The sequence below is a fragment of the Ciconia boyciana genome, chromosome 2 (assembly GCF_034638445.1).
Source record: "Ciconia boyciana chromosome 2, ASM3463844v1, whole genome shotgun sequence".
In the NCBI taxonomy this organism is placed as follows: Eukaryota; Metazoa; Chordata; class Aves; order Ciconiiformes; family Ciconiidae; genus Ciconia; species Ciconia boyciana.
The window spans coordinates 113,710,648-114,227,058 of record NC_132935.1 but is presented as its reverse complement, the minus strand read 5'-3'; the positions used below and the strand labels follow the sequence as shown (position 1 = coordinate 114,227,058).

The 516,411-nt window shown below is 41.7% G+C and overlaps 4 protein-coding genes across 9 annotated transcripts; 2 read left to right on the top strand and 2 right to left on the bottom strand.

Moving 5' to 3' along the window:
• Positions 1-26,970: 26,970 nt before the first annotated feature.
• Positions 26,971-31,348, top strand: LSM5 (LSM5 homolog, U6 small nuclear RNA and mRNA degradation associated). 2 transcript variants are annotated; one of them, XM_072853614.1, is made up of 5 exons: positions 26,971-27,084; positions 28,153-28,248; positions 28,478-28,505; positions 29,144-29,216; positions 31,039-31,348. In XM_072853614.1, exons 1-5 carry the CDS (start codon positions 27,039-27,041, stop codon positions 31,069-31,071), a joined length of 276 nt encoding a protein of 91 aa, XP_072709715.1. In that variant the 5' UTR covers positions 26,971-27,038; the 3' UTR covers positions 31,072-31,348. The 2 variants fall into 2 exon arrangements, with proteins under 2 accessions (XP_072709715.1, XP_072709716.1); XM_072853615.1 differs by lacking the exon at positions 26,971-27,084 and adding an exon at positions 27,256-27,373.
• Positions 31,349-157,621: 126,273 nt separating this feature from the next.
• On the top strand, positions 157,622-434,201 carry LOC140648117 (dual specificity calcium/calmodulin-dependent 3',5'-cyclic nucleotide phosphodiesterase 1C-like). 4 transcript variants are annotated; one of them, XM_072853608.1, is made up of 18 exons: positions 219,740-219,835; positions 220,356-220,458; positions 241,059-241,085; positions 344,219-344,332; positions 345,180-345,362; positions 347,467-347,533; positions 352,818-352,934; positions 354,886-355,026; positions 365,872-365,972; positions 367,745-367,873; positions 379,301-379,402; positions 380,715-380,835; positions 383,890-383,971; positions 391,083-391,203; positions 392,423-392,598; positions 397,457-397,756; positions 401,227-401,301; positions 414,064-417,960. In XM_072853608.1, the coding sequence occupies exons 2-18, from the start codon at positions 220,358-220,360 to the stop codon at positions 414,075-414,077; spliced, it is 1,971 nt and encodes a 656-aa protein (XP_072709709.1). In that variant the 5' UTR covers positions 219,740-219,835; positions 220,356-220,357; the 3' UTR covers positions 414,078-417,960. The 4 variants fall into 4 exon arrangements, with proteins under 4 accessions (XP_072709712.1, XP_072709709.1, XP_072709710.1 ...); XM_072853611.1 differs by lacking the exons at positions 219,740-219,835; positions 220,356-220,458; positions 241,059-241,085; positions 414,064-417,960 and adding exons at positions 157,622-157,758; positions 422,830-422,895; positions 434,032-434,201; XM_072853609.1 differs by lacking the exons at positions 219,740-219,835; positions 220,356-220,458; positions 241,059-241,085 and adding an exon at positions 241,885-242,002.
• A 6,719-nt stretch (positions 434,202-440,920) lies between these two features.
• Positions 440,921-460,059, bottom strand: PPP1R17 (protein phosphatase 1 regulatory subunit 17). Of its 2 annotated transcripts, XM_072853612.1 has the most exons (6): positions 459,798-460,059; positions 452,988-453,100; positions 450,987-451,139; positions 449,346-449,507; positions 442,290-442,364; positions 440,921-441,045 (listed from the first exon to the last, which is right to left on the bottom strand). In XM_072853612.1, the coding sequence occupies exons 2-6, from the start codon at positions 453,067-453,069 to the stop codon at positions 441,038-441,040; spliced, it is 480 nt and encodes a 159-aa protein (XP_072709713.1). In that variant the 5' UTR covers positions 453,070-453,100; positions 459,798-460,059; the 3' UTR covers positions 440,921-441,037. The 2 variants fall into 2 exon arrangements, with proteins under 2 accessions (XP_072709713.1, XP_072709714.1); XM_072853613.1 differs by having other exon boundaries at positions 440,941-442,364.
• Positions 460,060-475,346: 15,287 nt separating this feature from the next.
• ITPRID1 (ITPR interacting domain containing 1) lies at positions 475,347-514,186 on the bottom strand. The gene is made up of 11 exons (XM_072851605.1): positions 514,155-514,186; positions 513,252-513,338; positions 512,455-512,657; positions 506,007-506,599; positions 503,791-503,845; positions 488,079-488,164; positions 486,195-487,703; positions 482,491-482,618; positions 481,525-481,636; positions 480,491-480,844; positions 475,347-475,484 (listed from the first exon to the last, which is right to left on the bottom strand). Exons 1-11 carry the CDS (start codon positions 514,184-514,186, stop codon positions 475,347-475,349), a joined length of 3,297 nt encoding a protein of 1,098 aa, XP_072707706.1.
• Between the last annotated feature and the right edge of the window lie 2,225 nt (positions 514,187-516,411).

Below are 516,411 nucleotides of genomic sequence, written 5' to 3'. Positions count from 1 at the left end.
GAGGTCGGGTTGGTCAAGCAGGACCTGCCTTTCCTAAACCCATGCTGGCTGGGCTTGATCCCTTGGTTATCCTCTCCGTGCCGTGTGATGGCACTTATATTGCAATGATTCATTCTCAGGCCATTGTTTACCATCTTCCAGTTGGTATTGTGGCCACTCAGTGGTTTCCAGCAGTCTGCAGCAGGCTCCAGTAGACTCCTCGTGGAGCTTTGGCGCTGCCGTCTCCGATGGTCTCCAGTTGTGTCCAGCGGTGTGTGGCGGTCTCCGGCGGTCTCCAGCAATCTCCACTGGGCTCCAACAGACTCCTCCTGGAGCTCTGGCGCTGCCGGCCAGAAGATGGCAGCCCCTGTCCTCGCCTCTTCCCCAGGGCTGAGAGCAGAGGAGATTCCCCCTCCATTAGGGGCGGGTTTGGGGGGTGGATAGCAGGGCTCATGTGCCTCTTGACTGCCAGGTGATCTTCCCGATGAGCCTGCCGGACATTGGTGCGGATGGTCCGCTTCCGGCTAGCGTCAGCTGTGGGGTTGGCGCCGTTTGTTGGGAGCTGGGTGTTTGGAGGGTCCCTGACAGCCTGTGGCGCTTTGCGCACCATGGTGCTGGAGGCACCCCGGCCATGGTGGTGTAGTGGCTCATCAGCCCTGTCGGAGGTAGATCCATCTCTAAGGGCTCTTCCTCATCTGCAGGTGGATCCACCTGCATGGGCTTATCGTCATTCTGTGGCGGGTCGACCTCCATGCCTCGAGTTGCCTGCCATAGGTGCTGCTCCTCCGGTCAGCCCAATGGTGTTTTTTGGGCTGTGGAGGCATCCTCAGTGGTTGCAAGAACCTCTTCTCGCTCGTCCCACTCAGTGTGGGCACTCGCCTCGCTTCACCGGGTCCTCCTCTACCAAGCACGCTTGGTGTCAGAATCTGTAGGTGCTCAGTGAGCTGTGGGCCAGGCGCAGCGGTGCCTGCTGGTCTAACGGAAGGCTGGTGACGTCACCGACAGAAGTTGCTGTGGCTCGGAGGGTGGCCCCTGAGGCCCTGAAGGCCCCATGCCGTGGGGCCATTTTGCTTGCCAGAGAGATTTTTGCTTTTGCCCCTGGGGCACCGGGACTGCCCTCCAGCTCCCCTTGTGTGCCCTGGGCTCCAGCCCCCTCCTCGTGCTGGGCCTGGTGTCCCCTCAAGGGGACAGTGGCCACAGTGTCCCAGGTGGGTCGGGGAGTCTCCATGACCCTCCACCCGCTCAGCTCCCTGCAAGTGGCATTGTCCCCGCACCAAGAGTAGCAGAGGGTAGGAGAGGGCCTGGTGTCCTGGGGGCTGCTGCACAGGGGTGACGGGAGGAGTCCATTGTAGGGCCACTGAGGTCCTTGGGGCCTGGAGGTGGGGTTTTCAGTCTGAGGACGGGAAGGCCCATGGGGAATTGCTGTCCGCAGCTAGTTCTTGCCTCAGGTACTGAATGGGGGGTTGAAGGTGAAGCCAGCCCTGCCCTGGCATTGCACAAAGAAGAGCTGCAGATCAGTCATGACTCTAGACAAGCGTGCAGGACGGCTTTGATCTTGGCTAGGGGCTCTTGAGGGGAGTGTTTAGGGTGAAGAGTGTGTAGGCACTTCTCCCCCATCAGTTGATTCCCATGTACCTCAAGGAGTGTAAAAGCTGTTGAGTGCACACCGTCAGTGAAGGAGTCAAGGGAGGTGTTTTTCTTTCCTCCAGAGTGACTCAGTGGCCAAAGAGTCTGCAAACAGAAATCCTGCTGACTATTGTTCAAAAAAGGAGAACTAAGCTGGCTGTGAAGGTGTTTCTGGTGACGGCTTGCTGTGCTGTCATGGTGACAGCAGATGCCAGGGTGCCCCTTTTTCCTGTGTCATTCCAGTCCTCTGCTTTCATGTCTTCTATAGCTAGAGAAGGCAGTAAGGACTTTCAGACTGTCCACTGGTGTCATGGGGGAAGGTGTCATCTGTCTGCTCTTTACTAGTTTCCTTTCTGCCTTTGGGTCGTGCTTTTTTGTCCAGGCCCCTGTGCAGACTACATCTTTAGAGGATCGTTTGTCTTTTCATTGGGTTAGATTTTGACTAGCTTTTAGGTGGCGGAAAGGGATGGTGCATGTGGAGAGGAGGTGCTGACGAGCACTGTCATTTTCACATAATGAAAACCATTCTGGATTATTGGAGGTGTTACTTGGCTGTCTTCTTGCTTTAACAATCCTTTTTCTTTTTCTTTTCCTTTTTTCCTTTTCCTTTTCCTTTTCCTTTTCCTATTCCTTTTTTCTCTTTTTCTTTTTTCTTTTTCCCTTCCCTTCCCTTCCCTTCCCTTCCCTTCCCTTCCCTTCCCTTCCCTTCCCTTCCCTTCCCTTCCCTTCCCTTCCCTTCCCTTCCCTTCCCTTCCCTTCCCTTCCCTTCCCTTCCCTTCCCTTCCCTTCCCTTCCCTTCCCTTCCCTTCCCTTCCCTTCCCTTCCTTCCCTTCCTTCCCTTCCCTTCCCTTCCCTTCCCTTCCTTCCCTTCCCTTCCCTTCCCTCCCTCCCTCCCTCCCTCCCCTCCCTCCTCCCTCCCTCCCTCCCTCCCCTCCCTCCCTTCCCCTTCCCCTTCCCTTCCCCTTCCTTCCCTTCCCTTCCCCTTCCCCTTCCCCTTCCCCTTTTCCCTCTCCTTTTCCTTCTCCTTTTCCTTTCCCTTTTCCGCTCTTAGTATGGCCACATCTTGCCTTTACATCTCATCCCAAGTGCCTTGCAGTCTCACCATACAGAAGACATCAAAAACCTCTCCCTCTGATTCCTCCTCCTCCCTTCCCACACCCGTCACACAGCTCCATCTTTCACGCCGTCTGGATCTCCAGGCACTGTCCAAATGCTGATTTAGCCTTTAGTAATTACATACTAAGAGCAGCTTTTTTCTCCACTTCTACCTGGAATTAGACAGGTGTTGCCATACTCTTTGAGGAAGGAAAGACTTTGGAAAAGAGGTACAAAAGAAAGTTGCAAGAAAAGCGTGTAAACTCAGCTCATAAATATGCATGAATTGCGCTTGCATGGGGATTCATGGGTACAGATACTCCAAAGGGAAGGGGAACAGATGATAGCATGGCCAAAGCCAATAGGTTCTGTAATTTGTCAAGACATCTATGTAAGGAGTCTTCAGATTGCATTTAAAGGAATCAAGAGTTGTAGCACGGGGTCCTTCTCGTGCTCCCAGCCCAGAGGCACCTTTATTGCTGGCAATAAAAAGAGGGTTTAGCTAGTGCATATTTCTGCTGCCTTTTTTTTCCTGGTACTCACACACAATCTAGGAGAAAAACGCAAGGAAATCCATTTCAGTAAAACCAGCATGGCTAAATAAGCCTGCCATTTCCCTTCCCTTTCCCTTGCCCCTTCCTCTTCTCCTGCCTTTCCCTTCCTTTTCCCCTCCCTTCCCTTCCCCTTCCCCCACCCTTCCCTTCCACTTCCCTCCCAATGAGTCAGATGGCGATGAGACTGTTCTTTGCCTGAAATGCCAGGGCTTTTTCAGCTCTGAAACCATTTTCAAGGACACATAGCACAAAGGTTACGCTTGGTAACAGGATTTTATTGTCTTTTTCTCAATCTCTTTCAGAGCAGATGCTCACAAGCATGCACAGACTGCGCACGTGGAGCCAGGAGCAGCCTGATGCAATCCTCGCTTGAGCTTGAAAAAACATCACTTGGAGCCAGGCAAAGGAAAGCGAGAGCCACAGCAAGTCACAAATCCCCTACATCATGTGGAAAGCCGGATGCATGATGAGTATGGTTAATAAAATATTAACCTTTGCCAGAAACAGGAAAGCAGGTAACTGACTGATGCACAAAGCAGGCGCTCTCGAGAACAAACTGCAAAGTTTGAAGAATGTGATTTTTCTTTCTTTTTTGGGGGAATTAATTATTTCATGTGAATTGTTATTTTGGCATCCAAAAAAAGCCCCCAAACATTCCCACACCTAGTTTTAATGATTTTTTTCTCATGTGTTTCTAAATTCCTTTTTTGTTTCAGCCCGTGAGAAGAAAGGACTATCACCAGTGTCATGTATCACTTTGGATGAAAAAGTCTACGTCAGCAGGAATACAGGCCGAGCAGTCCCTGTCTCCTGAAGAGTGAGAATTTGAAGCATGAGGATCGGGACCGATCCCAAGCAAAAGAAAAGGAGGAGGAGGAGGAGGTGCGTGGTATTTTCCAAAGTATTAGACTTCTCGATGCCAATCCTACTTTTTGCCCTCTGAAAATTGCTGCACTGCGCTTCTTGGCCAGCGATGGGCAAGAGAGCCGAGAGAGCCAGGGCACGAGTGGTGCCTTGGAGGTGCAAGAGCAACAGGCAAGAAGGCAGCCGAAAGGGCCCAGAGGAGCCCTGACAAGGGGCTGTGCTCAGTGCTACAGAGGACAAGAAGCAAGCCCCAGGGGCCACCCTTGGGGCCCACCCTGGCAGTCTCAAAAGCTTTCTCCCCCAGCATGCAGGGCATGAGGGCCACTTTCGTGGAGCATGAGCAGCCGGCACCTAACCAAAATGGCCCAGAGGAGGCCAGGCAAGGGGCCATGCTCAGTGCTGCAGAGGAAGGCAAAAACCCCCCGGAGACACTTGCTAGCCCACCTTGGGGGAAAAAAAGCCTTCCTCCCCCCAGCTGCAGGGCACAAGAGGCCATCTTCGTGGTGCATGAGCAGCAGGCAGTAAGCTAGCCAAAAGGGACCAGAGGAGCCCTGACATGTAAGTGGTCATGCTCAGTGCTGCAGAGGAAGGCAAAAAACCCCCGGGGACCAGTGCCAATCTTCCCCGGGGGAAAATTCCTTCCTGACCCCAGAGCTGGCGATTGGCTATTCCCTGAGCACGTGAGCAAGACCTGCCTCCTTGTCCCCAGAGGCTGCTCACGCCTCCCAGGAGATGCCCAAGCCCTGTTCTCCCTCAACCTGTCTGGAGCCATCTCAGGGCCTTCTGAGAGTGGCCACATGCCCCTGGCCTGAATGACCGTGGGGGCAAGAATCCTTCCTGTGCCTGGCAGGACACCAGTGGGTGCTCCAAAGTACTGGGACTCCTTGCAACATCTCTGCAATGCCATTTCTTACTGCTGCTGCCCCTGGCTCTGCAGGGGATGAGGACGGCGAGCTCTGCAGTGCTCCTCAAGTGCTCCTGCAGAAGGCATGCCCTTGGTCTTGCCACTGGGCTTGGTGGTTCTTCTCATCCCGTGAGGAGCTGGTGTGTGGTGTTCCCCGAGGGCTGAAGCAGGATTTCTATCCATCAGAAGGGCTTTGAATGTGGCCCTGCCAGGAGCTGGCCTTGCAGCAGAGAACCTCCAGTAGCCTCCTCCAGCCTCCAGTCTTCCTCCCTCCAGTCATTCCACTGGCTCCTCAAGGAATTCCTCTGGGATGTCTTTGGGCGCGGGACATGGGAGGATGCTCCCTTTTATCCTGCCCTGGGGCATTGTGACTGCTGCATTGCCGGGTGGTGGCACTGTGACATGGGGGTGACAGGGCCCCCTATGCGCAGCCCTGCCCACCACCCCTCTGCCCACCATCCTTCAGAGGAAGGCCTTTGGGGTGCTGGCCCTGAGGCAGTCCCCATGCCCAGGAGGCCCAGGGGGCTGTCCCTGCCCTTGGTGGCCGTGCACTGGGCACAGCTGAAACCACCTGGGAATGGCAGTGGGTTAAAATTACTGATGAGGTTATTCAGATGCAAAGGAACTTCTTTTTTGTTCTTTTCCATTATTAAAGGAAATGATGGAAAACAAGCCTCTAGCACATGCTTGGTAATTCATCGGTCTGCAAAACTGGTGCAATGAGTGAAGAAAGCTGTCAGACTCTGTCTATTTAGTGAAAGAATCTCAGCACTTTGATGCCAGCTCCGTGTGAAGAGATAGGCCCTCGCACGTGTCCAGATGGGGATTGGTGGATCAGCAGGCAGAGCCAGGCTGGAGGTGGATTCCCTTGCCAGGAGTGCTCCCTGTCCAGAGGGCTGTTAGGAAAAAGACAGTCTGGCAGGAGCAAGGACTTGAAACCATATCGACTGTAACAGCTAAAACTTGTGCTTTGAGTCATGCTTGAAAACAAACCGTAGCCAGCGCATTTTAAGACCATGCTTTCCTCTTTGCAAAGGGCCCTGCAAGGCAAAGGGATGCTGAAATAGTCCATCCTGAAATAATTAGCTCTAGCTGTACTAATTGCATTCCCATATAGTGCTGTATCTAGCAACAATCCAGACTGGAAGTGTCAAATTCCTCCATAATTGCACTGACTGCCCCATCAAAAGAGACAGGTCAAGTCTTTTAGCCAAAGTAGATGGACATTTTAGTGGAAGTGCGGGTGTTACTTGTCTGTCTTCTTTCTTTAACAAACACTTTTTCCCTTTTCTTTTCTCTTTTCCCTTTCCTTTTTCCTTTTCCCTTTTCTCCTCTCTTGTTTTCCCTTTCTTTTCCCTCTCCTTTTCCCTTTCCTTTTCCCTTTCTTTCTATGGCCACATCGTGGCTTTACATCTCATCCCAAGTGCCTTGCAGTCACACCATACAGAAGACATCGAAAACCTCTCCCTCTGATTCCTCCTCCTCCCTTCCCACACCCGTCACACAGCTCCGTCTTTCACGCCATCTGGATCGCCAGGCACTGTCCAAATGCTGATTTAGCCTTTAGTAATTACATACTAAGAGCAGCTTTTTTCTCCACTTCTACCTGGAATTAGACAGGTGTTGCCATACTCTTTGAGGAAGGAAGGACTTTGGAAAAGAGGTACAAAGAAAGTTGCAAGAAAAGCGTGTAAACTCAGCTCATAAATATGCATTAAGCGTGCTTGCACGGGGTTTCTTGGGTACAGATAATGAAAAGGGAAGGATAACCGACGATAGCATGGCCAAAGCCAATAGGTTCTGTAAATTGTCAAGACAAATATGTAAGGAGTCTTCAGATTGCATTTAAAGGAATCAAGAGTTGTAGCACGGGGTCCTTCTCGTGCTCCCAGCCCAGAGGCACCTTTATTGCTGGCAACAAAAAGAGGGTTTAGCTAGTGTGTACTTCTGCTGCCTTTTCTTTCCCGGTACCCGTGCACAAACCAGAAGAAAAATGCAAGGAAATCCATTTTGGTAACACCAGAATGGCTAAAGAAGCCTGCCATTTCCCTTCCCCTTCCCTTTCTCCTTCCCTTTCTCCTGTTTTTCCGTTCCTTCTGTGTCAGGCTTCTCTAGTACCCATTTATGCGCAAGTGCTTTCACAACGGAATTGAAGAATTTCTCTCCCATTCAGATAATTTCCCCACATTTCCCTCTGTTCACACTCAAACCTCCTGGGCCATTTAGAGCACAGTTTCTCATCCGAAAGGATGCAGGGCATTGTTAGTTAGTTTAGGAGGGTAATATCTTGAAAGTACTTCTCCACAGGTGCATGTTAGCAGCAAACCCTCTTTTGGAAGGTCTAAAAAGTAGGACTTGCTTGTGGGCTAGAGCTATTACAGCTGAGACAGTGTGAAGACAATGATGACATGATGTGAAACAAATGAGGAATTTAATCTGAAATCAGACATGTTATGCCTGTGAGCTTTTTTTTGGCTCAGTTGTTACTTATCTCACCGTTTCTGGCTCTGGATTTTATTGTTTACACGCATCAATGTTTTTTGTATTCCACTTCATCTTTCCTGAATTTTCAAATAATTGCCTCATTTTCTCCCTATGCTTTTTTTTTGTTTTTTTTTGAAGTTGAAGTGCTAGAGAAAGTCATAAAAGGCTAACAAGAAAAGAAATACTTAATTATGGTTAGCGGTTTTTTTGTGAGATCACAGTGAACCCAATTGCAGAATTTGTTTCAGGCAAGCAAAACTCTCCTCCATAGGTTCTGAAAATTCACAAGTGGCCCGTGCCGACCGAGGAGTGAGGCTGGGCCACAAAGTATAGAATTAGAAAGGTACGTATTTCTTCATGCGCATGAGATGTCCCAGCCAAATCGGGGCACCCCAAATGTGTTTGACACAGGGTTCTTATAGCCTTGGAGTGTTCAGACGCAACACGATTTGAGTAGTCACCACCACCCATACTACAGATTACCAATCGCGGTAAAACTTTGCAAAGCAACTGTATATTTCTGCAGCATTCTTGCTGCCTGCCTATTGATCCAGATGTCCCTGGAGTCAGTCTTGCGCTAGTCCCTTACTGTTGACGCTGGATGATGCTGGGAGGGTTTCAGAGGTGTGCTAGAGGGGCTCAGATGCTGGTGTTGGATGTTTTGGCTGCCCAGGGGTGTCTTTTATCCTTCATGGATGTCTCTGAGCTTCTAGGAAGCCAAGTTCTTGTATCCAGGGCCGTGCTGTGCTGTCATTTGTTTGACTTCAGCATGAACAATACCAAAGTCTCCAGTAAAGTTCCACTACCTCGTTACATTGCAGGGTATAATGTGACCTAATAGGTATTAAGAAAGTTAAGACACTTTCCCACTCTAAAGCCTGATTGATACAACAGTTAGGGAAGGGAATTTCCATAAGAGGTCTTAATTCCCTTGTGTCCTGTAGAAGCTGAGAAGCACGTAGAAACTCCTACCACACCAAAACCATGTGTTTTACATTAATGGACAAGAGCATAAGCAACTACCTATGAGGAAAGGCTGTGTTTGCTGTTCCTTTCTTCTTAGGCCACTCCTCTGATTGGTAGCAAACAGGTATCAAAAAAGCAATTTGTTTTGGACTCCTAATTAAATGTTTGTAATTTCATTTCAGGTGAATGAAAATTGTGATCGAGTGAATACTGCCCACGAGCTCTGCCTATTTCGGGACATTTGCTATTTCATTACGCACTGAGGAGGGTTCCCGTAACAAGTCAGCTGGTACATACAAAGCAAAGAAACCCATCACGATGCCTGCTTCATGCTAATTGTCATTCCGTTCTTTAACGGACCTGTTGCGAGTGTGTCAAATACTAGGTGTATCTAGTTTCCAGGCAAGCTTCTCCTCCCGTTCTCTGAGCTCTCTGCCGTAACTACCTCTCCTCCTTGGCACAGAGATACAGCAACGAGCACTTTTTGAGCATTTCATCAGTATCACAGTGCAAGTCAGTAACTAAGAGGCCCAAAGAAGCAGGCTGGCAATCTGCTTGTGTAAGCAAACAAAAGCCTAGAGCTTCTCCAAAAGCTTACTCTGTACTTGCTAGAGAAAACTCCTTCCAATGTGTTCAGGGTTTTTTGTTGGAAAATGCAACGTGCTGCTTTCACACAGCACAAAGCCTTCCTAATTGTGCTAATGTTTACAGGTTATCATCAATACAGCCAGGAAGAAAGCCCTTTGGCTTAAGTGCAGCCTAGTTCCTTTTCCAGTTATTTTTTGTTTCTGTTGTTCCTTTAACAAGATCTTGTTTAATGACTAGAGATTACCTATTGCATAATACCTGCCTACTGTGCTTCCCCAAAACAAAGTCACAAGGACTTTAAAGACAACAAAGCATACACTTCACTTACATGGTTAAGAGTGTCAAGCACATCTAGCAGAATCACAGCAACTACTGGGTTGGCAAAGCTCAAGAAGAGAAAAAAGTAATTCTCCAGTAAAGCAGAGTCTTAGAAGAAAGACGGCAAACAAACAGGGACTGAGACAGGCTAGAAGCGTTCCGCTTGACAAAAGAAAAGAAAGATGCCTCCAGAAAGGCTGCCTGTGGAACCTACTGAAGAGAGTGACCAGTATTTCCATCTTGGAAACAAGTGCTACAATCGAAGGCACAGGAGACCTGGAAATGTAGGCAGTTCTTAAAAGAGTTGATAAAAAAAGCAGACTAAACTTGCTTGTTCCTTAGACATCTAATTCTGCAAACAAAGTCAAGCCTAACTTGCCAGCAATTCTGCTTGAAGACATACACTCCCTAGGCACAAGTAAAAAAGGCCACGTGCACGTATTGCTCAGTACAGTTATGTACAGTTTGGGGAGGGCTGGCATTCAAGAATTCACAGAAGCACAGAGGTTGGGAGAGACCCATGGAGGTGTCCATTCCAATCTCCTTCTCAGAGCAGCCCCAGTTGGATCAGGCTGCCTGGGGCCTTGTTCAGTCTATTTTGGATCCCCTGAAGAGGATGGAGTGTCCGCAGCCTCTCTGGACACCTGTTCCCTGTCTGAGCACCCTTGTGGTGACAGTCTTTTCCTTTTACCTAGCTGGGATTTGTCCGTCTTCCTGTGTGGGCCTTCTGTCTCTTGTCCTTCCACCACAGAGCACCTCTGAGGAGTCAGGCTTCGTTTCCTTAGCCCCTCGCAGCAGGCTGCTGTAGTCACCAGTCAGACCCAGCCCTGAGCCTTCTCTTCTCCCAGCTGCACAGCGGCAGCTCCGTCCGCCTGCCCTTGTGTGCCCTGTGCCCCAGCCCCTCACCATCTCGAAGGTGCTGGGCTGGGTCCGCACTGCGTATATCAGTGTCATTCCTGCCCTGGGGAGACCAGAACGGGAGACAGGAGTCCGCACGCAGCCTCAAAAGTGTGCAATGAGAGAGGAGAGCATTTTTTGTTTTTTAAATTGGTGTTTTCTTGGTTTTTTGTTGGGTCTTACTTGTTTTTTAATTGGGTTTTATTGTTTTTATTGTTTTTTTTAATTGTTTGTTGGCCAGTCTCGCCAAAACTTCTTCGTGTCAGAACGGAAGTCTTCTGCTTCTCCAAAGGAAGAGCTGTCTCTCCATCTTCTTTGATGAAGTGTTGGTATTCTCTGTGCACTGCCAGGGCATGTCTGGCTTCATCTTCACCCACCATTTGGTAGCTGTGGTGAGAAGTAGCTGAGGACAGCCATCCCCCACTGGCTTTCTCATCCTCAGACTGATAAAACACCACCTCCAGGCCCCAAGAACCTCATTTGCCCTCCAGTGGTCTCTAACAGGCTCCATCATGCTCCAATGGACTCTAACAGGCTCCCACGGGTTCCAAGGGACTCCTCCTGGTGCCATGGCGCAGCTGGCCAGAAGATGCGAGTCCCTCTCCTCGCCTCTTCCTCAGGGCTCAGAGTAGAGGAGATGGAACACCTTTAAAAGGGGTGGGGGTGAGGGGTGGGAAAGGAGGGTTCATATAAGTCTTGATAAGTAAAGAGTGGCTGGATGGTGTTGGTGTTGAGCCTCCAGGATGGCTTCCTCTTCCAGCTAATGTTGTCTGTGGGGGTGGTGCCACTTGATGGTATCTGCCTTGTTGGCAGGCACCTGAGAGCCCCCAGCAATCCTGCACCGCTTTGGGCACCATGGGATTGGAGGCACCCTGGGCATGGTGGTGTAGTGCCTGGTCAGCCCTGTTGGAGATGGATCCACCTCCATTGGCTCTTTTTCCTCTGCAGGTGGATCCACTTCCATAGGCTCTATGCCATTTGGTGGTGGGGCGACCTCAATGGGCTCAGCAGGATCACTCAGGTGAGCACCAGCAACCGCTTCCCTGCTCAAGGTGGTCTTCCTGCCCTCAGCCCGCTTCCTTTTTTGGGGCTGGGGACACATGGTCAATGGTTCAAAGAACCATCTCTGTCTTGTCCAACTCGCCTTGCTTTGCTGGGTCCTCCTCCTTCCAAGCACGGTTGGTGTCACAATCCCTTGCTGCTCAGCGAGTTGTGGGCCAGCTACAGGGGTCCCTGCTTTTATAAGGCCCTGGAACGGAAGGTGGTGAGGTGGCTGGTGACATCAGGAGTTCCACTGCTGTGGCTCGGACAAGGGCCCATGAGTGGTGGCCCATGATAGTGGCCCAAACACAGCTGGATTGGCTGTGGGGGGGCTATGTAGTCTCAAAGGTGCCAAATAAGAGAGGAGAGCTTTTTTTTTGTTTTAAATTGTTTTTTATTGTTTTTTTAATTGGGTTTTATTTTAGTAATTGCTTTTCTAATTCTTTATTGTCTAATCTTGCAAAAACTTCTTCCTGTCAGAATGGAAGTCTTCTGCTTCTCCAAGGGAAGAGCTGTCTCTCCATCTTCTTTGATGATCTGTTTCGATTCTCTGCACACTGCCAGGGCAGGTCTGGCTTCATTCTCACTCACCCATTTGGTATCTGAGGTGAGAAGCAGCTGAGGACAGTCATCCCCCACTGGCTGTCTCATCCTCACACTGAAAAAATGCCACCTCCAGACCCCAAGAACCTTGGTGGCCCTCCAGGGGATTCCAACAGACTTGAACAATCTCCAGCATACTCCAGCGAACTCCAACGGATGCCTTCTGGTGCCATGGTGCCCACCTGAAGAGATGGCAGCCCTTTTCCTCTCCTTGCCTCTTCTTCAGGGCTCAGAGCAGAGCAGATGACCTCACTTCATGAAGGGTGGGGGTGGGGAGTCGTAAAGCAGCGCTTATATGTGGCTTGACAATGAAAGAACAGCCGGGTGATCTTCCTGATGAGCCTGCCGGATGTTGGTGTGGATGGTCCGCTTATGGCTAGCATCGGCTGCAGGGATGGTGCCACTTGTTGGGACCTGGCTGTTTGGAGGGTCCCTGAGAGCCCCTGATGATCCTGCAGCGCTTTGGGCACCATGGTCTTGGAGGCACCCCTGGGCATGGTGGTGTAGTGCCTGGTCAGCGTTTCTGGAGGTGGATCCACCTCCATTGGCTCTTCCTCCTCTGCAGGTGGATCCACCTCCATGGGCATCGTGTGGCGGGTCAACCTCCATGGCCTCCACATCACTGCTGGGGTGAGCACCAGCGACCACTCGCCTGCCGTAGGTGCTGCTCCTCCCCTCAGCCCACTTCTGTTTTTTGGGACATGGATGCATCCTCAGTGGTTCAAAGAACCTCTTCTCACTCGTCCCACTAAATGTGGGCACTCGCCTTGCTTCTCTGGGTCCTCATGTACCAAGAGTTCTTGGTGTCAGAATCTCTAGCTGCTCAGCTAGTTGTGGGCCAGCTGCAGGGGTGTCTGCTTTTATAGGGCCCTGGAATAGAAAGCGGTGAGGTGGCTCATGACATCAGGAGTTCCACTGCTGTGGCTCAGATGGTGGCTCATGAGTGGTGGCCTCAGTGGCCCTCCAACCGTCTCCAGTGGGCTCCAACAGGCTCCAAGGGACTCCTCCTGGTGCCATGGTGCAGCCGGCCAGAAGATGGCAGCCCCTCTGCTTGCCTCTTCCCCAGGGCTCAGAGTAGAGCAGATGATCTACTTCATAAGGGGTGGAAGGTGGGAAAGCAGGGCTCATCTGCAGCTTGACAATTAAAGAACAACCAGGTGATCTTCCTGATGAGCCTTCTGGATGTTGGTGTAGGTGATCCACTTCCGTCTAATGTTGGCTGCAGGGGTGGCGCTGCTTGATGGTAGCTGGTTTATTGGTGAGCACCTGAGACCCCCCAGTGGTCATGCAGCACTTTGGGCACTGTGATGTTTGAGGCACCCCGGGCACAGTGGTGTACTGCCCATTCAGCGTTGCTGGAGGTGGATCCACCTCCATTGGCTCTTCCTCCTCTGCAGGTGGATCCACCTCCATGGGCTCATTGCCATTCTGTGGCGGGTCAACCTCCACGGCCTCCACATCACTGCTGGGGTGAATGCCAGTGACCGCTCACCTGCTGTAGATGTTGCTCCTCCCCTCAGCCCCCTTCCATTTTTTGGGATGTGGACACATCCTCAGTGGTTCAAAGAACCTCTTCTCGCTCGTCCCACTGAATGTGGGCGCTCGCCTTGCTTTGTCAGGTCTTCCTGTACCAAGAGCTCTTAGTGTCAGAATCTCTAGATGCTCAGCAAGTTGCGGGCCAGCTGTAAGCATCCCTGCTTTTATAGGTTCCAGGAACAGAAGGTGGTGAGGTGGCTCGTGACATCAGGAGGTCCACTGCTGTGGCACAGATGGTGGTCCATGAGTGGTGGCCCACAATGGTGGCCCAAACACAGCTGGTTGGCTGTGGGGGGCCTATGGCCTGAAAGATGCCCTTATTTTGATGGAGGAGGAGGGGCGGGAGTGCTTTCCAGGGGGCCATGTTGCTTGCCAGAGAGAAAGGCTGCCCCTGGGGCACCGGGACTGCCCTCCAGCTCCCGTTGTGTGCCCTGGGCTCCAGCCCCCTCCTCGTGCCAGGCCTGGGGCTGGGTGGCCTGGCCTCAAGTGGACAGTGGCCACAGTGTCCCAGGAGGGTTGGGGAGTCTCCATGACCCTCCACCTGCTCGGCTCCCTGCAAGTGGCATTGTTCCCACATGCAACAGTAGCAGAGGGGCAGAGGGGAGGAGAGGGCCTGGTGTCCTGCAGGCTGCTGCGCAGGGGTGACGGGAGGAGTCCATTGGAGGGCACCGAGGTCCTTGGGGCCTGGAGGTGGGGTTTTCAGTCAGGACAGGAAAGCCCATGGGGTTGCTGGCCATGGCTAGTTCTCATCTCTGCTAGGACAGGCTAGAAGTGTTCCCCTTAAGATGCTTCTAGAAGGGCTGCCTGTGGAACATACTGAAGAGAGTGACTTCAGTATTTCCCTCTTGGAAACAAGTGCTACAATCGAGAACACAGCAGACCTGGAAACATAGGCAGTTCTCAAAAGAGTTGATAAAGAGAGCAGACTGAACTTGCTTGTTCCTTAGACACCTCCTAATTCTGCAAACAAAGTCAAGCCTAACTTGCCAACAATTCTGCTTGAAGACATACGCGCCCTAGGCACAAGTAAAAAAGGCCACGTGCATGGATTGCTCAGGCCGTGTTACGTGCTGACTTCTGCAGATCGCAACAAGCACTGCCTTCTGGAGCTCAAGTACCTGAAGCTCTCAAATGACAGGAGGAGCACATACACAGTTCAGGAAGGGAAGAAAACTTAAAGGGCATTCTTCCCTCTCAAAGATCATATTCAGGCTCTTCTCTAAAACTTAGGTATCAGCTGTTTCATTCCTGATCTTAAGTTTCCTTTGCATGCCAGGAAGAAAATCTATGGTCAGGCAAGACAGGTGGATTGGTCTTCAAACACAGTCCACACAAAAACATACCCACACAGACAACTCAGGCAGCTCAGGGAACTCAGACACTCCTTTGGAGAAAGCAAACATCACATTTACATTAAAAAGTTAAAGTAGTACTTTGAAGATCCTTAGGACAAACTTTGGGATTCCACGGGAATATGCCTTTCGGTATTTACGATAATCCACTCCCATGTCTGTGACACCAAGTTTGAAATGCCATTCTCCACTGGCATACAGAGAAGTGGGTCAAGATCAGCTGCCTTTATTTTACAGAGCAAGGATCCCAAGCAAACAAAAGTGACCAGCAATGTGAGCAGTCCATGACACACACAGCAGTTTCCCCACTACCTACCCTTTTTTTTTTTCATCTCCACAACACAGTTGTAAATGCATATGTTTAAGTCAAGAGCGGCTTGGCAGATAGTCAAGCCCTTGAGAGGATACACGAGACAACGGTCACCCACCCACTGCACAAGGTCAGAGGCAATCTGCAGAACTGCTCAGCACCTGGAATGCAGAAAAGCTGGGCCCTGCCCCAAGTGAAGTGAGATTACGTATGGCCTGACTGGTGGTGACACAGGGCCTGAGTTTACTCAGATGTAATAGCCTCAAAGCCTTGTAGCATCAAGAGCAGCTGGGGATTCTTGTGCCAGGCCAAGCAGTCCGGTAGTAGAGGGACCACGTACTTCCTCAGCAGCCAGCCAGGGGGCTCAGAGGGACTTGTGCATAACTCTCTTGCCTGCAAGTTTTTCCCTTTCTGTGGCAGGCTTCTCTAGTATCAATTTATGCGCAAATGCTTTCACAACTGCGTTGAAGAATTTCTCTCCCATTCAGATAATTTCTCCACGTTTCCCTCTGTTCACACTCAAACCTCCTGGGCCATTTAGAGCACATTTTTTCATCTGAGAAGGATGCAGGGCATTCTCAGTTAGGTTAGGAGGGTAATATCTTGAAAGTACTTCTCCGCAGGTGCACGTTAGCAGCAAACCCTCTTTTGGAAGGTCTAAAAAGTAGGACTTCCTTATGGGCTAGAGATATTACTGCTGACACAGTATGAAGACAATGACAACATACTGTGAAACCCCTTTTTTCTGTATGGTTTTTCTATAAATCATGTTGAGTCACCCACAGGTTACAAAGACATACAAAGGTTTTAAATTAAACTATTCAGACAGAAATCAACCGGCTTGCCTTTTTCTTTAACTGTGTTAAAGTTCTTCTGTGTTCTCATAACTGGAAACTGTCAATCTACAAAGAGGAAAAATACTTGATGAATAACGAGGAGCTGAAAAGTGAAAACAACCTGAGAAGACAAATGGGGAATTTAATCTAAAATCAGACATGTTATGCCTGTAGAGCTTTTTTGACTCAATTGTTTCTAATCTCACAGTTTCTGGCTCTGGATTTCATTGTTTATTGCATCAATGTTTTTAGTGTTCCATTGCATTTTTTTGTATTTTTTTAGTAATTTCCTCATTTTTCCCCTACACATTTTTAAATTTAAAGTGCTAGAGAAACTAAACAAGCCAGTCCACTCAAGAACTCTAACTGCTATTCAGTTAGAGGCTTGTAAGTCATAAAAGGCAATAAGAAAAGAAAAAATTATGGTTAGCACTTCTTTTGTAGTATCACAGTGGATACTGGAACCCAGTTCCAGAATTTGTTTCAGGCAAGAAAAACTCTCCTCCATAGGGCTCAATTCACTTCTGTCCTTTAGAACCTGAGAAGCGTGTAGAAACTCCTGCCAAATCAAAATTGTGTGTTTTACATAAATGGACAGAAGTATGAGCAACTACATATGATGAAGGGCTGTGTTTGCTGTTCCTCTTTCCTTAGGCCACTCGTCTTATCAGTACCAAACAGGTATCAAAAAACCAACTATTCTGGACTCCTAATTAAGTGTTTTAGTAGTTTCATTTCAGATGAATAAAAATCATGTTAAATTCCTGTTACAACTGGCAGGCTAGCTGTAGCATTTCTCAATCTTAAGCTCCCCAAATTCACTCTGACTTACTGCCATTTGAAAGCCGCTTTGGAACTTTGCTTTTCTGCAATTAGTAGTTTCTTGTATGCAATCTGCAGCGCATCCGCAGACGGTTCATATCCACTTGTTCTTGTGCCAGTACTGTCTTTCAGATGAAACAGTTGTTTTTTTCTCCTTATTTTTCCCTTTCTGACAGTCTCTGGGTCAGACTGCTTGTAAGGCAGCGGTTCAGTGAATACTGCAAGCACCATGAGCAACCATGGCAAGCAAAAAGAGAAGTTCCAGATGGCCACTTTCAAGAGACTCTTTTCCACCCCTTTGCTGGTCTTCCTCTTGTGCCCGTGTAGCTGTCTTCTGCAGATGTCCGCTCAGCAAACAGAACCTGTGAACCAGCTGGCTCAAAACCAACCCACCAAAGCAAGGCTTATTTTTTGGAAGCCTCATTTTGTTAGCCTGCCTAGCCAAGCTCTTTGAAGTCCTTCTCCTCCTCCTCCTCCTCCAAACCAGACTGCCCAAGGACTATCTCATCCAGTCCTGGAAGTGACGGAGAGAATCTGAATCCATTTTCCTGAAACGTGGATCAGAATTTTTATACATCGATAAATATACTATTATTAGGCCATAGGACTGGGTTTGTTGCCCCCTTCCCCACAGATCACAGCACTTTGGTGACTTGCCCAGATTATAGCTACTCTATTTCTTGTCCCGAGAAAGTAAATCTATCATTTACTCTGACAAAAGACACAGGTCAGTCAGGCATGCTTCATCTTTAGTGAATGCATGTAGGACTCTGCTTAGTTTCATGTTGTTAATGAATTCTTTCCCTCCCAAATTCTCTAGAGCCTTGCATTCTGCTGATGTCAAACCCATTCGGCTATAGCTGCGCAGCTCCCTGCCTCCAGTTCTTTTAGGACACCTTTTCAGTAGGTCAGTAAGCAATCTGCTGAGTCAGAGGTAGAAGATGTCGAAAGTTCTTGCTCTGAGAGAAGGCTTCAGTTTCATGGGTCAGTTCTTTCTGAAGTGTGAAACAAGTGCCCTGACTCCTTTGATCCAGCCTACTGAACTCAGTCCTTGCTTCCTCGTCCTGTCTTTACATTCATGCTCGACATAATCATTTTTGTTGAAAAAGGAGACAAAGGATTTGGTTGAAGATAATCTGCGTACAACTCAAAACCGGAAATCTCTGTGCCTGCCTCCTGACCTCCCTCCTCCCATTCTTTTTGTCTTTATGAGGCTGAAGACTGCTCTAGTGAGATTTCCCTTGGGACGCCTGGCTGTTTGTGGTTCTAACGATTGTCATTCTATTCCTGTAGTTCTTCCCGCTGTGACACAGCTACTGTGTCCCCTTCCCGAATGACCTTCCTCTCCAACCCCTTGAGTTACTTAAAGAAGACTTTGGTTCAGAGATCTTCCCTGCCCCCAAAGCTGAACCAGGTGAGGGCAAAAATGTGCTCTGCCTCCTACAGACACCCAACTAATGCTCATCTCCTAATGGTCTTTGACAAGAAAGTGACTGATAAATATCACAAACCTTGCAACCTCTGTGATTGAATTCCTGAGTAGGAACTGATCCTGCGAATGTTAACATGTGAATATCCCCTAGACACCCTGAGGAGAAAGGATGCACTACAAAACCACACAGATCTTTCAGAAAAAGGGATGGAAGAACACCTCCAATGAGTTCTTGCACTTCTGCTTCAGCCTCTGTTGGTATGAGGAATTGTTTTCCATGTTACCACACTTGTTCCATTTCCTGAAGCATTAACAAAGATTAATTTAACTCTCTGGTACCTTGTATGGAATGCGTTCACATCAGACCAATTCTTGCTTAACAACAGCCATCACATACATTATTCTTCTGGCCATTTTTGTAAAGACTAAGGATGCTCCCCGGAAGAAGACTGGTCTGCCCTCTCCCACTTTCAGAAGAGCTTCTTCCAGGAGTGTGAAAGGACAGTGCTGTTTCAGGACTACCTTAGCTAGAGCATTCAGTTCTCCAGCAACTGAAACCCATTGAACCATTTCAAAAAAGCACCTCTCAGGAATGCAACAAAAAAGGGATAGTGAGTAGCTCTCCCCCTTGAAACACTGAAATACAATCTCTGAGGCTTAGCTAATGAGAGAACAGAAAGGGGAAGGAAACAGAGGGAGAAGAAGAAAAACAAACACAATTTTGTGTTAAAGAGATTCAATTTAACATTCAGTAACGTAAGTTAGAAGCTCCAGATGCAAAATTAACTTTTGGTCATTGTGGGATAATAACGGAAGATTGGCAAGGAGGATTATAAACACGCTCAAGTGACTTGCAGCTGGGGTGTAGAGTAATACATATATCATACTAATTGTTGTTTAGTCTTGTGTGCTTGACAAGTAGAACATCTGTTTAGATAACATAGGCCTCTGATAGACTTAGAGGCACCCTACTGAACATGCTTGAGATTCCTGCCCTGCTGTGGGAAAGATCAAAGCACAGTGGTAAATTACGCCTCCGCGAATCCCTGATAAACAGGCGAAAACAGCAGGTTCACTGATCCTCCAGCATGTACTGAGCTCCACGGTGCCTGCATCCCTGCTTGCGTGCCTCTGCCCAGATGCTGCTTTGGGGATCCGTTGGTTGGTGAGGTAACGAAAATAAATTTACTTTTTGCATTTCATCTGTGGTTTTGTGGTTGTTCCTGCATCCTGCCTGTGCTGATTCACACATTTGGCGGTTGGCAGGATCCAGGAACAGCCATGCCATGGCTGGCAAAAAGGCCGGGGACTGGGGAGGTCACACGGTGACTACCTATATTCTGGGATGGCCCAGTACTGAGCGCTGGACCCCCGTGGCCACTTTCCTGGCTACATGGGCTCTGCTGGAAGCATGGCCTGAAATAGATGATGGGGCGGTGGTTGCCCCCCAGACAATTGAAACGGCTATGCGCGGATTGCATGGAAAGCGGCATCGGAGTCTTCTTGCAAGTTAGCAGGGAGATTGGGATGGTTATTATTTACTGGTCTTAGAGCTCTTGACCATGAAGTTGTTGCATTACAGAGTAAAATAAGAGAGTTGGAAAGGGAAGTTCAGACTTTACAAGATGCAAAGGTGATCATGCAAGAAGTTATTACTACTCAAGCAGAGCGGTGCAATGGGCTGTAAGGTACTATAGAGCGGTTGGTAGTGCATATTGCTAATAAATGGAGGGATAGATATGGAAAAAGTAAGGTTTTGATTTCCTGAGTTTGTGCTCTCACCACAAAACCTTCGTGGGATCCTGAGGAGTGGGATGGAAATATCTGGAGTAAATCCTCGGACTCTGAGGTTGAGTTTGAGTCGGATTTAGAAGGCAGGGAGGTGGTAGAAGCACGACACCTTATACAAATGAAGAGGCAGCAGGAACAAGCAGATGAGGGAGTGCAGGTCACGCGTACTTACACCCCGAAAGAGTTAAGGGAATTTTTAGAGATCTATCAGCAAAAGAGTGGGGAAGACATACTGGCATGGATTTTGTGAGCTTGGGACAGTGGAACTGCATCTATCCATTTATTAATGGGTGAAAAATATTTATTAAGCCCTATAGCCAGTGACAATCAGATACAACAAGGATACGCTCAGTTGCAAAATATCAGAGATCCTGATGGGCAAGATAGTATTGCACCTACACTATATCAGGGGTTATGTGCAGCAGTTTTAACAGCTTATGCTGAACCTGTCGAATTAGTGTCATCCCTCGGAAACTGAAGTACAGTGGAAGAGGGTATTAATTTAGTGCAGCAGATGGGGATGGCTCATGCGTTGATTACAGGATCCAGTCTGGACAGGGTAGCAGTAATAAGAAGTATCACAATGCAGCTTTTGAGAGAAGCACCTACCTCACTAAAACCCTTGATTACACCAGCAGTCACAAATGCTTCTGGTAGGCTAGGGCGCCTACATTACCTTGAGGGAAATTGGGGCTGTAACTTCGGGACCATCTGTGCAGGTGGTGGATAAAGGAAAGCTGGCAAAACCGAAAGGAGTTACATCACGGGTGACGAGGAAACAAATGTGGAATGATCTTGTACAAGCTGGTGTCCCACGATCAGAAATAAAGGGGATTACAACATCAGAAATGTTTTGCTGATGGCAAAAGTTAATGCTTATGCAAAAAAAGCCGACCGCCCCTGGCCCTGCCATCAACTCTGTGCCCACCCTCAGCTCCACCTGCCACCTCAAGGCAAGGCACTACCTGGCAAATGCCAAAACAGCAGAAATGAAGGTTTGGCAGGTCCCTCAAAATTGCTGCCACTGTAGCCTCTTACTGTGAGGGGGACTGTGCTGGTTTTGACTGGGATAGAGTTAATTTTTTCCATAGTAGCTAGTATGGGGCTATGTTTTGGATTTGTGCTGGAAACAGTGTTGATAACACAGGGATGTTTTCGTTACAGCTGAGCAGTGCTTGCACAGAGTCAAGGCCTTTTCTGCTTCTCACACCACCCCACCAGCGAGTAGGCTGGGGGTGCACAAGAAGTTGGGGGGGGACACAGCTGGGACAGCTGACCCCAACTGACCAAAGGGATATCCCATACCATATGACATCATGCTCAGCATATAAAGCTGGGGGAAGAAGAAGGAAGGGGGGGATGTTCGGAGTGATGGCGTTTGTCTTCCCAAGGAACCTTTACGTGTGATGGAGCCCTGCTGTCCTGCAGATGGCTGAACACCTGCCTGCTGATGGGAAGGAGTGAACGAATTCCTTGTTTTGCTTTGCTTGTGTGTACGGCTTTTGCTTTACCTATTAAACTGTCTTTTTGTCAACCCATGAGTTTTCTCACTTCTCCCTTTCCAGTTCTCTCCCCCATCCCACTGCGGGGGAGTGAGCAAGTGGCTGTGTGGTGCTTAGTTGCTGTCTGGGGTTAAACCACGACAGGGACCAATGCCCCTCTGTTCCTTTAACGATAAAGTGTCGGTCTGGGGGGGATTTTACATGTGTTAGCTCTGGTGGATACTGGAGCCGAGGTTACTGTATTACATAGGAATATTAATAACAAAGAAGCCACATCACAGACTGTGGATTGGGGGGAAATTCAACCCGTGCCCTCTGAGCTAAGGTAGCCTTAACAATAGGAAATGCCACTCCATTTACCTTGATAGTGTTAATTGCTCCAATTACAGAATATATCTTGGATATTGACGTGTTGGCAGGACAAACAGTTGAAACTTTAAATGGTCACTTCTGCTTCAGGACTTGGCAAGCAGGATTCGCTATTCGATCTATAACCATCTTGTGTGGATTCCTGAAGTGGGATCCCGTTGTGCTGCCCATGCCTGCCAAGGTGGTAACTAAAACAATATCGTAACCCAGGGGGGGAGGAGGAAATTACTCAAACCATTCAGGCACTTCAACAAGTGGAAATCGTTAAGGAAACCATGACTGCTTTTAATAATCCTATCTTGCCTGTTCGAAAACCAGACAGCACTTGGAGAATGGCTGTAGATTATAGAGAATTGAATAAAGTCACCCCCCCCACACTTGCAGTTATGGTACCAGACATGGTTACTCTTATAGAAAAATTTAGCAAAAACTTACAACCCTGGAAGGTGGTGATAGATCTTGCTCATGCTTTCTTTTCAATAGCCATTGCTTCAGACAGCCAAAGCCAGTTTGCCTTTACCTGGCAACAAAAGCAATATACTTTCCAAGTATTGCCCCAGGGATAGAAACACAGTCCCTCCATTTGCCACCAAATGATAGCAGCTGATGTAGCACTAGGGTCTGGTACCGTTACTGTTCTCCATTATACTGATGATCTATTGATTATGGCAGAGTCACAACAAGAAATTGAAGTAGCTGCCAAATTGCTGAAAGCACATTTAAAGGACCGAGGCTGGGCAATTAATCCAAAGAAAATACAGGGCCCAAGTACTACTGTACAATTTTTGGGAATAGTTTGGCATGGACAGATTAGAGAAATACCAAATAAGGTACAGCAAACAGTCCAGTGATTTCCTGTACCAACCACAGTAAAACAGCTACAGACCTTCTTGGGACTTTTAGGGTATTGGAAAACTTATCCCACATCTGGTGGTATTAATGCACCCTCTGCAGAAATTAACTAGGAAGGTTGTTTGGCAGCGGACCAAGAAACAACAAGAAGCCTTTGATGCCTGCAAAAATGCTTTGATTGAGCATGCGCAATTATACAGTCCTCAGCGAGGATATCCTTTTGAATTAGAAGTAACAATTCTAGATTATATAGTTTCATGGGGATTGTGGCAGATGACTGAGCTGAAAAATCAGAAAGAACCCATAGGATTTTGGTCCAAGGCATTACAAGGCTCCGCTGTACATTATACCCCAATGGAAAAACATTTTAGCTGTAGTTTGGGCACTACAAGAAACTGGAAGAATCACAGGCTAAGATAGCATGACTGTACACACACCCATACCTATTCATGGGTGGGTTACTGATGATTCCCATTAGGGCCCATGCAGAGGTAGCTCACTCAGCCACACATTGGAAATGGAAACATTATTTACAACAACAATTTCTACCAGGAAAACCACATGTAACGACTCCACACAACACTCTTCTAGGAACTGTATTATTTAATCATACACCCACACTAGGGGAAACTCTTCCCCTTGGAGCTATCCCTACATCTCCTGTGGAGGAAGCTCCCCCTTATGATGAGTTAATAGAAGAGCACAAAAAAGATGCCTGGTTTACCAATGGAAGCAGATGCTTCGGTTCCAGAAATTATATTATGGCAAACAGGCGTACAGGCATCTAGTCAGTGGGCTGAATTGACTGCAGCAGCTCTTGCCATCCTGGAAGGGAAGGCACATTGCTTATACACTGACAGTTGGGTTGTACACAAAAGCCTCACAATGTGGTTACCCCACTGGGCCCAAGAGGATTAGAATGTACAAAAATACCCTATATGGGGGGCAGATATATGGCAACAAATTTGGCAATATGTACAAAGGTATCCTTTAAAAGTAAGGCATGTCTCAGCTCATCAAAAAGATTATTTGCTTCAGTCACAAAATAATAGGGAAGCAGATGATACGACCTCCGCCGAAGTACATGCTCAAGCTATAAATGCGCATGTAGCTTGTGGACGTCGATCGGCTCATGCTGCATGTGCATGGGACATTGCTCACAATCAAACCCCTCCGCCATTACGTATTTATAAAGCGTGTGCACATAATTGTACTATTTGTACACAGCTACATTTAAGGGCATTATAGAGGCCATGGGGAAAGATAACACAGGGTCACTGGGCCTTCAATACCTGGCAGGTTGATTACATGGGCCCCCTGCCCCTGTCGAGGGGGTGGCGATATGTATTCACTGCTGTGGATACAGTGTCAGGACTGTTTTTTGCTAAACCCACCAAATGTGCTAATCAACATAGCACAACTGAAGCATTAGAACAACTCATTCATCAGTATGGACCTCCTCACCAAATACAGAGTGACCAAGGAACGCACTTTAGTGGACATAATGTCCAATATTGGGCTCAAGGGCTAGGGATAGGTTGGATGTTCCACATTGCCTACCATCCCCAAGCTAATGGCTTGATTGAAAGAATGAATGGGACGTTGATGGAACAACTAAGAGAACTAACCGGTACTAAAACTTTACAACATTGGAGTTCACATCTTACTAAAGCAGTTTTTTTGTTAAACAGCCAGAATATTCATAATCAAACACCCTATGATCATATTACAACACCTCCAGTAAAAAACATGGTGAGGATTGAAATTCTTCCATATATTAATTCTTCCAAATATTAACTACAGGGGAAATGGAAGTGTTTACACTGACGGATTGCATGGTGGGATCATGACCCATTAGTCTAGACGTGAAGATTCATATAATAACCCGGGAATGCTGTATGGGTCCGTACCCCAACTTCTCCTCTTATTGTACATCCTTTGTTGACAGCAGATTCTTGAGTTCTTGCATTTCAGGTACCTTTGACGAATACCTGTGCCTTATCTAGAGGAGATAGCATTGGAACGGTGTTATTGGCGTTGCGAACCCAACATTGAATTGAAGTTCAATCTGAAAAAGCGCAAGCCATGGCTCTTCAATCTGTATGGGCAATTACCCCACATCAGGTTATGAAACCCAGAGTGGTATTAGCTGAAGGAGCTGGAGCAACGGCATATGTATTACTGAAGGAGATGACACTCCTGTTTTCCTCCCTTATCGCAGGTTGGCTCGTTGTGCATTGTAGTCTTGTACTACAAGCACATGCCCTAGATATGTTTTAATGAGATCAACTTGTAAATACTTGGATTTGGTTGGCCTCTATGGTAACTAACTCATCTGCCTTTTGTATTGAGGAAGGATTAACAGCTGCAGATCTTTTGACAACATGTTTTACTGGTGTGCCAACTCCAGTAGCTGTATTACAGAATTATACTATGCTAAGTGCTTTTGATATTCATGTTCCTCACTGTTATTGTTTCCAAGTACGTAACGGCTGTATGCCAAGGAACATTACAAAATCCATTGGTGGTGGACTACCTTCTTCAACACCATAAAGACTGCTCTGATTTTGTAGGCATGTGTTGCTTCAACATAACTGATGAATCAGCCAGCATAGAGGACAACATTCAACATCTCTAGGATTTAATGCATCAAATGAAACAATCTACTGGTGGTGCCTGGCTGGATGAGTGGTTTAATTCCCTGACAGGATGGGCGAGACATCTGATTCAAAGCATCATTGTAGAGATATGTTTATTCCTTTTTCTTGCATACCTCTAAGTTACCCTGCCGTACACCCTGCAAGCCCAAATAAATGCCTCCAGCTTTGCCAGCCCCAGGGGAAGTGGTCCCTTGCACGAGGGGGTGGAATGTGGGAAAATAACAGAAGATTAGCAAGGAGGATTATAAACATGCTCAAGTGACTTGCAGCTGGGGTGTAGAAAAATACATATATCATACTAATTGTTGTTTAGCCTTGTGTGCTTGACAAGTAGAACATCTGTGTTTAGATAACATAGGCCTCTGATAGACTTAGAGGCACCCTATCGGACACGCTTGAAATTCTGGTCCTGCTATGGAGAAGATCAAAGCACAGTTGTAAACTACACCTGCGCGAATCCCTGATAAACGGGCAAAACCAGCAGGTTTGCTGATCCTCCTGCATGGACTGAGCTCCACAGTGCCTGTGCCCCTGCTGGTGTGCCTCTGCTCGAGTACTGCTTCGGGGATCCCTTGGTTGGCGAGGTAACGAAAATAAATTTCCTCTTTGCATTTCATCTGTGGTTTTGTGGTTGTTCCTGCGTCCTGCCTGTGCCGACCCACACTGTCATTATAACTATCCCAACTGGCACTTCATACACCCTCTGCTCAAGGGAGACACACCAGCCCTGCAGCAAGTCAAGTCCAGCATTACATCTCTCTGCTGTGGTTGCAGCAAAGCACTCGTGCATGGAGCCCAGCGGGGCAACGGCATCTGCTGATTTCAAAGGTTGTATCTCACTTCAAGAACAGAAAGTCCAGGTGTTCAGAGCTACCTGGCAACTAACCACATTTAAGAACCAAGCTAGCAGCCCCGTGATGCCAGCAGCTGTCCATCCTTTGAAAGGTACATGCATTTCTGGAGGCAGCACTGCCCTCCTAGGCAGAGGAGAGAGTTTATTCAGGCTTGATTCTTCTAGAGTCTTGAAGTCTGTCCGTCACAAAACATGCAATGACTGTGCCATCATGACAATAACTTGAAATTCCAGTTTTATTTAATGCTGTAGCATTAAGCAAGCAAAGCATGGTTGAACAGCCGGTGGTTTTTTGGCTCCAAGCCAATTGTGTATATGCAAAAGGGCTTCTAAAAAATCCTTCTTGCAACAGCCCTCTTGTGAATGAATGAGCAAATCCGGGGAAAAAAAAAAAATCAGGTCATACAATAGCTATGACATACATCACATAAAATCCTTCCTCCTCACACTCTACACGAAGAGGAGACTTATTTGAAGAGTGGATTGGCACCCTGGGGCCGCCGGGCTGTCGGTACCGGTTGTACTGGTGACAGCCCCAGGCAGCACCGCCCGGCGGGGCCGGCAGGAGGGGAAAAAGGGGTTTTACTTTAAATCTCTACCTCGGCGCATCCAACAGAAGCAGCTCACGGGAGACACGAGTGTCCTGGTTCCAGCTCGTCCCCATTTATAGCCCAACGGGGGGCGGGGGTGGAGGTGGGGGCCCGGGGCGGGGCCGGAGGAGCGACGGCTCTGCCATCCGCTCGTCGGGGCTGCCGGGCCGGCGTCTGTGGGCGGTAGCAGCGATTGGTCAGGTCTGGATCCAACATGGCGGCTAACGCGACCACCAACCCGTCTCAGCTCCTGCCGCTCGGTAACCGGCGCCGCCGCGACGCTTCCGCGATGTCCCGGTGTCCGGGAGGGTAGGGGGGAAGTCCCGTCTTGTGATCCGTGGGCGGGCGGACGAGCGAGCGAGCGAGCGAATCCCCGTCTTGTGACCGACCGGCGGGCGGGCGGGGAGGGAGAGGCCGCTTGCGGGCATCTCTGGGTGGCGCGAGCGCCGCCGCCGCTTGGCGGGAAGCTTGAACGGGGTCGGCGAGGTCGGAAGGCGCGCGGCGGGCGGGCGCCTCACGTCAGGCGAGGGTTTCCTCGCCCACCGCGAGGTGTGCGTGTGTGTGGAGGCGGCGTGAGGCGAGGGAGGGCGGTGGCGGCTGGATGGCGCGGAGGGGCCGGCGTGGAGGGGCCTGGCCGCGCCGCGGCTTCTGCTCGGCCGGCGGGGGGGGAGCGGGAGGCGACGCGCCTCGGCTTGGCAGCCGGGGGAAAGTGCGCGGGTCTGGCCGCAGCGTCCGGCGTTAGTGGCCGACGAGGGAAAAATCCTCAAGTGCCGGGGCTGAGGGGCTGGGGCTGCGGGCGGGGCGGGGCGGCGCGGCCTTCCCGGCTCGTCAGTCACGCGTCTGCCTGAGGCCGCGGGGCCTCCTGCTGCCCGGGCTGGTGACCGGCGCGGTCCGTGCCCGCGGCAGCGGAGAGGCGCTAGGGCGTCGCGGCCTCCGGCGCGGGCAGCGAGCGGGGAGGTGGCTGTGGGCCGCAGTTTGGGTGCGGAGCAAAGGCCAGCTGGGGACGAGTGTCGGTGCTCGGCCATCATGCGGTGATGACCTGCACACCGGTGACGCTAAGGTGTTCTGACTGGAGGGGACGTGTTCCTGCAGCGTGTCAGCCTATTGCCTCAGAAACTTGTTTATGTACTAGCAGCAGTAAAGTGCGCAAATAAAGTTTTTTTAAATACATTTTTTGTGTCTTTTTTTTTTTGTTATGTTTGTGGTATTTACCAGTGCCCGTGGCAATTATTTTTTTGCCATCACAATGTCAGGGTTTTTGTTCTAAGAAATGTATGTTCTATAAAAATAATCTCATGTACCTTTCAATTTTTTGTTTTTATTTACAGAACTCGTGGACAAATGCATAGGTTCACGCATTCATATTGTGATGAAGAGTGATAAAGAAATTGTTGGAACACTTCTAGGATTTGATGACTTTGTCAGTATCCTTTGATGGAAACGTTTAAAGCCACTTTATGCTTTGGCTCAATTCATTTATTTCTCTTGAGAGGTTTGAGTTCACTGGGTAGAATCTTTTTGTATGGATTAATTGTATTATTCTGATATTTGTATTTTACAGATAAAATAACAGTTCAGTATAAAATGAAAATACCTTTAAATATTTTGATTTTAAAATTCTGGGCCTTATTTTCCTTGAAACTGCATTTTCAGATATGGTGTTAGAAGATGTTACAGAATTGTAAGTATTATTTCTGCCTCTTGTTGCTATTTAATTTTTGGTTTCCTGAGGGAAGACATTGTGTAAGATCTGTAAGCAAAGTGTTTTTATATTTTTTTGAATACTTGCCAGCTGAATAGTTTATAGCTTGGACTTAAACTATAGAGGGTGATCTATTCAGGACAGCCATGTCATAGAGTAGCAGCTGCATGATTTATGCTCGTAATCAGATTCCTAATTTGTAGCCTTAATTTTCCGTGGGTTGTGTGTTGAACTTTCCAGTGGTTTGTTTGCTTAAGGTCTAGGCAAAGATTTAAAAAGTTAGCAGACTTAAGGATAAGTATTTATTAATTTGTTATGCCATGTTACTATTTGAAACCTGTTTTGAGTATTGGTGGTATTCAAGCAATTGCCAAGATTTAGAAGGTAAATCTGTATCTTTATGTACTGAGCAGAAAAGTACAATGGATCTTTTTAGTTGCCAGGTAGCTTTCTTTACCCAGGTGGTCAGTTTGTCAAGATTGCACTGCAGTGTGGCTAATTTATTTGTTAATTCCAACAAATGTCATCTTAATACAGAGATTTATGTCAGTTCTGTAATCAAAACTGTAATCATTGTCCCTGATTATATGTTCTTACTTTTTCTAATGCTACTTCAGTGAGATTACACCTGAGGGCAGAAGAATCACAAAGCTAGACCAGATTTTGCTAAACGGAAATAACATAACCATGGTAAGTCATCGTTGTTAAAAGGCTGCATACATATATTTTCTGTACCTGTAAATCATTCGGTAATTGAGTTCAGCTACGTCAAGCTGAGCTTTCCAGACAGTTCCATTACATAAGCTACTTTCAAGTAGCTTCTGGGGCATGTGTGTGTATGAAAAATGCTGGAAAAGTGATCTTATTGCCTTACTTGGTACATGTTACAGTTTAAAAAAAAAACAAAAACAAAAACACCAAACCCCATGAAAAGAGCATGGCCCTAATTTTATTTTGGTGAATGCTTTTCTGGTCCTAAGGTGCGCAAGGGAATCATGGGCTTTGTTGCCCACTCTGTAGGCTGGTTCATACAGTGGCTTTTAACTCATAAGTGTTTTCCTGCATAAGTATGTAGGATGGCATACATCGACATTTCATCCGTTATCACATGTATAGTTGTGTTTGCAGCAGTTTGGATGCTTACAAGCTCGTCAAGTCATTTGGCGATTATGATACCATGTGATGCCCCGAGAGCTGTACGTTTATGTGCTCTGAAAAAAAAATCTGGAGGTGTGTTGGATTATACCAAATCAGAAGCACTATGATTTTTAGTTTATCGTGTGCTGATGTATGTAGATCAGTACTGAAACAGTAATTAAATATTGTGATTATGCATCCCTAAGCTGAATTCTGCAACTTCCTAAATACCACAGAAGCAGACCCACAGTAGTTTTTTGCTTGTCTGCATAGATGGCTACAAAATCTGGAATTCCTACATAAGGGCATTCCTAATTTTGTGGAAAGAGAAGAGGAAGACTGACTTGAGTCTAACTCGGCTCTGTGTGAATGGGGAATGATCTCCGTTTTGCTGTTTTACCTACCTTGCACCTCCTCACTGTGTGTCTGAGCAAGTGCCATCTTGACTTAATTTCGAAGCTTTTTTCTGCTTTGGTTATTGTTCTGTATCCTTAAAGGACAGTGCGTGTTGTGACTTCTTGTATGGGGTAAAATTACTACCATGCACTTAAGCTGGTGGTATACTGCTCTTGAAGCAGAAGCTGGTGATTCTTAGAGTGCAAATTTTCAGCAAGACGTAGATATGTTTCTGTATTAGATCTTGTGTGTTTTGGGGACACATCTTCCCATGTCAGGAAGACTATGCTTTAGATTTTTTTATTACTTCAGTCCCAAAAGCAGCAAAGCTCTTTGTCTTTAGAAGTGGTCAGCTAATTATTAAGAATATATCAGTAAAAGGAATGGTTATCCTCACTTTTTTTTCCCTTATTCATGTTTTTCCTTTTGCATTTCTTTTTCTATTGTTCATTTCTTTACTTTCTTCACAGGAAAATGCTATGCTGACTTACTCCTTGCTGCTTGTACAGGGGTTCAGGCTCTTTATTAGTTTTTGGGCTCTCTTAGCAATAGAAGTTGGAAAGGGGAGACCAACTTCCCAGTATAGTGACAGTCTGAGGAAGAATCGGCAATTGGAAAAATGCTTCATGAAGGGAAGCATGTTCTTTGTCCTTTTAAAAATGAGCTGTAGCATTTCTAGAGAGAATCATCTCCTTGAAGTGAATTACAAAGATAAAAAAACAAAATATGTGTTACCTAGGAACTCCTTTGTGTTTTGTTAAACATTCTTCATATTTTGGAGATTCTTTTTGGCAGGTGCTTCTCTGGCAGTAACTGACTTTCTCAGTTGGGAGAGGAAGATAATGAATCTAAAAATCATTTTTGTGGTCTGCCATGAAGTCTCCATCTGCTAAAATGTTGTAAAGTAAGAACTGTCATGTATGGGTTTGTAGAACTCAAATCTATGCCACTAACACAAAATTGTCTTACTCTTTTATAGCTGGTTCCTGGAGGAGAAGGACCGGAAGTATAAATTGATACAGTTGTCATCTATGAAGACATGTTATATGTATATAAAATCTAAATAGAGCCTTTGGGCTATGGGTGTGGGTGGGTTTTGGTGTGAGTTGTTTGTTTGGTTTGGTTTTTTTTGTTTACACACTCTTGCAGTTGACATTTGATAAAAGACAAGAATTTCCTCTTCAGGAAAGGTGCGTTGCTAATGGTAATGCTGACTTTGTAAGTTGAAATCATTACTTTCTTGTAAAGATGCACTAATCTGTTCTGAATAAAAGGCTTTCTTTTTGTTAGTTATTGTGTTCTGTTCTGTAAGTGCACAAATTATAGTTTTATAACCAGTTGATGGAATGGAAAAATAATAGTTATGTTTCAGTTGCTGTCAGTCTTCAGTTTTTCTACATCTGTTGCATTTGTCTATGGCCCAAGTCTATATAAAACACAAGTCGTGAGCTGATGTTGCTGCTATTCTTTGGAGTACAGGCAGATGCTAAGCTGAATCATTTGTTTAAACATGCCTTCAGGCTGTATCACCAGAAACCATGTGTTAGTGCTATAGAATTAGAAAGCTCTTCAAAGTGGATGCACCTGTTAGATGTTCAGTAGCCTTTGGTTGTGCTGGCCTTGAGGTTCAGCTCTCTTGGACTTCTTTTGCTTGGTAGATATACTTTCTTACAGTAAAGGCACTGTAATGGTATTTGGCAAGGGAGGACAGACAGACCAGACCTAGTTCATGTTTAGAGGGGGGGAAAAAAAAAAAAGGCTGGTGTTAAAACTTCTCATTCACATCAGTGGTGACTCCTCCACTTTCACCACTGAGTGGTGCTGTGTATACTTAATTAAAGTGAGAGCTGCCCATGCCTGTGTGCGTAGTGTGGAGTAGTCATTTTAGAGTAAACGTTCTTTTGGCTGCATCTGTTCTCCTGTGATATAAAAACTTGACAGATATTGGGGGCAACTACTACTTTAGGAGAATTTCTATAAAGTAAGGAATTGCTGTTTTTATTTTTTCATGATGGACAAAAGAAAATAACTGATTCTAAATCATGTCCACTGCAGCTTTTGCCTCTATAATACACTACTCAACTGATTTCTGTGTGTAAATGTCTTTGGAGAAGAATCACAGATGCCTGCTGTTATTATAGACAAGCAGGGTAGAGTATGGGCTCACAGGGACAGGACATGCTTTGCCTTCCCATCGTCAGAAGAAGAAAGAAGAATTGAAGAAGGGGCTCAGGAGCAAGAGACTGCAAAAAAGTTGCTGTACTAGATCCTTTTGCCTTGTTTTATCTGACAGAAAAGCTGCCTTCTGCTAGCTGCGTCTTAGCTCGAAATACAGTGAGAACTTCTTGCTTTAGCCTATTAAAAGGGAAAGAGGCTCCCTCCCCCCTCCCAGGGAGCGTGCTGCTTTTGACTCGCTTGTTCTGAATCTGTGATCTGCAACTATAATGTTTAGATTGCATGGTGACAATCTATACCATTGACTCCCTGAATGGTTTTTAATTTCTGTCCCCATTTCCTTCTCCAGCTTTTTTCAATACATCAATTAAAAAAAACCCACCTTTTTTTTTAACTTACATTTGATTGGAACATCATGTCGGTTTTGGCCTTGAACACTTTATTTCCTAGAAATAAGTTGAGTCTTTTAATCAACCCTTCAAAGATTTTGAGCCAGTGTAGTATTATTGTGTTGGGGTTATTTTGAATAAGATTCTATACATATTCCAGTGTGTGCACTTAATTTCCACTTCACTCAGTATTTTGAAAACAGTCTTAAAATGAAGAGAGGTTTCATGATTGGGAGAGGAAAAGAGCAGATCTTGACTCAAAAGCAAGTTTTCAAAGGGAAAGGTAAGCTTTTGTTTCTTTTTGGATTTTTATTCCGACAGCACAAACATCTTGTTCTCTCAGGATTTTGTTCTCTCTGGAAAAAAACCTTGGTATTGCCTCACTTCCTCCTTCTCTGGTTGTGGTTTTTTTCACTCCCTCAGAGGAAGTGCTAAGACTGTTACCTTTTAGGAAGACATTTTAATTCATGACTCAGAGGTCTGCAGACATCACTCTAAAGACAGTTTCTGTGCATCCAAGTGCTGTTAATCCTTTTTAATATGAAAGGAAAGATTTTTAACTTTCAGCTGAGAAACAAAAGTATTCCAGACAGGTCTGGTTTGCTTTCCATTCAATATTCCTGTAGCCTGTTGCTTTGGAAGTGCAGGTTTTTTCTACCTTAACCTGTCCTCTGCACCTTTGGTCATCTCCTGAAGTTTGTCTGTAGTTTCCTACATTAGTAGGTAAATGTATACATTTTATAGTGCTTTGATAGTCTTTAAATAGTCTTCAATAGTCTTTAAATTATCCAAGTAATTTAAATCTTTGAACAAATGTATTTGCTTATTAATTTTTGTGAGTAGCTATGAAAATCTTATTTATCAGTTGCCCCTTTTTAAATTAAAATAAAAATTAATGTTAAGTAAGAAATATATTGAATGTAAATGTTAGGGCCCTACTACTGCTCAATGTCGAGAGATTGTGGGAAATACAGAGAATTTGTATTAAAAATTATGGACATTTTTTGAGATATTTTTCCAGGTCTGAGGCACACTGAAAGATTTCTTTCATATGGTGGTGTGTTTGGTTTCATTGACTTAAACTAGCTGAGAATCTGATGGTCAGATTTCATACTGTACCTGATGTAGTGTTGTGATGACTTGTCATCTGAAATCAAAATTGTATTTGGTCATCTTAACAGGAGGCTGGATCTTTGATCTGGAAATTATAGTGATAGTGATGTTACAGAATCCATGCTTACAACTTCACTGGTTTCTTGCAGCCCGTCAAGTTCCTTAAGGACAATAAAGATCCATTCTTTTTCATTATGGTGCTGTCATCAGTGATGGAAGTATTATGTCGTCAGTTGTAAGACGTGATTGGAACTGCTGTTGGATTCTGCTTTTATGCCTGAAAAACCTGTTGATTTTAAATGGGTTTGCACGGCTTATGCTAATGATATGGCTGGAATGAAACAGGATCTGGTGTAGTCTGATGCAAGGACTGTATATGGCCATAGTTTGTAGCTGGGTGGGAGGGATTCATTAAAGTCACTTCTTATTTGCACAATTTAATATCTTAAATATGAGTGAACGGTTTCATTTTTACAAGAGGAAATTTATAGATCAGTTTTATCCTGTGTTAGAATTAAGATACATATTTACTGAAGACAATGAGCCTAGCCCAAACACTGAAACACCTCAGTTTTGGGTACACTATTAGAACTTTTGTAAAATTTTCAAATTGTAACCGTCTGTCAGTTTATGCTTGTTGAGTCTGAGACATTACATGATTCCCTATGAAAAGGTAAATATTGCTAATAATTGATATTTGGTTTGTAGATTATGCCTTTTGTATGCTCTAAAGTCACATATAAATAACTTTTATTGTTTCCTTTTTATTTATAAAAGTTCTCTTCATCAGACCATATAAGCACATACCTAAATTCAGTGTTAAACTTCCTGAATTGCTATAAACTATCGTGTTGCTGTAAAACTATTTTGGCTGATAAACCTAAGCGGTCAGCTTTGTATTCCTACATGTATGTGTGATTAATATGCAATAGCTCAGAACAAGTTACCAGGCAACAGCATGCTCCTGCTACATAGGAGGCACAAAGCATCTGGCCAGTTCCTTTTAATCAGTGGAAAAGTACAGATTCTCCTGTGACCTTGGTCACTCTAACATATAGATAAGAGTATTTTTATACTCCTCTCCCAGTGGGAGAAACACTATGTGTGTTTCTGCAGTGTGAGAATCACTTTACCAAGATTCTTTTATTTCTGAAACACTTGGGGAAAAAAATGAAACCAAAACACAATTTTAAAACTAATTTAACCCAAGGCAGACTTCAGGATTCTCATTCTCACAAGTTATTTTACAATTGTATAACCTTGTAGACTGTACTGAGAATGAGTACCTTGTATGTGACATATTTAAAAGTTTCATTTTTGGTGTCCTGCACACTTCTGTAATGCCTTTGTTTTCTAATGGCAACTGGCAATAGATGATGCATATTGGTTTCAAGGCACCGTTGAACAGAAAAAGTAGTTTGCCAATGTTCTAACTGCTGTTGCAGACATTGTTTCAGTGGATTGCAAGTAACACATTCCAAGTACCTTTTCCTACCATTGCTGCATATTTTTTTTGATCTGGAAGAATGTTTCTGTACTTCCCTTCCCCATAGATGCATGCTGATCTAGGTTGCATGCTATTGCAGAGTCCTCAGTCTACCAGGTACAGATTACTCCTTTCAGTTCTTGTGCATTTATGAATGCGTATCTACCTGTATACCTACTAAACTGTAACATTTATTCTGACTAATACGCAGCTGCTACAGAAGTCAGCTGTTTTGCTAGTTATGCTGTTTGCCCCCAGTCAGTTGTTTCACTATCTATAAGTACCTGATGACAGAGAAGGGGAATGTCAGAAAATGGATGAGTTAGCCTTTATATTAGAAATGGTTTTCGTAAGATTTAAGAGAACACAGTTTTGGAATACGGATTTACATACTGCTTACAGTGATCTGTTGGGCTAATGCTTTGCAAGAAACTGACTGTTTAACTTCAAATGCTGATTATGTCAATTGGCTTACCTATGGGTAATCTCCTTCAACTGTGTGTAACAAATAAATAAATTTGCGTATGTAGACGTGCGTATGCATACATAATTGTAGGGGCGCAGCTGGGGATGATGCTTGTGTTTGGTGACCACAGAAATACAGAGAGGCGGCAATGTGGAAAGAAGAACCTTTAAAGATAGTCTAGTGTTGCTCTCATTCTAAAGGTGAATGATCAACTTTCTGTATCATTCTTAACAAATGTTTGTCTAATTTATTCTTAAAAATTTCCTATAATTATTACTACTGTTGCAAAGCTTGCTACCTACCCTAAGTTTTTCAGGTTGTAATTTAAGCCCCATTATTCTGTGTCCTATGTGCAGTGGATATACACAAAAGTGTTTCTTTATAGCTACCTTTTAGATGTTTAAACATTATTATTTCTCTTCAGTATTGCCCTTTCCAGGTTAAACAGCTGTTTTCCAATTTATATTTCGAAGTCAGACTTTTGTATAGATCATTGAGCACCGTCTTGGACTTCCTGTAGACTCACCAGTTATACTACACCCGTCTTGAAATACAGTACATCATCTGGAGGGTTCAACAGCTAATCCGTGCAAATATAATGCTGCAAAAATAATGCATGGATATACTAATTCAAGAGTCATGTGTGACAAGGGATCACTGGGCCTTTTAATTAGTGAGAAATGGCACGTAAAAACTAGGTGACAGAAACAGGACATGAGGCTGGCATACTGGTCTTCAAGCTTGCAGTGCAGCTCCGTGGGCTTTGGATGACTAAAGAAAAGCATGAGGCACAGGAGAGAACTGCTGCTGGATCTTAATGAAAGATGGTAAATGATTTGGAGAGAGGTTTTCAAAGTCAGAAATTAAAGTCAGGTGCCCGGTTCCAAATTGCCTGTGAAATCACTGTGTACTTGCCTCCTTTGTGTAACTTTGTGTTGTATATTGTCTAGCAGCTTTTATTTCAAAGTTTACAAAGTTAACGCTTGTGTGGTAGGTGCTGTAGTGATCTCATAATAATAGGCCTAATCCAAGTCATGGAAAATGTCAGCATTTGAAACAGAGCCATGATAAATTATTAATGACTTGTACAACTGTCGCTTACTGTGCCTTCCACGTTACAGCTGTCTTAATCACTGATGCTGTTTCCTCAGATTTTGAGCTGTAATATCTGATTTTTGTTTCAGGATATGTTCTGAAGTTGCTGATGGCACTGCCTTAGCCCTTTGGCTAAAAAGAGTAGCAAATAATTTGTGGATTATCAGTATGAGCAGCAGTCAAACAGCATTCTTTTCAAATCAATAGGGAAGAAAGTTGCACCGGTTTCTCTGGGTTCCCTAATACCAAAGGTCTTTCTCACATTTATTGATCCTTTTGTATTTTTCTCCTTCTTCAGGGTCAGTTGATGATTGCAGCAAACTGTTACATCTTTGCAAACTGCTTGTAACTATGGAAGAGAGATTTGTGACTTCCTCGTGTGATAAGTAGACATTGAAGAAATTGTATTCATCTTGAAGTCAGAGGTAGGAATTAGATAGGTATGTGTTACTGGAAAATAAAATAGAACTGGGCTCTTCAGACGGAAATGTCTTGATGAAATCATGTAGTATTATTAATCAAGATATAGAGACTGTTTTATCAGCTAACAATCAGATTCTATGCTAAAATAGTGTTCAGGTAATTCTAGTCAGTCTCTCAAAGCAATGGATCTACTTTGCAAATGAGAAAGTGTGGACCTAAATATTGAAACAATAAGGGATGTTTTTCTTCCCCATTTCAAAATTGGCACAGCAGACTTTGTAGTTTTGAAATCGGTAGCAGCTTCTTCACCTACTTGTTAGCATACAGAGCAGAATCTGTACTTTCGCCTTCTACGTGGCTCTTGAAAGAAACTTGGTTGCACTCGTTCACTTGGGGAAAAAAATGGGATGTTGATCCAGTGCAACTGTAGCAAATACTTACTTTGCTTAAACAATTTAGAATTTTCCTGTGTTGATACTCATTAGAAAAAATCAAAACTTGAAAAAATTACTTTAAGGATTAAGCTATAAGATGGCTTTCAGAAAAAAATTTAAAATCATAAATGGAACATATTTTTAGAGAAAGTAATTTTTGTAGCACTTTGAAGTGAGATAAAACAGCTGTCTGTAAGCACAATGTTTAAGCAAAAGATATTTGGTATCTTTGTGATTCTTTTTGTGGCCTTCTAAATGAAAAGTCTGACTCTGTGAGCCCTAGTTACCTGTTTTAGAAAACTGATCTGCTTTGCAAGCTGAGATTCTTCTGAAACAGAGCACAGTATGAGAGACATGGTCTTGTGGTTTTGGTTACTATCGTGTGTAATTTAAACATGCTGTATAACAGCCAAATCTTTTTGTGATTTAAAAACTTCATTTAACTGCATAAAGGATGCACGTGCCCCATGAATAATTTCCTGTGTTCGTGCACATTGCCAGTGTTTTACTACTGAGGGAAATCCTAGCAACTGTAAACAACTAGGTAGTTCATCAGAGCCTCAAACATAAATGTATCTCAAATATTTTTTCTATCACAGCTAGTCTAATGCATTAACTTTTTATGTTATGAGCTCTTCTATAATAATCTATTTCTCATTTTATGGGATAGACAATGAAATAATTTCTTTAAATACCTAAAAGGAAACATTGGTGAGAAAAGAGGAGAGACAGAATGGGTTTTGAAGTGTCGATACAATATTATAGATTGTGTTCCAGTTCACAGAGGAAAAGACTGCTTTGGTTATGATACCAAAATATTTCTCTTCCACGTCTGTAAGCTACACTAATTATTTCACACTTAGAAGCTTAAAAGATCCTGAGAAGTTAATTTCAACCTCTTAATAAAGGCTACTTGGCTAACATGGTATTATTCCATCTATGCCATTTCGATTAAGTCATATCATTCTCAATGACAACTACTGAGCTGAAAGTTTTATTTTCACATGTCCTGGATATCAGAAATGATAGGACTAAGTAAATTGTCAGAGGTTTGAATTTACAAGTCTAATGAAGCTTTTAAGTGCCTGATTAATGTTTAAGAGCAGAAGAAACCCTACTGAATTCAAGTGGGACCATGTTTTTGTGAAACAGCACATCTGGTTTTAGTACACTCAACACTGGTTTAGAAATGCTGTGTAACTACATGGTGCAAACCAATGAAATAATGTGAAATTGCTCTTCTAATTTGTTTTGTGAATAAGTTTCGAATGAGCAATTTGTCCTAGCAGCTTCTGTGATGGATCATGTACTGTTTCCTCCCCCACAAAACATAAAAACTGTCATAAATATCAGATTGAAGTTCTGACTCAATCAAAAGAGATTTGCTTACACCTCATCAAGATGAAATTTCAACTTCTAAGGTGATCCAGTAGTACCCAGATCTAATAATAATGAAAATCAAACTACAGCTTCTATACTTTGTTGGGCTGAAGCCAGAGTGTCCAGTACCTTACAGGTGCAAGCTTACCTGTAACCAACTGTTTTTACCATATTGTAAGTAATTTTTTTGTTCTATGTTCAGTTTCAGAGTTATTGTGAATGCTAAGCTTGTGTGTATGCCGTAATGCAGTATGTTTAGTAAGTTGAAATGAATGTTTCATAACAACACAAGAACCAAATGACATCTGGCATGGCATTATAATTTACCCCAGAACCATGGCAGGAGAATTTTGCCAGGAAGTACCTGTAGCAGAAATCCATGATGCTGCCAAATCACTTGTTTTCTTCACAAGTGAAGATGTGAATTTTCAGTAAGACGTAGCTAAATGAAACACATAAGCAAGGAAGAATCTGTTATTGAACACAAAGGAACTAATATTATGCTGAAGTCAAGTTTTCACAGAAAAATTCACCATGCTTATTCTTGAAGTTTCAGATTGCATAAAAACGGAAGGTATTTTCACATTAAGTCAACAGGCATTTTCTAAGGTGTGTACTGAAAGAGCATGTACTTTTTGCTCCAAGGTTAAATTAGCAGTTTATCCAAACAGTAGGGGCAGCTTTAAAAGTTAAATCCTTCACTATTTCCTGATGAAGTCATCAATACTGTTAAGCCTTATAAATAGTTGAAATTTACTACCAAATTTAAAGCTAATAGCTTCCTCTTGCAAAAATTTAACTGTACCTTGGGGAAAAGTTGCTTCCCTTTGAGATTAAAAGGGAATTACTCCTACGGAGGATAGCTGTATAGAATATAAACTTCTCTGCCTTGTGTGCTAGCTGTAGGACCTATGCTAACCTAAAGAAAAGCAAACAAATTCAGTGAGTTTTCTCTACAGACCAAAATGATGTGAAAGAGTAATTTTACAAGAATGACATTTCTCAGCTACCCATAACAATGTTTTCTGTCTCATGTTAAACATTTAGCTGAAAGTAAGCTATCGTTCTCTGAAACTCTGGTTGTCTTCTGCACTTACAGTGGGATCAAGGGTAAAAACTGTCTGGTTCTGGAACCTTGGTCAGAGCTGTGAATGTGAAGCTCTTAGGGAAGAGCTGTTTTAACGTAATCTATGTTTCTGCTTAACAAAGAAGAGACGACACTCTACTTGCTACTGATTTTTGTGATGTTTCTTTTCTCCATCTTTCTCTTTACTCTTCGGACATGCTGGAGTCTCCCAGAGAGTGGGATGGTATCATGAGCACTCAGGCACAGCATATCCATGTTAGTTCAAATAATTGGCACGTGTTTCTTAGGCTGCTGCCTATAAAAAGCATTTCACTATGGCAATAGTCCCGGGTGACAAAGTGGATGGGTCTGGTTTAATTAAACCTCTCTTGCATTGCTGCTTTCCCCATCCCATCCCCCATCAAGCGTATATGAAAAGTCAAGTAACAAGGCAATCTTGAAATGGAAATGTTAGTGGGTTTTAAGGCAAGGGGAACTGCTATTTAGTCTGCACTCCAGTAGGCCATAAAAGAGGTTTGTGCCAAGCAATTGCTAAATCAAACTTAGTATGATTGTTGTTTATTATGGTAATGATTAGGGATGAACCAAAGTACATCATGGCTGTGCAAGTGTGAAGAAGTAGCTGAATTTCTGTGGTCTGTTCATACTGGATACACATTATTTGATGTATATGTATAGCTAATATTCACATACTTAAGTAGCGAATTGTTCTAGCTTGTGTGTACAGAATTTCAAATGACTCTATTCTGGATACTGTAAATATTTGGAGAAGTTAGTACTGAAATTCTGAACTTGCAGAAGAGAGCCATCACCCTGAAATATTGCTTTTCTTCAAAAGGAGAGACATCCACTAATACTACCAGTGCTGTTTAAACAGAATGTTACATTATGGCATTTTCTTTTAATATCATAGTGTAAGATTAGGATGATATTTCAGTTTTTCACAGATATTTCACAGTTCACAAAGAATGGGAAGCTCAGGAAGACAAAAGTAAAAAAGCTTTATTTTATAATACGAGCATCTATAAGAAATCAGGAGGAAAACATCTAATGACAAAACTATCTTTGCAATGTTTCTGTGCTCCTCTTTGGTTATATATCCCTCTTCTGTCAGTTCTCCAAAATCTTCCAAGCATTTTAATTGTCTACTGTGTGTGTATCGGTTTGTGTGTTCTCTGTCTAAAATTACATGCGCAGGCACAGAGTTTTGTCTTATTTGAGGCTCATGTAGCTAAATGTATAAAGGAATATCTCAGGTCTAAGAGCTGCAATATAGACAGTTTACTTTATCAGCAAAGATTTATTATTTAACCTATGCAGCGGTGTTCTTAAGGATTATGAGTCTCTGATCTCCCAAGTATAATGTGCATCTAGGTAATAGCTTACAGCTATTTGTGTTAGAAGAAATGACGGTTCATGCTTAACATTTGAGTTCACCGTTGCTTCTGAATTGAATACAACTGTGGAAAATACAGTAATGGCACATGTATGGATGAGATGTTGCAGGACAACAAACAGCCAGAATACATAAATCCTAGTTTACAACCTGCTGTTTTAGAAACTAGGAGTCAGACTGAAGTATCAGAAGATGCCTTTTAAAAAATCCTGTTAGTTATCTAATCCCATTTGTTTGCATAAGTGGCTAAAGACTTTTTTTTTTAAATACCCCAGAACTGCCTCAGCTTATTTTACATGTCTAAATGTTACTCATGCTGAGAAAGTAGTAAGTGAGTCCTGCTGCCATCTCATGGCATCACAGTGAAGGAATCTGGGCATAAGGGAAATGAGGAATGGTTGTCTAGAGACGGGAACAGGGGCTGGAGAGTGGCCTGCATGCTCCTGGAAAAGACTCCTTAAACTAAAAAATTCTTGAACTCAACTGGGTTTTACCACTTTGAATAAATTCCAACTTTGGAGATGTAATTAACTTTTCACTCTGAAACTTGTTTTACAGTAGATGAGGCCCACAGCTAGCTAAAAATCAAGTATTTTTTTAAAAACACTTCAACAGCAATAAATATTCTAAATAAATATATTTAAACCTCTTGGTCTGTGAGAGTATAAATGTTTGTTGTCTTCCAAATCAATCTTCCAAACCTGACAAAGGAATCCTCTAAAATGCTGGCCAAAGGCTAGAAATCATTATTTCAATAGTTTTCAGTGTAAATGAAATTAAAAGTTAATCCATGTAAACAGATTCAATTTGCTGAAAAACTTGGAATAGTTCATTGTGTAACTTGTGAGTGTTAAAAGGCTGCTAGCTGTAAGGTGGGAGTGCTACAAAGATGTACAGTCCCGGGAAGTGGTGTGGTCAAAAGGATTTGTTTCTGTTGAATAGCGTAGTTACAGGTTTGCTGTTGAGCCTCAAGGTTGGTAATGGAGGGGGGCAAAAAGATTAGCCTAAGGGTGGAAGATGTGGTTTGTGCTCTTTAGGATGGAGAAAAGCAGCAGATGGAGCAAGAATGCAAAGGCCCTGTCCACCCTGTGTTGTGGACCTGGCTTTGCTGCTTGAAACCCTGTTCAGTCAAATGCAGCCACTATACTATATATAATGTATATGTTTTAGTACTTCTCCAGATAGCTGCAATTAAAAATGGTTGGGCTGCTGGTGGAGCAGAATGAGTGCACTTTCTTTTTCTTCCCTGACGCTTGTTCTTTGGTTGCTGAGCAATGCTACTCTGCCTGTCTTTGCATCAGGGGCAGACTTTGGTGTCATGTATCTGCCGGTCCTGCTCTGTCTGCCTCCACCATGGATGAAATGTCATAGCTCCTGAGAGAAAGCTTGTCACCTGGCCCAGGGAAAGGGCATCTGTTTGCAGTTTGCATCTCTCCTCCTCTGCTGGCAAATGTTTGTGCTCACAGACAGGGCACAACCCTGGCAGCTGACTAGAGGGAGGCAGGTATTGCACACAGGCATCATAATTCCATCTAACTGTATGATCCTATGCGTGTGGTTTTTTCTCATAGCATCACTAGCAAGCTCTAAATACAGGATTTCCATACAGTCCCTTTAGACAGCTACAGACACCTACTACACAGGCTCTGCATGCACAGCCTGAAGACTAACATACAATTTGTTCCTGAGTTGGGCCATCTTGGATTTTAAGGGGGTACCTGGCAAATAACTCAGGTTTGGTGAATCACCAGCTAAAAGCTGCCTTGCAGTAACGATGCCAATGTAGTGGCAGGAGCAGCTCTTACAGAGTTAAGGACGGAGAGTCAATTATTTTTATGAAATGCAAAGTGGATGAAATTAGGGTCTGCCACTGTTAACTAACGTTAACTGTTCCATGAATTCACAAAGCCTCATTTCCTGCCAGTTTGGGACTTGAATTTAGAGGCTGATGCCTGGTAAGAAATAAGTTAATGCTGCAGTATTTCCCACAGTGGAGAGAAGTTTTTGTCACTTATTGCTACAAATCTTTTCATGAAACTTGCATTAGATTTGCATCTTTGAGCACTCTACCCTTTTAGATTTAGGCAAATCTGATAAAAAGTTAATCAATCATGAGGAAGTCGGTGATCCTATAAGCCTTATTTTCCTTTAGGCTGAAATACAGTAACAGAAGATCATTTCAGGCAGAGCTGGAAACAGAACTCAGGTCTTGAATTGTGGCAGACCCCAATTTCATCAAGTAACCCCAAGTAAGGCAGCTTTTAGCTGGTGATTCACCAAACCTGAGTTATTTGCCATGTACCCCCTTGAAATCCAAGAAGGCCCAACTCAGGAACAAATTGTATGTTAGTCTTCAGGCTGTGCGTGTAGGGCCTGTGTAGTAGGTGTCTGTATTTAGAGCTTGCTGGTGATGCTATGAGAAAAAGCCACACGCATAGGATCATACAGTTAGATGGAATTATGATACCTGTGTGCACTTTGGCTTCATCATGGCCTGGCAAGTTTAATTCTTGCATTTCTTAAGATTTTGTGCCTGTATTTCATAATTCTGCAATGCTGTATGTCATTAATACTTTTACTCATTCAACTTAAATATTCATTTTAAAAAAGATTAATACTTTAAATAAAATGAACTTTCTCTTACCATACACCAAAACCGAGGAAAAGGGGGAGATGGAGTTGTTCTAGAAGATAGGCTAATACTTTTTATTTCCAATCCCATCTTCTTGTGCTTATGGAAAGTTCTTCCTGATTAAGCAACATCCCCAGAGAGCAAGACGTGTTCTCTACCTGACATGTGATTTTGTGCTGAAGCTCTCTTCCCTGCAAGGAGAATAAAGAAGAAAATACAGGTGGACACAGGGAGACAAAAGAGAATTAAACAATTGCAGAGGATTAAAATGAACAGGCTGCGTGTGCCGTTGCTTTCTTGCTTTCCGATGCATTAGTGGCACTGTTTTCGTCCAGAAAAGGAAGACCGCCCTAGCAAAGGAAATTCCCATTCACAGTTTATTACGTCAGCGCTGAGTTGCTTTGGGATCTCACTGTATGAGCATAACAAGAGGAGAGCAAAGCAGCTGGCACCAGTCAGCTCCGAGAAACAGAACGGCTTGGGAAAGGGGGGGATTCTTTCCAGGCATGAAAGAGAAGTGGGATAACAGGCTGCAGTTATGTGACTTCTGCTCTTGGTAGACATGTAGCTGGTTGTTACTTTTGTATTGCTAATTGCGTTATATGAAGAAACAGACCGTATGCTCAGGAAAGTGTATCTATATTCTACCATCATTTTAAACATCTAAGGAAGTGTGTTATCACAGTCCCATATTACAAGGGTACCGAAGTGCCTTTCCCACTTGCAGTGCCCTGGTGAAGTTTTATGATACCTGTTTTACAGATATGAAAGTAAAGTCAGCTTTGGAAATCTCCAGCCGCTGAGAGCTACATTCAGATTTTACAAGACCTGTGCTAGTGATGCTGTTATAGTTGGTGACTCTATCTATGGTAAACTCTACAGTTATAAGCTATCAATACAGTATGGCCAGTGATGCTGTAACGGTTAATATTGCAGAATAGTTGAGGTTGGAAGGCGCCTCTGGAGATCATCTAGTCTAACCCTGCTGCTTAAGGCAGGGTCAGCTAGAGCAGGGCGTGCAGTGCTGAGTCCACTGTATACCACCATGCTTGCCTTTCCCTCTGTCTGTGACAAGGTAACTCTTTTACTGGTCCCAGGAGATAATACTGAATGAGAAATAAGGACATTAAGAAGCAGTAAAAAGTGGTAAATTTACGCCCGCTCCCTTATGAACAGGATGAAGAGCAGCGTGAATGTGTCTTTTCAAACCACCCGAGGCGCAGCCGGTGCCCGGGTGCCTGAAGTCCCAGATGCTAATCCCCTTCCCACACCGCAGCCGACATCTGTGAGGGGGACGGGGCGCTGCTCGGCGGCAGCAGCGGTGTCTCCCCAGGGTGGGTGCTCTCCCGGGGAGGCGGCAGCAGTGCGCGCCGCTCTGGAGGTGCTCGGAGTTAGTTCTTTCACTCCTGCCTCTCCACGCTTTTTGCGGGGCGGGGGAAAGCAACGTCCCGGCGAGGCGGGGCCCCCGCGGCGGGCTCGGCCGCGCCAGGAGCGGGGCTTTTCTTCCGGGAGGGGAGGTGGGGCCGGGGGAGCGGCGCTCCGGCCGTGCCGGGGGCCGCTGCCTGCGCAGAGGCGGGGCGCAGCCGGCGGCGCGGGGCGGCCATGGGCTCCGTCACCTCGGCCCTGGGCCGGCCGCGGCGCGCCCTGGTGCGGGTGGGCGCCGAGCCGCCCCCCGCCGCTCCCCGCCGGGCCCCGCCACTGTCCGCGGTGCTGAAGCTCCCCGGGGAGGAGGAGGAGGCGGCGGAGGCGGCGGGCGGTCCGGCGGAGCCCCCGGCGCCCCGCCGCAGCCCCGGCGCCCGTGAGTGTCTGCGCGGCGGGGGCGCGGGGGGACGCGGAACCGGCGGGGCTCCCCGCAGCCGCCGCCGCCGGCACCCTGCTGCTGCCGCCGCTTCCTCGGCGCGCGGTTTGCCCGAGCGGAAGGGCAGGGGGTTCCCCAGGGTGTGCAGGGGAAAAGCCCACCCTCGGGCATCTCCCTCCTTTGCAGCGAGGAGTGGCGGGGCCTTGCGTAAAAGCAGAGCGCCGTTTGCTCTGTCGGTGTGGTGTGGGGAGGGGGCCGGAGTAACTGCGGGGAAGCAGATGACTGGAAATTGCATTCAGCCTTCCAGTTTCCTTACGCAGTCGTCCGGGTATAGCTTTAGGATGAGGAACGAGCTTGGTAAGTGCGAGGAGTTTCTTCCTGGGATGCTGACTGTTTGAAGTTGCTCCCTCTGTGTCAAAACTTACTCAGCTAAGATTTCTGATCTTACTGTGCGCGCCTGTGCAAAACTTTTCCCATTGCTGTCCTTCAGTTTCAAAACAGCGTGCCACGCTTTTTGGATTATTTAAAATGATCAGTGTGTTTTATTCAGTCAGGAGTAATAAAAGCATAAGTCTGGATACTGCATTGGTTAAAAAATGTTTAATAGGCTGCAAAGGAAGGCAGGGATGTAATCTCATATGAAAACAAAGTTAGATACTCAGGGAAGTAAATAATCTGCTCTTTGTGCTGCTTAACATCAGCTTTCTCTTGTTCATATACCTCCAGTTACATTAGGTGGTAGGCGAGTGTAATTGTTTAATGAGGCTTGCTTCATAGCTCTCTTTTGTTGTGTCTACTCTTTAGACCACGCACATAGTCATTTGAAATCAATTATCTAACAAAGCTTAAGGGTACTAATCTAACGAAACGCAAAGTGTGGCTCCTCACTTTTAAAAGCAGGATCTCTCATGAGAAGGCTTGACTATGGTGACCTTTTCATTCATACCATCCCTCCTTTCTTCCTATTTTAGTGTCTCCTGTTTATGACATTATATGAGTTGGAGCAACTGTTTTTATGTCCCATCAATTTTTTATAAGTTACTCACTCATCGGTCTTTTCACTTCAGGTCCTGTAGCTATGCCTTCAGTACAGTGCACTTGATATATGATCAGCCTTATAATGCCAACATCACAAATTCCTCAAAAATTCAGAATAATATGGTCAGATCCTGAGGTGTTGTCATCCCTTGAAACAGATGTAATGACAGTGGTTGATACCAATAATTTGCCATTAGGATTTATCTAGTTATGCTTTCTAACTCTTCACTCCACAGGAGAAAAGAGTATGTACAGTGGAATATGCAATCTACTGGGTCTAAGTTTCTTCTTTACACCTGGTCAAGATGCTATTTATCTGGAATTTGAGTTGAAGGAATTAATTTGGCGTTCAAATAGATTTTAGAGCACTCAGCACTTATTTTTTCCTCTGAGTGGTTCATTGGTTGTAGACTTCAAATACTTTTAAAATCTTGCTAAAGTGCATGTTGTAGTCATTTCATGACTACAAGAAATGTTATAGTCATTTCAGGTAAGGGTTATTACTGTGCTAAGGCTCGAGGCAATGGTCTGCTGCTGATACTTCCAAATGAATATTTAAGTTCACAGAGTGCTTGGTGTTGCTTAGCTGCACATTCTAGATTTAAGTATTTCTCAGGTTTGTTATTCTAGGCCATGATATCACCCTTTCTTCTGTTGATATCACCCTTTCTTCTGTTGCAGCCATTTGAAGTATTTTTTAAGATATTCTTCTTGCTGATGCCAGGAACATATACAAATTTTAGCTAAGCAGTGTCAAATGTAATAGGAAATAGATTTCCTCATTTATGTTGCAACCCATAGAATTAAACTTAGGAATGATGCCTTACACTGGCTGAGAAATTAAACAATTAGACATGATAATGTGTTTTTAGATTGATTCAGTTTCACTGAAGGAGACTATAGTCAGGAATTATTTGACTTGACTGGGTTTTGCTTGCATCCAACTTAAAGGCTCAGTTTTAGCCTGGGCTTGAATTATTGGGGGGCAGAGGTGCAGTGTTCTTATGGGAGTTCCTGGACACACCATTCCTCAAGGGACTTACCTGGTAGTTTCCTGAGCTCTGAGGAGCATGGGAACAGGGATGGTGGGAAATTAAATCTACTGTTTTGCTTGGTTCCCACCACATATGTCAAAGAAAGGGCCTGACACAATTCATCCTGAATTGCTGCAAGTACCAGCATGTGGCCTTTCCACTTACGAACATTTTCATCCACTTAAGAGCAAAATATATTTCAGTTACAGTTTGCAGAGTGGCTTCTAATGGTTTTATTGATCTTAAGGCCTAGTCTTTAAGTCACAGTAACATAATGCTATCATATGTGCATCATATGATTGCATTATGATGCTGTGATTGCAGGGAGACTATCTGTTTAGAGTGTGGTATATGAATAAGACAAAAGGCATATAGTAATGAAACCTTAATTTACCTCTAATGATTTTTTGATCATAAGGCCTCAGACAGTAGAGGAAAAAGGTTTATTCTGATAGAGTGCACCAGTCTGTCTAAATCATATGAGTTACCAGCCACTTCTGATCACACAAGATAAATGGAGGAAAACAGTCAAGCCCTCATTTATTAATTAGTGCTAAAAACTTATGAATTAACTCCTTCATTCTTCTTCTTTTCAAGCACAGGATTTTTTTACTGAAAAACTGATTCCTGTATCATTATCAATGACTGCTTGGCCTCCAGCTTTGCCCCGCTGATTTCACTGCTGTTTCTGCTAACTTGAACTTCAGTCACGGGTTTCTCTGATACCTTCAGAGCACTTTCCGGGCCCTCAATCAAGGACCTGAAAAGTCCACCTGAGGCAAGAGTGCTCTTTTCCATGGCTAGCATGCAAACAAACATCCCATGTTATCTCCTAGCAACCTAACCATCCTTTATAGAGCCCTCAGATGTTAAATCGCTCTTTCATGTCCAATCACAAATGTTACACCTCCCACCTCCTCCATAAAATGATGAGAACCCAACACATTATCCGCAGTGAGTATGAAGGGTGAGAGGACTTAAGAGAGCTGCTTTGTTTCTCTGCCCAGGTGCCAAACAGTCCCAGTCCTTACAGTCAGAGAGCATAGTCGTTGGTGAGGTTCTGGTTAGTTGCATTTTGTTTCATGCAGCGTGGGAGTGCATCAGTGACAGACCTTTCTGCTAGATTAGTGAAAAAGGCTATGTAGAAATATTAGTGTTCTTGGGAGCATGTTATCTGTGGTTAGGCTGTGGTTGAAATGTGATATATTTGTTCTGGATGTGTTTTTGAATTTTTTTTTTTAATCTGTAAAACATCTCATCTAATCTGTGGGACACATTATTAAGCTAGAGTTTACATACATACATTAGAAAAACGGGCATCACTTCAAAGTCCTAAAGGCAGTTACAGGAAGGTAGGACATATAGTTTTAATGTCATGTTTTCATCCATTGGACTCTGTGACACTATTTGTTAGCCACATTGTTATCTCCACCAGCTCAAGGAGTGATTTACATCCAATACCATTGAGAAAACAGGAGGGGAAAGGAGAAATGAGTTGGGGGTGGCAGGGCATTTTAACTTTTGGGGGATTCGAGCTGCAAGCGTAAGCATAAAAACAGTTTCCTAATATCAGCAAAAATACTTAGAGGTTTTAATTTGACTTTTAGGGAAACAGCATTCTTTGAGTCAAGAACTTTGAAGCCCTTCCTCTGTTAACAGACAACATTTTGCCAGACACCTGCCATTCTTTACATGCTACGTTCTTTCCATGGATTTTTATTGATTGTTTTCTATTTTCTTCTACTTCTCTACTGTCTCCATTCATGATAATTTTCTAAGACATCCAGAACTGTATCTCATAATAAATGCAAATCTACAGAAAGTGTCTGACTTCTGGCAATATGTGCATATAAAAATAGTTTAAAAATACATCTATATTAATTACTTACTTATGGTGCCTCAGGGCTCTAGTGCTGGCTGTTTATGGAAAAAGGAATAATTTAGGAGGCTAAATTTGTGTTAAACAAGTGAGATATATGTCTCTAAATTGGGCTCTTGGGGAATGTTTCAGGGTAAGAGCATGCGGCGCTGATAAAACTTGCTAATTACTGGCTAGCAATGTGGTTACTGCTATGAAATATGAAAGATCAGAATCCAGTCCATCTTAACTAACTGAAAATGAGCAAAAGCAGTAAAATACTGATTCAATCTGAAGGTTTTTGCTAGATATGCAGCTGAAGTATTGCTGTGAAAAAAATAAATGGCTGACATTATTTCAAGGTGGTGATATCTGGCTCTCAGAGTAGTGGGGCATGTTGCCAAAATGCTAATAAGGGATTTTCAGAAGACATACCATTTAGTCAATGGTTGGTGTGCCCACAGCCTTCTGGTCCAAAGCACAGACCTCCGATATTTCAGCTAATGGAATAATTAACACAGCAGTACAAGACTTTATTACCCTTTTGAGCATATAAGGTGCATACTGCCAGTAGATTGTTAGATTAATTCTTTATGTATAACAACATATTTGACAAGTTTATAGAAGAGATAACAGTGGTTAGCAGGAAGCTCGCATTTTATCTTGATGGTAAAAAAGGCTGTGGTTAGAATCATAGTTTGAGAAAGCACATAGTCTAAATGGCAGAATTTAAATAGATTAGTTTTGTGTTTAAATATGAAAGTCTTCCAGTTCTTCCCAGTGCCTCATTTTAAAATCCCCTGATACTTATAATCCATGTGAATATAGTTATTTTCCTAGTAGTAAAAACTGGGAATGAAAAAGAAATATTGAACACCCTCCAGTGGAGGAGATTGAAGTCATAGTCCAGGGGTTTTCAGGTCAGTGCTGCTTCTCTTTGGACAAAAAATACTTGGATAGGGAACTTCTCTCCCTTTCTGAAGACCTCTGGGTTGGTCCTCATGCTTTGAGGACCTTTGAGACAGCCCTTACAATTTAGCAATTGCAATGCACAAACCACTCTAGGGCACAACTCAACACCCTAGGCAGCCCAAGTACTGCATCCAACGGCAATTAGACAAACCTGGGTGCCGTTGTTTCTTGTATCCCAGGCATGGGGATCTCAGAATCACATAGTGGTTGAGGTTGGAAGGGACCTCTGGAGGTCATCCTGTCCAACCGCCCTTGCTTCAGCAGGGCCACCTAGACACAGGATTGCCTAGGACCATGTCCAGATGGCTTTTGACTGTCTCCAAGGAGGGAGACTCCACAACCTCTCTGGGCAACCTGTGCCAGCACTTGGTCACCCTCATGGTGAAAAAGTGTTTCCTGATGTTCAGAGGGAGCCTCCTGAGTTTCAGTGTGTGCACATTGCCCCTTGTCCTTCATGGCACCACTGGAAAGAGCCTGGCTCTATCTTCTTTGCACCCTCCCTTCAGGTATGTATGTACACACTGGCTTCACTGATGGTGAAGTGAGAAGAAATTGGGGTTCTTTTCACAAGTTTGCAGCATTTGGAAATGAGCTTGAGCTATCTGCGCAAGCAAGGGCCTTGCCATTAGTAGGAGGGACATTTCATGTTATACATTTGATTTTAGTTCAGTGCCCGTTATGTAAAGTAGGGTTGCCTTCTTCATAGTTAAATGGGAATATTTGTTCCGTCTTTTAAAACACTTTTTCTGCTCTGTGGGGAACCTTCAGTGCCAGGGCCCGAGAGCAGTAACAGCCTTAATTACCCTGCTCAGCCTCTCCTGGGGTCTCCACCCACCCTGCCTACAGCCCAGGAGCTCCATTTAAGCTCTGCCTGGGGCTACCACTTTCTCCCTAAGCAGTGCTGTAGGAGTGCTGGTCTTCATTGCTCCAGACCCCAGCATGTTGGCTGTTTTTCTGCCTATCTTGTCACTGTGGACTTGCCTGGCCACCATGGGACTGTGTCTGACCTTGGCTACTCTCACTTGACATGATCCTGACAACTTCCTGGCTTGGTATCAGACTTGTGTTGTCACTGTGGGCCTGCCTGGTGGTCTGGACTTGTACCCACCTTTGGGGCTGCCCCACTGCCTTACTGGAGCGGTGAGATAGGTCCTGCTGACCTGGAGATCTCCATCCCTTGAGGAGCAGCCAGCTCCCATTGTGCCTGGACTAGTAAGCAATCTTTCAGCCTGCTTCTAGATCTGAGGTAAAGTGGTTTAGATCAGCCTTTGTGTGTCAATATGATGGCAGGAAGTTTTTATTTTTGTGGGTTTTTCTTTTGTTTTTTTTTGTTTGTTTGGTTGGTTTATTTTGAGGGGAGGTTGTTTGTTGTTCTTTGTTGAAAGCATGTTTTGGAAAATCAAGATCTCTAGTTTAGCATAAAGATCTGAAAATAGCTATATTATGAAACCTATTGAAAGTATTGGCATCACCTTGCTTGGATTGGTTGGAGACTGGGGATAAATTCTGTTTAAGGGAAGTCTGTCTTTTGAGTCTTGAGAGGCTTAAGCTGGCTCTGTATGCAGTAACAACTGCAGAACCAAGTGTGCTTGGCTAAGTATCTTAGGCTGGACTGATTACACTGGGTACTGTGCTACCCAAATGCAACTGCACCCGTTTGGATGCAGGCTGGCAGAGCCAGCACAGTGCATGGTCTCACACCATGTAGGCTGCCTGGCTTAGGCCACGTGGCATAGATGTGTCCTCAGTGGGGATGACCAGATGTTCCCAGAGGAGAGTGTTCCCAGGGTCCAACAGCAGTTCAGGATGCTATTTCTGTGTTTCGTGGCATCTTTTTCCTTGTCTCCAATTCTCGAGATAGATACAGTTCTTGAAAACTGCTTGCTGTGAGGGCAGGCTGGGGTGGAGGGGAAGGTGCTCTCCATCATAGCCATACACCAGGCCATGCGACCTGGCACAGCAGGCTTATCAGCCTGTCACGCAGTCCTGTGCTGCAACTGTGACCTCACTTTCATCCCAAGTAGTGTTTCAAGGAACAAAATGGATTTTCCTGTAGTCTATATAAAAGCACGTATCCTGATTTTAAGCAATAACTAGATCTTGGAAGACTTTCCAAGGAAAGTAAAAGTCATTATGCCTATCTGATGGATGACGAGATCGAAGTATAGCACCTAGCTGAAAGGGAATGATGTACTGTGCCGTAGGAGCTACCATCTGCAGCTGGACAGTAGCAGATATGCATGTCCTGGGCCTCAGGACTGAAGCTACTTGGCCAAGGCTTGTGGCAGATGGGCACAGAAATGAATTCTCCTTTGTCTTATTCAAGTGCTGCATATAGCCCTTTATGGAATCTGGGATATTATGGCAGATCTGCATATAGATGGCTTGGTGCCCCTGGCCTGCAGTGGAAATGATCTTCAGGTTAAGGACTGAGCAGAAATAGACAGTGAGGGATGTTTATTGATTGCTCATGAGCAATAATTCCAATGCCTTATTTGTATAATAAGATACACCATTTTTCTTGATGGTGAACTCAAGCTTGGAGAAGCTACCCAGACGCTCCCAGTGACTATTGTCAGCATGTGATGGTGTGGAACTAAGGCTGAGCTGTGAGGGTGGCAGGTGCTTTAATTACGTATTTTATGATTTACTTACTTTTTTCCTGAGATCTATATTCAGCTATTCTATGCATTCTGAATAGACACAAACACCACAAGACTCACCCAGCTCTCCATTGGCAAAGTTTGGAGGCATCGAAGTCTAATTAAATGTTTGAATTTATTTCTATAATTTAAAAACCCAGAGGAAAGGAATAACAAAATCCCTGCCAAAGTAATTGTGACAATTGTATTTTTTTTCTTGTTGGTGAGCCAAAACAACAAACACAAGGGGATTTTACTCTAGTAAATGCGCAAATAGCACTTCGCTTGTTATCTGTGCAGCAGAGCTACATTCTTGGCTTCTTGGTATTCAAATGCTTCCTCCTCTCAAGGCCCAAGGATCACAAAAAGACCTGTCTGCCTGGATGCATAGCTTATAGCTATCCAAGTTTCAGCAGCTCCAAACCAATGTACGTTGAGTTCCTGTGATAGGAAATTTAGCTTTATTCTGACTGAGGTTTTGGAGAGCAGACAGGTCCATAGACTGGGTGTGTCTAGTGTAAATATAAAAGCAATGCTTGCACCTCTGTGTTTTTGTAAGCAAAATTTTCGGTCTCCTTACTGAGTAAATAAGGCCTATCCTATTTTTTTAACTTCTGTGATCTGTTTTCAAATTAGTTTCTGGCAGGCGAGAAAAGCACATTGGATGTTGGGAAGCTATTCTGAGGAAAAAGTAGCTGGGTACCTCTGCTGATATTACCCATTTTGGGAGGACTTTGCCACTGTTGCAGGTAGCGTACTGAGCTGAAGGGATCTTTGGGCTGACTTACTACAGTGGTTCTTATGTTATGCCTCTTGTAAGTGGCTCAGGGAAATCTTTCTTTTGGTCTGCTGGGAAGGGGGAAGCAGGTGATGAGACTGGCTGCCATCAGCACCATGTACCAGCGCAGTTGCCTGTAACTGTGTGGGCTTTCACTGTTGGGAATAAGTGTTAGGGGGCGGCAGGTTGAGGATGAGTATTTTCTTTCTGTGTTGGATTTATGTGTTTCCTTAAAGTGTTCAAGTGGAATTTGTAAAACTGCATGAGGGAAATCATGGGCATACTTATGTGTCTGCATTTTCTCATCCATTTCTGTTTCTTCTCTAAATTATGGAGGTCCTTTTGGTCTGCTTGCCCTTACCATTGCAGAAAGGAACGTGCTTTTTTGTAGTTGCTGTCAACACTTGTGACTCACATTTGCTTATCAAGGGTGTTATTACATGAAAGCCTGACACTGGGATTTTTGTAACACGAGGCATGACTGAAGATTATTGTTCTGAGCTATAATTAAGTGCTCATCTTATTGCAGTGGGTCTTGAAGGGAACTTGATAGTTATTATTAAGTGTAATTGTGCATATATATAGCTGCAACAAACAACTGCAGCTGTTATATCATTGCTAATGCAACATAAAGCTGAATCCTCCCTCAGTTTGCTTCCCCCCTAGGCTTTTCCTAATTTCTGGATACAATAGCATGCTTCAGCATATGTTGTTCTCCCGTGCCCTGCATATAATCATCCAGATCTTGGTTTCTGATGTCCCTTTTGGGCTGTTCCAACTACCAAGAGGAGAAGCAAAGCTACTGGAGATGCCCATTTTGCATAGGACAAGGGATCTGTCCCATTTGGAAGCTTTTTTTGCCATGTGACCTCTACAGCCACAGTAGCATCAGTGTGTAGTGTCTAATTCAGCATTCAGGGTTTTCTCAGTGCTGTACTTTCTCATGCAAAGTCCCCGGGTACTCTCAGGCTATACCTGTACTGCTAAATGAGTGAGCTTGAATGCTGCTCACCCATTCTTCTGAGTTGTTCCCTCACGTGCCGCTGGCTTGCGTGAGTGTCTGGATGGTGGCACACAAGGAACTGTTCTCACCAGGTGGTAATGCGAGACTGGCCCTGGTTTGGATTGCTTCACTTGGGGCCACGGGGTCCTACGGGAGATCAGACAGGCCAGCCTGGGCCACTTGGCGCCAGGACCAGAAACCCATCTGTGGCCCTGTTCTATTTAGCCCTGTAGATATAGCCTTGAAGGCTGCCCACCATTGTGCTGTTTGACATGCCATGGCTCTATGAAAGAGGAATTCCTTAATAGTAGTATTCTGTAATATTACCCTGGAATGGAGATTAGAATCTGGCTCCTGTTGCCTCTATGGGAGGGTGAAATTTACTTGCTTGCAGCCATAAGACTCCTTTGATTCTGTGTCCATACTTCAGGACCAGAGCATTGCATCAGTATTGAGCTGGCCAATGGAGAAGCTGAATTTTATTCTTAATGAGAGTAATTAAACAAAATTACCAGCTGAAGACAGTTTTTTCTCAGACTGACAGATTTTCTTTCATGTGCAAATTGTGGACGATACAAAACTACCATCTGCAGAGCCTAGCAGTCTCTTGTTCCTCGTACATGTACTGTGGGCTTATACGCTGTCGTGTTTAACCCCAGTCAGCAACTAAGCACCACACAGCTGCTCGCTCACCCTCGCCCCCCGCCCCCAGTGGGATGGGGGAGAGAATTGGAAAAAAAAGTAAAACCTGTGGGTTGAGATAGACAGTTTAATAGGGAGCAGAGGAAGATAAAATAATAATAAAATAACATACGAAGCAATGCACAATGCAATTGCTCACCACCCGCTGACCGATGCCTAGCATGTCCCCGAGCAGCAATCGCTGCCGCCTGGCCAACTCCCCCCAGTTTATATACTGAGCATGATGTCATATGGTATGGAATAGCCCTTTGGCCAGTTTGGGTCAGCTGTCCTGGCTGTGCTTTTGTGCACCTGGCAGAGCATGGGAAGCTGAAAAGTCCTTGACTGGTGTAAACACCACTTAGCAACAACTAACACATCAGTGTGCTACCAACATTATTCTCATCCTAAATGCAAAACACAGCACCATACCAGCTACTAGGAAGAAAATTAACTCTATCCCAGCCAAAACCAGGACATACACTCACTATTCTTAAATGCTTCCTTATCTGTGTTCAGGATAAAACTGTGGCTATAAGTTAGCAACCTGCTTTGGTGAAGGGAAATGAAATTCAAGACAGACTTCTGAAAATGTAAGCATTGCTAGTGCAAGATGAGAAGTAAATCTGATGTACGGCACTGCTTTGGTTTTCTATATTAGTGCTAGCAAGAGTTCTTCGATCTTGATTTGGAGGTATGTAGCCTGTTATCACAACAGACTAAAATCTTCTGTTTTAATCTAATTTTATTGACTGTATTGGAAGTATGGTTTTAACGTTGTTGGCAAAAACTTCAGAACAAAATGCCTTGAGGGAACTGAAAAATGAAGTTATAGTTGCACTGAAAATTTTTGATGCTTATAACCAGCTTTCCATGAAGAAAATAATTTTTCCAGCTTCTCAGTATTCCTAAAAGAAATACAGATAGAGATCAACCAACATCCACAGGCTTAACTTCAGTCTCTCTAGAGAAAGTTTGCGTGTATCAGGAGGTAACTCATAAATGTCCATTTCCATGCAAAACCAATTTCCCTGATAATCCCTGCCCCTTCCTCTTCTGAGACCGTTTTGTATGACATCTGCCAGCTGTGTTGGATTCTGTGGTAGTTTTATGATGTCTCTGTCCAGTTATTTGTAGACTTTAACATTCAAACAAAACCAAAGTGTGTCAACCATGATTTAGCAAATTTTTTTTTTTTTTCAGAAGGGACAAAAGGGCACTGGAGCTTCACTGAAGTCAGTAAACGTGCTTTTATTTTGGTAGGGCTGAACACAACCTTGAAGGTGGTGGTTTTGTGCAGACCGGGGGTTCCTGAAGAAAAAGGAATTGATCTTACGGCTTCTTTTTTTCTCTCCTATCCTGGCCTTCTTGGTTTTGACAGATCCAAGCATATACAGCCTTCAAGTATTTGCCTTTCTATTTTAGTGTCTCAGTGGCTGCCGCCTTCTCTTCCATCTGGCAGGTACCTGTTGTGTTGCTCTGAGGAGTCTGTTGGATTCAGCAGCCGTGGTAGAAGGTGTTACTGCCTGTAGCTCTTGACTCCCTTCTGCTGGAGGTTATCATCACAGCAACAGCAGCAAACAAATGCTGGCTCCTCAGCTCCTGCAGCTTGAAGCTAGCTAGCATAATCCAGTACATTAGCGCTGTGAACTTGGGGTAGCTGAAGAAATGTTGCACTGTTGCTCTTGTCACCCATTTTGCTCCTGATGTTAATCTCCAGCAAAACGGAAGAGCTGGAGGCGATAAATGTTGCTCCTCTGCCAGAGCCCACATGACAGCCCTGAGCTGCAGAACTTGTGTTGGGGTGAGATTCAGGCTGCATTGAAACCAGCAGGAATTTACCTAATAAATTCAGTGGGGTCACTGTTTTGAGCCTGATGTCTCCAGAGTGTTAGATGGGTATCTCTTGCCAAGGTCATGGACTGAGGACGAAGTGTCTATTTTTATGGTCTGAAGTGAAAGTTGGTCCTCAGTTAAAGCAAGATAATCTGCTCTCAAAACATTGAGTCTATCCAGCAAGCTCGGTAGCATTTGTGTACCGAACAAGTGAATTTTGTAGCGTACTAACCTTGTACGCATCACTTGACTTGTGTAGGGTTTTTTGAAAATGTTTTCTTTCATGTTTGTGAGCACACATATGGATTTTTTTGGGGGGTGTGGTAGTGGGGGTACAGTGAAGGTAAATTTGCAGTGTTCTGACTGAAGACTTGCCATTAAGCCTACAGATACATTAATTGCGTGTGATTCTCTTGGCTGTAAAGAGCCAAGGGAAAACGATTCAGAAATTAGCATTTTTATCAATTATTTACAAAGTGGTCCGTTAACAAGGAAAACATCACATCTAATTCTAGACGAATGAGGTCCAAAGGAAGTAGAAAACAGTCAACAGCAGTTGGCAAGTCTTTTGTTCTGAAAGGCTGAGTGCACATTAAAAACAGTTTCTTTCTGTTTTAAACAAAAATAAAGAGGGAAGGAGAAGTAATAGCTTATATTTTGTTGTAGATTATAACTGTATTATGTTATTAATAATAACTGTATTATGACAACTGTATTATGACATTGCTTTGGAAAGATGTTATAACAGAAGGGCACCATCAGCACTTCATCTAAACCATTTCAGTATGTGGAAGTATGCCACAGTTTTCACTGTATATAGTGTAGGAGCACTCTGGGCACCTGTATATTTAAATGTGGATCCCAGGGTGGAATCTTGATTTTATTTACTTGAGTTTGTGGCTCCTGCACTTTTGGAACTCTGATCAATGTAAGTGACAGAGTCAGGCTCTGCAGTGAGCTGAGTCAGCTGTTGTGATACGGCAGTCTGGGCTCAGCTTTCCCGTTTCTAGTTAGAGCGGAGTGTGAAATGTCCTGTTGGATGTTAAGCTTGGCACTTTAAAAGAAAAAAGCCCCAAGTGATTCCTCCAAATGCTCACATATGCTTTTTTGCATGCAGCTTATTGCTGACTGAAAAATTGCCCTGTTCATCAAAAATGGTTTAGGGTATTGGAGGCATACGTACATAGCAGGAACTCAGCAAGGAGCCATGCCTGTGCGGGGGACCAGAGGAAATCTGACAACACTAGGGCTGTCTTAAAGCTTGGTGGGGCTCTGGGTACTGGTTGTGGGCCTGAACAGATGACTCTAGATTGTGTACTCAAGGAGCACGAGCATTTTGGTGTCCTCTGCACCTATACAGGCTCTCCAACATGAGTATTGTATCTCCAGAATGGCACTACCAGTAATGTTTTCTGCATCTAATGTTTTGCCTTATTCTACCACTAACTGCATCTTACTGGTTTTCATAGCTCTAGTGTTGAGGATCTAGATCCAGCCAAGCTGCTGTCAACCCCACCATGACTACAGGAGGCCTTTGGGGGCCTTCCCAAAATCCAGGCAGGGATCTTTCTCACAGGGTATTGTGAGAATTGGGTTTCTGCCTGAATCCCAAACCTAAACATACAGCTCTGTGCGTGTTGGGGGTGGGTGGGTGTTACAAGTATAGAGGCAAAAATTATTGAGTCACACTTTTTAACCTTTTCTGACTCTGTTAGCTCTCATGTTTTTTGTGGGTTAACCGTGGTAGGCAGCTAGGTACCACACAGCTGCTTGCTCACTTCCCCTGACCCCCAGTGGGATGGGGGAAGAGGAAAGGAAGAGTAAAAGCAAGAAAAACTGGTGGGGCAAGATAAAAATTGTTTAATAAGTGAAGGAGAAGTGGAAGAAGAGAGAAAGCAAACAAAAGAAGTGATGCAAAAGCCATCAGTCACTACCTCCCATGCGGAGATGGATGCCCAGCCAGTTCCTGAACAAAAGATGGCTAACCCTCCCCAAAATCCCCTCCTCTCCCTTTTTATTGCTGAGCGTGATGTTACATGGTAGGGAATATCTCTTTTGTCAGTTTGGGTCATCTGCCTGGTTGTGTCCCCTCCCAACCTCTTGTGCACCCACAATCTATTCACTGGGGGGACAGAGTGAGAAACAGAGAAGGCCCTGACGCTGTGCAAATACTGCTCAGCCACAGCTAAAACATTAGTGTGGTATCAGTGTTGTTTTGGTCATTAATCTAAAACATGGCACCATACAAATTGCTATGAAGAAAACTAACTCCATCCCAGTCAGACCCAGTACAATGTTATAAAACCAATGGGATCAATTGCTGTTTTCTAATGAAGAATAAGAAATTCTTCACTATCAGATGTAGCTCTGCAACTGGATCATTAATAATCTCTGCTGTCATTTGAAGCTAGAATAATATTTACAAATGATTGCCCAAATTTGAATGAGCTTTTGGTACACCATGATTTCTAGCTAATGGGGACATGGCTAGCACATTAGCTGGAGTACTGCTGTTATTTAGCCATTAAATTATATTATTAATGCCGTTTTATCTTGTTACCACAGAAACAACAGCAGCAGTGAGTTACAATCTTTAAGGGCTTGAACAACACAGCTGTTTGTGGGTTTTTGAAAGTATTAGTAATCAATCACTCAGGCAGGACTACCAGCAGGATTATGTGGTACTCCTGCGATGCCCACCAAAATGCCCACCTTGCTAGGTAGGTTCTGGTTTGGGCCAGGGTCTAAAGAGTTTCGTCTGACACACCTGCCCTCTAAGTGTCATGAGTGCTGTATTACAAACAAACAGAAACCCCCATCTTGTGATCTGGAGAAGGATGAATGTTGACTGAAGCAACACTAACCTCGTTTGTGTATGCAAATAAGATTTACATGGATAAAATCTTCTCACAGTCAAACTGTGGGGGCAGTATCTAAAAGGTTGGAGTAAATTTTCAGCTGTCCAAATATATCTTCTAACAGCAAAATCGGAGATGTTTAGACTTGACATTTGGAAACAATCAGTAGCAATGTGGAAGAAATGTGCATGTGAATTTTTTTTTTTTTTACTTCAGTTTCTTTTGTTTCAGTGAGCCATGTTCAAAAATAAAACATACCAAATGTTTAGTGTCAGTGACTCAAAGAAAAACAATCACTCTCTTGAAAAGAACACCCAAGCAGCAAATGATGCTTAATTGCATTGCTCTTGTCGTTGCCCCCAGGACTGTTAGCAGCTGGGATATGCACAGAGGTTGCCAGGAAAGGACAGGTTAGCGCTGCTGGATGAGTACAGCACACAGTACACTGCCAGCCTCTGTTTTTTTTTCGAAATACCTCATTTTCTTTGCATGGTGAAAACCTCTCAGTAGGGCGGGATTTCTTAATGCCACTTCCCTAGAACCCTGTAGATAAATAACAGCGTCTGCTAGTAGAAACGCATAATTTCAGCAGAACAAGACTTCCCTTAACCTTTGAAGTTCCTGAAGAAGCATCTCTCCCCCTTTCCTTGTCCTTGCATCCGAGCTGTAGTCTTTTCTTTCTTTTATCTCCATCTAGTGGCCACTCTGCTCAGCTCAGGACCCGAGTCAAACTGTAAGTAACTTTAACACATCAGTAACTAAGTGTGCATACAAAGACCTATCAGATCACAGGGAGTGGGATGTGGCAGAGAGAAATTCCTGGTTTCTGGACCAAGGTGGCTTTGGAAGTCCTCTAGGAAACGCCGAGGCAAGCCTGTGCTTATTCTGCAGTGTGGTAATGGGCCTCAGATGGAGAGCAGCATGGTGTTAGCCAGCTGTGTTACAAGGCCCCCTGTTTCTCACTGCTGTGGCAGCTTACTGGAGTGTTTCAGGAATGCAGTTTTAAGATTTTTGACCCCAAATACTACTATAAACACTCGAGTCCCTTTTAAACCTGGAAACTGTTTCCTATCAGGAGACTTGAGAAACAGAATCTCCTTTTCCTTTTTAAATAGAAACCAAAAGCTCTAGACTGCTTAGTTATAAATAAATCTGGAAAACATAGTATGAGTGACTCTGGGGTCTGCTTCAGTTTAAGACCGCTGCAAGCAGAAACACTGGGAGATGTGAATGCCTGCAAATTCCTCCATAGCATCCTGACAGGGGCTTGCAGTAGAGAGCTTGCCTCACCAGAGGGTTCTGCATATGGATGTGTCTTTATCTACCTTGATGTAGTGCACTTGCCCAAGCAGATGCACTCGGCCTGCTGGGTAAGTGAGCACTCCTCCTGCCACCTCCTGTGGCTTTTCTTTTCCCAGAAAGTGGTGGTGATTTCTTGCTCCACCTGGAAGGAGAGGAAGTCTTTTGTTACAGTCACATCAGAGGATGATCCTCAGGTGTGGTGAGCACCAAAGGCTCCTGGTCAGCTGGGTCAAGTCTTAACTTGAGCCGAGTCATGAATAGCTCAGATATTTTTACTGGGGATATTGCAAACAGGTATGCATCGTTATAGATATATACTCCAGAAAGCATTTTTAGATTGACACTGTGCTGAGCAGCAGAGCAGAAAAAAGCAGGATGCCTAAGAATAAATGTTTATATAGGGGACCCCCTATTTTCTTCTAGATTTTTGTATATCATTGACTGTGTAAAGGGCTGGAGAGCCATTAGCAGGGTCTTCCAAGATTACTTTTCCTTCCTATAGTGTCTGACAGAAGGTGAGGGTGTAGCAAGGCATTATATGTTCTGTTTTTTTTCTCCTGCTGTATTGAATCTTTAAGGCCATTGCTAAACCTATTAATTGCCAAATCATTGCTAAAAAGTATCCTTTATTTGAGGCTCACTCTTTCCCTCCAATCTTGCATGCTTTTCTGTTGCTGCTACTGCTTTGTATAAATGATGCTAAGATGAATCTTGTTCAAAATGTTACCTGAACTACCTTTCTTGGCAGACTTCAATCCAGTAACAGTTTCATGCGGCCCTTAAAATCTTAAACACCAAATTCTGTATTGTATATCACTAATCCAAAACATCAGGAAGAGCATTAGGCAGGCTGAAAAATAAACCCCTGGGCACTTATGTCAAGCAGCTGGGTCTACAGAAGCTTGATGCGTATGTTAACTGTGAAATAATGCATAAAAAGCTGGCAGTGAATGAGCCTGTCGTTCATTGTGTCTTATCCTGGCACATGGAGATAAGTAAAAATTGTAGAAGACCCTTGCTGTATGAGACTGACATATTACTTTTCTTTTAGAGGGACTGAGTGTGGGAGGAGAGGCCACATCTCAGTCATGACTTGGAAAAACAACGTTTTAGGGAACACAAAACGCCAGAGGTTTTTCTTCAGCCAACCACTTTCCTCCTCTTGTTGCTTGACAACAGGACTTCTGAGTCAATGATGTTGCTTCCCTACCAAATAGCAGATGATTCCAGAGTTCATAGGTAAATTCATGCCTTGCTCTTGCAGACCTGGTCAAGGTTGCACGTTGAGCAGGATTTTGCACATTTGACTTGTCCCTTGTGCTGCCCTGAGGTTGGGGGCATCTGTTGAACCACTAGACTCTTTCTGGAGCCCTGGAGGGAGTTGGTGGATGCAGGCACTCGGCAGGGCTGTCAACCTGCCAAGTGGGTACATCTGTTGTGATACTAGTTTGGCAGAGGTGGGAGAAGAGAGGTCTGAGGCCATTTACCCAACCTCACTCTCCAGTGTTTAACATAATGTTTCAAGTCACCAGTTGTAGCTGTCTGATTGCAGGGCAGACTTCAGTGCAGTTTTATGCATCAAAAAATACAAGGGCAATTTTGGCCAGTGTGTGTCTGTTACGCTATACATAGGAATAACTAAGCCTTAAATTGAATGAAAGTGCCTCTGCTCTTTTTCTTAAGAAATTTTTTTTTCCCCTCCCCATTGAGCTTTGCTATGCTCTCTCTCTGCTCTACCATTGATAATGATGCTGAGTGATAAAATGCCTCTTGCCTTTGAAGTCAGGTCTAATAATACTCATTTTCAAACCAGTTTGAACTCTTTTGTGGAAGAAGATAGGAAAATGATAGGGCAATCATTAGTTTCTTTTTTTCCCCTAATGTGGTATAATGTGTCTTATTATGGCCTTTGATAACTGTAACCACAGCAACAAATAGTGATGGATATATGGCATTAGGGTCTCATCTCAGTAATCATATTCTGCATCCAGATGCCTTACAGGTCACAAAGTAAATTAACATTCAACGGCAATACATTCAACAGCAATACATCAAGATGCTGCACAAATTCCCTCCTCCCTTTCAGAGAGATGATCCAGGTTGTGAGAGACCTTTGAGCAGTAGCTGACTTTCCAAAGTCCAACAGTATCCCAACTTGACAGTTACTGAGCAGGCTGCTGTGTAAAGGTTCATGAAGTTGTCTGTCCGGATTAGTTGGAGGGGCTGTACAGGAATCAGCAGGTGGAATTAAATGCAACATACACCAGCGGAAGAGGAAGAACTGGAAAGTAGCTTGAGGGGATGGGGTGTATCGGAGCTTTGGTAGTAGGGCACTCCCTGTTGTGGGGTGGGGTTTTTCTTAAATCAAAAGCCTTTTAAAGTCAAAAAGGTTTACATTAGTTACATTTCTTTGCTGCTGTTTTGCATTCCAAACTCCAGCATAGGAGCTAAACAGCATGGAGTGGCATGTTGTGCTTTTGGAGAATAATCACAGTCCAGGCACGGCTGTGAGTGTAACACTAGTATGTCCTGCAATCAGAGGGAGGTATGCTGGTGCAAGAGGTCTTAGGTGAGTCTAAAAGCAATTGTGATTGCAGAGGAAGTTAACATGTCTGGCTCCCCTCCCCAAAATCTTGTAGGAAAGACTGAAAACAGCAGCAGAAGTGTTGTACTGAATGCAGTGGAGCACAGCTGTACCTTATATAAAAAACATATGTACTTGATCCTTATTTGAAGGGTTGTTAAATTACTTTTGGCCTCTCTGAAATGAGGAAGGTAAATGTGTCCAGTTAAATTTCACACTTGCTGTGTACGTATACAAGTTTACAAAAGTAAATTTTTGCCCAGCCCCAGGATGTCCTGAGGTCAGTATGAGAACAAGTGGGATAAATTGCTTCCGAGGAGTGTCTGTCACTTCCCAAAGAAGTTGAAAAGACATGTCAACTTTTACATGTCTAAAGTCAGAAGAGATCTCAGTCCTACAGGGAGATTTTTGTAAAGCATTTAAGAGGATGAAACAGAACAGTCATTAAACTGATCAGTTGAGTTACCTACTAAAATTGCATGTGGGCATGTTGTTAAATCCCTTGGGCATTTCAGAAAATAATACCCTTCTCAAAAGGTACAAAGCAAAATACACTTTTAGATACTGATTCCACGTAAGGATGTGATACTTCTAAGGAGAAACAGAATTTTCTTTTACTCTATTCAACAAATTTGCCTATGGCCTATCTACTACTCCCTTGTAACGAAAATAAATTTTTCTGAACAGTTCACAAATATGTCAGTTTTATAGTTATGGAAACGTAAAAAATAAACTGTGCTTACAGATATATTAGAAGAAACCAAAAGCATTACACTCTAGTATTAAAAGGTACGTCTTGGACACAGCATCTGTGTACAACAACACAGATACAACTGAAAAGAAATACCTGTGAGGTTGGTTATTTACTTGAGAATTGATGTCTTGATGTCTTGCTGTTTGTTGATACTAGCCTGATACTCTTAGGAGGGTGCAGGGAAAAAAATGTAATACTTTTGAAAGTCATTTGTGTGTGTTTCTGAAGTACTGATTGATCATGGCTCAAAATATTTGACTTTAAAGTACTATGAAGTTATGCAGATGGAAATATCCTAGTTCGTCTGGTTTTATGAGGATGGTATCGATGCTTATATCTAGACCACTCAGCAATGGCTTTATGCTTTGCAGCATGTACTTTTCTATCTCTTCTACTAAAAATATATAGCAAGTGTCTAGGGATATTCCTTCTCTTCCTGAAAATAATTGCATTAGAATTCGTATTTCTACCATGCTCTATTATGTGTAGAAATAATTAAATCTGGTAAATGTTAATTTTTCTACTGAAAGCTCTCAGGAAGAAGATATTCCAAATATGCTTTGTCTTGTTTGGAAAAGACCTCTATTATTTTTAAATATGAGATTGTTATTTTTACTGATGTAGCTCAGTTTGTTATGTTATAAACAGAAAAATTGATACAGATTTCATGTCTGACTGCAGTGACACTACAGCTGTTGCTCCCGTTCTTGTTTGTGGCTTATGGTGGAGGATGCTGCAAAGGCAGGTTGATCTCACTGGTTTGATGCGTCTGTGCTCTTGGCCAGTCTGTGCTGCCCAGTGCAGGTATGATCTCTGCTTGAACTGGAAGAAAATGTTGCAACCGGACTGTGGTGGTGGTGAAGGAAATAAAGTAGCAATTCCAAAGTGCCTATGCTGCTTCAAATGTTGAAAAAAAGAAAAAAGTTAAAGAAAAGAAAATGCAAAAGTAGTAAAGTGAATCTACCAGCAGCATGCGTGGGGTTTTGGGGGGGCTAATTTAGACCCTTGGCTGTTCCATGGTAGTGCTTTCACCACTACATACTTCTAAAGATCAAGAAGGTTCAATTAACAAAATATTCATTATATCTTTTTCCATTAGCATTGACAGAACTAGTTCTGCAGATGTGCACGAGCCAGCTTTCCCTGCTAAATGAAACGACTGGGCGTGGACATCCCATCCCCTGCTAGGAAGGGGTCTGTGCCTCCTGCCTATGGGGGAAACCTGCAGAGGCAACATGGGAGCCGACCCCGGGTCGCCAGTGTCTTGTCTCCCTTGAGTGGCCCCGTGCCGGGTCCGTGCCCCCACTTGCATTACAGGGATGCGAGAGTAGTGGCCTTCAGGCAGGAGATGGCCCACGCTGCTCCGTGTCCTTTCCCCAATGCCAGCAAAGAGAAGAGCGTAAGAGCAGGGTGCCTGGCCCTTGTGGTGCCCTCCTAGCTTTGGAAAATTGGTCGCTCGGGGTCTATAAAATCAGACTGGTTTTCCTCTGTCTGCTTGTTACTAGCTGGATTTTTTTTTTTTTTTGGCAGCATGCACACAAAATGCCTGTTGGTAGAAAACTGGATTTGGCGATGTTGTAAGTGGGGTCAAACTGTTTGATTTGGCATCATTCTTGAATTCAACATTTAATTGAACCGGCAGTCACACATGAGTCTGAGCAGGCATATCTGAATTTGTCTAGCAGATGTAGGCAACTATTCATGCTGTACTGCATGCGTGTCCTGCATCTACATGGGACAATCATTCAAAATTGTTACATAATAGGCTAACTTGTAAAAATAATCCTGAGTTACAAAAAACAAAAGAAGAGACTTTACCTTTGCAAGGATTAACAATTTTAAAGCAGTGGCTGAATTTTCTGCAGTGAATTGTCTTCGAAGCAAAATAAGCTAAAATGGAAAAAGCCACTACCCTTCTGGAGTAAGCTTACCCATTACTGAGAATTGTTTTACATAATTATAGGAGCATAATTATATCTGTTATTTCCTGGAGTAAACAAGTTCTCAGTATGATTTAAAAAAAAAAATCAAAAAGGGAAAGTTAACATTTATATCACTACAGTCTAATAATGAATAATAGCTGGGGTATTCTTTTGCTCTCCTGTTAAATGAGTTAATGCTTAGATTCAGTGTTCATTAAAGCAAGTTCCTAGTTGCTTGTTAGACCCTCTGCTTTTCTGGAATGTTTTAATTTCTGAGAGGGTCACTCCATGTGGAAACAACCAGCTTAATCACAGGTGGACCTGAGAACGGCAGTCTGTTTCAGAATTATTGTGTACAAACAGTTCATAAGAAATAAATATCATAGAAATTTAGACTGAAAATGTGCATTGTTTTCCATTCTAATGAAATTTTGTGACATTTGAGGTTTTTTGTGATATTTTTCCTCTTCTCTGTTAGATCCTGCAGCACATCTCAGTAGCTTAAATATTTCTGTGGCATCACTCTAGAATGATTTCATTGTGTATTTCTTTCCATTTCAGAAAAGTCTACACAGAAATAACAGTTATGATCCTTGTTTTGAAGTATTTAATTGAATACTGGGATAATATCACATGCAGCTTTGTAAATACACAGCTTTATATATACACTCAGCTTAATGTATGCAACACTTAAAAATTTTGATATTGTTGGTGTGTTACTTATCAGCCCAATAACTCTGGGTGTAGCAGAACAAATACTCTGCTATTCTCTACTGCTGTTTTACTTCCAAGGCAACAGCTCATCCTGCAAATATCACCTATCCAGAACTACCAGCTGGAGACTTTTGCATTTTGAATATACTTGATATTATTATCTGTTATTCCAGGAAATGACAATTCTTAGAGTGAAGGATTAATTTTCAACCATGAACATCCTCTGGTGAACTGAGTTATCAGGCTTATTGTTTGACATGAACAGAACATTTTGTCTGAGACTTGACATAAGTCTCCGTTCACCTCGCTGAGCACTTCAGAAATGTCAAATGGAGCAACCTGGCCCTTTTGAAACTGCAGCCTCTCCCCCTCTGCAGCTCAGACAGGCACAGCAGCAGTAATCGCATTGCAGTGTGCTTGGGTGCTCCAGACACAACCGCTCATACTGCATCGAGTTTTGGTCTCAGCCTATTCTCAGACCACAAAACCATTGAGAATCCGAACACTTCAGTGCAGCTGCAGACAGGACAGGAGTGCTTCTGCAGTCCTTCGCACCAATATTCCCAATTCTAAGGACCTGGCCTTTTAAGAGAGACTCTTTTTTCGCTACAGGGTGTTTTCATGCTATAATCAATGATGGCTGTGTATCCATCATAGTGTGGATGATACTACAGTTGCAAATGTGGGAAATCAAGTCCTGACACATGCTGTTGTCAATGGAGCAGTTCTCTAGGCTCCCTGCTAAATGTCACTAACCTGCACTGGAGCCATGTCACCACATTTGCACTGTCACTGCTACTTTTGTCAAGTCAACATGATCACAGAGGTGTATTTTTCTTGGCTTCAGGTACCCTGTAGCTTTATCCTTCATTGCACTAACTAATTCTGTACCCATGAGTATTTCAACCTTTAGATGTTTTTCAGACAAACTTCTTTGGTTAGAAAATGCATACATACCTTCCCTTGGATTATTTAATAAGAAACTGTGATGTGCACAAAACCTACAAAATGGCATTTCTTGGTACCATCATCCAAATAACTTTAGATTGCTCTTCATTTATTGAAACCTCTGCCTTTGTGGTTCACAAAACCAGTACAGGTAGGCAAATTTTTTGGGATGCTTCCCTGCATGGCTCAGTAGGCTGTTACTACACAGCATCCTAGGAGCTAGCATAGTTTCTCATTTGCTTGCTTTCTTATGTGTGGTCTTGGTTCAATATGCATACAGGGAAGTTGGTGCATATCTGGAGAAAAGCCTGTTATCTGGAGACGTGATTTTTTTTTAGAAATAACAAATTTGACTGTCCAGCAAATATCCAGTATCTTACACTCATCTTCATAACAGCAAAAAGCTCAGTGTTTGTCTCCTGTAAGAGAGGACAATCTTTAAATCTTGAGCAAAAAACCACATAGATAAATTGTGGTCTATTCTTTGAGAAATATTTTGAAAATTATACTAGGTAGTAATTTTGAATGAAATCTCCTTGCTGCAATAAGAAATTATTTATAGAATAATTGATGCAAGCAGTTATATAGCAGAAAATGCCAGGTGTGTTCATGAACTGTATTTGTGGAAACCTGAAAGTTGTCTTGAGCAGTCAAATTAGAAAAAGTGTAATTGACTTTAAACTACAGTGGCTGGGGCCATGCTTGATTGATAGCAGATCTAATACTTAAATGGGACACTGATGTGACATGCTTAGTTTAAAAGTATGTATCGGGGAGGTGGGAAGAGAGCATCCTTATTCTCCTTGGAAGAAGCAGGGGAGAAAGCAAGAAACAGGTGGATGCTCTTCCTGGGACTGTGGGAGGCTGATTATGAGCTGGGAGTTTCTCACAGGCAGCCTGCGAGGCAGGATGACAAAGAGGAAGCTTAGAGATGAGTGATCCTGGTACACTTCCTTCTTATCCAGTCCAAAAGAGTCCTCTCTAACCCCATGCAATGCAAACTGGTAGCTTTTGCAGAACATTGAAAATTGTCCTTAAACCTACTAAAGTCAGTGGGATCATGGATTGCAGGGAACACTACAGTGTAATGCTTAAATTAATTAAAAGATAATCAATAATGACTTGGAAATATTCTGCAGATAATGTGCTGGTCATGTCTCATCAGGCAACTGTAAGCGCACGCAAAGGTTAACATATATACCAGAGCACGTGCACGTATGTATGTGCCTGTAGTTTTAGATTGCCAATTGTTGTCAAGTATTGCTTTATGTTTTAACAGTGCTATGGAGCTTGGTGTGTTGGAAGAAATAGACTTCTGCCATGGGCTTTAGAGACCAAATCCTCTCCAAATGACCTGTAACTAACCACTGTGCAATGTTTTTTGAACTATAGAGTATTTTAACCTACCTGACTGCTATAAAAAGTCTATTTTGCCATGTTGAATAGCTATGGTATGGAACTTCTTGCTACAGTACACCACAATGGTTACATCTGTATGGATGATGAGATCTTCTGTAGTTATGAAAGTAAGTATCCATGATGAACATAACCCCAGGGCCTGGACAAACAAACACACAAAAGTTCTGTGGGATATCAAGATGCAGATGGGGAATCAAGAGTTATCAGGGACAAAAATCATCTGGTCCGCTGTTAATATGGGTGCTTGTAAACTTCTCTGCTGGGATGAATGCAAGATAATTCCATAAGTAAAGTGTGCAGAGCATATATGGCTATCAAGTACTGTCTGAAATGTGATATCTCGGTACCCTTCAGTAACTTCTTCAAATGTTTGTGCCGTTGACTGAGACCATCACAAGCACCGTAATGGAAGAACCAAGGAAGAAATCTTCCGTAGCCTTGCCCTTTATGCTTTGGTATTATTTTTTTGTTGGTTTGCTTGATAACCTTCCTTTGATACATCCATAACTGCTTAAAACAGGAGACTGTTAGTAGACTTTGAGGAACTATTAAGCAATCAGTATGAGCTAATCATTTTACAGTGTGCAGCCAGTAACTGTTCCGAGTGAAAGAAGTTCTCATGACTTCCCAGAAATTGCTGTTGTGCTTCAAGTGTGAATTTGCAGGTCCTTACTGTGGCACCTTGTGTGTGCTGCATACATTGAAAGCCACTGCTGGCTCTGTCTGCTTTGTCTTGTTACATGAATGTAATGGTATGGTGTCTGCTGCAGCAGGATGCCTTCCTCCTTCCCACTCTGTAGACTCATATGCTGCCTCTTACAGGGACTGGTAGTAGAAGCGTCAATGGAAGAGAGAAACCTTGCACTGAAGTAACCTATTCTCAGGAATTGTTTCATTGCATTCAGTGGGGCCGTAGTGGTAGAAAAATCTGGGGTTTATGTTTGAGAGTACCGGTGGTAGGTTCTCACACTTGGTTTGGCTTTGGTTGGGATGACAAACTTGTTCTGTGTTGTACAGATTTCTATCAATCTTTGGTAGGTGATGTGTGCCAGAATTAGCAGGAGGTGGTTCTCATTGCCTTAAATTGTGCTCTTTATCACAGGAAGCATTATGACACCGATCAAAAGCCTCTGAATACAAAAATGATTAGGAACACACACACCTCTGTGTATGGTGCGTAGTCTAGTTTGTGCATTGTGAGCATATCTTTGTCATTGATGAAATGACATATCCATGAACTTTGTTTCTTTAAGCTGATGTCTCTTGTTCCCACGTAAAATGAAGTGCTCTCATAAAACTTACATTTCTGTTCTTAATACTTTATTTTTCTCCTCTTACTTGCATTGCAAGGTGCAGGAACAAACTAAGCAAAGTTTTGTATGAAATATACACTTCTGAATTTCAAAAGGGAGCCCACATCTCCTAATCTGTTTTAATCACAAGAAATAGCGTTTTTAACAGTTTCTATAAATATGTGATAGGTGGTAATGCAGCAGAAAAAAAGGAATAATATTACAGTACTGATCAGTCTATAAATGTGTTTTGACTACAGTAGCCAAGTTTTTTTGGCTAAATTTTGCCATGCTATAGTTGTTTGTTTCTAGAGGTGCTGGGGAGAAAAAAGGGAATGTGAAAGGGAAAACAGGAGAGAAGATGAGTGTAGAATGTGAAAATTTACATACAGGTTAAAAAAGTGTTTTTCCAAGTGCTTTGCATCAAAACCTGTTTAGAAACTTGCTTTATTTTTAAACATCCCCCAGTAATTCTACAAATATAAAGATTTCTCAAGAGAAAAGGTACAATGAGTAAGTGTTTTCTTCCACTGCTGTGTAAAAGAATAACCCGTGACTAACTTTTCCACAGGAATACAAGTAAAATCCGAGTAAATCTGGACTTCAAAAATTTTGTAGCAACATGGTAGAGCTGTGAGATGACAGGCCCACCCTACGCTTTTAACACCTCGCCCGCCCACAGCCTGCAGGCAGGCAGAGCCAGAGATGGCCAAAAACTCAAGATGGTCCATATAGTGAGACAAGTGGGGCACAGATGGAATGAGGTTTTCTTTCCCACGTGTGTTACCTATTTTGAAAAATGTAAACAGTTCCCTCCTCTTTAATACTTTCTTTTAACACTGTCTGCTTGCTAGTCACTTGGCCGTGTCAAGGCAGCTACAACTGTGCTTTTTGGAGCAGTTGGAAGGCTACGTTTTCTGAATGGAAGATGCTGTCACTTTTGTAAAACCTTGTTGAGTGAAACATTATGACGTGTCTCAAATGTAAAAGTTATTGAAATTACACTATCAGTTTGATCACAGGATTTTCTCAAGCCTGGGCTGAGAACCCCTCAGGCTGGGCCACAGTCTGCTGTTTTCCCTTCTTGCTCTTCACGCAGCAACACTAACCACATATTTGGCTATGTTATCAAGTGCATAGCCAGCAGGCTTGAAGGAAGTGTTTACACACCTCTCTCCAGCACTTGTGAGGCTGTATTTGTAGCAATGTGTCCAGCTTTGGGCTGCTCAGTACCAGGAAACTATTGACAAACTGGAGTGAGTCCAGCCACTGCAACGATCGGGGCAGGGGAGCATGGGACATAAGAAGAGGCTCTGAGAGCTGGGTTTGCTCAGTCTGAAGAACAGAAAGCTCAAGTGGGATCTGACAGCTGATTTCAACTACATAACAAGAGGTTACACAGAAGACAGAGCCAGGCTCCCCTTAGAGCCACACAGAGATAGGGTGAGGGGCAATGGACAGAAGCTGCAACATGGGAAATCCCAATTAGGTTGTAAGAAACTCATGCACTGTGAGGGAGGTCAAACACTAGAACGAGGGCCTACAGAAGTTGTGGTATCTCCATCCCTGCAGGTATTCAAAATCCATCTAGGCAAGTTCATGACCAACTTTATCTAAATATGAAGTTGGATCTAACATCAAAGTTGGTCCAACTTTGAGCAAGGTGAAAAGGTTTATTGAAACTGCTTAACCAAATGACCTCCAGAAGTCCCTTCCAACCTCAATTAATTCATTATTCTCTTCCACAAGCATGCCATTGCCCGGCGTCATTATTGAAAACTAACAAGCCCACAGTATTCCACCTTGACTCACTTCTGGAATCTAGGAGAACAAGCCCAAGTTTGACATTTCTGCTGTTGGTTTCAGACAATGCTGTGGCAAATCCGGTTGTGTCCTAAATAGCTGTGACTGTAACAGGGCTGTTGTAACACCACCTTGTCTGGAAGCAGTGACAGCAGCACCTTTGTTGCTTCAGTCTCTTATATGCTGCTCTGTGCAAGTCCCAATGCTATGGTGTTGTAGTATTCTGGAGCAATAGTGAACCTACACTGATATGAAGCCATGGGTTTTTTTTCTGTGCAGAAGCCACTGTAAGGAAACTCCTGGTCATAGCACTCAGAGTAGCTGTGTTGTCTTGAAGAATGCATATTTTTTTTCAGGTCAGCCAGTTGAATCGTGGTGGTCTCTGGTCATGGTTGTACTTGACAACTAGGGAAACAGTGAACATTGAGGGTGAGCCCTTTAGCCTTTTTTTTTTTTTTTTCTTTTCTTAATTTCCAAAGTCCTTAATTCCTGGGCTGAAATGAAATGTTAGTACTTGCATACCAAAAAGTTTTTTGCTTGGGTTTTGTGGAGGAGGAAAGGAAGAGGTTCTGAATAGGGATTAAAAAAGCGCTCAGAATAGCCTTTGCTTGCAGTAGAAGGAATTGGATGCTTCAGTCATATCAAGCTACAGTAATCACCTTAGCAAGCACCACTGTAGAGTATGAGGTGAAGTTACTTCTGTGTAGAATACTTTTGTTTTGTTCACTCTGCATATATAAATAAAGCATATAGAATTGTTCTTAAAACTTTGGTTTGGGGGGTTACAGGGAAAGATCTGATACTTAATAACCAAATAGATCAGTCTCCCTGGGGACCATTTGCATTAATGAACCATCTGCTACCCTTTCCTCTGTGAAGCATCATGGACAGCATCATGCTCTTTCTGTTGAGCAGCGATAATGGGATATTCACGTGTCTTTGTAACAGGAGCATGTTTGACACATTTTTGGTTGTTACTCCTCCCTCCCCAGTGACTGCCTCTTGTCTCAGGCAAGCTGGTCCTGTCGGTCATTATAAATGTGACAAGAGATGGAAATAACCAAGAGGTCTCAGGTCTCCTTGGCAATATGGCAATTAATGCGGGCTGTACAATGACGTGATTCATTCACAGAGGCGGCGAGTGTGGAGTTGTGAATGCTTTGCTTACGTGGCATTGCAGCATCCAGTCATGTACGGCAGGTTGCTGCTACTTGCATTGCCTAAAGCATCCCATTTTCTTTAAGGAAAAAAAAAAAAAATCTTCATTCTTCACTGATACTTACTGACTACTTACAAGGTCTGAGGCATCTGATCATCACCTCGTATCAACAGAGAAGTATTTACACTAGCTATGCTTAAAGAGGATTTTTCTAATGAATTTGCTTATCTGCAGTTGCACTATGCTGTCTTCAAACACTGTTTCCCCTTCCAAGCAGGTGAAACAGAAGTGAAGGATTATCTTACACGCATTTAAACAGCAGGGAAATTAATTCTGATTTCCGTGCAGTTACTTTGGATTTACACTGCACTACCAAGGAGGGAATCAGTCCTAGTCTCACAGTAGTACAGGCACACAGGGAGGTTATTGGTTGTGTCAGGGAAAAACTTCCTTGTTTAAACACACTGCACTGAAGCTTAAAGTCTGTAGCCCTCCCATGCTTTGGTTTTGCTGGCAGTAAGAGATGCTTAGTTATCAAGGGAGGCCTTGGCAGGGGAAAAAGGGCCAAACCTTTCATGTCTTCTCTACACGTTGGCTTGTGTGAGTAGAGGCTATACCTTCTGGTAGTACCAAGTTCAGCTTTTTTGTTTTAGGAAAAGATTAGTTGGGAAGAATATAGCTTCACACAAGCTTTTTGTCTGAAATGCACAGAATGACAGACCTAGATTTTTATTAAACAGAAAATAATTTTCTCTTAAAAATGTATTCTGCTTAAATACACAACTCTCTATTCTACTGACACTACTTCTTGAGGCTCGCCCGCATCCAATTTCGGCACTCAGAATGTCTTTTCCAGAACACTGCTGTCCTATGGTGTCTTGGGTCTTGTGGGTGCACTGGTCTTTAGCCTTTTAAAGTAAAAGCCAAGTCAATTATTAAATTCTTTCCTTCCCCTAGTGCATGAATCCTCACAGCATGGATTTGGTTTAGAAGCAGCTCACAGGCCAGGTAATAACTGGTAGAGATCTCTGATCAGCTCATCACTCGTGTCTCAGATGCACGTGATTTCAAGGGGAAGCTATCATATGAATGATTTAAACTACCATTTTGCTTTTTTTCTGCCCCCACCCCCCTTCATTCACTGTAGCTAGCCCCTCTTTTTGAAAATACCAATGATCAAATTCATAAACCAAGATAATTAAATCATGAATTCTTTCCCCCAAAGCCAGCTGTTCTACTGTTTTTCTTCCTATTGGTGCTCATAAACAGGCAAGACTTCCTGCTGTATTAAATATCCATATTGTTGGCAAAAAGCAAAAATGTTGCTGTTTGCTACTACCTGAATATATTATTCATTACTGAAGAAAGTCTGGTAAGTGTTTGCTGGACAGCTGGTGCTCTGAATAGTACTACTTGCTAGCAGCTATCCTTTTTCTCTCTCTTGATATTGTGCAAAATGAAGAAGTAATTAAAAGGTTAAAGAAGATTCCTCAGCACTGAGAAGTGATAAACTAACATTGCAGGAAACTAAGAACAGAACAGGATAGAAATTGTAAAGTTTCTCCATGCAGTCTTGACAACATCTAATCTCCTCCTCCTCCACCCCCTTCCCTTGTTATGGATTTTTTTGAAATATTTGTGTACATAAAGCCTGTTGGTAGGCTCCTGATGCTCTGGGGAGATTTGTGCCTACTTAATACAAGCAGGGCGAGCCTATGGGTTGGCTGGTTCTTGGGGATGAAGCAGGTGCAGGAGGCAGCACCTGCGCAGGCACATCAGCAACCCTGAGTCGGGGCTGTCCCCGACTCCGTGGGCATGAGCTGGCTCCCGTCCGAGCTGGGCAGCTGTGACAGCACAGCTGGCAGCTGCCGAGAGGAGGGATGTTTGCGCTGGCGCCTCCCCGGGGGAGAGGAAAATGTGTCGGGGAAAGTCAGAAGAGGCAAGTTAAGGCCTTTTTCTGAGAAGAGAGAATAGCTAAACTTGTGCAATGTGGATGAGAGAGGTTGGGCATTTAAAAGGTGTTTAGACACCTCACAAAAATTATTCAAGCTTTCTTGGTTAACCCCAGCTGGTCTTGGGGAGGAGTGAAGGGTCAGCAGAGTTGAGTGTTCAGGCCATATCCTCTGTAGCACTGAGCAGGGTCTGGTGATTCCTCATCTGGCTTCGGGCACCAACTTGAACATCCCCATCCCCCCATCTGTAAATTAATTAGTAATTCCAGTTTGATTTGTCTAAATTTCTTTCTTATAGTTGGCAGTGGTATTTTGGTGTGTTGCAATTAAACAGCTGAAGAGAGAATGGTAAAACTTGAAAGTGACCTTTTGCTAATGGTCCTCAAGAGTGTTGGAAAGGAGTTGTTTGCTTAGACTGTGAGTACTCCCTTGTGAGCAGCTTCAATCTATTGAGTTTAATTGGTCTATCGATGTTATTCTCCTGGCTTTATTTAGTTTGGAGGGGAGAAGTTAGACGGACTACTTCATATCTTTACATGTTCTTGTTTTTTCCCATATGTCAGGGTTTTCTGTGCTCTGCAGAGAACATTGGAGTTAAAGTATAAGAAATGCAAGGACAGAGTAAGAGAACTCTGTTTAAAACCTGATTTGGCAGAGATTAAGAGGGAAAGGAAATATGGTTATCGCTTTGTCTGTAAATACCTTTTTAAAACTTACTTATCTTACCTGCTGGGATCTTGGATCATATCCCAAATACTCACAGCATTCCTCCCAGCCAGGAAAGTGTTGTTATCCCTGTTGTACAGGTAAGGGCTATATGTCAGAGTAGACTCTCCAGTCTGTACTACCCAGGCTTGAATTTTTGCTCTGTTGAGAGTTGCAGAGCCCTTTCACTTGTGTCTATTCATTTGAAATGCTCTCAAAAATAAGAGTAACACTTTCAGAAAGTCAATTACATGGTTCAAGGCAGAGAAGAATTAGACCCAGAAAGCTTGTCTGGACAATTCAATGGTGATTTAAAGGAGTGGGGAAGAGGAGAGGCTGGAGGCTGGGCAGTGGATATTCTTCATCTGGCCATGAGCACGCAGTGTGGTATAGGGATTTGCCATGCTGGTGTGACAAATGCAGCGAAACCCTAATGCCTTCTTCCGCTGGCTGTGCTTTTAGCCTGTGTCCAGCTCAACTGGGGAGGAAACCCAGGGCTCTTGACACCCCATCTTCATATCCTCATACGCCACCCTAGGTGGGAATCCAGGCCTGTTGCCTGGGAAGGGTGGATAGGCAGCGTTCATATTGGAAAACTCAGCAGCTGGCACCCCTAAGTTTCATTCCCAGCACTGCCCCAAACTCCCCAGCTGGTTACTCACTACCTTTCGTACCTGCGGAGGGCCCTGTGCAGAGTGAGGCACTTCTGCTGGGAAGGGAACATCAGCCCTGGGTTCAAGGAAAGGGGTAGTGTGAACACTGGAGAACCTAACCCACTCGCTCTTCTCCAGAGAGGTATAAGAGCTTCTAGTAATAGTCCTCTCCTACTGTGATTTGATTTTTTTTTTCCTTCCCTCGTTGCCAAGGTTACACTTTAATTCTGTTTAGCAAAAAAAGCCCCATATGTAAACTTGACCTTGGGGACTTCTATGTTGATAACAATGGCTCATTTGTGTGCATTGTGTTCAGCTTCCACTGTAAGGGACGGGGTCAAACAATCTGAAGACAAGGGGATGGGAGAGAGGTACTGCTTCACATTAAAATCTGCAGTCAGTTTGAGTCAGATCTTTTCATTTATAAACTTTGTCAGTAAACTCCGCAGTCCTTAATGCACCGTGAAGCTGAAGACCACAGATTCACTCCGCAGAACACAGCCAGTGTCTGTTCCTGCTAATGCCTTATGCTTTTTTGTGGGTCATGAGGCAATTGGATACACGCTTAGGTTAGATTACTCACGTTGTATGCTGTTGGACCCTGAAATAACTTTGATTTTATGCATTAAATAAACAATCATGCATTAAAGTTCCTAATCAGATAAAAATCTGCAGTAAATTAAGAAGCAAACACTTTATGCACCTTTTTTTCTGTTACAAAAAGTTAGCAACAAAATGTACCACATTTATGCTACTCACTTTTGTAATGACCATTCTTGCTCGGGGTTTGTCTTGCAAGGTGTTGAGTGCTCTGGCTGTAATCCAGCAAGATTTAAGCATGTAATTTAACTTTAAGGATGTAAGTTGTCCCACTTTATTGAAACCATTTGAGCGATTAAAGGTACGCAGGTGGATAAGTGCTTTGCTGGATGGAAGCCAGAATGCACAGAATCTTCCAAGATCAAATCCTTAATTATTAAATTGATTTAGAGCAGTTCTTGTATCCAAGGCAACAATGACAATGAGATGGTCGAGTACTAAACTCTCTATACATCTAAGAGAAATGTAGTTAGTTAATTTATGCTCAAATATGGGTGGACGTGATTTACTGTAGTCTGTTCTTCTCAAACAGGCAAAATCTAGCTCAATATTTGCATGTTGTTGAATAGAAATGGAGTAAATTAGTCACACTATGGGTTCTATATGTAAATGTTTATAGGGTGTTTTTGTTTGCTTACTAACTTAACTCAAAACCAGTCTTCATATTACCTCTTCTTCCCTCAATCATTAGGTAATTTGTCCAGATGGTTAGCAGGTCTTTTTCATCAGATAGATGTTGCTGACCCTCATATATTTTTTGATAGTATTTGAAATACATATTTCTTTTGTCTCTCCTTCCTGGATTTCATTTAAATAGGGAAGACTATTTTCTAGCTCTTATTTCATTTACCTATATGTAATATGCTAAACTATCAAGTAATCCAAAACTCTTAAAATATTGGAAGAAAAGTAAAAGACCCTCCCCCTCCTTGTTCTATTTATGTTTAAAGAAGCTCTTGATTCTGGAATCTGTCTCATGATTTTTTTTAATACCTAAAACTAGGATATTGCTAACATCATAGTTCAGACAAACCAATTCAGACTGAATCAGTTCTTCAGTTATTTTCATCCAAATACTCAGTTGCTTTACAACAGCTGAAACATAGTTCCTATCAATGGCCTAGGTAGAGAAGAATCCATCCCAGGGTCTTTCACAGGGGAGGAAAGATGGGGAATAAATTGAGATTCTCCACTGTGCTGTTTGTTTTTACATGTTCTTTCCATCTAACCATCAGTAAGATGAAGAATAATCTTGTTTAAGGTGAATACATTGCAAGAGTTTACTGTATCTTCTGAGGTTTTTGTAGTGTCAATTAATTGTTGATTTATGTCAGTGGTAGGTCATTTGTAATCATGCCCTATGCTCTGTGTTTATTTCCAGTTTACCTTGATACTGTTTTGTATCTTGTGTGACTACCTATGCTGCAGAAATAACAGACTTTTTTAAAACTAGTAGTGAAGACAGCAATCTGTTTCCAGTAAGACTGCCTTTTTGTGTCATTTTGGGCTTTCAGGAAACAGGAAAAATGTGAACTTCAGAGTACCCAAATTGTGGTGCCACAGGGGAGTTCACAGTTTGAAAAACCTGGGCATCAGTTAAAGCAGTGCAGAGAATATCAGACTGTAGGCTTCTGGAAAACTCCGGGTGGTAAAGGTGTGATGAATTCTTCATCATGTGAAGATAAGCACAAAGGTAAAGCTACTTTTTCATGTTTGTGGTCCTATATCACCCTAATTTCAAATTTATTTTTGGTTTAGTAGAAGATATTCCCACAAAACTTCTACAAACTGTCTTCACTTTTGTAGCATTTATTTTGTAAGTAAGCCCTGGAGTCCTCATTCTCCACTGCGTTGCATATGGAGCAATGATTTCTATCACTGCAGAGAAAAGGCATTTAACACACGCTGGTATCAGCTTTGCCACAGAGATAAACGGTGACGCTGTTCAGTGTCATGGACAAGGAGGCTGGTTTCCTGTGTCTTGTGCTCTGCATTGGTTCTGCCTGTTTATTGCAAACTTTTGCAAGAATTGCCTCCCACTTTGAACTACTGCAAACTTGATTGCACCCAGGTTTCACCAGTGAGAGGGGACCATTAGCAAATTTAAGGAGCAGATGCATATAAAATAGTTTTGCTTGGGGGCTAATGCAAATACAGCTGAATTACGTGAAGCCAGTGTGTTGTTCTTTAGCTAATGTCTTGATTTGGTCTGTGTTTAAAACGTTTTGTTAGATTAGCTGTCAGCTGGAAATATGCTAAAAACCAAAACAACCTCCCACATCATTAATGAAGAGAGCTATGTTGGTAAAAGTTCTTAAATGGACACAGTTATATTGGAAAAGGGAAGGAGGAAAGATCCCTTTGGAAAAGGGAAGGAGGAAAGATCCCTTTGGTATTACCTGGTCCATCTGGGGAGCTGGCAAAAGAATTACAGGTGTAGATTACACCTGTATAAACTCCCTCTCCCAGTTTGCCAGTAGGCTCGACTGGTAAAGCTTAGATGTTTGTCAGTGTAGGCTCTTCCACTGAGTTATTTATTATCTGATGGAAAACAGCATGTGATCTTTGCCCAGGGTTTTGCAAGCTAGCAGTTTTAGGACCGTTCTGTCCATAGTTGTGTGTCTCACACCACAGATCTGTCTGAGGCACTCTTGATATCGCAGGGCAGCAGGATTTTTCTCTTGAAGCACTGCACAGTGGCCATGCTGCTGATTCTCTGGGAAAGCTTTGCTGATTCCTGCTGCCACCACTTAGCATGAACTTCAGTCAACAGCTAGAAACCAGAACCCAAAATAACAAGGCTGGCTTAGAAATGGGATTCAAAACCCAGTGGTTCCTTTTGTCTGACTTTTATTTTTTAGCTTATTTTTCAAGTCTTTATCCAGGCTGGCTCTTGCTGACAGAGGTTGAGGCTCAAGGTAAGATACTCAGACTGTGGAGCTGTTTCCATTGTGCATCACTGGGAAGCTCCAAAAATGGAGACTAGTAACAGGAAAGGGAATTGGCCAAAACCCATCTTCTGCTAAGGAAAGGAGTGGATATAGTGTAAGCTGAAGTTACTTCCCTGGTGGAAGTATTAGATAAGCAGCCTTTTTTTTTCTGTTTTTTTTAGGTTTTATACTGTTTTTCATTACTGATTAATAATTAAGCCTGCTGCCTGATTAATAATTAAGGAATAAATTGTACCTCCTATGCTCAGGATCCTTGTATTTGTGGTGCTATTTTCTCCATACACTATTATTCAGTGCTTAAAAGTCCTTAAGAATTAATAAAAATTAAAAGTTTAAAAGAAGAAATATAATCCTTATTTTAAAGCTTCAAAGCTTATTGGAAGAAGGGGGAGTAACACAAAACAATGTCCTCTGAATTTGAATTGCTTTTCATGCAACTCGGGCTAAGCTGATGTAAAATGATAAGCATAGAAGCTTTAGCTAAGAAAAATGTTAGAGGAAATAGATGCTTTGTATGTATATATCCTACTAGTTTGACCGATAATACCAAAATGGGTAAAAATGACCTGAGATATCAAGCTGGTGATCTAAAAAACAAGCCAAAGATAAGAAATGTCAGGCTTGCTTTTCTTCCTCCTCTAACAGGCAAATGGATTGAGGTAAATCTCTGTTGCTGAAAAGTCGCCTATCCTGATGCCAGTAAAAATGATGTAAAAACCTAACAGTGGTCCTAGAGACGATGAGCCTAGAGACCTATGTGCAAAAGGTGCAGGAGTAACATTGCCTTCTTGCACTGCCTTGTTCGACAGTACCACAGTCACTTTGCCTTGTGCTTTGCCTTCCCATTGAGTCTCTGCCACCGCTGCACCAGCCTGCCCGCTGCTGTTGCATGTTTGTTAGGAAAAGCTGCTTGTCTCTTCCAGACACTAAAGATCAGCTGCAAAGAGGTGCTGGTCTTGGACTGCTATAAAACTGCAAGTTGTATTGAAACATGAAGGAGTGATTTATTAGGGAGGAAAAACTGGCAGAATTTAGGTAAAAATGGGCAGAACTGGTGGCTGCTGTGTGATACCAGCACTTGAATGGTAGATCATGGCACTTTCTGCTGAGGGCATGTGGTGTGGCGAAAGCATAACTAGACGTTAGCATTTCTCTGCCAGTAGGTACTTACTTTGACCAGGGAGCAGAACACTGCTGAAAATTCAACATTTGGATGCTAGGGATCTCTGACATGTTGCCGAGAGACTAAGTAGCCTTTATCTTTGTTACCACCCTAAAGCAAAACTCTAGTTACTGGATGCCAAAAGGTGTTTTCCAGACACTGGTTTCTGTTTGTTCGGCCCACCAGCCCCATGGAGTGAAGCACACTGGGCAGCAGTATGACTTCTGTTAGCTTGTTCAGCTGGTTTTGTGTGGTTCTGGTTAAAAAAAACCCAAGTCTATGAAATGGTCTGAAATAAAAGCCAAGGCATTTTCCTGCCTTTCTCCTTTCCTTCCTATCAAATGCAGCCAAACTGGTGCAGCTTAGAGGCTGGTAACCTTCACTGAGGGAACAAGGCAGGAGAGAGATGGGGCACAGTGGCTGAGAAAAACCTCCTCATAGAGCCCTGCTTTCGGTACCCCAGTGATTTCTTTCCCAAGCAGAAAGAAGGATGAAGACAAGGTCGTGCAGGATGAAGGAGTGAAAGAGGCTCAGAAGAGGGCAGCACCCAACAGGGCTCCTGGCACAGTGGAAAACAGACAGAACGAAGGAGCGTGGGAAGAAAGGAGGCACTGAGATCCTTCCCGGTGGGAAGGGAATGAGGAATGGCAAGCCACTGGTGTGCTGGAGCAAGCAGGGCTGGATCTCTGAGTGGGGGAGGCACACAGGGAGACTTTGCACTCACGTACTCTTCAGCAAAGCTCCCGACTGGTTAATACTATGGAAAGTTAAAAGCGTTAAGCTTGCAAATAAACAGTTGTTTGAATTGGACGCTAAGAAATAAGTCATGCAAAGTTACTAGTTTCAGTGAAGTTTCTGAATTTGGCCTTTGGTACTGAAAATGAAGACTGTGATGGGGGAGCTCCTCTTAAAGATATTTTTAAATAATTTTTTCTACTCCTGGCATGTATACCTATGTGAGGATAACTCTAGAGAACATTTATCTTGTTTTTGAAATGCGTTGGGCTGCAGGGATACAATGCAAACAAACACATTCCAGGGGAAGATGTTTCTAGATCTCCTTAGTAGGCTTTCTTTCCTCCTACTCTGCAAATTATTCCCTCTCCAGACACTACTGACATCAATATCAGTGTAAGGAAGCCTTTAAGTTCTGAAATAGGCAGTAATAGATCTTTGTATAAAGAGGAGCTAAACTTGCATGCCATTTGTGGGAGGGAGAGTTTCATAAAAATTACTTTTATTATTCTGGTATTGTGTTAGAAAATCATGTTGCTAAATGTATGAGAGACATTATTATAATGGAAAGTGTCTTAACGTAGCTTAAATATCTGACAAGAGCATTTCAGAACTAAATCATTCATGCTCCCACTTGCTGCCAACTGTAACCTGCTGCCTTTCTCATGATAACATGATGTCCCTGACTTGCAAATTAAACATTAGGCAGTAATGGTGTAGGAAATCAGGAAAAAATCCATGGAAACAGAGTTGTGAGTTTGCATCATAGTCATGCAAAGTGATGCCCATTCTGATGAATTGAAAAGCTCTCAATGAATTTTGCCGCAAAATTCTTTTGCAGTGAAGATTTTCCCCCAGAATGAAACTGCAGGGGAACCCTGAAATCCTGAAAGTCGGGTTCCCTGATTTAATTCTTTGACATCTTTTATCTAAAACTGCAACCAAGTCTTCCCAGAAAACTACTGGAGTGGGCAAGCGTTAGTGGGTACAGCTCTGCAGGCCCTAAAACCAGTGACAGCCTCAGAAGAAACCCTGAGCTGCCTCACTCCAGATAAATATAATAGATAAACATTGTGTTGCCCATAATATACACGAATGTGCTTGCTGTTTTCTGCACTGAGGACTAAATAATATTTCTATAATAGTAACTCTGTTGTGGGATTAAGATGACTGTGGAGGACAGACAGAGGGATACTAGAAAACTCTGCTAGATGAGCAAACATTATATAAAGTATACAAAATCACTGACAGCTTATTATGCTTTGCTGCCTTACATCAGTGGTTAGTATTGCTGCTTGCTGATTCACCAAATCAAATAAGTCAGTACCTGTCCTCTGTCCTCTTTGGTGGGAGGTGGGATCTTGACAGATGGCTCTCTTGAGAGCTACCTTCTCATAATGTTGCTGCTATACTACCTACGGGATAATTGCCTTTGTTCAAGCATACATTGCCTAACACAGGACAGGCTTTACCAATACGCATATATTCAGCAGGACAGTGAACTCCTCCTAGTTTTAAGTCATCTTGTCCTTATTTCTTGACAAAGTTGTCTCATGAACACCAGTTCTGTTTCAACAAGCTTATATTTAGAAACTCTATATACCAGCAAAAGATCAGCTACAGTTTCCCCTATCAGCAAAGTTTAGAAGTTTTTTGCACACAGACAAACAATGAGAAAGTCTATGCATTGGCCTGTGCTTAGCTGGTGGCCATGGTAGGTCTACGCAGGCTGATGGTAAAGTGATACAGTTACATTGGCAGTGCTTATAGTTGGGATATCAATTCAATGCAGAGAAGCCTGGACAAGGAATCAGGGCTTAAGTCCAGCTTTGGCAATGTAAAGAGTTTGGACTGAAGTGTATCCAAGGCTGAACCCCTGTCCTAGAAGTGGTCAAAACAATGAAAGCATTGAGGGTCTTGCATTATTCCCTGCAGCAAGTGAAATGGTCACATTCCTCCACCCCGCTCCCCCAACAACAACGATTCTTTTCTCTTTTGAGAATAGTGCTTTTTAAAATTGAAAATCAAGTTGTCTGTGCTCCGTTTCAAATCTGTTGCATGGTGTTAACTGGAGTCATTGCAGCAGAAACTTCACTTGGGGTCAGCAAGGAACCTAATGAAGCTGTTTATCAGGTTTTGTAGGATAATGTGAATGAGCTGACTGTGTGTGTGCTCTGCATTCCCTTTGATCAGAAAATAAATATGGCAGATCACAGCTGCCTTCAATCGATTAAGACCCAAATTTTTTATGAACATTACATATCATGGAAAATGACATACTACGGTGGCACAACAGACAGAGGTGTGAACAGCAGTAAGGATGTTGGTGCCAATAGGGCAAGCAGATTCTGTACAAGGCCACGTCCACATCCTTTTGTTACGACAGGGTGGCATCTTCCTTTAATGAACCTTATGTAATACATTGTTAGCAATCTGAGATTTAAAACGCTTCGGGTGCCAGCATGTTCCCTTTTTAGTACTTCCATAACAACTAAGGAAGCCTGGCATGTGGTGGGGCCTGTTTTCTGCTTTGTACATATGTGCAGCTGCCATTGATGCTAATGGGAATGACGAGTCTGAACTGAAGGCAGAAGAGTCCCTACTGTTTTAATCAGTTCAATAGTCTTATATAAAAGCTCTATGGTCCTCATCCCAGGGGTGTTTGCCAACCTCTGGACCACATTCTTCCCTGGGGTATCTTGACTAAATTTGGCTTTTTGTGCCTTCTATCACAGAGGTCTTTGTGCAGTTGAGAGAATTACTGGGTTGTTTGTACCTGACACCATTTGCAGCATGAAGATGCATGGAAGGTTAAGCTAGGAAGTCACTGCTTTATTCTTGTATCATCTACAGCAAAGAATAAAGAGCAAGAGAAAGTGGTTATGTTCTGAGTGATTGATTTATTTATTTTCTCTCAGGGAAAACATGAACCTGAGCAACTCTGAGATACTTCACTCCTTACCAGTATATATTCTTATCTGTCAATTAAAGATAATGTTCAGTCACAGTTATAGTGTGCACCAAATCACAAGAAAAGTAACATCCTTCTTCAAAGTAGTGAAGTGAATGCTTTCTGTGAGATTGGAAGTATCTTTCATTTTATGATCTCTTCAGTTTCAGAAGTCTTAGCAATTCAGTTGTTTGGGCTGTTGCTAGGAAGTTTTTTCCTCATCTGTGATTAATAGATGTAGCTGTGAAAGTCAGTTGCATAAAACTAGGCACTGCACTTCAATATGCATTGTGTTGCAGAATTGAATTTGTGGATGTGATATCTCAGTTTTGTCAAGGTAATGGAACTAAAGGCCTGTAAATGTGTACAGCTTTGCTCAGTCATGGTCTACAGTTTCTCATTTATTTGTTGTAAGAAACAGTTTAACCAGAATCTTTGCATGAGTTTCATACACTTCAAATATGTAGCTGTGAAGAAGGGGCTTTTAAAATCTATAGCTCTCTTTGCAATCCTTGCACTCACTGTGTGAATAAACTCTGACATAAATGAAATAGGAAATAAAAGATGCACTTGTTTAAATCTTTTCATTAATTTCTGTATTAGAATACCACAGCTAGCAAAACAGAAGAATGATAAAACATTCAGCCCTGAAGGCAGGTTTTTATGTTTAATTACACTTAAAAAAAGAAGTGAAAAGTCATGTCAAAAGAATGTGAAGCAAGCAAAATCAAGCAAGTAAAACTTGCATGAAAGCTTGATTTGTACATCACAACTTTGTGCATGTGTGCTGGGTTGACCTTGGCTGGCTGCCAGATGCCCACCTAGCTACTCTCCCACTCCCGCTCCTCAGCAGGATGGGGAGAAAATAGGATAAAAAAACCCTCATGGCTTGAGATAAAGGCAATTTAATGAAAAAAAGCAAAGGCTGTGTGCAGAAGCAAAGCAGAAAACAAAAATAAATTAAAATTTTATTTTCTACTTCCCAACCAGCAGGTGATGTCCAGCCACATTGTGGGAAGCAGGACCTCAGTTATGCATAGCGGTTGCTTTGAAAGACCAACCCCTTAATAACAAATGCACCATCCTGCCCGCTTCTTCCTTTCTCTTAGCTTTTATTGCTGAGCATGACATCGTATGGCACGGAGTATCCCTTTGGTCAGTTTAGGTCAGCTGTCCTGGCTATGCCCCCTTCCAACCTCTTGCCCACCCCCAGCCTACTGGCCTTTGGAGGGGTGTTGGAGAGACAGCCTTGAAACTGTGCTGTTCAGCGATAGCCAAAGTGTTGGTGGGTTTATCAACACTGTTCTAGCTACAAATACGAAGCACAGCGCTATGTGGGCTGCTATGGGGAAAGTTAACTCCAGCCCAGTCAGACCCAGTACGGCATGAGAGGACAGTGCAAAACTACGGCTTAGTTGAAATGATCTCTGTTGTGACTGTATTGATGAAATATCACAGTGGAGAGAAAGCAGATGTGGTTTTGATATCACTGCAGCTAGTTAAGGTCAGCTCTTGTTGTCCCCCTCAGCCCGGATTTGTGTCTATTAGCTCCAGGTAAGTAAAACTCCAGAGCTTCATGTCTATATTAAAATATTTTTTTAATATAGTGTTAGCTGAGGTGATCTGGGAGCTGTTGGCTGCATGAAAAGAAGTGTGATCAGCAGGTCAAGGGAGGTGACACCCTCTACTCCACTCTCATGGGACCCCACCTGGAGTACTGCATCCAGCTCTGGGGTCCTCAGCACAAGGAAAACTTGAACCTGTTAGAGCAGGTCCAGAGGAGGGCCACAAAAATGATCAGAGGGATGGAACACCTCTCCTATGGAGAGGGGCTGAGAGAGTTGAGGTGGTTCAGCCTGGAGAAGAGAAGGCTCTGGGGAGATGTTATTGTGGTCCTTTCAATACTTAAAGGGGGCTTTTTAAGAAAGACTGAGAGACAGGACAGGGGGCCTTTTTACCAAGGCCTGTAGTGACAGGACAAGGGGCAATGGTTTTAAACTGAAAGAGGGTAGATTTAGATTGAACATAAGGAAGAAATTTTTACAATGAGGGTGGTGAGACGCTGGAACAGGTTGCCCAGAGAAGTTGTGGATGCCCCATCCCTGGAAGTGTTCAAGGCCAGGTTGGATGGAGCTTTGAGCAACCTGATCTAGTGAAAGATGTCCCTGCCCGTGGCAGGGGGGGTTGGACTAGATGATCTTTAAAGGTTCCTTCCAACCCAAACCATTCTGTGATTGTGTGATTTTCAGAAATGGCTGTTCTAGCAGCTTCTGAAATTAGTATAGTCTTTACCCTTTTTGAGAGAAAAAGGGGATGAGGAGTAGGTTTTAATTTGGCACTTGTGAAAAATAGTGGCCTCTACTATTGCTTACTACTATTGCTTCAGTGTCATTCCCTACAGCCCTGCTCACCTCCTGTGTGCCAGAGCAGCTCTGGACTCCACGGGCTGCCAAGACAGCCCAGCCACCTGCCCTGTTGTGAGTAGCTACAAATCTTTTTCATATTATTGTTCCACAGCAAAATCCAGCACAAACATGCTGTAGATGTATGCAGCTTCTGCAAAATCTTAAAATAAAACTAGCATTTAGGATGGGAAAGACTAGTTGACACAGTTGTATTTGCCCATAGTATTTTTGCAATAGTCAGTTTTTTAAGAGGAGGAATATCTTTCAGTCTTTTTCTTTCTCCACCCCCCCCCCCCCCCCCCTTTTTCTCTTCTCCTTCAAAAACTACTTTGACATATTTCAGTGTGATAAAAGCTGGACACAGATCCATCTTTGGAAGAGTGGTGGGAGGTAGCGTGGGCTGGGGTTGGGTCAATTTATTGTTTAGGCTGTTAAGTGGAACTGGAGGAAATTGTGAAATCGAGGTTACAAGGAGAGGTGAGCAATACATTATTTCCTTTCCTTTTCAGATTACCATTTCAGCTGCAGGGTATAAAAACATGTTGAACAAAAAAAGAGAGTAACTTAGTTTTTAATGATTTCAGATAATCCTTTCTCTGTATGCGAAGGTAAAATAAAATGCCGTTGACTCTTCTGTGTTTAAAAAAAAATATCTTTTAACCTTTTGTTCAACATTCTCTTATTTGTTTGTTGTAGTTTCCCAAGGCTATTATGTATTAACAATATCTACATTGTGCAAGTGCTTGTGAATCCTGTTGTTATGCCACACATTTGTGGGACTGGAAGGCCAGCTCAGGTTGCAGTGAGATGTGTTTTCTGTGTGTTCAAGTGATTCTAGGGATAGGGCTTGAAGAATGGTGGAGGAATGGAGCCGTGAAGTGTTTGAACTGTGAGGATGCGAATTAAGTGACAATGAATGTTTATATCAGAACCCCTTTAGGGTTGCATGGGTTAAAGTAATATCGGGTATTTACTTTCAGACAACTTATATAACAGATTTTGTCAAGCTCAGTGTTCATTATTTTATAATGAAAGCAGCTTATGGAGGAGGAAAGAGATGCCGCTATGGACCCTTTGGCTTACAAACCTTGGCATGTAAGCTTAAAGCTTAGAACTATTGATACAAACAAGTTTAAGTGCATATTTATTGTCTGGAGACTTTGGAAAAAATACTGGAAGTTTTCTGGGGAGCAGAGAAGCTGAGACACTTATTTAAAATAAAAAAACAAACCTCCAACTTGTAGATATTTGGGGTAGATATTCAATGACAGGCAGAACACATAAGCGTTCGAGTCCTGGAAAAGTTAATGGGAACTGGATGCTTCACTCTTTTTTACCTCCAAAATTACTTCTTGGGGCCCTATTATCTATCAAAATGAGTTGCATTTGGATGAGTAGGTCCCAAAAATCCCTGAAGCAGTTCTGAAAATCTTATTTCTCTCCCTCGCTCCCCCCAAGATATTTTTTCTTGGGGAGGGGGCAAGACCATTACATCCTGCAGCTGAAGTATAAAAACAATTTCTTTGCCAGCTTTAAAATACGGTATGCTTCTGGTGGAAGAAACAGTCAGCAAAGCAGACAGCAAGTGAATTTGAAGCTTTGAAGCTGTAGTGTTGAGTATTTCATGATCACACTGTCTAGATTATTATTTGGCTGGCTAGCTTCAGAACTCAGCACTCCTTCAGCAGAAGGTAGTTTTGGGATTGAAGGAGAAATTAATGAATGCATTATAGGAAAGTCTAATGTTGCCATAAGCTTCTACTCAAGCTGAACTGTGATTTCAATGTAGCACACTACAGCTTCCACTGGTGTTTGTGGGAGCAGGATCAAGGACAGGCGATTCATAACCCCTTGAGATAGACTCCCATGGTCACATCTGATAGACCGATGGAAGAAGTGACTATCCTTCTGACATCTAATCAATGGTTCCTGCTGTTGGTTTGCCTCCCTATTCTATACACTGGTAGACCTACTGGTAAAATAGATGAGGGACATGACCCTGACTCACTACTCTTCTCCCCCAAATTTTCTAGCAGCTGTTTTTAATATGGATCACTTCCCTGTTGTGACAAAGCATAACTGTAGGAGGTGGGAAACTCTGGCACAGAGGTGGGAAAGACCTGTGGGAGTGGGAATACTTTGTGGCCAGAAACCTCAGCTCTTCAGGTAATTTTTAATGGGCATCTTTAACCATGTGTAGACACTGGAAAGCAGGAGTATACACAGTTTATGACCATGACACTTATCTTGTCTACTGGCTAAGCTGCAGAGTGGACAGCTGGGACTAACATGCTGCTAGGCTAAGCATTAATGTGCTCACCAGCCCAATGCAGGTATGTGATGAGTCTGCTGGCCAGGCAGTTGTCAGTGAGGCAGGGAGGTGCTGCCCACCATTGTCTCTTGGAGTGGGCTGATCCTTGATCTTACCAGGTGTCCATCTTCTAGCCCTCTGCTTTTCTCTGAGAGTTTTATACGTCTTGGTGATGTTCTTTTTGAGTCCTTGAGTGACTATTTCTGACTCCACAATTTCTTTATTTGATTGGTTTTTTTTCATTTACTTATCTTGCTGACTTTAGTTTGTGCTCCATTTACAAGAAATTTTTCTGAGTAACGTCAAGCCAAGGTCACAGCTGAGCCTTAGGTCACATTCAGATGAACCTCAAAGGAGTGGGCTGTAAGTTAGTTTCCTTCTTTGATGGTTTGATCTCTTTTGATCATTGATGCCATTGCTTTGTTGATATTAGGGTCTGGTATTGAGCTGAGCCTCCACTTACACCTCTACCTAGTGGGCTGCAGCAGGATTTGGAGTCTTAACGGCAGTGCTCAAATCAAAATCCAGTACCACAGTGTAGGCAAACACCAGCCTAATTAATACCCCAAGTGGCTGCCATTCATCTGGTATTTCAGTGTCAATCCACCACTGTTGAGGTTAAGTGGTCATTGCCACATAAGGAAAAAATCCAGGTGCAGCAGGAAAAAAGCACTGAGTCATGAGGATGATGGAGAATTTTTCATCCCACACTTCTTGTGTGTTGTTAACCATTTTATGTCTGATTAACCCTCTGTATTCGCTGTGAACTTTTGGAGTGTCCAGCTGTGTGAAACCACTGTTTAATTCCTAAAATTATTTCTTAACTATACTTTCCTTATAGACCCTTTATATCAGGTTTTCGCACCAGGAGAAAACACTACTGAACCTTTGACAAGCTTTCATCTTTGCAGAAACATTTTTGATAGGAAGTGTCCTTTATTCCTTTAGTAAAAATCTACTATGACCTTAAAATGTTTGCCCCTCTTCTTGTTTGTAGGTAATGGACTAGTGAAGTATACTTGGACTCTTGTCCTGGATATATCTTTTCTATTGGCAAAGACCTCTGTTTTTAATTTGTGTGTGTGCGATGATTAACGTGTGTGATAAACACTTATCTACCAATGTTTGAGTGTCTTCTCCTATCCCTAGCCACCATTCTGCAAGAAGTGTGGCAAGATCTATGCCATTTACATCATAATTGCAATATCAGGATGAAATTCAAGCATCTCCTAAAATTACAATTCCAGTGTAGCTGGATGTCAGGGCTGTGCCTGTGTGCTTCCCCAATGTAATTAATGATTGATTCCCTGGGCAGGTCAGGAACTCCCCAGCTGGTCTCTGCATAGATAAAATGGACTGATTTGTGACAGTGAACTGACTTGTGACAAGGTGATTGACTGAACTTCTAACTTCAACCTCCAGAGCTCTTGCAAGACATTTGAAGGTTTTCTTCCTGAACACTGCTGTCTGCCCAAGGGTGATATACTGGGGTTTGGGGAGCTGAGTAGCTCTACTTTATCACAGCAGGGAGCTGCACTGACTGGCCTGGATCAGGCGTTGCCTCATGTTCATCTGCCAGTTCCCACTGCCTAATCAATTCAGCCACCTCTTGCATGAGGATACTGGTGGGCACCCCATCCCAAGCAATCATGTTTTTTTCCTTTGATCATCAACATTTTCCAAACCATATTCTGCGCATATCCTTTCCACCACTAGTGAAGCCCATGTCTCAGAGCAGCCCATGTATCCTGTCCACTACAGTACCTTTTCCCAGTCTGACCTTTCAAAGCCTGACCTCTGGCTCCTGCCTTAGCCTGGAGAGGGTGGCTTTTCTCTGCTGCTCTGTTCCTTCCATATGAGTGGCCCATCTGTGCATGTGCATCTTCATGAAGTGGCTCAAAAGGTCCCTCTTTCCCTTTCCTTTAGTTTCACACTTTTGTGCTGCCATGAAAATATGTCTGGCCTGTGTAACCTTAGTCTTAAGTCTGGCGCAGGGCAGACATCTGCATGTCTAATGGTCCAAGAATAACTTTGAGTGTTGCATCTGAGATGCCAAACAGCAGCCTCGTGTAGCAGAAGCACACTGTTGAGCCTGTTATTGCTGATTCTGTTCCTTAAACGCCTTATTCTTAAATTTTGACTCCTCATTTGCTTTTTCCAGTGTTGCATTTTGCCCCGTATTCTTCTCTTGCTAACTTTAACAGGCCAGTCATACCCGTACTTCTCCAGAAAGCCCCTGTGGCAGTTGCCTAAACATCTGCTTTAGATGGTTTTGGTTTAGTACTCAGCTGCATCATAAATGCCTTTCCTCCTTCTCTCAGTGTATCTTCCCCTCAGAAGACTTACTGGAGGGGAGGGGAAACCTTTTACCATGGACAGACACTTTGAAAGCAGGACTATACACAGTTTATGAATATGGGGCAACTTGGGTAATGCACAGAGCAAACAGCTGGGGGTAACATGCTACTAGGCTAAGCATGAACGTGCTCAGCACCCCAGTGAAGGCACGTGGTCAGTCTCTGCTGGCCAGACAGTCCTCAGTGAGGCAAGGAAGTGCTGCCTACTGTTGTTTGATTTTGCCAGGTATCCATCTTCTTGACCCCCTTCTCTGAGTTTTATACCTTTTCTTGCTGGTATTTTTTTTTGAGTCCTGGAGCGATTCCACAATTTTTTTGTTTTTACTCTCCTTATCTTGCTGGCTTTAGTTTGTGCTCTCTCCTTTACAGTCCAGCAAAACTTTTTTTGTGTGTGTTTTTTTTTTTTTCCAGTAAATCTGAGCCAAGGTCATGCCACTGCATTTCACACAGCTGGGCCTTAGGTCAGACAGCTGAGCCTGAGAACTGGAATGAGGGTTGCAAGGCTTCGCTGCTGCACTCAGTACTTCATTAAGCAACCTCCACTGCAAGTTACCATGGGTCTGATAACATACACCTACTTCTTAGACCACAGTAAATTGATCACTTATGATCATGGGAGTTTATCTTTAAATCACAGGAGCAGAGAATGGGAAATTGGAGGACTCTTAATTGGCATAAAGTTGGATTAAAAAGTTGAACTGCAAAAGCTGTACTGAAGGAGTAGTGCCTGGGCGTGGGAAGCAGGACAATGTAGTCATCAACCTGCCTGTTGCTTTTTCTATAAGAAGATGTTCATGTATATTTATGTCCATCAGATATCATCATATACATTTTCTGACTGGCAGTCATTTCCTTCTACCTTAAGCTTGTAGTGTATGTAACACATGTGTGTATATATTTTGCCTGTTGAATCAAATGCTTTTAGGCAGAATCATCTAGGTGTTTACAGAAGTAAAAAGTACCCTCCTCCTCCCCACACGACTATGGCCCCTTTTGCTCCTGTCAAATGGTAAGCAAATTTATAAATCTTATTTAAATCTTTTTATAGTACTGGACTATTTTTTTTAGTTAATTAACACTTGCCTGCTTGAAGATCTTTCTGCTGGAAATGGCTATACTATTAAAACTGGTTCTGTCTGCCAGTGAAATGTTAAGAGGTGTTGGAGAGCCACTCAGATGGCCTGTATAATGTTCATAGTCTGTATGTGTGGGTATTGTAGGTCTGATTTAGTAAGGCTGTTAGCCAAGGACAAATTTGTAAGAAAAAAAATTAATCATTCACATTCTTGCAAAGATAGGAGTTGTATTCTTGAAGGCTCCTTACAGATGAACTGCGCTATCTTATTATCAAATACTCTTGATTTCTCACCTCTCTCCCTTCTCACATTTTGTGCGGAGTCAGTGACTGAGCATCCCTAAATGGAACTGACAGAATCAATTTGCCATTCACCTCTCTCTTTCAGTGACCCAAAGACTGTTTTTCTTTTTAAACCTTATTTGTGATTGCAGTAGCAATAATTCAATGATGTTCCCCATTTCAGAGCTGTCTGAGAGCTGAACAAGTTGACTTGGTAACCAGGGAGTGCTTCAGGAGATGGGAGTGGAAAGCACTGGCTGGCAGGGTGTTAGTAATGAGAAATGTTCATACTGCTACTAATCTGTGGCAAACAAGTGCTTCCTGCTCCTTGTTGTTCATGATGGAGAACACCACTGAAATTCGGAAGTCCATGAGTGTTCCCCAGTTCTGCAACTTGGGTGAAACAAGGGCAAATATATTGTGACACTTGTCAGATAAATAACTTGGTCAGCTCACTTTACCATGTACTCCTTTGCCCCGAGGAGCTGCTGGGTGGCAAGAGAGGGAAACTGTGGCTTTTCAGCTGCACAGGCCTGGTTCAAAGACATGGGAAGAAAATGCACTAACTTTGGAACACGAGCCCTGAGGGTTAATCACTACTGCTTAAACTATAAGGAAAATGACTTTACCATTAGCCATATAGGCTTTGTGACATGCAGGTGAGCAGATACAGTTGCTAGTTTTCATGAAGCGTATTCACTAGCCTGTATGTGTTATTTTAAGGGTTATCTGTGTGCTGTTGCACAAAAAAAAAAAAGATGCTGATGTCATGACAAACTACAGACCTGTTCAATTTCCTGCATCATGTTTCCTGCAGGGAGGGACTATCCCTCCTGTGCCTGCAGCCCAGCACCTCAGCCTTTCTTTACTCTTGTGGTCTCATGCATCAGGAGGAAGCAGGATCTGTGACCCCTTGGCCAGTTGCAGCTGGTGCCTGGAGTCATGAAGGAGGAGAGAGGGGCTGTCCCAGGGCCACCTTGCTTAGCAGGGCCCAGAGCTTAAAATGATGCTGCTGGGAGTCACTTGTCACCAGAAGCCACATCCCACAGGCTCTCTCTCATCATGTCATCTGATGTACCAGGGAGTCCATATAGCCCAACAGGAGGATGTTGGAAAGAAACTTGAGAGATCTGAATTTACTGCTTGTGGCAAAGTATTCAGGTGTACTGGGCTAGAAAGCAGTTTTCTTGAGAGCCTCGACTGGGGAAAACACTGCTAATTGTATTCTGTCATATTTATGACTAGTTGAAGGAAATAGACTGTTCTTTGTGGGAGATTTTACTTTCTACTTTGAACAGGGTTGTACAGCAAGGCATACAGAATAATTACTGACTATGAAAAGCATCAAAGAGAGATCAGGATGTCTCTTAAATAAAGATGCTTTTCATGAATCACTGCAGAGATTTGTCAAGCTACATTTAAGGTGCAGATACAGAAATACAAGACTCGATTCCACTAACTTTCAGGATTTTACTATTTCTTAAACATTTTTTTCAAGTAAATTGGTCAGAACAATTTTTTGCCTAATATTCAAAATGCATATTTTATGAGTTTGTGGTCTCTAAGCTCAGATTTTAGTCACATTTTTGATCAAAAAGTCTGTCCTGAAGTCAAGACTGGAACATGTTACTAATCTAATAGAAGGTTGAAATATTTACTTAACACATACTAGTGCTTCATATTATAACAATTCTTAATTAGATTCAGTGTTTCTTCTTCCAAAACCATATTTTTGTGACTAAGAAAGTATTTTAGCAAGTCCCAAAACAGAAGGCTTTTGTGAATACATGAGAAAAATGGAATAAAACCAAGTTTTCTATCTTAACGCTGGTTAATCCATTAGCAGGAATCTCTTATCTTTACATGCACTTTTGTGTGTGCTTGGCTCCCAAAGAGGTTCAAAAGTTATGCTGCTGGGATCTGTGGGGTTTGTGTGTTTATTGACTGTTATGAAATGGTTTATTTATTGGTTCGTTACTGTTTCCCTAAATAGCGGACCTAGAATTTTTACATATGAAAAATAAGGCAAGAAGTTCATTCTTTGGCAATTGCAAAAGCTCACCTGAGCTTTACAAAAAGTGGTTTGGATTTTTATCTCTCTGCCTGCACAATTTTTTAGTCTCTTGCAAGAAGAGGAGCAAAGATCACAGAAAAAGCTGAGGTGGATTGAACCTCTTTGCAGTCTTATGTCCTGTGGTAGCCCTAAGCCTAATTGGCTCAGGCCCTGGACTTTCTCTTGACACATCTGATGGCATGACCAATGTGATAATTACTGTGAAAAGAAAGTGCAGCTGCAGCATTAGTTAGAGTCATTTGGACTGGGAGGAAAGTGGATGTACTGCATCTATATGACGGACAATTAAAAAGGAATCTAGCATTCCTTCTTTTTCTTCCTACCTTCAAAGATCTCAAGCACTCTCTTTTCACATTTATTATCTTTATAGTGTACATGCTTGCACGAGATTCTGTGCCAGGGAGCAGCGAGGGCTGGCTGCTCCCTAAGGGCAGGCAAAGCCGGAGCCTTGGGTGATCCCGGCACAGGCTGTGTGCTCACCCATGGGGTGCTGTCCTGCTGAGGTCTGAAGCAGGTGGGCAGAGCCAGGGGCTGGTAATGACTGAGGAGATGAGCCTGGTTCAGGGTCTGGCTGGGGACAGCAGATGATGCAGCTGGAGAGGAGGCTGCAGCAGAGGTCCTAGGTCCATCTGGGAAACAGGGCTGGGGATGAGCTGGAATCTCCACGCAAGGTGTCCATTCAGGAGATGAGCTACCTGGAGTGTAGGGCTGAGGCTTATCCAAGAGGCAGGAACAGAGCCGGGCCACCTACAACAAAGCTCAGGCTGGGGCCCTGGGCAGAGGGTATAGGGGAAGGTCCCAGGTCAGGCTGGTCGGGGCTGTTAAGACCTTTTAGTGTCCCCAGGGTCCTGGTGCTCTGTAACTTCATGAGGCCTCCATACCCTCATGAGCTTTGGGAGGAGGCAGCCCTTTGAGCTTGCTAAAGCTGAATTATTCGCAGTTTCCAATGACTTTGCCCCCTGAGGAAGACAGGCCTTGGTAGGCTTTATGATGATAGATGGAAAATGCATTTATTGTCTGATTACTAAATTTTGGCCTCATTAGAGGTATTCAAGTTGATTAATTATTTCTGACAAGTGATGTTAACTATTCTGTCTCTTAGTTGAGAGCTCCTAGAGGTGGCTCAGTACTGACACTCCAGCCTAAGGTGTAATGAGATACACAACAAGGTACCATGGACCTCGGACCTCGGGGTCTTCTGAGCTGAAGTGCCAGCAGGAGCCTGGCTTCAGACACAAGGCTGTGCCTTGGGCGTTTCTGGGACTTTCTTTGAGAGGACTGCGCAGGTCTGAGTGGATTGTCCTTCGGGAGTTTTTATATAGGGAAGACACTCCAAAGCTACAATGTGAACGCAAAACTGATTTAGGTAAGGATGCGGTTGGATCAGCTGATCTGATCTTCCAGCCTTCTACGGCTGAAAGGAGATGGTCCTGCCTTCCTTTTGCATTATCTCCTATTCACCCTGCATCCTTCTTGCTTCCTCTCAGTGCAAGGCAACTTTAGTTTTACATCGGGGTGAATACTGCAGACACTTCTAAGATTCATGCTTAAAAAAAAAAAAAAGGCAGGAAGGAAATCCTTATTAAGAGTAGGTAGATCCGTGAGTTCAAGTCTGAATATTGGCAACATCATAGCCAAATTTTTCAGTACCTTCCCTGAGCTCTGGTGCTCATCTGGCTCATCTCTAAACAGATCTTTGCTGTGAAAGCAAAATGAATTTGCTGCACCAAGGGAGAGGATGGGACAGTGCAGCAGGGAGGAGAACGGGGAAGGGTGGAGAACCTCCCCCTTTGGTGCCAGTGGCTGACCTGCCTGCTTCTGAAAGCCCATCCTAAGGAAATCCCATGTTTCTGCTCACTCACCACTCCATTGAATCGACCTCTTCCACCTTCACTTTCACAAAGATGGAGGTCAGTCAATCATTGTCAGTCTTTTTCTGCAGATTCTTTTAACTTCCTGAAATTATTATTGTGAAAAGTTGATTCTTCATACAAAAGAATATTTTTATGACTCTATTCATAGACGGAAGGGAATATTATCCCTATATGGAAGTGAATGCAGCAACATACAATTCTTAAAAAATGGCATAAGAAAATATACATGAAAGTAAAATAAATCCTTGTATTCATGTCCAAATGTTAATGATTCACAGTTGAATATTTAAAGTCTTCCTTCCTTTGCTAGACTTGGTGACCTGTTGTACATTGTCCTCTTGAAATGACTGCAGATGTGTACTGAAAAAAATAAATATGAAATAAATATGCCCTTTCAAACTGAGAGGTTATAAACAACTCTTTTCTTGGCCCAAATTGCCTGCTTTGCCAAAGGTGTGCAAAGGCTGCATGAATCTAAAGGAAACTCATTTCTTCTTGCATTACTTTTCATAGTCCGCTGGCTCTTTGTGAGCACTTGGTGTCGGTACTCGAAAGAGATTGCTCAAGAGTCTGTCTTCTAACCAGCAATAATATGTGTCAAGTACTTACATCTGCATAACAACATGAAAATCTCTCTCTCTAGCTAATCGCCAAGGCTAATTGCCTCTTGTATCACCTCTCTGAAATGTGTACTTAGCTACTATGAATTCTGCTTTTCTTAAGACACAAGTTCGTTTGTGGATACTTGCTGTAAACATAGGTACAATTATACTAAAATAACAGTTTCCTAACGATAATGGAAAAATATCTCTGCTGCTTTGTGTTATGTGTTAAACCCATACCCAGAGCTGCGGGTCAGGAAGAATTTTTCCCTTGGGTGAGATTAGTGAGGACCATTGCTGTGCTTGTTTACTTGCTTGCCTGTTCATTTTTTTGCCATCCCTTGAAATGTGGAGCGGGGTCTGCTTGCTTGAATCTTCTGGGAATTTTCACCTTTCAAAACTCCTACTGGTGCAGGGACTTAAAGTATTGCTGCTGCCTTGGGTGTCCTGCCCTTGATCTCTGTCACTGTTCTTTTCTGGCACATTGCACGTCGAAGGCCTGTAGCTTAATTCAGGGTGTGAGATTGTCTAGTGACATGGGGTGTGCAGAGTTAGAGAGGCAGAAGTCTCATGAACTAGATGTCTTTATTTTTGCTGCCTATGATTGTGAGGCTGTGGATCTGATGGATCATCAGTTCTCATATTACTGTGCAACTATGTGGTCTGGGTACTCTTAGCACTGCAATTGATCCTGTGGGCAGAAAAATGGTAAAGCATCATTTTATTAAAGAATGAACTGTGATGGGGTTGCATGAAGGAGCTAGACTGCCTTATTATGTTTGTGCGCAGGATGAAACCAAATAGATTTTTTTTTTTAAATCCACCTATTTCCTCGCTCCCCTGCCCCAAACCCAAGTAATACCACCACGTGTTTGTGTGTGGGGGGGTACAATGAAGAAACAGTGCTCCTGACACACTGCTCCCTCTGCAGCCCAAGACGTTTATTTCTTTGCCCATCCACTAGTCTGATTCCCCTTGTCTCTCCTTCTGAAGTCATTCAGGTTATTGGGAATAAGCATGTGTGCAGGTTATCTGATGGCTTGGTTGCATGTGAGTAAATGCTTCTCTTCTGTGAAGAGTGTTGTAGCGACAATCTCATGGGTAGCAGTTCTGTTCAGCCACACCTTGGTATCTGCGTGGTACTGTCAACAATGGGGAACCTAACTCAGAGAATAATTTGCATGGCTGAAGGTATTTGGTGGTTTAGGTGGTTTTCAGGCACCTGTTCTACTCTTGGCCCTTCTGAGTGGGCTGGGAACAAGACGCCCATAAGAAGTAGGTTTATGGGCGCAGCTGTCCACTTGACTTGACATTGTCAGAGTTTGGATGGGCAAGCTACTGGGGGAGAGCCCTTGCTATGCAGGCATGGACTACTCCAAACTCCTACCTGGTCACTGGGGCAGCAATCCTGAAGGAGCCAGCAAGGCGGTGCTTACTATTTCCAACCTGCAAGTGAATAAATTACTCTGATCTCTCCTGGTACTTAACGATTCAGGGCAGGATTCAGCTCCTCTACGGCCATAGACCCAACTTTTAGGCAAACACATAAGCTAGTCAGCTAGGCTCTTTCTGTATTCACACTAAAACTCGGTGTAGAATGACCCCATCTCTGGAGGTACCTATGCCTCTTCCTTGATTATAGAGGATTAGCTGATTAGCTTAGGCTGGAGGCCTGCTTTTCAAATGGCTGGAATTTAAATTAAATTAATTGTTTTCTAGGCATCCCACTTTCTGCAAAGGTAGTTTGCTAACAGCTCAAGGTCTCGGGATGAAAGCTGCCAGTTGCAGTACAGAGATTTAGCCCAGAGTAGGTTAGTAGGAAGTAAAGGGCAGATGGCAGCCTAATGGAATTATATTATGTGCTGGGTCTCTTAAAATAGTATATGACATATCTGAACTAGTTTTGCTGCTTCAGACTTCTTAGGAAGATGTGGCTTTATATATAAAAAAAAATTCTAGGTGGCAATTCTCAGTACACTCACTTTTCATATAATTTTTAAAAATCAGATTAAAGTAGTAAGATAAATGGAAATCTCATAAGCATTATAGACTTAGACAACAATGGAATTCTAACCATGAAAAATATACTTGTTGAATCTCTGATTTTTGATTAACAGTAAAATATTAGCTTACACTGTATATAATTCAAAGGAAGCTTCTTCTCTTCACTAGCTTGAGTAAGCTGGGGAGTAAAGTCTTCATTATGGGAACCCAGTTTTTAATGATTCAGCAGTTTGATCAGAGCAATAGAATTGGTTAGTTTTGAAATATAAGTAAATCTGCTACGTACATAGTGATGATAGATCTGGTACCTGTCGCTCATTCCCTGTGGCACAGCCTCCATCCTGCTGTTAACTGTACAGGGAACCCAGAGTGACTGTGCACTTAAATTCGGCACTTACTGTTATATGCCTGAAGCAGATAGTGTGGAAACCCCTTTTCCTCCTCCCTTCCCTTTCAGAGTAGTATTTGCTGATTTAATTCTTCCGGGGACAAGGCAGCTTTGCGCTGCCCTTCTCTCAAGAGATAGGGTAGAACAATCACCGATGTATTGCACGTGGTATAAAAGGTGTTTGCGTGTGTGCTCGCGTGGTGTGTGTGGGTGTGTGTTGTGTGTATGTTTCAAACCACCCCTCTGAGGCTTAATTTCCATTTGTTCAAGTGTATCTGTATCAACAAGGAAAACAGCCAGTTCTGCAAATAGGATATAGGCTACGTTCATTTAGCATCAAGGACACTTTGATCTGGCAAAAAAAGCTTGGGTCTCGGAACTGTGTGGCTGTAGCAGGCAGTCTGTTTTTGGATACCTGCTAAGAGAAGTTGAGTTGCCTGTTTTACTTACTCGTGTTGGTACAATTGAAGAAGGAGCAGCTGGCTTGAGGAAGGAGTGGTTTGGAGCACACGCAGGGCGTTAGGTTGTCATTTTTACCTGGGTGCTTTTTAATTTTTTTAGGTAATTTGAAGAACGCAGCTCTCGTGATAACTTGAACATTTTAATTCAAATTGTGGTCTGGAAAGGATAAAGAGTAAAATCCAGCCAGAAGTAAAATATGCAATATAGGTAAAAGCAAGTATATACACAAGGTATATAAAAATAAGGAAAAGCAATGCTCTCGACTCTTTTGGGAGGGTACGTAGTTAATCTACTGTTACCATGTGGAACAATGGTACGTTAAAAGCCAAATATTGATATGAGGAGGCTGGCATTCAGGACACTGCATGACAAGAAGCTGTTCAAGCAACGCAGCTCAGTTCCCCTCCAGGCTGGAAGGGAAGGAACAGATCTTGATCTTAAGAGCTAGGGCAGCTTTGCTGAATCTGGCAAAGTTGCACTGGTTTGCACCCTCAAAAGATCTATTTCCTTGCTCTGTCTGTTGTAGCATGCCCTCAAGATTTTTACATCATAGATAAAGCATGTCTGTGAATTCCTTTAGCACAAAAAAATATCTTTAAAACTAACTTTGCAGAAGAGGGAGGAGAGAAGAAGAGAGAAATCCAAGGGGGGGGAACCCACTAGTGGTATAATGAGTGACTTGGAAAGCAAAATAATGGCTTTCATGATTTGACTAGCCACAGTCCAAATCATCAGGGAGAATGGTGCCTGCCAGGGAATCAAATGGGATGCAATGATTTGGATGCATGCACTAACTGGTTGCTGCTGTTCCACTATGTGGTGACTTTTCAAGAGGGGTAGCGGGAAGGAAAGAAGGCAAATCCACCAACAAAGTAAATTATAGTGCAAGTACCACAAAGATCAGAGATAGCTCTCTGACGAGATGGAAAGGAAAATCTTTCAGTATCGCTTTAATTGTGGGATAATCCCAGGAATGCTGTTGGAAACAGAAGTCTGTCATCATCACATGTATATGACAACATCGTGTAGTGTTAATTCTTTTGCAACCTGTTTTTAACACTGTTACCCCAAGCTTTATTTTGTTGTGTAATGGTATAATTTTTATTGGTTCCAATTTTGGTTGAATTGCTTTCAAGAATGGCTGCTGTAATACGGAGAATCACATTACACTAGAGAATCATACTTCAGTAGTGTGCAAAATGAGACCAATAAATCAAATTAAAACATAAAGACAAATGAAATCTGATCAGCAGCACTGTTTAGACAAGAGTGGAATTAGAGTATTGAAAATGTTTTGCTGTTGAAATTCTATTATGTGTTTTTAAAAACCCCAAACAAACAAAAGAAGGAGAAAAATCTCATTTAAAAAGTGGAACTACACCCAGAGGCAGGGATGCTTTTGGCTTTCATGGTGCTAGGGTCTACAAGTTAGTGTGTGAAGGAAATACATGGGGGTAGGTGTACTTAAAGGGATCTTTCAAAGCCTTCACACTCTCCTTTCCTGCTACAGCCTCTTTCCCATCATTTAACTTTGCAGATGTCTAGACCAGATGCTCCTTCACCACTTAGTTTTGCCTGATTATGAGTTGCACTGGAAAGCTATATGATACGGTAGTTTGTTAATATTACATTTTCCCTGGACACATCACAAAAGATGGACCTCGGGGTTGTTAGCAGATTGTGTCTCGTTGGAAGAGGATCACGATTTACCACGTTACTGTCCGCAGGCAATCTGGAGAAAGTTTAAGCTATTACCAAGGATCCTGCTGCTCAACTTTAGTCTCCTCACTAAGCGACCCCTTCCAGAGTTTAGATGCCTAAGGGTCTCTTGGTCCTCCAAGGAGAGAAGGAGCTTCTCCAGAGAGCGATTTGGATTTTAGGAGCTCTGACTCACCTTTGGGATTGCCTGCTCACTGCAGGGGAAGCCTCAGGGTTCCTCATTTAGGCACCTCAGCTAGGTGCCTAAAATTAGATGGTATAGATTCTTCCTGTGTTTCTAAAGAAAACAATGCATTTCCTCTGAGTTGCAGAGCTGCTTGAAATAGTTAAGATGAAGTCGAAGCTCAAAATAATATAACAGTTTTTTTTTTTTTCCTTTCCTGTGCCCGGAATTTATTGGATGCATTTGGATTTTCACCCATGGTGTGAAGTCACTTTAAATAACAGAAGATAAGTGTATATTGGGAAATATAAAATAGTGTAAACCAAGACAATACTCCAGCACACTGGAGACTGTTCCTTTTGTCAGTGTTTGGTAAGGGAGAAAATGCTAAAGCTTGAAGCAAGCAGAAAGCATCAGAACAATTGAGCATTAAAAAGTCATGTTGCCTTCTCGCTGTCATGCCTAAAAAGAACTTAAATGTAGTGGATATTCCTGACGGTGACAATGTCTGATAAAACGTTGTAACATGCAGATGGAGTACTTCTAGGAAACAGTCTAACAAAGAAGCTTTCAGGGAAGAATGCCATCTCTCCATAAACAATCTGCAGTACAAAGCTGCATTGTTGCTTGTGAGAAATATACCAAGCACTTCAGGGGATTTCAGCTTAATTTCTTCTCTGAAGCTGGAGGACATTTTTCTTAAGAGATTTATCAATTCTTGGTGCATCTTGCCCAGTCCTGAAAAGTGCTGAGCTCTTCTTTGGGATGTTAAATGTTTACAGGTGACACGGACACCAGTGATGAGAGAGCCCTCTAAAACTGCTCTGAAAATTATCTGCTTGCAAAATTGATTCAATTGTAGTTTGTGGAAATAAGGTGTTCCAAACAATGTTTTCAAAAGCAAGACCTGCCTGGTGCTTCTGTGGTCCACTCTCACCAGAACCCACAGTCTCAGGGGTTCCTTACTACTAGAAATCCTGCATGCTGGGGACCCCTCTGCCACCCATGTAACCACTCCTCACCTTTGGATTCATAGCCAGAAGGCTTCAGAATCAATATTTTTATCAAAGTGAGTATAGGCTAAAGAGCAACCATGTAGTGAGGAGAAAGGTTCAAAAGAAACAAAAGCAAGAAGTCTTCATGTCTTCATGCAATGTTTAGTTAAGCTGTGGACTTCCCTGCCAAAGGATGCTGAGAGTGCTGAAGGTTTTAAGCTGATTGAACAGAAAACTTTTGACTGTTTATGAACATACAGAAAACACAGCTGGCTCAGGAGGCACCTGAGCTGGTGGTGGTTGGATATCTAGTATCACCACAGCCTGCCTTGTTCTTAATCATTTTTAGCATCTTTACAATTTTTTAGCACCTATTTTTGGGCAATGATGGAGATATGATACAGAGCTGGATATAGGACACTGGGTTCAATGGACCTTTGGTCTGACCCAGTAAGCCGGCATTGTTTTCTTAATATTCAAAGTCAAGTTGTGAGTTGATTTAGGATACCTGAGACATTTCTGAAAAGATAAAAATTCAGAGATCCTAATTCTGCTAACTTCAGTGACAGGTACTACAAAAGCATATGGATGCCTGAGGTCTAAGTTCATCACTGCTCCTGTGAAACTTGATTGTGTTAGGAACTGAGTCAACAGAGTACAAGTATGGAAAACCAGGAGGATAGAGCTCCAGCCCTGCTGAAGTGAGTGGGAGTTTTGTACTTGACTTCCATGGGGCTAGGATTTTACTTAATGCTTTTATTTTCCTGTTCTCACACTACAAAAGCCAGAGGATATAGGACTGAAATAACAAGTCATACCTTTGAGCTGATACCTACAAGTATTTCTCCATGCAATTGACTTTTCAAAGTTTATGCTTGGGAAAGTATTTGGGTGTAAACTGCAATTAAAAATCTTTCAATCTTGTTGAGACAAATTTACATAAATAATATGCCTTTCTATACTGCAGGGCAGAAACAGATTGCCTAGGGATAGGAAGGTGGTATTGCATATCTGTTTGTTATAGGCTTTTTCACAGCTTCCTCTAGCATGTATGTTGGAGGATGGCAGATTGGACGGATATTTGGTTTAATTTGATATGGTCTTTGGTTAAAATAGACTTCCTGAAAACATGCAAACTCTTCTACACATTGAAAAGAAAAGGGAAAATATTAAAGTAACTGCTGTTTTAGGTGTTGACAAATTAAATGTTACCATGGATACCTTGGTCTGTTTACAGCAATAATAATAAATATTGTCAATTCACACTGTGCTTTTCATCTCAAAGGATCCCCAGGTGGTTTACAAATGACATACATGGATTGCTCTACACGGCACTGAACTGCAGCCACAAGAATTGCCTAACAATCTTATTGGTGCTGCCTGGCAGTGGAAGGTAGAAAATGTACTGTACCCTGAGTGAATCTGTAGGGATTGTTTGGGAAAGCAGCATGTAAATGGCATACCTGAAATCTAGCCAAGAGCTGAACAGCAAAATGCAAAGAATCAGATAGGATCAGGTATCAAGTTACTGATATGATTTGGTAATTCTTTGAGCAGCTGGATTAAATTTTTACTAGAGTTGGGAAGAAACTGTTTCCTTATTGAAAAACTTGCAGGTCAAAACCTTTCCCTTTTCACCCTGAGGTGAGTACCTCTGTGGTTTTGAAGGGAGAGAGCATCCCACTGCAAACAGCCAGTTTAGGGCCCTTTCCAGGGATGTGGGAGATCCGGCTTCTAGCCTTATTTGATCACTTCGCCCTGCTGAGTCACTGCCTTTACTTTTCCTGGGGGAGTTGTTCACTTTGACCTAAAAAAGCTTATCCAATTATTACAATTATTTGAATTCGTATTAGATGGGGCTTGAACAAGCTGACGTTGCAAGGTAACTCAGGTGTGCACAGCTGCTGAACGGCTGGGTCATTTCCTCTCTGGCAATCTGTACAAAGTGGCTGAAGCCCCAGTGGAGGAGATCAGAAATGAGCAACATGGCAGTAGCTTGGTGATCTGGATATTCTCCTGAGCAGAAAAATGCTAATACAACTCTCCTGCTTCCTACATGAGTACATGGTCCAAAACAGGGAGCAAGTGAGACTGTCTGTCTGTCTTTTTTTGGAAGAAAGTTTCTCCTAGAACTAAGAAACTTGACTGAAACTTCATGATCATCACTGGTATCTTCCCACAATTTTTCTTCATGAATCAATGCTTTATGCCTTAAGGAAAAAGATGGTGTCATCAAATAAATTTAAAACCCCAAACGCTGACAGTTCCAATATTTACCTTTCCTTTAGATAACATTTAACTTTGTGCTTTCTAGATATAGCGTGAGTAATTCTCTATGCTTTTGCTTTCTTAGGCAGAGCATTAGTGCTCGTGTGACCTATATAACCAGTGACAGAGAAAATGATTCCTTAGAAACACTTTATACTCAGACTATTTTTCTACATTGTTTAGGAGAGGGAACGACATGATGGAGTCTGGTAAGCTGCTTGAGAATTCTTCATTGCAGTGGCTGCCTTTATAGCAGCAACTCTTCTAAATTTCTGAGCTGTGCCTACCCTTCCGAGGTCAAAAATAATTGCAGGTGCAAGTGATGGATATGTTATATCTAAGTAGTTATTATTATTTCACACTTCAGTTTTGAAAGGCCAAGAAACCTGGAAGACCAGGTCCTCCTTCCTGAACAAAATGAACAAAAACAAAAACAAAAAAAACCCCAAACCCCTCACTACTAACAACTTTTTTCTTAATGATATTAACTTGCCTTGTATTATTGAGCATCCGAATAATTTAAAAAAATTTTAACAAAAAAGGTCTGTTTGGCTGAGGCTCTTCCCTGGGCTAGAACTAGGTGGAATTTAAATTAACTACTAGAGTTCAGTAGTGACTCTCTTCCATCCTTTGAAGAGAGGGGATTTAAAAAGTGCAACATTTCTATCTGACTTAAGCTTTTGTTGAGAAACCAAGGTAGGGTTAAGGTTTGTACCTTAAACACAAACCAGGTTTGCTGATATTTTGTAAACCTTTTGGTGTGCATTGGGCAAGCTTTTAGCAAACTGTGCCTCAGCTATTATTTCGATGGCAGTCTTCCTGAAACTCAGTGTTTCCATGTCGTTTCCACCCAGAACAATGCAAACCCTGATGAATTTACCTGGAATTTACTTTTATGCTTGGGAACCTGAAAAGTTGGAGCACTTTAGTAGCATGTTTCTATATTAACACACATTACAGGAAAAAGAAAAGGATTGCACAGATTTATGTGAACTGGGATCATTAAGATATTGACAGTGTTTTCTTGGATACCTATTTATAAAACCTTGGCTCGCTGCTAGTCTTCTGTGAAAACTTTGCCAGCCTTGACTCTAAATTTTGTCTGTTCATAGGATAGGGATAATTTGCCTGCCTTTTTCAGAGAATTGCTGCAAGCACTCTGAATCACATTTTTAAACATCAGTGGGTAAAAAACTGCAGAGAGGAGTTTACAAACCATGTGATGAACCACCAGGAGAAGGAGGAGCTCAGAAGACTCTTTTGTGTGTGTGCGCGCGTACATTTTGCTCAGTTTATCATTGTTACTGCTAAATTACTTTTCTTGTTTTCCCACAGTCACTTAATTTCTTACTTACTGATAATCTCTTGCGTTCTGCTGCCAGTTGTGTTTCTAGAGATTTGCCGTTAGTATAAATAGTAGATGATTGACGGTGTACTGTAATCTTGGGTTGATTCATTATATCTTGAATGATTAAAACACGCTGCTTGTATTTGAAGGGCTGAAACCTGAGCACAATTTGCTGCAAGTCAGAAATCTCCATGAGCAAGGGGAGCCACAGAAGCAGGGGCTGCAGCATAGCAGGGAATACAAGGAGCGTCAGTGGGTAGATCACAGCAAAATCTAACCCTTCATCTTTTTTTAATTGTGTGCTGACTCCTACACAGAGATTTGACAGATACAGCTGGCTTATTGACTCGGTAGTCTTGCACTAATTGACTACCGGTTTAGATACCGGAGCCTCTAACCAGTTGTTACACTCTGAGTAGGCACGTCGGTAACATGCCAGCGAGAGTGTTTGGGGGAGGAGAAAGCTGCTGGGTGCATGCCTCTCGGATTCGGCTCCCTGCGCCGGGAGATGTGTGAGGTTGGGTGTGCGTGCTGTCACAGGCAGATATTCAAGGGCAGCTAAGAGCAAGCTCGAGCGCTCTGCTTCCACGGGGGAGAGAAAGGCTGCTGCTGAAAGTACAAGCTGGCAGGATCATGACAGAGCCAAGCAGCAGAAAGGAAGGATTTAAAAAATGCCGGAGTGCTACTTTCAGCATCGATGGCTATAGCTTTACAATTGGTGAGCCTGATTTCGTTCATCTTCTTTCCTTCACTGTCTCTCTCCTCCTTCGTTCCTCTCTTTCTTTGCAGCTCCAGTAAGTACAGGTAAAAGACAGCTGTTGACAACTGCCTTTTGTCAATATATGCCTCCAAAATGTGTAGATGCCCTGCAGCTTTTGTCTGGGTTGGTTTTCCATTCTACCTTCTATATTTTCTTCTGCCCAAGAAACTTGCCTTTGATACGCAGCCTCTCTAAATCCTTTCGCTGGGTTTTGGCACGAGTTCACCAAGACGTTTGCAGAACTTTTGTTTTGGAACCTTATCTCAGGAAAGCCTGGGCTTCAGGATTGCAGGTTTCCAAGTTGCTAGCTGCGTTTCCTTCCGATGAGCCCAGAACATAACCCTTGGGAGCCTTTTCTTTGTTTCCAATATTTCTTTGTTCACTTAGCCAGTGTTTCCAAATTCTGTAACCTTTTGCCATTTCTCAGTTTGCGTAAAGAGGTATGTAAGAGTTCTTGTGGCCTCTCAAACACAAAAAGATAAATTGCTGGGGCAGCGAAAGATGTGAGGAGAGATTAGGAATTTTAGGACTGGTTGTTGCAGCTGTTTGAAGAGTGCAGTTTATTGTTTGTGTTCACTGTCTTAGGGAAAAGTGAGACTTCTCAAAGCGACAGGTGTCTCTCTGTTTTTCCAAGAGACTTGCTGTGCAAAAGTTAAAATCTGAGGATTCCCTGAGCAGGCTGGTCTGCTAAAACTGCATATCTCACTAGGCTACATTATATAAATCCTTATAGATCTTAGAAATAAAGAAAGCTTACATCCCATTTCAATTTTTAGATGAAATCCAAGTTAAAATGTATGGATAACTCACTTGTAATAATCAATTGATACAAGTTCCATTCCCCTTAAATACCTTTAAGATGACAGAGATTCTACTTCCTTGCAGTTGTGAAATCAGGAAACTTTTTCCTGATTTGTACTAGTGTAATTGGGTCACAATTTAATCTAATAATGATGGATACAAGCTTTTTATTGGTGTGGGAGGAAGTACCTGTTTGTTCTTCTGCTTTATGGAAAACTTGTTTTGCAATCATTAATATCATGCAAACATTAAACTTGCTGAAAAAAAACTGGAGATGGAAATGCATGTTTCATTGAAATATCTTCATGTTGTCATCTGTTAATGTGCATATAGCATTTTAAAGGTGAAACTTCCAGGCAAATGCTACTTCTCAAATTTCTTTCTTTCATGGGAAGGTGGTAGTCCCTCCACAGGTTAAGTTGCAGCATGCTCACTTTTGAACTCCCTATCTTAATCTCTCTCCCTCTCAGCACCATTACTAATAGTCTTATTTCGTCAGTTTGTGTCAGTCTGGAGGATAAATATTTCCTTTTTGAGCCTAGGCACATTATCTGAAGATGCTGAACATTTATGACTGCCTAATTATTTTTTTTGTTCATGAACAAACCAACAGGATTGCTGTATTTGTTGCTCTGCTGTCTTTATTGCTCCTCATGCTCACAAAACAACTAGACCAAATTTTGGATCAAATGACTCAGGTTTAGAATTGCAGCTTCTTCTGCTTCTTAGGACAGTTGTTGCATAGGAGTTCCTGTGCTATTTTCTTCTATTTGGTGCACACAACCAGCGTATTGATTCTGTGATCTGTGCATTATATAACATTTATTTTTATATCTGGGCAAGTGTGCATTGGATTGACTCACATAACCGTGAAAACTTTGTAAACATGCTATCTAGTATTACCAGCACTGTGTGGTAGACAGACCTGAATGATTCATGTATTTGTTAATCTTTATACTGAAGAAAAGGAATGTATCCAAAAGATCCCACAGCAACATTAGTGTGTCGGGGATGGGCTTAAACTTCTTTTTTCCATCAGATGAGACTTCTGTGTAGGTATCTAGTTTTGGGTACTGCAAATTTCTGAGAAGTTCTTGGGAAATGCTGAGCTGCTGCATCTGCTATTGAAGTGTCAGCTGGGAGAGAAGGCTGATACTCTTGAGGAACAGAGTAATATCAGATTGAGAGAAATGAGTTTCCATTTGGGTGCAAAAGAAAATGTTTTGCATTAATTCACCTTATACTAACTGCTAAGAACACAGTTTTTTGAAAAATGATCACTTACAATGAGACTTAATGAAAATTTTAATGAAAGACCTGGGCCTAACATCAAACATGAAAGTATGTGGGCACAGGAGAAGGCTGGTGCAAGAAGAGCTCCTTGCCGATGGCCTGCAGTTAGATAGCCTCCTGTCTCTAGAGATGCTCAGCATCTGTTCACACAGCAGTGCAACCTAGAGCAGCTTCTTGACTGCTCTTATTTTCCCCTTGGTTGCTTACAGTGCTGGTGGTGGGACAGGAGAGCTGTGGGAGCTCTGCACTTCCCAAGGACTTCACAGATCCCTGCGGAAGAAAGGGATGCGCCATACCAGAAAGGCAAAATTATGCCGATACTCGATAGCTTTCTTCTATACAAATAAACAAGGTAGTTGCAAATCCCTTTCCTCCAGATACCACCCTTTTGACAGAGACCTTGAGGAGGACTGAGGTGTGCTTGCTCTATGCCCACTGAGGATTTCCATGCTGTTTTGGATATTCTGCTTTTACGGACTTTTTGCACTGGTAGCATGATGTAAAGGGACTATAGTGGAGCCACAGTGTGAGCCATTTAGTGGGACCATTCAAGACAGGAATCATGCAATTTAGTAGCTCTAGAAAGTTCAATGTATCTCAGGTGAAGTCTTCAAGGTCTTTATTTGTTGTGGTCTATGTCAGCAAATTTCAGAGTCCATGAAGTTTTGTATATACAAGTTATTGTATTTGAGCTCTTGTTTAACTTTGGCTAAATTTTCCTCCACTAAAAGTAAAACATAACAGAATGGCAGCTGAGTTTAAAGGAAAAGAAATTAAGAGTTAAGGCCTATTTTTTTTTTTTGTCCTGTGCCTTGTCTCATCACTCCTGTGCAAATGAAAGGCTATTAAATCAGAATGCCAGTGTGTTACTTACTGACTTTGCTGCTGCAATTGACTGACTAAAGGTGCAAGACAGAGAAACACCCATTGTCTTTAAACCTGGGAAAATGGTAAGCACAAACATTAAAAAGAGCATATTTTCTTCTGCATTTATCACCTTCCTATGACCAAGAGCTAACTTCATTAAAGCTCCCACTCTCCGCTTTTCATATCCAGAAGCACCTGGCAACACTGTTTTGTCCCATCCAACGTATCTAATAAATTTATTTTTATAGATTAGAATGAAATGAAGTGATGGGGAGTTCTGCTGTAACTCAGATGTTACAGGAAAGGAGGGATGTGGCACTGAAACACTTAGTCTAGGTCACAGCAGCTGTTTCTAAATTTTGCAGGAAAGTTTATTCAGGAGGACACTGTCTCCATTTTGCATGCAAAAGCTCTCCCTCTAATTATTATGGAAGATCTGAGTTTTGCTTGGTGGTGCTTTTGGGCCCTATTTTGAAATAATTCTTTAAAAATGTGGTTTTCTTAATGTTGCTGGAGTTTCTCATGTTGCAGTTCACTACTTGAAACCCATTTCAAAATCCCTTTCAACGTCACAGGTAGAACAGCCGAAGTAGTTCTTGCTGGTCCCTCTGACAGATCACTTCAGAAACGCCTTCCGTGTTTTGGTCAAAGAAAATATTGCTTGAGGACATGCATGCGCTGTGTTGGTCTGAGTTGGGGTGGGGAAGATTGGAAGCAAACTAAATATTGAACTCAGCTTTATTAGAATAAGGAAAAATACCTTCAGCTCTCTGTCACATGCTTAACTTTTAAAGAAAATGCTGCTGTGGATTTTCTGTTATTCTTTCTTGAAAGGTTGTCCATTAGAAGTGGAATAGACAGGAATGGGTTTTTAAAATTATTCTAGAAAGAAACCAGAGAAATAAGAGCAGTTTCATTTTTTGTACTGTATTTTGTCCAGAGAACTGTGTACATTGTAGCAATTAACTGTTTTGTTCTTGTGTATTGATTTTCAGCCTTATTTGGAGTTTGTCATTCATCTGAGGGCAACCGCACCTTTGCAACCCACAAAAGAGGCAGGTTTCAGCAGAAGACACCTGTAGGCCCATATGCAGTGTATTTTCATGGAGATTTACTTTAATTCTGCTCTGAGTTGCTTATAATAAAAAATGTCATTCTGACTGAAAGCACACTGTAATTATAAGGTGCTGACAAATCTCTCGCTAATTCTGCCTGTGTGTCACTCGTAGCCTTCCTTCAAAGGAGGTCTGGGAGAAATGTCTTGTCTGTGGGGTCAGTCCGCTTTCGGGGAGGGGGGGAGGTATCTCTTCCTGCACAAGAACAGTGTCCCTGGCAAAAAGGTGAAGGGGGAATGCATAGCCACCCCTCCTGCTGTGGATTATAGCCTCTCCTTGTCTTTGTACCTAAACTCTATCATTTTCTTTGTAATGACATAATACAAAAGATTTAAAAAACAACAATGAAACCCCCAAAACTTTGCTGCTTTTTTTCTCCCCCTCTCTCTCCTGATAGACGTTACTGAGAGGATATTTTCTCAATAAATGCTGATAGGAAGCACTGATGATTTCTGTGTAAACAGTGGAACACTGTCATCTGAAATCTAGAAACTGGGAAATCTAAGTTTGTTAATATAATACCAATAGTAAGCTTGCAATAGGACGTGAGATTTTTAATGTAATTTAAGGAAGTCTGATGTAGTTATAATAGACTATAAAGAATTAAAATTTCTCCCAACATAGTCCTACCCCCAACAAATTAACCTAAAGAAAGCTGTCAGCAAATAGATTATGAAATAAAGCTCTAAAGTTATGAGAGTTTTTCTGCTCCCTCCATTACAAAGTTGTGTTCTAGCTTCAGACCAGTCTGGTCTCTGTCTGCTCTGCCTGAAAATAAACCTGAAAGTAGTCTGCATAGCTGGCATGCATATGGGTGAGATACCCAGCTGGCCCTTTGTGTGGGGTGGATGGTCTCTGCCACAGCGATGGGCAATAGGAATTCCTGCTGTTGGTACTTAACCTGTAGCTGCTTCTATAAAGGGGTGGAAATGGTGATTTCTGTGGCATCTACAGGGTCTCGATATTGCACTGACATCTTTGATGTTGCAGGGGTGGACTGCTGTAAGCTAAGTAAACAATCTTTGAAAAACTGCAGGGATAGTTCTTGTGTGGCAAAAAGCCTGGCAATGTTTTCACAGAGCTCTACCCATTTGCCTCTGGATGGTCTACGTTATTGCTGCTACCTGCTGTTCACAGCTGTGCTCTGCTGCCTGTATCTTGGCATCCAGAAACACAGTGAGTGTTTGGGGCTGTCCCCTTCTCTGTCAGAGTTGTTTTGACTGAGAGGTTACCACCAGGTTCATCAGCAGCTCACAAAGGATCAGATTCAGATTGCAGGCCCCTGTGGCAGGGTCACATCAAAAGTGCTATTTTCCTTCCTCCTCTTGATTTTATCTCTCAGGGAAGCTGCGAACGGTAAAACCTTTGCAGCATGTTTTGATGTGAGTGAATGGGCATCCCCATTCTCTGCAGCTGAGTTCTATACAGGGGAAAATAACCTCCAAAGCCCTGGCTGAGGAGAGATGTTAATGGATAAAACCATTGTCATCACTGTCAGGAAGTGTTCCTTTAATTACTTCACATGACTTTTATTTCTTTTTTTTTTTTTTTAAGGTTGGCAAATTACATATGTCCAGGTCTTGGTGCTTGGTCACCTCTGAATCTAGCTTCAGGACTAATGTCACCAAATGGTCTAAACCCCTCAATGTGCTGGGAATAAGATTCACGAATGGGAAGTAGTTATGAAAACTGGGCTTGTGGGGCAACAGGGCCCCCAACACAAGGTGCAAACAAGGCAGAAGGTGGAGACACTTGGCTGGAGATGGGGACTCCTGTTCCCTTTGTGCCAGATCCCAGACGCACCGTGCGATTTGTCCCCCTGCTCATCTGTGAGGGAAGGAAGCACAGTCAGTCCTTTTCTAGAGACAACAAATGATTGTTGCTCCTTACCAGAAGGGACCCCATCTTACCATGGTGAGAAATAACGTTACCCCTGCTTTTGTTTTCTCTCTGGTCTTGGGCCAACTACTTCTGGTCCCAATGCCTTCTGAATTGATGCAGCGAGATTAATTACAAATTTCAGATTTTCTAGAATGCCCAAAGTTCAGAAGAAATAAATGGGCAAGAACTCTTCTGTGCCTTTTGAGCTCAGTTTTAGGCAGTCAGCCAGCCCTGTTCCTGAGCAGGGAGGCTCTGACTGGGAGCAGCCTTCCCTCATTCACAGCCCCAGCTGGCTCCTTCTCTCATGTCAAAAGCCAGAGGTCTGGATCCTCCTTCTCATATTGCTGCTGTGAGGACCAGAGTCTAGGAGCTTTCAAACCTAATTGCCTTTGGAGATTTGCATTTCTGCTGCAGATCTTCTATTTTAAACCCTTGTGCTGTACTAATTGGTCTATTTTCCTGATGTAGTGTAAATGCAAGCTCATTTTTCCAAGTTCTGTAGCTCTGCATGAGTAAGAAAGCAAAAGGCTCCTGAATGTATCCTGCGCTTATTTGTGTACTGGTGCAAATCAAGTCAAGAGGCAGGATCCTGGACAGCAGTAAATCTGCATCAGTCCACTACAGTTAGGAGAACTGCAGTAATTTAAGTGAGCAGAGGATCTGTCCTGGACAGTCTTTTCCAGTTAAAGCTAACGTTGCTGTAGGTAAGAGAAGGAGCTGCCCTACGTACAAGGAAGGCAAATTACGCAGCTTTTCCACGGCTCACTTCCAAGACTTCATCAAGATTATGCTGATATGATTTTGCTCCTCACTTCTCCCTGCCTGGTGGCAGAGCTTGTATCTAATGACCCTGCTGAAACTTGATCCCAGATTTCTAACAGCTACAGGTTCAAAATTTTCAGGCCTGGGAACTTAACCCTCATGACTACATCAATAGTCTCGCACTATGGCTGTGTGCAAAGTTGGAAGTGTGGTGCGGGGAAAGTTGTAGTAATTACTGAACAGATGCACTTAATGAGGTCTTGACTGGCTTCCCAGCTGGCGAGTCAAGCCGTGTGCTGGGACAATGTGACAGCAGTTGCTCAGGTCGTTGTGTGACATCACATCCTCCCCCTTGTTGTCATAGCAGCTGCAATCAGCCCCCTGAAAATTTCCCTCAGGAAGACTGCAAACATCATCTCTCTCCATTAAATGGCAGTGCATGGTGCTTACTCTCTTGCTGCTGCTGCTGCACGACGCTACGTCTTATTCCTGTTGATTTAGTGCCCTTTCCAACCCTCCCCCCCCAGTGATGCAGAGAGATGAGACCTGTCAAATAGTGTGTTATTGGGAAAAGGGAGAGGTAGACAAGTTGCTCAGCCAGTACCACTTAATTCAGTTTCAACTCCAAGCGCCTCTTCTACATTCAGTAGATTTACAGCCAGTTTATACTCATCGGAGGTGAGGATAAGGAACACTGTTTGGATTCAGGTTGCATATCCTTTCTCTTTTAGTATTGACAATGAATGCTTATTAGGAGTGAAAGATTTCCAAAATAAAATTTTACTAGTTTCTTCCCTGTGTACATGGGTAGCTGAAGTCCTTGCAGTTCCCCCATGTGGCATGCCGATTGCTCTTTTTCACATTCTTTTTTTTCCTTTCCATTTCTGGGTCTTCTACTCTTGAACTATGGTGTGCTGGTTTTGGCTGTGATAGAGTTAATTTTCTTTACAGTAGCTAGTATGGGGCTATGTTTTGGATTTGTGCTGAAAACAGTGTTGATAACACACTGATGTTTTAGTTGTTGCTAAGTAATGTTTGCACTAGTCAAGGACTTTTCAGCTTCCCATGCTCTGCCAGGTGCATGGGAAGCTAGGAGGGGGCACAGCCAAGATAGTGGATCCAAACTGGCCAAAGGGCTATTCCATACCATATGACATTATGCTCAGTATATAAAGCTGGGGAAGAAGAAGGAAGGGGGGACATTCGAAGTGATGGCATTTGTGTTCCCAAGGAACCTTTACGTGTGATGGAGCCCTGCTGTCCTGGAGATGGCTGAACACCTGCCTGCCCATGGGAAGCAGTGAATGAATTCCTTGTTTTGCTTTGCTTGCCTGCGCGGCTTTTGCTTTACCTATTAAACTGTCTTTATCTCAACCCACGAGTTTTCTCACTTTTACTCTTCTGATTCTCTTCCCCATCCCGTCAGGGAGGAGTGAGCAAGGGGCTGTGTGGTGCTTAGTTGCTGGCTGGTTAAACCATGACATATGGTAATGGATCTAGTCCCCAAAATTTGTATTAGTGTTTTCCTTTTTATGATTTATCCTTTTCCCTCTTTTATTTTGTGCTTCGTGAATGCCACTGTGATTTAGTTTGAATCACGTCAAGTGAAAACTAAGTTTTCTTGCTCTAGTCCCACCACACAGCTAAGTACATACAGAAAATTTCCAGGGATTTTTTTTTATTGCTAGTTCAAGTAGAGCAAGTTATTAAACCACTTTGGAAATAAACTTGAAGTAAAAATCATGAGCATGTTAACTTTCTCTGAAACTACTTACAGCAAAATGTTACTCTGCTTAGAATACTGAGTTTGAGTTTTGTTTTTTTTATGATCCCTATAGCTAAAGACAAATGATTTACATATACCAGGCAGATACCCTTAAGAAAACCTAAAAGGAGATTTTCATTCAGGCCATGATTCTGCTGTTGGATGTGCACATGAACCCTTACTGAAGTTGCAGGATTTTTCAAACAGGTCATCCTCAGTTAGTTGCAGGCTGAGGAGCTCTGTTGCGTAGTGATAAAAGTGCACTCCATGGTTAAATGAGAGCAATTGGTATTTTCATCAAACACCAAGTGGGGATGATTTCAATTGTAACACTCTAGGAAGTGAGCAAAGAATGAAAATGCATGGAGAAAAAGGACACTCTGAAATTTATAGGTGCTACTGTCAGCTACGCTCCAAATGCAAAGTGTTGTTTTCCTCTGGCATTTTTCAGGGTAGATTGTTTTATATGCTGCTGTGTGCAATGTGAATAGCAGAATACTAACCCCATTTAGTTTATATTGATTTCCTCCCCCACTCCCAAAGTTGTGATTATTACCAGACATGTATACTGTTAATAATCACTATTTCCCTTGAAATGTACTCTGAAAACGGGATCTTTAGGATGTTCAGACTTCTTTATTTGCCCTTATTTGGTGGCACTGTACCACATTTTATTAGTCTACAGGAGGGAGATGGTCTATTCTCCCAACTGCCAGCCCTTGATCCCACCTTGAACATTATCGTAATTCAGAATTACAGATTTTGCAGGCCAAATTATGTTCTGACTCATGCAACCCTGGTAACTCAAAACAATTTGGCCTGCAGTGTGTATTATTTTTCTTAAAACTGCCATATGAGCAAATCTAAGAAACCTCTGGCAAAGCTGTGTTTTTTTCCTTGCCAAAATCTGGAATATTAAAATAGAACTTGATAATCAAAGTTGATTTCAATCTGAGTCATAGGGAGGGTGATCTATATTTTATAGTCCATGTACTGTATATATATTGTATAGTAAAAAAAAGTGTTGAATGTGTATATAACCGTTATGGAGCACAAGGGACTGTGGTAGATTCTACTGCTGCTCCTAGGAATGTAAATATTTTTTCAGCATTAATTTACAGAATCTCATTTTATGGCTCCTCAAATAACAAAAGCAGTGGGATTTTCCAGAGCCCCAGCTGTTGGCTAACTCTGCTGTTACAAAAATCAATGGATATCTTTAGAAAGTCCAGAACAGGACACCCTGTGCTACTTTTGAAAGTTCCTTTGCAGATAAAGAGTTAATTTCTATCTGGTAACCTCAACACTTAAATAAAATTCCAGCAGGAAATACCTAAGACCTAATGACTGCTGCTAACCTTAGCAGCTAAAATCAACTAAACATTGATTGTCTGCTTTTCAGAAATTATGCAGCATATATAGATCAACTGATAATGAGCATCTTGCTTCACATCAATGGAATTAATTCTGAGTTTTCACAAGCATAATTCAGGGTAGATTCGAGCTGAAAGTGTTTAATGACATTTGGGTGCATGTTTTTTCTGCAAAAATGATTGATTTTTCCATGCTGTGAATTTTTGGTTGTGAAAGAGGTGGATAGTAAGGTAGTTGTTTTACCTCTTCTTCCTATTAAACGTAGATAGAAATGATTACATGGAAACCTACTGCCTTACAGTGCAAAGCCACAGCATGCTGATGTGTGTTGGTGCTGGAGCCTGGCATACTTGAATGATGATTATCCCAGAACCTGGCTGAACGGGAGGTGTAGCAGCTCCTCCGCGACCACAGTTTGCAGCCCACTTTGCTGCAGAGGACAGACACTGATTGCTGGTAACTTTAATTCATCTAGCTATAAAGTTGAGTCCTTTCCTCTTGGCTGGCCCTGCTGCAGGAGCAACCTCTGGGAGAGACACAAGACAAAGACAAACAGCTGGAGGAACCCTGACCAAACCATCGCTGTTTAAAATGCCACCTGGGAGTCACCACAGCAGCCTGGGGAAATCAGGGGATCCTGGCTGTTATTAAGTGTTGTACATGAGTTTCACTTGGACAGGCTGAAGCTGCGACTTGAATATGGATCCATGTCAGCTGGTGTTAGATCCTGTAACTAAGCAAATGCCTCAACTATCAGTCCAGACTGCTAATGCTCCCCAGCATTCCACCATTTCCGAAGTATCGACAGGTTATTATTATTATTACAGTTGCTAGGTGGCTTCATGGTATTATTCTTGTCTCCATGGCTAATGCTTAAGGCTTAATTGTCCTTGAGGTAAGGGAAGTGTAAGTACTGAGAATGGCAATTACAGCGCTGCTGATAACTTGGATCCACTTGCTCCTGGAAGATGCTCCTGTCAGCTTGACAACATGATCAGATTAAATTTTCCTTCATGGGAGAATGTTTATTCTTTAGTGATGTTTGCTGCCTTATGTTCCAGTCTAATGCTTCCTATTAATTAGAATTCATTGTGCCATTTAAGTGAAGTGGCATTTTTGAAGTGAAATTCTGCACGACGACTTGTCATTTACTCTCTGATTGTGTTTGCCTACTTGCCCTCTGAAGCAGCAACAATAATTTGAGCCTTCTCTTTTATTAGCTGTCATTTACAGTAACACTTTACGTGCATAATTATTTTTCTCTAGCTCTGCACTGATACTTAAATGAAACCTCTGGGATGTGTTCCCAGCTGGTTGTGTGTTTACGTGTTGTATTCAGTCACTTGCATTTGATCTCTCTTATGCTGTTTGTGGCAAGCAAGTTTTGTGTCCTTTTGGGAAGTTTTTAGCTTTGATTATTTCAGTGTTTATTAAGCACTAACCTGTTGAGATGCTTTGGATAAGCCTTCTTAGAGGATGCCTGTACCTTTAGGTCCCTAAGCCAAGAGGCAAAGGAAATTTGGCCTTTGAGCACTTTGGGAAATTTTGCCTGTAGTGCATAAGTGCTGTTACAAACAACTTTTTGTATTGGGAAGAATAAGATGTTTCCATGTTGGTGAAATGGGTGTTACGCTGGAAGGAAGGGGGGAAGATTTTAGACTTGGAGTTGCACATCTTTCCCCACTCCCCATAGTCCCCTCCACCCTTTGGCAGTAAGATGCCTGAGCCCTGCCGCTTGCTGGCACTGCTGCTAACCAAGAGGAGGGGATGGAGTTTTTTTGGCATTGAGAGTCTTTCAAAAGAACCTGGAGGAAGAAAGAAGGGAAGACAGGACATGCTTTGGGTGCCAAAATCTCTCTTGATGGCTTTGCTAAGACTAATTTATGTTTCTAAAGAAAATGATACCGTACCTTATGGACCTTGAACTCCTAAATCCAAATGATGCAAGTTGAAAAATGCATTGGGAATTTGTGAAAAGAAAGGAGCAAATATCCTAATACTTTTGTAACTGTGAAATAGGCTTCTAGCCAAGCTTACTACTCCGGAATGAAGCACAGGGAAAACTTTGGACACACAAAAATGTGTCTTATGCTACACAATTATTTTTTAATTTCATTGAAAATATTCCTTTTCAATTTTAAGATTAGCTTGATATATTTAGTGGATTTATCACATCCAGTAAACTGCCTATGCAGATGGCACATGCTGTGTTTGTCATCATCACTACAAAATATTTGTTCTTGTTTGCAATAAGCTGATTGTTGAAGTCACTGAGCAGCATTTGAATGGCTAAGACATTTGTGACTGCTATATGAACTCATACTTGGTACCTTTGGGCACTCAAAAAGGAACAAAGAACAGAACCTTTTGAAATTGTGTGCCATTACCACCAAATAATATCTGATAGCTAAAAAGAAATAATTTTTGTAATATTTTGAATTTTCTTTTGTCCTGCATTGCATTTCAGTCTATAGAAGGTCTGTACTTGTATACAGAATTTCATATTTGTTAAACCACTGTAAACTGCAGGAGGGATTAGCATTGGAAAATGAAGGCATCTCTTAGTATGGCTGCTGAAGAACAAAACAGCAGCAGTTCCAAAACTTGCTAAAGAAAAATAGCAGTGAGGAGCAGGAATAGTTAAAGAAGAAAGGATTAAGGATTTAGCCTATATTTCTTATTCAGTCCAAATGCCTAACAATATCGGTGATAAGAGAAAGGAATTCAAAATTATGCCCAAGTTATTTAATGTTTGAAAATGAGGCTGGTATTTTGCATAACAATAATGCTTTTTAAATGAAAGGAGCATTTGCTTTACAGTTCATTGTGGCTGGAGGGCCATATGCCACAATACTTACAGGTGAAGTGTCTAATCTGGTAATTTTGCTCCTCTTTGGAATTCAGTGATCTAAAGTGGGCAACACTTGTTGGTATTACTCCCTCTTCTCCAATCTTTTGCGGTAATTCATGGCATCATAAGACGTTTTTTCATCACTGAAATTCTGGGACACGGATGAACAAAGCAGTAAGTGTAAAATAAATTAGACATAGTTGCAGAAGGTGGCAGATATTCACAGAAGCATAAGGATAAAGCGGTCAGGATGAGGCACGGGCTTTATATGCCACTTAAGTTACAAAACATGCAGTTGGACTTCCCCAGTGACAGACTTTAAAAAACCAAAAACAACAAAAACCCCCAAAACAACAAAAACCAAACCAAAACACATAACAACCTGAAAGAGAAAAGTTAGATATGGTACTGTTAAATATTTTTAAAAAGACAGCATGTGGGAAGATTCTGTAAAGCAGAATCAGCAGCATGGCAGCATGGCAGAACCAAAGAAAATCAGTGAAGGCAGTAACTAAATGAGAAGTGTTTTGAGCTCAGTCATGCATTTCTATGTGATTAGTCCCATTACAATAAGTGAGAGTACTTACTACTGCAAGAGTTGCCAAATTAGACTTGTTTGTAATGATAACTTTTAAAATATAGAAGATACTTTGCTTCAGGAGCTCAGTCATATAGCTCTTAAGTGCTACGCCTGATGCGTTTATGAAGTGGTGTTTTCATGGGTTTTGAGAGCACTCTGTTCCCAGTACCTTTCAGTAGCATGGGCAGATACTTCCTTCGAGGTATCCACATACTTGTCATGCCTCCTGCCTCTTCCTGGGATACATCTGAGAAAATAAGAGAGCGGTCGTCTCAGAACTACTCAGTAAAATATAGACAAACTCCTTCCTCTGCAGATTGCTAGTGCTGTTAGACATTTTAAAGGAGCATGGGTTTAACCCCCTTTGCATTGTATCCACAGTGTCACATGTATTGAGGCAGAAGGCCTTATACCATTGTCATATAGCTCCTTGAAGGGACTTACAGCTTCTGCTGTGCACTTGTAGGGCCAGCAGATAGCTCCTGCTGCACAGAGAGACCACAGCTGGTTTGTCCTGATGAGCAGAAGACCACCTCCTGACTTCTGAGCACAAAACCCTAAACTATATCCCACTTTCAGCCAGAAAACTGAGTGTTTGCTGTGTCGCACAGACTCGGTGTTCACTGTGGCCTGCTTGCCCTTGGAGCTGCTGAAGTAGCACTGTCTCTAGAAAAAGCCAAGGGATTTTTTTCTATACGGAATCAGGGATGTGCCTTAAAAACCAAGGTGTCTGTCAGGAGATGTGGGGGAGACATAGAATGTTTTATTGCCTAGTTCAGTCTGCATGGTACCTGCAATGAAGTCACTTACAGTATTAGTGATGAAAAAAGGAATAACTTTTCACAGGCGTTTCATTTAGTGGCTTTCAGAAGAACAAAACAAGCAGAAGTATTTTTCCTTGGCTAATGTTTCAATTTAAAGAGCCATATGTAACTTTTAAACTAAGACTGACATTATGTATTAGCCAGTGTTTGTTTTGCTCAGGGCCTTCACCAAGGGTATATATTCAAGTGCAGTGCGATAAATGGTCTGACTCAGGCCTTGGATCTTTCCTCCTTTTATCACAGGTTGACAGCAACTGGATGTGAAGCTTGGTGAATCTTTTAAAGATATTAATTTTAAATTTATGTAGTATTAAGACAAGCTGTCCTCTTTAAAGTGGGAAGACAGCTTTGAGGTAAGAGTATATGTTACACTGGTCACTACTTTTATGGGTATTGGTAGTTTATGTGAAGTAATAATGATAATGCTGGCAAATACTCCCGGTGGCATTTTTCACATCAGAAGTGCTTAATGGTTTGGCTGTACTTGCTTCGAAGTGGAGATTTTAAAAAAGGAGTTTAAAAAAGTTTTTATCTTAAAATTCACAGCATCTTTGTGTGAGTAAATCCTTTTGCATCGCGACTGGAGACCAGTTGCTGCAAAGGTGACCCTGAGAAGAGCCGTCTGCAGGTACTCACCGGCAGATTGCCAGTGACAGGGAACTGGGAAGCAGCACTTGGTTTCCATATGCACCAGAAGCTTTAGTTATTGCCCTGAATTTCAATTGCTTGAAACAATTATATCAGATGGGATCATGTCACCAGTCCACCTCTGCTGCGAGCTGGTAGAAAGCAGACAAGCTGAAAAGGAAAGAGACACATGAGGGTGCTCCTAACATCTGCACCGGCAGCTTATGAAGTGGTGTAGCGTTACTGTATGGTTGACTTGCTGTGTCGCCTATTAATGAGAAGTTTATTTACCAGGATTATCTTTCTTAGCTTTTTGCACATGCCGTTCTCTATTTGTGAGAAACCCTTCCTGTCTGTGCCAGCTGGCAGGTAGGCCAGAGCAGCGTTAGGTTTTGCTAATTAAAGATCAGGCTTGATTTCATGAGTTGGAAGAGACAAATCTGCCCTGCTCTTGGCCTGCTCTCTGAAGCACAGGCACATAAGCACAGGGTCTTTTCGTATCCTGGGTTTAAGGTTATGTGTGCAGGGTGCTTTATCACTGCAGGGCAGTATTTCTTACCCAGCCACTCAGAATGGAGTCCTGAAATAGGTCTAAAAGTCCTTTATATCTGATCCCATGCTGCTTGTAAAGTAAATAAATAAAGGGTGCGTGCACTGGTGCCAAAGTGTACATGGGGGAATCCTGTGGCACCTCAGCAATGCCTGCAAAGTGACCACAAATGAAGGAAACTAGAAAGTCAGTGCACTTCCATTAGTGAACCACTTTTGCAATATTTCTAGAGCCATTCCGCTCAGGGTTGTAACTGAAATAAAACTTTAAATATTTATCTTCATCCTGTAACTCACAGCAACGTGCTTTGTTAGCCTTACTTTAAGCAAGGATTGGACCTCATGACCTTTGAAGGTTGTTCCCAACCAAAGTTGTTCAGTGATTCTATACGTAAATGAAAAGTTCCTCTAGATTAAGATAAGGCAAAAAGGAAAATTATACTTTTAAAAATTGTTTTATCTTTCAGTTTCTACTTCCTTTCTTATTTTTTCCATTTTGTGAAAGGATTTTATTCTCCCATTGAAAAGAATGGCAAAAAGTTCTGCTAATTTCAGTTGGATTGAGGCTTGGATTTCCACAGACAGAAATGCATTTAGAGTGAAAAGCAGGGCATCACCTTCTTTTGTTTGAAGCTTCTCTTACAGAGCCTTTTGAAAGTATCGTGGCCAATGGGCAAAGTTTGTGCAGTGTACCTCTCTTCCCTACAAGTAGCAGGACTGCTGTGACAGAGGAAAAGTGACAACAGCTGCATGGCACCAGGACAGCCTGAGCGGTCCGCTGTTCACATTCAGCCTCCTGGTCCTGAGACAGTGCACAGAAGAGGGAGAAGGGAGGCCTCTCTGATGGTTAGAACTGAGTTGCTGAACAGTTAAGGGGAGGCATTATGGTGAAGTCTTTTCAAAAAAGAGGATGTAATGCTCCTTCTCTCGCATACAGGATGGGCAACCAAGGATGAGTCTTTCACGGCCTGCTGTCCATGCAAACCTGCCAGTGTTGGTAGATGAAAAAGCAGTAAAGTGCAGGGCATTTCCATTCAGAACTACCACTGATGTACTTGAGCTGTGAATCCACTCTGCTGTGTGGCACGTGCAATGGTCATCTGCCCAGGATTCCTGTGATTAAAAGAGCTAGCAGGTCTGTCTGCCTCTGCTTGTCTTTCTGTCAGCATGCAGCTGAAGTGCTGATGTTTTGGGGAAAGAAAGGAATTTCCAAGGCCTCATTTTAAATATGCATGTGTATATTTGCGTGAATTTGTGGAAGCAGGGGGATGCAAAGGAACTACACAGCAATTGTACACAAATGTAGCAGAGGTATAAATGACCAAAGGTATAAGGCAGTGAGGACCTGGGATTTGAGGAAGCTCCAAATAGAAGAGAGGGTTACTTGAAAAGGCATCATTTACACTTAGTTGCCTTCCTTGCTACACTCTTTTGGCCCCTTAGCTTTTTGGATTTCATTGGGAAACATCAGAATTGACATGTATGGAAAGAGAAAGGGGGCAAATTACGTGTTAGTAAGTAGATGTAAGTCTCCTCCAAGGGAAAGGTGGAACAAGGTGTGGGCTTCCTGGCATATGCTTCCTCAAGTTCTGTCTAGGTGTGCTCTGGGTCACCTCTGGGCTTGGATGATGCCTGAGGTCCCTGCCTAGCAGGGGAGGGAAGGAGAGCAGGAGTTAGAGGAACTTCCTCAGGAGTCCCACTCACAGCCAGTGGGCTAAACCTGGATCCCCTTGGGATTGCAGACTGAAATAGAAGGGCGAAGGAAATGGTGCATAATTGGTCCCTATTGAAAACAATGGGATTGTTTCCTTGTAAAACCAAATATTTTGTGAATGAAGCTTTCAGAGACTGCATGTTTTGGAGTTCCTTTAAAGTGAACTCTCCTAGGAGCTGGTAACCAAGCCAGAGCCCACAGCATGTTTCTATTCTCTGCTGAGTATGACCTGTCCATGCATAGGAAGATATCTGATGGAAACCTCAGTGGACAGAGTGAAGACCCAAGGGGTGCATACAGCTTAAAAATTAAAATGGGATGCTGGAAAGGAAAAGATGCAAAACACAGAAAATAGTGAGTTCATCTCTTGAGAAACAAAAATCAGAAATGCCTATTTCCTCTCCCAGTCATCTCTTGCTTTGTTTGATACAAACTCAACTGAAATCAGAGGCAATAGGTCCTCTTTTCTATTTGACTTTTGGAATAGACCCAGTGAGAGAAAATGTGGGCAGAGCCTACTGCTGGAAGTGTTGGCCTGACCTACAGTTAACTATCTATCTCAGCCATGCCTCCCAGTACCCAAAAGTCTTTTATATGTGGTCCAAGCTAATGATTGTCACTTTTTTTAACAGGAAAAATAGCACTGATTAATAGGAATAGTAGCTCAGCATTTATCCACTGTGTTCATTGTAGCACAGAATGATTTTAGTGACTCCATCTTTAATTATATCTGGCTAAAGGAATAAAAAATTTTCAGCTATGTCAGCCATTTTCCTTATTGCATAGCATCTTTGTTAGTAAACAGACTAGCCTGAAATGTTTGACTTTATGGACTGCCACAGAAAGCAGTCCAGTCTGTGGAGTATTGCAATCTTTGCATAGGGTGAGGATGAAAGATGATGTATGTCCCAAAATTATGTCCTAACCACCTAATATATCTAGAAGAAACAATGTAGAGGAAGATCACAAAAGCCTTCTATGCTCCAGGCTCCAGGGAGGCCTGTCTGCTCAGTGCAGCTTGCAGATGTGTCAAAAGGTGAAAGCATACAGAATCACAGAGTGGTTAAGGTTGGAAGGGACCTCTGGAGGTCATCCTGTCCAATCCCCCTGCTCAAGCATGGCCACCTAGACCCAGGATTGCCTAGGACCATGTCCAGATGGCTTTTGATTATCTCCAAGGATGGAGGCTCCACAACCTCTCTGAGCAACCTGTGCCAGTGCTTGGTCACACTCAGTAAAAAAGTGTCTCCTGATGTTCAGAGGGAACCTCCTGTGTTTCAGTGTGTGCACATTGCCTCTGGTCCTGGGCACCACTGAAAAGAGCCTGGTTCCGTCCTCTTTGCACCCTCCCTTCAGGTATTTCTACACATTGATGAGATCCCCCTAAGGTTTCTCTTCTACAGGCTGCACAGTCCCAGCTCTCTCAGCCTTTCCTTATATATGAGGTGCTCCAGTCCCTTAATCATCCTTGTTGGCTTTTGCTGGACTCTCTTCAGTATGTCCATGTCTCTCTTGTACTGGGAAGCCCAGAAGTAGATCCAACACTCCAGGTGTAGCCTGACCAGCGCTGCATAGAGGGGAAGAATCACCTCCCTTGACCTGCTGGCAACACTCCTAATGAAGCCCAGGATATCGTTAGCTGCCTTCACTGCTAAGGCAAGTTGCTGGTTCATGTTCAGGCACAGCTGGACTTCTCTCACCCATCAGCGTGGCCAGGCCTTGCCCTTGGGCATGACTCTGCTGTGACATCTCCCTTCCTTTATGAACCTCTGTGCCAAGGAACAGCCAGGACCAGGAAGCACAAGAGAGAAATCGTGGCACTGCTCAGTGTACTAGCCCACCTCACTCCAAGTATCCCAGCTGGAGAATGTATTTTTAGGCTGTGCTCCAGTGCTGTAGCTCCTCTCCAGCCACAAAACCTACCATGGCCTTGGGTTATGCATTGGAAACGGGGTGCTGGACAGAAGGTGTGCATGTCTGGGCTATAATTGCTGTTGAGGAAATCAATCTAATACTGCATGACCTCTTATGTTCTGTCTTGCAGCACATATTGGGCAGTAGCAGTACAGGGGTTTATTACAGGGCAGTTGAAAACAATCTGGGACAATGAGGAGTAAAAGGCAAATGCAAAATATTGTGGTTCATTTTTTTTTCCTTTGAATGTTCCTGTCACTCCCACAGTAGTCTAAGATACCTTTTCTATGAATACAAAGGCTCTAGCTCTCTTAATTTGTCAGGAACAACTTGTTTACAGCCTGACTGCACTAAGATCATAAAGAGGTGTGCTGTTTAGTACCAGTAACAGAAAAGTACTTCTCTGTCTTCATAATGGATGACATTTGCAAAAGCTCCTAATGATGTGGGAGCTGAGGCTCTGCTTTCAGGTGTGACACAAGCACTTAAGGACTTACGTCTCGGTGATCTTTAAAAGTAGGACTTGTGTTCCCAAAGCATTACCTGTTTTTGTATCTCAGTACTGATGTAGCGTAATGGCTGCATCAATCTTGTATTTCCAGGTAAGAGAAGTGCCTGTTTGGCTAAGTGAGGATGCCATTGTATCACCGTCAATTTAAATAACTGTTGATAAAGTGCTCTGGAGCTACTCCATTTCCCCCATGCTAGAGAATCATTTCATTTGCTGTATTGCACAGTTTTATGACCAGGCTGTCGTATCAGAGCTGGCAGGTACATGTGGCTGAGATGGTTTGTTGCTCTGTAATGGTTATGGATTCAGTTATTTTTAAAGCCAGTTCCTTTGGTGAACAGGAAAACACAAACCTCACCCGTATCGGAGGCTGAACTTCTGGTCTGGCATTCATTTAGCTATGCACAGCTCAATTATTTTCTTTTTGATTTTTTTTTTTTTTTATGATCGCTTTGTTTCATCCCTGTGTGGAACAGCAGCATACATTCTTTCCTTTTTTTTTGGTGTTCAGCAAGGGAATAAAGGTGCCTGTGAGAAATTCACAGGAGGCCTCATTTACTAGTATTAGAAAATTCAAATCCAAAGGGTCACACCCACAAGAGCTAATTGTCAAACTGTGCTCTACCAATGGAAAAAAAAATGTTTCCATGGTAACTTTCTAATGAGTCTGCTTGAAAACCTTTCCATGAAGAACTTTTTTCCAGCGGATTAGACATTTGTGAGGTCAAGTGGCTCCTATGCTGTAGGTATAACCTCACATGACATTACTGGGGGTTTTTACACAGCCCAATTATTTTCAAGGAGAGAGCCTCAAACACAATCTGTACAAGCAGCACATGAAACCAGGTCAGGGCAGTATTTCACCTAATTTAAGGCATCCTCATCTGAGGTAATCATGTTGGCTTCCTTTATAATCAATGTAGAGAAATAGATTCTTGTAGGGTGTTGTTATCTGACCTATTTTAGACATCAATCTCAGCCTGAGCTGAATCATGCCCTAGAAGTGACATTTTCTTTCTATTGACTATAAAGGGAGCCTGGATGACTGTATCGCACTTGTCAATATCTAGATCTGAAGAGATGCCTCCCTCACTCCCCAGATGCTTTTGCAATCTAGAGGTCTAGAAAATATGCTTTTGGAAAAAAAGGTAGAATGAGTAATTATATAGTCTGGAAAAGATAAAATGAGGGACACGCATGTAACAGTTTTCAAATACATAAGTCATTTGAAAAGAAGGGAAAAGTGATCGAACTGGACAAAAGGAGTGGGTTAAACACTTCTAATAATAATGATAGTAAGACACTGATGTTCCACTGAGAAGTACTGATTATCTACTTTTTTGTGGAAGCATTCCACAATTTGTTTCACTTCCCAGCACTCTACAAGTTTCAGCCTTCTCCTTTAACAGAAAGGTACTTACTGATATACTTTTTTCCTGTTGTCAAGACAACACATGGTTGTATATCCTCCTTTTGTTTCTCAAGGATGTATTAAAAAAAAACCCCAAGCAAACAGTTTTTTCTTTTTCTTTTTTTTTCTTCCTTGTAAGGGGATTTTTTTGAGCAAGGTTTTTTATGGTTTTGGGTAGGGGGAGGTTGCCAAAGAGTTTTGGCTGCCTAGAGTACAGGAAGTGTCATACAGTATTTGAATGGAAATAAAATCTGAAGAAGATAGTTAAAATATCAGAAAAGCAATAAAAATTGCATACTTAATATCTACAAACTAAGTGCTTCATGGGATGTCAGGGGGAGGTTTCACATGGTTCAAAACAATCAGCAATGGTGCTTTAAAAAAAAAAAAAAGTTAAAAACTTTATCTCTCATTCCTTTAGTTTACCTGTTGTAGTAACAGGAATATTTGGCAGTGAGATAATTTGAAATGTGACAGTTCAATGTTCTTACTATGTGTATTGCTTTTTTTCCTCTCTCTAGCGCTAGAACTTAGTCACTCAGACCAAAGTTTCCTGAGCAGTTCAAGGTGTTTCAAGCTACTAGTATCATTGAAAGAAGTAGTTCTGCCATCTCCCTCCAACTAGCTACGTGTTTCTGCATCCTCATCATCTTCAGTCACTGCAGATGGTGCTGCATGTGGGCAAAGCACCAGAGCTAGGAATTGACCCTGGATAAAATCAGTGTCTTTTCTCCCAGTGCCGGGAAGAGCTTGGTGCAGGTTCGGAAATAAATGGAAGATGAAAGGATAGGACTGCTGCTTTTGGTCACAATGCTAACTTAAAAGTGTTGGTGAAAGCAGGAATCCAGTTGTATGATGCGTGCTTGTTTTGACTGCTTTGTGAAACTTCCTTAGTCAGTAGTTGATATCTCTTAGTAACTTTGCTAAAGGTGAAGTTTAAATATCATTCTTCCAATTACAAAATATAATTTAGGGAGCAAATGGTGCTATAACAAGAAAGTGCATTTTAGTCTTGCTTTGTTTTCATTAAGGCATCATCTGGAAACCAAGGACATTTGTAATTCTTTTAACGATTTTAGAGTGTGGTGGGGAGTCTGGACCTGCTTCCTGTGAAATTGTTAAAAATAATCCAACTAATTTGTGTGGGCTTGATGTCTCTTTTCTTCCATGCACTCATAAATGAAACAGTTAGTATTTAGATTCATTGCAGCGACCACCTGTTATTTGCAGAGCAAGCTCTTTGCTAGTGGACTCACTGAAAGGAAATTGAGCAGTTGGGATGACAAACATGGATGCTATTACTCTGCTGTGTACGGAGCTACCTTCAACCTGTAGTTTTTAGCCTTGCAAATACAGCTGATTTTCTTCTAGGAAAAAAAGAAAAAAAGATTTTCCTGTTTACAAAAGTGTAAGTTATAAACCCTATCAGAACTTCTGTTTTTGACAGATAAGTTCAGACATTGTGTCTCTAAAGCTTTATTTTCCAGTATGCTTTCCCAAATGGAAGCAGATTTGTTCAAAACTGTGAAAATGCCATTTCAGGTTTGGTGATTGTCTGCTATTATTTTTCTGTTTGACCCAGAGTTCAGTTGCACAACTTGGTCATGATGATGACATGCATAACAAATTTCTGCCCATTTCTACAATACTTAAGTTTGCTCAGAGGTTAATGTCTCTGACTTCTGGACTACTAGCTCAAAACATATTGTGAGTTGCTGTAAGTTCTAGTCAATATGACATAGTTTTTTTTCTTAAAGTGTTTAAGCCCTTAAACTCCTTTTTCTATGTGTTCAGTGTTCAGAGTGTTCAGAGCCCGAGTCTGAGAGCAGAAGAGGGCGAGTGCAAAATCCAGTAGCATATGTTCTGAAAGATTTTGAAATTTAAACTATGTAATTTGAGACTTCCTGGCCTTTATCCTTTCTGGGTACTTTTCTTGCCTCACAAGTTCTATATTCTCTAAAACTTGATAGCTACTATGCATCAGCATTTAGAACATCAGATGGAGCAAATCTTTACAGTCTGGATCCTTCTTGCAGAGGAAACAAAGTAGGAAAGGAGGGAAAGCACTGACATTGCTACCACATTTTAAAACCTCAGAAAGGTGGATGCATGGGAAGTTTGAAACTGCTTCCTTAAACAGGGGCCCAGAAACTTCTTGTTCTTCACGAGTGAATGAGGAGATGCTAGTGAAATTTGAGGAAAAAATGGATTTGTGCAGTAGATTTACTTCTGGGACTGTAGCGCAGCTTGGTGCACTGGAAACCGAAATGCTTTATGTGCCAAAGGCTATTAAATGTGGTACGTGCTGGAATGCTGACTATGGATGCTGCAGATTAGCAGCAGGCTGAGAGTTTTGGAGAGGACTAACGAAGTTGTACAGGCACCTTCTGTGGGTGGCCAGTGGACTCACCTCAATGAATGTCTATAAAGTTGCATGCACACTTACTCAAGCTGGCTCTGAAGTGGATGGACCCCAGCTGGCTTCAGGCTGGAAGGTATCTTCTAGTTATGTTATCACCCTGTTGTACCCAAACTAACAAAGCCTTCTGAAAGCTTGCTAGTTTTATAAATGTATTTCTTACAGTAGGATTTTTTAAACTTTGATTAAATGGTGCTGTTTTGAAAGGGACAAAAGCACTCTGAAGACTAATACTGTGGGATTTTTAGCTATTTTGATTCTAAACTAAACCTGTTCAATGTGTACATTAGTGTTCATATACATGCACAGGCCAATCTAAATCCAGGTTGCAGCATGCTTCGCTGAGGTTCATGATTTCTAATGACTTGCTTGTACAAATGTCACCATCTGGAACTAGCTCATGTGACTTTTTATATTGAAGGAACAGACTGATTATATTTAGAAATCTGAGACTTTAGATTTTCTTGAGATATTACATTATGCTGTCACATCAAATTTCAATAAGGGGGGATTTGTGTGGTTTCAATTTAAAACAAAGAGCTACAAAATACACAATAATTACCCGGTAAGGCTGTATCACTTGATTCTTTCTCAAGAAATCAAAAGAAAGAAAAAATTATTTATTTGCTTCTGTTGTGCAGATTGTAAGTTTTTCAGCTCTTCTTATTCAGCTCTACTGAAACTTCTGCATCTTAAGGTGCATTTCAAAATGTACTTATTAAAGCTAAGTACATTAGAAACTTCTCACTTGAGACTGAAAGGACACTGCAAGTTCATGTATTCAGATAATAATCAGTTATATCTGCAGTTCTAGTCTGGGAGACTGAATCCTGTGGCTGATTATATCTGCAGCCGGAACTGGTGATAGTTCAAGAAACCTTGATATGGACAGTTTGGAATTGCTCTTTGAAAGTTTATAAGGGTGTCAAATTTTAAGACTTTAGATTTCCTTCTGAATTATTATGCCTAGATCCTGGCCTGAATCCAGGGATACTGCTTATGCCACAAATAGGTTTCTTCAGAAAAGTCTCAAGAGGTTAAAAGTCAAGCCTTCTTTTATGGACCTGAAAAATGGTTGTTATTCTTATCCTCCTCTTAACTGTTTTCTTGGGAAGAATGTGACCTTAGAAAACAGAGAGGGTTAGGTGGGTGGGAAAGGCCTGCCACTTCCTGGGCTGTGCTGTGGGTACAGTGAGGCTGTTACCGCAGGCATAGTGGTTTTTATATTTTTTTTCAGCCCAGGCTGGAAGAGACCTTGAAAGGTCATCTGGTCCAACCTTTTGTGGGAAAGGGAGCCTAGGTGAGATTATCTAGCACCTTGTCCAGTTGCATCTTGAAAACCCCCAGTGATGGGCACTCTACCATGTCCCTGGGGAGGTTGTTCCAGTGATTGACTGTTCTTACTGTAAAAAATTTCTTATATCGAGAGGAAACCTCTCCTGGTGCAAACTTGTACCTGTTGTCCCTTGTCTGCCCCATGTGGCTCCTTGTGAAGTGAGAGCCTCCATCCTCTTTGTAGCTGCCCTTTCAGTACTGGAATACTGTGATGAGGTCCTCCCTGAGCCTTCTGTTCTCCAGGGAGAAAAGACCTAATTCCTTCAGTCTTTCCTCATACAGCAGGTTCTCCAGCCCTTTGATCATCTTCATGGCCCTCCTTGGGACCCTCTCCAGTCTGTCTGCATTTTTGAATTGCGGGGACCAAAGCTGGACATGGTAGTTCAGGTGCAGCCTGATAAGCATTGAGTGGGATGATTGTGTCCCTATCTCTGCTAGTAATGTCCCTGCAGATGCAGCCCAGGATCACATTTGCCTTTGTTGCTGCAGCGGTGCACTGCTGATTCGTGTTCAGCTTGTCTACCAGGACCCCCAGGTCCCTTTCAGCAAGGCTGCTCCCCAGCCCCACAGATCCTAGCCTGTACTGGGCTCTTTGGTTATGATGTCCCAGGTGCAGGCCTTTGCACTTGTCTTTGTTAAACTTCATACAGTTCTTGATAGCCAACTTTTCCAGCCTGTCCAGGTCTGTCTGTTAAGATGGCTCTTCCTTCTAACGTGTCCACCTCACTATCCAGTTTAGTGTCATCAGCAAACTTGGTGCGGGTGCTTTCAATCCCATCGTACAGATCATTTATGAAGATGTTGAACAGCGTGGGGCCTGGTAGTGATGCCTGGGGGACCTCACTTGTGACAGGCTGCCAGCCTGAGTAAAAGCCATTGATCACCACCCTATGAGTATGGCCTGTGAGCCAATTTCCTACCCATCTTGCAGACCACCCATCCAGTCTGTATCTTGCCAGTTTAGCCAGGAGAAGGCTGTGGGAAAACAGCATTGAACACTTTGCTGAAGTCCAGGTAAACAACATCTGCTGCTCTCACCATTGTAGCACCAAATGTTATGTTGTTGTAGAAGGTGATCATGTCAGTCTGGCATGATTTACCTTTGGCAAACCTGTGCTGGCTTTTCCCAGTCACCTGCTTCATTTGGTTTGTAATAGTTTCTAGGAGGACTTGTTCCATTACTTTCCCAGGGAGTGAATTAAGACTAACAGGCCTGCAGTTTCCTGGGTCCTCTTTTGGGCCCTTCTTGTAGATGGGTATGACCTTTTCCCTCTTCCAGGCATCAGGGATATCCCCCCATCTCCACGATTTTTCAGATATTATAGATGGTGGCCATGCAACAATGTCGACCACTTCTCTTATGACCCTGGGGTGGATTCCCTCCGAGCCCATAGATTTTGGCTACTGGTGAGCCAACATGTGTTGTTGTAGCTACTTGATTCTGTGATCTGGGGTCTACCTATGTTGGTAAAGACAGAGGCAAGAGAAGGTATTGAATCCTCTGCCTTGTCAGCATTATTAGTAACTAGTTTCCCTGCCCTGTTTAGCAATGGGTCTATGTCTTCACTGTGCTTCTGCTTACTGCTCAAGTACCTCAACACCTCTTTGGCCTACACCCCTATCTCTGACTGGCAAGACAGAGAAGATCACTTGTGTCCCTTTCACTTGTGCCCCCAAGGCTCTGAAGTCCTGCTTGATCTTGCCCAGGTTTTGCTTTTCCATGTCATGGTGCCCACACGAAAGAGGAGCAGGGGATAATGGTCTGTGCTTTTAACCAGTGTGGCAGCCTCCCTGTGACATCCCAGAGCAGTCCTCAGAGGTCAGCACCATGGGGCCCTAGTATTTCTTCTTGCGAAGTCTCAAGTAATACTCTATGGCTTGTTCCTCCTCCCAAATACAGCGTAGCCTGCTGACTGCTGCCTTCCTCCTGCAGCTCCTCCACCCGCTGTCTGAGTGACTCCACCAGAGCACACCTTGGGCAGGTGGAGACTCAGGAGGGGAGGTGCGGTCTTTGCAGCCTTCCACCTGGGCAGCAGCTTCCCTGGTAGGAAGCTCTGTCAGGGTGGTCACCCCCAGCTAGCCTGGCCAGGTAGCTGCAGAGAGTAGCCCTCACCTGCTCTCTGCCACCACCTTTCTGCCAACCTCAAAGCGCTAACAAGCCCTCCTAATTCTCTGGAGACCTCGGGCTGCTGGGCAGGCTTGCACGGCCACCAGCTAATTTGGGGTGGCCGTCGGGGCTGCAGCCCAAGGCGGCGGGTGAGCAGAGCAGGCAGCAGCCCCGCCGCTAGCAGGGTGCGCTGCCCTTCCCGCGCCAACGGCCGCTCCCGGCGGCCGGCGCTCCTCAGGGGCAGGTTGTTCGCAGCTTCCCTCCCATGCGAAGGACCGCCGGGAGCGCCGGCAACCCCTCGGCTCTTTCCCGCCCCGCTCCTGAGACCTGCCGCCCGCCGGCCGGTCCCTCCACACGCACGAGGGTGCCGGGGGGCCGGAAACCCCCTCAGACAGCCGGCGGGGACCTCGCAAGCCTCGCCGTCCTCCCGCAGGCGGCGGCTGCCATCTGCAGAGGTAGGGGAAACCGCCGCCTCTTGGCTGCTCGGCTGAAGGGTGAATGCGGCCTCCTTGCACCCCCCTGCCTGGGCAGGAGCCGCAGGCAGCGCTGTCCTCCGGGGGGCACCTGGTACCGGAGTGTCAGGGCGGGGTGCCTGGAAATAGGGGGGAATAGGGCAGTTGTCCTCAGGCTTTTTTTCAGAGGGAACAGTTCTCCTAGGTCTGCTTCTCTGTCAGACAATATTTATTTCCCCTGTTTTTTTTCTTCTCCTTCGCTTGTTTTTCCTCTGTTGTAAGTGAAACATTTTGGATTGCTCCACGCATTGCCAGGCAACAGCAGGGGTGAAGAAGAAGGGTAAAAGGCATCTCAGAAACCATGGAGGGAGGGGGCTGAGCCCTGTGCGGGGGCAGCTGTTGGTCAGAGAGCACCAGGTTGCTGCTGGGGAGGTTTCACCAAGCAAGGAAATGTGGATTTTTGCCAGTTGATCTGTGTCCTTTTAATTTTTTCCTGGTACAAATGCCCCGTGAATCATAGTGAAAGTGCCAAGTGTTGTCTCCCAGTACGATAAGCAACCATTTCTTTCCTCATAGTTATTACCACAGCGGATGGCCAGATGCATGAGTGTAACAAAATCCAGGAATTGCATTTTAAAAACTATGTCCCAAAATGCCAGAACCCACATTGTTTTTATTTAGTTCTTGCTGGAGTCGTATGCTGTGACAAACAATGTGAAAAACCCCTTTGATTTGGAGAAAGGGCGTTACGAAACAGTATTCAAAGGGCTACACAAATTATTTCACACAGGGCTTGCAAATGTTTCTGTGATGTCTCTGGTGGCCTTTCCTGGCATCTGCTCTGCTGTTACCAACCATGAACTCCAGGAAATCCACAAACATTTTGAAATCTATCTTGGGAATGTAGGAGTCAGGGCATGAAATGCCCAGATGTGAATATTCTTGAACTTCAGAGGAGTTAAGGTCTGGATGCCCACAATGTGATGCCATCGCTTTCCTTAATGAGCTGACAACCCAGATCTGAACACCCCTGGTACCTGTCAAGCTGCCGGTGTACGTTTCAGTGGGGGATTGTCATGAGTTTGTGGTACTGCAGGAGGTACTTTTGAACATGGATACACCTAGAATATATTTTTGATTGTATATTCAAACAAACAAACAAACAAACAAAACCTTATGGGGTGGCAGTGGAGTGATGAAACTGAGCAGATTCTCTCTCTTCTTGTTGAGTTCCCCCCACATATGATGGAATACAGAAAAATGGGCTTGAGCCCTGACCGGAGCTCTCAGCAGTGATACCACTCTTCCCTCTGAATAGAACTGGCTCATTGATGCCCAGAAAATTGCAAATTAGTGGGACTGCAATTAAGAAGCAGCAGTGCTAAAGGTGGGTGTGACTTGTGCAGTGGAAAAGATGCTCCTTTCCTAGGTGATGGAAAGCAAATTCTGCTTTCCCTCACTCCCACATGGCCCCTTTGTTTTCAGCAGACTTCCTACCAGCGCCTCTGCAAGCCTCTTCTTAGGTGCAGCCGAAAGCAGAATTTTCTCTTTATTATTCCCACACCTCAGAGGCAATTCTGCTTTCACTGAACTGAATGGAAATTCGTGAGTAAAGCTGATGTTTAGATTTGTCTGCAGTGCCATGGTAGAGTTCATGTGGCCCTGCAGGTCTTCAGTAAATGTCAGCTTTGTGTTGTGGTTTTCACTGAAGTGACATCTACTGAATTGGAGAAGACCCGTGGGAGAAAATAAAATGACGACAGAAGTTTTGAACGACGGGCTTGGGAACAATAGATGTGCATGTTTATAGAGTACATCTCTTTCAGTCTCCTAAGAGGATTTTTTCCTCTCATAACTTGAGTAGGATGGAAATCTTTTCAGTCTGGTGGATTTGATATTTTTAACTTCACTTTTTATTTTGTTGTGAAAAAAAAATGAACACAGTCTTCTCATTTATGTCCCACAGTGTTACCTGCTGGTCCAAAATGTCTGAGGCTTTCACATCTGTTCCACACTTCCGCTAACACTGTGCCAGTCTTGATCTGGTCGGGTGGGAGCCGCTACCGTGAATAACGTTATCGACTTCCCCATCTCCTCACTCTGGTTTTCCTCTGTTTCTCAGGCGTGCTTTCTAGAGACTGCATATAAGGGAGAGAGATTACTAGAGTCCTTTCTTATTCCTAAAGGCATCTGAAAATTCCGTTAGGAGTCCCTTGCTATAAAATTATCTCCTGAAGTCATCGCAGAAATATTTAAGATTCTGTAGAAATTCTTTTGAGGCTCAGGAAGGTACAATCCTTTTCTTACACTCAGTTTAACAAAAGTCTCTGTAGCCTTGGTCTCATCTTCTTTAATGTTACATTTGAGGATTACTGGTTCTCCCAAGCAGGGTGCCCTGCTGTTGAATTAGTCAGGCACAGCACAGAGCTCTTGGTCTGGCCATGGTGAATACATTCTTGGATAGACTCGGACTGGCATGGTGAGTTTGTGTTATTTCAAGGTTTTGCTACAATGTCTGTGGCATTTTTGACCCACTACTGCAAGCCTTTTAAAGCCATATACCTTTTTTCCCAATGAACCAGTCTGAGACTCTGTAGAGCACAGGATTATTGCACTATAATACAAGGTATTAATATAGCGGCAAAGCAGTTTTCCTTGCTGGTTTCCTCCTATCACAATAACATTTTTTCATAATGTGTGTACTGGAATGAAAATGCTAATAAATGCAAGATGAATATTTGCTAACTGCAGGTATTTTTACAGTGCTGATCGCTCTAATATCAAGGCAGATGTAACGATAGTCATCTGTGTACATCTTTGAGTCTGTGCTATGTTTAGTTTGTTAATGGACTGGAGAGTGATTTTTTATGATGATTCATGCATTATTAGAAAGGGAAAAAGTGGATGTGGAAATGACAGGAGAGACTGGGAGCTTAAGTTTATAAATAATCATAGTATCTGACAGTTGATCCAGTCTCAGTGGAAACTCTTTGGGAACAGTGCTAAGCACTGGATCTCGGTGAATAGTCAGAGTAAGGTGGGAGAAGGAACTATGGCTTTATTCAGATATTCTCTCCAGTTGACCTAAGTAAGAGTGGCCAAGAACCCTCTTGTAAACAAGCACTTTTGAATCTTCCTCCAGACTTTGAGGGGTTTTGCCTTTTTATTTATACTAATGTACAGTCTTTAAAATATTTTCCCCCGGAAAAGTATATTGATCGATGTGTTTCTTACTTATTGAAGCATGTTAATATTAACTATTACATAAAGCTCTATTGTATTAGAACCACTAGACGAATAGTATTACAGAACTGTATGTAAGTGGTGGTATAATTTGATTCAGACATCACAGCAGGTTATTTTTATCAAAAGAATTGGTGCTGACTTGGAGTTGGTAACACGCAAACTCATTTATGAAGCATGAGAGCATAGGTAAAACAGGTGTCTTAAAACAGGTGATGGTAGGATGGGATTCAATGTGAGCCTTACATGGCAAGTGAGATTTCATAAATCAGACAACCAAGTAGATAGCTTCCTTGTGAACTGGTATTCATGTGGGATTAATTTAGGGACTAATGCCCTTGCACAGTTGTGGCCTGATTGTACATTTTTCTTAAAGACATTTTTAAATAGGAAGCTGAGTTTTCAACTTAATTTGTACAAGTCCCTGTTTTTTCTGAGAAATACTAAGTTTTCATTGTAAAACTAAAAGGTGCCCAAGCTGAAAGAGCCTTAGTTTTCAAACAAAAATCAGTACTTTCCATGGGAAACATCCATAGACTCTTTAAAAATATTTTTGTAGAGCCCTTCACACATCCTCCTCAAAACCCCTCCTTTTTTTCTAAACAGCTCTATTGGCAGTGTAATTTATTCGACTGCCAAAACACCCTTTTGAAATCCAATTGCTAAACTGCTTGTGCAGCTTTGGACAAGGCATTTTTAATTTGCTTTTTGTCAAATTCCAGCAAAGTGGGAAAAACTGCTTCTTTTTCTCTGTTCACGTTCTTAATTAGAATAGCATAGCTCAGCTGGAAGGGACCTGCAGCGATCATCTAGTCTAACTGCCTGACCACTTCAGGGCTGACCAAAAGTTCAAGCATGGTCTTAAGGGCATTGTCCAAATGCCTCTTCAACACTGACAGGCTTGGGGCATCAACCACCTCTGCAGGAAGCCTGTGCCAGGCTTTGACCACCCTCTTGGTAAAGAAATGTTTCCTCATGTCAAGTCTGAACCTCTCCTGACGGATGCAGCTCTGAGCCATTCCCACGGGTCCTGGCACTGGGTACCAGGGAGAAGAGATCAGCACCTCCCTCTCCGTGTCACCTCCTCAAGAAGCTGTAGAGAGCAGGGAGGTCGCCCCTCGGCCTCCTTCTCTCCAAACTAGACGAGCCCCATGTCCTCAGCCACTCCTCAGAGGACATGCCTTCCAGCGCTTCACCAGCTTTGGTGCCCTCCTCGGGACACATTCAAGTATCTTAACATCCTTTTTAAATGATGGAGCCCAATTTATGGGATTGCATCCCCCACAGTACGGGAATGCAATTAGTATGGCTATAATTGTTTCAGGATGTGCTATGTCAGCATGCATTTGCCTTGTGTGGCCCTTTGCAGAGAGGAAAGCATGGTCCTAAAATGCACTGCTTGCCAGTTAATTTTCAAGTGCAGCTCAAAGCATAGGTTTTAGCTTATCAGTCCCATGTTGTCTGAAATCTTAAGATTTCAGACTTAAAGACTTAAAGTCTACTTAAAGCACCTCTTCTACTTAAAGACTGTCTTTTTCCTCAAAGCCCTCTGAACAGGGGGCACTCATGGCAAGGGAATTCACCTCTAGCCTCGCTCTGCCTGCTAGTCTCCCAGATCCACATTTGGACACATGCAAGGTCCTGTCTCGTCACACTGAGCTTGCATCAAAATGTTGAGATTCTTTAACTGAACAGACATAGGCTGGCAGCTTTCTGCACTCAGTGCACCAGTTTTGCAAAGTAATACCATGTGTGTGCTAGAAGATTGTTTTTCATAGTTTCTTTTATTAATTAAATAAAAAAGAATTTCCTTTGTGTCTGAATAATGTCATCAGTAATTTCATCACACCAACATTCAGAGGTGGCTTCAGGTGAGCATGTAAAAAGCAAAATCTTCAGTCTTTCTTTGCAGCTGTCTTACAGGTGTGTAGGGATGCTTAAAGAGAGGCAGTTGCCTTTTAGTGTGGGATGGCCACATGGCCAGCTACCTCATTACCCATATCAGTGCTACTAGCAGCAGCCTTCCTCTTCTCTAAATACCCGCAGAATTCATTTAAAAAATCATCAGCAACCTTTATTCACACTCCTGGAGAGTAAAGCATATCCCCACAGACAGCAGTGCCACAAACTGCATTGCACTGACCCACCACTATTTCACTTCTTGGAGCTTTTTCAGCGTCTGGGCTGATTTGGCACTTTCTCCCATGAAACTTCCAAAATGGAAGCTCGGTTAATGCCAGCTGTGGATATTTTCTTCCCTAGGAGCAGACATCCATTTTGAAAGTGGCTGGACTGATACCCCCAGATTCATGTTCAGAGCCCACCCACACAGCCCACCTGTTGCTGAGACGGCCAGTGGAGGGCTGGATCTGCTGCTCATGACTGCGTGGAGCTGGACGCCAGCAGGCTACCGATGGGTAGAAGCCCCCTTAACGCATCTCTGGCTTCACCATGTCATCAAATGTATGAAAGAGTGAAGTTCATGGTCAGGTCTTTTGAAATTAGATTGCAGAAAACCATCGTTCAAGAAATGTAGGTTTCCTTGTCCACATCATATTCTGGATTCCATAGCATCCGTAAGGCAGAAAGAGCTCTATCTCATGGTATTGTTCTACAGCCCCCATCCTCCCTACGAGCTCAAGCTCTGACAGAAGAGATATCCCTGACATCAATAAACCCTGCATGAAGAACTGCAGGGTAGAAATAGGTAACACAACATCAGGTGGAGCGCCATGAGTTTCTGCTCCAGTTTGGAAACATCGGAGTAGACAAAAGTTCCTGGAGACATGAGCAGATCACAGGGTGACTGAGAGCCAGGAATGTGATACAGGCAAATACATTCTTGTGTGTCAGGCAAGGAAGGCAAGCATTGTGCAAAGCCCTGGTGAAAACTCACCTGTACCACTATGGACATTTCTCATTCCTCAGGTTCAGGAAAGATTAATCCCATCTGGGATGAAGGCAGACAAAGACTAAACAGTTGATTAGGGGCATGGAGGGCCTACAGAAGAAGACGATGACCGGAAAGAGCAAGACACAGGCTGAGAGGGCTGCCATCACTTTCAAGAAAGGAATCAAGGTTGAAGGCCAAAGAAGGAAAAGAGCTATTGAAGTGCGAGGAAAAATATGGTAATGAACACAAAACTCAGGATGTCTTTCTGAGGAGAAGACCTCACCATAAACAGTGTAGTAGCAAAAGTAGTACCTTGCTGCATTGGTAAGGAATGGTGAGGAAATCATGCATGCTCTCTACATCTCTGCAAAGTTCACGCAGAGGGAACCAAACCCCTTTCTTTTGCCTCTGGCATTGCCATGACCAAATGACTGTCTATGGTATAAATGCCCTTATTTACATAGTTTGAAGGTACATACCAATTTTGGCAGCAACATACAAAATGACAAGAATAGTACCTTCCTTACTTTCAGTACTCCAAATAGTAAATCCTAAAGGAAAAGGAGACTTGCCATGGTTTTAGGTAAGATCTGAACATCCTCCCACAAAGTGAGGTAGGCAAATAACTCTCAGAAGGGCTGAAGTCACAAATGAGCTCTGAAAGTTTTACCCTGTGGCTGAAGTGCATTTTGTATCCCGTATAAACATGGCCAATGGGTCTGTTTAATAGAGGAGCTGCGCAGCTTGGTTTCAGTGGGACAAGGGGATGTAATGGCGATAGCAGCACTGGGCTATTTTTGTGGTTTGGAAGAGTCGTCCTTTGCCTGGCTGTGCTTTGGGCACAGATCCAAATGTTCTAGGTCTGAAAATGACCAACCTTTCCTCCACACTCGTGTCACCTCCAGTCACTTGTTTTTCAAAGCCTGTCTTATTTCCATGGTGGTCTGTTGGCACCGTCCATCCCAGCCTATGGCTCTGGTTACACAGCCTCCAGGCTGTGGCTGCTGAAGCCATCCCCTGCTATACCCAGGAAGAGGGTTTGTGTCCAGCCAGATCAAGTCCCTGGTCCTCTTTGCTGCACGGCCTCATGGAGGTTAGCTCTGGCGCAGAGAGGGGACAGCTAATAGAGGTGGTCTCTGGGCTGCAGGGTTGGTTTCTGCCATGGCCTGAGAGAAGAGTAACAGCACGAGGTTTGTCCTTGGGAGCCAAGTGGCAGAGGAGGTGTCAGGAATGCCCAGCAGCTGTGCCCAGTGCATGGGACAAAAGTTCAAGCATGGTCTTAAAGGCATTGTCCAAATGCCTCTTAAACACTGGTAGGCTTGGGGCATCGACCACCTCCCCAGGAAGGCTGTTCCAGGGTTTGACCACTCTCTCGGTAAAGAAATGTTTCCTCATGTCAAGTCCGAACCTCCCCTGACGGATGCAGCTTTGAACCATTAATTAAATACCTCTACTGTGAGTCACTTGAAATGTGTCCTTTTGTTTAGGCATCATCCCATTATCTAGTGCTATGAAACAGATAGTGACTTGGTGGTGTCCCAGGGGTGTACAGGCAGCTGTCTGTATTCTGTTACTTGATGTTCAGTGTTTGAAGTCAACGCCTGAAGTTTTGAGCTTGATTCTGTAAAATGTATGCTTCTTCCTCAGGACTTCACCCAGTGTCCCTGAGGAAAACAGATCATTTCTGCTTACTTGCAAAGGACTTGAAACCAGGGCTGTTACACTTTTAGGGTCCACCTGCACATGGGGGCTAGTTTTGGAGTGATATGACTTGATGTGTAACCACATCATGGTTGGTGACTGTATATAAGGGCTATATCTGAGTGACAAGCCAGTATTTAAAAACCACAAGAGCTGCTGAATTGAGCCAGACTAAGGCATGTGCTGTCCAGTGGTCTGTCTTAGATGGTAGCCAGAAGTGCAGGGTGATCAGCTTATTTTTTAGAGCCTTGTGATGGGGGACGTGCCTCTTGGACTAGATGATCAATAGGGCCAGATGTTTCTCATTCTTCTGCTGGGAAGAAAGAAGAGATTTCCAGGCTCAAAAAGAGTGGAGAGTGGAGAGAGAAGAAAACTGGTGTCTCAAGGAAAGTATTGAAGTAAGAAGCTTCTGCAGATTTTTGCTCGTATTTGCTCCATATTGCAGTCTGCCCTAGTCAGACTGAGGTATCTGGTCATCCTATGACAGCAATTGCTTATGGAGTAATATAGGAAATGGCACAAACACTTGCTTTTGTTCTGCATCCTTTTTTCTAGATGGGGATGGCCTCTCAGCTATGCAGGAATGTACCTGGGTCTTTGTACAGGGAAAGTATAACTAAGAAAGTATAAGGGGTGCAGTGTGAGAGAGAGGCAAGTGTGCTTGGGCTCATCTGGTGATGGCTGTACTTCCACTCAAGTGCTGCAAGTTGAGGGGAGCACAATGGGCAATGAAGGAGTGGGTGAAGAAGCTCAAAGACAGAGGACTGCTGGTGGGCAAGGCTATGCCAGTCAGGAGAATGTCTTGCTACTGCATCTGATACCACTTTCATGTGTCATGTGTTTATATGATGTATTTTCTAATGAAAGTGAACTGGGAATCATGGTAGCCCACATAGGCAGAATCCTGTTGTAAAAATCCCATGGTTTATTATTTCCATCTATCTGTCTTAGATTCACTGCACAGAAATATATGACCTAGACCAAGCTTTCCATATGTATAGTTGTATCAGGAGAAAGATGTGAGTGGGTTTGCTGCAACGGGCAATCTGTTAGAGCTACCAGAAGTAAGAAATCTCAGCTAAACGTAGAATATCAGCCCAGACGTTTCCAGGTTAAAAAAAAAAAAGTCATATTCCAGAAGCCAAAAGTTAAGGTAGTGGAGTGGAGTACATCATCTTGGAGTGGAGAAGTTTTCTATATCTATATAGTTCCTCTTCCATCATCTCCTGATTCACAACTTTTCTGGTAGCCATTTTCAGGCTCTTAGCAAGCAATTACGGGCCATCACACGCTGTTGGTGACTGGGTGTGCCAGAGGCATATGTATGTGTGTATGGTCAGGGAGGCAAAGGGGCTGTGCTCTTTGTACTCTGAAGACTGGCATGGCAGAGGCTGGGAATGAGAGCAGCCTGGAGCTTGTGTGACCAGAGCCATTTGTTCTGTGAACTTGGAGAGCTGGGGGATATTCAGTCTACAGAACATATGTTAATAGTTTGAATAGACCACATAAGATTGCATCTCAGTTTTGAGGTTAGGAATATGTTTAACATGGGCCTTGGTGCAAGGAAGGTGATTTTGGTCGAGGCAGTTGCTGGTGATTGCTCCTATTTTCCTTCATCTCCAAAACCCAGCATCAGGGCCCCTCCAGTCTTTAGGTGCCAATAGGGCCAGAGTTTGCAAGTTCAGTGTTTCTATCTCTCCCTCTAAATAAAATTTTGCTGATGCTCAGTAGAGTATTGAATAGTTTTGCTTCTTTTCGCACAGATATTTTGCACCTATTTCTCTTACAGTTCCCCTGGGTACACGTTGCCCTTCTGAAAGTGTTTCTGTGGTTGTCGATGAGACGCAGAAGCTCTGAAATCTGTGCATGGTGTCAGAGTCCCTTCAGAGGGAGGCAGGAACTATCTTCAGTTGTCTGTGAGAACAAAGTGTTTTCCACTGCAGAAGCAGCTTTCCCATCACAGATGCAAATAACCTACAGTGTAAGGATCCTTTCATAAGGAAAATGAATCATCAGTTGTGTACGGTGTTCCTCTCCCAGTTAATTAAGAAGGACAATGTTTGGTGTACAGTGTCGTTGCCAGGCAAACAGCAGCAACAAAAATCCATTAAGAATTATTTTGGGAAATGCTGGGTGGCGTATGCCTCTTGGTTATTACTTGTAAGTGAAGATTGCTGTTTCCTGCCTTCCAGAAGTATTTTGAAACATAGCTCTTGTTTCAAATGTGTTTTGTGATCTTCAGGTTATATCAAAGAGACGCATATTGTGCCTTTTCCATCTGTGTAATTGATTTATCGCTTAATTGTAGTAACTAATTGGAATCTTAAGTCCAGAGAGACAGTGAAGACATCCAATATTTTTTATCAGCAAAACGTTGCTGCATATTCTTGTAACTTTGTGACCCTACTGATTTGTTTTATAGGGTGTGTTTATATTGCCTGTACTGTTGATGTTTACAGCATGAGCATTTCAAATCATATTAAGTTGCTGGCGTTTTCTGCATGGTACTGGGATTCAACACTCTAGAAAACTCTTTGGGTGACTGACTCTGGAGCGGCCTGAATAATCTCTGGCTCAGTAACGTGCGCAGTGGCTGCACGGTTCCTGTGCTTGCACATTATGTAGTGCTGGATAAAAACTCTCGGAAGCAGAATTTGCCTTGTTATGAGGCATTATTCGTATGGTCTGAGGCTTTTCTGATCTCCTTATTGGACTCAAAATTCCCCAAGAACAGGTTTTCTTATGAGGAACCTTAGCTTCTGAATGGGTCAGAAAGCCACCAGGGAAGCCTTCCTTTGGTACTGTTGTGCTTCAGATCCCTGTGTGGGATTGATCTCTTGTAGGATTTTTGTTAATGACTGTGACACAGAAAAAAGGAAAGTGCTGATAATTGCTGCTGATGACACAAAGCGTTGCCAGTACACGGAAGGATGTGAATACCTCACAGTAAGATCCACGTGACCTAGAGGATGGGGCTAACAACAGGGGCTGAAATTAAGTAGTACAGAGTGAAAGATCATGCAGATGAGGACTTAATGACAAAATCTTCTGCTATGATCTGAGAGTCTGTTAATTGTGTGAGGGGGGTGTCACAGCACACAACTAATGTGTGACCAGGCAATCCATGAAGATAAGGCCTCTGGATGTTTGCATATGGTACCTGTGAGAAAATGAATTGACACTGAAGAGGTTCAATAAAGATGGGGAAGGGATATGAAGATACCTATTCTGTAAGGCAAAACTAGATGATCATGGTGCGTTTAGTCCACAAAATGATGGTGGAAGGGGGAAATTTGTTCTTTTTGTGCCCAAGTCAGAGGAGGATTAAGCACCAGAAAAAAGAAATACTTCAGCTTAAAGAGATTGCTGGTGCAAGAACAAATTGATATAAATTGTCACAAATTAAATGATAGGTCATAACCGACACTGCAGTCAGGTTCTGGCAAAGTCTCATAAGATGGGTAAGCGTAAAAAATAAGCTACTTTTAAGATCGAGCTTGATAGGTATATAAAACATCTAATGGCATTATAGTCTTTGAGAGCAAAAACTGCTGGAGTTTCCATTGATGATCTTACTTTGATTTGCCTGTAAGAAGTAGATACATACAGTTGTTGCAGCAGTCACAGTACTGTCTTTTATTCTCTTGAGTTTTAAAGGAAAGGATTACCAGGAAATGATATGTTAGGGCAATCCAAAGATTTTTTTTTACAGGAATGCTGTTCTGTAAAAACAGGAATTCATACAGGAATATGTGGCATTGAAGGGGAAAAGAAAGAAAAGAAAAAGAAAAATCCTAGAGAAGAGTTTATTCAGATTGTATGTTCAGTGTAAATTTATCTACATATCTGTGTTCTCACCTTATCTAATGTACTTTTCCTCTTCTTAACACTGACAAATTTACTAGCAGTGTGAAATATATAGTTAAGCTCATCTGCCCTTTGGCTGAGTAAAAAGAAAGAAGTCTCCTTGAAAGAATGTGTTTACTGGTGGATAAAAAATACCTGACTTTCTTTTTTCAGCCTCTCAGCTCTTAATGGCAAAATATAGCTGATGCGCTGTTGTCTGTCAGTCTTGATGAGTCAATACTATGAAGTGGTATGTTTTTTTCTTTGCATTGTACTAGAAGTTTGACAAAGGATCTTTGAAAGCTAAATTGGCTGAGGGGGCGTACTGATGAAATCGATACCTTCTGTAGAAAAAGGTGGCAAGCTGTAGGAAATAGTTTAACAGGGCAGACATTAAAAAATGAAGCCTGCCCATGAAGTGGGCATGCAGTGAACTCACATACGAGTGATCCCTGTTAATCAAGGAACTGATCATGCCTATGAAGATATTTTTATAATTGCAGTGAGAGGCTCTTGAGATTTCCAGGCAGTTATGACACAACATAATACTTTTGAAATGAAAGAAATTTGGCTAGGCCTGGTATTTTGTTGTCTACTTGGACAAGAGAGCACAGATACCACGTGAATGTTTTGCTCTAACGGGGTGATTACAGGATGACGTCTGCTGCCTGTCACAGCTGTCTTTCTGAAGGAACAGAAGTTACTTACAAGCTACCTGCATGTTGCTATACCCTTCACCGAGATTTATTTGCTTCCAGGTTAGAATGGAAAATAACTTCAAATGTTCATGGTTTAGTATTAAAAAAAAAAAAAAAAGGTGGGATGGAAACCAAAGAAGGCCCCACCCACTTAGGAGAATGAAGTAAATATCTTCAGTTTTCATGCTGATAGTGTCATCTAATCAGAGATTAAAATCAGCCTAGACTTCAGCGTACAAGGGTAGAGTGTGGCTGGAGAATAAGCATATCTGAAGAGAGAGCAGTACAGGAAATCTTTGGGAATACCAGAAATCATCTTTGGTGTGGGTTGTGACTTGCTCTCTCAGAGATTCAGCTTCTTTCTCCAGCTTCATTAATTCATGCCTGCTTTCTCCCAAAAGCTTATTACTATTAATAAACTTGAATAAACACAGGGTGGAGAAGATTTCAGGCCATCTGGAGAAAAAGTCTTTTCTCATTTACATGTATCACATACATAGGTCTGTTAGTTCTTTGTGTCTCCAAAGACTCCTGTAAGACAACTGTAGGATATACATGCAGAATTTCTACAGTAAAAACTGCATCAAATAAAATCTTCTAAGATTTTCACACAGAGCAAATGCAGAAATGCTCTTTGCCTCTGAATCCTTCTACTTTTGATTGCAGGGCTAAACAAACCTGAGATCTCACCTACGCACACACCTCATTGGTCCCAGACAATTCCCAGGCAGCAGTTAGCTCACTTGTACCAGGAATCTTGCTAGTAATGCAGGTTCAGCATCCCCAGTGCTTTCTGTCCTGCTCATTGCTACCTGTACCTTTGCTCTGTGTGGATGTATGCCAGATGGAAAGGCATTACTCTATATATGACACCATCTGATGTTTGGAAAGCAATGACAACTGAAAAGAAACCTCTGCAGCCTGGAATTGGAAAATGCTTATTTTTGAGGGGGTTGACAACACCTGTTGTGTTGGATGCTGTGAGTTTGGGAACTCAGCTGCCCAAACACAAATGCTGGGTGGAGTGCTCCGAAATTCTTGTTGCAACATCCAGCTGGAGGGTGGCACAAAGCTGAGACCTTGTGTGCGCCTGAAGCCCCTGGTGACCAGGGAGTGCCACCTGCCACCAGAGGAGGAGAAATACCCTAAAGCGGATAATAGTGCAGTTAAAAGACCCTCAGCAGGCTCTTTCCTCATAGACCTAATAGTTCACTTGATGTTTCAACTTAGACAGCAGTCCATGTTATGAATTTGCCCGGGCTCTGCTGCGATACAGAGAGATATCTAGGACCCCAGAAGGGATGAGTCTGGCAGGCAGTCTCTCAGCGTACCCTGTGCAAGCTGTCATAACTGAGTTAAAGACAAAGCCTGGCTGCTTGACCTTTACATATTGGCTATAGCAGTGTTTTCTGGCATCGTTTTTGATCTCACCGGGTCCAACTCTTTTGGTTCCTGCCCCATGGAGGATGCTGCTGCCTCTCCTTCACCGTGCCATCACCTCAAGCAGAACCAGATTTGACTCTGAAACTATGAACTGCTCTGGATCTGCCTAACTTTATGCAGTCAGTCTGTTGTCTCTACACGCAATGTCCCGGGAGGGCTTATTTGGTTGGGTTTTGTGCTGCAGGTACCTGTGGTGGACTCAAGCCAAGGAAGGGTGTCTTGTAGGACCTGGGAGACCTCAGGGGCCCCACTCCGGCTAGCCTGGCGAGTTCCCCAAGCTGAGAGAGGCACCAGTGTTTTAAGGGCACCATCTACTGGCTAATGGAAGCAAAATGAGGCAGTGATTTGTTAAAAAGTTCCTCTGTTCACTGCGATGAGTGCTGGAGTTGCCTTAATCAACAGGTAAAGATCGGAGAGCAAGTTGGGAAAGTTGCAGTGGCACTGGATATGGGTCTTAAATGAAGGCAAACTTAAACTTACAACCTTAAGACTTGTCAGAAGAATTAAATTTCATCAAAAGTCTTCTCTGGCTTCAAAAAGTCCATTATAGTTTAGTTGATGTTATCTTGCTAGGAACCTGTGAGTCTCAGTTCTGGTCATGTTTTGCATCCTTTTGTGGGATTTCTTAGCTTGGTTGGTCTTGTCTCTAGAAAACAGCAGTTTTAAAGAAAGCAAAGAATTGGCAAGGTTTCTGCGTGCACTTATAATATGCTCTTCTCCTTATGTGCCCATCAATGCAGTTCTTCATGATTATTCTAGCTACAAAAAATAAAGTCATGGGTGGTAATTCCTCTTCTTGATAACTCTCCTCTTTTTCAGCTGTAGTTTAATATTGTGAGAACCCCAAAAAGTCATTTATGCTCTTGACTAACTGCATACTGGCTGGGTCACAGAAATTGAGAGCTATGCCACTATGAATCTGAGGCAGAAAAAAGCAGGATTTGTATGAGGTTGTTGTTATCCCAGGTGATATCTATATGCAGTTTGAAATGTAAGAGGATTCCCTTGCACAGATCCTTAAATTTCATTTAATTTGCTATTAAATGATTCTCTGGGCTTCCAAAATTGCTAGTGCATTTCCTTATACAGGTAGAATAATCTTTTTTCTTACTGTACTCATTAATGCAAATGGGAAAAATGACATTTTATTTAGAACTTGGAAAAAAGTCCAATCTAAAATAGAATTTGTAAGGATGACTGCGATCATATATTGCTATGTACTATTAATGGCTAGTGCTTGAAAGTTGGGCAATTATATGATTCAATTATTGTGGGACAACACAATGTTTGCAGGTGCCTGTGGTGTGCCCTCCTGACTCTGAAAGCCAAACTGAACCACACAGACAGACAAACATGCAAAGCAATCTATTTGGTGGCATTAAAAAAAGTATTATATATCTATGTGTTTATATCCAACTGCTGTTACTGTGAACAGTCTTCTCTCCCTCATATGCATGAGAATTGCTATTATCATTAATCTTAATGTAACATTTAAATTTGAAAGTTTTTTATTTCTCTCTATTGTCTCCTTTCAGTTGCAAACGAGACAGGTGACAAAAATGCACGACCGCTTTCACGATTTGCCCGTAAGTAGCCTTTTTTATTTTAACTGGGTGATTTCTATATCTACTGTAGAAATAAACACATTTAATAAGTCTTTTAATCTCATATTTTGTCTGCCCTGTTACAACAGTTCATTTATAGTACTAAACTGAGGAACCATAGTACTTAGTTGGAAAAGTCACTTACAGAAATTCAGTCTTGTTGAACAGAGTTGATGCAAAATTAAAAGAATGGAAGGCTTTGTGGCCTTACTATTGTTTCAAGCATAAAAGGTTATAACAATGTAAGTGTCACAAAGCCAGCTGAAGTTGACTACAGTGGCTACAAAGAGATTTGGGTCAAGCCTTAGAAACAGTGTATGAAAAATGTAATTAAACCTTACTGATAACTCCTCCATCACCTTTTGCTTCACACAGCAAGGTTAGGAGCTAAAGGTATGGCTTGGGATTTGAAATAAGTGACCCAAGTTTGAATAAAACAAAGGAATGCATCTGGTAATGTAGCACCAACTGACCATCACTTTGACCACATGAATTATTAAAAAGACACATGACAAAATATATAGAAATGAGGAGGAAGATAGGAAATCCTGTTTGTAATGCATGCAGTTTCATGATGATTTGTGATCACTTAGTAGGGAAAAATCCCCTTCTCATAATTAAAAAGGGGCATTTGCCATCATCATGGGTGGTGCAGATCAAAACATCAAAATAATTTACATCCATGGTGCAGTATTTCACACAGTCACAGGATGGCACTCTGAGCATGCCATACCTCACATAGGTAGTATAATGTAGGTGCATAATGTAGAAGGAACTGCTGTGGCTATGAAATGCTGTTGCATGTCGTGACTTACAAGGTCATGGAGCAGATTGAACAGGACTGAGAGAAAATTGTACTCGCATTCCTTATTCCTGATTTAGGGTTTATTTTCCTTCATGTTGTAGACAGTAAAACTTAAAAAGGGGCTCTATAAATCAGTCCTGGCTGGTTCAACCCTGAAAATGCATATGGCAAAGGAAATCATGGAGGGGAGAAATGTTAGGGTAAATGCAAACATTGTCAAGCTCTTTATCGCTCCGCTTTTTGTCCATTATAGTTCCTGAGTGCTAGGTACAGAGTTGGAATATTCAGCCCAAGTACTGTTTATTCCTGGATATTTGGGTTATGAAGACTTCATGCTGCAATATTGCCTGACAAGTAGGTCAAGCATAATTTAATGACATTTGGAACTGAGCTGGCATTTCAGTTCTGATTCTGACATTCATAAGAACTTGATTTTTGGTGAATGTGTATAGGGTGCAGGTCTGAGACCCAGGAACAACCAGGTTCTGTTCCTGCTTTAATCTTGGCTCTCAACCAGGCAGCCAAGCCTTATATGCAGAGTTAGGGGTGACTGGCATTATATGGAAGAGAACAGCCTGGCAGATGGCTATCAGCTGAATGAAAGCACAGGATACCCCCTTATAAGGCCTCATTGTGTGACCCAGTGCTGCATGGGATTAAGTGTGGAGGTGACATCAAGGCCGTAGGCTATTCGACAGTAACAGAAATGCAATGCAGAGGAACAGTTAAATAAGCCTGGTTGGGAAATAGTCACAGAGGCATAATATAGGGACGAAGGGAGATAATTCAAAGTGAAAACCAGACCATCACTGTTAGGAGTTAAATTTAGTGATCTGGGAGTCCGGTTGAGGATTTAATGATCCAGCTAGCTCCTCATAGGGTATCATTAATGATGGCTATGTGGCCATGAGCAGTATAAGGTGACAACTCTGTGGGAATGGGAAGGAAAATTAGAATGGGAACTGTGTTATGGAAAGGAGGGAAATGTCTGAGGCATGTGCTGTGCTAATGTGAGTTGAATAGATGATGCCCAAATTTATGCTGAGAGTACTATAACCTACTCTACCATATATACCATGTTTCATCGAACAAACAGTGGAGTGCAGATCAAACATTCAAAACCATCCTGACTGAATGGCAGAAAAAGCTGCAGCATTTGAGGACAAGGATTCAAGCAATAACTGAAGTCATAGAGGATTATCGTCATTATCCTTGTGTCTGAGTCACAAATCAGAGACTGGGTATCTTCCTGGATCGTGCCTTTCACATTCACTCAAATGATTAATTCAAAGGCAATTACTAACTTCACAACAGAGAACAGGTTTTCTATTGCTCTCTAACAGCTGCCTGTTTGAGGTCAACAGTAAAACCTTCAGAGATTTCAGTGGGATCACAGTTGAGCTGTTCACAGTTGAACATTTAACAAACCATACCCATTTTGGCTGACCTTATTTACCTGATCTAACTTTCTGTGCATGCAACCAAACACGAGACAACCTATAGAAACCCATATGAGCCTTGTCCATCCTGACTGTTGTCCGCAGCTCTCTGGAGCATATAGCTGTTTCCCCTTTAGTTCAGGAACAAAGAAGAGGGAAAGGCTGCTGGTGTTGTTAAGTGAGGCAATGGGAATGATAGTTGTGTGGTTATCGGTGATCCAGGTAGCTAGACATGCAGTTTAACAATATTTTCAGGCTGTATTAAAGTATTTGAACACCCACCTTCAGATTCTTTAAGCAGACTTCTGCTTTTTAAATTATAACACCTAAATCTAGTTTGCTTTTGCCTCTAGCTCAGCTATAATAATCTTTGACAGGGTACAATAAAATGAGGGAGAAGCATTTTTTGCAAATGTTTACACTTATTCACAAGGATTTGAAATTAAAATTAAGTGTTATTCATTCCAATACTAGGGCTACCCAATCACCTGTACTCTTACATGTCAAATTCCAGTCAATTTAGGAGACTTTGAATTTAAGAAGTTACTACTCCCTTTAGCAGCAGTTAATGTGCCTGGTATCTCACTATATAATCTTGCTACGAGTACCACTGTGCCATCATCAGTCTTTGAACAGCTGTGGCTGTGGGAATTTAAGTTCATCAGGCTTCCAGCATTTCGAGCAGCTAGAAGGTCCTGGCTGGTGTCTGTTCAGGCAGGCCCTTAAATAAAAAAATCATTTGCCAAATGCCCTTCACCTGAGCATAGCTGTGGGCAGGCTGAACACTGATTAGGACAGGTGGGCATTTCATTGCTCTAGGGAAGTTGGTTGATTCACATCAGTTGGCTGATTTATCGCTGTTGATCTTCAGAAGAGCCAAGCAGATCTGTGTCTACAGTCTAGATCTAATCATAAGGGAAAGCTGCATGGGATGGATATCCATGCTGGAGGAAAAGGTGTAGGTGTATGTACAGAGAACATAGGGAAAAAACCTATATATACTGAAACAAATACTTGGGTTTTTTTGCACTGCTTTTGTTTAAAGAAAGAGAAAGAAAGAAAAAAAAGGTTTGATTTGAGTCATACGGTTTCCAGTGGCAGTTAGTTAACCTGTCACTGTTGGCTTTCAGTGGTAGTGCAAACAAGAAGCTACTTGTAAGTGCCAAAAAAGGCTAATATGTCTTTTTCTTGGACCATGGAGTTGTCCTGCACCTGACAAGCTGGAGGGCTTGTGGAACAAAAGAAAGGGTAGAGCTGAGGAAGTAGGGAGAAGATAGTGGTTTAGGAAGCGCAGCAGATTCCTTGGAGTAATTGCAGGGGAAAACCTCAAAATTATAAAAGTGGCTTCAGAGAGCCTCTTTTCCACAAAATATGATTTTAGTAGTGCACAACAGCTTTTTCTGCAAGTGTTGATGTCCTGCTCTCATGTCTTAGTGTGCAGCATGTATGGCTGGATGGCAACTTATTTTTCTTTGTTGACCGTATCTGAACAGAGACTTAAACTTCTGATTCCAACTGTGCTGAGTATGCCATACTTTTGCAAAAGAAATGGTCCTCTCAACATACTATAGGGAGTCACGATATTTTTGGCTCTATCGCAGGTGGCCTGTATGGTCAGATAATTTAAAACTCATACATCCTTTATATTTCCCCTTACAGAATGGGAAAACAAATGCTTACCTATTCAAGTAAAGTTAAGAAATTTTGGGGAATTTACACGGTGGTCTAAAGAACAGAAACAGTGGTATTGCCATAACATTGCAAGTCCTTGAATGATAAAGATGTATGGATGTTGCATTTTTTTCTGCAGCTGTTGTGTAGACATTACTTTGGACTGCCTGGTGTGAGGAGTAATTTTTCTAGCAATTGTAGCACAGAATGCAGCACAGGATGACAAGGCTACCTGTAAATCCGGGTAAATATGGTCCTTGCACATTAAATAGCTGCTGACAATTAAGAGCAGAGAAGCCTATGAGTATGGAGCTTTCCTGATTAGCTGGGAAATACTCTGAAAATTATTTTGGAATGGGGGAGATAGGTGAGGATTCTTGCTGATCTGTCTTTGCACCGTTTAGGCTGTGTGAAAACAAGACACTGAAGACAACCAGCAAAATAAGGCTGTCATCACCTGTCTGTAGCAGCAGATATTGCTGCTTCTAACAGGGTAGCTTCTCATGATATATTCCCAGGAGACATGAGATAACAGCTCTTCTGTTTGGTTTCCGCTTATGCACTTAGTGTGTACTGCAACAAAAAGTCAACCTTAATCCATATGTGCTAGGTCCACTATTTGTTTCTTAATTGTCTCTGCTGGACAATTAGTCTGAATGCCAGGAAAATATTTGAAAATTTTACCTGTACAGTCTCTTATAAAAATCAGTTGCTGACTTTAGAAATATCCCATTTGTCAGAATTTGTTTTTTTCATTTTGCATATTGATAAAAAGCCCATGGAGAATGACTACCAGTAGAGTTGGTATGTCTTATTACTTTGGAATCCGGTAAGATTAATGCTTGCTGCACCTCTCTTGTGGGAATTCTCTTAACTGAAATAATTAGTATTTCAGTACCTAACTGCTCTTCTTGGGATCTGCTAACTCACTCATGTATATTCTATAATAATTTAAAGTTAGAATGTGACACAGGTGTTCAGTATGGGAGTATCACTGGGATTTTCAGAAGTGCCTGATTTATTCAGAAGCCCTTTGGAAATTTTTGAAAATATGAAACAGATACTTAAACTTTATGAAATGTAAGTCATGTATTCTCTTCTCCAAAGGCGGGGAGGAGATCTAACTGAAGGATGCTAATTGTACTTTGTCAGTGGAACTAGACTTACAGATGAGGATGGGTTCTCTGAATGACAAGCAAGAGGCACCTGGTGATATTTCTAAATAAATGTAAAAAGATCATCCATATAAATATTTTGGCATTTGAATGTCTATTGAGAAGCATCTCTTCTCAGTAGATGGTTTCAATTGAAAAGAAATATGTTTTCTGATACTAGTCCTCCAGTGATATCTTTAATCTATAATTTAACCGCTATTAACTTTAGTCCAAGAAAGTAAACGATTAATACTGTATTGATTTGGTACTTTGTTTTTTGGTTAGTTCTTTGGCTTAAAATACAGCCCCATCAATACATACAAAGCTATAATCTAAGTATAATGTGGAGAGGATGTTTTTTATCAAGATGTGGAAAATCCATGTTCTTTAATAAAGTCTTTTTATGGGAAGCATTACAGTCTTGGCTTTGGAATGACCTGAACATTAGTGCTTATTTGCACTTCGAGCTTTATTTCAGGCTTTCAGGCTTAATCCCAAACTGTGATGAAGCAAAGGTAAAAAGATGACAGACCATCTTTGTTTTCCAGACTGCTGAAAGACTGGACGATAGGCCTATGAATTTATTTTCCTTCTCACTCTCTGTTTTTGCAGGGTCTAAATCACAAAACTGCTTGTGGAACACCATTATCGGTGGGCTGACTGGCAACCTCAAGGAAAGGCCAAAGCCAACCATTATCAGTGACCCTAGATCTCCTGAAGAAATCTTAGCGGATGAACTACCACCAGTGGACAGTCCTGAGGCATTGGTGAAAACATCTTTCAGGTCTGACAGATACGTGTTTACTTTATTTAACCTTGAAAGGATATCTTTTTAAGTCTGCAGTGTGGGTTTGGTGTGAGAATCGATACTGAAGGATTGAGCAATGCTGCGTATCTTTGTACTGAACAAGAGTGAAAAAAGAGGTCCATAAATAATACTGACTGGACTCGTCTTTCACTTCTCAGGGTTCATTAGCCTTCTTAAAAGATTATGGACTAGACAGATATAAATTCTGTAACTAGTCAAAATGGTCAACAAAGAGAGCTCATTATATGAAGATGTCTTTGAAGGTTGGTATTGTTTCATTTGAAAGTGGTTTAGTGATCAGGACTTGCACTTTAGGTCAGATGATGTGCTTTATTGATGCAAGGGAGAGCTAAACCTTTTTCTCTTGGTGTAACATCTTGAGAACTGTCTAGCATTAATTTATTTTGTCAAGGAGAAGGATTCTGACCAGGGGCTTGTAACCAAGCGATTGCTGCTGTTGTAAAGTGTGTGATCTATCTATTGCTGGGTTTTCCTCTCTTTTATTTAATCATGTGGACATACAGTTGTCAGATGTTTCTTGGAGGCATGTTTTCTGGAAATAATTTTCTCAAAATGAGGTAAAATAGAGAAGCCATGTGCATGCAGTGGATCTTTGACCAAAATGTGAAAATTGGTGTGCCCAGCAAAAGCAAAGTGAGTGGCAGAACTGATTTTTCCACGTGTTTTTTGAGCTTGTTGTTGTTGTTGAAAAACTATGCTCTACTTTTCTTTTATATTAAACGGACGTGTGTGCAAGCATAAAATGGTTTTTGCTTTGGATAAATTTCTCTGACTACGGTGATTTTGATTATACCTCAGTCTTTCAAACTTACTTCAGTCTTCATGTAATCATTATTTTGAAGGTACTTATTTAAGTCATTATATTAGGTGGTAATTTCAGATATCTTGTTTATACTGCTTGACATTTAAAAACATATTACCATAAAGTGAATTTATGTCAGTCTATATAAATAAATCCTGTAATTCCATAGTGCATTTTCATTCTTTAATATTTCCATTGAAATGATTCAGTACAAGGATTTCAGAACCTGGATCCTCCTTTTATGATGGCCTGTGATATTTAATGGCTTTTAAACACTTTGTGTCTCTGATATTTAAAGTCTATAATTTCAAGAGATCAAACTCTTTTTCAGCTTTCACTTCTCATAACAAATTCTGTGTAGCAGCAATCCTTACATTGCCATCGTCAAGATAATTTCAACCATTTTATATGACAAAATAATGTCACAGTGTTTCAAATGGCATGATTTGATTATGTGAGGAGGGGTGACTCTTGGAAGAAGTGAGCTTGTATATAGCATATTAAGGACTGATGAGTTGGAAAATGTAATTTAGCAAAATAGTTTCGCTAATGCAGTTTAAATGGCTTTATAAACATTACAGAACCTTTGTATTTCATCAGTATAGAAATTACTGTACAATATGGCATTTTTGGGGATAGATAGATAGATAGATGGAAATCCAAACCAATTTTTGTTACAAAATAAAATGTAACTGTCTAGTTTTATAAAGAAAGGAAGACCCGTGTGTGTTTAAGAGCTATGCAGAGGAGTGGAAGATAAGAGAGTACATTGCAATTACTGTCTAAAGACACGAAAAAATAAAAACACTGCGGTGTTTTTATTCATTTTGGGATCTTGTTGATATTATGGTGCAAACTGGGGCTTAGGAGCCATTAGCATCTTTTGTACAATGGGTTGCATGTTTGATTCATCAAGGTCTTCTGTGGGTAGTGATCTTAAAGTGCTTCCTTGACAGAGTTTGACTGGTGTGTCTGAGTGCCAGTGATTGCCTGCCAAGCATGGGCTTTCCTTGTTTCTTGTTTACTAGATACTAGTGGAAGATCTTGCTACCTTGTTGCCTTTTGGGGAATGACGTGGGCTTTACAAGTTGTCCAGTCCAGCATGTCTTAATTAGGAATCTGGTGGCTGAATCTCAGGGTGTGTGTGGGGCAGTGTCGGGCTTGTATGAACTGATTTTACAGAGACAAGAACCAGGCCTTGTTTTTGAACGTGACTGTTACAAACTAAAATGCAGTGACTCTCTTACTACTTCTGATTCACTGCTGTTAGAGCAGTGTATGGCAATACTATCACTTTCATGCATAGTTAAAAAGAAAATGCTCCCCAGTGTCAAATGAGTCACACTTCCTTGTGATTGCATATCTTTTTATGTGAATACGTATAAGTAGCGTGAAATCCCAGTTGCCACCTCTTGTATTAGATCTTGTTTTCTACTGTGCAGTACTTATTGTTCTGTAGCTTGGAAAATTAGGAAGAGATCTATATTTGATTTTGTTCAACACCTAGATATGAGCTTGAAACACATTTAAACATAAAAGGAGGAATATGATTATTTCAGTCATTTCAGTCATACTTTTCCTGCAGTAATAATCCATCTTTAAGATGTAAAGCAGAAACCAAAATAAGTATAACACCTCAAATAAGTATAGTGCATGATCTCTCCATAATTAAAAAGTGTTCTAATTGTCTTGATTTTCTTATACAATTTTTTTACTCTTTTCTGAAGATACCAAGAACAAGCACAAGATTGGTCTAAACAAGGTTAATACCTTTCTAAAGAGAGAATTGAAAGAGTTTGTAGTATCTTCTTGTTTGCAGTATTGCACTGAGTAAGCAGTTATAAGTAATTTTGTGTCTTGACTAGTTATACTACTGCAGTGCTTAAAATATAGATTTTAAAATGCATTCTCACTGGCATTTAGTCTATTTGTCTAGTAAAGGCAGGGAGGTCCCAATTTGAATTACATTTGAAAATCCAGTGGAATATGGAGAATGGCAGATTATCCCTTTTGACAAGGAAAAAAAAATACAATTAGATACATAGAAGTGATTAGCTTCTTGGCCCACACTTTATGCAACAAATCTGATACATCTACTATCTTTCTTTGCCACAAATATGTAAGTTCACTATTACAGGAACTGCGATCACTTTCTTTTTTAGTAGCTGTGCACGTATCCGCATCCGTGCACGTATCCGCATCCATGCACATACAATCGTAGGCAGTGGCTGTGGATTGATGCCCAGGAATATTAGATGGTGGGCGTATGGCCTTGTCAGGGCTGCATGATCTGGATGTTGGCTGGAGATGTCAGTGGCTGCCGACACTGAAGTCTGTAACTCAGAAACTCTCTTCCTAGATCTGCTTTTTGATCTGCTAGGTCCCTGTAATGAGCAGTGGTGGTATCGGTAAGAATTAACAGTGGTAATTAATGAGCTCTTAAGGAGACTGTGTAATAACTTTATAGCCTGCTTTAGTTTCTGTGTGCTGCTCCCTGGCGGCACTATCCAAGCAGGCATTTTGATAATGCCAGGCTGGCACCCACCAGGGAGCAGAGAAACAAGAGACAGGTTTGGGTGCTGTTCTCCAAATATGACCTAGAAGTTTGTGGAAGCACTTTATGTTGGAGGATACAAGAGAAACTGCTGCATTTGTCCCCAGACTGCTGCCTGGAGTGAACCAAGTCACCAGGGTGGCACTGCTCTGGCTGAAAATTTTGTGTGTCCAAGACGTCATGATTTCTCCCAGACTCATTTGGTTTTGATGTACGGGAGACATGGAATATTATTTTGAGTTCAGAGACCTGGAACACTCTACTGGGGTATATGACTGTGGTGGTGCTTATGGGATGTAATGGCTGTGCTGGATCTTGTGGCAAAAGAGATCCCATGGTACAAGGTGACTGGGACATCCATGGAAGAATGGAGATGTGCAACCTCCCATCCTGGTCCTGGTGTGACAGATAAAGTTGGTCTGCAATTGCAGAGTAGTCCAGCTGGCTCTGTTTAGCACGTGGGGGCTTGGGGGGGGGAGTGTTTCCAAAGTCGTAAATCGGGGTAGCAGGCAGCTGAACAGTCAGCAGATGAGGCAAAGACCCTCTGTCCTGTACTAGACAAGCCTTACTGGATACCTATGTAGCTATGCTGAACTAGGAAGTGACATATATTTTCTGTTACCAAGGCCATATGTCCTGGGAACCAGAAAGGCAGATTCGGTTCCTTCAAGGTCAGAGTGTTTTTAAGTTCCAGGCTTGCATGGGTTCTTGATTTCTGTCACCTTTCAAAAATATTTCCAGCTTTTAGCTTGAGGCTGGTAACACCCCTGCTTACCTTAATAGCTGCTTTTCCTATGTCAGCTGCAAAGTTTCTTTATCTTTCCAAGGACAGTTTGCTTTGCTTTCCTTATCTGCTTCTGTTCTGCTTTGGGAGTCTTAAATCACCCTGGCAGCTAATCTTCTTGTATTTCTGGTTCGGTTGTGGGTGATGTAAACTCTTGCTCATGCCAGCTGCTGGCCACTTGGTCTACAGGACGGAGGTGATACTGCAGCGCTCCAAATGCGAAAACTTCAGTCACAGCACCATGTGCTGGGAGTCAGCCCATGAGCCTCAATCGTGTGGGTCAAGGTGGCATCAGTGGGAATAAGGGGTATGAGCCTTCCTTCCCCCTACCTTGCCTGAGTCATAGCAAGAGCCCATCTTCAGTCACATGGTGGAGAGGGACCTGCAGGACGCCTCCTTTACCACCTCTGTGGTAAATGGACTACCACCTCATGTTTTGACACTCTCTGGGCAGCACCAAAGGTTGGCTGTAGCTACCTAAGCTAGTACCTGAGGTCTGAAAATCAGAGAGGGAGGTGATGCTGTGCGGGAGAGTCGTGACCATGGCCACAGAAGAACAGGAGTTGAGGGCTAGTCATGGGATAGAATAAAGCCTGCCCGCCCTGTCTCCCTCCGTCCTGGGTCTTAGTATTTCTTGATTGGCTTTTTTTATTTGGATTTTCTTCTTGTTTTTTAAAAAACACCCAAAAATGAGACATGAGTCTCACTTGCCCTAACTTGTTTAAAAAAAAAAAACAAAAAAGACTGTGGAAGGCTGGAAACATGAAAGAAACTTTCTCATTGGTTTTTATACCCACCTACAGCAGATTCAGGTCTCACTAAACATTAAAATGCAAGCAGCCTCTCTGAAAACCACCGTTCTCAACATCTTTCTCAATCCAGACTTATTATAAGGCACTTTACTTGCATTAAACTTGAATTAATCTATGTTCTATTCAAAGCTGTTGCTTATTCCTGTTATTTATTGATACTCATTACAGTGAATAAGAAGTGAAAAGTATTCTGTTCATTAAGGAAATGGCTCCCACATCATTCGTCTCTCTTCTCTCTTCTTTTAATTGTGCCTCCCTTCTAGGTGCGTGTTACGCTTTGTGAGAGCTATGCACTTATTTCTTGGTAGATTGAGATTTATGAGTCAGAGGGGGCATGATCAGAGGAGAAAGATTTATACCAGTTACTGTTCAAAGACTGTTCTCTCTCTTCGCATATATCCACATGGGTCCAAGAGGAAGGTGTTTTTTCAGGCAGTTGAAAGAGACCTTTTTTTTTTTTTTTTTTAATATCACAGTCTTCTTGCTCTTCATAGGATAGATGTATTATTGATGACAAGCAAAGCCAGCGATTCTGTCCCTGTAAATATCAGACACATCAAAGGACCCAAGCTGAGAAATTCAGATGGACTGTGGGTGTCCTAACAGAGCTGTGCCTCTGAAAGGCAGGGAACAAATCCACTTCCAAAATGGGAATGAGAGTTTGAGCTGAATCTGCATGGGTAAACAAAGGCCTGGTAGTAAAGAAGTCCTGCTTTGAGGACTGACCAATGCCTGTCCTTGACTACACTTCTCTGCCTGATGTACATCACTTGAATCTTGTACCATAATAAACTCTGACCATTTGTTTTGTAGCTGTACAAGGCTTATGGTTCTGCCTTTGTAAGCATACAGATCACCCACTGTCCTTGACATGAACTACCCTAGCCTCCACCACACACAGAGGGCTGACATATTTTTAAATCCAGACATGGTATACCTGTACAACCACATGAGTCTCAAATGTCTGTGCGGCACTCGTGGGTATACAAGACTGTTCCAGGGGCCGTGACTGATTGCTTGGCTTACTGAACTTGCCAGCTCAGTCTTCCTTGCAGGTTTACAGAAGAAACTGTAGGGAGTTGTATAGGAAAATACATGAATTTAAGGATAGTCTTTATCCTTATAAGGAAGTGTTTAATAATGCACTATTTAGTTATCTCCACCATGAGAGATTAATAGCCTCTACATACTAATACCAGACTGGGATGCCTTGCAATTTCCATTGACATAATTTTTAGCCTGCTCTCTTAAGGAAAACTGGCTATCCTTTTCCTAAGGAAATTGCTGTATGTCTCTGTCAGCTTTCCCATTAACTTCTTAAACATAGCTGAACTTGATCAGTAGCTTAACAGAATGGTAGACATCTCAAAGGTACTTAGTTCGTACCTATTTTGTGAAAACTGACGGTAGGATAAAAAAAGAGTCCTACTGAAGGAATGGATAGGAGAGAGGAAAGCTGACTTCCAAGAGTTGCTATCTGGCTGACCAGTGCTAACATACTCTCTAGCTAATCAGCGTATGTGTAGCTGTGAACCAGGCGCCACGTGTGACCACTCAAGCAGGCAGGGCAATATTTGGAGGAGAAGCCCAAGGAGAGCAGAGTGTCAGGAGACATGGCAGGTCACAGAATGTGTTGCTATGGGGAAGGTTGGAAAGATGTAAAGCACAAATGCGTAAGAAACCAGTCATAGCTTGTGCTGCAGCTTTGAGTACTATAATTGACGCAAATGAAAGGTATTATTGTCACTGCTGTTATGCTATAAATCATGCCTAATCACCCTGGTGGAGTGGACCACATATCTTATTCTGGTAGATTAAGTGAATTATATGCCATTACACCCTCCCCTCCTGCTATGTGGTTACACCCAGCGTGGTCTTTCTGTGCACATGCAGAGGTCCAGGATTTCCTAATGTGAACTGACTCTCATGGAGTGTCACCTAATGGGGAGGAGCACCTGGGCTTTCAGGTGAAATAGCACTGGAAAGGGGCTGGTGGCCACTTGGCCTATGCCTCCAGCCTGTGGTCTGCACTTGAAGGGCACTTGGGAGGAGGGGATGTGGGCTCTGGAACAGATTTATTGTCCTAGCAGTCTGTGCATGTCCTGTGGGCTGAAAGTTGCTCATCCTGTTACTAAATTGAGGCTGTCATGGTATGTATTTCATTCCCAATGAGAAAATGGGATAGTGGCTTTCTTACTCTTGGCAGCCAGAGAGAGTGCGATGAGCTGAAATAAGTGTCTTTTGACTAATCAGTTGCTGAAGCTTTATCTTGGGTTCTTTAATTTGTGCAAGCAAGAAACATTTAAAAGGTGCTCAAAGGAAATTCCTGTACAGTTTCATCTGCTTTTAAACGGCTGGCTGATGGCAGTGAAGTTAAGTGGTATGTTATACTGTGATGTTTTCCTAAAGGATGTGGTAAAACATCCTCCAGATGCAATCCAATCAGGGGCGAATTTGGCTTGTTTTTGAGACCACAAAACCTACAAGTAAGAGTTCAGGAATATTTTGAAGTGAATAACAACAATAGCAATCATGAAATTACCCAGAATAATCTTAAGGCTGATGGATAAGAGCTTAATCTTCACTAATGTCCTGCATTTCTTCTTAATGTGAAGAGCTTTGAAGGAGGAGGGAAAAGGGATACTTAGCCGCAGTTAATTGAGTATGACAATCAGATCTGGAGAGAAAACTGTATTCTGTCTTGGGAAAATACTAGCCATTTATGCATTGAAATACAAATTTGAGATTTTTTTTTAATTTTTATTTTTTTATGAAACCCAAGAGAGAATCTACGCTAAACTTTTACCTGGGGCACACTGGAAATCCCCATACCTGTTGCAGATGTCACCCATCCAATGGATCGAATTGTTGATTCCCACGGGAATGCTATTAATATGAGGCTACAGGTTGCTCGGATTCACCTGTTTGCACCCCCTGCTCTGTGTATCTCTCTTTTAACTCTGGTTTCTGATGAAGATTTTGTCCGGTTTGCCTCCCCATGCAAAATGATTTTTGGTAAGTGCTGTATTTTGCTGGAAATTCTTTTGCCAGAAATTCGCAGCCCAGCCTACCAGTAACTTTGCAGACATATAGCAACATTTAGGTAAGTAAAGCTGCTGCAAACTGTCAACACCCCTTACCCACGTAACTTGCTAATGGCTGTTCTTTATCTGGTTTTTGCATGTTAAGCTGCCTGCTGGCAATTTCTAGAAACTATTTTATGTAATAGAAAGGTCTCATTTGGAAATTATCACACTATCCATCTGAATACTCAGCACTTGCTGATGTCAGAGCCACAGTGTCTGTAGTTTGCAGATTGGGACATTTATTTTTAGTTCCAATAATTTTTGGATCTGAATCTACTGAAGTGTTCACAGCAAGACTGCTAAAACTATCATGTGTTACTTGGTTTCCATCTGAACTTTATAAATTGATCTAAACTTTATAAATTAACTCAGGTTGTTTTGAAACCAGGCCTATAGTCTAAATTTGCTGTCACTGCTGCTCTTACTCTGGCAAAAAGCAATCTTATACCTCCTTTTGGTGGAAAGGTGTTCATTTTGAGGTGTGGAAATTGTCCCAGGAATATGGGCTTTGGGTCCCCATTTGTGCCCAGTGATTCCTTCTGTACCTTTGATTTGTCTCCTCTTTCATGTGAGCGCTTACAGTTCCTTGTCAGAGCAAATTTTCTCTCAGCTCAGCTGAAAAAGGACCAGACCTGAAGTTCTGTTTCTTTTAAATAACAGCTACTGAAGAGTGTTTATTGTAAAAAGGAAAACTATCAGAAGCTTATTTTCCTTCCTCCTAAATGATGTGTGTGAGCATCATTTGATCAGTGTGAGTATCTGTAGTTGCAGTTTCTAAGATGAAGATAACATTTCTATTCCCAGTACTTAGAACCTCGAGATTGATTTTTCTCATATAATTGTCACCAATAGTATCTGCTCCTGAATCAAAAAGATGCTTGTTATCTTACTGGCTTCTTGTAGCAGTTATAATTAAGTCTGCCCTAATTCCAAACAGTGTTATTCATAATAAAGTAATATTCAGATTCATTCTGAAGATGAGATGTTAAGAAAATTAGATTCCTCTTATGGCACTGTACCTCCTTTTCAGGGCTTCTTCACTTCCTAAATTGTTTTAAAGTTGCTCATAATATAATTATCCACAATGTCAGCAGTACTTGAGTAAAAGAATTACAGAGTGTAGTAGTGTAAATACAGTGGGCCAAACTTGATGTTAATTGGCATAAAACTCAGTTGACTTCCTTGGACTTATACTGATTTACTGCAGCTGAGTTATGTGGCTTGATATTTCAAAACAGTGCTTGTACACTGAAATTTGCATATTTGTTGATTAATGTTATAAATCTGATAAACTTGGCAGAATGTTTTTGCTGAATCATGAGCAATGCTGTCGAATAATATGTTAATCAAAGCGGCCTGGGCTAGATACAGCAAATTCCCATCTGAAGAATGCCCACTGCCTTTCACAAAAACACCATGAAGCTTGCAGACTTTGAATCAGTACAACCTTTAACTGTTTACCTTTTTTCTCCACTGCTTTAATGGTAATTCTAATGTAGCCAAGGCGTTTTCTGGGCACCTGAGGATGGTGTTGGCAAGCCATGACCTGAAATGTAGGTTTTCTTTGTGTTGCTTGGGCTTTATATATTTGCTCATTGCATTGGTTCTCAGGAAAAAAAAATGCACTTGGTGCTTTTTTGCTTTATAATTCATTATATAATATAAATAATTGTGTTATCCTGACATGTCAGCTCTTGTGCTAGCAAAACTGCCCTAATTTCTTACAAAAATTATTCATTGGTATCAGTAGAATACAAGCTCCTTAGTTTTATGCTGCAGCAGAATATCAGCCATATTACTCTCTTTTTTTAAACTAATTTCATTTTTTTTCTGAATTGAAGTGAGGTTAAATTCAGATTTGTCATATTCTATATGTCATTCTTTTTGCAGCAGTTGTACAAATAATTAATGAAAAGTTTATAATAGCACAAATTGATTAAATATATTTTACAAAGATCGATTTTTTTTTCAGCATGGCTGTGTTATGGCTTATACAATTATGATTTATGCTGTTTAACATTAATGACCTGGATGATGGGGCACAGTGCACCCTCAGCAAGTTTGTAGATGAAAACAACTGCAAAAAACGGGGAGTGGTTGGTAGAGCAGGTGGGTGTGCTGCTATCCAGAGGGACCTCCACAGACTGGAGAATTGGTCTGCCAGGAACCTCATGCAGTTCAACAAGGGGAAGTACAAAGTCCTGCACCGTAGCAGGGAACAACCCCATGCACTAGTACGCGCTGGGGACTGACTGACTGGAAAGCACCTTTGGTGAGAAGAACCTTGGGGTCCTGGTGGACAACAACTTAGACCATAAGCCAGCAATGTGACCTTGCAGCAAAGAAGGCCAACAGCATCCTGGATGGCATTAGGAAGAGCGTCACCAGCAGGTCAAGCTTCCTCTCTGCTCAGCACTAGTGAGACCACATGTGGAGTGCTGTGTCTAGTTCTGGATTCCCCAGTACAAGAGAGACAGGGGCATACTGGGAAGAGTCCAGCAAAGGACCTTGAAGATGATTAAGAGACTGGAGCATCTGACATAGAATGGGAGGCCAGGAGGGCTGGGACTGTTCAGCCTGGAGGAGAGAAGGCTTGGTGGGAGCTTATCAATATAAATACCTAATGGGAGGGAACACACAAGATGGGACCAGACTCTTCTCAGTAGTGCCCAGTGACAGGACAAGGGGCAGAGGGCAAAAACTGAAATACAGGAAATACTATTCAAACATAAGAAAAAGCTCTTTTCTTTTTTTCTTTTTTTTTTTTTTTTACTGTGGGAGGGGTTGGACACTGGCACAGGTTGTCCAGAGAGGTTGTGGAGTCTCCGCCCTTGGAGATATTCAAAACATGACTGGACACAGTCCTGGGCAACCTGCTGTAGCTGACACTGCTTTGAGCAAGGGGGTTGGACTAGATGATCTCCAGAAGCACCCTCCAGCCTCAGCGTTTCTGTGATTCTGTGGTGGGAACGGTGAAGCTGAATTATCACCCTGTGAGTAAAATTCTAGTGTCTGATCTGCATTGCGGATCTGTTATCTGCATTGCAGATTTTTGTTGCATCGTCTATCGTCTGCACACATCTGCTGTGTGGAACTCCCTCTGACGTCAGGATGAAGTAGAGGTCTGCAGTGCAGATTCACGACCGGGATTTTTCTCTGGAGAGTTTCCCCATCTGTGTTTGAGACAAACCAGAATAACATGTTTTAACTTTTTTCCTATGTAAACTGAGTATTTTGTGAATTGAGTCTTCCATAGAGAAGTTTATTAAAATGCAAGCTTCATCTCCCAGTCATCAAAAGAAAGTGGCACTGAGTTCACAGCTCATATAGATGATAGGAAAGAAGAAATTCATGTAATGAGATCCTAATAGAGATCCTCAAATGTAATTTAAATTTGTCTGAACAAGTTTCCTCTAAGAAGGGAGGGGAAGTGCAAATGACAGAGGCAACTTCCGTAAAGAACTGGAGAAAACTTTTTCATCAGTTCATCATGAGTTGGGTAGTGGTCTTAGTGAGATTATTTGTAGCCTTAGAAATCATTAGTCCATTTCCAGGGTCAGCCTAACGCTTTTATCTGTCTTGAATTGACGCCTGGTAATAGAGGTTACTGCTTGCTTCTGCACAAGCATTTCTGGGGTCCTGCTAAGCTTTCTCTAGGTCTTGAAAAATATTGCTTAAATATTTATCTTCACAGAGATACTAGACTAAGGTGTCATCTTAGTCTTTTAACCAGTGCCCTCTACTAATGTTGATTTCAATAGAGAACTTGGCCTAAAATATTACATGGGAAATTTTCTAATTTATTTCCTCTTGCACAGAGATAAGATGAAGTGATAGAAAAGCAAATAAGTGTATTCTCTCATTAACCTTTCAATTGCTGAATTTGTGTGTCTATTGATGTGCAAAATGTCATTATACTTTTTTTGTCTTGTCAAAGGTAAAGTCTTCTTAATGACACTCATCACTCCCCAGACACTTTCAGTAGCTGGCTTCTAAAATTCTCTCATTTTTTGATTTGTTTTGTTGGCCCAGGCATGGCCTCAGATGTGAGACCATATTCTCTGCCAGCTTTATCCATGCAGTTTTATTAGAGTACCTGACTTTAGCAGACTGTACCAGTATATGCCTAAGGCAACTAAGATGTCGCAAGCTGAATGACATTAGCTAATTGAATGCAATTCAGATGTAGAGAAAGGTAGTCGATCAACCATTCCCCTGTTCTCTCCTGAGTGTCTTTATACTTGTGTGGGAATTTCAGGGAATCTGGTGATAGAAACAAAGCACCAAAAGCTAACTTCACTCAAAATTTCAGGTAGGTAGCATGAACAATGACCATGTCTTTTTTTGGAACAAGAGATATTTTCTGGGGTGAGAGTGGAAGAAACAGGCTTGCTATGTGACCACATTGAGATAAACACTGGCTTTGTTGAACTCTGAGACAAAATGCTGACTTTTAAGGGCCAAGTGTGTTCAATTTTCAGAGTATGCCCCCATGGCTGTTGCTCTGGCTAGACAACTGCATCCATGTTCACACTGTTTGACATCCCCAGCACAGAAAGGCTAAGTGGTGTGAGGGATACTTGCTATTCCACAGCACCTGACTATGGTCTGCCTGGTCTTGGCGAGCATTTGTGCCATACCTGACTTCTCCGTAACCATGTGGACCCCAGGGCCACCTCACTGTTAACCTCTGTAAGTGGCTCTACCCAGTGTCATCCTTGGCTCTTCTCTAATGACCATGAAGGGATTATTTTTCACTGTGATGTTACTAGCAAGACAGGGAAGGCAGGAGGGGTTCAGCTGTTTTGTGAGGGACTTGCAGGTAAGAGGGCTGAGGTGACCTGAGGTGACCTCCTCATGGTCACAGATAGCCAGCTGGTTCACCTGCAGGGGTCTAGCTCCTGTGCCAGTTTTATGTTGTATGTGGGGTTTTTTTGTTGTGTGGTGTTTTTTTTTTTTTTCCCCCCAATTCTTACTGAACCAAGGCCTATCACCTCACGCTGTTTCTGGTGGAGTGACACCAGCATCCCTTGGTAGGACTGGATTTGCAGGACTGGGCTGTGGGCTAAACGAGCTGGCAGAAAGTTTGGAATAGCACCAGGTCTGGGACAGGCTGTCCAGTCCAGAAGGAGAGGGTGGTCATCATCGTCTGTCTGCACCAAACTTGCATTACCCTGTGGCCTTCCTAGCTTGGCACTAGCCTGTTCCTGTAGCCACCGTTAATGTCAGAGTTGTTGGAGCGTGCAGGTGTGTGAAACAACAGCCATCTGGCTTGTCTTCAGCTTAGCAATGAAACTAACAGTCACTTTCTGACAGAAGGCCATACTTGGCTGGGCTGGGAATGTCCATGGGTACCCTGTTGTGTAGCATCTACTGGAGGATGGTGTCCATTTGTGTGGCACTTATTTTCCTAGGATGACTGCCATAAGCATTTCATTTATGCTATTGTCACTGATCAAATCCGCGATTTCTGCATGTTTTAGGGCTTTTGTCTAGCCCAAACTTTTAAGCAGACAAGTCCCACATGTCAGTTTAGTCTTGTGAAGTCCAGTGATCTGATCATAAACATCCTTTTTTGGTGTCCATGTTCGGATGACATCATGACTGGTTACTGCGTGGCATTGTTGCATCTAGTTTTCTGGGTCACGCTGGCTATAGCATCATGCTGACCTGGCTGTGTAAATACAGTGTTTTGGGCTATGCCTCTTCTCCAGGTGTACATGGACTAGCGACGCTTCAGGTGGCTTGAATCCAGAAGATGTATCCAAACTGCATATGAGTGCAGACTGGAAAGTGCATCAAAAGCCTGATATTTTCAAAGTGTTACTGCTTGTTGAACAAAGGCTGGTGCCTTGCTGCAGCCTAGGCAGTGGGAACATATGGCCAACTTAGCCTGAAAAGTGGCTTTGACAAGGTAGTCTCAATAAAACCAGTAGAGAGGTTAGATAGGATCGCTGAGTTCATTTTATATACATTTCCTGAAATTTCTTCTTCTCAGCTTTACTCTTCTTGGTCATATATTCTTAAAATAAAACTCTTCTTTAAGAAAAAAAAGATAAATTCTGGCTCTATAGTTTCCAGGCAGCATGGACTATAAAATGAAATAACCCAACTGTATATTTAGAAGCATGCAAGTAAATGTCTCGTAGCTAAACTTAATGTAAAGGTACAGCTAATTGAAAATAGTATGTTAACACTGAGAATAATGCTGTACTTGTTTCCTATTTCACAAGGTAGAAAATATACTTCAGTTAAATGAAATTGCAATGCAAGTCATTATTTTGTTGTATTTCTGAGGACGAAATTAAATATTGGAAATTTCTTAGATGATTTTGGAACTTTTTTCATAGTGGGTGTTCTTTCAACTTTAAAACATTTTCATCAGAATTTTTTGATACCTTTGAAGATAATAATAATGTAGGAGATTAGCAACATTAGATAAACAATTGCCAATTAAATCAATCTCACTGTTAAAACACAATATTAAAATGCATACTGCAAAGCAGCATGAAAAGAATGCATAGAAAAATGGTAATGAATGATTTTCAGAATAATTTGCTTTGTGGTTTTTACATCCCTGTTTAGTGGTTTGTCATAATCCTTACCAAACAGTAATGTAAGGAACCAGCTTTGCAAAGGACCTTCCTTACAACAGTCTCCTCGGGATACCTGGTTTGTGACAGCAAAAATGGGAATGCTGTGGAAAGGAAAATGAGGAATAAGAGCTGATGGGTAGTATTCTTTGTGTGTGCATGTGTAGGCAGGGAGAGCCCTGGGCCGTTTCATGAATGTCAGCCCAGGGTCCTGCTCAGAGATGCTGGTGGTCCTCCAGGATAACTCACTACTGGATTGTCTTCCCTCTTCAAGTGCTCTCTTTGTGAGAAGCCTGAAAAAGGTGGCACATCTTGGAAAAGTAGAGGGTGTGGCACCAAGTATCTGCTTTTTTCACTCTGATAGGAGAAGAGGAATTGTGGGCAGCAATTGTGTGGCAGCAAATTGTGTGGCAGCAACTCAGCCAGGTGGGAAGCCTGAAAATATACTGAGGGACAAAACTTAGCTGCTAGAAGAAGCATTAGAAACTGGCAGTGAAATTTGTCTTGAACAGGTCCGGTGAGGAACCAGATATGTTGTGCTCAGCTCTGAGGAGATGCAAAAACCACAACTGAATATTAAGCTAAAAGGGGAAAAAAAAGAGAAAAAAAAAAAAAGCACAGTTTGGAGGAAAGCACATATTTTTCACTCTCATGTAGAATACAGGAACTTGGTTTCAAATATTTTGTTGTTGTCATTACCATTTTGATATGAGTGTGTTCATGCTGCTACAGGAGAATCACAATTAAAACTAATGATGGTGTCAAGGTAGTGTCCATGGTAGGAGGCAGTGCATTCCCATATCTCTGTGTTGGCTTGCAGAGCTTCGCTCCTCACTCAGGGAGGTGGACTGCCACGCTGCTCTGAGGAGGGAGGGGGGTGATTTTGATGCTGAAGGTCATGCCCAGCTCCTCTTTCATGTGCCACATGTCTGTGACTAGCTGATGAGTGTAGCTTCACATTATGTATATGCACCGGGAGATAAGAGGACTGTTTTGCCACGGCTCTACAAAAGCTGTGGACAGGAGGACCCAATGACAGAGGAGTGATAGCTCTGATAAGCCAGACCTCTATGCAGTGTCTAATTTTAGTGTTTATCTGACCAGTGGGTAATTGAAAGTGTTGTCAAATGACAGATAAAACCCTAAAAACATGCACTGTGACCATCCTTTTATCATTAGTTGCAAGTAACCATGGGGATAGGGATTTAAGAGGTCTGTTTTTGTTTTCCTGTTGTTCAGTTCAAGAATGAAATCAGGAATAACTTTAAGTGAGAGTCAAATGGACTCCAAGCCTATAGATGAAAATAAATCCAGGGACAGAGACTCTGATCTTGTCTATCCACAAAAATAGCAGTGATTTAGAGATCAGTTTATTAATTAGTACTTGCATCTATTTAATTGAATTCAGTAACTGATGCATGCAGTGTTCCCTTTCTAGCACACCTGCATGGAGGAAGATGTTATCACGCCAGTTCAGGCACTCATGCAGCAGCAGGAAATAATGAATACAATGTCTGTCACTTTCTTCCTTCACTTCCTATAGACGAACATCTGAAGTAAGGCAGGGAGGCATATTTCCACAGTCATTCTTTGTATTTCCCTTTCTGCAGCCTGTTTCCATTGTATTTTAATTTTGTGCAGAAGCGATAGCTTGCCCATGACACCTGACTGATGGTTGTTCTCTCATTTGGCCCTTGTCACCGCAGGAGCAGCCTTACTATGATGGCTTTACTCACCACGTTAGGCTTATCAACTAGCATTTGTTGATCATTTATGTGCTTGCAGATTTGCAGTTGTCATTCTTTCAGTTTGCCCCAGTTATCTTTTTTTAAAGCTTCTGGCACAGGACACAGCCCTCGCTATACTTTAAGTAATCCTCTCTGAACCCTTCCCAAAATTTGTCATGGATATTATTCAAGAAAGTAAAGAAAGGGTCAATGAACAACACTGAGACAGAAAGAATCAAGTCCTGTCAGCTTATATTTAATGGATGGCATTTTTTTTTGATTCAGAATTAAATACCCGAACCTTTTCTCATTTCAGTTCTTGGAAGTAGTTTTGCTGTAGCCGAAACAGTCTGAACTTATTGTTCTCAGGCAAGAGAGGAGCCCTGTTGGTGGGAGAATTGTGTGGGTGGTGTAACACATCCAGCCTCCAGCTCACCTTTCCACTACTCAGATGCCAGAATCTGTGATCAGTTGTGAAAAACAAATACAGGCAACTTGCTGTATACATTTTTGTGGCACTTGCAAGATACCTACTGCTATGTATTACTCTGTTATATTTTGCCACCAGTATGAGATTGCTGCTGAGCTGATTAATCCTTGTGGAGAGTGAAGTCAGATATGTAAAAAGTTAATTATTTGGCATGTCTTACTACATGCACTTTTTATGATGTTGTGAGTCAAATTCAGAGTGTTTGTCCTCACCTTCAGTGATCTGGACCTGGATGTAGTTCAAGCTGCAAATGAAGACTGTGGTCAACAGCCGTCTGAACAGTGGAGCTTTTTCTACAAGTGTACAAGTCTGTACAGAAAATAGAAATAATTTTAACTTTCAAGATTTTTCTGCATCTTAATGGAAGTTTATAATTCTGAACAAAAATCTGTGCAAACATAACTCAGTTGAAATCTAAGAGTGACTCCTAGGCAAACAGTAATGAGGGGAAGTTTGACAGAAACTGGTCCATTTTCATGCAAACATTTGGACCAGTTAGCACAATTTTTTTTTATTTTTTTTTTTCAAACTTCAGGAAATCTTCTTGGCCTCATTAAGGTATCTTTCAAGGTTTTAAGTTCCTGCAGCAGAAAGTTTCCATAGTCATCCTGAGACTTTTCAAGCATGGGATGCTTGGCTGAGCCATATTAATTGAGGAGTGAGGAGTTTTTGGAGTCTGCTATTAATAGACATGTACTAATAAGGTGATCCAGGAGAATTTAATATTATAGGAGGGTTTTTTTGGGGGGAAGAGCTGCAGGAGCGGAAAATATTCCTCAGATGAATCATTCTGATTTAGATAAATGGTTCTCATTCTACCTACCAAAATGCATAGTATGCGGATTAAATATTCAGAACGGGTAACTGCAAAGTAATGGACAAAACATGACATCCACCTGCTGCGTCATTTCTACCTGTTAAGGAACAGTAAATGATGCAGCTGCTTTGCCACCCTGGATGTATTTAGCTACAGAAATGGGGAGATGGCAATAGAGAGCTGTGATGAGACTGCGGTAGGTTCCCATTTTTAACAAAGGCTGCCAAATGTCAGTGTATAATTTGTGATAATTTCAATAAAGGCTGCTTTTAGATTGAATACAGAGGTGAAACAGGTATGTCACAAGTGGCAGATTTATGCCTAAAATCCTCTGCCTTTAACAATATAAGTGAAATTTGAGAACAAGTAATTCTTAAATCATATTTACTCTGTCCCCTGTAAGTTAGGAATAAGTAGATGTGTATCAGACTGATAAAAGAGAAGTCAGATCCTGTTATCTGATTTTACTGAATGGTAAAATGAACCTAATCTATAGCATCTACCTTGGTTCTCCTAGAGACAATATAGCTCCCCCTTTTCTCATCTGCATCAAGATGTTGCCTTTTTTTTTCCTTGATGGCAATTTTGTTGCCTAATTGACCGCTTAAGAAAATTCCTCCTCTAAGCAAATTACCTGCAGTTTGCCAAGAGCAGGACTGAAGTTCGTGTGGGAAACCATCTTAATTGTTGTTCATTGCTGATTTTGTTTTATGTCAGAGATCTTTGCTGTGCTGGAGGTCTGTTTCAGGACAGAGTGACAATTAGAGCAGTCAAAAATTCCCTCCTTCTGTTGAGGTTCTCTGCATGTTGATGCAGCTCCCCAAACCTTTTCCAGAGGCAGACAGCCACACAATTTGCTGGAAAAGCAATAAGGTAACCTTCAAGGTGCTTTCTGCGTTGCTTGTCTTCTCATATCTCTGAAAAGGGATTTGATCGTGGGGAAAAGAAAGTGGACTAGAAGCAGAGAGTATGTTCAATTTTTGTATAGCTTATATCAATACCACAGTTCTATAACAGGACAGGATGGTGTGTCAAAGCCAGGACAGATAAAATGTTAGTGCACAAACTTGTCTTTACTTCCTATACAAATAAGTCAGTAGTTTATAATGCACTAATATAGCTAATGTTGATGAATGATAAAACCTTGTAGCATGGAGGCAGCGGTGTTTTGGGATTACCATATTCCCCAGTGGATATCTGCAAGTGCTGCAAAAGGAAAAAACAACATGGAGAAAATGTAGGATGTGACTGATGCACAGTTATCCCAATGTGCTGCAGAGCAAGGGCAGACTGTGACTTCTGTGTTCAGAGGGACTGTTTGTTAAGGAGAAAATGTACGATTTTTTTGTGTATCCTTCATGTGTCATGGATTACATGGCTTTGCACGCTCACAGCAGTGTAATTCCTCTGGGAATGTCCACCTGAGGAGAACTGATGTGGATGTGCAGAGCTCTGAGGTGTCCTGGGAGTTGTGGAGTGGTAGGGCTGCAAGGCAGCAGGAGCATTTCTTTCCTCCAGTGCGATGCAGAGGCTGCATGCAGTCATTTCAGAAACATAATACCAAATTATAGATCTTCATGGGTAGCGAGGTGTCTGTCCCAAGCAGTATGAAAAATCTGCCCCTTGCCCTTTTAGGCAGTAGTGGGGCAGAGGAACAGATATCCATAACCGTACCTGCTCCATGGCTTTTCCTTGTGAGCAATGAAAGGATGTGCCTTGGCATTTTTTAAATCAGCATTTTCTGCTTCTGTGTTTTTCCATCCAAGCTGAATTTTCAGTCATACTAAAGCATCTCTTTAACTTCCCTGGCAATGTAAAAGAGTTTACATGGGAACTGCATTGTACCCACCTCAGGAACATTGTGCTTGGTGAAAGAGTGACAGACCTGTGATGTAAATGAGCAGCAGATTGGCGGATTTACAGGTGAGGGTTGTTTTGGAGTTGCACATACAATCGGACTGCTATAAAACTTAGAGATGTTTTAAAACTGAAAAAAAGTTTTTAAAATCTGAAATCAGTTGTTTGATTTGAGTGGGCCCATGTTTAGAGATGGAAATACTGAGTACAGTGTAAAACAGTTGGAATTACAGAAATGAAGGATCTCACCCAACTGGCTTACCAGTGATAGAGATGTAAGGATAAAAATAAAACAAGTTGCAAATTAACCTATTAGCACTTCGTTGTACGTGTGAAGTAGACAAATCACTGATCTAGCCGTGCTGATTCACATTTCTCTATTATTCATGTACAAAACCTCACACTCTCCAGAGTGTGTGAAAGATGGTCAGCCTTTCAAACCATATCACAGTATAATCTCTGTATTAATCACAGAGCAATAACTTGAAATAACATTCTGGGTAGGTGAAAGCAGCATTGCAATCTAATATTTCTGTTGTCATCTTCCCCTCTGGAAATAAACTAAAAATATAAGGTGTGTTGCAGTGAAGCTTACACCCAGTTGAGCGAGTAGGTGTATACTTGTTTTCTCACATTGAGATATGTTTCTTCAGCTATGAAATAAATAACTGATCATTTGAAATGAACACATGCATATGTATTTTATAATCTGAGATATGTAGTTACAGGACAGTAAGTTCCATAGTGGTGGATAGCAGTATAACGATAATGTACAGCAGGTTTTTCCAATAGCTCAGCTAACTTTACGACGAGAAAACTTACTTCCAACAAGTAGAATCTGAGATTCAGAAGGAAAAAAGCCATCAGTACAGTGTGAAGTATTTTCAATGATAAATTGTGTGCATGTGTTTTTTCCTTTGGAGGAGGGCTACAAACCGTACAAAAACATGCAAGCATACTTGAAGAGCTGTTGGCATTTACTACTTTCTGCTAATTTCTTCTGGAAAAACAAACAAACAAACAAAACCCCAGTCAAGCCAAAATACACCCTAAGGGGCAACATGCTTGTATTGGTCAAGTATGTACAAGTGGAGAAGGACTGTTAAGTACTCAGCTCAAAAGAAGAGTCCTCTTAGCTGCAGATTTTTGGAAACAGTTAATAAAAGAAGCAGTTCTTGCTCTTGAAAAGAGTACTGTCCAGTTTCAGAAGGAAAATCCTCTTCCATTTTCTCCCTTCTCACACAGTAAATTCACGTAAATGTATCACGTAAATCTTAGTCCCGTGTTTGTCTACACTGTGGATAGAGGATGCAGAGGGTGTATCTTGGATGCACCAAATGAGACTGTTTTACCCACCTCATTCGTCTTTGCACAGGCATTGTCTCACAAATGCCAGATTCTGTGTGTGTGCAGGTACCTATGGGAATCATATGCGTACCTAGGGATTGACCAGTTGATGTTGACAATGAGACGGTATTCAAATAAAGTTCTAATGAAAATAGCTCTAATAAGATAAGTTGCTTCAAATGAACATGCGTATATGAACAGGTGAGTGAATACTGATAAGCAATACAGGTAATTAAGTGTATAACAAAGGTCTCTGTATGTATAGAATTTCTTGGATATGATGCAAGTTAGGCACCTATACATCAGGTAATTTTAGCAGAACTTGAGCTAAAGCAGACTACTTTTTTTTTTAAACACTAAGATTTATTTCTGTTAATACATCTGCCAAGATTTTGATTAATTTTAGAAGTTATGATCTCTAAATTGCATAGTTTTTCAGGCTAAAGAGAACAAGCTTAATCTATGAATATTTACCTTCAGCAACCTGGTAATACTTTCTACATCAGATTTTATGGTATCCAATTTAATTATGGAACAGCTGTGATGTAGGCTGCATAACATCTTGACTTAAAATCAGTTTTACATAAACAGGACAACTTTAGGAATACTGATGCCGATACATAGAGCATATCAATGATGTTTTGCTAACTGAAAGGGACATGCAAGAGCATGCTGTGAAATATCATTCACAAAGATATTTCTAAGTGTACTAGGGCGAAGTAGTACTGTACTCTGTGAGCAACCAAAAGTAGTATCTGTGGGTCTAGTCAGAGGCAGAGGGCATATATGTAAAAGTGATGAAATCTTACCCCAGGTAGTTATAAATAATAGGGATGTTTGGTTAGTTGGTGTAAACGGCGAATATTGGCAAACATAACTGCAATACTGTTTCTTGGGAAATGGAGAATGAAAACAGCTCTGCTGCTATTTCATTGCAAATTTCTTTGACCTGTGAATCAGCCTCTTGAGCCACAAGACAGCTCTGGAGTAAATTATTGGAATTAAGCTTTTTCAGTTTTTCCCTGGTCCTGTTTAGAGCAGAAGGGATGAGAGAGAGAGATATATATGTATGTATATATGTTACAGTTTTTATAAAATGCATTTAAATGTTGAGTCTGCTAAAAAAATTTGGTCTTGTGGGGAGCAAAGCTTGGGTCAGTTAATGGGTTCTTGGGTCAGACAATGTCTGCCTGGCACTTGATAACATCACTGGAAAACAAAATGCATGATTTATTTATCCACTTTAGAGAAAGGGACATATAAGAACATAGGAAGGCCCATAATTACATGGATTGTGGAGTATTTTACTTGGGCTTTTGTCCAAAAAAACCACCAGCCTTTTCAATAAGTTGATAAGATGTAAGGGCTCAAAAATCATCCACAGAGTAAGTCAACCAGTCTGAGTGGAATTACACCAAAGATGCATTCTGTGGTAACTCTAGTAATATAAGAGGTAGTTGTATCCATTTAGCAGTGCTATTTTTATTTCTTTAAAAAGATGCTGTTGCCTCTTAATGAGAGGAATCCAAGTCTCATAACAGCCCAACATTTTGAAACTCATGTGGGAAAGATCTGCTAGTGCAAATAATTAATCTACAAGCAATACCTGGTGAGAGTGTGTTGGTATGGCTAGTGGAAAGCGCTCTCTCTGCATGCAGTGGACAGTCTCAGCAGTACCCCGCTTCTTTGGAGGCAGAGAATTATGCTGTTGATCTTGGCATCTGTTTTGTCTGGGATGTTTTTAGAGGAAACACATTTCAAAGTGTACGGCTGTGCTTGGACACGCTGGAGGTAGCTTATGGCTCTTCCATCCTTTGTAAGTAAAGGGAGGCAGCAATGCAGGGCACAGTGCTGTGCGTGGGATAGGTGTGTAAGCAGGGTGTGAGCTGGCAGCGGGGCTCCTGCCTACAAACTCAACCCCAAAGTGTAGCCCTCATCACGGGTGTCCAGATGCAAGTGTGGGGGTGCAGCACAGAGGGAAAGCCCACACCCCTGTTGCCCCGAGCTCCTGATGCACTGCTACTTCAGCAGCCTCTGCTGCTTGCTCAGAGCCCCTCTGCAAACCCCATGTCTCCCCCATGTCCTCTCCCAGACTGCTTCCCACAGGGGAAATCTTCGTGGCCTGCTCTTCCCAGAAGGCAGAAGGGGAGCAATAATATAGACTATAGTCACTAATATAGACTTGCCCCGTGAGTCATCATCGCACGCGTCTTCGCGCCTCCCCCTGTTTGGCAGCCCCTCACCGCTGAGCCCCTTGTCCTGCTGCAGAGCCCCTCTTCTGCCCCCTCCCAGGCTCCCACGCCTTCCAGCTCAAAAATCCTGTCTTCTCTTCTAGCCCCAGCTCCTGGCACAGATTTCCAACGCTCATCTACCGGCTGTACTTACAAAAATTTCATTCAGAAAAGAGTCCAGCAGCTTAAAAAAAGAGGACCAGGTTGAGAAAGATGGACCCATTGTAGACTTTTGCAGGCCCTTTATTTATCCTGTGATTAAGGTTGGGGTGATAGAGGTGTCAAACTCTGCAGATGACCATTGCTGCTGTGGAAGAAGGTGCTTCAGAGGCAGGAGACAGCTGGGGCCTGCATAGGCAGCGTTTGGACTGGACCAAGGGAAAAGGTACTGGAGAAAGGAGGATCTGTTTCTGCATATGGTGACCTCTCCGGGGTTGTGTTTGCTATCACAGGGGCATTTACTGTTTTGTTTCAGAATGGGGTCTTCATGCTTTTAGTGGGTTAGGAAACCAGTAGTACTTTGGCTTACATTTCACCTCTTGTTTTTTTCTTTCATACCATCTGCACAAAGAAAGCGCAGGCTGGATTTAAACTGGGGCTGTTGTTTTCTCCTGGAGATTGGTCAAACTCTCCTTGAATAGAGAGCAAAAGGAATTTGTTGCACCTTTTGCAATAGCAGTGATGCGTCAAGATTAGAAAAAGTGTAACCATGCACCAGGCTCCAGGGTCTGACAGTACGGGAGAAAAAAGTTTGCCTGAAAATCAAAAGTTTCCTCTCTACACTACAGGAATACACAACAGTCAAAAGGAAAATGGGAAATGCAAAGCCAAGAACTGGCCTGGCAGTAAACTGATTTTGGACTTGATTTCTTCACCCTTACACTGAGCACCGTATTTCAGAGGGCCTATTCGTGAAACCAGCAGTACTGCTTGCAGAGGAGGACGCTGTTCTGTTCAGTAGAGGGGGCAGAACCATCCCTTCTGAGGCTCCTTGAGCTATTGCTTCATTTGTAAAGAAGCACAGCAACCTTCATTCCCATCTGCTATTTTCTTAGTGGGATTTATTCATTAAAAGTGAACCAAAGGATGCGCTGTGAAAACCAGATTAACACGGATATGCAAATGAAGGCCCCTGGTATTTGATAATTTACTGAGTGTGATTGCCTGGTCACCAGCTGTTAGAGTGAATCCTGGCTCAGAACAGGCAAAGGGGAAAGTCATCACTAGATTAAATAAGAAAAAAGCAAATAAAAACATCAATAACTCCCTAACAAAATATTTAGCTTCCTGTCACCCTCAGGAATCCATTTCTTGTAGTACTGCAATTCATCATTTTCTCTGGCTGAAGAAATGGTATCATTATATTTAAAAAAAAAATGCTGAAAGGATATAGCCATTAAATAAAATTTACATATAATGTCTTCATATATAATATTTTTTACCCAGGAATATCAAAGGTACCTTCTTAGAACAGCATGGTTGTAGATTACTTCATTTATTCCTAAATACAGCTAAGTAAGCTTTCAACTTAAAGATTTGCCTAAGTTAACAGCATTTCTCTTAAATACAGCCTTTTAATGTTAGCATAAATGAACAGAAGGAGATAAAGAACACTGTGCCCAACTGAAATTATAGGGTTGTTTTTCAGATAGGCAGACTGAATTTTCTAAAATTAGAAATATTCCTGCACACCTGAGTTAGCATCTTTTTACTTCTGCGTCACTTGCTACACTAACAGTAGCGTGATAACGATAGGTGTTTTCTGCCTTTGGGACATGAATGGTGGAAGAATGGCTGAAGGAATCCTAAGGCTTCTGGATCCATTCCTGAGATCACTGTACAAAAAGCATTTACCTAAATTTATCCTTTTAAACCCAAAGAGTCTGAGTTTTGAATAATACCTTGTGGTACAGTCTGATAAATATAATAGTGATTAAAATGCAAGAAAGGAAAACTTTACACCCTTAGGCACTTTTTAATGACGTTTTGTTACTTTTTAACAAGTGAATTCATGTCTTAATTCTGGTATAGCTGGTCAAAGCTACACCAGCAGTCACATGTACCCCCTTTTCTGTGTCTGTGAGTTCACGATGGTATAATACAACACAGATCTGTTCTATCTCAGTGGCATCTTCCCTAGCCAACATGTCCAAATAACACAACAAACATGTGGTCTGAGGCATCACATGTTTGCTTGAGATTCCTTCAGTACTTATGCAAGCCAGGAGGACATTTGAAAGACAAGCTGATGTGTCTAGCTCTGAATTTTTGGCTTGGTATTATTTACAATCGAATATTAGAAAATGCTTAAGCATAAAGAAATGTTTGTATAATTTCAAAATACAAGGACTGCCCAGAGGGCAGAACAGAAATTTCAGTTCATCAGTATGACTTCCTTGATTACTTCCTTTAATGAAGTTCAAAGCAGCTAAAAGACTGGGACAAACAAATGATCTGCTGATCTTCTTCCCATGCATTTTAAAGGTCTGAGGACACTATGAGATGCAAACTACTTGCTCGCTCTTGTCCCAAGCCTCAGTCTTGTCCCAAGCCTCAGCTGCTTTCCACTGAAGGAACCTGCAGCAAGACATTAGATGAACTCCCATGGGGGATGCATGCAGCCAGCAGAAACATCTGCAGGGTGGGGGGGGCTAAAAACCTCCTGGAGTTCTGCCTCATCCTCAGTGGTAGGGGATATGTAAGCAAGTCCAACCTTCTCCCACCTCTTTTTTTTGTGTCACACACTCATTCTAGGCATCTGCATAGGGTCTTCAGTTAGGTACATACCTCAGAGACTGGTTATTCCTTCCCTTCTCACAAGGTACCTTGTCTCTTAACTTTTCCATCCTTTGTAATGAAATTGTAGCTTGCCTTATTGCTTCCTGCCCCAGTGACAGTGCTTTGGCAGTGGAGGGACTGTTGTGAAAAGGGCACCCAGATACCACGATAGTGAGCCTCATGTAAACACCTCAGGAGATTAAAGTGGAATGCCATGCGTGACCGTGGTGTTCAGTCCACCTGACCAGAGAGCCTCAGGCAGGCCAGTTCATCTGCATGAGGCTGGCAGGCTGTGCTGGGACGCTGTGTCCCTTTCCAGTGGATAAGCCCTACAGTGTCTGTAAGCCAAGGGTCCATATTTCTAGAACATGAACAAACTTCATCTACTTGAGTTATGTCTGTTTGACATAAATAGTTACCAACGGGAAAATGTAGTGGGACTATCTTAGAGTAGAGATGCCACAGTCAGCATGCAGTAGAGCTGATGTTAGTCCCTCACCTGGTAATAGACATGTATAAGCTTATGAAAAGTCCAACTTCAAAATACCATGCTTTAGAAAAGAGTATGCATTAAGTGTAAGGAATAGGAAGATAGCAGGAGAGGCTTATACTGGAGAAAGGTTGAACATCGTAAGTTTCTGCAGGGAAAGAGGATGAAAACCACAGACTTCACGTTTCCTTTGGACCTGAAGCAATGGCACATGTTACAGCTTAGCGTGGTCTGGTCCTATTACACCCGTTTGCTTGCCTCCTTATTGGAAGCAGCTATCCAGGGGTGCTGTAGGACTGATGCTGTTCAAAGGAAACAGGCTTGTTTTCACAATTTTAATGCATTTACCAACCACTATGGTTACTGGGGGCAAGGGACTGGTGCAGCACTAACACCCAGGCCCCCATGGCAAATCATCTGCTACCCCATCTGTCTTCCCAAGACTTAGTGACACATTACAGTCCTGGGGCCTTGTGGTTGCATTTCAAGCTTCAACGCTTATTAACTTGGCAATTAATGGAAAATGGTCTGGTAACTGGCAGCACCCACCCAGTATATTCTGGGCTGGGATTTGGGGTTTGTTTTCAAAGGAGTCTACCTGAGGGTTAGGAAACTGTGTCTGCACTTAGATACATAGATTATCTTTGTTATCAGTTGAAATCAGTTACGCAATCTATCTGAAATTTGTAGTTACCATTGACAATATAATCTCTCACTTCGAAAAGTGACACAAGTCTTGCAAGGAGGGATATGTGGCGATGGGAACTGGGGGGGAAGGGAGAGATAAAAAAATTGCTCAGGCTCAAGATACTGATAGGTAGGACATTGAGGTGAGCGATTCAATTTCAAGCTCCTGTTCTGCCTGCTTTTCACACTGCATGTAAGCACCAGGCTACTCTGATTTAAGTTTCTCTTGCAGAAAAAATATTAGGTCATCTTCTGAGTCATCTCTAAATTTCATTTCCACTGTTACCTCCAGGAATGTAAACGGGAGAGACCAACAATCTGCAAATTCTTGTGTGCTGTGGTGGCTTTGTCCTGTGTCCTTTTTTGTTGCTGCTTGAAGGCAGTATGCAAGGGGTTATTTTATTTTTCCAAATGTTTAATTTCTGCTATATAATATCTATTACATTATACATAGTGTAATATCTTCCTGGCATTACAGAATACAATTATTTTTCCCCTTTCTGTCTCCTTATCGTGTAACAGATTAGAAGATATTTAGGACTGCCGAATCATATCTCATATGACTATAAAGTGACACAGAACTGAAAGCATCTCAAAATTTATGAGAAAATGATTGCTTCAAGAAGTGTATCAAATCCAAGATGATTACTGGTACAATGCATTTGCGGGAAAGCTACTTTTTTGATAAAGAGAGAAATTGAATCTTACCAAGGTGTCAGTTATAAACTCATTGGTAAAGTGGCGAGTGCAGTCTGTGCTTTGCTTTATACTACTGGGAAGTACAATTTGGCTTACTTGGCAGATAAGGAAACTGAGGAAAAATTATAAAATCCATTGAAATGAATGCAGTGTTATTTTACTACCACTTGTGAAATTGTCCATCTGTGCTTGTTTCCTTAAAGATGCCCATATGATTAAAAAAGGCCATATGGGGACTTTATGTCAGAGCTGGGATTAAAGTTCAGGATGAATACTGAACAGGTTTTTTGGGGTGAACAACCTGCCCTTAGATGCAGACTTTGTCAGTCTTAAGCTATTTGCAAATCTGGTTTTGAATCTCATCAAACTGGGCAAATATGTATGAGGAAAAGCAAAAAGGAAGCAAGCATTTCATAAATGTCAATATCATCTGATTCTCCCCCATTTCCTTACCCAGCTCCATCCCCTCACCTCCCTAATTTCCTTCTCTGTGTCCAGATTTGCCAAACCAACCAGGCAGATGTAACAGTCTGCAGTAAGGTAAAGGAGAATGAGTCTTTGTGCTGGTGGTCGGGCCACATCTCTGGGGTGGAACCACCTGGCTTTTGGGTCCTGCTCAAAGGATTATTCAAGTATTTCTCACAAAGCAGAATAAGCGCAATGGGAGAGGCCAAGGGAAAAGATATTTGCAATATCAGCTGCAGTAGTAGTCACTGAAGGCATGAGTGCTCTCTCGAGGTGCTAGGCTTTCTTCAAATCCCGCCGTGGAGTGAGGGAGGACAAATAGAAAACTAGTCTTCCACATCACACAAAATAAGCAGCCGCCCCCCCAGCAGCAAGGTTGAAAGGCAAGGAGAGAGCATAGGTAATAGCACCCTTTCCTTCCTTGTTTTGCAATCTGCACATTTCAATTACATAATTTCAATTACAAATTCCTCTGCTTTGTTTTCCAACCGAGTAAAACTTTTGTAACCTTGGACAAGAGATCTTGATCTTCTGTGGGGAAAAAAAAATTCCACTGAAATGGCAAGACCATCTGCTTCATCTGCTAATAATGCTTTCTTCTTGAAAGTCACCTTCTTTCTCTAAGTCTTTGCATTAACTTCTTCCTGACAGTAGATGCAGAGTGTTTCATATACTCTTGAAAAATACAGGTGTCGTGCACTTTTTTCCTTAATATTATTGCAGTTAGAGGATATATGCTTCTCAATTTTTTCCAAATTTTAACACTCCAACATAGCAAAAGGATGAAATATGAGTACTCCTGATTTGAACTGAAACTTGGAAAGAAACAAACAAAATCCCCTCCATGATCATAGGGGTCCTTTTGCCAGCCCTGGTTTAGATGAGGCAGAGGTAACTTGCAGCAATATCTGATTACTGCAGGAAATACAGGTCATCTTATTTAATGATCTGGAGCTGGAGATGTATTGCAGCTTCCATCTGTCACTTGTGATCAGTGTACAGCACTGAACTGGACTGGAAATTAAGTTAAAGGATGATGGGATCATGGCGAGCTAGGCTGGGGGGTAGGACATCTGGGGTAGGGGAGGTATTGGGAGCTGCTACCACCCACCATGGTCGCTGTGAATGCGGCAGGATGGCTTTGGCACTGCTTCCTCGGCAGGCTGGGTTGGAGTTATGTTGAAGTGTGGCACTAAAACAGCCTTTTACTCCAACTCCGGGAAACAAAATATGGATATAAATGGGTGTGGTCCCTCACGTGCCACACCCCTCACAGACTCCCTGGCCTCAGGACCCCAGCAGGCTGTTTACAAGAGTTCACTTTTATTTCTTAAAATGAGACTGGTTAACGCAAGTTTGATATACCATTCATGTTGTTCTTCCTCATTCTGGTTTCTAAAGCAGCCTATTTATACTGTGAATTTACACTCCCACCTAGTTTTCTATTTGCAAGATTAGACTCCACAAGCCACCTCCCTGGGAAATGGGAGTTAATTATGATACAGGAATTCCAGTAGGAGCTGTGCTGTTTCCTGAAGCTCTTACTACCCACTAAGGTCTGGATACTTAAAGATATTTAGGTTCCTGTTTGCCCCTTGAAACATCTAGATCTTCTACCTCAGTACACTGGCATGCTTAAGACCAATTTTCAGCAGCTGTGCATTAATTGAGGGAGCTGAAGAGTGGCAGGAGAGTGCTAGAGGTCATTTCATTCCAGGAACATTGCTGTACTGGAACAGAAATTGGGAATTTGTGGCACTTCAATGAAACCTCCCTGTACCAGTCATCCTTGAAAATCAGCAATCATCACCCACCGTGCCATACTAGGGTTATATATATTTTCAGTGGTTTTGGCTTAGCTGTGTTTTTCATATCTGTCTAGAACTTGTACCATAAGGGCCTGATGCCAGGGACCAGTGTTTTTTCATAGTAACGTCGCAATTTTTAGTCAGAATTAAAAAAGATGCTCAACAGATAGTGATGGCATTTACTTTAGCTTGATTCTTGCAGAGTTTTGGCAACTCCTGTGTCTCTTCAGACCTTAGAGGTGTTGAGCAGGCATCAGCAGAAAGAGCCTTTCCTTGTCATGCTGAGTAGCAAAAGCAACTGAAAAGAAACAGGCAATTTTTAAACTTTAAAAATGTTGTTGCCCTTACACTGCATTCTATTTTAATGCTTTGTATTCCTCTTATGTTATTGCTTTTGTTTACACAGAAATAATTAATCCCTACTTGTAAATTTTCACTTTATGTCACAACCAGTCATCTTTCTTAAGGATGAGTCCTGAGAATACCTAATGTAAGAGGGGTCAAAGACAGAGGCTAGAGGCAGAGCTCTTGAGAGAGGCTCGCTCCATGACAAACACACATAACCTTAAAGCATTTGAAAGTGGTATTGAGATACTAACTCATTCTGTACACCTTTCTGACACCTATGATGGGCTGTACCAGAGGTGAAATCTTTACATGCAACCCTTTTTTCCCATAAGTAAAGAAACTGTATCTCAATGCATCTTGTATAACATCATTTTTATGCCCACAAGGGCTAAAAATAACTGCCTCTAAAAATTTATGAAAGGGAAAAGATAAGTCTGGGCTCAGCTCTGAGTCTCTTAAATATTTTTGTTTCCAGTGTCTTCAGTCTGAAATGTTTTGCTAAGGAAGTTTTGCTGGAAATAAAATGTTTATCTATGTCTGATTTGTAGCAAGCTGCAACTCATTTTTTATAGGTACATATACTCTCTTTTATGGTTTCCCATAACTTTTTGTCAATTCTATAATAACATATTTCATCACGTCCCATTCCCTGAATGCTGACTGATGCACTATTCCAGCTAATCATTTTAGTTAATGGGTTACACTATTATTATTTTAAAAATTAATTTTGGTTTTTATAGCATTCATTCTTAAGTGTCTTTAGAGTGATTTTTAAGTGATTTTAAAAATTTGTATAGCATTGATTTTCTGAGTTCCCAACAAAAGCTTTAAAAATATGTTTCTATGTAGACAGGGCTTCAATACTGTCACTTACTAAGTAACAGGTCGCAGTCATGATCATGGACCTGCTAGTGTAATCAGCAGCCCCAGATCTAATCCAGTGCAGGGAGTCATAGCTACTTGTGTAGTCAGATTGCCATTTGGTTACAAGCAGCCCTGGAAAGGGCGAAGAATAAGACAGTAGTAGGCTACTCAAGCTCCATTCATGCCTTGGTATTGAGTTATGGCTGTGACACTCAAGTTTGTGACATAAGAAGCTAACAGATCACTATGACTCCTCTAAGACCTATTCATAAAGTGCTGTTTATGTTACATTGTCCTTTGGCCTTCTTCCCCTTTGCACCTGGTGGTCCTCTATCACACAAACAGCCCCACTAAGTTCATCACAAGGCGCTTTTCTCTTGTAAGCTCCTTGAAGGCAGGGTTTACCTTAGCTCGGCAGAGTACACGGAGGACTGTCTGAGTGAGCAACCGGATGATGGCAAGAGCTCTGTAGTGGGCTACTCTGTCCCAAGTTCATGAACAGATTGCTTAATGTTAATAACAGCAGAAAGTTAAAAAAGCTATGCAAGATGAAAAAGACAGCTGCAACCCCCTTGGTGTTACAGATACCTGCAGAAATACTGTCTTCCTTCTTGTTTCTTCCATCCTGGAGAATAATTGTCAAGGCAGCTGGTCTCAAGTCCTTCTGACCGCTCTCTGGTTACTCGTGGTATAATTCTGTAGAGCACAGAGGAGGCAAGTCAGCTGCTATAAGCAAATCTGACAGAGCAATGCTGGGAGCAGGAGGTGAAAAAGCTCTTAGTAAACTGCAAGACTTGCTGAGCTATGACGCTGATGTAGCACAAGAGACAAAAGAAAATGTGTTACTGAATTTATGGTTTGGAATTTGGGCTGTGTTTTTAAAGGTGCATTAGTTTGCACTGATTGACAACTGAATTCCTTTTTGAAATGTGTGTGGCAGGCAAATGAAGGCAAAATTAATGGCAATCAGCATTTCTGTTGTGAATATGAACCCAGTTAATAAAAATTAATTCTGTTGCATATCTCAAGATGATGGACAGGATTGGGCATTTTACAAACAGGCATACTGCCCCACTCAAGTGGATGAGGGATGCTCTCCAGCTCGTAGTCTAGTGCTTTGCTAGGCCATCCCTGAGACAGTTCTTAGATTAGGCTTGGAGATGCAGCATCACAGAATTCTTGATTAAACACAAGCTGTGGGCTGTTCAAATCCTCATATTTAAAAAAAAAAAATTCCAAACCTTCAGCAAAACAGATTGACTTAAGTTTGTACAGTGCTTGGTGCATGATACGTTGTGTTCCCTTTGTTACTTTGCAACAAACAGAAGAATAGTCATCTTTCAATAATCAGTTTCCTTATTTCCCACTTTTACCATGACAACTAAGTAACATGGATTACAGCCCCCCCATCCCCCCAAAAATCTGGGAAGGAATAAAAAACCCCAATATCCTCCTGAAGTTCAAATAAAGCAGGTTCCATCATACAATATTCATCAAGACAGTGCGTTATTGCTCCCTGTAGAAATATGGGAGAAGGTGTTCATCTGCTTCTTTCTATGGACATTTGAGGTCAGCCATGAAGTATGACTTGATGCATGTCAAAAAAACTGACAGGTTTCTAGTGGAGTGAAAAGGTATGCGGTGTTACAGTGTTGATGGGAGATGTTGCCAGCCTCAGGCATGTTTTGCTGAAGTACTTGGATGGTGAGGCGTGTCAGGTGGGTGCTGCTTGTGAGAAAGCATGGTTGTGTTGGAGGAAAATAGCTTAGGTGTTTGAAAGTATGGGGTCTGCTCTTGTCCGTACCAGTGAGCCATGCACAAAAAGGAATACCCTACTTTGCAGGACCATGTTATCTTAAAGCAACTAAGATTCCTTCTGTATTGAAAGGCCGCAATAAGGTCTCCCTGGAGCTTTCTCTTCTCCAGGCTGAACAAGCCCAACTCTCTCAGCCTTTCCTCACAGGAGAGGTGTTCCAGCCCTCTGATCATTTTTGTGGCCCTCCTCTGCACCCGCTCCAACAGGTCCATGTCTTTCCTGTGCTGAGGACTCCAGAGCTGGATGCAGTACTCCAGGTGGGGTCTCACCAGCGTGGAGTAGAGGGGCAGAATCACCTCCCTTGACCTGCTGGCCACGCTTCCTTTGATGCAGCCCAGGATACAGTTGGCCTTCTGGGCTGCGAGTGCACATTGCCATCTCATGTCCAGCTTTTCATCCGCTAGTACCTCCAGGTCCTTCTCTGCAGGGCTACTCTCAGTCCCTTCATCCCCCAGCCTGTATTGATACCAGGGATTGCCCCGACCCAGGTGCAGGACCTTGCACTTGGCCTTGTTGAACCTCATGAGTTTCACATGGGCCCAATTCTCGAGCTTGTCCAGGTCCCTGTGGATCCTGTCTGTCAGGCATGTCAACTGCACCACTCAGCTTGGTGTCGTCTGCAGACTTGCTGAGGGTGCACTCGATCCCACTGTTTATGTCATTGATTAAGATATTGAACAGTACTGGTCCCAATACGGACCCCTGAGGCACACCACTTGTCACCCATCTCCATCTGGACATTGAGCTGTTGACCACTACCCTCTGGATGTGCCCATCCAACCAATTCCTCATCCACCGAACAGTCCACCCATCAAATCCATCTCTCTCCAATTTGGAGAGAAGGATGTTGTGGGGGACTGTGTCAAAGGCGTTACAGAAGTCCAGAGAGATGACATTTTCACTGTGATTCTGTTCTACAGGAGCATCTACATGCCCCAAAGAAACATCAACACAGGTGCTGAAAGAATATACATCAAAGGTATTTACGTTTTAACAAATTTCATTTTACAGGCTTATTTAGGTGACCGAGGCTTATCTATCAGTCATTGGAATGCATTTTTTTCTGCTTTACATATTTTAAACTGCTCTCTAATTTTGCCTCACTTAAACTTTTGAGAACTTACCCAATTTTGCTATGGGGTCAGGAGGAATTAAGTATCTTTTCAGTATGAAAAATTATTATTTTGCTTGAATTTCTGCATTTTCTGCTAAGAAACTGGATGCATTGTAACAGAATTCTCTATGAAAATGAGTCGAAAGTCATATTCAAGATCACAGAACTCGTGCTCTCAACATCTGAAATACCATTTGCCCTCTGAAGTAAAGTTGGTGTTGATTCCCTTTTCATCCCTTGTGCTCTCATGGCTTTACTTTCTTCTTCTACTACAAAAATGTTGTGCCAGTATATTGCCTGACAGAATGATAAGCTAAAAGAAGAAGAAGCCCTATCTCAAACTGCATCCTAGTTCTAGCAATGAACCATAACACTAGAAATGACTAACCCAGCTTTGTGAACTTGGACTACTTTTTTCCTAAGCCTCTAGCATTCTACAAGGTGGGAGCTGAGCCCTTCTCACAGAAAAGCCATTTTGTTTATTATTCTAGTCATTAAGGAGACTCACCAGTGAGTAATTAATCATTTTATTGAAAAATTTCCTAACCTTTGTTGCCAGGATCCTTTTCTGTTAGCTGTCACTTCAAATTTGGCAAATAGTAAGCATTGTGAAAATAGGCATTTTGTAGTCAGCTGAAACTCTGGACTTGCTGCTAGATGGGTTAAAATACTTAGCTCTTATTCTGGTTCTCCTGGATTTTCTTTTTTTTTTTTTTTTCTTGTAAGAAAATTCCAAATTTTCACATTTTTATCAGTTTATTTTGTCACTGCAAATAAATATCCAGGATAGCTTATCTGTCTGCTATGTGAAAACACCTGACAGGCCTGACATTTCAAATACGAAATTAATACCCTATACTGTTACCTGCATGTGTAAACATACATACCAGTATGCATGCAGTATGACACTCACAGTTTAATGGTGAAATGAAGAGGTAAGAAGGGAACAGGATGGTGAAGTATTCTTACATCATCAGAGGAGAAGCCTTTGTTGTAAACAGTTGTGAAGAGGGTGCAGAAAGCTCTTTTCTCTGACACCACTTAAGTTTTGTCCAGATACAGAGCGAAAGGAGAGACGTTTTGTGCATGTTCCTAGCTTGCTGATAAAAGCACTTGGAAAACAATTTTGCTTTATAGATAAAATGGTCCAAAATTATGGATGACCTAACTCCCTGGAAGCAAGTAGGACAAGTTGTAGCCGTGCTGGTTCTTTGGGCTCTGTGGAAGAGGACAGGCTTATGCAGGATAGAGTTTGAACCAGTCTCTTTAATGTGAAGCTGTGGAATGGGGAGACTTTTGACTGCATGGGATTGTTAATCAACACTGACGCATTTCTATCTAACTGGTTACTGTTAATAGTGTTACAGAGCTTGTAGTGCTTTCTGCTCTGAGCATGCTTCAGTCATAAAACTCTAAGCGGCCTTCCCTGCCCCATGAAGGGCAGGAGAAGGTGGGTAATTACATGTCTTTGTCTAAAAAGAGAGGGGAAGAACTGGGAGGGCCTGGAGACAAGGCATCATGTGCAGTGGTATGGAATCTGTCTGACTGCTGGGGCCAGCACGGTCCTCCAACATGCTCAGTAAGAGAGCCAAGTATTTATTAATATTTGTTTTTCAAGATCAATTCTATTTTTGCATATAAAATAAATGAAGTTTTTAGCTGCATAATAGGCAGCATATTTCATTCGGTTTAATTACTGAATGTGGACCAGATCCTCAACTAGTAGAAATTGCCATAGTTGCATTTGAGTATGTGGCCAGATTTTCAGCTTTATTTCTTCCAGTGGACCTTCTAGACACAATGAATTTCTGGTTTGCTTTATTTGAGGAAACTGTCTTTCAGCATTTAAAAAGACATAAATCTGAAAGCCTACAACTTTAATTCATGTTCAGGTTATAAATATGTGGATTCAAACTTTCTTATTTAAAAAAATTGGACTGATGAGAGAATAAAATGACATCAATTAATTCAGAAGTACTGCAAGGGGAGGAATGATCTCTAGTGGTTATCTGAGACAGACAACTCAGCCTCAGAGACCATCATCTGTCAGCAGGCAGATACAGATGAAGACAAGACTGTGCAGAGGTCTAAAGGTACTTGTACTGTTAGAGTGTCAGTGTCTTAGCAGAACAAAAACATAAATCTGTTCAGCTAACCGGTGTATGGATGCTTGGCAAGACTCAAAGCAAAAGGTTTTAAGCTAAGGAGTACCCTTTGCTCCTTTTTCTGCAATGCTCCTCTGATTTTAGTGAGCCCAGCACTCTGCAGGCCAGCAAACATTAAGAAATCTACTCCTGTCAAATCTTGCAATACTTTTGTGAACCAGTTTTATTTTTCACACTTCTAATATTGTTAGTTCCAGATAGTTTTAGCAGCAGACATTTACTCCTTTCTTTTATTCTTTCTTCTTATTTTGCAATCTGACAATAGCTAATTTTTTTTTTTTTTCTGAAAAATTGTCAACCAAACTCTTCTTTGAAGGAGGCGGATAGTGGTTCAAGACCAAATAGCAGTATGGAATTGCATTACTGCATTGAATATTACAGTGAAGTATATTATTGTGGACAGGATCAGTAAAAGAAGAAAACTTTTCTATTTATTCTTTGTTCTACTGTACTTCTGCAAAGAAATCTGAGCCCACCTGACCAAAATAAATGCAGGTTTCCCTGCTGAATTTAATGGAAACAGGATCCTGCTCCATTTTTGTGCCATTCTACGTCTATCACTTAAATCACTCACAGTTTGTGCAGTTTTGTTAGTATATTGACTTACAGCTCCACAGAGAAATTACATTTCCTTGTTTTTTCACCAAAATCCATCTCACTTTCTCAACTGATTTCAGTGAAATCAGAAACAGAACTGAGTTTGCATTGAGATGTGGCATGAGGGAGAACAGGAGTACACTTTACACAGTTGTGTTGGCAAGAGAAGAAATGGCTGGACGGGAATCCAAGATTGTAAATTCAAGAGGCGAGGGAGAGAGGCTACAAGCAGAAACCATCTCAGCCTAGAAAGACAGTTTGAAGGAGCCTGGCACATGCTGAAATGTAAAACTTATGAAAAATAAGTCACTGTACCAACTGAGGTGCTTTCTCTTTCCCTCCCAACTTCCTGAAACACAGGATAATTGTTAAATAGACCAAGACCACACCCACTCAGTAATGTCACACAATTATCAAATTGTTTTTAGGAATGAAGAAATATACTCAGTGACCTGTCACAGGTAAAAAAAAAAAATCCTTTAAAAGGAGTATTAGGTCAGTTACATGAATTTGATTCATCTACATGAATTCGATTCATCTACATGGATTCACGACCTTGAGCAGGCAGTGCACAGGCAAATCTCAAAGTCTGCACATGATGCTGGTAGTCAAGTGCCACCCCAGGAGCAATGCGCTCCAGAAGCACCTCACTAAACTGAGTGTGTGGGCAAAGAAGTGGCAGGTGAGCTTCAGTGCGAACAACCGTGAAGTTGTGCACGCAGGGAAAAACAGTCTAAAACATGTTTGTATAATGTTGAGCATGACACTGATGGTTACAGCTCAGGAGAGGGATCTTGGAGTCATTGTTGACAGGTGTCTGCAGTCATTAGCTTTAAGTGCAGAGGCAGCAAAACTGCCAGGAAAATATTGGGCATCATCAGGAAAGGGTAAGGGGACAGAGGGCATCATTTTGCCAGTTTAAAACTTTGTCATACCCACATCTTGAGCCCTTTGTGCAGTATTGGTCCCTGTATCTCAAGAAAGGTGTGGTGGATTGTATGTGTGTATATATATAACAAAAAATGATCTAAGGGCTGGAGCATCTGTTCTACAAGGAGAGTGGCCTGTAGGAAATATCCAGATTCATGTGCTGTCCCTAAATGCCATCTCTTTTTGCTGCTAGTAGATATCACTGTTTTGTTGGAGATGGACCATTTGTCTGACCCAGAATGGCATTTCTTGCATTCATAAGATTTCTCGCATTTCTTCAAAGAAACTCTCAGTATTTTCATGTTTGCTAAAGAGATGAAAATAATCTTCTAAACACCTATCTTTCTGTAAATAAGTATCCTCTAAAACTAAGGAGAAGCCTGAAAAATATAAATGAAAGTAGGTTTAGATGCTTCGTCTTGTTTTGCTTCATAAGAGTGAATGCCTGGGGGCACATTTAGTGCACAACTCCCAAAGGTCTGTGACTCACCCAGAGCGTTGCCCACACAGATTATGTTGGACTGAAATGCTACTGACCCTCTGACAAGTTATAAAGTATCCTGCATTTCACACATTGTAGGTGGATGCTCTGATTGCTGAGTTGTCGGATAAAAGGCAGGCAGACCAGGGTGATGATACCGCTACCCCTGTTAAAACCCGCTTTACTGTACAAAAGCGCGTGGTGAACACAATCCACGTTTGTGCCCAGGATCAGGATGATTGTAACTGAAGTTTTTGACAGTCACATCATTCAGTCAAAACCTTTAACTTATCTCTAAGTGGAATTCTTAATAAGTATGATTTATCTCACTGGAGAACCCGGAAGGAAACAAGACTAGTCTCTCCGCACGTTTAACACTGTGAATAAAGCCACAGGCTCAAAGATTTGGATTCACATTAATATTCAGGTTTTTTGCTCCCTCTCAAGGGAGGCAGCTGCATAACTCAAGGGAAAATTCAGCCCACCTCAAGATCTGCCACTGCCGACTATCCAGGCAGCATAGGAAGATTAAATCCTAACTTTGGCACTGCAGTGCCTGAAGTCAGTTGGGATTAATTCAGGTTCTTCCCTTTTTCCAGGTTCTTTTTATTGGAAAAAATCACTGGAATTTTTTTCACTGAAAGTACTTGAACTGCAGTCAGTCTTTGGATGTGATTACTGGACATGTAAAGGGATAATTTAAGTTGAGACTTGTTTTAGGCTCCTTGTTTGATGTGTGGTGGAGTAGGGAACTATGTTCTCTAGCATTTATTTATTTTGCCAGAAATTCTCCACTTTATGATTCCTGTTGATTTGTTGGTGTGACAATCTGGCATGCACTGGTAACTGCAATGTCCTGGGGGTGCACATTCTCCTTTCAATGCATACATACAACTCACAATATAAAATTTTAGGGAGATATAAAAGTTGTTCTCATTCCTCTTCTATACTTTTGAGACCTGGTGCACACTGTTACTTACTTTGTACATATAAAAGGATCCATAGTTGAAATGCTGGATTGAAAGCACTTCAGTTAGCTGGGTTCCCTTTAAATGAGCTGGCAACAGTGTTCAGGAAGAAGGAATAAATTTGCTATAGCTACAAATTGTAAAAGAAGCTGACACAGATAGGACCTCTCTCCTCTTTTTTTATTTTAAGATTACAAACAATGATACCAGTAGCAAAAAATGATGACAATGGAAACTTCTAGATCATCTTAGTTCTGCTGGGCCTCCAGGGTTGCAGACGACCCTGAAATTCTTCAAGGGTCTATGAACCTTATATTAAGGGAAATCCTTTACTTAATATGTAATATAATCTACCATATGGAGGCAATACAAGGCTGTTTTGTATCTTATATTTCAGTATCTCTATGCAATGACCATTAGTGTGTCTTTTAACACAGAAAAGCCTTTCCCTTCGCATTACATTGATCACTAACTTCCCAGGCAATGATTCTTCACTGTCATTAAGCTTCATTATTTGTCTTCATATCGTCCTCTGTGGTCACTGTATATGATATGAGCCTTTGGTTGATGAGGACCATGCGGTACCGGCAGGTACCAAAGCCCTGGAGGCTTCTGGACAGAATAGTGGTCAGTTGTTCTGGGATGAGCAGCTCTCTTCTAAATACTGTGCTTCTGCCACCCCATCAACAATACTGGTCAGTCAGGCAAAGCATAAGGTGGTTTTTTTGTGTAATGTGCACCTCTTGCAGAAAAATCAAACTTATATTTGGCTGTAGTGAGAGGTAGGAAGGCAGCAACAAAATGCAGGCATCCGGACAGAGATTTTTTCCTACAAGCAACCTTTGCCCGAGCTTATGCCTGTTGCTTGCAAAGCACAGTAACACGTGGGTGTAACAGGTGATAATGGTGGAATAAATAAATGTGAAGTAGGAAATATGATTTGTGATACTATTGGGAGTCAGCAGATTGTGCTGGCTAGAATGATGCTGAGTGATGCTCACAACTCTTTTAAAATGAAAGCGTAAAAGATTTGTTCTTTATGTTTGGGTACTATTGAGCATACTACCAGTAAAACCGGTTCTTCCTGAATATCATTTGCCTATGGAGAACAATTTTCTATCTATAGATCACATCTCCAGCCGCCTCTACTGCTCTGCCTCCAAATACTGCATGTCAAAATCATTATATAGATTATTCCTCTAACAGTTTAATTTAATGTAAGTGATATTATGCAGTGGGAATACATGTTCCAGAAGATAGCTTGTGATCCGTAAAAAATACTGCCACCCTAAAGAAAAGAAATCCACATATCTCTGAGCAAAAGTGTGCAGTGTTCCTCTTTACCATCCCTGCGCACTATAGATCCTTTAATCTTTTCATGCTTGGACCATTCCAGCTCCTTTCTCTCTAATATCAAGATCCAGCTGTTCACACTCTGGGATGCACAGGCTGTTCACAGGAATGTTACTGTAGCATCCATTTTTTAAATTTACTCTGTCTTATGCACTTCAGGATCAAGTGTAAATTTTCCTGCATGTTTTCTGCTTCTCCCTGCTTGAGGTCCCCATTGGTGGTGGGAGATGTACCAATATCACTCCAACACTGGGACTTTAAACTCAAGGCTTGACATGGTACCAGAACTCCCAAGGGTGAATGCTAGCTTGTGTCCTATTCCCTGTGCTATCTTATGTGGCCCAATTTGTTCTGCACCCACTGTTCTTGGCATGTGTCTGCCTCATCTCTGCTTTGCAGGCCTTTGCTCATCTGGCAGTAGGGAGGGGAAAAGTAGGGTAGAGTTTGGGATTTGCCTTCGCACTCATCCCTGTTCCCTGTCTTCTCCCTGGGGATGTGTTAGGGGAGAGAGCTGCTGTGTCACAGCCTGCGATCCTTCACCTGAGATTGTGCTAATGGGGTCAAGGACAAGACAGGGGCTCTTGGTACTGTTCTGCCTTCATGAGCTGCTGTCCCCATGGAGGGACTGCTCCCTTCCTCTCCAGCAAGACCAGACTAGTCCTTACCCACAGATTACAAACCCCCGTTGAGCCCTTCCCAGGCTTTTGGTAATAGCGTACACAGTGGCACTGTGATACTTTTTTTGATAGAAAAGTGTGAGAGGCCAATATTATTGCTCTTCGCAGGTCTTTGTCCATTTGCCAGAACAAGTGGGAGCATTGCATATAATATTAACTTTTCCTCCCTTAGGAAAAAAAAAAAAGGCAGTAAAGAAAATACTACGAATTTAGAGAGGAAGAGATGGGACTTGTTAATTTATTTGTTTTCCATTTTGTCTCTAAATTTTTCAGGTTTTTTTTTTTTTTGTTACCAAGTTGATATTGGTCTGCATTTGCCTGAGTGCCTCAAGGTATTCCAGTTCCTTCCTTCATTGCTCTGCTCTTTCCCCATGCCACACTCCATGACTGGACTACTAATTCCCCTGATGCAGTATGTCAATGCCTGTCAGTGTAACGGTGGAGTTGAGACTCCTATAGTCCTGATACTCCAAACACTTGAAGTACTTGAACTAATGAACGTAGGCGTGGTTAAAGATAGCAGTGAACATTTTCATCAGGATCAGGGGCTATATTGTAAATAAATAAATTGATTAATTCCATGAGGCATAATTTCACCCTCTTTCAAATCTCACTGTCATTTTGCTTTGTTAATGGCAATGTGTTTTCACCTGGAATTGTAACCGATGTTTGAGGTTTATAAATTTTGCAACTTTCTTGCTCGAAGCAAAGGTTATAAACTCTTTAAGGACAACTCTGAATTTCAACTACTGCACCTACTTTCTTTATGTTTCCCCTTAGAATTAAATTGATATAGAGAAATCTCTGCTGTGTGTCTACTCACTGAATTTAAGAAAGTCCTGATATTTAGCCCATCTATTAGACCATGTGATAACTGTAAAAATTCATGGAATAGGGGTCTGCTAGTATGGTTACCAGTGTGAATGCCAGCCTTCAGCTTGCTGGGGACTTCAAATGGTTCTTTGTGGACAAAAAATCATTCATTTTGACTTAATTTCTGTCGCTGGCCTTTTAACGTTGCTACACTTGACTTAGGAGTGGAGTGGTTTTTGAAATAAAAAAGGTATCCTCTAGGAACACACATCTGATGTGACCTTGAAAGCTGGAGACCTGCTGATTGCTTTCATATCCAATTGCTTTCAACAACGTGCTGTTTCAAATGACTGATTTTTGACCAAAAGCACATAATACTCTTCTCAAAAGCACTGTGGTCAGATGGGACAACATGGAATTATTTGTGGTAACTGAAGAGGGATGTTTAAAAGCCACCTGTTTATGTCTTCGTGTTTTGTGCAAGACAGTAAATGACGACTAGCAGCAGGTGTGATCATTTTTCTCTAAAGGAACTACCAATATTTGTGACACATTTCTGGTATCTTAAAAAGCAAAATTAATATCCTTAATGCCATTTTTCTTTCCTTAGCAAATTTTGTGTGTATCACCTGTCCTAAACTCTAAAGGCATCTAATTAATCAAATTTGTAGTAGGTTTGCTTCTTGCTGAGCTGAGCTTTCAGTTGGGTGATTTTAATTTCCCGTATTAAAGCTTGCGCGCATGGTTCACTCTACTGCTGCTTTTTCATTAACCTGTTTAAAGTATATGTCTATTGTAGGTGCTTTGCTGAAAGGCATACAAATATAAGATGATGAGTTTGAGTGCCTCATCCTACCAGATGTAGAAGTGTATGAGTATCTTGACTTGCTTGACTACTGCCAGTTAAGTAAATGAGTAGGTGAGTTAGTGCATGGACACAGTTTTCTCAGCCAGAAGTCTTTGCAAGGAACAGTGCATTTTTCAATGTATGTAGAAGCTCATGTTGTGAGATTGTAGTTGCATACTGCAAAAGTGGGAACAAAAGCCAAATGCTCATGTCAGAAACTGCTTGATAGACCCAGGGTAGCTGTTGTTATCCTTGAAAGCTCTAAAGTTAATTTTGTTTAAATCATCATTTTTAACACATTCATAGTAGCAAGCAAGTCACATCTTTAGGGGATTATATAGCACTATCCCTTGGAGAGGAGTTTGTGGCCCTCTCAGCTGGGGCTTTGTAGCCCCCTTTCAAGGTATCACAAGGGTGATGGCCAGCTACACTTCTGCACTGGTAGTTTTGCTAGGGGGGGTTTGGAACCACACCTTGAAATGGACTTTAACTCATTCCTTCTTCAATTAAAGAAAAGAATAGAAAAGAAATTTAAGTTTTAAAAGAGTTCCGGTCCACATGTCCCAAGTATTTGCTTCTTGAGCTGAGCTTACAGCTAGTTTTATTTTTCCTTTCCTTTATTAACAATTTATTAGTCCCTTACTAGTCTGTAGTCTGCATGCATCACTTTTCTGTTGTTCCTGCTTGTTGGTGGGTTATTTTTATTAACCCTTGTTTAAAGCATGCGTATGTATTGCAGATAGATACACCACAGATACTTGAGGTTTTATTATGTTACCTCATTTTATGTCATATACTTTGGGTATAGATATGATTCTGCCAGCAGTCTGTACACTTCAGTGATTCACAAGTGAAATCTTCCTGGATAGGAAGATTATTAGAGTCAGGAAGCCTTAAGTATTATTTTAGTACTATGGTGACATGGGTGATTTTTTAAATATTCCTATCTTATTTACTTCAGAATAAGAATTCTTTAATAGTTTTTTTTGTGTGCCTTTTAAAGTTCCTGGGAAAAACGATGTTTTATAATTTAATACTTAAGGGCTCCATATATACTGCTAGGGAGAAAATACTCGAGAGAAGCTGGCACCAAGAGAACAGTAGAGGCTAGGCATCCTGCTAGAGATGCAGGCATGTGACTTCTTCCAACTGAATCCCAGAGCCTGGTCTTCCTGCCATGATGGGGTTTCATTTGTTTTTTGGAAGAGAAATGCTTCTAAGGAGACACCCCACTTCCGGCATCATTGGGCTCAAATAGACAATTACTCAGGTTAAAACACAATCAGTATTTACACCAGTTTTACCCAGCATTGCTGCCGCTGAGAGCGACTCTCAATCAAGTTCCCACAGGGAACTGCAAGTATCTTTGGAGTAAAAAGTTTAGATAGTTTCTGAGGAGACTTGTCTGTTTGGACAGTGTATGGATCTCAAATATGTGCTTAGTTGTCTGACATCAGGAGGAACCTTTCTATGAACTGAGCCAACTGTGTCAGCTACTGGCATTTGGAAATGAAACGCACACAGTGGCCACTTACCTAGATTTAAGTTTGAAGGCTAATTCCAGGGTGCTCAGTGAATAAGTGTTTCCAGAGAAAGGCTTTTTGATAAAGTTGGTAGCTGCTGCTGTGTGCCTTTGTATGAAACCACTAACTCACTGCACTAGCTCCTAAACAGTAAACAGTTTTGCATATTCTACTTCAAATAGACTTCAGGGAGCTGGAAACTTGTTTACAGATACATGCAGGCAGGCTTGCTTTTCCTTTGAGCTCCTAGGTATTATTTTCAGATTTTTCAGTATATAATTAGAGACTGTCATTCTTTTAAAATAAGACTTCTTAGAGTATTACAAGATTTTCCCAGAAAGCCAGCCATATTCTGGGCTGCATCAAAGGAAGCATGGCCAGCAGGTCAAGGGAGGTGATTCTGCCCCTCTGCTCCACGCTGGTGAGACCCCACCTGGAGTACTGCATCCAGCTCTGGAGTCCTCAGCACAGGAAAGACATGGACCTGTTGGAGCAGGTGCAGAGGAGGGCCACAAAAATGATCAGAGGGCTGGAGCACCTCTCCTATGAAGAAAGGCTGAGAGAGTTGGGGTCGTTCAGCCTGGAGAAGAGAAGGCTCCAGGGAGACCTTATTGTGGCCTTTCAGTACTTAAAGGGGGCTTATAAGAAAGATGGGAACAAACTTTTTAGTATGGCCTGTTGCGATAGGACAAGGAGTAATGGTTTTAAACTAAAAGACGGTAGGTTCAGACTAGATATAAGGAAGAAATTTTTTATGATGAGGGTGGTGAAACACTGGAACAGGTTGCCCAGAGAGGTGGTAGATGCGCCATCCCTGGAAACATTCAAGGTCAGGCTGGACGAGGCTCTGAGCAACCTGATGTAGTTGAAGATGTCCCTGCTCATTGCAGGGGGAGGTTGGACTAGACGACCTTTAAAGGTCCCTTCCAACCCCAACTATTCTATGATTCTATGATTCTATCATTTCATAAGAAGGAATTGGGAGAGCCAAGGAGGGTTAAAACTGGGGAAACAGCACCTCCCATCTGCTTCTGTATGGTTCATTTGAAAACTCAGCTTGTGCACTAGTTTCTCAGCTCTAGTTTGGAATGCATTAAAAATACTGTACAAGGTGTACTCAGCTTTGCCACTGTAAACAAGACTTTAATGGACTAAGATGTGGCTTGTAGGAGTCAGGTTATATTCCAACCAGAGCAGCAAGTAAAATGTCCTGCATGCCTTGTTGGTCACACCATTATTTTCAACCCCAAGCGATTTTGCTTTGCTGCTATCGAATTTTCACACCTGCCACCAGCGTGCCCATTAAAAAAAACCAGCAAACAACAATAGACCTAAAGTACTTTCAGGGATGAAGTTTAAATATCTCACAGATATAAGGCAGTCCAGTATACTAGTATGGAAGGTCTGTATGTTTTTTGTCTTCAAAACTTGCCTCGGGGGGGTGGGGGGGAGAGCACATCTGCCCTCTTTCCCAAGGAGCAGGACCTGTGCAAGGTCTTGCTTCTGAACCTCAGGAGCATTGTTGGAAGCTTCCCCCCTCCCTCTCCTTTTGAGGCAAGAGTACCAGCAAAGATTTTCCATGTTGCAAGCCAGCTGCTGAGGCTGTTAATTATGCGAGTCAGCTGAATCTCCACATTGTAAGCAAAGTTTTCTGTCACAGTGATGGTGGAATTGACCCAGCAGAGGAGTGGGAGCTGCAGCTCTGGCTTTTCCTGGCCACATGCTGAAGTTCTTCAGTAGATGAAAGTCTGCTGAAAGTTCATCAGTAGATGAAGGCCTTTTAAGTTCGTGTTTAAATGGGGTTGTTTTTATTGCTCTCCAATACAAGTAATAAGAATGGCATCCCTCCAAGAGCTCTCTGTGTCCTAAGATGATCAATCTTAGCTGAAAAGTAGGATTAAAACTAATATGCAAAAAGATGCAAAGGGTAAACCAAAGATTAAGTTAAATAATTTTGTTGCCTTCTTTTGTATTAACATAATTGTGTAATTAAAATCAGAGGGACTTTACAGCTTACAAAATTGGGCTCCTTGTTACAATTTTGAGCCTGTTAATACACAGAAAAACCGCCTATTTGTTTGGCCCAACATGGGGAAATAACCAGACAAATCCTACTACAAATGCCCGCTTTGGTAGCAATCTTACACTGGCATGTGAAAATGCAGTGAAATATATATTGGGAAATTATACCTGCAAATTTTATTGTTTAAGACTTAATTGAAATGTAGTACATTAAATTTCTTGAACTAGTCACTGGAATATTTGCAAATAAACAAAAAAAGTACTCATTCTCCCATGTTTCTGCAGAAACTGGGAGGGTTTTTTGGTGTGAGGTGTGGCATGTCCTACCATTTATTATTTTGGATTCACGAAGTGCTTTGTGCTTCTCTTCTTTCCTTCCTTCTTTCCCTTCCTCTCTTTAAGCCATAACTTTTGATCTCTACAATTTACTGACACTAATCTCAGAATAAATCAGAACAGCAGATACCATCAATTCTAATAATTATTTGTACACAATTCATTCTCTGCCAGCTTATGTAACCTATTTCCAATTGAAAGCAGAAAAAGTCTTCCCCTTCCTCTGTTCCTCTTAGCACACTTGCAAGATGAAATGTTGCAGCAAAATGTTGTTTCTCGGCTCTGATTAAAAGCATGAGTCACAATTTGTCAGGTCGCGTGGGTTAGAATTGCTCAGACTCTTTTGGTGCATCCATTTCAGGACACATTATAATGGAGTGTGGAGCTGCTAGAATGAAGTCAGAGCTGGTGAAAAGAGGGAATTTCCTCTTCTTTCTGGCCAAACATATAGACAAGAAATTACTTCTAGGAGCCTTTGGATAGCTATAAATCAATGCCATGAAAGAGTCACTGGAGAAGGTACTGCTTTGAAATGAATGACAACAACTGATACCAACTGCATGTCTGAGCCACTTCATGGGTTTGCAATACATTCATTGGGCTTTGAGCAGATTAGGGCAATTTAATTGTGAATTAAGGTTTTAAATACTGCACCAAATTTGTTCAACACTTACGTATAGACTGAGATTTCATGTAGTATGAAATTATGCTGAATCCAGTTTCTGCTAAGATCCACAAGGAAGTTTATTAATATTTTGTGTTTTTACAGTAGATGCATTACAGACAACCAAATCTAAGCACTGTTTTATTGGCACAACAGGCCCCAAATCACACTTATACACTCAGGGGTGGCAGTTCCCTTATGGCAGCATATTTATCACTTATCATTAAAATGCAGCATTTGCAGAATCCGTGTGTAATATGCTCCCAATACCCTGTTCAGAACACACATTTAGCTAAAAAATATTGACACAAAGACCATTTGAGCAAAATACAGGAGAATAATACTGCTTCATACTGGTGCTGGAGACGGTGCCTCACGGTAGAGGGAATGATAATGAAAATGGGATGCGGCATGAGAAAGAAATGCCATTTCCAACATCCCTCCTTCCTGGTATCAGTATCACATGTGTCTGAATGAATGTGCGGAAATGAAACCAAATCATTATTGTAAGACTCTATTTCCAGGCCTTGTACCACTATAGACCTTATCTGCTCTGGTTGCTAAGCTGAGCAGGGTAATATGAAAAGAGATGAATACCCCTGAAGAGTCCATAGGGAAAGACATCAGTGTGCAGTGCAGGGTCTGTATGGTGCAGTACGGAAATGGGTATAATCCAAAAAAGTTTTCTCAAATTGTGGGCATGTAGCAGAGTTGCTTAGGGCTGCCTGTGCACTCTTTATACTGGCTCTTTTTAAACTTTTAGTGCTTGCTTTTTTTACCTTAACATTCTTGTGTCTAGTCTCACGCTTGTACTCAAACACACACACACATATGCGTGCACACAGATATAATTTTAGCTTCTGTGCAGATGGTCACAACTGACATATAGAAAAATGGTAATTCGAGACTGGATAAACATTTAGAGCCATGGGAATCCAAAAGCAATAATAATCGTTTTAGGAAGTGCTCAGGACTGAGTTATTACGGTAGCAGATGCTTCATACATATAAATCAAATATTTACTGACAAATGAACTGATTGCTGCTGAGCATATCTTTTAAAAATCAAGGTAGCAGGTGAGAAGAAAACACATTAAGACATGAATGAGGCTAGTAGATACTTCTTTGGTTTGTGCAGGTTGTATTAAGAAGCAGTTTGACAGATTTATGACATTGCATTATATTTATCTGAAGGAAGGGCATACAACCCACTGCTCTGGCAAAGATAGATCTGTTTCTAAAGGACAATAGTGTAATAGCTTCTTGATTCCAAAGTGATTTAATTGTAGTCTTCTTTATTATTAACATGCCTCTCCAGGGTAGTTTTTTTTAATGCTGTGGCATGTACAATACACTGTTTAAATTTCTCTCAGGTGTGACCTAGATAAGTAATTTCACAAGCCACTTGTGGAAAGTTCCAAACTAATTTCATATCAGAGATGTAGTGATTGTACTTGAGAGCCCTTCAAAACATGGCCTACCATTTTTTCCCTTTATATAAGTTCGCCCCTTCCTGCTACATCACAGACATAACTCTTCGTCAATATGTGAAACTACACTGATTTTCATGTGGTGGACCAGTGTGATGAAGCTGAAGCTGAGACATCTCGAGAAGACATTCATAGTTGCTGTTCTGGAGTTTCTTGCATAGGATTTGGCTGAGAGTTTTCTACATGTTTTCTACTGCTTTGGACATGCAGGTGAAGAGTGACATGGACACTGAAAGTGCACAAAAATGGTTGAGCCCAGGCCTGTAAGGAAGGAGTCTGGACAGTACCCTTTGCCAAATCAAAACTTACCCACAAGCCATGAGAGGGAGATGAGTGATGGTGATTCCCTTGGGGATGGTTTGCTCCCTTATCCTTCCCAGGCACCAGTCAGATGCCGTATGTGGGAACCATTATTGCAATAATTTCACTGATCTCCTGCGCTGTTGTTGTCTGACTTCACTACTTCAATTTATTCTTAAATCCATCCACTGGTGGCCAAGGTTGCAGTAATGTGCAGTGGAAATGGGGAAACAGGTTAGATGAGAGTGTGAACAACATCTTGCTGAAGTTTGATCAATGGATCTAATTTACATGAGAACTGCAGGAATTAGCTTAAATGAGGATTTTAGGAATATCACTTGTTCTTCTAGTGCAGGATTTATCCTGAAATATCACTTAGCAGATTTTTAGCCATTGATAACTTTTGGTGTTGCCAGTGAAATGCTGCAAGACAGTGGTGAACGCTAGGGGCGAAGTGTAGCTTGAAAACTCTTTGTGATCTTCTAGCAGTGGTTTGGAAGGTCAGTTTGAAAAACAGTCCTTGTAGATGCAGGAGGAACACTATGATTTTTAGCTAAAATGCTGCACAGTTTAAAACATCTGTGGAAAGTGTAGCAGTGTAAGGATTTGATCTTCCAAGTCAGTGGGTTTCTTTTCAGAATGCAGACCACAGGATTGAGAGGGTGGTAAACGAAAGGCAAAAGGGAAACTGTAAATCTCTTGCTAACAAGAAAGTTTTTTTTTATTTCCTGTGATCGTAATTTGCAGTGTTCAGGGTTTCATATGTATTCATGTTCTTTGCAATATCCATGTTAGTTGGTCTGTTTTAGGATACTTTTCTGTACATGATAATGAAAAGAGGGAACAGCAGTACCAACCCCTGTGTAATCTCTCTGAATACCTGCTGGCAGTGGTGATCAAATCCCTTAGCCCATTCTACCTGAATGGGCATGTGCCTGTGAAACCTTCTGGTCAAAGGAGCCGCTATCCTCTGCTCTTCCAGCAGACAAGGAGGATTTAGTTTTGCAGCAGGAGGGAGGGTATGAGCTGCCTTTGAACCTTCTGCCCTGTGCATCCTGAGGTGTGGATGCCTGTTACCTGCCTAGGGAAGGGGGCCACCTCGAACCTTCCTTGTGACAAACCATTCTGCAATACTGTTTCCCTGGTGTGGCGAACCTCTTTATTTGGGAAGTCTCTGGAGTCTGCACAGCTACATCCATATATATACGTTTTCTTGCTGTAACATTTTTCTGTAATTTTTGTGTTTATTATAAACATTACTGGCTTTAAGCATGGTAAGAATCAATCGTGGCAGAAAGGCCAATTGCAGCTACAGAGGATGAGGAGAATGTCATTGCAGTGAAGTGCCTAAACCTACCTGCAGGCTCACAAAACTCTTATTTTTGTCACAGGGAAAAGGTACTTCAGGTTTTGAGGGCAGACCTTTCCTCTTTCTCGCAAAGACAACTTATGAGAAGGGAGGAAGCCCCAAAGCCCTTAAGCTGTTCAAGGGAGCTCAGCTGTTGGAGCTGAGAAAAGGGTGGTCTTTGAGGAGCACCTTTAAAAACTTTGGACCAGCCTCTCCTGTGAAGTAAAGAGCCATTTGTACTGAATAACAATATACTAATTTCTTGCCTCTCCTCCTCCTAGAGGAAACCCCTATTAGCTTTGTTTTTCCTTTTTGGAGAGTGGGTTGCCCTGAGCTGGTCGTGCCCCCCTGTGGGTGTCAGCCCAAGACCTCTCTGTGCAGAAGCAGGAACATCTGCAGGGCACAGGACTCAGCATAGGTCGCTGGGTCTAGCCTGCTGCATTGCATGTAATCCCTGCACAAGCTGGGGAACCTTTATCGACAAATAAGTGAGGTGGGATTTTTCATTTGTGCTGCACCAGTTGGGAGGCTTTTCCAGAGGCTCAGTGCTCTGGTGGTTAGAAATCTTCCAGCTTCCAAGTTGTATTCAGGGCCAGTTTATTTCCATTTGCTCTTGTGGCAAGATTGTTCCTTTAAAGGTTTGTTGTTTTTTTTCCTGGTGTTTGCCTCTGATAACTACAGAAAACAACTGCAATCCTTTTCAGCCTTCCTTTTGCTCTATTGAAGCAGCTGATCCCTTAGGGTTTCTATGAGTAAGGACAAGTAGGGAAGACAGGCCAGCTGTGGCAGTGGAGAGTCCTGTGAAGGCTAATTTACCCCACATCCTCATCTTGCTTTTAGTCGTGTCCCTGCTCACATTGCAATTCTCTGTTCCAGTGACTGTTTTTTCAAAACATTGAAACTGAGGCCTTTGTAAACTCCAAATATGTTAGATCTACCACATTTGTGTGATCACAGGAAATGGATTCAGGAAGAAAGAGACCAGGTTAATCATCCATGATCCAATGTGATAAATAGATGTTGCTTTTTATTCCGCTTCCCTTTTCTTTAATTGTTCCTTGCTCTGAGCTCTGATGCCTGGCACACTGCTGAGATCAGACTAATGAGCTTCTACTTTGTGAATAACTTCAGCAAAAGGTCCCTGTACATTGTAGATACCTGCTACCAGGCAGACGTTTCTCTGATGATGATGGACTCCCTGGTTTCAGAGCAGTATTGTTTTGCATTTTGCTTCTACTTTCTGCTTGCACTCGTGTCCACTGCATGTTATCCATGGAAAAAATATGGGAAATATTAATTTAATTGGGGGATTTGGGGTGGAAAGGGATCTACATAAGGTCCCAAAGCTAACATTTGTCACTTGGACTGCAGTCTGCCAGAGTTGGTTAGTTAAATAGCCCAGACTTGGCTATGTCTGCTGGCAAAGGCAAGTGGAGCGATCCAAGGTGGCTACCTATCTCCCCCAGGAGACAGCGGGTGAGGAGAAGGGAAGGAATAGCACTTGGGCTCCCTGGCATCAAAAAACAGAGGTAGTCCTAAAAAGCAACTGGGAATCATCCCTCTGTACAGCAGCTGGGCAGATTTTAATCCAAAAAAACAAAAAGGAGGAAAAAGTGGAGTTCTGGTTTATAAATGACTTCCATACTCTTTTAAGTCGATAAAATTCAGTGGTATATACACAGATATTCCATGAGAGTCACAGATTTGTGTCCTAACTCCAGAAGGGATAGTATATGATGCACAATAATTTCTGTGTTCATTCTTTCTAATTTGTATATATCGAATATAGGATCAAATGTAGCACTTTCATGGTACAGGGGGCAGCATTGGCCTGTATAATAAAATGTACTTTGCATGTGAGAGACAGACAAGTGAAAAACCTCTCTCTTCCACCTCTCAAACATATAAGTAGTGGTTAAAAAACCCTTTGAGACAACTTTGTTCTTGTTTTGAATAAACTTCAGTATTTATTCAATCCCTATGCATCTGAAGATGTGAAGGATGACCTGGAGCAGGAAACTCTACAAGAAAGTTGTATAGAGGCTTCAGGTCCTCAAAATGGTCTACTTTGACCTCATTGGATGTTTGCTGGTGAAAAAGGAAAGGACTAGAAAGCCAGGTTTTGTTTAATTAGATATTTCTTTTAAGTAATTAATTGCTGGGACTACTCACATCTTACCTGCTTTTGCCAAGACTTTTCATAGCTGAGTTTTCAAGCTCTCTTCATTCTTTTTTGCAAAGAATTTTATAAAGGTCCTCTTCCCTTAACCATCACTCCTCTCTCATGCCTCCTTCCTAAACTGTCGTGTATAGTAATATAGGTTTTAAGGCTTTTAGTGCTGTCGAGGTCATTAAAGAAAAACAGACTTTTAAAAATGCCCTTCAAGAGTGGCAGTGCTTTTGTCGAAGTTGCAGTGCTCTGAGTGAGCGCAACAGGGATTTTTATGGAGCTATTCCAATGCCATGGTTTAAGTAATAACTTCAAGTCTCAGCAGCATGGAAATTTTCTCATTTTGGTAAGCCTCCCAAGTTGAAGAAGGTTTCTGCAAGTTTTCTTAAATCTGCCTTCACAGAAACTGAGCAACTCTGGGTCAAAAAGGACAGACTGCAAAAGAGGTATGCACTTGTCTTAGTGGCAATATTACTTGATAGTATTTGACAGAAAAATTCTTACCAGTCACCAGAGCTTTTAATCAAAACTGTCAGCTTGATTCACTTGACTCAAGAAAAGTTTAAATGAACGGCACCTTTTCCACCAACTTCATCAGTTGCATTTTTTTGTGCTGATGATTTTACTGTCACTTTTGTAAATTTTTTAAATTTTCTTAGATGAAAAGCTAAAATTTGCCTTGCCCTGAAACTCCTGCTTGAAATTCTCCATAGTATGCCTAGTCCTGGTGGCAGTCTGAGACTGAACACATTGTTAGGATGCAGGGAATGCAGCAGTAGTCTTAATATATTATCTTTATATATATCTCTATATATCTCTCTATATATATATCCAACAGTTCACTGTGTTTGAAACTTTTTGAAAGTGCAACATTCCCTGGGTCAGCTGCATCTGTGCTCCTTCCGGATAGAGAAGCTAAAACTATCCATAATTACTGGATGCAGCAGAAATCACCAGCCCTGAGGGAACTGGACATTGCTTGTAATTAAAGGAAGTTAGCAGTCCCTGAGATTGCTACTCCTCGGCTAGCTTTAACCCTTGCAGCCTTGTCCTCCAGCCCTCACTTACAGTGGTATTAATGGCTCTGCAGCTATGGCATGAGTCAGTTACCATGAAGCCCTAAAATCTAGTCTTAGGCAGAAAAGAGACATTAAATTTCACTTGCAAACTACAGTTTGAGAAGTACTTGATCTAGTTTAATAAAACTAGAAAGTGGAATTGCAACAAAAATCTGAAACCAACATACCTCATTCATACCAGTGTAACTCCAGATGCTAACAGATACGTTGCTTGTTCACACTGGAATAATATATGGTTGAATTAGGACTCTTTAGAGCAGGTTCACTAGGCTTAGGACCTTATAATGTTCTTGACTAAATGGGACAGAGGCATCTACCCTTTGATGACAGTTTCTTGCTATCAAAAATGCTTAATATTTAGGTGAATATTAATGCTTTTTCAGCAGCCAAAAGCTGAATCAGGTACAAGTAATTCTGTTCACTACCATCTATTTTGTAGTGAAGTGTGACAGAGTTAATTATGCTATTAGATGAATTGTCTGATTTATTCGCTTTCTGAGTTTCATTATTTTTTTATTAACTCTTCATACACTTAGCACAGCGGTTACCTTTCTCAGAGTTCAACCTTCTGAAGTTATGTTTTGCTCAGGACAAAGTGCTGTGATTCTGATTTTTTTCAAAAATGCATGCAAGTCAGCTGCAATGTCTAAATATTTCTCAATCACTCTCTTATATTTCAACATGAAGAATAAATAAGATAAATGCGATTCAGTGATACAGCTATTTCCCTCTCCCTCCTCCTAAGCTTCTCCAAAACAAAACAAAAAAAATTTTTCTTAACTGAAAACGAGCAAGAAACTTTTTTCCTGCTAGGATAAAGGCTGAGCAAAATCTTCCCAGCTTATTTTGGCATTAGCAGAATTAGCAGAAATGTCAGTGTTTTACAAAATGTTTGAATATAGTATTAGCATAATATTTTGGAATAAGGTACTGGCAGACTCACCACAGTGTTTGCCATAACTGAAGTTCAGAGATCCAGACTCAGACATGCAATAATGAAAGCAAAGACAAATACTCTGCTGCAATTTTGGTTGGACGCATTAGTGATAAGAGAATAAAATATATTCTGGATTATTTATGCATGGACAGACATATGAATACATTGTAGTCGTACTAATTATAGATCTTGTTATAACCCTTGAAGCTTTCATTCTGTCAAATCAGATTAATTGATGGGAGAAAATGTGTGTTCACGCAGGCGATATGTAGGAATAGCAATAGGCAACATTTCAGCACGCTTCCAGCACGCTGTGCTACCCCTTCAGCGTGGGGTAGCTTACCTGTTTTCGCTGCAGTCCAGCAAAGGCTTCAGAAATCTTACTGTTTGAAATTATCGTTCCAGTTTGCTTGTGCTCACTGAAGTGCTGTTTCCGTCAGACAGGCTGCTGCCTTGGAAGCATTTTTGGATGTGTTTCAGTGGGCCTTTTAAATGTTATTGCTATCTCCACTTAGCTCTGGTGAAGACTGCAAGGAGGACTCCGGATTTTCCCACTCTTTTTATAGTCTTTGTTTAAAAAATAAAAGAAAGGAACTGTAGGTGCCTTTAAGGAAAGTTGTTGTTGGGGAATTTTATCTGAGGACAGAGCCTAGTTTACAGCCGTGTGGTACGTCAGAGGTGGCTCTGACCATTCTGCCTTGGACGTGTTCTTTTGTGTATGAAATACCTGTACCACCACCCTGAGAAAGGCAGACCTACCCCTGCACGCCCAGGTATTTTGTCTGTTTTGCAGAGATGCCTGCCCTCACAGAGGTGCATTGTGGATGGTACCCTCCTCAGCTGCCTTTTAACACCTCTCTGCTGCATGTCAGCAGCATCCTCCTGCATCAGCAGTCCTGCAGAATAGTGCACTTAATTACAGCTACTTCTCCTTCCTTATTAAGATCGTTCCTGCACAGGGCTCAATCAAGAGGCTTTTAGCATGAATGCAAGTATGGTCCTGGACTGAGGAAGGGGAGGCAAAGAGGGTGAAGCCCCCATTTGCCCAAATCCATGTGCTGTGATAAAGCAGGAGACTGGCATAGGGCTTGTTTGGTCTGGGACCTCCATGTTGCTCTTCCTCCTTTGCTGTCACTTACAGAGCTGACCTAGTGCCCTAGGAAGTGAAAGCTGTCCAGGATGGGTGTCCCGGCTCCTCTCCCATGGGCGAGTGGAGAAGGCAAGGCAGCTGTTTCCAGGGCTCAGGAAGGAGTCCTCTTGCCCTGGACCCCATGCCAGGTAACAGAGCAGTGGGGGAAATCCAGTCTCTCCCTTGGGCTAGACCTTGTTTGAAGGCAGCAGTCATGTCCTGGATCCCTCTCGCATCTTCTGAGGGACAGCTTGGGGAGGCGCTTGGATGCAGCACAGCAGGTTAAAGTTTGTGCAGTGCTGCTCCAGCTGTAGGGGTGTGCAGTGCTGCATACACAGCCCTGCCTGCGCTCCCAGCATGGCCTTCACCCACTGGAGGCTGGGCAATGGATGTCTCTGATAGGCACGTGGGGTTTTGCACACCTGAGCTCTCCTCTGCTTTGAAGATGTGGGTAATCCATCAGCAGGTGTCTTCCTGCTGCAACTGTGTTATGGTTCAGCTTCAGTTGGCAACTAAGCACCACACAGCTGCTCGCTCACCCTCCCCACCCGGTGGGATGGGGGAGAGAATTGGAAGGGCAAAAGTAAGAAAACTTGGGGGTTGAGATAAGAACAGTTTAATAATTGAAAAAATATAACAACAACAACAACAGCGATTGTAATGAAAAGGAAAACAATAACAGAGAGAGAGAGGAATAAAACCCAGGGGGAAAAAATCAAGAGATACAACTGCTCACCACCCACCAACCGATGCCCAGCCCATCCCCGAGTAGCGATCGCTGCCCCCCGGCCAACTCCCCCCAGTTTATATACTGAGCATGATGTCATATGGTATGGAATAGCCCTTTGGCCAGTTTGGGTCAGCTGTGCTGGCTGTGCTCCCTCCCAGCTTATTGTGCACCTGGCAGAGGATGGGAAGCTAAAAGTCCTTGACTAGTGTAAACATTACTTAGCAACAACTAACACATCAGTGTGCTACCAACATTATTCTCATCCTAAATCCAAAACACAGCACTATACCAGCTACTAGGAAGAAAATTAACTCTATCCCAGCCGAAACCAGGACAATCTGTCAAATGTCGGTCATGATAGTCAAGAGCTTTCCATGGAGTGAACCAGGTGGTGCAGTTCCTGCCCTTTGGAGCTGGACTTGCTGTGTGCCTGTGACCTGTTGCCTTTATGCAGCAACGTGAGTGTGAGAGCTGAAGCAGTGCTGTTTGCTCAGCCTATAAACTTCATCCTTTTGGAAGCTGCTCTTGCTCACCATGAGGTGAGCCATCAGTTTATGGACAAAGCAAGCAAGATGACATGTATTCATGGTAGATACTTACGGGACAAGTTCATAACATTTTACAGCTGCAGCCACTGTCCTGGTGTTTGCTATCTTGCTGGCACGTATCACAAAATCAGACCGACAGGAGAGCAACTTTCTTAAGGAAGCGAAGGAATCCCAAACTTGAGCTCAAACATGGTGATATCAATACCCTGCATTTCTGTTTTTCCCTGTGTTACTCCCAATGTACCTTAAAATCAAATGGGCAGAAAGAGAGTCATCATGTTTTGTAACGGCTTTACTCACCACTGAAAGGCAGTGACATGTGCAACACGCTAGTTGTTCAGCGGTGGGCATCATCATAACGGGAAGTAGTACAGGCAGTGAAGAATAACATTATATTCCATCAACACTGCAGGAGGAGTGTAAGCAGACAGCATGCTCCAAGCTGGTATGGGCGTCTTTGCTCTTGTCGGAAAACTGCTTACTATGGCTGCTTGTGCAGTTCTTTGTATCATTCAAAAGGGGTTCCTAGAGCAAACATATTGGGTTGCCCTTTGTAATGCACAAGAGGAAAGAGGACCATCTGGGGAATTATTCATGCTTTTACCCCTTGTAACTTGTCTCTTTTCCTTGAATGTGTCCCAGCTTGACTCAGCTGCGTGTTGGTTATATTGAGGATCTCATTCAGTTGCAGAGAACTGAAGATGGTTAACAATTGCAGCAGCGCTATACCTGGATAACTCCTTCAGAAATGCTCCTAGGAAAGGATTTAAACTGTCGGAGTGATGGTTGAGACAATGTAGCACCTAGCAATGGGAAGGATAACATTCATTAAACAAACAGCTTTCTGAAAATCAACATCAAGTACTTCAGAGACCCTCCCTGGACCTAGTATTGCAGGCATGTGGTTGAATGCCATCACAAAGATGAGGTGACCTTCTCCAGGGCACAAGAGACTGGACTGCCTGAGGTGCTAAGCATCTGTGGTGCAACAGACCCAGGTAGTAGGATCTTCGTGCTGCTTCAGCTGCTGGGAATTCCTCGTTGCCTCTAATTAATTATTGGAGTTTCTGTTATCATGGGAAATAAAAGAGTTACTGTACTGAACTGTAAAATTTTGTTAACGAAGGAAGGAAACTTTATTTTTAGGAAGTCTCAGATGACTTTTTTCTTAGTCATCTTCTATACAAAACCAAATGGAGAGAGAATGGAGACTAAAGGGGAGAGATTCCTGCTAATAGCTTCTTTTATTTTGTTACTACAGTGGTGCTGTTGTGTGGGATCTCATTAGGGACCTCCCTCCTACCACAGCCCCAGATTGCATCACAACACTAAATCAAACGGGGCAGGAAGCCACCTTGTGTCTTCAGCAACTCTCTCGTCAGTGCCATCTCTGCCTGCATTGAGCAGATAAACTGGTGTCTTTGTCTCAACTTCCTTCAGCTAAGTGTCATAACTGTAAAAATGTTTGCCTTTGGCAGGAGCAGCATTCTCAGACACGTTCCCGATTCCTCTGTGGCTGCCTTTAGACTTTCCATTTGCTTCCACAGGCTTCAACACTGGTGTCGCTCTTGCCAATGCTATTTCCTCTCCCAGTTCATGTTTTGCATATCACCTTGTTTCCTGCAAACACTGCAAGCCCTCTCTCTGCCCGTAATTCCTATAAATATCAATGCTGTGACATCTTTTCGGTCCAGCCCTCAGTTTCCTTGACAGTTGAGTGCAATGGCATTTTTGTCTGCATATTCCTGATTTGGCCCCTGTCTCAACTTCCCTGTTTTATTTCTTTTTACAGTTAGCTATCAGAATGCACAGTCCATGTATTCAGTAGCTTATGATCTCAAAGGCTTTTGGAGATCAAAATACAATGAAGGCCATGCACCACTCAAGGCCGGGAGGATATCTAGGTTCTCCTGTATCACCTTTTTAACAGGATCCACTCAATATTAGTTTCATTCTTCAAATCTGTGGAGGTGTCCTAGCCTGGCACAGAATCTCATTGTTCTCTTTTTCCTTCTCTCCACCTTGCTATTTTTGCCCACCCAATATCTCTTCCCTGCATGTCTGTCTTCATAACTGTGACACTAGTTCATAATTTTTCTGATATTTCTGCAGTCTATAGTAACTTTCCCTTAATTCTTAGTCTCATCCCTCTCTATTGGCTTTTAAATATCAGCTGAAAATATTTTTTTTGCTTTCCTTTGTAACTTTTTCTCTTCTGTCATTATGTATGTATTCTTTCTGGCATTATCTCGTATTTTAAATGCATAATTTGTGTACTAAATAATAACATGGTGAAGGTGAAAAGTACCTGCGTTCTACTAATCTTGACTGGCTGATTATTGCTGAGGAAAAGAATGAGTCACTGGTTAAATAGATAACATATGGGTAGGGTACAGACATACAGGTTACACCAGCATCAGATTGTTGTGGACTTATATTTTAGTCTTGAGCTGGAGCTGATATGTTTATCATTTCAAGGGAAAATTTATTTTAAAAGTATATGAGTTGTGGCATGTTGGTAATACATCTCTGTTCCAATGGTGATTCCTGGTAATAAATGAGACTTCATGGAAAATGCTCCTGACTAAAGCTGAACGGGAAAAATACAGTTCTGTGCATAAATGAAGGGTAAATGGGGATTTTTGTTCTGCTGGCCACTTTATGTAACTGTGGTAGGCCACATGTCCATGGGGTTGAATACCTGCCTCTGGTTTTTGCGTGACATGTTTTTTTTTAAATATCTAAAACCCGGAGGAGCTAAGGGTGAGAGTGCTTTGCCTCCTACAGCAAAATAGAAATCTCTGATTTGTGTGAATACTAAAAACTACAAAGGGTTTCCTTAAATGGGATGGGTTGCATTTGGAAAGTCTAATTTCAAATGCATATTGTATTGTTGGCAAAATGATGCAGAAATAATGAAGGATGATAATGCCTTGCTCTTAGTCTCTTCTTCATAAGTGGAACTGTCTCTCCTTCCTGTAGGTAGGTGGTAACGCTGTGCTGGTTCTCAGACGGAGACACTGAGATAAGGAGTAGGGAAATGATTACCTGTCACCTATGAAACATGTGGCTGAGCTTCTGGGTCTTACTGATGAATCAGTAAGACTGGTTCGTCTTATTGACAAGGTCAAAAGTGCCACGAAGTTGGTAAAACTCTAATAATGTAAGCTTTAATTCAGTATAGGCTGTTCTCTTTCTGTCAATATGATATAACTTTTTATGGAGCTGTGTCTAATCTCACTAGAATTAAAATGAACCCTGGCAGTTTTTCTACTTTGGAAGAAAAGTTTAAAGATTTGTGGTTTTACCGCAAAACTTTTTTTCAGTCTTCCCCCCCCGGTGAAAACTGCCTTTTGCATTAATGGATGCAAGGCTTCTAGTTTTCCTGTGTATGAAAAGCACTCTTGAATATGCAGAAAGAAGAGAGTGAATTGGAAAATTGTTGTATAAACTCAGCAGTGCAGTTTCAGAGCCTGAGCCCAGTTATATGCCCTCTTGCACACAATAGATCCCAAAGGAGAAACCCCACAGATTTTGTATAGATGTATACATCTGCAATTCTTTTTTTTTTTTCCCTTGGGGTAGGAGAATCTCTGTGCAGGCAGGGTGGTTTGTTCTTACTTTGCCTGGCTGGATCTTGAAGTAGACAAGTTACATGACTAAGACCTGATTTAAGTCCTTTAAACAGGGGCTTGCTTGATTAGGCTAATTAATGTATTCTTCACATTTCCACAAGCTACTCAGATTGTCAGTGTGTGGACTTGCACAACCGGAGTTGGAAGTCATCATGAGCGAGCATATTTTCACCAGAGCCTGTCTTCCCTCACATGGCGAAATCCTCTGTTGCAGGCTCTGCTTCTCAAGAGGCAACTTTTGCAATACATGACAAAACGTGTTAGGGCTAGGACAACATTTTGACAGTTATTTTCCCTCTGCTCTAGTGGCTTCGGCTGAAAGCACCACATCAATAACCTTAACTAAAGAGATGCATGCAGGGGATCTTGGCAGAGTTTGAGAGGTGATTGATCGGATCGGTGCAGTGGAGGAAATCCCTCTGTCCTTCGTCCTGTCCAGAGCAGGAACCCTGCAGGTATAGAGAGGGATGCCCTGTATCTTGGTCCCTGCTGTGCCTGGGGTCAGTATGGGGGTGCCTCAGGGGACCCGGAGGCAGGCATCCTATTGCAGAACTGGGTTTTAACCTCCCCTGTGCAAACCTCTTGAGTTTGATCCATAGGTCCTGTTTCAAGCCTCATGATTATGGATAATGTGTTCTCTTTTAATGTATTGTTTGTGGTTCTTGTTGGAAGGCACGGATATATCCGTGACTAATGTGTTGGGCTTGATCTCTCTTCAGTGTATGGAATTCCCCTGCCGTGTTTTGGGGTGCTTTAGGCAATGGTGCTTTACTGATTTATTTATTTTAGAAGTGGGTTTTGCCCCAGTCGAAGCCTTACAGCCCGTGCTGCGCGTTGCGCTCTCAGGAAAGCAGGCTGACTGCAATGAAGCAGATGGCTGTTTGCCAGGAGTGAGTCGCTCACTTTCTGTAATTTACCCTTCCTTTCTTTTTTTTAATGGTTTGCCTTGGTTGGGTTTTTAATCAGAGCCAGCCTTTCTCCAATAGCCTGTTCTCTTGCGCGTGCCTGTGTTTGTGTGTGTGCTGGAGAGAGGGAGGCAGCAAGAGAAGCTGTGCCTGGGCTATGCTGACAGACGACTTTTTCCTCAGTTGTCAGGTTTCAAGCCTGTCGGCAGCGCTGCTGGTAAGTGGAAAAAAAATAATGCCAGGGCGGGGGGAGCGAGCCCAGAGGGACTGTGGGCTGCCACTCGCGTGGTGGTGGCGGGGGGCCCTGGGACCTGTGCAGCCGCCTGACTCCCCAGCTGCCTGTGCAGACAGCTCAGTTGTCAGCAAGGGATTTTCCTCCCCTCCTCCCTTGATAAAGATCCCTCAGCTGGTATTACTGATTGTATCCTTGGCTTATTGTAAAAAAAAAAAAAAAAGAAAAGGCGGGGGGGAAGAAAAAAATCCATGTGGGTTTGCAATCTGGAGATGAGCCTCTAATCCCCTCGGTCAGCCCGAGGATGGTGGCATGCTGGCACAGCTTCCCCCCATGTACACCTGAGCACTCGAGGGCTGCCCACGAAGCCCCACTTGCAGGGAGGGGGGAGAAGTGGCTGCCAAAAATGTTGGCCGCTCCCGAGCAGCGTTAAAGGTGGAGCGTGTGCATGTGTGGGGGGCGGCATCCGTCCTCACCGAGCTTTAACCAAAGCGGTAACCTGCAGCTATGGAGTCACCGACTAAGGAAATCGAAGAATTTGAGAGCAACTCTCTGAAATACCTACAGCCAGAACAAATAGAGAAAATCTGGCTTCGTCTCCGAGGCTTGTAAGTAATACTTTTTTTTCATATCCTTCTCTTGTTTCCTCCCATTGTCAAAATTATTGTAGCACTTTCTTTTTCCTTTCTTGCCGGCACCTTCAAAATCTCCCAAGAGTTTCCACACCTGTTCTCCATAAATACAGTGACTTAATCTTAGCAAAAGATCCATGTGCTTCCTTAAATTGAACTGCTTGTTACATTGAACAAACATTTTCCAGTGGGAATGTAGAAATGCCATTAATGAGGTATTGTAAGATATAAGCAGTTACTGAGATGCTAATTACTTTAGCTGCTATACTAGAAAAGTTTTGTCATAGCCTGAATGGTACTTAATTGGATCCTCAGTTTTCAATAATCTTACCCTTATGTGTAACATACAGAAGACTTTTTTCCCCTGTAAATGTACACCATTTCTATCACTGACATGGTTAATAAGGACAAAATAGGCAGAGAAGGCACAATTGGAAAACATTTCTAACAGCATTTGTAATGGCAGCAAATTAATGTTCCACAGATTGGATTGTACTTATTGTACTTACTAATTTACATATTAAGCCTGACTTGCCGTGAAATGATGAGACACTGCCTCCTGAGTAGAAAAAAAGTACCTGTGCTTAAAGAAGAACTTGACACTGCAGAAAAGTAAAAGTTTATAGGCTGTAGAGTTTGCGTAGCTCATTTAGAGTCAATGTCTGGCATCTTTTTCAGATTCTCAGTGTGTAAAATACCATCTACCAGCAATAAGATCCATTACTGGCAGCAAAGCATTTATTTGCCCATCAGTTTTTGGCCAAGGCAAAGAGGAGCATTACCATGTTAAGCTGCATCCCTCCCTGTGTTCAGAACTGTTTGTTTTCTTTTCTTCAGCCTCACATGTTAGAGTTATTAAAATTTCAGCCCTCAAGGGAAAGGGGGGAGGGAAGGGAGCAAGGAGGCTAGCAAACAGCAGAAGCAAGAAAACGTAGAAAGAGTAGCCTAATAACTGAAAAGAAATGGGTCCAAGTTAAACTTGAGTTGCTCTTTGAGTGTTGCTTTGTGTGAGCAGCGATGGCATATTTTGTAAAGCATATCCAAAACTTCTGTAGGACTCCAAGCAGTCTAAGAGACGTGCATGAATATGTATTTCTTTCAAGGCGTCACTCCAGGAAGCCTGTTTTGTGAAGGAACTTAATCAAAGTGGATGACAGCCGTCTTGTAAGCCTTCCAAATAGAACAGCCACACAAAACAAACCCTCTTATTTTCAAGTCTGTGCCATGCTGTAGTATTAGAAGTCCTTGAATTTCTGTCTAATATGGAGTTTAGGAGCATGCTGATTTGGATTCCACCTGAAGTTCGTAGATAATTCTTCAGCAGCATTGTAGTTCAGGATCTCTTCTGCTGTTAGTACAAGGCAGTGTCTGCATATTATACATCAAGCTCTGGTCTCTTCTACCTTTTGGAAATTTGGCAAAACTGTAAGACTTATTCTAGATATGTAATAACTAAACCTTACGCTGTTTTCCAGTATAGCCCTCCCTGTGGGCAGTGTGTGTGAGTGTAACAACCACATCCTTTCTCCTTCTGAGTTTCAAGATTTCTTTGCCTAAAGAGAAGATAGATTTTCTGTAGAATCCTTGATCACAGGATGAAAACTGAAATGTGTTCTGCTCTAATTAAAGACTGTGGAAGATTTTCCATTCCCAGTAATTTTATGGAGGCTTTTAGCACATGCATACACACACACACAAACTGGTTGCAAACTGAGGTTTGGCATCATGTTTCATGGTTTTTCTTGTCCGTTTTTATGCATGCCTATATGTTTAAGAAGAATGATTAGAAGTGCACAGCCATCTTAATTAACTCTTAAATAAGATGCTTCATCCTGGAGACATCAAAAACTACTTGAGAAGATGCCTCTCTCCCCTGCCCCTGATACACTGACAGCTGTATCACACAGGAATTAGTTACAAGGCACAACAGTGCTGCCAGAGCAGTGTTATACAGGTAGTGAGTGAGAGCACACTGCTGGCTGAAGCCACTCTGGGGAGTATCTGCAGCAGACACATTCCCAGTAGGTAATTTGATCCTGACACTGCTTCTTAAATGAGAAGAGCTGTGATGATTTAAACAGTCTTAGGTGCTTAGCATTGCGTTGGACATCTCCTTGGTAGGACTTCATCCATGGCAACTCTGGTACCTTCCTCCCCATCTTCCCACCCCCAATGCCAGCTGGTGTGTTTACTCACCATGACTCAGTGGACAAACCAATATTCATCACCTCTTGCAATACCTGGCTTTTCCAGGGGGTGGGGAAGGGGGCTTTTTTAATTTTCACCCCATCTCAGCCTGCTTGGTTTGAAGGGAATGGAAACCTAGAGGCTGCAAAGGGGTCCTTAAGCTGAGTCTGTTTTCACACTCCCCTGATGTAATGTGTTTTCTGCTTAAGCAAGTCTGGTGAGGGCTTTTTTGCCACGTGCCTGGTGCGGTTCTGTCCTGCAGGATGGTTGGCCTTTGGAGGTTTGGGCATGGGGTGTGTATTTTCAAGGAATAGGGAGGTCTTTTGGACAGTGTGCAAAGGGCAGGTTTTTGTGAGGCTGAAGCCAGGTGTCTATTGCACCATGAGTCACATGTTGCTGTAAGAGCTAGACAAGATATTTAATTTACCTCTGGAGTGGAGTGGAAAGATTTCCTTCTCCTTTGCCTTATGTATCTCTCCAAGATGTGGTTTCTCAGTCGGGACAGCGTGGTTGCTTTGTAAGCATAGCAGTATGAGGCGATGGTCCTTAGGCCATATACAGATTCCTTTGCTTTCACTGTTTAAGAATGAACTAAAATACTAATGCAATAACATTACTGAAATGTTTTTACTTGACATATACATATTCATGGCTTAATGATTCTGTGCAGCAATTTATAAGAGAATCAAGTCAGTGGACCTATAGTGTTTTCTCAGGTTTTAAGGGAGTGTGATAAATTGCCTCACTGGGCAGTAAGTCATCTGTGGCAAAATATTTGGGTATCTTGAACCAGGGATCTATGAAATAAACATTGTATACATGACCTATTAGATATTAATTTAGGTTTAATCACAGCTTAGAAAAGAATCTTTTAGTGATTTATTATTAATAAACTTTCAGGAAAGGTTTCTGAATAAGCTGTTTCCTAGGCAAAGGTTCCATTAGAGGTATGTGAAACTCTCTGGGGAAAATCTTGAGTTGAGAACTAAGAATTTTGCCCTTTTTTCTTATGTCATGCCAGAATGTCAGGGAGAGATTTACTCCAGATTTCTCCTTGTAGGAGCTCACTCCAGCAAAACGGCTGCGTGCACTGGACGTGCAGCCATCAGGGTCCTGTCTTCCCTGGGAAGGAACGCACCAGCTTTCCCTGCAGCAAGGACCTCCCAGAAACAGACCCACTTCTGAGTTTCGTCATCATCATAAATGAATCAGACTGGAGCAGCTTCACATCCCTTCAGGGATATCTCAGATGGGGCTTTCCCTCTGGGCTGCTGGAGGGCTGCCTGCCTCCCAGGAGTGCCGCTGGGTGCAAGTGGTGCCTGCCCACCTCCCCATGCCTCCCCATCCCCACAAGTGCACACGCACTCTCACTCCCTGGCTGCTGATGGGCTGCCAGCTGCCTCTGCACACCGCTGGTGTATACACGCGCTCCTGCTGAGCATGTATTTAATTCAGGAGCAGATCTCCTCAGTTCCTTGGCTGCTGCTGGGCTGTGGGGATGTCTGTTTGTTTCCTCACATGGGGCTTGCCTTTGAACAGTTGCCTCTTATTCCCAAGCAGTGCTCACCCATGAAGGCTGACAAGCTCAGCCTGCAAGAGACTGTGTTTCTTAAGGATGTGTTTATTGTTTGCTTATGGCTCTCAATAGCTGCTGCTGCCAGAAAAAGGGGTCTTGAGTCTCTTGGTTTGTTCTGTCTTCCTTGCCCCATGGATCCTGTCCAGAAGGCAGTCTTTTATTCAGACTTGCGGTGTTCAGCTCTGGGCTTGGACAGTGTATACACAGGAGTTAAATGTGAGCCTGTCCTTCACTCTCCTACGATTGCTAATAACTCACTCTGTTAAGCTCGGGACCTTCTGCTCTGCAAAACGTATCGGTTAAGATTAGGTGGGACCCATTACAGGACACTGTTAGCAGCAGAGCTTGGAGACCTGATTTCAAAATATGACTGCATGGCTGCTTTTCAAGCTTACAGTTTCTCTAGGGAGGTATGAGCAGTAGCGGCTGTGTTGGGGTGTTCTTGTTTTAGCACTTGGACCCCTAGCTGTGGGACCGTGAACTCCCATCTGCTAATTAAGACTCTTAAAGCTCCATGAAGTGGCTTCAGTTACCTCCTGATTTCTCAAGAACAGAGAAAGCACTGAAGCCCTTTTCAACACTAGGATTAGGTGTTGTGTCTGATGGCGTTGAAGAATGCAGAGGCATATATCCAAAGAGCTTTGCTAGTTTCAGTAGAGATGTACTAGTTTATGGCAGCTGAAGACCCATCTTGGAGATATTTTTGGTTTGATTTTGGTTGCTTTTATGCAGAAAAATAAAACCTTGGTTTCTAGCTATTACAGTAGTACCAGCATCACTGGCATCTGCTGGTGCCTCTGCAATGCTTTAAGCATTGCAGAAGGAGAGGAGAGAAAATGGACTTTAACCTTCTTCCCAGTAGCTGGGATTATAATGTTAAATTGCTAAATACATAATAAATCCCTTCATTGTCAGTGTAGTACTTCCTTATGCTGCTGAAGAGGACATTACAAACAGCAGCAATCTCTGAACTGCAACTCAAATGGGATGCTTGACTTTGAACTCAGTTTTTGGACTTCCCTGCTCAAACCTGTCAATGTAGAATTGGTCTAAGAAATCGGATGGGGAAAGAAGATAGAAACACACATAAATCAGTGTCTTTGAAAACCTCATGGTTTTGCTGAAGATCTGGAACAATATTTCATCACTTAGGGCATATCCTCAGCTTCCTCTGCAAAGCACCATGCATCCTATCAACAGTGAAGAGGTCCCAGTGCAAACATTTGTGTAAGATCCAGATTTGTTCTTGAAGTAAATGGTGAAGCAGCAACTGATTTCAACAGGAAAACATGGAACCTTGGTGACTGAAGACGATCTGGCAAGTGTCAGTGTGCCACTGTTCAGTTATCTGTTTCCCTGTCTTATCTGTATGTGCTCCATGATATTTTTAGGTTTCCTTAGTTCAAAAATGTCACATACAGAACAGCTGGTTCTGCCAGTGACAGTATCCTGATCTGCTTCATTTTCATTTATGTGGCCATTGTAAACAGGAGAACAAAGAGCTCCCTTCAATTGCAGAGGCACGCTCTACACAGTGGGTTTTGTCCCCAAATATTTTAGCTGGCAGCAGATAGAAGAGGTTAAAAAACCCCTCAGAAAGCACCACTTTGTTAGGAAATGTGTAAATTAGTCAGTTTTCAAGTGGAAAATATGAATATGCTAATTCATTTCCAGAGGTGAGAGAAGCACTCGGGCTGTCTTTGGTCTTGGTTTCAGTCCTCCTGAACCTCCTGAGGGTCTAGGTTTAAACTGAAGCCCTGTTCGCCCTGGGAGCAGAACTGAGCTACTTTCAACCATATTTAAATACAGCTGCTGCCACCCTGTTTCTCATTTGGCTTTCCTAATGAGCATAGACAGGGATTATTTGTCAGAGAACCATATCAGGAAGCCTCTCTGTAGGCCTCTTAGGTCTGAATTTCATTTTTCCTGTAGTCATCACGATTCCTAGAAGGATCAAGAAGGTCTCATAGGTTAGTGAGTGGGCACTGGGTTCGTGCTGGAGGTAGCAGTGCTCCAGCGTGGCCTAGAGATTCTTAGTTTGGGTGAGATACTCTGTGGGTATGAAGGACTCAACTAGTTTTAAGGTTTGTCGGGGTCTGGTTGATCCATAATACTGTTTTCCCTGTAGTGTGAAGAATGGCTGAATTTTACCATTAGACTGACCTGTAACAGCTTGTTTTATACTGCCTGCAGTATAGTCCTTGAAGGAGCAAGGGGAACAGAAGTGCTGCCAGCTGCTAATCTCATGCCTGACAAATGGACAGAGGAGAGAATATATTCTAAAAAATAGCAGAACAGCAACTTCAGAAAAAGCTAGTTAAAAAGTATGGTGTTTGGAGGTGTAGTAATTCAGTAAACTGATACATTTTGCCACAGTCCTTCCGTTACTTTGTTCTACCCAGTGACTTTTATTTGAATCTTAAATCAATAAAGGAGTCCTGTAGGTAGCAAAAGAGAGAAGACTTCATGTTTAATACTAAAATGTTGACTAAGAAATAATATACACTCTCTAGTTTTTGCCATAATCATAAAAAAGCTTTTATTCTTCTGGAGGTAGTTCAAATGAATCATACCTGCAGCCCAAAAAGCAATTATTTATTTCAGCAGTCATAAAAAGAAGACCACAGTCTGTCGTAGAAGAAAGGGGCTCCCTTTGTAATATTAAATTCAGTGCTTTTCAAATATCACTGCTATAAAGCTTTCAATCCTGCATAGGAAACAAGGATATGAAAAAAGTTATTTTGGGGAAGATGAATTTACAGCCCAGGTCAAAGGGAAATTAAGAGTCTCTTTCTGGAATTCTTTTTTAAAACTGTCTCAGTGGGGTGGGAGTCCATACAGAAAGAATTAAAACCCGATGGAAGACAGCAGTGAAAAATCCTCTGTGTGTGTGTTTTAAAGGCTGTGAGGCCAGCTCATCTCCTAATCTGCCAGCTTTTGGTGGATTCAAACACTATATTAAACCCAACTCAGCTCTTGAAAGGATTTTTATTTAGTGTGTTTCTTTTTCTTCCTGCAATTCATGTGAGATTTTCCTGTTTCATTCTCTCTTGTCTTGTTCCATCAAAAAATCACTTCAGCCCCTTCAAAATACTAGAAACAGCCTTACTCTGATCTTGACTGGTAGATGAGGGAAGATTGAGGTTCACATGTTAGGGCTGACCCATTAAAACACTACAGCAGCTGTGAAACATACCTCTACAGATGCGAATTGCTCTCAAAACACTGGGGATTTGGATAAAGCGGCGGTTTTCTAGAAGGGCTTGTTTGGATTCATAAGGCTGTTTTTGATCTCCTGAACTGTGCTGTAAATACTGGAAAGAACGACCTCATTGATACCAATGCATTTGCGGGGGTGAAATTAGAATCCAGTTCCTGGTCTTTGGAGCGTTTTTTTGTTTGTTTTCTTTGAAAAGCTAGGTTTTCCAAGTAATTGATGGCTTGAGAAACGTTGTTTAGCCCCGTGACAGTGCAGAATTTTCGCTGACAGTGTTAAGCCCAACTTTGTGCTTAAATTTGAATTGTAGCTGAGCAATAGTCTTTCCTCCAGCGGATTCAGTACTGCTCCAGGCCTCTGCCAAAATTTGTCTGCAGTTGTCTTGGATATTTGATAAGCAGATTCATTTTGAAGGTGTGATTATAAATACAAAGAAACCAGAATTAAAATTTTGCAACAAAGAGTGCAGCTCAAACTCTGGTGAAACTGGTTGTAATAAAGTCAGCTGGATGACTTCAGTGGAATTAGGATTCCTCTAAAAAATTGGTAATGTCCATGTTGGGGATTTTTTAATTTTCCTGGCCAAGAAGGGGGGTGCAGAGCTCTCGGAGAGCCATAGCTCTACATGGCTGTCAAGAAAAGGTTTGAAAAGCTGTGTCTCTGCCAAGAAGTCCAATTCATGTCATAGCAGTCTGCCTTACCTTCTTTGGGAGGACTTCCATGCCTAGCAATTGGTGATATTGGGTGGAGAAGTCCATGTGAGCTCAGGTATGCAGCGGGAGAGGATTGTCATAATCTTTCTTGGAGAGAGAGATGTAGGAGGCAATTTAGTTATTAAGATGCATGTAGACATGTATGATAAGTTCCATGCTTTTCTTCCATATCTGTCAAGCTGTAGAGTCATTTTGTTATTAATGTGACACTTTGAATGGCTATTAGTAGGTCTGTGTCATCACTTTAGGAGTGATTTCTTACACTCCTAGGGACAGATACTATTCATGCACAAAACTCCTAGCCAAGACAGAAAGTTGCACAATATCCATCTGTAGCACGAATCCTGGCTTGGCGCAAATCTCATTTCAACACCAAGATTAGCACAAATTAAACATAAGATCTGTACAATTTTTAACAGCTCAGACTGTACAGAGCCCTTGAGCTACAGCTGTGGCTTGCAGGGAGTCCCTGCAGAGTGTGTGGCACAAGCTACAACAAGCATCCAAGGGCAAAGGAGCAGAAGCAGAGCATAAACCCCCTTGCAAGGCTGAGCAGTTCAGATGGTTGCTGTAAATGATGCTCAGATCACACTTCCTCCCATGCCTCCTGTGGAGCAGCTGGTTTTCTGGGATTCACTAGCAGTAAGCAGTTACTGATGTCTGCTAAGCAAAGAGTCTGAATACACAATTTAAATATGCTCCGATACACATACTGATGCAGCAGGGACAGCCACAGTCAGATGGGAGAACTGTCTTTTTTCAGACTTGCTTGAAAAGTGAAAGGAGAGGAAGCTGTGGGGGTTGAGGCTGGGAGGGAAAATCGGGAGATCATCTACAAAAAAGCATACTGACTCATGAAAAGGGTGGAGAGGAGAACCAGAGAGAGTTTTGTTTTTTGTTGTTTTTTTTTTAAAAAGGTGGTGGTGGGGAAAGAGATAGTACTGTGAGTTCTTCAGGTCCCTATATGTAAACATTTGTTAGATTTATTTACTTCCAGATTAAAATAGCTCATAGCACAACATATCTGCAAGTCATTTAGGAGTTTGAGTTTTGCTGAAAATCACAGGGACAAGAGCTGCCTTTAAGGGCATTTGAAAATGCTGCCCAGTCTGTAGCGCAGTATTTTTTGCCTCACTCAGATTCTAACAGGAGACCTTGAAGGAAAGCCTGGATGCTGCAAGAACACCTCTGGTTATAAATGCTGCACAAAACACTGCTTCTGTGTCACCTTCAGAGCATGTCTTCGTTCAGGCAAATGAGGGTCTCTTCTTCAGGAGGCCATTTCTTTGTTTCTTTAGAGGATGGGAAAACTTTCCTTGGTATCTTGGCCACATTCTTGTTGTAACATCAGTCAAAATTCTCTCTCCCAGTGTTGCCATTGGCATTGTCTGGGCAGTCATCTTTCCTCTCCCTCTTTGCACTAGTGTTCCAGGTGCAGGGAGCCTACAGATTTGGATGCAGTTTGACTGGATGTGTAAATGAAGTCATTCGTGTTGTACAGAGAGCATCTTTAAAGTGCTTTGCAGAGAAAGGCTTTTGTATACATGCTCAGTGATCTCTAGAAGTCCTGTTTCTAATTAGCTCGACTGCAGTGAAGATATCTTGTTGCAAATGGAGAAGAATGAAATTCCTGGGTTATGCAAATTTTCTGAATAATTTGGAGTAAATTATCATAATGGTCCCACCTAGCCTCACAATCTATGAAACATCAAATTGCATTTTGAATTATGGAGGCAGATCTGCTTCTCTTCTGGGCCAGAGGCGTGGAACTTGGCTCATCCCTTACAGCAGCCAAACTTTTAAGAACTAGAGTCACTGTTGCAACCATGGCACCTGGTATGTGGAAAGGACAGGACTTGCTTATTTAAATACATCTTTATATCTGAGCCTTCTGAAGACACCACCCCGCCTCATGGTTGCTGTGGCATCTAGATGCTTGTGAGACAGCTGGTGACAGCATGGAGTAGGGCCTTAAGGAATAGAAATCTCGCACAGCCTCCTCCATTCTCTGTATGCATGCTCAATGCCTGTTCCCATCCACCCACCCGTCCGTCCCAGTTCCCTATCCTGAAGTTTCCCCCTGCGTGGCGAGGAATTCCCACGCCGAGACCGCAGGGCAGTGTTTCTGAGCTGCAGACGGCAGCGGATACCGCCTCTCTCCCTCTCCTCCTTCCTCTTTTCCTTCCCTCTGCCCTCATGCCTAATTCAGTGGAGCCAGCTGTGTGCCATCATGCCCATGTCATTCATGCCTGGGAGGGTGAAGGAAGGAAAGATGAGCAACCTTCTTTACTCTCTGCAGAGAATAATGTTGTAGTGATATAGAAAAGGTGTTGACAGAGTAGCAGGCAGTCTGCTGAAGGTGCTGAGCCCTGCTGCAACCAGCAGTTTTGAGGATAGGAGCCTCTTGAAACCACTTTTCCTCTGCAAACAGGCTTGCGCTGGCTATCCCAGAAGCCCATTGTTGTTCAGATGACTTCCCTCTGTAACGTCCCTGCTCTGGAGAAACACAGAGTGCTGGGAAGCCCAGAAAAAGAGCATTGGCTCTTCACAAGAAGTTTAATTGTTACCTTTTCCTAAGAGTGACATTTAATAATTGGTCTATTAATGAGGAGGCACTGTCAGGACAATAGCAGTCCTGACTCGCTACACAAAGTAGCGTTGCTAAAAGGCTTGAATAATTTTTAAAAACTACCAGCATGCTGAAGGAGGGGGTGGCTGGGAGGTAGGGATGGGGAAATGAACCTTCCTTTGGAAAGGTAACACTGCATCTTTGTGCAGCAATTTTTTCGCCCCATGTTTAGGCTTGTTCAACAGTAATCCGAGTGTTTCAGCCTGTAACCCAGAGTCAGGAGAGGGCCTGGCACAAAAACATGAGATTTAAAATTCTGCGTCACACCAGCTGTCTACTAGCAGGCAGAGTGGGTGGGTTGTGTTCGGGGGGAGGAAGGTTGGAGGGGGAAACAATAACAAGCAACAGTCTGATAGATTTACTAGAGCTTAGGGCAAGATGCAGATTTGTTTAGTGACTTCACGCACGTGGCTGGTCTGGTCTGATGTAATTCCAGTCCATGTTTCCTGTCTTGATATTTAATCCAGGGTATGAAGGTATTCCCCCCCTCCCCATCGTTGTGCATGCTGTAACTAATCACAGAGCCACCCTGCTTGAAACAAACTGGGCAGCTGCCTATTTGGCTCCTGCAGAATCTAAATATGTTCATTTTACATAGTAGCAGTGATTAAAATAAGTTTTTAATCTGTACATGCTTGTTTCTTCCAGGGTCTAACAGCTTTTTGCCACTGGGGGAATGGAATTCCAGCTTAACAGTATTATGTGCTTCCAACGTACATGGTACATCAATATTGCCCCTGTATGTGCTCTGCAAAATTCTGCTTTACCTTATTCCAAGAGGAACTGTTGTTCCCTTTTACAGTCCGTGTTGATATGACTCATTTTCACAAGCTCTTTTCTTAGACAAACGAACAGGATACAACTAAAGAACGCATAGGAAAGGTTGCATATATGCTCCCTTTTTTGAGACATTGTAATAGCAAGGAAGCGGCATCCACTTGCGGAGGTCAGTGTTGCCGTGTGAACACCCTGTGAAGCACATCTATGCTCAGAGCAGTGGGGAGGTATTCTTCCCTCCCAGCCCCTCCGATCCCATTGTGCAGTAAGTGCCACAATCTCTTCCAGTAGGAGAGGCTACAGAATAGGCTTGTTGAAGTACCACCCATCCTGTACTTTGCAGGTCATCACCTTTACCAACTTCAGAGCCAAATGTTCCATAACTCATCTGGAGCGGCCAGCTAGAAAGCAACACTTGGTCAGACTAAGTATATATGTATTTTTCAAATAGTAAATATGTGAAGGTCATACACTATGGTGATTTGACAATCGTTATCATTTTTTTTATATAAACATGAATACTAAGAACTGCTCTATATTCTTTTCAGATCTCAGGACTTTATTTTCCTGAAATGTACTTTCCTGTAACTGGATTTTTATGAGCACACACTTTTCTTGAGAATGAGATGTGTGTGAAGCACCAGAGAATTTGCTTGTGTACTAAGAAAAAGCAGAATGAGCAGTAGTTTGTATTCTTTTCAAAGGTTAGATTTTCGGAAACGGACCCATTTTACTTTTTACTTCATATTTTTCTTCAGCTAAATCCACACCAACTGCAATGGCAGGGTTTTTTTGTTGTTGTTTTTGTTTGTTTATGGTTTTGGTTGATTTTTTTTTTTTCATATGAGGAGTGATGGAAAACTGAGTAACTATAGATGAAGTACCTCAATATTTCAGTAATTGTACTGGCTCTGTACAAAATCTACATGAATGAAATAATATTTTTAGAAGTTTTTAGAACAACATTTGCTGACTTTTTTTGTAGTTAAGATGCCAATACATTAAAATCCCAGTCTAGTCTATTGCCCAGTACAAGGCAGTTCCAGTACTGAATTTGAGTTTGCCCTTCTGATTTGGCCTTACTGAAACTTCATTTGGTGATGAAGCTGGAGTGCTCAGCTGTCCTAGCAGGGTTTCCAGTGCTCCCTGCAGATCCTTGTACCTCAGACTCTATTGCTCAAAACCTTCTTATACATACAGTATTCAATGCAGACCAATTAAGTAAACTTTTCCTATGCTGCTTTTTCTCCTCATTTGGTATACATACTGTGCCATGGAAAGATACACAGCAGTTACCTTGCCTCTTCTGATAGCCAGTGGTGTTTACCAAAGTTTGAGCAAGCTGTTGAAATGAAGCTAAACAAAATCATGACAATTGATCATAGACCATCTTTATGCCAGTGGAAAATAAAATACCTTTTAACTAATACACCTCTCATGCTACTGCTTGAATAAAAGCGTTATAGCTCTATCAGGTCCTGCCCAACCCTCCTGTCCAAGATCAACAGGTGACTGCATTTACACTAGCCTTGTGAGATAAGATCAAGCCATGGGTTGAGTTTGTAGTGCCAAGTAGGTCAAGTCAGTTGTATCCTCATTATCTGCAGGAGCAAATCTCGAGAGCGGCTCGCTTCTTACCACCTCCCTTTCCCCCTTCTTCCTTCACCCTCTCCATACTTGAATGCCTGCTTTGCTAGGGGATTGGTGCCCAACAAAGGAATTTGGACTCAAGTGCAATTTAAGGTCATCAGCTCTCATTAGAGCATATAATATAATAGCATTGTTAATGTCAGTCTGCTCAGATCATATCCATAACACCCATCTGTAACACCTCCAGGCTCTGTCCACCATTTACTAAGTGAGTAGAGAAGGGATTGAAGCTACCTTGAGCTGTACTGTGGAAGAAATTCCTCACTGCCTGTGCTATCACAGAGGCTTTTCTGTAAGGAGAATTTAAATGCATTGCCTCTCCAGCTATGCTTCATGTGGACTTGGTAAACACATTAGACCCCAAATGACCAAGCGGGAAACTGGTTGTTAAGCCACAGGTAAAAGCCCTATCATGGCAAAAGGTCACAGCAAAGCAGAGGCAACACAAGAGACATCGATTGATCGTTTGTATGTCCTAAAGATTGCAATCCATTTTGGAGATGAAGCTGTAAGGTTCTTTTTTGGCCCAGTTGTTTAGAAAACTCAGTAGCTAGACCAATGAAATCCAATGGTTGCCATATCAGCTAAAATTTATCAAAATAGCATTTTCCTTGGGCAAAATCAGTAAGGATATTTTCTGACCTTGAATTATTTACATACATTATTTACTGCTTGCAAGTTGAGCGCAAGCTTCATTTCCACTTTGTAGCAGTACTTCTTGTTTCCAAGATGTGAATGTTTTCCCCTCCTTTTTTGGCTGTAAATCTGTTGTGCCTCTCAACTGTCTTGCCTCTGTTTCTACTGAAATAATTTTACCTGTTTCAAGTTGTGAACATTTCTTGTCTTTGTATGCCTGCACCACACATCCTTCTGCTTCAGAGTGCACAAACTCTTCTAATCTACTTAAAATGAGACAAATGACTGCCTCATCATCTCATGATTTCACTATGTCCCCAAGTAGTTCAGGGTTAAAATGACTCCTCTTGTTTTTTAAAAATCCCACATAAACCCGCCATCAAATTTCAAGTACCAGCTGAAATCTTTTCTTCTTTCTTCACCCAATTCTTACCATTTCTTCTCTGCTGTCACTAGTCTCTGTGATTGTATTGTTTTTAACTTAGCACAATATTCTGGTAAACAGCCCATGTGGAAGAAAAAATAAATAACTTTTTTTTTTTTTAATTGACTAGAGAGTGAGTGAAGCAAGAAAGCTGGTCTTCCTGTTTCAATTAAGGAATTAAAAAACCCAGCAGGAGTTGATGGCATCATACCCTTTGAAGTCTGGCGATCTCAATATATTTCTGAGTTGTAGTCAGGGCTCCCACGGGATCCTGAGCTTTGACAGATGCCGGTCCTTAGTCTGTGCTGTGAGGTTGGGTTTTTGTGAATTGATTTATACATGGTTGTTAATATAGGCTTTGGTAACGTAATGTAAATGCATCACTAATCCTGTGATGATGACGATTAATTGGTAATGCACTGCATGATTCAGAATATTGAGCTGCTGGGAAAGAAGATTTTCAATTTATTTAAGTGATCCCATCAGGCAGAAAATCTAGCTTGATCAGAGCCCCCAGCCTCCTCTCCCTGGGAGTGATGCACAGGGGGACGGCGCCTACCCCCAGTACAAACTGCTGTGCCACTGTGATACGTTCAGAGAGGGCACCTGGGCTCAGGAGCTGGGAAATGCTCTTGATCCTCCTGCCTAGACATGGCCATCGAGGGGAAATCTTGGGGATTCTGGACTGATGAACTGGAAGGATTTGGGGACAAAAGCAGTAAACATGAATTGTGGTCAGCTCTTACAGAAAAACGAAGGGGAGGGAGATCATTCAGTAAAAACGTAGATTCACTGATGGGTAACAAAAGAGCAGGAAGAATCTTCCAGATTTGCCCTGTAGACAGACTTGTCCCTTTTGCCAAATTTCATCGCTTACCTCGCTGTTGGTTTGCTAAATTATGAAACAAGCTTTTAGTAGTGTTATCTTAACACCTATTCTAACGTCAGAAGCCCAGCTCTGGTAGGAAAGGAAATAAAAGAGAAAGACCTGCAAGAATGTGCATGTTAGGAGGTGGAATTTCATCACGGTAAAGTGGCTTTTTCTCTCTGCACTTCCAAATGAGCTGGTGAGAGGAACCTTGCAGGGAAGCAGAGATGAGTAGCCCTGGCTTGCGTGAGCTAAGGACGTGGTGGGGCTCCAGTACTGAAGGACAGACATTGTTGGGTGCTTTTGTTAATGGATGATTAAGCTCCCACACACATCTTAAATGTGCTAATTACAAAGCTTCTAAATATAGAAGAGGAAAAATCCCTCTTTCCCCTTGAGCTTATGAATAACTCATTTTAAATATTTGCTTGTGGCAACCGTTTTCTTTAACAATTGTGGTTCCTCTGAAGAAGTAGCTTTTGTAAAATTTTCCTCTTCACATGAGTTTCCTTTCTCTGCGCATAGCTCCGATGATGTTTACCAATGTCAGCAACAAAAATAAGGGTACGGCAGGCAAGCTCTGGCGAGGCTTGCTGCATCAGCTGGAGGAGTTACTGTCCTAGTAGTTTCTTTTGCCTCTCTGCCTCCACCACGGAGTGGGCAGTAAGGAGTATGCCTTGGCTGTGGCAGTACAAAACCCAGCGTCTTTGCTTAAAGCCACTGTTGTTGGCAGTTTAAGCCAAAAGGCTGAACTTTGCACTGAAGCAGCTGATGCCCAGGGACGCACCCACGTCCACCAGCTGTGCTGCGAGGGTGCTGACCCGTGGCAGGGCACACGAGGCAGCTGGGGGCAATATCTTTTTAAACCGCCGCAGCAGATTTGCTTTAGCTAGTCTCTCCTAAAAAGTTGTTGCCCTCTTTTTCACGAAGAAGTGTGGATCCAGCCTGAAAGCAGATGTTAGATCCAGGCTTGTATGTTGTCGGCCAATGAAGGGGAGAGCACAGGCCACTGACTTTTAAGGGCTTAAAAAGATCTATCTGGCTTGCTAAACTGCTTTGACCAACTGTGTGTGCGCTCCGAACCCATTGCAATGGCCAAGCAAAACAAAACGCATTCGATTAAGCCACTGTGAGCGCCGATTCTGAGCTTCAGCCCGAAGATTGAGTCACTTGACCATCTCAGCAGGCTAAGGACACGCTTGTGGCACTTGGCATTCCTGAGCTGGGAAGCATTAAGTCACTAAAGAGTGTCACCTGCACTCACCTGTGTGTACCTTGGGTCATTAACCACCTATCTGTCAGCTGGTGGCCTAAGGCTGATCACCGCACTGAAGTTACAAGCCTGCAGAGACCTTACTAAGGGCAGATATAACCCTTAGTCTCTAGCAGCAGTGTGTGAGCAGAGCGTGATGCTCATTAACTTTCAGATTTTAGTATAAATTTCCAGGGATGAAGTTAGGCAAAGATCCTCCTATTACTTCTGCAGCACCCACGGTTTTACTCCATATACTGAAAAGACGCCATTAATACCAAACTCTGTGGAATAACACCGTGTTAACCAAGCCACTATTATGAGTAAAGAAATTTAAGTGGTTTAGGTAATTCTTTGGAGGCTGTGTAGGAGTGAAAGAGCAATTCATCTAGCTAGTTGATATTCCGAGTTGTGTGATTATGGGGCAAAAACAGAGCAGTTGGCAGAGTTACTTAATTCCCCCAACCCCTCCACCCTCACTCCTCTCCATACCTACTCAGTCGCATTAACTCACCTCTCAGAAAAATAAGGCCTGAGAACATCATTAGACACAGTTTTTTGTGTGTTTCTATTAAAATCTCTTAATCTCTAGGTTTCTGGATGCACAGGAAGGGTGGGAGCTTTTTGCAGCAACTCAAAAGTGGTGTTATTTGGGTTCCGGTTATGCCCCACTGTCATAAATTGATGTGCAAAACCTCATATGGCTAAAGCCACAACCCTGAAGAGCTAACAAACTAATGGAAAAGGGTCTGAAGGGGGAAATATAGGAAGAAAGCAGTTTGCCTGAGGTGCACTGGAATTAAATGGTAGAGGTAGAAACATAATCCGGGGAACAGATACTTAACCTTAAAGAAGTTGACGGGCATCGAAGCACAGAGAAAAATTTTGCGCATCTCTTTATTTCAATGGGAGTTGAGTGCTCATATAGCTCTAGCTAGCTACATCTTACTGGTGCTTAAATACCTTCAAAAGTCCGTCCTAATTTTATGTTGGGCCAGTATATTGTATGGCTGCTCTGGCCACATGAAGGATTCATTCATCCCCAGAAGAGCAGATACTGAAATAGCGGGCTCAACTGTCTTGTTGACTTCATCTCATTTGAGTCAGAAATTTCGTCCTACCTACCACTTTGTTTAGTTCTGATTGTTACAAAATACCTATTTTTAAAACTCTTACTGGGTTTATTTTCATTAGGCTCCAGCAGCCTTTTTGTACTAGGACTGACTCACTTCATACTACACTCGTGCAGGTGTAATTGCATTAAGTTGAGTGAAGTTATTTCTAGGTTACACTAGTAATGTAGGGCCTATCTAATGTGAGTCACCTGCTAATTCTCTTCAGCATGAAAAAAAAAATCTACCTTGTTCTAATTTATTTTTTTAATGTAAGCTAAATGTAGACCTATGAGTAATACATTCCACAGCAGGTAGCAGGAGTTGAATGGATGTGGCAGTTCTTCTGGCATGGCAAGTGTGCAGTGGGAAAAGAAACTGAACTTACACAGATTTGGTAATATCAATAAGCCTCTTGCTGGCATGAACACAGGACAGCCCACAGTTGTGGAAAGCTGTAATGCCACTTCCTTTAGGTCTCTCTCATTCTTTTGCTCCTGGGAAAGAGGGATAGCTTGAGTTTGTTCAGAAAATCACATGTCCCTTGAGCTTGACTGGAAGACATGTCTCTTTCCAGGTTTATCCTAGAGCATCTACTAAAGTTAATTTAGCAGCCAGTTCCTCTCTGCATAGACTCCTCCTGGGGAGAAAAACCAGGATAGCCAGTGCCACATCTTTTTTAAAATAACCAACCAACAAAAAAAACCCAAAACCAAAACAAAAAACAAACAAAAAGCCCCCCTGAACAAAAACCCCAACCAACAAAACCCAAGCAAAACCAAATCCTCACCCTCTGGTTTCGTCTTGTTAATTCACAAGTGCCTGCTGATTGCAGCTAACTGCTGATGCTGGCAACGGTATTGAAAGAAGCATCTTCTAATTTCCTTGTTTGCAGTGATCTCGTTTAATAGAAGGCAGGTGTAAGTGGTGGTTTGTAAGCATAAAGCAGGTAGATGTCAACATTGTCTGTGTTACCAAAAGCAAGCTGAAAGCTATACTTGGAAAGAGCTTTATGTTATCCACACCATTTTTATAATGTTGGTGAGTAGCATTGTCAGACCTTGTTTCTGAAATGCTGGAAGTTCAGGCATACAGGAATTTTTTTGGTGCATATCAGAAGCTGCTGGTGGTGTTCCTTTTAAAGCAAGTGCATGCAGTAGTGATACTGAATCTATAAACAAGGGTTCCTTTAGTTATATTCTCTTCAACTGTAACATGCAAATTCAGTGCTGGTAAATGCAGTCACTAACTTGGTACATGTAAACCTTAACTGTAGTTGGACTGCAGGTGTGGAAACAATAAACAATAATAATTTTAGAAAATGTATATATGTTTTTTAAGACACCTATGACTAGGCAAATGCTTTTTTCCTAGTACTGTCATCTGTGATAGCACATGGTTTTCTAACACAGTACAAATATTCTTGAGTAAAAGGAGCATTGAACATGTAACTGATCAGAAAAGTGATGTTATTACTCGAATGCAAAGAGCATCCTAAGACTGGGTCACCTCTTTAAAATATACAAGGAAATTTTAGCTAATCAGGAGTTAATGAATGGTATCTTTGCTCAAATGTGAAGCTTGGCTGAAAGAGAAACACTTTATAAAATGATATGAAAGTCACTAACCAGTAAAGGGAAAAATAGTTCTGACACTGCTGGAATGCACCATAAGACACTTTCAGGGGAAAGAATTAACTTGTGAATAACTTCATTTGAAAATTTAAAAAGTTATATAGCAGAAATAAAAATGTAAACAGTTTTGGATTTCTTGGGAGTAAGAGACTTTAATCAGCCTGGATTGGAATGGCCAGTCAGGTGGGTTTTTTTCAGCATTTTCTTTTTGCAAGAAAATTTAGTGAAGTTCTGTATTTGTCAGAATATAAACTTCTGAATCTAAATGCTTCAAAATGAAATGTCTACTTTTCACCCTTCTGAAATTAAAATGAAAAATTCCCTTAGAATCAGATGTGTCCAGGTGGGTTTCTGCTTGTATGTGTCAGCATCCTGAATGCCAGTAAGCTAGAATCTTGATACTGCTATGAATGTTTTCTCTTTTGCTCCTTTGCATCTGTTCAAGTTTAAATAAGTAATTCTTCACACAGTGAAGTGTAAATGAAATATTTTTAAATCATTTTAAAGTAAATATCTAGGCTTTTTATGATTCTAACATGATCAGAATACAGAAGCAGGTACAAGCATGAGTATGATTTCTAAAGGTAATATTGGATGAAACATTTGACAGCCAGGAGACATTATTCATGCTTCTCATTAAATAGAAAATAGCACTATATTCCTTTTTTTCTGTGTTTCTTCTTATTTTTAAGAAACAATACCCCTTGTTTGGGTTTTCTGGGCCTGACTTAGCCACAATTTTCCATGTGCAGAAGTATCAGAGATGAAAAAGCAGAACTTGACACTTATAGCAGTACACCTGTTCTAACAATATTACCTATATATTGAAAAGGTTGGGGACTGTCTGTTAAGGTATGGCTGAACAACAGGATGTTGATCTTGCACTCCTCATCACAGTCCACACTGAGGCTTTTTCCCATCACTCCTTGTTAAGTTCAGAGATCGTTAACTTTACTTTAAAACACAAAAGCAGAGGTGAGCTCAAGTGGGATCAATGCCCTGTTTTGCCAGGCACTGTGCAAAGCCATTGGAAAAGGCTATTGTAGGATCAAGAGCTCACAAACAACACACATTGCCAATATACCTCTGCAGCTAGCTGTATAGCCACATAGGTAACTGTGCAGGAGGGCTTATGATTATTGCCTTGCTCTGAGCATTGGCAGCTTGTGCCATTGCCTGCTGTAGAAGACAAAATGCACTGTGCTAAGACGAGTAAGTGGTTTACAGCCTTTGTTACAATTGATGTGGTGTAAGGGTTGGGGATGAGAAGAGGTGCTGTCAGTATGCTTATCCACTCTCGCTATTCCTAGTCCTGGGCTCAGGTCAATTAGGTCCCAAGATGTGTGCAACAAAGTGAAGCTCTGTGGTGTGGTATCTGGGATTTGGTGGAGTAGAGACCTTGCTAGGATCTAGGCTTCCTTTTTAGAGCAAGACTGCTGTAAAACTGCTGGGGTTTTCCATTGAGTGACCACAGCCAATGTGGTTGGATGCATCGCATCACCACCACTACATCTTAGTGGGCTCTCCACAGGTAAGGCCATACTTATCTGCTGGATGGAGATGTAATAACTACTTTACTACTAGTAAGTAGAAGTTTGTTTCTGCTGCTTGGACTTCCTGTTAAGTCATTTAGAGTAGCAACTCATTCTTTCCCAGCTGCAGCAACCCTGTCTTACAAGAAAAGGGCAAGATGTGCATACAGGCAAACACAGGCCTTTTTCTGCTGAAGTTAGTGGCAACCGCCACTGAGGTTAGCAGACGGGAATGGCTACGTCAGGTCTGGGGCAATCTCATGGCAGAATTGACTTCTCTTAATTGCTCCTGATTTCTGACCCTCTCCTTTTCTCCTCCTCACCAGTGGAGCCTTCTTATCTCAGTTGTATTTTGTTCTTTTCCTGCAGGAGAAAATACAAGAAAACATCACAGAGGTAAGAGTAAATCGCAGAGGACTGGAAGGTATTTGTGAGTCGTCTGTTTCTTTTTGTTAGGGGGTTTGAAGGAGGATTTTCCTGTTACCGCATTGGTTTTGTTCCCAGGGAAATGCCATTCTACTGATTGTTTCCCCCTTTGAAGGTCCATCTTGCACTGCTGCTGCTCCAAATCCCCTCTGCTGCTAGTGTACTTCTCCCTGAGTAAGGACAGAAATAATTATCCTTGAAGGTCAAACCCTAATAAATGTCACTCTGTTCGTTCTGTAAGATCTGCTGGTTCTAACTCCTATCACTTACTTATGCTGTAATAACAAAATGGATTGTGGGCTTGTAGTGTTGCTAACAATCTGTGCCTTTGCAGGAGACTGAAGGAAAATGGGGATCCTGTTGATTAACAGGCTCTATTACAGCTACCTGATCTAGTTACCTTGCTGCCTACTTGCAGGAGGGAGGTCCAATGGGGGTCTTTGACAGATTCATTTTTCTTTCTTTGGAGCCCTTGTGCTTGGTTGCTTCAGAGCACCTACTTTGCAGCACAAAGTTTTTTGGTGCTGAGCTGACTCCCCCTTCCCTGCATGTGGAGTATTAATTGGTGACTTAATCTCATGGCATGCTGAGCGTCTTTAGTTCATGTTGACTTTAACTGGATTTGAGACTCCTGCAGAGTGCTTCCTAAAGACTAAACCCTGCAGCTGTGCTGAATGTGCCCTTTAATGTTGTGTGATGATGGAGGGAGCTGGCAGATAAGCCAACATGATGATGGGATAAGACATCATAGCCACCCCTCCTGTTTGCTGTCACCCTGTGCCGAAGAAGATCACTCCAATGCAGCATTGGCAGGACAGGCTACCTGTGTGTGCTTGTGTGTTACAGCCACAAGAGACGGAGGTGTGATGGCTTGTGTCAGAGATGAGGTAGGTTTGAGCTATGACAGTATAGTGGAAAATACTGATTTGGAGATTTCTGTGCTGAACTGTGTGGGTGGGCATTGTGTAGTGTGAGACACAAGAACAGGGAGAAGGTAAATATGCTCACAATTTTTTCCCTAAATGTGGAGCTGACACTGTAGTTCTGTTTGCAGCTCTACTTTTCCCCCCCATTTCCCTTGCTGCTGCCATGATTGTTAATTAATTATGAACATGTCTCTGGCCAGAGGTCTTGAGTTGCTGCAAGAGGATTTGTTCTGAGGCTGAGATGGTTTCCAGAATGAATGATCGCTCTGTATGCGTGTGTCCCCTGCACTGCTCACATTGTCCTGAGTACTGTGTCTTTTTTGGGTGTGTTTTCTGTGTATGTAACCATGGCATCAGAGAGGCTTTTGTTCAGCATCTCTTCTGTATGGGAGAGTTTCTGTATGCCTCAGAAGAGAGATGAAGTATGTTAAAAGCTCCTACAAGCCCAATGCACAGTTGTATCAACAACATACAGAGAATTGAATATGTCAGTCTGTTTAAAGATACCATTACAGGGTTAAGTTTTGAGCCCCATGGAATTCTGAACTTTCTTTTTTCCTCTTGCTGTTACCTGTGCCTGCTGCCTGACTGATGGTGTGTGCCCTTGTGGCAGCTGGGCAGACGGGCTTCATGGCCATCTCGTGTCTAACAACTGGTGTGAGCTCTGCAGAGGCAAGAGGCTGCTCCAGGGACTGGTGCACAGCAATTGCCGAGCAGCTACTCCTGATGATCTTGCTCAGTTGGTGCTGGCTGCTGGCTGGAGGGCTGTGTAGTGCAGTGGGGTAGCTGCTGTGGCTGGGAACCATGCTTTGCCAGCATCTAGGGCAAATTAGCCAGCTAGTAAGCTTCTGACTTGAATTTGCCACCTGCTGTGTGATTAAGGTATGCTAAATGGGAAACTACATACATTGCCATCTGATGCAGAAGTGTAACATCCAGCAAAAGGAAGTGGTAGGACAGCAGTTCATTTAAAGGCTGGTTTTAAGTAGCATCTCTCTGGTGAGTTGGTAATTCCAGCAATGAACATAAACTGATGACTTGGCTCAGATCTCCACCTTCGTTTCCCACATTTATCTGTTGCAGGGTTTTCTTCTTTTTCCTTTGTTATGTTTTTTCAAAACTGCCTCAGCGGTTCCTACGTCACTGGGCTCTGGAGTGTGACTGGCAGCTGAACTGAAACGATTTTTTGCTTGCTTTTGCATCTTCTTCCTTTTGTTTCTCGTTGGGGAGTGTTATCACATAAGAATGCCTAGGTGATAGTAAGCAGCACCTAGTTATGTAGGAGAAACACTGCTGTCCTCTGTACCTTGCAGTGTAAGGAAACCATTTCCCCTGAGTGCAGACTTGTTGGGAAGGAAGCTGAGGTACATGCAAGAAAACTTGAGGAGAAAAAGTTGGAGTAAAATCTGAGCCATTCTAAAATTGTAATTGGAAGTGACAGACACTGACTCTTGCATTGATCATTCTGTTAACTGAGTTGACTCGAATGCTTTTGTAACAATAATATATTGATATGATTTTCCTCATAAACTTGGAAGTTTCACAGCTGTCTAGACAACCCTAATTTCATTAGTCCCAACCTAGTAATTGCATCTGAACTGCTGAACTCTGGTGTAGATTAATCACAGCAATACCAGAGAAACAGGATATTTAATCAGAACTTGGGTCATCTATCATTCTCCTGTCTAGTTCCCCTTGGGTAAGTGAATAGTAGATAGCTTATTGAATAGTGACTGGAGAGGTAGTCAGGAAGAGGGAAAACGAGACAGAAAGCCAAAGGTCTCTTGAACTTTCAGGTCCTGGGTTGGTTTTTCTTCTTCTGGAGCACCTGAGACCTCAGTCATGTTTGATTTGACTGTTGAGACAGTTATCCTGAAGACATCCAGCTGTGGGCTGCCTGTGTTTTCCTGGGAGATACTTGGCACCTTCAGCTCCCTGGGAGATTAAAAGGGAAATGAGCCTTTCAAGTAGCCTTTGCGAATCCCCTCCTATATTATGTTCATCTGCTTGGCTGACATTCAGCTAATGCAGTCAGTTTTGCACTTCTAAGGACTCACTAAAGTCCTATTTATCTTCTCAAAATTTGTCAGATGAATAATCTGTGTTAGTTTACATGGCATACATTTTCTTCCATTACGATCCACAGTCATGCATTTTTACTCTACCAGTAACACAGAATTGCATGCGTTGCTGTTTTAGTTTAGCTGCATGTTGGTTAATTGTACGGTTTAATTGTCTATTAAGATGCAAATGCTTCTTTTACAGTGAACTAATTTTCGATAAAAGTCAAGTAAAAAGAGTCCTGATATTTTATCCATCCATTGTGGATGGATTGATTTCCTTCCCCGCCCCCAAGTACCTGTTAATGCTATACATGAAGTACAAAGTAGAAAAGGAAATGTAACCAAAGTGACTTTTAAATACTCTGTGACTCTGAAAGAAGCATCCTGATGGGCCCTGCAAAATACTAATGTGATTTCTTTTAAAAAAGGTTGTACTCTGATTAAAAAAGGTTAGCATCTGATACAAACCACATGGCTGGAACATCAAGCCTTCCCTAATTTTCGTAAGGGTTTTCGTAAGGTTGTTTCTACTTCAGACAATCAGGCAGAAAACTCATAAGCAGAGATCTTCTTTTCCATCCCTTTCCCACACTTTTCTATTATTTCTCATCTATGTCTGTGCTTCTGAATTCCAGTTTGCTCCAGCATTTAGTTAATACACTTTGTAGGAAAACATGAATGTGAACATGTTCTTCCTTAAAAAAAAAAAGTTATGTTAGTGTGTGACACAAGAGGTGAAACCATACATGCAGAAATGGTGTTGCATACAAAATAAGTGGAAAAGTGTGGGGTTTTTTTCCAACTTTAGTTGACAGTCATCTTCAGGGTTACTCATGCTGATACCTCTTGAGATTAAAATAATCCGCTGTTTCTTTTGGATTCTTTCAAAATGCCAGTAAATTTATAGCCTTGCAGTCTCATTCTAGGTAATCTTTAAGTTATGTGTTTGCTCAGGACCGGATCCTGTGAGGAAAACTGTGCTGGGATTAATCTCATCCTTAATTTATTTTAATTAATCTCGTCCTAGCTGTTAGGACACACTAAAGAGATCTTCACTGGAATGAAGCATCAGTGCTCTCTCAAAGCTGATTTTCTGAATAAGGGCATTATATATGGTGGTAGTTATCACTGCCATTGATAGAATAATGTAGACTGAAGGGGACCTCGGGAGGTCATCTCTTCCAGCTCTCAGTGCTGAGAACATCACTATGGCCCTGATTAACTCTTGGCATTCATCAACTTACTTAATTTGCCAATATGCTTAGTCCTTAGTTCTGATACCATTTCATTTCCACAGCTTATCTATTGACCTCGCAAGGTTATCTTAATTACAAATAATAAAAATACCCCTAATTCCTTAAGCTGTGCAAGTAATTATAATACTGCTTAGCTCAAGTTTTTCTTTATATATAGTATCTGAGCAACTCCAGCAATATAGGATGCATTAAAGGTTGATATCGTATTCAGTAGCACACACACACAATGCACAACTCGATGTGTCAAAATTCTTTGTAGAGTGTAGCCTTTTGGGTGCTGAGACCTCCTCAGCTCCCTGTAACTTCGGTAGGACTTCTTGAAATTCTGCATTTCAGGGAAGCTGATGTTAAATTTTCAATTCAAGGCTCTGGGCATTGTGCAAAAAGAGGTCTGCTGACTTATTTCTATATTACAGGTGGAGCTGGTTTTGTTAAATTTAATGAACACTTAATTTCAGTAAAAAGGGTATTGGTTTGTTGAGTGCTCTGTGTTCATTGCACTGCAGAATCATAGGTGCTTTGGGAAAAAATTGCACGTGGTTATGGAAGTAAAGCTTTTAATTAATCTGTATGTGAAAGGGGCAAATTAAAGTGAGATTGGCAACCTTAATTCAGTATTTCCTAGCTTTCTGGGTGCTTGACTTTGCACCCTGAGTGATCTTCTAATGTAGTTTAAGTGCAGTCAGATACTGGCAGCATTACACAGCTCTGAAAAAGAGGCTACTGTTCAAGTTAAAGCTAAATGGAGTTTGTGCTTTAATTCACAGAGGAAGTTTATATTACTTGGCTATGTGTAGGGAAACTTCATGTTGAGAGGAGAGGAGGAAACCTACCTCCTAGAAAATCCAAGCTTATGTTCTTCTAATGCTTTCTATAAGAGGAAAACATTGGAAATGGCAGAGGCTTTTACATACTATCCCGCTTTCTGTCTTCCTATTTCCCTCTGTTTACGAGAGCTGGAAGATGCAGTGAGACTGGACTCCATACAGATACATGCATTATTTTTCTCCTGCTTTTGCAATCTTGCTCAGTTTTTCTACCCCAAAACAAGGCAGCCATTTCTTCATATGATGGCTATGGTAGAGGAAGGTATACATTTTGGTTTCCTGACATGAGTAATGGGACTTATCTTCTTTATCCAGAGCAGGAGTAAGTTCAAAATAATTAGGAAACATGATTAAATAGTGACCAAATCCTTCTTACTGATATATATATATTCCTATTATTTTACTAAAATTAATTTTATTCCATATCTTTTATAGTGCTGAATAATTATCAATAAATACAAGTCCTTAATGATTAATGACTATTAAAATATTGAATATGTTGAGCATAGTTTTTCAGCTGATTTACAGTACCTAAAATATTACTGACTGTGCAGAATTTGTTCTAACAATAAACACATCTTGCTTGATAAGGAATGGACTCTGCCAGATTTGAAAATTGAAAAAGTAGCTTATGCTACTCAAATACTGTGACAATAAGTGTCCTTACCTATCAAAAGAAAGTTATGTTCAGGTTTTTCTTAAACGTGTTCATGTTTAGGTTAAATTTGGCCATAAAATTCAGTATCATTTCAGCAGAACTCATAACGCACTCCTGCTTTTGCATCGGTCCTCTGTCTGTACACGACACTGGTTTTCAAAATGTAATCGTGATATCATCTAGATTCAGATTTTACAGATACTGTTTGTATCAATTTGTTAGAAGTTATTTGTAGCCCCTAGATTTGCAAGATTAATTCCCTTTTTGCTAGAATAAGTTTGGTGTGAAATGAAAATTACATTCAAAAGTCATAGAACTTAATGAAGATAAACCGGTATCAAACATCGTTTGGTATCAGACTTTCAAACCAAAATGACTTTGCGAAGTATAGATGCTTTCTTTTTTAAAATTCTTATTGCCTGACAAGTTTTCCTGATTCCAATCTTGGGGAGAGGGCAGAGCAGAAGCAGTCTCGTTCCTTCTACTACTTTTCTAGACTTTGTTATGAAAAGTGGTCTGGAAAAAAGCTGCTAGAGAATAGGTTTTTCACTAGCTATGCACCTGGGTGATTAACACTCTAAAAATAGGTGATCTAGATTAGATACACTATAGCCTTATGATATTTTAGCACTTTGTTTCCACCAATTGGAACCAAACAAAATAATGCACATGAATCTGGAAAGCTACATGGAGAAGAATAAACCCAGTCTCCTGACACCTTCCCATTGGGTTAGTTTGGCTTCTTACAGTGCTCCATCCAATGCTCTTCTCACTGACTTACTTTTAGCTGAATTGAAGTAGCTTGCTTCTTTCTTTGGGGTTTTGCAGTTTTCATTCCTTACATGTATGGAATATAACTCTGCTTGTGGGTGCACAGTAAGTGTTCATTTCTATTTTAGTTAATCTGAGATCCTTTACTGAAGCATGTTTGGAAAATTAGATTAGGATTTAGTGAGGGGATGTAACAGGGAGTTCTTCTGTCATGATTTACACATAAGTTATATAAGAAGGATAACTGAATTCTTCATTAAATTTTATTAAGCCCTATATTATTGTTTATTAGACATGATCTTCCTGTAAAACACTATTGATTTTTTTAAATTTTTGTTTGTTTGTTTTGCCCCTGAGAAGTGAATTACTCAGATTTGATGCATGCAACCCAGTGAAACTTCCTTAGTGAAAATGACATTAACGTCCATGGTCATGTTGGTAGCATAAGAGGGAGGAAGCTAAGACAGTTGCTACGTATGCAATCCCTCTATGGATAATCAGACTGTTCATTTCCCAAGTCTGGAAAACAGCTTATGTTGCTAGTAAGGGGCCTTCTTTTGTTGGAGCTTAATGTAACTGTTAGCAAAGGCAGAGGCTGCTCTATAGAACTTCTCTTTTTGTCCTTTTCCTCTTATTTGCATTGCAATTTCTTGATAATGTCTCAGTGTTCACAGAAGATCTGCATAAGTATCTGAAAAAAATTCTGGTTTTATTTCCAGAAAATAAGTGTTAACACAAATGTTAAGACATCTGTCTCCAGTCCTTCCTTTCTCAGCTGCCATTTCCCATTCCCTTGTTCCTCCTCATCCCTCTTTCCTAACTGTATGTGAATTTTTCTAATCCACAGCATAAGGAAGACAGGTGTTAGTCTCGACTCTCTATATCCCACTGGTCTTCCACTAACACACGCAACACACAGAAGCACCAAGTCTTGTCTGTTGAAAAGCTTTCCCTCCAAGGGAAAACTCAAGAAACAAGTGTGAAACCGTAAGATTTGGGATCTCACTGCCACTTGCTGCTCCTAGGCTGTATCACTCTAGCCTTCAGTTGAGCATCCAGAAGTTCCTGCGGAATAAAACACCAAAAGAAGGAAGAAAACAAAATAACTTAAATGGATTCCTTTTTTTTTTTTAACTGAATGCTAATTTGTATCTTGTCAAACCAATAATCCCAACAGCTGCTAATGAGTTGACCCCTCTGAACTGGTGCTTCAAGTAGCGGGTAGGTAGTCCATTGATTTTTCCCATCAAGCATTTATAATGTATGAGCTATAGCAACTTCTAGGCAATCTTCAGTACACGGGGTAATTACAAAAAGATGGTCATTTAAATTACCCTAAGATGCAGCATTTCCATGACTAATTCAGAACTCCTATGTCTTAGCTGTGTCTCAAAATCAATTTGAATTGATAATGAGTTGATTTAGCGGTCAGACCAAAGGACAACATTTTTTGGGGGGGGTAAGGAGGAGAGAAGGAGAAAGAAAGGGGGGGGGGGGAAACTGACATTATTTTGGCAGTTAATGTGGGAATGAGCTTTTACTTGGGGGACCTCCCCTGGGGGAGGGCAATATAACTGAACTCCTGTATAAGCTTCCAGCCTTCAAAATCTCTTGCTTCTTAAATGTGTGTTTCCCTTGCAAATGATGAAGAGGGAATCCTCAGGCATTTTGTTAAAAATTTATCAAATGCAAGGGATGAGGCATCCTTGCTGAGATAATTTCCCCAGGAGAGAATTTGCTATCTCCTGGCAATGTGACTTTTTCTCAAGAGAAATTTCTCACTTTTAATGTGGATTACACGGGAGCCACTAACAAGTCTTATCAAATCTGGGAAAGCTATAAACCCTCTTTCCTCATTGCTGCATCAGAGAGTCTCTCTGTTTGATTTCTACTGATTAAGCTCTGTGTTTGCTTTAACACATTCTCAATAGACTATCCAAGTATTATGAATAATTTTTTCCCCCAACAAATGCATTTTGTTTGCCCTGTTGTCCTGCCTATTTTGAGATGATAACTTGGGGATGACATTTAACTTAAATTAGATGACAGGTGAAAAAGTCCTCCAGATCTTTATGCTGTGTCTACATGGACACTGCACTCTCTCTGGGCCAAAGGATTTATCACACATTAAGGTGAAAACATTGGCAGCTCCTTGCTGACTGCCATGCCATCTCCACAGGCACAGGGGAGGATGGCTAGTAATGTATTTTGACAGGCTGGCTTAGAATTGTAGAATTGTTTAGGTTGGAAAAGACCTTTAAGATCATAGAGTCCAACCGTAAACCTAACACTACTCAGACCACCACTACACCGTGTCCCTAAGCACCATATCTACATGTCTTTTAAATACCTCCAGGAAAGGTGACTCAACCGCTTCCTTGAGCAGCCTGTTCCAATACTTGATAACCCTTTCAGTGAAGAAATTCTTTCCTAATATCCAATCTAAACCTCCCCTGGTGCAACTTGAGGCCGTTTCCTCTTGTCCTATCACTTGTTACTTGGGAGAAGAGACCAACACCCACCTCTCTACAACCTCCTTTCAGGTAGTTGTAGAGAGCAATAAGGTCTCCCCCGAGCCTCCTTTTCTCCAGACTAAACAACCCCAGTTCCCTCAGCTGCTCTTCATAAGACTTGTTCTGTAGACCCTTCACCAGCTTCATCGCCCTTCTCTGGACACGCTCCAGCACCTCAATGTGCTGGCCCAGTGAGGGGCCCAAAACTGAACGCAGTATTCGAGGTGCGGCCTCACCAGTGCTGAGTACAGGGGGACAATCACTTCCCTAGTCCTGCTGGCCACACGGTTTTTGATACAAGCCAGGATGCTATTGGCCTTCTTGGCCACCTGGGCACACTGCTGGCTCATATTCAGCCGGCTGTTGACCAACACCCCTGGGTCCTTTTCTGCCAGGCAACTTTCCAGCCACTCTTCCCCAAGCCTGTAGTGTTTCATGGGGTTGTTGTGACCCAGGTGCCGGACCTTGCACTTAGCCTTGTTGAACGTCATACCATTGGCCCCAGCCCATGGATCCAGCCTGTCCAGGTCCCTCTGCAGGGCCTTCCTACCCTCAAGCAGATCAACACTCCCACACAACTTGGTGTTGTCTGCAAACTTACTGAGGGTGCACTTGATCCCCTCATCCAGATTATTGATGAAGATAGTAAACAGAACTGGCCCCAATACTGAGCCCTGGGGCACACCACTTGTGACCGGCCGCCAACTGGATTTAACTCTATTCACCACAACTCTTTGGCTTCCAAGTGTTAACACCAAAAATGAAAAATAAGCCTTAAGTAGAAGCAAAGGACTTGGGCTTCCTTTGTGTGTGCATTAGTTTAAAAAGGACTCGCACATTAATATGCTTAATACATGTTTTGATGAGCACCACCACAGAGAAGATTAAGAAGCAATTTACTGTAGTTTTTGGCTGGTGTATCTCCTTCCCTCAATTCTGTCCATCTACTGATGAGTTGGAAGAGATGCAGACCCTGTTACAGAATTTCATGTGTACTTTTCCAGGGTTTGAAGTAACGTTGTGCTCCAGTGGATGATGATGTTAGATTGTCATTGTGCAGAAGAACAATTATTCTCCTGCTGGGGAGGAGGTTCTCAAGTAGAAACATCCAGTTGTTATATAGTTAACCTGCACATACTCTGCATCACAAGGGCTTCCTAAAAATACCTGAGGTATTTGTATTGTGGATTTGTTGTTTGACCATACTTGGACATACTAATGTGCCTGGTTGCACAGATATATGAGCAGGTACGTGCATGATAGGCACATTTGATGCATCCAGTTTTACAAGACTGATCCCAAGCTCTCAAGAGTAAAGTTTGGCATGATCATTTCCAAAGATGTGTTCTGAGCTTTTTGTGTTGTGTTGGTGTTTTTGTTTGTTTGTTTGTTTTCTTTTTTCCTCAGCCAGATTTTGAGAACAATTGTAGTAGAGAAGTGCTTTATTTTTTTTTCCCCTCACAAGATGTAGGGGCATGACTTTGGACATCTGGGCCTCCAATGCCTGGTCAGAAAACCTTTTTTTAAAGTTTGTGCTTTTTTCCAGTATAGCTGCTTATTCCTAATCATCATTCTGATTCATAGAGTACTTAAATCCACGTTCCTCCTCACCTAGCTACAACCATACCTTCAGAGAGAAGAAATAACAATTGTCTGAACATAATAGAAGTGCTATAGTTAAATCATTATTTCTTTCTGAGGTTATTACTTTTACCATGTACAAGTATCTTATTTCTGTGCTCCTGTGCAACACATTCAGATTTAGTGGTGCATGTAATTAAGGTTCATAGCTTTGGAACCTTTCTTGACTAATATTTACATAAAACATGTTTTCACCTTATGTTTAATTACTTTCTTGATTAGGACCAGGTATTTTTAAAAGGGGGGGGGGAATTCTGCTTTTAAGTTTGTTGTCAGAAACAATGCTTCAGGCAGTGCAGAAAGTGCTCTCTGGACTTGCTGATCAGTGATACACAGTTATTCTAGTCTTGTAGACTATTGTCTCATTGGGTTGCTTTTCAGAGCTGGGATGTTAATAGTAATGAGTGGATAGGATGGAAGTGGTTCTTTCTTGGCTTCTTGCTTATTCTTCCTGGGAAAATTCACAGCAGATAGCATTTTCTTTTTTTTTTTTTTTTCTTTTTTCTTTGACCAAAAGAAGAGTAAAATTTTAAAAAAGTGAGAGATGCTGACAACATTTCAAGTGAACCAGTTCTGTACATTGAATCCATTTATTCTGGTTTCTTTGTCTACTAAAAGATGGTTTTAAATTCTAGGGTTTTTTTCTCCTGTTCCTGTCAAAACAGATACTACTATAACTGAGTTACACATGAACTAGTAATTTCCCTATTGGAGGGCTTTTTTCAGCTACCTAATAACATTTCAACAAATTCCAGCGGTACTTAGTGAGTACTAACTAAGGACTACTTCTCCAGTTTTGTCTTGTAGTCAAGACAGAAATACTTATCCACTATCCACTGCAGGAGCTGGTGGGATCCATGCCCCAGAACAGCATGGATTTATATCTCATGGCTTTGTGAAATAAGTTATTGGCATCAGAGCATCTGGTTAAGCCCCTACAATATGAAACAACATGCTGATTCTCATGAGAATGCTCAAGGAATGAGCAGACACAGAGACTAAGGTACTGTCCAACAGCTGCTGGTTTGTGCTTGTGTAGGTCAGGATTAAAGCATAGCGATGAAATAAAAATTTGGACTAACTGTGTTGCATATGGATAAATAAGTGAGTTTGATCTCCTAGGCAGTTAGTCCAGCCTTTTACCAGCAACAGATTTGCTTAGAAGAGAAAACCAAGACTATCATAAAAATATGTTGTTCATGCTTTGAAAAGCAATTATCTTGTTGCTACTTTTTCTTTAGACTGGCTAAGCCATAGGAGTGATTGTACTTCAGCTTTCTTACAGATTGCAGTTGTGATTTTGTTTTTAAATTTATTTTTTTTTCTTCCCCTGGCAATAATGTGAATGTTTTCAGATTGTGATGACAAACGCTCCTTCTGGGAGTTTCTGCACTAATAAACAATGGTGACAACAACTTGCTCCATGTTATAGCTTCAATTTTAATGACTCATGAAGCACGAAGAACTTGAGCACCAATCTGTTTATTGACAGAGCTTAAAGACACCAAGGACTGAAGTGACAGTAGGTATCATTAATCAACAAACCTTGTTGCTATCTCAAGCAACGCTGCATTTTGATGGCCGTTTTAAAGAAAACTGTAAAAGCTGGACCAGATGAATTCATCTCCAGTTCTGTCCTAAAGCTTGCCAAGGTGAGGGGCTGGAAGGCTGACAAGCCCCACAGCTTCCAGAGCTGAAAGCTTTATCCCCAGAGCCTGAAGGACTCTGCCCTCAGCACGCACAGCAGTTGCCTAGAGGAGGGCAGTGCTGGAGATCATTCAAGGTCAGGGTCCAGGAGGATTGTCACAGCTACCTCACATTGCACACCTGGAAACGGTGAATATCAGTGTGGAGATACAAGGATACATGGAATAGATGCAGCTGTCCTGTTTTTAAAGTGAGATGTGAATTAGCTGGAGGCCCCAACAGTTTCTAGCAGAGCATTCATGTGAGGAAAATCCTAAATACCTGAAGGTTTTCACTCTTTTGGGACCAAACCTGAAGAAGTTTGGTGATGGCAGAAACAACCTTTCCCAAATCTCTCAGGACTTTCCGAATGACCATTCCCAATGCATGTGACTTTTTTCAGTTTCATTTCACCCCAGTTCTCAGCTGGATGGTCTGAACACTGGGAGTGCAGCATCCCAGTTATTCTGTCTATGGGACCCTGTGGGCAGGCTGATGCTATGCTTTTTGTCAGTGTCCTTGAGAAACAGTGAGAGACCATTGGCAATCAAGGTCAACTCTCACCTTTTTTATTTCTAGAAAGCAATGTTCAGCCTTTACTTATCAGCATAGCCTTGACACTGTGCTCTCATCTGAATTCAGAACTGAAACATCTTGGAAGGAAAATATCATTAAAGCTGGATTTGCCTCATCATCACTTGTCCTGTAGCCTTCACTTGGGAGGAATTTAAAGAATAGATGTAACGATATTTCTGAATTGCAGCTTTATTATCTTTTAATGCTTCAGTTAATACTAACACATTAATGTCGCACAGTGGTTAGACTTGGAGACGGGGCTCCTGTCTCAGGTGGTTTGGGGCCAATTCAGGACAGCTAAAAAAATTACAGAAGGTGGTACAGAATCTCGCAGATGTTTGAAACCTGCAGGGAGTTTGTCACATCACTAGCAAAAGCACTTTCCTCTGCCATGTGCAGCTGGAAAGCTGTGGGTTGCTCTTATTAATCCAGTGGTGGAAACATGGATGGCTCTGAGAAACCTTGCTCACTGTTTACAGACCTGCACATAGAGAAGTTGTGGCTGCAAAAGGTGTAGGTGGAAGAAAAGATGATGAATTTCTTCAGTCCCTTCATCTGAAAGGAGGTGTTGAAGTTGAGGGAAAAGCAGAAGCAGGAATAACATAAGCTAAACCATATTAAACTGTCTTGTCCTGTAGCATAACACTTCAATAGGGCTGTGATTAACATCTGGATTGCCATATGTTGAGAGTGGATGGGGGACTTGCTTGGTGAATCAACTGGTAAAGTTCTATGTGCTGAAGAAAATGGAGAAAACAGGGTAAATAAAGACATGACTGGCTTTTTCTGATGCAGACTTTGTAATGTCTGCATATATGTAACTGCTCATTCTTAATTTGGAAAACTGTTTTGTTATAATATGAGCAGACTTTACAGCATTCACCTGCTTATTCTTCCAGCTGTTTGTTGGAAGGATGTAATTAGAAGATCAGGCTTCTTCACAGCATCATATGAACACGGATTCAGCAAAAGCTTTCAATCTAAATTAGGAATGTGCTACCCAGGCATCACGTTTTATGAGCGTATGATGGGTTTGTCTCTGTGGAAGGATCTCAGCTTGAGGAACAGGCATAGAACATTAAGGAAAGGATGAACTCAATAGGAAACACAAAAATGTAGTATTTTTGCTTTGAACTAAAATAATTAGTGTTTAGAAGCGACGTGCATTTTCAGTGGATTAATAAATTACATCCATATTTTGGTCAGGAATATACATCCAATTTAAAGAGGAGTCTTTAAATTGCTGCTAGATTTGTATGAAGGGGAAACAGAAAGACACCAAATGAAGTTAGTTTAACTATACTGTTAGGTATTACTCTCCTGTAAGAAAGATGTCTAACAAGCATTTTGAGTAAGAAGGCACCTGAACAGCCACAACTATGTAATACGGCTTTTAATAAATCTGTGTTTCAGTTCAGCAGTGTTTCCCCATCCAAGGAGTATTTCTCTTGAATGAATATAGGTTACTAGTGTTCTTCCGAAATTGAGTTGGAGCTCAGCTCACTGAAAAGTAGAAAGCTTGTTATTTGATCAGAAAAATAGGTATCACAGTTATTAGGTGTTAGCTGTGTGTCAAATCTGAAGAAGGATTTGTAAGTCTGGAAGCATGTCTTCTAGCTCTATCAGTAAACTCCCACAGGTTTAGCCTCAGAGGACTGAATTCCTGACACTGAGATGTCCTATGTTGTTTCACAAAACCACGTGGCCTCTGGCTTCAAAAGGGCATGGGTCTTCTGTATGTCTTGTGTGCCAACCCACTGCAGATGCTTTGGGTGCTGAGGGCACTTCAAATGTTCTGACATAGGTTTGTTTAGGTGACTGATCATCACCCTTGTCACTGTGTAAATTCAGGCTGCAATACAGTTGCAAACTGGGTTCTGCTCAACAACCAAAATTCTTCTAGGTGCTATAGAGATATCTCAGGTCAGTATCAGGACAAAGGTGGTATTTAAATATTTTCCTGTTACTGTAGTATCAAAATCATACATAATATTGGAAAAGTAATACTAATAGGAAATGTGATCTGTGTGTGAATATGTATTTGTAGGCAAAAAAGGGAAGGAGGAAACAAGTGGGCAGTACTGGGAAAGCAAGGGTGGATTATAGGGCTGTTCAGCCTTGTTGCGTGATATGAAAACCAGTCCAGGTTGCAGTCAAAGCTGCTAAGTGGTTTATAGGAAATCAGTTTGATGACTTAAGTGGTTTTCCCAAACATATCCATATCCCACAAGCAGTACCAAGCTATGATGCCTAGTCTAGATGAGAAGAAGATGGGTTTAATGCATCATATAACTTATCTTAGTGGGTGTGTTTACTAGTCTTTAAGAGGACTCTCCAATGCAAGGAAAAACACAGAATTCTCTTGGCTGGCTAACACATGGAGACTCAATGTGCTCTGTCTGCTCCAATGGTTTAAAATTTGCTAGCTTATATATATATTTTCATTCTGTTATTTGAAAACCATTTTATCCCAAATTATATATAGCGTTACTGTCTGCTTTCAGGCTATGTTGGACATGGATTTCAACACAGGCTCTTCCAAGCTAGTGTGAGGAGGCACTGTAACAAAAATTTCTGGGAAAGGCAAGAAACTTTAATCTCCAAGAATACCTCTTAGGCAATTATAATGACCACTACCTTCTCACAAACTGAAAGAATGACCAAGCAAATAAGCGAATGTTGATTAAAAACTATTCTGGCTAGGAGTAATTCATTTTTAAAAGCTGATGTTTTTGAAGCAGAGCTTTTAGGAGGAGAACTGTACAGTAGATAATTGCTCAGGTCTAAATGCAGCTCTGTTACTGTATCAATGCACAGAGATCATGTGGCAGTTTCCTCACATACCAAGCGTGTGCATGGTGAGAAAGCTTCCGGGAGATCATCTTCTCAGAAATGTTCTCATTACACATTTACAGTCATCAGTGAAACTAATGGTTGTGACTGAAGATACCATAAAGCTGTTTTGCCTCTCGCCCTTTGAATAAGTTAACTGTCTTCCTTCATACTGACTGTTTCTAAACCATGCTAAAGCATGCTTTGTAGACAGCACACAGCCCATTTTGTACTGTGTGGATACAGCTTGGTGACTACTCAAAACCTTTAACTGATTAAAATTATCCTTGGTGAGAAATGGAAGAAACCCATGCAAAGACTGTGACCTATGCTGCGTTTTTCTCCTCCCTGTGAACTACTTACTCTTGCATGAAACCGCAGCACCTCGTTCTGTCACTTACTAAGAACAGCGGTGACGTATTATTTTTTGCAGTACGGAGAGATAAAATAATCTCATTGTGGTAAGTTAGCTTGAATTGTCACTTCACGTTGCCATTCCTGAGACATTTGTTCAGCATCTGTTTACTGCCTGGGTCTTATCAACACTTCCCAAGCTGTACTGTTTGGAAACCTTAGGCTTGAAACTTTGCAAGTACTGCTGAATAGTTCCAGTAATATTTTTTATTACCTGCTTTTTTACTTAACATATACCACAGGCCATGTGGAGAGTCTTACGAGGATTCAGTGGTGTGATGCCAGTATTCTATCCAAAGGATACAGCCATAATAAAAGGGGAAAAACAACCTAGGCAGCTGGGTAGATTGTGAAATAGAGTGACTGAATAGGTCTTCAAAGCATCGAACAGCCCATCAACTTAAACTTACAGTGTCCTGAATGGAAATATGTACTTGTTTTAAAGTTGCACTGGTTCTGTTTTTCAAATAGGAATGTTATCGTACAGTGTGAATCATCACAGAGAATAATAAGCTGCAGACCTTGCAGAAGGGAAGTTATGTTTGCCCTTTCTGGAGAAACACATTTGCAAGGAAGTATTGCGGTTTAGGTAGCATGACCTTGCCCAAGTGTCGTATTTCCCCTTTGCTTTGTGTGATATGTTTAACATTCCAGTCCTCCTATTTGTTAGTTTGGGGATAATCAGCAGCAGGTTTGCAGATCTGTGGGAGCTTTTTCAAATGACCTGAGGTTCACTTATAGTGTTAGTTCAGAGTATCTCTAAACTGTAGCTAAACGGTTTATTAAATTTGATAAGTCACTTTTTACCACTAATTTTTATTTATTTTTAATCATTAAAATTATTTAATTAATCTTTCCTCATCTCATATGAAAAAAATTTTTTTAAAATCCCCTGTATTTACTGCTAATCTAGTAAGATGTCATAAAAATGTCTGCCGCATGTTTTCCACTTACTTGCCTGTTACATTATAAACTAATGTTATGTAACAGAAATAAATTAGAGGGGAAATATTTTGTTGTTTGGCACTCCTCAGATTATGAAACAATGTTTACTTCACTTAAAATACTGAATCCATTCCAGGCATGAATAAAACTTTGAAAGGTATTATTTATGGAAAGAAATAGTAGACTTCCTTCATATTCTGAAGAAGGATTTTTAAAATGTTAAGGGTCATCAGTCAAACCCTCACTTAAACTTCACAAGGGGCTTAAAAGATTTTGTTTGTTCATTTTTTCCCCTGTACAAATGCCCAAGGACATCTAACAGTCAGCATTCAACTTGTTAAGAGTTACATCTTGTATCTTGAAAAGTACAACATATGCTGTTCTAGCCTTTATAAAAGCATTCAGACTCTTTTCTTACCCTACAGAAAGGTACTGTGATAAATGCTGGAGAGCTGATGGACTTTCTTTATTTCAGGAGCTTGTTATGGGAAACAGTCGTCACATTTGAGCGACTCCACAGTCTGATAATTCACATACGGTCAGTCACTGTGTGTGTGTGTGGGTGTGGAGTGTAGTGGGGCAGGCGAAAGCAGGATGGCAAAACTTTTGCTTAGGTTTTTGACAAGAGTCTGTTTATGTGCCTTTACAGAGAAGGAAATAAATAGACAGGGTGAAACTCTGGATCTTAAAAAAAATTCCACTTATTTCAGTTTAAGCAACATTTCCCATTTAGGCTTTTCAGCTGATTGCTAAATGCCTAATACACATGAAACGTGTGCAACCAGCTCTCTCAGGCTAGGCTTTTGGAGACAGGGGGTCTCTTCTCATCTCTTTCTTTCTGTCCTACACCCCAGCCCTCACCTCCCATTTGCAATAATTAGGACTGGGCGGGAAGACTGTAACGACATGAGCTCCCATACCATGTACACGACAACTCAAATGCCAAGATACTCAATCAGAAAAATTGTATCTTAGGCCCTCATTCTGGCCTCACGCTGGATCTTGGTTGCAAAATAAACCTCCAGATAAAAGGATATTTTACATCTGAATCACGAAACAGAGGTGCAAATGAAGGCTGGGGTGCTGAGGTGTAGGGATGGAGCTAAGGCTGGAGTTGGGTTTGAGCTGGGAGACTACCACCAAAGTCTTCCTATCTTAGAAATACTGCCTTTGGTTATTCTCACAGTCTCAACATTTCTGTGCACAGCCTGTCTCACACTTTAGATGTCATCTTCTCTCTCTGTTTTCAGTTAACTCGGTATATGTATGGAGTTAAATATCTCACAGAGATAATTGCTGAAAGGTAGAGTGGCTTTCAGGGTGGAGTTATACGCAACTAATACGAGTGTTTGAGATTAAACTGTGGCACAAGTGCTGGGTTAGAGAAGTAATATGAACAGTCCCCAGCCCTGAAGAGAATTAACAGTCTAAGCAAGACAGGTCTAAACCAGCAAGTCACACTGGGAAACCCTGGGGAATAAAGGGGAGGAATTGGAAGAATTATTGCTTGCCACGCACTTGCTATGAGTTCAGTTACGGCCTGTTTAATATTATTAGGGACAGTTGTTTTCACTACAGTGTTTGGCTTTAAGTACTTAGTTAATTTTGTTAACAGCTCTTGTTAAGGGTGGAATTCGTCTTGCCTAATTGTATTTGTCTGCCAAGGGGAGATTTAGTGGAAGGTGACTCTTCTGCGACTGACCTCAGAGGAAGCTTGAGGAGAAAACCTTGGAGAAAAGAGTAAATGTCTATTTAGATGGCCAGTGTTAGATGATGTGACTCCAGCCCTGCTTTGCCCTACTCAGTTCTACAGGCATATATATATATATATAAAAAAATAAAATAACACAGGCTGTGGGGTCAGGACTATGAACCTGAGCCTTGTATCTCATAAGGCATGTTGTACATTTATTAGGCAACTTTTTTGTGGAATAACTTAAGTGTAGGAATGTTATCCTAGTTTAGTTAATGGTAGATTATCTGGAGTTTACTTTGTGCTTATTTGTCTTAAATATAAGCCTCTTTAATACCTCTGTCTCATGTAAATGCATGTAATTTTTACTAAAAATGAAAAATGTATGTAATTGCATGCACATGGGTAAATGTGTCTACCTCTGACTACCACCTCTTCCTTGCAGACAGATCTGTGATTGCCACTGAATTAGAGGATTTTTTTCCTCAGAGTCTCAGAGTCCCTCAGCTTGGAAGGGACCTGAGGAGGTCCTTACTCCAATCTCCTGCTCACGCCAGGCTCAGCAATGAGCTCAGACCAGATTGCTTGGGGATGTATCCAGATGGGTCTGGAAAAACCCCAAGGATGGATTCTGCAGAAACCGTCTGTTCTGCTGCCTGGCCGTCCTCAGGGAGAAAAGGTTCTTCACCCCTGGTTGGCCCTCTAGTGCTCAAATCAAGAAGTTATCCTTGACACCACCCAGAAATATCCTGAATGGCCTGAGTCAGCCCATGTTGCCTTTTGAGCTGTTTCTTCAGATAGAGGGCCAGCCCTGCTCTTTGTTTTCCCTGCCTACCTTTCCTGAAGAGGGCTTATACCTGTTGATCACAGCATGCCAGTTGTGCAAGCCATCCCACCATGCTGCAGTTCTGTGACTGCATGTGGAGCTTTAGTTCCTCCTGTTTGTTTATGATGCTCACATGGATGAGCAGTGGGGGGGTAATATTCTGAGGGCTGGAAAAGACTCAGCAATTTCTTTACCACATCCCAGATAAGCAGCAAACCTGAGACAACAGGTCAAACCAACAGAAAGATTCCTCTCTCCCTTGCAGGAAGGAGTCTCCTCACAGCTATCACTCCCATTTTCTTCTTTATGCAGACACTTGGTTGAGGCTTAGCTGGCTTTGATGCCTCCCCTTGTGGAAGGTGACTTTTCTCCCCTGTTCCCAGAAGTGGAAGTGGAGAAGAAGCCCCAGTTGTCTCGCTAGAAATGAAAAGTTTCAGTCTTCCCCCATCTTGGGAGTTTCGATCCCTTGAGGGTGGCCTCTAGATTTCCCTCCCGCCTTGCAATGCAGGTTTTGGATTCTTAGCTCTGCAGGGTCTCTGCAAAGACCATATTGATCTCCTGTTCATCATCCCTGATGGTGTGTGCATGCTCACCTCTTCGCACAGCTCCTTCACCTGGCAATCCAGTGCCACAACCACAGCATACTTCCCACAGGGGAGGAAACCACTGTTCCCAACCTCAGGGAGGGGCACCAGGCACTTCTTGCAGCCTCAGACCTGAACAGTGGCATCCTTGCTCAGTAGTGCTGTTTGGGTCAAGGCCCCTGCCACATGTGCCAAAGCCACTTGCTCCAGCTGGTGTTGGAGACCACATGGCACATCACCACTGTTAGTGCACAGTCCTCAGCAGAGGTTCTGGGCTCCTTTGTACTCCTGCTGCAACAACTGCTAGGACACTGTTAGCAGGGCTTTGCCTATTGGTCATATAGCTCTTGCCAAGCAACGGTGGCAAGTAGGTGCTTGGCAGTCCTTGATCAGCCATCTGTTGTAGACAAAAGCTATAGGTACTCCCAAGTCAGAAAGCAGCCGACAAAGGCTGACTGTTGGAGCTGTCAGAGGCAAAAAGCATATAGCAGACTGCAGAAGTTAACCCTCAACAACAGCAACAAGTCACCAGATGTTTCCTGAAGAGTTTTGCTGAAGATGAAGAAGTAGTCTGGAAATTGCTACAGGTCTGTTAGCTGCCTCTCTGCACATCTGCAAATATTCTGTTCTCTTCTATCCTGGAAACCATCTTGTATGCAAAAATAAGTAGCTAAATAGGTGCAAAGAGTGGAATCTCCTAACCCCCTCCTCCCCCCTATTTTTGATGCTTATGTCAAAAGCATATAACAAGCCCTACTGCATTATCACTGGCAAGTGGTGAAGAGATGATATAGTTTTGTGATTATTGCATTTCAAGATGACGGATACAAACAGGAAGTGTGCATATAGTGCTCATGGTGGGATATTTCCATATTCCATATCTGAGACCTTGATTCTCCCACTGCATTGAGCAATGAAGTCTCTTACTGCCTTTGGCTTGACCAATTGGGACTTTCAGCTTTGGTGCATTATAATTTTTGCTGCAGTTAATCTGCTTTAGTGTTATTTAACTGTGGTTGCTCCTGTGGTGTTACAAAAGTGAACAGATATTGCAGCGTGCAGCACTTCTCAGTGCCTGCCTTTGGCAGGAAGGAGTGGATCTGATGTATTGCATGTTAATAGATCTTCCTCCAAAAGTTAGCAAATCAAGGAGAGGCAGACTGCCCATGCTCTTTAGAATTAACATCCCTATATTGCTTTTAGACATTCATAGTGCAGGAGATTTATAGCATTTTTTGAGTTTCAAGTGCATCTCATTCTAGGATGGCATAGACTCTTCCCTCCTCCTGAATTCTTGCAAATGTTGTTATTCATACTTCTGAAGTAAGTCTGTGGTATGCATGAACGCATGTTTATTGTTTTGCTCCACCACCATTCAGAACAACCTCGCAGCAGCAGAAAAAACATGCAACGTTGTTTTCAAAATTTTCCTCCCACTTCAGCTACAGCCTGTTTCTATTTTATCACCTCTGATAGACTGATCGAGTACTTGAAAATTTCTCTTAAATTTCTCTTAAATTCTCTTGAAAATTTCTCTTAATCAGAACTGTTTTGCAGAATCATATTGGTTAAAATGAAACTTCTGTCAGGAAAAAAAATCTGGTTTGGGACAGCCCTGTGAAGGGGATAGAGGAAAGGTAAGTTGGAGGATACTGGCTGGGTGGTTAAGTCACTCAGCTGACATACAAGAAACTCAAGTTCAAGCATCTGCACTAGGTTGCCATTTTGCTTTCAACACATTGAAGAGAGCTTGATTTCATTCCTTGTTGGCATTAGAAGTAAACTTCTGAAGCCTCAATTTTATTTTTTGTTTTTCTTTCATGAGTCGGTATGGTTGTTTTCCAAACAGCTTGGTCCATGATAAGCTACTGAGCTTTTCCAGTTCTGGTACAAAATGGTTGCATCGTGTATATATCGGTCTGAGATATGGACTACGAATATTCTTCAGATGCGTGCAGTGTAATTTCTTCTAGAGTGCAGTGGCGATAACTGGCATATAATGGAGGCACTAAGTATCAAAACCACCTGGATATCCACTTACACTGGCAGAAACAATGGAGTTGCTTTTGCAAGGACTTTTTCAAATTACTAGCCAGCAATTTCTTTTTAATAATGGCTAGGCTAGATGGCTTTTTAATGATGGCCCAGACACCTAGTATCAAGGATACATTGTGGCAGTGCCTTGCCAGGCTTTTGCCACATACTGATACCAATAAATGAGGTGAAATAGCCTTTTTGGTTTGGCATTAGAGCTGTGTATATCTTGCAAGTAGTTCATAGGTTAAAGGCCTCTTAATTGGTCCCTTGCCTTTTGTCCCCTTTTGAGTGGGGATGCTGACTCTGGACAGAATTCCTGGAAGGACAAGCTCTGCTTAGTGTGCAAAGGTAGCCAGAAAGCAAATGGATGATGGGACGTAATATTCAAAAGATTGAAGAGCACTTCTGGGAAATGACAGGCCTCCTGCGCTGTGAATATTGCATTTCATGGTAGCTCTCTTGTGATATGAAAAGTAGAGCAGACAGAAAAGGATTCCACACCATGGTGGCAAAAACGATGAGGCTTCCGTATCCGGAAAGATTAGAAAGATGGAGACAATTTTATTTAAAGATGAGGTAAATCAGAGTGGATATTTTGGTATTCTAGAAACAGCTACTGAGATAGAGCAGGCATTAGCTCTGTCCTGTGGTATAACAACCAGAGGAGAGGAAAGTAATTGAGAGGCAATTCTTTCAATTTGATAAATGTAACTGCGTCCTATCAAGCTGTGTATTTGTAAGGCAAAAAGTTCATTAGGATTCACAGTGGTGCTTGCTGCCTCTACAAAGAATAAGAATATTTGCAACTAATTTATATATAAGAAGTCTTTTCAGAAGGCCATAAAGTCTGTCCATACCGATGAGCTCTGCACTTCCCTTTATGAGCAGTTTTTGCTACAGTTTGTAGATATGCTCCTATCTGAAGGGCAAGATGTGCCAAGTGAGAGACACAGCTAAGTAGCTCAGCAGTTGAATGTTCTTCTTAAATCTGGCTGAAAGTGCTATACGAAAGCCAAGTTAGTAGAGAAGTGAATGAGGAACAGCAAGATTATATTGTACCAATGTTAATTTTACATTAAGGTATCCAGAACTGCAGCGTGAGAATTCAACCCTAGGGATTGTTAAAACCTTTTAAGATGATGATGGAGACTCCATTAATATTCTGCACAATTTTTTCAGAGTATATTTCCTTTCTTTTCTTTTTTTTTTTTAAATCTCTCTGTTAGAGTAAAAGACTTTTTTGTATTTTTTTTACTTTTCAATATACAGAATGATTAGCAAAAATGAACTCCTCTTCAATAACTGTGTAATCGTTCATTGTCATTCAGATATGAATTTGATTCAGCTGAGTGATTTTTAAAGAACCACGTGCGTGAATTCCATTCTGCAGACTGATCTAAAAAATACTCTTATTTTTTTAATTGGAGAAAGGGAGAAAAAGTTATGAGAAAAAGGCTGGCAGCTTGTTGAAAATCACAAGTGATCCTATACTATTTTGATTTAATCGTAGTGCCTGCAAACTTTTTTCATTAAAACTTTTTAGAAAGACAGTAGCAGTCTCAAAGAGTTGAATGCCTTGTGTATCTCATTAGCGAATACTGGATGGCAGAAGGATGAAATGAAAAGAGAGGAAACAGAGACCAAGGGAAGAAGAGGTTTTAGGCAAGAAGAAAAGGAAAAATGCATATGTATGAATGTTTAACTCATTTTTCTGATGGGCAGTAGATTTCTGGATGTTTCAGATGAGTTACTTAATTTGGGGTTGATTGGATTGTATTGCAAAATGCTCTGAAATTTCAAAGCTAGTCACTCCTTCCAGAAAATGACCACAAAAATCACTTGTTATGTTTCTAATACGCTTTGACTTTGAGTCAGACTGAGTTCCTCTCATTCAGACTCTCTGCCACCTTAATACTTGTGTAGTCCTAACACTATAAAGGGGGCTTCATGCAAAGTGGGGCATTATGCATCCACAGCAGAATGGCAGAACCTGGCCCTTGCCTTTTACTAAAACATGCATTGACTTCTGTTTAGAGTTTTGATGTGTAATTTCGTAATGGGCTCATTGCCTCCAGTCCGAATTATGTCGTGGCACAGACTTGGGGAAGAGAAGGGCAATTGTTGTTCAACCTATTTTTGGGATAAACTGTCATTAGATGCTTGTAATCAGATTGCATTGGCTTTGAAAGGAGGCTTATGAAGAGGAATTTTGCACAGTGAATGGATGATGGGTATGCAGATGGTCTATTAATTTCCTGCTTTGGGGTGTATCAAATGAAATATTTACCTGAGAAATAGTCCCAATGTGTTGAAGAGAGATGACTGCTAAACTAGAAGTCAAGTTGTTAAGTGATAGTTTATTGTACTGATCTAGACAGAATACCATACGTAATTGCAATATTAATGGCCTGTGTTTTAACAGGCAGAGTCTGGATGGAGGGGTAGTATATTTTATTGGACCGAAATGTGACAGAAAATTAAGAAGCCTTTAGACAAACAAGCCTGCCTTCAGGTACATATCTCTACACTACCTCTTCCTCCATCACAGCTGCAAAAACATTACTTACACTATCTGGAGTAATAAAGTAATAGAGGGGTAGGCCACTTCTTTTTGGCATGGAAATAGTTACTGGGTAGAGCAGCAGGGGTCGGAGCCACTGATTAATCTCTCCAGCTCGCATTATTAACGTCGCAAATGTCACTCCTTATTCGCGTCACCCACTTGAGTCTGTCACGTCCTTTTGTGCCGACAGTTCTGAGATCAAGTTTGACATACAGCGTGCGATAACAGATGGGCAGCTGAAGGAGCGGGCTGGGAAAACATTTTGGCCTTCTCTGAGGGACACATCCTTTATCTCCAAACATTGTTTGCTTTTTCCGCGATTGCCCACATGTTGTAGGGAACCCATCTAAATTAAGCTGTCTAGGGAAAGGCTGTGCATGTTTGAGAGGATTGGGTACAGGGCTGGGATTTTCAGCTCATAACTCTATGAAAAGCTCATCTGTCACCTATGAACTGAACCCCTTCTGCTGTGCTTGTCTCCTTCTGAAAACTGGAGATGGGTTGTTGCTAATTAAACTCAATGTTTGCTTGTTGGGAATGACCTTTTGGGAGCCACATGGGGCACAGACCTGTATGTGTGATTTTCACTCTTCCACTCTTGAGAACTTGTCAGGCTAAATCTGATTTTTATTTGTTTTTCTCAAATGCTGAAACTTTTTAATAAGTTAACTTTTAACTGTTTCAAAAGAAAAAAAAAGTTTAAAATGTCAGTTTTCATGTATGTACTACACAAGATGAATTTTTTTTAACTCCCATACACTTTGTGGGGAGAAAATAAGAGCATGTTGGGGAGAGAAAGGGAAAAGGAAATAAATAAGTTTTCCTCTCTTAAATCAGTTTTACAAAACGTGCATGTGACTCATTTTAGGGTTGACTGAAGCCTCTATGCTTAGCATCCAGATTGTGCTCTGTTGTGCTAGAGGCTGTTTCAAAATGGCGTTCTAAAGCCTGTCCAGCTTGTCTAGCAATGCCATGGCTGGACAAGACAAATGAGAGAGTGGCTGAAGAAAAGCGAGGGGGAAAGAGTAATAGAAATGGCTTCATGTATGCCATTTGCAGGCCACTCAGTGAGCCTGCCATGTATACAGATGTTGCAGTTTCATGTTAATGCTCAGTGAGGTGAAATCTGGAAACACTCATTGTTCTTCAGAGTTTTACATCTTGACTGGAGATAAATTGATTTGTGTAGGCTAAAGAATAGTGTTTTATGGCATAAATATGCATTAGGGGAGTTTTATACATGTGGACATCTGCTATGACTACCTTTGAAGAGGGATTTTGGGTAGATTTGGACATTGACCTATATTAGGATGACAGTTCTTATTTTCCTTTGTGGCAACTGGAGAGAGGCAATTCTGGTGCAATACAAAAGCAAACTGGGTGAGTGAGGACTTATTTTATACAAACAAAAAATTGTAGTTTATAATGAGTTGTAAAGGGAAAATTTAAGTCTTCTCATGCAACAAAATAGTTCTTATGCTTAGGATCAATTAGGAGATAAAAGGTGATACTTGGAATAGATTGATTTTTTTTAATCAAAAGGCCCAGCATTACTTTGGTAATTAGAATCCCTGTGAATTAATATCACACAGATCCACACAACGTATTATTTTTTCATATTTATAGAAAATCTTTTAGTGCTGTTATCTTGCATTTGACTTTCCCTCTTTTTAGATGCTTGACTAGTCAAGTGGCCAAGCAAGCACTCAACTTGGAAACAACCATTTACATTGAAAATAAATCTCCCAAAATGCAAAGGTTAACTACTTAAAAAAAAAAAAAATTGTTTACTCTCCATGGCGAATTTGATTTGAAATAGAGTAATAAAAAGGTAGAGTTTGCATTTAAAAACTGTTCTCCTCCCATGGATGTACCAGTTCTCTCTTGCAGTTTGCTACGTTAAGTGTTCCAGCTGTTGCTTACGGCCAGTATAGAGAAGCATAAGGACAGATCAAAGCTACTGATGACATCATATCCATAGTCCTATGTATCTCATGTGAAGTTTGCACATTCTGAGAATTGCCACCAATACACTTTTAAGTTGCCTCCATTATTTTAAAGATGGTTTATGGACAAGTCTTTTAGTCCTACAACTTCTGTTGAGATTTCAGTCTTCTACATTTAATATTCTTCCTTTGTTATTAATAGTAATGTAAAGGTAGGGCTAGCTGAATTTTGTGTTTTAATCTATTTTTTAGTAGAAAACTGGATTTGGGGCTAAATATATTTTCACAAAAATGTCAATTTGTTGTGGAAATTAAAAAACAAACAAACAAACAACAAAACAAAACAACAACTGCCCAAAGATTTAGGCCAAAATGTTCTTTTGAGTTGATAGCTGAGATTTGCAGATTTGGATCATTTTTCAATATTACTAGGGCTGCTCTTTGTTGGTTTTAACTTGGAAGTGCCTGGGGTCCCAATTAAAATCAGGGATGTGCAGGGCCAAAACTGCGACAACGTGTACCAATGCGTACTGTTCCTTTCCTGACGAGTTTACAATGCAGTCTCATCCTACAAAACCAGCTTTCCAGCTTTTCTCCTCTCTCCTTTTACAGCATTATACCTCATGGAAAAAAAAGTCATTTTTAAAAGCCTGCATGCCATAAATGTTGAATATACTTGCCCTAGGCAGAGCTTAAAAAAACCCAAACGAACAAACTTTAAGAACTTTTATGTAGAATACAACACTTAATTTCTGTGAATTCCCTTTACTCCTACTTCTACCTTACTCTTACTTCCTATTTGAAGATCGAGACTTCCACAAGTGTTATTTGATAAGCAATCCAGCTATAATAAAGTTGCAGTGCCATCAATTCATTGCATTATCAAAAGGCCAATTGCTTAATGTACTCAAATTGGAACTTGCTGCAAGCATAGCAAGGAAGCAACTAACTCTGTGATGAATAGCACTTACAGTTAAAATTGAATTGACTGCTTTGGAAAGGTATATTGGCATTTGCTTTTTGCTTTAACTGCAGAATTGTTTCATTTTAAAAGAAAAGATTGAGAGGCTAATAACAGTTGGCTTTGCTTTGCATAATATTGTCTTATCCTTGTTATAAATCTTTGCCAATATCAGATTCACAGGACAAAAAGCTCACAGACTCCTCAAAGCTCATTTGTGAAAATACCAAGCTTTGAGATTCAGAAATGTGGCTGGCATTAAAAGGTGCTAAACAAGCTTCTTCATTGTTGATATTATTGCAACATACCTTCTTGTCTCTACCCACTCTCTGTAGGGATCGTGCACACAGGAGGTATAGTTGCAAGATGTATTGGAAAGTGAATACAGTTTATTTTCAGGCTTTTCTTCACAGATAAATAAAATATGTCATTTTCTGGGGCCGGGGTGCTCAGGTGAATAAGGTACAGAGCTAAAAGCCACAACATCTGGGTTTCACTGCTCTATCCTCAAATCTGTTCTTGGTTCATGGCAACACCCTAAAGATCAACATTAACAGAACCCTAATATTTGTCACCTAAATATTTGTATATATAAATGAACTTCCTTTAATTATTATATTTTATTGACTTGAGCAATAGAGCACATACTGATGAGCACCGTGTTTTAAGGCCCTGCAGCTGAAAAACATTGATGGCAGCACCTTTCACCTAGGAGCCTCAAAGAACACGATAAACCCATGTGTCTGAGCCCCAGAATCCTCTTTATGGGACACTGGTGGTGGAGTGTCATCGTGAAGGCAGGGAGACTGCTCTGCGGGAGAGCCACATTACTTTATTGCATTATTGTAATAAGTTAGTAAGAGACTTAAGAATGCACAAGTCCTGATTACTAATCAACTAGTCTAACTATTAAGCACATGCTGTCAGTCCAACTTTGTGGAGTTTATAGGAACCACCATAAAAACAGACCAGAACTTATTTTTATGAACTGACAGGCTCATACTGCCCACTCTGTGTGAATTCACGTTGCTGCTTGTGAAATTTGCCTACAGAAAATCACAGGGCTTGCTACTAGTAAAATTAACAAAGGTTCCACTCACAGAAAACTGGGGAATAATTTTTTCTGCCTTCAATAATATGAAAATGCCTTGCTTAAAAACAAAACAAAACATTGCCATCTTTCCTATCCACCTGCATGCTTATTGATAAAATATTTGTTATTGCTTGTTATGTAACAAGAAGACATAAAATCAGTGTTATTAATTATTTCACTTAGTGATGCAATACTGTGTTTAAGACCAAAGTGCCTTATCCATTCACTGAAACTAATTTCTGTTTTTTATATTAAAACTGTATATACTGCTAATCTAGCTAAAGTCCTGATACAGCTTATATCAGGATTTTCTTATGGTCCTCAATTGTAACATGTCCAAACGTACCATCTTTGAACTTCTGATCTTTTGTTTTCTATTGAAAAAAAAAAAACAAACAACCCCAAACCCAAAAACCTATGAAAGGAGGTGATTTGCTTTTTTACATCTGTCTTCATTCTGGAATAGTAAAATTTTGTTGGGGGGGGGGGTTTGGTGGTTTTTTTTTTTCTTGATACTTTTGTATTCAGACAAGCACATTCTTGATAGTACTTAATATAAAGGAGGCCATGTTGACCCTCAGGAGCTTGAGAATGCTTTCTGCCTCTTAGCTCTGGATGTGCACTGCAGCTGTGTCCTGTTTTATGTAAAGATAAGACTTGCATGCCATCCTTCCCCTCATGCCTGGGCTTCCATACAAAGGGCACTCTCGTGTGGGCCAGAAGGTATTTCCTAGCAGCTATGGTGTGCATCAGTCTGGCAGTATGTGAGGACTCATAACTCTTCTAGTCTGAGGTTCTCCTGCTGATTAGACCGGCGTGGTCTGCGTTATTTCTCTGTATCCTGCTCTTGACTTTTGGGGTGTGGGCTGTTGCACACATTAGCAAAACCAAGACCAGCAAAAAAGTACTGAAACAGGCCAGTAGTAGCATCCTCATTCATTTCACTCCTTCAAATATTATCTGTCACATGGATCACAAGAAAAGCATGTCTTCAGAGCTAGGAATATTTCTGTAACTTTTCAGTCATCTAGTTTAACTTCCCTTTATGGATAGTGTTTGGTACGCTTACATGTATAGGTAGCCAGTTTTCTCCTTTCCAAGGTTGGAGAAGTAACTCCTGTAAGATTTGTAGTGAGTATGTGTGATGAATAGCTAGTTCACTGCAGCTCAGAGCCCTTCTTATTAATAACTGCTGATGAGCAGTTTATGATTTGTTTAGAATCACTGGTTATGTGAAATCATTCTTGAAGCATAACTTTGCGAGGTAAATGTTCATAGACTGTGTAATACATACATTTGATATCATCGTTGATTATAAACTCATGTGTCTTGTTGGAACTTTCAAAATAATTGGGTTTGTCCCAAAGCCCCAGAACTCTCAGTGATGTGGTTATGAGAGAAATCTCAGAGAAAGAAGAAGATTTTAGCATCTACTTGTAAAAAAAACCAAACCCAAAACAAAACAAAAAAACCAAACCACAAAACAGAACAAAATGCAAGTCTCAAAAAGCTTAAAACCTAAAGCAAACGTTTGAAAAAGAAATTAGAATTTTAATGATAAAAAGCAGTGGCTAGTGCCATAAAGCACACTCATGATTTTTGAAGGGTGGAAAGGCTTCCAGGCAGTTGGTCTCATTTGTATCCTGGCCATGTAAGAGTGATTTTGGATGGAAAGGGCTTTAGGCATGGTTAGCATGGAAGTTCCTGGCTGCAGGTTTAGAAAAGACTCTCTGTCAGAGAGGGGCAAGGGGGAGGCTGTCTGTGCCCTTCTGTCTCACATTTCCATGGGAGAGTCTCTGAGTTGCAAGCCGATGGGACTGCTTTGTCCTGCAGAGGTGCTAGAGGGGCAGCTTTCTTCATCGGTTCCCCTTTCCTCCTCCTGTGTGTCTCAAGCTGGCTGGCTGGTGTTACTGGTCTTCTCTGCACCTGTACAGAGAATTATGTCCTCTCTGGAAAAAGGACAGAGTGAGTTTCTACCCTTCATCACCTTTGACAGGGTGCGCAGAGCAGTCCTTTAAGGATGCAGTGTGAGCTTGGTTGCTGCTTGTTTCAGTGCAGGATTACAGGAGTGAAAGGTCCAGTATAAAAACTACACCTCGTTTTTTGTTTTCATACAGCTGGCTGAAAAATTCAAATTTCCACCTCTATTAATGAATGCCTTCCCTCCCCCACGCCCTGGCCAGCAGGCTCGGAGGTGAACAGAAAGGAAAGTAGATATTAAGAACAGCTACAAACAATCCTCATGGTTTATTTAAGAGCCCTGTCCTGAAGGAGTGACACAGTAACCTTGGCTGTGACCTTCCTCGTTGCTGCTGGCTGTTACACAGAGCATTTCTAGAATTAATCTGGTGCTCTGACTCAGCGGTGCTGACGTGGTAGACCTGCTTTAATCAGTGAAGAAAATTTGCACTCGCTTGCAAGCTGGTGTGTAGGCTTTTCCTTTTTTTAATAATGTGTTCTGAAATGTGTCTCTTAGCTCCTTCCCTAGTAGAAGAAGAAAGCTTGAGGATTTTCCCTGGTAGGACCACTCAGCAGACTCTAAATGCAGAGGAGCTTAATACTGTTAATTATGCCCAGTAGTAGTGGCGTCATTTAAATCAGAGAAACTGCTCTGCGTTTAGTAGTTACCTGCATAAGCACTGGCAGGATTGTGGCAGGTGAGCATGGAGGTACACCTGGGTTCTCTTTATTATAGTCCTCAAGGATTACTGCACAGTTCACTCGCATGACAACAGTATGCAGAATTGTGTATGTAAATACCACTAACAATGGCACATTTGCACATCAACTGCATCTTGATGGCAGAGTGGCTATGAGCTAAATATGCCATCATTTTTCTCAGGTTCATTTGGTGGATGTGGTTTGCCTGGGCAACACCAAGAGAAAAGTGGAATGACACTTGTCATTCCCATGCAGTCCTGGTTTTAGCTGTTTAGTCCTGATACACAGTATATGGCTTCTCACCCTCCAGCACGGACCTTGTCTTGAAGAAGAAGAATCAGGAGTGAAAAAATGAATGGTTATTTTCTAAGGCTTATGAAGGGCTGTTAGGAAACCATCAAAACAACCTCCTCCATGTGAACTGAACCAGATTTAAGTTGGCAGAAACCAAATGACAATCCATAATTTACTCGGCTCCCTCACCCATCCGTTCCTCCGCACTTAGAAAAACCTTAATCAAAATATTTGAAGGTAGTTGACAGAGCTGAAAGTGAGTAGCTTCAGTCAAACAAGAAGAAATTGGTGTGATGTTCCAGATCCTTTGCTTCTATAAATGGACAAAATATCTCAGTAAACTCCAGTGGAGTTAGCTATTTCACATTGGCTGAGAATTTAGTCTCAGACATTTTACATTGTACTAATTATGCATTAGGCACTGTCTTATGGCTATTCCAGCTTTTTGATGGAAACAGGTTTTAGAGTTTTGATTTTGAGAGTGCAAAACACTGCAGAAAAAACTGCCACTGTAAACTCAGTCACTGATTGCTAGGAAAAGGGAATTGGCTGCTATTAGGAATAGCTGCATGCCCCCTGGAGACTTGAAATATTGGAAGGAGTTGTCTCTACCAGAGGAGTTTACTCTCTGGCTGAACTGTATGTTCTGGTAAGACGCACGACAGACTCTCCTGGCCACGTCTCTAACTTGTGAACCCAGCCAGCACCCAGGCCTGAGCACTACCTTTTTTTTTCCCAGTAAATATCAATATGACTCACGTCTGCTAGTTTTAATCAAGTAAATTGAAAAACTTACTATTAATCTAGTTGAATGGTTACAGTTTATCTGATTTACACAAGCTATGGTGGTAAACTTTTTAATTCATAGCTGTTTGTGTAGCTGCTTGGCTTTTTTCTACCTTGTGCCATTTGTTTCTTATTTTACTGTTACACTTTTATTCTAGTTATCCATTTCAGATGGCAAATGTTGAGTCAGGGTGACGTTTATCATTTATTTCATGGATATAAAACCGATGCTAACGCAATAATCATCAGATATAACAAATGTTTATCAAAGTCATATCACTATACCTTTTCAGTTAAGGTAGAAGTCAAGCATGCTTGCTGACAGAAGTATTGCCTTTTAATTTCCCCCTCAAAACATGTAATCATTAAAAGTGGGTGACAGAAGAATCTCCTGAGTTCCCTAAAACAATATCTACCAAATAAAGAAGAAGAAAAAAAGCAGTTCCTTTTTCCTTAAAAATGTTCAACAGAAAACCATCAAGTTTCTCATGGATCCTCTGTCCTACTTCTTCTGCTGGGAAGTGTCTTCAGTTATGGATGTCAAAATAGAGACGCAACCTGTGCGACTGGGTATGCTCTGAAGGGGCAATAATGGTATGTTACTGAGATGACAGATTCATGATTATTTTTCACCATCCTTCATAATGTGATGTGTGCATTTTTAATAGACACATATGGTTTATTTTCATCCTTGCTTTCTATCCAAGCGCATCAAACATTTGGTCTGAAAATTTCCCGTATTCATGACATATTTTTCCTTGGGCAGCGGGTAATATCTAGTGAATGACAAATGACCACATCATGGACAAAGCAGGCAGGCAGCTTTTTCTCATATGAAGCTGTTCTTTTTACATCCCCTCGATCTTTCTACTGACAAAACATAAATATGTATGTGCAGGACTAATTCAGGCTCAATCTACCCGAGTTGGGGGGCAAGGAGCACCTCCATCTGTAGATACGCAGTTCCTGGACAAAACGATTTTCTCTCTCGAGGGATTCTTTGTCACAGTGAAGCAATGAAGCTTTTGGCTTGTCATTGGGAGGGAGATGAGGATCCCTCTGGCCAAAAATGGTCAATGTGCAGGGAATGGCATTTGTCCGGTCCCAAATACTGTAGGAGTGAATAGTTTTTTCTTGTATAAAATCCATCTCTTCCAAAGACATGACTCAAAACTCTTGTCTAATTCGTAGTTATCAAAGTTCTGTTCCTGAATGCAGCTGCAAAAAGCCCTGTACTGAGCAGAGGGAGTCTTTTCATCAGGTAAGAGTAAGGGAAAGCTAGTTGAGGAGGGGTGGATGTCCTTAGAGAGAGTAAGAGCTCCTCCTGCCCCCAGTGGGTGTGGGAGGGCCCATACATAAAAAGAAGGCTGAACTCCAGAATCTCTCAGCAAATTCTAGAAAATATATTTCAACTTTATATAGATTTAAAACAAGCGTGGGAAAGGTCTGGAGGAAGGCAGATGTGTTGGTTTTGGCTCTCATGGGCTTTAGGAAGACATCTGACAGCATAGGGAAAATTAAGTGACATCCTAAGATCAGAAAGCTGGTCAGGAGACCCCAGGCCTCTCCGACTTCTGTGCCAGCACCCCAGGCATTGGCTGTGCACATGCCAATAGGTGCATGGTATAAAGTATAAATAGACATATGGCGCTACAGAGCTGGCACAGAGCAGGAGCGTCATGCAGAACAGACGTCACTGGGAAGGTTAGGACCGCAGCCCACTGTTCCCTCGTTGGCATCAGCCTTTTGTGCCCAGAATCCTCCTGTCGCGCCTGACAGCAGCATGTCCTTCTGACAGATGGGCGTAAATGCGTGCAGCTTGGAAACCTAGCTGAGCATCAATCACGTTTGTTCAAGAGTAGCCCTGCTGACCGGGAGGGGACTGAAAAGTTGCTCTGTCATGAGGGTCTTTTTTGCCTAGAGTTTACCTAAAAGGTTGTCATCTCTGTGCATCTTCACCCCCTGGTCTCTAGTATTGCGCAAAGCCCTTGAGGTAGTTGGCTGTCATTTGGGTGGCTTAACCATGGATAATAGAAGTTGTTGCAACTGGGGAAATAACTACAACAGGGCTTATAACCAGCAGTAGTACTGCAAATGTGCTAGGTGCTTTCCAGTGCGGGTCCTACCCTAGACACCCAAGGAGAGCAGGGAAAGAGACCACCTAGCATCAGAGTGGTGGCAGGCTCACGTCACCTTACATACACATCCATAATTTAATCCTCTATCTTTTTCAGTTTTGCTTTCAGACAAGAATGCATATTCATTATTCATGCAATGAATTCACAATACTGATAAGCGGAGGGCTTAATAGATAGTGCTTTCTGGAGTTGTAAAAATAATGCTCCCTGAGAAAAAAAGATAATAGTTTTGAAGATGGGCTTAGTCCTTCTGCATTCTGAATCATCATGCAAAGCAATATATGCTGTTGTTCTAAACTTCATTGTCTGTCTATATTGTTTTGGGAAGAAATAGAATGTTGACGAGCCTCTGAATATGCTTAGCGTGTATTCTGCATTACACATTTAAATGGCATGTTTCTATTGTAGCAGGATTGAATTCATGTTTTTTCCTCTTTTCTCTTTCTTTTCTCTTAAATCCTGGAATGTGATACAGCAAAAGAAACAGATTTTTTTGGACAAATTGTTTGTAAATGGTACAGTACAGTATATCCTGCAAATTAACCTGCATTTACTTTAGGTGGGTTGTTTACACAATGCTTTGTCAACACCGTGTCATATTCTTCTGTGCTGTATTCAGACTAGCTGATTTTACACTAGTCTCTTAGCATATTTCACTACAGCGAATATTTCTCTTAAATTTATTTCTTATTATTTTCTGAGCAACAAATATGCTCTGGAAGGATTCCCTGCAGCATAGAATTCCAACAGATCAACATTGCTTTCACTGAGTTACATTTACTACATTTCTTGAACCCTCCTTTCTCCCAGTAAAACAGTATTTTGACTACAGATCTGTTTCTCCACCTTTAGAGGCTGTGTTGCTGTTGCTCACCTCTTCTTAACTATCTGTACCAAATAGTTCAGTCTAACAGTGGCTGCGAAAGATTAAACTGTTCCTACTGAATAAATGTTGTGCAGCTGTGGACATTTCATGCCCAGAAGAGTCCTAAGGCTTCCTATTTAGACAAATGGTATTCTGAAAGCAATCACTGCTACTCTTTGCCAACACCCAGTTCTGGGAGGTAACAAATAGCACTTTCATGCTGCTGGGATCAGCCTTTATGGTGCCATATGCCAGCCAATTATCTCAGTGTCATTAGGCACAGAACTAGTGTTTCCCACATGCCCAGATCACACAATTAGTGTACTTATGTGAAATGGGATTGCAACATAGCAAAGAAGAGTCAGAGGGTAGACCTAGCTTGTCCAGCCAACTTCCAGTTTGCCAGGAAAAAGCAGCTATGCTGATGGTGGCTACCACAACCAGAAGTGGAAGCTCTTAACTCTGTGTTTGTCTATGTGTCCTAGAATCGTAGAAAAATTTAGGTTGAAAGGGGCATCTGCAAACCATGTATTCCAAGCTCGTGCAGTATCTCCTGCTCCCTCAAATTTGATGTCATCCACAAACTTAGAAAGGATGCGTTGCATCTAATAAACCAAGTCACTGATAATGATATCACCACCGCCATGCTCTTGGTGTCTTGGGTCTAGCCATGTTTATGCAGCACTCAGAGTGGACTAATTTATTCTACCTTTTGAGTGAATTTATAGCCTGTTTTGGGAGAAGTGTATTGTTGCAGCTGGACTGTGACCAGTACCCAAATTTAAAGGTAGTTCAGGTAGATCTGCAGCAGTATGAATACAGACAGAGGGAGTTAAGGGTTGATGCATAGCAACTAGAAAAACATGGTGCTTTCCTGAGACATGCTGGTATTTTTCTGAGCAATCCCCACTTGCATTCTTTCTCCTTCTGTGTTGCTTTTCCCTCATCTCCCCTTGGATACCACCTGGTTTTAAGGAGATCAAGTTATTTGTATTTATATTTAAAGGGGGAGGGAGAGCATCTAGGGGAAGTCTGGGGATTTCTGGCTGCTGTCAGTGTTTTACAGGAGAGGAACCCAGGTTAGGTGAAAGCTGTAGCTGAATGACTCTGAGGTGCAGGAAGAGGAAAATGGAAACATTGGTGTGGGATGCAGTGTGTGAAATACAATATCCGTCAGTGGACCCTAGTCTCACCTAAGGGAACCCAGTAGACTCAGCATTATGATGGCAGAGTTTTGTGCTGAACAGGGTTTCTGACAGAAAAGGTTGCTGAACGTGTTTTGATCTTTGCTTGCCTCCATGTTCAGAGTGTGGTTATTGAGGAACCTTTTCTGTGATTCACTTAAAAGTTGCAGCAAAATTTAATGAAATGAAATTTAAAAATGAAATAAAAATCTGAAGCTATTATGAACTGCTTGGTGAATTATGAAGGACAGGCAAGTCTTCCTGGTCTCCGTCTAAAATCAGTGTGGGGAGAGAGAGAGGAGCTGTTAGAGGATGCTTTGAAGAGCTACATTAAGTTTCTCCTCCTGCTCTGGTTTACCCTCTGGAGGAACCTTTTCCTTCCCACTGATTATGGGTGATTATACTCATTATGCCAAAGCTAGCCTTTGTGAGTCCACCCCCAGCCTTTGTGACAGATAATTACTGCAACTCTGTTATTGGGCTGGCTGCGTTGCAGTAAGAGAAGGCACGGGCTCCTTGTTCTTCCAGTGGATCCGCTCTTTGTTAGGCCATGTTGATTTTTGCTTTCCTCTGAGCTGTTTGCCTCTTACTTAAATGTTTGATAATTGAAGGCTGTTGTGTATAAATGAGCAGTTGTATTATGATTATTTATTGCGTAAAGCCCCATTTATTCCCACGTTCCCAAAGAACATCTTAATTTCCTGTTAACGCTTCTGCATCTGTTGCTCATTATAGTGTTTTCTAGTCAGATGTTGCAGTTCTTGGAAACGTGTGCCCTGGGCACATCTATCTCTTTGTGCATGGGGAAGGTGCAAAAATGAAACCCTCTGGGGTTTTGAAGACGTAGTACGTCAAGTTGGGTGTTTCTGTGAGCATTTCTAACACCAAGTAACTACTGACCTTTCTGACCGTGTCTTTCAATAATAGCTGTCAGACGCAACAGCCTTTTAATGGGGCCAATACAAGTGTCCTCTCTGCAATGATTGAAGGTAACTTTTTCTGAAAGTGGTGATATTTTAGGAGTTGCTTAACAGAGAAGATTTTTTCACAGGCTTACTCATGCAAGTAACCTCAGTGCTGTCAATAAATGTAGCTGTCTGAGACAGCTTTGGGCTGTGGAGCTACTATTATTCCAACAACTGCAAGCAAAAATGAGGCTTTCCTAGAAGCTGAAGCTTACGTGTGTGCTCCCACAGTGTTTCTTGAGAGGTTATATGCAGCCCTGTGACAACAAAAGGTGTTATTCCCCTCCCCTTTTCATAGTTCATTCTCTCCATGTATGTATTTCTAGGGAATGGTTATTATTTAAATATCCCTCTTTCTGCTCTTCTAATCACACCTTACTAGGAAAATAGCACTCATTAGTGCTTGTTCACTTGTTGTAAGGTTTGGACTCAAGATCATTGCAGAATTACTCCTCTGCTTTAACAGAGATGTCAAACCAGTATTTCTCTCACCATTACACAGTGAGAAGCTTTTGAAGGCTGGTCTTGTCAAGCTGTGAGAGTGATTTTAAAACTAACAGGAATGTAAATTATATAAAACATTTCTCATTTGTCCTGTCCATGAAAAGCCAGCATGCGTTCGTATGTGCTACAGACCTGTTTTCAAATATCTTGTTCCATCACCTAGGCACTATAATTCTTATTTCCTTCTGAGCATAATCTTTTGAATAACTTAGTGTAAATAAGAATATTTAAGTCTGAATGATAGGCTTTCTTCTCTTTAGTAAATCATTTGGTCATCATGTGCTACACGTACAGGGGAGACCACCAAATGTCACAGACTCTAACCTGACAAATACAAAGCAGAAGTAAACAAACTATTGGTAAAGGATGATGACTTTCTAATGAGATTATGTGAATTATGGCAAAGCTAGCTCTTCTTCACATTAATTCCACATCCCCACCCCTCCTTATTGCTTTGAATTCAGCGCTCTCATCTTCTGGTCCTGACACATTTGCAATCCTTTCTTTCTGGTTAAAGTTGTGTGAATAATTAGGTTATTTTTGTTTTGCTTTTTTAATTCCATTGCTGAAGAGAAATATTTTGGGGGAAGATGATTTGTGGTGCCAAATGAAACATTTTGCTTAGCTCTAAAACAAACACTTTGCTTCTGGATCTGTTTTGGTCTTCCAAAAATACAGTGGATTTTTTTTTAATGGACATAAAAATGTTTTACTTAGAAATATGATGTTTTTGACTTGTCAGAAATTTTTGCTTATATTTTTGCATGTTTCAAATTGACTGGAATTTCACATCAGTTTTCTTGCTCTGGAGCAGCAATTTTTAAGTGAATTAATTCTCTGTTCAAAGGAGTTTCCTTGCTCTTCTAACAGTTAACCCACACACTTATAAAGCCTTCTCCTCACCTATTTCATCTACTCAGTTGCTTTCTTCACAGTGTCTCCTTACACGGAGCTACTTATTTTATTTTTTGTAGCTATGAAAATGGAAAGCTTGACAGATGCAGAAAGTCTCCTCTTTCTCACCTACAGGCTGAGGAGAGATGTGTGTCTATGATCCTAGGCTCCCCACACTGCACCATCCCCGGTCGCAGGCTGACCGGGGGTGGGCAGTCATCCCTAGCGGGGAGAGGGCGTTCAGCTCCGTCCTGGACCAGCCTGCACTTCGCTGCACATAACTTCTTGTTTGGTGATGTTTTGTAAGGTGTGGTGGTTTGCAAGGAGGCGTTTGTAAGGAGAGCTCCTATCCTCTGGAGCCTGGGCTGAGATCCTTGGATCTGTTTCACCTGAAGGTGAATAAGGAAAGCATTCTTCAGTGAAGTACCAACTCCTTCTGGCAAACTAAGACCTGTTTCTGCAAGCTGTTAAGAGAGAATTCCCACTGGAGTCATTACATGTGCTGCACCCAGGTTCGCTATCATGCCCTAATATTCTTCCATATTGAGGCATGCAATTCTCCAAAGTGTTTTTCTCCTTTTAATATTTTCCTATCTTTCGTTCAGCTTCGTTCTTTTTATGTTACTAGGCAGTCTTTCTAACTAGACCCATTTGAATATATTGGTGTATTTAACTGAGAAAGCAAATTTATGGATCTTTCTAATGTTATGGCAACCTGTCATTTCAGCTCTTAGTTGAGTATCGATTTAGTGACCTCTTTCGTTTTTATTAACCAAGCCATAATCTAGCTTCTTCCATCACTTTAGTCATAAATCTTATTGTTCGGAACGGAATAGAAAAATTTCTTCCTTTCTCATCTTGTGTTAGCTCTCTAATAGTTCCTGGGCATTTATTACTTACATATTCTGTTTTCTAATTTAATTACTTTGCTTTCTAATTTTTCCATTATGTGCTCCCTCTTTTTAATTTGTCTGAGTAAATTATACAGTGCTCTGTGAGGACAATTCGTAATAAGAGTTTATGATCAGGAAAGGGACTCTCTGAAATGACATCGCAGATTTTCCTTATTTGTTCCCTATTGGTGTCTTCCCTGTCAAAACCATTCCATGTGTATGTTGAAAGATTTTCTGTAAATCAAACTGTGTTGTTTTGGCCTTCTACTGTCTGTCTTACTCTCCCCAGAATCAGCTGGTGTAGAGACTTAGCTGTTGACATTTTAGGCATGCAAATATACAAGATAGTTTCTTGTTGGACACCTTCAGTTTTCCTGTGTCCCTGGGGACCAGTTAAAATTTACAATTTTGTAAGTGAGCAAGAGGAAAATGGATGGATTCATGAAAAGTCAGCAAATAATAACAGGCTTTGAAGAGTAAGCATGTTCTTACATCCATACACATTCAAGTCAACACTTAAGCATAGATTAGTGACATGCAAACCAAAAAATGAGCGTGACAAACATCGGCTTTAACACCTTGCTGAGTTACTGCCTTTAGTACCCCTAGGTGTATCTGGATTTGAGCCAGCTACCTAAGAATGGAGAGGAGGGTCACAGCAAGATGTAGGTGATGCCAAACCTAGGCACTGTTGGGAGCCTTAAATGTGGGAGCTGGGAACATTTCAGCCCCTGTTTCCATGGCTAGGCTTTTTCCATGTTAAGCCTTGATCTAAAGCAGGCGCCTCTGCTCGTGGCAGAGGTGGGGCTGCTCCCAGGATGCCCAAAGTGGGGGATACTGCTGCGCACAGTGCAAGGGCCTGAAAGCTGGGGTGGGGGAGCAGATGAGGCTGTCGTCTGAAAAACTGCCAACTGCAGGTCATGACTTCTCAGCATGCTGGTCTGACTTTTGAGGACATTCAGCCAACCCATGAGGCTTTGATGGGGTTGTCTCATGTGACAAAATGTCTTGCTGTGGTTCTGATGAAAGGTACCACCCCAGCCCCATGATAGGTATGCTCAGTCGCTGGTTATTCTGCCATTCCTTACCTGACATAAGTACAGCTGCCTTCTCAGAAATATATGGTGTTACCAAAACCAGAAAGGTGATAGCTATTGTTTCAAATCTGTTTTATCTACCACTTCAAAATGCAGTTAGCTAAAATGGCACATACTTGATGCTAGAAAATTCTCAAATGTTTATACCTTCTGATGGATCTGTGGAGAGGGTAAGTGCCGAAATGAGGTGCGTGTCCCACTCCAAGTCTTTCCAATATCTTTTCAAGTAAAAGACATCTGAAGGCTACGAGTGGAGGAGAAAGTGGATTAACCTCAGTATGTTAAATTTGGTAAAGATCTGATGTAAATGTAAAAGTAAAAAACACTATTGTGTGTTCTTCTGGCAGAGTATGCTGAATTCCTGCCACAAAATACCTGTTAACTTTGCATATCTCCGTAAGGAGGTATCTCAGCTCTGCTATTCCCTTTGTGACTGTCATTTGTAATGTTACATCATTGTACTGTCTAACAAAGTGTTTATGGAATCCGTTCTTTGGGAAAGATCAGAAGCAGAATCATGACACTTCTATTGAAGTCTGCTTCCTCAAATATCACGCTAAAAAGGAACTGACTTTCTTTAGATAGGTGAGCAATGTGGGAGAGCTGAGAAAGATGTTAACCATGCACGTGCTGGAATGGGGACCAGTGCAGGGCACCCGTTAAAGACTTTGCTATGCTTCATGGGTGCTCCCATGGCTTTTGGAGGCACCTGTAACTCCACCAAACCTGACTTGGCTCCTCAGAAAGTCGCGTCTATACTCATGAATAAGCAGAGTGATCCCTTCATTTAGAGGTGTGTTGTGCTGCTAAACTTTCTGCAAGGAATGATGGTTCTGTCTTGGTGTTCACGTTAATTTGTCTCACCGGGAGCTCTCTGATTTCTGGGAATTTTGTTAGTGGTGTAATAAAAGCCAGGAGATGACTAGGACTGGAAGTGGGAACTGCCGATTTGAAGTTAAACGTTTGTTACAGGACTTCTGAAAGCTCTGCAGGAGCTTGGGATGGAGGTGGGGCCGGACGGGCAACCACATAACCATCCCGAGGGATGGCAGAAGCTCTGCTTGGTTGGCATTAAAAAGTGTGCCTCCACTCACATCTCTTTTGCGGTATCCTCCTGCCTTTTATCTTTTCAGCACAGATAAGGCAGAGGTAGGTTTAAGGACATTTTATTTCAGCTTTTCCATTATATACAAATGAACTGACAAAACCACTACTTGTGAACTATAATTTACTGCATAATTCTAAAAAGGTACAAATGGTTTTGGATTTCTTCTGATTAACTTATTATTCTTGTTAGCTTCTAGAATATATTGAGATAAAAAGAGAAGGAATTCTACATACAATATTTTTTATGATACATCCACCATTTATAATTTGACATTAATCTGTTATACCCCTTAACTGTATTTAAAATGTTTGGTATTTGGTACAACGTAAAGCTTGATAGCTAGATCAATAGTGTTGTCCATTTTATAGAGTAACCGAACTGACTTATTAAAATCAAATTAGGTATTGGTCTTATTCCGTCTTGCCTCTTTTTTAAGTTCACTGAAGGAAAGAATACTAGGCTAGAGGTGAAGAGGAGAGAGAATAAGACAAGACAGCAAGCAAAAAAGGAACATAAAGAATGGAGAGGAAGGGAGTTGAGAAGGTCTGTGTGAGGCAGTCAGGGTTAGTGGAAACATTTCCTGTCCTTTCTCCAGATGTTTATGGACAAGTATGTGGCTCGTTTTTCCAAGACCTTTGGGCATTTATATCACAACATGTAGTTCCTCCAGGGCTGGCGAGGTCTGTACTCCACCACCTTCTCCAGGATTTGGCTTTTTTTGGGTCTCACTTCCATAACATCAGTGTTGAATGACTGCTCTCCTGAGCTCAGCAGTGCTTTTTTTCCCCTTCCCTGTATTTATCCCATTCCAATTTAGCACCCATCAAGCTTAAAAATAGATGGCTAGTTTTGAGTACAGCTCCATTTGATAAGAAAAAGTGCTTTCTGCCTGTGAGTTCTGTCCAGAACGACTGAACATGGGGATGTACACAGAGAATAAATTATACCGAGAGCTTCTGTCATTGCAGAATTTTATTAGGAGTGTTGCTGGAGACTGGAGTTACCTTAGATTTCATTAAATTCTTTGTACTTCCTTGAAGTGTTTCTGCATTTAAATTACTCACCAAAAAGTAAAAACCACCCTTGATCAGATAGATAGCTTAGTCTTGTGTTTGTCTAATATCCCAGGTAGGATCTCTAGCTGTGCAGCTGAACAGAGTCAAGATGTTATCTCAGTCCTTGTGCTTGCAGGACTCAACATGGAGAAGAAAACCCAGAACCCTCTCCACCACAGAAAACCAGCAGGGCATGTTCACAGCTACATGCTCGCTGTTTGCTTATCATCAACATGACATGAATCAACTCTGAAATGGAAGCTGCATAGCTTAGTGTAGTCGTACATGTTGCTGGTAAAGTATATCATTATTTCAGCCTTAGCTGCATGCTAAACACCTGTATGGCTTCCAGTCTGCTCAGAGAGGGTAATCTCTGAGCAGTAGGGCTGCTTTGTGCATAGTTTCCCCTTATTCTGTGCTTGAGTTAGGCATAATTCTGTTGGTGGAAGGGCCCATTACAATCCATGGGACCATGTCCTCTGGTTCTTGGTGTGAGTTGTTTCTTGGTGTTCTTGCCCCAGAGTTTGCATGTTTCAGCTGCTGTTACTGAAGAGTACGCTGTCAGCCCTTTCTGAATTGTGAGAGTCCCTCAGGGTACTCGCCTTTGCCCAAAAGGAGCATGCATTTTCCTTAGGAACATTATTCTATTCTTTTAGAAATCATAAACATAGCATAAAAACATTATTTTCTGAAAAGAATCCTGGCAGTCGGTTGTGCTGTTAACTCTACAAGACTATTTTGTGAAAGTATCAATTCATATAATTAATGAGGTGAATATTTAAATGTATTTGTTTTCTCTCTGTATTTCCATTGCAATGGCAGTGAAGCTATCAATAAATTTGTTTGCTGTAATAGAAAATATTATTCAGCCCTTTATGCCATCCATTATTTAGCAGCCATCATTAAAAAAAATCCTGTAGTCATTAATAATCTTGAAAGGGCTTTTTATGCTGAAACATACGGCATTAGAATACACATTACAGTTACCTTGAAGTCCCAGGCACCAATATCAATCACTCAGTATCCTGTCATTACTCAGCAATGGCATAATTTTGTATGTTGACTTGTCACTCCTGCCAGAGAGTGGGTGCATGTGGAAAAATATTTTAATTGCATTTCCAGCATGTGGCAGAGTTAAAATGACAACTGATCAGATGAAGAAAGGAAGAACCTTTGTCTATGCTGCAATTAAAAACAGCTTTTGTTTGTACTGTATACAAAGAAAGCTTAATCTAAGTATTCAAAGGGTTTTTAAATGACAGTGTTTCTACCTCAGTCCCAGGAACACTCAAAGAAAAGCAATTAATAAAATATGTGATTTAGAAACATTTTACTGAAGTCTGAACCCAAACATTCAAGACTCTCTTTACGGGATTGTAGCTGCATCCCAATGCTTAGGCCCTGCTTTTCCTGTCACCTCACTGTTGGCACTATAAATGATGAGCCCCAGTGCTGCAAACACACAAACGTGTCCATAGTTTTACTCACCTGCAAGGCTTAGTGTTTGCTTGTTGGGAATCCCTAGTTCAGTGCTGTGTGCTGGAGAAGGAGCATTGCCCTTCTCTTCTGATCCCTCTGGCACTGGCACTGTGTGTTCACATATACCAGCTCTAGCATCTGTGCCCCTTTTCTTCTAAACTTTTGCCACTTTTGGCAAATGTTAAAGCCACAGAAAATAGTTTTTCAGTTATACTTGTTGTTCCTGGTCTTATCATAGTTTGATTCCAAAGGTTTAGCCTGATTCTGTTAATTCAAAGCAGGATAAACTCCATTGATATGTAATGCAAAATTATTGTTATATCAGGGTAAGGATATTTGTACAATATTATACCATTGTACAGGCGGTAGAGATAGCCTGCACTTTACACACAAAGATGAGAAGTAACGGTAGTTTCGTTATTGACTTCTGGTCCCCAAACCTCTGAATTGCCCAAATAAACTCCTTTATTTAGCTGGAGAAGCCAATGCTGTGGCAGAAGAACAAGGTGTGAGTGCTCATCGAAATGGAATTTTAATGCTTTCACCCGAACAGCAGCATGCCCTAAGGTCAATCAGAGTTAGGCTTTGCTAAGAAATTTAAAACAAACACTAAACCATTCTTTACCTGTATAAATAAAAGAGGAGTGGGACTGCTGTACAGTGAAAAGGACGTTGCAGAAAATCTGGATCTGGCCCCTAAATTATGTTGAGACTTTACCTTACATTTCATAAGGGTTATGAAATGTAAGGTGAACAATATACTTTATTTTCCACTGTAGCAGGCTGCTGCTCTGGTGGGCCAAATGATTGTTCATGCATGTGAAGCATTGGTTGTTTCAGCATGCACATAAATGGCAATGTCTGGGGCCGACAAGATTTACTGACCTAGCCCATGCACAGTAAGTGTTTTCTTTCCCTCACCACTTGAGGAGCCAGGGAGAAGCACAGCTGGAAGAGAATTTCTTTGTTGTCTGGCCCACAGCTTCTCCTTTTCCATGGTTGTGAAGCCTTCTGGGGAAGGATGGCCAAGAGAGGTTCATGAACTTCAGGAACTGTCCGTGTAGGTTGAACATAAACTGTGGGTCATAGGTGGGAGGGCAGAGTGAAAAGGCAGAACTAGGAAAGAAGGTATGAAATTGGAAAATTTCACTACCAGGGAGATACCAAAATGAATTTAATCTGCTCAGTTTGAACTTAATCCACTTGGTTTGCAGAAACTGAATATTTTCCATATCAGAACACTTGGAGAATTGAATTTCTGACTCTGTTTTCAGAAAGCTGAAATTCCAAATTCAGTGACAGATTTATGATTGGGCTGCTGTATTAGTGCAGAATTCTGCGATTGGCTTATTTATAGCGTACAGTATATCTATATTTGAGAAAGGGGTAAAAATAGCCTACAGAAATAAATACTTATTTGGTTTTGGAAATGTACAGGTTTTCGAAATGTGCAGGTTTTAGAATGGCTTTTGAAAGAAAAAATAGTTGAACACACAGAGGTAAATGGCAGAAAGGGATGGAATTCAGTATGCACTTGCCAGTGGTAGACTCGATCAGACTATGTGATACTTTTCTTGGCTACATAACTAATATTTTAGAAAAATGAGGAATGGAAGTTTTAATCCAGTTGGACTTTGTGAAATCATGGTGTTATGTGAGAAATTATTTTTTTAACCTGGAGGAGATGGGGACCAAAATTAGAAAAGGAAGGTGGCTGATGGAGAGGCATCAAGAGGATGTGAGGAAGGTTGATTTACAGGGGGTTTCTACAGGTGTTCCTCATGTTCTTGGGGCTGATATTATTGGTGAATTTGGCAGATAGAATAGGAAGAACAAAAAAATAATGATTACAAACATTCAGAAAGTCCCATCAGTGCAGAGGAGTGTAGGACAATATAGGGAAAACACTTAATGACTGAGGGATGGAGTAACTACAGTGGGATCAAATTTAGCAATGTCAGTGCAAAGTTGGATATCTGTATGTTTAATAACAAGATAATATTTCATAATTTTATAATGTGGCAGTGACAGAAGAAGAGAAAGTCTTAGGCCTACTGTTCATTCACATGAAATGACTAGTAGTGAAAAAGGTCAATTGCCATCCTAGGAAATGTCAGGCAAGACATTTTAGAGGCAAGATTTTGAAGAAGCCATTGCTCAAGTCCCCATGTAGAGTACTACACCATTCATATTCAAGAAATTTTGAACAAAGGCAGAGAAGAAGAATGGTAGATTGAGTGGGTGCTAGAAGATCGGGGCTCACTATCCCAAAATGAAAGCTTAGAGTGAATGTGATTGCTGCCAGTAAATAGGTCAGAGAAGTAAACGCAAGAGAAGGAGAAGAGCCATTTGTGGTAATGAACAATGTTGCTGAAATAAAGGGTTTTACCTGGCCAGGAATAAGTTTTGACTGGAGAAGGGACGGTGTTAACGATCACAGCAAGGAGGTACAGGAAACAATTTCTCAGAAGGTAATGGAGGGCCAGACAGACTACTACTTTTCAGATGGGCTTGACATGTTTGAGAGAGACAATCTGGTATCTGATTTGATATTTGAGAAATGATGTGATTGCTTTTGCCAGTGGCTGACTGTTTTCAGCTCAATGGTTTCATTCTGTTCTATGTCTACACTGATGTATCTGATTTAGAAAGCGGTTAAGAAGTGGGAAAGCACTCTCACATATACTGATGCTACTTCACTGCTGTAAAAATATTTTTACAACCTAATGATGATTTCATAATTCCCCAGTGGGGGGATGAAGTGGAGACAGAGTGGTTTTATGTACTGTCATCTCCACTTATTGGGAATACAATAGTAATGACTAATGAGAAGGAAAATGTGTTTGACATTCTTCATTATGGCCACAACATTTTCAGTGGTGAGAGATAAATTAATGATTACACCTGCTGGAATCTGTGTGGGCAGGGATTGTTTCAAAATCGTGTCTGTCTTATACATTTATGGTGTCAGCACCCTTAGGTGTATTATACAGGCTTTTGCCCTCAAAGTGGATGCTATTGCTTCCAGCTTGCTTTCCCACCTTTAGGGAGAAGTGCCATTCTCAGTTTAATCTCAGTGGTTTTGTACAAGAGCATTATACTATAAAATCCTAATTCTTTGCTATAGCGGCTATCATCTTGCAATTTAAAACTTCAGAAGACAATGAAATAGGTCTATTTCAATAAACTTCATATTCTCTGAGGCATCACAGTCAGAAATTAATGACTCATTTGAGAGAACTTCAACAGAAGAACACATCATCACTAGCCAATTTCTGGTTAAATACCGTTTGAGTTGATGCTGTGGCTTCAGCTAGACAAAATTTCTGTTCCCATGAGAAAACTCATGGTTTTTATTGGGTTTAACCATCTATCTGTACAGCAGATTACAAATTCTCTGACATGCTCAACAGATAACTGTGTGTTCTTTGACCATAGCTGTGTTTGCATAATCCTGTTATGAGTATAGTGAAGTTAAGCCTACGTATCAAGAAGTGAATGTATCCCTTACTGCATCATATTAAAAATACAGTGAATGAGAGCAAATTGTGTGCTGTCTGTAAGTCTTTTTCTAATGCGCCTTCTTGGTTTGAAATTGGCCTCACTTGGTAACATGCTCCCTTTGTGTTTCACATTGCTGGTAATGTTTACAGATGGAGTACAGAACCAAGGGTGTTCTTGCACAAATGCTACCATCTCTCTGAGGTTACAGATTGTGATTTCACACTGGCTGGCAAAATAAATAGCAGTCACTCGAGGCATTATATTTCCTTTCAAAAATACTTTGACTAGGAAACATTAAAACCTAGTTTTTCCAAATTGGAGTACTTCCATTCAGTAATCCCTGTGTACTCTCTCTGTCTGGAAGCCACAGGATTGCTCTGAGTCTGAGGGCAGGCAGCTTTGTCCTTCCACTGAAATGGAAGAATATAGGTTCTCTTAAAAAACCCTGCTATTTACAGGAGAGTTGCATGTGCAGCATCCCTCCTAGTGCTCTCATTAGTTTTTTATTGTGACGCAAGATTGTTTGATTAGTCATTTCTATTGGAGTTGCCAAGTTCCTTGCAGTTTCTTGGGTGGTTATTAGAGCTCTGTGACAAATTGACTTTTGTGATTCAATGGATGGACCAAAGGAAAGAGGAGGAAGGTAAAATGCATTCACCTAAAAGGAAAAGGTTTTGTTTGTTTTGTTTCCTCAAGAAACATTTTTTACAATTAATTATTTCATTCTGAGAAAGTTGAAAGGAAATTTTTCCCCCATTATTTCCCCCTCCTCATTTTTTTTTTGACTGCAAGTATAATTTGACACAAATCCCTGGAAAATCAAACAGAATGAGCTCAAGCTGGTGAAGAAAAAGACCATTGGACAATAGAGGGTGGAGCATCTGTCATGTAACAGGAGAAGAGTTTGACTTTTTTAAGTGTAAGGAATGAAAATTGAGACAAGATGCAACTGAAGGCTCTCAGGGATGTAAAACCAAGAGAGAGTAAGACATTTAAGTTAAATGAGAGCTGGCATAAGTACAAATAAGAATAAGGAAACCATGAACTCATTTAGGCTGGAATTTAGAGAATGGCTTGTAACTCCCAAAAGCATGTATGTCAGAAGCAGCTTTTCTGATTGGAGCAATAGAGACAAAATAAAAAATAAGATAAATTTTAAGATGAACTCGAGAAATTTCTATGCAGGATTATATGATGAAGTTGCCTATGATAGCAGAGGAGTAAACTATATGACTGCTCATTTCTTGCTAGTCCCATCTTCCTATAATTTTGATTTGAATGGCCCTTTTGGAAAAAGAATCTGTCTGAAAATTTTACCTAGTTCTAGTGGTGACTGTCACAGATGAAATAGTGCTGAGGGAGTAGATGTCAGTGACTAAGTGCCCATGGGGTTGGGATGTGAAGATCGGAAAACTTAACTGCATGGTGTAATGTAAGGAATTTAAATCTTTGGGTTAAATAGATGGTACTTGGCAGACTTGGTTATGGGATGCTGAAGAGAAACTGGGATATAGGAATTTATTACCTGAGCAGCAAATGAATGATGAGTGGGGAGAAACTGCCTTCCCCATGGTTAAAGGTGGTTGATTAGTTGGGAAGGATGAGACCACATGACTGCATTGTGACAGATAATAATTTGCTGATAAGGCTCTATGGTAGGACTAGAGGACAGTTCTAGGCAGGTCCTGAAAATGGCAAATCATATAATCTTCAAGGCAAAGTAATGTAGTCAGAGAGCCGAACGAAGGAGTGAGCAAGCTTTTTGGTTTGTTCTGTTGTGGTTTTAAGTGCAGAAGAGGCTGAAATACGTTTGTATTGAGAAGGTTCAGGAAGAGGAGAGGAAGAGAATGGAGAGAAAAGAGTGAGTCTGCGGCAGACGGAGAGAAGCAACGTGAGGAACTGGGCAAACGGAGAAGCCAGAGGAAGATAGCAGAGGTCAACTGTCAGCTTTTGTGGCAGGCAAGAAAGACGGGAGAGCTGGGGAGAGGGAGATGGATGCCAGGGAAGGAACAGATCATTTTGAGTATATTCTTTCTGGGGAAGCCCCTGAAATCTGTGGAAATGATACTGGAGCAAGAGGAGAAGACGACTTGAAGAGAGAGGCAGTGAAGAGGATAGCTGAGATTACGGGCCTGGAGTTCAATTACACTGGAGAAGTTGAGTTATTTACTGTAGAAGATGGCAGGCCAGAAGGAGGAGATGGCCAGTGTTTGCTGGAAGTTGTTCTGCTCTGGGATTTCCCTGAGGTGTGCTGGGTATATCCAAGAGCTGAGATGGAGGACATGGATGTGGGGGGAATAAGTAAGGACTAGTGACTGGTGGGACAGGCACTATAAAAGGATAGAGACATCATATCTTGTATGAAGAGACTTTGGAGCTTTGTTATCCACGATATAATCATTCTAGATGGATGTATCCTGGTGACAGATAGTGTCTGCACATACTGCAGGTACAGGTGCCAGACGCTGTCACTCTTTGTTTCCATGAGTAAATGAACATTATTTTCTGAGTTGGTTTTTTTATTGCCAATTACCATGAGAAAGAATAGTTGAATTTCACCTTGCATGTTGTTTAGTTACGATTAATGTTATACTTGGGATATCTTCTCTAAACCTTTAACTTCATGAACAGCACTTTTCTTTCCTTTATTCTGAAGCATGAAAAGGAATCATAAACCCTCGGATCACTCCCCAACCTGTAAAATGCAAGTGGAACTTTACGTGATCTCTTCAGTGCATTGATTTGATCTCATCTATGGACCCATTCGCACTTCACTTGCCAAAAAGAGATTCTTTTGCTATTTAGCTTTCTCCAAGGAATATTTTTAACCTTATTTTCTGCAACGCCTTTACATGCACTCTTTTTGCAAAGTGACTTTTACTCTCCAAAGGAGATGTGCTGTTGCCAGTTTTCACAATTTTTTTCATGAGTTACTTTTTCTATTTTTAAGAAAGAAACAAAAATTTGAGATTTTTAGTCCTCATAGATATAGAAGGCTTGATTATCTGGGGATCTCAGGAGTCAAAAGGCAATTAAAGTGAATTACACATTTTATTTTCTGTTTTTTAGTTTCCCGAACATATTTTGGTCATGCACATGGCTATTTTTTCAGTGGGAGGGAGCTGAGTGGTCCTTATTTCCAAATACTTTGGGTAATCAATACTTGAATCAGTTCAGAAAGCACCATCTGTGCACGTAGAGCAGCTATGCAAGTAAATGTTATCTTCACATCTTGTGAGACCACCAGTAAAACTCTAAGGAAAATAAATCGCTAAATCCCATTCTTCAGTACATCTATACAGAATGAGGAGATTTGTCCTGACAAGAAATCCAAAAAATTCTTGTCAGGGTTCTGGAAAATAGTCAGAGTTGACAGATGGTGTACCTAGCTTCAGATGTGGATGTAGACAAAAGGAATCCACTTTATTGCAGGGAGGGGGAAGCAAATGGGATTAAAGAACTGCCCAGAAACAAAATTTGTTTTCCATGAAATGGAGTGATTCATTTTCTTTAATATATTTTTTAATTTGTGTGTTCTTCAAACGTCTGCTCAAGCAGAAGCAGAAAATCAAAAGGCCCTGAGACAGACAGTTCTGCCTGGGTTGTCTTAGCTCAATTAAAACCAGAAACTCTGAAGAAAAACTCTCCAGTCCAGAGCTGCAGCATTTGTGGTTGCTAGCTATCCCTATTTGGACCATTTTCCCCTTTCTCAGTCCCCCTCTCAACTTTCCACTCCACACTTTTTCTGCTCTAGTGTTGCTTATTGTTAGCCAGTCTTGAAAACACTTTAATTGACTATTTTTTTTTAAAGCATGATGCTGCTCACTAATGAGGGACTGTGATAATAAAGAGTATCTTCTGGAAATGAATTGAGGTAACTGACCCACATAATGTTGATGAAATATTAGCTGGTCACTCTGATGTTAATGACATTGCAAGATGAGTCCTGGGGTCTCTGACATCTTCATGTTTGTCAAAATATTTTAGTTGTTATTCTGCATTGCTATATCTGCTATATTGCTATATCTGCTATATTGCTATATCTGCATTGCTATACTGTCTAATGTCTTTTTATTAAAGAAATGTTAAACAGAAACCTGTATTTCTCACATTAGCTTCTGTCTCTATGGAGATTTCTTTTGAATGTCACTCAGAAAAAAGCATCAGCATTGAAGTTTAATAAAAATGAATAAGAAAAAAATGCTCATTACTTTTGTGATACTTAATAACACAGATGTCTTTTCTTTATCACATTTATTTAGTATAATTACATTGAGTACTTGAGATTTCAAGCTTCTGTTACAGCTTTATTCATAAAAACAAAAATATTTGATACTTGCAGGTCCTAATACCCATGATGTGACTATACAGTGGAGACTGCAATTTACCCCTATTCTAACAAAAGAGCACTTGGCTTATGTACTGGAATTAAATTAATTGAAGCTTTATCCATATAGCACATTTATGTGACAAATACTTGAAGACTTGACTTCCCTCATAGGTACCTGTGTAGGAAAAGCTTTTCTCAAACAAGATCCTCTTCACATTTGAGGACATACATTCCTTATGTATTTATTTATTTCTTGCAGGGGTGAAAGAGACAGAGAATGGGAACTGTTTCCACTTCAGATTTTCATAGTGATTACACCATGCACTCCCTGTTGGATATATAATAAAAGAAATGAGGCTTTGAGAGACACTCAGTGGTTTTAGCTCTTTCTGTACTCCACAGAAACAGCAGTCGTTTCTATCATGTATAGGGCCACTTCATTCGGGTCCTCTGAAGAGGACTCATAATCTTCAGAAGTATGTGATAAAGAAAGTATGTGTTTTAATATAACAGATTTGAGAAATAAAGGCATCTCTTGGCATTTCTGCTCTACTCCCTTCATGCCCCCCCCCCCTTTTTTGTGCTGAATGTGATGTGGTGTTTATTTCCTTGCATTGTAACTGCCACTGCTTGCACTGCTTGTTTTCTGTACTTTAATAGCATTGCAGAATATCAAGGGGGGGAGGGAAGAAAGGTTTCTCTATGGCCATTAAAAACACCCTTGGCATTCCTCTTGGAAAAATTCACTTTACTCATTCTGGTTTCATTTCACAATTTTTCTCGTAAGTCTTTTGATATTTTATCTTTAGTTTTCTTCAAGTTTCCTATATAGTCAGTCCCATCCTTATTTCTTACCATTCTGCTCAATTCTTCCTCTCAAAATCGTACTGTAATGGTATATTTGCTTCACTCTCTAGTTGCTTTGTTTATTTATTTTTATTAATGATTTTCTACAGATCCTTACAGCGTGTTAACTTCTAAGCTGCACGTTTATAACCTGGAGTCTTCTTGAGATATAGCATGTCTGGATCACTGGATGGGTGGGGAACTTCCTTTGCTTTCCTTCAGCTGACTCTGTCTTCCTGTTTCCTTGCCACTGTGACTGGGAGATAATTTAGGATACAAACTGGCAAGACTCTGGAGTACATGAAAAACAACTTCATTAGCAGAAGGAAAAAAAGGGCAAGAGATACCCAACAATACTTGTGCTTCTCGATAAAATTCTATGTTTCAACCCATGTGTTTGAATATTTACTCTTCCATAATATGCTGAAAAAATTCTGTAATTGAAATAAAAATGCAAGACCTGAGAAAGAACTTCTAAAATTGCATGGCACTCTACTTATTTGATTTCCACTATGGTGATATCCAGGCACTCTGCAGTCTTGTCTTTAGTGCATATTCCAGAGAAGCAGCTGTTATTGCTAGGAGATAAGTGTTTTCATTCCTATTCTACACAGAGTTACTGAGAATAAAGCAATTTAGGTGGCAGAAGCTGCAAAAATGTTTAAATGACCTTAAAATTCCAGCCTACAGTAACACAGAAAAAATATGTCAGAACAAGGATTCAATCTTAGGTTTTGTATGCTTGGGTTAAAATCTAATGTGTTGGATTATCTTTTTCGTTGTGATGAAATAGCACCATTGTATTTGTGCTGTTACTTTCACTTTACTTAGATAAGATGTATTGGAGAGGAAGGCAGGATACAAGAGTAACATGGTGAGGGTAATAGGTGGACTCAATGTGAACGAGAAAAAAAAAATAGTCCAGTGCCTAATTTCCAGTCAGTGTCAGTGTTTCTGTAGGCTGGGTTGTTAAAACAGTATGAAATTACTTTGTACTCACAAAAACTTGATCTTGAAGTTATGTGAATTTGATCTGAGTCATGTGTGTTGAACGATGTGCTGGAAAGGACGTTGAAGCCTTGACCTGGGAATTTTGGCACTTCCTTCTGGTTGTCAGGCTGAAAACACCATGTGAAGAGCTGTCCTTACAACCCTCTGTTCATTTTCTTTAAATGCAAAACTAAGGGGAAAAGGGTGGAAAGTTAGCAGTTGTTTGGGTTTTTCTTAACTTGGTTAGGCTTTGTGTCATCGTTCAGATCAAAATTTAAATGATTCATATGGGTTACCTGATCTCTGCTTTGTCAGTGATATTTCATGTGATCCTGATCTTCTTCCTATAGAAGAAGCTCTCTGCTTGCTCCTTGTGCTCCTGGCTCAAGCCATCTTGATCAATTGTACTGGAAATTACTTCTGGGGGAACAGGAGAAAGGGTCTGCTTGTAAAAGTCTGTTGTGCTTCTGTTGTGTTTTGCTATTTTATTACTGTTATTAACCTTATATAGTTTCCTTTATAGTCAATACAATTACATTTATTCTAGCTTTAGAGAGCTTATAGATTCAGAGGTATTTCCTCTATTTAAAACAAGGAAAGCCTCTAGAATCAGACTTACATTTTTTTAGTGGGTCTGTTGTACCTTTCGGTAAAATTCAAGGCTGACCCACCATAGAAGTCTTCACAATGGTATATACGCAAGTACCAGCATGTCTACTGTTGAACACAGCATAGATACTTTTGAAAGAATGAGCTAGGCTTTCCACAAAATGGAACAATCACGGTGAAAAATACAGAGAAGGGAAAATATTACAGCACTTCCAAAAATTACAACACTTCAAAAATGCACACAGTAGGAGAGTTCTTTCTTCACTAAATAAATTTTTAAGCTGAGTTTATGCTGCCTCTTGCTTGTCAGTACAAGGTCATGTCAAGATGAAGAGATGTGTTGATGAATTGAGCATAAGTGCAGGGATGGGTATTCATCTAGTCTCCAGCCTGTGACAAGACATGTACATTTGCAAGAAACCATGATTCCTAAATAAAATTGGAATGGGACTGTATGTACACTATCTTCCAAATTACTGAATTACAGAACTTTGTATGTGAGTGGTTTTAGGGGCTAAGTTGGCATTGTTGGCTAGAATAATTAAAAGGCCAGGCAAGTTGAAATGAAGCAAACAGAAAGCTTGTCTAAAGGCAATAATAGTGAGAAGAATTTAGGAAAGTTGTCAAAACCCAGGTTGTGCAATTTTGTTGGCTATCATAATTAATAAAATAGTGAAAAGATAAACTTTGAGGAAGAAGATGGGCTCATCTTAGCAATTATTCTGTGAAGAGTGAATTAGAAATACTGTTTTATATTGTGTTCACCTACATGTCTGACTTCTAACGTGATGAACATCTGTAAGTCTAGATGGACGGTTCGGGAGTGAAATACAGCTTATTCAGCTGAATACAGTCATCCTCTCTAGTCTGTTTTCAGAAGGTTGATGGTTCTAGTGATTAGATTAGGTGGGAAGAATGCTCTCTTGGACAAAATGTGCTGGCCTTCCTTACATTGCTGTGTAACAGGTGGACTCAGACATGTGGGCTTGGGGGAATCGCCTCCCTCCCTTTTCAGAGTTCTTATTTATGTCAGTCAGGGGCCTTAAAATGCCACTCAGCTGATGGACCACAGGGACGGGCCATGCTGCCCCTGAGGGGGTCACACTGCTGGTCTCCTGCTGTCTTTGGTCAAACTGGATTAAAAGGTAGGAGCTAGCCATGGAGTTGAAGTGCACCATACTCTATGTGAGGACGTGTAGTCTATTTTCCATTCATGTTGCTCCAGGGCAGGCCCCAGTGGAGGCAGAGAGTGGAGGACACAGCACTGCTAAAATGCTAGCTGTGGGGCCCCCAGTGTGTTTCCAGCCCCATGTTGCTGCTGCGACAAGACCAGGGAGAAGCAAGCAGCATGCGCTGGTGGGGAGGTGGGAATAAAGCAGAGGACAACAGTTCTTAGGAGATAATTTATTAGAAGGCTCTGACCCTTCTTCTCCTGTTTCTTTAATGGTTAGGGAACAGAGTGTGATTTGTGCCTGTTTGTTCATTATTTATAATAATTAGTTGAATGGTTTGTATGAGGATACCAGTCTGTGGATTTGCTTCTGAATGACTCACCAGAATTACTGCTTGGAGAGGTGTTCACTGCTAATAATGTGCTATTTCTTCTGGCTCACTGAGGCCATGGTTTTTCATTCCTGGGCTGAAGGATTTCCACATCTTTCCAGATGATGCTCTTCTCAGCACCTCATATTCAAATACTCATGTGCGCATACCATTACATCAGTGCTTTTCCCTTTATTTCCTGACACCCCCCCCCCCCCCCCGTTTTTTTTTTTCAAATATCCTACTAAACAAGCACTTTTTTCGACATAGGTGTGCATCAGAACTGAAAAGAGTTCAGAAATGTTATCTGTTTCAACAACAGTTCATGATTTTTAAAAAAAAACTTTTTTAGTTTTGCAGTTCTTGCCTTGTGCTAGTAAGTTATTACCAAACAGCATTTTATGCAAGGAGTAAATGGTACTTCACAGATAGTTCCTCTGGGGGTGGAGAATGGGAGGCTATTTTGATCCATTTATCAAATAGCTTGTAGCTTTCATTTCAAGGCAAAGACAAATTACTGAGAAAAGAAAGCACATTCTCACCTAGAGATCTATTTAGCAAATAAAAACGGGAAAAAAAAAGTTCTACAGGCCTGATGATTTTGCTTGCTCTTGTTAACAAGGATTATTTTCCCTTTAGCAAGCAATTATTAGATAGATAAACATATTCTCTTGCTGTTTGAGAAGATCTGTCAGAGTCTATTCCTTTATTGTTATGTTCACAGGAATATTTCTGTGGATTTTTCTGAGAAACTTCGTTTCTGTTTCTTCTGTTATTAGAAACAGCAGCAAATAGCACTTTTTACATCTTCCTCAGATACTAATTGTCTGTTTCTTTCCTCAAATTAGTTTTATGTACTTCATTGACATCTGCAAAAGTATTCCTGATTTACACAATTATGAGTGAGATATGAATTAGAGCCTAAGGAAATAGATTTTTGAAGCTGGAGAGAGTTGTGATACAGCAATTAAATTAGGTAATTTAAAATTTTAATTAAAATGTTGACTTTTATATTATTCATTTTCTTGGCTACTTCAGAAGTCACTTAATTTCCATGTCTCCATCCCACCCCCCCGTTTATAGTCATAGGAATGTTCCTAATACGTCCACTTACCTTATAGAAACACTGTCAAGATTAATTTTTCTAGAACAATTACATTAATTAATTTCTAAGTCCTTTTTTTAAGAGGTACTATGCCTCCTTCCCTTTATTTCATTATCCTAGGGGTTAACATTGGAAATAGAGTGTCAGAAACAGTTGAGCAAAAGGGACTACTTTTTTTCATCATGGTAATATATTCATATCCACTTCTATTAGCCCAGTACTCACAGGTTACCAATGCATCACTTCTCCCTGTGCCACAGGTCAGGGAATTTTAGTGATTTCCCTGACTCTTTTGTTGAGCATTCCTGGGGATTTCTCTTTAGGCTGTCCTTCCCAGCCGGTGCTGTGCAATCGCAGAGATTGCTTTAGTATCTCTGAAGGATAGACCTGTGGAATTATAACTAGATTTTACCTGGTGATTTTGTTTCACTGAATATATAAATAAAAAAGCATGAGCAATTGCTTTGCTATAAGCCCAAAGGCATTGACCAATATGTAATGGTATAGTCGACTGCTCATTAGCTGATGTGTATGCTTCATGCAGTGCCAGTCATCATGCTATTAAGCCAGCTTTCAAAATGGAAGTGTCTTTTATTTCTCCTATTCCCTGCAAGCTGCAATTAATCAGGTGCTGTTCTGAAAATGCTAAAAGCTTTGCTCTTGCAGTTTTACTTTTGCACTTCCCACTTCTCCCTCTCCCTCCTTTCCTGGCTCCCAGCAGCTCCATAGGGAATGAGGTCTGCTGAGAAGCAGAAGTGAGTCATTTCTCTCAGCAAGTGAAATATGCCTCCCATTTCTCCCAGTCTTCTGTTGAAGGATTTATTTTCTATTTCAGCAGGCATCTGCTGAACTTGAGAGCCTTTGGTTTCCAACCGATGCAGGGGTCTAGAAGGGCTCACCACAGTGTAAGCTTGAGTATGGCAGGGCTTTAAAAAGTGATCTGGAAGGAGGCTGCTGAAGTTAAAATGATAAAATTTCATTTTTTACAATCAGGGCAAACTGCAAATCCAAAACCTGTCTTTGGCTGCAGCTTTAATCTAGTAAATATCATTCAAAGCAGCATTTCCTATTTTGCATCAGAGTGATGCACTCAGGTGAAAAAGAACCAACTATTTTCATGACAACTTTTGTGCCACCAGAGGAAGGCTATTCCTCAGTCTCAGGGGTCCCAGCTAGCTGGGGAATCAGGACAGGGAGTATCTGAGGGAAGTGGCACAGGTCTAAACAGCTGCTGGTCTCTCACCCTTCCTGCCCACGGGGTGGTGGGCATGACAGTCTTGTGTCTTTGGGGCCAGAGAGTCCAAGAGGTCTCAGCTCCTGATGCTTTTAGAGAAAAAGATAAATCTAGGCAGAGTGTAAAACTGGTGTAAAAACCCTATTAGCCCTCCCCTGCTCTATTTCACTCTTTAGTGGTGTGTGAGCGCCTTGAATTTGTGAGGGTGAGGGGTCTTGTGAGGAGTCAATGGACTGCAAGGAAGAGGGATTTGGGCAGGGTGGTGTTTTATGTACTGGTGGCAAGTGAGCTGCAATGGTATGAACTAGAGGAGAACTGGCTGAAAAATGTAGGATTTTGATAACTGTGGTGACTCTCAGAGATACTTGAAGCAGTAGATTTCTTTCTGTCATATGACATTCACACGGTGTTACGCACTAGCCACGTCTCTCTCCCACCAGCGTTACCTGGGGATCTAAGTGATACAAGGAGTTCAAGAAGGAAACCTTGAAGTTTCAAGCACAGTGCCAAACCTGCCATCTTTTTATTGACGTCATCAATGATCCAGGTGTTTTACTAGGAGCAGTTCTAGGAGAACAGGCACATTATATAGCTGACTCTGTGAAAACAGTGGGCGGTGTAGATCCCAGTGTGGAAATTGCACTAGCTCTGCATCTAATTATATAAAGGGAGAGATTTTTTGAGCTCCAATCAGTTGCTTATCAAACATGTTAGTTACACCTTTTGTAATCAGTTCTTGTGTATTTTCATAATTAATTCTTACTCCTTGCTGAAGATCTTGTTAGGTTGGTTTGTTTTGATTTCCCTTCAAGAAGGATCAAAGTTGTGGAATGTGTTGTATTTCTGAAAACAAAAGGGGCATGAAGATATTTCCAAATGTCCAAAACTCAGAGCCTGCTTTTCCTCTCTGGCTGCTTTTTTGAAGATTTTTCGACAGGCCTATTGTTCCCTCTGCACTGTCAGGTTGGTCCGTCAGGTATCATCCTCTAAGTTGCCAGTCAACAGAACACATGTTGACTTGTCTGTGGACTGGACCATCAGCTGACTGGAGCTACAGGTATTGGAGGGATTTTAACTCAATAACTGATCAGCTTTATTCTACACAGCTCACAAAGTTCAAGGCAAGGAACGCTCGGGTTACTAATACCGGTGTTTTACATCTTGCTGCAGTCATCTCTGTGTAATAAATCTTTTTTGAAGTAAAGGTAGAGCCATGGTGTCAAACAGAGTCAGTGTTCAATATCACAGTGGAGGGAATTTGTTCTTCCAACAGCTAATGAACTTGGCATCAGTGATGATGGCTTTTGTGTTACAACTGCCTTGTCACTGGGGATTACAGTTTGAGCCACTTATATCCTACTGTTCACTTGACATGAAATTTATGTCCAGTAATTCTCAAGGAAGCATAGGTTACTGCAGTGCATAGTAAGAGTTAGGTATTACGAGTTGCATAAGTAAAGGTTTACACTTAATGGTTGCTGGTGCTGTCACAGGCTAGATTGCCATTCAACTGCACAAGCACTTTTTTTATTAAAAAAGCCTGACCAAACAAAACCAACACAAATCTCAAACATAGCAAGGAGTTAATAATGTCACCCTGAGACAGCTAATTCTTAGTAATGCTCATAAAGTCTGGTCTCTCTGCAGCTGAAGGGATGAGGACCTGGATCCTCATTCTGTATTTCTAAGATGATTAAAATCACCTTTGTACTGCTTTTTTCTATCATGTTCCCTGCTAAGGGAGGTGCAGAAATTTCTTTTAAAATACAAGAACTTCATAGTTTTTTGCTTGTTTTTCACTGATATTTCCTAATGAAAGATTATTTGCTAAAAAGTCTCTAAAAGAGGGGAAAATATTTATTTTGAGGTTTGTTTTTAATCCTGGGACCTGCTCATTGATGCAGGAAAGTCACTTGCATACCCTCCACTCTGGAAAATTGACTCACCAGCACCGTCTCATTGAGGTCAGTGGCTGCCTCATATTTCCATGCTGATGCACCCTCAGGGTCAGCAGAGATCAAACAGCCTTGGAAGGTGGAAGGATTCATTCATCAGCCAAGGGAATTGCAACAGGAAGCAACTGGGGGCCAGTTAGTGGTAAGTTTGCTCTACTGCATGATCAAAAGTACTAAGGTATTGACTTGACATAAAACACATCTAACAGCAGTGTATATGCAGAAGATTTTTTTCCCCCTTTCCTTTTTTTTTCTTTTTTTTTTTAAATGAGTTGTTGATTTTTGTCCAACACTTCAAAACTGAATGGGAAATATGAAAACAGGTATCTCTCTAAGGGAGATACGTCTATGGAATTTAGAGAAAGAAAAAGAAATGTTAGCTTAAATCTGTGCTCACACTTGCCTTAATCCGGTGATTTCAGTGGTGTCCTTCTGTCCTCTGATGATTTGTGGAATAAAGTGTGTTTCATGTTGTGGATAACTCCAGCTCAAAGCTGGGACATGCTGGTTTTAATAAAATGCATCTAATCCTTAGAGCCATTTAACATCTGGAAAGCAAGTTGTTAAAAACATAAAGCACATCTAATCCTGTGAGCTGCTCAGAGCCTAGAAGAGGAGCTTTTTCTTTATGGAGTGCTTTAAAGCTACAGCTAGGACATGAACTGCTGAGACATTTAGTCTGGTGTGCTATTCAGGCTGTCAGGGTTGTCTACCAGGTGCTGGATGAAAAATTATGATAGCATTGCCTATCACATTCTTAATCTAACATATGCATAACTAATATATATTTAGAGACAGTGAGTGACAATGAGAGCAAGAATATATAAGCATTCTTTTTAAGAATACATAAATATAAAATGCAAGAATATATTAATATGTACAATGAAGGTTTTCCCTGTATCTATATTATTTTCCTGGTTAATGAAAAGGACCTTGATCTTCTCAGCCATATATTGGTAATCTGTGGATTCAAGAAAACTGACCCATTAGTTGGCTGGCATGATATTTTTTATTCTTACTCTAGCAAAGAGCTAAAAATATAAAGCCTTTTGATTTGGCTTTATTAAGCAGCAGAACCAATAGATTGTTGGGTTTTTTCCTTCCTCAAATAACGCTAAGTAGAAGTGAAATAATATTTTATTATATCACTAGCCTGTACTTATACATATGTTGTTGTATTGGACTGGTATTTCTCTGAAATGTACGTATGAGAACCAGAATGACATGAAATATTTGTTTTTAAAAAGCCGTATTAGTGAAACCAAAATGTTTTTATGAACTCGAACTCCTTCAAGCTACTTACAGTCAAATTGGCAAGCTCAAATATGTAAGTCCTATCCCTAGCTTTTGCAAAGTGTCTATGGTTTTGCAATATCACCTCATTAAATCTTTACACCAGAAGCTGCCATATTCAGACTTCTGAGTATGTTCACACAGAACCCGCTGGTGTGATTTTAATGCAGTGCAGAGATATTTGAACCGTTTCTCACCAGGCTTGAAATCCAAAGAAACTGAACAAATACTTGGGCAGGTTTTCCAGTGCGTTTTAAAAGATGAGCTCTCTGTCACAGTGATTAAAGAGACACTGATGTCAGGACTAGATTGTGCAGGCATCACCCTACGTCATTATAACCACAGCAGCAACGCCAGCGTGGCTGATCTGCATTATATTGTCTACCCAGTGGCAGAGAGCCGAGAATGTCTTGACAGCTAATGAAGAGAGGCACTTGTAGAGGTGGCTTCTCAGTCCTATTTTAGCTATGCAAAATGTTCCATGGGCTTAAAATCTTTCTCAATTGCTTACAGAGGAGTGTTAAAGTAACCAGGCTCACAATTCGGGAGACTCTGTAACATCCCTAAAGTTAGGTAGGAGGAATATGGCCCATAGAGATGAGTGAAGTGGCATCAGCCACATCAAATGCAGCAGTCTTAACTTACTTAGGAGTTAAGGGCCCAATGGATAATTGCAAATACCTCCTCCTTCCCACTCTCTTTCCATCTTCTTTTTTCCAGTGATAATTTTTCCTTACTTCTTTGGGACCTTGAAATTATGATGTTTTCATCTCTGCTGGCAGTGGTATTGATGGGATTAGAAGGTACATTAATGGTTGTTTCATTAGGCTGTGCAAACAAGATATTAAATAATGTGCTCTATTAAACTTAGTTATTAGCAAAAGCTTGCTGTAGTTACTAATTTAATCAAATCTGTTAGGAATTTGTGTTCTTGTTTGTCCAAACAGTCTCAGACAATCTGGTCAGAAAGTCAATTAATGAGCATTTGCTCCATTATAAGAGAGCCTTTCTTCATTTTTAAAAATCAAAATCAATTTGTGTCAGATTGGTTTTTGAAATGTCATAGTGACAATGGAGTTTTTTAGAACAGGAAACTAGAGGAGGGAATATCCAGAGCTTGACATCAGTTTTGCCATTTATTTGCTAGGTGACCTTAGGCAAGTGGCTTTTCTCTGGGAAGTATCTCTAAAAACAGTGCTGTCAAATCTATGGTTGTCTCAAAGATTTATGTACCATATGCCCTATCAAATAGAGAAAGCAGTTTATCTGCCAATCCTGGAAAGTCAACCTTGTTTCTGAAATTCAAGCGGGATCTGAGTTGTTGCTGGTAGTTAAGCTTCTGTGGGATGATTTAAACTCTTATTAGCACCACTGCAACCACGCTGTTTGCAAAGACTTTTGTATGCAGGTAATGACTATAAGTATCCAAGATAACAGAGAGGAGAGAAGGACTGTGTGTCTTTTCTCTTTTACTTTTTTGACTATAGAAATTACAGGAAAACTGTAACTACGTGTGCATGTGAAAAGCAATGGGTTGCATTCTGCCCTGACCAAAGTCAATGCAAGCATTGCTGTTGCTGTTATTCATATCCTAGATCTGTGAAGACAGACACTATTATGGAGATGGTTCAGAGGGAAGATGATTTTTATACAGTTCCCCTTCAGCGCTGAAGCATATCTTCAATTTACCTGCTCTTTAACTTTGTCAGCAGTGAGATGATTCTGGGACTATCTGAGAGTGTTTAAAGCTTAGTATTTGGAAATGCATTATGAGTTTGAAGGTTATGTGGAGTTTTGTGTGGTGCTGAAGAGCACAAGCTTGAGATGTGTGCAACATGGGCAACAAAGTGCACAGCAAGGTGTATGGAGCTGATGAAACCTCTCTGGAAAGGTGCAGTTTTGCAGATACGCTGAAACCAAGACGCTAGAAATTTCCTGTGTCTTTATAAAACAAAGGGATCCCTTATAAGTTAGAATTGTAGTTAAAGCTTTTTTATCCAAATTGAAATGTATGGTGACTTCACCATGGGTTAATGTTAGTTGTTAATTGTATGTAAGAGCTGATTGTTAATGCTATCATGAGGTTAAGAAATCGAGAAGCCATAAGCTTGATGGGATCAAAAAAAAGGATTATCCACTTTTCTCAATAATGAAACCATCCACAGTTGTGTAAGGAGGATTAAAAAATGCAGAGGACATAAAACTCTTGGTGAGTGGAGTTAAAAACAACTTCCCTCACATGCGCTTTATTCTCTAATTGTCAGTGAAAGCATTGATTATACATGTTTCTGTATTGTAACTGTCTTGGCTAGTACGGAAGTAGTTATATAGTCTTAAAAGCTTGTTCACCTTCTGCATTTGCACAAGTTGACGCATTTGCTTTCCAGAGAGTCACAGAATGGTTGATGTTGGAAGGGACTTCTGGAGATCATCTGGTCCAACCCCCTGCTCAAGCAGGGCCATCTAGAGCAAGCTGCCCAGGACTATGTCCATACGGCTTTTGAATGTCTTCAAAGATGGAGATTTTTTTAATGAATTTTATAAGTACCAGTGAAAATACAGCATGAAAGACATGAGACCTACTAATATAAGCTGTGAAACATCTAGCTACAGCCGAAGATGATGGTCACAGCACAGATTTATTATGGCAGTTCCTCTGTTGCTGCAAAACTCAGGGCGTTCAGAAGTAGACATTTCTATAATACTGTTAAAGGGACCCTTTTGCTCTTTGCTTTCTAGTAAACATTTAAAAACGCACACCAAGCTAGAGGAGTGATATAACTGCTCATGGCAGTGGATAAAATGTTGTTATTACATTGAAAATAGAAGGCACAGACATAGCCATAAGAAGGTGAACGCTGAATATAACACCATAGCTTATACTGATGTCTACAACATGATTTGCAAAATCTCCTTTTATAGCAATTTAGCCATAGAGTTCACAAAATGCTCCACACAGAGGATGTTTCTCTCTGTTAAATGACTGAAGAAGCTTTATAGCTGTGTCCAGACACCTTGGAAGTATTCAATGTACCGTGTAGTCATCTCTCACTCCTAAGTGGAGCAGGAATAACTTCATGGCAGTCAGTGAAATGACACAAATAAAGCTTGTGATGGGAAGAGAACCAGGCCTGTTTTAGTGTGATTTTATGGATCTCATTAAAAACAGTACCTCAGTAATGCTGGTGTCAAAAGTTGTTACCCTTTCTAATATTTCATGTAGGGGGCAAGGGAATTTATCAGTGAATCCCAAAGCTTTCATACTGAAGGATCCTTCCAGGTTGAGAGTAACGTTTCTGGTTATGATTTCAATACAGACCTGGTTTAGACCTCTGCACTTGAAAGTAATCTAAGACTTTGTGTCATAAAACAATCTTGTGATTATTTATTATAATCACTGGAGAAGCTGACACTTTTCTGGTTTTTGGAAAAATTTTGTTGTTAACTACGGTTTGTAGTTTTTTTTTTAAAAAAAAAGTATTCTATTTCTCTCTCACTTGTGTTTTTCAAGAAAAAATGCTGGAATAATATGAAGACCCATAAATTCTCCTGAGAGGTCATCCATGGCCATCACATATATGGAATTGGGATCGTCTAGGGGTTTTGACCACAAATAATATGAGATAGAGGAATAAAAGGAGGCTTCATACTTGGTCTCATCAGGATAAGTCAGAATCAGCATTTCACTACATCTTCTCTTCACCCTTCTGCAAGGAAACGTGTAGTTCTCCAAAATTGTTTTAGAAGAGAAGGAAGAGAAAAGATGTTGCATGGAAGAGAGTTTTTCAGCTTTGGTATTTTAAGGCAAGAAAAGTCTAGGACAATACATAGAACAATACTGCTGAAAGTCTTCTTGCAGAGCCAAGCACTGAAAAGTTAGGAATGCCAGCTATATTTTTCTGTGCAATTTATTTTTTACCTTCTTGTATGTGTTCATTATGATTTTCAATTGCACGCTGACAAGAACTTAAAACCTTTTTGTCATAGTCCTCCCTCATTCTGTAAACAAGTGGTATAGCTGAATTTGAAATGAAAACTTTCAATTTTTCTATCATTTCCTTTTTGTGGGTAGGATAAAATTATGAGTTTATATAAAACTGTACCCTAAGCATAAAAAAGAAAAGAAATTCCTCTGATATTAAGGCCTAATTTCCACCTATTATTAAAAGATATATATTGAATTAGCATAGAAAGAAGCTACTGTATACTGGAAGAACAGAAAGAATTAATGAGATTTTTGGCTTTGTTTTGGCTAAATTCCTTTATCCTAACCTTAGCCTGACATCTTTCATCTGAATATCTGCAAGCATATGTAGGTTTTATGATGAGATTCCTACCTTATCCTGATTTCATCTGGGTCTCAGATAAAAACGTTCTCACTTCTTCAATTAGTCTTACCATGCACTATGAATTGGCAATTCAATGAGTGACCTTATGAGAGAAAGGAACACAAATTTACTTCCAGAGAAAATCTTTTATTAGTGTATGGCATACTAGCTGCCCACAAGTCAGTTTAATTCTTTCTGCTCATATTGTAGGTATTTTATGTATAAACATAAACTGCCAATTTCCAGGTCTTCCTGCATAGTAACTTTGGCTAGATCTAAAACCTAACAAAAGCAAGAAGGGCATAATGGCACTTACATGGCCATTTTTACCATTTATTGCTCTAAGTCAGGAATTTCCTTCTTGCTTCCTTGAAGGAGTAACTTACCTTGCTTCCTCTGGAAAATGCTGATATATTGCATGCCTGCAGTGAAATATTGCTCTCAGTTACCCAGCCCAGAGGTGTTTGGAAATTGCACCAGATAAAGTGATAGGCAGAATCAAACTGAAATGTATTTTCTTTGGGTGCTGTAAGCATGTCCTTTAGCAGCCTCATTGATGGGAATACTGCGCTGCAAAAACGTTGACTCTGCTACAGCAGTGATTAAATTGAGTAGCTTTTTTTGGCCCAGCTGAAGAGTAATATTTCTTCCTCTAGAAGTGATTAGCCTCAGGTTTTGTGCCATATATCTTCAGAGGGCTTAAAGGGATCTCCCAGTTAGAAGGTTTAGCACCCTGTCCTTTCAAAGCCCAAGCACTTTATTGATTAAACCCTCCAAAAAATGGAGGCGCTCAAAATCCTAATCACTTCCTGACAATGAGATTATCTTTTGTTTTATATACTGGGATTTTTAAAAATGTGAGCAAGCTGCTTAGAAGGAATAAAGCTTTTGTATGGAAGTTTTTAGGGAGTCCTGGAAAATTGGAAATAGATAAGCAACCCCACAGTTGGTTTCAGTGGATTAATTCCAAAAGTAAAGTTTTAAAAGAAGATGTTCACATCGTTCTTTCATCTTCTTCAGTCAACACTCGCTTGTTGTTTGCTTTTTCCCCCCCCCTCTCCCACACTTACAGGTGCTGTGGGAGGGCTGTGGGGGATGATGAGCAAGAATCCTAAAAGGGACCAAGTATTTCAGTGCAGCAAAAACATATTAACCTGTTTTCCTGAGAAACCAGGAATTACATGGTAACTCTTTAAGCCTCTCTTTACATCTGACAGTCAGTTGATGAGTCAGTCCCACCAAGCAAATTTTGGAATTTGAAAGAAAATTTCAGTCATGTTTAACATACTTGGTTGCCACAACATGTGGCCTGGGTAGTGTGCAAAGGCCCCAGCACCATTTCCTTGGGCTGCCATCAAGCATTTGGCCAGAAGCTAACAGCCAAGCCCTGGTGAGGCAGTTTCCTCTGCATGTATTCTGCCATGGCAGAATAAATCCCTTTCCTGGCTGGTGCACCAAACTGAAGGAGGCACAGTACATGGACAAAACAAAGGTTTTTACAGTGGACCTGCCTTTAACAGGCAACATAGGCATAACAAAATTAGTATATATGACTTTATAAGAGCCAGCACTTGGGTTTACTGAATTTCCTTGCAGGGTGTAGAGGAGACCAATTGAAGCATGCGCTTCCGGAGGTGTTACATCTTACCGTCATTGCAGAAGAGAGGGCAATATGAAAAGACTGTTGAGTGGCTTCCAGTGGCCATGTATGTGAACATTAATCAGGAATGGGTGACAGGATAATGTGAGTTTTGTATGAGGAGAGGCCATAACATTATTGCAGTGCAAACGATTGTTTCAAATAAAAATTATTTTTCTTTTCTTTTTTTTTAATTTTTGAATCACAGGCATGTGCCACATCCTTACTTGTCCTCTGAAGAGGGTAACTTTCCACAGGTTTCTAGTTGCTCTTCCCCAAGGTACTCCAAAACCATCTGAAATGGCTTGGTGTGCACTACTGACAGTGAAGGCAAAAAGCAAGCTAAGCAGTGATTTTCGTTTCAAACTGGAGGAATTCTGTTTCAAAGAAGCTGAGGAGCAAGAGTGTGCTGGGAAGAGGGGGGCAAAGATCTTGCATATAATTTTTTCATTGTATTGAAGCTTTTATGGAATCAAAGAGAGACAACACCTGTTTCCTAGGCCTTGTAAAGGAGTTAGAGTTTAGGTGTGCATACCGTAAGGGAACAGTTTACAACAGTTTTCCCTGTGTGATGATGTCCTTAAGGGAACTGTGTGATAGGAAAAGCAGGCAGGAGTTTCTCTCTCCTAGTTTTTAAGTTTATTCAGCAAGGCCAGTCCTCAGAGGACCACGACAATCGTGGGGATTAAGAGCAGATTTCCCCTGGCCTACAGTCACATTAGATTTCTCTGCCCACAGAGGTACTTTTCCCATTGCTCTGCTGACACGCTTTGCTCGCAGTGCTTCAGCGTGTGTTCAGCTTCATGAGAAAGCTTCTGGCAAAGATTTCTGAACAACCTATTGCTTCTTCTGACAGGGACGTAGGAAAACCTTAAGCACATCAGGTGAAAAATATGTCAGTACAGTTGTGGTTTATGTCCTTAGAGCAATATAAAACATAGCCCCTCAGGGGTTTCGCATTCATAGACACCTGATGGTTAGCATGAAAGAACAGAAAACAAGATCTTACAATAATAACGTGGCACAGTAAATACGTGATCTAGTATTCAAATAAACCCAAATGCGTACCTTATAACCCTAGACCATTTAGAAGTAGGTAGGTTAGAGGGGGGTGTGTGCACTGCTTCAGTTTTGAAAAACAGTAGTTTGGAAGTATGATCAGCCTAACGAATAAGGCCTGAGGTGATGACAACTCTGTTCAATTCCCATTTCATCCACGGTTTTCCTCTTTCATGCAGACCAAGATAGTCGGTCTGCTCTTGAATCCCAACTTTCTGTATTTAAAATTAATTTAATGACCTCATCATAGGATAGAAATAAAAAATCCTCCCATGTTTGTTTGAGGCACTCATATCTAATTGTGATGAAGGCTATTGAAGGGCTTGGATAAAAGAAAGTTTGTATAAGCCATGCATTTTAATACCCATAGGTAGTGTATTTTCTTTGGGCAGAAGGTCTGTAATCAGTTTATGTTCCAGTCAAGGCAAGATACCTCATAAGTTTTTGTAGTTGCCATCTTAAGCTGGTTACTCGTGACTGAATTTTTCAAACTTATGCCATGTCTGTAGATAACTTCAGTGTTAGAAAAGCTACAGGCCCAAATGTGTTTAACTCCGTTCCTTCTTCCCACCCCGGATAGACACATACCCATTTTAGTTAGAAATTTCTTTTCATGTAGCACAGCTGATTGCATTTAGGTGGATAAACGATGTTTTGTCTGCCAAAAACAACGTGTGGACTTTCTTGAACAGTCATTTTCTCTTGTGCTCTGGAAAATAAAATGTTTCCATTGTTAGATCAGGTTGAGAGTTACCGCCAGTTCCTATAAACACTGCCAGACACTGAGTCTAGAGCGTCGTGTGACTGAACCGTGGCTCCACCAGAAACAAAAATTCTCACTCCCGTCATTAGACCAACTTCTAGCGTTTTTATGTAGACCAATTTCTGATGTTGTAGGCCAACCCAAACAGTAAATGAAAACTCACAACTCATAGCCTGTTTGGGTAAAAACTAGACTGAGAGCAACCCTGTTTTATCGTCTCTTGGCCTAAAACCAAATTCTTGTTCTGAACTGTCGTCGCTGATGACAGGCAGATTTACTAGTCCTTTCCAACGCCATTTGACAAAATTAGTAACCAAACAACTTCAAGTGCTTCCTTGATCTAAAGAATAATGAGTATATAGTAAGTAAAAATCCTTTTCACTAAATTGTTTTGATTGAGTATTTACACAAATATGTCAGGCTTTGGGAAAAAAAAAATGCTCATTAATATAACCATAATGATGTGCTCATTTACATTAAGCAATCAAGACTGGCTCTAATGGACATACTTTGTTGGTTGGGGTTTGTTTTTTTTTTAAACCCTCTTGCTTTCCATGAAATCATTGTGATTATTTTTAAAACAATGCAATTAGGCCTTTAGATATGGTATTTGAATATTTATTCTGTTGATCTGAATTATTAAAAGCATCCTTTCTCTGAAGCATAATTTTTAATTATCTTCAGTGGTAGTGTATCTTTAATAAGTGCTCTAGCTGAGACATGCAATTATCCCATACAATAGTTGCAATGAAGTTTTGGTTGTTAGTCATGCCTTGTTAAAGCTGCTTGGCCGGCTGTTACATTGCATCTGCAGGCTGCTTTGTCTTAAGATCCAGAAAAATAATTCGTGCTATGCTAAAATGTACAGAGATAAACTGGTAAGCTGAGCCAACGGGTTTATTTTGGGACTGAAGGCTAGAGTGCTCAGCCAAATGTGTGGTTAGTTAGGGTGGGCCATAACTAGTAGCTCTGGAAATGGGAGAGGGCGGAGGTGAGATGTTTCACTCCATGCTACCTTTTGACCTGGAGTTTATATGCTTAGCTGTCTCATTGCAGCACAGTTGGCCTTGTCTGACCATAAAAACCCTTTGTGGTGAGCCTGCACAGAAGTTCTGATCTGATTGTATCGAAGTTTGGATGTTATGAGATTGGGGGCAGACACATCTCAAAATGCTGCTTGTTTTCACAACTTGTTTTACCAGCATGGTAAATTTCTTCTCAGAAATGCAGTACATGGTGATTGGTTAAGTTTATTGAAAGAACTTGGCCTAATCAATACAGTGTAGGGTTTCCCCCAAGCATCCCATCTCATGTTTCCCTATTTATCATCACGCACCGGTGTCAAGCGTTTAGGGCCCACAGTCCTACTTCTGCTTCCTGTCAGCTGAAACGGTTTCTTGCGTGGCCTCATGCCTTCACTTCACTTCCTCAAGTGACGACTCCTTGGGGGTTTTCAGGAGAGGTGCAAAGGAGCGTGGTCAGCGGAGCAGTGACTTCTCTTCCCAGGCTCATCAGTATTTGCCCTGTTGCCTGTGGTAGACGTGAATTGAATCTCGTAAAGTTTATGCATCAACAGGCTTATGGCGTCATTGTGTAAGCTACCAGGTGAAATGACTAAATTCTTCACATGAAATGCAGTAATCTAAGGTAATATTACTTACATTTTTTTCTTGTCTTGATTTATCAATCATTTGATTTACCAATCATTTGATTTTCCTTCAGATTTTAAGATAGTATATTGAGTTGTTATAACAGTGATACAGGTTTAATGGTCTTTTTGAGTTAGCTGCAGTAAACTTTGATTCTGGAGCATTCACCTATTGAAGTCTTCCCAGGTGGAATCAAACGCAGCCCGTGGAGACGCCCAAAAGTGCACATGGGTGCGTGCACGCACATACACGCACACTCTCTAACATTTCTGGAAACATGAGGCAAGATGTAATTTACCAGTGATGAAACTGGTATGGTTCTGTAAAACTTGTTCTATGAAAATAAAAACTTATACAATTAACTAGTTCGTAAGTTTTTACTATTAGCTGTAGCACAGCTGTGTGATTCTCTATTGTACACCAACAGGCTACCATCAAGAAGCTATCAGTTCCTGCACAGTTCTGATAAAAAAGGATAATCATGTAATGAAAGACTAATTCAGGCTGGAAGGGACCTCCGGGGTCAGTTCGTCCATCCTCCTGCTGAGCACAGGGCTAACTTCAGAGTTAGGCCAACTTGCTCAGGGTCCTGTGCTGCTGACTTTCACAAGTCTCCAAAAATGGACATTCCACAACTGATCCAGGGCTTAACCACTCTCACTGTAAACAGTTTTCCCTTTGGTTGGAACAAGAACAGTGCATATAAACTGGTCATGAATAAATTTAGATAGGAAATCAGATTACTTTGGTGATATTCTGGAACAGTGCTCTGATAGGATTTGTGGGAGGAGAAAGCGTCCCCTTGAGCCCAAGATGCATATTTGTCTGATTGTAAAAGTGATGATATGATATGATATAACTATCTCCAATAGCAAAGGACTTGACTCAGTGACCCATTTCAGATTTGAAACCTTGATGCTTTTACCAGTAATAGGTGTTGAATTTGCTGCTTGCACTTGAAATGGTAACCTTTCTGCTGCTTTTCTGTATTTATACAGAGTCGTAAACGTCATACATTTCTTATTCTGCCCTCTCTGGTTATATTTCTGTAGGGAATAGGAGCAATCTCTCTTCTTGAATTAATGAAGCTAAGTGTCTCCTGAGAAATTCAAGAACAGACTGGGCATGGTAATAGAGCTTATTATCTAATTTACCAGAGGAGCAATATTATTCACAGTTACTCATTTTGTCCCTTCTCTGGGTAGAGAGGACACCTCATATTCCAGGTCTGTTAGTGTAGCAGCTTTTTCAGGCAATTAATTCTCAGGCACACGTATATAATGAAGTCAATATTTTACCTCAATCTTTTTTTTTTTTTGGTATATTTATCAAATGATCTTTCTTTTCTGCTGCCTTGCACCATTGTATGAATGATAAAGTCACTAAAGTCATTACTGAAGTCCACCTGTGTTTTGTTTCTGAATGCTGATCTAAGGTGAAAGCCTAAGAAGGCATTTGGATCATGAAAGCATTTTCACTCATCCTCCAGTGGTGGCAAGCCCAGGTGGGCTGTGAGGGAGTGGACTGAAGCCCCATGCGCATTGTGTGAAATTGAGGAATTGTGCAAATTTATTGAGACATTTACTGGGGGAGAGGGACAGACTGGAAAGGGCAGCAGCCCCTGCCGTAACATCACTTTCAGTCTGTAGCGCTGCAGTACCTTGCCCACGTCTGCACCTGTTGCAGAGTGTCTGGCTCTGCAGTTACGCATATGTGCATGCGTAGTATAAAATGACCTTTTACTCAAAGGCCCATTCTTTGAAGGGAAGACAGTGAATTACTGCTTTAGGTCCCAAGTAATATGTAGCAATTTAATGACCTTATAAGAAACAATAACTCTAGTATGAAGCAGAAATTTCTATTCTCTCCATTATGATCAAACATGCATCACATTTTAAATAGAGTTGTTAGAGGGAAAGGATTATTCACTCATGTTGTAGGAAATGTAAAATTGCATCTGATGAGCTTGCTTGCAATTTTTAGTACTGTATATTGCCATTAAAATCAATGATTTTAAATATTAAACATAGTAATTACACTTTGGACTGCATTTCATTAAACTTAGTATGATGGAATAATTTTTCTTACAGAGTGTCAAATTGCCACCAATTCACTTTCTAAATAGGTTATTGAGTTTTAGGAGACATATATGCCTGAATAAAGTTATGAGCTATTCATAGTATGGATATACTACTACAAAATATTCCTCAGAAATTAGTTTGAAAATTATGTGATATGTAGTCAATATGCTTTTTACTGTGTCTTTAAAAGAGTAGTGTATTTGAGAACACACTTTACCAGAAGAGCTGCTTTGGTTGTGTAAGAAGTTGGGGAGCAAGACAGATGAAATGTCTTGAAAATCAGAAGAATAACTTAGGCTTTCTAACCAAGTTGTCCAAGCACTGAGGATTCAGCTGTTCTCAGGGAATTTAAAAATTCATAGTAGGTGCTAATACGTTGGAAAATAAAGTCACTTAACTCAAGGGTTTCAGAGCCTTAGTTAGACACTTCCTGAAAATATTCTTGTCTTTATAGACTCTTACAAAGCCCTTCCACAAAAGTATCTAAATGCTTTCCAGCAGTATATTAAATGACATCACTAACATTTTTAAAAGTTGCAGTAATAGTTATACCAGAACTATAATGACCTCTAATCTGTTTTATGTAATGCAAAGGCAACAATGCACCAACATTGTAGCAGTGGTTAAATTTGGGCCAGGAATAATAGTTTTTGTATGGACTTTAAAGCAGTTATAAACCTGCAGAAGTGTGTTCAACCAAGTTGCTCATCAGGAGAGTTTCATGACACGCAGATCTGACCTGGCAGGGTAGGAAAATGTATTATTTTTTCTGAATCTTTTGACTCTGGAAATATGCTAGAGAAAATAAAGGAAAGATTACTTAGAAGAAATATTGATTTGGTCAGTTTACTATGGAAAATACCTTTTGAATTCTCTTTTATTTTGCTCTTGTCTTTTCTGTTTGAGGAAACCAGAAATCTTTTTTCTCAGTCACTGATAATGAAATATATCTTGAAATGGGGTTTTCTTCAACCTATACAAAATGGGTCTTTTCCAACTAAAAGTCATCAGTCTTTCTATATGTAATAGAAAAGAAAATTTGTCCCCTGGAAAAAGTCAAATGTTAGTTCAGAGAAGGTTAATTATTATCTGTGGGTGTGTTACTGTTTTAGCTTGCAGGCTCTGTCAGCAGGAGGGGAGGCTGGAGACAAAGTGCAATTTTAACTATCCCACGTCAAGGGGTGTCGGCTGAGTGATGGCTCAGTTTACGCCTGTCTCTAACCCCCGCTTCTCTTTAATGACAATTAACCATAACCTTGGGCTTCAGATGTTACAAAGGCATAAAAGGCATAGTAACAATTGCCTGTCATTGTCTTCTTTGTTGGTCCTAGTGCCTGTACTATACGCTCAGCCCCAAGGATTTAAGTAGAAACTGAGTGCTAAAGGGAACTTCCATAGCTTTTAAACTCATTATGATAGAAACAGAAGTGTTTGACATCTGGAGTTTTTTTTCTGCCAAGCGTTCATATTTCATGGCTAAAACTATTCATAATTTTTATTTTGACTTTTCATGAGGAGTTTATCCTGGTTTTGACCAACTCTACTATTTGCCTTCTCAAATCATAAAAGCAGGCTGTTAAAATGGCTGAAAGAAAGGGATCTGCTCATGGGATGAAAGAACAAGTGTAGTGTTAGGAACGATGCTGGGAAAATGCAGTGATTAAGGCCTCATGTTTGGGAGTACAACAACCACCCAATATCCACGCTTAGTGGCACAGTACAGAGGAGAACATAATTTCTTAAAAACTGTGTGAAGGTAACTGGGTAAAAGTGCCAACAGAAGGAGCATATGTAAAGAACACATAACACAACCAGATTGGGAAGCTTCTATCCCTTTGCCACCAAGGGATGTCTTTGAGATTGCAGCAGGTTACTGCTGTTGCCTTTCCAGTAGTAAACAGGTACGGTGATGAATGTTGCACCCAATAAGGACTGGTTTCATGTGGCTTTGTGGCCTGTTATTAGACAGATTTAGCATCCAAAAACATGCAGGCTTTTTTATGCCTTTGGAGCATTCACAGTGTCACCCCTACTTGGAATCCCTGAGGTCTAGTAAAGGTTGTGCTAGTACTGACACCTCTCTCAAGTCTCTTTCTCTATACAGCTACTACTCAAAACTTAGTATAATAAAGATTCCAACTTGGTTGAAATTGTCTAATTGTTTGAAAAGTTATTCAGGAGGATGATCACACATCAACTGCGTATGAGCACCTGTGTTTTAAAAGGAAAAGGATAGTATCTTTAATAGACTGTTTGGAGAAAAGGCAGAACATTTGAGAACTGAGTCTTTTTTAAGGTTAATAGCATACCTTTTCTTTTCTTCAGATCTTTTAGGTGATCCAATAAAATATGCTTCCTCTCACTATGAGCTTTGTGTTTTGTACCCTTAAAGCCTCATGTCTGCAACAGCAGTGATTACACTCAGATTGGTGTAGGAAAATGAATAAATAATATGAAACCATTTTCCAGGACAAGAAGGGGTAAAACTGTTTACTGGTGAGTGTCCTTCCCTCTGCTTACAGAGGCCTTCTTGGCATCTAATTGCTCTCCTAACCAGTATGTGAGGCATCCCCTGTGTGGCTAAGAAGGGATACACCCCTTCAATAGGTACATTTCTTTGCTCTGTCTCTCCAAGCTGTCGTTATGCTTGCTTACCTTCTTCGTTGATCTTTCTCATGCTGATTCTTCTACACAAAATTTGTATCATTTTTTATGATTAAAGCTCATAGCTATCTATAATGACAGTTTCTGTCAACACTGCCCTTCAGATTCCTTGACTGTGCATTAGTAAGTTAGGAACATGTTTAAAATTAGACACACGCTCTGCTCACACGTAGATGATTATCTTTGTCTATTGCATTCATCCTCCTTGATGACTCTAGCAGTAACTTAATGCTTTTGTCCATAGAGTCCTACAGATTTTGTAAGATTTCTTTTACAATAACTTTTTCGATGTGTGTCATGCCCTAAAGTATGAAGAATATTTGGTATGAGTTCCTGTTCTTCTGGGAGGAAAGTCAGAGTGTTGAATTTCAGAAGAAATTGGCATAACCAAGTGGAAACTGTCAACCTTGAGAGGGGACCAGAGAGTCCTGCTACTACTGTCCTTCAAAGAAGTGCCCTGCCTTTTGCTTGTGTTAGGTTTCATTAGCAGAGACATTTCTGCTCACTGGTGTTAATGCCTTTATGTTAATGCGTATGTTCTTAGACCATATGACACGCTGGCTGATCGTGAAGGAGGCTTGTGCTCGTGATGCTGGAGTAGAAAGCCACATGGATCAAAGGGACATTCTTCCCAACAGCTGACCATTTAAAGATTGTGCTCTCAATCATACAGCTATCACATAGACTCTCTTTAGCATTGTTTTTACACTGCAGCTCAGAAAATTACAGTTGTGTTGTATGTCTGTTCGCTTACACTGGTAATCTAGAGTGTAGGCAGTGTAGGCACTGGTAATCTCTAGGCAGAGAAATGGGCTATTTGTTAGTATATGCAGAATACATGCTTATTCTTTTCCTTCTCAGGTATTATTTGACGGGCTAATTTGTGTAGCTACATCTTTTATACCCGGCCTTAAATGGATAGGATAGATTCACTCCTTTCAAACACATACCCTTTAGTATGCGGTTGTGGTTGTAGGCTTAATTAGTAAGGCTCAAAAGCTTTGCCTACATAAAGGATAATAGGGAACGTTAGGGACAAAATGAGACATTGCTAAATGTCCTTGACAAATGTGATAGTTTTGTTTCTAAAGCATTTATTTTGCTTGAGGGGTTTCTACTTCTCCTATCCTCTTGCATTATCGTGGACAATTTGAAAGAAAGGGAAGCAATGGCAAACAAGAATCAACCCAGCCTGAGCTATGTCTCAGTTTGAACCTGACCCTTTTTGACTTGTTTTACAAAATTAAGTCCAACTTCTACCTGAGTCAGCACTAGTAGCAGAAGTTGGAGAGTAGGGGTCAGGCATGTTACAGCTTTCATGCTAGGCTGATGGGATGGGCTCTAATACACTATCTATGTTTTTCTGAAGTCAGAGAAAAGTTCTTTGTCTTCCCTGGTGGCAGAATTAGGCCAGCTCTGAGCATGGCAAAAAGTTTTCCCCTTTTTGGGGAAGCCAGAACTAAGACTCAGACTGTCACATGGGAGATGTCACACAGGTTTGCCTGGCGCTCTTGAGCACTCTGTCAGCGTGCTTTTGCATCATTGGCCAATTCCAAAATTTTGCTTTCTCCTTCCTGAAACAAATAATAATTTTTGTTATACAAAGCAATTAGCCATTTAGCTGAAGTCTCAAATATTTTAATGAACCATAACACTATCTAATGTAACTGCATGATCGATTAATTTTTCACACAATTGTTCCTATATCACACTGCTTATAAAATGTTAATAGCATGGTTGAAAAATGTTCAGTGAACAAGTGAACAAATGTTCAGTGAACAAGGCAGGGTTGGGTATTTTTCTGAAGATATATTAAAAGGTTTTTTGCAGTTTGCTGACACATTGAAATGTGCTGAAGCTATCAAATCAAAATAGTGCCGGTTCCTTCAGGATGTGCACACAACATACTGTAATACAGACAGAGAGGCCTGTGGCCCCTCCAGGCGTGCATTAAGGGTAGATGGGGTAGTACATGCTCCAGAATCATGTCACTTATCCAGGGTAAATGGTCAAATCCCTTGCTTCTATCTATCAGATCAATGCTTTACCTATCACAGTAATAAGCCCATTTTTATGTATGTTTTTAAGGAAACACACGTGAATCTTTCTGAACTTACAACTTCTAAATTGTGATTTGCAGAATAGGAGCTTGAAATCAAAATACTGTCTGGAGAGGAGAAAGATGAAAATGGTTAGGAATAAGAGCTGTAATCACAATATGGTCAGTGTGTTTTAGGCTTAAATAGTATGAGTCAAGCTGTAACTATTTTTAATGATTATTGGATAGATATGTGATGCCTACATTAGTAATTTAAAAATAATTTTCATGTAAGGGACAGGTTACCAAATTCATGAGAATGAAGTTCAATTACCAATCTATAAAGTGTTATAATACTCCTGTGTGCTGCAGTATAAGAATATTGATTTTTTTTTTTTTTTAGTATATTTATTATTTTAAAGCAATAAGTAAAATTTTTTTTCTTCAAGTCCAAAAGAAGGAAGTGGACTATTTTGTAACAGCCTGAACTGATCCTACAAATGTTTATGCTTATGCTTGGCTTTACTTATGAGCAATGTTGTGCAGCTGTGTTAAACAAAAGGTTTCAAGATCAGACCCTAATTTAAGAAGACATAATGACAGGGCTAATAAACAGGAAAAAGACAAGGGATATAGCACAATGTTTAACTAAACTACATATGGGCACTACAGCAAGAGCAACCTGTGGTTTTACATTCAAGAAACTGTTTTCTTGGTTTTTCTTATGACATTAAATTTAAGCCCTGATCCTGGGACATACTGAAAGAGCCTATGCATACTGGGGTCAGTGGGAACTAATGAAGCAAAGAACCTTGTAAATCAGTCCGTTAGGCATTTTTTAAATTATTATTTCCCTCTCACTTTAAGAATAGTTCAAATCTGCTTTTTTTATTATTTATCAAAGAATATTTTTAGGGAGTTCTGGGTCTTAACCATTTAGTGCTTCCACTGATTACATTTGCTTTACCATTCCTTAACTGAATTGTTCACTAGCTCTCCTGTGCTCCCAATCTGTTTCCAGAAGCTTTCAGTATCCCACCCTCTGCTCATGAACCCTCACTGACAACATAGTTATGGTTCCTTCATTTCCTCTTTTCCAGCCCTAGAGGGGACAGGATGCTGTGGTAATGAGCGTAGATATTTCCGAAGAACATGTAAGTCTCTTGTTATTGCAGAGATTATAGTGAGAAGCAGCATAAGCTATTGGGTAGGTTACTAATTACTAACTCAGAGACTAAAGAAGTTGAATGAAATGTGGATAAAATGGAAGTTACCAGGGGTTCTTAATTCCTGGAACTGAATCTGAGACAGTGAAAGTTTACAACACTTGCTTATTGTGTAAGGTGACCCACATGTTTTGTGAAAATGGTCTCTGTTATCTGAGGGATCTATAAACCGAGTTTACATAACATTAATAATTTTAGCTTAATGAAGTGCATTCACAAAAAAGTTTTGTTGTTTTTGTTGGTGGCTATTAGACTGTATTACTTGCCCATGAAAAGTAACCAGAAAGATTCTTGTTCCTCCGCATTCTTGTGTGGAGTCACTGGGAAAAAAGTTGATCCCTTCATTGCATATTTGAGAGGGTGGAGCACAAAGTTTGCCACATCTCTCAAATGCCTCCCAAATTTCAGAAACTTGGCAAGAATAAGTGGGGTCTATTGCTTTATTTTAGATTTTTCACACCATTTAAAGTCAAGATGAGAGCAAAAGGGTCTCATATTTAAATGCAATTTAAATCAGCGTTATTGTGCACAACAGTTTTTTAGTAGGCTTGTTTAAGGAGCCAGAACATTACAGTGTATTCTGTGAAGTTGTCTATTATAATTTGATTTGAAACATAATGCTTATGGACTCATGAGTCTGATTCGTTTACTCTTATATTGATATTAATTTGTTTTAAACAGAAGAAAACCATCTGCAGTAGTAATTTTGGTCAAAGGTTGCAGAAGTATCCTGAATTGCTTAAGAAAAAAATATAAATGCATATCTCCAGAAGGACTATCATTTATGTCTGGAGGAAGAGAATTACCTGTAATAGTAACATAAGGAATGTATATGTTGTTTTTAATCCACTGACCTTTAGCAGGAGTGACCCAACTCTCATATAGTTTGCAGAAGACCTAAAAAACCTAACATAAAAATTCGAATGAAAGATCTGCAGGTTTGGTTGAAATTGGTGGAACATCTGCCCTGAAGTAAAATAGAGCAGCTCAACGTCACTGGAGTGAATCCCAATTTCATTGTCGGCTGTGCTTGGGGAATGAGCAGAGAAAGAAGTGCACACAGCCACTGCAGTGGCAAAGTGAGTGAGACTGTAAGGGTGGGTCACCACATTTCTCCTCGTTCAGGAACCAGGAAATTATGTTTGTGGAGAGTTTATGTAGTGACATCAAGCTGCCATCCCTCCTACAAGTTGCTGGGATAGGTGTGCTGGAAAATATAAGACACCCATCTTTCAGTTTTCTTCATCAAATCTGTGGTTCAGATTGCTTACGTGGATAAATGTTGCCGGGTTTGACCAATGCAATGCAGTATGTACCTATAGGCAGTTAATCTCTGAGAGACACTGATTCTCATCTCTGAAATGCAATCACCCCTGCTGCAAGATTTCTGGATGATGAATGCTTGGGTATCGGTCGTTGCCCCTTATTGGGCCTCTGGCCCAAGTCAAGGCTCTTCAGCTGGCAACCAGGTTTCTGTCTCATGAATGTAATCGAATGGCAAAAGATAGTAAAGTAATTAGAAGCTGTGTGTGAGAGAGTGCCGTTAATTCCTTCAAATTGGGCTGGTTTGTTCACCTGAATGACACTTTGGAGGTTGTTTTGAAGGACTTATGAGACACATGACAGCAGTTTAAAGATTTAGATCTACTTCTTTCCTTTGCTGTGTATTTGTGTATATCCAATATATTTTTACATGAGGGTGTTGCAGAAGGAAAGCAGGTGGGTTATATCATCTGGGGCTGTTGTGCAGAAAGTAGGTCAAATTTTAAGAAGATACCACTAACTGCTCTCATATTTACTGAGAAAGAGTTATGGTGCTGATATGCCTTCAGAAATTTATACACAGAGAAACATTAATACTTTCAACTGTATATAAATATAGCCTTCGGTCTTCCTTTTTATTCTTTTAAATGCAGTATTACCTGAACAACAGCTTCCAATTAAACTAACTGTTCTTCAGTCCCAGTGATGTTCCCCCTAAGGGAATGTGTTTTAGTGTGCTTGCCTAGATATTGACTTTCCTACCACTTCATTTTATTCTGAAGAATAAGGAAACTCAGTGCTCAATTTAATTTAAAAAAAGTATTAAATACTAGCTGTCAGAAAGAGATACATCAGTTTTTTCAAACCTATATAGATATATAATATTCACCCTGTTCTTTAAGATTTGCTGCCAAAAACTATAACATTTCTGTTAAAAAACATACCTTTCCTTAAAATAATTCCATGAAATTGTGTATTTTTAAGTATGAAATGGGGCAGGAGGCTGTCTTTCTCAGTCCTCTTGTGTCTTTGAGCCATATCAAAGTGGTTTATCAGGCTGCAGCGATGTTTAATGTCAAGATTATTTACATTGCTGAATATTGTAACTGGAGCGCTTAGAAGTCCTTAAAGCATGAAAATGCTTGGTCAACTTTTGTCAGTGTTTTAAAGTGTGTCAGTCATTATTTCATGCAGTTCTAGCTCAACAGTGTGGAACACAAGTTTTTATGTTTCAAGGATGTAAAATAAGAGTAAAAAGCAACTTTGTATAAATGGATTAATGTATGGAAATTTCAAACATAAAATAAGATTAAAAAGAAGGAACAGTATCCCACACTGGAACAATGAATCACATGGGTCCACATTTATAAATTTTTGCATAAGCATTGCTTGGAAGACTGTTTTTTCTCTTTTAAGTTTTTCTTCCTCAAAGTTACCAGTCACCAAGCACAGGAAGAATAAGCTTTATCCTTCATGGAAAAAAGAACTAAAACACTAAAGCCAGTTCATCATGGTCCTATACAGTTTAAAATGTGACATTTTTTTCACTCACTAAAAAGAAGAGATGGTCATTTTATTAGTGCTTATGTTAATTACCAACCCTAAAAGAGCTCGAGTTATTGGACTATGACGGTGTGGTATTTTTAGATGTGGACAAGTTATTTTTAGGAATTTTAATAGCTCCTTCGGCTCTGCAAAATTAATCTCAAGGCACTTTTACAGAACGTCTATTAGAAATCATCCCAATAAATTAGTTTAAAGCTCCTGTAGCTGAAGCAGCTTTTCTGTTGTCTCATGGCGTAGCCAGCAAATTTTATCACACAGTCTATTAAGGCTGTAGGAACCAGCAAGTTGGGCACCACAGAACCTAGCTGCCAGAAGCCTGGCTCCTAGCTGGAGACCTAGCTGGATGTAAGATCGTGGGGTGTCATTACTCCTGAGGCTTTTTTAGAGGATAAGTTCATATAGCATCCAAAGAACTCAGCACTCTACTTTTTTAAAAAAGACATTTTTGCTTCCTATGTACATCGTGATCTAGTAGTTAGAGCACTGGCATAGGCAATGCCAAGATTTTGGCTGCAAGGCCCTCCTCCTCAAAAGGGGTTTTACATCGAGTTGCCAGGAGAGTGCCTTGACTTCCACTTCCCAGGCTAACTGAGGTGGCAGGGTTGGCAGGCTTCCAACCCAAAGAAATGTTAGATTTGTGAGGCCACATGGAAAGAAAGCAAGAGGAAATCCTAGTGGTTACTGTTGAAAGGAGTCCCAGCTTCATACTTTGTTTATACATTTTACCCACCTCTTTAGGAAAATGGCAATCCTTTGCAACAAGGCTGGACAAATCTGTACTTTTGCAGCTGTGTCAACCAACAGATAGTTCTGCACTTCACTTTTTAAGCTGTAATCTAACATTGCCAGTCAAAATATCCAGTCTAGTTTCAGGGATACTTAAAAGCAGGAATTTGAGGACCTAAATGTGAATTGGCTCTTCTGGGGAATTAAGTCATCCACCATGAATGAAGTATCATATTTCATTGGCTTAGAAGTGGGATGGAAAGCAAGCAGAGAAATCCTGACTGTGGCATTTCAGTAAAGTCACCTGCCTGGCAGGGAACTGATCTTAAACCTCTCATCACTGTCTAGGCGCTCAGGGAGAATTAGGCCTCTAGGTTTGGAAACATGGGGTCAAAGGGATTAGTGCTGAGTTAATAAAAACTTGAATTCAATATGTGAATTGTCTTGGGGTGCCTGATACTGCAAAATACTGCAGCTTCCCTTAAATTAATGTGTACTAAAGGTCATCTAGATTTGGGAGATAGATATCAAAACCTGTCTTTCTTTTGTCCAACCTCTATTCATCTTAAAAAACTAATATTACAAGGTAGGGTTACAGGAAAGGAGAGGGAAAGGCACAACACCAAGGCATTGTAACTATACTTGATTTTTGAGTCAAACGCTATGCCCATGAGCACAGCAAGCTCTGGCTAAAGTGTGTTCCTGTTGTGTTGACAGACTCAGTGTAGTCAGAGCCCATCCGATTCAGATAGGTCTTGTGCAAGGAGGATTGATGTGAACTTATATAGCTGAATTTCATAGTATCATTCATCACAGCACTGTAAAGAAGGACAGGAAAAATCCTGGAAAAGATACTTATTCTCAAAGAATTGGTCAGATTTTTCTCAGCTCTTCCCTGTAAAGAAAAAAAAAAGAAGAAACAGTTTTCAGTGGATGTGCTTTAAGAATATCGTTGCTTACATTTGGACTCTGGAAGCAGAGACAAATGATGCCATATATTTCTATGATTCAGAAATAATTTTTGTCCTATGAAAATAATAGTTGAAATGTGCCTCTGCACTGTCAGATTCTGGAAGATGGTTGATCAAAGCTGAGGGGTGCCTCTTCGTGCTTTTTTCCTTCACAAATGACACTTTGCAATCTAAAGATGGGAAGTGATTGCCCTGAAGTGGTCAGGCAGTTGGACTAGATTGTTGTAGGTTCCTTCCAACTGAACTATTCTATTCTATTCTAAAAAAAACAAGACGGAAGCCCATTTAAACAGCAGAAATGAAGTAGTCTTGTTCATGCTGAGCAAGTAAAATGGGGTATACTTATCCTTATTATTAATATTTACTAATGAATTAATATTGCCTGCAGCCTTCCACTGAAGCTAATAGAATCATGTACCCATTGTACTGGTCTCTCTCCAAACAGAAGACACATGCCTTTGTGTGGCTCCCTCTTCTCATCACACATGGACGCTATAGATGCGGCTATCTGCTTTTAGAACATTTGGAAACCATATTCAATGAGTTCCAGACCTCTGAGATGGGTCAAACATCTATTTAGTCTCTGTTTTGTTCTTAATGGGAAGGATTTAATTCAATTGTATTGTGCAAATTTGGGGATGACAACTTCATTTAAATCTAACCTTTTGTGAGATTGTTTGACCGAGGCAATCTAAACTGTGACAGTATATTTGTCTTTAAAACCTCTTAATTTCTGGTGGTTGCTTGTGGTTGTTTATTTAGTTGTGCCCAGTGTTGTGTAAACACTGTGTAGAAATTAAGTTTAGACTGTTTGATCCAGTTAAACAGATATAAAAGATTTAAGAAAAAACATTTCCTCACATATCTAACATTCAGAAATGGCTGACTGGTTTTATAAATGTTTATCAGTATACGCTTTTTACCTTTAATAAACCACAGTGTTATTGCATCACTGAAAATACCTCAGATTGGTTGACTATTGATACACCTTCTCAAGCCTTTAGAGTAGTTGTGCTAATTTAAGCCTTATAGGTTCTGTGTAAGTAGACTTATTCTTCAATCTTCACTCTCCTCTAGTTTAGAAAACAGTATGCTTATAGAAAGGCAAAAATGGGAATGAAGTTGTGTTGTAGGAGACATTGTATTTTCAGTACCTTGTTCTATCCACTGAGCTGTTTTGGTTGATGAGTGTTTTCTGTAATATGCATATACTCCACTGTACCACCTCACACTTCCTTTATTTATGGGTGAGTAAGATCTGTGGTTTGTGTGGTGTGATATGAAGGAGAACTTCTGAAAGATCAAGCCTGTTGTCAGAATGAGGTAGGGGACATCTGCAGCCAGGAGAGATGGCAAGCTCTCTGAATGTGCTTTCCATATAGCGGTGATCTCGGCAGCACTGAGGTGGAGGATGCACCTTATGCAGCCCTCTAACGATCGTTTCTAGCCTCCAGAAATCAATGTGTTCCTGGTGTTTTGAAAAAGCTGTATGTAATCTCATTTAGGGTAGGATTGCCACTTGTCTTTCAGATCAGTGGAAAAGTGGAAGTATCTAGTGACCCTCAGAGATTGGAGAACACCTGGGTCCTGCCTTCATTAGAAGTGCTACAGTGCTAATGAGCATGCTGTAACAGTCTGTGGAGGCATCTTAACATGGTAAAGTAGGTGTAAAATAAGCCAGGGTTTCTCAAGGCTGGCCTGCTAAATTGAGGTAAATAAGTATTACAGTGCACAAGGTGAGGAAAAAGGTGCAAGTCAGATGATTTGTGTTAGCTAGTCAGAGCTCTGGCTATTTTCCTTGGACATGTTCACTGTAATCGAATACATGGCAGTACATTCTAGATTAAGTTACACAATGATGTAGCTAGGCTACTGAATTTTCACTAGAAGGTATTATGCTGTGAATTGTTACTAAATTAGTTGTACTTCTATCTGAGGTATCTGATAACTGGAACACTCTGCTGTCTCTCCTATTTTTGGCTTCCTTTAAGTGCCCTTTCCCAGCTATGTGGCTTTCCTGCCCCAATACTATAGACAACTTTGCGTCTTTGAAACAATTTGGTTGGTTGTGCATGTCATACCCACTTGACAACTGCAAGGAATTCTTTTTTGGCCCAGATAAAAAGCGCTCAGGTTTGAAATTGAACACTTTCCTTTTAGATTGATTGTAGCACGTAGAACCTTTCCTTGCTTTGACTGTTTAAACCAGGAAAAATAAAAAGTGTGTTGGTAGACAGAAATGCTGCCTACCCTGTTCTTGCTGGGATATCAGCCTACACTGTATCTTTTTAAGGTAGCTAAATAACATCCAGGCTCTTTGCAGCGTATAGAAATTGGTCCATGAACATGAACAAGGGATGAATACTATGACCTGGAAATTTCCAAACTGTGCAAACTTCCTTAAGTCTAGACTTAAGTGTATAGTGACATTTCCACTTCTCATTTTACATTCAGTGATTATTGAAGAGAGTTTGAGAGATTATTACACTTCCTTTGTAAAGATGATGGGAAAATATATCAACTCTTTTTATTCCCACAAGAACTGTAAAATCAATCACATTACGTATTATTGTTATCTCTTCAGCTTTTATATTCGTAAGACAGAGCGACACTACAAAGTTAATACAGCAAACATTCATCAATGCAAGTGTTCATTCTCATGACAGTTTATTTCCTGGAAATGAGAAAGGGAAAACAAACAACCCACAAGCCCTAGAAAAGCTGGAGAAAAGATCACCCACAAGTTCCACAGCTGTATCAGAAGCTGTGTCTTAATGCCCCTTTTTTCCCTCCTTATAGCCAATACTTGCAGTGGTATTTTTCTCTTTCCTTTTCAACCTGATATTTTCTAAGTTCAGTGCATTGCTCTGTCCCACTATTCCTAAGTGTCTGGTGTACATATATTTGGATGCGGAATTTGGAGAAGTGAAATATGACCTTGCCAAGTGCCAAAGGTGGAAGACAATTATGCAAAATACCAAACCAGCAAAAATATTTCACGGCTGTGGGCCACAGATTCAGGTGGTTGGCATTGGCAGTGGTGAAGAATTGAGTCCAGATAGCTGCCATGCCCACTTTTGCCTTTGTCCTCCCTTTGTAGACTAGTGTCAGGACTTTTTTGGCCTGTAGACCCAAGTACAGTTGTGTTGAGGCACTGCTGACTTGAGTCACACAGCCAGTCCCCAGGCTATGTTGTAGCTCTCTCCTTAGGCACAAGAACATTCAGCATTTGGAGGAAATGTTTGACCCTGTCCTGAGGCATTTCGGTCTACTGGCAGAACGCACTGGGACGCTGAAACATGGGAGCACCAAGAAGCTCCCACGGGATGGTGCACGCACTCTGGTTTTCATGTTTCTCTCCATCAAAGGCCCCTTGGCCTCATATTTGGCTCATACTTCTTAAGTGTATGCTGTAGGAGCCAAACAGGGCGTATGGACTATTGGACTTACAGTCATTTCTGCTGCGCTGATGGTATAAAGTGGACGATATGGGGGAAGAGGTAAACAACAGAGGAACTAGAGAGGAAGTGAACTCTGAGAAGAGAAATTACAAGATCCCAGTCTAGGTGCAGTGCCTCGAGGCTATTGATTCAGATGGCAACAGGTAGTGGAAGAGACCAGCAGGAAGCTCACCTATCCTCAAGCTGAAGAAAATGCACTCGTAATGAAGCAATTGGAGAAAAGAGGGATTTGTACTTCTTTAGGCAGTGCAATGTTTTAAAATTACATCTTTACATCAAGATGTAAAGCTTTATGCTTAAAGCTTTGCCAGATTGCTCCCTATCCCCTCCTAGGTTTACCATACAGAATGTGTGTCTTCATGGTTCTTTCCTTTCTGCAGTGTCCCTTCAGCTACATTGAACCTCATATCTGAAGTAATTTTACATTGCCTCAACTCCCAGAAGAGGCAGCTACCCTGCAGCTTCCACCTCTGCCTATAAATGGCCTCTAACATTGCTTTTACCAACCCACCTTAGAGGAAGCAGATGGTGTGCTCTGAGGGCTCAGCAAAGTCCGTGTACAGCTGAACCCATCTGGGACTGGAGGATGCTATCCTGTATTGTTTACTTAGGGCAGTTAGCAAGCAGACTTTCTGGGGGTGTCACCATCAAATGTTTCCCCTCTTTCTTAATATTCTTTATGTTACTAATGCATTCAAATTCTATACAATCAATTCATCAAGATATAAATGATGTTCAAAACAAATTCCCTGCCCAGTGATGCATAGAAAGGAAGCATGCCCTGATGAAAAAACAATAGGGCCCTGAAGTGAGCCTGAATCTCAAGCAAGCTGTGTTGCAAGTATCACAAGTGCTTATGTACCAATGTCAGCTAATGTCCTATACAAATTCAGCAGCCCCACGAGGGCCTTTGGTAAATTGAAGTAAAATATTGTAGCTGGACTTTTCCATGTGTAAGAACCAGTTATGAAAGAGCTCATCCAAAGGGATGCCAGAGCTAGGGGAGAAAACTCTTTCCAGAGTGCTTTTTGTAAGTAAAGAAATTGGGATTTGTGACTAGCTTGTAATTTCATCAATTAATTCTGGGCTTCCACACATAGTTTTGCTGCCCTTTTTCACATTGTTTTGGGAAGAGCACAAGTACGGTTTTAGCCTCATCCTTCCCAACAAAACTTAAGAGAGGCCTCTTTAGCCCTCTTCCTTTGAATCTAATGTAAAGTTTTCTCACGTGCTCACTTTTCACACACTCCTGATGCTGACAACAGTGTAAGGCTAAATATTTACAAAGAGCAGCTTTTTTTTTGACTAGTTATCTGCTAAAACTTTAACAGTTTTTTATTTTACACAAGTTGTTCAACATTGCAAAGGGTAGAGAAATATTACAAGTTTGTTTAAATTTGCTAAAGTTTGTTGCTTTGTTTTTATTCACTTTTTTCCTTTTTTTCTCCTCAACAGTTATTTAATGTAAATGATTATGGGGATAGCTCTCTTTCTACTTCAGTGTTTGAATTCCTGTGCGTCTCTTCTCATGCAATTTTAGAAAAAGTGTCAAAGACAGGAAAAGGTTGCAAATGTAACTTTGTACTTTTATAATTTGAAAAATGAGCAATGTTTACATAGGAAAGAAACTACAGGAGCTTGTATTGCTCATTTAGTGTTGGCTGAAGTTGAGGAATACCATATGAAATCGAATATTTTTGGTGTACTTTCAGAGCATCAGTGATGACTAGAACTGTGTAAATCCTAAGTCAAAACAACACAATGTTCAAAATCAGATTTTTTTTGCCCCCACTTCAGTTTTAATCCATGAACGTGAATTTTGTAGGCAATTTTTCTGACAGCAGAACTTTTGTTGGCATTTTATGAGTTTTTCCAGCCTTACTGCTTGTCAATGGCAATTTTAGAGGCAGCTTTTCAAAGCAAATTTCCAAATATGGGGGAAAGTTATCTACTGTTCCTTCTTTCTCTTTTTCAAACGGTTGAATCTAGCATATATGTTCACCTGGGTAGTCTGGTTTTATTCAGTTGCAGAGAGGGATGGAGGGGCTGACTATACTATACTCTCACTGAGCCTTTTGACGTTGCAAGTGTGGCACTCATGAAGCCTGGTTTCTTGTGTAGGAGCTGAGGCTCTCTTTAGATTCTTTGTTGTCTGATAATAGTGGAGAAGTTATGCTGCTGTGATTTCCTCAATGGAGGTTCAGTCATGTACATTGGCCATTTATTGTCATGCAATGTGTGCAAACAGTGTTTTAGAAAACTCTTTGACATCATTTGAAATTTACTGATAGTTTCATTAGTCTCTAGACATGGACAGACAGTTTGAATCAGCCTCGTTTTCTTGAGCAACAATGTTTAAAAGATATCATTTAGGCTAAAACTAATCATGTTTTTTGCTTTATTGTTATTCTTCCCTCGAAAGGCCTTTGATTATTCTGTGAATTCTCTAGTTAGTCAGAATTGCTGTCTCAAGGGAATATCAGACAAGAATGGGGTTTTTTGGGTCCTTTTAGATCCAGTTCATTCCATACAAGAATATTAGTCTACTGTTAAGGTTAAGGATTTTTGAGGGATGACTGAAGTCTGCTGGGAAACATGAAGGTTTTCATTCCCCAAACCTACAAAGTCTTCCTGTTCTGGTCAGAGACTAGCATCTTCTCCTGACAGTACCACTCCAGTCTAGAACTCAGCTCGTGTTAACTCATGGTTACAAAAATGCCTTTCTAGGCTGAAAGTCATGTGATAATGATGTGTGTTTCCCCACTTGCCGTTCCAGGTTCAAAATGCATATTTAAGTTCTTAAAACTTAAGTTTTAACTTTTCTTAAGTTCTTTTCTTGGCATCTTAGAATAATTCTTGACTTGCAGTGATTCATATCAGTATCACTGCATTTAACCAGTGCTTGACTAAATTATTTTATCGTCACTGAGGTAAGTGGTGGCTTAATTATGGTGTCTTGCGTTCTGGTTTGCCGCAAATGTAGATGAGATATTTTCAGTGTTCACATTAAATTGGAGGAGTTTGTTGTGTAAAACAAATACAGACAGACTCTACATAGCTTGAGCTCTAGCTTTGTTTATATGTTTTACAGTGGGACAGAATGTGTAAACATCATTCCAGATGCTCATCCAAACCTTACTGAAAAACCACAAGAGCATGGATCCCATTCAGGTCTGCCATTGCCACCTCTGACTTGAGGTGTTTATGAGTTGGCGTGCTTAGGATGTGATGTGGCAGGGGAGGTTGGAATGATGACCACTGGTAGCATAAATTGGACAAAACTGGAAAAAGGCAGGCTGGATATGCCTTCAAAAGTTTTGGTCTATTAGATGAAGATTAAAATGATCTGTGATAATTCAGCAACTTGCACAAATTTCTTATTCACTGTAATGTTCAACATGATTGTATTGAAACAACTGGCTGTCCCAATGCACATCCCTTCCCTTTCCCTTACCTTTCCTCTGATGCTGCTGCTCTGTTGCCATTTGCCATTTGTGAAGCTTTCCCTCTTCAGTACTGGACAGAAGGTCCTCAGAAGCTTTTTAGCTACAGTGCACCTCTCAGCATCCATGCTGTGGCCATCTAAGTGCTATATCATCTAAGGAAGTGGATGGCAAAATAAAACAGCTTTGGACAGCTTCAGTATCTGTTTGTCCCATTTTGCATTACTGATGTTGTGCAATCATATTGACATAATGCAGAAATAGACCTCAAGCAAAGCAAATCACTGAGATGCTGCTAGTGAAATTTCAACTAGTCATGGTGGAGCCGAAACTGAGGGTGAGGGAGGAAAATAGGAAGGAAAGGGAAGGATAGGCAGAAACAAGATAGTATTGGTGCCAAGACTTCAAGCTAATCCGTATTTATTGTGCCTGTTTAGCAATATTTGAGGAATGAAAATTTACCAAGAAAAATATGAAAACATTTATCTGCAAAAGGATCATTTGGGTACTAATACTTCCTTCAGTCAGAGCCTGAGGCAGGAGGGTATTTGAGTATTGCAGTAGTGAGTACAGCTGAAGTGTTCAGTGCCTCTACAGCAGGAAAGCAAAGCTAATTAGTCTGCAAGTATCTGCAACTCAGTGACACTTCTGCATGGCGTGTGGAATCCAACCGTGCATGTAGGGAATGGAGATGGGAGACATATGCCCTTGTAAACACCATAATAATATGCATAAGAAGTTTATTTTAATAAATGATCTTTACAAGTTTCCTGCTGCCCTTTGTTGCATCTTTTTCTTATTATCACTATTCAAAGACTTTTTTAGTGCTGCTCCTCTTTCTAACCTCGGGTTATTTCAAACAGATGTTTTTGAAGTGCTTTGTTTGTGTTCCATTGAATGCGTGCAGGAAATCTCAGTTGATTTTTCTTTTCCTTCTTACATGAACAGCCATGAATGAAAAGTGTTTCCTACAATTTACCATTTTGTCAGTTGCATACAATTTTCTTTTCACAATTTTTAGTGCAAACTTTGCATTGTTTCCTTTTTACCTGCTAATCTGTTTTGTGGTACAATGAACAAGCCATCAATTTCAAATGTTTCTTTTCCCCCAGGTGGTCATTTCCCAATCATGCTCTCCAAATTTGGCTAATTGCACTTTTGACCTATCAGGTTGCTGAATATGTATTTCATGGAATCTTGAGGTTTTTCCATAACATTTGTGGTTGGTAATTTGTACCAGCTATTGAAGCAGCTATTCTAACTCTTTTTTTATGGCTCAGTAAAGGAAGGGTGAGTTATTGCAATTAAAACAAGGAGGTAAGATTCCACCAAGAAAAAGTGCATGATATATTCTTAGGATGGACTTCTTGGGATGCTTGCATAGCCTTTTCAAGTTCATCTCTAAATAGGACCTCTAGTCTTGGAGAAATGAGCGTGGCTCAGAAATTTGCTTTCCCCTGAACTTATTTTAACCATCAGTGCTGCAGTGGCCAGATTGTGGTTTTGGGATAAGTCCAGTTTCTGTGCATATTAGCAAACATACAGGTTTGAAAGGCTAGTAGTGGTTACCCACAGTGGACCTGGATCTATTAGCCAGGCTGGTAATTAAATAGACAAGGAAGCCATCTGCAGTGCAAAGACCAAACTACCAGGGTATCAGTAAAGACCACTGCGCGGAGAACTATTCTAAATCATTTGCATTCCAAGAAAACATGGCTAGGACTCTATCTCAACTATTTTTTGTTACAATTTGTGGCTTGGCAACTTCCAGCTTTCGTTTTTGTAATTGCCTCTTCTTGCCATTTCTCTCCAAAGACTATGGTTCTCCTGTTAGTGCCCAGGTTGTTAAAAATTCCTGGAATGGCAAATATCTAGCTCAACACCTTCCGCATGTGCAGCTAAAAGTTGGCAACAGCCTTGGTTTTCCAGTCTTTAGCAAAAGACAAGGAAATGTTTACTGCTGACTTTGGGAATGCTTCTCTCAAAATAAAGATAATTAAGCATAGCAAGAATGGGCTTGTTTTGTAGAAGTATAGACTGGCCAACTTGCAGCCACCAAGAGAGAAATTATTTTACAGTTTAATGCAAACTTTGTGGGCTTTAAGAGAACGACAGCTTGCTTTTAACAATATTTGTTAAAAGGGTAGTATATTGAGAAAAGGCATATTAAGTATCTGAGCTAACAAATGCACATGCTAGTGTTACCAGAGAAGCACAGTGAACTCCTGAACTTTCAGAGTGATTTCTTCAGGCTACAGTTAAGTGCATAGCAGAGCTTTAATACGGTGATAAGTAAAATTTTAGTACTGACTCAGCTCATTTTTCTGATTTTTTAGACCAGCTAATCAGTTGCGTAAATAATGTCAATCAATTAGCTCTGTAATATTCCTGGTAAGTATGTTGTCCTGAATGGAAATCAGAGGCAGAAAAGCGAGGATCCGTATCTTAAACATGTCTAAAAGCCTCAGTGCCTGGGTATCCAAAATTTACCAAGGACGGGTATAAGCCTTTCAATATAAAGGAAATGGCTGAAGCAGAAATCTGAGTATTTGCCATTTATGCCAATTTAGAATAAAACAAAATCTGAAATATTTTATCAATGAGTTACCTCTAATCACAGCAAAAATTAAAGTTAGCAGCTGTGTAAAATGTATGATTCAGGAGAAAATGCTTTATAAATCCATATTTATATACAGCACAAAATCTTCGGCTAATATCAACTGGCCTGTCTCTAATGGGGTCAGCAATGATGACTTCAAGAGCATGCAGCTGCCTTAGCAATCTAGAGGAACTTAGGAGTCTGGTAGAGTAAGCAGAAGTTTGCCAAACCCAGCAAAGAGCATTGAGGTCATAATGGGAATTTGTCATCGATCTGTGCCTGTCTCTTGCCATAGCTGATGGGATATAAGTGAGATGTCTTCGTCTGGGTCTCAGGAGATGCTGATGGCCAAAGGTGGTCTCAAGGAAGCAGCCTGGGAACCACTTATCCTGCCTTTGCTTACTGGGCATTTCTGAAGACCAGGCAGGGACATATTCCTGCCTGAACTTCACACTGCATGTGGACTCTGATCTGCACTTGCCTAACTGCCCTGTGGATTCCTAAAAGCTGCTTTGGAATGTAATTGATTTTAGGAACTGGAGAGAATGAGATAATTGCAAACTTTCTGCCTGTGGATATTTTAATGGTAACAGATGGGGGAGAACTAAGGTTATAATGAAATATTTTGAAATTATCTGTTGAACTTCTCCCTGATCTCTGCAGTGAGCATTAAGTAAAGAGCCAGTGTGGAGTGCTGACATTCAGATCTGCACAAAGCAATCTGCGAGCATCATTTGGAAGAATGACCTTGTTCAAGGACCGAGAAATGTGATAATTGTGGTTTCAAAGAAAAAGATTCTGGCTGTATAAAACAAAGGGGAATGCGTCATTGGATGCATCAACACTAAAGTGACAGAATGTGTTAGTTGCCTCAAATGCAAATTTAGATGGTTCATTTCAGGTACCTATTTTTAAAGATGCAAATTAAAAATTGTTAGATTTGTGGCTGACATGTTATAACTGAGGTAGTTTTTTATAAAAGGCACCAGTGGTTTGGAAAGGCTTAATTCTGGGAGACTTCATTTACTGTCTTTAGATCTCATTTTCAACAAATTCAGTGATACTACGGTTTCCCCAAAAAACTAATTCATGTTAGTGTCCCCAAAAGAAGTAGTCTGCCAAAAGGAAAGCTTACTTTGGGAAACACCAGGTAGAAGATAGCTAGTTGTGAAAACAGAATATAGCAGCCTTTTTTTCTCTCCCACATCTGAAATTTACCCTCATTCAGCTCTCAATTTATTCAGTGGAAAGAGTCATCTTACCTCATCTTAGCTGTCTGAAACCACAGTGACTGCCTAAGCTCATCTTTTAGCTGTTTTCTGTCATTAGTGGGGGAAGGAAGGCACATCAAAAAGGCAGTGCTCCCTTTCCTGAGGAAATACATGACAGGCAGCTTTTGAAGGTGACTCATCCTGGCTATCCATCTCCAGTGACTTCCATGAGCATCTGTGTGCCTGATTTCTATAAAAGGTTAGTGCTAGGTGCAATGGTTGACTTGAATGAAAAAAGACTCATGACCAAGACTTCTAATGACCACATCACCAAAGACGCTGACATCAAAATTTTACCCACATGAAGGCTTTTTACTGTTTATATTTTCTGACTCAGTTCCCAAAATTCAGAACCTGAGAATGGGGAAGGTGTTTGCGTGTAAGAAGAGAGTACACCCTTTAGGAGTTTTCAGTAGCAGGAGATGGAGATGAGTAATTCAAAGGACTTGGTGCTGAGGAATCACTTAGGCTATTGTTTTATTGAAAATCCTCCAGTAAGCCAAAGTTTGCTAATGTTTTGAGCACAGGACTTCTCTTCCTGTAATAGGCATGAAGGAATTTACAACTGTGAACTGAAAATATAAACTATGTATGATTTCACTTATAGTTGGCTAATGTAGTCAAAAGCTTATTTGAGTTGAGTTGCAACAAGCCGTTCACCATCCTGCCAAGGCCACTGAACTTGTCATTGTTGCATTTTCATGCTTCTAAATAATACAAAATTAATTGATTACGTAAAATATTTTATTTTTTTTTTTAGTTCAAAGGAAGAAGGATATTTCAGGAAACATGAGGAAGGCAAAACAATTACTTGGGAAATTGCTTGTAATTTCTTCTGATGAAAAATGCCAGTGTAGCAATGCTCTGTGTTTCAGTGATTGCTCCTTGCAAACACATGTTTTTTCTTCCTCTGGATGTTCTTACTTGCATTTTTGTATACAAAAGCAGTGACAGAAGATAACTGTCCAGCCTAATACAAATTCATTGGGTCACAGGCTACCAGTTACTCTATTTTTGGTTGTGTTTTGAAGATTACTGCTGGAGCTGACTTCCTAGGTTGTGTCTTTTCCTCAGTGGTTCCCACGTGCTATATATGCAGAGCCTTAGACTAAGATGTGGCAGCCTGGGGAATGAATCATACCTGCTGACTGTTGTGAAAGACGTGGTGAGCTTCTGGATTACTTTCTGTGTGTGCTGTACCCCTCCCACCAACCCACTATTTGAATGGAGCATCAAAGGGTCTGCTATGCAAACTGTGGAGGCATCTGTCCACCCAGCTGACTGAAACTACTGCATACGTGCATTATGCCACATAACTGTGTGCAGTCTGCTCTGGATACTTTTGGGCAGTGTTAAATATCCTGTGCATTTGCTTTGTAGTTTCTTTACACCCTAGTAGGCAGATGGATACTGTCATGGGGCATCTTACAGACCTTCTATGCGCTCGCTAGTTAGCTGGTCTGCACGTGCTCTCTAACTGATATGTCCTCAGAATATCAGATTTATTGAGTTCGTACATTATAGTGAGATAGCAGATGCACACCTATTTCTGTGTTGAAATTGGATAGAAATATAGTTCACTGCACAATGAACATCTGTTTCTCAAACTTATTCATTAATTTCCTACCAGTAATTATGGTGGTTTTCCAGAGAAGGGTAAGGAATGTAATGTAGATCAGAAGGCAGGGATTTGTCTTTCAGTTCAGCAGATGTTTGTCTTTCCAGCCTGTAGAAGCAACCTTTGTTCTTTGTCTGTGTGTAAACTGAAGCTGGCATTTATGCAATCAGGTCTATTTCTGATTATTATTTTGTTAATTTCTAAAGCTTGTGGTTGATTTTATTTATTTATTTTGATTTTTTTAAAAAAGCAATTTGAGCTGGATATCAAAAGAATGTTATCACAAATGAGTTGTCTTTGAAATAATTCTCTCGGGTTTTCATTACATAAGGGTAATTTGACTAACAAAAGCCACATAAACACAGACTGATAGGAGAAGGTGCCTCTTATTCATGCCCCCAGAGTCAGGGTGACAGGGATTTGCTGAAGCTGAAAGTGTTCCTCGCTAGTGTCTAATTGTAATGACGTTCTTTTTGTCTGCAGAAGACTCATGAAGGACCTTATTGTAGCTGGGATCAATCTCATTGTATGCCAGTTTTCGCTCGTGAACCTCTGTGATGAACAGGACTGTGAATAGTGTCCCGTTCTGAAGTTAATGCTGGCAATATTTTGGAAAAAAAAGTTTATCTAAGCATTAATCATGGCAAGATTATTTAGAAATGGTTTCTTATATGGATGTAGTAGCCTGCATTCTTATCCAATATGCAATTGCAACACCTTTTACAAGTATGATCACTTCCATTGAAAGTTGGTGACATTTGAGACTGAAGGAAATGCCTGAACAGCACAAAGTTACTTCACAAGAATAGGGAGAGGCTGTGAGAGCAAACCTGATTTCTTCCAGAATGTGTTACAGGATCCTTTATGTTTACAGGGAACCCCCAAACTGTTTGCTCATGGAGTGCAGTGTCAGAATTACAATTAATGCAATGGGATATTATCTGCTTAAGGAAACTTTGGTGTAAATTTTAAAAGTTGACTCCAAAGCTTTGGAAACCTGAGGAATAGCAAGAACAGATTCTCTCCTGGGATATGAAACCAGCATTCAGGATATGAAACCTGATGTTTTGCTGCTACATACACCTGTTTTTTTCAGGCGTTCATAAAATTTGGTTCTCTGTACAAAACTTTCTTGTACCATATGTTCTTGGTACATCAATAAAACCTGGTACATCAGTAAAATTCTCACAGAAGAGTTGAGAAGGGACATTTTCATGTATAGCTGTAGCTGTAGAATGATTTAGTGTTATGAAAAGGTTTTCTCTATTTGTGTGTATGAACTACATACATCTTTGAAAGGAAGTAAGAATGACACATCTTTTCTGGGGTTATTGCAGCATGAATCCAGTAATTCATTTTAGCTAGCTGTGTCACTATTAGCGAGAGTGGGAGAAGTTCTAATGTTGCTCAAATCTCTTAAAGTTTTTCAGAACATTTTCCTATTTTGTGGAAAGATAAATCAAAAGCCTTTTTTGGTGTGGTGTGGACCACATCTACCTTCCGCTCCTCCTCCTCCTCAGATAGGAGGCAGGAAACTTTGAATAATTTCTTCCAACACATATCTGTAGCAAACTTTTGAACTCACAACCCAGGCAAACAATCCACTCATGAGGATTTTCTGGTCTAGGGTACAAGTCCTTTCTCCCACTGAGCTGTTCTTTAGGACTGACCTATCAAAGATGATTCCCTCAGTCTATCACCTGAGCTCTGGGATATCCAATTTCAGTATGTGTTAAAAGGGACCAAGCAGCAATCACTTCAGCCCAGGGTTCCCCTCTCTGGTGAGGGCCGTCGCTACATGGACAGGGCTTAGTTTTGATAAGAAATTCCACTGCAGGCTTTCTTAATGAAACTTGTATCAGACTCAGCAGAGGCTTATGAATAGCTTTTGATCTCAAAGAATTAGTGAAAATTGATGAAAGAACATTGTCTCAAGAGAATACTTAACCAGCTCTAGCAGTGCTGTGTTCAATAGCTTGCCCTCTTTTCCCAGCTATAATAAAAAAATCTCTCTGCTTTCTACAAACCTCACCTGTCAGGTAGTAGGCTGTCATGGTTGAAACAACAGCTTCATTAATCAACTTCAGCTGTCAATATCAAACTGTTTAGACGTTAATATCAAGAGTAAAACAGGGATAAATATTCCATCCTTGGTAATCTGTAATGATATTAGAATTTTTTTTTTTTAATTTTTAATGTGCATTCAAAGTAGTTTTTTCCTCAGCTGGCCCAATGGTATGAGAATGATTCTTGGAGGAAAAGATTGAGTTGTACTGTTGAAAACGTGTGGTGAATCACAGTCATAAAACTTTGAAAATAAATGCAGAGACTAGCCATGCAGCTTTGCAGACTTTACACCAGTTGAAGGAATTTGCCCCAAGTATTCAAACAATATGTGTGCTTTGCATGTTAATTGAAGCTGACTGGTATCCAGACTGCGGTGGTGTTAATCTTCTCTGCAGTGATATGTAATGCTATTTTAAAAAAAAAATCGACAGCATAAAAGCAAGCCCGCTAGCTAAAGAGATAAATATTTGTACACAGATACTGTTTTATTTATAACAGAGAGGAGAATGCTTGGAGCAGTTACTCAGAAATTTTACGTTTCAAGAACATGCTGAAAACAGCTTCACTTTTTCCCGTTATTCAGTTTGGGTCTTTGAGCTGTGTAACTTTCATGGACTGAGTTCAGTTGTCCAGGTTCTAGTCATTTGCTTTCTATCTCCCTGAGTCTTATGATAGCTAATACTTTAGGGAAACATTAAAAAGAGCAGGAGCGGGGCTGTGGAACAGCATACGCTTTGGATAACCTCTCACCTTCACTGAGAACCCAACTCGCCTGCTGTACACAAATGTATTGCTCTGCTGAATTCAGTGGGATTATTTGCAGATACTCTCAGGGGTTTTTATGGTGGGTGCATACAGATATTTTCCTTGGAAGGCTAGTGCAGGAGGCCGTATTCTGGAATTGGCCCTTTTCCAAGATTTTACACCTACTTGAGCTCCCTGTGGGGTCAGAGGAAGTTAAAATGCATAGCATTGCTCAGGATTAGGCTTTTCCTTTGGGCAGTTAAGGGATTATTCCAGGGACTAAAATGTGAAATAACTGTGTGTAGAACAAAGGTTCACAGACTTTTTCCATAATATTAGGCACATGTTCCCAGAGAATTTGCAGACTGGAGGAATAGCTTCCCTTGGAAATCTCGTTAAGACAGGCATTAGCTGTATCTTAATATAATTAAACAACTAGGTTTAGAGCTAATATTGTGTGACCAACTAGCTCTTTGTAACTGCTGTGCTGATGACCGTAATCTGAGAAGGTTTTGGCTGACCTACAGCCTGGCTCACTTGTGGCATGTGCCATGGTCTTAAGACAGCTTAATATTAGAAATGGTTAACACCTCCCTTCTGGCCTGGGATCTCCTTATGCACAGGAATTGGCTGCTTCTCCTACAACTAGCTCCATGGGCTTCAGTGGAACTAGGTCTGGTAGATCTGTGCAAATTCTTAGTTCTGAACTTGAAAGGAAAAGGAGGAAAAAAACAATGAAAATTTAGGTTTTGATCAGTCTATAATGAACTTTTTAAAACAGAACAGAACAAAACAAGCTTTGGTTGAAAAAAGCATTTCGTTCATACAAAACAGATAGTTACAATAAAAGCAAAGTAAATGATGAACTGGCTTCCTTAAATTGATTGTGATAATTATATCAGTATGTTTCTTTTAGTCAATAGCCTGACAGACTCCGCATTTTCCTGTGAAACGGTACATGTGACTGAACCCTACTCACTTGCTGAAATGACCAGTCTATGGGGTAAAGATAGGAAGTCAGCATCTTGCCCTCTGCTTCCATTGCTTTAATACAAGCTCCTCAAAATAAAACATGTTAAAAGTTTGTGGTAATGTTTTTATTTCAGTAAAAATGGTTTGGTGAATTTGATTGAATTTTGGAATTACTTCAGCCGCCCTGAAACAGAATTTTTCAGCTAATAAATTTGCCTTGATGCCCTTCAGTGGGACAGCGTGGCCTTAACTTTATGATTGCATTTAGGACTATTTTTAAAAAATAGGGATACATGGAATGCATTAAAGACAAACTATCACCAGGCTCTTATTTGGTAAAGGTAACTGGCAGCAGCTGCTGTGACTCAATGAATCAGAAATAGTTGTAGATAATGGATGGTAAGACAAAGACAATGTAATTTTTTTTCACATGAGAGCAGCTGATCGTGTGACAAGGTTTTATTATAACAACTGTACTTCTGTTTTTCCAAATGATTGATGCACGCAGTACTCTGCATAATCTTCTTCGATGATGAATGTTGGTGCCATGAAGCAACCATTACTCACTGTGCTATTATTGAACATGAATTTTGAATGACTTGTGGCATAGAGCTGCCGGGTACTTAAATCAATGAAATAAAAGTCAGGAAGAGCCAAAGATAATGTTCCTCCTGCAATATTAACTCCTGTGGCTTGTGTACAAACAATGTTTCTGGTAAATAGTTAAGGGGTCACATCTCTGGATTCCCCATACACGGGATGAAGGAAGGGAGGAGGCATATGAACCAATGCTTACTGTTTGGACTTGACAGTTGTTTTGTTTTTTTATCTTCCTCCCCTCCTGCATTGGTAAGAAAAGCTGGGAATGAGTAGGAGGGATCAATGGTTTGGCTCTAGGGAGGAGGTGAATTCTTCTTCCACGTGTGCTGCCCAAGGCTGGAATCAACCTGAAAGGTGGGGGAGCACCTTTCCTAGCTCTGCTCATCAAACACAATGTATTGGTGCTCACACCTGCTGGTGCAGTTACACAGAAGAGTGGTATGGGAGCACTGAGCCATGTTTCTTCTTCCGTGGGGAGGAGGTTGCTCCATGGATTCCCCAAGCTGGGTTCCAGGACTGGAGGGAAACGTGCTGGCATAGTTGAATGCTTTCCACCTGGCTTACAGAGATGAGAAGAGTTGTGTTCAGTGTATTTGTACATCACTGTCCTTCCCATCTCCATTCTCACAGCAGGAATGAAATATTGAACAATACTTTTGGTTTTTGACTGCCGACAAGCAGATGAGTTAATCCTCCCGGAGATGGAGGGTCCACCTCTTGCTCAAGATTCTTTGTAAAGCTAAATATGTAGCTGTGTGTCAGCAGTACCACTGTCAGTAGGAGTGGCATTTACATGACCTAGCCAGAGGAACAATTGATATTTTTTATGATTTTTATTCTCCAGAGCCTCACTGTTCATGTGGGGAAAGGGGGGGAAGGAAACCCAGCTGGAAAGAGCTGTTGGTGCAGTGCACACAGGCAGACTGACTGCTCCTCAGTTCTGCCATGAAATACAGCCCCATGGAGACTTGATTTCTCCTGAAGGCACTGATGCCACAGGGCCATTGTGATAGCAAGGGAATACAGATACGCACTTCATGTACATGTCTACTGCAGGAGGTTGGGCTCCCACTAGGGTTAATAAAGTGAGAGCAGGCACCTATACTGGGCTCTAGCTCTGAATTACCTTGTGGAAAAGGTTATTTTTCTCCATGGACTATAGAAGAAGCTGAGGAAGAGTAGTGTCCTAAGTAGAAGATAAATTTTAGATGACACGACTACTCCTCTACATTTGTGCATCTTGAACAGGACAGATTAACAACTTGTGATTTCTGCTACACTGTTAAATGTATATTTGAATGTTTATTTAACTGCTGTTTAACAAGGATGAAGACATTCACAAAAATGTTTTAACACATCAAATCTTTATCCCATTGTCCTTTTAAAGGAATGATAATTTTTTCCTTCTAATTGTAAGCATGTATATTCTTGGATTGTTTAAAATATTTACATTTTACTCTTTACTTTTACATTTTCGTTTCCTCTTTCTTCCCTTGTTTGTTTTTCTAATTTGCCACAGGAAGTAGAGTGAAGGAGAGGAAAAGACAAAAGAAAATTGCACAAATATATTAATTGTCTTTGACACAGGAGACATTTTCGGCACAAATTTTTGTTTTCAGAAAGTCTGTTCCCCCCCAATAATAATAATAATAATAACCTGATAAAAATCTTCCATGAGTTCTGTTTAATATAGATGGGATAGTCTAAGGGTGGCCTCTTGATCTAATAAAAATCATAGCATTTTCTAACCTTGTATAGTATTTCTCCAATAGTATTTCTAAATATACTGTAATACAATTTTGCAGAAGTGTACACCAATCATAAATGGCTGACATTTGTCAACAGATACTACTCAAGAAGTTAATTCCTTTCTTATGGCTGGAATGAAATTGCCCTCTCTTAGCTGTTGTGCTACATTCCAAGTGATTTCTATTTTAACTTATTTCAGTATGAGTAGGAGACAGTCATAACTTGCTGACTTATTTGAGCCTAAATATAATGTGATGTTTGCCTGGCATCATTGTGACTGATCTTTGAAAAGTGATTTTTGTCGATTCCTTGTATTCAGCTTAAAGAACCTTGTAGACTTCCAAAAGTTTTCACCTGCCAATCATGCATGCTAGGTCTCATGCTGGATCCAGTTTTGAACTCATGCTCACTCTCAAACTTATTTCTCTTTGTACTAATCAGATTTCTGTTTTCCTTTTCTCTAGGTTGCGGTCTTTGGTAAAGCAGTTAGAGAGAGGGGAAGCTTCAGTTGTAGACCTAAAGAAGAATTTGGAATATGCTGCGACTGTTCTTGAGTCAGTATACATTGATGAAACTAGGTGAGTTAAATACAGACATCAGCACTCCTCTTATATCTAGTACCAACGACACAAAATTGTATTTTACACGTCAGCTGGGAAATTTGTTTTAGCCAAGATTTATTACTCACAGACAATATGTTTTTAATCATTAAAATATTGTAGTCTGCGTAGAGCAGATCTTCAATCCTTGGTCTAAAAGCTGCTTTAAGTTTCCTGGGGCAGGGGAGGACATCAAAAGCAATCATAAATTTAATATATATTCTCTTGGAAAAATGTTTTCATAATAGTTGTGTCCCACTTTTTCTGAAAGTTTCTAAATTCCTACTCCTCTATTCCTTTTGAATAGTGGTAAATCTTTTCACTTGTATCAAGTCTTTGAAATTAAAAAAATTTTTACTCCAGGTCATGATAGACTGGTAAGATGTTGCGAGGGAGTTCCCCGCTCTGTTACATGCCATTTCCCCAGTGCTAAATACACTTGTAGAGTCACCTCAGATGACCAGAATGGGAAAGGAGAGGACTGTATGATACTAATTGGAAAGTTAGACATGACCGTAAATGAGCTCTGAAAGGCAGAAAGGTCAGCAATATTGACGAGCTGAAGATGAAAAGTCAGTGGATGATTACATAGTTGTGCTTCAGAAGGCTGATACTTCTTGTTTGTCGGCCTAGTAGTGAGTTTCACAATCTGACATTTAACTATACAAGAGAATAAACAATCTGTTGAAGATGTTCCATTAGGGCTGATGAACCAGACTTTTAACAGCTGCTTTAATTAGAATATATGTGAGTTTCTTTTTTGTTAATAATGTTGCAGTGCTCTCCAAGGGAGTTTGTTTACCCATCTTTTTCCTCCCCCTTCTAGGCGTTTACTGGACACAGAAGATGAGCTCAGTGACATCCAGTCTGACTCTGTGCCCTCGGAGGTCCGGGACTGGTTGGCTTCTACCTTCACGCGGCAAATGGGGATGATGCTCAAAAGGACGGAGGAAAAACCCCGGTTCAGGAGTATTGTCCATGCAGTACAAGCTGGGATATTTGTGGAGAGGTAAAGGGGCATGTAATTACTTTGTTCTAGTAGCTGCCCAGGTACCGCAGATTGCACCTGTAGTATTGAATGAAGAATACTTTAATGTGCTTCTAATTATGTTTCTACACAGATCTGGATAGCACCTCAAAACCTGGGATTAAGTTATAGATTGCAACCTGAAACAGCACATACTGATCTGTTCTTAGCTTAATACAGATGTAATAGCACAGTTGGAATAATTTTGACAGAGAATATGCACCTCTGCATAGCCCTGGGTCAAGAGTGACAGCTTTTAAGATTCAGTCAGCCCAGAACCAAGCCCTCCCTTGCTGCTGTTTACCTCTGTGGTCTAGTATTTCTTATGAAGAACTGCTAAGAAACAGAGGAAAACCCTGTATCATAGTATTACTGGAATGAACTATAGACCAAGACTGATGTGAAAACTTTGGAGCTCAGGGAGGATTTCAAAAAGCCCATTGAGTCCTCTCAGCCTTCTCTGTTGTGGTTTGCATCAGAACCTACTGCTAAAACTGATTTCACTTTCTGAACACTTTAAAACATTTAGTCATTTCAATTTGGACTCACTTCCAATCTTACCTTTTCTTATCGAGTAACCACTCTTTGCTGACATTCTTCCTTCAAGCTAGAAGGAGGGCTGGTACATATGACTATCAGCAGACTTTAGGCAGCATGAAAGACAGCAGGTCCCAGGTCTCTAAAGCAAAACTCAAGTCAGGAATGGAAGAGCAGAGCACCTTTCACTGTTCATCAGAATCACAGTGACAGCCTACCAGCCCTCTGTGCAGGAGGTTGGGCATATCAAACAGTGGACCACAAGCCACACAGACACACAGAAGCCTCCTCCAGCATGTCTATAGACAATTTTTTTATTGTGTACCAAAGTTACTGAACACGTGTTAAGAGTTACAGCAAATTGTGATAAGACTAAACCTGTCATTTTTCCTTGGAACAGGTTTCTCCTAGGTTTGACAGGCTATTTGTGAATTAACCCTCACTTTCAGTGAGGGACTTGCTCAACAAGGAAGTAAATGAACTGCAGAGAGCTAGCTGCAGGAGGCTGTTTTCCAGCTGATTTGAATCACTGTGGCCCAAAGGGGGAAGTGTTCAGATATGATATGGCACCAGAGGAGGGCTGTGGCTCTCCTGAGCTAAGGGAGAGAGAGTCTGCCTGAATTGTCACTTAAGTGACAGCTACAGGGCTCCTGACTGGAGGGAGGAGGGGGTAGAAATTCTGTAATTTGGGGAATGGTGAATTTAATTCTCCAAAGGGGGCTGACTTTTTTCAGGCCTGAGTGCAGAACATGACAAAGAAAAAGGGAAGTGAAGGAAGACTTCACATGGGATCATTTCAGATGGGAGAAGAGAGCTTTCCATCATCTCCTTTTAGTCCTATGTTGCTTAAGTGCAAAAAAGGGTGACCTGCAGAAAGGCATGTTAGCTATGACAGTGTTTAAGCATTCACCAAGCCTGTTAAACACAGCGTGGCCTGACAACAAGTTTAAAATCTGGTACATACTTCAGTGCTTTGTTTAGTATGGTTGCAGATGTTGATTATTGCCTTACTCTTTCTCTCTTGCTCCCTCAAACATGCACACATGGCAAACACCCAAAAGATTTTATAACAATCTTAAAAAAATGCAGACAAAAGTAACAGCTGTACCGAACTGGAGTTGATTCATTGCAGACAACAAATGATTTCTGAAGCACATTCAGAATTAGCTTGCCTGTGGACCAGCCAAGGACTAAGGGAACTTAAAGAGCAGTATGGTCATCTGCAGTGGAAAATGGGGAACATCTTGTTTATTTGAGTACAGCCTTTCACTCTGAGGAAGACCTGATATTGGCAGATTCTCTGTGATGTCCTGCCAGGTAACCAAGCTATGACATACTGGGGAGAGTATAGTCTCAAGTTAGGCTATACAATAAGGTATAGAGAATCTTGTGCAAGTTAGGAACAAGAAGGAAAAAAAAAAGTCAAATTGCAGTTAGGGTTTCCTGGGCTAAATAAGGTCTCCTGTAATGCTCTGTTGCTTTATGGGTTCTGTTTGTTTGTTTTGTTTAATTCTATTTATGTGTTGCCTTATCTATTTTATCTTGGTAGAATGTACAGACGGACTTCCAATATGGTCGGTTTGAGCTACCCACCAGCTGTAATTGGAGTGCTAAAGGTAATCCCAATAAAAGGGGGGTGGGGGTGGGGGGGTGAAGTTCCGTACAAAGCATCAAGATAACACTGCAATATTTGACTTGGTAAGGAGGCCTTACTATTTGCCCTTTCCTTCTCTCTAACATTTAGTTTAGTTCACATACATTAATCATTTACTGGCCTAAGGGAATATCCTTTCAATAAAGGAAAGAATAGAGTTCAAGGCTCTGGCCATTTTCAGGTTGTGAAGGTTACAGCTCTGTTCTAGATTGCGGTGATTAAACTGAGGACTTAGTAACATGCTGGAATCAATCAAAACCTCCCACAGGAAAGAAAGAAAACACAGATGGAGAGAGGTGGAGAAGGAAAAGGATCAGTTGCTGTGAGAGAAGGGAATTTCTTGCATTGCTCAGCTTCAGGTCTTCAAGGTGACAATCAGTTTAGGAATAATGACCCTTTTATGAGTTTTGAGGTTTCAGAGGAAAACTGATCAGAGGTTTCAGAGGAAAACCTGATTTCAGAGGAAACTGATTTTTTTAGTCTGAAAAAATAAGGTTCAATCCACGGGACAATTGCAAGGTTCTTGACTTACGCAGGAATTATGAAGACTACCAACACAAGTCAGCAACCAACTGCCTGCAAAGCAGCTTTGCAGATTACATGTTGCATGTGGTTCAACCATGCCATGGAATGGTGAAAAAAATGTGATACAGTGGGGAAATACACAGGGACATTATGTCTAAAGCTCATGAAGCAATCCTTCTGCTCTACTCCGCACTGGAAAGACCTACAGTTAGGATACTGAATCCTTTTTGGTTTGGATAGTGCAACTCATCAAAAGATGTGAAGGAATTGCAGAAGGTCCATTGAATGTAAGAAGAATGATCAAACATGCTTTCATGTACAGAATCAAAGCATCCATCCACACCTTTTTCCAACTGCAGGTTGACAAGCGTTAGCTTCACTCCTGCAAATGGAATCTAAAGTCTTTGTTCTTTTAGAACTACGCCCCATAGCCAGCTTATGAGGGAAGATATCTATAATGGTACCTCTTCTCCTGAGTTTCTCAGCAGTAACAAGACAATCCAAGACCCATCAGCTACTCTCAACTGACAGAAGCCTTACAGAATCCCTCTCCTCTTTTATGTTTTTAAATTATTAAGGGTCATAAAGAGAACTGATCGTGCTAGAGTAAGTTAAAACACATCAACAACAACAAAGGCATTGACTAATTTTGGGTAAAATAATGCCCACTTGGCCACTGTACACTCTAGGATGTATTTTTTTCCAAAACTATTTTGGGAACATGTCTTTGCCTGGATGGCCTTGGGGTTGGTAGTGGATGTGGTTGAAATGGGAGTTACTTGTTTTGAAGAAGTCTTTGGTCTTTGAAATAATACTTCATTTTAAATTTCTCAGTCCCATCTCCTTAATGGGAAATGGTACATTTTGTTGCTTGCTTCAGTCCAGTAAAGACAAGTAAAAAAAACTTACAACTACCCAGTTGCTTGGTGTGCTCTGTAAAATGAGCTGATGGTTTGAGCGTGCAAAAGGAGTGTACTACACACATCTCTTCAGCTGTTCTGGATTGCCATAATCAACATTCCCCTCAGAGTCATGGTAATAAGGACAAGGATCGATATGACATGGAGTCAAAACTAGCTTATTTTTGAACTATGTGCTCTCCTTTGTGCTGCCATGGCCAACAGGACATCTGGACTGAGTAACCCAAAGCTGTGAAATCGGATACTGATTTTTCTACTGCAGTAGCCTGTTGCCTTTCTGCATGACATGGGCGTGATGATATAAGACCTATTGCCACAAAAGGGACAATTGGCCTTGTCTCTCATTTGAATAGTGGCCATACATACCATTCATACAGACATATTTGTTTGGATAAGTAAGTATGTTAATTTACCCAGTAACTTGTGGTGATCTGCTGTTCAGCCGTGTAGTGCTAGAGACAGAACTTCACATTAACAAGCTGCTGAAGTAATTACTTGCTTTAGAAGTGAATTTTTCAGCCTTTTCTGATGCCCGTGCTGTCATGGCAGTATTTTCTGGGCTAGCTAATATACAGGTAATGAACACAGAACCTGTAGTCACTTACAATGTCTGCAGTATAGACTTCTGCTTGTCTGTGGCTGCAAAACTGTCAAGTCTTCCAGTAATGTTGAGCAGAATAACATCTATCCCTGAATCTGCTTGTTGGCTTATAAAACAAATCAAGTCTCCGAGGTTAACGACAAACAGAAAGGCAGGAAACTGAGCATTTAGGAAGAACTGGTGTTTCACTTCATCTGTAGGTTCCCCCAAGCAGTGGAGCAATTACACCGCAGTGGGTATATGTGGCATTAGAGCAGCTTATGATACTTCAGCCGAGGCTACAGGACCAGTGACCTAGAGACATGTGTAGCACAGAAAGTTTCCCATCCCTTGCTTCTCCTGCTCTCCTTAGGGAGAAGAAACAGTTTTTCTCCTCCATCACAAGACATCCATGAAGTTCTGCCTCCCTTTAGATCTCTCCCCAATATAGGGGTCACTTCTGTGTTAAATTTTTTTTAAGGTCATAAAATCCACTAATTTTCAAAGTGTAACTGGTGTTGCTGCAAGCCTCTAAGCCATCTGTGACACTTCCATGCTTCTGTTAAGAGGATTTTTCCCCCTAGTTATTCAGGGTAAAATGCTGTCATTATTGTCAATGGAAAAACCTCTGTTGACTTGACAAGAGCAAGGATTTCTCCCTCAGTAAAATCTAAATAGCTCTACTGTGAAACTTATCGTCTATGTGGTTAACCATTATTTCATGCAAAAGAACAATTCTGATGTACTATTCTGCAATTTCACAATTTGGTAAATTTTATCAGCTACAAGAGCACAACATTAACTGCAGGAAAAATATATAAAGGAACAAACCCCTTTTATTTCTACAAGATAAGATTGCCTTACAGTGAATTAAATTTCAGCGTAGTTGAGACATTATTTTCAATGCCATAGGACCCAAAAGTAAATTATTATATACATGCAAGTGTTAAATTAATTTGCTTCATTGACTGAGATAAGTGATTACAAAATAAAAACACTCAAAAAACAGGAAAATACTTAAAATTGACTGAGTGGATGCTTTGGGCATTATTTTTCTTGCCCATTTTCTAAGTTTGTTCAAGGGCTTCAAAACATGTTTTCTTGGCAGAACTTTTTCCTCTCTTGGTTGTTTTTCCTCTCCAACGCCTACTGAAAGTGTTGAAAAGCTGCAATTTGTGATTGCTCTTCTGTGACTTGGGCCACAAATCATCTCTGGAGAAACTTGACCCTGCCTTCATTGTGTGGGCTCCACACAGCTTGTAAAATCAACAGTTTGGCAAGCAAGTGATTTATTGGGATAGGTGAAAGCAGAGATGAATCTTCAGCGTCCTTGATATTCACTCACTAATTAGCCTCTCCGTGGACTGTACTTCCATAAGAGGCATACTCAGCTCGGTGTAATCAACACTATGCAAATAGCAAGGTTGTCTGGATCAGCTCATGCTGGAGAGAGCCGGTACCAAAATATGTTGGTGTCGTTCAGAACGTAAGAAGTCCTGTAGTTATGCTGATGTGTGGGTGACTGACCATCAGATAGTTAAAGGTCACTGTCCTTTGCATTTGAGTTGAAGTCAGGTCCTTACCTAGAACATGACCATGACAACAAACAACGAAGGTGGACTGGGCTTTTAAGAGCTTACTAGATAACTGTAATTTAGCATTTTTAGTATTACTAAAAAAGATGGCAGGTTTTTAGATGGACTCTAATCCTTAACAGTACTCAATATTATGTCTAGCCAACCCCCATTTCTTGCACTGAGAGCAGCTGGGCACAGGCGTGTGTGAAATGTATTCATATTTCTTTCTTGGTGAAAGTGCCACAAGGAAATGGGAGGTAACCTGCAACAGAGTTTGAAAGTGGAGGGAAACTTCAATGTACAGATGTCAATCTTTAATATGTGGTTTAAGGAGAGTCATTTGGATAAATCCCTGTGGGAAGTACATCAAAGTTCTCAGGAGGCAAGAGAGATTGAGAGCTGGTCCTGTGCCAGATGCAGCTGCGTGGTTGATCTGTATATCATACTTGTAGCTATAACTCCTTCCGCACCGTTCCTCTTCATTGCTAGGAGGAGGAGAGAAAGGTTCTTAGGGTTTCAGGAACATCCAATTCTGAGATCAAGGAGCTTTATGTTGCTAGATAATGAGTGCTGTCAGCTCCTATGGCCTTCCCTAGGAGTTGAGATTTAAACTCAACCTTCTGCAAGAAGGTTTATACCTTATACTTTAGCTTTATGAGCTGGGAAGTGAACTTTCCCTCCTCATTCTCTTGACTGACCACCCTATAGCATTAATATATCATTTACAGATGACTGGGACTCTCCCAACTGGAATTAGATATTTACTCTTCTGTTATAAAGGTTGTTTTTTATATCATTGTTAGCACTTAATGTAACATTACTGTGATTTTCTCCTGCTCTGTAGTTTTCTGAAAGCCCCAGTGGACTCACTTATCTTTAAAAAAAAATAAGGAAAATTAGGGTCATGCTGTCTTTGGGCAATTTAAGCTGCAATAATCACAATTCAGGATTAATATTAAAGTCAGAAGGAACTAAGTTGCTCTTTGGGTCTAGCAAGATAGTTCTTCTAGTTGGTTATTATTTTGGTTGATTGAACAGTAAATGGTAAAAATATGACCACAGATGCCTGTATTTTTTTTTTTTCTGCAAAAAACATATCGCCTTGTTCTGTTTTAAGCATGAGTGAAACATTGGAATGCTTTGCTCACAATACAGGGTCATGAGAACTCTATAGGGACAGCAAAAACCAGAGGCTTTAATATCGTTAAAAAGAATACCTTTGTTATTCCTGTTTCCTTCAAAGTTGATAGTTTTTTTCATAGACATAGCATGTGGGTGGGGGACAGAGAAGGGTAAAATCAGCTACAATAGGGCCATCCCAATGTTTCAGGTACTAAAGCAAACCAGGATTCTTATCTTTTTGGATTCAGCCTTTGCTGATTAAATTCTGGTGTGGAGAATTGCCATGGTTAGAATAAACAAACAGCATATGTGTTCGTAATGGAAGCTTCTTAAACACAAGTCATACAATACTGAGTAAATTAGACTCTGCATAGGTTAAATGGAATTGAAGAAGTTAAAAAAAAAGCTATACACTTACATCGCCACTCTAATTCTCAATTTGTAGATGTAAAGTGATACAAATTGAACTATCGTTGTAAAAGGGATGACCATATTAACTTCTTTTTCTACCCACTTTTGCAGAATGTAGACAAGTGGTCCTTTGATGTATTTGCACTAAATGATGCCAGTGGGGATCATGCACTGAAATTCATTTTCTATGAACTTCTCACACGCTATGATCTGATCAACCGTTTCAAGGTCAGTAGTTAGAAGATGGGTCTCTTCTTCCATCTTGGATTTTGTTGAACCTCCTTGTCATCCTGCTTTTTACATTCAAAATGCAATTTTAGTGCTATTTGAAGGCTTTGTGGACACCGTTGTTTCCCCAGTAAGCAAGACCAAATGTTATTTAAGTAGTACTTTTAATTGTGATGGGACACCATGAAGTAGGTGGGGTTCCAAACAGGCTTCCCCATGAAATCCATGGGAAATACTACATTTGATCCTGTGGGAATGATGGTGTCATTCTCCTGAGATTCATAGGACTCTCAGGCATGCAGGCAAAAGAGGAGAGCTTGAATTCAAATTCAAATTCATCAAAAGAAGCTGGCCAGCAGGTCGAGGGAGGTGATTCTGCTCCTTTACTCCACTCTGGTGAGACCCCAGCTGGAGTACTGTGTCCAGCTCTGGAGTCCTCAGCACAGGAAACACATGGACCTCTTGGAGTGGTTCCAGAGGAGGGCCACAAAAATGATCAGGGGGCTGGTACACCTCTCCTGTGAGGAAAGGCTGAGGGAGTTGGGGTTGTTCAGCCTGGAGAAGAGAAGGCTCTGGGGAGACCTTATTGCAGCCTTTCAGTACTTAAAGGGGGCTTATAAGAAAGATGGGGACAAACTTTTTAGTATGGCCTGTTGCGATAGGATGAGGGGTAAGGGTTTTAAACTAAAGGAGGGTAGATTTAAACTAGATATAAAGAAGAAATTTTTTATGATGAGGGTGGAGCACTGGAAACAGGTTGCCCAGAGAGGTGGTAGATGCGCCATCCCTGGAAACATTCAAGGTCAGGCTGGATGAGGCTCTGAGCAACCTGATCTAGTTGAAGATGTCCCTGCTTATTGCAGGGGGGGTTGGACTAGACGACCTTTAAAGGTCCCTTCCAACCCCAACTATTCTATGATTCTATGATTGTTACAGAGGTTTCCAGATACAAATGCTACGTATCTTTTCCTCCAGCTTTGAACAGGCTTAAATTTGGATGGCAGAAACATTGCTCTCAAGTCTTGACCATTCTCCCCACCCAAATACTCCGCTGTCCCTTCCTCCATTGACACTTCCACTCCCTGGGGGTCCCCAGTCACTTTGGCTGGAAAGGGTTTACAGATCTCTGGCTCCTATACTTCTTCAGGAACTGCCCATGGCTGATGAGAAATGTTTGAAGAAGGTAACTGGTCAGAACTGCATCCTCCCCCAGTATGTACCCAAGAGGAAAACAACAGTGCTCCTCTAACTATGGAAATATGCACATTTAAGGTATTTGCCATTTGAGCAGATGAAACTGGAGAACCTATATTGCCAGTTGCATATGTTGCAGCTGACACCACCCGCGTAGTTTCCTCTCTAGAAGTCCCCTGAATTGCATTTTCTTGAGTGTGCGCAGTTCTACTCTTGGAGTCAGAAAAGCATTGCAAGCCCATAGGATGGGCAGGCTGGATTTTGCCATGAAAAGCCAGAGGTCTGATAAATGATACTCCTCTTAGTAGAGTATCTCAGACTTGCTATATGATGTGTTTCATTAGAAAATCTTGATTGTGAATACTAAAGCAGAGATATATTCCACTGGGTTGTGAGGGGAACACAGAGATGCTTGTGGTCTAATTAGAAATATTTCTTCAGGGGAAATCAATCAAGTGCTCTCTGTTACTTTTCATACTGCAGGTGTCTTTACAGATAGCATTTTGTAATATACTTAGTTGTGTGTGTTTATGTGTGGGAATGATTCATCCATAATGTAATTAGGGATGGGACAGCCAGTTTGAGGAAGTAACCTGGATTCTCTCTCTCTCTTGACTGCCTGTTTCAGATGTTTTAGCATGTTATTTATTTGTGAAGTACAAACTGCTCTTTGGGACCTCTTATAAAAATGCTCCCCTCCAAATGCTAGCCATTAAAGGTGATGATTTTGTTTGTAATTCTGTGCTGCTTTCCTCAGATACCCATTTCTGCCCTGGTGTCCTTTGTGGAAGCTCTGGAGGTTGGCTACAGCAAACACAAAAATCCTTATCACAACCTAATGCATGCTGCAGATGTGACACAAACGGTCCATTACCTCCTTTTCAAGACAGGCGTAGCGGTAAGTACAGGAGTTGGCATCCTGAATACATAATGAGATTACAACAGTTTTGGCTCATTAAGGAGATGATGATTATCCACAGTAGAACCCCTTTGCACTGTAGACAAACTTTATTTGATATGGTTGTAGTAATGAAAGTAGAGATTTAGGATTATTTAGAAATAGAAAGTAGGTGAAGATATGGATAACGCTTTTAACAGTGATCTAAAACAGGATGAATGAGAAACCCAGTAGGTGATTCTGCCAACTGACTTTTGCTGGAATTCATTTCACCTAATGTGAAGCAGCAAATTGTCTAAGCTTTCTTCTTACTTAAGGGAGAAAGGCAGTCCCTCCAAAGGACAATTCATTCCACTTATATGAGGATGACAAGAGCCTTGCTCTGGAGATGCTCATCTCCATCCAGTCTCCACGGCAAAACCAGCTGAACTGGCTTACATAGAAACCTACAGACAGCTGAGGTCTGACAATAGTGACAGGAATGGATAGAAGGCTTAAACAAAAATACTTAGCACACAGTATGTTCCCACAGTGGTTGCCAAGACAAACAACAGAAATATATTTGAAGATGGACTAGGGAAACTGAAGGAAGAGAGATTCCGGAGTGGTGATCAGCCATTACAGTTAGGGTTCAGCTGGCAGCTCAGAAAGTTGTTTGAGGCGCTTCCTGCAGCTCCTGCCTTCCTGAACACTCCCCGATCGTTCCAAGCTCTGTAACTGGGAACTGTTGAAGAAAAGGGTGAGGGAAACCCATGGTTGCATGTGACTTGGCCCAACCAAATTCCAGCACTGCTTCTGGTGCCATGAGTACCTTAGATGGGCTGTACAAAATCACCCTAAAAGCTGGCAGTCAACATCACTTGTGGCAATACTTGTGTCTCCCACTGTATGGTGATGACACCCTTTTCTGCATAGCTCAGTGAGAAACCTGAAGAAATGCTGTCGCCAGCATGTACTGTGCGATGGAGCATAGGACAGAGAGGTGCAAGCTAACAAGGCGTAGTGCAGCTCCTGCCATGTCTTTCAGGCCAGTTTCAACAACCGTAGAGCTGCCTACGCTCAGGAACAGCCTTTTGTGCCTATGGTCTGCCTTTCTGCAGTCCCTTAATTGCCACAGTAATGGTGCTTGCAATTCTGAGGCCAGACCTGGATGCTCTCCCCCGAGGAGTAACATGCCCCAGTGCCTCCCTCCTGTAAGCGTGTCCCGAGTCTCCTGTGTTGAATGTAGACTGCACCTGTGCATTGCAGTGTTTACTAAAGACATATTTGGAAGGAGTCAGGGCCTGTCTGTCTCAAGAGCTGATCCAGACTGCCCGATTATGATTGAAGTTGTGTCAGTTGCTCCTGGTTGTGCCTGAAGGCAATAGGAATTAGGTCAGATTTGCAACTAATACAGATGCCTCCTCAAAACCTTCCGTGAGCTGCTAAATTGGTCACTGGTGCTTTTAGGGCCATTAGTTAATGGAAATGCACTGAAGGCTGTAGTCAGTAAGAATAATACAATGTTGAGTAATGCGAATTGCGTTGCAGTGGTGAGCAAATGTATCCTCTTTTTCTCCTCAAACCATTGCAGAAGGGCATTTTTCACTTGGGGCTACTCTGCTCAGAAAAGTGACTGGATGGAAAGAGGTGCCCGAGTGCAGCAGCCCTCCTGCCTGTGTATGTTCGGGATAGCCTTTTTCCACCTTGCTGCTTCTCGGTCTGTTAGCAACATAGCTGCAACTCATCTGTGCATGAATGAGTGCTACTTGCTTCTAGTCCATGTTGCCACGGTGCTGAATGGGGTTTCATATTTTGTCTCTGAGCACAATAAAGCTAGGCAAGTGTTAAAAAAGAGAGAACTGGAAGGACATGAAGGTGCATGAGTAAGCGATGCAATAATTTGGATCTTTTTGATCTAAGAGGGAGAGAGACGATGTAGCAGATAAAAAGAAAGAAAACTCCCAAATAAACCCGCATAAACCAAGCCAAGCCAAACCAAACAGCCCCAATGTTTTTCCTTCTGTACAGAGCAATCTTGACAGGAAGTCCTTGAGGTGCACCAAGACTGTCAGTTGAGTATGTTCCCTGGTTTGCTGCAAGGCCTGGGCTCCAGTAAGCTCTGCTGGATACCTGCGAGTCCGCTCCAAGGCTCCACGTGGGAGCAACCCAAATAGTGCTGTTGATTAGAAGGCAAGGTGTAAAAAGAGAGTTGACAGCATGGCCCGCCACCTCCTGTATGTGGGGTTAAAGCCCTTAAAGCCAGAGGAGCTCAGGAGCTCACAGAAGCAGTTTTCACAGGAAAGCTCCACTTCCGTGTTTGATTCCTACCGTGTAGATGAAGCTTTTTTCTCACCCGTCCCATGAAGTGGAGGTGCGACACCACTTCCCATGCACGTTAGCAAAGAACACTCGCATTGGAATGCTCTCATAGTTCTTCTTTGATCACTAAGGCTCAGGAAGCAGGTAGGAGAGTTGAGCCCGCGGCTTGTATCCTACCAAAGAGAGTAGGGCTGCAAGCTGGGGAAATCAAGCGCGCTCTTTCTTTTTTTTTTGTACAAGGCCTTTGCTGTTCTGGATACCAAAACTAGCAGCAGTGAAGTGCGTGTGGGAGATGAACAGGATGATTTTGTACGTGGTATTGGGTCAGGACAACAGTGTCAGTGTTCTGGAAGAGCACCAGTCAGACCCAGGCGTGAGCCCTCTCTTCTCTCAGCTGCACAGTGGCAGCTCCCTCCGCCTTCCCTTGTGTGCCCTGTGCCCCGGCCCCTCACCATCTCGAAGGTGCTGGGCTGGGCCCGCACCACATATGTCAGTGTCATTCCTGCCCTGGGGAGACCAGAACGGGAGACAGGAGTCTGCATGCAGCCTCAAAAGTGTGCAATGAGAGAGGAGAGCATTTTTTGTTTTTTTCAGTTGGTGTTTCTTGGATTTTTATTGTTTTTTGATTGGGTTTTATTGGTTTTTTAATTGTTTTTTTAATTGTTTGTTGGCCAATCTTGCCAAAAGTCCTTCCTGCCAGAACGGAAGTCTTCTGCTTGACCAAAGGAAGAGCTGTCTGTCCATCTTGAATGTTTCCGGGGATGGGGCACCTGCCGCTTTTGATGATGTGTTGGTATTCTCTGCACGCTGCCGGGGCGGGTGTAGCTTCATGTTCACCCACCCATTGGGTAGCTGAGGCAAGAGCTAGCTGAGGACAGCCACCCCCCACTGCCTTTGTCATCCACAGAGTGAAAAAATGCCACCTTGAGGCCCCAATAACCTCGATGGTGCTCCAGGGGAGTCCAACAGGCTCCAACGGTCTTCAGCGTTGACCGGTGGCCTCTGATGGTGTCTGGCGATGTCCAGTGGTGTCCGGCGGTCTCCGACGGTACGTTGGAGCCCAATGGAGACTGCTGCAGACCACTCCAGTGGCCTGCAGCAGTCTCCAGCAGTCTCCAATGGACTCCTCCTGGAGCTCTGATGCTGCCAGCCAGAAGATGGCAGCCCCTCTCCTCGCCTCTTCCCCAGGGCTGAGAGCAGAGGAGATGCCCCCTCCATGAGGGGTGGGGGTGGGGGGGTGGAAAGCAGGGCTCATGTGTGGCTTGACAGCCAGGTGATCTTCCCGATGAGCCTGCCGGACGTCAGTGTGGATGGTCCACTTCTGGCTAGCATCGGCTGCGGGGTTGGCGCCGCTTGTTGGGAGCTGGGTGTTTGGAGGGTCCCTGACAGCCTGTGGCGCTTTGGGCACCGTGGTGCTGGAGGCACCCCGGCCATGGTGGTGTAGTAGCCCATCAGCCCTGCGGGAGGTGGATCCACCTCCAAGGGCTCTTCCTCGTCTGCAGGTGGATCCACCTGCATGGGCTCATCGTCATTCTGTGGCGGGTCGACCTCCATGGGCTCGAGTCGCCTGCCATAGGTGCTGCTCCTCCGGTCAGCCCAATGGCGTTTCTTGGGCTGTGGAGGCATCCTCAGTGGTTGCAAGAACCTCTTCTCGCTCGTCCCACTCAGTGTGGGCACTCGCCTCGCTTCACCGGGTCCTCCTCTACCAAGCACGCTTGGTGTCAGAATCTGTAGGTGCTCAGTGAGCTGTGGGCCAGGCGCAGGGGTGCCTGCTGGTCTAACGGAAGTCTGGTGACGTCACCGACAGAAGTTGCTGTGGCTCAGAGGGTGGGCCCTGAAGGCCCCATGCCGTGGGGCCATTTTGCTTGCCAGAGAGAAAGGCTGCCCCTGGGGCACCGGGACTGCCCTCCAGCTCCCCTTGTGTGCCCTGGGCTCCAGCCCCCTCCTTGTGCCAAGCTTGGGGTCCTCTCAACGGGACGGTGGCCACAGTGTCCCAGGAGTGTTGGGGAGTCTCCACGACCCTCCACCCGCTTGGCTCCCTGCAAGTGGCATCGTCCCCGCATGCGACAGTAGCAGAGAGGGGCAGAGGGGAGGAGAGGGCCTGGTGTCCTGCGGGCTGCTGCGCAGGGGTGACAGGAGGAGTCCATTGTAGGGCCACCGAGGTCCTTGGGGCCTGGAGGTGGGGTTTTCAGTCTGAGGATGGGAAGGCTCATGGGGGATTGCTGTCCTTGCTAGTTCTTGCCTCGGGTACCGAATGGGGGGTTGAAGATGAAGCCAGCCCTGCCCTGGCATTGCACAAAGAAGAGCTGCAGATCAGTTGTGACTCTAGCATGCAGGATGGATTTGATCTTGGCTAGGGGCTCTTGAGGGAAGTGCTTAGGGTGAAGGGTGTGTAGGTACTTCTCCCCCATCAGTTGATTCCCATGTACCTCAAGGAGTGTAAAAGTTGTTGAGAGCACACCATCAGTTAAGGATTCGAGAGAGGTGTTTTTCTTTCCTCCAGAGTGACTCAATGCCAAACAGTCTGCAGAGAGAAATCTTGCTGACTGTTGTTGAAAGAAGGAGAACTAAGCTGGCTGTGAAGGTGTTTCTGGTGATGGCTTGCAGTGCCTGTGCTGCCACGGTGACAGCAGATGCCAGGGTGCCCCGTTTTCCTGTGTCATTCCAGTCCTCTGCTTTCATGGCTTGTATAGCTAGAGAAGGCAGTCCAGGCCCCTGTGCAGACCACATCTTTAGAGGATCGTTTGTCTTTTTGTTGGGCTAGATTTCGACTAGGTATTTAGGTGGCAGAGAGGGATGGTGCACGTGGGGAGGAGGTGCTGACGAGCACTGTCTTTTTCATGTAATGAAAACCATTCTGGATGATGGAGATCTCAGGACACCTTTTCTGCATTCATACCATACTTGTTGCCATGATGCCGCATGCCCAGGAATAAAATGGGAGATAGGTTTAGCTCTTAATGGTCAGCGGGCAGATTGTCTCTAGGACATTTCCTTGGCCTGAGTTGACAGGCAAGTTACCTTTATTGGGAGATGTTCTGATAGGACCATGCTTGTGGATGCTTAGCCCGGTGCAAGGGTGACTCTCTGGAGGAGATGAAGGCAAGGGCGTGTCTGCCTCTCTCAGCTTGCTAGAGCTGATAGATTATAGAGGTTCCTTTTTCATTAGATGGCATTATTTCTTCTTTTGCTGGGGTACTGTTTTTTAAAGACTTGGATAATTTAATTTTTCTTGAGTCAAGTTATTTAATCAGTCCCTCAGGACAATTACTACTGGAGCGAACTAGCTTTGGTTCTTCATGAACGTCTTCCTGAGTACAAAACTGGGTTTGAATGACTGGGAGGAAAGGAGAAGGAGATATTGCAGAAATACCAGGGGATCTCTGACTTTTTAATCCCGCTAGTAACACTGGAAGGGAGAGCTGAATTTGCCTGCCTCTTCACCATAGGTCAAAAATAATAGTATTTCTAAAGCCTATGTGTTGGGTGCTATACTTTTGCACAGTTTCACAGCAATGTGTAGGCATTTGAAAGTAGTGCAGCCTCTCCTCTTACCGCATTTCTTTTTTGAGATTGTAGAATATATCTTCTTAACGGTAAAGAAGAGGAAACTATTTCAGTTGCCTTGCTTTTCCTCTGCTTTTGTATCCTGTGCTTCTCTGATATAAAGGCATTAGCCCAGCTGAAAGACAGATCACTCTGAAGGTGTGTGATGTAAAACGTTAACAGGCTTTTGTGCATTATTAGCATCATTAAATATAGTCCAGTGATACCTCAGTGGAAACGCCTCTTGCAAACAGTTTCTGGGGACTATTTAGCCAGGGCTGCTATGCAGCATGCAGACTGCAGCGCCATAATGTGTTGTGTAGACTTTGAAGACAATTGCAGAAACAAAGTGCTAAAGCTGGTCAGAGCAAAAAGTAACAGCTGTGTGTATGCCGGGCTCCAATCTGACTGAGAAGCAAGACCAAGAAATGGAAAAAATATCTATCTTCACTTCTCTCTGTAATGTTTTTCAGCCTTATCTCAACCTGGCAACAAATGCACAAGCCTATCATCCTCTGGCATATGCCTTTTGAAAGTTTCTCTCATGCATTACCTATGTCCAGTAAATTATCTATGTCCACGTGCCTTTCAAAGTCACCTGCTATTGTGATGCCTGATGTTTGAAGTGACAAATAAGAACTCTTCAGTAGTAAAATACTTTATTTTTTAATGTCTCTGAAGTATTTTTCCTCTCTGTTTCAGAGGAAATGATGTTCTGAAATATGTGCAGAGGTCAGAGAATGTGCATATTCCAGATTTACATTTATAAAAGGGAAACTAGAATTTGTGTGCTTGTGAGCGTGTGTACATGCTGGCACTGAAGCCAGTGACTCATTTGCCTGAGCTGAGCCCTTTGCTTTTGTATTCCTACTGTAATAAGCTACACACAAAGTATCCCATGCAGACCATTACGAGGGAGCTGCACTCCAGAGGGTGTAGTGAAGTGTCTGCTGTTTCCCAGGAATAATCCCAAGCACTAACTGTTCCCACAGCCAAATGATATGTGGCATTTGGTTTAGGATCTAATGTAGCACAACAAGAAACCACTCTTCTGCTACCAGGAACAAGGGACTCGCAACACTGTGTGCCAACAGTGACATTTCAGCTTTGCTTCCCTTGTTAGAATGGTTTTTTAACTTTGTTTTTTCTTTTTCCCCCCTTTTTCTCTAGTTTCCACCCCCCCTCCCCTGCAGGATACAACGCATCTCAATGTGCATAGTTTAATGTTATTTGAAAATGAGCTCTAGAGGTCATCAGTCCTAACCTCCTGCTCACGGCAGGGCTTGCTTCTAATATGCATAGTATGTTCACACATGGTAAGGAAAGGTAGGAGACATTTTCCTGTTTCCGGAATTTGCTCACATCAATATCTTATCCTTACTCTAGCGTACGTAGTTGTTCAGTTCATCACTTTCACAATATTTGTGCAAGGAACTTGGACATGCTGGAAGGTAAGACGGGTTTCAGAAAGCGTGTTGGGTCCATCTGTTTAATTCTTCACTGGGATGAAGACAAAGATTTGTGAAAAAATCATACAATAAAATAGAAAAAAAACCCCTAATTCATCTTGTTAACTAGTTATTTGCAATGTGGAGGAAGTACTTTTTTTCAAATTCAGATAGTCTGTATAGTGGTAATTTGTTCTAGTCTCAAAGGGAAGAAATAGTTGTGTGGTTTATCTTTACAAGGTTAATTTGCCTTTGTCATGCTCCCTGTTTTTTACAAGTTCTCTCAACAGTTTTGTTCCAGGCTTCTTTTTTCTTCTATTTTCTTTTCAGTTAAAAAATATTCTTTCCCTCTAATCATTTTCAGTGCCTGAAATCTCTTTAGTTTTCTGGTTATTTTCTTCCTCAGGATGATGCCTTGGAATTAATTTGTTATATTTTACTGTATGAACTAGAATATTTTGGGTTCTCTCATAGACATAATGTTGAAAGAGAATTTGGAATTACTCTGATGTTTATCTCTTAGAGGACTGGTATACAAGCATGATGTGTAGGAACAACTACCAAAAGCTGACACACTTTTTGCTCATTTCTTTCTTTCCTTTATTTAACTCTGTTGTTCAGCTGTGATTATTACTTTCTTCGGTATTATTTAATCTTTATAATTATTAGGAATTACCATATGATTTCTTTGTGAATCTAGACAATGAGGTGCAAATGGTAACGCTTAAGAGTTCTTCCTCTGATACTGTCAAGAAGTACAGGAGAATATTTCCTGCAGCAGACCTGTAAAACTGCAGAAGTGCAGGACTTGGGTCACATCTGTTTGTACCAAAGTGAAGTGAGGTCCTCCTCTCCTCTAGACTATTGTGATTAATAAGCAGATCATCATGAGCTCTGGAAATAATAACCACTTTGGAATAAAAGACCATAAACTCTGGGGAAGGAAACAAGATAATTATCGCTGTCTTTGCTTTGTAGCATTTTCTTGGAAATGCATCCATTTGTTTTGTTAGATTTGGAAACACTGCTCTTTCCTCTTCCTTTTTCTTTCTGTATGCATCAATCCTTTTGTTTACATGCCAATGACTTGCCTTAGTAGCTAATTCTTTGTATTTATTGTATGTTTGTGAAAGACAATCATGCCTCATTACCCTTTTTTTGTTTCCACTCTGGAAGCCAATACTTGTTCTTTCATGCCTTCTTCCCCCACCACCCCCTATCATTGCAGAAAGTTTGAAGGTTTTATTCTGGATTGTATTTCTCAACCCTTTAGAAATGAAAAACATTCACATTCCCCCACTTTTTTTCACCTGTGACAGTGTCCTGCTGGTTTCTCAATACTCCTTGATGGCTTTCTTCTTTAAACCTAGCTCTCTGTTCCCAAGATGAAGTCCATCACAGACTAGTGAAAGGTAATATCACCGCTTAGATGGAGATTGCATCCATTCTCTGCAGGCTCTTTGCCATCTTGTTTGCTTTTCCTTGCAAGGTTGTGGCAGAAAAAAGGGACTAAAAGGTTCCAATTACTTACCTGCTATTTCCCTCCTGTTACTCACAAGCCTATTTTGACTTTGTGCTACTTACAGTGATTTATTTATTAACCACAGTTCACAACTGTAATCCCAGTCTGTATTCTGAGTGGTCTTCCTCAAATGCTGTTATATTTAATACCTCTCCTCAGGTCTATTACACCCTATTTGAAAACCTACATTACCTGAACTTGTTCAACAAGTGATACTTCAATAGGGCATGCAAGTTAGCGCTTTTCCTGTATGTGACTTAAGAGATCAGGTAGGAGACCCCAAGCACAGAGCTCGTTGCCTTAGTGATGTTTTAAGACTTGGGTCATAAGATCCTGTTGGAGTGGCACTTGTCAGATGATGCCCAGAAGGTCTGAAGTGGATGCATTAGACTAGCTGGGCATGTCCCGTAGTAGTTCTGCATGCATAATGTAGGTTTGCTCTGCCTGCTCCTGAGCGCTTGTGCCTGATTTTTTTCCTATCATTTGCACTCTCTCCTTTTGGGAAATGGCAGAAATGGCAGTGGTTGAGGAATTGAAGTCCAAATCTAGACGTGTAGCCTGGAAACCCTAGTTCCCTTTTTCCCCCATTGCAGTTGCCAGAAGTTGTTGCTTGAAAGTTGAAATCATGCTCTTCATCAGCTGTAAAGCATTCCTTATTCACAAGTCACACCTGGAAACAGAAACATCACAGATTTCTCCACCACCAGTGCTGTCCATTCCTGTCCTGGACCAATTGCGTAGAAATGAGAAAATAGTTTAGTGTCTGTGTCTGCTTATTTCTTGAGCGCTTCACCCTCCCCTCTCTCTAAAAAAAAAAATCAAGAGCTACCTTGATTATGGTCAGTGGCATTGTGCGAAATGTCTCTGGCCAGTGTTTTCAAACTGCATCTTTAACGTAAGGAGATCTTTAATACAGAGACTTGCTTCATTCTTTATTGCTTATGCAGAGGTGGCCGTTAAAGGCAGGAGAAGAGCTGGACAGGTAGCTGTGTGCAGAGCCCCGCAGTTATCTGTGCTTCCCCTGCACGTGGTTAGCAGACCAGTGATGGCCCCTGAGCTATAGTAGATGTCTAGAATAAAGTTATGAAACCATACTGCCTTTACTGGGCTTTGAATTAAAAGGCAGTTTGTACATGAACATCTGTCAAAACGTTTGCAGGTTGACAGTAACCTGTTACAAAAATATTTGGCAACCGCTGTGGTAAAGGTTTTCTCCAAATATAATACATTTAAGCATTTCATACAAATATTTACAGCATCTACAGTATCTAGAACCTTTGTCTCCAATGCGCTTGATGTTAACAGTACTCCTTGTGTGCTACCAGTGGAAAACCAGACATAAAATGATTGATTGACTCAGAGGAAAATTATTAAAGGCATCCGAGTCATTTAGAAATCTAAGTCAAAAGTGACTTAAGCATTGAAAAATAAGGCTTCAACAACGCAATTAGGGAAAAAAAACTCAGGGCTTACTCAAATGTTTCTATAAATGATAAATAAATAACAAGACATACATCTTGTGAGGTTGTGTTCCCTGTTCTCCTTGTGATTCAGTGATTGATGAAGACTTTTAGTTACTGGAAATAAGTGACATTCTTCTGTATTTGAGGCTCTGCTACCCAGGTCAACTGAGCTGAAAATACATACCCTGGTGGTGTGTGCATACCTGCACATGTATCATCAAGTTCCACTTGAATAACCTTGATTTTCTTGAGGTTTCCCTCTCTTCCTCACACATTGCTTTTTAAGAAGGGCACATGTTTCCCCTTGCTCTGCCTTAAGCCTTATTATCTCCTGAAACCATTTTGCTGAAGTTCAATTTATTTAGATGAAGCTTCAGGAAAAACACTGGTTCGGCTTTTGTGTATCAACGAGAGAAGTTTGCTTTAAAACAGCTGGCAGGCTGCAGGGGAAAGGCAATGATGTGCAGCGTTGACTGTCAGCAGGGGATAACTTGCCTTAAAAGACAAAAGCTTTAATGTCTGGGAAAATGACAGCTTATCTGATTTCTCTGTAATCTCTTTTCAGCACTGGCTGACAGAGCTGGAGATCTTCGCTATGATCTTTGCAGCTGCCATCCATGACTATGAACACACTGGAACCACCAACAACTTTCACATCCAGACACGGTGAGGCCACTTTAAATCATGATGAAGGGTTGGGAAATGGAGGGGGAAACCTTTGGAGAATAACAGCACAGCCACCTAGAAAAGTGCAGGAGCTTTTGCTTTCAAGTGTTACAGGAGGAAAGTTCACTTCCTTAGGTCGCATTTAATTTTCTCTTGCGCAACCGTTTACAATGGAATGCATGTATTCTAGCTTCCTGAGCATTGTTTCATATTAATAATCAGGAAAAAGGAAGGTCCCAAAATATTTCTGTATAAAGTTGCTGAAGACAAGTTGCTGTACAGAGTGATGTATTTTGATGAAGGTATAGTTCTGGAGGAGGTACTACAATTCAACAGTTTATTCTCCTTGTTGAATTTGAAGAGTCAAACATTAAGTGCGTAAATCACTAATTCAACAATATCTGTATTCATCAGTGAACACCAACACTACACATACTATTCTTTCTGTAGTGGAGAACCACACTTGCGGTAAGGAGATACGTTTACCATTACCTGTTCAGGGATATCATTTTTTAAAGCTTTGTAAATTGGTAGACAGTAATTAGCTGATCACAAACTAGACTGGACCGGCATATTTTTTGAACTCAGAATCTTCTATAAGGCTTTCGGGTTGGTGGAAGAGAGAAGGAGCAGATGAAGATGGCAGCAAAATTCAAAAGTGTGCAAACATTGTGAAGTCTCTAGTTGCAGTGATAATCATTTAATGTCTGTGTATTATTTTGACAATGGGAGTGTACTGGTAGCAATGCCAAAATGTCTAGATGTCCTTGACTGACACTACACACTTGGGCATTTCTAAGATGCATTGCATCTTACCCTAAATTAGATATCTGGAGTATGTTAGCTGAATCATGCTGTGTATCACAGATATATAAAGGTTGCTAGGATAAATCACACATATGCTCAGGAAAGCTTGCGAACGTAGAAATAAGTTTCTGTCTCTGTTCTGGGCCAAGCCACACTCCACTTCTTACAGCTTCATGCATGCAAGAATTAGGGATCTGCTGTTTTTCTCAAATACTTACAGAAGAATTCAAGGAAGGACAGTTGTAATTTCATTTCTGTGACACTGAACATCAGAGGGTGTAAAGCGTCAGAGGAGAAAAATATACACTGCTCCCTGGGAAGCAGAAGTGAGTGGGGACTGTAACATATCATACTCACCCTCTGTTGCCATTAACTTCCAGTAAGAACTTTGTCTTCAGACCATTTTAGCCATTCGACAATCTCAGATCTATGCCCTGGAGCTTAAAATAAGGCATGAAGTACCTTTGGTCTTACTCTATCCCACTAGCAATTGCCCTTCCGGACAGCCTAGTCTAGTGCACAGATGACAGAAAGCAGTTCAGTTATATCTTGCTTACAGCCAGTTTGCTGTTCTGGAAACAATATTGGGATATATCTTGCAATTGCTTACTTGGGTACAGTCAGGCTTTAATATCAGAGCAACATACACAAGAGCTTGAAAAGAATCTTGTGATTCAACTCTAAATTTATGTATTTCTCACAGCTCTTAGCATTTTTTTTTTAAGTATGTAACAAAAAGACTAGGTGAGTCTCTGTTGATGAAATAGATTTTGCGGTGAATTTTGATCTTTAGTTTTCTTTTACTGAATAACAGCAATGAACAAAGTATTACAAGTGCTCTTAAAATGCTTGTATCTGTGCTATAGAACTAATCTCTGTAGCTGATCAAAGGAAAACTTCTGAATGGGAGACTCTTTAGACAGGGAAGAAACATAACCTTTCCTATGTTTTCTTTTAAATGCTAGGTCAGACTCAGCCATTCTATATAATGACCGGTCTGTGCTTGAAAATCACCATGTTAGTGCGGCGTATCGTCTTTTGCAAGATGATGAAGAGATGAATATTTTATCTAATCTCTCAAAGGACGACTGGAGGTAAAAATTAACATGGTGGCTGCCTGGGAACATTGCAGCATCACCATAGACTGTTATTACCTTGTTTGAATGGCAGTATGCATTATTGTATATTGCATATTAGTATTTCTATTGCTACAAGAAAAAGAGCTTTAAAAGGTGTTTGTCTTGCTCATTTCTGCTTTTGGTTTTCACCTCTGGTAGTGAGACTAGACTTCATGACAATGGATTATAATATACAAATTGACTCCCATCTAATTTCTAAGTCTCACAGAGACATCCTTTGTACACATCCATTTGTAATTGAGTGTAGAGGTAGCCTGCTGTTTGTTCATCCTAAAGCATAAACATAACCTTTATCTACTTTGACACTCCCTGCCTGGAAATTATAAATGGGACTTAATGCAAAAAAGAATCCAGTCCAAGAGCATAAATCAATGTCCTGTATATGCCAACGTGATGTAAGAAGCTGTAATTTGAAATAAGCCTTATGCAACAGATGATTTATGTGCCAAAATCAAACCGTGGTTTGCTTTCTAATAGTAGACAGTTCAAACTGATGAGGGCTTTCTGTTTTTATGGGGTTTTTTGAAGTCTAAGGGGTGGTACTTTAAAAATAGCCCAGTGTGCTAGACAGGAAGAATCCTGCTCCATGGTCTTTCTCATGAGAGGGGAAGCAACTTATGTGGGATCTTATGTGATGCACAGTGCCTCCTGCATACACTGAAATGTGATACAGTGCTGAGCAGTCAGTTCATCTTATTTTAATATAAACGTGGGGAAATGAGCCCTTCTCCGGGGCCTGTCTTCTAGCAAGCTGGTCAGTGAAGGCTCTGCTTGCTAATCTGTTTAGCCTGAATTTCCTATTTATTTCAACTTGTGGACAGTGATGCGATCCTGTAGCTGAACACCAGGAATAAAACTCAGGAGCTTACATGGCTGATTTCAATCAATGTGAGTGTTGTGGAGGAGTGGCCTGAGAAATTCTATCCCCCAATACAGAAAATAGTCTCATGGTGGGCAGCAAGCAGGAACTTAAAAAAAAAAAATCTACATGGAGGTGTTAAAAATCTAATTTATTTTTTTAGCTACAGCTGGTAATGCCTTGTCAAATACTGGCAGCAAATTACTGCTTCCTTTTGTGTTGATGGGGGAAATGCAAGGAAGTAACTGACTAGAAACAGCAGCCACTGTCTACAAGGAATAGCAGAGCAGCTAGTTGAGTATGCTTCATTGCAAAGATACTGTCTTTAGGAAAGTGGTCTGCTTTGGAGCCTTAAACTGTTTTTGCTTGAATCAAAGCTAGCTTCAGATATTTCTTATTGATTCTGTAGTGTCAACTACAGTTAATTGATTCTGTAGTGTCAACATGTGTGTTCTGTTGAGGCAGTATGCTTAGATGCAAAGTTTCAAGGATTAACCCATCTTTTTAAGAAATACTGTAACTGCCTGAGCAAAAATATCAAGTGGTTTGGATTGCTTACTTGTTCTCTCTCAAGTAGGGTTTTATTATTTGTAGCTGCTGATCAAGCAGCAGCTGCAGAATAAAGGCCGTTATCTGGATGTGCTCTAATACAAAAACATTGTGATTTTTGTGTGCTTTTGCTTTTGACTGCCAGTATGAAATCCCATAGGCAAACATTTGGGAAGCACTGGAAACATCAGCTGACTTCAGCAGGATCTGAGGTGTTGAGAAAAAAACCAAGAAGCCTAGAGTTTCCCAGACTGGCACTCAAAAATAGGATCCTCAGTATTGAAGGATGCTTTGAGAAACTATTAAAGTGTGTCCAAATTTAACTTTATTTTGTAGACATACCTGATAAATCTCTCTCCCCAAAAGGCCTGAGTGATGGTTTTTGGAAAGCAAATTCTGAACTGCCTTTCTGAGCTGATCTCTCACTCCTTTTTCACATTACTAGTAAGAGAAAATCTGATGGTCAGTGGATTTTGCAATCCTAGATGTCTGTGTGGATTTGATCACTTTTGTGGTATTCAGTGATCTAGTTAAGGAATGTATTTTCAATAAATAAATTTCAAGTAGAAAATTAGAGCTACTGTTTTACTGTTGGAAAATAAATGGGCACAGGTTTTGTAAGGAAAGCAGATGAGACTGGAAGAGATCTTTTGGGCTACAGTCAAGGAGAAAAGAGTTGAATGCTTACTAGTACTTAAACTACATTTTTTCTCCATTTAAAAAAACCTCTGTTGCTTATTAACTATTTGAAAATCAGTTGAGTTGCCTCATTTCATGAATCCCAGTTGTGCAAGTCATCAACAAGTAAATGAAGAAACTATAACAAAAACAGATCACAGTGAATTAAGAAAATAAACTGCAAAGTGAACAGGTGCTTTCCAAGATACTGTTATAGATGTCTTTTCTGGCACTGTATTTCATTGTTAATAATTTCCATGCACTTTAGTGAAACAGTATGTTTAGCTCAAGCCCTTTACCATCAAGTACAGGATTAAAAAGGCATCTGGAAAACGTCTAGCTCCTTAACTCTGTATTGGAGTACAGCTTTGAGAAGTAACTTTTAATGCAATACTGACTTCGTCAGTAAAGCTGCTTGGGGTTTCGTCCCTCAAATAATTCTGAGCCCTCCTTGTCAATCCATGTTATTCCTTTCAAGATTACAATGAGAAACCTTGAATGTTTTTTGACTGAAGATGACTTTGGTCAGAGCCTTCTTTTGTACATAATAGTGTATGCATGGTTGCATATTCACACCTTTTTCTTATAAAAGTTTCTTTCAATGCATTCAGGATGGGCACATGCATGTTCTGAGTATGATACCTTTACTGAGAATCAGCCATTGAAAATGTTGCCTTGAAAGTAGCGTTTTTTCCTATTCATTTCCATGAGAATAAAGTACTGAGACTTCAACTGGACAAAATGAGCAAAATATCTCACCTTAGGAGATCTTACTGTTGGTTCCTAGCATAGGAATTAAGTGCTCTAAAATAGCCTTTTTCCTGTCCCTTTCCCATGAGTGCAAGGGGATGTGAGTCCTTCACTAGGATACAGCTCTAAGGTGGACACTGGTATGGAACAAAGACACATCCAACAAAGTATCCAGCAAAATGATGTAATGTTCTCTGAGGCAAGAAAGGTAGAACCATGAAGTAATTATTCTAAAGAAGAAATGAAGATATTTGCCAGATGGATCGATGCAAGGCTTGGAAGTATTTAGATGTAAAGTCAGCCAGAGTCTATCTCGGCAATCAGTAGTAAAGATGCGGTGAAACTGTGCTTGCTCATGGGACTGTGCCAGATACTATGTTTACACCTGAATCATCTGCAGGACATTGGTTAGATAATAAAAAATCAAAGCTGTGACATTGGCCACAGGATGAGTTATTATTCATCATATGACAAGAAAGAAAACCCATTCCCAAGCCCTAGCAGAGCCATAGTATTCTCAGTAGCGACCACTTTCATGTGACTTTATTTTTGTTGCCACAAACAGTGATCTAAAACAGGATGAATGAGAAACCCAAGCTCAGTTTTTCACTCTGTCAGAGATCTCCTGGGTGATTCTGCCAACTGACTTTTGCTGGAATTCATTTCACCTAATGTGAAGCAGCAAATTGTCTAAGCTTTCTTCTTACTTAAGGGAGAAAGGCAGTCCCTCCAAAGGACAATTCATTCCACTTATATGAGGATGACAAGAGCCTTGCTCTGGAGATGCTCATCTCCATCCAGTCTCCACGGCAAAACCAGCTGAACTGGCTTACATAGAAACCTACAGACAGCTGAGGTCTGACAATAGTGACAGGAATGGATAGAAGGCTTAAACAAAAATACTTAGCACACAGTATGTTCCCACAGTGGTTGCCAAGACAAACAACAGAAATATATTTGAAGATGGACTAGGGAAACTGAAGGAAGAGAGATTCCGGAGTGGTGATCAGCCATTACAGTTAGGGTTCAGCTGGCAGCTCAGAAGGTTGTTTGAGGCGCTTCCTGCAGCTCCTGCCTTCCTGAACACTCCCCGATCGTTCCAAGCTCTGTAACTGGGAACTGTTGAAGAAAAGGGTGAGGGAAACCCATGGTTGCATGTGACTCGGCCCAACCAAATTCCAGCACTGCTTCTGGTGCCATGAGTACCTTAGATGGGCTGTACAAAATCACCCTAAAAGCTGGCAGTCAACATCACTTGTGGCAATACTTGTGTCTCCCACTGTATGGTGATGACACCCTTTTCTGCATAGCTCAGTGAGAAACCTGAAGAAATGCTGTCGCCAGCATGTACTGTGCGATGGAGCATAGGACAGAGAGGTGCAAGCTAACAAGGCGTAGTGCAGCTCCTGCCATGTCTTTCAGGCCAGTTTCAACAACCGTAGAGCTGCCTACGCTCAGGAACAGCCTTTTGTGCCTATGGTCTGCCTTTCTGCAGTCCCTTAATTGCCACAGTAATGGTGCTTGCAATTCTGAGGCCAGACCTGGATGCTCTCCCCCGAGGAGTAACATGCCCCAGTGCCTCCCTCCTGTAAGCGTGTCCCGAGTCTCCTGTGTTGAATGTAGACTGCACCTGTGCATTGCAGTGTTTACTAAAGACATATTTGGAAGGAGTCAGGGCCTGTCTGTCTCAAGAGCTGATCCAGACTGCCCGATTATGATTGAAGTTGTGTCAGTTGCTCCTGGTTGTGCCTGAAGGCAATAGGAATTAGGTCAGATTTGCAACTAATACAGATGCCTCCTCAAAACCTTCCGTGAGCTGCTAAATTGGTCACTGGTGCTTTTAGGGCCATTAGTTAATGGAAATGCACTGAAGGCTGTAGTCAGTAAGAATAATACAATGTTGAGTAATGCGAATTGCGTTGCAGTGGTGAGCAAATGTATCCTCTTTTTCTCCTCAAACCATTGCAGAAGGGCATTTTTCACTTGGGGCTACTCTGCTCAGAAAAGTGACTGGATGGAAAGAGGTGCCCGAGTGCAGCAGCCCTCCTGCCTGTGTATGTTCGGGATAGCCTTTTTCCACCTTGCTGCTTCTCGGTCTGTTAGCAACATAGCTGCAACTCATCTGTGCATGAATGAGTGCTACTTGCTTCTAGTCCATGTTGCCACGGTGCTGAATGGGGTTTCATATTCTGTCTCTGAGCACAATAAAGCTAGGCAAGTGTTAAAAAAGAGAGAACTGGAAGGACATGAAGGTGCATGAGTAAGCGATGCAATAATTTGGATCTTTTTGATCTAAGAGGGAGAGAGACGATGTAGCAGATAAAAAGAAAGAAAACTCCCAAATAAACCCGCATAAACCAAGCCAAGCCAAACCAAACAGCCCCAATGTTTTTCCTTCTGTACAGAGCAATCTTGACAGGAAGTCCTTGAGGTGCACCAAGACTGTCAGTTGAGTGTGTTCCCTGGTTTGCTGCAAGGCCTGGGCTCCAGTAAGCTCTGCTGGATACCTGCGAGTCCGCTCCAAGGCTCCACGTGGGAGCAACCCAAATAGTGCTGTTGATTAGAAGGCAAGGTGTAAAAGAGAGTTGTCAGCATGGCCCGCCACCTCCTGTATGTGGGGTTAAAGCCCTTAAAGCCAGAGGAGCTCAGGAGCTCACAGAAGCAGTTTTCACAGGAAAGCTCCACTTCCGTGTTTGATTCCTACCGTGTAGATGAAGCTTTTTTCTCACCCGTCCCATGAAGTGGAGGTGCGACACCACTTCCCATGCACGTTAGCAAAGAACACTCGCATTGGAATGCTCTCATAGTTCTTCTTTGATCACTAAGGCTCAGGAAGCAGGTAGGAGAGTTGAGCCCGCGGCTTGTATCCTACCAAAGAGAGTAGGGCTGCAAGCTGGGGAAATCAAGCGCGCTCTTTCTTTTTTTTTTGTACAAGGCCTTTGCTGTTCTGGATACCAAAACTAGCAGCAGTGAAGTGCGTGTGGGAGATGAACAGGATGATTTTGTACGTGGTATTGGGTCAGGACAACAGTGTCAGTGTTCTGGAAGAGCACCAGTCAGACCCAGGCGTGAGCCCTCTCTTCTCTCAGCTGCACAGTGGCAGCTCCCTCCGCCTTCCCTTGTGTGCCCTGTGCCCCGGCCCCTCACCATCTCGAAGGTGCTGGGCTGGGCCCGCACCACATATGTCAGTGTCATTCCTGCCCTGGGGAGACCAGAACGGGAGACAGGAGTCTGCATGCAGCCTCAAAAGTGTGCAATGAGAGAGGAGAGCATTTTTTGTTTTTTTCAGTTGGTGTTTCTTGGATTTTTATTGTTTTTTGATTGGGTTTTATTGGTTTTTTAATTGTTTTTTTAATTGTTTGTTGGCCAATCTTGCCAAAAGTCCTTCCTGCCAGAACGGAAGTCTTCTGCTTGACCAAAGGAAGAGCTGTCTGTCCATCTTGAATGTTTCCGGGGATGGGGCACCTGCCGCTTTTGATGATGTGTTGGTATTCTCTGCACGCTGCCGGGGCGGGTGTAGCTTCATGTTCACCCACCCATTGGGTAGCTGAGGCAAGAGCTAGCTGAGGACAGCCACCCCCCACTGCCTTTGTCATCCACAGAGTGAAAAAATGCCACCTTGAGGCCCCAATAACCTCGATGGTGCTCCAGGGGAGTCCAACAGGCTCCAACGGTCTTCAGCGTTGACCGGTGGCCTCTGATGGTGTCTGGCGATGTCCAGTGGTGTCCGGCGGTCTCCGACGGTACGTTGGAGCCCAATGGAGACTGCTGCAGACCACTCCAGTGGCCTGCAGCAGTCTCCAGCAGTCTCCAATGGACTCCTCCTGGAGCTCTGATGCTGCCAGCCAGAAGATGGCAGCCCCTCTCCTCGCCTCTTCCCCAGGGCTGAGAGCAGAGGAGATGCCCCCTCCATGAGGGGTGGGGGTGGGGGGGTGGAAAGCAGGGCTCATGTGTGGCTTGACAGCCAGGTGATCTTCCCGATGAGCCTGCCGGACGTCAGTGTGGATGGTCCACTTCTGGCTAGCATCGGCTGCGGGGTTGGCGCCGCTTGTTGGGAGCTGGGTGTTTGGAGGGTCCCTGACAGCCTGTGGCGCTTTGGGCACCGTGGTGCTGGAGGCACCCCGGCCATGGTGGTGTAGTAGCCCATCAGCCCTGCGGGAGGTGGATCCACCTCCAAGGGCTCTTCCTCATCTGCAGGTGGATCCACCTGCATGGGCTCATCGTCATTCTGTGGCGGGTCGACCTCCATGGGCTCGAGTCGCCTGCCATAGGTGCTGCTCCTCCGGTCAGCCCAATGGCGTTTCTTGGGCTGTGGAGGCATCCTCAGTGGTTGCAAGAACCTCTTCTCGCTCGTCCCACTCAGTGTGGGCACTCGCCTCGCTTCACCGGGTCCTCCTCTACCAAGCACGCTTGGTGTCAGAATCTGTAGGTGCTCAGTGAGCTGTGGGCCAGGCGCAGGGGTGCCTGCTGGTCTAACGGAAGTCTGGTGACGTCACCGACAGAAGTTGCTGTGGCTCAGAGGGTGGGCCCTGAAGGCCCCATGCCGTGGGGCCATTTTGCTTGCCAGAGAGAAAGGCTGCCCCTGGGGCACCGGGACTGCCCTCCAGCTCCCCTTGTGTGCCCTGGGCTCCAGCCCCCTCCTTGTGCCAAGCTTGGGGTCCTCTCAACGGGACGGTGGCCACAGTGTCCCAGGAGTGTTGGGGAGTCTCCACGACCCTCCACCCGCTTGGCTCCCTGCAAGTGGCATCGTCCCCGCATGCGACAGTAGCAGAGAGGGGCAGAGGGGAGGAGAGGGCCTGGTGTCCTGCAGGCTGCTGCGCAGGGGTGACAGGAGGAGTCCATTGTAGGGCCACCGAGGTCCTTGGGGCCTGGAGGTGGGGTTTTCAGTCTGAGGATGGGAAGGCTCATGGGGGATTGCTGTCCTTGCTAGTTCTTGCCTCGGGTACCGAATGGGGGGTTGAAGATGAAGCCAGCCCTGCCCTGGCATTGCACAAAGAAGAGCTGCAGATCAGTTGTGACTCTAGCATGCAGGATGGATTTGATCTTGGCTAGGGGCTCTTGAGGGAAGTGCTTAGGGTGAAGGGTGTGTAGGTACTTCTCCCCCATCAGTTGATTCCCATGTACCTCAAGGAGTGTAAAAGTTGTTGAGAGCACACCATCAGTTAAGGATTCGAGAGAGGTGTTTTTCTTTCCTCCAGAGTGACTCAATGCCAAACAGTCTGCAGAGAGAAATCTTGCTGACTGTTGTTGAAAGAAGGAGAACTAAGCTGGCTGTGAAGGTGTTTCTGGTGATGGCTTGCAGTGCCTGTGCTGCCACGGTGACAGCAGATGCCAGGGTGCCCCGTTTTCCTGTGTCATTCCAGTCCTCTGCTTTCATGGCTTGTATAGCTAGAGAAGGCAGTCCAGGCCCCTGTGCAGACCACATCTTTAGAGGATCGTTTGTCTTTTTGTTGGGCTAGATTTCGACTAGGTATTTAGGTGGCAGAGAGGGATGGTGCACGTGGGGAGGAGGTGCTGACGAGCACTGTCTTTTCATGTAATGAAAACCATTCTGGATGATGGAGATCTCAGGACACCTTTTCTGCATTCATACCATACTTGTTGCCATGATGCCGCATGCCCAGGAATAAAATGGGAGATAGGTTTAGCTCTTAATGGTCAGCGGGCAGATTGTCTCTAGGACATTTCCTTGGCCTGAGTTGACAGGCAAGTTACCTTTATTGGGAGATGTTCTGATAGGACCATGCTTGTGGATGCTTAGCCCGGTGCAAGGGTGACTCTCTGGAGGAGATGAAGGCAAGGGCGTGTCTGCCTCTCTCAGCTTGCTAGAGCTGATAGATTATAGAGGTTCCTTTTTCATTAGATGGCATTATTTCTTCTTTTGCTGGGGTACTGTTTTTTAAAGACTTGGATAATTTAATTTTTCTTGAGTCAAGTTATTTAATCAGTCCCTCAGGACAATTACTACTGGAGCGAACTAGCTTTGGTTCTTCATGAACGTCTTCCTGAGTACAAAACTGGGTTTGAATGACTGGGAGGAAAGGAGAAGGAGATATTGCAGAAATACCAGGGGGATCTCTGACTTTTTAATCCCGCTAGTAACACTGGAAGGGAGAGCTGAATTTGCCTGCCTCTTCACCATAGGTCAAAAATAATAGTATTTCTAAAGCCTATGTGTTGGGTGCTATACTTTTGCACAGTTTCACAGCAATGTGTAGGCATTTGAAAGTAGTGCAGCCTCTCCTCTTACCGCATTTCTTTTTTGAGATTGTAGAATATATCTTCTTAATGGTAAAGAAGAGGAAACTATTTCAGTTGCCTTGCTTTTCCTCTGCTTTTGTATCCTGTGCTTCTCTGATATAAAGGCATTAGCCCAGCTGAAAGACAGATCACTCTGAAGGTGTGTGATGTAAAACGTTAACAGGCTTTTGTGCATTATTAGCATCATTAAATATAGTCCAGTGATACCTCAGTGGAAACGCCTCTTGCAAACAGTTTCTGGGGACTATTTAGCCAGGGCTGCTATGCAGCATGCAGACTGCAGCGCCATAATGTGTTGTGTAGACTTTGAAGACAATTGCAGAAACAAAGTGCTAAAGCTGGTCAGAGCAAAAAGTAACAGCTGTGTGTATGCCGGGCTCCAATCTGACTGAGAAGCAAGACCAAGAAATGGAAAAAATATCTATCTTCACTTCTCTCTGTAATGTTTTTCAGCCTTATCTCAACCTGGCAACAAATGCACAAGCCTATCATCCTCTGGCATATGCCTTTTGAAAGTTTCTCTCATGCATTACCTATGTCCAGTAAATTATCTATGTCCACGTGCCTTTCAAAGTCACCTGCTATTGTGATGCCTGATGTTTGAAGTGACAAATAAGAACTCTTCAGTAGTAAAATACTTTATTTTTTAATGTCTCTGAAGTATTTTTCCTCTCTGTTTCAGAGGAAATGATGTTCTGAAATATGTGCAGAGGTCAGAGAATGTGCATATTCCAGATTTACATTTATAAAAGGGAAACTAGAATTTGTGTGCTTGTGAGCGTGTGTACATGCTGGCACTGAAGCCAGTGACTCATTTGCCTGAGCTGAGCCCTTTGCTTTTGTATTCCTACTGTAATAAGCTACACACAAAGTATCCCATGCAGACCATTACGAGGGAGCTGCACTCCAGAGGGTGTAGTGAAGTGTCTGCTGTTTCCCAGGAATAATCCCAAGCACTAACTGTTCCCACAGCATAATCACACCCTTGTCACACCCATTTACAAACGTAAAAGTTTGTTTCTATGCATTCAGGTTCTCCTCTCCTGCCTGTCTTGCTTGTATTGACAGAGATATTTATGCTGCTGGGAATGAGCCAGACCAGGGAACTGACCAGAACTGGCAAAAAAAAAAGATCCAAAATAATTTAAAATAAGTTTGTTTTCAGCCACCATATCATCATCTTTAATGCTGTTGGCTATGCAACTGATTGTACATAAGTGTGAGGAAGAGGGGGTGGGTATACTGGGAGAAGAGCGAGGGCAGCTGATGCCATCTTAACGTGTGTGCAGAACTCCTGGCCAGGGGGACTCACTATGTGCCACCCATGGGATAGGTAAGCACAGCAGTCTTGGGTTTCTACACAGTGATGGCTTGGGGCTGGAACTTGAGCACAGCCACCAGAAGCAGAAGAGACATGCTCAAAATAAACCATGTCCTTCATGAAACATTCATGAAAAGAAGAATGGTAACTTTTTTTTTTAAATGAAAGCTCACCCATTTCTGAATCTCCCAAATCCTGAGCTGGTATGCTAACCTTGGGCTGTTCTTCCTCTGTTAACCTGTGGATAGCTGAATTGATAAAAAGAGAAAATAAATTTGTATTGTGTGGTAGATAAGAATGTTCTGATATTTTAAAATCTCTAGGGTATCCATATTATCTTCAAAGGAATTTCAGCTGGATCCTAAACAAGTTTGTTTAACAAAAATGCATACAGGAATAGTTTGAATGAATAATATCAGGGAGGTAATGCAGGTTCTCAAAGGTCTTGATTGCATATATGCATCTTATATACTAGGATTTTTTTTTTTTAACATGCTGTTTTTCTTTTAGTAACATGACTAAACTTTCAACATAGGTATCAACCAGTTTTAGTCAAGTGGATAGAGGTTCAGGTTCAAAAGTTCACCTGATTCATGCCGAGGCTTTAAACAGTCTTTTTACTTCCTTCTAAGAATGCCCTATAAAAGAAATCAATTTAAGAGGTTTGTGGTTAATTGAAAAAGGAGTACTAATGCTAACGTGCTCTTCAGAAAATATCTAAGATTTCTCTTAGCAAGGATTAGCCACCTGGCTTAATTTGCAGCCCTCGCATTCCTGTGTTTGTGTAGAAAATAATTCATTCTCTTCCCCGTCCCTGAAAGAGGGATAATGGAAAGAGTGACATATAAAGGCAGAAGTACGGTCAATAATTTGCAGGTAGACAACAAAAGAAACTGGAGTGTGTCTGATGATGGTTTTTGTGTTTCTCTTTCCTTGCTCCTCTCATCGTGATGCCATCCAAAAGGGAATTCAGAGCTCTAGTGATTGAGATGGTGTTGGCCACCGATATGTCCTGTCACTTCCAGCAAATCAAAGCCATGAAGAATGCTTTGCAGCAGCCAGAAGGGTGAGTCACTTCACAACACTGTGCAGTGAGGGGCTGCATTTCAGCTGGTGCTTTGCCACTGTGTTTGACTTCAAAAGCACCTCTCCAGGGGCCCTCACTCTCTTTGATGTCCACATCCATTCTCTTTCTGCTGTTGCATTTTGAATGAATTCACTTAGGATTGGGCTGGCACTCCCCTATACACACATCTCTATTCTGTGCTGGTGGACCAAAGCTTGCAAAGGTCACCATGTTGTGATAAGACTCCCTGGGCATTTCCCTTTGCATATCAGGGTAACATCAAGGACAAGATCCAGCTGAGTGACCTCTACAGCTTGAGTATGACTCAAGGTTATAAGATTTGCAGAACACAACTTACCCATTGCCTTTCTGCAGATGGTATCAGCTGCCACCTCTACAAGGGGCCTGCTCCATAACCAGAGGACAGATGAAAACAACTTGAGATCCACTGAGGGAAGGACTAGAAGATAACAGATGGAGCAGTATGGGGAGGGCCTTTTCTTCTTCCCAGTATGCCATTAGGAGCTGTAATATTTTGTCCACAGCTCTTCCCCATAAAATTTCTTTTATACTGCAGAAAGCTCTGAGCGATGGTCGTTTTTTCATCCTGGACACAGGTCTGTCCAGAGCCTCCCAGAATTATACCTGTATCAGACTAGAGTGTGGCTAGCCACTTGGTCCTCTCAGAAGCTACAACTCTTCCAGCTATTTCAGGCAGTCAAAAGCAGGAATTAAAAACCGAGACTACCCATCCCAAGAAAGCATTATTTACTGGGTTCTTGGACTAGCCTCTCAGGTTATGGTTTTAAGAAATGGCCAGCCTTTTTTGTTGTGTGGAACCAAATGCAAGGATCACCTTCTGACCTCGCACTAGTTTTCTAACAGTAAAACATTTATCAGTTACTGTGTAGACTCATCAGTGCCCCTGAGATCAGATCCAAACTGTTTACTACAGTAAGATGGTAGGGACCAACTTCTCTTTTGAGCTGCATAAAATGCAGCCCAGCTGAAATGGGGAACACAGCAGCTCTTCAAGCCTGGTTGTGCAGACAAACAAGCCTGGAAATGAACTTAGCAAGGCTGAGCAGAATTTCTTTTTGCACTTCTTAATGTCTCTGTTACAACAGGAATGGTGTATGTTGGAGAAATTAGGCAGTCTTTCATAGTTGCCTGGTTTTATGAACACAGAAATCATTCCATTAATATCCTGGACAAAGATTCTAATGATGTCATTTCCCTGCTTAAGTGAGATTTTTGTCATTCTCCACTGCAAGAGCAGACAATTAATTTGTTTGATCCTTTGGGTTTTCAGAATTGACAAGCCGAAAGCCTTATCACTGTTGTTGCATACAGCAGATATCAGTCATCCAGCCAAGGCCTGGGATCTCCATCATCGCTGGACCATGTCTCTGCTAGAGGAGTTCTTCAGACAGGTAAAGCTAGGGAAGTTCCTCTGCATTTCTGCAGCACAGAGGGAGTGTGTATGATTGGGCGAGGAAGTAGGAAAATATGAACACAGATCTTTTCCTTCTCTGATTTTCTCAAGAACCTCCTAAAAGATATGAAGCTTTCTCATCTGGCACCAGTAGCACTGGCTATCATGCCTCTTGGCAAGTTAGTGTCTGATACACTTCCTATAGATAATAGATGTTACTTACATAGTAGAAATTCTAATTTGGGAAGCTAATACGTGTTTCAGATTAGCAAAATATAGAATATGTGACATTCTACTTAGCTGTAGAACCATAGAAAACAGATTTAGGTAGCTGTACTTTATAGAACTGTGCTTATATTATTGGGGTAGATGTGAAAAATGCATTACCTTTTCTTTAGATTAAGTGAACTGATCTAGTTTATAGCTCACAGTGGACTGCCTATTGACAGACCCACAAATCTAGACAAATCATTCAGCTCTGTGTGATAGCTATAAGCTCCCCAAGTGACTAATTAAAAGCATTTAAAGAGCTGCCTTAAAAAAAAGTAAAAGTAAACAGAGCGCTTAGGATTGTTTAGGATACTTTTCACCAATATGAATTACTAAACTAAGCAGAAAACTAAGTGCTTAATTTCCCCCCAAAGTTCAATAACTTAATGTTTTACAGTAAATCTGAATGCAAAAAAGAAAAATGTATGACAATTTTTAAAAAGTTCTGACTATTTTTTTATATGGCATCTGTTTTTAAAGGCATTGTGGGAATCCCTCCTCAATAAGGACATTGAAAGAATTTGCTTTGAAATGAACTTTAATTTGTTTTTCAAACTAAAAATGGGTTTACTAGGTGGAAGCAGGTCAATCATACCTGCAACTGTCTCTTTGTTGCCACACAGGAGGCTCATGCAAGTAGGATGATTTTCACATACATTTTAGGGAAAACTCTGTGAATGTTTATGCTTTTCTAGCTCAAAATTATACTAGATGTGTTAAAATACACCACTGCTGAGTCCCCTAAAGACTGGTGAAGGAATTAAGATTAGCTAGATATGAGACCACAAAAAGCCCGAGTTTTGGTCTGTTTTACACATGTAATGAAGACAAAATTATTATTTTATGTTTTCATAAGAATAACTTCATTTCAGCCAACAAATCTTACTTTAGTTTTGAATGACAAATGCCTCCACTTTTAGATAAAGCTTTATATAAAACTTGTATTCTAGTTCCAAATTCAGATGTAGTATTAATTCCCTCTTCAGGAAAACCCTTAAGCTTACCATGAAGCATAGACTTGTGTTCATTGAAGTTGTTTAGTACTAGATCAATACATACATCCCTACCTGACAGCAGAAGAACAACACACACTCTTCTCACAAGCTGAGAAGTACCAGTAGCCAGAGGGGACCATGGTGATAAGAAACTGGGCTAGCATCAGATTAGGTATTTTTTTCCTTATGCTCTTCACCTGCAGACCCTCTCCTGTCCTTTCTATTATGTGCACTGCAGAGAAATAAAGCCTGACTTAACCTGTATCAGTACAGGTCCCCAGTATTGGTTTCCAAGTATTTTGTGATGTGACACAGGTCTTCCTATACCAAGTAACCATGCTGTACGTGTGAATGATGCTTCTGAGTAATACCATTTTTTTACATTCAGCAGCTATGGTGAGCATCTCTTAAAGCAAACATCTTGCATGAATTAATTTGTTTTACTAACGCACTTTAGCTAGCCATGAGGGAGCGGCCCAAACAGCTTAGAAGTCAACTATCTTCTGAGCAGCCAGAAAGGCAGTTAGGGGTTCCTTCCTAAAGAGAATTAGGCACTGGGGTTTTTAAGAGGCATAAGGAGTAAGAAAAGAATGATGATTAGGTAAGAACTAGCACTGAGAGATGTTTTTCCTGAGAGATGCAGCAGACACAGTAAAGGAAAGTTACTTGGAAATATTTCTGTGTTTAGTTTCTGTTTTACCCTGATATTTGCATATCAGACTCCTAACATAAAGCAGAATTGTTCTGCAATAGAAGAATACTATTGCTTGTTGTTCCACCCAAAACTCTAACAGGACTTGTGCCCCTATTTCATGTATGTTATATTAACAAAAAGAAGAATTCAGCTCTTTTTATGCCTACAGAAGTTTTTCTTTGATTAGTTTGCTGGCTATTTTAGCTTCCATTTGACATTAGTCAGAACACTAGCAAGAAGTGCAGCACAGTTAAAGTGAGCTGCTGATTTAAGGAATTGATTCTATAGTATAGTTAACAGGCTATTTAAATTGGAATGCTCAGTGGGGAGTATTGCAACTATGTCATCCTATATATCTTCTCAGCATAAAGCAATATGTTATAGACTGACTGAACCAAGTTAAAGGGCTTTTTGAGAATATGCAGCTTGAAAGACTGGAAAAAAATGGGGTTATAACACTTGATCTTCTGCACCATCTTGTGATGTTAGAAAAGGACTTTCAGTTCTGAGGGCTGGAAAGCGTGTTTGGACTTTTGTACTTAAGCACTTACGTAAAATGTTGACAATGCCAGTGTTTCCTTTGGAAGAAAAAGCTAATCTGCATCTGGCCACCCATGACCTGTGAATTCCTTATCTGAAAGGCTAAAAAAGACTTGCAAAGAAATGCAAGCCCTGAAAAATCAGTTCTGACACTGATGTTTTCTCTTGAAAGGTTTGTCTGAGAACTGAGTTCTGCTGGGTTCTCTGGAAAACTGCAGTGAGAATCGTTCTTGTGCTCAAGTGGGTTTTTAGTTGGTGCATAGAAGTACCAAGCAGGCAGGGAAAGCTCTGAGGAAAGATTCACTGGAATCAAGATGTTTAATTCACCAGCTTCTGCTTGGACTACAACTTTTCCATCCAGACTCAAATTCTCCACAATTTGTGTTAAAAAAAAAACCAAACCACAACCACAACCAAAACCAAAATCAAAACTTAATTAAAGAAAGTAAAATGAGAGGCTTTTACAGTCATGACCTAAGATATCAAAGTGCATTGTCTTTTTCTTGTCTTTTTCTTTTCTTTTTCTAATCTATTCTCAATTTTGTTTCTCCAGGGTGACAAAGAAGCAGAACTAGGGCTTCCCTTCTCTCCACTGTGTGATCGCAAGTCTACTATGGTTGCTCAGTCTCAAATAGGTATGTCCCTTTTGGTGCATGCAAAGTAGCATCTTAAAAACAAAACTTACCCTTCCCTGTGGGACTAAGATCATGGTGATCTCTCATCATTTGGAACTATGTTAAAGAGCGGAAATAAAGCACAATAGCATTATTTTCCTCAGATCAACAATTCAAAGCTGAGGAGCCATTAAATTTATGGTGGTGGTTCCATGCAGTAACCAAGTTACCTCTGATGTGTCTGCAGACATGACTACAGTGCCTGGTTATGACACTACTCCATGGTTTTCTGAGCTGTAAAGATGAGGCACACATGGCAACATGTCATATGAGTGTCATTGGTGGATATGAAAATGTAATGTCAGTCCTTTCGATGACCTGGGCAAAAGCTATTGTGTGTTTTTCCATTTATTCCTCCCACCCTTTCTCTCCCAGTGCTTCAAGCCAACAAATATTTTTCACTGAAGCCAAGCAAATAGCAGACCTTTTTCTGCTCCACCCATTCAGAAACAGAGATCTTTTTACAGACTCAGCAACAGCACTTTCTCTACCTCTCCTCCAGTTATTGAGTGAAAAAGTAGGAAAAGGATGAGGCAACATGCCTGGTATTTGGTGAGAAAACAAGAGGGGCTAAGTGAAGTAAAACTGTTCAGGAGGCTGGGAGCAAAAAAAGGACAACGGAAAAGGTGGATTTGTGGGTGGATTTTTATACCTAGGAAGCAAGCAAAGTAGACAGAAGAACGTGATCTAACCTCAACTGGAGAATACGGTGCCAAATGGAATAACAGAAGAAAGATAACACGGACCCTAAAAATGAGGAAACTGAGTCCAGAAGTAGAAAGAGTGAGAATTTATTAAAGGAAAACAAACAAAAAATTTGAAGTATGAAATTTCTCTCAAAGAACAAGACAAAATATCCCTGAACCTAGGAAAGTTCAGATTCATATCTGTGGCTAAGAGCCATTCTGTTTAAAATTATTTCATTGTTCCTGTTAGGCAAGCCATTCTCTGAGGGACCCCATCCCAGATTTTTCTGGCTTTGGAAGTTTAGACAATTCAGCCAAGAATCTGAACTTGAAAAGCCCTATGCAAGCCTGACCTGGTTTCCAGACTTGTAGCATTTACTCTTCTGCAACAATAACCCAGAAGAGTGGGAATGTGTGTAAAGCGCAGTGCAACTGCTGAGGACATTTGTGTTCTGCCAGCCGCTCAGTGGAGGGAAGCAGCAGCAAACTTGAAGTGCTGCAGTCTCAGCTAAAACCCATGTTGAGTAATCCTGGGCAGACTACACCTACTGCTGTGCTGTGGGAGAAGGTAAACTCTCTCTCTGGCTGGTGTGGAGGGAAGCGTACACAGAGACTTCTCTTTCACATCTCTTCTATCAGCTTTCAGATATGTCCTTCACTCCTTACAGGGAAGAGGAACTGTGCTTCTCATGGGGTCCCTCTATGTAGGGTTGTGTGTGCTTGGAAACCAATTTTCCTTGTCCTCCTCTTTTGTGCTCCTTTGCTCAGGAAAGCCAGGAGAGCCAAGAGACTTCTCTACCGATGCCCCTTGTGTCAAGCCACTGCAAAATTAACAATGAATTAAACCATCACCAACACAATTCCACCTTATAAAAGAGGAGCTTGTCAGTATGCAAAGGCAGCCTTATTTAGTCTTATACTATTTGTCATTATATTTGATTTGTGCAGTTTAGTAATCCATTGACATTAATAGGCTACTCTCTATAAATCTTGCCTTCTAACATTATAAAATTTTCATTTCTCAGTCTGCTGCACATATTGGCAGTGTCTTTCTGTAACGTCTCCTTTGTTAAATCAAAGCCTCTTATATTTTCTGGCTATCTGCTGAGGTAAGGCTTTCAAAGTTTTAGGCTAGATTCTCAGACAAATATTCTGCTCCCATTCATTTATTTACCTGATTAATAGCCTTAACAAATTGTTCCCTGGAATAGTAATTACTACATTTCTTTGCAGAAGTAAGTTCTTACTTAATTCCAAACTGTGCTATTATCTGCAGCAAGCAGCCATCAGTTCCCACATATAAAAAACCTCTGTCCTTTGTGAAATAAAATTGTGCTCTTGGTTCTGTCAGAGACGGAGCCTAGAAATCCTGTTCTGGTGGCTCGACTTGTTTGTAGTTGCTGGTTTGCTGCTCTAAGGTCACTACAGATGCAACAAAAGTAGGCAAGCATTTTTATTAACGAAAGATTTTCACAAATGCAGACTGAAGGTTTTGCAGTACAGACTTTTTCCATGGAAATTAAGCAATCTAACAGCAAAAACTTCCTCAAAAGAAAGAATGTCTGTCTCTCCTGCTGCTTCAGTTTGTGAAGAAATTGTTCAGAGTTCAAATTGATAATTAAAAAAACCTGAATAGCAAACAATGAACCTGGGTTTTAAAACCTATTAATATTAATGCTAATAACCAATTTATCATCCTTTTTCTTCTTCAATCGAATGAGTGTAGTAAATATTTCTGTACCACAGTGAAGTACAGAAATCAGGAGAGATTTATGTCCAGAAGTCAGGCTGCTTATCAGAGTGGGGGAGACAAACAAACCGCAAAGAAAACCAGGCCAAGACTTGTATTTGCCAACAAGAATATCAGGAGTTAGTTTCTCTGTCTGTCTCAGACTGTAGGAGGAAGCTTGTTTGACTGGAGATCAGCCTTTGTTGTCATTGTCCTCTTTTGCAGCTGATAAATGTAGCAGCATCCTTTTATTTTTGTCCTTTGTCTGTCAAGAAAGAAAATTACAGCTTCAGAAAACATTGGATAAAGGCTGATGGGTGCATGTTGATGATTCTTTCTTCTTTTTTTTTTTTTTTTTGGTGGTGGGCTTTAGGGAAACTGTCCTCTAGCCAGTGTTTGCCGTGGTGACATTCTCATGGAATGAATGAACACTAGGCACATGCCTGGAATCCATGCTCAGCATGCAGTGTTAAATGGTAAAATCATCTTACTCACTGGGGTACAGAAATATTTACCACACTCATTCTGTTAAAGAAGATAAAGGATTATAAAATGGTCGTTAGCTTTAATAAGTTTTAAAACACAGGTTCATTATTTGATATTCAGGGTTTTTAATTAACAAAATAAATCACCATATTTAAATCACAATGTCTTTAGGTAAGAAGAGAGAGAACACAGAGGTGGGGAGACACTTGGGAATATGGCATAAGTTACATAATTATTAATGAAGTCCTACATTTTGTTTCTACGATGGCAGATTATGCTTCCCAACTTTATTATAATTCCCATTTTAGGGTAACATAGTTCGATAACTTATGCATGTTCTAGGGAACAGAGGAAAAAATACCACTTATCAAAGAAAAGTTATCCTAGGTCTTTGAGTTTGTTTACTTGTGGTCCCTTGTGCCACCTCTGCCTGTCTTTGTTGGTGAGATGCAAGACTTCTCCCAGGGAAAACTTGTTCCTCAGATGCTTACAGCTGGAACTTGTGTTTATGTGCAAATGTTGAGTATCTCAGGAAGTGGATCCCACCACCCCTCTGCTGAAGTTAGTGACGCAGTCATGCATCTGATATCAGAGATGATATCTGAGATATTGCATGTCTCAGGGCTGTTAGTGGTGATGGAGCAAATGGCAGTGGTATTACTTGCTGTGCTGGTTTTGGCTGGGATAGAGTTAATTTTCCTCATAGTAGCTAGTATGGGGCTATGTTTCAGATTTGTGCTGGAAACAGTGTTGATAACACAGGGATGTTTTTGTTACTGCTGAGCAGTGCTTACGCAGAGTCAAGGCCTTTTCTGCTCCTCACACCACCCCACCAGTGAGTAGGCTGGGGGTGCACAAGAAGTTGGGAGGGGACACAGCTGGGACAGCTGACCCCAGCTGACCAAAGGGATATGCCATACCATATGACATTATGCTCAGCAATAAAACTAGGGGGAATGGCAGGGGGACCGCTCCTCAGGGACTGGCTGGGCATCGGTTGTTTAATGGTGAGCAATTGTTTTCATTTGCATCACTTGTCTGTCTTGGGTTTTATTTCTCTCTCTTTGTTATTTTTCCTTTTCATTACATCATCATTATTATTGTTGTTGTTATTATTATTATTATTATATTTCAATTATTAAACTGTTCTTATCTCAACCCACAAGTTTTCTCACTTTTACCCTTTTACCCTTCCAATTCTCTTCCCCCCATCCCGCTGTGGGCGGGGAGTGAGCGAGTGGCTGTGCAGTGCTTCATTGCTGGCTGGGGTTAAACCACAGCAGTCCTTTTTGGTGCCCAACATGGGGCAGGAACGTTTTGAGGTAACAACAGATTGACCAGAATGTATTCGAAGGGATTTATATCTGTTAACAGTTGCGGGTCACGATATTGATTCATCTGCTCTTGATATTAGTTTATCTGGTCTGTGCCATGCTCCTTTTTTTGCTGTATATGTTAAAGATTGGTGTTGTTATTAAAACACTGTTGTTTGTTATTAAAACACTGACCTTGAGCTTAATCTGGTTTTTGGGCTCTGTACTGAAGCCATTACTGTGCTTCGGGCACCATCTCATGGAGAAAATTATACTTCTTCCTCTGAGAAGGAGGAAGTTTTTTGTGGAGGCAATACAGAATGGCACCTTTGCTACCTTCTTCTGTGATGTTTTCTCCCTGATTACAATAACTTCTCAGTATCTTGAACATTCTTGGGTAGTTAAAGTACTTCTATTGGTATTTCTGAGGAATATTGCTTTGGTTTTGTCTAAGGTTAACAAGCAATTTGGATATATGACCCAGGCTCCACAAGAGTATGGTCATGGGTGGCACGGCATGTGGGAGAATATGGGCAGGTATCTAGAGAACTCCTCACCTCCAATGGTCTGGAACTTCACTCCTGAACAACTACAGGATCCTGATGAAGTGATAGAATGCTTGGAAAAAAAAAATGCTGTGGCTATTCCAAAGAGGCACAACTAACTTACTGCACTGTGCTGGGCCTGGCCAGCATCTACCAAACACTGCTCGATATTATGCAGCACCCTCAGGAAGAAGAGAGAGAAAACATACCAACAGACACTATGGCTAAACCAGACACTGTATCAGTCACCCCTGTAACTAAAAAGAAACAATGGAAGTGGAAGTCAGCTGGTTTAGTAAGGGATGAAGAAGCTTCTCCTAAGAGGGAGCAGGAGAAAGAATCAGAAGAGGCAGCCTGTTCTGCAGCAGAGCAGTCACAAGAACAGGAGGAGGAAGAGACTGAAATCATAAATGAGACAGAAACCACCCGATCCCTATCCCTAAGTGAGCTGCGAGATATGCGAAAAGATTTTAGCCGTCAACCAGGTGAGCTGATCCTCAGCTGGTTACTCCGATGCTGGGATATTGGGGCCGGTAGTCAGGAATTAGAGGGTAAGCAAGCCCAGCAGCTAGGAAGCCTTGCTAAGGATAGGGCCATCGACAAAGGGATTGGAAAAAAGGCAAGAGTCCTCAGTTTTTGGCAGCGACTCCTGTCAAGTGGGGTTAAACCACAACACTTGCCAAGCTGAAGTGAGAAGATACCACGGCTTGGGTTTCTTTGGTGCTTAAGAGGTAAAAATTTTTTTGAGTGAAGGGGAATAGTAGAGATATACAGACAGGCAGATACACACATATATGTAAATCAAGTTCTCATTATCCTCAGGATTCCTGTGGCACACTTAACACTGTTCTCAGTCAGTACAATTTCCAGTGTTTTAAAAAATTGTATGAAGTTTGCTTGGGTTATCTGGGTTGTGATCTAGCACACAACTTCCTGTCGTGGCCTTACACTGCATACGTTTCTGATTAACTCCCTGGGAGGAAGGGAGTTCTTTTTTCCCTAAATTTAAATACATAAGACTGTCTCAGTGTTATGGAGGCACATGATTCAGATGTTCAGATAAGACTGAATGCATATTTTCTCCAGATATACAGAATGTTAGTATGAAATTCTGAGAACTTGCAAGTAACATTTTTAATTTGGCTAGGCATGAAAATACACTTAATTACCCATCCTTTCAGAAATTTAGGAAAAATCAGGGGAGGGGAATGGAACTAGAAGGATGCTCAGCTGCTTTGCACTCAAGATGTGGATCAAAGCATTTGTGAATTCAGGTGCCTGGCCCATGTGGTCTCTTCTCCTTTTATGGTTCTGTTATCACCTAGAATTGCCAGGGTCTGTCATAGAAACATATCATGACCCAGTCAGAGAAATTATAATATTATAACATATAATTAATACTTGATAATTACCAAATCTTTAAAAATTGTAACGGTAGGGAAAGACCTGAATCCCGATGTGCTTTAGGAGTGAGTAAGGACATCACTGTTTTCTTAGCTACCTGCAGCGCTAAGAAATTTGCTAAGTGAAGTGCCAAAATGAACATAAGAAATAGCCCTTGCCCCCGGTGAGAATTTAGGGGAAAGTGTAAGGTACTGTAAGCTCTTCACTCACATTTTTTCTGTGCATCTTGGATTTTCCTTCATCTCATGAGCTTATGGCGACAGGGCCCTTCAGTTTGCCCTTCCCAACATTCAGATCAGAGCCATATTCAACTCTGCCAAACTGTATACTGAAGTAAAAATTATTTGGCCCTTTATTTTTTTCCTTTCCTTATACTAAAAAATGGAGGAAAAACATCTAAATCTGTTTTATTATCAACAAGAACAAGCTGGCTGAGCACTGAGGAGAGAATATTCTCAGCAACCCACTGATATGCAGTATCATATCAAAGCGAGGTTTGCGTGTAACTCCACACCAGCAAAGCTTACCAGTATTATTACTGTTATATTAATTTTCTGCTTTTAGAGAGTTCATCTTTGAAACTGGGTTTTATCCAAATCCACTAGGAATTAGGCTTAAATATCACACTCCTTGTATAAAACAAGTTCTGATGCATCTGTTTATGTTCTGATTTGCCACAGCTTCTTTCCAGTGTTTAAGTGGGTACCTTTTATTGCATGCTATATCCAGGCTCTTGGATCAGGGATTAATCTATAACTCCATTTTCCCTTTCTAGTATTTGCCTATCCCTCTTTCAAGGTATAAATTTTTACTCTCTCTTTTACAGTGTGGTTGTCTGTGATCACTGAAGCAGTGATTCCACATAAATCCTCCTCTTGCCTGCTTGACTCTGCTTGTGTTTCTGCTCAGGTTTCATTGATTTCATCGTGGAACCCACTTTTACTGTGCTGACTGACATGACCGAGAAGATTGTGACTCCGCTCATCGATGAAGCTTCCCGCTCTGGCATGTCCGGGTTCAGGCGTTCCAGGTGAATAACCATGCGACCTCTCCCTTCGCTCTGCACATGCTGCCATTGCACCCAACTCCCCTGTTTTCCCCCCCACAGTATATGTCTTCCATGTGGCTTAAAGCCCCATATCCGCATTGCCAACACCTCAGCTCACCTTGTGACGTGACTTTGTTGCAGGGAAACTCCAGCCCAGGGGAGTACAAAGAGGGAGGCTGGCATGAACCTGAGCCATGCCTCCAAAGGCAGTGAGCGCAAATGGTTGTAGCCATGCAATCAGGTGAACTTTAGTGCCCTCTCAGTCACTAATGTCAAAGAGAAGGTAGAGGGAGTCATTGGGAGGCACTCTTTTCTTCATGTATAGAAGTATAAATGGGACTGAAATACAAAAGGGGACTGGGAAGTATAAGCACACTTTAGTGACAGTATTTAGGGTTATGCAAATGTGTGAAGTACCACCAGAATTCACGTGGAGTTCAGGTGTAGGGAGTCTTGGCCCATTCAACCTGCTCTGCTGTTGTAGAGAAACTACTCTTTTAATAGTTTCAGGGACAGGACATGTCTTGGGATTCAAATGCCACGTGGCTAGCGCTCCATAGAGTAGGGCTACCAAGTCAGGATTCTCTCTCCCAAGTGAATTCTTTACTCTTGGGCTGTTACACAAAGAGTAAGCACTAATATCTTTCTATGTCAGTTATCTTGCTGCCTTTATTAAAATGTGCACAATGAAGTGTCCATCCTTGAAAGACAACTGTAGGATCTGTAACTGAAATGAATGCCTGATTTCAGCCTCAGCTGAGGTCACCAAGCCCTGGACAAAGGTGGGCCTCCTGTCCTGTGCCTAATGGCTCCCATTGGTGAATTTTAGGAGGCTCCTCTTTTGACATATTTGATTTCTAGAATTGTCTGACTCTCCAGTGAATATTTAGGCAGTGAAGATGCACAACAAAGGTAATGGCAACACTTTGAGTGATTCTGTTTCTTGGGGACTACGGATACCAAAAAATTAGCAGGGAAAAGTTCCCCTTTATTTCTAATACTGGCTCAGGTTGTGCTGTTTGCTTTAACATTGGTTGCCCTGGGGTGGGAGAGAGGGGAGGATGAGGGATTCAAACTTAGTTTTTGTTTTTCCTGGTTGACTCTGTTAAGTTATCTAGACTTACAGTCATTATTTCTTCTTAGCTGTATTTGGGTGTATGGGATACTGATTTCTTCGGTGTTTTGTAATCTCGTGTCCCAGTCTGAATAGCATTAGTCCCTCCGAAGTTAAAAGATCAAGTGTCAAGAGCACTGGGTCCGAAGGAAGTGCCTCACTCAACTGCTCCATACTCACTGTGGACTTCAAATGTTTTAAAGCCACCTGGACTGAGGTGGTGCAGCAGAACCGGGAGAAATGGAAAGCGCAAGCCACCAAAGGTAACAGCCAGACTTCTTAGTGAAAGAATAAAAATTCTTTTGACCTCTTCTTCTTCAAGCTCTTCTTCAATCAAATTATTCTCCAAGTAAGCACTATTAGTTTGAAAGAATCTGCTTTTCAAGGTCAACAACCTACACTGAATTCAGAAAGATAGAACTATGGTGACTCATCTGTGCCTTATACTCTTCTTACATGGTCTAAGTGTATGTAATGAAGGGGATGTGGACAATGGGAGGAAAAAAAATAATTGTAAGGGAGGTCCCCTAAAGTCATGAGTCAGACTCAGGGTGGGTGCAAAAATAGCTAGAACAGCATTTGTAGAGATAGGTTATCAATTGTTCACTGTTAAGATTGAAAGAGGGATGGATGATAGTTTGGAGGAGAAGGACAGGATATTCTGGATTCACACCTGTTTTCATATTTCTCGTGATGACTTGGATAATGAATTGGGAACTATGCTGCAAATGCTCATTATGTCATCAACCTGAGAGGGACTGCAAATATTTCAGCAGAACATGAGGGTTGTGTTGGTTGCGAGTTGACCAGGCTTCAATATTGTCATGCTATTGAAAAAAAAAACCAAAAACAAAAAACCAAACCCAAAAAAAGCCCCGAAACAGACCTTGCTTCTAAGACCCGTCTGGCATTCTTCCCATCTTTCCAGCAGTAACAAGGCCCCCACAGCAGTGCTGTGTCCAGTTTTGGCCACTGCAGTCCAGGAAATATATGGAACAGTTGCAGACAATAGAGAGTACAGTAATGCAAATGATGATAACTGTTTATAGCTGAGAAAGTTTATAGCTGAAAGCAGTTTTCTGAAGACTACTGCAGCTGCAAAATAAGGGAACTATTTTTTTATTCAAATACCCTGGGCTGTTAAGAGGAGGAAAAAATGGCAGGTGATTATAACCTGGTAATAGGTTAGGCATTGGCAAATCTCTATTGTTGGAGATCTTTCGAAACTAGAGAGCCATCTGTTGAGAACGACTTAGGTATAACTGCCCCTTGCCTCCAGGGGCTGGATGATTGCCCAAGGTCTCCCCGAGCCCTGGGTTGATTTAGACCAGCTTTGGAACCAAAAAAGGATGAACGCATCACGGATTAATTTTTTTTTCTTCATGAAACTGTTTATGATACAATTTCTTCTCTGAGCTGAATGCTTGTTACTCAAACCCTTATTTAATGGAGTATTTCATGTAAATGGAGGGAGTTCAATTTTAATGTATTATGTGGCCTTGGCTTCAGGGCTGATGGAAGATTTGGCGTAGTTCTCCTATTTGCCAGAGCAGATTTTTCCTCTCCAACTGAAAGGCCTGTCTAAAGGTGCAGGAAAGCATACATTATCATTCAAATTAAATTTTCCTTTGTGATTAAAACTTGCCATTCAGGAAAAGCCTTTCTAGGCATTCCATGAAAATGAAAACAAAACCTGCTTATTTGCCAGGGGCTTTTTTTAGCTTTTTATTTTTTTGAATTGGTATTTACTATTTCATGATTCTTTGTGGACCAAACAAATTAAAGCTAACCAAACAAGCAAAGCATTTAACATGGTCAGTGTCTCACAGTATAGGAGTGTTGAGTGAATGAAGCCAATACAGTTAACTAGTTTTAAGGATTTCATTTCAACATGTACCATACACATTTGCTTGTCTGCTAAGGATCTACTAGATGAAAATCCTATATGCAAGAGAGACCTGTGGGGAAATAAATAAAACATATCTTACATTTCGTCTAAAACAAATATATAGAGTAGATCATAATAGATTCTGGCTATTTAACTTTTAAATGTGCTTTGTACCCACTTTCAGTGACTGCTTTGCATAAAGACTTTTTTCTAAATGTGCACGTGTAAATGTCAAGTTATGATTCAAGTGGATGTGCACACATTGCTTAACTAATACTGCTACTGATAATATGTATTGATGCAGTATTTCATATCCATTCTTTACAGAGTATCCTGACGGTAAGTGTTTGTTTATTAATACTTTAGCTGGAGAGGAAAATGTTTTATTTTTAATTGCCTCATTAAAAAATCCTTCTAGCAGCGCCTGAGGGTAGTCTATGGAAGAATTAGTTGATCGCTTGAAAGCAGAGAGGTCACCAGTCTGCATTATTAGACATGGGAGCCCTTGAGAAGGTCATTTTATCTTTACCTTTCTGACAACATTTAGCCCTGAATAGTTGATTTACTTTATGTTTTTGCCAAACTTCATCACCAATAACTTGGATCAGGGCCCTGGTTTATGGGTCAAAGATTCAGAAAGCAGTCTCAGCTTCTGTTCATCTGAATTCATTGACTTTCACATAATTTCTGTGTTTCTGGGTGCATTTAGCAGTACAAGCATGCGCGTTTTTTTATCCTGAAAGATTTATACAAATCTATGTCTCAGCATACCTTTGTATGGGCTGGGGACTAAGGAACTGTTCTTGGACTCCAGAGCTCTCTCATCAAAACCTTTGCTCAGCTGCTGTCTTGCTCCTGACTTGCAGCAAATCTCTGCACCCCCGTCCATCTGCCTTGCCTGTCTTAGCCATGTGCAGCAGGGCCTGCCGCACAGCAGGAATTTAAATTGCTTACCCCTGTCAAACCGGTGTCTTGCAATGCATCAAGAGGGTCTGCCAATAAAAATAGGAATTATTAAGAGAAGACAGATAAAGCATTTAACTGTTGTTTGACAACAAATAGCAACTGGGGATCAGAAGGGAAGGAAACCCATCTATTATTATTATTACTATTACTATTATTATTATTAATCTGTAGAATACTGTATTCCCTTTGGTAACAGCATTGTCCCTAGAAGCATCAGTGAGCTGTTTTTATCCTGAGTGTGGTATTTATAGCAAATTTCTCAGACTGTGTGGGCAAAGTAAGTGGGTTTATTACTGGTCTCTTTTTGCTTAAAGGATCATCATTAAATAGCTACAAATTAAAAAATGGAATAAACAAACACCATGAAGTGCAAATCACCATTTAGATAAAGTATTTTCTGACACTAATTTTTACAAGAGGCACTCATCCAACGGTGCTGTAGCAAGCCCCAGTCTCTTGAGCCGAATCTCTCTCCTGTGGTTCAGGTGCAAAATGCAGCATTTTTTTTCAGATCCCCAAATGAGAGGAATCCTTCTGTATACCATGAGACTCCAGGGAAAATATCAACATGCATAGCTGAGCTATCTATGGAAGCTACCATAGATTTCAGGAATGATTAATAAAGTGAGGGAGGCTCATATCTAATTTAATTATATTTTTGTGTGAGCCATAATTTATTCATTTATAAATTAATTAACTTCAGTTAGCTGCTGGCAAGGAAATATAGATTGGCATTTCTTACAAAGACGGCTTTCCTCCTTTCTCTCTTGTATCCCATCAGTACATTTTTCTCAAAACTGGTTCTGATTCACTCATAAGAGTTATTTGACAAGACACTTAGAAATTCGTTTGTCATTTTTACTCACTGGCCAAAACTCTGCTCCTGTAGGGAACAAAACATCTTCCCTATAGGTGTCAAGAATGCTTCCGTAGGACCAAGGTAGACTTTATTCAGTGTTTTGTAGAATCTGTTTGTCTGCTCATCAGCTTACACAGGCTCTCAGAAACCAGGACATACATCTATTTGTGATTCCTGTCACAATTAAAGTGCAATTGGTTGTCCATGATGGGGTGATGGGCGAGCTGGGATATTGCAGACCCAGAAATCTTGAATATAGGCATAGGGCAGTCACATCTGAATGCTTAGACTCAGTATGGATAAGATATGCTCTGAAGCTGCAGAAGCTTACAGGTTCCAAACTGAGTGTGTGTTGAGCTACTCAGTTGCTTTTGCAGATTAATTCTCTATTGATCATGGAAAAGGGGGAGAAAATTATGGAGTCTCTGCCCAGAGCCTGTGTGCACCCAGCTGGGTTTTTTAGCTCGAGGACTGAGCTGAGGGACTGTGGTTGTGTCCTGCTTTCCAGTGTGACGCGGGAAGCCACACAGAGCCTTCACTTCTGAGTCTGTGGGGGTGTGCTGTACCTGACCTAGGCTAGAAATGTAGTGGTCTCAACACCTGGAGCCAAAGTAATTTGCAACCTATGTTATAAGTAAGTGTTGCATCAGGACCCAAGCTTTGGATAAGAACAGGAGCAGTATCTTGAATGGGGGAAATTGGCTTCACTGTGAATTTATTTTTTTTTTCTGAATGACAATATTTTGAGATGCTGCTGTTGTTCAGCAATCACTTTTGAATTTATACCTTTGCATATTTGTGTAAGGCTTTTTGGGATGGAAGGGCAAGTACTAGTAGCAATGTATTAGTCTGCTAAGAAAGTACAGAACCATAAAGAAAGGATAACACTAAGTGGAAGGGAAGAGATTAGGAAGCTGGCATTGGAAGTAACTTGGAACAAGAGGGAAAAAAAGTAGATATCAAAGAACCAAGACTTTTTATGTGCTCAGAGTTACATGGCACAGTATGAGATAAACCTAATGTCGTTTGACTGATTGTCATTATGTCAAAAATGAAACTAACCTTGGCATCCCTAGAGCCTTCAATAGCTAATATCTCTCCTTAATATGCCTTTTAAGAATTTTGAGGAACTGCATTTTCAAAGGTGAACCTTATATGGTAAAAAAAGGACATGCACATAATATACATTTAGGCCAACAGGGGGTGTTTCTTTCAGAAAACTTTCTTAAATGTTCTCCTGTGTTGTTTTTCCCTTGTGAGGTCAATTCCTACATTTATCTAAGTAAAAGCTGTTTGCATGTAAAAAGCTGAAGTATATTTAGGTATGTGAGTTGTATCGTTCTTGTCAAATTGACTGATAATCATGATTTGTTTCCTTGTTTTGCTTCTGTCTTTGCCGAGGATGCAGAAGAAAAAGCTAAGAAAGAAGCAGAGGAAAATGCTCATCAGGGAACAGATGAAAAGAAAACAGATGAAAAGGATGAGAAGAAGCCAGCTGAAGATACCACAGCAGCAAAGACAGAGAACAGCAAAGAAGCAAATCCTGGGGAAAACAAAAGCACAGATTCCAATAAGAATCATGTAAACGGGACTCGACAAACTGGGGTGAACAAACACGAAGCCTCTCAAGAGAAAAACGCACCTAGGACAGATAAGGGAACAGACTCTCATCATGCAGTGGGAGAAGAGAAACAGCATGTCCAGAATGGTGAGTTCTCTCCTTCCACTGAAATGTGAATCCAGCCCTAAACCCAGTATCTCACCTCAGTGATGGGGGCACCTGATGTCCTGAAAAAGGATGTCCTGCACCCAGAGCCTCTTCCTGGACATTGGCATAGTCACCTGCATATGGGAATTGGAATCTGTAAATTAAGTTCCAAGTAGTGTTCTTCCATAAAAGATGGGGTTCATCATACCTGCTTGGACACTTTTGGAGGAAAGGAAAAGATTACTTTTCTCATGGAAATGAAGCAGTCTGTTACGATACTCACTTAAAAGCTGAAACAAATATTCTTGGTTCAATGAACAGCTTCATTGCTTGGGTACCTGACAGAGGATAAGCTAAAGTTGGCTTATAAACTCTTTTTAAGGCCAATTAAAGATATCTTTGAACTGAGTCTCAGATATAAATATGTTTTGGGACAGAGCATTTTTCCCTCTTTCTGTTTTTAAGAGTTATTTTATTTATGCTTCCTTTGCTTTTTTTTTTTATTAGGGCAGTCACAAGCCTTTTTTTTTTTGAGATTATTTTTTTGGTCAGAAATTTTATTCCAGTGTTTAAACTTGCTATAGAACTGAGTTAAAATAAGAGTCCCATTTTGTACCCAAAAAAGGTGGAAAAATGTTTGACAATTGCATTAAACATTAAAAAACCAATTATTAAACCCATGAAACAGATCAGTGGTCTCTTGGCCACTTGGCTGTCTTTCCCTCCCCAGCTCCTACTCGCTGAAGCCGTTACGAAAAAATGGCAGTACAGCCACATGTGACTTGTCACAAACTTGGCTAGCATCAGCCAGTCCAAAACCAGCAAAAAACTCGGACTCGGAAGCATCCTCTTAGAAAAAGCCTGAGTGAGCATACAGGCTTTGAAAGTCCCAGGCTCAGGCAGTGAGTTTAGATGGCAGCAGAGGCAGAAATTCTTTTTAAAACATTCCTGATGTGATTCTCATGTATTTGACTTGGCTGCTGGCCTTTCCCAGCGATCCGTTCATCATTAGTTTTTTTTAGATTGGAAGGACTATGGGGATCCGAGCTGTCGTGCTCTGTTACGTATGGGATTTTTCTTCAGACAGTGTTACGCGGATGAGTAAGAATGGCCCCCCAAGGAGACAAAAAGGTTGGGAACATATGAAATCCCGGTTAGAATACATCAGACTTTTCTTCTGAAATCCTTTGTTCTACATGCTTCTAACAATACGGGGGTTAAGTGTGCTGTAGTGATTTTGACAGTACCTTTTTCTGCAATGTCTCTCTGCTGCAGGTGTCAAAAATGCTTTGAAAGGAATTATAATGATTTCTGAAAATTAGTGTCTTCCTCAGGAAAAGAAATTCTGCTCCTTAATTTATGGGAAAAGGCCTTTATGAGGTACAATCACTGCAGAGTCTTTGGAGACTGATGAAATCTTAACATTCATATCTCTGGGTTCACCACAGCTTCCTTTACGCCTATATGTTAATATCTCATTGTAATGTATTTGCCTTATTATTTCTCTGCCTTTGTAATCCCTTTCAAGAAGATCATTATGATCATCATTCTGCTCTGCTGCTGGCAGTATGGCAGGGTAGATATTACAATACTCAAAAGTCCCCTGTTCATAATAAGTTATATTCAATGAAAGTTCAGAAATTGTGTTGTCAGATGAGTTTGAAGTCTTTCTCAGTCACTTGCTGCCCATGTGCTTTCTCGGAGAGAACTGTGAAATAACGTATGTGTGGGTGTTCATCATCTTTTCCTGCATGCACTTAGGGTCAAGAAACTTCTTTATGCAATGGTCAAATAAAGCATTATTAGCTCATCATCACCATCAGCCAAATGATGGTGGAGGAAATGCAATAAGACTTTTGTGCTTTGCTAAATACATTTCCATTTCCTTTCCTGAAGACAGTGTCCTGCTTTTAGAGGCCAACTGCATCAAGCAGACACCTCAACCCTGCTTGGACCTGCTCATACCTCTCTGTTGAAGGAGCCCAAGTCAGTGGCAGTGTGATCAGCTGAGGAGGTTGCTGCTTGTCCTGTATCACCTGGCTTTCATTTTTCTTTCACCCACACAGTGAACTTCGGAAGAAAAATATGAGAAGTTTTGGCTCTGAATGAGAACTGAACAGGACATGTTTTTTCTATCTTGTTAAATATTTTAAGATTTGAAAACCATTCCTCTTTTATACTATGATGAAACTTAATTGGAGAGAGAGATCAATCCTCTGTCATCCAAGAATAACAAATATTCTAGTGGTTAGAGCACGATGTGGAAGAGGGAGACTTTGCTTCTCTATAATTTCTCTTTTTCTGAGCTGTTCCAAAAATAAGTATCCGCTGGCCATGAATATTTTGAAGGCAGATCAGATCCTCTTTAACACATAATACTTATAATCTTGATCCAAAGGCTGTGAAGTTGTTATAGTTACAAAAGTAGTAATACAAATGGAATAAGCTTTACTTTAATATAGCCTTGTAACATACCTCACATTTACAAAATTCTGAAGTGAGACTTTTACAGCTTTTTGTGTTGAGCTGTGGGTCACAAATTCACTGCTGCTCCTCCCAGAGGAAAGGACAAGCTGCCTGCTCCCATCTGGGCAGGTTGCTGTTGCTTCTCTGGTCATCTGAGGGAAGGACACCTTCTTTGCTGCTGTTTGGACAGTGCGGCTGAAAAAGCCCCATTCTGCTAGAGCTCTCCCTATAAGTTCTTTTTCATTTGACCTTGCATTTGGCATTCTCATTCAATGAAGGGATGGTCTGGGAAGGTCTGATGTGCTTTGCTGTATGACTAATAAAGGACAGAAAATGAGAATGACTCTGGTTAACCTTCCTGGCTTCATAAAATACACCCCAGCTCAAGCTGCCTTTTTCATTCTGCATCAACCATTGCTCTGGCAAAGGCCTTGCTTTCCTGGTTTGCTATAGAGACTCTCAAGCCAGTGATCAATGGTAGGATGATTGTCTGTTCCCTGATACCATCATCAAAGGACCAACCCAAATAAATCTGTGGATAAAGGAAACTGGTAAGAGAAAGTAAGACAAAATTATATAGGACTGTTTGGGATATTGAAGGTGGTTCTTTAATGCAGAGACTTACGATGAAGTCTTGCAGGGTCTTAGCCCTTTAAAAGCATAAATGTTTCAGAGTCCTGATTTTGAAATGAAGGTTGTGTTCAGATTTTTAATGGCCTACATACAACCAGAGGGAGTATGAGTTTTCATGTGCACTTAAAAAGGTGTTAACAATTAGAATAAATTTAAAAGTAGATTGTAAAGCTTGATTTTCTGTAGGAGTTGGATAAATTTTGTCTGGTGCTGTATTGTATGAAAATGTGTTAATCCAGTTCCTTGTGAATTCAGACCTTTTCTCCTAAGGAACATCTCCTTTGGATGTTGCAATTTGATTGAGTTACAGGCATTAATAAACTGCAGTCTGCATTAAAATGCTTATAGTGTTTCTTATTGCTTCTTTCTAGGTGAATTAAAGGAAGACAGTAAGTTGGACAAAAAAGATCAGTCTAGTGTGGGGGATGAATCAAAGAAAACAGATGGTAAGGACAACATTTTGTTACATTTTGTCACCCATTTTTATATGCAATCTATTGTTTCCTAAACATCCGCAGTTTATTCTAAAACCAAAAAATTGTGTGGTAACCAGAAACAGACTTAACAGAAACAGACATTAGACTTGACAAAAGCCATTGGGGCATTCTGGGGGAAAATCATCCCTTTCACATAATGCCTACCACCACTTAGTTATTCTGTTGGTAAGCCTTATCCATCAATTTTTGTGCAGTGCCTGCAAGAAAAATCCTGGATTACTAGAGTTGCTTAATAGGAAATGAGTATTTGTAAGGTTCTATCCTTTTGACTTTCTTTGGGCTGTATTCTGCTCTCTGTTAGGACAGGCTGCATGGGAGATGCAAAAACAGAGCTAAGAAAAAACCTGCACAAAGTGTCCCTGTTTTTCATGATTGCATGTTATACTACACCAATACAAACACAAAGCTTTCTTGACTTAATTGTCTGAGGGGGAATTTGCCAAGTGCTGTTGAACCACAGGTGTGGGAAGCAAGCAGGAGTGAGCACATCAACATAGAGGTCCTATTGAGGATGCTATATAAAAGGGATGTTGCTGAAACATTGCGGAACTGAAGCAATCCCAAGCCATAGGATAGTTTCTTGGGCATCTGGGAATAATTTCAAACGAGTCTGAGCCTAGCGTAGAGGTCCACAGATGTTTTAGTAGCCTCAGCAAAGTCAAAAAACAGCTGTAAGGTCTATGGCATGTTTACTCTGTTGCACCTCCTCAGCTGTGTACCACAGGGCTCTGAGATAGTATCTGAACCCATGTTGCTCCAAAAGCAATTGCTAAAGTATTAGAAAGCAAAATAAATGGAAACAAATGTTAGAGCTAACATTTCCTTTGTGTATGTCTCAGTGAAATCCACTGAAACACAGCTATTCCTAAATGTAAATAATACAGTACTTTGTTTTGATGGTCAAGAAAGACAACCTCATAGTAAGTACTGAAGTTTAGAATGATACTATGTTTTCTTTTATTGCTTCCTTTTAAGAAATGACTTAAAATTCCTATTGCTCTAGTGAAGTGATAAATAAGAAGAAAATGTTGAGATACCTCAACTAAAGAAGTTTAGTTGAGATACCTTAACTAAAAATGTAGAAAAACTCATCTAGAAGCATGTATTAATTTCAGACACATAAATATGTACCTTTTTTAAAGAGGCCCCTTAGCAACAATTGTTTAGGAAAATTTAGTTATTTTGTTAAGAGGTCATATTATTTACACACTTGAGTTAAGCGTCTGTCAGGAAAACAGTCTTGGACAAGTACCATTCACAACTCCCTCTGTGATCATGCAGAAATTAAGCACAAATACTCAAATAACATGTGACTCTTCAGATGTTCATGAATATGTGCAGTACTGTATGTAACTATCAAGGCCCCAGAAGAATTAACGGGCAGAATGGCTACTCTCCCCACTGCAGTGGGTGATGGCTGAGGAGTGGCTGTGCTGGAAGGCTGCAGCCCTGGCAGGACCAGGTGGATGCAAAAAGAGTAAGGCTTCTTCAGAAGGACTCAGGAGCATCAGCCTAGGCAAGAGAGTAGACCCAGGAATCCCTAACTTTGAGGACCAGGTTACATTTGAAGGCCTGCACTCTCGAGGTCTCAGAAAGATAGGGCCACCTATTTAGTTGGGCTAGAGGATCAAGGAGCAAATGTTTCATGCTGACTTGAAGAGTGAGGGTATGAATTTAGTTCCTTGCAAGTTGCTAGTCTTTGTGTGGTGTTGGTTATTTAATGTCTGTTCTCCTGTAAGAAAATGTTCTGGTCATCCCCTTAGGGAAAAGACCAACACCATGGGACCAGTTGGTTACAGTGAATAAGCAACTGTAACCATGCAAGGACAATTTGTAGGCTGAATGCTTTTCATTCAGACACTGTAGAGACAGATTATAGCTAATGATCTCATTGATAGAAATCAGGAGAAAAATTGTGAATGATGTGCCTTAGAAAGGAAAGTGCTAGGGTGACGCTTCGGTTTTGACAAATACTGCACAACCTGTTCTGTCCCTTACTAACTCCAGAGCAAATCTCCTTACCAGCCATGTGAGGGAAGTGGAGAAAGGAACATTATCCATGGGTAATACATAGCTGTTTGCAGACTACTGAAATGTTTACCCAGACATATGCTTTCTCACGTGCCAGTACACAGTCTTTCACATGCTGGGAAAAAAGATTAAGCGGGGGAGTTAGAAAGATTGAGGTTACAGCACTCACCACATGTAGTTTGCTGGTGGGTGAAACTGAGCCTGAACTTTTTGCAGGGTCAAGGGTCCTTGGGTTTTACAGTCTCTGTTCAGTCTGTAGCTGGGGTGTATTTGTATTAAAAAGGTGCCCATTTGTGTAGATTTACCATGAGGACTTCAGCTTTCTCACCACTACCCATTAGCATGAGCTAGAGCCCTGCACCTGACTGAGGTCAGTCTGCTGCCCTGTCCTACTGCGCAGGCATCCCGCACCCGGAGAAGAAAGCCACAGAATATATGTTGCATAAAGCTTTGCAAGTTGCCAAGTGTCCAAGTTGCCTTTTAAGCATATATAAAGGAAGTTATTGTAATATCTTGTTACTGGAATACATACATGCCAAAATGTTTCTAATACATTTGTCCTTCTGCTACATGGGGAACCAAGTGGCCAGGGACACAGAATAACTATCCCATGTGGACACAAGACATTGAAGGTGCATGTCTACACTGTAATCACAGGTGTGAAATGTAGCTTCTGTGTCAGAGTTACCTTGAAGCTACCCAAAAATAATTAAGTGGGCATGCCTCCAGAAACAGGGATCAGGCTCACTGAGACAGCAAGGAACTGTGTATGCATCTAGCCAGAGCTTCATATGACTAAGTCTACCCGTACCAAAGCCAACTACTTTAAAGCTAGCTTGAGAATGGCTATGTAAGCTGCAGTCATCCCTTAGATTTTGGTCTTAACTGCTTCAAAATCCTGTGCAAGTCTCTTGAACGTAGGCTAGTCTCCTTCTCATGTTAATCTAATCTTCATATTATTGTCTTTTTTCTGTGGGAGATACTGCTTGTTACTCAGTACTTCCCTTTTTTTCAGTTCCAAGAAAAGAGATATGGGGCTGCCATTTCCCACATAAAGACACAGCCCTAACAGAGACATCATCAGCACAAGCAGTTTGTCAAATGTTTCCTGTGGGATAGAACATTATTAAACCATTTTGGAAAACCTGATTTTCCCATGTGAAATAGTTGCTTTTCAATACTTTGAATGGAAAATTGTAAGCAGTCACATGGAAATAATTTTTATCTACATTCACAAACTTTCTTTTTGGCAATTTTTTTCTGCTCACAAAACTGACCACAAATGAGAAAATTATTCCTCCCCATTACCACTTTCACAGATTATCTCTAGCACCTCCTTATTTTTTTCCTACTGGGAAAAGATTCTGCAGTGTTAATACAAAGTTTTCAGTGCAACTTTTTGTTCCAGGGACCAAAACACGGTTTATTCAAACATTCTTTTTCAGCTGACAAATACAGACAAGTAAAAGGTCCTTTTTTTGTCTTTGTCCTGGGAACCTATTATTCTAGTGATAACATGCACGTTTGCAGTTAAAGGCACAGAAATACACGGGATATTTGTATCTTGAACAGCTAGTACATACAGAGAAAGCCTAATGTGCCCTGGGTATGTGTGATGAGCAATGCTCCCACCTCGTGGTCAAATTGTAACCCTGCGTTTTGACAAGTCATAGTTTCAATAATACATTCCTCTATGCAGTGCAACAGCATATAATACAATATAATACGATATGTAGCCTTTTAAATATACAGTCTATGAAGAGTTCATAACAGGCTTACCAGAAATTTAGTTTTTAGTTTGCTTTATTTTGATTTTGATAAGCTGTACTGTTGCTTAACAGTAGTTAAAAGCCTTTCCTATATGTTCTATGCATTGCCCATGCCAACATGTAAAGCTGTCTTTGGGTCTTAATTTTTCTTGACAATCATTCCTTGATCAGCAAGTGGAAAATTCCCTGATTAGAAAGGTAAAGTACAGGGGCTTAATTTCTTTCTGTCCCAGTTGTCCCCAAAAATCAAGTGGCAGAGTAGCTGGCACAGAATGTTGTTATCTTGAGAATGCCTTTGGAATAGGAACATGGTGGTGTGAAGGAGCCATGATGATGGCTCCACAATTACTCCAGACATAGCTGAATTAACAAGTTTCTTCCCAGCTTCATTTAAGGAGAATGCAGCTTTTTGCAAAGCTGTTGAAGCATTTAAGAATTGTAACCTCCTTGTAGATACAATTTTCATGTGTGTTGATCTAGCCAAGACCACTACATAGCAATGAACACTAAGTAGACTTCTTCTGACAAAACCCTGCTCATGTAATCTGCATCATGCCAATGTTGTTGTAAAAGAGTTTACTCAAGCATATAAATGAATGGCATTTGTCGTCTTCATCTTCTTGAGAGAGGTAAAAAAGTAAATTTCAAGTCATATAAATAATGGTGCCATTTCTACTTCTATTCCAAAAGATAGGCTGATTGTTGGAAAGAAAAAGCCCATTTCAGTTTGTAAGGCAAAGACATTGGATTCCTCCTTGCTGCTTGATAGTGCTCTTGATATTATATGTCAGAATCCAGCAGCAGTGGCAAATTGGAATTACAATAGTCTAAGACTACTTCTAAAGACAATTTCCTCACTTTTCTTACTTCTTTTAATGGCCTGTTATTTGAATTACATTTGAGGTTATTGCCCCAAGTTAGAAATCGGAAAGCGTTGTACTGATACCTTCTGGGAAAGCTTGCTTGAAAGCATGAGGGCATTTTGCTATCCAAAAAGACATATTTCACCATAACTTATCTCTGCTGAACAATTGCTCCATAGTGCAATATAGGATAACTGGAGGGGGAAAAAAGCTTCTGTGCTTTTTAAAATACTTTTTGTGCTCTTTTTAAAAAAATGAGTGTGTCTAATTTAGCAAGTGGCACCTGAGACAAGCTGGAATTTGCATAGAGGGATGTACTCTGAAGAAGGTTTTATGCAGTTTTAATATCAAATAGAAGATTAATTTGATGTGATGTGATCTTTGAAGCTAAATGTAAAATACACTGTTATCATCCTGACTTTGGGAACATTACATCACCATGGCATGCATGCTCGATGAGAATATGGGGAATGTGTAGAAAGGTACCTTGTATAATTATGCAGATGATTTTGCAGCTTGTCTATTTTGTGAGTGTGTGTGTAAATCTTATGGAAAGCACCTGGTTTTCCTTTGAGACTTTCATGTATCTCTTTTTTAGCCTGGTTTCCATCATTCAGGCCATGCCAGGTAGTTAGAAAGTCCTTAGGATGCTTGATTGCTTTTTGCTTCTACTTTATGTGAAGTCACAAATAGAAGTGACAAGTTTAAAAATTGGGAATAGCATTTGGCTTGATTTCAGATTTAAGTGAATATTTGGAATATTCATTCCAGATGCATGGTGAAAAAACATTCACTGTAGGTAATTAAGTAGGTTTTTTGAGTAGTTAACTTTACAGGGAACATTTTTTTCAGGTTACCTTTGGTCCTGTAAATATAGTTCTACTCAGAGATAGCATATGGCTGCATTGCTCCTCGGGGGTAACGTCCGTGGTCCTAGAGGCATGGAGGAATGTGTAACTTATGCAGTACGTTGCGGAAATTCCTCCTTGATTTTGCACCATCAGCCATTTTATAGCACCAGTCAGGGAGTGGAACTGTGACCTTGCTTCTGTTACAGTCCTTCTTACCCCATTTAGGATAATTTGCCTGTGCAATGATGTATAGAAATTCTCTCTTCAGCAAGAGAAGAGTCCTCTTTGCTCGCCCCTTCCATGAATTTATGTTCAATACAGTGACAGTCAGGCCTCCGTTTCCCTGTGCAACACTTAGCCCTGAAAGAGAAACAAGACCATGTCCAAAGGGAATGACTGAAGGGGAGGAACAATTTGAAATGGCTCCTCAAAAGAGGTCGGTGACCTTTAGCTTTCATCTTGTCCCTTCCCCATGGAACAACGAGCTTCCAATTTGAGCATACCAGCTATAGGTATCTTGCTAGATAGGGACTCTGACAAGGTAGTTTAAGTAGAAGCGTTAAGAAGAAAGAAATCCAACAGTCAACTGTATGGGAATCTGAATGTAAAGACTGCACTCTACAAACTGCCAGCTGGGTGCTTGGTGGGTACCTTCATGCCCTTTGCTTTGTGTGCTGGACCTGCTTCCTGGTCTCTCCCTGGGGACAGAGGCAAAGGGACATCCGTCCCCTCGGGCTGCTCAGTCTGCAATTCTGTACCATTCAGTCCACAGAAGCTGGACAAAGAGAAGAAAGAGTCAATTCACAGGTTAGTTTTCTGAAACGCATACCCTAATAGTAATCTTTACTACTTATTACCATTAATCGGTCCATTGCTAGGCAGTTCATTCTTTTCTCTGCTTCTAAACTGCTGCTTTGCTATTCTTAATGTCAAAACCTGGGACTTGGAGGAAATAATAAAAGTAGAAGAAGAAAACCAGCAAGTGATATTAGTTGAAAAGTGCTATTTTGAATCAGGCTAAAGTATTTAGGAATTTAAGTCTAATTCAAAACAAGTGATTGTCAAAAACTGAAAAGGCACTGAAAAAAATCCAAATGAGAATTTTTGCTTTAAAGTGATGTTTCACATTTTTAGCCACCTTTAAGTAAATGGTAAAAATAAAAGTTCTGTTTGAATTAGATGAAAAACTCAGCTTGATCTTTCATTTCCTCTCCACCCCCTTGCACCAAAACACCCCACACCCTAACAGTCATTTTTGCCACAAGAGAAAGAAAGCAATTAGTTGTGTCTGACCCACAGCTAAGTATTATCCTAATTTCTTAGTTTAGTCACTCAATCAAAGAAGCAATTATTTGCCCAGGACTAATTACAAAATTCTGATTCATATATTTGGCTGAAAACTTTGTTGGCTTCGATTATTCTTCTGCCTATGGCAGCTCATCCCTTTTGTGCCTTGAAAAGCACAGGGGTTTGTGTGTCCATCCATGACAGAACAGCTCTTTATGAAGACTATGATCTAGCTTTTACCCTAAAAATGTTCTGAGCTTTGAATTATGTTTGATTATCAAATATAGAATAAGCTTTCGCACTTATTCCTGTAGGTCACTTTGCATAATAAGTGTCTAATTTCTTTTGTACATGCTTTACTCAGGGAACTCAAACATTATTTGGTGTAACCAAACTTTTGCCAATGTATTCATTGTGTTTTTCTCTGCTGTTATGTATTTCCATAATGTCCTGGTGAGCAAAAAACATATATTAAGACAAAGCTAATCTCTTTCTTCCATCACTGATGTGATCTCAGGTCAAGTGTAATACAAGCTGTCAAGCAAACATAAAACTCAACATCAGTGTGAACAGGACTAGAAATTGTTTGACGTCATGAATGATTTAGGGATAATCATGTGCCAAAGCTCAAAAATCAGAATACCTTCTATGCTAATGTCGTTTCTCCTCCTAGCAAAATGAATGTTAAGCACTTGGGTCGTCTGCTAAATTAGAATGATGGTATTTAAATTCAGTTACAAAACAAGTATTCAAAACTTTTTCCCAACAGCATTTATTCTTGTTTTCCCTTGCTTTAAACAGGATGCAGGCACCTTCGAGTAACATTCTGTTTTCTTTGGAAAAAATAATCACTAAAATTTCTCATCCATTAAAAATACAGATAACGGAGATGAATTAACTTATAACACATATTTCTTCTTTATTTCACTGATCTTCTGCACTTTGTTTCTTAGGCCTCATTCCTCTCTGGTGCAACAGAAGCAAGAGAATAGCATAAATACACAGAATTTATTTTTTCGTGGTCTTAATTTTCTTTGAAAATGCTTTCCAAATGGCTTTAATAAGAGACAGGATCATCCAGTGCTGAGAACTGAGCACTGAGATTTTCAACATCTTCATTTTATTCTGAGTGCTAGGAGTAGCTTTAACAGTGCTTTTCAGATGGGGACAGGTTATGACTGAACACCCTTTAGCACTCAGGGGAGACAAGAAATACCCAGGCTTTTGGGAATAAGCTTACAAAATTAAGGGGTCACTCCTGCAAGATGCTGAGTGAGTCCACAGAAGGAATTAAAAGTGGCAGATTTAGCAATCTGCCCCACTAGCTGCAAATACTTCCATCATTTGTAGTAGGAAGGATAGCTCCCTTTTGGATTATGGGTTATCTGAGACACATTTGCTCAGACTATTATTTCCGCTCATTGTGCACTGCATCAGTAGTAATCATTTTATGATATCAATTGCCATTACAACAGTTTGTCATTTCTGTTGTCATTTCACCCAGCACCTGGATGGATCAGGGTGCTGGGGGAGAGCAGAGTTTGGAATAGTCTTATCCTGAAAAGCCTAGGCTTTTAATAAGTGAGGGTAGAGGCTACTTTCAAACACCATGTCAACTTTCCTAGGAACACTTGAACAACTATGCTGGGTCAGACCAAAAGTCCCTTTAGCTCTCCATCACCTACCTGACAACATTTCATAGCAGAGATCTTAATGAACAAAGAATAAAACCAGAGCAATGCCTCCCCTCTACACCTTTCTGTCTTCCAGAGACCTAAGGCAGAGGTCAAATCTCTGACTTCAATAGCCTCTGATGGATTTTTCTTCCATTACTTTGTCTAATTATCTTTAGAGCCCTGGTACTCTTTTGTGTACTGGGCACTGAGGCAACACAATTCAAAATTTACTTAGGCATTATGTGAAAAATCACATCTTTTTATTAGTTTCAAATTTACTGCTTGATAATTTCATTTGATAACCCCATTCTTGGACTGTGAGAAACAGTGAGTAATTGTTCCCTATTCACATTCTTAGCACCACTCATAATTTCATTTACCTTTTATTAGATTCTCCCCACAACTCTCCCTTTTCAGGCTAAAGAGTCGTAGCATGCATAAGCTTTGTGTATTCAACTTTCCTTCAAGTGCAACCCTTTTAATATCTGCTGTTTATGTTAATACATAACACTGACAATCTGTGTTACACACATGGTTATTGGGATGTGACAAGAGAATCTGATTTTAATAGAAATGAGAAAACCTGTAGGATTCAATTTTTTTCCCTAAATGTTCAGGAAAAAAATATACAAAAATGTTCATTTTAATACATTTTAGTATAATTGTATGCTGATTTTTTTGGTTGATAACTTTATGATTTTACATCATAAAAGCATGAAAAGGCATCACCATAGGGAGCTTAATAAGGGATGTACTGAATGAATACGGTTAACTGAGGCTCTCTTCTTTTGCTTTTTCTGTGTATTAAAACTCTAACTCAAAAATATCTTGGGGTATCTCAAAACTACCTCAAGGGCAATGTTATTTGGTGCTGTGGTGGAGTTCTTCCATCCTGTAGAAGTGCTCATGCAGCATGCTAAGAAGATGAGATTTGTTAATGCTAAGCACTACTTTTTCACAAGTAAACTACAAGGTTACCACAGTCTGCTTAGAAAGAAAATCCAAGTGTGTAATCCTGGATAATTTTTGTGGTGTCATCTTGCACTTCCATCATAGTTAAGTATGGTTATAATGCTGAAGGAATGCATATTTGAGCAGAGGAAACAGGGACCATGCAATAACATTTCCATTGACAGGGACTGCCAAGCAATCTAAGTAGTTTGTAAAGAAAACCCTGCCCACAAAGTCCTTGTTCCACACCACACTGTCCAGCAGTCTGCATTCAGCATTTATTTTTTAGGAGAGAAAATAGCAGAGTTTTCTTTTAACTGCAATTTGAAAACCATAGGAAGGGATGAAGAGAAAGGGCAGGCGTTTGGCTGGAGTGGCAGAGCCGGCCACCTTCAGAAGCAATGCTGGGAGAGGTCATCTCTCCACTTCCAGCTGGTACAACCAGCATCGCGCCTGTGATTTACACTCAGTGAGGAGCATGAGTCATTACAGAACAGGTGTAGTTTTTGAGTCAGTCTAAACTCTCACCTCAGTCTAAATGCCTCTGGGGCTCTGTTCCTGTTCTCCAACTGGGTAGCAGATTGTGAAAGTTTGCATTAGACAGGCATAATAAATGCCAACTGTTAAAACGGGTAGTTCTTGTAAGGCCTTGAACTCCAAAGCATTTGTTTTATCACAAAAAGAGAGGCAAATGTGTGAGATTAATCACTGATTGTGCAAAACTGACAGCCAGCTTCCTTCCTGTATGGATACAGTCGTACGCTGAGTAATTCTGTGTGAAGGAAAAGACAAACCGCAGTGCATTTTCACTTCAGTACACCAGACTGTATAGTAACATAGTAAATATATATATTCATAGTCCAGCAAGCACAAATTAAAAATGCCTTAACATAAACTGCAAGCTGATAGCAGAAATGGACTTAATGATCTCCTCGCAGTGCGTGCTGGTATCACATGGAGAGCTGTAGAAGTCACTGGTATTTGCATTAGTGATCAAGGGGAGGGCTAATACTCAACCTTGACAAACAATATAAACTCCTCAGCGACACTGAAGGACTGAGATGTGCATTCAGATGAGGCTATTTCAGATAATGAAATTCAATATATGCTAAGTGAACTGCTTGAAGTCTTCCTGTGTACCGAGCGCTATATATTCATTCTTTTTCCTCTTTCAACTACCTCTGTTGATACGTACTAATATTTGCACTGGATCTATTGTGCCAAAATGAGAAAGAGGCTGAATCACATCCAAGGTTAAGGTAGTTGTAGGGAAGCTATATTGTATCCAAAGGGAAATTCATCTAGGAAACCAACACATCTGCTCCACCAAGTAGAAAAACAATTTAAAGCAAATGCTGTACTGGAATGTTCTCATTGGAGCTGATGATGTGGCTAACAGAAGCAAAAAGCAATATATGACTCCATTCTCCACGGGGAACTTCTAGAGTCTGGAAAAAAACATTGCGTTTTCCCTTGTTTCACTAACAGGGATGGGAGGGGTTAAAAGTCTTGTGAGTATGGATGGCATAGGAAGGGGAGATCATGTTGGGTGGTACTTCGAGCTCTGTTTCAGATTCCTGTTGTGATTCAGCAAATCATTTAAGAGATTCAGAAATAATGACTGCTCAAAGATGTAATTTAGTCCAGTTAATGTACATGTCCTAGATGATTACCTTTCCTTCTGGGTCAGTATTTTCTCTTTAAAATGTGGTTAATGATACATCTCACAGGATTGTTATGATCCTGTTAATGACAGTAAATCAGGCTGAACTTTTTAGATGGGAGACATCAAGGAAGTGTAGTACTATTGTTATGGCTGTTACTATTGCCCATTGTAGATTATGCTGTCACTAGTGCTGGGAATGTGACAATTCAGTCTAAATAAATCCAATGAAATGCTGAAAGCCTAGTTCTTTACAACAGTTTCTTAGAATTGCATCAGTGAGCAAGATATTGTAGCAACTTCCAGAGGACCATCCTGAAAGGAAAACTCCCCCTGCTAACTATGCAGTAGAAGAAAACAATACCAACTCACGAACAGATCTGTGCAGCCACTGCTATACATTCATCAGGGATAATGGAATCCCACAGCAAAGGCTTAGATCTTTGTTTTGCCAGTCCTTTTTTTCCTTTGGCCAAATACTACTTTAAAAAAAAGCAATGTATTATTGAAGGCAAAAGAAACTGCTTTTCTGAAAGGACCCAAAGAGATTCTGATGTAATCACATCTTCCAAGGCATGCCCAGCCTTACAGATAAATTCATCTCTCCTTGGGCTGCATCTCCTTGGTTGGGAGACCCTTTCAAATGCACTTTCAAACTCTGCTGACATAAGCATTGTCAGAATAACAGTAGCTAAGCCAGAGTGCCAGGCGTATTCAGATAACTGGTTGGGATGGCCAATATAGAGTAAAATATTCATGTTCCTGTTTGAAGCTTTTCCAGAGGATTTCTAGAGGAGAGTATGAGGAGGGTTGGATAGAGTGTCCTCTTTCATCAGAAACTGTCCTCTTTCGCTAGAAATAAAGAAAAAGGTTTCTTGTCTACATTTCTTCCTCAAGGAGATCTGTTCATTCTGAAGATTCACTTGCAGTATAACTACATAGAAAACAGTTATGTTTGTAATGTTAGTCAAATCATAAATTAGGCTAATTTTGAGGCCTAATCAGGCTGATTTTGAGGCCAAGGGATTATAAATATTTGATAGAGGAGTCAAGCAGATTGTAAAATGCACAGATTTTGTTAGATCTCAGGCACCTATCCATACATAAGGCTGTGCTTTTCATTGCAAGCCGTTTGGGAGAAAGGGGTTTTTAAAAGGTAGTGCTCTTTTGTGTTTGGAGCATTTTCTCTTCTTCACCTCAAACCACATGTACAACATTATTCCTTTCATAAGCAAAAAGGTACTGGAAGAACTAGTGAAGAAGGGTGATCAGAGCGCCCTACAGCAAAGAAACCTAATGGGATCTCTTGATCAAAGCATGCTGGATTCTGTTACATGATCCCATTGATGCCAAAGGTTGAATTCCCACTGGATTAGTCAGAGTGCAATGGATTTCACTTTGTGTAGGACAGAATGATATTTCCAGTCAAGCCAATAAGAGGTATTGCTTTGGTGCACCTCGCCTTGCAGCCTTTCAACAATTAAGCAAAGCTACACTGGTTGGAGGAAATGAGGCTGTCTAAACTGATACCCTTCTTTTTCTTTCCCAGATTACCTGCTCCTTGGACAAAGGGGATAAAGGCAGCATTTGACACTTTTCTTTTTCTTTTTCTTTTTCCAGATACGGAAGAGTAAAAATATATAAAAAAAGAGACTGCAAATTTCTTTCATCATTTTAGCTGAGCTTCTTCATTCCTGTTCTCCTCCTCCCTCCGCAAAGACCAGTTTCCGGGGAAGGCGTTAAACAACTTTCAAAACACTCCTCCTCCCACTGGCTACTTCACAGCTAATGACTCTGGGTTCTAGGGTGGGGGCCTTGGTTTTTTGGGTCAGTTTTATTTTTGTTTGTTAGTTCGTATATGTGTGCATTTTTTGTTGTTTTGGGAAGTTGTTTGTTAAAAAAACCCAAGTGGTGATTTCCTGATGCTAATGGCTCCATTTTTCTGGACAGGTCGAGCAAATAGATGAGAGTCATTTTCAAAAGCTGGTATTGCCCTTTGCTATGCCTCAGCTTGTGAAACCAACATTAGGATGATGCAAAAGAATATATATAAAAAAAAGAAAACTTGATAATACTTCACTTTTACTCTTTTTCTTTTCCTTGAGAGTCTTTTCCAATTGCTGGTAGACAGAATTTGACATCAGTTTTACCCTCACTGTAGAAGATTTTATTAAGAAGAATGGTGAATTCGTAGAGTCATTTGACCATTTGTTAGGATTTGTGTCTTTCCCAGATGATGCAATGATAGCAAAATGTTTTTGTTTCTAAACAGCAGGCAGACTCACTCAACACTTGATTTTGTTCTGTTTTTGCAGTTAGTAATAGGAAAGGAATAATCAATGAAAGCAATATTCCCTTGGGGCAAATTTTGTTGTCAGACTCTGAGAGCGTGCACTAATGTACTGCTTGACGTGCCTGCCTTAACTTGAGATTGCAGATAATGAGCTGTTTCCCACGTTTGTTCATGGGCTACTCGTAACCGCTCTTTGCCTGACCTGAAGATCTAAGAGAAGAAGGGCAGCAGGGAATCACACGGATCAATTCTTACTTTCATCTCAGTGTGGTCTTTCTTTCATCACTGACTGAATGGACAGGCCAAAGAAAAGGAAAAGCATTGCTGGAGAAGTACAGACAGACAAAACCAAAATGAAAAAGTGTGTCCTAAATACACTGCTGGAGTTGGTGGATGAAACTGTCTCATCCAGTGGAGTTAGACATATGGAAAGTAGCCATCATTTTGGCCCATTTTAAAGAAGAAATGTTAAAAAACTAACTCACTCAGGCCCTGATTCAGGGTGGTATCTTTGTATGAGAAAGGTCAAACATGTATGTAAGTGCTTTTCTGGCTTGGGATCTTGGTAGGGATCCAGTTAATTGTAAGTAATTTTCCTGTCTGTGTGGAAATCAAGACACGTACATACACATACAACTGTTTTTTGCCTAACTCCGTTTTGTTCAGGATGAGGTCTTGCTGTGTTAGTCATATATGTATTTTACCAGGAATCAGACTGCTGTCATGGCTTTTTGTGATGTAGAGAACATGCAAAACATAGGCTTAGGAAGGTAAATCTTTGGTGTTTCCTTCTCATGTTCAAAAGCACAGGACCTTACCACCAGCCTATATTAGAGCTTGGGTCTCTGTTCCTGCTTAAACTGTGCATGTACAGGGACGAGCTTCCCGCGACACTAGCAAAATCACAGCAGTGAGCTCAGCCTAAATCCACATTTAAACATGAATACCTTCTCACTCAGGAGTGTTTGTATCTGGGATTTTAATTATTGAGGCTAGAGACATTTGGAGTTCTTTTTTTGGACACCAGAGTTTGAGTTTTTTCAAAGCCAGAGATTTAGATTAGGTTCATGCTGTGAAAAGGTTGTGCTTCAATCACATGTTTTCAGAAGTACAAAAATAACTCTTGCAGTTCTTAGAACTCGCAGTTGGCTTCACTGAACCAGCTCATTTAAATAAAATAAATATAAGGGCATGTAGTGTTCCCATTTGTGAGCTCCTGGTTCAGTGGTAGCTTTGGGGTAGATTTTCTGAGGAAAGTGGAGTGCTGGGAGGACACTGGCCCCGCAGTCAGCGCTGAGCACACTCCATGTCGTGTGACAGGCAGAGGGCTGTGTCACCACATAGCACTTTCCCACCTCCCCTTTCCCCCCCCTCCATCAGCATTCAGCCCTGATAAGAGTGGCAGAATATGACTTCCAGCCCTGACAAGGCTCTTTGAAGGCACATTGATGAAATATCAATAATGCAGAACTAAATGCCGCAGCGGTGACTCAGTCCCTGCTTAGTCAGACTTCTCCCTGAAGTCAGGGGGAACATACCCTCACCAAGTCTTTGGTCAGAGGTGCAGGATGATTAAGTCAAAATTTTTTAAGTTCCCTACCTAATGTACAATGACTAAAGTTGCCTTAGATTATGCACAGTAGAATAATAATAATAATAATAATCCTAAATATTTTTCTTTATCTGCTTCTGATATATATTTTCTTTCTTTCTGGGAGTGACTTCTTTCACACAGCGAAGCCGGACTGCTTAATTCACAGCTGGTCAGTTCTTGTTTCTCATGCACTGGCACAAAGGTGTGAAATTAGACTGGAAAATGTTTTTCCTCGATTGATAGGGTTATTCACCATCGGCAGGAGCTAATAAGGGAAACAGTGGATTTGCTGTCTCTTTGGGACTGCAGATCAGAGCTGCCATTCTAGAAGAGATGCCATAGTCAAAGTTACTGATCTCAGCACACAGGTATACAGCAAAATGTTTTGCAATATACAGATAGTCAGAGCTAGCTCTAATATTCTCCTGCACTTTTAAAATCATTTGAATAAGATACAGTGGATTGTTAGCACTTTTTAGAATTTTTTGTTGTCGTGTAAAAAAAATCCCCATTAAATCTATTAGCTTGGAAATATATAAAGCAAAAGTGAAATCTAGAAATTGAAATCCTACAAAGAGACTATGCCAGATGAAAGCATCTATCGTGGGGTCCCCTCCCGGGATCACACCTACATTCCCCTACTCTGCCCCCCCACCTCCCTGGAGCACTCTGCAGCACTGTGCTAGTGCATTGTGAGCCAAGGAATGGTATGTTTAGACACCTCCCAGTTAAATGAGAGATCAGCCACTGTGCAATTGTGTAAAAAATAATAAAAATTTAAAAAAAATTACAGAACTGCTTTCTCTTATTTTATTCCATGAAAGGAAACAAAAAAAAAAGTGGAAAAGGATTAGGTGTTCATCAGCTAATGACCTATGTTTATCAAGAGTGAGAAAGGATTTCTGTTTTTACATCCTTATCTAACTTTCCCCAGATGTATAGAAATTATGTTTTCAGATGCCTTTCTTTTCCATCCTCAGTAAGACTTAGTAATACAAGCAATGAATAAGCCAGAAATTCTGCAAATATAGGGCCCATACCGTTGGCATCATGCTGAAATTCTATGGAATTATTTGGGAGCGGCCACCAGTAGGCACAAAGGGGTCTTCTGGTGCCAGAGCGCTTCTTATGGAGGGCGGCACAGGCTGCGAAGCTGTGTGATAAAGACGGCACTCTTCCGCCTCTGCACAGGGACTGCTGGTGCTCTCAGAAAGCTCTGCCTTGCTGGAAGAGCACCAGCCATCTTCTGCTTCCCAGAAACTGTTGTGTAACTTGAGAGGGAGAATCCAGGCACTTTACCCCCTTAAAATAGGGAGGGATACCATTGCAAGTATCCCTATCAGTGTTTTTTCCTTTAGCTGGGACTGGTGTTCAGGGAATTAGCAGACCTTTGACTCCTGGTGACGTAGTGCTTGAACTCCTGGACATACTATAATTAAAAAAAAAAAGAAAAGCAAGCAATATGTTTTTATCCTGTTAATTATTTAAATGGATCAAAGGGTGACAGTTCTCTGGGCTGCACTCAATCATTGATTTGACCTGTACGCTTCTATGATGACATGCAAGAAGTGTTCACACATGTGAAAGAAGGGATTTGTTTATTTTTTTAACTAATTTTTTTAAATGTAAAAACCTGTGATGCACCCTCTCAAAATGCTTAAGTCAACCAGCTTTCCTTAGAAACTACATAATATTTTTTTTCAAAGTTATATGGTCAGATTTCTATGTTTAATTATAAAAAGATGATGGATGTCACTAATGTTTTCCATGTTTGAGAAAAAAGATAGATGCCAGAAGCCAACTTTTTTTTTGCTGATGATAAAATAAGTGGTAGATTTAAAAAGGAAATTTTGCAATTTTAGACTGAAAACATATTTCAGAATAGTCAGTCTAGGTAGACTGATGCTTATCTAAAATTGCAGCCTTTTGTAGAGCTCCAGCTGGTGTAAACACACAATGTATTAATACAGTAGGATGTTTGGCATCACAGTGATTCTGGAATTTGGGGGCCTGGTTCTTGATGGGTGAATGGGAGCAAATTCCTTTTTCTTCATGTTTCTTTTTTCAAGCATGAATTTTGTAGTTGGGGAGAAACTTTCCAAAATGTAGTTGGTTATGCCAGAGAACAATGGTATATGGTGGTGTTTTTGCAAACTACCCTTTGAATATGCAAATGTTTGCATATGTACTTACAAAATCTTACAAGCTCAGTCTGGAAGCAAAAATATTTCAAACTAGATAGCTGATATTGCTGTGCTGCTTTGTAATCAGAAGGTCCGTGAGCCCACCTAACTAAAGGCAAATACTTCCACTGTTAGTCTTTCCAAATTCTACAGTGAGTCCCAAGCGTGGCTTTTAATTAGAAAGCACAATACTCTATTCAAATTAGAAATGATGGAACCTCACAAGGACACTACTTTTTTTGCTTCAAGTAGAATAAACTAGTCTATCTCCAGGAACTCGTGAGATGGTCTTAAATATTTCTTATTGGCTCCTTTTTCCTCACATTTCATTTTATAATAATGAAACTCATCATCCTCTGATGATCTGTACCATATGTTAGCCATTTATACTCAGCAAATGACAACATAATGAAGTCCTTTTCTCCTACTCTTTTCTAATCTGTCACCTCACCCAGTAATTAAAAACACCAGAGCGATCCTGTGCTGTCGCATGTGTTGAACTGGTGCTGATCTCAGAGCTGTGCTGGCGCAGTGTCTGAACATCAGCACTCAAAAGCAGGAACGTGCTGGCTGAGGAGAAGGAGCCCTGCCGCGCTGACTCCATGCAAATTGCTCCGGGGAGTGGGCATCAGTGCTGGCCAGCTAGAAAGGAGGGAAAACAACATGTTTTCACATTTCAAGGCATAAATTCAGCTCCCTCTGAAGTGGGTACAAAAGTTTTTCCCACTTTTCCCACAACATGAGCAGGTCTGCCCCAGTCTTGGTTTAGTGTCATCTGTGCATCCTAATGTGGTGCTCCCCCTGCTTCCACAGGCAGACAAGTTTTGCGAGCCCAGACAACCCTTTCCCTGTCTGATTACTGTGATCAAAGCAGGAGCAGGGTGGGTGACCACTGCCAATGCCATTATTTTCTGTTAAAAGGAAATGCTGGCCATGCATTTCCACTTGCTGGGACTGCCTTCTTGTTGCTGCAGTGTCCCTTTTGACAGCAAGCACAGAGGGTTCTGATCTGTACTCAAGCAGGACCAGGACACATGCCTGTCTTCGAGGCATCAGCTCTCCCTGCTCTGGTGACTTGACCACCAGGTAGAAGAAAATGGAGCCACTTCCAGGCAAGCTTGCTGAGGACCTGAAGCTCAGTTTTAGCGAATTTATTTACCCTCATACCTAAGCGCACGACAGCACTCACTCACAAGCCTCACAGCACACTCTTGGCATTTTGTATTCTTTTGATTTCTTCCAAGTGCGTATGTATCGACGGCTGTGTACTCATAACACCCTGGTTTTAGAAGCTATCCAGTGGTAGGAGGAATATACGTAATCCTGTTGTCTCTGCCGGTGGTCGTAGGAGTGCATCTATCAAACAAAATTACTTAAGGCCATTGGGGTTTTCTAGTGATAAAACCTAGCAGTAGAATGACAGAGTGAGCATTTTCCTTTTCTTCTTGCTTGGATGATATTTTTATACACTTTTATATGCAATTTTTTTAAATATTTGCTATTTTTATTGTAGGATTCTGGTTGGGTTTTTACCAGACCTTCTGGTTGTCTACAGGCCCAGATTCTCACAGGAATATTTCCCTTCCCTTTTCTCCTCCCCCTTCTTCCCCAATAGACAAAAGCCATTGCATTTGCAACATCAGCTTAGAGCGAAATAGCACCTAGGGCCTGATCACTCTTTTAGTTGCACTGAAATCAAAGGAAGTTGCATGCAAAGTCCTGCTGGTCCCACCGCAGCGTCTGGGGCCAAAGACTAAATAACCGAAACTTATCCAGCTATTACGCGCAGGGCAGTCTGTGTGAAGCCAATGCATCGGGGCGCTGTCTTCCTTTGCTGTGGTAGGAGCTGCTTCCACCACAATGTGTTTAAATATGACTATATATCTCTCTCTTTGTTCTGATGATGCTACTTCTTGTAGGCACTTCAATCAAAGTCATACCCTAGCGCACTGACTACCTTCAGCAGGGAGGAAGGGTGGACATTGTAGCTTATCTGTGACAGTAGATTTCACTGCTCTTGTGGTTAACCCTACAGTGACAGGTCCTAAATAAAGTTAAGAAACATTAAACCTATTGGTAGGAAGGATAAGGGGAAATTAACCAAATTCAAGGATCTTGGTCTTGTAAAATAACCTTTTCTCAGCTGGCATTCTGCAGGGAATTCTATGTATGAAGTTGAACATAAACTTTACAGTATGTTTATATTAGCAGAACTGATAATGGAGATGTCTTTTCTTGAACTGAACTAAAATAAACAACAGACACCTGTTCTCTAACATTTTTCAAGGAAGAAAGAGGCAGGTTGTTATGCTATTTTGCACCAGGGGATAGAAAACAAGTCAAAATACATGCTGAAAGCAAAACTTAATGCAAGTTTGCTCCTGGGGCTGGGTGGGTAGGGTAATGAAAAAAACCTGTTTGGTTTGTTAAGATTCATAAGGAAAAAAAAATGCAAAACCTAAATGAATGATGCCATGTAATGCCAAGTATTCTCAACTGTTCTGAGAATAATTTTAAACAATATGTATTTATTGTTAGTTCCTTATTTGAAAGAAGAGGCTTGTGGTCTCTAAATGTATAAAACATTTTTCAACATTCCAGTTTTTCTGTAACTGAGTCCATGTATGCTCATCCTATTACCAAATAAAAACAATGAGGTCTTCGCTCCATTTGAATTAAAGTTGTAGAAGCGTTTGTTTTGTTCTGGTGCTTTCTACATCCAATCCAGGCATGGCACTTGCCGTTTGCTTTCCAGTGTGCAGCTCCCCATAGAGTACTAGTAATAATCAACTGGGTTTTTTTAAGCGTAGCGGGAACATAGCTTGGACAGCAGTCATTGCTCACCACTTGCCCCTGTGAGGAGGAGTTAGTGGCATTACCTATTTTCTAAAGACAGGGAAATTGAGGTAGAGAATTCAAATAGTTTATTTAAGGACCTCGAGGTAAATCTCTACCTGTTTGGGGATTAGACATGTCAACTTCACCTTTCCCCTTTTCTCTTTTGACTGAAATCACAGCCCATAAGAGCATCTAAACCAACAACAGCACACCACACTTACGCCCCCTGAAACACTTGCTTGTGTGATTATTTTTTTTCTGTGCCACGTGGAGCATGAGTATCGATCCCACAGGGCTGTTGTCCTGTGCTCCAGTATTGCTTATAGACCTCCTTTCACAGCATTTCAGCTACATCTCTACATACCACCTTCTGCAAAGTATCTTATTCTACAGGTAGACTCAGGCAGTGTCTGTGCAGTAGTCATCACACCACACAAGTAATGACCAGGATTCTCCTGTACTGCTGCTGTTTTTCTATTTGATCTTTTCCTTAAAAAAGGAAAAAAGTCATGATAAAGAGTGGCAGAGACCAAGCCATTCTCTCTAAGGAGCATGTAAAGTTCAGAGATGTTCAATACAAGCGTGAAAGGCTTTGTGCATTCCCTTTTGCCTGAAATTTCAGTTTTAATTCACTCCTTTCCTCTATGGGAGGTTCACTGGTATTGATTTCCTGAAGAACATGCAAGTGCTCGCCACTGTACCTGCTTGTATTCTTGTACCTTACCGGATTTGTCTGAGTCTGCATGTACCTCCAGTCCAGTGCAAGTAGAGATGAAGCCAAGCTGCCAATTTCTGTTAGATATTGAGGGTGTTGATGTAGCCGACTGTGATCTTCAAATCAAAAATACTGACTGCCACAAAAGCAAGAAAGGAGAAAAGATGGTTTGGAAAAGACATCTGATGATTTGGCATCTGGTGATCATCTGATCACCTCCGCTTGCAAGTACAGTGTCAGAGTCCTTTCTCTGGCATGTATAGCCAGTGACATAAATGTCCGGAGCCATTACCAACTGGTGGTTCCCAAAGTTGCTGAACCAAGGCTTGCTGAACCACCACAGGAGCAAGGTAAGTGCTGTGTAACTGCCTTCAGAGCCATGCTGGGCAATAAAACTGGCAATTGCCGGTTCTGTGAGGACATGGAGGTAGCTGAAGGGAAAGCTGTCTGAGATCTGGCAACAGTTCATAGGTCCAAAACTTAAGAACGTGAAACTTCCAGAATCAGTAACTTGGGTATCTCCACCCAAACCCGGTAAGTGATAAAAAGAAGAAGGATATGTTTGATATTAACTCCTTTAGATGGCGAGGTCCCCAGAAGTGAGGCTACTTTCCCAGTTAGCCTCACCTAAAACCATGGATAAGAAATGGCAGAAAGGAGACAACAAACACCTCGTAGTGGTGGCAGCACTACAAAAAGCATTTTCATGGCTAGTGGGACTACCTTCATCCACCTCTGCTGAAACTACTCTTTCTTTTTAAAGGTCCAGCGCAACGTTCAGCTGACTTACCAGGCTCAGGTTCCTCACCAAACCACCTTACATTGCCAGGTCAGTCGGTACCACCTCACTCCAATTTGCTTATATGTGCAGCTTTAGCAATAGGCACTCACAGTGCCTACTGTTTGGGAGATGGACATAAACAGATGACTTCTTCTCCAGGTATGGCATGACTTTTACACATTACATAAAAAAAGTTAAACCCATTCACTGGTGTTGAACAAATGAACTGTTGTTTTTAATAGTCTTTACCACATTTCATGTTTTTTAAACAAATACCTTATGTTTTGTGGCTTGCAGTGCAGGCTTCACAGACTATTTTAATTCCATCAGCAGATTAATTTGGGCCTTTATCACATGGACATAGATGCTGAGGGGAAAAAATAAGGCTGTTTTGTGGACCCAAGCATAGGTTTTTTTGTGCCCTTCCCATCTACCAAATCCTGCTGTCTCTATTTCACCACAATAACCATTTTCTTAATCCCTTCATCTTTGTCCCACGCAACTGTCAGAAGAAAGGGAGGGTAATATGAAGCAGTTAGTTACACAAAATAATAGCTTAGTGTGAACACGATATTATCTTGCATGTGCATATGCAAGGGCATTCATACATGTATAATTCACAGTAGGTGAAAGAAAGAGTAAGCCTGCAGGAAGACAACGAGAAATCACCAAGAAAAAACCCCCAAACTTCAAGCAAAGTACTTAAAAAGTTTTACTACAGATATTTTCATGAGTGGCTGCTGTGCCAACAGATGAGGTATGGTGTGGCTCCATATATAGATGCCAATGTGCAGTAGCATGTTTCTGTGCTGTTTCAGTTCTCCAAGCTGTTCATGGCGTGATGCTCTTTCACAGCCGCCACCTTAGCAGATTGTTTCCCCAGGCACAGCTGCAGCCACCACTTGGGTGTAAGTATGGAAAAGAACAAGCAGGAATGAGAGAAAGTTCAAAACACTGTATTCCCTTAGTAAAACAATGTGCTCCATGGATTACTGTCCTGCTTGAGAACAAGAATGGACAATCACTGAAAGTAAAATTTAAACCTCTGAGCAGCATGCACACATGAGGACTCCCAGGTATCTAACCCAAGACATTTTTTAGATAGAAAGCATGGAACAGGAAATATCATAAATACATCCTCTTAACTTCTGAAGTTTCTCATCATTGGTAGTGACAATAAGTATTACCTGTATATATTGCCTACTTCTCATAGGTCCCAGCAGTTGTTAAATTCTTATATTTATATTCATAGGGGAGGCTACTACTTTGGATGTTTTCACCCAGGATTTTCTTGCAGGTGGCATTTAGAGGTCTTGCTCTTTGGAGAGATTTTGGAGAGGTCTTGCCTTTTGGAGAAAAAAAATGTTTTGTTTTAAGGAAACATTGTGGAATTAAACATTCATGTCACACTACAGCCATAGCTTTCATCTAATGTAAACAGTTCTAATTTCAAAACTAGCTCACTTTTTATACATATTGACATGTTTGCACTGGTCCCTTGTTTATTTTTAACAAGCAATGCTTACACAGCGTTTTTCATCCATTTCTCCAACACTATACCTCTTTTAACCCATCGACCTGTTAATGAGTACCTGCAAACAACAAATCCTACATCCCTTCTTATGTGTGAACCTTGTTCTGAGGCTGCAGACCACCATTATAATAAGAAGGTAGAGAATATAAATGCAGAAGAGAGGGTTTTGGCATAAGCTACAGTCCCTTCATTATTGCTGACTTGCTAAATGACCTTGCTCGAATCCTTCTTGTGTGCCTCAGTTTCCTCATCTGTTTGGCAATGATAACATTTACTCCCCTTTAAAACTATCCGATCTAGGGATCTGTTAACTGTTATGATTAGAAAAACAGCAGTAGGGATGATCCACCTTCAAGAGAGGGGAGCGATCAACCTAATAGTGTCCCTTTTTGCAAAAAACCACTGTGGATTTGTTGCCAGTCCAGCCTTATTTCCAGTAGCGATACTCACTGTGATGATTTCACGTTGAATTATAGGAAGGTGCCTTCTCTCTGGCACTTACAGAAATGACTAGCTGGGCTTTGACTCTCTCTTCATTAGACACCTCCCACCTCAGTGTATGTTTTGGCACCGATGGGTTTAGGGACCCAGTAGGTTTTCTCTATTTGGCTGTTTAACACTGGTACCTTCCTACCCGTGCCCTGTTACTGTGGCTTACACAGCAAACTGTTTACTCTGGTACTGTTTGCAAATCAGCCCTTCCTGTGCAGCTATTTACAGTACGTGATGGGGAGTAGATAATAGTGCAATATTTTCCATCTATGTACTCCAGTGACGCATTTTGTTTACAGCCATTATGGTGGTGTTTCTTTATGCTCTATATAGATCATGTTTCGGGGGGGTTGCTTTTGCTGGAAGCAGCCACTAATTAACGTGTAGTTAAGAAACAGTCTGCTGTAAACACACACACACACAATTTTCTAATTGAGAAAATGTTATTGTCTTGCTGTTTTTTTCTGCAAATCGCATGCGACATCTTGAATAAAGAGAGGAAGCTTTATTGTGTTGGGTTTAGTCTCACTTCTGAAGGAGTGAGGCTGACGAGAACAGGCACGTGTGCACGTGATCCTGTACGTCTCTGCTGCCAGGCTGGTCAGTCCTCCTCGTCGCTAGCTTTTGAACCTGTGCCTTGTCAATTTAAAGTGCGTGAGAGGAAGAAACACCCAAGAGGTCATAAAGCCGTGGAAGTTATACGAGGTTAGGCAACTGCATGCAGGAGAGAACCCTGGCAGTGCTCCCACCTGGACTTGACCATTGGTGGAACCAGAGTCCCCCGGCAGCTCAGCTGCATCTCGCAGTACCACAGGGAGCCTGGCTGCTGCCAGCACATCTGCTGCCTCCTGAAACGACTCCTTTTTCTCAGTGCAAAGAGGATGAATGAACCATTTCTCCAAGGAGCCTGCACTTTGTATGGTGAGGAAGCAGAGTAGGGGCATTGATGTACCCAGAAGTATTATTTACAGTCACTGAGTGACCACATTTTTCTTTCCGTGGCTTGGAAACATTTGGAAGGCTACTTCTGTCAGGGTCCTGGGGGTGCTCATAGGCCTCAGTGGCTGGGACCGGCCTCCCGCGGGACCCCCACCCCGCCCGTCTCCTGCCAAGGGCCCAGGGGACGTGTCTCAGCTCAGCCTGGGGCCTTCGGTCCCTGCCTGAGCGATGGGGTAGGTGTGCCCGTCTCTGCCCCTGTCTCCTGGATGGGCCTGGGACCTGCCCTGCAGAGAGCTGCTCTCCTGGATGCAGCCCTCAGACCTAGGCCACGGCTTCTCATGCAGAACTCTAGGCATAACACAGCATAACTAGTCTGCTCTATTCCCTACACTCACCATGAGTCCAATAATGATGAGACTGTAATTTGCCTGAAATGCCACAGGGCTTTTCAGCTCCCAAAGCACTTTCAGGGACACACAACACAAAGGTTACAAGTGGCAACAGGATTTTATTTTTCTTTGTATTTTTCTGAATGTGTTTCAGAGACAATGCTCACCAGCATTCACACAATGCCCATCAGCCCAGGAGCAGGCTGATGCGTTCTTCAGTTTAGCTTGAAAGAGCATCCCTTGCAGTCTGGCAAAGGCATGCACGTCACAGAGCTACAGAAAGCGGCAGCAGGAACACAGGCCAAGCAGGCCCTGTTTCCTGAAGAGCGAGAACATGAAGCATGAGGATCAGGACCGACCACACAGAAGAAGAAAAGGAAGAAGAGGCGTGTGGTACCGTGGGGTATTTTCCAAAGTATGACACACAGCGGTGACGAGCACACTTTTTGTCCTCCAAAACTTGCTCTGCCTCTGTGCTTCTTGGCCAGCGATGCACGAAAAGCGCTCTCTTGCCTGCCCTGTGCTTGTATTGCACGCAGCGAGAGCTGGAAAGTGGCAGCTCCTGACAGGGCAGCAAGCCTGGAGCCCTTCCAAGCACAGGCTGTTTGCACAAGCAAGAACCCCTGGGGAAATGGAGCCAAGGGACGAGCAGAGCTTGCTCCCACTCCAAACTTGCAGTGGGCAAGAGAGCCCGAGAGAGCCAGGGCACGAGTGGTGCCTTGGAGCTGCAAGAGCAGCAGGCAAGAAGGCAGCCGAAAGGGCCCAGAGGAGCCCTGACAAGGGGCTGTGCTCAATGCTACAGAGGACAAGAAGCAAGCCCTGGGGGCCACCCTGGGGGCCCACCCTGGCAGTCTAGAAAGCCTCCTCCCCCGCATGCGGGGCACAAGGGCCGCTTTCGTGGAGCATGAGCAGCAGGCACCTAGCCAAAATGGCCCAAAGGAGCCCTGGCAAGGGGCCATGCTCAGTGCTGCAGAGGAAGGCAAAAAACCCCCAGAGACACTTGCTAGCCCACCTTGGGGGAAAAAAAGCCTTCCTCCCCCCAGCTGCAGGGCACGAGAGGCCATCTTCATGGCGCATGAGCAGCAGGCAGTAAGCTAGCCAAAAGGGACCAGAGGAGCCCTGACATGTAAGTGGTCATGCTCAGTGCTGCAGAGGAAGGCAAAAACCCCCCGGGGACCAGTGCCAATCTTCCCCGGGGGAAAATTCCTTCCTGACCCCAGAGCTGGCGATCGGCTATTCCCTGAGCACGTGAGCAAGACCTGCCTCCTCCTCCCACAGGCTGCTCACGCCTGCCAGGAGATGCCCAAGCCCTATTATCCCTCAACCTGGAGCCATCTCAGGGCCTTCTGAGAGTGGCTACATACCCTTAGCCCGATGGACCTTGGGGGCAAGAATCCTTCCTGTGCCTGGTGGGACAGTAGTGGATGCTCCAAAGCACTGGGTCCCTTTGCAACATCTCTGCAATGCCATTTCTTATGGCTGCTGCCCCTGGCTCTGCAGGGGATGAGGATGGTGAGCTCTGCGGTGCTCCTGCAGAAGGCATTCCCTTGGTCTTGCTGCTGCTATCCAGCTGAAAAAGACTGATAACCTTGAGCACCTTCAGGGGTTCGTGGCTCTTCTAATCTCCAGCAGCCTCGTCCAGCCGCTGGTCTTCCTCCCTCAGCCTCCACAAAGTAATTCCACCAGCTCCTCAAGGATTTCCTCTCTGATGTCTTCGGGCTGCTCCCAGGCCAGTTCTGGCAGCAGGACACAGGAGGATGCTCCCTTTTATCCTGCCCCGGGGCATTGTGACTGCTGCATTGCGAGGTGGTGGCACTGTGACATGGGGGTGACGGGGCCCCCCATGCGCAGCCCTGCCCACCACCCCTCTGCCCAGCATCCTTTGGAGGAAGGCCTTTGGGGTGCTGGCCCCGAGGCAGTCCCCATGCCAGGAGGCCCAGGGGGCTGTCCCTGCCCTTGGTGGCCATGCACTGGGCACAGCTGCTGGGCGTCCCTGACACCTCCTCTGCCACTCGGCTCCCAAGGACAAACCTGGTGCTGTTGCTCTTCTCTCAGGCCATGGCAGAAACCAACCCTGCAGCCCAGAGACCACCTCTATTAGCTGTCCCCTCTCTGTGCCAGAGCTAACCTCCATGAGGCCACGCAGCGAGGAGGACCAGGGACTTGATCTGGCTGGGCACAAACCCTTTTCCTGGGTATAGCAGGGGATGGCTTCAGCAGCCACAGCCTGGAGGAAAGCCAAAGTGTAACCAGAGCCATAGGCTGGGATGGACGGTGCCAACAGACCACGATGGAAATAAGACAGGCTTTGAAAAACAAGTGACTGGAGGTGACACGAGTGTGGAGGAAAGGTTGGTCATTTTCAGACCTAGAACATTTGGATCTGTGCCCAAAGCACAGCCAGGCAAAGGACGACTCTTCCAAACCGCAAAAATAGCCCAGTGCTGCTATCGCCATTACATCCCCTTGTCCCAGTGAAACCAAGCTGCGCAGCTCCTCTATTAAACACACCCATTGGCCATGTTTATACGGGATACAAAACGCACTTCAGCCACAGGGTAAAACTTTCAGAGCTCATTTGTGACTTCAGCCTTTCTGAGAGTTATTTGCCTACCTCACTTTGTGGGAGGATGTTCAGATCTTACCTAAAACCATGGCAAGTCTCCTTTTCCTTTAGGGTTTAGTATTTGGAGTACGGAAAGAGTAAGGAAGGTACTATTCTTGTCATTTTGTATGTTGGTGCCAAAATTGGTATGTACCTTCAGACTACGTAAATAAGAGCATTTATACCATAGACATTCATTTGGTCGTAGCAATGCCAGAGGCAAAAGGGAGGGGTTTGGTTCCCTCTGCATGAACTTTGCAGAGATGTAGAGAGCATGCATGATTTCCTCACCATTCCTTACCAAAGCAGCAAGGGACATTTGCTACTACTACACTGTCAGGGGAGGTTCGGACTTGAGGAAACATTTCTTTACCAAGAGGGTGGTCAAAGCCTGGAACAGCCTTCCTGGAGAGGTGGTTGATACCCCATGCCAGTCAGTGTTTAGGAGGCATTTGGACAACGTCCTTAATACCTTGCTTGAACTTTTGGTCAGCCCTGAAGTGATGAGGCAGTTGGACTGGATGATTGTTGTAGGTTCCTTCCGGCTGAACTCTTCTATTCTATTCTATTCTATTCTATTCTATTCTATTCTATTCTATTCTATTCTAATATTCCTGGTGATACCCATGAACACATTTTGCTACAAGCTGTGGTACATCTTCATATTCCTGAAAGTTGTATCTTGTGCAATGTAATGGAGCAGTGACTTGCAAGAGTTCAGGTTGTCACATAGGGCTAGGTTTAATGTAGGAGCTGGCTAGGCATAGAGGAGAGCATAATATGCATTCAGCGGATTAAAAAGCATACCTGGGCAGAAAAAAAAATCGTAATTAGTTACTAAACCCTCAGCTTATGTCACAGTGGCTGGCCAAGAAGTAGCTGTCTTTGGACTCTCTCCTTGAGGTGTCTCATTGGAGAGAACAGTGAAATTTGTATAAACACACAGATTTTCTTAACACTCCTAGAAGACTGATTCTCCCCAAGTTTAGAACATTTCTTGAGTGTCTCTAATGAAACACAGTCTTGGTTCTCCTGCTCCTTCGTCCTTCATATCTTCCTGATAATTACAGCAGAAAACCTCCTTTGTTGGCAAAGGCGGCAAAAGAGGGAAAGAAGACTCCTTTCCGGATATGCTCCCTCAATTTAACAGCAGAATACTGAATTAGGAATGCCAGTATCCCTAGCTTTCCTGTGTCATCTCCCAGTAAAAATGCCCAATGAAATAGTTCCCTTACCTCACTGGTAAATTTTTTAGCTAAATCAGTAAATCAGCTTTACTGATCATAAAAGCCTTTAATCTTTCCTGTTGTCTTTCTCCTCGGATTTTCTTTATCCTGCCTGCATAGTAGTTGAAGGCAACAGTTGCAGTAGCTCTGCAGGGCGCTGAGGGGCAAGAAGAGATGGCAGAAGGTCTGTCTTCAGGATGTGCCTGCAGGCCACTAACCACAGCTGGTTTGGCAAGTACTTCTGGTACCCCTGTCTGGACTAAGCTGTGTGCCAGACCCTATTTCCACCCTGGTGCCTTTGCAAAGCCACAGCATCCCCTCTTGAGGCAAGGACAGCTGGGAGAGACAGCAACGTCTCAGTCTTCATCCTCATCCACACTCACCTGCATTGTCTTGTAGTGCTGAGGCCAAACTGGCCTCCTCCAGCGCCAGTGCTGCCCCGTGCACCAGGCGAGTTTCACTGCTACACCTCCCTCTGTGCAAAGGTGGTGGGGAGCCATGGTTGGGTCCTTTTCCAGAAGCAGCAGCAGCAGCACAGCAGGGAACTGCCACCAGCTTGGGGGCAGATGTGAAAGCTGAGCAACCTGTATGGGTTTTCCCCCTTCCAGTTTCCTGTTTTCCTTCCCCGCCACCTTTTTCTTTCTCTCCAGTACTAAGTGCCAGCAGTGACCACTCAAATCCTATTTGCAGATGTGGCTGCTCAGCTGACTGTGTTCTTAATTCTTATCAGAGGCAAATTGTTTCCCAACAGGTGTTCATGAGTAAAAATCATGCTATTCACTCAGTGACTGTTGCAATGACATTAAAGAAAATGACATTTCAATGGCTTTTTTGAAGGGCCTTTTGAATGGCCTTTTGAATGAATAGAAATGTTTATATCTATCTACTTTAAAATGTTTGAAAAGAAAAAGAAAAGGATATCAGTGTTTTTCCTTGTCTTGTTCTGTTTTCTGATCAGAGTGGAATTGCTAGGTACCAAGAGTGTTTGTTGCTGTAACACCTTTTAGTAGTTTGAAATACTCAGAATGACTATATAGTATTTTTGTCAGTAAGCATCGTTAGCAATAATTTCCTTCTTATTGCAACGGGGCAAAAACTGTTGCAAATCAGTGTATTTCTAGGGAAGTCAGTGGAACCAGGAAAATTCCAGCTCAGATTTTGACCATAGTGTAGAATAATTCTTGTGGACTATGGTGATGCATCCCCTGGCTTCAAGCTCACATGAAATGTCCATCATGCTCGATTAACTGAGGGCAGACTCCTCAGTAAATGTTTTTCTCTTGTTCAGATTATCCATGAGATTGAAGCTCTTGACATTGTCTGGACTGTTAGTTCAAGTGATCATCCACAAAATAATTGGGTTTTGATGGGCTCTCTTGTTGACCTCACCCAGTGGATGCATGGCACATCTTAGGATCAGTTTAAAGGGCAGAAATTCTGGCAGTATTTGGTACTCTTATAGTTTCTTGACTCACGGATGAATGGTTTAAACTGTGGCAAATCCGGCACATTTGTTCACCTGCCCTTCTGTATATGTGCCTCCACTTCCAAACCAGTCTCTCGTGCATTAGCTATGTCTGCTTATAGGAGCATCCATCGCTGCTCATTCATACAAAATAATAGCTTCTGGTGTAGTGCCTCAAGCTATTAATCTAATTGGAGTTGCATGGAATGTAGTAGGCTGCTTTGATGTTATGTGGGGCGGGGAGTCAAGAGGGATGGGGAAATGAACAATTCTTGTTCCTTCATATAAGCATTGTACAAGTTGCATTGTGCTCTGAAACCTCTTAGTTGGTCTGCTGTAAATGTGTTTGCAGATATCCTCAAATCCTGCCCTACTTTGACACGATATCTGTAGTTAAACCTGAGGTGCATCACATCTAACCTGCAGGATTTTACTAAAAACTTAGAAGCAGATTAAAAGCTTTACACCCCCTTCTGCTTAGCAGAACTCTTTGAAAATACAGACATCAGTTAAAAGGTGTGTGTCCCTCAGGAAGGGCATAGGTTATGAGGTTGGCAGCCCTCAACTGTGGTGCTACAAGCAGAACCTGAGGACTAGTGCTGGGTGAGATCTTCCCCTGCAGTCGACATTAATTTTTCATTTGCAGTTGTCTACTAAGCGGCAGATCTGGAATTCATTCTTTCATCTGTGATGACCATTATATCTTAAGCAAACCAAGGCATAATGTTGACGTAGGGCAGGTGTTTATACCAAGCAGCTAGAGGGAGTCCTGACCTCTCTCAAGAATCAAAAGAAGAGTTGTATCAAAGAAAGGATAAGAGGAAATACTGGGTGGATGCTGTCCTAGCCAAATCTGAGGTTTGCATGGCTGCTGTTCTGTAAGATGCTGGGTTGCACATCCCGCTGGCCAGAGCGAACAGAGTGGCTAATGCACTCAGCCTCCTTGCTAAATCAGTGTCTGAATGACACACAGATAGTCTCTCTGCATGATGCTACTTCTGTAACTATTCTAGTCTACACTGGCACTGTCCAAATACCTATCCTCTGCTTTCATTGACTTGATGATAGCCATGATCTTAAAAAATAATTATTTATTTTCCCTAAATTAAAAAAAAAAGGGAAATTCATGCCTAAGTGGCATCAAGGTTAGAAACTTGCAATATTTAACATCACTCCATGCATGAAGGTCCTGAGAATCATAACTTATTGAAGCCCACAAAACCCCTATGAGGTAAGTATTCTCATTTTTATTCCCATTTTACACGCGGAGAAACTGGGGTGAATGTTACAGTCCAGGATACACAAGAAGCCAGTGAGAAATCTGGGAACAGAACTCTAGAGTCCTGAGAGAGAGTGTTCTCCCCATCACTTTGAGTCACTAAAGCCTGAAGAAATTAAATGTCATGGATCCCCTTTATCAACTCCTGTATGAGGATGATAAACAGCACTGTCAGTGTTCTGGATAAACCCCTTTAAACCTATTAGCCAAGTCATATCTGCTGGCAACAACTCCAGTAAAATTCCAGTTAACAATAAACATTCCCCCATGCTGAGCAATGGAAAATCCAATAACAGTTTGGCTGAATCCATGCTGAGTACAGAAAATAGAATTAATCTGAAAAGTGAATGTGCCTCAAAGAACAGTAACTCACCTGGATATTTTTCAAGCTTTTAATGAATGTCAATCTAGTCTAGTTGAGAACAGGAAAGACTATGACTATGCAGAAATCTGCATGTGTATTTCTAAAGTTTATGAAATCCATAGTTTTTTTGTTTCCCAAGACATTTTAGAGTACAATTAATCACTCAAGGAGTTTAAAAGATGAGAGTGTGACTGTTCTAACATTTGATGTTACTTAGTTCACACAGGGAATCTTTTTCACTTCTTAGGGTTCATGCTGAGAGCAATGACTTTTCTTTTAAAGTGCTTATCATGCTAATTATTGACTTTATTACTTGGTTATTTTGCAAATAATAACTAAGCATAAGACAAATACATTTTGGTCATAGTCATGTTTAATTTTTTTTAATCTACCTATGTAAAGATGTAAGAAAGCAAGACATAGATTCAAATAAACAGAGTCAAGAAGTTAAGAATAGTCAGATTCATATGTAGCCCACTTGTGGCTTTCACAACGGCCTGTAGTTTACTGGAAAAATCATATGAAACCTCTCAGATCCACCTATTCCTGAATTCTGGGAAAAGTGATCTCAATCCGGATTTATTGCCTTAAAATGACCTTGTTCAATGATACTTTGAAAACAGTGAGGATTTTAGCTATCTACATGTAGGTAGGTAAATATAAAGTTGCTTCTTCATTTAGACTTTTGGCCCTTTCATCTTCTGTCTAAAATGTTGTTTCCTAACCTTGAGAATGTTCCTTGGGATTCACCTGTGTTGGTGTGGTCTTCTGGGATGTCCTAATAAGGGCATGATTTCATGCACTGCAGCTTCTGAGGAATTAATTTCTTTTCCACCAGCAAGTCAATGCTAGGCATGGTAACCATCATTGTTCTTCCTTTGTCACCGCCAGCCATCAAACCTCAGTTGCGTTACCTCAGGAGGCCCACTCACAGCTCAGGAGACTATTTCCCAGCCTTCCACAAGAAATCGGAGGAACATCCGGTGAGATGTAAGCTGCTTGACCAGAGGGGAAGGATGAAGAAGATCCAACATATTTCCCAGAGCTGGAATAGGAAATAGCAGAAGAGATAAAGAGGCATCTTCTGGAATGACACTCCTCACAGGCGGACAGAGGACATTGTGTAACCATTGCACAGGCCATACTGCATTGTACAGCAGCTGCAATTCTAGATAAAAGCAAGTGTATGATTTAGCTAAACAATATAATGGACATTTTGTTAGAAATGTTCTCAATAGCCTTCTTATTATTGCGGCATACTCCCACTTAGTACTAAAATATTGGGCTGTTACCTTAAAAGAAGTAATTGTATACCACTATCTCCTGTTAAATTAAGGAAGCCAATGCTTTCCTAGATGGTTGGGCTCCTTCTGGTGTTCTCAATGTGACCTTCTGCCTACCACAGGTAAGACAACAACTCCTATTTCAGACAGCATGGGAAAGTTTTTTCTTGCCTAGCTGTACTGAGAATAAATGTCCTCCTGTCGTAGTGTGATAGGTATTCAGGAGGATGAAGGTAGGAGGCTGGAATACAAAGAGTCCTCTTACTTCACTCATTGGAAAAAGAGGGCATCGCATAGCGTTAAAATTGTTCTTTGCATGAACTCTGATGAATGTTAAATAACACTGATTATCTTTTGTGGCATTAATTTAGTTGAGTTTGATCCCATGTGTTCTTTTGGTGCACAGAGTGTCCCATGGGCCTGAGTTTCACAGCTGAACATGCCCCCTCTGAAAAAGTCCTCTTGCCCCCAGATTTTACACTGTGAGAAACAGTGGCAAATAACTCTCTGCCCTCTTTCTCCAGGCCCCTGGTGATTTACGTACCACCTCAGCTCTCCCTTTCCAGAACAGTGAACTCTGTCCTGTTTGTACTCTCCTCACAAGCAAACCTACTCTACTTTTTATCTTCCTTGCTGCTCTTCTTGCTCTTCTTTGTATATATATTTTTTTTAAATTCTTTTTGAAAGGAGAGGATGAGCACTGCACACGGTACTCAAGATGCAGGTATACCAGAAATTTATAAAATAATGTAATGACACTTTCTGTTTCATCTTCCATGCATTTCTGAATAGTTTTTAAAGTTGTCCTTTCCTTTTTGAACCTCCTTGAGCACTGAATAGTAGTTTCTGTAGAATTATCTATAATAAATCCTAATTAATTTATAGCCCAAACGCACATATGGAGTTGGGGAGTTGGGGTTGTCTCTCCCTATATGCATCGTTCTGCACTTACCAACACTGAATTGGTGGTTTTGCTGATTACACGGAAGTAAGCTTCTTCTTCTTCTTCTTCTTCTTCTTCCTCCTTCATTTATTTTCCCTGCTTGTTTTCTTCTTCCACCAACACCTTTTCCAAATCACATCTTCTGGATGAGCACATTGAATAGCAGAGAGGACAATCCTCCTTTACTATGAACGCTGACCATTTCATCTCACTCTTTTTTTTTTTCCTTTCTCTCATTGTTAACCAGTTATTTACCCATCTTAAAATCCTATGTTACGATCTTGTCTTATCCATGACAGCTCAGTAGCTTTGACAGCCTTTGGAGCAGGACCTTGTCAAAATGGAGAACTGCAAACCATTATTGGCTCCTCCAAGGAAGTCTCAAAGATTTGTGAGGCAAAATTTCTTCTATAAAAACTAGGCTGACCCCTTGCTGTTGTAAGTGTCCCTGCTACCAATTCTATTATTTATATTTTCTAGAAGTTCACTCACTGTGAATTCTTATTCTGTTATACACTCCAGGTTTGTAACTATGATGTCCAACATCAAAACTGCACCAGCTGGTGTATGTAGCACTGCTATGTGACAGTCACATTAAAGTCATGGCTAGTTGTTGCATGAAAAGAGACGGGGTGTTTTTCCAGTGTTACAGATGCCCCTCGCTCCCTTAGAGAGGATCACTGCAATTCCAAGTGCACTCACCCTGAGGTCTGACACCTTTCCACAGTGCTTTGCTAGACATCTCCATTGCCCGAGTACTCTGATGTCACCTTGTTTCAGTTATTTTCATCTGTTTTACCCCGTGCTTCATGTTTGTGGCGTTGACCTGAACCACCATCAGAACTTGTGATTCCAACAGCTGGGCTGGGTGGCTGCCTAAATCAAATGCAAAGAGGAATGCATTTTAAAGCCTCCTGCTTATGAAAAGTGATTTATCTCTAGGAATTCCCAAAGAACTGTATTTTGCTTGTAGAATACCCTGAAATGTTTTACACAAATAGGCTGTATAGAAATGCAAAATTATACAATCCTTCCAAACACATTTTCTGTCTGTGTCATTTCCTTCCCTTTAGGGAAGTTAACGCTTTACCTAACAGATTCCTACCTGTTCTCTGGACAAGTGGACAGCACTGGGTCACTTGCAGAAGTTGAAAGGGGAATGTCTTTTTTTTTTGCCTTTCATTATTACCGACAGTTTATTGGGGTTACTGGTTTTGTGTCACCAGCATCTCACAAAGGGAGTGATTTTTGTCTTTGCTCTCCTGGTCCACGCTCTCTCCTTTGCCATGAAGCAGAGATGAGCTGCTGTCTTGAATTTACTGCTGTGTAGTCAAGGCACAGGGAAATGAAATGACCTACCTGAGGTGTCATGGGGAGCGTATATGGCTCCTACAAATTTAATGTAGCTCTGATCAGGTTCCTCTTTGCTCTCACTTTTCTTCAGCTAAGTCCATGCTGTGCCGCGTTGCTGTCTATTATTGTCCTCTCTAGAAAGTGTCTGTTCACTCAAGTGGTTTAGCAGGTTTTTATTTTTTATTTTTCCTGGAGCTGGGGAAGGTGAAGAATGCTGGCAGATGCTCATTGGTATTGGAAAGATATCTCAGGATGTCTCTTCCTTCTTCCAAAGCCTGGGGCTTTTGGCCTAAATGAAATACTGCGAAGTGGGGAGAGAGGATGTTTGTGCAGACTGCTCCTTGTAAATATTGGGTGCTTCACAAAAATAATTCCTAAGCAAAACTAGTTGTGTTGATGGCATCCAGCCTGATGCGCAGAGCTGTGTGATGGAGTGGATGGGCTCATCCTTTCAGTCCAACCCTGACATCTAGTGTACATCAAAGGGAAATTTTCCAAGTGTGAAGTTCAAAAAATGAAATCTGTGTTATTTGGGGAGGTCTGGCTTTGTGATGCACTTGACCTTTTTCTGCATTGATGATTTCTGACATAATCACTTGCTGCCAGCATAGAAATAAGTCTGAGTAATGTGTCCCTCTCTCAGACTTATGGTGCCATTTAGACTTCTTATGAATTACTCATTGCAGCTATCAACACTTGCAAATTTAGCGGTTTTTCTGTTTAGTCCATTTGTGAACTGAGTCTTTGCTCTAATCACTGAATCGCTTTGCTACGACAAGAAAGTTTGGTGCTCTGTTTTTTGAGAGGGAGTTTGTTTATTTTTTTGGAAAAGGATTAAAGTCTGAATTAAAAATATTAATGTTAAAATCCACAGTGAGTGAGGCATAGAGACACTCTTGAGTATTCATTCCTTACATTTTGTGTATTTCTATGTCTACACAAACAGGGACTGAAAAGGAACATGGGCTCCAACATCCTCAAAGGCAATTGCAGCAGCCAGAGCAGAGACGGAGGAGGAAGGGGAGGAGGAGGGAGGCGGAGCTGTAGCTCAGCAGCTTAAATGGGCCTTTCCAGTTCTTTAGGTCATGAGGTAGACAGTTGGGTTTGTAAAGCAAATTTGGTTCTGGACCGGCCGTGTCCCCACCTCCTTTCTCCTTCTTGTTGAGGTCTGTTATTTACTTCTGTTGCTCAGGTATCTGGCCAGCACAAGTCCTTCTGGCTGATCCTTCACTATTCTTTTGCATGTACTCCTCCCTTTACCCCAAACTTTCCTCCTGATCTCTCACAGACCTGCTAAGCATCAATGAGCAGCTCCCTTGGTATGGATCCTGGGCTATAGTCACAGAATCGCTGAGGCTGGATGGCACCTCTGGCGTTGGCTAGTCCAAATCAGGTCCACTGGAGCAGGTTACTCAGGGCCGTGTCCAGTTTGGTTTTGAAAATCTCCAAGGATGGAGACTCCACAACCTCTCTGGGCTATCTGTGCCAGTGCTCAGTAGTAAAAACATGTTTTCTTACTTGTAAGTGGCATTTCAGGTATTTCAGTTTGTGCTTACTGCCTCTTGTCCTGTCAGTGAATACCACTGGGAAAAGCCTGGCTCCCTTTTCTTTACTCCCTCCCATCAGACATTTATATACATTGACAAGATCCCTTTAAGCTTTCTCTTCTCCAGGCTAAACAGAATACAGAAAAACAAACCTGGGATAAGAAGTATAACTTTGTCTCAGACCCTAAGACCACCTGGAGCCTAAAACCTACTTTGAAGGTTGGAAAAGACTTGACAGCTTGGAAAAATCCAAAGCTCATGGCAATGTGTCTCATGGTCATAAACACACAGCTTGCATTTTACAGGATCATTGCACTGTAAGAATAAGCACAAATGGTCCATCAAAAGCGGTTCTTTTATTTCTGGAATGTGCTTTCTAATTTTGCTGCTGCTTGTCTGTCTTGTCCAGTCCATGTCTTTTCAGGATGTAGGGTATAGGGATGGATTAAGCTTCCCTTCACAGCTCCTGGGTCTGACAGACTGACATGGGTTCCTCTTGCAGGACCAGGAGCCAGTATCATGGAGTAGAAACTGGCTTTTAATGTTCACTGTTTCTATTTGTAGAACTACATTTCCAGAATACTGGTATTTCTGTTTGCACCACCTCACTCTAAGAGGCCCATAGCTTTTTTGGGGATGTACGAAACAGAATAATATGTGTTTATGAACTTATCTAAATACAGGTGGGAAGCCAAAATTTCTAATGTGCTTCACTGACATGCACTTTCTATTTTCGCTTGTAGATGCAATTGCTGGGCAGTCTCTCTGCATACAAGACTACTGTAAGGTCATGTGTACAAAATGTAATCTCAAAAAGTAGGAATGGCATAGGACATGCAGGAAGATGATCTGTTATGATACCTAAACACATCTATTAATTTAAATGATCAAAGCATTATACAATTATCAATTTATTAACCAGTAAGACAAAATTTTAACCAGACAAAATTTCAGTGTAAGTGTTGCTAAACTCAAATGCATGCAAATGCTGCTTTATCTGTGAATATAGTGTGAGTTAGTGATAGCATCATGAATGTTGCTTTGGATTTGTTTCTGCTGCGGTTTAGCTAGGCAAATCACTTAACCTATGGCCCTCATGCTTAGCACTGCAAAAATGCTCATTACATCCCCTTCAGATGGGTGATGGGCTTTCTGCAGTCCTTAGTTGAAAGCTGCTAAAATGCAAGGCCATTAAATCCCTTTGTCCCAATTCTATCGTAAATGGAGACCTGTCCCTTAGTTTCTAGGGAGAGGTTAATTGAGAATTTGCTCCAAAAATATTAGCCATTAACAACCTCCCCACAGCAGTCAGTCTTTTATTCACTGACTGAAGCACTTCATTTCCACCGAGGCGTTGCACTGCTTGTTCTGCCCAGTGCAGACTTCTGGGGTGAGATGCAGTTCCAGCTAAATATCTGAATGCAAGCCAGCTACTAAGGCCCAAAAGCAGTCAATGCCTATGTGCAAGTAATGTATGTGACTTCAGTCTGGAGCATCCCAGTCCTAACAGTGCTACAGAAAGGCTTAGCCTGTTTCTGTGCTTTCCATTTCCTTCTGACCCCAGGAGGTCCCCTCCGGGGACACTGGGTACAAAGGCATTTCTGCCCCAGAACACAACTCCGGCCATTTGCCTAGGAGAGCAATTTGTGCAGATTTAGCACGATCTGGTCTTAAAGGGAGAGTTCAGAGCCTGAAGGACAATAAATAAACCACATTCATGCCATTGTACAGTCCACATACGATTCTGCAACACCTAAAGGCTTTGCTTTGGGGGAAAGGGCAGTGTTTATCTGGTTTAAAAAAATCCTATCTCATTCTCAAATAAAATAACATTTAACACTTTCACTGAGTGCAATGAGGCAGGTGAAAGCTTTGAGAAATGATTCATCGCGCTGCTTCCCAGGAACATTGCAAAAACTCCTATTTACTTAATTGATCAAGTGAAAAATTACTTTTTAGTTGCTCACGTTGCTCCTGGGTGGAAAAACAGTAAATGCTGAATTACCAGGCTATGAATATGCAATTTTAAATGAACTGCAGCAAATGATGTATGTTGCGGCATTTTTATGGCTGGGCTTCAAGTTGATCTATACAGGGATGGTAAATTAGGCTGCTGTGCTGTCAGAGATGTCACTGGGACCGTAACTCCTCTTTGGCGAAGAACATATAGTGCTAAGCTTAAAGGGTGCTCTTTTTTTTTCTTATTAAGCTGTGTCAGCATTCCCCAGGCTTGGAAACAAATCCTTGTCAGAGTGGTGAAGTCAGTCATATCCTATTTGTGCTCCTGCCTTGTGTTGTTAAGGCCCTTCATGTCTAGACACGTACATTGTCACAGCTAATCCATTGCTGATGTTCATTTGAATCTTTTCAGGGCTCCACACTCTCACTCTTGCTGTATTGTGCACTGAAAATATTCACCAACTTTACTGGTAAAGCTAGACCCAAATCACACGTATTTCTTGTCACGTGCTTGCTGTGCCATACTTTACTGTGCACCTTACATGAATGTTGTTATATGAACTATTGATTGATTATATTTTAAATATTATTTCGTCTCACTGATAGATTAACAGGATTTTAAAAAGTACACCTCCTAGGTATCAGGCATCACATTAATGATACAGCTGGCCTCTTGTACATTTTAATACACGATTATTTATTATAAGCTTGTTGATTACATCTTGAAGCTGAGTATCTGCGAATGGACTGCATTCTCATGAAAGATGCTGGGTCAGTCACTGTGGCAAATGAAGTCCAAACTAGTGTGCTCCTCAGCTGTCTGCTAAGGGTGTTAAAAAGATAATGGAGTTCAGTCTGCCAGGCTAGATAATCTTTAACCGCTAGCAGTGCTGCTCCATCTAGCGCACAGAGCTATTAAGGTAAGCACAAAACTACCCAGTTCTACCTATTGTATATAATATTCTACAAGTACCCGTCTCTGTTTGTACAAATGCTGAAGGCTGTAGCTGGCTGTGAAAACAATTCTTGATTGAATCAATGAGGTAAACTATTGAAAAAAAGCGTGGTGCTGTTCCACCTTGCAGTATGTGTCTGCCATTGAGTTACGTTATTCCTTTTACTGAATTTTTACTCTCCTGCTATGATTACTAATCTTTACAGCCCCACCTAACTGACAACCTAGGACTCTGTTTAAAAAGCAGATGTCAAAAGAAAAAATATGGAGTAAAAGGATCAACTATCCAACTAGTTTATCTTTCACCAACCCAGGAATAAAACCTTTGAAAGAAAAAAAAAAATCAATAGTCTACCCTGGTGTAACAGGCAGGCGCTGCACTTCCCGTATGTTTCTCTTCTGAGAGCTCTGCCCTCTGTCCTGTTTGATGTGTCAATGTTGACAGCCCCGAGCTGTAAGTCTTCGTACTACAGTAACTCTACCTTCTTCTCCTCACAAATACAAGTCATGAGCAGATACAGGCAGAGGAAATGTTTGCTTTGCATTTCAGGGACTCTAGAGTTGATTCCCACCCCCCCACTCTCTCCATCTATCCCATCAGCTCTGCACGTGGGACTTTGCACTGCGGTCAGTGTTATTCCAGAGAGGAAAGCTGGACAAATGAGGTGAAATGTCAGGAGAAAAATGCAATTTGAATCATTAGTTGATGTTTTACGGCCCTGTGCTACCAGCCGCTCCGGTATCTAGTGCCAGGTACAGTGGATTGGTGGTGTCCCTTGTGTTAACCCTTATCACCAGGCTGCACAAAGCTAGATCTGATCTGAGGTAGATTCCTCATTGACAAAAATCCTGGGAAGCTGCTTTCTCTTTTTTCCAAGAGAATCCTTCCAACCCCACGTGTAAGTGACATTTCTGTCATCATCTCCTATGATACTTGCTGGGATTTCATGAGATGCAGATAAGCACTTGAAGATAGTTTAAATTCAAGTGCATGCTTGAGAAAATTATTATTTATAAAAATGAAAGGACTGTTTTTTCTATGTGCTGCCACTTTGAATGACCCAGAATTATTTACACTGCATTATTGGAAATATCACTGTAATCTTAACTGGGGATTGTGTCTCCATCCTTTTCTTCATCTTCCATAATCACTGTTTGCTTTTCTTCTGTAAGCAGCTTAGTGCCTTAAAAACAGAAGGACACACAAAAAAAAAAAAAAAAAAGAAAAAGGAGAGAGAGAGAAAAGGAGTGATTTAAAATATTACTTCTTTAGAAAATATCAGGATAAGAAGAATCTTTCAGTCCTCTCTAATTTATTGATCTTAACATCATTTTCAAACATCATGGGAGTTACTCCTCATTTATTTTTGGCACATCAGTCTCCTGATATTTAGTGAACTAGAACTGGGTCACTGCATTTTTAGCTAAATTTATCAGGCAGTCTTAAATCCAGCATATTTCTGCTACCTGTGAAAAGAGACACTGGAGTTTCTTCTGGGAACCTGTTTGTTAAATGGATTTGGGAAGCTAAAAAAGGGAAAGAGTTTGCATGATGGAATAAATACTGTGATTGATCTTTGTGTCTGAGTCAGTTTATGTGAACATGTGTATGCATACTTGTTTTCTATATGTATACAGTAATATTACTTAGATTCTGCAAATGCAGATGCTGAAAGAGACAAATGTTAGAATACCCACATGTCAAGTGCCATCCCCACTGAAATTATATAGTATCAATAAATTGTGAAAGCAACTGGATTAAGATCAATGTTAAAACATTCAGGTATGTTACTGAAGGCTTTGAGCCAGTATATGAGTTACTGAGGTTTGGGATCTTAACAACCTTTGAAGCCTAGCCATCCTAGAAGAAAAATAAAGCTTCATCCCTATCATGAAAGCACCGAAGAGCAATATGACATGATATTGAAAGGAATTTGATTTCACAGTTCGAGCACACCATGGGGATTCCAGAAACCTTTTCATCAGCTGTAGGTATGCTATGTGAAGCATCTTGCCACATATAAGTGTTTCCTTCTTCCAAAGTCCTTGTCTATTGTATAGATAGGTTGTGGATCATACCTTCCACAAATATCTGCCTCTCCCCCATTCTCTGTCTCTCTTTCTCTTTCTCTCATACTTAAAACAGTAAGTCTATGCCTTATGGATCTTGAGGCTTTTATGTGATATCAAGATATCACAATTACTGTAACTGCTCTCTTTATTAGAAATTAAATTAATTGAGTGAAGAGAAGACAATGCATTAGATAGATAGAAAATGTTCTTGACTCCTATTTTAACAGATTGTATTGGTTTTGCCTGTTCACAGTAAAAAGCAAGTGACCTGTAAGATATATTTTATGCCCACATTCCTTGGTGTGGAGGTTAACATAGTCTAAAAACAGGATGAGGGTTACCGTTGTGTCAAGACCAACAAAATCTCTCCGTAATTCAGTCTCCTGCTGTTTGTTCTCAGTCTGTGCTAACCAGCCGAGTTGTTCTGTCAAACCAACCTGGTTTGCTTCTTTCTGCATCGAAAGCCCTCTCACAGAGAAAGCTTTCAGTCTTGACAAGCTCTGAAAATAGAGCAATACCACACAGGAAGATTTTCTTCAACTTTGGAGTCTTTTCAAGAGGTGATGAATTCATGAAAATATTAACCTATCCTGCCCTTCATTTAAGTTAGCTCCTGCTTCATTTATATGCAGTTCTTGTGAACTAGCTGCTTTCAGGAAGACCATGAGATAAACTGCAAGGCATGAATGAAATTATTTCAAAACACAAAGGACTTGATTTGTTCAAGCAGCAGTTGAGTAACCACCACTGTTAACTGCAAATACTTGCACCATTTTATGGAGGTGGATGTAAATGTTCCCCACCCAGACTTCTATTCATATAGGCAACTTGGACAAATACAGACAATTTTTTTTTCTGTTGTCTTTGGGGTTTGGGTTGTGGGTTTTTTTAGGGGAGGGTGGGGTTTTGTTGTTTTTTCTTCATGAAGCATTTGAGGAACGAGGAAAACATAATTAAAATATGCTTCAGATGTGAAGCTACAATGGATCATTTGATGACAGCTAGCCTATTTTTTGGGTAAACTCAGGAATAAGAGATCAGGAATGTAAGCTAAATAAAGCTGCGCTGTGCTTTATGATCATGTCTGCTCTCTTATTCGAATTATGAAGTGATGAAGGAGAAGATGTTTGTTTATGTAATTCTGATGGCCTGGTTATAGCACATAAACTAGCCTTTTTAGAGCAGATGCTAGAGACAGCTGGAAAGCAGCAGCCAAGCAGAGGTCCCCAGCTCTCAGCTGGACCCACATCAGTAGCGTACCAGATGCTTACCACAATCAATAGCAAGATGATGCATCATTATCAATGAGTGGTGACTGATGAACTCCAAAAGTTTCCAGTACAGTTCAGGATTCAAAGCTCAGAGAAGGACATAGCCTACAGCTGCAGATTATTAACTTTCCAGACCATGGGCCGCCAGCAACTTCAAAGACTAACTATATGCCTTTAAAATCGGCCTTTTAATGCAAAACAGTGGAAAGAGGATACAAATGAGATGTCTTAGCTAGAATTATTTCTGTAACACAGGGAAAGGATTTTTGTCTTTGATACGATGCCACTGATTACTTGTGGAGAAAGTGTGCTTTACTGAATGTGGTTTGCAAATTCTGGGTTTAAAGGAGTGAGCAGGATGTTGGAATTGGGGAACATTTGTGAGTCAGTCTTTCTCTGTTTACTGTTTAAGTAAATCACTTAGCCTCCCTGTCTCTGTTTTCCCAGCTGTGTGTATTATGAAATGCAGCTCATCCCGCAGATCTGTTTTAAGGATTGGTGGGTTGTTCTATTAATGTCTGCCAAGGGATCTGACTAAAGAAAGCAACGTAGAAGTACAATGTAGCCATATTTTCCCAACAATCTGCAATTTTTAGCTAGAGAGTAGGACCTCAAAGGCTCCCGGAGACATGAGGGCTTCTGTTAGGAAGCTCAAACACAGGCAGAAGAAGAAGTTGGCTTACATCAACCATTTGCCAGGTGCCACCTAGATCTAAACCACTCCTCCTGGACTGTAAATCAGAAAACCACCAAGATGGCAGCAGTTCTATTTGACATGTGCCGTGTGTCTATGTGCCTACAGACAACTCCTGCAGCTGGGTTGGAAGAGTATTGGAGTGCTCCAGTCACATCCCTTGCACTGGAAAAGGGCAAGAGGTGACATTAAACTGCTGTACTTCTGCATCACTCAGAGATTTTTCAATGAGGAGCTGATGTTATCCTAAAGGAGCTACCTTAACTAGTTTTCTAGGGCATGCGGGAGAACGAGGGTTTGAAACTGTGGTTTTACTAGTTTTCTCTGATCTGATTAAGAAACCCTAAGCAGCCACATTTCAGGAACTGCGTTCGCATATTTACACATGTATTTACATTCTTGCTCAAATGCATGGGCCTGAAGAGCTCTCAGAAATCCTTCAGGTAATTGAATATATTGCTAAGTGGGGATGGCAATAGCATGTCCCAGAGCTGAGTACGGGCTTTGGATCAGATTCAAATCACTTACTGTCACACAAGAGGAAAAAAAAAAACCATTAGAATTGTGGTTATGTTTTGTCTTCTGGTCTAATCCCTTCAGAAAGCCAAGGTATTGGCTGACTGAAGGGGAGCTGGCCACTGGAGGAGACCACTGCTCATGACACAATGTCATTTGCACCACTTCAGGAAGAGTTTGAAGGTTGAATAAATTTAGAAGTCAGACCCTTGTAGAAGAGGGTTTTGTGATGCCTAGGCTTCGACATTTAAGCTGGCTAAGGACTGATTTCCTCAGTCTCCTTCTGCAGACAACAGGTAGCCATGGGTTCCTGCAGATAGTAACATTCAGATCCTAATTTAGCAGCCCCCTTGGGTGTTTGCAAGGTGTAAAACTGATTCCGCTTCTCACTTGGATCAAGTGCCGTCCAGTAGATACATTGATTTTCATCACTTTGTATGGTCTGTTTTACTTTCTTTTATTTGCCATAGAAAACCTCTCTGGCCACCCAAGAAGGAGAGGGACCATCCTCATCCTAGAATGCTCATAACCAGCTGGTCAAAATGGAGAGAGATAACACAGCTGCCATTTTTATCTACATTTACAACAAAGCTATTTGTGTGGACAGCTGCTTAAAAAGATAATCTAGCAATTAAGCTCTGTTATTACAAACAATTAAGTGGAGTTTTTTGAATTGGCATCTGGAAGTGGCGTTTGGGAGGGATCTGAAAGGGAAATGGTAGAAATGGGGACAATCCTCATTAGCAGGTCACAAGGGATACACACGGCACTGAGTGTGCTGCTTACTACAACAACGCCAGTAACAGGGAGACAGGGACAGAAAGGTCTGTCGATATTTATTTAGCGAATGTAGCCCTGCCAGGGCTTCTCAGGTCTCCGAGTCTATAATTCAGGCTCTATTTTGCACAGCAGTTCTGCAAGAGCTCCGTTTGTTTGTGCTCTGTCTGCTACCTGATGGGATAACCCTGAAAGTAAACAAGTAGTAAATATTGGACCAGCCCTCAGCCACAATAAGTCACTTTTTCATAGCAAGCCATGGAGCCAGTGCTGGCAAATTTCAACCAGCAGAACACCGTATGTTGGTATGTATCTTGAAAAGAAAACATGCACCCTTAGAGTAGGGAGGGAATGAAATTCAGGCATTCAACCACATAGGCTACTTTGACCCTGATACAGACACAAGTCTGCCACAGGCAGTCAGTTGCTAGAAAATGGGCCCAGAATACAGGATCTGGAAAAGCTGTCTGCAGGGAGAGGCAGCAGCTAGCAGGCTGCTCTGAATCCATGCTCAGTGCTGGAAGGTGGCTTCACCAGTAGGCAAGAAAGTGTCATTGGAGGTGGAACTGAAAACAACTGAAAAATGCATTAGTTTCTATCATTTTTCCAACAGCAAATGCACACAGTTTGAATTTTGTCACACGTTTGAAGGTTACTGCACTTTTCTTTTTTGTGCTCTTCCCTTTTGAGTTTTTTGATTACCAAATCATTTGGGGATTATAACATGTTTCTGTTACCACATAACTTGTATTAGCTTCTTTTTGTTTTGAAAATTATTAAAAGTTAAAGAGGAAGTCTTCATGGGAGGCAGGAGGTGAAGGGCCTTAAAATGATTCTTATTTCTCTCTTAAGTGCCTACTTGAGCTAGTTAAAGCTGGGGTAGAAACATGAAGTAATAAGTGACTAGATGCTAATCCAACCAGAGCATTGTTGAGACAGGTTAAGGAAATAACTCACCCTTGCTGCATCCTTTTAGCTAGCAATTACATTTAAACCAGTCAAACTTCTTGGCTTCACTGTCACACATTTCGTCTTTGATTTCTATCAAATCTGATTCTCTTTCAGATTCTCCTTCTCTGCATATTCCCTGAAGTGCAAAGGACATACAGCATCTTCAAAGGTGCTACAAATGGCCAAAGGCAACTTTTCTTGGGAGTGTTTTTGCACTGACCAAAATAATGTCTTATCTCTCCTCCAAGGTCCACGGGAAGGGTAGGCTTCAAGTATAATACACAGGACTAATATCTATTACAAATGGTTTGATATATTTTGCCTCTGCTTCTGTTTCTGAATCAGTCCCTAAAAGACTATGATTTTTTTCCCACCTAATTTATTTGTCATGTGGAATTCCAGGTAATTTGCTGGGTAATTTCCTACAGCAATTATATGAGCAGTTCATTATCAGTGGTCTATATCAAATATTTCAAAGTGGAGCATTTGCAGTTGGGCTCAGAAGTTGTATGATAGATTTCATTTCCCTCAGCAAATGATTGGACCAGGTTTCCAGTGACTCACTCACAGCAGCTCTGATGCTGCAAGACATTGGGATGCTTGAATTCAATGAATGAATAAATGTATTTTCCTTAGGCAGATCAATATGCAAGGCACTAGTATGCATGCTTGCTGCTATGATCCTTGCAAACTTAGTCATATTCCTCTCTGCTTTTGGGAGCCGCATACTGATTAAACAAAAATTCTTACACATGTTTAAGTCAGTTATGAAGGCTCAGATTCGCAAAGAAAGGGGATGTCTACAAATATGGATGCCTGTTTGGATTAATGAAGCCATTTGCACACCTTATAATTATTAGGTGTACACAAAATTCCATTCAAAGTGTACCTGAAACTCAGTGCTTGATGTACTGAGCTGTTGCTTAGTCACTCAGGGCCAACGTGTCTGTCTCAGGACCTCTTCATTTAGTGTGTCCCACTGCTCAGTAGTGCCAGTCCACAGTAGAACTGGTTCATAAAAGAGGTTCCTAAGGGAACAGTGTTTTCCAGTTTTGGCACTAGTTTTGGATCTGGGGTTTCTTTGTTTGGTTTTTGTTCATTCATTTGTTCATTAGTTAATTCATTTTTTTGCCCCATCCTGTGATCTGGAAAGGGCTAGTGCATAACATACAAACTTGCACTAGTTCCTGCATCCCTAGCTAGCACTAGTAATTAACATTTACACAGTGCTTTACATCTTCAAAGACCTTCAGAAATATTGATGAATTGACGCTCTTCTGTGATAGAGGAATGTGGGAAATGCAACAAACAAAGGGTCTTAGGACCAAAACATGGCTGGATGACTTCATATGGTCACCAAGCAAATTAGCTGCTGCACTGCGTATTATGCCAGAAGCACAGAACTGTCTTTAAGGTGCTGTTAACAAGAAGTTCATCACAGCTTGGTTTCCTCAGTGCATGTTAGGGACTGTGGAGTTAAGAGGAGGTTAATCAGGACAGCTTTGCTCCAGGTTGTTTGAGGCAGTGTGAGCTATGTTAGTGCTGGTGACCTAAAAATTTGCATGTGCTCAATTTGAAAAGCAGGGCAGTAGTTGATCTTTCACAAAAGCAGGATCATGTTTGCAAGAGATAATCAAGTGACCTAATGTCTTCTCTTACTCCCCTTCCCTTCTATCCCAAAAGCATGAGTAGGGAATATGGAAAAGACTTTCCATGAGCCACCACTGCTATTAGATACTTTGACCAAATAGGTCCAGTTCAGCAGGAACTGCCAAGTACACTGGACAGAACCACCTCCTTCCAGCCTCCTCCCAAGCATACCTCTGACAGTAGCCATGTTTTGCTTCTTCTTTAGAGCACCTTTACCTAAGTATGTTTCTTACCTATTATCAAGGGTGGGATGTGTATTGCAGGTGTATCTTTTCTCCTGGGCTTTTTCTGCTCCAGTTCGGTGATCTGAGAGCCTGAACTCACTCTTTCTCTCTGTGGCTTCTCTGTGATACCATATCTTTTCAGCAGATTATCAGAAAAGTCTGAAAGTAAGCCTGCAGGCAAGAAAAAAAAAAAAAAAGAAAATGCCACTTCGGCCTTGTTCACATCGAAGAAATTTGCACCTGTGTAACTTTCCCAATGATTACTCTGAAGTACGGCTGCATGAGTGGATGATCTGTTCTGCATGGTGTACCTACTCTTCAGGTTTTGCAATGGTATACGTTTCCTCCAAGTCGATTATATCCCATAGGCTATACAGTGATGCCATCAGGCCACCTGGTTTCTGGTTGTACTTAATGGACTAAACTGCAGCCTATTAGAAATCATGGTAAAGATCAGCACAATCTTCTATTCAAGAAGCTTAAACATCTTACCAAAGTAGTTTAATCATACAGATGTTCAGGCCTCTGCTTGAGGGCAATATGAGCACACAGAAATGGCCTATTTTAACTAGTGAAGCTCGATTTTCTTTATGATATGACTACTGTGGGCACAAAACACACCTCTCCAGCCTTTGAGCCACTCTTCCCTAAGAGAGAATTGCTGAGGGGCAGATATACATGAGAGCTGAACAGAGTCAAACATGCTGAGTTCAGTATCTGGATTACAAATACTGGAAAATCCCAACTGCTTGTTTTTGGCCTGGTGAATTGTTGTGGGTATGCAGGGTTAGTGCAAGTAGTTACTGTCTAGCTCCTCTGTGTATGTGCAGCATGGGAAGAAGAACTCAATGCAGTGGATACGAGAGCACAGCTGTCTCCCAGGAGAGCACAACAAGGAGTCCTTGTTAGCAGAGAGAAGCAACAAACATTTATTCCCACTGCTGATCTTGGAAGATCGTCAGGTTTCAGTGGCAGTCTCCTGCTCATTCTTCCCTTCCACAGATTGGTGGCATTTGGCTCTTGAAGTTCAGAGGTCTGTAGATGCACAGCAGCAGGGAGCATCCTACAAGGAGCCCCTTTGTTGCTGCAGTGGTTCCTGGCTTCCCAAAACACCCGCCCTTTGCCAGAGTCCCCATAAGCACAAAAGCCCTACGATTTCCAGGAGGAGCAACCCGCAGCCGGCTTGTGTGCCTCTCCCATCTTCCCCCAGCCTTACTCCTGTTCAGCCTCCCCTTGAGCGCTGGGTACGAGTTGCACAAGAAAGTGCAGGGGCTGAACTGGATCCTTTTTCATTTTGGACCAGGTTGAATCTGAGCATCTAGCATGGCTCAGCAGCTAGAGATAAGCACATATAATTTCTCATGTAAAGGCAGTAAGACTATGAGCTCCAAGGGAGCATGTTTTTCAGGAGCACGCACCCACTTACCTTGGTATTCCCAGACCCTGTGAGAAAACGCTTCGTCTAACAAGGAATGCCTTTGAGAAAGTCAGCCTCTCTGTTTGCCTGCCTTCCCAGGTGCACATGGCATGGAGCTGCGTTCTTGCTCGCCTCCAAGGGGACATAAGTGAATGAGGGGTCTCTGGACCTTTGCCCAGATGCAGGCCCCTGAGCTGAACTGGGATTTCAAAGTCGAGAGACGTATTGCTCACCTGTTAGGGGTGGTGGGGCGTGTAAAGCTGGTGTATCTTTTCTCCTTGGCTTTTTTTGCTCCTGTTCAGTGTTTTGGGAAGCCTGGATGGTTTTACCTTTTCTTGGTTTCTTTTTGAGGTCACAACTCTTAATCAGCTGCTCTGAAAGATCTTCTGCAGGAAAAAAAAAAACAAAACAGATGAATAGAAATAGAAACTGAGGGGAAATAATAAACCAGATGGTGAAAAGAAAATCTTTAATATTACTGCTTTCATCCAAGTAGATTAAAACGCCTGTGGAGAAACATCTCTTAAATGGAAAGTCAGTACAAGAGGCCTCTGTGCCATACCACATGGGAGTCAAGTGACTTAGGTGGTCCTTCTGCTTTGTAGGTGGTAGACATAAAGCAGAGGCATAGAGTTGTGGGCAGCTGTGTGTTATATGGCAGAGGGAAGGCTGCACCATCATCTACAGCAGTCCCATGGCCATCCCTGTTTCATCCAGCGCTAACTGTGCAGGCTGTCTTCAAGCGTTACAAGGGCACTTTTGTGAGGGAAAGATTTATGTGTGTGGGATCAGCCTGAGGTATTGGTAAACCAAGCCAGCATATTGTTCCCTTCAAGAGCTGGCTTTATTTCCAGAGCCGCTGAGCAGTCGGTATTCGCTTTTAATTTACATAACATTACAGTGAATTTTTGGTTTTCTCTTAAAGCAAGCCTTGACTCAGATGACTAAGATGGTCAGCACAGTTTTTCTGCAAGGATCTACATTTCTGGGTGCTTATGCAAGCTGAAAATATTGAATCTAGCCTATCATTAGCATCATCATGCAAACCAATGCTTTGATTTCTTAAAAGTTCCTTGTCTGGCTTCAGCAGGGTCCCCTACCCACATCCAACCCCTGTCTGCAGGCTTGGGTGCAACAGGACTTTGTTCCAGGCTCTCTCACACTAGTTGAGGCAGCCATACTTCTGCGAGCCTGTGGGTAGACATGGGAAGGACGATCTCTAGGTGAAGTCCCTGGAAGATGTGGGATCTTTTTCTGGCCCTCACAGGCTTCCTGTGTGGTTCTAATGAGCTCATTTAACCTCCTGCTGCCTCAGTTTCACGACTGTAGAATGGGACATGTTCTGTACTTCTTTAAATAAGTAATTTTATGGAACAATTATGTTTGGTATGCCAGCAGTTGTAAAAGTGGTGCCTTTGGCTAGAAATGCTGTGTGTCAGAGGCAGAACTAGGATACCTTCCTTGCAGCCCAGATAAACAAAGTTTATAAAATTGTGCTTGCCTGCAGTGAGACACTTTTTTTTGACAAGCAAGTGAAATTGCATTTGTGTTTCATTATTGTCATCACAAGGGTAACAACGAGCAAATAGTTTTTTGTTTCTGGGTTGCTAAATCTTCATGACAATTTTGCAAGGCAGGAGTGAAGTAATAGCATTTGAAGCAGAGGCAAAGACCATGAATATGCAAAAAGCACATCTATCAAGTATGAAGTCTGGTATTTAGGAGTGTGGTGGAGCAAAGATGCCTCTGGTACTCTCAGTGCAAAAGTTATGTATGAAATAGGTTCAAGAGAGGAAACAGATTGACGATGAAGGAGAAAAAGTATTCAGAAAGCCGCCCCAGTGGAGGCAAAAGGAGTGTTTGAAATCTTTTACCGAAATTGCATATGGAAAATGTGTTCAGGGAAGGCTCAGTTATATCCTAGCTTTCAGTTTATTGTGGTATAAATGATGAAACTGCTCTCCTTTTTCTACCACGGAAAAGGACAATGACTCTTTTCCTTTCTCCTCTTTAATTAACTTCGCTCTACAGCTTCGGCTAATATTTATATGCAGGAAAAACACTCTTTGCCTTTCCATCTGGCATCAGAAGTGTCAGCAGAAGGTGTAATCTATCGGGTTTCATGAGGGCTCAGTTGTGTTGCTGGAGGGGAAAAACGGGCACTGGACAGGACCTAATGATGTGAAGACAGCACCTCTCTAATTACTGCAATGACATCATCTAATAACACTTACCTAAATGGTTACAGTGTGACTCTCGCTTGTCCAGTCTGTCTTCTGGGATATCAAGTGGCTGAACACATTCTGTTGACATCATTGAAATAGGCTTTTCTCCCCCTTTGAAGCTACTACACACAAAAAAAAAAAAAAAGCAGCAGCATGACATAAACCAGAGATATCAGTGTTATAAATCCACTTGCTAGCCAGGTCATGAGAAGTTCTTGTCTTCCAGCTGCTCTCTGTCATGCAGTCTGCTGGATTGATTTTGCTCACGCATGCTAAGACATGCATTTATTCACTGCCTTGGTTACACAGGCAATATCCCATTTTTCCACCTACCTTGCTGAAGCAACCCACACTAGCACGGGAAATACATTGGCTCTACAGAAGAATACTGACTTTGATCATCCAGAAAGTGCTATCAAATACACAAAGTAAATGCTAGGAAATAGGATGATTTGTTCTATGATTTGTTCTGGTTTTCTTCTCCATTTTTTCTCAACTGTAAACTAAAGATCATATTTGGTGTTTATCATACAATCTAACTTTAATTACAAATGCCATTGAGTTAGTCTTACAAGTCCAGCTCCTCTAAGAGGGCTTGGATACCCCTGAAGACCCAGGTGTGAGTCCTGCCTCTGAAAAATGGCCAGTGCCCACAGACCCAAAAGCCAGCATGAAGCAGACTTACTCATCACCTTGGTAAGAGCATGGGAACCCATTTCACAAAGCTGCTTAAGCGCCCGTGCTCTGTAGGTCTCACTGGATTTCTGTTTTGGCTGGTTTATCCCCCTTTACTCACAACTGCAGGAGGTGCTGGAGCCCAGCCTCCTACCTGAGCTCCTCCAGCATCCCCCAAGCTGAGATTTGATCCTGGACTCGCTCACTCTGGGACCACCCCAAATGCCATCACAGGAAGAAGGAAATCAGACCATTTTTTACTGCTGATCATTTCTATGGTTGCTTGGCAGAAACCCATCAGAATGAGAGAGCAATGTTAAAGGAAAAAACCTTCAACCTGAAGATGCAGTCTGAGTGATCTGGGTATCTCCCTTCAGCCAGCACAGCTGTGATAGTTTCTTACAACCTCTGTTCTCCATTTTCAGGGAACAAGAGCAGACAGTGAATTCCTTGTAGGGAGGAGGAAGGCAACAAGGAAGAGTCAAAAAACATGAGACAACATGAATAGTAGAAGAAAGACAGGAGGAATTGGGAAGAAACAGAGGAAGGAAGGGGAGGTGGAGAAGGAAAGGTAAATAAAAGACAAAGGTGAAAGAAAAGGCAGTTGGAGAAAAACAGTGAAAAGGAGGCTGGGAAACAGGAGACTGTACTGTTGGAGTTTGTTTTTATCTTGCTGGAGGTAAAGAAATTACCTATATTATTTGTCTGTAAATTGCAGTGGTTGTTTGTCAACAAGAAACAGAACAGTAAGGGAGTTAACATCATTCCTATGACTAAACTTGTGTCTATATAAAGAAAAATTAATCCTCAAGCAAAATCCAGTCACATAAATATTTGCCAAACAAAATATGAAAGGTCGCACTCATAATCATGCACTGAGCTAATTCTTCAGGGGATGGAAAAACATGTCCTAAACTCCAGTGACTTCAAAGTAAGTGGAGCAACACTGGCTGACAGTAATAAAGGTCAGGAACATTGACTCATAATGTACATATGGGATTAACTCCCATACGCTTCAGGATTCAAAATCCACAAAAATTTGTAAAATTCTACAAATTCTTAAATACCTTACTGAATCAGGCCCGGATACAGGGTTTGACCTCTGGCTGTTCACTGCAGAACTGTCCCAGTCCAGCCTCACACCTGTACTAAAGGATTATACTGCCTGGAGACTTCATTTGCATTTACAGAAAAAAATAGTGTTCCACTTGGGAAGACCCTGCTTAAAGAAATCTTTGAATGCACCTTAGGATGGTATGGTTGCTCTGTTTATCCACTGTATAAATAAGCTATAGCTATGGCTTAAAATGAAGCAGTCATAATTTTATTTAAAACAAAAACTTACTATCTGGCCATATGAAGGCTCACACTGCATTTTGTGATTTGAGGGAGGGTTTTTTTTCTTCAATGCCATTTGATTTTATTGGATTTGATTAGGGCACGCTGGCTAACTATTGTGATTGTAGGGAAAATTTTCTTTTCTGAAGGGTACTCTGTTTAGAAAGTTTTCAGTAAAATCAGGGATATTATTTCAGACACTATGGACTTTTTTTGAACAGGTCTGGAGGCAAAAAAGCTGGGGATAGATAGTAAAAATTGATAGTAAATTATACTGACTGGAAATGCCTTCTAAAATATGATTAACTTTAGTTTGATTTCACTAAGTTGTTTCATTGAGTTGTTTCACCTAATAAAAATTAAGAGACAATGTAAGAGACTTGTAAATTAAGAAACTTGTAAAGAGACTTAATGTAGGATTGGTATATGCAGATTATGAGAGACTTCCTTAATTATTTTTTCTTAATACAGTAATTTGAAAAATAGTATTCTAAAATAAATCTCTTAGATCTGTCTTCACATTTTCATAGTCACAGATGCCCAGCCCTTGGCATCTTCAGTGCTTTAAAATATGGCTTTACAGCCTAACATCTGACACCCCACCTTTTTTTTTTTTTAAACTTTGCCCTACAACCAGCATTGCCTTGCTTACAAAAGTGTTTCCACACTGCACATTGTGACAGTCTGTGTGACAAAAGAATAAAAAGAGAAAGATTACCAAAATGTATCATGAGTTTTGGGATCTTGGGCGTATATACATTGCATATGATGTGTGAACCTGTGAGTGCTGTTACATCCTGTCGCTGTGCATTACACACAGAGCTGTCGTTCAAAGGAGAGGTGATGTATGTGAGCATTGTAATGGTGCTTTCCCAAACCACTAAAATCAATTCCCACCACTAAAGAAACAGATTCCCTAGTAACGTTTTACATGGGAAGGAAGACAGCTATGGGGACTGTATGAAGTCATTAATATGCCTTTACAAATGGAAGCACAATCTCGGATTTTCGTGTGTTAAGTGCAACTCTTGTCCTAGCAGCCTTCATGCTAGCATGGTTTGCGCTTTTTGCTGCTGTCAGTCACCTTGGTCGGCAATGCTTGCTATTTACATGATGGACTAAGGTGGTTTTTTTTCTTGCACTCTGTTATATCTCTTGATATAATGATCCGCATTCATCCTTTGTGCAACTGTAATGGTTACAGTGGAGCTCTAAATCACACTCAGCAGGAGACACTTCCTGAAATGCATATAGATTTTTCCATATGAATTAGGATTCAATAGTCATTTAGCTTGAGAGTTGGTACAATGCAGCTAGGCTGTACCACCCCCCTGCAGAGATATGCGCCTAAAGGAGTCACCCGAGTCTCTTACTTTTGGGAAAAGACAGAGCTGATAGAGACACCTTAAATGCTTCCCTAAAGGTTGAGATAAGTTCTGGCTTTGCCTACATAGTTTTGCATTTGCTCCTTGTAAAAACATTCAGCATTCAATAGAATTGGCTCTACTTACAGACAGAGAAGAGCAGGAATGATAAGGCAGACTGAAAAGTGCAGGTATGAGTAAAAGCTACTTCAGCCTCGTGGATGAGCTCTCATGCTGAGTCACTGTCATATAACAGCAGGACTCCTTTGGGCATACACACTTGTAAGAGATGGTGATTCAGATGACCAGTATCTGAACTTTTCACTTTCTGGGTATCAGCTTTGGATTTCTAGGGAGCTTAAAGCACATTCTGAATTTTTTTTCAGAATTCTCAGTTGCTGTATATGCTTGATTAAAGTGCCCAGATAAAGCTGTCCAGAGAAAGGAGATGTACAGCTCCTACCACTCACTAACATAGTCTTAAAACACACAAATGCATGCAAATAATAGGATTCCTTTCTTTGCTTAAATTGTGGGTCTCCATCAAAAAGTCCACCAATGCAATCAGTTCCAGGCTTCAATTAGGTAAAAATATTTTGCCTAGAGACAGACAAAGAAACCAGTTTTGGTTTACTATTTTAATGCGCAGTTGGTTTAATGTAGGTATTTGTCGCAAGTAATCAGGCTAGAGCTTAGGAAATACTCAGCAAAGCTACTCCCACACATTTCTACCAAAATGATGTAAATCTTTTGAGGCCATCTGATCATGTGACATTTAAACTAACTTGAAATTAAATTTCATGAGAAAAACCTGCCTTGTAAGATAGAAAACTAAAGCTTTGAGAACAAAACTGAAGAACTGGACTTTTTTCATTTGATTCTGAACTAGGCACAGAAATGGCTTTCGATAGGGGAAAGTTAAATCTCCATTTCTTGCCTTCTCCTAGAGTTTGAATAGTTGTAGGTGCTATGCAGCTACATGGAAATTAGGTACCTGTGGATATTTGTATCCAGTCTCAAGGGACAATGCAGTTCTCAAATGAGTCATCAGTAGGCGATCATTCTTACCTATAAGATGGAGAAATGAATTTCTGATATGCAATTCTTATCAAAGTTTACAGGGGCTAAGTGGGCATCGATGTCAATAGTCCTCACCATTGTACATTAAGGGCATGACTTGTTACACCTGCATGTCGTTTCCTTGTGTATTGAATACTTAGAATTTTTGAACTGACTCTTTGTAAGGTTTCCACAAACTGTGCTTCTGAGGACTTCAGTAGACCATGTGGTGTTGTCCACAAGTACATGGATTATTTGTTGTTGTTGGGCTTTTTTTTCAGGGGGGGAATTGTTTTGTTTCCACAAAAAACATGCACTAGTTTGCAGGATGTGCATAATCATTAAAGAAACCATTGGCATGTTGACATGGGTGCTACATAAATAAAAATACTCTTGACAGCATCCTTGTTGGGTGGCAGCAGGCAATCTGAATTTACTGAGTATTTATTTTAGTAGGTTGATAATAATGTTGCCACAGAAGCCTGTATGACACTGTACCTATCTTCTCCTGGACCCAGAGCACTTCGCAAGAACATATTTTTGCCATGAGCTGAGAGAAGGAGAGTTCAAGAGCAGAAACAGAGGCAACTAGGGCCCCGAGGTGGGACAGCATGCACATGTGCTTGTCCACATTCCCATAGGCAGGGTCTGCTGCCGCTGATGCACTCAATGGTTGGAAATGGGAACAAGTGGGAATATCTTACAGTGTGCTGCCGCAGGCAGACACGAGGCAGAGGTTGGACTGCAACAGCTACATGTAGTCCAGCCTGCACCAAGGGCAGCACTTCGCTACCCTGCCCGAAGAGCTGCGCAGGCATCAGGGTTTGCCCTTGAAGATTGGTGGGTCTCCTCCCACCACGCACACACTTACGACCTCCTGACAGGTTTTGATTATTAAATTATTTTTAATTGCTTTCCCCCTCTCTGTCTGGTTGCAATGAGCACATGAGCAAGGAGGGACAGGCAGGCTCCCAGCCTCCTTACCTGTTCTTCTCTTCCCTCCCCAAACCTACGTGGGAGGCAAAGACAGACCTGTCCTTCCTTCTGTCACATGCCCTCTGCAGGGTGCTATAGTGTGAGTAGGCTCCTTATTTGCATGAAGTCATTTACAAGTGTGTAAAGAAGGAATAAGATACTATCATCTGGAAATAGTCATCTTGCACTCACCTTCCCAACACCAAGCTCATCTGAAACAGCTCAGGGGCCAAGGGGAATGGTACCACACCTGGCTGCCTTTGGCTCCTTCCACCTGCACTCAGCAGGCAGCCTTGGCTCCTTTACCAGCAAATATGCACCCTCACCCATACCCAGGTCCTATCCTAGCCCTGCCACAATTGCTTCCTGGGCAAATCTTGTGAATAAAGCAAGGCAACCCATCTACTGCAGTCAGAGTAGAAAATAGATGCCCTAAAAGTAGAAAGTCTGGGTGTTCCTGCTTTGCATTCCAAGTGTTTCATTATGAGTTTTACTATATGTTTAACATTACTCTATTGGACGTCTTCCTGGGCATGGAAGACACCCTCATGCTACTGCACAGAGTTTCTTCTTCAGTTATTGGGGCACTAGGCTGCTCTCTCCAGGCATTCTTGTCAGATTAGTCAGATTTTGATTTTTCTAAAGCATACCTAAAACTTCTTAGGAAACACTTAAGTATTTGAAAGCCTGATCCTGGTGTCGCCCTCCACCCAAAACTTTTGCTGCCAATAATTGTATGGATGCAGAAATCCCACAGAATTGTCTGGGAGCAGATTCCTCTCACGGACAGTGCGCTTTGGGGGGCTAGTTCAACACCCAGGTTGGGCTGTGGGCTGACTCCTACTACCTCCCATAAACTTGTAAAAAAGAAAAAAAAAAAATCCCAACAGTTAAACTTTGGTCAATGGAAAAAAAAACGCAAGATACTTTTGCGCAGGTTCTGGTCAGAAAGTTTTTGTCTTTGGAGATAATAAAAAATACAAAGTCTTCCTTAATTATTTCCTTGAGGTACAAACTAACCCTTGCACATGCCAGCCCTTTGTGGTGGGATAAGAAGTCCTGATACCAGTTCCCACTCTGCTGGCTTGCATTATCCGCTTGGGACCTCTCCCAGCAGTTAGAGTTAGTTGAAGCCGTTGCCCCTAAAGCACTCTCCTCCCCACGACCCCACCCCGCGCATTCCAGCCTCGGTGTGGTCGCACCCCAACTTTCCCCGCATGGGACCATCCCCAGCCCGCTCCTCGCAGAGCGGGGACCCCGGGCTTGCCTGCTAGTCCCCACGGGGGGGTAACAGGGCGACTTGCCTTGCTGGTGATGGCTGCTAAAGGAAAAAAAAAAAAAAAGAAAAAGAAAGAGCAAAGCAAGTAGCCACCCAGGCGGGAGGGAAGCGTGTGGATGAAGTACTTACGAAGCGGTGCGAGGGGTGCGATGGGGCGTCGAGGCTCGCTGGAGCGGGACCTTCCCGGGCTGGGGCTGCAGCCGGCGCTCCCGCCCGCCTTATCTAGGGAGCCGTCGCTATGGCAACGCGGCGCTCAGGCGTCCTCCGGGGGGCTGGGGAACAGCATCCCCGCTCCGCTGCCCGCCAGCCGGCTTTCACCGTGCTGCCTTCCTCTTCGGCGAGTTGCTGAGGCCGAAGGAGAGGGCACAGGATGGGGGCGACCGGCAGCGCCTCAAGGCGAAGGCATCTTTCCTGACAGGCGACCGCGAGCCGCAGGTGCTGCTGCTCGCAGAGGAGCAGGGGAGGACGCGGAAGCTTCGGCAAAGGGAGCCAAAAGGCGAGCTGCAGCCGCCGAGTCAAGAGGCGCAAGGAAAATGGCAAGGGGAGGGAGCGAGGCTGATGCCGTCTGGGACCCAGGGGAGAGCTGAGGATAACAGCGGAGCGAGGAGGCAGGGCACGTGTCTAGGAGCAGCACTAAAAGTGATGGACACCGTCTCCAGAGCTGAGGTTCAGCGATGACTGCGGTGTCTGTGTACGTATCTGGCCACAACTAGTTATACAAGCGTGGTATTTATGGGGCCAGGCAGGGAGTCTTCTGTGGCTGCCAGTTGTTTGCCAGTAGAGACCAGGCTCTCCTATTTTAGCCCGTGCCTTTGGATGGAGCTGTTATTTCAAGTGAGGGAAAAATATACAAACATGCCTGATGTTGGAAAAGCTCTGGGAGGAACACTCTACTCAGTGGTGGGACTGTGCACTGCCCCTTCTCTTAGTATTCACTTGCAACAAAAATGCCTTTGTCTATGCCCTTTTATTAAAACATCTTTAAAAACTGCGACTGCTCACAGTTGCGGTTATCTCCTCCTTCTCTTCTCCCCCACTCAACGACTGCAGTTCAACAGCACTGGCGTGCACTGCGTACTTTAAATGTCAGGGTTTCTTTCATAAATAATAAATTGTACAGAAGGCCCAAAGGGGCAAAGTGCTAATTCCCAGCCCTGCAAACTGTGCGGCACCCTCAGATTCTGTATGTTTCAGGTGCAGTTCTGCAAAGTGCCAAGCACGTTAAATGCTCTAAAGGCCCCACCTGGAAGCACTGTGAGCTTTCCCCATCGATGTCTGGGAGAGACAAGCACATTCATTACCTCGCAGTGTAAGTTTTGTGTGATTAGATGTCTCAAAGACCCATTTTTTAAAAGCAAGCTCATAAACTTAAATAGTTCCTGAAAAAATGGAGCATAGGCTCCTTAGTAAAGTACACTAAGAATTTTTTGGCAAGATTAAGATTTCTAACTGGAGAAAAAAAAAAACCACCAACCCAAAACTCCTCCAAACCACACAACCCCCAAACTGCTCATTAAAAAGTTGTTTTTTATGAGTTGCCCATTTCCATATAACTTTGATTTTACTTTCAACATTGTCAAGACCTCTCTGTTGCAGTGAGTTTTTAAAAAACCCTCTATTTTAAAACTGAAATGCCTTTTACTTAGAAACACAAGTTATTTCATATTTTCCTATGAACTCAGAAAAATCAGAGTGAGATCACTGAAAAATAGGCTTATGAAACAAAACACTCAAATCAGAAATATATTTTGAAACTCAGCTCAAGATTGCCTTTTTACATTTTCATTGTCCTGACTGAAAAAGTCAGTCAGTCATTTATAGCACTGGAAGAATTCCCTGAGGATGAAAAAATCATTTCCTGTTCTAGCCACCAGATCCCAAGGATGCTTTGGGAATATTACAGGATAGCTTTAATCATGAGGAAAGTGGCCTATCACACTCAGCAGGATCACACGTCCAACCCTAGTCACCTCTTATATTGTCAGGTACCGCACGATGCCATGAAGCGTTTTACTGCGGCAGATTTATCCCAATCTTTCCAGAGGGGCTGTCACATTACCAGTGTGATGGAGGATTTACTCCCAAATCTGATCTTTTAAATGTTTACAGTTGTTGTCCTGCTTGTAAGAGGGTTGGGACTCCTGCCAGCTTTCTAATCCTTCCTGTTCAGTTATTTCACAAACACAGCCTGGAAAATAGTCTGAGCCTGTAATAAATCTGCACTTTAACCCTATTCCCTCATATGCGAGTATTCCCATCAGCACTTGGTGAACTGCTCATGTAATTAAAGATAAGCACATGTCTAAAAGTTTCCAGGCTAGTGCTTTAGAAGACAGGTGATGCAGCTTTGACAGATGGGAAAGGAGGAGACAATCTAATAGAAACCAGATAAATACACAAACACATATGTATATACACACACATATGTACATATATGCATACATATATGTGTATTATTTACTATCACCTACCATACATGTATGTGTATTATTTACTATTACCTACCTATGCATTTATTATTTTTATATTCGCTTCTGGCTTGGTTTGTAGTTCAAGGGTCAAATTTTCAAATGTCCAAAGGGCAGTGAGAATTTTGCCTTCCTTTGATACATTTTTCCTATTAGAATTTTCCTTTTATATACCGAAAAGTTGGCTTACCGAAGCTTTTCGGCACAGCATCAGAGCATGATTTCTTGAAAGATGTGTGGTGCCCCTTGATATTATGGTTGCTGGTCAATAGTAGGTCTACAGTTGGTTGTGCAATGCAAGCACAGCTAGCTTTTCAACACTGCAGTAACTAGTAAAGATTATTTTCCAGCTGTAATTTTGCTTGTAGTGAACTCACTTTGAATCTGTCCAAATTGAACACCAAAATCAGCTCTCACTCATGGCAGTGCCAGTCCAGTATGAACCAGTTATAACACTGAATTTATAGAAGTGGAAGCCAGATAAAGCTTGTTCCTCACAGATTACTGATACTGTGCTCATTCTGGCATAAGTGAGCCTACAGTTTGGGCCAGGTCATATGTGACAAATGAAACAGGACTGGTGTTACAGGTTTGGAGGGTTGGTTTTTGAGGGAGTCCTAGTAGAACAAGACTATTATTATGCCTTGATTCATAATACGTGGGGGGGTTGTTTGTTTAGAAGTCTTACATTAAATAAAAATGTTTTTTTTATTTAATCCCACTTTTCCCATTTCCCATTAATGGGAATGGGATTTCCCATTAAATCCCACTTTTGGGATGGGAGGGGAATTAATTACTCCAAGTAGATCGCTCAGCTTGGCCCAGCACTGAGACTAGCAAACCTCAGACTCCATGGGGCATTTAAAATGCCTGTGCTTTCTACTTTCCTGTTCTCCTCTGTACCATCATTAAAATAGTTCTACTGTGATGGATTTCTATGTTGGTCCTCTTTAAAAACCACTGTCTTTTTAATAAACGTTATGGTCTGGAAAAAATGCCAAATACACAAAGGAGCACGGGTGTGGAGCAGAGCAGCTGATGCTGCCTGCAGAGGCAAGGATGAATCTGCTGGGATGGAGGTAAGACTGTGCTGCACAGGAGAGAAACAAGACACTGGAGACCATCAGGTGAGTCATATCACAGTACGTTCCCATGCACAACCCTCTCTCTGAAGAGGTGAGAGTGAGCATGATTATCAGTACCAGGAGGCCCGTTGTCCTAAAGATGACATAGTTGTCACCTCTGTGTATTCCCTATCTACTTGCAGAAGGCCATGAAAGGCACTAAAAACTAGTATACAATCAAAGGCACATATGGAGATGTTTCACTGTGGTTCTGTGGTGTTTTGTGTTCAACTGCTTACATTACAGTTTGTTCAGATTTGAATTTCAACCCCTGGCACTATTTTCAGATGAAATAAGAAGTGCTGGTAAGCTGGAAGTGAAAGGTGATTTCATTTTAACAGGTCTTAGACATCTGAAAACTGTTAATGATCCAGCCTCAAGTGGCTTCTCTGTGCAGTAACATGTGGTTACATCCAAGATGATACTCCCTTTAGATAAGCAAACGCAGGGCTCACACTATCCTCATGTGCTTAAGCCCAGCTTCAGCCTGTGCTGCCTATTTCTGTGTGAAAGTGTACTGCAAGGTACAGAAAGTTTGGTACAGGTTTATGCTCACTCCTAAGCTGCTGCACACGTGTGCCAAAAGTAAATTTATACATGGAAAATTAAGGAATTGTATCTTGTAAGGTCCAATTTATTCATTTGGTCACTTTATAAATGTTGTGATAGGTATAAAACAGACTATGGTTCATTAAATAAGCCACTTTGATCTATTGATCAAACTGCTCTGGCTGCAGTGTGCAGTGTTGTTTTTTTTATCAAACAGATTGCTTGATGTACAGTCAACACTTGTCTTTGGTGGTTTCCCTTTAAGTTGTGGAGGTTAAAAGTGCAATAGATTGAAACCTGCACTCAATGCATCTAACTTTTCAGACAAATGATTATAAACATTTACATTTTCCCTTATATATAAAAGAGTATGCATATGGGGCGTAAGTTGCATTTATCACAGACCCAAACATATAGATAGCTCACATTTTTTTTTAACAGAAGGCTTACTTGAGGAAAATCATTGCCATGTCCTGAAAGGCAGCACGCTTGTCCCGGGTCCAAGAGGGAAACCATCTGCGTTTGTTGTGCTGCTGAGTGAAGCCTTCAAGGCTGGAGCAATCTCTAAGGCCCAGAGGAGTCTGGGATTTGTATCTACCCTGACAGATGGCTCTCATGCAAACATCCTTCCTGCTGCCTCTGCAAAGGTTAGGGAGATTACGAAAGAGACCTACGAGGCTGGAAGAGAATAACCCCATTTAGAGTGGCAAAGGGAGTTTCTACATCAAGAGTCGGAGTGTCATGCCAAGGCTCCTTGTGCAAAACCAAGGGAAAAAAGTATCACATTAAGTTGACAGGAAAATGATTGTAGATTAACCTGTGCTTTTACATTTAGCTAGATAATTCAACATTTTCTGATGTATCTAGTCTATAACCAAGTCTTCCTGCTTACTTCAGGAGGAGTAAGCCAGGAGAAAACAAGTGGCTTTAAATAAGGGAGAAAAGTTTTCAAGTTTGGTGCTCCTAAAGACTCCGGTCCTTGGTTTTCATTGATCCGTATGTCAGGGGGCTTTGGCAGGGTTACTTTCAGGGAAAGACAGATGTAAAAATCCAGCAAGTGGCAGATGGTAGTGGAAAACTATATTCCAGGGAGACCTGGGACAAAGCAGTAGCAGATGACCTCTGGCCCATGTAACTTGTGCTTCTCCTTAAATGCATCGCTCTTATGCAGCATGGAGCCAGGTGGAAGCTGGGGTGGGGTGAAAGCTGCCCCTTATCTCAGAGAAGTCTTTCTCCTTCCCTTTCCAGGGGCATTAGATCTGTCATGTTGCTTCTTTTCCTGGAGCACCTGCTGCCGTTCCTCACCCTACCCTCTAACTTCTTGCTCTAGTTAATTAGGTGCTGAACCTGTGTCTTCCCATGCATTGACACACAGGGTCTTTCTGCTAAAAGACTATGGACTTGACAAGATTACAGCATTTCTAACTATGCATCTGAGCATTATATTTTCAAATATCATCACAGCCCTCCTGCACTTACAGCTTGAAATATTAAACAGCTTCTAAAACACTGCTGTGTTTGCTCTCCTTTCTAACACCCTCCGTGCTGGCTGCTTTGTTTTACTAGACTGTGAACCTGGGAAGAAAACAACTTTGACTGGAAATTACATGCATGGGTGTGAAAAATGCCAGTGCCTACAACACGTGCTTATCTATCAGACTAGAGAGAGAGACTCATTAGCAAACTTGGGCCTGTCTGTGCCTCGCAACAGGATGGCAAAGAGTTGTAGACATCTGAGACATGACTGTGAACTTTCCTGACAAAAGATATTTCCGCACGTGTTACCCAGTAAACACTTTATTAAAAGAGGAATAAACTAGGCTTGATTGAAACCAGACCAAAGGTCTTTCAACCCGGCGCATAAAACAAAGAAGCAAGGAGCAGAGCAATCCACATGGGAGGGTTTTCAAAGAAATTCAGAGAAGGTGAATACTGCCTCCTCTCAACTCCCCTGGGAATTTCCAGTTCACTGCAAGCATCTTGGGAAAAAATTCTACTCACCCAGAGAGCGCATTGCTGTGCTGATGAACTTCCAGTTTGTGGCTGGGTCAGGTCTTGAGGGGGGACCTGGACAGAGATGCTGACTTGTCCAGCATTGCTCAGTCAATGGCAAGCTATGAGCTGCACCTCTGGCATTTCTCAGCACCTCTCCTCTGTAGGAAGAGATAAGAACATAACTTTCCATATCCTAAGGTGTTTTTTTTTCTTTTGACTTTACAAAGGAAAACAAACCTAATTTTCAATACTTACAGTCCTGAAAAATTCAGTAGATGTGAAACTGTAATAGATTAATTGATGCTGGATAGGGAACACAGAGGATGAGAGTTCAAGGAAGCAGTCTTCTACATGCCACAACTTTGCTATGTCATTCTGGGTGTCATCATTGACTAATGTCTAATATAAGTCCTTACCTGGTCAACTGGCTGGTCCAGTCAGAGCCCTGTTGGCCATCATGTGATGATGGCAGGCTGAGGACTGCAGTTTTCTTATCAGGATATGCTTTTGAAGAAAGCAGTTGGTTTTGTGGTTATACATATATATACACACACAGAGTATATATATATATACAGGTTGTAAATATTATAATTTGTAATTCTGGGGATCTTGAGAAAATTTTTACTTGCACAGTTAAGGAGCTATAATAAAGATGCTAAAGAGCCCCATATTGTGTTGACCGTGAAGCAAATAAAAACATCTCCCAGTCCACTTATGGGCAGCTTATCTGAATGCCTCTGTCCTTAACAGCTTGCTCAAAAGATCCCTACAAAGCATTTCTGTGTTGTGTTGCTGAGACAAGGTGTCAGAGCGAGAGCATGCCAGCCTCCTGCAGTACACAAGGATTTTTGCAGCCCACTGACAGCTGCCTGGTTTGTAGCCCTGCCTCCTGAGGAGTGTAGCTGTGCTAAGGGCTAAGAGGAAATAAGGGGATGTTGCATCCTGTGGTAGATCCTGAGAAATCCCAGCTCGCCCAGAGGATAGCAGTGGCGCTGCACCAGTGGCAGCAGTCATGCAGGGCTTTGGTCTTCATCCACATCCCTTAACTTTCAGATTGTCAATCCAGCAAAATGAAGGGAGGGAGGAAAGAAGTGTTCTAATGGTCCTTGCTTGGTTCCTATTGCTAAGTAGACTGCTGCCTGCTATTCAGGGCAGGATGGTGTCCTCTGTCTGGGACGATCTCTTCCATTACAGGTGACAGTACAAAGGAGATAGCACAAAATATTTCAAAGGGAAAAAAGAAACAAAAACCTCCTCCCCCCCAGGCTGGATGGAATTTGTAGAAGCAGCTCTGCTTCTGTTGAAACCAAGTCTAAAATTCCCCTTAACGTCAGTGCCTGCATTTCAAGCTGGCAATTCTAATACTAAAAAGGTGTGTTAGTCATTAGCATTTCATCCATTCTTCCTATAACATCAGTAGAGCTGAGCCTGGCTGAAGATTTGGCAACAAGCTGCTGAACACTGAGCCCAGCATGGGTACATTACATTTCATTCATTAGCAACAGATAAGCTTTGCTTCATGTGGGATTTGTGTAAATACTTGCACAAATTCCTTATCTGCAGAAGCTTGCTCCTAGCAAGTTGTTAAGCTCATTAATAGGGCAGAAGGAAGATTGTGCTCCTATAATTTCCAGTTCAATTATTATAGAGTGCACATCATCCTAATTCTACTGCAGTCCAAGGCAAAACTCCCACTGGTTTAATGGGGCCAAGATGGCACAAAGTTAATTTCCCAACACAACATAAAAACTGGAAACTCTCCCAGAAGAGTGACTTCAATGGAGTCTGGACCTCAGGAGATGAAACTCTCCATTGTCTCAGAAAGGCAAATTTTGCACCTTACCAGAAAGATGTTTCTAATGAGGCAGCCATTAGAATAAGGAGCATTGCCACGATACACAGAAAATGTGCTTGATTAATCAGCTAGTGCAGTACAGTTTCTGTTGTGCACAGAGTTTTGACATCACCAGAATGAACTGGGCAACTTTTCTTCCCCTGAGGGCAATCACACACATATGCACTTTCAGCACTACTATTTCAGCCCACAGGGCATTGGGGAAACGTCTTTTCTGAAGTAATATCATAGTGAAAAGAGACCATTTGGGTTACATGAAGAGAACAATGCCAGTGTAATGTCATAGAGAGGAATGTTTGTGAAGCTGATACGCAGTGGTCAGTATCTATTTCAGTTACATTAATAAAGACTGCTTCAATTCAAGCAGCGTCCAACCATCAAATACCTCTTTGCCTGTAGTTTAATTAAATGCCCATTCTTTGGTAGGTTTCCCACTTATCAGTGATGAAACATCAGAACAGTAATTGCTAATATCAGGAAATTTTGCAGAGGCAGCTGAGAGCTGCCTCTCTTTTCTAATGGTCTAGTGAGACCACAGAGGACTTATTTTTGTTCAGCAGGGCCAGGAAATTATTAACATAAAACATGACAGAAAAGGCAGTCAGATCTTCCAGCAAGTAGGTTTTGAAAATAAGTTGAACTGAACCCTCTTTTCATTACATAAACTCTCATCCACCAAAGGTATGACGCATGTTTAAACCAAACACCATGAGTTTCCAGCCACAAGCAAACCTCCACGAGGATCTTGTGGAAGAGTAATAGCGGGGTGCCCACTTTCTACAGCCACTGTCACAAATGCTCCTATACACGTGGAAGGAGGGCCAAACAAAGACCTTGTGAAAGCAGCAGTGTGGCTCCCTGCTGAAGGTGCTCCAGTGACAGTAAATCCAGCCTTCCACTTAAAACTGTGAATACATTTAAAACCCAAAATAAAAGCTGCAGATGCATACCTGTAAAGCCAGGAGAGAGGACAAGAGCCTCCTCTCCTCTCCTCCCTGCTCCCTCTGCTGTCCCTCCAAGTCACCCTCCTCAGGAACCTATTTTTATGGCTTCCCCGTTAGAGCAGCAGGGAAAGGAGATGGTGGTAGTAGGAAGATGCAAGGAGGGAAGGGTGGGCATAGTCCAGTCTGTGTTCCAATTAATTTCAAATTATTTGTGTCAAGTGGAACAGCTCCATCCATCCATCCAGACCCTGTGACACACCACACTCCTGTCCATAAAATATACCCAGGCTTGGTTCAGGATTAGCTGGAGATGGTGTGCGTAGGATGGAGACTGAACCTATTTCACTTTCCTTTCCTGGGGCCCCAGGGACAAGAGGAAGACTGCATCTGTCTCTTCTCCACACACTTTTTTTTTTTTAATTACTATTTTTAATTATCTACCATAGACCTCAGAGCCAGGCTTTGTGAACGCAAATGCTAGGCAGACAGGGCTGGCCACCAGTTTCTGAGCAGCAGGACCTGTTCCCCCTCCTCAGCCAGCACAGGCATTGCTCCATTGGCTACAGGGAAACCCATTCCTTAACCAGCATGGGAAGACCTGGGAAATCAACCCCATGAGGCAAGTTGTCTGCTGTGGATCCTCTGTGCATCCAGTGTTAGCCTTTCGTTGCCTCTTGTGGGCTGGCACATAGGTAGCTGCTAGGAGCTTTGTAAATAGCTGTGCACAGGATTGCACAAAACAGACTGGAAACCAGCATCTTGCTCTAACTTAGCCATGCTGACTTCTGCTAGCAGTAGTAGAAAAGCCATCAAACTGATTTTAGTTGCAAAAGCCAAGAGCCTGTATGTGCTTCTGCAGGGAGCACATCTATTAAGAAGGTCAATGCTAATGGGGACTCTAAGAGCAGAAATTAATACTGAGGCCTTTGGAGAATTTTGCAAATCTGTTTCTCCCCTAAGTCTTTTTTATTCATATACACACAAAATTTACAGTAGTCTTGCATGATAATTCAGCACTGGAAAGGTACTAGCCATCCCTTATTTTATATAAAAGGACTTAATCTTCTATTGCCCTTCTGGCTAAAATTATTTTTGCTAATTAGTTCTGAAAGTGATTCACTTTAGACAAGTCACTCTCTCTTTTGGGAATCAACGGGCAGTGTGAAAGTGGTGCTACTTGGGCATCTAGAGGATCCAGAAGGGCCCAGATAAGAAAATTCAGCTGGCTGCGTCCATGTCATGGCTAGCCTGGTTATGGGCACCTCTTATTTATACCTCAGCAAGGTATAAATAACAATGTAATGATTGAAAGCATCAGGGCTTCCTCCATCTCATAAAATTGGGAAGAGGGAATAGTTTTGTGTAGCTATTGATTTCCAGCTGCTTAATTAGTGTTTACAATATCTCTCCTTGAAAATAGCCATGTACATTTCATTCCCTACTTGCTTGTTTAATTTAATTTAATCAATTGTTACACACCTGTTTCCACTTACTTAAAACAAGCATTATCTGCAGCATAACAAATATGAAGCAACATTAAAAGTAATTAATCTTTATCCTTGAAATGTTTCTCTTGGAGTGGTATAATTAAGAAGCCAAGCTATAAAAATAATCAGATATCAAGTTATACCTTAAAACAACAATAGACACATAACCTTCTTTTGAACAGTACAGGCAGATTTTAACATAGATGCACAGAAAGGAGAAGTAAGAAAACTCCTAGAACATTTCATAGGATACTGCAAAAAATCCTTTTCTTTTGCTGAAAGGTGATGCTCTATTAATGAATGCTAGGAAGAGACATCTTCAGAGGACAGCAAGCTGGTATAGCTTAAGAAATACCTAAGAGAGATGCATAGGTTCCTCTTTGATTTTCCCATCAATCTTATACCCAAAAACATATAACAGTTTATGCCACTTACTTTCCTAATAAGATATAGTGACACATCCAGCTAAGTTCCTAGACCTCCTGCTTACAGGGAAATTCTCGAACGAGGCTCAAAACTGTAAGGCAATTAAAAAATACCACCCACCCCACCTTTGTTTCTTTTTTGTTTTCCCATTTAATGATTTCTGAGCTCTTGCTGGTGCCAAGCATGCTGTCCAGAACTCAGGGAGAGCCGAGGAGCTGGTCCCAACCACCATTGCCTTCTGCTGCCCTGGGCTGTAGCACGACTCTCCCACAACCCCCCGCCCCGAGAGGATGGCGGGCTCATCCCAGGGCATCTTTAAAAACCAGCTTACACACTCTCTTTTCCCCTCTGGAAAGCATAACCACTAACAAACATTAAGAAGCAATATTAGCCAGAGTTTCATGTACGTGCTGTTAGCTGATAAACTAAATCAGCAGCATGGGATTAGTGCCTGAGAAGCCCTGTGTTTCACATAGCCTCTGAGTCTTTCTAGCTGTCTTAGACTTCTGGGGTTCCTACCTGTCTTCCTCTGAGACCTTTATCCTCTTTCCTTGTATGATCTAAAGAGAGTAATTAATTTATTCCTCCAAAGGGCTTCAGTGACTGCAACAGCAATTTCACACAGTTCATATGAGTACCCTGCTGGATCATCACTTCCCCCTGTGGACCCAGAGAACAAAAGGATGGAGTCCTAAAGACCCCAAATTAAGGTGAGGATTTTTTTTTTTTTTTAAATTATTTTATTTTTCTTCCAAATTTGCTTTCCTTATTTCTTTCTTTCAATGTTTGGAAACCCCCAGCGAGTCTGACATAAGTCCCTAATTTGTCTGGTTTCTGCAGAACAGAGCGTTGCCGGATGACGGCTCACGCTTCACTGATGATGTTCTGTCATCTATCGGTGCTAACTATGGATCAGTGTCTGTCTCTACAGCCTTTTTAATAGGTACTCTATTATTTTGACACATTTCCTTCCCTCTTGTTAATCTAGGGATTAGCAGTGACATGTCTAAATTCATGCTTAACTGTGTTAACATTATCCCCCTTGTACTGAATTTACTGCGATCTCACAGTGCTAGCTGCCTAGCAGAAGACCAACACATCCTCTTGCTTAAATATTCCCACTGAGACTCTCTGAGGTTGTCTCTGTGGACTCTAAAGCTTTACCTGACAGGCTGGCTACAATACAGAGCACAAAAAAGACTGAATCTAAGAGGATATGATATTTAAAAAAAAAAAAAAAAATCAGTGGAGCTTCCATTGCAGAACTAAAGAATAAAAGAGTAAAGAAGGAGTAAAACTATAAACTAAGGAGGAAAACAGTAACAGAAAAGTGTCTGCACAGTCATACAGCACATGGGGAGAATCATTTATCCATCTGCCAGTCCTAGCCAGGATCTGCAAACTCATTCTGACCAGATGCTTTGCTGATGTCTATCCCTGGCTTTTCTTCAGCATGGATAGGTGCTTACAGTCCAGGAGCTGCATCAGGTGGACAAGCAGCATCTGTGACCTTCCCTGACTTCCTTGTGGATTCCCAGGAAAGACAGAATACGCTTTTGTGATAACCATTCTGGCACACAAGCACAGGGACCCAGGCTTCCCGCTTTTCCTGTTTGCAGCCACCCATATGTTTGACTCTGTTCCTCTTTCTGCTTTTCTCCTCAGTCCCCTCTCTTTCTCACTGTGCTTCTCTCTTCCTCCTGTCTTCATCCTAGTCCCATATCTTTTGTCAATGCTACGTCTTCTCCTTCTTCCATGTATTTATTTTTTTTACTTTGATAAGGAGAAGAGACTACGTTTCCCATAACACTTCCAGTGATGAGAGAGGAATATTTATAATTGAGTAAAGACTTGGATTTGGCAAGGGCTGAACTTTGAGAAAAGGCTCAGAAGAGAGAAAAGAGCTTGAGGCAGAGCATTTGTTTGTGGGCTATGATGATTCTGCTCAAAATTCATAAGGACTCTTGGCTCTCTTCTAGGACATTTCTGATAGAAGAGGGCAACAGCTTCAGACTCAGCTCTTTCCAGTGAGATTGGAGAACGGCAGCAGAAATCAGTAGCTATAATAAAGCTGACTTTGTAAATTGGACTGGAGGAGAAGATTCCCTGGCATTTCTAACAACTTCAGAAAGAAATGTACAACATTGAAAATCCAGACAACTTTTGCTGGCATCCAGCTAGATCTGGGTGGAAAAGATTAAGGGAATGGAGGAACTGCTCAGAGAGAAAAGACTAAAGGGGCTGGGACTCTTTGGTTTGGAGGTACTAGGCTCCTCAGGGTTATAGAATCAGGAAAGTGGTGGAGAAGGTGAATGCAGACCACTTTTGTGCCAAATCCTGCAGTTCTAGAGCTAAAGGCCATTCATCAAAAGTAGGAGATCAGTTTAAAACTGATAAAACAAAAGAGTTCACATAGCAAGTAGCAAATTTCTGGACTTTGTTTCCACAGGAAGTAGTGGGAGCTCATGGTAGGAGGGTACAAGAAGGATTAGACATGCTAATGGAGAAGGCAGCAGGCTAGTCCCTCTTTGAGTGGGATGTTGGATTAGATGATCTCAAGAGGTCCTTCTCAACCTGTCTTCCTGTGATTCTGTAACATTAACAGATGCTAAAGGGGACAGGCAGAAACATACACTCTAATGTCCCTTATCCAACTGTTGTGGCTACTGGGGACATATGAGGAGAGCAGCCTGCAAAAAAGTGGTTAGAGTCTCCCTGAAAAACATTTCCTAGTTTCTCTGTCAAAGATATAGTTCTGTCGGAGGTGGTCTGACCCTGTAGCCCATTTCTTATGTTCTTAACCACTGGGTACTATACCGAGGACTTGGATAGCCTTAAACTGACTGTTCTTCTGTGCTTTGTCTTAATCTGACCATGGTCCTTAACCTCTTTGCTAGTCTGTAATCCTGAAGCACTCATAAGTGTCCTTGGGAAGAGCAACAAGCGAAGTTATTTCCCCAGGTTTCTGAGTGAGGCCTGTCAGCTTACTTATTTCATTGAAGGAACTCTATGTATTGGACTAATACCATTAGGCTACCTTTAAACAGAAGAATCTACACATAGATGAACTTCTGCTTCATCCCTCCTTTGTCTAGTTTCAGGCCTCTCATTTTCATTATACCTGCTCAACTGTTGCTCTTTCTCCATTTCTCTCTATGTCTACCCCTTGTTTTCAGATTCCCCTGTCCCATCAACAGCTACGTTTCCCCCATGCTGCTCACAATCCCCTTTGTTCACCTCCTGCTTGGGTGGTAGTCAGCCCAGCTGCTGCATGCTTTGGCAGCAATTGCTTCCCGGTGCCCGTCTCTGAGAATGGGCTTGCTAGGCAACAGCTGGATACAGCCTCCTGACACCACAAGGCTATTGCATCAGCTCCCAGAATGAGATTTCTTTGGCACCAGCTGCTCCAGATTTCCCTGGACATCTCACTCCAGCTCCCCTTGCACCCGCGGCCACACACACACACTCTCACTCCTCCATGGGTTAGCTCAGCAGGTAACCCAAGCCTGAGAGAGGCGCCTCTCACATTTGCCTGGCCTGGTTTGGGATGACTTGGGTGCCCTTGCTTCCACTTCTCTATTTGTTAAATGGGACAAGGATGTGAGGAGTCCAGGCTACCCTGCTTCCAACATGCTCTGCTCTGATTAGAGCAACTCTAGATCTGGAACAGCTCTCCTGATGTAACAAGAGTAACATTTTCTCATTATTGCTATTCCTTGTAGATCAAAAATTAAGGGCAGTGGAACCCTTACGCAGGACATGACAGAAGTGTCACTGATACGATAGACCCTAATTTTCAAGTAATTAGGTTTTTCTTTTTTTCCCCCTAAGTGACTATAACTATTTCCTACTCCCCATAATTTCTCTCTCTGTCAGTAGCTTAGAAAAACCTCTGGAAAGTCCACGCAACATTTAAAAAGGTAATTCACCGGCAAGATAATACTTAACTACAGACTTTTCTCCCCCCACACACCTTGTTTCCCAGTAGGTCTACAATAGCTTGGCTTGAATTGTCTGTTGTAAAGGAAGCTCTGCTTGTTGTGAAAGGGGTATCTTACTGTATCTTCACAGGCTGGGAGCTGACCTAAAGCTATTTCCCAAAAATTCATACAGCGAAATTGAAATGGGATGGAGTATAGGACTGCCAAGGTGAGCATCACAGTTTTCTTCACCACCCAGGACCTTCATCCTGCTCCTTTTTGGGACCCCTGGCAGCCTACCAGCCTTGGCAAATGCTTGCTTTACCTGAAGTCCCTCTAATAAAGACTTACTACAGCCATTCCTGGAGGCAGCTGGCTAAGCAGAGAGCACAGAAGAGCAGGAATATTTTACCTGTCTGTGTATTTGCAGAAGCCTTTTGCAGGTGACAGGGCCAGAGCTTGCCAGCGACATGCAAGGGATACATGTGTCCACATCTTCAGGTGAGGCCCCAGGGAGCCCTCACATTCCCTTAGGATAACAGGTGGGGAAAAAATCTTCTTAGCTCCTGACTTTTGGGATCTCCTGCTTCTTACCTCCTCACTACTTCTGTGACTACCATTAACTATAAGCTCCAATGTCCTAACAGGCTTCTTTTGTATTGTAATGGGGAGGGGGGGTGGAAATCAGGAAAAGGCTGCCTGTGTTCTGCATTATTTGTCATGGTAATAAATGTTTCCCATATTAAGGCTGAATAGCCTCAGTGGGACACACCTGTGTCCCTCTACTAGCTGTGATCTGTGCTAATTGAGTGAGTGATGCGCCCATTGAAAGACAATGGAAAAGAATGAAATGAAGATGGATGGATTCAAATGCACCTCTCCAGCGAGGTGAGGTGAGAACAATGTTGTTTCATATTCCTTTAATTCCTGGAAGTCTCAGATGTTCTGATTCTGAATTTTCCCATTTGATAGCAAAATTGCCTTTTTGTTCATGCTTCAGCCTCTTTCGCCCATATCCATTTCTACAGGGAAGATCAAAACCTTGTTTCTGGAGCAGAGGGAGTTAAAACAGTCAACAGCCTTATAAAGTGACACTGCAGCTGTTTCTTAAGTAGCAATGGATCTTAATGAAAGGCTGCTCATAAAATTATTATCGCAGCAGCAAGTAGAGGTCCCAACTGATATTAGGCCCCTATTGTGCCAGGCACCGTATGAACACATTAGGAGAGAATAACATCTCTGCGAGGAATTTAAAACCTCATTAGATAAGATGGAAAGAAGCTGTGCCAGGAATAAGGGTCCCCACGGGGTAAAGAAAAAGGCCCTGGTCACAGGGAAAACACATGGTAGAGCCTGGAATAAGATGGCGGGTTCTTGCCACCCGGGCTCGCTGGTAGCCCTAGAGGAAAAGTCGTTCATAGCTAGCAGCTCAGGGACAGTTTATTCCTATTGCTTGAGGCCAAGATTTGAGACTCTCTTTTATTTTTTTTTTCAAACACAAATTCCAGTCCTGCACAGGGAAAGCCCTGGGCCTGACCTAGGGCACCTCATCACCACGTGCTGGGGTGCAATACGGAGGCAGCACACCCAGATTGCGTAGGGCTGGGCTGTGCATACAGCAGGAGGTCAGCACCACGATTAAAGCAGCCGTGCCCATGTTATTTGGCTGTCATGCCCCCTCTCCTGAGCCCTGCCTTCTAAGCCAGTGTCAAATCTTCTTTGGACTTGAAGTTGGAAGGGGCTGAACTCCCAAGATAGTACTTTTCTTGGAGTCTGTTGGCAGCATTGACAATTAGGCAACTGATGCATTAACATGCCAGAGAGGCTCTGATGTTTATTCATGTGCTGCTCTCGAGGGTTTATTGAATTGATGTCTGGTAAAGCAACTAATGGGAGCCCTTGGCAGGGTACCTTAGATGGATTTCCTTATTATCTCTCTAGATTTTATACTCTCTAGCAAAATCAATATTCAAGCTGGTGCACAATGCAGTCTCTTTTAGCTTCAGGGTTTAAAGATTTATGGGGCATCAGGGAAAACCAATGAAGGCAGAAGACAATGACAAAAGAAGTAAAATCCAAGTGACACAAATTGCTACTGAACTAGGGTGGGCAAAAGCAGTCTTCATTTTTTTAATTTTCTATCTTTGTTAGGGAACCATTTTTAAATTGACTTCCCCTGCTGCCCCCCTCCTTTCCTCCCTCCTGTGTTGGTGAGGCTGCATGTTGCCCTTGTACTCCAGAAATTGTGACCGGGGCAAAGGAAGTGCTGAGCCTTTAACAGGGAGTTACAAGGATTTCAGGTGGCGGTTTTAGGTTTCTGCAGGCAAGAGATGCCAAAAGAGCACTGGAGAGCAGGGAGAAGAACCACTGCTGTAACATACTTGCACCCTGTGCATCTTACCCTTTTCCATAGCAGGTCTGAGCTATATTGCATGGACCTTTGTGGGGCCTCAACAGTCCTGTGAAACAGAGCCAATGGTTCTACCTGTTTCAGTTTTGGAGAGGTGGAATATGGAGGGAAACCGTCTTTAGCTTCTTTAGCTCAAATACTTCAGTTTCTCCACCTACTCTTTTTCCTTTTTTTTCCTTTTCCTTTTTTTTTTTTTTGGTCAGAAGTCCTGCAGTGTCACAGGGTCAGTTTTCTTCAGATTTCAAACTTGCAAACCGCTTAGGGCTAATGCTTTTCACAAGCAATGTAACCCTCTCCCCCTGCCAAGATATGACCCACTGCCTTGTGAGCCTGCAAGCTAATTTGTATGGTTCTAGCTAGCTAGAGCAATTATGATACTCAATCAGATATGTTATTATTTCATTAATTCTCTGGAGTTATCATTAAGTTTCTCACCATATTTGCTTATGACTGCCCTAAAGGGAAATAAATGATAGAGTTTAAAAGGTTGGTAACACTGTGAGGTTAAGTGGGTGCACAGCTGGCTCCCGTGCTCACCATGCTACCCCTGGACTTTCCTGAGCACAAAATTACTGCATTTTTTCTCTCCCATCTTCAACAGCAGCATTATGAGGCTTAGTCCAGCCATCCTTGTAACATGCTTGGAAGAATTATGAAGTGAAATACCACTCGTGCTCTAGGATAAGTCAGAAGATTTTTCCTTTTCCCATTGTTTGGTATGTATTTTATTGCTACAAGGTTACAGCTTAACTATTAGAACAACATCAAGGGCTTGAAAGGTTACCTAGCTATAAAGGCAAACAAGTTCAAGGTAACAGTATTTGTGGGTGCCTAAGTGGGGGAACACTAGCTTGTCCATAGCTTGCACGAGATTATTCTATAATTAAACTGAAATGAGGAATGGGATTGCACATACCAATCATCTAGAGACTATTCAAACAGGAAAGTTTTGTTAGTAGTAGTCAGATTCAGTCCTGGTTGAGAATACAAATGGTAGAAATCAAATAGTGCCAGACGTCCCGCACGATCTTTCTAATCAAGAAGAGCTGCCACCTGCCAATACCATCTTCTGTAGACATGGACATAAGACAGGCAGACAGTGGTTGCAGCATCACAGACCTACAGAGCTTTTATGCATCATGCTGCAGTGACACTTGCAAAAAACATCTTGCTTCATGGGAGGAATCACAGCCCTGGTGCAGCTGAGGTAAAGAACCTTCTTAGCCATCCTCTCTTTCAGGAGACCTTCAGCACTGGCATCATTGTACATCCTTCACCATGCTCTTTATTTGCCTTCCTCCACACACTGAGGTACAACATCTGCAAGTGCAGTTCCTAAGCCAGTGGAGAGAGAAAATACTAAGCCAAATTTATTGCTTGTTCCACCAAAACTTAGGTGAAGGATGCTTTAGTCCTGTTTGCATGCTGCCTGAAGATACTGTAACAATCACAAATCTTGACGTATAAACTCTTAAACACTTGATAGTGTGGAATTGGTGTACAAATCCCATGCGGGGTCTCAAGAAAGGGGCAAATTTCAACCAGTAAAATTAATGGCCCAGCAAACTGTGGAGGATCTTGTCAGTTCCTATGTTATGTACTTCTCTCCTCCAACCATTTTATTACCCTGAACATCTGTGGAAACGTGGAGGTGCAGGGAGCCTTGAGGCTGCTCAGCATGTTTGACTCCATTTTCTCCTTAAACATGTGCAAATGCTACTTCTATTTGCACCTTCGCAGAGCTGTGATTTGCAACACCAAAGCCTAAATGACACCTAAATTTCCTCTGGAGCATTAAACAAACAAGCCAGTAGGACATCTCATAGTCTGGGAAGTGCTAAATTGAAAGCAGTAGTACAAACTGCACTGCTTTGAAAATGAACCAGTTGAATTTCTTTGCTGTGATCCAAAGCCGAGGGGTCTTTTCTCATGGCTTTTTCTGCATGAATCCAGGCTCTGTGCACTCCCCAGAAAACTGAACCAGGATTCTGATTCAAGGTTTATAATGTAGAAAATCTTGTGTTTCTAATATAGTTTTGTTTTTAATTGGATTTATGTGAAGAAAATATAAAAGGAAGAGGACAGCCAGGAGGCTATCCACAGTAATAGTTTAACAGAGCCGGTATTTAACATTTTATACACTGTCAGTAAACTTCTGGTTTGATATTGACAGTAGATACAAGCCTCATAAAATTAGTCAGAGGCAAGTTAGTAGCAAGTTAAAATCTAGAAAGTGGCTAGGACTATACAAGGTAGTTTGGGCTTGAGGATTAATATTGGTTGGTTGAAGGACTGTGTTAAAATAACTGGGTATAAGGAGAATACCTTCTAGTGGTATCTCCTGGGCTGTCTGCAAGTTCTTCAGTTTCTTCTCAAAAATAAGCCCACTCCTCTTCCTTTCAAATGACTTTGCAAAGAACAGCCCTGTCCCATGTGGTTGCCAATAGGAGCGTAGTAAGTTTTGCAATCACAGAATAACAAAATACATAGTGCCTCTCTTTGAAACATCCTTTAAAAATGCCTGCTTTTCTGGCCGGTCATCGCATTGCAAATGAAACTGCTGTGATCAGAACCTTCTATAATGCAATGCTGTGTTCATTTGTTTCTGTTGATATACCATGCGTTTCAGGAAAAAGGCTGCAATTATTAAAACCAAAATCCATCAGTCTGTCCTCCGTCAGTCTTTTCCTTCTGCTGAATCATTACCTAAAGAATTTTGGAAAGATTTCTTCAACTGGAAAAAAAGGGAAAAAAGTGTTATTTTCTTTGTATGAGAATGACCAAGACTAGTCTTAAAAGGAAACGGGTACAAAAGATGACAAAACATGATCTCAAATACTTCAATTCCTTGTTCCTCACTGCCTATGGTTCTCATTCTTTGAATTGTGCGCTAAAGAATCTGATTGTGCTTGATAATGTCAACATAAATCAAGAAAGTGGTATAAGACTACAATAAAGAGCATTCCCTCCGATGGTGTTTACATGAAGTTTATGCAGAATTTAACCCTAATTGTTCATTTAAGAGAATGTCAATCCTTTAAAAATTGGGACATATGCTTAGGTGGAAGAGACCATTAAATGATAAGGCAGCTATCTAAGAGATTTTCTAGGCATATTTTGTACTCAGGCAGGCAAACAATTTTTTATGGTTACATTGTGAGATCAGTAAGAAACGCTGACTTTTAATTTCTTCAGAAAAACAACAAACCTTGCAGTTCACTGCCTTGACTGCCCTTGTAAAACTGGATAGTTGTCTCTGCAAATTGAAGCCATAAACTACTAATTTCACATGGTGGGAGAGGGTTTAATATACTAATTAGTCAAGCAGTTGCATTCAAAGTTCAAGCAAGCCAGGCAAATACCTTTCATGTATTTATATGTTCTTCTCTCTGGAGCATCTAGATCATTGCCACAGCTTACTGAGAAATATCAAGGCGGGTCCAGTCCCAGTTCTACCTGTGTTGCCTATGCAGACTGAAAGTGCCCTGAAACACGGCTCCATCCCTTCACATGAAAGCATGGCTTAGTGGGAAAGGGTCCTGACCTAGGCTGCGCCAATGAGACACAGAATAGTAAAACCGCATTGCAGGTCAGCGATCCCTTCCACTTAAAGCCTTGAGAATGAGACCGAAACATCTCCTTACATTGTGTAAAAATGCCTTAAAGTCCATTTTTGCTTGGGGAGGTCCTTTTATTTCCTTTTTACTGGTGGAGAGCTCCTGTTGGTCAGACTCGGCTGAATTCGTCTCAGTTGCTGTCCTGGTAGGAAATTGTGTTGGAGGTGCCCCCGACTGCAGGGCAGAGAGTGAGCCTGTTGCTGTGGTGTTTTTGCTAGGAGCTCTTTGGAGCACCATTTCTGAGCACCCACTTTGAGGATGCGCGGTGTCAGCAGCATCTGGAAATGCTTGTTTATTCTGGGCTTTTCTTTCTCCCTTCCAATCAGAGAGTCCGAGCTCAGAAAACAGATGGGATTGTTCTACTAGTAATTGGTCCAGCTGCTGCAGAGAAAATAGAAGGAAAAGCATATTGCAGTAATAAAAATATAATAAAAGGAATCAAGCAGGATACACAAGAGTATATGAAGCATGCCTACTTCTTCTGCTTGGTCTGAAGAAGACATGCAATATCTGGCAAAGGAAAAGTTGCCATAAAAAGGAGGAGAAAGGCCTAAAGGGCATTTTATTCTGACAGATAGATCTAATTGCCTAATGCAAAAAATCTCCAAATGGACTTCAATATGTGACCATTGCAGTCTTGATCCTCTAACCCAAGTTTGTCAGAGAGGAATCAAGGACAAGTAACCGATCCCCTGATCATGTTTTCTTTACCTTTCCTTATCAAATGGAGAGCTATTCCAGAAAAGAACCAGACCAGTAACCATTTATCAGTAATTCTGTAGGCTGCCTATCACTTTATTCTGGAAATCATGGGACCTTTATAGAGCAGAGGAGAGTACAGTCACTTCTGTAAGTATCAGCACTTTTCCTGGGCGATTGAGCTCAAGCAGCATAGTCAAAGAGAGAGAGAGTCAAAGATGTAAACTCTAAGTCTGTTATTGGAAATCCTATTCTTGGCACTGAAAGGTTTATTCAGATGTACCTCAGAATTAACACTTTGAATAGCAGGACAGGCTTAAACTCTCCCCACACGACCCAGAGCAGTGGCTTGTGCAACATACCATAAGGATCCCCTCCCTGACCTGGCAAGCTTGATCATTCAGCCGAAATTCCAGCTCTGCAACCTCTTGACGAACGGCTCGCCGTAAGAGTTGCAGGTGTCTGCCTTCCTCCCTGTAGGGACAGCAGTGAAAGCACACTTGAGTGAGCAGTGAGACCTTCCTCTTCCTCAGCATCAGCATAATGCCTGTATCTCCCTCTGTTGCTGTCTTGTTTTTACCCATGATCACAGGATACCTTACAAAATAATAAGTAACAGCCCTTGTCCGCTTGACTCTCATTTCTTTGATTATCCCAGTTGCAAGATTAAACACGTTGTAGTTGCAGAGCCAGCTTGAGTCTGGGCAGGTTTATCACTTCTGATTTATTGCCAGCACAAAGCCTTACTTTCAGGCAGCTGCATAAATGCCTTACTTTCAGGCAGCTCAAGGCTGGAAGTCCCTAGTAACTTTTTGTGAACCTGAGGCTTCTCGGTAAGCCCTGTGAACTTGGGGTGGGTCCACGAAAAGCTAGTTCAATTTTTCCTGTATCATCACCCCATTGATCATGAGCGCTAAGTACATGGCCTAAAGGGACTGATTTGCCAGAGATTGCTCCCACCTCCTTCCCTGAACACCATTGACCTGGGACACTGAGCTCCAGCTGACTGAGATCTGTTCCTGTGTTCCTATTACTATTAAAATACAGTAGTTGCACACTAAAAATCTAGCCTGTGTCTATGGAGCAATCTTCCCCTTCAAAACGCTCGTGTTTAAGAGCCTTGAACAGTGTGGAGAGAAGCTGGACTTTCCTCTGAGCAAAAATCACATCACAATACATTTCTCCTCCACTTGCGGGATGACGACAAGCTGCAGAAGTGCTGACCAGAAGTGCTGTGGTAACACAAGTGACCAGACAGGTTGCACATGCCCATGGGCTGTTGTTGATGCTAGCTTTAGATTTAGATATGTGTGTTGGGCTGCCATTACCTTCCTTCACCTGGCATTGTGCTGGAAAACAGCACCTGCTGTTCAGTCAGGTGCTGTTCAATCTCATCCAGCTTCTCCTGGAAGTGCTGGCAGGAGCTCTTCATCGCTTCTATTTCATGGAGGGTACGCTACGCAGAAAAGCAAGAAGACACCCCACTTTACTACTTTCCTTTGAGTACTTCCACGTGAAGTGCGTTTGAAGCTGAAAGCCTGAACAGCATGGGTCCTCCTCTTACCCACACAACAGGGACTCTGTGAGCAGCTGCTGTGAAACTCCAGATGGCAGTTCAAGTGAGTTTGCTCTGGGTCCATCACTCGCATCCCAGTCACCACCTTTTCTCCTAAAGCATGTAGGACTAAGTGCTGGCACTACTCAAGCCGGTGAGAATTTCATTTTTGTCATTGAAGAGGAAAAGGACTTTGATCAAAGATCTGACACAATGTGCCAAATTCTGATGTTATTGCACTGTTGTCAGACATTATATTTGAGCAGGATGAGTTGCTATGGGTTAATGATAGGTTAAATTACTGTCCACTGGAAGTTAGAAACTGTTTTGAAAAGGAGAAAGAGGGAGAGAGGGAAGATATATAAGAACTATGAGAAGAAAAAGTGTCTTTCCTGATCGTTTCTGCTAAGTGTTACACTGATAATTTCTCATCTATTGCCAGTTAGAAACCTAGAATTGGATTTATCTAACCAAATGCAGACATTTACTGCAACAGATGTACATGCAATTACTGCAGAGCAAATGTTCTAATCCAAAAGTAGACATCTGTAATAAGTGAGAGGATCTATGCCGTAACTGTGAACATTACTCTTCACTGAGAGAAGGTATCTATGACTGATCATCTGCATCTACCCTGATGTAGCCACCTACACCAGGAATGTCTCAAGGCAGGGGACATGAATGAGCAGGAATGGTACGTCAAAAATTGTAAGAAGATTTGTGAGTTAGTACTTTGTAGCACAGAACAAATACAATGGCGGCTCACTAGTGACATCAAAATGTCTAAGTTTCTATCCACATTAAAGACTTTTCCTTGACTTTTCACACCTTGTTCAGGGCGGTAATGCAGACAGCGTCATGCAAATTATTTTGGAGACAATACCATCTGCCTTCTGAAAACATGCTCCCCTTTTACACTGAAACTGCTCTAAGTGCAAGAAAGTGTTTGGCATGTTCCCATCTTGGCAGATTTTGGCCTCTTGTAAGCCATGACAAGACAGTGTAGAAACCTGCACTCCACTGCTGACCACTGTAACTGACAGGGAACAAGAGGCATGTTTGCAAAGCATAGAAATGGCCGATCTCTTTGGATTCCTGCAATCACGTCCTTTGATGATGTCTTCATGTTTGTGTGCTTAAATGTGTCCCTCAGTCCCAGCAAGGCCTGAAACATGAGGAAGCCCTACCTGCTGGGTGACCAGCCTCAGCTAGGGGGCAAAAGATGCTCCCCATGCATTTGAGAAACCTCCTTCTCAATCTCCATTTCAATGCAACTACTTTGTCAGGCACACTCCTGATGTGCATGACCCAGGGAGAAACCATCCCATAGCAGTAAATTAAAAAATCTAGCCCCAACAGCCATGAAATTGCACCAGAAAGGGCTAATTAGAGACTAATAGTGGTTTGATAGGGACAGTGCTGTGACTGCAGCAGAGGTGAGCTCTCCTAGGTGTCCACGTGGAGCTCAGCTGGTGCTCTTAATGCTGTGGGCCAGGGCAGCAATCGCACCCCACTGAGGCAGTCAGATGTGTTATGAGCACCTTCAGATTAAGTGTTGGCTGATTGCTCATTTGCCCCTCACCCCAAACTTTAATCTTGATCCTCAGACAGTTTTCTTGTTCCTAGATGGGAGTGTGTGGGATGCAAGTGAGCAGTGCCCACACAGTAATCATGGTTTCTTCTACCCACTGCCAAATCTGAGCAGAGCAAGGACTTCTAGCCATCAAAAAAGCATGCCCAAATGAGCTTGCAGAGCTCCTGTCATTCAGGTCACTAGGGAAAAAGTCAATGGGCCACAGACAAATTTCTAGTTCGTTCCTCAAGGCTAACAAAAATCTAGAAAGCACCATGCAAAAGATACAAGAGGCACAGTGTCAGTAGGTTTGGTAAAAAGTCATGTCAGCCCTTATAGATGAGGTATGGGCAGCTCCCCTGGCACTGACTCTTTGAGCGTATCACAGAGCACAAGTTCACATAGATTTATTCAGAGTTCAGGCTCAGCAAGGATGGAGGGGGGACTAACTGTTCCAGGACTACCTTCATGCAAGACCTTGTTTAAGGTAAGGTGTATGTAAACAGGGTAAATTTACTGTCTAACAGTTGCTCTGTGGTGGTTGCATTCCCCATGCATGCCGTAGGTAAATGGGACGTAACCTGAGTGTGCTTCTCTCAGTAAAAGGTGTAGAAACTACCTTGCCTTTAATGCAAAGTACAAAGTAGGCATAGTTATAATCCCTGCAGAGTAGCTAATATTTAGTAAATTTACTCGCTTATGGCACAGTGACTTGAGCGTGGAGCCATATCCCCAAGAACAGATTTTGGATAACAGTACGGTGCAAAGTCTGTTCCTCCCACATTCCCTGTCCACAGACTGGGGAAGACAAATCACTATTAGCCCCTATTAGAAGAGTGATAAAATAGTAGTCAATCAACGAGAAAAGGCTTCCCAGTCCAGCGTAAGGTACTGATTCACTGCCATCTTGTGGCAACAGCAAGTTAGCTGACAAAGGCGTATTTTCCAATATGCTGTTCAAAGACAAGACATTGCAGCTTTATATATTGAGTGATGTGGCAGCATAAAACTCACCAGTTTCACTTTCTGGAACTTTTACCTAATAATTTTCTTCCCCAATTTGTACAACAGTTCAAGTTTCATTTCATTATGAAGAGCAAAGAGAAGAGGAAAAATGGAAACACCTGCAAACCAGCAGGAGGTATGCTGCTCCTTCCACATTTTTCTCAGAACGCAAAAGCCACTCCTGACTCCCTTCATTGCTTTCTTCCCCAACAAAGCCTGAGTCTTTCACAACTTTTGGGAACTCTCAGCTATTCTGAACAAAGAAATAAAAATCTGGTGACATTTTAGTATTGGTGTTTTTTTGTTAAAAATATTCATCTTAGTGGGACTTCAGATTTAATGCAAGCTTCTTATTCTATTATGGTAAAATGGCTTGAGGATCTGAGAAGTCACAATTCACTTCAATTTAGAGCAGTTTGGCTTATGGTATGTATCCGGGTGTTCACAGTTAGTCTTTAAAAAACACTAAGTAATATAACCTAAATGAGTTCTCATTAAAGAGGATTACACTAAATCATTTAACCTTCCATTTTCTGCAGTCCAGTAAGTTACTCAGTTACTGTAACTCAGCTGATTTACAGGAACTCACTGAAACTCATTCTCTTCTCTCAGCTCTTCATTTGACCTGTAAACTTTATCACTCAGTTCACAGTAACCATTTTAAGACTGAACTGATGTACATAAGTTACTAAAAGAAGCAGCCCAACAAAACTGAAGGTACACAGATATGTTTGCCATTTTTGTCCAGAAGGGAATGCTTCTTTCCCCATCCATTTTCTCAGTTACATTCCCAAGATATGTCTCACTAAAGAAGCAAGCATGGCAGGAGAGAAAAGGAAAAGGCAGCTTGTGCATTTAGCTCGTGTCAGCTGTCCATCTATACAAAGAAACCTACTCACCGGAGCCAGATTACGCATTGCAGTGTCCTGTAGGAGCGTCAGCGTTTTCAAGAGCTGCAGCTCGGTGGAGGCATGGTTTGAGCAGCAGCCCACAGGGCGATGAGGAGAGGCACCCACAGGGAAGGTCCACGGGCAGCAGCCATGGCAGCAGCAGCAGTGACAGCAGCAACTGCCCTGTGCACCCCCAGCACCAGAGGCTTCACCCCAGTAGTGTGACCTGTATTTGCCACAAAGCACAGTGTCAAGAGAGGCTGACTTTGTCAGGTGGCTATGAGGTGGATGGAGCAGTGGTGGCCACCTGGCTTTCCTGGCGTGGATGTCAGTTTGGCTGGGGGCTTCAGTGGTCTGCTTCACACCATCCTTTGAAGTCCCTGGGACTGACCGTATGAGAGGCCCACTCTCAGAGTGGTGCACTAACGTGTCAGAGAAGTCCACGAGATCTTCCCTAGCAAGGCTCTCACTGACAGGAGCATTTTGCCCTGTGTACTTCACCTTTGAAGTAAACTCCAGCCCTGAAGGCATCTGAACAGTAACAGATTTCAAAGGAGCAGAAGCCATTTCACCATTTTGGACAGTGTCTCCCTGTTCTGATTTGTTGTCACCTAACATCTCCCCTATGCTACCAGTCTCTTGACCTTCAGATGAACTTAATCCAGGCCTTTCCGCTAGGCAGGAGGGATGCCTCTGAGATACTTGCAGAGAACATCTTGAAGCAGCACTGCTCCCACTTTGCGCTGCTGAGCCCTCCTGTGGAGTTTCTGTAAGCCCCTTTTTGGGGAAGCATCTTGTGTTTTTTGAATCACCCTCCATTTTGCAGAACTTTTGCCCATTTGTCACCTCATTCACTGAAAGCAGGGTACCATCTTTGCTGACCACTTCCACTCCCCACCACGGTCCTTTAACATGTCCTGTACAACCTCGATAGGCACTTTCATGACATGGAACTCCAATGTCCTTTTCAGTCAGGCACCTCTCACTTTCATCTTCACCTCTGATTTTGCTCTCACTGATGCCTGCAGGGTTTATATCACTCGATTCAATGAAGGTTACATTCACCTTTTTGTGTTCTGTACTAAAATATAAATGATGATCAAATTTTGAGGAGCTAGAATCTCCTTCATCCTGAGTATCACCCTGAAAATAAGGACTATGCTCTTTTATGCACTCCTCTTTTTCCAGTTGCTTTCTTCCAGTTTTATCTTCTTTCTTGTCCATTTCACATAACATTTCTTGTACAAAAGTCTGCAGCTGAGCATTATAGGCCTGATACTTGCCATTTTCTGTAGTCAGCAGCAGATGAGTCTCTTCTCCCTGGTCACTGCATGCTTTTGTTGATGTAGGTACTGTCAAAATGCTTTCACAAGCTGTGATGAAGACCTTAGCAACACAATCATCTGGCTTTTTTTGAAAATCTTGATTTAACATAGGAAAAATTGTCCTATGTGACAGAGCTGTTTCTTGATTGTGGATATCAGAAATAAAATTAATCTTTCCTGACAAAGATGGATTCTGAAGAGGGGAAAAAAAAAAAAAAAGAGGAATTCAAATACTACATTTGTTCTAGCACACTGGTTTGCCCACCACTGTTTTGCCCTGGGCACCCCCAGGACATCTTTAAATACATCTTTAAATACCCAATGAACCAAAGAATCAAAGATTCTTGTAATATTTCTTCTCTAATGCCTGTAACCTTGCACAAATCTTGCATTAGTGTGGTAGAAGAGTTGCACAAAGTTCTGAGAAAGCTTCTCACCTTCTGAGGTTTTCTAGGAGGATGAATTTGTTTTCATGAAGCTTTCACAACTCCATGACTTTTTTAATGTTACTTGTGCTAGGGTTACAGAGTTTTTATAGACCTACCGACAACTATTGCTTGTTTCTTACTTGTAAAACTACAGGTTCTGGCAGCTCCTCCATGAACCCACTGCTGTCTGACTGGCAGCTGCTTGTTCTTGTCACCATCACCTCTGCTGGGGAAAACAAAAGGATAAGAAAAGTTAGAAGGAAAGACAGAAAGTAGTAACCAGCCAAAATTAACAGAGAGGTAAGCAGGGGCACTTTAAGTGTATATTTCTAGAAATATTCTTGATCCTGGCCAGAAACCTGCAATATTGCTATAACCAGAAAAAAAAACCAAAATGTGCTCAGGATAGCTACTGCTGATGTTACTAAGTGTTGACTTATTCACCAGTGTAATCATCAACTGCAGATTTCAGATTTTGATATATTCACACAACATACGCAATGTAAATAACCTATAAAGCAGCCAACCACTTGTTTTCCTTTGCTAAAAATGTTGACTTTTGATTGTTAGAACTGGCTCAGACCAAGTCTCATTCACACCTATGCAGTTTCGATGGCTTCAACCAGGTGACTCCTGCAGGGAAAGGGAGTTGCCCCAGCCTCTCCCTAGACCAGTTTGTCTCTACTTTGAGGCACTGTGTATCATCTTTGTTGTTTTTTGGTCTGAGGACAGGAAATCACAGTAACAGGCAGAGATGATGTAGAGTTGCATGGCAAGACATAAAGGCAAGAGGAAGATATTCTAGATTTATTCCAGGGAAGGTTTCTAATTTAGCAGCCTCATCATCTGGCTAAATCAATTCTTACCCCAACTTTTACAATTAAATAAAATATACATCATTAACTAGCTGATATCATAAATAAAAGCCAACCCTCTTTAAAAGTACAAAAGCTTGAAAGTAAACCCTCAATTATCCTATACATCCGGATACCTCTCAGCCCTTGGATAACTTTCACTTTCAGATAACCTTCATTCTCAGATAATGCCCTCATTCTCAGATAGCTGGCACAAAAACAGAGGTAGAGTTGGGGGAGCAGGCTGAGGGAGTCTGCTGGGGAAGGGAAGGAATGGAGACTGAGACACTCTGGATACACTTCCTCTCTTGTTCCTTGCATACATAACCACTGCTGAATCCTAGGGCTTTTCATCTTCTGGTTATAGCCATGAAAATATGACAATTCACCTAGTAGTTCTGAGACCTGAGTTATTATTTCTCATTTGTGTGAATTGGAAAATGCAAAAAAAAAAAAAAGTCCACAAATTATGTTTTCACACATTAACAGACTATGGGCTTTATTGAATGTATCTTGGGCATCAAACAATGAAAATCACACAATCTATTTGTAGGCAGCAACTGTAAAATCAAAACCAGATATCATTTTATGGTTTTCAAATTAATTACTTGCATTGTCAGTCCTGGTATCATCAGCAGCACATCAGTCAGTCAGTCAGTCACTTTCCTATTTCAGATGAGAAATATGTGGTTCCCATCTCACACATTACAAAATCTGCAGTGATGTTGCTGAAAATTGCCTGTTTTGTGGGTGGTCTCAAAACTCATCCTTGCAGTTTCCCACAAACGACATCATGGTTCAGCTTCTCCCCCAGGGAGACTGCTCTACAGATTCTCTAAACTTTTTTTAAAGCTGTTTCAATTACCCTTTGCATCTTTGCCAGCTGTTGCTTCCAGTGTGTGTCTGGCCTGTAGTTTTCCATACATAAAAATGAAGAAAGAAAGGCTTAGGAAAAATTTTGAAAAGCTGAAATGCTTCAGCTGCTGTAGTTCCAACCAATTTGAGACTCAAATTATTTGAGTCTCAAATACTCAACTGTATCCTACAATCATAAAAACTGACCTTCAGGCTTTAAAGTTTGCAGAGTTAGAAGACCACATTATCTGTTTACCTAGTGTTTTAAGGTGCCTGTTTTTCTCATTAGACATGCAGGGTACCAAAGTAGCTGCCATGCTCCTAGAAATTACGTGTAGGGAAAAACCCTGTAACTTTTAATGGAAGAGTAAGTGCGGTTAGAATTCATCTTCTGACCTGGTCAAAACCAGGTGGCTGTAGCCAGGTTTGACCCATTTATTACGATAAATGCAATGCATCTGTTCCAACAACAGTCAAGTGTGTTTGTGTATTGCAACCACGCAGGCCTTCCCACCCACATTTATATTAATGCACTAGCTGGGTAACTACCCAAAACACATGACAATGGACTTTGGGCTGATCTTTAGGCACAAGGTGAGATATTAAAGACTGGATGAAATGTCTGCAAACCAAGTTAATATCACTACAGTTAGGCTACAGAAAGACTTCTATGTGTCTCCCTGGACTTGCCCTGAAAGGAGGTGTGATGTGTGCTCTGCTATCATGGCTCTCATTGATTAAACATGCAAGGTGTGTACATAAATCAAGGCTCAAACTACTCTGAAAGGCTGTCTGTGTATGTATTTACAATGGTAATACAATAGGACCTAACGACCATTCTGAGCATAAATCCAGTTTCTACAATTCTTATGTTAGCAAAATAGAAACTTATAAAACAGAAGAAAAGTATAGTAGGAGAACCATGTTAAGCACACTTCACCTGTGCTTGTTACCATGATTTCCTGTCCTCAGACCAAGTAATGACCTTCATCTGAGTTAGGCATCTAATTTGCACTTACTAACGTATTAGATGTGTAATGAACTAATACCCCTAGAGTAAAGGCTTAAATTCCCCATACAGCTAGCACAAAGCAATGTTTCTGAGAGTCTGAGCTGCAGTTCTTTTCCAACTACATTCAGACGCCTAATTTAATCATTACATCCCACACTGACTTGCAAGATCCTACCCAGTGTGCCAGGCCCTGACGAAGGTAGGCAGGTGAAGATAAGGAGTTTTTAAAAGATGAGATGTTTTTCTGACTCTGTAATGCTTTATTCAAAGCCAGCCAAATTCCCTCGATTTCAGTAGAAGTTTGAATTTAAAAAAAGACTTAGTAAAAATGAATATAGGCCTCCAATTCAATATGAGGTAAAAAAGCTATGAAGAGATTGTCAAAGTGCTCCCACAAGGACTTCAAGCTGAACAACATGGTCCTGGGAGAAACACAGAGCAGGGCTGCATTGGGAAGGCAGGTCGCATTGCAGGCTGGGGCTGTGCTGAAACTAGATTAAACATGGTAGCCTTTTCAATTTGAGGCAGCTCAGTTTCAATCTGTGCAAATATAGTTTGGTTTGGTGTCTGTATACCAGAGCCAAGTAATGTTTGCATAATGGAAGGCAGTATTTACATACCGGGGAAACTGTGTCTTGGGTGAGGAGTGGGCCAATCTATCCCTTCATTTCCTCTTAGTGTCCCAAATAGGGATTAAGTGAGACTGCAAATTAGACCATGCTTGATCCTGCCCTGAGAAGGAATAGAGTTTGCCTCTTTGTGAAATTTTCAGTAATGTTAATAGCTTGTCAATGGTAATGGTACAGTTTTTCTTGGTGGCTCTAATACCCAGCAAGAATACCCATAGCCTGAGTTTCTACTAGGAGATTGACTCTTTGCAGGGGTCCAAAGCAGATCTTTGCTAAGTCTCCTAGGACAAATTCCTCTAGTTACCAGGTTTCTGAAAATGTCCGGGCTGGATGCTGGTGGTGGTTTGTCTCAGAATGGGCTAGCATCTAAAGTCCTTTCAGCAGTGGCCAAGGTTGCCTTAGGGACACCACTTCTTCACAGCAACAATTCCCTATGTTTAAATGAACTGAAGTTTTTTAGCAACTGGAAGATTGTCTTTAGGAGGGATACAAGTTGGCCAAAATTTACATAGTTTATTTTGACATTTTAAAAATGCTCTTGCCTTTCTCTTTCAAATGTGCTTTTTTTATTTTCTGAAAGAAACCACATTATTTAATTTGAAGAAGAAAGGTGCAAAAAAATGGGTTAAATCACCTGAACATTAAGCAAAACATGTTTTCCTTTCTAGTCTACCCAAACTGCATTTTTCCCCGATCATTTGGTTCAGCCACTGAACCAAAATATCCATTATTCATGCAGCTCTACTCAGTTCTCCTAGTGTGTGGAGACACCCAAACCTGTAGAGATTCTGCAAATACATGCAGAGCATCACACCAAGGAAAGATAAAGTATGTTTGGAGAAGAAGTAGAGACGCAGACCAGTATTCAACTATGAACTAAAAATTACAACTCTGGGCCCTGTGAGGAGAATACATCTGGCTATGCTGGAAAGAGGAAACCTGAGAATCGCCCCTGAAGACCTTGGCGAGGAAAACCTTGGCTCTTCGCCTTTCTGTGCTAATTGAACTGGGAGAGTTTAGCTCCTGCATCCCATTTCTGCTCTGCCTGAATTTTAAATAAAAATAGGTTAGAGGAACTTACTAATCAGGTTTCTGCTTCATTTTGTATCATATAAGAAAGTACATGCCTTCTAAATCCCAAAGGTCCCACAGATTTCCAGGCCTTTACTTGATCAATCCAATTTCATTAAGAGACTTTTTCTCTCCCCTTATTTGCATGCAGATACAGTGGCTTCCATTTTCAGGAACCGTCAGTGCAGGAACTTTCTGAAACTATTGGGCTCCTAGGTTCATCATTAATTCCCTAATCAGTAAAAAAATAAATGTTAGTACAGTTCTGCATTCCTCTGAAGACCGCAGCTGGTTTTCTGTGGACTTGGCTGCAAATAATGCAACCTCTTTCTAGTTTCCATCCTGGAGAATACTTGCAAACTGCAAAAGATGCCATGAGAGCTACTGCACTGCTTGTAAATAACAGCACAGTTTTTGCATGCCTTTTGAATCACATTAACATTGATGAATGTATTTCAATATTTGTTTTTCTACATCATTTGAGTACGTGGGGAAGCATAGGCACAGAAACTTCAAATGCAAGAACATTTGTGCAAATTTGAATTTTAAATTCACAAATTAAAATCTGGACTGCTCATCCTGTCATAGGAAAAAGCAGAATGGCCAGTTGCAACCTAACAACCCTGTTCAAATTTTAGGTATTTTTGTAGCTATTTAAATGTTGTTGGACATTGATGTGAATAAATATTTCTAAAACTATCTGCTACATACACAGGACTAAATAACACACAGAAGCCAAAATTTAGTCAGACATTTTGTAAAAGAAAAGAAGCCTGAAGGAATTAGAATAAGACTTTTCCCCTTCACTGTATAAGCAAAGGCATTTTGCAGTCTCTCACACAAAACTCTCAAGGCATTAACTTCACTACAGTTTAAACACTCAGGCTAAATTCAGCAGGGAAACTAGGTTCAGGCTTAAGTCTATGCATAATATTCCCACCCCCAGAGTTAAATTGACAGATAAATATCTCACTGATTGGGCCTTAAGAAGCACATCCATTCAACAATAGTTGAATTCAACAGTAGTCAAATGCAGTCAGAGATGGAGTGAATGAAGGTGATGTCATGTCCACAGAAATGCCAGAACTGAATAGATATTTTATTACATTCTGGATGTTTTGTGTTTTGCTTCTCAAACACAGGCATCAAATACTCAAAAGCACTCAGTCCACCAAAGCTCCTCAGACTACGGCTCTAGCAGCAGCGTGTGGAAGATGTGAAGGCTCTGATTCTCCAAAACCTTGCAACACCCAAGGCAAAAAAATAACAATTTCTGTCCTACATGACAAAAAGGACTTTCAAAAATATATTTTCAAACAGTACTTTCAAAATAGAAATAGGTTAATTTTGAGTAATTACTGGATCCTTCCCATTTCACACTACCTGCTCTGCAAATTGGTAAATCCGTATATTGTCCTTAACAGCACTGCCCTGCCTATGGCATCGCACAAAGTGATGTTGCAGGACAAGCTGGCTATATATTAGAGGAATATATCAGCTGCATGGCACAGTTACGATGGTCTGGTGCTGTGACAGGAGAACTTCTGCAGCTTACTCCCCTCTCCTGCTACTCAGAGAGGATAGGCACCAACAATTTTAAGTATCACATTCTACTATATGGCCATTAAGAGCTAATAAAACTCCCCTGAAAATACGTGTTCTGCATAAGCCACAAAGAACCCTTTTTTTTAGTGATGTTATCCAGAACAGTGGACTTTCTGAAGCTCCCTCAACCTTGGTGCACCAGAAGACATTATTTTGTACAACTTTCAGCATTTCAGGAAAAGAAACATTTTTATTCATATCAGTTCCCATGTATGTGGCAAAACTCGATCCTATGGTCACGTTCCTTAAAATCTGATTCATTCCCAGCATACTGTGCTCTCTTTCCTTAGTCTAAGAAGTAGCTCCCCCATAGACAACTGCACCAGTTACTGACTGTTGACTATGAACATAAACATTTCATTTAGTGCCACTGAAATCCCAAAGGAAAAGTCTACCCTTAGTCTTTCTTTTAATATTCCTGCACAACTTCTATAATACTGATTCACTTTCCACGTTGCAGAAATGGTGATGAACAAGCAAACTGAGGTGAGAAAGATCTAGTTTATATTTATTTTCTAGCCAAACGCAATACACAGTTCTACAACTTGCCCGTAAGAGAGACCAGTCCAGAGCTGCTTGCCACCGGAGCAGGGCTGCAGCACTGACCCCTTCCTGTACAGCTCCATCTCAGTTTCGTGCTGCATTTCAGGAGAAGAATCACCAGATGGCAGCAGCACATAAACCACAAATTGCTTTTCCAAAGGCCAGCACAAACTAGAGTTTTTATTGATGTCCTTCTGCAAATTTTATTTTTCAATGACATTCTAGCAGAAATTAGATAAACTACCTTATTAGAATAGTCATTTACTTGAAAGCAACTAATACACCCCAAAATGCACCAGATGCAGCAAAAGCTCCTGTTCCAAAACAAGTGTAGCTAAGAAATTCGTCTATCCCTTGCTCTCTCTAAATTGAAGGGGAATTTCACGCCAACCATCTGACACAGTGTGACTGGGTGAAAATATTAAAAAAAACCCCTCTACATAAAGCAATTCCTATTATTAAATGTGCCCCACCATGCTGGTAGGTGCTGTATGAATGGAACAGAATGGTCTATGCTCAGAAGAGCTTACAAGGTGAACAAAACCTGGCTCCTCTAAGGTATTTCCTTCGGCTTGTCCAAACCCAGTTACCCCAGCTCTCACTCAGTCTGCAATGTTCTTCTTCCCATTACTTTGGGTACCACTGGCCTATGGACGACTTCAGCTATACTTTTCTTTTTGTGGGGGTGAAACCAGACTCACTGTGAACAAGGGGGGAAAGCCCTGCAGCCCCCACGACTGCAACGACCTCACATAGGACATGAGTTCACCTATGCTGCACCGCGAGGAGGTGAGACAAGGCCAGGGGGGACAAAAGGTGGCAGGCACGTATGTCATGTGACAGCTACCGATATTTTGCTTCAGCTCCACGTTCAGCCTTGCAGTTCTTTACACAGTTATCTAGGGGGTCTGGCTGTCACAGTCATTGTTAGCAGGAGACACGTGCATAGCTCCAGGGGCACTGGGAGTGCACACACCGTGCTTCGCGTCCTCCTGCGCAGCCTCCCACTCCTCGCCCAGGGCCCGGCTCCCCGCAGCGCCCTGGGTACCCACGTACCCCTGGGAGGACATTGGCCTAGATGCTCTCCAGATATCAGCCATAAGCATTTGAGGGAACCAGGTCATGGAGCATTAAAGACACAAACTGTGCTGGCACAGCGCACGACAGAAATAGCTAGGTAGTAAATCTACATCTATCGTCAGAGCATTCAGCTTCAGTCCTCCTCCAAAACACCCGAGGAAAAAAGCAGTTTTGCACCAAGTTCCAGCCAAGATTTTGGCTTAAGATTCAGTGTATAGTATGGTTATGTCTAGCATGCTCGTGGCACAGTACAGCCAGCAGGCAGAGCACAGCAGCCTGGAGCACTGCCCAGGTTGCAAAACCTGTCTGAAAAGCAGGGTGGGAGAGAGGGTGCACTGTCAGCTCCCCGATGCTGTTGCTAGACAGCCACTGGTACCTGCACTAGATGCTACGGTGCTTTAAAGCTGGTGCACATATTTACTGATTTAAAACTAGCTTCAGTACATCTGCTGCGCGCTACAGTCAGTGCTGCAACAGCAGGTATAAATACACTCCTTTGTGAAATGCCTGGGACTGGTGGGTGGGTGGGTGGGCTGGCTCTCTCTTTCACTCTTTCACATTACAGGTTGTCCTGAGCTCATGTGTAGAAGGAAGCTTTGGAGAAGAACTGAATTAGCTGATAATATTCTGTTAAGCTTCTCATTAAAGAAAAATGAAACCATTTTATTTTTTTTCTTTTTTTGAATGTTCGTTTCCCCTCCTACCTACCCAAATCAGAGATTAACATGGGCAAGTGAAGAAGCATGTTCTCTACCTTGTACATCACTGAAAAGGATGTAATTTCCTGCACTAGTGAACCACCCTGTGCCTCTCTAGAGAGGGTCAGAACTGACATCTGTGGGCTTTGGTGACAGAGGTTCACCATCCAAAGTTTCCACCTTTGCCCCTTTCAAGAATATCCCCAGGACAATTTGGTCCATGGCTCTGGAAACCCCCTTTAATTGGTTGGCTGGAGCTACAGAAAGTATTTAAAGTAGGTGGGGACAAAGGTCATGTGAGGTTTGGTAATACAGATTGACATCCTGAATCTCCCACGCTGTCACTGAGAGCAACGGACGCACCCCTGCAAACTGCCGTGCTCGGGAGCAAGGCAGCTGCCTTCCCCGTGAGTCAGGGCTTCCTGTCGTCTCCTGCCTGTCCTACACAAGAACACACTGCCCTAGATATGATAAAAGTATAAATGAGTAATCTAAGAGCTGAATTTGACAGGAAAAGAGAGAACACTGTAGGCAGTTCTCTGTGATAAATGATGTTTCTGCAGTCTGGGAGGTTAGGAGTAGTGATGAATCTAGTCAAAACCTGAAATTGCAGTCATTTGACAATGGTCTTTTATCTTCCCTCAGCTGATGAAACAGCTTCAAACTTTGCCAGGTCCTCCTCCTACTTTTCCTTGAGAGTCAGTATCACTTCCATCTTATTTCAACTGAGCTTCAGCCAACTGTCATTAATTCAGATTCGTGCTGCTGCCAAATGTCGGGAGAGACGGGTGATGGTTGTGTCTGCTTCTGATGAAAATGAGAGGTAGAGCTGAATGTCATCAGCCTACACTGTAGATCACATTACATCACAACTTCTCCCAGCAGCAGCTGCACAGAGATAATGAATAAAAAATAAGTGATCACAGGGAGCCTCGTAGGGCTCTCTGCAACTGAGAGCACCTCACAAAAGGGAGGATGGCTTCCAGCAACCCTTACAGAGACCTGTGAGAAAAATGAGTGAAAAGCCCCTATGTTTTTGCTAGGTCCTGCAACTTCTACCTGGTCAGCAGTGCCCAAAGCAATTGGGAGGCCAGAACAGGTATCTGGCTTTTGGGTGTTACTTTGTAAAGATGAACAGTCAATTATAATAGCTCTATTTCCATGGTAATAGCCATTAAACTGTGTTCAGGGGGTCTAAGAGCGTCAAGCTTAGTAAGCTTACCTCTCTTTGTCAGTGATATTTTCCTGAGGAGAAATGCTAAGTATCAGCCAGTAGTTGACAAGTACATGGAAGATCTATGGAATGGGAATCATGTTTCTCATCCATAAAGAATTCAGAGTTCTCTGGAGCATAAAAATACACCCAGGATAACACCAAAGGTCCCTTTCTCACAGGTGTCACTGACAGTGAGGGGCATTAACACTCTCATAATAGCCATGGCAAAGCAATGTGGTGCCATCAGAAAAAGTATGTACGTTCTCACAAAGCTGCCTCAAAGCCTGAGCTGGATGTCGGGTTGGGATTTTGAATTTTGCAGCAAGGTTCAAAGTGTCAGGCTGTCAACTGGAACAATTAGCATACCAACATGGAGGTCCGTGACAGCACAGGCAAGGCTCTGATCCTCCTATGTTCTGTTGAGGGTGTGGGAAGAAAAGGCAGAGGAGGAAATACTGGAAAAGATGTTTCAAGATCTCAGCACAACTTTAGCATAACTAGAGTTCATTTCAGAAGTTTTCTTGTTTAAAAGGCTATGACTGTTAATCTAAACTGATGTCTCTTAAGTATTTGGTTGTCAAAGGATTTGGTTGTCCTCCTGGATACCTAAGGTATTTTATGATTTCCCCCCCCCACCAAAGATTTAAACAACAGCATGTTTTATAACTTTCACTGGGCCATCTGCCTTAAGTATGCGGTATGTGCATATCCTTTCCCACTAGGATGAATCAGCCTGCTGCAGTAGGACCTAAAATATGACACATACATGCAATGAAATGTTATAAACGTGCAATGACTTTTAGGAATATACTCACTGAAAACCATATAACCCCCCAAAGCTCCTGGGATGGCTGCTTAGACCCGAGGACTGCGGGCAGGTGTCCTGACACCACTGGTGGGTGGCAGGACCTCCCAGAAGCCATTTCAAAAGGCTGCCAGACTTCCTTTTTTTGCTGCCCATCCAGTTTCTCTGCTGGTGAACATGGTGTCACCACCTCCTGGGTCTTCAGCTTTATATCCATTGCTGAACTTGGACATATGCACGGGCGTGAGATACATCAAGGAGGACTGTGGCAAAGCGAAGCAGCCAGGGTATTCTCAAGAGCTGCAGAAGTAAATTGTCTTTCTAGGAGGACTTCTCTGAGGGAACCAGACAACTCAGGATGTTTCTGGACAGGGAAAAGATGCAGGAAGGTTTGAAGACTCATCATTTCACAACTTTGTTTTTCACTTTGCTCTGTTCTCTCAGTCTCTGCTTCTTTCTGGGACCACAGGACTTTCCTTCCAGACTTCTTCAGGCTACAAAATGCATTAAAATGATACAGCTTCCTCTTATTTACACTTAGAGATCCCTTATGTAAGAAATGGGAAAGAATAAGAAGGCCTTTACATGGTTCATGTGCAGAAGATGGGAAAAATACGGGCTGAGGCATGATAAAACAAATGGAGGCAACGCAAAGCACCTAAAGAAGGCAGATGTCTCCTTTGTGCCAGGTCACCTGCAGAAGATAAAACTGTTGCAAAGAGGGATCTGTCTATTATGGATCTATTATTCATCATGTTTTCTGAAGGGAGAACTCATATTCGGAGACTGTATGAGATCATTAACCAATGCCAAAGTTTAACATAAATGTCAGGCAGAATCAACACAAGAGTAGTTGTAGGACATTTTTAAGTTCAGCTCCTGATTTTGATTGCACCTTTAGCAAGTCTTTCCTTTGGCCACCTCTTTGCCTTTCCCTTTCCTTTAATCTGTACTTAAAACTAAAAGTCACTGTGTTATATGTGAAGAAAACAGTGTTATGTAGGCACTACAGCAAATAAGAAATATCAAATAGCTGTTCACTTCTTAATACTGAAATAGAGAACGGTACATGGAAAATCCTGTACTCTTTGAAGCATAGGAAACATATGTGCATTTTCTTCTTGCACTTTTGAAGACATTGCTCCTTCAATTGTAGGCAGACGTTACAATGGATAATGGATAATAAACAGGATGCACGTTCTTGGCACTCAGTCAATTAAAAGAAATACCAATTGCTTTCCGCGAATATTCCCATGGTGCCAAACCATCAGAGGAGTTGGTGAGTAGGAGGAGTGAAGGTGTGATAATTGAAAGAATTGCTACTTGATAAGTCACAGGAGCTAATGTGTTAGCTCAGCGTGAGGGGAAGCTAGGACGTTCCCAGCTGCCGCAAAAACTGGGTGTATGCGATCCCTGGCACCACTCGTTGGGACAAGATGAATCACAAGCGCTTCAGTAGCGAGCTACCATGTCACAGTGAGCCAGATGGAGGTGGTTACTTCCCTGATTGATTGCCTCGTGGGCTACCAAGGGCTTTTCCAGCAGGCTAATGCCTTTCTGTTGGCACTCAAGTGCCCGGGAACAGCGTGTCCACTTGGGTCAGCACCGTGCAGGAATTCCTGCCTTTCGGGTGTGTGGCCGCCCCACAGAGGGAGAAGGAAGTAAATAAGGAGCAAGGGGGAGCGGGTGACTACGATGCGCACCGAAATAACACTGACTTCCGATGCCTCCCTAATAGATGTTGCTGCTAATGAATTTTCAGGCACGTGCTGAGTTAACGGGGGTGAGCAACATTGAAACATCCTTTAGTTAAACCCAGTGCTTTACAAAGGCTAATTGAAAAAGGAAGGAGCAGCAGGGGTGGGGGGGAGAGCAAGGCATAAGAGGGGGTGGAGGGGGAGAACAGCTCTATTTTTCAAGTGCTGACTATGAAATCCCTGCAACAGATGAGTTTACATGCAAGCCTGCACCTCATCAGGGCAAAGATACAGTGAGTGGAGTCAAGTAATTTTCCTCTGCACACAGCATCCCCAGCCCCTTACCCTGCCCAGCCAGCTTTCTCAACTGTGAGCTTTAGAATATAAACAGCCAATAAGTAAGGACAATAACTGTAGTTCCTGCTGAGAGCTAACTCTGCCTGTCATGCATTTGCTGGGTCCTAATACAGGACAGTGAATAAAGCTTCATTACAGAACAATGGAGTTAGCTGCCAGAGCCTACAGATTTGAATAAACAACAAATAAGCAACATCTGCTCCAGCATATGTGTATGGTAAAAAAAAAGTCACAAAATAAAAGAATTTGTAAATGCCAAAAGCAACACTAAACTGCCAGTGCTACTGTAGAGTGAATTTTTAATTGCACATGCATACAGGCAGGCTGTGGGTATTAGTCTCACATATGTCTGGTTGCTGCCAACCTGGGAGTATAGATGAATTTAATTAAATAAGGATTATCCCTTCTCCCCAGTACAATTACTTATTTATAACAATGATAAAATTGCCTAATAAAAAAGATTGTAATATTTTTTAAAACAGAGCTAGAAAACACTCTGCTTTCCCTGTAAGTCATTCAGGGATGTTTGGGGGGTTTGAGCGTCTTTTAAAATTAAGTCTCAGCATTCTGCCAAGAGAGAGGGAAAAAAAGCCTTATCATAAAGCCTACTGCAGTTAAACAGCCAGAATCTACATTATGGAGAAATATAAAGAAGACACACAGCAGCCAGGGAATTGGCTTTCATGGGGAGTGTAGAAAATTAAACAATTGGACTAAAATTGAGGCCAGGCTACAGAGCCAAGGGACAATACTACTGGGACAAGTACTTCCATAAGTCACCCGTCTCTAATATGCTCCATCTAGGCAAAGCAGTCTGTTCCTATCTATCTCTATTTCTTCTCATAGTGGGCACCTTGCACTTCCCCACTCAGGTGAGCTCCCATTTCAGCAGGGTCATGTCAGACTCTCACATCTTCATCATCACTCACACCCTTTCCAACAGAGCCCACAACCAAATGAGAGTGGGCTCGTATGGCATGAGGCACTGCATGAGCCTTGAAAAATAGGCAGCCTGTGCCCCAGGGAATTTGGAGGCTGAATCTAAATTCAGGCATGCTCTCCTGGGAGCTGAGGTTTTCCTTGTGTAGGCCCCTGATGGACTCTATTTCCCACTCGGTCCTATTTTGAGGACCCCTGCTTATGGGTCTGAGCCACATTCTGCTGAATTTGGTAGGAACCTTCTTAAGAGCTAGGTATTATTCACTACTAACAATATTATGTTCAGAACTGGCAATTTTTTGACTGTTTCTACGATGCACAGCAAGTTGAAGTCGCAATAAAACTCCCATGGGTATGGAGAGGTATGCCATTTAAGAGTAGTGGGAAAAAGAGAAAGAATATGAAAAAAGCCTGTAAAAAAAGCCGGAAATCTCCACTTTAAATTTAGGCCAAGCATCAATGACACTAAAATGAGGGGGAGAGAGAGAGAGAGACATTCCAGTGTTTAAACAAAACTCTAAAATAGTATTATGGTTCTGCAAAGGCATAAATCTTACATAAGTGCAGTTTACTTGTATGATTTTGATTGACCACTTAACTGGATGACAGTCTTACCAGAATTAAAAAGAAATAATTACTTTCTGCATTTTCTGTCATGAAATTACTACTAAATACATGCTTATTTCTATGGCTTAAAAGAGTATTCAGGGCATACAGTTATTTTTTTCCTCTTACATTGTGATTGTTATACCTATACAAATGATATACCTATACAAATGGTACCTATGCTAAATCCTTTCACTGATGTCCTTCATCATTAAATAGCACATTCATTTTTTAGAGATGGACAAAGAAAGGAAAAAAGCATTTGTGGGTATATTATTACATTTTGAATTTTATCCCCACCGGGCTATGTCCACATTCTCTTTTTTTAATTTCTCACTCAATGTTTGTCAAAATGGTGTTTTTCACTGCACCAGTCCTGGGGAATTGCTATTCTTTGTATAGATACTGCTATGAGCAAGACTACTGGTATGGGGGCTCATCTTTGTTCATGAATCCATCAGAAAACAAAATCAAAGTAACCTCATGTAACTAAGGTGACAAATCATACAGTCCGAATAGCAAGAAGAACCTGACATGAGATCCCAAAAGTCACTGGAGCCATGTGTTGACAGACTGGACACACACAACCCTACCAGAAGATGTGGCAAGAGCAGTTAAATGCCATAGGTATGCAATCTAATACACAGTTAAAAAAACCCCTAGCAAAACAGCGAATGTATGCTTACAGATAATTTGAGAACAAAAATAAACCCTCCAGAACTGAGGAATTCATGCTGTACTCCATCACATTTACTCAGCTCTAGCATTTACCAAGAAAACTCCACACGCTTTGATGAAAACACTGGCCTCTCTGAAGTCAGTGGGACTTCTGTCACTGCCTTCAACAGGCTCATGAATTCACTCCTGCAAATCCAGCTGTCACTCTAGCCAATGGCATATGCGAATGACCAGCACAAGTGGATATCTGAATTTTTTTTTAGATACCTGTGTATGAACTTGGGTTGCTTAATTGTTTGTGCTGGCTCCCCAAAAGTGATGTAATGTAGTGCTCAAAAGGTGAGGGCTCACCAAACTTTCACCTTTGTCCCTTGCTATCTGCTTCTTGCTACTTATTAGTTCTTTCACATTAAATTTCTGTCCCATTTAAGAAAACAACTGCCAGTCCTGCTCTAAGCACTGGTTGGAAAGGGTCACTAGAGAGCAAGGCCAAGCGTCCCCTGCTCTGGAGGCTGAACAGCCGTTCCTCCAACACCACCACCCCTGCCAGAAAATGCATCTCAGGATCCAAACTCAGACTGCCCCAAATGACAGCATAACATCTGGTCTAACAGCTTTGCTTTTAATCCTTTCGTAGACTCCTCAAATAAATTATTTTCTAACACATGTTTCAATGCTATGTCAGCTCATGTGGTGTTAGTCTGTGTGATATAGGAGACTCATATGATGGGGTAGAGGCCATACAGCCACCAGAAGATCCTGGTTGCACAGTCCTGGTTGAGTTGCATACAGAGTGGCTGCAGAGCCACTATCTCCAGTCTCCTGGTTGGCTTATCTCCTAGGGATGATCTGAGAGTTGGCGGATAAGGGGTCATCTGAATCTGGGAAATAATTCACTGAGCAGGAGCGAAGCTTTGGTGTCACTTGGAAGAGTAGAGAGGTCTGCTTAAAGCATCAGACTCAAAGCTGTGCATGTGAGGTACCCTCTTCATGTGCACTCGTGTCTCCCTGACAAGCTGAATATATTTTACATCCCTATGATTTATCAAGTCATATAATCTAGACTGCCATGTCTAGAATAATGCATCCAAATGCCAGAGGTGATGGGAGCAGAGAGGGACAATCTATTGGTAGGATAAGCTTTAGAAGCAGCTACATGGGAACAGCGTTTTAAAAACTGGCAAATTTTCTGTTTCTTAACACTCACCTGAAGTGGTGTCAGGAGCATTTCCACATGGAGTTTCATACTCAAAACTCTGAATCTGAAAAGAAAAGGAAGAGAGGACGGAAAATTCTTATTGATGGTAATGATTATGAGTATACACCTTATTAGGAGGGGGGTTAGCAAAAACAAAAAAAAATCTGGACATTTAAAAGTGAAGACATAGAATCTTTCAGATTGTTCCTTTTTGGTTGTCTCCTTTTTAAAATATTTGTTTTTGTCATAAACCAGGCTCTAGTCTCAGAACCTTTCCAAGCCTTGCTCAAAGTAATCAATACATGAAGTTTTCCAACCTGTAAATACACTAATAACTGTGTTTGAACAGCCTCAGAGAAATGTCCCTAGAAAAAAAAATATGACTTAGTAGAAGAAACCCAAGGAAATGTAACCATATGGAGGCAAATTCTTGCCCAAGAGTGTATGCAAGGTCAGATATTTTTTTCCTCTAGGAATGAAGACCGGTTTGGCTTTTTCATAGTATCAAGGGGAACATCATGTCATGATGCTGCATAAACTCCTTCGGACAAAAACTTTATAGAAAAGGGGATCTATTGGATACAAGTAACACATGAACATGTATGCTGGGTGTGTCCTCCATGCAGTCTGTAGCTCAAAAGATCTCTAAGCCCCTCATTGTCAAAGGCTAGAAGAATACAAGAAAAGGATTACTCTGTATGTGACTGTTATCCCGTTCCCCATTCATCCGCTACTGGCCATTGCCAGACTAACGATTTAGGTGGCTTAATGGTTTCAGTCAGTACATGGTTCTTTACAGCCTGAATTTAATGATGTGGTAGAGAATACTCAGAAGTTAAACAATATATACCCTGTCTAATTTGAACATACAGTATTCACCAAATTATTTTAGACATCAAACTGGGGAGCTTATGATCATCTGCATTTACTGCTCTGTCAATGTTCTCACTTTTGTGTGAGCCTCTAGTCACAGAGCTGGAAGTCCAGCATGCTAAGTGCTTTACAAAGATATATGAGCTGCTTTGAGACTATAAATGTACTGTACAGGAGATCTCCAAAAAACACCCTCTCCCCCACTGAGGCTGATAATCAGGCCCATGCTCTGATTCTTGAGTCAGCTCTGCTGACAACAAAGGCTGCACCAAACCTTTCACAGAAAAATACACCTTTGGAAGGACTTGAAAAGGTAAATATCCTTTCCTCGAGATGAATGCCACCTTAACCTGACCTTTTCCAATGCTTTAAAAACTGGAAAACTTTTTTAAGCCTCCCACCTTTTCCAGCCACTCGCTGCTCCTTCTCTCCCTCCCTCCCATGCTCCATATGTTTTCAGAGGACTGCCAACCATCCCATTTCTCCTCCTTTCTTTGATTCTTACAGCAGAAGCTAATTTTTTGGACTCCTTCCTTTTCCTCATTCTTGAAGGATGGCTGGAAAGGGAAGAGTATTCCTGTCAGCATCCCAGTGGATTCTGTATGATTGGAGAGTATCCTACCATAGCCCTTTTTCTGCAGTAGTATGGCCAGAAAAACTGCTGCTCACACAACTCCTCTAGATGTAAGAAAGGGACTGGCAAGTATCCTGGTCTCTGCTACTTCATGTTGAACCCCCACTGACTATTGCTAAAACATACAGATAGCTAAGTATCATGGACTTTGCAGACTGGATATGAGAACAAGCTGCTGTTCTGAGTTATTCTGGTTTTAGGATGCTCAGCTTACAGAGTGATAAAATATTTCAAACGTTGCTATAAAGCCAAGGCTAATTTTGTGATGCAGCTTTCTGAAAGAGCACACCAGAATATGAGCTTAGGGGGAAAAAAAAGACAGGAAAAAAACCCCAACCCTGGTTAATGACTTGATCTGTAAAAATATCCTTTACCATATGTATTAGTGTTCCTGCAACTTCCTTCTATAAAAAAAAAAACCAAACCCTAGTGCTGCATAAAACACATTAGCATCTTATACTATCATACTGGCTGAATGAATCCTACCTCAGTAACTTCAGTGCCAACTTCTTTGACAGTATCCTAACACAAAGACAATTTAAAATAATGAAAACCCCAATGAGTAGTGTAAATCCTACTGTTTTTCCCCATAATGCTGCTGCATGGTGTTTGAAGTAATTTACTCTAGCTTCCATCCTGAAAAAGAGAATCCAAACCTATATCATAAATATGGGTGGAGGTACATTGCTAGCAAGCAATACACAAAAATCCACCTCACCTCTTCCATTTCAAAAGAGTCTGGCAGCTTGCAGTTTAGGTCAGCCACTTTTTTGAGCATGTGGGCCACAAGCAATGGTGGCTCCTTTCTTGGCCTGTCTTTGGCAGGCACTTCACACGCAGGAGAAAGGTGGGGCTGTTTTGCAACTAGGTGAGATGAAGACCAGGTTTTCCCCGACGAAGTTGGTGGACACCAGGATGTGGCATATGCTGAGGCACCTTTGTCTCTGGGGGTTTGCTCCTGGGTCAGACAGCCCAATGTAACATGTGCAGAAAAGCCTGCCTGGACTCTTCCTCTCTCAGCAATATCTGCACAAGAATGAGGTTGCTCTTTCTTGCTGGGCAAGTTGGCTTCCCCAGGTACCAGCGAGCCCTGTTTCAACAGCGTGGTCTGCCGAGAAGCCCTTTTCAGGAGCTGACCTATTCTTCTCCGCTTCACCTGTGTGACCACAGGTCTGCTCTTTGCAGCATCCAAGGGACCAGTCTCATCCCTGCCGGTGTCCTGGGCTTTGGTCTGTTGGGTGTTGACGTCGGTCAGCAAAGATGAGAGGGCACTGGTTACGTGGTCAAGTACTTTCAGCTGTCGAAAACGTTCTTAAGTTTGGCAGAATGGAAGGCAACATGGTTATAAAAAATATAATTCAAAATAATCAGGTACAATGATTATGCAAACTTGTCATTGCCAAGAAACATACTAAGTACCTCATTCAGAAGTGGCTAAATTTTTCCATTTGCTTCCAGAGGATCTATTCGGGCTACATACAAATGTCATTGCATAGTTTCTTATATTAGACAAACATGCAATGTTGAATTTGTTGGGTCAAGTGCAGCTGAATACTGCTCTGTGTGAATAAAGGTTACAGAATCCAGCCTGAAATTCTCCGGTTGGCTGGGCCAGACTTGGATGCCATTTTTGAGGTCTTATTAAAATTCATGTGAATAAAGTTATTAAAATCTGATCTCAAATGTTTACAGCTGGCAGCTGTCCAGGATAACTGCAAAATGCATATAGCCATTAACTGATAAAAATTGACCACAGAAGCAATGTTCTCATTTTCATAGCAGCACAAAGCAAAACACTTATCCCCCAGAAACTCATAGCTGATGTCATATAAAGGTTCTCAGACCTTTTTCACTGTACTAACCTCCTGTAATTTCTGGGTCATTTTTTCCATGGCATAACATCTAAAGAGAAGCAGATAATGTTTTCTCTAAGGAATCCCGGAGATTTCCATCACTACAACACTATGAAGTTATTTATACAAGGAAACACAACACGTTTGCTTGTATGTTGTGTCTGTACCTATCCTGAGGCAATGAATATGTCACCAGGACTCCTCCCTCCTTGAGAGATTAATTGAGGACAGTAGATGGCAAAATGCTAACTTTCTTGGCTGCCATTTCTCTTAGAGAGCAGCCAGATTTACTGCATGCAGTCTGCATACAGGCAGTTGGTAATGCTGCTTCACTGGCAATTAGACAACAAGAGAATATTTAACATGGATCTAAGTTGGTCCTTTGCATTGGGGACCAATACCATGACATATAATTCCTGACAGTTACTGTATCTCAAGAATATTCTTTTTTTTCTTTGCCCCAGACTTTGCCTGATTTTTAACACTGGAGGAAAACATTGGTATTGCCACCACTTTTTAAGACAGGTCAAAGGTTTCGCCTGATGTTGTTTAAAGGAGTGATCTGATCTATCAGTACACACATTACACAGTGTTGTATAGTTTTATTTGCATAAGTTTGGGGTGCCAGAGTAAATAATTTTTGGTTTTGTACATCCATTTTGCTACCACATGCTCTCCACGTAAAGCACATTTTATCCTCAGTATTTCATCTGGCTCCCACTATGTCAGGCCATAAAAATGCCAAGTGCTAATATCCTTTGACTGACAGTGGCACAGCAGTCCAGTCCTTCTTTTAATTTGAACCAGAACCAAACTTGCTGCAATTTGAAATAGCTTTTGTACTTAGCTTAGCTTTTGTAAATTATTTCAAAGAGCTTGGGACACCTAAGGAACAAATCAAACAAGAGACATGATAAATGGACAACATAAAAAACCCCCTCACTTATGTGCAATGTAATAAATACCCAGGTCATGAACAAATTATGTCAGGGACTGCTTTGCTTCATGAACTATTTCTCTCCAGGCAAGCAGTTCCTTCAGTTTCCAGGTGTGCTCCCCAAGGATCGCACCTCAAATAGGCAAGAGGCTGATAAGATGTCTTTAGTCCCTGCAGCCTGCTGCAAAATAATCTAAAACTGTAGCACAGATGAGATATTAAAGGACATAAACGCAGATTCATTTTCATTAGAAATTTCAGCCGAAACAGCAAATGGCCATGCTGTAAACAAGATCAATGGATCTTCAATAGAATCTGTATCTTTTATAGGGCTTCTAATGACTTTATGATCAACCATTTCATAATTTAGGAGGGGAAGCTCACAGTTCTGTTCTTCCTTCCTTAAATCTGGTATTACATAGGCTGACACAAAAGATTTGGAAAGATTATCTACATATCTACACGAAAGATTTGGAAAGTATTCAGTAGGCCCACAGTAGAATAAAGAAACATAGAACATTTCCAGAGCCAGCAAGAAATTTTCAATCAACATCTTTTTTTCACAGCAAATGGCAGAATTTGGAAAAAAAAAAATCAAAATTTTCAGTGGGAAAAAATCAAGACATCTGAAATGGCTCAGTTTTTCTCAGGAAAAGTAAAAATGAAATTTCAGCTTTGTCTACTTTGTCATATATTAAAATATTTTCCTTTTTTTAGATTGTTTCAGCTTGAGTCTTGGCAATACTGCCTTTGCTTGAATCAAAGCTGTACTTCAGAGAATGCATTTAGCAATTTACATTTTGTTTCTCTTCTAGGGGTGGATTTACTGGCTGACATATATTTCCCTTCTCCTAGCTGACCTGTGGTGGTCACAGCACAACCATGTATCATGGGAAATGGTGTCTACCTAATACACTCATCTCACAGAGGAGAGTGAGACTTGAACTACAGCTCCAGCGAGGGGCTTGCAGCAGCTGAGACAGACAGAAATGAGTGTGAAAAATCCACAGAAACAGGACACCAAACCTCAAGTAGATTTAGATATGGCAGCACAGAAAGGTAGTACTGAAATGTGGTGGTGGGGGATTTACTATTAAGCATCAGATTGAAACATTTCAACATTTCTGAACTAAGGTGTTCAGAAACTTGAACTTTTCAAAGAATTTGGGGATCAACATATTCAGAAATATAATTACTTATCACTTAAGATAACTTCTGATTCTCAAGTGACTGTTTCTTCAGTTAGGAAGTCATATTTCACTTCTAATGAGGTCGGTAAAATTTTCACCACTGGCAAATGATGGGGATAAGCTTTTCTTTTGGATCTGGATGAGAAACTGAAAGGGTGACCGATGTTTTTGAAAATACACCTTATTTTTGTAAACTGAACCTTTTGAAAACTCTCTCTGACAATGCTGGGGAAACAGCACCAAGTGAAGTGACAATTAATAAATAACTCTATAACAATCCACACATATTTTAAAGGTCTAATCAGCAGTGAAGGAGGCCTAGAAAACTATATTCGTCACAAGCAGGGAAGAGCCAGACAGAAACAGAAACGGTCTGCCCTAGGAAATGAATGAAATATGAAAGAGGAGAGGGATCACTCTGCTATGTAAGTCCTTGATCTCTCTCACCTCCCTCTCCTTTTTTCCTCCAGGTTTCTTGTCTTCCATATTGTACCTATAATCTTTCTCCTTATGTCTCATTTTCTCAGAGTAACATGTCATACTAAATCAATTAACTTCCTCTGCTGATTCAGAGAATAGGAGAAAGAACACTGACAATAAGATAACCTCTCTGGCATTCACTAACTCAGATTAAACAATTTCTTCCTTTTCCATGGCTAGAGACAAATGAGAGGGATTCAGACTCTATTTGCATTGAAATGGTTCAGTGATAATAAACCAAACAGGGTGACAATAACTGAATTCATCCAGCACGTCTCTGGGAACAGTGGTTCAATACAGTCTTGAAATCCCTAGAGGTGGTGTGTGGTCTGCCTCATTTCGGCACTTTCATTTCAATGCCCTGGTGAAGCAGTCCTCTGACGGTAAGGAGTCTGGAGTTCCCTAAATTGTTCATGGAGAGGTAAATGCATGCCATGGAACATCTCTAGACCTGAACCTTCTGCTTAATTTACAGAGAAGGGTCTTTTTCTGGAAGCCTTCAAAAGCACCTATTGTCCTCATTGCCATTACAGGGAATGTAGGCTTCTGCTTTAGAAGAGCTGGCTCATTAGATGCCTGAAAATTTAGGTGCAGTATTAGAACTGAAAACAGACAGGTTAGGTCCAGCTCTAGAGATGCAATCCATTTAAAAATCTCATAAGCATGAATTTGCCACTCCTCCTTCTTGCTATACCTCACTGCAAAATCATTAGACAACCTAAGGTTGGCAAGATTGGAAAAAAACAGTTTGCAAACAAATGCCATTTGAGGATATTCCTCAGGTGTTTGTACGCTAAACCTGATACATCCCTTCTTAGCTGTAAGTCCTCTCCCGGAACACCAGCTATAGAAAGGTACTTGTGCAAGATTACCTACATGGTCACTGAGACAGACTGGCTTCTTCTGAGAGGTGTTTTAAGTGGTGGCTGGATGATCACCTGCAGGAGTTGCCCGACTCTCTCCACTTGCTGTGGAGATAGAAAGACTCTACAGTGATTAAGCTCCTTAAGATGGTGCTTCAGCTAAATGCCTGTAATTTGGTGCAGTGAACCAGGCTGAGGTTAATCACCGCATTAAGGAAACATGTAGTCAGTGAAAAGAGAAGAGGTAAGGTTCTCTGAAGGATGAATCCCACCTCTCTTGATTAAATGTTCCCAGCCCAGGCACATACTTAGGAGGCCTAAGCAGATGGTGTGAAAACCCCCTCCCAAACTGTCAAAAGCAAGATAATATGTTTTGATGGACATCACACCCACCAAAACAGAAATTCAAATCTTCTCTTACTTCACAGCAACTCCCCCATACAGATAAGCCTTTAACATGTACTAAGAGTGCTCCCATTGAGGATGACTGCAAGACAAGTCATTAAATTCACACCTTGGCTTACCACTCCTGCCTTCACTGTGCAAACTCCTTCGCTCAGAGGCTCTTTCTCTGCTCTCATTCCCTCCTAGTTCTCTACCTTCTTCCCTGAGGTCTCCATCCACCATCCACTCATACTGATTATCTCTGTTCCCTCTCTCCCTCTCTCTCTGAGGAGTTACAGAGAGAGAGAGAAAGAAAGAGCGAGCTGAGAAACCTGTTTGATGTGTCAGTTTGCTGTAAATATTGAAATGTATGCACAGGGCTTGCTATAAAAAAAAAGAGAGGAGAGAGAGAGAAAAACACATTTTCCACAATGCTCTGACATTTCTGTTTCAATTCTCATTCCATCCATACTGCTTCCTTGGTGTAATTCTAAATGGGAATACATGGGCTATGCAAGAGATTCTGCTTCACTGAGCATCTTATGTAAACAGAAGATTTCAAGAGCCATCTGGCTATCCTGTGCAGCAAACATGAGGGGAAATGATGTCAAAATTGGACTTTTCAGATGGGTGATATACCAGTGAATTAACAATGCTATTTAAATGCAGATATATCTTTAGGGTGAGGACCTTGTATTCATTTCTCAACTGCAAAATACACAACACGAGAACTAAAACCATCTAAATGAATAAAAATCAAAACTGTGTGCCTTAAATGGTATTATTTTATTGTACTTCAAATACAGTCCTCATCTACATCTTAGGGCATATTTGAACCACAAAACTGTTAGGTTTTAGTTAGGGATTTGTGGGTCTGATGCACAAGCTCCGGCAGCTCTAGTCATGGGAAGTTAAGACTTTGTCATCTGCTTACCACATTTCCCTGTGAGAGGGGTCCTGCTCTCACCAAGGGGAAAAGGGAATGTGAGCCCATGTCTGGCCTGGCTGAAGTCAAAATCCTGTGTATTGGCTTACACCACCAATGATGGTGGGTACATGTTGCCGGTGAAGTGGCTGGGGCAATGGAACCATGTTCAATTATGCAGCCTCTGCGACACCAGTGACAATCTCTGGTAGTGGGGTAGGTCTTAAAGGGGTTATGTTTTAAAATAGGTGGTTATGTTTTAGGCGGTTATGTTTTAAAATGCCACAAGCTGGTAGCTCCAGCACATAAATCAGAGTCTACAGTTGAGGAGAGATAAACTGTAGTTCAGTCATGTTAGGAAGTATCCTTGCCACAAAGGCATATATGAGGATCTTCAATGTCTCCTTAATACATGTGCCTTTTTCATGCATTTTTTTTTCGTAAGCGTTTTCTTCCCTACCCTCTTAATGCCCCCTGCTATTTATTTTACCTCCTGGCTAAAATTCCTCCTTTTGCCAAAATATCTCTCCTTACCATATAGGTTTGGTCTCTCAATGTCCATCCGCTGCTTCTGAGCTTCCAAAAACACTCGGATGTTGATCCCTTTTGCTACAGAAGCACCACTGAGGAACCGAGGAGGGATTTTAGTGCAGACATCAGGTTCTTCTGTACCGAACCCCAAATCAAGAAGAATCTCCACAGGATCTTTTTCCCCGAGTGCCAGCCATTCAGTGATGCTGTGGTGAAAACATCAGGATTATTTACCCCACTGTCTTGGTATCACTTTTCTCTTGCAGTAGCTATCATATGGTCTTGTTTTTGTTAAATAATTCTCTTCCCTTCTTCTCCCCTCTTGTGGAGACTACTGCTTAAGTGAAAGTAGTCATTTCTGGTCACATTGCTAAGAGATTAACACGTGTTCCTCCCTGCAGACGAATTTGGTGGCATGGGATCTAGATAGCTTAGCAAAAGGAACATTAATAAAAGGTGTAGGTTCACAGCTCTGCAGTCTTACTTCTCTCTAGACACAATACACACAAGGCATGCTGCAGCTGCTGTAAGACCTTGCAGCCTTTTACTTTCCAGTGGATTCAAAGCCCACTACAGTTTCAGGTAGGTTTCTTTTTTTTTTTTTTTTAATACTGGTACAAATGCATTTGAGATCAGACACCTGTTAAGATGGTCATTTTGACCTTGTTAAAATAAATGAGGAGTTGCCTTTTACAAACTAAGACCTTGAATTGCTTATTCAAAATTGTACTCACATTTCTTGATCTCTAAATGGGCTAATACCTTGTATTCCTAGCTGGAAACACACGGAAATTACTAACCTCTGGGGTGCACCAGTGAGTGAGTGGGAAGAGCCAAGACTCTTGCATCTTGACATAACCGGACTTTCTGTAAACTCTTGCAGGGACCTGAGTGGAAAAAAGCAACAATGAAATGTGTTTACTCATGTGCTCCTCTGGGATGTCATTATGATTTTTTCCTAGAGTAAACATTTGCATTTTGTCTTGGTTTATAACGATACATAATAGCAGTGCCTTAGAAGAAGAGTCGGCATGAGAGTGTGGCAATACGCTTATTCTCAAGAACAGTATGTTACAGTAGGTGTGAGAACGTAGGTGTGAGGTACCAGTAAATGCTAATTATAAAGGTGGCAGAATGGCTCACTTTTGACAGATGGTGAATCTTTGGGGAACCTTTAGGGAGCATGGTTTCTCTAGCCACCTACTTCAAAAGATATAATTGCTCTTAACAAAGTTTTGGAGAGACAAGGCACAATGAGCTGCAGCAGCAGGAGTGGCACCTGAGAACAAGTCTGTACTTTGCTTCTTGTTGTGTTTGTACCCGCTAATCTGCAGAGAAATAACTGCTTTTCAGAGCCTGCTCACTGCAAAAGGAACATCCTGTAGCATGGTAGTCTTTCTCAATAGGTAAGATGACATGCTTTTGTTACACCCAGGCTTAACTTTACCTACACGTACCTATCAAGATCAGTAGCAAATGTTTATATACAGTGGAAGCATTGCCTTGATCTTTTTTTTATAATTACAGGTTATCCATCAGCTCACATCTGAAACAGGCCTTGAGGGATATGTAGATTTTTGGACTAACACTGTTGCCATCAGTTTTAGAGAAGAAAAAAAAAAGAAAATAAATTCCTCCTTTTGTCAAAAAGAAAAGGAAGAAAAAAGAATTTATAACAGACTTCTGCGGTGTCTGACACCTACCTCCTGTAGCTTGGTACGGTCATTTGTACCATTTCTGGTACTGACAAAGAAACTGCAAACAAGAAAAAATAAAAATATTTTATTTTCTTACCTTTTCGCCCCCTCAAAACAGAAATGTGTCAAACTAGAGAGAAGACCAAAAGACTGATTGCATTATATAAGGAAATATTTTAGCCTGAACGGCAAAGTTGCAGGACAATACTATTGTGGGAAGCTAAGCTCACAGTATGTTAGCCATAGATAAATGATAGATAAACACTTAACAAAAAGAAGGGGAAAATAAGTGCTTTTACATTTCATAAACCAGTAGTGGTACACTCTAAGCCCCTATTATTTACGAATAAGCACTATGAATTGGGTTCCACCGTTTGCTGCAGAGCCGTTGAAGATGTACATACAGCAAATATGATGAAAATAAGTTTTAATCCCTGCACTTTGAGTAAAAAAATACTATATTAAAAAACACTAAAATACTATTTTACTATTTACTACTTACTTTTTATACTACTTATTATTATTTTATACTTATTATTTTATACTTATTATTTACTTATTATTTTTTATACTACTTATTTACTACTTATTTTACTACTAAATATTTTACTATTGCAAATAGTAAAATACTGGGCTGGGCTTTGCATCATGTGCTAAACACGTCTGAGAGGAGTGAGACAGTTGTAGGACAATTGCAAGAGTTTCTGGAGGAGAAAATATTTGTCTAAGAGCTGCTAACATTGTCTAAGAGCTGCTAACATTGTTTACTGAACTCCAAGTGTGCTATACCTATGAGCTGTAAGGTGCAGGTTTCATCAATTCACGACGATGAAATGGGAATAAGTCAGATGCAAATACGCAGTGCCTGTAGTTATCACTTCCCCTCCTAACACTGAAATAGCACACTTGTTGATCCTCTGAAAGCTGGGGTAGCATTTGCCTAAGAGCACAGCAGATATCCTTCTGCATTCCACAAGACAAATATTTTTTGTCTAGCTTTTAAAGTTTTCTTTTCTATTTAACAAGATTGTGTCAATAAAGAAGGAGAAAACATCCTTTCATGTTCTCTGCTGGATTATTCTTCCGCTCATAAATTATAACATAAGTTCCTTCTGGCTTGCTCAGTGCAAGGATATCCATCCAAATTGAGAACATAAAGGTTACTGACATCCTGTAATTTGCTGTGGTAACATAAACCAGACTTTCCAGCAGCAAACTGAGCATAATTTGAATAAGAATCAGCTTCTTGTTGTATGCCATTTCCTACTCACATGCCAACAACAGAGGCTGTAGATTCACTATAAAAATGCTTGAGAATGTAAAAAATAAGATCTGAAAGTGAGAGGTAATATAATTTTTATCTAGCAGCACGTAGGCGCACCTCTCTGCAACAGAACATTATACCACAAACTGGCTGCTGCTGTGATTTCCTCAGTATCTCATATTGTCAGGACTGAATGAATACAAATTAAAAAGCTAGCACTGTGAAACACTGGCCAGAGTGTTAAGTAAATAATTTAAATGATGAGAAACCTGGTGTTTGTAGGACGTGTAAGAAGTAGCAGGTCACCAAAAATCAAATGGGCAGAACTTGATAGGTTACCACAAGTTGGGTAAGAGGCAGTAGCTGGTGTGGCTGTACTCTCAAACCAGGCAAACACAGAGTGTGACACCTTAACTACCTTTTGTTGCAGGCTAAAGTAAGTTGAATTGTTCTGTGTTGCTGTGGGTCAAGAACATGCCAACGTACTGCTACCAAGGCTAAGCCGTCCAACCTGTTAAGTGGTAGTAAACTGCTCAGGAGACCGTGTCCACCTTGCAACTTGGACAAACTTTTCACCTCCAGGTAGTGCAACATGGGCCATTTCACTCATGGTTAGAGTCTCCAAGTCTTTCTCTAATGAGAAGACTCTCATGAGAAGTTCCTCATTAGAGAGCGTGACATTTTGAAATATTAGAGTTTGTTTTCTCCATATTTAAGAGGTCACAGAAATAGTAATGGGGAGGGTACGGTATTTACATTTCCTGATCTGTGTTAGTATTTTGTTCCTGACACAAGAAACGCTGAATCTCATTACCAAACTGGAAGATACTTTGGGGGAAATAATGCCCTTTAGAAATCTGTCAAAAAACCTTATGAAAACAAACAAACAAACAAAAAATACTTTGTAAACCAACTGTGGTGCTAATTGGTGTTCTGTTTACTGCACATCTAAGTATATCTTTGCTTATGAATAATATATTTTCTAAGCAAAATGTGGCC

Bases quoted from the DNA above. Each gene is read 5' to 3' on its own strand.
- ITPRID1 (XM_072851605.1), bottom strand. From the start codon at position 514,186: ATGGTACAAATGACCGTACCAAGCTACAGGAG. The intron at 512,658-513,251 runs GTTAGTAATTTC...TTTTCACCACAG, and splicing joins CTCACTGGTGCACCCCAGAG to CATCACTGAATGGCTGGCAC. The intron at 503,846-506,006 runs GTGAGGTGGATT...TTTTCTTTTCAG, and splicing joins ACTCTTTTGAAATGGAAGAG to ATTCAGAGTTTTGAGTATGA.
- LSM5 (XM_072853614.1), top strand. From the start codon at position 27,039: ATGGCGGCTAACGCGACCACCAACCCGTCTCAGCTCCTGCCGCTCG. The intron at 27,085-28,152 runs GTAACCGGCGCC...TTTTATTTACAG, and splicing joins GTCTCAGCTCCTGCCGCTCG to AACTCGTGGACAAATGCATA. The intron at 28,249-28,477 runs GTATCCTTTGAT...CTGCATTTTCAG, and splicing joins AGGATTTGATGACTTTGTCA to ATATGGTGTTAGAAGATGTT.
- LOC140648117 (XM_072853608.1), top strand. From the start codon at position 220,358: ATGGAGTCACCGACTAAGGAAATCGAAGAATTTGAGAGCAACTCTCTG. The intron at 347,534-352,817 runs GTAATCCCAATA...CCACTTTTGCAG, and splicing joins CTGTAATTGGAGTGCTAAAG to AATGTAGACAAGTGGTCCTT. The intron at 365,973-367,744 runs GTGAGGCCACTT...TTTAAATGCTAG, and splicing joins AACTTTCACATCCAGACACG to GTCAGACTCAGCCATTCTAT.
- PPP1R17 (XM_072853612.1), bottom strand. From the start codon at position 453,069: ATGATGTCAACAGAATGTGTTCAGCCACTTGATATCCCAGAAGACAGA. The intron at 449,508-450,986 runs GTGAGCAATACG...TCTTGCCTGCAG, and splicing joins CGCCCCACCACCCCTAACAG to GCTTACTTTCAGACTTTTCT. The intron at 442,365-449,345 runs GTAAGAAACATA...TCTGTTTTTAAG, and splicing joins CATCCCACCCTTGATAATAG to GCACTAAGCTGCTTACAGAA.